The sequence below is a fragment of the Bos indicus x Bos taurus genome, chromosome 14 (assembly GCF_003369695.1).
Source record: "Bos indicus x Bos taurus breed Angus x Brahman F1 hybrid chromosome 14, Bos_hybrid_MaternalHap_v2.0, whole genome shotgun sequence".
Taxonomy (NCBI): domain Eukaryota; kingdom Metazoa; phylum Chordata; class Mammalia; order Artiodactyla; family Bovidae; genus Bos; species Bos indicus x Bos taurus.
The window spans coordinates 10,164,401-10,741,116 of NC_040089.1; the positions used below are offsets into that span (position 1 = coordinate 10,164,401).

The 576,716-nt window shown below is 45.6% G+C and overlaps 4 protein-coding genes and 1 long non-coding RNA gene across 18 annotated transcripts in view; 2 read left to right on the forward strand and 3 right to left on the reverse strand.

The window, feature by feature from the left end:
- The first annotated feature begins 31,717 nt into the window (after positions 1-31,717).
- ASAP1 (ArfGAP with SH3 domain, ankyrin repeat and PH domain 1) lies at positions 31,718-371,393 on the forward strand. Of its 5 annotated transcripts, XM_027560826.1 has the most exons (31): positions 31,719-31,819; positions 63,304-63,389; positions 108,052-108,178; positions 232,365-232,437; positions 261,575-261,720; positions 288,024-288,098; positions 288,586-288,635; positions 293,582-293,711; positions 295,113-295,198; positions 302,782-302,857; positions 304,278-304,364; positions 310,055-310,063; positions 310,806-310,906; positions 311,861-311,930; positions 321,172-321,259; positions 323,336-323,384; positions 326,508-326,671; positions 328,239-328,372; positions 330,379-330,470; positions 333,723-333,909; positions 334,146-334,231; positions 335,586-335,701; positions 336,013-336,080; positions 337,242-337,349; positions 338,803-339,031; positions 348,529-348,699; positions 356,001-356,070; positions 358,391-358,449; positions 364,014-364,495; positions 366,284-366,406; positions 368,656-371,393. In XM_027560826.1, exons 2-31 carry the CDS (start codon positions 63,331-63,333, stop codon positions 368,728-368,730), a joined length of 3,390 nt encoding a protein of 1,129 aa, XP_027416627.1. In that variant the 5' UTR covers positions 31,719-31,819; positions 63,304-63,330; the 3' UTR covers positions 368,731-371,393. The 5 variants fall into 5 exon arrangements, with proteins under 5 accessions (XP_027416631.1, XP_027416632.1, XP_027416627.1 ...); XM_027560830.1 differs by lacking the exon at positions 348,529-348,699 and having other exon boundaries at positions 31,718-31,819; XM_027560828.1 differs by lacking the exon at positions 310,055-310,063.
- On the reverse strand, positions 311,937-339,931 carry LOC113904100. The gene is made up of 3 exons (XR_003514405.1): positions 339,810-339,931; positions 339,298-339,424; positions 311,937-313,171 (listed from the first exon to the last, which is right to left on the reverse strand). It is a non-coding gene; the product is annotated as an uncharacterized LOC113904100 (long non-coding RNA).
- Positions 371,394-398,255: 26,862 nt separating the features above from the next.
- FAM49B (family with sequence similarity 49 member B) lies at positions 398,256-546,702 on the forward strand. 10 transcript variants are annotated; one of them, XM_027560839.1, is made up of 13 exons: positions 437,085-437,140; positions 495,453-495,492; positions 495,704-495,722; positions 514,226-514,308; positions 520,884-521,005; positions 525,927-526,032; positions 531,165-531,301; positions 532,381-532,458; positions 534,468-534,584; positions 535,543-535,622; positions 536,860-536,986; positions 538,479-538,549; positions 545,959-546,693. In XM_027560839.1, the coding sequence occupies exons 4-13, from the start codon at positions 514,236-514,238 to the stop codon at positions 546,020-546,022; spliced, it is 975 nt and encodes a 324-aa protein (XP_027416640.1). In that variant the 5' UTR covers positions 437,085-437,140; positions 495,453-495,492; positions 495,704-495,722; positions 514,226-514,235; the 3' UTR covers positions 546,023-546,693. The 10 variants fall into 10 exon arrangements, with proteins under 10 accessions (XP_027416635.1, XP_027416636.1, XP_027416640.1 ...); XM_027560842.1 differs by lacking the exon at positions 514,226-514,308 and adding an exon at positions 513,235-513,317 and having other exon boundaries at positions 437,088-437,140; positions 545,959-546,471; XM_027560834.1 differs by lacking the exons at positions 495,704-495,722; positions 514,226-514,308 and adding an exon at positions 398,256-398,333 and having other exon boundaries at positions 437,088-437,140; positions 545,959-546,471.
- A 7,507-nt stretch (positions 546,703-554,209) lies between these two features.
- On the reverse strand, positions 554,210-564,083 carry LOC113904507 (gasdermin-D-like). Its single transcript, XM_027561721.1, has 10 exons — positions 564,020-564,083; positions 561,635-561,745; positions 558,911-559,064; positions 558,522-558,647; positions 557,685-557,889; positions 557,262-557,295; positions 556,718-556,909; positions 556,123-556,433; positions 555,949-555,996; positions 554,210-554,476 (listed from the first exon to the last, which is right to left on the reverse strand). Exons 1-10 carry the CDS (start codon positions 564,081-564,083, stop codon positions 554,210-554,212), a joined length of 1,512 nt encoding a protein of 503 aa, XP_027417522.1.
- A 2,912-nt stretch (positions 564,084-566,995) lies between these two features.
- The window catches only part of GSDMC (gasdermin C), a 15,656-nt gene continuing 5,935 nt past the window's right edge, over positions 566,996-576,716 (reverse strand). The window contains exons 5-16 of the mRNA XM_027560844.1: positions 575,185-575,353; positions 573,208-573,319; positions 571,887-571,934; positions 571,480-571,509; positions 571,339-571,386; positions 570,988-571,014; positions 570,790-570,819; positions 570,473-570,499; positions 569,489-569,628; positions 569,049-569,166; positions 568,310-568,383; positions 566,996-567,689 (exon numbers count right to left, since the gene is read on the reverse strand). Coding sequence (XP_027416645.1) covers positions 567,450-567,689; positions 568,310-568,383; positions 569,049-569,166; positions 569,489-569,628; positions 570,473-570,499; positions 570,790-570,819; positions 570,988-571,014; positions 571,339-571,386; positions 571,480-571,509; positions 571,887-571,934; positions 573,208-573,319; positions 575,185-575,353 — 1,063 coding nt within the window. The 3' untranslated portion in view covers positions 566,996-567,449. The remainder of the gene's footprint in view (positions 567,690-568,309; positions 568,384-569,048; positions 569,167-569,488; positions 569,629-570,472; positions 570,500-570,789; positions 570,820-570,987; positions 571,015-571,338; positions 571,387-571,479; positions 571,510-571,886; positions 571,935-573,207; positions 573,320-575,184; positions 575,354-576,716) is intronic.

Sequence of the window (576,716 nt, forward strand, 5' to 3'; positions counted from 1 at the left end):
CCAGAGGATCTTCCCAATCCAGGGATGGAACCCAGGTCTCCCACGTTGCAAGTGGATTCTTTACCGACTGAGCCACAAGGGAAGCCCAAGAATACTGGAGTGGGTAGCCTATCCCTTCTCCAGCAGATCTTTCCAACCCACAAATCAAACCGGGGTCTCCTGTATTGCAGGTGGATTCTTTACCAACTGAGCTATCAGGGAAGCCCATATGCATACATATACCCCCTCTTTTGTGGATTTCCTTCCCATTGAGGTCACTGCAGAGCACTGAGTTCCCTGTGCTATATAGTATGCTCTCATCAGTTATATATTTTATACACAGCAGTGTGTATATGTCAATCCCAACCTCCCCATTCATCCCCCCTTCCCTTCTTGGTATACATATGTTTGTTCTCTAATCTGTGTCTGTATTTCTGCCTTGCAAATAAGTTCATCTACACTATTTTTCTAGATTCCCCATATGCCCAAATGCACAATCTTTAACACGCATGTCCCTTGTATGTCTACACCCATGTAATCACCATCTTGTTAAACACACAGAATGTTTCTAACAACTCAGAAGGCTTCCTCGTGTGCCCTTCCAACTCACCCATCGTTCCATCTAAAAGGAAATCACTTTCGTGACTTCTACAATATTACTGTAGATTAGTTGTGCCTGTTTTAGAGCTTCTCACGGGTGGAAACATGCAGTATCTACTTCTTTGTGTTTGAGGTTTTTTTTGTTTTTGTTTTTGTTTTTTGCTCCATCTCTTTATCCCAGATGTCTCCATGTGGTTTCTTGCAGTAATAGTTCTTGGGAGGTTTTTTTTTTTTTTTTTTTTTGGTTTGGTTTGTTTTTTATAGTAAACACTCTGTTGAATGATTTTTCTATGTTGTTTCATCTATTCTGCTTGGTAGGTACATTTGGGTTATTTCTAGTTTGGGGCTATGATGAATGATGCCTAGATCTGTCTTTTCATGGACACGTGCACTGACTTGTTTTGGGTGTTCTGAATTGTCATGAAGTTGGTATAGACTTCACCATAGTAGATATTCATTGATGGATTTTGTGTGTGTTTCAAAGCACATCACCAGATACATGATCTGCTGGCACTTTTTTTCTTTAATTTATTTTTTATTGAAGGATAATTGCTTTATAGAATTTTGTTGTTTTCTGTCAAACATCAACATGAATCAGCCATAGGTATACATATATCCCCTCCCTTTTGAACCTCCCTCCCATCTCCCTCCCCATCCCACCCGTCTAGGTTGATACAGAGCCCCTGTTTGAGTTTCCTGAGCCATAGAGCAAATTCCCACTGACTATCTATTTCACATATGGTAATGTAAGTTTCCATGTGACTCTTTCCATACATCTCACCCTCTCCTCCCCTCTACCCATGTCCATAAGTCTATTCTCCATGTCTCTTTCTCCACTGCTGCCCTGTAAATAAGTTCCTTAGTACCATTCTTCTAGATTCCATATATATGTGTTAGAATATGATATTTATCTTTCTCTTTCTGGCTCACTTCACTCTGTATAGTAGGTTATAGGTTCAACCACCTCATCAGAACTCACTCAAATGCATTCCTTTTTATGGCTGAATAATATTCCATTGTGTATATGTACCAAAACTTCCTTATCCATTCATCTGTCAATGGATATTTGGTTGCTTCCATGTTCTAGCTATTGTAAATAGTGCTGCATCGAACAATGGGATATATGTGTCTTTTTCAATTTTGGTTTCCTCAGGAAACCACTCCTATGCCTAGAAGTGGGATTTCTGGGTCATATGGTGGTTTTATCCCTAGTGTTTTAAGGAATCCCCATACCATCTTCGATAGTGGAGGTATCAATTTACATCCCCACCAACAGGGCAAGAGTGTTCCCTTTTCTCCACACCCTCTCTAGCATTTATTGCTTGTAGACTTTCTGATGATGGCCATTCTGACTGGTGTGAGGTGATATCTCATTGTAGTTTTGATTTGCATTTCTCTAATAATGAGCGATGTTGAGCATCTTTTCATGTGTTTGTTAGCCATCTGTATGTCTTCTTTGGAGAAATGTTTGTTTAGGTCTTTTTCCCACGTTTTGATTGGGTTATTTGTTTGTCTGGCATTGAGTTGTATGAACTTCTTGTATATTTTGGAAATTAATGCTTTGTCAGTTGTTTCATTTGCTATTATTTTCTCCCATCTAAGGGTTGTCTTTTCACTTTGCTTATAGTTTCCTTTGCTGTGCAAAAGCTTTTAAGCTTAATCAGGTCCCACTTGCTTATTTTTGTTTTTATTTCCATTACTCCAGGAGGTGGGTCATAGAGGATCTTGCTTTGATTTATGTCATCAAGTGTGCTGCCTATGTTTCCCTCTAAGAGTTTTATAGTTTCTGGTCCTACATTTAGGTCTTTAATCCATTCTGAGTTTATCTTTGTGTATGGTGTAGGAAGTGTTCTCATTTCATTCTTTTACATGTGGCTGTCCAGTTTTCCCAGAACCATTTATTGAAGAAGTTGTCTTTGCCCCATTGTATATTCTTGCCTCCTTTGTCAAAAATAAGGTAACCATAAAAAAAAAAAGGTAACTATAGGTGCATGAGTTTATTTCCAGGCTTTCTATCTTGTTCCATTGGTCTACAGTTCTGTTTTTGTGCCAGTACCATACTGTCTTGATGACTGTAGCTTTGTAGTATAATATGAAGTCAGAAAGGTTGATTCCTCCAGGTCCATTCTTCTTTCTCAAGACTGCTTTGGGCTATTCTGGGTCTTTTGTGTTTCCATATGAGTTGTAAAATTTTTTATTCTAGTTCTGTGAAAAATGTCATTGGTGATTTGATAGGGATCTCATTGAAATTGTAGATTGTATTTGGTAGTATAGTCATTTTCACAATATTGATTCTTTCTACCCAGGAACATGGAACATCTCTCCATCTGTTTATGTCATCCTTAATTTCATTGATTAGTGTCTAATAATTTTCTGTATACAGTTCTTTTGTCTCCTTAGGTAAGTTTATTCCTAGATATTTAATTCTTTTTGTTGCAATGGTGAATGGGATCAACTTGTTAATTTCTCTTTCTGATTTTTCATTGTTAGTATATAGAAACACAAGTGATTTCTGTGTATTGATTTTGTATCCTGCAATTTTACTAAGTTCACTGATTAGCTGTAGTAATTTTCTGATACTATCTTTAGGGTTTTCTATATACAGTATCATGTCATCTCCAAACAGTGAGAGCTTTACTTCTTTTCCGATCTGGACTCCTTTAATTTCTTTTTCTTCTCTGATTGCTGTAGCTAGGACTTCTGGAACTATGTTGAATAATAGTGGAGAAAGTGGAAACCCTTGTCTTGTTCCTGATTTTAAGGGGGAATGCTTTCAGTTTTTCACCATTGAGAATAATGTTTGCTGTAGGCTTATCATATATCACCTGTACTATATTGAGATTTCTTCTATGCCCATTTTTTGAAGAGTTTTAATCATAAATGGGTGCTGAATTTTGTCAAAGGCTTTTTCTGCATCTATTGAGATTATCATATGACTTTTATCTTTCAGTTTGTTAGTATGATGTATCACATTGATTTGTGTATATTGAAGAATCCTTTCATTCCTGGAATAAACCCAACTTGATCATGGTGTATGAGCTTTTTGATGTGTTGCTGAATTCTGTTTGCAAAATTTTGTTGAGGATTTTTGCATCTATGTTCATCTGTGATATTGGCTTTTACGTCATCTTTGAAAACAAGATAGTTTTCTTTTTTTGTGCTGTCTTTGTCTGGTTTTGGTATCAGGGTGATGGTGGCCTCAGAGAATGAATTTGGAAGTGTTCCTTCCTCTGCAATTTTTTGAAACAGTTTTAGAAGGATAGGCATTAGCTGTTCTTTAAATGTTTGATAGAATTCTCCTGCGAAGCCATCTGATCCTGGGCTTTCGTTTTTTGGGAGATTTTAAATCACAGCTTCAATTTCAGTGCTTGTATTTGGGTTGTTCATAATTTCTATTTCTTCCTGATTCAGTCTTGGAAGATTAAACTTCCATAAGAATCTGTCCATTTCTTCCAGGTTATCCATTTTATTGCCATATAGTTGTTCATAATAGTCTCTTATAATCCTTTGTATTTCTACATCGTCTGTTGTAACCTCTCCTTTTTCATTTCTAATTTTCTTGATTTGATTCTTCTCTTTTTTTTTCTAGATGAGTCTGGCTAAAGGTTTGTCAATTTTGTTTATCTTCTCAAAGAACCAGCTTTTAGTTTTATTAATCTTTACTAATGTTTCTTTCATTTCTTTTTCATTTATTTCTGCTTGGATCTTTATTATTTCTTTCCTTCTACTAATTTTGGGGTTTTTTTTGTTCTTCTTTTTCCAATCATTTTAGGTGTCGTTAGGTTGTCTATTCAATGTTTTTATTGTTTCTTGAGGTAGGATTGTATTGCTATAAACTTCCCTCTTAGAACTGCTTTTCCTGCATAACACAGGTTTTGAGCTGTTGGGTTTTCATTGTCATTTGTTTCAAGAAATTTTTTGATTTCCCTTTTGATTTCTTCAGTAACCTGTTGGTTATTTAGAAATGTGTTGTTTAATCTCCATGTTTTTGTGGTTCTTATGGCTTTTTCCTTGTAATTGATATCTAGTCTCATAGCATTGTGGTCAGACAAGATGCTTGATACAATTTCAATTTTCTTAAATTTACTGAGGTTTGATTTGTGACCCAAGACGTGGTCTATCCTGGAGAATGTTCCACATGCAGTTGAGAAAAAGGTATATTCTTCTGCAATTGGATGGAATGTCCTGAAGATATCAATGAAATACATCTCATCTAATGTATCATTTAAGACTTGTGTTTCCTTATTAATTTTCTGTTTTGGTGATCTGTCCATTGGCGTGAACGAGGTGTTAAAGTCTCCTACTATTATTGTTTTACTGTCAATTTCTCCTTTTACGTCTGTTAGTGTTTGTCTTATGTATTGAGGTGCTCCTATGTTAGGTGCATAGATATTTACAATTGTTACATCTTCCTCTTGGATTGATCCCTTGATCATTATGTAGTGTCCTTCCTTACCTCTTGTAATCTTTAAGGTCTATTTTGTCTGAATACGAAGATTGCTACTCCAGCTTTCTTTTGCTTCCCATTTGTATGGAATATATTTTTCCATGCTCTCACTTTCAGTCTGTATGTGTCTTGAGGTCTGAAGTGGGTTTCTTGTAGACAGCATATATATGGGTCTTGTTGTTTTTGTATCCATTCAGCCAGTCTGTGTCTTTTGGTTGGAGCATTTAATCCATTTATGTTTAAAGTAATTACTGATATATATGTTCCTATTGCTATTTTCTTAGATGTTTGGGGTTGATTTTATAGATCTTTTTTTTTTTTTCCCTTGTATTTCTTGACTATGGACTTCCCTGGTGGCTCAGAAGGTAAAGCGTCTGTCTACAATGTGAGAGACCTGGGTTCAATCCCTGGGTTGGGAAGATTCCCTGGAGAAGGAAATGGCAACCCACTCTAGTACTCTTGCCTTGAAAATCCCATGGACGGAGGAGCTTGGTGCAGGCTACTGTCCATGGGGTCGCAAAGAGTTGGGCACGACTGAGCAACTTCACTTTCTTCTTTTCTTTCTTTTCTTTTCTTGACTATATACATCCTTTTAACATGGTTTGGTGGTACTGAATTCTCTTAACTTTTGCTTGTCTGAAAAGATTTTTATTTCTCCATCAATTTTGAATGAGATCCTTGCCAGCTACAGTAAACTTGGTTGTAGATTTTTCCCTTTCAGTACTTTAAATATATCCTGCCATTCCCTTCTGGCCTGCAGAGTTTCTGCTGAAAGATCAGCTGCTAAGCATATGGGGATTGCCTTGTATGTTACTTGTTGCTTCTCCCTTGCTGCTTTTAATATTCTTTCTTTGTGTTTAGTCTTTGTTAGTTTGATTAGTATGTGACTTGGTGTGTTTCTTCTTGGGTTTATCCTGTATGGGACTTTTGTGCCTCTTGGACTTGATTGACTATTTCCTTTTCCATGTTGGGGGAATTTTCAACTATAATCTCTTCAAAAATTTTCTCATATCCTATCTTTTTCTCTTCTTCTGGGATCCCTATAATTCAAATGTTGGTGTGTTTTATATTGTCCCAGAGGTCTCTGAGACTATCCTCACTTTTTTTATCAAAAAAAATAAATTCTTTTTATTTTATTCTGCTCTTCAGAAGTTATCTCCACCATTTTATCTTCCATCTCATTGATTCATTCTGCTTCAAATATTCTGCTACTGATTCCATCTGAGTGAGGTTGCTCAGTCATGTTTGACTCTTTGCGACCCCATGGACACCAGGCTCCTCTGTCCATAGGATTTTCTAGGCAAGAGTACTGGAGTAGGTTGCCTTTTCCTTCTCCAGGGAACTTCCCAACCCAGGGATCAAACCCACGTCTCCCACATAGTAGACAGACACTTTACCTTCTGAGCCACCAGGGAAGTCTAGAGTATTTTTAATTTCAGTAATTGTGTTGTTTGTCTCAGTATGTTTATTCTTTAATTCTTTTAGGTCTTTGTTAATTGATTCTTGCATTTTCTCCATTTTGTTGTCAAGGTTTTTGATCATCTTTACTATCATTATTCTGAATTCTTTTTCAGGTAGCTTGCCTACTTCCTCTTCATTTACTTGGACTTCTGTGTTTCTAGTTTGTTCCTTCATTTGTGTAGTATTTCTCTGCCTTTTCATTACTTTTTAAAATGTATTGTGTTTGAGGTCTCCTTTTCTCAGGTTTCAAGGTTGAATTCTTTCTTCCTTTTGGTTTCTGCCAAATTAAAAGACATCTTCTGATGTTTCTTCTGAAATTAAAAGATGCTTACTCCTTGAAAGAAAAGTTATGACCAACCTAGATAGCATATTCAAAAGCAGAGACGTTACTTTGCCAACAAAGGTCCGTCTAGTCAAGGCTATGGTTTTTCCTGTGATCATGTATGGATGTGAGAGTTGGACTGTGAAGAAAGCTGAGCACCGAAGAATTGATGCTTTTGAACTGTGGTGTTGGAGAAGACTCTTGAGAGTCCCTTGGACTGCAAGGGGATCCAACCAGTCCATTCTAAAGGAGATCAGCCCTGGGTGTTCTTCGGAAGGAATGATGCTAAAGCTGAAACTCCAGTACTTTAACCACCTCATGCGAAAAGTGGACTCGTTGGAAAAGACTCTGATGCTGGGAAGGACTGGGGGCAGGAGGAGAAGGGTACAACAGAGGATGAGATGGCTGGATGGCATCACCGACTCAATGGATGTGAATTTGAGTGAACTCCGGGAGATGGTGATGGACAGGGAGGCCTGGCATGCTGCGATTCATGGGGTCGCAAAGAGTCAGACACGACTGAGCGACTGAACTGAACTGAACTGAGGGTTAGTTCTCTGGTAGTCTAGGGTCTTGGTGTCAGTGCTCCCCCTCCAAAGGCTCAGGGCTTGATTACTGGTCAGGGACAAAGATTCCACACATGGTTTTTTATGGCATTAAGTGAGATTAAAACAAATATCCAAAACCAAGAAACCAAAGGCGAACCCCAGACAAATGGCAGATGCAAAATCAGGCAAATAATAATTAAAATAATTGAACATACACACATACATATACACCCATGAGCAAAGTCAAAATAGTCCAACAAAAATAAAGTACAGTAGATTGACCTGGTGAACAAAAGAAAACAAAAATTAATATTTATCAGTTAAGGACAAAATTAACTAAAGCACAAACTGGAAAACAAAACTAAAGCAAGGTGCCACATGGGTAATAAAGCAATGAAAAAAAACTAACAAATATGTTGAGAGGAAAGGAAAGAAAGAATACATATGCAAAGTTAAATAGAGATAGATGAAGATTCATATACATTAAAGATTAACTACAAGTGGAAAAGAACAGTAGAAAAAGCAAACAAAGGAATAAATGTAGAAAAAATATAATAGGTTTAAAAAATTAAGAATTAAAATCATAAAAACAAGAAAAGGAAAAAAAATGGAAGAAGAAAGAAAAAGGAAAAAAAGAGGAAAACTCCACAGAACTGCAAAAGCCCAATGTAGAGGCAGAGGTTTATAACAAGAATTAAAAGGGTATTGAATTTACACATATACATATACACCCATAATCAAAATCAAAACAGTCCAACAAAAATAAAGTACAATAGATTGACCCAGGGAACGAAGGAAACCAAAAAGTATATCTACCAGAAGAAAACTAACTAAAGCACAAACTGGAAAACAAAACTAAAGCAAGGTGCCATGTGGAGAATAAAGCAATGAAAATAAAACTAACAAATATGTTAAGAGGAAAGGAAAGAAAGAAAAAAAGAAAAAAGAATAGATATGCAAAATTAAATAGAGGCAGATGAAGAAGACTTATATACATTAAAGATTAACTGCAAGGGGAAAAGAACAGTGGTAAAAGCAAACAAAAGAATAAATGTAGAAATAATAATAATAGGTTTTTAAAATTAAAATTAAAAAAAGAAGAAAGAAAAAAAGGAAAACTCCACAGAACTGCAAAAGCCCAATGTAAAGGCAGAGGTTTATAACAACAACAAAAAATGTGACTGAGAAAAAAAACAAAACTCAAAAGCTTAATTGGATTTCATAGTGCCGATAAAATCAGCAACTACAACGGGGGGTGGTGGGGGGAGGGAAAAAAATCCAAAAGAATCTACAGAACAAGTCAAAACATAAGTATAGTAAATGTTTTTCTTGAGTCACTGCTGTCAGAGTCCTTTCCCCTGCTGGGAGTCACTGTCCACCTCCCTAGGATGCCCTCCAACACTGTGCTGATCTCTGGACCTGCTGTGGGAGCACTTCAGATTCTAATCCAGTCCTGCTCCTATGTGTTCCTGCCTCCAATATACACAGCTATCAAAACTAGTGCATTTTCTTTTGTGGGAGCTCTCAATGGCCTTTTATATATTCCACTGACAAAGAGTCTGCCTAGTTGATTGTGTGAATTTAATCTGCAGTTTGTACAGCTGGTGGGAAGGTTTTGAATCTTCTTTCTTAGCCACACTGCCCCTGGGTTTCAATTGTGGTTTTATTTCCACCTCTGATTGTCCACTGGGGTTTGCTCCTGAGGCTGCCCTGGAGGACTTGGGTTTGCCCCTGTGAGGGCCAGGTGTCACAGAGGTGGTGCTGCTGCTTAGGTCGCAGGGGTTCTGGTAGCACCAGGTACTCAGGGGAGTTGGCAGCTAGGGCAGCCGGAAATATAGTGCTCTAGAAGGGTATGGCAACTAGTATTGGCCAATACACTCCAATATTCTTGTCTGGAGACCACCCCCTCCCTGACAGAGAAGCCTGGCAGGCCACAGTCTACAGGGTCGCAGAGTCAGACACTACTGAAATGACCCTGTGTGCATAGACATAAGACTTTTTGCCTGTGGCAGCTCTGCCCCAGTGAGAGTTGAGCATGAAGGTGGTGCAGCTGCTTGGCTTGTGGGGACCCTGGTGGTGCCAACTGTGCAGGGACATGAACTGTCTCCACTGCACGAGTTATGGCCCTATCAGAGTCTTTTTCTGAACCTCTTGTAGCTGGCGATCAGAAGGCTTCTTTGGCCAGTCTTTCTCCGAAGCTCCTCCTGTTCACGCACTTAGAGGGCTCCCTTGCCTGGGGTCCTTCTCTCTTGTTCAGCGTGTCAGGCACATACAAGGACCACCCTGGCTGGGGTCCTACTCTGTAGATCAGCACATCAGGCACTTAAAGGGGCACCCTGGGTGGGGTCCTGCTCTGTAGTTTAGTGCGACAGGCGTTTGATAGGCCAGCCTCTCTATTGTTCAGCTGTGGATGCTGGCAGTGTGGGGAGAGACCTATGCTCATGGCTCCACCCACTAAGGGTGATTCAGCAGTATCGCCTTGCTTCCATGGCTGCCCAGCTTTCTTCTACAAGCATTTCCCACCACAGTCTCCTCCCTCACATCCCCTTGATCTGTCTCTCTGCAGTCAACAGCAGTCCTCACCCTGGGATTGCTCCACAATCCCTAAACTCCACCTCTTGCACCTTCCCAGGGACCTGAGTCCCCGTCTGGGGTATGTATGGCTGCGGCAAGGTCTGATTCTCATTCCACTTAGGCTGCCACAGATCAGCTGTTACACTCTCAGCCTTAAATGTTTCTCCTCTGATTCAGACAATTGCTCTGATGTGGGGATCAGACTCCTGCTTCAGTTCCCCCACCCACCGAGGGCAGGTCCAGTCCTACTAACACTCCTGTTTCCCCCCGAGTTCCTTCCTCCTACCAAGATTTGTGTGGGTCTCTATATTCTTTTCCTCTGGTCAGGCACTCCTGTCGACTCTCAGCTGGTGTTCTGCATGCACTTCTGTGTCTAAAGGTGTATTCCTGATGTATCCGTGGAGAGAGATGTACTCCACGTCCACCTACTCCTCCTCCATCTTGTTCCCTCCTCTGCTGGCACTTTAAAAAAATAATTTTAAATATTTTTTTTGGCCGCACCACACAGTATGCAGGATCTTAGCTCCCCTAACCAGGGATCGAAACTGTGCCCCCTGCAGAGGAAGCTCAGGCTGAAGGGCAGAGGCAGGCTTGGAGCCCTGAAAAGTTACCCTTCTCCCTTGCCCTTCCCACTGTGGTTCCAAAGCCACCTTTTCAGAATGCAGGAAAGGCCTTTTGTAAAGGAATTTCCATTGTCATAAAGGAAGACACATATGTTTTGGAACAGGCAGCCCTCTGGCCTGGAGCAAGTAGCTTCACCTCTGAGCTTCTGTTTTCTGAATAATGAAATGTACTTATTATGAGGATACGAATGAGATCATTAAAGTACCCAGCACAATGCCCAGCCTGTCTTAGGCAAGAGGGGAAATGTTTCTTCTCTTCCATTTCTGGACTCCGGTTTGGTTAACCATCAGTTTGATGAAGCATATGTGGATAATCAGAAGCAAGGTGAGGACTTTCCTGGTGGTCCAGTGGTTAAGACTGTGCTCTCAACGTAGGGGACACAGGTTCGATCCCTGGTTGGAGAAGATTGTGCACGCTGCTTGGAGGAAAAAAACAAAAATGAGGTGGGCAGTACCAGGGAAGAAGAAGCAAGAGAAGCCTTTATCTATTCCCCATTCATGACTGAGACCAGCTGCTGAGATCTTAGGGAGTCAGGAAATAATAACCTCTTTCTTCTCTGTGGAATATAGAACCAGTAGAGAAATGAGGTACACAGAGAGAGGGAAATAAGAATATCATCTTGATGACTGATAAAACAGATGGCAGATCAGGGCTTTAGACTTCTGACCATAAAGATCTGCTAACACTATTTGCCCTTTAGACCTAAGGACAGTCCAGCCCAGGGACGGTTTGGGGTGGACTGCCAGCCAGGCACATGCTCTATGAAGCTCAACCTGACTACTCTTATTTGAAATGGCAGCATCCCACAGAATGGGAGAAAATATTTGCAAAAAACATATTTGATAAGGGATTAATTGATAATATACAAAAATCTCCTAAAACTTGTCACCACCACCAAAAACAACAGAAGCCCAATTCAAAAATGGGCAAAGGACTTGGCAAACATTCCTCCAAAGAAGTGACACTTTTAAAGAAGATCTATAGATGGCCACAGTTAGAACTGGACTTGGAACAACAGACTGGTTCCAAATAGGAAAAGGAGTACGTCAAGGCTGTATAGTGTAACCCTGCTTATTTAACTTATATGCAGAATACATCATGAGAAACGCTGGGCTGGAAGAAGCACAAGCTGGAATCAAGATTGCTGGGAGAAATATCAATAACCTCAGATATGCAGATGACACCACCCTTATGGCAGAAAGTGAAGAGGAACTAAAAAGCCTCTTGATGAAAGTGAACATGGAGAGTGAAAAAGTTGGCTTAAAGCTCAACATTCAGAAGATGAAGATCATGGTATCCGGTCCCATCACTTCATGGGAAATAGATGGGGAAACAGTGGAAACAGTGTCAGACTTTAGTTTGGGGGGGCTCCAAAATCACTGCAGATGGTGACTGCAGCCATGAAATTAAAAGACGCTTACTCCTTGGAAGGAAAGTTATGTCTAACCTAGATAGCATATTCAAAAGCAGAGACATTACTTTGCCAACAAGGTCCGTCTAGTCAAGGCTATGGTTTTTCCTGTGGTCATGTATGGATGTGAGAGTTGGACTGTGAAGAAGGCTGAGTGCCAAAGAATTGATGCTTTTGAACTGTGGTGTTGGAGAAGACTCTTTAGAGTCCCTTGGACTGCAAGGAGATCCAACCAGTCCATTCTGAAGGAGATCAGCCCTGGGATTTCTTTGGAGGGAATGATGCTAAAACTGAAACTCCAGTACTTTGGCCACCTCATGCGAAGAGTTGACTCACTGGAAAAGACTCTGATGCTGGGAGGGATTGGGGGCAGAAGGAGAAGGGGATGACAGAGGATGAGATGGCTGGATGGCATCACTGACTCGATGGATGTGAGTCTCAGTGAACTCCGGGAGTTGGTGATGGACAGGGAGGCCTGGCGTGCTGCGATTCATGGGGTTGCAAAGAGTCGGACACGACTGAGCAACTGAACTGAACTGAACTGATAGATGGCCAACATCCACGTGAGAATATAAAATCAACACACAGAAATCCCTTGCATTCCTATACACTAATAATGAGAAAATAGAAAGAGAAATTAAGGAAACAATTCCATTCACCATTGCAATGAAAAGAATAAAATGCTTAGGAATATATCTACCTAAAGAAATTAAAGACCTATATATAGAAAATTATAAAACACTGGTGAAAGAAATCAAAAGAGGACACTAATAGATGGAGAAATATACCATGTTCATGGACTGGAAGAATCCATATAGTGAAAATAAGTATACTACCCAAAGCAATCTATAGATTCAATGCAATCCCTATCAAGTTACCAACGGTATTTTTCACAGAGCTAGAACAAAGAATTTCACAATTTGTATGGAAATACAAAAAACCTTGAATAGCCAAAGCAATCTTGAGAAAGAAGAATGGAACTGGAGGAATCAACCTGCCTGACTTCAGGCTCTACTACAAAGCCACAGTCATTAAGACAGTATGGTACTGGCACAAAGACAGAAATATAGATCAATGAAACAAAATAGAAAGCCTAAAGATAAATCCACACACCTATGGACAACTTATCTTTGACAAAGGAGGCAAGAATTTACAATGGAGAAAAGACAATCTCCTTAACAAGTGGTGCTGGGAAAACTGGTCAACCACTTGTAAAAGAATGAAACTAGAACACTTTGTAACACCATACACGAAAATAAACTCAAAATGGATTAAAGACCTAAATGTAAGACCAGAAACTATCAAACTCCTAGAGGAGAACATAGGCAAAACACTCTCCGACATAAATCACAGCAGGATCCTCTATGACCCACCTCCCGGAATACTGGAAATGAAAGCAAAAATAAACAAATGGGTCCTAATTAAAATTAAAAGCTTCTGCACAACAAAGGAAACTATAAGCAAGGTGAAAAGATAGCCTTCAGAATGGGAGAAAATAATAGCAAATGAAGCAACTGACAAACAACTATTATCAAAAATATACAAGCAATTCCTGCAGCTCAATTCCAGAAAAATAAGCGACCCAGTCAAAAAATGGGCCAAAGAACTAAATAGACATTTCTCCAAAGAAGACATACAGATGGCTAACAAACACATGAAAAGATGCTCAACATCACTCATTATCAGAGAAATGCAAATCAAAACCACAATGAGGTACCATTTGACGCCAGTCAGAATGGCTGTGATCTAAAAGTCTATAAGCAGTAAATGCTGGAGAGGGTGTGGAGAAAAGGGAACCGTCTTACACTGTTGGTGGGAATGCAAACTAGTACAGCCACAATGGAGAACAGTGTGGAGATTCCTTAAAAAACTGGAAATAGAACTGCCTTATGACCCAGCAATCCCACTGCTGGGCATACACACCAAGGAAACCAGAATTGAAAGAACCATGTGTACCCCAATGTTCATCGCAGCACTGTTTATAATAGCCAGGACATGGAAGCAACCTAGATGTCCATCAGCAGATGAATGGATAAGAAAGCTGTGGTACATATACACAATGGAGTATTACTCAGCAATTAAAAAGAATACATTTGAATCAGTTCTAATGAGGTGGATGAAACTGGAGCTATTATACAGTGTGAAGTAAGCCAGAAAGAAAAACACCAATACAGTATACTAACGCATATATATGGAATTTAGAAAGACGGTAACAATAGCCCTGTATGCGAGAGAGCAAAAGAGACACAGACGTATAGAACAGTCTTTTGGACTCTGTGGGAGAGGGAGAGGGTGGGATGATTTGGGAGAATGGCATTGAAACATGTATAATATCATGTAAGAAACGAATCACCCGTCCAGTTTTGATGCAGGATACAGGAAGCTTGGGGCTGGTGCACTGGGATGACCCAGAGGGATGGTACAGGGAGGGAGGTGGGAGAGGGATTCAGGATGGGGAACACGTGTACACCCATGGCGGATCCATGTTGATGTATGGCAAAACAAATACAATATTGTAAAGTAAAATAATAATAATAATGATAAATGGTTAAAAAAAAAAAGAAAATATGCTCATCATCTATAAACATTAGGGAAGTACAAATCATAGCCTCAATATCACTTCACACCCATTAGGATAGCTATTATAAACAACAAAACAGAAAACAGTAAGTCATGGTGAGAATATGGATAAATTGGAATCTGGTGCACTGCTGATGGGAATATAAAAAGGTGCAGTTGCTGTGGAAAAGAGTATGGTTCGTCCTCAAAAGATTAAATGTATAATTACCATATGATCCAGCAATTCCATTTCTGGGTATATACACAAAAGAATTGACAACAGGGACTCACCCAGATATTTGTACCCGTGTTCATAGCAGCATGACTCACAATAACCAAAGGTGGAAACAGTCCAAACGTCCGCTGACAGATGAATGGATAAACAAAATGTGGCATATGCACACAATGGAGTATTATTCAGCTTTAAAAAGAAATGAAATTTTGACACATGCTACAGTATGGATGAACTTTAAAGACATTTTGCTAAGTGAAATAAGTCAGTCACAAAGGAACAATTTCCATGTGATTCCACTTATATTAGTCACTAGGAGTAAATTTTAGAGATAGAAAGTAGAATGGTGGTTCTCAGGGGCTGAAGATGGTGAGAAAATGGGGAGTTTTATGGCCTTCCCTAGAGGCTCAGACAGGAAAGAATCCACCTGCAATGCAGGTGGATCCCAAGTTTGATCCCAGGGTCAGGAAGATCCCTTGGAGGGGGGAATGGCTACCCACTCCAGTATTCTTGCCTGGAGAATTCCATGGACAGAGGAGCCTGGCAGGCTACAGTCCATGGAGTCACAAAGAGTTGGACATGATTGAGCAACTAACACTTTCACTTTTCAGTTTTTAATGGGTATAGAGTTCCAGTTTGTTGGGATGGAAAGTTCTGGAGATGGATGATGGTGATGGCTGCACAACAATATGAATATACTTAAATTCCAGTGAATGTACAATTAAAAATTACTAAAATGGTACATTTTGTTGTGTATGCATGCGTGCCTGCTAAGTTGCTTCAGTCATGTTCGATTGTGCAACCCTGTGGACTACAGCCTGCTAGGCTCCTCTGTCCATTTGTTGTCTATATTTTATACACACACACACACACACACACACAGATGTCAGCCTTGGTTCCACCCCATGCCACTCCTTCTGATCTCCCTTCCTCTGGCTTGTTGGTTTTTTATTTTTTATTTTTTTGCTCCATGGACCTCATTACCTATAATATATTATGTAATTTACTAATTTTCTACACTTATTTTTCCCTTTGTAAGCTTCACAAGGACAGAGACTTTTGTCTCTTCTGTTTATTTCTTTGGTTCACTGAGATAGTCTAAGCACCAAGAACAGTGCCTGCACATAGCTGGTTGCTTAGTAAACATTTGTTGAATGAATGAATCTCAATAAGTCCTTGATGAATACATGAATCAACAGAGGGTGGGAGAGACAGATGGGACAATGCTGTCACCTGACTTCCTGGTACCATTTTCCACGCAGAGGTCATTAGAGGTACCACAGAAGCCCATTCTACACTTGAGTTCAGTTAGGCACAGATGACAGCAATGATTTTTCCAGTCTAAGGAGAAGCCTGGCTCAGAGCCACAGTCAGAGAAAATAGCAAATCCGACAGGAGAGGAACCTTAGCTCACTATCTCAGAAAAATGTGAGATTCACCTGCTTTATCTTTTTTTAGTATTTGCCCTCAAGGAAAAACTTGTTCAACTTACAGTTTTAAAAAAGAAAGTCTTTGTGTTTTCTAGCAATATCACTCCTGGATTTCATCAATCTTTTCCCAACTGATACCTAGTTGTATCCAATGGGAAACAACAGTAAAGTATTGAGGTGAAGAGAGGGCCATGGATTGAACGACCTATTGGATTTAACACAAAACATACCTTCTGAATCACATTTAAAGAAATATCTTGAAAATTCCAGATAAATATCGTGGAGGTACTTAACTTTGTTGGGAAATTTTTTTGGATGGGGAGAGTATGATTTCCTGAGGTGGGGAAGTCTTGGGGGATCAGGATTTATTCCTAGCTTTAGCATTTTAACACTGTCTCTCTGCTAAAATAACCTTCCCTGTCAGATCTCAATTTTATCATCTGAACAGAAAGGGGACTGGGGACCCAGGGAAAGTGTTAGACTGTCTCTAGGGTTTCAGAGCTGTGTTTGCACAGTGATCACACTGGTTTTGCTTAGTGTGTGGGTTGGAGACCAGAATGGCAAAGAATTCTAAAGATGCTTCTATTTGCAGTTTACATCCTGTGTTTGGGGTTTGGATTTGGGGTGACTGATGGAAAGTGAGGGGACAGGAGTTCCCTCATAGGCACTCCTTGTGGACACCCCTGCAGAGGGGACCTTGCGAAAGCCATGCGGAGATGAAGGTGGCTCAAGTTTGCAGCACTGGGGCCTCTGGGAGATATCAGTCTGGATGCCTGTTTTGTGCCAAGTGGGAGGGCTTCAAGGGCAGAAGACAACCACAGAGAGCTTGGAGGAGATGAAGCTGAGAGGTCTGTTCAGAGCCTGCGTGAGACCCCCTTGAAAATCCCCCAAAAATAACTGCATCAGATTCTGAGGAGAAAGAGGTGAGATTTGCTTGGACAAGTGAAGACAACCAGCCCGTGAAATCTGAGAGCTGACTGTAAATGTAAATGGGGTGAGGGCTAGAGAATTCATTTCTGGGTGCAAATTGATGAACTTTTAAACCAAACACACGAAATAATATTACAACTGTTGAAATAGCTCAATGGCCGCTCCATGTGTAGTGCATGTAGACATGTCAGGCAATAATTTGATTGAGGTTTGGGGCACGTAGGAAGTGTGTGGTTAAACAGGCTGACTTTGGGTTTATAGCTGAGTTAAAAAACATAATGGATATTTGGATTCATTTCAGGATTCTCCAAATTTGGGTCCACATCCTAGAAATAATAATCCTGTTCTCTTCTGCACTGGTCAGGTGCCACCTGGATAATTTATGTACTTCTAAGAGCCCTATTTTAAAAGGATGTGAATAAACAGCCATGGGGTCAGACAAAAGCAAAGGAGTGGAGGGAACGATCTAGAAATCTGTTATTTGTAGACTTTCCTAATGGTCCAGTGGTTAAGACTCCATGCTTCCAATGCAGGGGGTGCTGGGTTTTGTCCCTGGTTGGGGAACTAAGATCCCACATGCCCCAAGGTACAGCCAAAAAAAAGAAATCTGTTGTTCGAGAAATTGGGAATATTTGGGGATACTATGTTTGAGTGTTTAAAGAGCTGTTGGATTGTGAAAAGAGTCGGGCTTGTCCTGTATTGTTCCAGAAGGTAGAATCGAATCACAGGAAGAAAAGCTCTAAGGATGGAGACCTTGGCTGTATTTAAGGAAGAACTTTTGATCTGATTCCTTCTTCCAAGGAGGCTGGCCTGATTTGGGAGTGGAGTCCTTCAGGTCCATCTGGGGCGGGGTCTGTTAGCTGTGGGAGCTGGGGACAGAGACAGCCACAGGGGCAGAGACACCCCGATTCCAAGTCTGTGAGAGAGAGCAGTACCCAGACCACAGGCAGGAATGGAGAAGAAAAATGGGAGCGGGGCCAAGCCTCAGGAGCCAGGCAGAGATAGACGGGGAGCTAGCAGGGTTGGCGGCGCCTCAGCTGGCCGTCACCCATCAGTGGCTTTATGGAATATGTGCAGAACCATTATCTTAAAGACTCCAAGTTATAATAGAGGCCATGAGCTGGTCTCTGGCAAAGTCATCATGTCAGGAAATGCTCTGATTCCACAAGCATTCAACAGATGCCTGGTGACCGTCCATACTTTCATTGGTTCAACTCTTTTAATTTTTAATCATGGTATGAATAAAATATACATGACACACGATTTACCATCTTAAATACGGTGCCATATTAAAGTGTACATTTCAGTGGTATTAAGTGTATTCACTTTGTTGTACAATCCCCATCCATCTCAACATCATCCATCTCCAGAACTCTTTCTGTCTTGTACACTGGAGACTCTGGGCCCATTAAACAATAATTCCCCATTACCCGCTCTCCCAGTCCCTGGCAACCCCCATTTGACTTTCTGTCTCTGTGAACTTGGCTCCTCTAGGTACTTCTGTAAGTGGAATTATACAGCATTTGTTTTCACGTCACGTCTTATTTCACTTAGAATGTCCAAGGTTCTTCCATGTTGTGTAGCATATGTTAGAATTTCCTTTCTTTTTACACCTGAACAATATATGTACAAGGGCTTTCCTGGTGATTCAGATGGTAAAGAACCAGCCTGCAATGCAGGAGACCTGGGTTTGATCCCTGTCAGGAAGATCCCCTGGAGAAGAAAATGGCAACCCACTCCAATATTCTTGCCTGGAGAATCCCATCGACAGAGGAGCTTGGCGGGCTACAGTCCATGGTGTTGCAAAGAGTCGGACACGACTGAGTGACTAAGCACACATGATATATGTACCAACCATGTTTCATTTATTCATTCAGCCATCAATGTACACTTGGATCAACTGGATTGGATCAATTGATCCCAAATTGGATCGATTTTGTACCAGGCCCTCTGGTAGGCACTGAAGTTAGTTAATACAATGATGACGACTTTCAGGGACCTCACAGGATCCATGGGAGTTGGGGGGAAAGGCTGGGGAGGGGGAAAGTTGGCAGATATGTTAACCAATTTTAATTACAGTTTTTGAATAATAGTAGTATGATACATCTGAGCCACAAGGGAAGCCCAAGAATACTGGAGTGGGTAGCTGATCCCTTCTTCAGCAGATCTTCCCGACCTAGGAATCGAAGTAGGGTCTTCCTGCATTGCAGGCAATACAAAGCCTGTATCAGATATCATGGGCACACCATGAAGGAAGACATTGGTTCCAGGGATTATGGGAAGGGAAGGGAGAAAATGTTTTTTAAAGAAGGCAGTGTCTGAGCTGATGAGATCAATATGGCTAAAGCAGCTTTGAATCTGGACAACCTTGTAGCCAGCGGCTCCTGAAAGCTGGACTGGTTGCATTTAACTCCTTGGGATAGTTTTTAAAAAATAGTGATCCTAGGTTCCAAGCCCCAGAATTCTGATTCAGGGAATCTAGAGTGGAGGGTATGAGTCTCTTTTGAACAGCCCCTCCTGGTGATTTTAATGTACCAATCACGTTGGCAGGCACTGGGCAAACACTGAGGTTATAAATTCAAGTTTACATTTTAGCTAAAACCCTCTGACCTCACTGTGGAGGGGGCAGGAACAAGAAGGTAAAAAAAAAAAAAAAAAAAAAACCCAAGGCAGAGAAACTAGTTCCAGACCATGAGTACAATATTCCAAGGACTAGAGATGCTGATGACGATCATATTGTGTTCATCCCTCCATTCATTCAAATGATTTTTGGTACACAGCTACTTTTTGTTACCTGCCCTGGACTCTCTTTCCATTTCTAAGATCCTATATCCTATTAATCATATTTGAAGATCCTTTGACCAATAGAATGTGGCAGAAATAAGGTTGTGTGAGTTCTGAACCTAGGCCATAAGAGTTCTTGAAGCTTCTTGCAGAACCCTGCTGCTCTGTTAACAAACCTGGCCTTACCTGCTAGAGAAGGAACAACTATATAAAATAGAGATGAGCCATTCATTGACCTGGAAGTTGACCACAAGGAATGAGTGAACCCAACCGAGATCAGAGGAAAACAGCCTACCTGATTCTAGCCATGTTGCCAACCCACAGAATTATTTAGCTCATTATGAGCTAAATGATGGTTTTTAAGCCACTAAGCTTCGGGGGTGTTTTATAATGCAGCAGAAGCTAACTGATACACTCTCCTGGGCCCTGGGGCCTTTATACATGCTGTTCCCTCTGTTTAGAACACACTTTCCTCTTTCTTGTCTCACTGACTCCTACCCATCATAGCTTGGCAAAATTTACCCTCATCTTGATTAGGTTAAATATCTTCATTTTAAGCTCACATTGTACTTTTTGCCGCTCTGGTAGCACTGCAATCACTGTAACTTTACATATATATGTTTATAATATTTGATCATGGTCTTTCTTCCCTATTAGACTATAAGCTTCATGAGTCCAGGGACAATGTCCGTTTTGTTCATCATTACATTTCAGCACCTAGTATAGTTCCTAGCACATAGTAAGTGCTCACTAAATATTTGTGGAATGAAACAGTGTGCTATTGGCGGGGTGGGGGGGGGGGTCTTCTTTAAAATAACCCTCATAGCAGTCTTCTCCTCCCACTATCCCAGGAATTAAAAACTAGGCAAGTCACTGAATAAGAATGTGTCTTGTAATTTTTAAAGGACTGTACAAATGTTAGTTCTTAATTGTTAGTGTTATTATTCTGGGCTGGCAACAACTGGCTTTGGGGGAATCCTCTAGCTTTCTCATTCCCCTAAAGAGGCCCCAGGCAGTTCCCCAGCAGCTACAATTGTGGCTGGATGAGCAATTTACATGCTGAAAGTCTCGCCTAGAGTTATAACACAGATATGTAAATATCTCTGTAGCAGCAACCTAGCAAAGCATCTCCAGGCTGTTTAATTACAGAACTTGGTGGTAATGATACCAATGCTGAGTTCAATTAAGGACTATTTACAAAACCAATGAGGGAGGATTTTTCTGCCTTTTCTAAAACAGTAGGAACTAACTAGAGGGACCTGTTATTTTATAGCATAAATCTGCAGCTCAGATACACCATAAACTCCATACATTTGGAGTCTGCAAACTCCATGCCCTATTTTGATCTGGTGGAGCTCAAAGAGCACAAGTCTAAGCAGAGAGCAGAGCAGTCAGAGCAGAGAGCACAAGTCTAATTAGTGAATCATTCCAAAGACAGATCCTCTCTGTGCAACTTCTCCAAGTCTCGGTTTCTCAGCCTTATACTGCCTGTTTATTTTGAGACTGAGATAATCATTGGAAAGCACCATTAGAATCATGAGAACAGTGCCAGGCATCCAGTAATCATTCAATATATTTTAACTATTATTGGTTATTATCATCACCATTAATCATCATTGGAAAAAACCCTGATGCTGGGAAAGATTCAGGACAGGTAGAGAAGGGGGCAATAGAAGATGAAGTGGTTGGATGGCATTATCAACTCAATGGACATGAGTTGGAGCAAATTCCAGGAGATAGTGAAGAACAGGGAATCCTGGAGTGCTGCAGTCTATGGGGGTTGCAAAGAGTCAGACACAACTGAGTGACTGAACAACAAAAACATCACGGTTACTACTATTAACACACATAGCTACTTCAACCTGGACAATGTATTCTACCAGCTTGAGAAGCCTGCTGGGAAATCTTCTTGACTGATTTTACTTACTTAGGAAGTGAGTGGGTTTTCTCACATAGCTGATAAGCGGCAATGTTTCGTAAAGTATTCAAGCAGTCATTCATGAGACATGGGTTGAGCACACACTATGGATGGTGTTGGGAGTGTAGAGGCGAGTAAGAGCACCCCTGCCCTAGGTCTACAGGGGAGCGGTGAGGTTCACTGCAGTAAACTCTCCTTCAACATTGATCTCCATATGCTGTGGGCATATAGAGAGAAGTCAACCCCACCCCAAAAAGTCAAGGAAGGTTTGCTCTGGGGCACCTGGGATTCTCAGGTGGAGGAGAGGGTGAAGCCCATATTGTTGTTGCTTATTCGCTAAGTTAAGTCTAACTCTTTGCAAAACAATGGACTTCCTGCAGCCCGCCAGGCTCCTCTGTCCATGGGATCATCCTGGCAAGAATAGGAGAGTGGGTTGCCATTTCCTCCTCCAGGGGATCTTCCCAACCCAGGGATCAAACCCAATTCTCCTGCATTGGCAGGAGGATTCTATACCACTGAACCACCCTGAAGCTCTGAAGCCCTTATTACCTTCACTCAAAACAGAAGAGAACATTCCTTCCTTCCTTAAGAGATTGTGGCAATGACCTATTTGTCTGAAACTTTTGTCATAAAGCTCCATTATAACTGGAAATGAAGATTTCAAAATTAATCATCTAAGGACAGAAAGCATTTCCCCCGATGTTCAGCATCTCCGGAGGGAATGCCCTCAGGTGTTCATCTTACCGGACCCTTTCAGGTTCCGCTTCGGCAAAGAGGAGTTTTGTTAGCTGTGTAATGAAGAAGACCTCTTCACATCTCACATTCTTGTGACCCTGGAATCAAGGGGCGGCTCCAGGACTGACAAAGACTAGATACAGTACAGGGGACAGGTTTTCAGAAGAAATAGCTCCCTGGGCATCAGGAAACCTGGATTCTATCTCTGATGCTGCTGGCCGGACATATGCAACTGTGCTCCAGCCATTAACCTTTCTGCAAATTGGTGAGTCCAACTCGAGAAGATTTAACAGCTATTCCCAGCTCGGGGAGGGGACTTACTGCTCACCACATGCTTCTGTCTGTTCCTCTCTTCTGCTCTCTGCAAGAGCTCTCCCAGCTGGAAAAACAAAGAAATGAACAAAAATCCTCCCTGGAGTCCCTCTAAGCTTCATGTTAATATTCTGTCTCGTTCCTTCATTACTCTGGAGCTTGAAAAATAATAATTTTTAAGACACTGATATCACAATATTAAAAAAGGAAAAAACACTGAATATTTATCATGTGCAAGAATTTGGTGTGGTTTAATCCATTTAATCTTCTTAATAACTTTATGATATGGGTACTTTTATTATCCCCATTTTATAGCCAGGAAACTGAGGCTTAACACTTGAAGCAAGTAGCAAAATCACTCTGCTAGTAGGTGAGCCAGAATTTAAACCCAGGCTACTGACTGCAGTGCAGTTCTTTAAAAAAAAATTTTTTTTAAATTATTTAAACTGTTTATTTGGGGAGTTTTTTGGTTGAGCTGAGCAGCATGTGGGATGTTAGTTCCCCTAACAGGGACTGAACCCAAGCCCTCTGCATTGGAAGTGCAGAGCCTTAACCACTGGACCTGGGAAGTCCCTGCAATGCAGTTCTTGGGCTGTATGTTCAATCGCTTCCTTCGTGTCTGACTCTTTGTGACCCTATGAATTGTAGACCGCCAGGCTCCTCTGTCCATGGGATTCTCCAGGCAATAATACTGGTGTAGGTTGCTGTGTCCTCCTCCAGGGGATCTTCCCGACCCAGGGATCGAACCCACGTCTCTTATGTCTCCTGCATTGGCAGGCGGTTCTTTACCACTAGTGCCACCTGGGAAGCCCCAGTGCAGTTCTTAAGCACTTGATTCAGCATGTCCTGAATTCCATTCTTTCCTTACCTCCTCTCTGCACATCCCCACACCCTAGAATGTTTTCTTCTCACACCAAGGATCTCCAGCTTGCCCAAAAGGGAACCTCTTGTAAGGGATATTTGTTAGATTTTGGTGCATAGTGTCCATTTCCTCTTCCAAAAAGCATTTAGTTTCCTGTAGAATGACCTCCTCCCCATCGGCTGAAATCAAGACTCTTGCTTCCTCCTACCTCAGAAACAGGGGAGTGACACAGGTTGGAATTTGACTTGTAAGCAGCAAGGTCAAGGAGCCTGGAAGACTCTGGCACTCTGTTCAGTCCATCTGGACAGGTGCCAACAAATTCAGTAATCAAGATAAAAAATATTTTAATGCAATCCTTTTTTTTTTTTTTTTGAAATCCTTTAAAAAAAATTAATGTAAAAATTCCAAGATGAACAACATTTCAAAATGTTACATCAAGACAAGGTCAGTAATGGCTGATTTTTTTTCCCTTTTGCCTTGGGCTCCAGTGTGGCTGGACATGGCAGTGCTGACCATTCACCATCGTGAGGGCCCCCTGTGTCTTGCCCTCCAGCCCGTTGCACCTGCCTCACACTCGGTTTCCTGACACTGATGGATGCACAGGGTTCGTGGAGCTCTGCTTTGGCTCCCGTGGTTTTCTGCACTTGAGAGGCCCTTTCTCCTCCCCTCCTACCTTTCTGATAAATTCACCTTCCTTCACCTCCTTCTCTATATGTCAGTTTCTTCAACTAGAAAATGGGGATAATAAGTGGTACCTGTGAGCATTGTTGTTGTTCAGTTACTAAGTTGTGTCCAACTCTTTGCAACCCCATGGACTACAGCATGCCAGGCTTCCCTGTCCTTCACTATCTTCCAGAGTTTGCTCAAACTCATCTTTATTGAGTTGGTGATGTCATCCAAGCATCTCGTCCTCTGTCATCCCCTTCTCCTCCTGCCTTCAACTTTTCCCAGCATCAGAGTTTTTTCTAGTTGAGTCGGCTCTTCACTTCACATGGCCAAAGTCTTGGAGCTTCAGCTTCAGCAGCAGTCCTTCCAATGAAGGACTGAGAGCTTCAAGGGCTGAGAGCACTAAATGAGCCTTAATATCTGCATAGCACCTGACATATGAGCACTCAATGGGCACATCAACATCACTGCCATCCTCCCCAAGTACAGTAATCAGCTGTCATGCCTCTCATCACCCAAAGTTCAGGGCAGTTGCTTAACGCCGGCTGGCTGAAAAACTCACACCTCTTCCCTGTCTACATTTCTGACCACCCAAATGTGAAATACAGATGCCTTATCCTCCAGCTGCTCAGTCGGGGTTTTGGCTTTCCACTCCCTTCTTCTTCCTATCAGTCTCTCCAGGCCATTTGATAGCTGTCCATGGCTTCAAGACTGACCTCTTATCTGTGATATGGGGTTGGTCAAAAAGTGTGTGTGGGTATTTCCCTAACATGTTATGAAAAAACCCGAATGAACTTTTGGGCCAACCCAATCCATCTGTGACGTCCATTTCTCCAAGCCCAGATTTCCAAATGCTCAGTAGAGGTCTCCCCGTGCCTACACCCCACTGCGAGCATTACTAATAATAGCATGTGACCGAGTAAGCCAAGTGCTTTACCTGGATTATTTCCTTTCAATCTCTCAAAAAACTCATTCTACAGAGGAAAAATAAAATAAAACATTAAACAACAACAACAATGAAACCAGTGGGGTCTTGAGACCAGGATTTGAACCCAGACAATCTGACTTAGCAGCTGGGAATAGTGGCTTCTGCTGAAAAAGATAATCCAAAGTTGCAACTTTTAAAGAATGAGTTTTAAGTTAACTGAGGACAAGAGCAGCGGTTCTCAATGAGGGGCAATGTTGTCCACCCTCCAGGGACATCTTGCAATGTCTGGAGGCATTTTTGGTCGTCAGAGCTGAAAGGATGCTACGCATTTGGTGGGTGCTGCTAAACACCCTATAATGCACGAGAAGCTCCCGCAGCAAAGAACTGTTGGGTCCAACGTGTTGATAGCACCAAGGATGAGAAACCCTGCTTTATGACTAGGAAGCAAGACTGGGAGAAGCTCATAAAGAGGGTTAACTTTTTAGGAGCTTCCTCCCCAACTCACCAACTGTGCAGCGCCCTCCTCCTCCTCCTCCTCGCTTCCCACCACCGTCAAGCCCACCCCCCACCCACCACCTCCCAGCCCAGCAAAGCCAAACTCTTAGCACCACCCACTCAGCCTTCCCAGCACCAAGCACAAACAGGAACTCATTATCTTCCTCCTCAAAACCTTCCCTCCCCTGCTCTTTATCACGGTTAAAAATACCACCCTCCTCCTCCTCACAGGTGAGCATCATTGTCCCCACCTTGCCGTTCTCACCACTGCCCCCCTGCCCCCCCCTCCACCATCCAACCATCAGTCACCAAGCTGTGTCTCTTCCGGCTCTCCAAAGCTCCTCCCTCGCTCCATCTCCTTTCCATCCTCACTAACCTACTTTGGGCCAAAATAGCTTCTTATGCTATTTCTTTTCCAGTTATGAGACTGAAGTCACTTTTTATTCATCTACATGGAGATGCATTCATTTCGCCCAGAGCAGGAATGTCATGTGGAATTACCCGTGTGAGCCCACCCAAGTCCTAGCCTGGGAATCCAGGAGAAGTTCCTGATGGAGTCTGAGCAATCTGTTCCCTTCCCTCTGGCCGTCTACTCCAGTGGGCGAGGTGGTCCCTGGGGTCCAGGGCTCATCCCCTCCCACCTCCCACCCGCTTACCCTCAGGACCTGTTCCATGAGGGACCCTGCCCTTCCCCTTCAACCTCTCCCTCCTTGCTGGGACCTTCCCACCAAGCACAGATGCTCACTCACCCACTCTCCTTAAAGAATCCTCCACCCTTGCCTCCCACGAGCTAGACTGCCATGTTTCTGAAAAGAATCGTCTATACTTGCTGTCTCCCACTCACTCTTCAACCCACTGCAATCTGGCTTCCAATCCCTCTACTCCATTGAGGCAGTTCTGGCAAAAGATACCAGCCTTCTAACTGTCAAATGAAATAGGCACTTGCTTTCCTTCTTTGGATGGCATCACTGACTCGATGGACGTGAGTCTGAGTGAACTCCGGGAGTTGGTGATGGACAGGGAGGCCTGGCGTGCTGCGATTCATGGGGTCACAAAGAGTTGGACACAACTGAGCGACTGATCTGATCTGATCTGATCTGTGATATTTGAGAGGGTTGGCCATTGCTTTCTTTTAGAAGCAATTTCTTCCCTTGACCTCAGGTATTCCTTCCATTTCTGTTCCTGGACCACTCCTTCCCTCCCAGCCTCAGTCTGCTTTGTGGGTCTCCCATCCTCTGCAGCCCACGGTGTCCGTCAGGGCTCAATCTTGATCCCAGTGCCTTCTCACTCTACATATTCCCCATGGGTGAATTCATCTGCAGCTTGCACCCATAGTTCTAACCACCAGGCAAGAAAGTAGAGGATGGTAGTTAAAGCCTGGACTCCAAAACTCCTCTGTGAACCAAGTGTTTGACCTTGGGCCAGCTAGTCAACATTTCTGTGCCTCAGTTTCCTCAACGGTAAAATGGTGCAAAGCTTTCAAGTCTCATTGCTTTCCATGACCAAACATGCATAGTTTCCTCAGACCATGCAGAACCTTGTAGAGCTACCAGATGTATTACATGCTCACACTCAGGCTCAGTCTTTGCTCAGACACAGACAGAAATCTTGAGACAAGGAACTGGGTGCAGCTAGCTCCAATACTGTGGCCACCTGATACAAACAGCTGACTCATTGGAAAAGACCCTGATGTTGGGAAAGATTGAGGGCAGGAGGAGAAGGGGATAGCAGACGATGAAAGGGCTGGAAGGCATCATCGACTCAATGGACATGAGTTTGAGCAAACTCCGGGAGACAGTAAAGGACTGGGAAGCCTGGTGTGCTGCGGTCCACGGGGTCAGTGGCAAAGAGTTGGACACAACTTAGTGACTGAACAACAAGTTTATTTGGAAGGTGATTATTCCAAGCAGAACAAATGAGGGAGTGAGAGAGTAAGGCTGCTGCTAAGTCGCTTCAGTCACGTCCGACTCTGTGGGACCCCATAGATGGCAGCCCACCAGGGTCTCCCGTCCCTGGGATTCTCCAGGCAAGAACACTGGAGTGGGTTGCCATTTCCTTCTCCAGTGCATGAAAGTGAAAAGTGAAAGTGAAGTCGCTCAGTCATGTCCGACTCTTAGCGACCTCATGGCCTGCAGCCCACCAGGCTCCTCCGTCCATGGGATTTTCCAGGCAAGAGCACTGGAGTGGGGTGCCATTGCCTTCTCCAAGAGTAAGGCTGGGAAGAGACAAAAGGCATAGTGAATTGATGAAAGTTATGCCTGGGGGCAGTGGGACTCAACTCTACTGGGAGTCCTCTGTTGAAAGCACTTGAGGACTGTCCCCCTTAGAGATAGAAGATGGGGACATTTATCCACTGATTGGTTGGAGGCTGCCCCAGGGCTGTTAGGCACTTCTGGTCTGGGCAAGATTCTGCAGCCTTGGAGAAAAGCCCAGGCAGAGAGGGGGAGACAGGCAACAAAATGCAGTTGCGGGTGAACTCACAGCAGAGTCCAAGGGACTGAGAACTGAGCATCACCAGCTCTGTGCTTTTTGCTTTGGCTCCCAGGCCTGTGTTCCCTTATCTACCTAGATTAGTTCCACCTCTTCCTAGAAAGTTAGTTTACGAGAACCCACTTCTTGGAAGTGGTTTCTAACCCCCTCCAAAATTCATATGTTGAGAAACCCTAACCACCAATGTGATGCTATTTGGAGGTGGGGCCTTTAGGGAGTGATTAGGTCATGAGAGCAGGTGGGGTTCTCATGAATGGGATTAGTGACCTTATAATAGAAATAGCAGAGAGACCCCTTGCCCCAGTAAGAAGATGGTCATCTGTGAACCAGGACGAGGGGTCTCACCAGACACAGAATCTGTCAGCATCAGACTTCTCAACCTCTAGAACTGTGAGAAATAAAGGTGGGCTTATAAGTCACTGAGTTTATGATATTCTGTTATAGAAGCCTGAACTAAGATACCCACTCCCTACTGATTTAGGAAGACTTCCCTGTGACACCCTGAGCATGTCTCTATAAGAATAATCATTTCTCTGCTTTCTAAGGGGAATTTACTTGGAGGGCAGGAACAGTGCATCTTTGCAAATCTATTGCCCAGAAGATTTTTGAGCACTTAACTGGTGATTTTTTTTTTTTTTAGTTGGCTGTGCTGCATGGGCTTTCTTCTCTAGTTTTCAGCGAGCTGAGGCTCGTCTCTAGCTGTGGTGCGTGGGCTTCTCATTGCGGTAACTTCTCTTGTTTTGGCAGCAAGGGCTTTAGGGCATGCGGGCTCAGTAGCCCCGCTTAGTTACTCTGAGGCATGTGGAATCTTCCTAGATCAAACCCGTGGTTCCTGTATTGGCAGGCAGATTCTTTACCACTGAGCCACAGGGGAAGCCCTTAACTAGTGATGGCTTTAATGAATTCAAATTCACCTTGCCCAGGGTCCTGCCCAAAGTAAGTGGTCAATAAATGCAGGCTCCTTTCCTTTCCCTACAACTCAGAGTTTGCCTTCTAACTTGGGAGGCAACTCACTGAGCAAGTGTAGAAAGTGATACATTCTTTAAATGAATGGAAGTGCTACAGGAGCACAAAGGAGGGTGCAGTTAACTAGGACTGCCGTCTATGGGGTCACACAGAGTCGGACACGACTGAAGTGACTTAGCAGCAGCAGCAGCAGCAGCATCAATGAGATTGCAGTTAACTTGTCCGACAGTCTTAATTACTTAGAGTTTTAACTTTCCTGAACCATTAATAGAGGTGTCTGACACTTCTTCCATTACACTGGGCTTTCCCATTTGAAAGTCTCCTGGTGGCTCAGAGGGTAAGGAATCTGCCTGCAATGCAGGAGATCTGGGTTAGATCCCTGGGTTGGGAAGGTCACCTGGAGAAGGGAATGGCTACCCACTCCAATGTTCATACCTGGAGAACTCCATGGACTGAGAAGCCTGGTGGGCTATGGTACATGAGGTTGCAAAAAGTTATACATGACTGAGCGACTAACACGGTCACTTTTTCAAGGGCTATAAAGCAACGAAACAGGGCATGTGATGTGCAGGAGAGGTAGGGGTGGGAGAGGTGATTGTCAAAGTCAAGTAGATCCAATGGTTGGGGAAAGCTCCCTTTGAGGACTTGACTTCTGAACTATGAGCTGAGTGCCACGAACAGAGATTCTTCCAGGCAGAAGAAAAAGCAGGTGCAAAGGGCCAGGGGCAGGACCCTGAACTCCCAGGGCCAAACCAGGAGCTTGTCCCACTGCTTCTGGCCACTGATAAAGGAGTTGCAGATAAGAGACAAAATGGGTCTAAAATTGATGTCTGGTCCTTACTTGAGGGTTCAGGAGCTGATATCCAACTTCCAGTCCCTGGCAGACTCATTTCAAGTTTGGTTTTCACTCACGGGTATGTTGTTCCCTCTTCAAAGTCAGATTGGGTTTCAAAGGAATTTGAAACAGTTACAGCAAAACCACCAAGTTGCATCCTCCAGGTAGAAAAACCCCAAATGTGGCATTTCCGTGGGAAACCACAATGAATCACTCCCACTGGCCCACCTAGTCCAGGCCCGACTGCATGGAGATTTACTTTGGTTTTCTCAAACTTCCTAATACCTCTCCAGACTTTTTAACAAACCCCCACAGTGTCCTGAGTCTCAGGTTAAGAGCAAAATACCAAATTCTGTAGCGTTTACGGAGTTTCAGATTTCACCAGAAGGGATTCTGCCATAGCTGCTAACCTTTTCCTCTGCAGACAGCAGTTTCTGAAATGCTGCAAAGAAAAAAAATCACTAGGTGATAAGGATGGAAATAAAGTTTGGAGGCTTTTTAAGTAGGTATAGATAACGCACAGCACACACTCCATCAATTAAAACCCTCCCCTCTCTGATGTCTCTTGTTGTAGTAAAGACAATCATGGTTATCATTTATTCAAGCATTTACAATGTGTCAGCCCGGTCTAAACATTTGGTTTCCAAATCAAACCTATGAGGGCAGTATGACCACCTCACTTCACATTTCAGTAATCGGAGGCTCAGTGAAGTTAAGTGACTTACCCGAGGTAACCCAGTTAGAAAAAAGGCAAAGGGTGGATTCCAACCCGGGTCAGAGTCCAAAGTTCATACTATGACTGTCCATACCATTGGTATACTATCCTGACCTGGAAAGGTCCTGTCCCCCTGGCACTGGGCCCAACATGAGGAAATTAGCAACGAGGAAGCAGTGAAAGGGGTGGGAGGGTGGTAGTCAGGTAAAGTAATTTATTTTATGAAAAATAGGGGAACCGGCCAGGACATTTCAAGTTCATTCTCTGCAGGATGGGAGAGGGGCCAAGGTCCTTTCCTGGTGTTGGGGGACTTAGAAAGGCACCTCCCAAGGCCAAGGTTTTATCAGGACAAATCCGATCCCTTCTACATCTGAGCAGGGAGGAGGCAGGCCAGCGCGAGTGTGGGGCCGAAGAGGCAGGAGACACTGGCCCTGCTCGCACGCCGGAGGCGGGGGGTCGGAGACCCCGCTGGTCCGCCGCCGGGTGTCCAGCCGCGGCGCTCCGGGTAGCCACCGGCCCCCTGACTTCCCTCCTGCGTGCCGGCGGGCCAAGGGTTAAGCGAGGCGGGAGCCCCCGGCGCGGGGCGGCCCCGGGACCGGGAATGCTTAGTCAGGATTCCGATTTCCTGTCGAAGTGTTTGGATTTCCTGGAGCCCGCGCCCTCCGCCGCCGAGCGGGATCGTCCGAGCCGCGCGCGTCGCTGCGGCCTCCTCCCCTCGGCACATGGTCGCCCGCCCCTTCCTGCGCCGCGCTCGGCTCCCGCGCCTCGCTGCCGTCGCCGCCGCCGCGGGCGGGCTCTCTGCGCTCGGGCAGCCCCCGGCCCGCGCCTCCCGCCCCGCCGGCTGCTCCCGCCGCCGCCGCCGCCGCCTCCCGCTTTCCGCTGCGAGAGCCGCGATCGGCCGGCCGAGGGGAGCCGGGGCGCGGGCGTCTGCGCCGCCGCCAGGGAGCCGCCGCCGAATCCGCGATGGAATAATGCCCAGCGGCCCGCCCGGTCCCGGTGAGTTGCGGGGCCCTCGGGCGGGCTCGGCGGGGCCGCACGGGGGTCTCGTCGGCGCCTCCTTGCTCGGCTCCCGCGCAGAGAGGCGCCGGCACGGGGACGCCGGGCGGCTCCCGGCTCCATTCGCGCTGGGGTACTGGCCGTGGGCTTCGCAGGGCCGGGCTCGGCCGTCTGGGGGGCTGAGGGTCTGCGCCCCCCGAGGCGCGGGGGTGGGGAGGGTGGGACCACCCGTGGGGGTTTGGCGCGCCCTCCCGGAGAGGGGTCCAGGCCCCGCCGATCGGGCGCCCTCCCGGCCGACCGCGGCATTGTCTCGGGCGCGGCGGAGGAAAGTTCCCCGCCGTTTCTGGAGCCACCGGCCCGGCCCCTGGCCCCCGGCCCCCGGCCGGGACTCGGCGCTGCCAGGCAGGCCCTAGACCACTTGGCTTACAGCGAACGAAACTAAAGAGAAAAATTAAAAAAAAATCCATTCGGGGCTTGGGGTTTGTTCCCGGGAAGCCAGGAAAGTGGCTTGTGTTTTTCTCCTTGTACGATTTGGAGACCTGCTGCATTTTCTGAGAGCGACGTGAAGTTTCAAACAAACAAACAAAAAAACTCTCTGGCGTCTGGTATTCTGCGGTTTCATACATCCCGAGTGTTCTTCCCGGGCATTCCTAAAGCGGTTTCCTTCAATAATTAATTTTTCCACTAGCGCAGGCGGATGGAGGGCCAACTTCAGACCATCCTCAGCGTGACCTCAGCTTTACCCGCGCTAATCAGAGAGAGCAAGAACTTTCTCCCGCTTTTTCCGCATAGACTCGGTCAGGTTGTCTTGGCACATTGGATCCTGGAATGACAGCCGGGCACGGATTGCTGAGTAATGTTCGGGATTGTAAAACATAGTTCAGTGTTGAGGCCAGTTTTGTCCCTCCATCAGAGTGTAGCCCAGGGCTTTCCCGTTTTGCAGTTGGAGATTCACCTTATAACAGATAGATCTTAGATGCAGATCTGGAAGCGGCAAATCTCAACAGTTTAGGAAGAAACAGGACGTTTGAGAGCAGTTGTTGCTGCCCCTTCTAATTATTCCTGCAGCCAGAAGAGGTGACTGGGACTTATGGAAAGTCACATGGCCAGGGCTCAGACTCCCTGACCAGTGCTCCTTACACCGTCAGTTTCTGGCCTGTGTCAGCCATGAAGCATGTCTTCTTGGCATTGTAACTTTCATCATTTTTAGTGCCTTCTCTTGTTTTGTCTTATCTGTTATTGCTGCTATTTCTGAGATATGCAGTTACCTCAAACTGCTTATTTTGAGATAAGAGTAAGAGAAGAAATTCCCTAACCCGTACTATTCAGTCACTAAATGGATTTGGAGCTTCAGTCACCAAATGGATTTTTTTTTCCCCCCCAGAAATTGGGTTTGAAATATAAAATGGGTGGCTTCTTCTATGGGGGATGACTTTTCTCTATTTTGTTCTTTTGTATGAAGTAGAAACTCCCAGGTCCAGAAAAGGGCAGTGTCTTAGCACATAATATACTCTGTGATGTTCTCTAGGCTTGACTTCCAGCCCCCCTGTATCTTGTGAGCTCGGCAGCCCATCTATTTTTCTCCCTATGAGAGCTCCAAAGGGCTGGTTTTTCATTTTTAGTAGGCGATGATGTTGGAGAGAAAGGACTTTTTCGAAAGCTTGCCATTTGGTGAAGGAAATTGAAATTCTCTCCACCTCCCCACTCCTCACCAGCCACAGTGAGCCAGATTTTGCAAACGCAATCACAGTCTTGCAGGCCCCCATGTGAATGTGTACATTCAAATAGGACCCTCCCTCGCCCTTCTTGAGGATGCACCTCCCGGCGGCGGGCCTCTCCACACTGCGCCCAGGAGGCTAAAGTCTAGAGCAGCTGTGTTTGTACCTTCCCAGGCCATGTACCTGTCCGTAGCCTGTTAGAAGCCAGGCCCCACAGCAGGAGGTGAGTTTCAGGGTAGAGGTTTTACACCTGTGTTAACAGCTGCTCGGCCTTGCTCGCATGACCACCTGAGTTCTGCCTGTCAGATCAGTAGCAACATTAGATTCTCATAGGACCCCAGACCATCCGTATTGTGCTTGAATCATTCTGAACTCCACCCCCGCTCTGATCCATGGAAAGATTATCTTCCATAAAACCAGTCCCTGGTGCCAAAAGGGTTGGGGACCGCAGGTCTAGAGGAAAGGCAGGAGCCTGTGTTACCTGGAAGCTCATCGTTACTGTATTTTCCCTCCAAGTTCTCAGTGTCTTGGACTGGATCCCATGTCCCCGTTCTCGTTTTTCCCTCCTGTGTATCTCCTTCCCGCTTCTCTCCCAGCCACTCTGTCTGCGTGGGCTGGAGAGCAAGTCTTTTCTGTGGGCTGTGTGACTGAGGCCCCATGTCAGCGATGGTGACAGTGTCTCTAGCATTTATTGAGCCTTTGCACTGTGTCCTGGGTCTGCCCCCTCCTAAGAAGTCCCAAGGAGGAGAGGGAGCTGCTTCTTTGGGAACCTTGCCCAGAAAGGACATCACTTTTCAGATTCATCTGGAACCTGAGTCATTCTTTCATTCATTTTGTGCACATTTGCTAAGTGGCTCCCCTGTGGGAGGTGCCAGGAGCGCAGAGATGGATAGGATCCTGTGTTCAAGGCCTTCTATTTCCAGCCTCATCTCTCAGGGTCAGCCTTGTGCTTTCTCTTTTAATTAGTCCTTTCGGCAAGGCTGTACTGAGTGCTTCATGCTAAGCACTGGGTGAAGTCCTGACAATACAGTGATGAATAAGATAGACCTAGCCTCGCCCTCCTGCGGCTCACATTCCAGAACAAAGGAGAAGGTAATTTCTAATGAATGAAAGATGCTAGCGCTTGTTATTAAAGAAACACCAGGGATCAAAATGATGACTGAAGTGAAGAGGGATGGGGAGTAGGGATGGCCCTAGTTTTGCCAGGGAAAGACCTCTCAGAGTCTGAAGATTCGAGAAGAAACTGGCCTGGCCGGAGAGGTTGCTGGAGAGGGGGCATTCCACACAGGGAGCTCAGAGTATGCAGGGTTCTCTGCACGAAAGAGCTCAATGTGATCCCAGAAGTGAGGAAAGTGGGGCGATGAACAGGACAGAGTGTAAGGGAGCGACAGGGAGGATGCTTGGGGTTGAGGGTGAGGTTTCAGAGGGAGGCAGGGGCATCATGCTGGGGATAATCACCCCTACCAAGTACAAAGAGGAACTGATGAATATAGGCTCAGGAGTGGGGTCTGATTGACATTTTAAGGAGATTACTTTTATAAGAGTGGATCACAGGGGGCGAAGAGCAGAAGCAGAGAGATAGGCATGTAAATAAAATTGCAGGCAGATTCTTCACCATCTGAGCCACCAGAGAAGCCCATGTTAGTGTATGCATGTGTATGTGTTATATAATGATAAATAGTGTATTAGTTTCTTCTTGCTGCCATAACAAATTGCCACAAACTTGGTGGCTTAAAACACCACCAGTTTGTTCTCCTTTAGTGCTGGAGTTCAGAAGCCTGAAATGGGTCTGATGTCAAGGTGTGGGCAGAACTCTTTTTTTTCTGGAGGCTCTAGAGAATGATCCGTTCCCTCGTCTTTTCCAGTTTCTAGAGGCTTCCTGCATCCCTTGGCTCCTGACCCTTTCCTCCAGCTTCAAAGCCAGCAATGTTGGTCCTAGTCCTTCTCATGCTGCCATCTCTGGTTCTCTCTTCTTTTCCACTTTTGAGGACCCTTTTGATTACAGCAGCCCTCCTGTATAATCTAGAATGAAAGTGTTAGTCGCTTAGTTGCGTCTGACTCTTTGCAACCCCGAGGACTGAAGCCTACCATGCTCCTCTGTCCATAGAATTCTCCAAGCAAGAATACTGGAATGGGTTGCCATTTCCTCCTCCAGGGGATTTTCCCCACCCAGGGGTCAAACCCAGGTCTCCTGCATTGCAGGCAGATTCTTTACCCCTGAGCCACCTGAGAAGCCCTAGAATAATCTCCCTATTTTAAGGTCACCTGATTAGTGACCTTATTTCCATCTTCAGCCTTAGTTCCCTGTTGCCGGGTGACCTGTGTAGCCTAACACATTCACAATTCCTGGGGATTTGGACATGGACATCTTCGCAGGCTGGTAGGGGAAGATGTTATGGGGGCTGTGGGGCAAGGCCCCTAACCAGTGAGGGAGGGGAAGCCAGGGACATCTTCCTTGAGATAGTGGTACCTGTATGGAAGTCAGTCTCTACTTGTATCCTCACCGCCCTTCCAAGTGTTTCACTGTCTTGCTGAGATTTATTCATTCCTCCATTCAAGGTCTTGTCGATGCCCGGCTTTACGTGGGGAGTCAGAGTTGAGGATTCATTTCGCTGCACATCCTTCAGGCTGCAGGCCAGATTGTTCACTTGCAACTCAGGACACTCATTTTTTTTTTATCCCACCTCATGAATCAGTTAAACTGACCAACCTATGAACACCCTCCCCCAGCCACCCTACCCCGCATCCACGAAGGAGTGGAGACTGAGGGGGCTTGGTCCTCTCTTTAAAATTGCCTGGGGTTGATCTCCTGGGACGGCAGGAACCCCAACATGGTTGCCTTTTGTACAGATAAAACCTTGGTTCCTGAGCTATGGTTACTGTCCCCAGCCTCAGCCATTCCTGTTCCCAAAGCAGGCCATTGGCTTTAAGAGAAGTCAGGAGAGGGCGTGTGGTTTGATCAGGACAAATATATCTGAACCGAAAGGGGGAAAAGCATCCCAAGGCCTGGCCTCCTCGTGGCTTGTGGCAGGCGACCGCATCTTCCGAGAGTAAAGGAAACGCACCATGATGGGACGTGTAGCCACGTTGCTGCGAGGGGCTGATTAAGACCAGATTGCGAACATCTTCCCCGTTATTTGGAAGGAAATGGGCTCTTGTTCCAGCTACTCCCCAGAAACAATGTCCAGAGACCTTCGTGCCAGGGGAGCCCCATCAGCTCTGCCGGCCAGTGCCATGCCAAGTGCAGGGAGACTGAGGTCCCTCACTGCCTGCTCTTCCCCTGCCGACCCCCATCCCTTTGGAAGTGCCACCAACTAGCTGGTCTTGTAGTATTTTTGGCATTTCCCCTTCCTTTACCGGTCTAAGTCAGGAAATGCAAAAAGTGCACAGCGTTAGAAAAACAGAAATGAGCAAGCAGTGTCTCTCCAACGGAGGGATACCAGGTGGAAGTCTGGTTAGACTTGGAGTAAAGAAGCGTGACTGTCAGTGCGTCCCCCAGATGTCGCGAGGCTTCCCGAGAACCAGGCCCACGCCAGGCATCCGTGGGCAGGACAAGAAGGAGAGGGTCCAGCCTGTTTGTGGTTTCTGGGGAATGGCTCGTCTTTCCCTCATCAAGACTCATCATGTGTTTTTCCAGCAAGGCATCTGCCTTTATAAAACTCTTGCCTATGGGATGATACTGGGTGCCTGTTTCATTGTAGTTTTGTAATGAAATAATTATCCTTTCGAGTGGGAGGGATATCTAAACGAGAGGGAAACCTAAAAGGGAGGGGATATATATTTATAAGTGTGGCTGATTCATTTTCTTATGCAGTAGAATCTTAACATTTTAAAGCAACTGTACTGCAATAAAAATTAATAAAACAGAATAAACCATTTGTCCCTCTTACAGCTACAGTCTTCTTTTAATTGTTAAAAAGTTAAAATACAAATCATTTTTCTTATTGAAATACAGTTGCTTTAAAACGTTATGTTAATTTCTGACTCAGTTATACATATATATATATCTTTTTCATATTCTTTTCCATTTTGGTTTATCACAGGATATTAAATATCATTCCCTGTGCTATACAGTAGGACTTTATTGTTTATGCATTCTGTGTCTACCAGTTTTCATCTGCTAATTCCAACCGCCTAGTCCATCAGAAATGCAGAAAGGCACCCCAGTAAAAGACCATTATATAGGCAACTTGCCCTCAAATGGTTCAGAAAATAATTATATGTATTTTCTGAATACATAAAAATTACATCAGAGGGAAAAAAAAAAGGGAAAAAAAGTAAGGGGAGTAAAATATTAACCACCAATGAAGGTAGGTAAAGGGCATGTGTGTTCTTGTACTATTCGTATTGACATTTCCAAATAGGATTTTTGCAGACTGAAGGGGGGAAATAGAACAGGGCTCAGCACGAATCCCAGGGATGGGGGAGCCTGGTGGGCTGCCGTCTATGGGGTCGCACAGAGTCAGACACTACTGAAGCGACTTAGCAGCAGCAGCAGCAGCATTCCATGGTGATTGTGACCTTGATTCAGGATGGCCCAGAGGAAGCCAGAAGATGCTGGGGTCTGCTACGGACCCCACCTTCCTGGTGTCCTCACACTTTTCTGTACTGAACTGAAATCATGGAGGAAAAGCATCCCGCAGGAGGCATGCAGAAATGCAAGCATCATCACAGCCGTCCCGTATGGAAACGCACTTGCTGGTGTGGTTGCCTCCCCTTCAGACTGAGCATCTGGAGGGGCGCGGGTGGGGGCTCTGGCTCACTCCTCTTGCCCCCTCGTGCTGGGCACAGGCCAAGGGCAGGCACTGGGCAGGGAGGCGGAATCGAGTGCCTTGGCTTCTGCGTCACCATGTTTCTTCCATTTTCTCATCATTGAGTTTCTATTTGACAACTCTCCATTTTACTTCTGGAAATTCCCTCTGGTTCTCTTTCCAATCCATTGGCTTTGAATCCTTGGGTCTTATTCTTCCATGAGAATTCTTCATTCTTATTTCATATCTTTACTTTAAAACGTACTGATATTCTTTTTCAGACTGCCCTGTTGTTTAATTCTGGAGGAGCCTATTTTCCCATTTCCTGCATCTTCTGATTTGAAGGGCATGGTGGTTCATACCCTGCCTTTTCTGGGTAGCAGAAGAGGATTTACAGAGCTGGTTTTGTGTTTCAGCCGAGGCTCTGAGGGTTTCCTAGGTCCTGGAAATGCTGCTGTGGTAACTGCTGAGCCCGAGACTTTTAACCCCAGTCCGTGTTTTTAACCCCAGTATCTTTGAGCTCTGCGTTCATACTTAGGGCTTCAGAGTTTGCACAGAAGCCTTTTTCTCCCCCATCCAGACCCAGAGGCAGAATGCGCTTTCTTGTCATTTCTCTGCACTGGAGAGAGGAATCGTTTTGGTCCACTTTCAAAGGAGGCTGGGATCTCTGTGGGGTTGTGGCCTTATGGAGGATTCTCAGCTGTCCTGTCCTGCAGGCACCAAGCAGAGACCAGCCAGCTTAATACACTGAGTCTTCTTTTGCAAATGAGGAAAAGAAAGAACACTTACAAAAATGTAAAAACTGCCATTTCCAGAAAAGAAAACCAGAATCCTTATCAGACCAGTAGCAAAGATGTGATTCAGAGCAGCAAGCACTTTGAACACTTTCTGCATGTTCACCCTGCAGAGGAGTGGTTTGGGGAGGCAGGAATGAGCTGGGCCTTAAAATGTCTTGTTCATCTTTGTAACTCCCAGTGCAGAGAAGACAACAGGTATTTAAGGAGAGAGGGAAAGAGAAAGGAATTGTATGTATCGAAAAAGACAAATAACTGATATGGGTGACAGACTAATGGAAAGGAGCAATGAATTGAGGCTCAGAAGTCCAGAGTTCTAGTCTGGAAATTGACTAGATATTGACTGTGATGTGACTGTTACAAGCAGTCACTTACCTTCTTGGAAGCGCCCTTCCTTACCCCTGTCAAAAGGTGGTAATAATTCTGTCCTGACCCCGACTCCTTGCCGGGTTGCATGAGGTCACGAATGTGGGAGGAGGGAGCCTCAGAGGGTATGGGGGCTTTCTTGTCCTCAAGGTGGAAGGGCCCTGTGTCCTCCAGCTGCACCTTGTTTTGAAGACTCCCCTCCCCGCCTGCCTCCACCTTGTCTCCTCACCACTGTGCGCACTGGGTTTTTCAGGGAAGAGCTGCAGGCATTTCGGGTCCTCAAAGCTTGTGAGACTAAGGGGCTATTCCCTGGTGTATGGGCAGTAGTTGGGCACTGGGGTGGCTGAATGGCTCCTGTCTCTTTCCCCTGGGAGGTCCCCCCCAGATCCCATAAATGAGGGCTGAGCTGCAGCTGGGAGCCCTTGCCGGGTGGAATTTGTGCATTGTGTTGCCTTCGTGCTGTTTTCTGAGATAGTCCTCTGGATAATGGAGCTCAAGATCTCTGTGGGGTCTGTCCTTTGGTCAGGTCACTCTCATGCCTGGGTTGCTTTGGTAGATGTAAGTAGTAGCATTTGTCATGATACAATGGGAAAACCACTGGACTTGGAATCAATAACAACAGCTAATATTTACCCTATGGACTGTAGCCCGCCAGGCACCTCTGTCCATGGGGTTTCCCAGGCAAGAATACTGGAGTTGGTTGCCATTTCCTCCTCCAAGGGATCTTCCCAACCCAGGGATCAAACCCTTGTCTCTTATGTCTCCTGCATTGGCAGGCAGATTCTTTATCACTAGCGCCATCTGGAAAGCCCTTATCGTACATTAATACATGTCAAACATTGCTTTAAGCAGCTTTCCTATGAGTTCGTTTAATGCTTGTAATAACCCTGTGAAACAGGTACTCTTTTTCTCCTCATTTTATGTGGGAGGAAACAGACACACAGGGACTAATTTCCCCAAGGTCATACACCTCACAAGTGGCAAGATTTTAAGCGAGGCTGTCCGTGTTCACTGCCCACACTCGACCATTGCCTCTGAAGACTTGAACTTGAATTCCATGCCCTAATTCCTCATGTGGCCTTGGGAGAGTCTGCCTTTCACTTTTCTCTTAGCTTTTCTGACCGTCAGTGTCCTCTTCTGTAAATTTTGAAAAAGCTTGCAGGTTTTTTAAAAAAAGGTGTTAAACCAAGCCATATATTAATATACATGAAGTGGTGCCAGACACATAATCGGTTCTAAACAAAAGTGAGTGGGTTCCATTTGCAGGATCAGCAGGGGAAGGAAAAATGAGTTCTCATTTGCAAGATCAACAAGGGAAGGAATAAAGTAAGGACCAATTCAGTTTAGAGATTCTTCCCTGCACACACTTTTACTGCATATCCCGCTGTGTGCTAGGCATCTGGGAAAAGGTGAAAACTCAGGGTCCATGGGCTAGAGCATCTTATAGCTGATTAGAAGAGAAAGATGTAGAACTGTTTGCAGTTTTGAACTGATGTTCGTCTTCACCACAGCAAAGCTACATAGGCATGGATGGCCATGAGTGTGCAGGGAAGGGAGAGTGCCCCAGTGGGGCAGAAAGGGGAACCTTTGGGGAAAACATGCTCTAAGAATTTATGAGCCAGGGTGGGTGGGCTCTTAGTGTGTGGAGGGAGTAAGGAAGGGTCTCCAAGGCTGAGAGTAGCTGGATCACAGTCCTTCTGATAGGAATGTGCTGGGTATTTTGAATTAATCAATTACTTTTTATTTATTTCTTTTTGGCTGTTCTGGGTCTTCATTGCTGTGTCGGCTTTTCCATAGTGGCAAGCAGGGGGCAACTCTCTAGCCACGGCTCGTGGGCTTCTCTTTGCAGTGGCTCCTCTTGTCGCTGAGCACAGGCTCTAGGTGTGAGGGCGTCAGTAGTTGCCTCATGTGGGCTCAGTAGTTGTGGCACACGGGTTTAGTTGCTCCACAGCATGTGGGACCTTCCTGGACCAGGGATCGAACCCGTGACTCCTGCATTGGCAGGTGGATTCTTTACCACTGAGCCACGAGGGAAGCCTCTGTGCTGGTTATTTTTTTTATTGTTGAGGCCTGTTGCTCAGTCACGCAATCGTGTCTGACTCTTTGCGACCCCATGGACTGCAGCATGCCAGGCCTCTTTGTCCCTAAGGAACGAGAGGTCTAAGGAAAATATTTGTTCAAATATTTGTTCAAGGAGACAGGCAAAACTCTCAGGTAAAATACCACAGCATCCGGGGTCTCTATCTGGAATGCAGGCATCCCTATTTCCTACCCCGACTGTCACAGAACTCTGGATCCAGAAGAGCAGACTGCAGTGTTTATAGAGCTTCCCGTCATAGCTCTGAGCCAGTTTCCTCTCCTAGGACAGTTACTTCCTCAGACCTAAAATAGAACCGCTGAAGGGTGGAGGTGCCGGATGTTTGCAGGTTGCACTCGGTTTAATGGTGTACTTCGGGGGCAGGCAGGTAAGAAGTTATAGAAGACGCTGTTGGCTATTTATCCATCTTTGCCCTTTTGCTTTGCTGACAGAACACTGATCTTCAGGAGCCCAACCTTCCAGGGACATTGAGAGAGATCAGTCCCAGCCCCAGTGGTGAACCTCTGTGGGCTTGTCCCCCTTGGCAGTGATTGGTTTAGGCATGGGCACATGACACAACTCTGGCTGTGAAATATACAGGCGAATTTTCGGGGGGGATGGAGAAAGGTTTTTCCCATCTTAAACGGAGGCATTTAGAAACAGCCTGTCTTCTGCTATTGTTGTTCAGTTGCTGAGTCATGTCCAACTCTGTGATTGCATGGACTGCAGCAGGCCAGGCTTCCCTGTCTTTCACTATCTCCCGGAGTTTACACAAACTCATGTCCACTGAGTCAGTGATACCATCCAACCATCTCATCCTCTGTCGCCCGCTTTTCCTTCTGCCCTCAATATTTCCCAGCATCAAGGTCTTCTCCAATTTTTGAATCAAGTGGCTGAAGTATTGGAGCTTCAGCTTCAGCATCAGTCCTCCCAATGAATATTCAGGGTTGATTTCCTTTAGGACCGACTGGTTTGATCTCCTTGCAGTCTAAGGGACTCTCAAGAGTCTTCTCTAGCACCACAGTTCAAAAGCATCAATTCTTTGGTGCTCGATTTTCTTTATGGTCCAATTCTCACATCCATACATGACCACGGGAAAAACTATGGCTTTGACTACACCATGGGACCTTTGCTATGGGATGTAGTAGGGCTGACCTGTGATACTTCGCACTATGGCAGCCATCTTGGGGCCATGAGGGGGCCTTGCTTAGGGAGAACATGTTGAGTGTGTCTGAACAGAAAGATGGGAGGAACAAGACGCTGAACACCTTACCTTGAGACTGTTTTTGAGCTGAGTTTTCTGTTAGCCCCTACACCCAATCTTAACACAAGGGTCTGGCCATGTCACATATCATTTGAGTGACTCTGGGTCTGCTATACCCTCCTCTAATAACCCTGTGCTTAGCCCAGCACCCTATTTGAAATCACCACCAACTTGTACGTGTTTATACCTTGGCAGTCTTGCTATTTTTTCACCTACCAAATATACAGCTCTTTAAAGAATGGCTCAAGTGTCCCTTCTCTGTGAAGCCTTTCCCGATCCTTCCTGTTGTGATTCATCATTTTAGTCGTTGAGCACCCATAAGATTTGTTGCCCCTCCCATTGTCCCTGCCTATCCCCACTCTCATTCTTTAGTAGGTGCCTACTGTGTGCCAGCTGTGGTGGTGTACAGTGGCATTGTCCTTCATGACTGGGGGCAGACGTGTGCAGTAATGTGAGCCAGCGTGGTTTGTGTGGTCCCAGGGGAAATAAGGTATCACTGAGTAGGCAATGGCACCCCACTCCAGTACTCCTGCCTGGAAAATCCCATGGACAGAGGAGCCTGGAAGGCTGCAGTCCATGGGGTCGCTGAGGGTCAGACACGACTGAGCGACTTCACTTTCTCTTTTCACTTTCATGCATTGGAGAAGGAAATGGCAACCCACTCCAGTACTCTTGCCTGGAGAATCCCAGGGATGGGGGAGCCTGGTGGGCTGCTGTCTCTGGGGTCTCACAGAGTCGGACCCGACTGAAGTGACTTGGCAGCAGCAGCAGAGTACTTACGAAGGGGACGCCTGACCCACCCTGCACAGAGGGTCAAGAAGACTTGGCTCCAGGGTGGAACCCTTGAGCTGAATCTTAAATAATGAACAAAAATTAGCCAGAAAAAGAGGGACGGGAAGAGAAGGAAGTTCCAGGCATAGGGAGCCACTTCAGCGAGGGGTGGATGGTGCAAACGGCATGGTTTGTGCTGGGAACCGAGTGACTCGGCCTTGGTGAATCCGCTGTGTGCGGAGGGATGCCCTGAGCCTGCAGGGGCCAGGAGCCGCATCCAAAAGCTGGGGCTTTATCTTGGAGGCTGTTGAGGAGCCATTGAAAGCTTACGGCGGGGCAGTGAGGTGACCCTTGCTCTTTTGGGAAGCTGACTCTGGGTACCTTGGACCGAATGGACCGGGTGGGTGAGGCCCAGGACTGGAGGCGGGCAGGCCATTCAGGATGCTCTTGTAGGAGTTTGGCGGTGAGTGGCCCGGGAGGTAGAGAGGGAAGATACTAGGCAGTCGCACCGGCTGGCTTGGGGATGGATTGGGGGAGGGCAGAGGGAGAGCCATTGAGGACACCGAGCCTTCTGGCTTGTTTACCAGGCCGAGTCATGTTTGTCTCTCTCAAGACCACAGCCTCGCCGGACTCCTGGTCCTTCTGGTCTCTGCATCCCTGGATGCTCAGTGCTGGGCTTCAGTGGCGCACGGGTGAGAAAGAAGCAAGTCTGTGCCTCTCTTCTGCCTTCTTTCCCCTCCCACAACTTCAGCTCTTCGGTTTTCGTTTATGTGGAAGGGGAAGGGGAGCTGTGATGTGGTTTCCTGGTGTCCCGGCTTCCCTAGATCTGAGCCTTGAGAAGAGGGAAGCGGCTCTTACTGCCCGTGGCTCACTCCCTTTCCTTCTTACGCCTCCTCCAAGCCAAACAGATTCTGCAGAAGTCTGTCCCCACATCTCCAGTCCAGCCCTTCCGTGTGTCCCCACAGTTTCTGCCTCAGGCCAGGTTTCTGCGGCACCTTCACTGAGCCATCCAGCCCTTTCCCAACTCTCTGCCCTTCGCTTCATCTGTCTTCCAAGCTGCTGCCAGGGGAGTCTCCTCAAGACTTCACGTCGGGGTCACCTCCTGCTTAGTAGGAGATGACCGACTCCTACTAAGTAGGTCAACAGCTCCAGTCCCTGGCTCCGTTGCCTGAGCAGTCAGATGAAGAAGCAGGCAGCCTGGTCTTTTCAGCTGCTTTGACCTGGGGGGTCAGCCCTCATTCTCACCTTATCTTATCCTCAGGGATGTTGCTGGTTTGGTTCCAGGCCACTGCCATAGGTGGTAAAGAATCCACCTGCAATGCAGGAGACCCCAGTTGGATTTCTGGGTTGTGAAGATCCCCTGGAAAAGGGATAGGCTACCTACTCCAGTATTCTGGCCTACAGAATTCCATGGACTGTATAGTCCATGGGATCACAAAGAGCTGAACATGACTGAGTAACTTTGATTCACTATCATAGAGTGAATATTGCTGTAAATCAAGTCATGCAATTTGTTTGGTTTCCCAGTTCAAATAAAATGTATGTTTACACTATAGTCTATTAAGGGTGCAATGGCGTTATGTCTAAAAGAAGCCAATGTAGATACCTTAACTAAAAAATACATTATTGCTAAAAAGCTCTAACCATCATCTGAGCCTTCAGTAAGTCATAATGTTTTGCCATAGTAACATCAGAGATCACTGATCTTAGTGATACCAGGGTTCTTGGCTTTCTTAATCAATAGAAATTGATAAGAGACCAGACAAGAAATTCAGGCAAGGCTTTATTTAGTATTTATTTATTATTATTTCTTTATTTATTCTGGCCTGGAGAATTCCATGAACTGTATATAGTCCATGGGGTCGTTAAGAGTTGACTGAGTGACTTTCACTTTCACTGCAGCGGCGGGGAGCTAGAACAGGCAATAATTTCCCCTACTCACTTGCTCATGGTGGAGTGAGCTGGTTCCTTATATGTGGTGAGGGTAGGGTAAGTGGAATTGTACAATATGTGACCCTTTGTGTCTGGCTTTTTTCCCTTAGCATAATGTGTCTAAATTTTTATCTTCCAAAAAAAATAAATAAATAAATTTTTATCTTCAGTTCAGTTCAGTTGCTTAGTCATGTCTGACTCTTTGCGACCCCATGGACTGCAGCATGCCAGGCTTCCCTGTCCATTGCCAATTCCCAGTGCTTGCTCAAACTCATGTCCATTGAGTCAGTGATGCCATCCAACCATCTCATCTTCTGTCATCCCTTTCTCCTCCTGCCTTCAGTCTTTGCCAGCATCAGGGTCTTTTTTCATAAGTCACTTCTTCGCATCAGGTGGCCAAAATATGGAGCTTCACCTTCCGTATCAGTCCTTCCAATGAATATTCAGGACTGATTTCCTTTTAGGATTGACTGGTTGGATCTCCTTGCAGTCCAAGGGACTCTCAAGAGTCTTCTCCAACACCACAATTCAAAAGCATCAATTCTTCAGTGCTCAGCTTTCTTTGTGGTCCAACTGCCACATCCATATGTGACTAGTGGAAAAACCATAGCTTTGACTATACAGACCTTTGTCAGCAAAGTAATGTTTCTGCTTTTTTTTCTTAGCATAATGATTTTGAAGTTCATCCATGGCGAAGCATGTATCAGTACTTCATTCCTTTTTATGACTGAACAATATTCCAGTGTATGAACCAGCCACATTTTATTTGTCTATTCATCAGTTGATAGACATTTGGGTTATTTAAAATTTACGACTATTGTGAGTAGTGCCTCTCTGAACATTCACCTGTAAATGTTTGTTTGAAAACCTTGTTTCAACTCTGGGGAATATACCTAGAATGGGATTGATGAGGCATCTGTTAACTCTGTATTTAAATTTATTGAGGACCTGCCAAGCTTTTCCAAAGTGGCTGAATCATTTTACATCCTCCTAGCAATATAAGAGGGTTCCATTTCTCCACATCCTTGCCAAGACTTGTTATTTATGTTTTTTGGTATGATAGCTGATCTAGTGGGTATCACATGGTGTGTCACTGTGGTTTGATTTGCATTTTCTTTCCTTTTTTTTTTTTAAGAAAATGTTTTATTATTTATTTACTTAGCTGCATCGGGTCTTAGTTGTGACACGCAGGACCTTCACTGCTGTCTGTGGGCTTCTCTCTAGTTGTGGCTTGTGGGTGCTGTTGCCCCATGGCATGGTATGTGGGATCCTAGTTCACCGATCAGGGATTGAGCTTGTGTCCCCTGCAATGGAAGGCAGATTCTCACCCACTGGACCACCAGAAGTCCCTGATTTGCATTTTGTAATGACTGGTGCCTTTGAGCATCTTTGCTGTGCTTGTGGGTCATGTGAAGGGATCTTTAGGAAGGTGTGGGCAGGTGCAGGGAAGCTCCAGGAATAGTGTGGTGCCCAGGTCATGTGGCCCTGGGGCTCCTGTGTCATGCCCAGTTTGAGGGGTGGGGAGGGAACAGATGCTGGGACCTGAAGACAGGGAGGGCATGAGGAGGGTTTCTGACCAGAGCTCAGACTTGGGTTGAAGGTGGCAGCCAGTTCACAGTGGCCCCCAGAGAGGGAGCAGTGGTGGGTCCAGAGAGGGGCAGAAGGGGCAGAAGCCCTCCTGTCTCCTGCTGAGGGCTCCCTGTTGGCCAAAACCATCCTGCAGCAGAGGGAAGAGGGCCTTGCATTATTAGTCCCTAAAGGCCAATCTGGGACTTGGGAAAGGGGATGGTGGAGCATGAGGGACATGTAGCACAGAATTAGTGTCTGTTCCAGGAGGCCCCACTTCGTTTTCCTGTAGGTCTTCAGATCCATCCTTCATCTTGCATTGACTTCTCCTTGAGGCTGGTAATGAGACGGTCTGCCTCCACCTCGAACATCTTTATTATAACATCCAGAAGAAGGGAGGAAACACCATTTCCAAAACCTCTTCTAGGAGATGGAGAAAGAGCCTCCGACTCTAGGTCTCCTTGATCCAAGTTGGGTCACGTGCCCTTTAGAATACTCACTGGCAAAGTACTGGGAAGGTGTTCTTTTTAAGGTTTTATAGAGTCCACATTTTGTTTTATTTTTGTTTGAAAGGTGTTATTTTTCTTTAATTAATTTTTATTGCAGCAAAGTCATTTTACAGTGACCAGGAAAGTTTTGAACCAGCAGAGCCCGCTCCTGGGAGCTGCAGGAACACGCATCTCCTGGGAGAAGGGGGATCCCAAATGAAGTCAGGAATGAGGAAGGGTGCTGGGTGGAGCCCCATGGCGCCCTTACCTGGGGATTCTTTGGAACATCTGATAAGCTGGAGCCCACGATTTTCCCACTCCACCCCATACCGTGCCAGGGGCGAGACCAGAAGCTTGGACCAGGCTTCCGGGAGGGTTTACGCCCTGGCTGCTGAGTCATCTCCAGTCATACCAACCACCTCAGGCTTCAGGGTCTCCCAGGCCCGGTCATCCCTCCTCTGGTCCACATCCTTAACAGTGATTCCAGGGAGTAAGTCCAGACTCAGTTCAACTAGGAGTCCAGGAAATGGATTTTTTTTTGCAGATTTTAGGACAAAAGACAGAATTCTTAAAATCCACCCACTGGGCTTCCCTGGTGCTCAGTGGTAAAGAAACCACCTGCCAGTGCCAGAGACATGGGTTCCACCCCTGGTCCAGGAACATCCCACTTGCCCTGGGGCAACTAAGCTCAGGTACCACAACTGTTGAGCCTGTGCTCTAGAGCCTGGGAGCTGCAACTGTTGAGCCCACCTGCAGCAGCTGCTGAAGCCCATGCGTGTCCTCGAGCCTGCGCTCAGCAATAAGAGAGGGCACTGCAATGAGGAGCCCGCACACTGCAACTAGGGAGCTGCTCCCACTCATTGCAACTAGCGGAAAAACTCGAGCAGCAATGAGGACCTAACACAGCCAATAAGTAAATGAAAGTATTAAAGCAAAAAGCCAAACCACCACCCCCCCCACCACCACCTTTTGTATGATTCTGTGTATATGAAATCGCCAGAATAGGCAAATCTATAGAAACAGGTAGTTACACTGTTCTTTTGCCAGGAGTGGGTGGAGGTGGAATTGGAGGGGAGTAACTGCTGATGAGTGAGGTTTCTTTTGGGGGCAACAGAAATATTCTAAAATCGACTAGGGTGATAGTCCCACAACTCTGTGAGTTATGTTTCAGACCGTGGAAGAGTGTCCTTTAAATCGCTATATTGTATGGTATGTGAATTATATCTCATCAAAGCTATTACAGAAGACAAGACACAAAAGCTCGGTCGGCTGCTATTCTTCTTGTTTTATTTAAAGCTGAGGTTGATTGCTGTTTTATTCCTTAATAATAGAAATTATTTGTGGCTTATACCATGTTTGGTTTTTTTTTTTTTACATTTCATTTATTTATTTTTGGCTACTCTGGGTCTTTTTTGTCTCATGGGCTTTTCTCTAGTTGTGGCCAGCGGGGCCCACTCTCTAGTTTTGGTGTGTGGACTTCTCTTGCTGCGGAGCACGGGCTCTGGAGCACTCGGGCTTCGGTAGTTGCAGCAAGTGGGCTCAGTAGTTGAGGCTCCCGGACCGTAGAGCGCAGGCTCAGTAGTTGTGGTGCACGGGCTTGGTTGGCCCACAGCGTCTGGGGTCTTAGTTCCCTGACCAGGGATCGAACCCGTGTGCCCTGCATTGGCTCTGCCACTGAGCCACCTGTTTTCTTTATCCTCCCTCTTTCCTTCTTTATCTTTCTCTCTCTCTCCCCTACTTTCCTTCAGGTGAGTACCTACGTCCCCTTAGTCTATGTGGGTCCTGTGGACATGACCCAGCCCTTCACCTGTATGGACCTGTGAGCAACACCCAGCCCGTGGAGTCTTCCAGCCCCTAGCCACAGGGCCGAGTTCAGGCCTGCATACACAGTCAGAGTCAACCCTGAGACTTTTATTAGAACCATGGGGAAAGAGATCTGGCCTTCCGCAGGGGTTGCTGAGCTCTGACTGCACATAGACCTGAAGGCCAGTGGGCCCCTGGGGGCAGAGCTGCCTGAAATACCCCCCATCACCCTTCCAGGAAGGCAGAACCAGCAGATGGAGACCAGCCTTGCCCTGACCACACGTGAGCCCCTGGATCTAGCCATGCCTGAAGTTACAGCCATTCCTGGACTTCTCAGTTTGGTCAGCCCAGCATCTCCCACTTCCCTTTTTTTTTTTAAAGCCAGTAGGTGTTGAGTTTTCTGTCTCAAGAAATCAGTCTAGGTGTGGCTTCTGCACACGTGGGCCCTCCAGGCTTACATGATTCAGAGGCCTGCTTTCCACAACAATCCCGGTGCTGTGAGGGGGAACTGATCCTTCCGCCCATCTCTTGTATCAGAGTGGGCCAGGAGGACCGCTTCCACAGAGGAAACAGGCTGCTGCTGGAACGTCCTGTGGCCTAGCACACCGAGTCCTTTGTGAGGCCCCGGATGGTATCTGGGTCCGCCCTGCGGCCTGTTGTGCCCGCACAGGTCAGCCTGCATGCATTCCTCGGTTGCAGGCCAGCGTGTGTGTGTGTGTGTGTGTGTGTGTGTGTGTGTGTGTGTGTGTGTGTGTGTGTGTGTGTCTGTGTGTGTGTCTGTGTGTGTGTGTGCGTGTGTGCAGCTGGGCATGGATGTGTCCTGGAGTATGGCCTTCATTCATGGCCTGTCGTCCCTTTTCTTCTCTCTTTCCTTGTTGGTTATAACTTTTAAACCATTGGAGTCACACTCACTCAAGATTTTCGGTGTGACAAGGGGGAAGGGTGCCCATGTCCACTCAGCTGCCATGTCGCCAGAGTGAGAAACGTCTGATATTCTTTCTGTTCCGTCTCCCTGGTTCCTGGGAAACACAATTGTTTTGAGACCTGGGCCTTATCCTTCTCATTTTGCTTCTGAGGCTTTGAGGAGCCAATGGACTTTCCATTAGAGGGTTTTATCTCCAAAGCAGGTAGAAGGGCCCAAATCCCCAGCTACTTTGGGCTGCAAATATTCCCGCCTCAGACTCAGGTCCTCATGGTTCTTTGTCATTTAAGGGAGTTGGGGAAGGTGAGGAGCCTTGATTCTAAGAGAAGTTGAGTTCACACAAGGCCCCAGAAGATGATGCTTAAGGGTGACCTACGTTTATTGTTGTTTAGTCCCTAAAGTCGTGTCTGACTCTTTTGCGACCCCATGGCCAGTAGCCCCAGCCAGACTCTGCTGTCCATGGGATTTCCCAGGCAAGAATACTGGAGGCAAGAATTGTATTGTTCAGTTGCTAAGTCATTTCTGACTCTTTGCAACTCCATGGATTGTAGCATGTCAGGCTTCCCTGTCCTTCCCTGTCTCCTGGAGTTTGTTCAAATTCATGTCCACTGAGTCAGTGATGCTATCTAACCATCTCATCCTCTGCCACCCCCTTCGCCTATTGCCTTCAATCTTTCCCAGCATCAGGATCTTTTTCAATGAGTTGGCTCTTCACATCAGGTGGACAAAGTATTGAAGCTTCAGCATCAGGCCTTCCTATGAATATTCAGGATTTCCTTTAGGATTGACTAGTTTGATCTTCTTTCAAGAATATTGGAGTGCCTTTTCGTTCTCTAGGGGATCTTCCCCGACCCAGGGATCGAACCCACGTCTTCTGCATCATCAGGCAGAGTCTTTACCACTGAGCCACCAGAGAAGCTGAGTTATGTTTGAGACAGAGACAAAGCAGGAGGCTTGCAGGACTCCATGACACTTTTAGCTGATGTTGACCGGTTGGCAGCTGTACTCTGGTGGGAAATTAGAGTGTGCTTCCAAGTCTTGGTGTGAGGGTGTTTGTTTAGGTGGTCATTCATTCATTCAGTGAACATTGACTAAGCCAGACACTGTGCTAGCCACAGGGTCTCCTGGTTTCCCCGAAGTCTTCTCTGGGAGAGTAATGGTAGAGGTGGGACTCTTTGCTCACAGCTCTGTTGTGCCTGCCTGGGTGATTTTCCCAGGGCCTTCCAGTCTGGCAGGCATCCTGGATTCGGTGACTCCACTGGTGGGGACCTCAGGGGCGCGGGGAGTGGACTCAAGCCTGCCGTGAGTCAGTTGCATCCAGATGCAGCATCCTGCTATGTCACTTGCCATACCTCAGAGGCAAATAGCTATGAAATAGAGAAGACTTACATCCTCAGGAGAAGGAAAGAGTCTTGACTCTGGAGAAACTTCATTTTGAAATGAAGTCTTAGAGACATTGGCTGATCCTTCTAGGTTTACAGGCAGTAAAATTCCTAAGATGGATTTCCAGACAGAAGTTTGAGGATTGGGGTTTTCTTGGTCACGAGGCTTCCTCAGGGTTGGGCTGGGAGGTAGTTTCTTCTCGGGCTTCCTGTTCGACTGGAGGTGGTGGAGTGGCAGGGAAAGCTGGTGTTGGTCACATGTATACTTCCCTGTAGTTTAAGGGAACCCCTAGTTTCTCATTCTGGCAGCTCATACAGAAGTCTTTCTGATGCTTCTCCTGATTATTTCACTCTTATTCTGACCATGTGTTCGGTCAACAGGTGTCACTGAGCACCTATGAAGCATATTGTGTTATCCTGTCTTGACAGCATTACTGAGTCTTAGACACAAATCACATCTGCCTTCAAGAATGAGATGAAATCAATCAGCCAGGCCTCTCTTTGCAGTCACCCCTGCTCATCCTTTTCTCTGCCAGACTGTCCTTTGTCTCTTGCAATGCCATCTCCTTCCTGGAAGCATTCCTTGATTGCATCTGCCCCTCTGTCACCATTCAGCAAATACTGCCATATGCCTAGGGGAAGGCAGTGGCACCCCACTCCAGTACTCTTGCCTGGAAAATCCCATGGATGGAGGAGCCTGGTGGGCTGCAGTCCATGGTGTTGCTAGAAGTCGGACACAACTGAGCAACTTCACTTTCACTTTTCACTTTCATGCATTGGAGAAGGAAATGGCAACCCACTCCAGTGTTCTTGCCTGGAGAATCCCAGGGATGGAGGAGCCTGGTGGGCTGCCGTCTATAGGGTTGCACAGAGTTGGACTGAAGCGACTTAGCAGCAGCAGCAGCAGCAGCAGCCGCCATATGCCTGCTGCATGTCAGCCCCTGGACAATGGCTTTGGGGGTCAAGATCAGAGATTTAGAGGAAAATTTAAGTCATGGTTCCTGTCCCAGAGGAACTTCTCATATTGAACATAATCATGGGAGCAATGTTAGCCTTTGGATTGGGAGGTTTCCAGTATGTACCTGCAGTATTGTGTTAGGCTTCCCTGGTGGCTCAGTGCTAAAGAATCTGTTTGCCAATACAGGAGACACAAGTTCAATTCCTAATCCGGGAAAATCCCACATGCCACAGAATGTCTCAACCCGTGTACCACAACTACTGAGCCTGTGCTCTGGAGCCCAGGGGTGTAGCCCCCGCTCAATGAAGCTAGAGAAAAGCCTGTGTAGCAGTGAAGATGCAGCACAGCCAGAAGTAAAATAAGTGAATAAATTTTAGAAAAGTATTGTATTATTGAGGGCTTCCCTTGTGGCTCAGATGGTTAAGAATCCACCTGCAATGCAGGAGACTTGGGTTCGATCCCTGGGTCGGGAAGATCCCCTAGAAAGGCTACCCACTCCAGTATTCTGGCCTGGAGGATTCCATGGACTGTATAGTCCATGGGGTGCAAAGAGTCAGCCACGACTGAGCGACTTTAACTTCACTTCACTTCATTGTATTATTGGGACTTCCCTGGGGTCCAGTGGTTAAGATTTCGTGCTGCTAATGCAGTGGGTGTGGGTTTGATCCCTGGTCAGGGAACTAAGATGCCACATGCCGTGCGGCACTGCTGAAAGATTTTTTTAAAGGTATTGTGTTATTATGTTATGTCTATTATTCATTTGGTTTTCCAGTGGTGAAGAATTCACCTGCCAATGCAGGAGGCACAGGCTTGATCCCTGGGTCAGGAAGATGCCCTGGAGAAGGAAATGACACCCCACTCCAGTATTCTCACCTGGGAAATCTCATGGACAGAGGAGCCTGGCAGGCTCCAGTCCATGCGGTCACAAGGAGTCGGACATGACTGAGTGACTGAGCACACACGCATATTATTCATTTATTAAACGTATCGCTCATTTACTCTTCAACTGTGTATCTAGTCCTAGAAATTGGAACCCTTGTGCACTGTTGGTGGGTTTGTAAGATGGTGCAGTCTCTGTGGAAAACAGCGTGGCAGTTCTTCAAAAATTAAAACTAGAATTACTGTATGACCCAGCAGATCCACCTCTGGGTGTATATATATATATCCAAAAGAATTGAGGTCCCAAAGAGATGCTTGAACATCCATATTCACGGCAGCCTACTCACCCTTATTCAGCCATCAATAGCTGAATGGATAAACAAAATGTCATATGTACATATAATGGAATATTATCGAACCTTAAAAAGGAAGAAAATTCTGATACATGCTGTGACATGGATGAATCTTGAGGACGTCATGCTAAGTGAAATAAACCAGTCTCAAAAAGACAAATGCTGTATGGTTCCACTCACGTGAGGTATCTACAGTAGTCAGATTCATAGAAATAGAAAGTAGAATGGTGGTTGCCCAGGGCTGGAGGGAGGGGGTATGCGGAGTTATTGATAAATCGTGTAGTTTCATTTTTATAGAATGAGATAGTTCTGGAGATCTGCTGTTATAGCAATGTGAATATACTTAACACTGCTGAACTATGTACTTGAAGATGGCTAAAGTGGTAAATTCTATGTCATGTGTTTTTTTTTAACCACATAAAATAATAAAAAAAAAATGTATCTAGTCTTTTTTCCCTTTCTTGTATGTGCAGTTGTGTCGAACTCTTTGTGATCCTATGGACTGTAGCCCTCCAGCCTTCTCTGCCCATGGGATTTCCCAGGCAAGAATACTGGAGTTGATTGCCTTTTCCACCTCCAGGAGATCTTCCTGACCCAGGGATTGAACCCACGTCTCCTGCATTATGCTAGCTGTTGTTATTATTTTTTCAGTTATTATTTAACCTGTCAAAGCTGTTGTCTCCTTTCGAAGATGGGGCTCATATCGCAGCTGGGCTTCTCACTGCGGGAAACTGGTGAAGTGTGAGCACAAGCGAAGGTGGAAGAGTGCCTGGTGCCCACGCAAGCCCTTCATGGTGCCCTGTGGGCACTGGGCAGTTGGGGCTTCCTGCAGGGGGATGAATACCTTTCCACGCAAAGTCCTTTCCATCCCAATTCCCTTTTCCTTGGGCAGGACGGAGCCCAGGCCTTGGTCGTGGCCCCCCTGACTGTCCCCTGCAGCAGGATGACCAGCTGCAGGAGCCACGTCTATGGCACTGGCCTTGCTGAGAAGCCAGCAAGTCGGGACCCTGGGCTGCTGACGTCCTTCTACTTGTGGGTTGTCACTGGAGGGGAGTTTATCCATCATACATCTGCTGACATCTTTGTGTGATGGCCACATCTGAAGAGTATTAGTTCTCTGGCACTTGTCCAGTTGCTCAGTCATGTCTGACTCTTTGTGACCCCATGGACTGCAGCATGCCGGGCTTCCATGTCCTTCAGCATCTCCCGAAGTTTGCTCAAACTCACGTCCATCAAGTCAGAATTGCCATCCAACCATCTCATCCTCTGTCGTCCCCTTCTCGTCCTGCCTTCAGTCTTTCCCAGTGTCCAGCTTTTTCTACTGAGAGCACATTCTCTGGCAGGAGGTCCCAGTGCTGCTTGCCGTAGGATGCACTTGGACATTCATGGACTTGTGGGCACCCTCGCAGTGTGAAGGGCACCATCAGTGTCTTCTCCCATCCACATTTACCAGAAGAAGACACAGTCTCACTGAAGTGAAGCTCATGGCCTGGGGTCGCACAGCAGTTAGCGGGGAGAATCAGTGCTGCAATGGAAGCTTTCCTACTCCAAAGACTGTCCTCTTTCCAGCGCTTGGGAAATTCCCCCAGCACAGGGCTGCCTGCTGCTCCTTCTCCTACGCAGCGAGCCTGGGGGGCAGCCACACAGATGGCTCTGCGCTCAGTGTGCTTGCTGATGGTAAACACGCAATTGTTTGCAGGGACCTGCATCATACTGTTAAAACAGTTGGTAGCACAACAGACCCTAGGCACCCGCAGACTTCACACACCGCGCTTGCAGTTCTTCCCAGGGGACCCCAGGAAATGTGTAAATTTTGAGGTGGCACAGACTGAGTTGGACCTGCTTCTGCGTTGTGTGGGGAGCAGGCACTGTGGTGAATGAGGCCTTCTGCACACAGTTCTGAAGCTTACTCGGTGGTTCTCTTCTCAGCTCCCTGAGCTTGTTTCCCTGGCATCCACGTATGTTAAGGTTCACACAGTTCTCAGGATGCAACATTTTAAGATTCTGAGAAGTTACTATTCACCTGCAGTGCATAGGGTCCTATGGCACCCAGCACTTTTTCTCATTGCCCAGGAGGTAGTTTGGTTAAGGTCTGATTCTCTTAACCACGGGCTCTAAGCAGAGCCTGGGTCTATTTTGCTGTGTGTGTGTGTGTGCGTGTGTGTGTGTGTGTGTGCACGTGCGTGCTCAGTTGCTCAGTCATGCCCAACTCTTTTGCAACCCCATGGACTTTATAGCCCACTAGGCTCCTCTGTCCATGGACTTTTCCAGGCAAGAATACTGGAGTGGGTTGGCATTTCCTCCTTCAGGAGATCGTCCTGACTTAGGGATCGTACCCTCATCTCTTTTGTCTCCTGCATTGGTAGGTGGATTCTTTACCACTGTGCCACCTTTGCTGACCATTATTACATCCTTGGCACTTAGCTTAACAAACATTTTTTCAGTAATTGAATGGAGGGATTTTCCAACAGGTGACTGTCATTTACAGGAAGCTCTTGCCAATGGGACATGGCATGCAGTAGGCACTTGCTCATTGTTTGTGAGGCAGGTCCTACATTTTGTTCACACCCAGATTAGGTCACTTGTGAGAGTTTATTCTGTCCTCTGTATCCCTGTCCCCCGGCACCCACTTGACTGCGGTCTCAGACTACCCAACCTGGCCTCCTGACTGTGGCCTAGTGTGCAGCCCACCCAGAAACATGGTCTAAGACATGAACACAGTCATCATGAGTTTATAATCCAGCCAGACAGTGTACTCAGTAGATTTCCCTGTGCTATACCTTCGGTTCTTAGTTATCCGTCTTATTTATAGTCTTGTGTATATGTCCATCCCAATCTCTCAGTTTACCCCTCCCTACCCTGTTAAGCCCTGGTAACCATAAGTTTGTTTTCTACATCTGTGATTCTGTTTCTGTTTTGTGGATAAGTTCATTTTACCCTTTTGGTTTTTTAGATTCCGCTACAAGTGATATCATATGATAGTTGCCTTGCTCTGTCTGACTGACTTCTCTCAGTATGACAGTCTCTAGGTCCATCCATGTTCTGCAGATAGCAGTCTTTCTTTCTTTTTTATGGCTGAGTAATATTCCATTGTATATATGTACCACATCTTCTTTATCCATTCCTCTGTGGATGGACATTTAGGCTGCTTCCATGTCCTGGCTGTTGTAAACAGTGCTGCTTTGAACATTGGGGTGCACGTATCTTTTTGAACTATGGTTTTCCCCAGGTATATGCCCAGGAGTGGGAGTGCTGGTTCAGACAGTAGCTCTATTTTTAGTTTTTTAAGGAACCTCCTCAGTGTTCTCCATAGTGACTGTACCAATTTGCATGCCCACCAACAGTGTAGGAGGGTTCCCTTTTCTGGAGAAAGCTGCTTGAAGGAGAAGGCATTTTGAGTGGGGATAGACAAGCTAGGCTTCCAGTAGATAAGAGGAAGATTGGTAGAAATATGTACTCAGGCTATTTCCTTTCTGTTCCTGGTTTTCTAACTATGATTTCTACAAAACAGGAAAGAGTCTCATCAGTAAATAGGAAAAGTGTTTGCTGGATGTTATGGGAACAAAGAAAACTGTCCAAACTGTAGTCAGCTGCAGGCGACTCCAGTTCACAACATCCTCCGTAAAAGGATATGAATCTCCTCATCGGTGAAGTCACTTCTGTTGAATAAAACTCAACACCTATTTGGAGATTGGCAGTAAAGAAGGGCTGAGGTGCCCAATGACTTATGTCCCTGTTTCTGCCTGGCGTGCAGTAATCGCTGTCTGGAATGACATACTGTGGGACACAAAATAGAATTTCAATGGAAAAAGCAGAAATGTGGGTGGATAAAAATTAAGATGCTTGATGGTAATGAATTCTGGTTCACTCTGGCAGGTACTTGCTCTAAATCTTTCTTCACTGGTGGCAGGGGGAAATGAGAGGTTATGGAGAAGAGCAAGGGGGTTGATAACACACATTCATTCACTTCTCTGGTGCGTATGTATCGAGCATCTACTTACGGATGCTGTGTGTTCCCAGCCTGTGTCCTTGAGCGCACCCTGGAAGGTCTTGCAGACAGTGCCTGTTCCATGGAACGGCTTCCATCTCTCTCTGAGGCCATTCCCTGGCTGTACTCGGCCAGGGAGGCATGGAGTTTATGCATAAATATCTCAGCTTCCTTACCCCTGGGAGGCAATTTTGAGGTGTGTTCTCATCTCTCATGGGGTCCCCAGTGGACTTGGGCTCCAGGTGCGGAAGTAGTAAGCGCCTGACCTCATGTAAAGTTCCTTAACCTGTGAGTTTCAGATTCTTGTAGGATGGTTGTGTGAATTAAACAAGATGATACTATTACTACTGCTACTACCAGTTACTGTTTGGCTTGGTGCTTGAACTTCAATTATCCCAGTTTTAAAGATGAAGAAACTGAAGTATGAAAGAATAAATAACAGAGGCACAATCTGAGTTCTAATCCAGATGCGCTTGTTCTAAGGGGCCAACTTTTAGTTATAAACCAAACTGTTAGAGTACAAGGTCTAGCAAGGAAATTGCCATTATTATTATTACTAGCAAGTGCCCAGCATATAGTTGGTGCTCCATTTATTTGTGGAGTTAAAAAAAAAAAGAATGTCAGTAAAAAAGAAAAGAAAAAAAGTGAGCACCAGTCTTTGAATGGAGTCAGAATTCTGGATCAAAAAGTATTTGTGATTAGATGAAAAATAAAAGAGGGGGTAGGGATTCTCCAGCAGGTCAGGGATTAGGACTCAGTGCTTTCCCTGCCATGGCCCAAGTTCAGTCCCTGGTTATGGAACTAAGATCTTGCAAGCTCTTCATTGTGGCCAAAAAAAAAAAAAAAAATGAATGAATGTTAGTTCCTTGAGATTATGAATTTTTTTATTTTTGGCTTTGTCTTCCCTGCCAAAGATTGGTAGGTCCAAAACAAATATTCCTTGAATGAATGAATATGGATTTTTTTTTAAAGTTGCTGATATTTCCCTAGTTATTTGACTTACAAAAACCAGTCCCAGAAAGGAAACAGCCTTAAAAATATTCTTTCTCTCTAGGTGTTGGGATACTGAAATATTTTATTTTCATGCCTTATTATTTTTCATGATGGACTTGGATTACTTTATAACTGGAAAGAAATAATCTCTGTTTGAAGAAACAATCAGTCTCAAAGCATAAATGGTTTCAGAGCAGCGTGAGTGTGACACTGACCTATACGTAGATGCTAACCTAATTCGAGTGAGCTCAGAGTCGAGGAAGCAGGATGGGAACTGACTTTGGTGTCAAAGCAGTTTCACACACCATCTCTCTGGGGGTTCATGCCAGTCTAGTGACGTAGGTCAGGCCAGGATGCATGTGAGTGCTAAGGCGCTTCAGTCGTGTCTGACTCTTTGCGACCCTATGGACTGTAGCCCACCAGGCTCCTCTGTCCAGGGCATTCTGCAGGCAAGAATACTGGAGTATGCCGTCCTCCAGGGGATCTTCCTGACCCAGGTATCAAACCCACATCTCTTGTGTCTCCTTCTGCATTGCAGGTGGATTCTTTACTGCTGAACCAGGCTAGGAGAGTGACCTCATTTCACAAACAAGGGACCCGACAGCCAAAGAAGCTCACTGACCAGGACAAGGCTCTGTTTTGGGGCCTAGCTGGCTTGGGACTCAAGGCATTTAAGTTTAATTCCAGTGACCCTTCACTCTGTCCCTGCAGCCCTTTGTGAAGACACATTCAAGAAAGTGGGACAAGGACAGAGGTGGATTGGTGGACCAGCGACTCATGTGACAGTGGTCTCTGAGCATCTTTGAGTTCTTTTAAGGAGAAAAAGTCTGATTAGACTTTGTGAGTCAGACAACAACCTGGGTTGGAATCCCAGTTCTGCCAACACACTGTCCTGGACATACTGTTGCATATCTCTGAGCCTCTGTGTTTCCGTCTGTAAAGCTGGTCTGATGTCTGCCCAGCAGGATTGTTGTCAGGGTCAAATTGGCACCAAGCAGGTGTGTTTTCTTCAAGAGGTGGCTTTGCTGATTGTTATCACACCTGTGCTGTCTGTGTGCAAGGCTGTCTTTTTTTTCCAGTCATATTGATATTCACTGGTGTCCATGAATTAGTGTTCCCATGTGTATCAGTCAGGTTTTGCTGAGTAACAAAAACCTCAGAATTGCAGTGACTTGCTTGACAGCCAGTGTTTATTTTCACACTCGTGGGTCTGTGGGTCGGTTGTGATCTGGCTGATCTAGGCTGGGCTTGGCTAGCTCAGGCTGGACTTCAGACTGGGTTCCCTGCAGGGTCAAGACTGAAAGGCAGCAGTTGAAAAGGACTAGTGAAACCACCTCCCCTCGTGGCGCATCGCAGAGGGAAGGGATAGACTTGGGAGCAGTACATTGTCGCTTCCGTCCAAATTCTGTTGTAAATGAGTCATCAGCGGGCCAGTCTAGAATCCAGTGAGAAAGAACAACAAGAACCACCAACCACCACGGTGGGAAGGACTGCAGAGTCACATGCTGAAGGGCAGGGATGTATAATTGAAATTCAGATTGAGAGTGAAGAATAGGAGAAATGATCCAGCCTAGACACTGCCTTAATTGTTTGCTTGAGTGGAGCAAGGAAAGCAAAGGAAAGGTAAGACAAGAGGTGGGCTGGGAGAGGCTCTGATCATTTATGCCAGTGCAGGGTCTTGTTTTTCATGTACATATAGCATGTTAAGTTGTGGTCGGGAGGTGAGTGTTATGGAAGATCATGCCCTGTGATTCTGGAGGGCAGTATATGTTTATGCTATGCCTGTACCTCACTGCCTTAATTATTCCCGCTTTGCCGCTTTGTAGTAGGTTTTATTTAATTCCTTATTTTGGACTGTGCTAGGTCTTTGTTGATGCACATGGACTTTTTCTAGTTTCATAGCGGGGTCCACTCTCTGTTTTGGTGCTTGGGCTTCTCATTGTGGTGGATTCTCTTGTTTCAGAATACAGACTCTTGTGAGCTCAGTAGTTGTGGCTCACGGTTTATTTGCCCTACAGCACGTGTAATCTTCCTGGACCAGGGATCGAACCCATGTCCCCTGCGTTGGCAGGGGGATTCTTAACCACTGGACCACCAGGGGAGTCCTGTAGGACACTTTGAAATTGGGAAATGTGAGTCCTCCAGATGGTTTTGGCTTTCCTGAGTTTGTTGCTTTTCCATATCAATTTTAGGATAAGACTACCAATTCCCATCCAATTTAAATGTATGACTCAAAGTTCAGGAAGTCAATCACCGTTGGCATCTAGAGTTGAAGAACGTGGTTTGATCATTTATCCAACAAATATTTGTTAATACTGTGCTGGACACCACTGTGTGGTCTGGCGATACAACCAGAAAATCCAAACATTATCTTTGTGTACTCACATGACTTGCTATCAAAGCAGATGTTAATCAGTTCTCATGTGAATAACGTAGAGTTAATAACTGAGATAAATTCTGTGATCTAATCTAGAGGAGTAGGAAGAGTTTGCCTGAGGAAGTAAGATTTAAAGAAGTACAGGAGTTAACTAGGCATAGTCAATGAGGAAGCCTTACAGGCAGAGGGAACAGCAGGCACAAAAGACCTGAGGTTGGAGGACTGTGGCAAGTTGTAGGATTTGAAAGAAGGTTGGGTGGTTACAGCAGTGCGCCAGCTGCCTGGGTGGACAAGGTGAGGTCAGGGAGGAGGTGGGTAGAAGTCTGAGTATGTTAATTTTTTAAATTATTTTAGGGAGCTCTTTTTGCTTTTATTTATTTTAAAACAATTTCGGCTGTACCACATGTCATGTGGGATCTTAGTTTCCCAACCAGGTATAGAACCCATGCTCCCTGCAGTGGAAGTACAGATTCTTAACCCCTGGACCACCAGGGGAGTTCCTGTCGGTTGATTTTTATCTGGAAGCACTGAGAAGCCATTGAAGAATGTTAAGCTGTAGATGAAGAGATGACATGATCAGATTTGTGTTTTAAATTATTTTGAATATCGTGTTAAGTTGCTTCAGTCGTGTCCAACTCTTTGCGAGCCTATGGACTGTAGCCCACCAGGCTCCTCTGCCCGTGGGATTCTCCAGGCAAGAATAATGGAGTGGGTTGCCATGCCCTCCTCCAGGGGATCTTCCCTACCCAGGGATCAAATCTGCTTCTCCAGAGTCTCCTGCATTAGCAAGGAGGTTCTTTACCACTAGCGCTCCTGGTATTAGCCAGTTGTATTCGGATCTGGGATTTTTTGCTGTTGTTGTTAAAAAACATTTTAAACATTTATGAGACTATTGGGTGGTATCAAGGAATTATCATCTTTTTAGGTGTGGTAAAGGTATTGCTGTTATATTTTTGTAAAAGACCTTATATAGCAAACATGCTGTAATGTTAATGACTGAAATAAGATGTCTAGAGCTTGCTTCTAAATAACTGTGGAGAGCGGAGGGGTTAGAGTGTGGATGGAGTAGGATTGATTATACATCGATGGTGATTGGGGCTGGGCAGTGGGGATCTCTACTGTTCTGTCTGTATAAAATTCTGCACAGTAAAACATAAAAAGGAAAAGATTGTCCTGGCTTTAGTGTAGGGGATCAGATTTCAGAAGGAGAAATGGTGACGAGGGGAGACCAGTTGTAGGTAGTTGTAGGTGTAGTCGCCCAGGTTGAGAATGATGGAGTCTGGTCCAGGGCTGTGCGGGTGGAGACGGAGAGGCACAGGCCGAGAATATACCTAGGAAGAGACACGTGACTTAGGGCTGGGTTGGATATAGGAGTAATGGAGATGCTGCTTCCAGTGTGTCCCTGGGTTTCTGGCCCCAGATGAAGTTACCACTCTGAACTAGGGATCACTGGAGAAGAATCAAGCAGGTCCTTTGACTTCTCTTGTTTTCACACCCCCCACCTCTGTTTCCCCTCCATTCCAAAAATATTGAAGCTGTTCCCTTATGTAACACTTTTAATCCCAGACTTCCTGTGCTCTGTGCACTCAGCAATTAATTAAGCTTTGGTATGCATGAATTAATTAAAATCCTGTCTCCGGTTCAGAGGGGTTGTCCTGAAATATAGAGATTCGTGTATATATCTACCTTGCCTTGGCTGGGGGAACTTTTCTACTTCCCCATGGGCACACAGCTGTGGCTGTCTGTCTGTCTGTCTGCTGTACCTGTCAGCACAATTTAATTTCATGTTTCGGAGCCCAGGTCTGGAGATGTTAATGACTTGTAAATTGCTCTCCAACGTAGAGCTAGAAATAGAATGCAAGAAGGATTCCAGAGCACTTGCGCACATTTACTGATGGAGATGTCAGCCCCAAAGTGGATTTCTGAAACAGTGGTTTCCCAGCTGTCTTCCTTCCCATTCCTGGATGGCCACTGTGGAGTGGGAATATTCCTAACAAGGGTGCTGGCCTCCAGATGAAATCACGTGTTGGTCTGAGACAGTGTCTTCTGTCTAAGCCCTGCTGTATGACTCTTGTCTCCTTTTTTCTCGTCCCCCCATCCAGGTAATTTTCTGATGTGACGGCTGAGACATGAGATCTTCAGCCTCCAGGCTCTCCAGTTTTTCATCAAGAGATTCGCTATGGAATCGGTGAGTGGTCCAAAGAGCCCAGCCTGGGAAATGTGGAGGGATGCTTTTGGGAGGTTGAAATGCAGAATTTGACCAGACTCAAGCCCTGGAAGCTGCAAGAGACACCACGAGCGTGGATGTTAGTGGCGACCAGATCTTTGGCATTTGTAGAACTGCAGGCTTTTTGATGTGTCTCCTGTGTGCAGTGGGAAAGGTGGTGTGGCACCTGAATGAAGTCAGGAATGATAACAGAACAGCACTGTCAACAGTAATAAGTGCTGGTGTAGCCGAGTGGCTCTTTAAAGATACTATTTCATTCAGTCCACCTGATAATCCTACCAGGAAGGGTTTACCACATTCATTTCACAGAGAGATAACTTGCCTGACTGGATTTTTCTTTTTTAATTGGAGTATAATTGCTTTACAATGTTGTGTTAGTTTCTGTTGTACAACGAAGTGAATCACTTCTATGTATACGTGTATCCCCTCCCTCTCGGCACTCCCTCCAACCCTGCTAGGTCATCGCGGAGCACTGAGCTGAGCTCTCGGTGCCGTGCAGAGGTCCCACTAGCTCTCTGTTTTGCATATGGTAACGCATATCTGCCAGTGCTGCTCTCAGTTTGTCCCCCGCTCCTCGCCCCGCCTCCGACCCCCCACTCCCTCCTTTCCGTGTCCACATGTCTCTTCTCTACCCCTGCCTCTCTATTCCTGTCCCGGAAATAAGTCCATTTTTCTAGATTCCACATATATGTGTTAATATATGATATTTTTCCTCTTTCTGATTGACTTTACTCTGTATGACAGACTCTAGGTCCATTGACATCTCAGCTGATGACTCAATTTCGTTCCTTTTTATGGCCGAGGCTCAGAGGTTAAAGCGTCTGCCTGGAATGCGGGAGACCTGGGTCGGGAAGATCCCCTGGAGAAGGAAAATGGCACCCCACTCCAGTATTCTTGCCTAGAGAATCTCATGGAGGGAGGAGCCTGGTGGGCTACAGTCCATGGGGTTGCAAAGAGTCGGACACGACTGAGCGACTTCACTTTCTTTCTTTCTTTCTTTCTAATGACTCATTGGAAAAGACTCTGATGCTGGGAGGGATTGGGGGCAGGAGGAGAAGGGGACGACAGAGGATGAGATGGCTGGATGGCATCACCGACTCGATGGACCTGAGTTTGAGTGAGCTCTGGGAGTTGGTGATGGACAGGGAGGCCTGGCGTGCTGCAGTTCATGGGGTCTCAAAGAGTCGGACATGACTGAGCGACTGAACTGAACTGAATATTCCATTGTGTATATATACCATATCCTTTCTGGTTGGATTTGAAACCAATTTTCCTGATTCCAAGTCTCTTGTCTTTTTCCTCTTGCAGTGTGCCTCTTGTAGAGGTATGATTTGCCCTGTTTTGCAGCTGGGTCTACTGGGACCTGGCATAGAGGCACATGGTAGAATCTTAAGGCGTCTGACTTCAGTGGGTGGAGGTTTGTGTTGGTGGATGATAAAAAAAATTGGACTAGACAGTCTGTGAAGAGCCATGAAGAATAAGCAGAGAAAACTGAAAGAGTCCAAGAATCTTTAGGTTGCCAGGGTGGATCAACATGGGGTCCACCTGCTATGATTGGCGTATCCCAGAAATCAGCCTAGTGGTGGAAAGACTATGGGTGCTGGACGGGTGGTTGAGTCCTTGCTCTGCCCCCATCTTGCTGTGATCTTAGGCAAGTCACGAACTTTCTCTGTTCTTTTTTCTTATCTATGAAATCTGGGTAATAATATGTATGTTTCGGGTTTTTGTAAGATTAGGAAAAAAGGTCTACAAGAAAGTATCTCATATAACGTAAGGGCATAGAGCATTGTAATTATTCCAGTTTTTAAGATGGAAGTCATATTTAAGGATAATTAGACAAGAGTGCCCTGAGTGTGGAGGAGAAGTTAGAGGCTGGAGGCAGGGAGGCCAACTTAAGAGGCTTTCATGTGACCCAGACATGAAGTAATGGGGACTGCTGTTACCATCTTCTAGGATAAATGAGACTTTGCCTGCTGATTTTCATAGTTTGACTATTATAGAATGATGTTTTATTCTGTTTTGTTTTATAAATCAAGAATCCAACACGAAAGTGACATTAGTTTTGTAGGTATCTGTTTAGGTGATTTAATTACCAAATCAAACCTGAGTCTGCTCACCCAACACACGGCAAAGTTAATCTGTTGACACCAGGTTGTGGCGAAGGGAAGTCCAGCTTTTATTGCAGGGCACCAAGCAAGGAGAATGGGCTTGAGATCTGAACTCTTGAGGGAGAGGGTCATGGGGTGTGTGATCAGTTTGTGCGTGGTTCTCTGATTGGCTGCTGGTGAGGTAACAGGGTGGTGTTTTGGGAATCTCATCTATCAACCTTTTGCTTCCAGCCCCAGTCTGGGGTACACATGTTAGTGGTCAGCATGCAGTTAACGTCTTCCACCTGGTGAGGGTTTCAGTATCTGCAAAACAACTCAAAGGTGTGGCTCAGGATGTTACCTGTAGCCCTTGAGGAGGAACTAAAGATCTTGACTTTGTCTTATGGCTAGATTATTATTATTTTGTCTTACTTCACTGCTTTCTTTGTGCATATTCCCATTTTCCTGATTAAATTTGCTCTTTGAATCTTGGGGAAGGCCTTGGAGGCTAAAGCCTTTATAGAAACAAGTGGTAGGGAACATGGTTGTGTGTGTGTGTGTGTGTGTGTGTGTGTGTGTGTGTGTCTGTGTGTGTCTGTCCCTGGGAACATCCTGCAGAGTCTTCTTCAGTTTCAGTATTAATTATAATTGTTATAAGAGTGCGTTATTTAAGATTAGGTTTTGTTATGAATGACGTAAAATCTAAAAGAACATTGGCTTAAATAGAAAATAGAAGTATATTTATTTCTTACCTAAAAGCTCAGTTACAGGGCTGCTACAGCAACCTGTGAAAGGCCCAAACTTTTCCTTTCTTGTTTTTCTGCCACCATTGGGGGGCCTCCATTCCCCCCAAGGTCACCTCATGGCCCATTTTGACTGCTTCTGTGCCAGCCATAACATCTACCAACAGGAAGAAGGGAAGGAGAAAGGCAGGCCTTTTTTTTTTTTTTTTTTAATCACAAATAATGCTTTTTAATTATTTAGCTTCTTAGAGTACTCACATAACAGAAACTGACAAACCCATGTTGGTGTTTAGTCTCTAAGTCATGTCTTGCGACCCCATGGATTGCAGCCTGCCAGACTCCTCTGTCCATGGGATTTCCCAGGTAAGAATACTGAAGTGGGCAGGCAGGCCTCTTCTTTTAAGGATGCTTCTGGGTATCACACCTACTGCTTCTACTTATATTCTGTTGGCCAGAATTTAGTCCTTCAGCTATACTTAACTGAAAGGAAGGCTGGGAAATGTGATCTTTCTTCTGCAAGACTACCTGCTTACCAAAATTGAAGATTATTATGAGACCAAAGGAAGAGAACAGGTATTAGAGGACAGATCTTTTTTTGCTATGCAAGTATTTATTAAAAAGAGTGCTATTGAGAAGATAGACTCTGTGGCCAGACTGCTGGTATTAAAATCCTGGATTTAGGACATTCTCTGAGACCTTGGGAAAGCTCCTTAACTGCTGTGCTTTTATCTGTATTTATCTTCTGTGCCTCTAAGTTCAGTTTCTTTATCTGTAAAATCGTATTTTATCTGTGTTTATAAGGATTGCTTTGAGCAGTAGATGAGTTAAGGTACAGCACTTGGACCAGTATCTAGAACATCATGTGTTGTACGAGTGTTGGCTGTTACTATTACTGCTGCTTCTACTCTTAATAATACTACCTCTGTTACCACTATTACTATGTCTGTTGTTACCATTGCTGCTGCTTCTATTCTTGCAACTACGGCTTCTCCTATCACATCTGCTGTCACTGGTCCTGTTACTACTACTATTACTACTATTAAAACAGTGACTGTTGCTGCCAAGTATTGCACATACATATATGAAATGTTATACTCATGGCATGGTAAGTATTACTCACATTCCCAGTGTGAAGATAAGAGTCAGGGAGGATAATACCATGGCAGATGCATGCATCTTGCAGGATAGGGTTCACCTTTGAGGGGGTCGGTGAAGAGTGAGTGACCTGTAGGGAGCATGAGGCAGCTTCTGAGATTCTGCGAGTGCTCTGGGTGCTGATTACATGGGTGTCAACATTCTTCGACTGGTACTTTTATGACATAGACCATTTTATGCATTTGTTGTATATTTCAATCAACATCTCATGGAGCAGATAAGTGATAGACCGTGAGTGAAGCAATACCCCACCTGATTCCAAACCACCGCTCTTTTTAACAATAACGTAAAGCTCAACACCGTTACTTCTTTTCATTTATTTGTTTGTTGGCTCCTTCATATAACATATATAGATTCTTATTACTTAGGTGCCAGGAACTGTGCTCAGTGTAAGCAGCAGTATAACTCAGCCCTGTGCTCATGGGGCTTTCTGTCTAGAGGAAAAGGAAAGATGAACATTACACAGATTGGAACTTCCCTGGTGGTCCGGTAGCTAAGACTCCGTGCTCCCAGTGCAGGGGCCCAGGTTCCATCCCTAGTCCGGGAGCTAGATCCTGCGTGCCACAGCTAAGCACTGGCGCAGCCTAAATAAATAAATATTTTTAAAAAATCATTCAGATGGACAGCCACTGGCTTAGGCTCAGCGTGGGATGCCTTGGGGCCACAGGAAGGTCACATAAACTAATCCAACCACACAGTCCTGTGTCTGATAAAATAACAGTGATCTCCATCTCAACTGACTGCTTTGAAAGGGTGGAAAGTCCCCATGTCCATGCTTAAGCTGACCAAGTCGGGGCTACATCAAAACACATGAAGCAGTTCTTTGCCTTTCCTGCTAACTGGCTCTGAGAAGGGGTCAGCCTTTCTTTTCCTTGTTTGTCACTGTGACAGTCATTGACCTACACATGGCGTCTCATGGAGCAGACAAGTGCTGGAGCTCTGGAGTTCAGTATACAGAGGGAAAATGCCCAGGAGCAGAGATTCTCTGTGGGCTTCCCCAGTGACTCAGTGGTAAAAAAAAAATCTACCTGCAGTGCAGGAGCTGTAGGTTCGATCTCTGGGTCGGAAAAATCCCTATAGGAGGGCACGGCTACCAACTCCAGTATTCTTACCTGGAGAATCCCGTGGACAGAGGAGTCTGGTGGCCTACAGCCCACAGGGTCACAAAGATGATTCATTCAGAGATGACTGAAGCGACTTAGCATGCACACATGCAGAGTTTCTCTATATGTACTGGGACATGAGTCCAAGGGCCTCTTATATATTATGAATATTCATATAGAATAAAAAATAAATGAAGTGAAACTTCCCTGGGGATCCAGTGACTAAGACTGCGCACTTCCAATACAGGGGGTCTGGGGTCCATCCCTGGTCAGGAAACTACATCCTACTGGCTGCAGCTGAGACCCAGTGTACCCAAATACATAAATAATTTAAAAAAAATAAATGAAGGAATGAATGAATAAAATCATGCTCCACATCTGAGCAGTTGTCATCCCTGGGAAAAGTCAAGTCCAGAGGAATAAAGAACAAGACGTTCCTGTTTTTCACCCCAAATAGCACCAGGAGGGCGGAGTAGCAAATGACCATGTAATTGAATTCTGAGCCGGCAGTGGGAATCACTTGGCCTTATTTTCAGGACTTTTCTCCACGTGTAGAAATGAACTGACCTAACGTTAGACCCTTCCAAATCAAGCCCAGGAGAAACCTCTGTGTCTCTCCCTCCCCGCCTTTGCCTTTGCAGAGGTCGAGGCAGACACCCTGTCCTCCTCAGGCCGCGGGCTGTCAGCCTGAATTGAATTTCCCTGAGCCCAGCTGATGTCCCTTTTTGGCCGCAGGGCAGGGGTCAGGCTGAATCCAGCACAGAGACGGGAAATGTGTCCTCAGAGCTGAACGCAGAAGCGCTGACCTCTCAACTCAGAGGTGCATTTCTGACATTGTTGGAAGGGTTGGGAAGCCTTATGATTTCTGGATGTGAAAGAAAAGGAAGCGCGTTTCAGAAAAACAATGTTCAAGTTCATGTGAGAGACAAAGCAATGTGTTTTAGAATAACAATATTCAAGTGTTTAGAAAAAATATATTCAAGGAGGGGGAGGTGAATTATATTCAAAGGATTGTGAAAGCCCTTTCTATATAATTGAAGCTGTTTAAAATCCAACTGCTTATTTCATGACCTTGGCCATTCCTCAGTTAGATGCATGCAGGAAGGAAATTCCTACCTGGACCCAGAGTTGGGAAATAATGATCCTGGTCTGCTTTCCTTTGCTCCCATCGTTCTCTTCATTTTTTTTCTTTCCTTCCCTCCAAAATTTATTAAGGAGCTGCTGTGTTCCACACTCTATGCCGAGTCCTGGGGAAATAGATGAGTAGGACTCATTGCTGAGCCTTCCTGGGCTTATCATTTATTTATTTAAAGACACTTATTCATTCTTCAAACATTTATTGAGCACCTCATTTGCTTTGATGTGTTCACAGAGATAAAAGACTTAGTTCCTCCTCCTCCTGAGTTTATACTTTATTAATTTTTTCTCTTGCTCCCTCAACAAACACTTTCTGAGTACCTTCTAGCTGGGGACGGTTTCCATGTTTGGGGTTCCAAGATGAACAAAGTATAGCTTTTTTAAAAAAAGATTCTTTGATGTCGACCATCAAAAAGACTTTAAAAAGTCTTTATTGACTTTGTCATGGTATTGCTTGTTTCGTGCTTTTGGTTTTTTGGCCATGAGGCACTTGGGATCTTAACTCCCTGACCAGGGATTGAACCCACACCCTCTGCATTGGAAGGTGACGTCTTTATTTTTAAAAAGTAACTTTATGTATTAACTTTCATTTTGGGCTGTGCTAGGTCTTTGTTGCTGCGAGAGTTTTTCTCTAGTTGTGGGGGCTGCTCTAGTTGCAGTGCGCGGGCTTCTCACTGTAGTGGCCTCTCTTGTTATGGGGCTCGGGCCCTGGGACATAAGGCTTCCGTGGTTGCAGCTCCCCAGCTCTAGAGCACGGATTCAGTAGCTGTTGCCCGTGGGCTTAGTTGCTCAGGTCCCGTGCACTGGCAGGTGGATTCTTTACCACTGAGCCACCAGGGAAGCCCTGGACGGTGAAATCTTAACTGCTGGACTGCCAGAGAAGTCCCTAGTTTCTGTCTTGATGGAGTTAACAGACCAGGCAAATTGTGTTCATTGGACTTCCATGGTGGTCCAGTGAATAAGAATCTGCCTGCCAATGCAGGGGACACCGGGTCGGCCCCTGGTCTGGGAAGATCCTTCATGGCACAGGGCAACTGAGCCTGTGAGCCACAACTACTGAGCCTGCGCGCCCTAGAGCCTGTGCTCCGCAAAGAGAAGAGCCACCTCAACGAGAACTGCAACTAGAGTAGTCCTGCTCACCGTGAGTAGAGAAAGCCCATGTGCAGCAGGGAAGACCCAGTGCAGCCATAAATAAATGAATAAATTTTAAAAAATATTGTATTTATCTCCTAGGGCTGCCATAACAAAAGTCCCACAGACTTGGTGGCTCAAAAATAGTAGAAATGTATTATTGTCTCACACTTCCGGAGGCCAGAAGTCCAAAACCAAGGTATTGGCAGGGTATTGAAGCCTATGGGGGAGACTTCTCCCTTGCCTCTTTCTCGCTTCTGGGCTCGGCTGGCAGTCTTTGGTGTTCGTTGTCTTGCAGCTGCTTTGCTTCCGTCTCTGCCTGGGTTGTTCCATGCGCCTCTCCCTCTGTGTCACTCTTCTTCTCTCTTACAAGGACACCAGTCGTATGGGAATAAGAGCCCGCTGTACTCCAGTATGACTTCATCTTTAATTGATTAATACATCTTAGTTACATCTCCAAAGATCCTATTTCCAAATAAACCCACATCCATTGGTTCACTGGTCTGGGACATTAGCAAATATCAATCCATAACACACACATATATATATATAACAATGCGGCAGTCCCCAACATTTTTGGGACCAGGGACAGGTTTTGTAGGTGACAGTTTTTCCACGTGGCAGGGGTGGGGGATGGTTTGGGGATGATTCAAGCACATTACATTTAGTGTACACTTTTATTACTGTTATTACATCAGCTCCACCTGAGAGCATCAGGCTGGGGATCCCTGAATTGTAAAGCAGCTACAAGGGTTCCGCGTGGGTCCTGGTCCAGGTAATTGGCCTCTTTTTTTCTACTTTCTCTCTGCATCTGAAGGGTCTACACCTTTAGGGCAGGAACCCTGTGTTGCTCTGAGTGACTGAGTGTGGATTTTTGGCCTGGGGGGTGAGACGTCTCCTGTGTGGTCGAGTTGACGGACAGGGCTCACTCCCGTCACTCTCGTTAGTTGTAGTTTCTCGGGTGGTCGTTGAGCACCTGCCTTGCCTGCGAGGCCCAGCCTGGGGGTAGGAGCTGTGGATTCCTGTCCTGGCTTTGCTTTGGCTGGGCCTGTGAGCCTGGATTCATTTCTTGGCATTTCTCTGCCTCAGGCATTTCACTGTACCTCCCTCCAGGGTCTTGTGAGGACCAGGTGGATGAGATCTGTAAAGCGTTCACAAGCCCCTGGCCCGCAGTAAGTGTTTGGTGCGAGCTGGTAGGAGTTAGGCCAGGCATGTAACACGTCTCCGGAGAGGAGGGCCTTGACCCAGTTCATTCAGCACAATCGCCTTAATAAAGACTTTTGTTCAGTGTTTAATGCCATTTACCGTCAGAACATTCTTTCCATAATCTTTCCTAAGGAAAGTTTTGTGAAATATAGAAAATACCTTCAGCACAAAAATATCCACTGCAGTATAGTTTAAAATGTCTGACTCTTTCATGACCCCATGGACTGTAGCCCGCCAGGCTCCTCTGTCCATGGGATTCCCCCGGCAAGAGTACTGGAGTAGGTTGCCGTTTCCTTCTCCAGGAGATCTTTCCAACCCAGAGATCAAACCTGCATCTCCTGCACTGGCAATTGGATTCTTTACCACTGAGCCGTCAGGGAAGCCATTAAAATGGTAAACAGTGGCAAACAAGACAAAGACCTGCCTTACAGTGAGAAATGAGTTAATTAGGGCAAAATGATTAAGAAAAAAATAATAGGGTAAAACAATGAAAAACAGTGATATAGCCATTAAGAAGACGATAATGATCACTTTTTAAAGGTTATGAGAATGCTCATGGTGTAAATACCATGTAAATAAAAGAAAATTTTATTTTTGAGGAAGTGGCTGAATTTCCCTGTGCCTCAGTTTCCTCATGTGTAAAATGGAGATAATAACAGTACCTTCTTTAGACATAAGATTGAGAATTAAATGGGATAATAATACATGGGAAACAAACGATTGGCACCTGGCATGTATGAGGTGCTAATTGTTATTATTGATCATGTGATCTAAATTATGTAAAAAATAGCCACAGAAAAATATTTAGAATAAGTAACAAGTAAAACACTGCAGATTTTCCCTTTTGAATGTCTTATGCAAAGGACTTGATTCTGTGAGTCACTCAGCAAAAACTGAGCCTCTCTCTGAAGCACTGTTAGCCACAGAGCAGGAGGTGTCAGTGTAGAAGAATGCATCAGAGTCCGTTCTGAGAGTTTTTGGAAAATCACAAGATGTCTGGAGATGCTGATTTAATTGATGTGTGGTAGGTCCCAGGCATCCATAGTCTGGAAAAAAAAAAAAAAATTCCACAAGTGATTTAGATTCTCACGGTAGATGTAAGGCACAGTCACTCCACTTAAGAAGTTTGCAAACCAGATGAGAAGATGGGAACAGCAGCATAATATAAGATGAATCCTACAGGAAATCAACCCTGAATATTCACTGAAAGGACTGATGCTGAAGCTGAAGCTCCAATACTTTGGCTGCTGATGTGAAGAGCCGACTTACTAGAAAAGACCCTGATGCTGGGAAAGATTGAGGGCAGGAGGAGAATGGGGTGACAGAGGACAAGATGGCTGGATGGCATCACCGACTCAATGAATGTGAGTTTGAGCAAACTCTGGGAGATAGTGAAGGACAGGGGAGCCTGTCGTGCTGCAGTCCATGGGGTTGGAAAGAGTTGGACACGACTTAGTGACTGAACAACAAGTGCTTTAGCTTGGGGCTCCTGAGTCTGGGTCCTGTTCAGAACTCTGTAATATTAAAGATCCCCTTGACTCCACCCCTGAATGTATAGACTCAGACCCTCAAGGAGGTTCTTTTTTTTTTTCTTTTTTTTTTGACTGCACCACACATCTTGTGGGATATGGGATCTTAGTTCCCCAACCAGGGATTGAACCTATGCCCCCTACTCTGGAAGCATGGAGTCTTAACCACTGGACTTCCAGGAAAGTCCCCCTCCAGGAGGCTCTGATGATCAGCTAGATGGAGTTTCTGCAGCTCCTTCCTCCTGCCCCCGGATGCCTTCTCCTCAGTTTGCAACAGCATAGATGGAGAACCAGAGTTTTTCCAAAGCCATGAGGCTGATATATTTCCTCTGGTTGGTACCCGTGAATGCTTTTTCAAACATTGTTTGTGTATTTAAAATGTTTTAATTGTGCTGAAATACACATAAACATAAAACTTACCGTCTTGATGATTATTAAGTATATCATTCCGTGGTATTAAGTATTCTTATCGTTGTGCAGCGGTCACCACCATCCGTCTCCAGAACTCTTTTCATCTTGCAAAACAGAAACCGTACCCAGTAAACAGCAGCTCCCCCCGCCCCACCGTCCCCTGACACACACACCATTTATATTCTTCCTCCAGCCCCTGGCACCCAGCATTCTACTTTCTGTTTCTGTGACTTTGACTCTAGGTATCCCACTGAAGTAAGTCATACAGTGTTTATCATTTTGTGACTAGCTTCTTTCACTTGGTGTGATGTCCTCAAGCTTCATCTGTTTTGTACCATGTGTCAGAATTCCCTTCCTTTTAAAGGCTGCATGTATTCCATTGTATTTAACATGTGTGTAAACCCCATGTTGCTTATCCAGTCGTCCATTGCTGGGTGCTTAGACTGCTTCCGTCTTTTGACTGTTGGGAAGAATGCTGCTGTGGACGTGGCTGCACAGATGTCTTGAGACCCTGCTTGGTGTCTTTTGGTTGATGAAATTCTACCCGAAGGTAGATTTGCTGGGTCCTGTGGTGATTCTATATGTAAGTTTTCTTGAGGAGCCACCAAACCGTTTCCCACAGCAACTGTCCCATTTTATTTTCGCATCAAGAGTGCACAGGGGTTTCTGGTTCTCCATGTCTTTGCCAACACTTATGACTGATTCTCCCCAGCCTCTCAATGGTGCATTCTTACTCCAGCCAGCCTCAGAGCGTTCGTGAAGACCATCTGTATGCTGACTGCTTCCAAATTATGCCTCCAGCTGAGCCTGTCCTCTGTCTTCCAGACTTGAGTATCCCAGATGCCGAACTTAAGTCTCCATTTGAAGATCTAGCAGGCACCTCGAACCTGGGATGTCCAACGTGGCTTATTCTCCACACACCTCCCAGATGAGAACTTACTATGCCCCTGCTTAAAACCCATCTGTGCGGCTTCCCTGGTTGCTCAGTGGTAAGGAATCCACCTGCCAATGCAGGAGTCACGGGTTTGATCCTTGATCCGGGAAGATCCCAAATACCAAGGAGCAACTCAGCCAGTGAGCCACAACTACCGCAGGCCGTGTGCCCTAGAGCCTGTGTGCCCTAGAGCCTGCGCTCTGCAGCAAGAGAAGCCACCGCACTGAGAAGCCCGTGCACCGCAACTAGAGAACAGCCCCACCCACTGCAACTACAGAGAAGCCCTGGCAGCAACGAAGACGCAACACAGCCAAAAATAAATAAATAAATAAAATTATTATAAAAAGAAAAACGCATCCGTGGTCCCACTGCGCCCCCCCTCCCCACCCCTGTTATTTTGAATGAAATCTAGGTTCCTTACCATGGCCTGTAATGGCCAGCATGATCCAGCCCCTGCCTAGCCTATGCATTTCGTCTGCCCTCACCCCATCCCCTCAGCAGGCTTCAGCTGCCGACCTCTTTCTGTTCTTACACCCAGCAAGTGCTGTCCAGTCTCAGGACTCAGACTCATGCTGTCTGTCTGCCAGCAGGACCCCTCTCCCTGCACCTCCAAGCCCTCAGCTCCTCCTTCTCCAAGGGGTGACGACTTCTCATCCTGCAGTCTCAGCCCGGATGCTACTTCCTTGGACAGATCTTTCCTCACCACCCTACTCTTCTGGTTACACCTTGTAGCTTTTCTCCCCAGCACTGTAACGCTCTGGGACTATTTGTTCACTTCTGCGTGTCTGCAGTCCCCACTGGACCACAAGGCACGATGCTGATGGCTGCTTATCCACAAGTGTTACCCCAGTGCCTGGCATAAAGCCTGGTACATAGTAGATGCTCAGTAAATACATATGATTGTTTAAAAACACACTTAAAAAAATGTTTTTAAGTTTAATTTATTTAAAATTTTTGGCTGTTCTGGGTTTTAGTTGCTGCACATCAGTTTTCTCTAGTTGGGGTGAGCAGGGGCTACTCTTCGTTGCAGTGTGCAGGCTTCTCAGTGCGGTGGCTTCTCTCGTTGCAGAGCACGGGCTCTAGAATACGGGCTCAGTAGTTGTGGCTCACAGGCTTAGTTGCCCCTCGGCATATGGGATCTTCCCAGACCAGGAATTGAACCCATGACCCCTTGGATTGGCAAGCGGATTCTCATCTAGTGTACCACCAGGGAAGTCCTGAATATACATGATTGTTGAAATCAAACCACTGGTCCCTGTTGAGCCGATCATGAGAGACTTCCCTGGTGGTCCAGTGGTTGGGACTCCGTGCTCCCAGTGCACGGCATAGAGGTTCAATCCCTGCTTGGGGAACTATTAATAGGATCCCATGTGCTGCATGGTGTGGCCAAAAGAAAAAAAACCCTATTGTGAACATAAAATACCAGTTCCAGGCCTGTTATTTGCAGAATCCTTTCACAGGCGAAGCGGTACTTGAATGTGTATACAGGTGATTGAAAGTTGGATGGGACCTGGGCTTTTCTGATGGATCTCAGTCTCTGTTTTCATGTTTCTCCTTGCTGGGCTGTCCAAAATGTTAGGACTTACAAATATAATCTTTGGGGAAACAGCAGCCTCAGATACCCAGTCCATATTAAAGTTGATTTGATTTGGGTTTAAAATGGAAACTATGAGCTAATGCATTTTACAGATTTGAGTAGAGAACAATTCTCTCTGTTTAAAAAAAAAAAAGAAGTCTGAGATGTAGAACATTTTGTGTGGGTTATCGTAGTGCCAAAAGCTCCTGAGAGGGGTTCTCTGCAAATATTTGGGGTTTGATGCTCATAAACAACTACACAGGTTTTCCTCGGAATCGATAACCACGGCAACAACAGCATAGCTTCCAAAGTAAAAATGTGCTTGCCAAGCGACTGTTTCTGACTGAGCCACGAAAGTAAAGGTTTACAGAGCGACGGCAGACAGGTCATTAACAAGACTGGCTGCGGGTTACTTGCCCTGCTCTCCCTTGCCGCTGCCTCTTCATCAGCAGAAAGATAATTGACTGTTAGATTCCTGAGCCACAGACCAGGTTCTCACATTGCAGCTTTCAGAAGCACCTGACAACTACCAGTCTATCTGAGATCCGAAGCTTGTCTTCCGAGAAATGCTAGCAAAATCCCTGGCTTGGTGTCCATTGGTTCAACCTGGGTCCCTTGCCCCAATCACTGTGGACAAGGTGTTGGGATATTCGGACCATACAGGCCTGTGTCACGTGACCACCCACAAACCTGGAGAGGGGTCATCACCATGGAAACCAAAGGACAGCGCTGGATACTGGGAGGCTAGAATGCAAGGGCCACCCCACTAACCAGGTCACTGGAGGTGGGGACAGCCAGTAGCTTAAGCTCAAACCATCTCTCTTAGCAGGTGTTCTAGAGTCTTTGTTCTGCTTTGGCTTTTTAACGTGAACCTCAGGCACACTCCCAGCAGCCAGCTACATCCCGATTTGCTTCTGGGATGACTCCAGGCCATATTCATCAGCTATGTATGTGTGTGTGCACATGTGTGCTCAGTCGCTCAATAGTGTTCAACTCTTTGCAAACCTATGAACTGTAACCCACCAGGCCCCTCTGTCCGTGGGAGTCTCCAGGCCAGAATACTGAAGTGAGTTGCCATTTCCTCCTCCAGTGGATCTTTCTGGCTCAGGGATCGGACCCACATCTCTTATGTCTCATACCTTGGCAGGCAGGTTCTTTACCACTAGCCTCACTTGGGAAGCCCATAAGGGGCTCAGATTTTAGTCTCAATGCCTTGGCAAGCCATCGTTGCAACTCATAGTCCAGCCTGGAGTTGGTGCTTTTCATTTTTGCTTCAAACACTGTGATGTCCAGTACGGTGGCCACTAGTCGTGTACTACTAGTCCAGGCTACTAAGTACTGGAAATGTGGCTGGTCTGAATTGAGATGTCCCGAAGTATGAAATATACCAGTTTTCAAAGACTTTGTAGAAAAAAAAAAAAAGGATGCCAACTACATCATTAATAATTTCTATTGTTTACATGTTGCGGTGATATTTTGGATATATTAGGCTAAGTAACATTATTAAAATGAATTTCAAATACCCTCTTCCAACAACACAAGAGAAGACTCTATACATGGACATCACCAGATGGTCAACATCGAAATCAGACTGATTATATTCTTTGCAGCCAAAGATGGAGAAGCTCTATACAGTCAGCAAAAACAAGACCAGGAGCTGACTGTGGCTCAGATCATGAACTCCTTATTGCCAAATTCAGACTTAAATTGAAGAAAGTAGGGAAAACCACTAGACCATTCAGGTATGACCTAAATCAAATCCCTTATGATTATACAGCAGAAGTGAGAAATAGATTTAAGGGCCTAGATCTGATAGATAGAGTGCCTGATGAACTATGGAATGAGGTTCGTGACATTGTACAGGAGACAGGGATCAAGACCATCCCCCTGGAAAAGAAATGCAAAAAAGCAAAATGGCTGTCTGGGGAGGCCTTACAAATAGCTGTGAAAAGAAGAGAAGTGAAAAGCAAAGGAGAAAAGGAAAGATATAAGCATTTAAATGCAGAGTTCCAAAGAAGAGCAAGAAGAGATAAGAAAGCCTTCCTCAGCAATCAATGCAAAGAAATAGAGGAAAACAACAGAATGGGAAAGACTAGGGATCTCTTCAAGAAAATCAGAGATACCAAAGGAACATTTCATGCAAAGATGGGCTCGATAAAGGACAGAAATGGTATGGACCTAACAGAAACAGAAGATATTAAGAAGAGATGGCAAGAATACACAGAAGAACTGTACAAAAAAGATCTTCAAGACCCAGATAATCACGATGGTGTGATCACTCACCTAGAGCCAGACATCCTGGAATGTGAAGTCAAGTGGGCCTTAGAAAGCATCCCTATGAACAAAGCTAGTGGAGGTGATGGAATTCCAGTTGAGCTATTCCAAATCCTGAAAGATGATGCTGTGAAAGTGCTGCACTCAATATGCCAGCAAATTTGGAAAACTCAGCAGTGGCCACAGGACTGGAAAAGGTCAGTTTTCATTCCAATCCCAAAGAAAGGCAATGCCAAAGAATGCTCAAACTACCGCTCAATTGCACTCATCTCACACACTAGTAAAGTAATGCTCAAAATTCTCCAAGCCAGGCTTCAGCAATACGTGAACCGTGAACTTCCTGATGTTCAAGCTGGTTTTAGAAAGGGCAGAGGAACCAGAGACCAAATTGCCAACATCCTCTGGATCATGGAAAAAGCAAGAGAGTTCCAGAAAAGCATCTATTTCTGCTTTATTGACTATGCCAAAGCCTTTGACTGTGTGGATCACAATAAACTGTGGAAAATCCTGAAAGAGATGGGAATACCAGACCACCTGACCTGCCTCTTGAGAAATTAGTATGCAGGTCAGGAAGCGACAGTTAGAACTGGACATGGAACAACAGACTGGTTCCAAATAGGAAAAGGAGTCCATCAAGGCTGTATATTGTCATCTGTTTATTTAACTTATATGCAGAGTACATCATGAGAAACGCTGGACTGGAAGAAACACAAGCTGGAATCAAGATTGCCGGGAGAAATATCAATAACCTCAGATATGCAGATGACACCACCCTTATGGCAGAAAGTGAAGAGGAACTAAAAAGCCTCTTGATGAAAGTGAACGTGGAGAGTGAAAAAGTTGGCTGAAAGCTCAACATTCAGAAAATGAAGATCATGGCATCTGGTCCTATCACTTCATGGGAAATAGATGGGGAAAAAGTGGAAACAGTGTCAGACTTTATTTTGGGGGGCTCCAAAATCACTGTGGATGGTGATTGCAGCCATGAAATTAAAAGACGCTTACTCCTTGGAAGGAAAGTTATGACCCACCTAGATAGCATATTCAAAAGCAGAGACATTACTGTGCCAACAAAGGTCCGTCTAGTCAAGGCTATGGTTTTTCCTGTGGTCATGTATGGATGTGAGAGTTGGACTGTGAAGAAAGCTGAGCACCAAAGAATTGATGCTTTTGAACTGTGGTGTTGGAGAAGACTCTTGAGAGTCCCTTGGACTGCAAGGAGATCCAACCAGTCTATTCTGAAGGAGATCATCCCTGGGATTTCTTTGGAAGGAATGATGCTAAAGCTGAAATTCCAGTACTTTGGCCACCTCATGGGAAGAGTTGACTCATTGGAAAAGACTCTGATGCTGGGAGGGATTGGGGGCAAGAGGAGAAGGGGACGACAGGATGAGATGGCTGGATGGCATCACTGACTTGATGGACGTGAGTCTCAGTGAACTCCGGGAGTTGGTGATGGACAGGGAGGCCTGGCGTGCTATGATTCATGGGGTCGCAAAGAGTCGGACACGACTGAGCGACTGAACTGAACTGAACTGAATCTAAAATTTAAAACTTTTTTTTTTTTTTGGTTGTGACATTTGACTTTCAGGATCTTAGTTCCCTGACCAGGGATGGAACTTGGGCCCCCTGTGGTAGAAACACAGAGTCCTAACCACTGGACTGCCAGCGAAGTCCCCTAAAATTTAAAACTACATGCAATCCTGTTGCATTCCATTATATCTCTGTTGGTCAGCACTGCTCTAGAAGCAACTTCAGCCCTTGCTTTTACCTGCCTGGGTTGTGACTACCTCTGGCCTTGCATGCGTCCCTACTTGAGGACTGACCTCCTTTAGTTGGTGGTCTCCTCCCCGGGCAGAGGGTACTGGAGTGGTGTTGGTGCACCTGTCCCCTGACCCCCTGGCACATACAGGTTCCCAGGGTGCTCCAGGACCTGAGGTTTCTCTGCCGGCCCAGGCTGTGTGTGGGTCAGGCCAGCAAAGCTGGGAGTTAACTTCACAGGAGCAATCCAAGTGTCAGTCGCTCAGTCATATCCGACTCTTTGCGACCCCATCGACTGTCACCTGCCACGCTCCTCTGTCCATGGGATTCTCCAGGCAAGAATACTGGAGTGGGTGGCCATGCCCTTCTCCAGGGGATCTTCCCAAACCAGGGATCAAACCCGGGTCTCCCACAGGAGAAGCCCCCTGCCAAGTAAGGAAAAGAGTTTGGGAATAATTGCCTCAGCCCCCTGGCTATGGGCGCACCATCTGAGGTGTGTTCCAGCCTCTCCCCGGCATCCCTACTGGAGCTGGAGCCCCATTGCCCTCGGCTGGAGGCTGCTCTTCCATGCACCTCTGTTGGCTTCCTTTCCATTTGTGTCCTGGTTCCCTGGGATCATTTCTTTAAATCCTTGTTTCAGGCTCTGCTTCTGAGGGAACCCAGCCTGAGATGTGGGGTGCCAGCACACAGGAGCTCAGTGGAAGGAAGAAGGGGGCCATCTGCCTGGCACCCCACTGGGTGCAGCAGGGGGGCGGGGTGCAGATGGCAGGGGTACGGGCTTCCTGGCCAGTCTTCTCCAGCCCTTGGACTTCCTTCTATTAAAAGAATATATTTATTTGGTTGCATCGGGTCTTAGTTGCGGCATGTGAAACCTTTAGTTGCAACATGTGAACTCTTAGTTGCGGCATGTGGGATCTAGTTCCCTGACCAGGGATCAAACCCGGGCCCTCTGCTCAGAGTCTTAGCCACTGGACCTCCAGGGAAGTCCCTCCAGCCCCTGGACTTCTGAGCCAGAGGGCTAAGAGTGAGGACATGGGGCCAGGCGTGGGGCGTGCTATCTGGCTGGTCCTGAGCGCCTCCATCGGCCACACCCAGAGGGACAGTTGAGTCAGCAGGTGAGTCAGTGACAACGGAGCTGCCCAGATGAGGGCTGACTGTGGTCAGTCTGGCTGTGGGATCTGGGCGTGGCTCCCAGGCGAAAGGGCATTGGGAAGTGTCCCATGCATGCCACAAAGCAGAGAGTCGATGGGAGTGGTGTCTATTTTCCTAGCACAACTTCTGACTGAAGGCAGCTTTCCAGTTCTCCATCATCCACTGGCGTGTCCAATAATTCAGTTCAATTCTGCCACTATATACCTGGAATTAGCAGAGACCCCACAGGACAGCCCTCACTTCAGATGCCAGTCACAAGTCCCAGGGGCTACTTATTTATTTTATTTTTTCATTTATTTTTGTCTCTGCTGTGTCTTCACTGCTGTGAGAGCTTTTCTCTAGCTGTGGCGAGTGGGGGCTACTCTTTGCTGCAGGGCGCAGGCTTCTCATTGCCGTGGTTTCTTTGTCCTGGAGCACGGGCTCTAGGCACGTGGGCTTCGGTAGTTACGGCACATGGACCTAGTCGCTCCACGTGTGTGCTCTTCTCTGACCAGGGATGGAACCCGTGTCCCCTGCACTGGCCGGCGGATTCTTGATTGAGCCACCGTACATCCCGAGGTTTCCATGAGCCCTCCTCAAGTTCTGTAATTCCATGAAATGACTCACTGAACTCAGGAAAGCACTTTACTCACTGTTACCAGCTTATTATACAGGCTGTAACTCAGAAAGCGTCGAATGGAAGAGATGCAGAGGGCGAGGTGTGGGGGACAGCTTCCTTGCCTCCCCCAGATTCGCCCGGCACACTGATGTGCCCACCTACCTGGAAGCCCCCAGTCTGGAAGTTGTTTCATTGCACAGGCATGATTGATATAATCATCATTGGCCGTTGGTGACTGAACCCTGTCCCCAGCCCCTGTCCCTTCCGTGGAGGTCTTTCTGGTGACTGTCGTGACGCCGTTTTGCCCCACCTGTGAGTCATCTCATTAGTATACAAAAGACACTCTTAGGGACTTCCCTACTGGCACAGTGGATAAGAATCCACCTGCCAATGCAGGGGACATGGGTTCAGTCTCTGGTCTGGGAAGATTCCACGTGCTTCGGAGCAACTAAGCTCTTGCGCCACAGCTACTGAAGCCCGTGCACCCCAAACCCCGTGCTCCTCAACAAGAGAATCCACCGCAATGAGAAGCCCACTCACTGCAATGAAGAGTAGCCCTCGCTTGCTGCAACTGGAGAAAGCCCACATGCAGCAATGAAGACCCAGCACAGCCAAAAATAAATAAATCTTAGCCCTCTGGACATCCCAAGGGCCTTCAGAGCTCTGTGCCAGGAACCAGGGGCAAAGATCAAATATATCTTTCATCCTGCCACAGTGGAGCCAGTGAGATCCCTGGGAGGACCCGTGGCTGGCGATTTGCCTGGAGTGTGTTGCATATGTATTGGAAGGAGGAGGGAGGTTCCAGATCTTGCCTTACACAACTGCTGCTATGCATCCATTCTTCAAGCATGCAGATCACCTACTGTGTGCTCCTGCCATGCCCAGGGCAGGGCCAATGGTGTCGCCAGATTGAACCTTCTCAGCTTCCAACCCGTTGGCCACTGCCAGCTTAGAAACTCTGACTTGCTTTGAGGACAAAAACCGACTCCTTGGCATGACATCCAGAGTCTTCTCCGGTGACCCCCGCCTAACTGCTCTTACTCTGCCCGCACGTGTCCTTCATGGTTGCTGCACTCAGCTGTTCGCACCACCCCTCATCTGATTCTGTGTCAGGCCCCCACATACTTGTGTCTGCTGTTCCATCTGCCTGCCATCCTACTAGCTGACTGTTTAGTTCTCTGCATCACCTCCTCCAGGCAGTCCTTCCAGATTCCCTCCTTACCACTGATTGCCCTGTTGCTTCTTGATGTTTCCCGTATCTGTTTATCCTGGAACTTCAGCTGTTTAGTGGTTACATATTGGGCAGTTACTGTGTTGATGGGACTCTGCAGTTAACTCTGAGAATCCCTGCTGTATCTGTCGGCAGTGATGAAGAGCGAGACAGTGAGCTCCTCTCTCTACTTGTACTGTCTTGTTCGATCCTCACTGCCGCCCTATGAAGTTGGTAGGTGCTAGTGTTAACCCCATTTTTCAGAGGTGGACACTGAGGATGAAACAGGTTCAACAGAGATAGGAAGTGGGGGAACCAGGATGCACCTCAGACCCCAGAGCACTTGCCCTTCCCCAAAGATAGTATTGTCTTCTGGGTGCTGCGTTCCACCGCAGTCCTCTGTTTACGCTGCCTCCCTGGGTCCGTCCAGGTTCCCAGCAGGAAGCAGATGGTAAACCCAAAATAGGATAATTCTAGCAGAGTTTAATAGAATGCTTGTTTGAAAAGTGTGGGCAAGGGGCAGAGAAACCATAAAGGCTGGTGGGGCCTCCAGGCTCCCCTGAAGGTCTGAAGAGGGGAGCGAGGATTATCTCTGGGCCACGGAGCTGGAGAGGCTGTGTGCCCCCTGGCCCCCGCTCAGACGGCAGCCGGAAGGGCAGGAGCCTGGAGGGTAGGGACACTCGCTTCCCCACGCCTTCTCCTTCTTCTGTCCCAGCGGCTGAACCCAGCTGGAAGCCAGAGGGCCAAGGACCCCGAGTTGCGTTCAGAGCATATCAGGCCCCAGGGGTCCAGGGCATGGGTAATGAGTGGGCCTGGAGGGCCTCCCTCATCCCCAGGTTAACTGTAGGCTTCTTGATCCATCAAGAAGGGCTTCCTGGCTCCTCCTTACACCTAGGGCACCTCACGCTGAAGCCAGCAGGCTGCTGGCACTTCATGTGTGTGTGTGTGTCTGATGAATGATCTTTAGTTAAAAAAGGTCCCTTCCGCCATTGTGTAACACTGGAACTCTGCTCAGTGTTATGTGGCAGCCTGGATGGGAGTTTGGGGGAGAATGCGCACACGTGTATGTATGGCTGAGTCCCTTTGCTATTCTCCTGAAACCATCACAACGTTGTTAGTCGACTGTATCCCAATACAAAATAAGAAGTTCAAAAAAAGAAAAAACATGACTCCTTGCACAGTGCCTGCTTGTTGATTATGAGCGCGTGAGTGTGTTTGTGTGTCTGTGTATCTGTGTTATCTCTGAGGTTTGCAGTGAGGAAGAGGATGGTAACAATTCTGAAATGTGATTTTTTTAAGCCTTTTTTAAATTGAAGTAGGGTTGATTTACCATATTGTGTTTCAGGTATACAGCAGTGATTTTGTTATATATGTGACTTAGATTCTTTTTCATTGTGGATTACTATAAGATATTGAATATAGTTCCCTGTGCTACACAGTAAACTTTTGTTGTTTATTTTGTGGTGTGGTGTGTATCTGTTAATCCCACACTCCTAGTTTATCCCTTCCCCACCCGCTTTCCCCTTTGGTAACCAAGTTTGTTTTCTATGTCTATGATTCTGTTTTATAAATAAGTTCACTCATATTGTCTTTTAGATTCTACATATAAGTGATATCATATGACATTTGTTTTTCTCTGACTTCCTTCACTTAATACAATAATTTCTAGGTGCATCTATGTTGCTGTAAGTGACAGGATTTCATTTACTCTTTTTTATGGCTGAGTAATATTCCATTGTATATACAGCTGTCCATCTATTTATCCATCTACCTATCCATCACATCTTCTTTGTCCATTTCTCTGTCAATGGACACTGAGATTACTTCCATGTCTTGCCTATTGTGAATTATGGTGCTATGAATTGGGGTGCACATATCTTTTTGAATTAGTTTTCATCTTTTCTAGATATATGTCCAGGAGTGGAATTGCAGGATCATATGGTAGCTCTATTTTTAGTTTTTAAGGAGCCTCCATACTGTTTTCCATCAGAGAAGGCAATGGCACTCCACTCCAGTACTCCTGCCTGGAAAATCTCATGGATGGAGGAGCCTGGTAGGCTGCAGTCCATGGGGTCGCTGAGGGTCAGACACAACTGAGCGACTTCACTTTCACTTTTCACTTTCATGCATTGGAGAAGGAAATGGCAACCCACTTCAGTGTTCTTGCCTGGAGAATCCCAGGGGCAGGAGAGCCTGGTGGGCTGCTGTCTGTGGGGTTGCACAGAGTCGGACATGACTGAAGTGACTTAGCAGCATACTGTTTTCCATAGTAGCTGCAGCAATTTACCTTCCAACTAACAGTGTAGGAGGGTTCCTTTTTCTCAACATCTTCTCCAGCATTTATTATGTGTAGTTTTTAATGATGGCCATTCTGACTGGTGTGAGGTGATAGTTCGTTGTAGTTTGACTTGTGTTCTGACTTGATTCTTTTCAGTGCTTCTCAGAAGACTTTTCATGTCTCTTGCCCTGTTTGAACTTGGATATGAAGGTGGAAGACAAGACCTTTTTCAAAAATTTAATAAACAAGTAAATGCCACACTGATCTCACACTACAGAGAGGCAGGGGTAGGGGGCAGGTTATTTACCCTCTCCAAGGACATTGGATGAAGTGAAAATTTCTGTCTTCCCCATTTATTTATTTGTTTCTCAGCTTATGTCAGCAAGGGTGAAGCTGTAGGCAGCCTATGTTTAAAAAAAAAAAGCAAACAAAAACACTGGCTTTGAAATCACACAGACCTGCGTTTAGAACCTGGGCCAAGTATTCAACTTCTCTGTGCCTCCATCTCCTTATCTGTGAAATGGGTATCACGTGTCGCGGGGTTGTGGAAAAATTAAGGGAGATACAAGGGCGGCATAGCTCTGAGGGTGGTAGGTAGGCAGTAATGGGTGTTCCCTTCCTTTTCTCTCCACCTTTTGCTGGCAGCACTCTACTTGCCTGCTCTTCCAATTACACCTTTCAGAATCTTCTCCAGTGAAACCAGAGGGAAGAGACCTCATTTCTTTCCTTTTTTTTTCAATTGCTTTGTCTGTTTTCTTCCTTCTCTGTTCCCCCTGCTCCCACCCCCAGCTGTAGTCAGAACCTCCTGGGGCCATTCTTCCCAGTTAATCCTCCAGGGCTTCCCTGTCTGTGGTCCTTCCTATAGGGGCCAACAGAATGTTAACCAGGGAAGGTACAGTACAGCCTGAGGACCACAGAATGCAAGGGATGAGAGCCCTGAGACTGGATTCTAGTCAGTAATCAGAAAGCCTCCCTGACATTGGCCCCCGTCTCTTCTACCTGTGGACCCTAAGTGCCCACCAGAGAAGGCCTGTAGCTGAAACCAGTAATTTGGAGCTTATTTAAATTTGCAGCCACCTCAGATGTTGCTGTCTTTAACCCCATTGTAGGGATGAGGAAGTTTGAGTCTTCTGCACAGTGTCCTACAAGCTTGTATACAACAGTGCCAGGATTTGATCTCACGTCTTTTGACTCCTAATCTGTGTTCACACTGGCTGTGATACTTCCCTTGAGGAACTGGCATTTTCTGCAAAGCCTTTGAGCACCGAATACGTTTTGTTTTATGTCATTTTTGCTGGTCTGATTGAAAACCCTCCTAAAAGACCCGCACCTGGCATGCTGCCTAGACTATAGCATCATGTCTCAAACCTCTTGATTGCAAAGGTTCATCATTTTGAATATCACCTCTTATTGAGGTTGGCGTCGGTTGAGCGGAATGGTGTGCCCTCATTAGCAAGCACATGTCTTTAGAATTTCTTTCTGGTGGGGGTGAATGCTGGCAAATTTCTACAGTTTTTTTTTTTTTTTTTTCTTCTTTGTAGTCCCTTCTCACTTTTTCCAGCATAATTGCTGCCTTCAGTTTGCTGAGGGCTTAGGAACCAGCTCACCAAACCTGTAGGAATTGAGTGTAAAGTGAGAGACACAGGGTGAAGTGAGAGCTGTGGAATGGGGGTAGGGGTATTCCTGTGATGAAAAAGCATGAATTTTGGTTCATGGACTTTGTGGAAATGAATTTGGCTCTCTGGGGAATCTGTGTACTTTATTTCATGATGCCTGTGTTCTAGAAGAGATGGTGTGTGTGTGTTCACATGCATACATGTACGCTCTTATTTTTTTTTTTTTTTGGCTGCACTACTCAGCTTAAAGGATCTTAGTTCCCCTCAGTTCAGTTCAGTTCAGTCGCTCAGTCATGTCCAACTCTTTGCGACCCCATGAATCGCAGCATGCCAGGCCTCCCTGTCCATCACCAACTCCCGGAGTTCACTCAAACTCATGTCCATCGAGTCGGTGATGCCATCCAGCCATCTCATCCTGTCATCCCCTTCTCCTCCTGCCCCCAATCCCTCCCAGCATCAGAGTCTTTTCCAATGAGTCAACTCTTCCCATGAGGTGGCCAAAGTATTGGAGTTTCAGCTTTAGTATCAGTCCTTCCAAAGAACACCCAGGACTGATCTCCTTTAGGATGGACTGGTTGGATCTCCTTGCAGTCCAAGGGACTCTCAAGAGTCTTCTCCAACACCACAGTTCAAAAGCATCAATTCTTCAGCGCTCAGCCTTCTTCACAGTCCAACTCTCACATCCATACATGACCACAGGAAAAACCATAGCCTTGACTAGACGGACCTTTGTTGGCAAAGTAATGTCTCTGCTTTTGAATATGCTATCTAGGTTGGTCATAACTTTCCTTTCAAGGAGTAAGCGTCTTTTAATTTCATGGCTGCAGTCACCATCTGCAGTGATTTTGGAGCCCCCAAAAATAAAGTCTGACACTGTTTCCACTGTTTCCCTGTCTATTTCCCATAAAGTGATGGGACCGGGTGCCATGATCTTTGTTTTCTGAATGTTGAGCTTTAAGCCAACTTTTTCACTCTCCTCTTTCATTTTCATCAAGAGGCTTTTTAGTTCCTCTTCACTTTCTGCCATAAGAGTGGTGTCGTCTACATATCTGAGGTTATTGATATTTCTCTCGGCAATCTTAATTCCAGCTTGTGTTTCTTTCAGTCCAGCATTTCTCATGATGTACTCTGCATTTAAGTTAAATAAGCAGGGTGACAATATACAGCCTTGATGTACTTCTTTTCCTATTTGGAACCAGTCTGGTGTTCCATGTCCAGTTCTAACTGTTGCTTCCTGACCTGCATACTAATTTCTCAAGAGGCAGGTCAGGTGGTCTGGTATTCCCATCTCTTGAAGAACTTTCCACAGTTTATTGTGATCCACACAGTCAAAGGCTTTGGCATAGTCAATAAAGCAGAAATAGATGCTTTTCTGGAACTCTCTTGCTTTTTCCATGATCCAGCAGATGTTGGCAATTTGATCTCTGGTTCCTCTGCCTTTTCTAAAACCAGCTTGAACATCAGGAAGTTCATGGTTCACGTATTGCTGAAGCCAGGGATCAAACCTGAAACCCGGAAGTGGAAGCTCAGAGCCCTAAACCCCTGGACCTCCAGGGAATCCCTACATGTATACTCATAGAAGAGGAAAAAGGGTAAAAAAAAAAAATCCCACCCAATCTGGAGAAAGGATTGCAATAAATTTTAATCTGAATTCTGTCTCTTCTTACTTGCACACATAGACACATAGCCTATGATACAAAATAACAAAATAAAATCAAAACTTTTTACCCTCATCAAGAGTATGTGGGTTACCAGCTCTAGCTGGTAGGGTGTAAAAAAAATCAGATATATTAAGCTACAGAAAAAAAACAGTGTGGAAAAATCTTTCCTTCCTCCAAATGTTTTATCTGCACTTGCGTCATTGTGGTTTGAATTCTTAAGAACCCTAATGAGAAGGAAGGAGAATCAAATAAAACCCATTCTTGACCCAAAAATACTGTACCAACCTGCTGTTGGGTTACAAATAATACATTGACTGGTACAAAACACATCTGTGTTTTGTAAACAAATAAACAGCAAAACTGTGATTCTTTGTCAACTGTGAAAGACCACTACCATTTGTCTTCCTGGCAGGGAAAATAATTTTAGAATTTTAAATGAATGCTCTGGAAAGACTGGGCAGAACATTGATTTTAAAGCAAAGAAGTCTTTGATCTTTATCATCTTATTTCCTGTTTAGAATCTGTTCTGTCTCTTCTCTCTTAACTAAATTGTGCAAAGGTTGTGTAAATAAATTTGCTTCTTCAGAAATCCAGTCTGTGGAAGCCTGTTGGCTCCTCTGTGGCTGTGTTTCTAAAGCAATTCCTGAGATGAATTTAAGTACTTGTAATATGTAATGCCTGTACTTGGTAAATTGAGACTGGTCTCTTCACTGATTCTATAATTCCACAAAATAGGCCTTGGTGCCTGTCTTCAGAATAATTCAATAGAATCTCTATGCCTCTGAATATAGAGTTTAATATACAGGACAAAATGACTCTGGTAGATTGTTTCAAATTTGACCACTTCTGAGCTTAGCTGTTTTTGTACATTCTTAGTTGGTTAAGTGTGTTCACAGGTTCAGTATATAAGCTCAGATTATATTTCAGCTGCATGTGAATAAAAATACAAATAATATTAGCAATTAGGGTCCCCCCACCTCTTTCTCCGAGACAAAAGAAGCCTGGAGATAGTCCAAAGACAGATGGTGCCTCCATGATTATCAGGCACCCAACCTGATTCTGTCTCACTGGTTTAACCATCCCTAGCATATTATCTCATGATTCAGAATGGCTGCTGGAGTGTCAGTCATCACATCTGCATCCCAGGCAGCAGTATGGAAAAAGAGGGGTAGGATAGTAGGGGTCCTCCTCTAGCAGAAGTAACTCCTTTCAAAGCATTTCCTCAAAGGCCTACATAGTACTTCAGCTTACATCTTACTGGTTAGATTTAGGCACACAGCCAACCATACCAGCTATAGTGGAGGCTGAAAGATGAGTCTTTTGGCTGAATATATTTCTCCCCTGAATCAAGTGGGGCTCTGTTACTGAAGAAAGGGAGACTGGATAAGGTGACAAAACTGGTAGTCCCTGCCGCATCCAGCAGGGTACTGTCTGTATAAAGAACGCAGTGGAAAGAGCTTGAACTTGGAATTCGCACAGACTTGTGTTTGAACCTTAGTTCCTCTACTTACTGGCTGCAGCACCACTTCTTTGAGTTTCCTACCCATGAAACACGTGGAGAGTAATAGCTACTTTTTAGAGTTGTCATTAGATTTAAACAAAACCATTGCATAAATCGCCTTGTACATGTGTGTGGGTGTATGCTCAGTCATGTCCGACTCTTTGCAATCCCATGAACTGTAGGCTGCCAGGCTCCTCTGTCCATGGAATTTTCCAGGCTAGGATTCTGGAGTAGGTTGCCATTTCCTCCTCCAGGAGATATTCCTGACCCAGGGGTTGAACTCGCATCTCTTGTATCTCCTGCATTGGCAAGTGGATTCTTTACCACCTGTGCCACCTGGGAAGCCCTGTACATAGTAGGTACTGAATGGTTATAGTTGTTATTATTATAAGTGAGTAAGTTGTGCCTTCTTCCTGCATCAACATAGTATCTTAAAAATTGCCATAGCATAAAATTTACCCTTTTAAAATGTCCAATTCAGTGGGTTTAGTGTATTCACAAAGTTATATAACCCTCACCATGATCTAACTCCAAAACATTTTCATCACTCCCCCAGTCTTATATCCACTGAGTTACTCCTTCTTCCCTTCCCCTAGACCCTGGCAACCATTAGTAAGCTTTCTATTTCTATGGATTTGCCTGTTCTGAACATTTTGTGTAAATGGAATCATATTGTGAATATAAATCAATATTGTGATCCTTTCTGTCTTTCACTTAGCATAATGTATTTTCATGTTTAATCCATGTGGTAGGATGAGTATTAGTACTTTCTTCCCTTTTTGTGGCTGAGTAATATCCCATTGCATGAATGTACCACAATTTGTTTACCCAGTTATCTGTTGGAAATTTAGGTTGTTTCCACTATTTGACTATTATGACTGATGCTGCTGTGACAGATGTAAGTCTTTGCATGAACGTGCATTTTCATTCCTCTTTGATATATACTGAAGATTGGGACTGGCTGGTCATACGGTGGTGGTGGTGGTGGTGGTCACACTATGTTTAACCTTTCGAGGAACTGCCAGGTTGTTCCCCAAAGATATTTTACGTTCTCACTAACAATGTATGTCGAACTCAGGTCTCCCGCACTGCAAGCAGATTCTTCACGGTCTCAGCCACCTTTTAATGGCTGACAGTGTATGAGGGTTCCAATTTCTCCACGTCCTCTCCAACTCTTGTTACCTTCCAGCTTTTTTTTTTTTTTAGGAGCCACACCTAGTGGCTGTGAAATGGTATCTCATTGTGGTTTTGATTTGCATTTCCCCAATGACGAGAGATACTGAGCATCTTTTTCATGTGTATATTATCCATTTTTATATCTTTTTTGGAGAAATGTTCATTTGAGTCCTTTGCCCATTTAAAAATTAGTTATCTGTCTTTTCACTGTTGAACTTTAAGAGTGTATATATTTGGGGGAACTTCCCTGGTGTTTCAGTGGTTAAGAATCTGTCTTCCAGTGCAGGGGATGCAGGTTCGACCCTGGTGGGGGATCTAAGATGCCACATGGTGTGGGGCAACTAAGCCCATGTGCTGCAAATAAAGAAAGCCCTTGCAACGCAATAAAGACTCAGTGCAGCCAAAATTTTTTTTAGACTTTACATATTTTGGATACTAGACTCTTATCAGATATATGACTTGCAAGTATTTTCTCCCATTCTGTTATGTAAGTAAGTAAGAGCTAGTCACTCAGTCGTGTCCAGCTCTTTGCGATCCCATGGATGGTAGCCTGCAAGGCTCCAAGAATACTGAAGTGGATAGTCTTTCCTTTCTCCAAGGGATCTTCCCGTCTAAGGGATTGAACTGAGTCTCCTGCATTGCAGGCAGATTCATGTGTATTACTTAATTTGTTCTTTTTAATAGTCTTTTGAAGTGGATATCAGTATCCCCATTTTACAGATGAGGAAGCTGAGGCTCTGAGGCAGTGAAGAGCTTCCCAGGGTAACACATCTACTAACTGTGAAGGTGGTACTGGAAACCAGGAAAAGACTACCAGAGCTCTTTTGGTTTTATTGGTAGAAACCCATCTCAGACCAACTTAGGCTGAAAAAAAGAAGTATCAGTTCAGGTCAGTTCAGTCTCTCAGTCATGTCTGACTCTTTGTGACCCCATGAACTGCAGCACACCAGGCCTCCCTGTCCATCACCAACTCCTGGAGTCCACCCAAACCCATGTCCATCGAGTCAATGATGCCATTCTCTCATCTCATCCTCTGTTTTCCCCTTCTCCTCCCACCTTCAATCTTTCCCAGAATCAGGGTCTTTTCAAATGAGTCAGTTCTTCGCATCAAGTGGCCAAAGTATTGGAGTTTCAGCTTCAGCATCGGTCCTCCCAATGAATATTCAGGACTGATTTCCTTTAGGATGGACTGGTTGGATCTCCTTGCAGTCCAAGGGACTCTCAAGTCTTCTCCATCACCACAGTTCAAAAGTATCAATTCTTTGGGGCTCAGCTTTCTTTCTAGTCCAACTCTCACAGCCATACATAACTACTGGAAAAACTGTAGCTGCTCACATACCTGGAAAGTCCAGGACTGGCAGCAGGCATAGGAGAGATTCTGGGGTCCACTGATTCAAGTGATCTCACCAGGCTCTTCTCTCTCCCCCTCCTCCTTCCTTCCATCTCTTGCCATCTTTGGTTAGCATCATTCTTAGGCAAGCTCTCTTATGTGTGCAAAGGTGCATGTGTGTTAAGTCACTTCAGCTGCGTTTGACTCTTTGCTCCTCTATGAACTGTAGCCTGCCAGGCTCCTCTGTCCATGGGATTCTCCAGGCAAGAATACTGGAGGGGGTTGCCATGCCCTCCTCCAGGGGATCTTCCCGACCCAGGGATCTAACCTGCGTCTCTTGTCTCCTGCATTGGCAGGTGGATTCTTTACAACTAGCGCCACCTGGGAAGCCCTGGCAAAGATAGTCATCAGTAACTAAAGGCTTCCTAAATCCTTTGAGCTAGACCTGGAGAAAAGGCACATTTTTCTTGCCTCTAGCTTCCATATCAGACTTTCATATGCTCCCTGACTGACCCTGCTTGAGCGTAATGCCTATCAGAATACACATCGATGCTATGCTCAGAACTCTGAGATATTCTGGACAGCTGGGTCCAGCCCTTTGGTTGGGAATATGGCAACACAAGCATGCCAGTGTCTGGAGAATCATGCGGAGTTATGAGGATGTGCAGGGCAGACAAAAATTATAGGCAGTGTTCCTCAAGGTCTGTATGGAACTGCAGAGTTCAAGATGCATAAATTTCTTGGGGTTAAATGAAGGTTAATTCCCAAATCCAAAGAACAGGGAAAAAGTCAGTTGACTCACAAAAGATAATTGAAAATAATCATCTCCACATCTAATCAACAGTGAATTCTCTGCTGTCCACTTACACATAGCAATTTTATAAATTAGTTTGTATAATACCTCTAAGTCTCTAAGACCTGAGCAAAGAGACTAATTTTTCAAAAACAATACACAAAATACAGGTAACAGAAGCTAGATATTTGTGTCAGAAGCTTAGCCAGCAATTGTAGAGTTTTTTGGATTTTTTTTTTTTTTTTAAATTAGAGCCCCTAGTGTGATTTGGAATGTTCACATTTGAGAAAGACGTTAACCAAATAGCATGTGCTAGGAAGAAAACTCTGCAGTGGGTGGGCAATTTTCTTTTTTCAAATAGAGCGATGCCCTACATTTGACAAAATTACAGAAAAATTCTGTTATAATACAGCTCATTGTTATGTGGGTTCAAATACATTGCAGGTGAAATCATATTTTTGAAAAGCAACAACTGAGTACTGTGATAGATTCATATAATATAGGGTGCTCATAACAGAGGCCCCCAACCAGAAGTAATGACCTCCAGACTGTTCTTGGCTTACAAGTAGATCTTGAGGCAGAGCTGGTGTTTGGGGTTGGTTACAACACTGATATAAGAAAAGAATTCATCAAATTGTAGGATGTTATTGCCCTAGGACCTCAGAGAGCGTCTGCCCTGGGTTCCTGGGAAGTGAGACCAAAGGAGATGAGCTGATTTGGCTGAGGAAGGGAGGCTGGCCTCTCTGGCAATGCCATGTTCTCTCTCAGTGCTACAGTTGCAAACAGCTGTCATTTATCAAATGCTTCTTCTTGAGTAGTGTTTCAGATGACAGGCAGCTTTGAAAAGCCGCTCCTAACAGTGGTTCTAACCGGGTTTTGGGCAAATCAGAGAAACATGAAAGGACCTTTTTTTGGACTCCACATGCACGGGTCACATAGCTGAAAGACACATGTATTTCCTGTTTGAGTTCTTTGAGCATTTTGGCAGTTGTGCTGCAGACCTGTATCTCTGCCTACGTGTGAGCACAGGGGCTATATCTTATGTGTCCTTTTGGCCCCTCAAGAGTCTAGCATAGGACCTGTTTCAAAGACAAATATCATTTACTGTGTACCAATACATCTTGCATAGATTATCTCATTTATATCTCACAACAGCCTTAGAAGAGAGAGAGAGATCACCTTTTAAAGGACATCTTCCTTTGAAACCACATTAAGTAGCTGAGATTAGGTAGCCCTATGGTTAACCATCCCTATTAAGTGGCAGGGCTGGGATTTGAACCCAGGCAATCTGAATCCAATTCACACATTCTTAACCTCTGGAAGGATTATTAGTGCTGCTCAGTAACTTCAAATGGAATTGAACCAATGGGTTCCAACCTAAATACTTCTGCATCCTTTGAGGAATGTCCTCCGGGACTTAGGGACAATGGTCTTATCTCTGAAAATGTCCCACAAGGAATGAGTCAGTCCCAGAGAGTAAAGTGGGTTTGGGAGGAGAAACCTCACTTACCCTGGGATCATCCTATAGGGCTGCCCTGGGTTGGGCAAGGGGAACGTTGTTTACTAAAACAACACTGACTCCCAGTGTTCTGGTCACTGAAACATCTCCTTATCTCTTGTGACTTCTAACCTTTTAAAAAGGGTCGATTAAGAAAGGAAATCGTAACTCACTCCAGCATTGTTGCCTGGAGAATCCCATGGACAGAGGAGCCTGGTGGGTTACAGTCCACAGGGACGCAAAGAGTCAGACACAACTCAGCGACTAACACACAAGGAAGGGCACAGGGGTGGGAGGGGCGGACTTAGAAGGTTCTTGATTGCTGTCAAGTTTCTAGCTTAGTTTTTGGAGAGCAAGAAAGAAGAGAAAGAGGCAAGACAGTGATGAAAGGGGGTGGGTATCACTCCAGTCTTCGACTGTACTCACAGCCTCCTTGCTCAAAATTAGGAGTGTTAGTTAAGTAATCTTATGCCAAATTTTATGTCGTTAGAATTTTAGAAGTTTTAAATGGTAGGCAAACGTCTACAGCTTGTGTTTCTTCCGGTCCAGCGTTTCTCATGATGTACTCTGCATAGAAGTTAAATAAACAGAGTGACAATATACAGCCTTGATGAACTCCTTTTCCTATTTGGAACCAGTCTGTTGTTCCATGTCCAGTTCTAACTGTTGCTTCCTGACCTGCATACAGGCTTCTCAAGAGGCAGGTCAGGTGGTCTGGTATTCCCATCTCTTGAAGAATTTTCCACAGTTTATTGTGATCCACACAGTCAAAGGCTTTGGTATAGTCAATAAAGCAGAAATAGATGCTTTTCTGGAACTCTCTTGCTTTTTCCATGATCCAGAGGATGTTGCAATTTGATCTCTGGTTCCTCTGCCTTTTCTAAAACCAGCTTGAACATCAGGAAGTTCACGGTTCACATATTGCTGAAGCCTGGCTTGGAGAATTTTGAGCATTATTTTACTGGAGTGTGAGATGAGTGCAATTGTGCGGTAGTTTGAACATTCTTTGGCATTGCCTTTCTTTGGGATTGGAATGAAAACTGACCTTTTCTAGTCCTGTGGCCACTGCTGAGTTTTCCAAATTTGCTGGCATATTGAGTGCAGCACTTTCTATCAATAACCTCAGATATACAGATGACACCATCCTTATGGCAGAAAGTGAAGAGGAACTAAAAAGCCTGTTGATGAAAGTGAAAGTGGAGAGTGAAAAAGTTGGCTTAAAGCTCAACATTCAGAAAACGAAGATCATGGCATTCGGTCCCATCACTTCATGGGAAATAGATGGGGAAACAGTGGAAACAGTGTCAGACTTTATTTTTCTGGGCTCCAAAATCACTGCAGATGGTGACTGCAGCCATGAAATTAAAAGATGCTTACTCCTTGGAAGGAAAGTTATGACCAACCTAGATAGCATATTCAAAAGCAGAGACATTACTATGCCAACAAAGGTCCGTCTAGTCAAGGCTATGGTTTTTCCTGTGATCATGTATGGATGTGAGAGTTGGACTGTGAAGAAGGCTGAGCGCTGAAGAATTGATGCTTTTGAACTGTGGTGTTGGAGAAGACTCTTGAGAGTCCCTTGGACTACAAGGAGATCCAACCAGTCCATTCTGAAAGAGATCAGCCCTGGGATTTCTTTGGAAGGAATGATGCTAAAGCTGAAACTCCAATACTTTGGCCACCTCATGGGAAGAGTTGACTCATTGGAAAAGACTCTGATGCTAGGAGGGATTGGGGGCAGGAGGAGAAGGGGACGACAGAGGATGAGATGGCTGGATGGCATTACCAACTCGATGGACGTGAGTATGAGTGAACTCAGGGAGTTGGTGATGGACAGGGAGGCCTGGCGTGCCTCGATTCATGGGGTTGCAAAGAGTCGGACACGACTGAGCGACTGATCTGATCTGATCTGAAATGTCTACAGGCATTCCTTGACACTGTGACGCAAAGACCATCATAATCCATTCTTAAATGGCAGTTTCACATATTTTTTCTTAAGGCAAGGTCTTTTAATCCCTTCCTTGAAATGTAAGGTGGAGGAGTGGAGCAACCCTTGGGAACCAGGATACCTGGGATCTCAGAATTCCCCACAATTCTGCCAGGGGATACTGAGCAAATTCATTTAACCACTGAAGAATCTGTTTCCTCATCTGAAAAATGAAAGGGTTGGTAACTATATTATGCCTGAAATTCTTTCCAACTCTGGTAGCTTTATGATGATGTCAGAAACTTTTTTTTTGTATCCACTCTTTTTATTTATTTTAATTGTAGGCTAATTACTTTACAATATTGTAGTGGTTTTCGCCATACATCAACATGAATCCACCATGGGTGTACATGTGTCCCCCATCCTGAACCCCCCTCCCACCTCCTTCCCCACCCCATCCCTCAGGGTCATCCCAGTGCACCAGCCCTGAGCGCCCTGTCTCATGCATCGAACCTGGACTGGCCATCTATTTCACATATGACAATATACATGGAGAAACTCTTAAGAACCAGGATTCCTCATTCCAGTTGCTGCTCTCCCAATTCCTCTCACACCCTTCCCCCATCGTAAATATTCATCCATTCATTCTTCCTTCCATCTGTTCAAGAAGCATCTCTTGAGCACCTGGGTCACTGAGACTGTAACAGCAAATGGAAAACCCTCGAGTCTCAAGGACCTCAGTCTTGTTGGAGAAACAGAAATATTTGGAAAACGGTGCTGTGAAAAAGGATCATAAAAAAAAAGACATGTTGTCAGCCTTGAGATAGCGCAGAAGTGGGCATGAGTAAGTGTGAGCCACCTAACTGAACTAACACAAATGCATCAGAAAAAAAAAGAAAAGAGACCTGAAGGTTTTCTAAATGTTTCTCTTTTTTCAGGTGATGATTTCTTTTTCAGAAACAAACTAAAGTTTAAAATCCCTCGCTCCTATAGGTGGCAAGTTTTTAGGAACCCCATATAACACCACCATTTTTCTTCACTGAATGTTGTTTTACTTATATTAGAAAACACGTAGCTCATAAAAACGGAGAAGGCAATGGCACCCCACTCCAGTACTCTTGCCTGGAAAATCCCATGGAAGGAGGAGCCTGGAAGACTGCAGTCCATGGGGTCGCTGAGGGTCGGACACGACTGAGCAACCTCACTTTCACTTTTCACTTTCATGCATTGGGGAAGGAAATGGCAACCCACTCCAGTGTTCTTGCCTGGAGAATCCCAGGGACGGGGGAGCCTGGTGGGCTGCCGTCTATGGGGTCGCACAGAGTCGGACACAACTGAAGCAACTTAGCAGCAGCAGCAGCAGCAGCTCATAAAAAAGAGCCAGCTCAATCCAAAACGTGCTTATCGGGGGCCCACAGGGAACGTGTACGAGGCAGCGCCTTCTGTGGGGAAGAAAAAGCCTGCAGGGTTTGGATTCAGACCAGCTGTGAATAGCGATTCACTGTTTATTAACTGTAGTCCTTAAGGAGATTGTGCACGTATCTGAGTTCTCAACAGATAGCATGGCCCCTCACTAGGCCATTGAGGGAGATTTCAGGAGATGGTGCTTATAAAATGCCAAGCCTGGGGCTCTAGGAATCTCTTGTCCCTCCCATAGGTCTTCAGGGACATGGGTAATACCAAGAAGGATACCATGTACCACCCCCCTTCCCCCAAGGGATGGAGAGTCTGGGAGTTCTGCCATGCAGGAAACTCATTCAGTTCAGTTCAGTTCAGTCGCTCAGTCATGTCTGACTCTTTGCAACCGCATGAATCACAGCACGCCATGCCTCCCTGTCCATCACCATCTCCCAGAGTTCACTCAAACTCAAGTCCATCGAGTCAGTGATGCCATCCAGCCATCTCATCCTCTGTTGTCCCCTTCTCCTCCTGCCCCTAATCCCTCTCAGCATCAGAGTCTTTTCCAATGAGTCAGCTCTTCCCATGAGGTGGCCAAAGTACTGGAATTTCAGCTTTAGCATCATTCCTTCCAAAGAAATCCCAGGGATGATCTCCTTCAGAATGGACTGGTTGGATCTCCTTGCAGTCCAAGGGACTCTCAAGAGTCTTCTCCAACACCACAGTTCAAAAGCATCAATTCTTCAGCGCTCAGCCTTCTTCACAGTCCAACTCTCACATCCATACATGGCCACTGGAAAAACCATAGCCTTGACTAGATGAACCTTTGTTGGCACAGTAATGTCTCTGCTTTTGAATATGCTATCCAGGTTGGACATAACTTTCCTTCCAAGGAGTAAGCATCTTTTAATTTCATGGCTGCAGATTAGGAAGACCAAATTCTGAGCTGCGCCCTGCCACTGGCAGAGCTGTTTGTCACTGGGGAAGTTCTCATCTCTCCACATGAAGGGAGTACTTAGGTCCTTCCCAATGGTGCCGACAGTCTTCATACAAAGTAAGAGAGAAGCTGTATTGTGGAATTCCCTAGTGGCTCAGTGGATAAGAATCTGCCTGCCAGTGCAGGGGTCATGGGTTCGATCCCCGGTCTGGGAAGATCCCAGGTGCCTCAGAGCAACTAAGCCTGTATGCCACAAGTAGAGAGTAGCTTCTGCAACTAGAGAAAGCCTGTGTGTAGCAACAAAGACCCAGCACAGCCAAAGATAAATAGAATTATATATATATATGAATAAAATTATATGTGCTGCTGCTGCTAAGTCACTTCAGTTGTGTCTGACTCTGTGCGACCCCATAGACGGCAGCCCACCAGGCTCCCCCGTCCCTGGGATTCTCCAGGCAAGAACACTGGAGTGGGTTGCCATTTCCTTCTCCAGTGCATGAAAGTGAAAAGTGAAAGTGAAGTTGCTCAGTCGTGTCCAACCCTCAGCAACCCCATGGACTGCAGTCTTCCAGGCTCCTCCTTCCATGGGATTTTCCAGACAAGAGTACTGGAGTGGGGTGCCATTGCCTTCTTTGAAAATTATATGTATATATAGGTAAATAAAGGGAGGCTGTATTGTAAATATCCCTGTGAAGATTAATTCCAACTGCAGTAATGGGGCAATGGGAGTGCTCTCCACTTGGAAATCAGCCCTGAATATTCATTGGAATATTCATTCATGCTGAAACTGCAATACTTTGGCCACCTGATGTGAAGAGCTGACTCATTGGAAAAGACCCTGATGCTGGGAAAATTTGAGGGCAGGAGGGGAAGGGGGCGACAGAGGATGAGATGGTTGGATGGTATCACCAACTCAATGGACATGAGTTTGAGAAAACTCTGGGAGATAGTGAAGGACAGGGAAGCCTGGCGTGCTGCAGTCCATGGGGGTCTCAAAGAGCCTGACACGATTCATCGACTGAACAACAACAACTCCACTCCAGCCATTACTTTGCCTTTGAGTTGGGCTTGTAACAAGTTCCCCTGGAGGAAAAAAGATGACACACAGGCTCTAACAGAAGAGCACCCAAGGGCTGTGGACCCATCGTCAGGAGACTAATCACACGGGCTGTGAAATCAGACCAATCAGTCTCCTCTACTTGTCAAGGTGACCTCTAAGCTCCAGGTTCCTCCCAGGTAAATGCGGATAATACCAGTGCCTGCTCTATGTGGTGGCTGTTGAGTATGAAATGAGGGTATGCCTGCAGCAGTGCAGAATCATGCAGGGCATATAACAAGCCCCTTATTTACTAGTTGATGTTATTAGTATTCCTTTACAGGACAGAACAGAAATACATTCCTGAGTCCTTTCAGTTGATATATCCACCAGGATTTTGAGTCTTCTGGGTCCCCAGCACTCTACCTGACTCTTCTTCCTACCCTTGACCAAAAAAATAGCCAGGGAAGCGGGGTTGGGGGTAGAATAGAGAGTAGTTGATTGTCTTCAAACAATCCATGTTCTCCTCCTTACTCACTGGGAACACTCTAGTGGTTTTTACTTGGAGTATTTACATTAAGTTCACTGGAGACTAGAATAGGCTTTTTTTGGTTTGTTTCTTACTTGAGAAAATATAAGTGTACTTGGGAAGCACTCATACAAGGCACGTGAGTGAAGCAGTCTGCTGCTGAGGTCGAATATGGCAACGTGAGCCCGATGGTAAAAACACGTGGAATCCAGCGCATCTTTCCCTCTTCCTGTTCCCCCAGCCCCATCCCCCGCCCACCGCTTTCCTTTCTTCTAGCACTTTGTTAAGATGATAGAAAACAAATACGTAAGTTATCAGGTGAAATAAGGAACAAACAATACTTATTTTGATTGATGAGAAGGACATCTAATGGAGCAGTACTCTGTGAATTATTGTTGAGAACTTGATTTTTGCAGGCAGTAGAAAAAGCCCAGGATTTCATCTCCTGGGCGCTGGGACATGAACTTGCAGTGAGATCTCATTGTGTTTTGGTTTCCATTAATGGGTCTTTTTTTTTTTTTTCCTGGCCACGCCCTATGGCATGTGGGATCTTAGTTCCCCCAACCAGGGATCAAATCCAAGTTTGATGCATTGGAAGCACGGAGTCTTAACCACTGGACCGCCAGGGAAGTCCCTTGGTTTCCATTATTGTAATACTCCCACATCAGAACTGTTACGTGGATGAATCAGAACTGTTATGTGGATGAATTCAGACACTGCCTATATAACCAGGGCAGTGCCTGGCTCAGAACAAAAGCTCAGAAAGTACTCTTGCACACCTCACTAGCCTCGGGTTTCTCTCCAGTAAGTTTAAGATAATCATACTTGGGACTTCCCTGGAAGTCCAATGGTTAAGACTTAACTCTCCAATGCAGGTTCGATTCCTGGTGGGGGAGGAAAAGGGGAAAAAGAGGGGCCGAGATCTTACATGCCTCAAGGCCAAAAACCAAAGCATAAATAAGCAGTATTGTAAGAAATTCAATAAAGACTTTAAAAATTATCCATATTAAAAAATCTTTATTAAAAAAAAAAGATAATCATACCTACCTTTTGAAGTTGTCATGAAGTTTAAAGAAGGATATTTGTGTCCAAAATGCAATACTTGGCAAGGCATTAGGTACATTGTAGGTTTCAGTAAATTTTAGGGGGGAAGGAATATCCGAATTTTTATCTCCAGATCAAGCTTTCAATATTCCCATAATACCTGAGAAGTATCATCTACTTATGATCCCTCAGACCCTGCTAAGCACCTTATATGCCATAGCTTATGACATCCTCAGAGAACTAAGACATAGTTACTAACATTGCCCCCAATTTGCAGATGTGAAAACTGAGACTCAGAGAAGTGAATTACTTCAACGAGATCTAATAGCTGCTACATAGTAGAGATGTGAGGCCAAATCTTTCTCATGAGAATCATCCTATAACTCATGCTCTTATGAAACAAATGCCTATTCTACCCTCTAGAAGTTGCCGTGGTTAGAATATCCTTCTTTACCATCTAGTCAAGGCTATGGTTTTTCCAGTGGTCATGTATGGATGTGAGAGTTGGACTGTGAAGAAGGCTGAGCGCCGAAAAATTGATGCTTTTGAACTGTGGTGTTTGAGAAGACTCTTGAGAGTCCCTTGGACTGCAAGGAGATCCAACCAGTCCATTCTAAAGGAGATCAGCCCTGGGTATTCTTTGGAAGGAATGATGCTAAAGCTGAAATTCCAGTACTTTGGCCACCTCATGGGAAGAGTTGACTCATTGGAAAAGACTCTGATGCTGGGAGGGATTGGGGGCAGGAGGAGAAGGGGACGACAGAGGATGAGACGGCTGGATGGCATCATCGACTCGATGGACGTGAGTTTGAGTGAACTCTGGGAGATGGTGATGGACAGGGAGGCCTGGTGTGCTGCAATTTAGTTGCAAAGACACAACTGAGCAAGTGAACTGAACAGGAACTGTGTTTCATGAAAACCAGGCTTTTATGGCCTCAGCTGTCTTCTGATCCCCATTAGTATTCATTCTGTTTGACTCTAGATACTGTTTCTTTACTTCCAAAATCCATCGTTGATGGATCTGACCTCACAAGGGATACTTACAAGAATAAGCACAGTTCTAAAGATGATCCCCAAATCTGAGATCCCAGACTTTGGGAATTACTGTGCAGCTTCCCCTTCCTTCTCTTCTTTCCTCCACCAGGTAACTAATTTAGGGAGAGATCTGAGTCCTGGAAAGAAAAGAGATGTATTCATGGTCATACTTGACATAAAAATGGAGTTCAAAGGGAATTGACATTGGTTGATAATTCGCTATGCATCAACTGCTTTATCCACAGCTTCTCAATTTATTTCACTTAACAACCTGTAACATAGTCATTTTATTACTATACTAATTTCACAGATGAGACAACAATGCATTATTATAAGTGACAAAGTGGAGATTCAAACCCAGATCCAAGTAACACAAAGCATATTCTCTTCCCACACTATCCCATGGCCCTGCCCCATGAAGGCGCTGGGAGCCTTTGATGAATGCTCTAATTCCATCCTGTCAGCCTGGGCCACTTTCTAGGCATGTGAATCAGAGCACCGATAGCTCTTCTTGGTTTCTTTTTTCCCCCTTCTATTTTTTTGGCTGTGCTCAGCATGTGGGATCTTAGTTCCCTGACCAGGGATCAAACCCGTGTCCCCAGCAATGGAAGCTCTGTGTCTTAATAACTGCACCAGCAGGAAAGTTCCTGGTTTCTTGTGCCCAGAAAGGACCTCACACTTCCTCCGCACTCTCCCACCCCTGGTACATTGTCAGCTATCTTGCAAATGCGCCACCTTGGTTGTTAGGCAGATAGATGAGTGAAGCCTGCAACTGGGAATCTAATTCAGCCAATTCCCTGATGCCTGTGGGGTCACTAGTGCCCTTGCTGACCGGGAGAATAAGCCACCACTATTTTTATCCCCGTTTTTCAAGGGGAAGAAAAGCATTCTGTAAGGACCATTCTTATCTTGTCAGCAGTACTCAGAGTAACAAACAGGCTTGAGGAGTGCAAGGGTGCAGAACAGCATCGGATGGGGGTGATGTTGATGACCAAAGAGATGATGCATGCTTTAGACAAAACTGGTGTGCACGAGTAAGTGTGTGTGTTTTTCCTGGCTCCAGAAAGGATGATGTGTATTTCTGAGCGGGCTTCCCTGGTGGCTCAGTGGTAAAGAATCTGCCTGCCAATGCAGGAGACATGAGTTCAATCCCTGGGTTGGGAAGATCCCCTGGAGAAAGAATTGGCAACCCACTCCAGTATTCTTGCCTGGCAAATCCCATGGACAGAGGAGCCTAGTGGGCTACAGTCCATGGGGTTGCAAAACAGTTGGACACGACTTAGTAATTAAATAACAAATATTTCTGAGCAGCTCTGCACAAAGAAATCTAGTGTTTAAGTTTTGCTTGCATCAGACTCTATACGTAGAAGATAGCCAGGAATGGTTTTCAGGGTGTTTTGGGAAAATGAGAGGTGCAGATGGTTTGCACTGGGGCATGGTTTCAAATTTTAAAAGGATTATGGCTCATGAACCCTAGGAATGGTGGATGGAGGTGTGAACCTTTGAAATTCTAATTGCATACCAGTCTAAGGAGGTATATACTTACCTGGGCACAATATCTCATTGTTCACATAGTCCTTTCTTGGCTAGGGGAGACGGGGAGGAGGAGCAGATATATAACATAATCTTCAAATGAAACTGAAACAACAATTGGTGGCAGCAGTTTGGACTCTGGTGAATTCCATCAAGAAAGCAATCCCCGTTGTTTACCATAGCAGTTAGCTTAGCTTGTTGTAATAATCTTTATTCCTTGCATCTGTAGAGCTGAGGGCAGTCACAGACTCAGCTCCAGCTGGGAAGTATCTCTGTGGTCATTTTGACATATGCATCCCTTTATTTTATCCAAGTGAGGGCACTAAGGCCCAAGCTGACAGCATCAGTTATTAGGAGAGAAAGCTCTGGAATCCAGGCCTCCTGGAATTGAGGCAATTATTCACTGACTCCAGGCTTTTTAATAACAGCTCATATTTATCAAGTGTTTGCTCTAAGCCATACATATGGGATAGAAGGAGCTACCAGCCCAGCAGGGATGACAGGTATTCGATGACAACTTGGAAGAGAGAGAAAAGTGGAAATAATGCAAAATCAGAGTCTCAATTGATTTCCAGCCTAGAGGATGGCCTTCTTGGAGTGGTTGGAAGGCTAAGTGCTGGGTGTTAGAGTCTCAGCTGCTGCATGGGGATAAACATGGGGTTTCTTGAGGCTCTTGGAGCCTCACACTAATGAACACAAGCTAGTGTGGCCATATTTGCTCCATGCAGAATGACCCAGTTAGTATAAGGGAAAAGAGGTAGGGTTTTTTCTGGTATCTCATATTCTGTCAGTAACAGCATGTGAACAAGTGCCCTCTGGGTGCCGGTCTTAAATGCCATCTGGCAGTTTCCCCAAAACCTCAACTTTGGTGTGTCCCAATGCAGACTTTTAATGTAGAAGGAGGAGAAAGTATGTACCTGTTTGTTTCTTTGTTTTTTAGGATGCCTCTCAAAGCTGATGTCTCAACACTTTGCCAGAGCAGAGTCTTTATTCCTGTATGCTGCCTTACCAAGGCCTTCCTCTTCGTTAGCTGCAATGCTTGCCTTTCTGACATTAATGAGTGCTTCCCCAGAGACACAGTGCAGGTTCAGGACAGCCAGCACAGGCAGACAAAACACCTTGAACTTGTACAATGGCTCTCCGGTGAACAGAGCACCTTCTCATCTGTTATCATTTACCATGGGGCTGGCGCCCTCTTCTTTCATCTTCATGGGAGGCAACTGAAGGCCAAGATCCCATAGCCACCAGGATACCTGCAGAGGCAGCCCCTCATTCTCTTTTCTTCTTTTTATTATTTGGCTGCATCAGATCTTAGTTACAGCACACAGGACCTTTGATCTTTGTTGCCACTGCAACATCTTTTTAGCTGTGTCCCAGGAACTCTTTTGTTTGCGCCATACGGATCTAGTTCCCTGACCTGGTATGAAACCCAGGTCCCCTGCACTGGAGCGGGGATGTCTTGGTCCTCCAGGGAAGTCCCTTCATTCTCTCTTCTGCTCTAGATGTCACTTTGTCAAGGAGGTTTTCTCTGCTCATTCCTCAAACCATAGCTCCTGCATCACTTGCTTTACTCTGTATGTACTTCACTTTATATTACATGTATATTGCTTGTCTGTTTCCCTTACTACTGTTGATGGAAGAGTAGAGGCATTGTCTGTTTACGAATCTCCAGCGGCAGGAGCAGGGCGTTAGTAAATAGTTGTCAGCGGTGAGCGAGAAGATGCAGTTCTCCTTTGACAATCACTCCCGGGTCCAATATCCCTCCCTGCCAGTGGGCATTCTGTTGTGGTTTAGGGAAGGACCAGAGGACAGATAACCGTACAAGATCGCAGAACTCAATCCCAGAGGAGGCCCGGGGGCTAGCCTTCTGCCCAGGTTGGTGAATTTGGGACTTTATGAGCCGGCTCCAGTTGGCTCCAATTATAGGAGCCAATCGTCAGGCGCTTCCTAAGGGCCTAGTTTGTTTGTTTTTTTTTTTTTAAACCAATTTGATCCGCAATCAATGGTGAGAAATTAAATGGATTCTTTGGGCTAAGTAGATTGAGCAAAATAGCCATCTGCCAGGGCCGAGGAATGAGCAATCTGTTGGTAATTTTTCCGCTGAAATTTGGCATCTACTTAGCATTGTACACCATTTGCACCTCGGGAAATGCCTTTTACACCCCTTCCCCTCCTCTGTCCTTCGGGTTAAAAACAACAACAAAAACCAGTGTAAATGAAAGATTAGAAAATTGTGGGGGGGGGGGGGGAGAAAACCCTTTCAATATCTTCACTTAGCACTTGAGCGGCTTCAGCAAACGGCACAAAACCTTTCGGGGGCTCGTGAGAGCCCTGCTAAGGGAGTGAGGAGCCGGAGCCAGCGGGCGGGCAAGCTACAAGCCGGGCCCCGGAGGCCGCCGCCGCGCTCCCCTCTCGCCGGGCCCGCGGCCCGCGCAGCCGGAGGCGGCTCTCCGGCTTCGCTTCCTGCTCCCACACGGGGCTAAAAAAGAACGCGCACAACTTTTTATTTTTTTAGCCCCCCTTCTTGCGAAACGCTCGCGTAACGAGCTCGCCCAAGTAACCGCTCCGGGGGCGGCCCGGGGGACGCGGGCACCCGCCGCCCCGAGAACCGCGCGGCCCGGGCTGCCTGTCGGGGGTACCCAGTCAGAGCGCCGCGCGCGGGGCTTGGGGGGATCTGGCCGGGGATGGCGGGGGCGGCGAATGGGTGGGGGAGGTCCGGGGCGGGGCTGGGGGCCGGCGTGGGTGGGGCCGGTGGCGTGGGCGGGGCGGGGCGGCGTGGGCGGGGCCGGGCCCCGCGGGGAGGGGGTCGACGGCGCGTGCGCAGAGCACTTCCTTGTTTGTCCCCGTGACCGTCGCGGCAGCGCCGCCCGCCCGCCGCCCGCCCGCCCGCGGGAGCGTGTGCTCAGTCAGTCGGTGTCCGTGCTGCCGCCTGTCAGAGCGTGTGAGCAGGCAGCGCCGGCCCGCCGCGACTTGCCCGGCCCCGGGCGCCCCCCCCGTCCCCCGCGAAGCGCCGCGCCGGGTCCCCTCCCCCGTGGCCGGGCATGAGCAGAGGGAGGCGGGTCGCCGAGAGCCCCCAGCCTCGCGCGCCGCTCGGAGTTTGAAGGGCCCCGTGCCGATCGCTGATCGGGGCCGCCGCCGCCTCCTTTCTCGCCCGCCAGAGCTTTCTCCCGCTGCCGCCGGGATCGCAGCCGCGCCAAGCCGGGCGGCGGGTGGCGGGCTGCGCGCGGGGGGCGTTCATGAGCCGCCGGCCGGCCCGCGGCCCCGGGAGCCTGCGCCGTGACTCACCCCCCGCCCTCGCTTGTGTCTCGCCCCCTTCCCCGGCAGGATGCCGGACCAGATCTCCGTCTCCGAGTTCATCGCCGAGACCACCGAGGACTACAACTCGCCCACCACGTCCAGCTTCACTACGCGGCTGCACAACTGCAGGAACACCGTCACGCTGCTGGAGGAGGTAGGTCGGGGCCGGTGACCTCCGCGCGCAGCCCTTCGGGGACCCCGGCCCGCTCGCCGGGACGCCTCGCTGCCTCCGCTCGCGGCCGCTGCCTCGCCGTTGGATTGCGTCGATTTCCGAACCGGGGAGGAAGGGGATGTATGGGGCCTGGGGGAGCCACACCCCCCTGCGGGACCCCCTCCAGCCCACCCCGCGGCCAGGTGATGGACGGGGGACATCGGATGTGCAGCCCCCAGCTCCGTTTCTCCCCCCCCACCCCCAGCTCCCCGCCCCGAGGCTGGAGGTGGGGAGAGGATTGAACAGGCTGTGGACAGCCCTAAGAAGAGGGAAGTCCTCTCCCTGGCTTGAGCCCTTCTGGGCGCTTTCCACATCACCCTGACCCTCTCGTAACCCGCCAAGTAGATGGTGTCAGGCCTCTGAGGGCAGAGGGAGGCAAAGCAACGTGGCCAAGGTCACCAGCAAGGGACTGGGAGATGGTCAGTTAATGCACCTCTCCATGGCCCGGCTTGGCCAGGCAGGCTGAGCTGCATCGGCTAGGACTGGTGGAAAAACCCCAGAGGAATGAGAGGGAACTCTGGCCGGGACTGCCTCCACCCCGGGATTTCTCCTCCTCTCTCGTCCTCAAGCCCTGGGTGGAAAGAGCTATCTCTGCAGACTGGTCCCCACCCGGCTCCCCCGGGCGGCTGGTTTGGTAGAGTCAGGCTGCTGCGCCAGCAGGACCTGCCCGCAGGGCACTCATAAGCTGTGAATGGAGCCCCGAGGCCGATGCTGCCCCAAGGACCTGGCCAGACAGGAAGAAGGGAGGCCTGAGATGCAGAAAGAATCGCTCCTCTTATCTAGGTCTCCAGGGAAAGCTTGTGGGTGCCTCCGACAGCGTCAAAAGCTTAGCAATTTCCTTTAAAATTTTAGGTGCATTAGTGATAGGGCCGAGTGGGTACATAAGGAGGAATCTGCAAGCCTGGGAGCTGGGAAGCCTCTGAACCTCCTCAAAAACGGGATATTTGCCCTGGAACTCTGCCCCATATGTAAGTGCCATAAAGTGCCACTCCCTTCTCAACCCAAAAAAAGATAGCACTGGAGGAAGTTAGGAAGGCAGATCGTTTTCCCTGGGTGGATTCTTCTGTGGTTGGTTTGTTTGAGGTTTGGGGAGCTCTTTCTAATCTAAGCTCCCCCCTCGGCTCCTCCTCTTTAATACTAAGAAGCTTGGGCTTCTGTGAGCAGACTACTCTTGATGCAGGCTGTGATGCTTGTTTCTGGGCCAGGTTACACGCAGAACTATCCGTGTATTCAGAAGCACTGGGGTCCTACATTTTAGGAGGGGAGAGCTATCTGCTAGTGCTGGGTCCTGTTTTGCCGACCTGATGCTGCAAATGAGTCTGAATATTTTATGCCAGTTGAGCTTGCTTCTGGATTCTCTCTCTGAAGTTAATGTTGGGTTATTGAACTGAATTTTGAAATTCAGTTGGAGAAGCACTATCTAACTAGGTTTGTTTGAAAGCCAGAGGTAAATGACTCTTTTCTTTGTTGTGGTTTTGTTTCTGTGGTCTTGTCTGTTGAACCAGCCTGATGCTTGGTGTCTGGGATTAAGTGGACTTGCCAGGCATTCAACCCTATGACCAGTCTGTCCTTCACTTAATTGTGATGAATTGAAACATGCTGATATGGCAGCACTTTGCATCCTTTTTCTGTACCTACTGTATATGCTTCTAAAGGATGTGACATTGCTTAGACTGAGGGGCTATTTTCCTTCTAGATAAGTCCTTCAGGGCCTGCTGATGGAGCTGTCAATTATGTTCACTTTTCCTTTCTGCACATGCAGATAATGTTACTGTATTCTGTTTGTGTGGGGTGTGATAAGGGTAAGTATATAGTTGGTGTTGCTGTTTGTGGGGGTATGTGTCCATACTATGTGGCCACACAGTGTTTGTAAATTATATGCAGCTGCTCTGGATCTTTGTTTGAGATTACTAAATTTAAAAGCAAATGCAGCTGATGTATTTTTTGGTGGGTCATGCTGTTTTGCAAGGTTGGGTAAAAAAACAGACCCAATCCTATTACCAACCTGGTCATCTATGAACTTGAGAAGGAATTGGAACCAGGCTAGAAGTTCAAAAGTGTCATGTTAAAGTACGTTGGTAATACTCAGGTTCTCAAAAATTCAGTAGTGATTGTTTCATCAAGAGTGGCACAATAATTTTGTAACTTTTTTCTGACTTTAGTACAATCTTAGCCAAGAAGTCGTTGTCCCCAGTCTCCATTGTTTAACTCTTTAAAAAAAATTTTTTTAATTTATTTTATTATTATTTATTTTTGGCTGTGAACAGGCTTTCTTACTTACGGCGAATGAAGGCTACTGTATTGTGTGGCTTCTCTTGTTGTGGAGCACGGGCTCTAGAGTGCTCAGGCTTCGGCAGTTGTGACACTCGGGCTTAGTTGCTCCATGGCATGTGGGCTCCTCCTGGACCAGGGATTGAACCTGTGTTCCCTGTGTTGGCAGGCGGATTCTTAACCACTGGACCACCAGGGAAGTCCATCTTTTAACTCTCGAACTGAATTCCATGAGGTTGGATTCAGAGTGATTGCCTTTAGCCTAAATGTGCAATATGCCCTTTAGTTTCCTAATTCATAGATAACTACCACGGTTGAACTTTTAATTCCACCCCTCTAAAGCTTATATGTATGAAGGAGGTACATTTATAAATATCTTACGTGGATCAGCATTCAGTTCTCAAAAAAGTATGGGGCTTAAGGTTATTACCCTCAAAATATAAGGAAAAGTTTTGGGGCAAACCACAAATTCTTGTTGGCATAGGCTTCACAAGTGAAATAGGTGGAAACTTGAAGACTTGTGGTTATTCTTAGGAAGAGAAATTTTGGGTACTTTTTTGGTGATGTGGAAACTCAGGAATAGGAATTAATTTGGGCAGCTTGGAATTTTTTAAAAAATATTTTTCTAGTTCTAGCAATTGTCTCCCTATTTATTTATGGACTGTTTTGCTCTTTGAATTCCAAAGTAGCATGCCTAAATGTCACGTAAAAAATTGTGTTAGATCTCCTAATTTGGAACCCCAAATTAACCCACACTCTCCCTTTTGGTTTGTCCTCTTGGCAAAGAGTTCTGTGCTTTGCAGATGTTGCTGCTTTTATTTTAACCTATCACTGATGAGCACTTTAGGAACTGGGTCAGACATATGTGGTTAAAAAAAGAAAAGAATTTACTTCCAGGCTTCAACTTTGGGGGCAAAGGGTCCCCCATGATTCTGGAAGTCATGGTGGGGCTGGCACAGAATGAGTGGCTGCTTTTGAGAGGCAAGAGTGGATGGACTGCCAAGGTTTCATGCTGGTGTGTGAGTGTTTTCCAAGCAAAAAGCCAGTGTTTTGCTTATTCAGCAACCAAAGCACACTGACGTGTGCCATTTTACTCGTGACCGTTTGGAAATTATGAGTAAATGAGTAGGAGAAGGCTGAGCTTTCCCAGGAAGGGAGCAAGCACCATCGAGGGAGACAAAAGAAGAGGCTCTTCATTTAGAGGCTTAGGTTGGTGCATACATAGTGTTGGCTGAAAGGGAGAGTCCAGTATGATATGTGAAGGTCAGCTCGGTTATTGATTCAGTAGTGTTGGCCCAGCACTTTTATCTTTGGTGATGATGGAGGAGGCAAGCTCTGCCCATTCATTAAGCAGCTAGCTGCTTGGTACCAGGACTTCGAAGGCACACGGCATGCCTGAGGACACTCCACCCTTACACAGGCTTTATGGAGGAGGAACAATTGTTAGCCCCATTTTACAGGGAAGAAAACTGAGGCCTAGCGAGATGAAGTGATTTGTCTCCAAGATCAGATGGCTAGTAAGTAAGTGGTGTTAACGATGAACTCTACTGCAGCTCAGTTGCTTCAGTCATGTCTGACTCTTTTCAACACTATGGACTCCTCTGTCAGGCTCCCGTCAGGCTCCTCTGTCCGTGGGGTTCTCCAGGCAAGAATACTGGAGTGGACTGCCACGCCCTCCTCCAGGGAATTTTCCCAGTCCAGGGATCGAACCTGCCTCTCCTGCATTGGCAGGCGGGTTCTTCACCACTGGTGCCCCCTGGGTAGCCCCTAAGTGGAGTTAGGAAGCCCTTAAATAGTTAAGACTTAAAATAGATATTCTAAATGTCTACAGACATACTTCAGTGGTTAGTGTTTTGTAGAAGTGTAGGAGGCTTCACTCTTATTGTCTGTTCTCATTTTGGTACCATGAATCAGGTGCGTAAGTTCCTAGGTGGTTTGGTTTATCTTCACATTCAGGTTCCAAGGAGTTCTTCATGTGGTTGCTGTTGTTCAGTCGCTAAGACATGCCTGACTCTTTGCAGCCCTGTGGACTGCAGCACAGCAGGCTCCCCTGTTCTTCACTGTCTCCTGGAGTTTGCTCACATTCATGTCTGTTGAGTCAGTGATGCAATCTAACCATCTCATCCTCTGCTGTCCTCTTCTTCTCCTGCCCTCAATCATATCCAGCATCAAGGTCTTTTCCAGTGAGTCAGCTCTTCACATCAGGTGGCCAGAGTATTGGAGCTTTAGCTTCAACATCAGCCCCTCCAGTGAATGTTCAGGATTGATTTTCTTTAGGACTGACTGGTTTGATCTCCTTGCTGTCCAAGGGACTTTGTAGAGTCTTCTCCAGCACAAAACATCAACTCTTTAGCACTCAGCCTTCTTTTTGGTCCAACTTTCACATCCATACATGACTACTGGAAAATAATCATAGCTTTGACTAGACAGACCTTCATCAGCAAAGTGATGTCTCTGCTTTTTAATATGCTGTTTAGGTTTGTCATAGCTTTCCTTCCAAGGAGCAAGCATCTTTTAATTTCATAGCTGCAGTCACTGTCTGCAGTGATTTTGGTGTCCAAGAAAATAACCCTCACTTCCACTTTCCCCCCTTCTATTTGCCATGTAGTAATGGGACTGGATGCCATGATCTTGCTTAGTTTTTATTAATGTTGAGTTTCACGTCAGCTTTTTCACTCTCCTCTTTCACCCTCATCAAGAGGCTGTTTAGCTCCTCTTCAGTTTCAACCATTAGAATGGTATCATTTGCATGCTGCTGCTAAGTCGCTTCAGTCGTGTCCAACTCTGTGCGACCCCATAGACGGCAGCCCACCAGGCTCCCCTGGCCCTGGGATTCTCCAGGCAAGAACACTGGAGTGGGTTGCCATTTCCTTCTCCTGTGCATGAAAGTGAAAAGTGAAAGTGAAGTTGCTCAGTCATGTCCGACTCTTAGCGACCCCATGGACTGCAGCCTATCACGCTCCTCCATCCATGGGATTTTCCAGGCAAGAGTACTGGAGTGGGGTGCCATATCTGAGGTTATTGATACTTCTCCTGGCAATCTTGATTTCAACTTGTGCTTCATCCAACCCGTCGTTTCTCATGATGTACTCTGCATAGAAGTTAAACCAGCGGGGTGATAATGTACAGCCTTGATGTACTCCTTTCCCAATATGGAACCAGTGTGTTGTTCCATGTCTGGTTCTTACTGTTGCTTCTTGACCTGCATACAGGTTTCTCAGGAGGCAGATAAGATCAGTTGTGATCTTAAAGAAAAATAAGTCTCAGGAAAGGTTTAGATAAAACCAAGACTGGTCCTGTGCATTGCTTAAGTTCAAGAAAATGTGCTTTCTTTGTCCCTGAACTCTTGAAGATGAAATAACGAAAGGTGAGCAAGTCTCCTGAAGCCACTGTCCCGTGCAGAATTCTGGGCTCTGTGGCTCCACCCTCAGTGCAGAGGTACCTGGGGTGAGTTTTCTCTGGACTTAACCAGATAAGGCCAGTGAATGAAGAATACATTTGCCTGCAGAAGCAAAGAGAGAAGGCTACTTCCTTTCTGTAACAGAACTGACGCTCTTTCTAAAACAGTGCTCAAACCTGTTAGTGAACTAGTCTAAGCTAATGCTGTTTGCCTTTTTAATACATATATGAAGAAACATGTTTACCGTCTAATAAAACCCCTGTCTGATAGCATTTTTATTGTTCTTTTACATATGAATAAACCTCAGTGCAGGCTTCCCAGATGGCTCAGCTGTAAAGAATACGCCTGCCAATGCAGGAGACACAAGAGGCACGGCTTAGATCCCTGGGTTGGGAAGATCCCCTGGAGAAGGAAAGGGGAACCCACTCCAGTATTCTTGCCTGGAAAATTCTGTGGACAGAAGGTCCTGGCAGGCTACAGCACATGGGGTTGCAAAGAGTCGGACACGACTTAGCAGCTAAACAACAAACCACTGCTCAGAGAGGTAAAATGCCTTATCCAAAGTTACACAGTAGTGAATGCTCTGAATGTAAGATCTCAGTATCTGAAAGCCTTTGTGTTTCACCTGCAGTTCACTCTTTTGTGTTTCCTGTCTGCTGTGGGTTTGTTGTTGTTATTGTTCTGTCTCGTAGAAATCTACGAATTATTTTTCTTATCTTCACTTGATATCTAGTGCCAGGGAGGAGACAGTTTTGGGTAGAGAAGAAAAGGGGGAGCTCTGTGTCTCTCTTCTGAGACCTCTTGTTGGACGTCTCCCGAAGTCTCTGCCTTTGGTCCTCAGAGATGGCGCCAGCCACCCTGCCTGGGCTGAGCGGAAGTGGACAAGGCCCTGTGGTTTCCAGCTCCACCCTGGCAGACTTACAGGACTGTCGCCCAACCTGTCCTTGCCCGTGAGCTGCCCTGGTTGAAGAACCTGCAGCTCTGGGTGGAGTTGCTGCAGGGCTCCATGGCCAGCTGCCTTCTGGCTTCCTGCCCATCCCAGCCCTGCCTTTGGGCCGGCTGCTGGCAACTCTGGACATCAGAGCTGACGGCCTGGGAGAGAATGGAGGCTGGTGCTCGCCAGCCCAGGAACCTGGTCTCTGAGGGGCCCGTGAAAGTCACGATGTGGGTCCAGTAGCCAGTGGCCCAGAAGAATGAATGGACACCACCTCTCACAGCGTGGTTCAGCATCTTTCTCATGCCAGTCGTCTTTGATTTTGGCCAAAATAGGTCAACTCGGTGGTGTCACACTGCTATCTCCTGCTGATCAGATACTTGGATCGCTAGTTATAGATTCCTAAAATTGGAAAGCAAAAGGTTCTCTCATTCTCATGATTGGTTTTGCTTGCAGAACCTTCGAGTTCTGTATTCCTGTGGGAGAAAGCTCATGAAGGAAAAGGACCCACACAGATCTGGTTCAGTCCTGCTGTTTTCAGAGGTGAGGACCGAGGCCTAAAGATGGGAAGGAAATGGGGTGAGGATTTGGGTTCCCGTCTCCAGACTCCCAGTCCAGGCTCTCTGCATTCTGCTCTCCCAGAAGTCTATGGAGGCTGTTGATTCACGGGGTGGTGGGGTAGGGGTAGTAAGCCTAGGGCTCGTCCAGTGCCCTTCCCTAGAACGTGCTTAAGGCAGGAGGTGGAAAGTGAGCCTGAGTTAAGGAGCCTCGATCTTGCTTGGCCGGTCTGCTGGTAAGTCCAGGTCTCACATCACGTGCGCAGTGAGGCCACGGCGGCCCTCCTTGATGTGGGGCTCGGAAGCTCTCATTAGCTGCCTTTGTGGTGTTGGATGTTCAGACGCTACGCAGACCTTTGCGTTTGTGTCTGGGCGTCAAAAGGAGCCTCAGAGAGGTGGTTTCCATTTATGTAACCTAGTCATTTGAGGACTGGAGGCAGACCTTGGCCTCGGCCTTTCCCGCATGTATTATCTAAACATGAGTAAGCGATGGGCTCGATGGGGATCACTTGGCAGCTCAGCCTCGGTCTCGTTTGATGAATAAAAGAAGTATTAAAGGGGAGAATGCACGTGCGACACCCATCCGGTGACTCCGCTCCTGGTAAAATGTGCGCGCCAGGGGCTGCCCTGCCACCTTAGTCAGCCTTCCTCCCGTGGGGCGGGGCTCAAGGAGGTGAGAGGCATTCCTTGGTGGGGAGCCGGGCAGAGTTCTCGCCACTGTGGACCGGCAGGTGACATTGGCTCAACAGGAGGACAAAGTTCCCTTGCCAGGGTTAATTGCAGCCCTGTTATCTTCTCGTGTGTGTCGGGCGAGTCCCTGAACCTTCTTGCATCTTCATGTGCTGCCTTTTAACCTGTTGGTGTATGTGAAGCGCTCGGAGCCCTGCCTGGTGTGGTGAGTACTCTGTGAATGATAGTTCTCACTGTCTCACCATCCTCGCTGTTTAGTATTATTGGGTTGGACCCTTGAACCTGTAGGAGGAGAGGACAAGACCCCTTTCGACAGAGGATGGGTGAGGTCAGTGACAGGGCCGGCTGTGTGCCTCGGAGGACCCTGATGGTGAGGTGCAGGCGGCCACTGGGCGGTCATGGTCAGAGCCAGCTTGATCTGAAATACAGTGCCCGTTCAGTTTTACTATGTCCACAGCCTTTGGCGGCACTGCTCTGAAGTAAGGGGACCGGTGACCAGCGCTGCCTCCTCGGACCCAGGCCAGCCTCACGGGCTCTGCGGGCACCGCCTCGCTGTCCGGGCTTCCTTGGGTCACTGCTTCTTTATTTCCTTCTCCCAACCTCCTCCTCCATGTGCCCTCCATCAGTTCATCAAAGCTGGGGCACTTGTCCCTTCTGATTTTCACTGGGTCTTTGGAGTAACGAGTCGCTTTCTCTGTTCCATAATAAATGCAGGTATTGGGTTTGGGTTGTTTGTGGGGAGGCACTGGGGGAAGCATTTCTGCCTTGGCCCCAGGAGGACAGAGCGTGGCAGCTCAGTTGTTTGCTTTCCTGATTACAGCTTGAAGCACTGAGACCACAAGGAATTCTATTTTGGTTTGGAGGCAGGCGCCTTCAAAGGAAAGGATCTGTCCTTGAATTTGCATTTCTGGGTGCCTCATAACCTCTTTTCAGCCTCAGTAAGATGCATTTTCATGATCTCTGGGGCAGGGCTTAGGTCAGACCTGGACGTCCTTGACCCTGCCTGGTCTTAACAGAATAACAGTTCACGGTGGGCTCTGCCCACCCAGAGCTCGTTCTGAGCAGCCCAGGGTCTCGTTGCGCTTAGAGTTCACTTATGTAAGAACTGAATTTTAATGCTAAGGCCATGGTATAATCTTCCCCCAAGAACTGGAATATGTGTGCCTCTGTTAAGACAGCACCCAGTTTAGCCACCCAGAAGCTAGGAAAACAAAGTCAGAGCCACCGTTCCCGGGGAGGTTAAGCCCTAAAGATGATTGCATTGCATGTAGCAACTATTCCAAAAAGCAGAGTTGGCCAAGTCCAGGCAGACCATCTCTTTCCCCTCCAGATGTGATTTGGATGGATAAAAATACAGGTTCTTCCAAGCTCGTTCTGTTATCAGTAGAGCCTGGGTACCTTGCCTTTGTATAGCATTGTGCTCAGGGACTTGGGGGAGGACAGCCGTGTCCCCCCAGTGTCCTGTATTACTATGTCACACCTTTGACAGACCTGGTAAAGTTCTTGGAGACCATCTATTCAGCTCCTGCTTTCCATGGATGAAGAAGTGGAGGCCTAGAAAAACCCAGGCATGTTAGGCTCTTTTGTTGAAAGTAACAGGCTCCGCCTTCCCCCTACAAAACAGAATACAGCATGTCCAGGCAAAGTGAGGGTTGATTGTAAGGACTCACAGGGGTATTTTATAGAACATGAGGGTCCAGAATGGTGGGAAATGAGAATATTCTCCTGAGCAAATGATAGAGAGGGGACATCCCTGGCTCCAGTGCCCTCACCAGCTAAGTCTCTGTGCCTGGTGGGGACACCTGGGGTCGGGGTGGATCAGATTGGCGCAGCGGGGGTCAGGAGACCACCGCTAGTGCAGTCAGCTTTGTTGGGAGGGTGGGGCTACCTGACGGAGTGCAGGGGTGATGGTCGTCCTCAGAGCAGGGTTAGGGACTAGGGAAGCATCTTCTCCATACCGGATCACACAGGGGGATGGGACTGGGATCCCGTCTTCTGGTCCCATCACCCTCCACTGGAGCGAGAGCCGGTTGGAGATGTCGGGACCTCGCAGGGTGGTCCGGGGAACCGGTGCGGGAAGTGAGGCAGCCACGTGCCTTGCACCGCGCCCTGGGGATGTTAGTTTCTCTGCTCTTCCTTCTGCAAGTCTCGCCTCCCCATGACCCCTCCGCTCTGTATTCAGTTGGGACACTCTGCAGGGCTGTGGTCAGGGCACCGCGCTGCCTAGTTGTAGCTTTCCTGATGTGGTCAAGAAAGACCAACATTCCACACAGGGTGTGGGCAGAGTAGGAACACCCCACCACCGTTTCAACCCGCAGCGATGACATGGTGCTCAGAAGTCACCTCCCGTGCATACCCAGGACCTTTGGGAGTCGCTGGGCCGCTGGGGAGTGTCCCGGTCTGACTACTTCCTCCCAGTGTCGGATAACAAACCACTTAAAGGTCTGACGAGGACCACAGCTTTCCTTCCATCCAGTGGCTTCACTGACCAGTTTACATACCAACTAAAATTCGAGTGTCTTTGCTGTTTTGAAATGTCGGGAGTCTTCCTTTATGTTTCATTAATCACTTTTTTATAAAAAAAAAAAAAAGCAACCCATTTCCTTTTCCCTGTGATGCTTATTCACATTAATAGCGCTTAACATAAAATTAGATACTCCTTATTTCCAGGAGGTGCAAATCAAAATAAGCGTTCACGGCTGGCCCAGCAGCTGCTGCTGCTTTAATAATAGTAATATTTTTCATAGCAATGCAAGTGAAGGCGCTGCCTCCCAGTAAATAAATTGATGCCAATGCAAAGAGTGCTGTCACTGTCCCAAGGCTTGCGTGTTTTGAGTGAAAGAGTTTGAACAAATCCCGAATCTGCCAACACTACAATTAAGCACCTGCTCTATGCTGGGCTCTGTGCTGGCTGCCTTACACACATCATGTCACTTAATCCCTCCAACAGCTCTGTGGGCTGGGTGCTGCTGCCCCAATTTACAGATGATGAGCTCGGCTGAGAAAGGATTCAGGTCAGTCCATGCTCTTCTCCCTCAGACTTATGCTCAAGACAAAATGCTTTATATTGTGAATGGGATGCTAATAAAATAGAACCATCAGGAAATAAGCTTCAGCTGAAGCATGTGATATTTAGGTTAGAGTTGAATAATAACTCCCTGGGCTTTCCTGGTGGCTCAGTGGTAAAGAATCCCCCAGTCAATGCAGGAGACACGGGTTTGATCCCGGGTCTGGGAAGATCCCACATGCAACCAAGTCCATGTGCCACAACTGTTGAGCCTGTGCTCTCGAACCTGGAAACCTCAACCACTGAAGCAAGCCTGTGGGCCCTAGAGCCCGTGCTCCATCACAAGAGAGGCCACTACAGTGAGAAGCCCGTGCGCTACAGCGAAGAATAGCCCTAGAGCAGCAGGAAGACCCAGCACAGCCAGAAATAAGTAAATAAAATTACATGTGTATAAACACGAAGAGCTTCCTGACAAGGTTACATATCAACTGCATGGCTCCAGAAGTCACATTTTCATCCTCCAGTTGGCTAATTGAATTATATACTTACTCATGGTCACACATGTATTCCCTTTTAGTAGATTATAAGTACCTTGAGGCCAGGGATACCCTTCTACTCCTCCCCCCCACCTTTTTTTTTTCCACTTACTAGGCAGTCAAAAATTAGATGAAATAATGAAGGATATAATGAAATTACATTTAATTTTTAATTGTTGAGGGCTGATCTGGTAAGTTTTCTAAGTACTTTTGTTCGTCTGTCTGGACTTCAGTTGTATGCCTACCAGCTGCATAGAGCAATTGGGAAAAACCCTCAATTGCTAAATTTCCTGGAGGTCTTGCCACAGATACATGGCCGACCTGGATGCCACGCTGAATTTTTGGTCTGGCCTCTTGGTGTCTGCAACCTGCAGTCTTTCGGTAGGTTAGCAACTTCATGAACAGTGATAACGCTGACTCTTTGAGTCCCAGCTCTGTACTCAGTACAGAAACAACTGTAGGTGCAATTTCTAAGCCTCACACCACCCAGCTAATAACAAATGGAGCCTGGAATCACACCCAGGTCTGCGGGGCTGCGTAGCCCACACCATCCCCACCTCCAGCCAGCCTTACTTTGTGGTGATTTAGCTGCGCGGTGCCAGGAAACAGAAGACAGGTTAGTGCTGGAAGCAAACACAAACAAGACCTGCATCCTCCACTGGAAAAGAAAGCTTTTCCTGACTCTGGGTTTGTTTCCTTAAGTAGAATGGGAGGCATTTAAATTTAGGTAATTTACATCCATTTTCCAGGGCAGTTTGTGGTGTGGTATCCGAGGGATTGCCGAGAGGATTGGTATTTTCAAAAAGAGTTGACCTCTCTGATTTTTCTTTACAAACGGTGAAGAGCGAGTCCTGATTTGAGGCAGGTGGCTGTACGTTTACTCACCAGCGTTCTGTGCCCCGTTACGACCGCTCACACCGCGCTTTCACATTCATTATCTCGTTTCATCCACAGTACTTGGTAAGGCAACAAGCCACCGTTTCCTCTTTGGCAGTTGAGGAAACGGGGGCTCAGAAAGTTGAAGTGACTCGTCAGAGGCCGCAGGACTGAAGAGGTAGTGCACTGAAGCTCAAGGTCAGTTCTGCCTTCTAGTCTCGTGTTGTGTTCCCCGCCCGCCGCGCCCCCCAAATAGCTCACCATCTTAAACAGATCGACCTATGGGATGTTTGTCAAGTGATTTTTAACGTAAATAATACCCTTTGACTTTAAGCACAGTTTTATTGGACAGTTTCATAATACTTTGCATTATTAGATTCCTCCCTCTATGCACGTACAAATGGCGTTTGTAGTCTCTTTTTTCCTTAGTAGCTCCGTCCTTCAAATGGCTTTTGACTTTGGGCATGTTTCTGTTTTAGGTTTTGGGTTTGTGACTTTTACACAAATGCACAAGTAGGCAGGCCAGTAGGAGCCTCCACGTACCTGTCACCCAGATTCAGCAGACCTGCTTTGGCCAGCCTTGTTTTTATCTCTATCTCCTGCCCCCTTGATTTTTTTTTTTAAGCAGTCCCAGACATTCTTTCATTTCTTCCATAAATATTTTAGTATGTGTCTTGAAAAGATATGGACAAACAGCAACAGCTTCAGTGAACCACAGTAAATATAAGGATCATATCAAAAAATGAACATTTTCTCGATATAGCATTAAATGGTGTTCTGATTCCCCCAGCTGTCTGTTTTCGTTTCTGTTAATGATTTGTTCAAATCAGGATCCAAATGCAATCCATATGTTCAATCTGACTGACATATATTTAAAATGTCTTTGTGGGTAGTCCCTCTTTTTTCCCCCGGTAATTTATCTGTGGGAGAAATGAGTTGTTCATCCCATTGAGTTTCCCAGAGTCTGGATAGTTGGTTACATCTATCTCTCTGGTGTCATTTAACATGTACTACAATCTGTTCTTAACATATTTTGTTCCCAGTAGTTTTTGCAAATAAAAGAAATTAAACTCCCCTTGTAGAGAACTATTAGGGAGAGCACAAAAGAATTGAAAAGTCACCCATAACCCCAGAAGTTATGGAATCGCCTCTGTTGTCCCTTCAGGCTTTTCTTTAGATACACCTGCATCCTGCTTATCTTCATTTGACACATTGAGAGCCTTTCCCCATATCATCAAGAGGTCTTCAGTAACAGTTTATGAGGTGCATCATTATATTAATGACCTTTCCCTCCTCCCCTTAAGTTACCCCCCGCAACTGAGGTCTTTGTGTTTTTAAATAGTCGGCTCAGCAGTTGCCCAAGAGGACTAGTCAACCCTCTGAGGCAACTGCTTGGACTCCAAGGAGATCAAACGAAGTCAGCTCTAAAGGAAATTAACCCTGAATACTCATTGGAAGGACTGATGCTGAAGCTGAAGCTTTGGCCACCTCATGTGAAGAACCGACTTGTTGGAAAAGATTGGGAAAGGTTGAGGACAGGGGGAGAAGGGGGCAACAGAGGATGAGATGGTTAGATGGCATCACTGACTCAATGGGCAAGAGTTTGAGTGAACTTCAGGAGATAGTAAAGGACAGGGGAGCCTGGCGTGCTGCAGTCCATGGGGTCACACAGAGTCAGACACAACTTAGCAACAGCAACAGCTGGTCAGAGACAGAGCGGTGAACGTGTGACTGCGTCTGTCGCTGTCTGCACTAGTGCTCATAGAGTCCTAGGAGGAAAGCGATGGGGTCCAAGGCTGGGTGTGCTCATCAGTTCCTGATATGGTTGTCATGGAGCCAGACCCTCCTCCCGCCCCCTCCCCCCCACCACCAGAAGCATGGCCCCTGTCGCACGGAGCCCCGGGCAGCCTGTGAACGAGCTTGTCTCCTCGCAGAGACAAGCCTTGAGTCAGGCCTTTACTTAAAAGTTTCTGCAGAGGGAAAGGTTAGACTTTGGGTGTGCTGTCGTCTGCCCTGTGTGCTGATGCTCCAGAAGGGGCCTGTGAGTCTGAAGAGGAGAAGAAGCGAGCGAGGGTGTTTCCAGGCCGTCTGCAGAGCTGAGTGGATGGTGAGCCGAGAGCCTGTGTCCTAGGGGTCACAGGAAATGGCAGCTCTTCCCGGTCAGCCCTCGGTGACTTCTTTGCCTTCTGGAACCTTCCTGCCCAAGTCCCCACTTATCCTGGAGGCATGTTCGCGGAGGCCTGTGCCTCATGCCTTCAGGAATCAGGAAATCGCTTTCACTATGAAGAGGGCGGACGTGTAGAAGACAGACACGGAGTCCGTCGGACTCCTCGCCAGCCCTGGTGGTCCTCCTTCCTGCCTTGTTGCCTGGACGGTCGCACTTCCCCTGTTAGCGTCACAGGCTGTTCTCCAGCTGAGAAACGCCTTTGGATCAGTGAGTATCTTTTGCACACCTAAGTACTGCCACACATGGTTGTACTTCATAGTATGCATGGTTGTGAATTTGCTAGTTGGATTGTTTCCAACTCACCAAGAGGTAGCTTGCAGGGGCAGGAGGGGAGGGTGTTTTGGAGAGAGGGACCTCTTCTCAAAGTCATGTGGGCCTCATGGGGCACCTGGGCCTTTGGATAACCCGAGGGGAAGAAGGTGCCGAAAATAACTCAGTTGTTCCCTCTGAGAGTTGGCACATGGTTTTTTATTTTCAGAAGCTTAGTTGTATTTTAGACGTCCTTGAGTTGTCTCTGGGCTGGGAGCCCCATAACGTTGTCACGTGAATTGTTACACGACGGGTCCATAAGGTTTTCCAGGTTGACCTGGAAACCCAACCACGACTGTCCCTGGGCTGTTCCCAGCGCCAGAGGTTTCAGAGAGGCCCCTTCTTGTCTGAGCGAGCCTCTGGATGTGTCGGGACCCCATTTCCCCAGGGAATCTAGTCAGTGGCTTTCTGGGGCATGTTTTTGCAGTGGGACTTTCGCTTAGTGGAGACTACTTCAAGTCAGGGTTGACTCTGGGTGCGGCCTTCTGGGTTCCATGCTGGTGCTTCACTGGTGGTGTCTTCCAGGGTCCTCAGAGCATCTGGAACCTGAGAGGTAGTAACTTCATTTTACAGATGAGAAGACTGAGCACAGAGAATTTCAGGGGCTTGGCCCCGGAGTGCAGGCAGCAGGGGAAGCTGGTGTTTGTGGTCCCTTCTCTATCCTTCTTGTTTCCCCTCGGGGTCCCAGGACGTCCCCCTCCCCACCCTGCACCGTCCCTGCCCTGGCTCAGGACCTGGGTCTTCTTTACCAAAGTCTGCTGGACCTAAGTCCGACTCTCCTGGAAGCCAGTCTCGCTGAGGATCCCTTTCAGTGTTAAAAGCCTGACGAGGCAGCTGCCGGCCTTTCCTGGAGCTGTGTGCGCCCCCGCAGTGTGTGACACCCTAACCTGGCATCACCGGGAGGTGGCTGAGAGGCAGCTTTAGGTGTCGGGCACGGGGATACCCTCGCACTGTACCGTGTAGCTGCCTGTCTCTTCCTGTATGTCAGTTCAGTGAACCCTGAGGAAAAAATGCCAAGTTGGCTCAGTTTCTTAAATGGTTTCTCGCTGCCCCCTTTTCTCCTATTTGTTAATAAATGATTACATGCATGCGTGTGTGCTCAGTCACTCAGTCCTGTCTGACTCTTTGCAACCCCATGGACTGTATAGCCCTCCAGGCTCCTCTGTCTTTGGGATTCTCCAGGCAGGAATACTGGACTGGGTTGCCATGCCCATCCCTCTCCAGGGGATCTTCCTAATCCAAGAATCGAACCTGCGCTGCATTGGTAGGTGGGTTCTTTACCACTAGTGTCACCTGGGAAGCCCAGATTATTACATAAATAAATGCTATTCCTGTTTCCCTTTCTGTCTCCCAAGAATCTCCTAAAGCCTGTTGATGAACCCTTGGTGCCTCAAGCCTGGTTACCAGGTATATGTCCAGTATTGGACTGGGCAGTCAGGTTAAACGTGTTGCATGATTTAATCTTTGCATCAACCTCAGAACATGGATTCTCGGCTCCCCCATGTTACAGATCGTGGAACCATTGGCTCAGAGAGGTGGCAGGCTCTTAACGTGTATTTTATCATTCGATTCTTACAACAAATCCATGATGAAGTTAATTCTTGGATATTCCAATGAGGAGCCTGAGGCTGGGCAGTGGGCAGTTCCCTGGCTCAGGTTATACTGCTGAAGGGAAAGAGCCAGGTTCAGACCGAGGTCTGTCTAGCCCCCAGGTCTCTGCCTTTCCCCTCTGTGTGCTGCAGTTCTTACCCAGGATCCCACGACTGCCACCTGGTTACACCTCCTCTTGGCTCAGACACTGGGTGCTTCCCCACACTTACTCTCTCAAGCGTGAGTAATGGAGACAGGAGCTCGACATGGTGACCCAGAGTCATGCATCCATCTGGGGTGTCCTGTGCATTCCCGGGCACCCTGTGGTTGGTGGGCATGCTATACTCTGGAGCCTAGGGTTGGGGGGTTAGTGTTGCTTCCCGCAATGGTGCGTTGTGTCACATGACTTACTGACTTAATTTGATCTGTTAACACCCCCACAGACATGTGGCATCACTGCACTAAATACTGGTTAAAGCAAAACAAAACACCCACTCCATAACACCCCCATCTTAAAAAACTAGGAATTTACTAGGTAACCTCCTGAAGGTGTTTCCGCATCCCGTAGCCATGACGTAAGCAGCCTTTGGGAGTCGCTGTAATCTTATAACGGCCACCATTTATTAAGCTTTTCTTTGGGCCTAGTACTGTGCTAAGTTCTTCACAGGTTTCTGATCCTTAAGACAGCTCTGCATGAGTTTCTGCACTTGATAGGAAAGAAAGAGATGCTAAGAGAAGATCAATAAATTCTCAGGTTACACAGCTGGTTTATGACAGAACTGCACTTCAGAGCAGGTCTGTTCAGCTTCTCAGTGTCACACCACTTTACAGCTTGTTAAAAAAATAGATGTGGAATGAAAATTTGTAAATTTGTAGTTTAAATATATGTTATGTAATGCATGTATATAATATATATTTTCTACATTGAGAAGGAGAATATGAATACGGCAGATATTATTCATCAGATACTCAATTTCTGCTCATGCGTTTCCCCTAGAAAGGTTATAGGAAGGAGGGAGCTGGAGGGATTTTCGCCACATCAGCATAAATGGTTCCCTGGGGAGAGATAATTTGTGCTTATTTCAGAAGCAGCAGCGGATGCTCCCTGAGGGCCCAGCCCTGTTTGACTCTCTTGCAGAATAAATTGCTCTGTCAGTGTGTCTCCTACTTTTCATTCCCTGGGAAGTTCCCCCTTTGCGTTGCAGCCACTCTCATCTCGTGACCCTGTGGGATGCTCAGAAAAGAGGGAATTATTTGGGGTCATTCCCTTCTCCGTCCGCTCAGCTCAGCCTTTTCTCCTCGTGTTACTGTTTCGAGGACAGGACGTGGTCTTGACTTCCTAACCTCCAAAGCCTGGGAACCAGGAGGATGAACGCTAGCTGAAAATGAACAGATGACTGCACGCACATGTCTACGCGTTGAGGGGCCTTGAGGAATTTAGGCAAAGGTGACCCTTGCTCTGTGGCAGGCAGAGACGGGGGCAGGGTACCATGTATAGGATTGACCAGACAATGAGGAGTAGGTTTTGGACTCGTAAGAGGTCAAGGGACATCACGAAATCTTGGCATTTTTGAGGCGGAAGGAGCCTTAGAGATCCCAGAGATCAACCACGACGTTTTCCGGGTCATTGAGATCTCTCACCAGCCCTAAGTTTGCAGCCACTGCCCACTTCAGGGCCCAGAACCGGACAGATCTCTTTAAATTAGTGCTTTTATTGATTTCAGCACTTAACCGTTCATCGTGTTGTGTTTTATGTTTGAAGTAATTGATTTTGTTTTGTGTTGGAGCCCTGAGGTGGTTTGGGTAGGAAGGAAAAACAACTCTAAAAATTCTAGAAACTAATCAGATAGCACACTGCCTTCAGGTGAGACAGAACTGGATCTTATGCAGCTCCGCCGGCCACCTCTGCCCCGGCCTCTTTCCCACCCCCCGACTCTTGTTGCATTGCCAAGGCCCCCCTGCTCTGTTTGAGAGGACCTGTGCATTTGCTGATTCTTAAAACTTGCTCTCTATCAGGACCTAGATTATCTGTCCCCATCTGTTCCACAGCATGATCCTTTAACCACCAGGAAGGTTCCCGGCGTCTTATATTTGTGTAGCACTTGACAGTTTACAAAGAATTTCGGTGTCTGTTGTCTTACTGTGAGGGGTACTGATAGGAGAGCAAGTAGGTTTTCCACCACAGCTCTTTGCAGGCTTTTAATAGCAGGAACGAAGAAGTTCCGCGCCCTTGTGCATGGCCAGGTTGAGTTGGCAGAGACACTGCAGGTTAGCCGGGGCAGCTGTGGACTCCACAGCTGTTTGGGGTAATGTTCTTGGAGGAGAGCCCCTCTTTATCCACCTGACATCCATCTCCAGTTGCTGTTGCTGGCTCCTCTTTGGGAATACTTCCCATATGAGGGTGCTTTCACTGTAGCTGCTTGTTTTTATTAAGTGCTTGCTGTGTTAGATACGACTGACTGCGTCCGTTCATCAAAACCCCACAGCAACCATTAAGGTAGGCACTGTTCATTGCTCCTTCCTAACTATGCTGTTTTGGGCAAGTGACTTGACTTCTCTGTGCCCTGGCACAAACTCCCTGAATCACTGGGGTATTAATGCTGCCTTATGGCATGAGGCTGTCATGGGGTGAGTGAGTGGCTGCAAGTGAAGCGTCATAAACTCCCTGGAGAGTCTTATCCCTCAGTGCCTTGCCCCTCTTTTTTCACCCGTTAAATGTGCACAGTAGGTTTTGAGAGAGTTGCTATGAGGCTGGATGAGATAATGGCTATTAGGCACCTCATGGTCTGCTTCGGTACGTAGTAAGTGCTAGATGCAAATGGTGGTTATAAACGCCATTCCCGTGGGGAGCTGTTTCTCACCCTCTTATGTGCAGAGAAGATTACAGGATCAGAGGGTCTTGTTAGCAAGGCTGGCCCTGGCTACTCTCTGTAGAAGACAGAATGTCCTGGTGCAAGGAGCGATGTCAGGTTGAGGGTAGGAGAAAGTTCAAAGACTGTTACAAAACCAAAGCAAATGCGAGAAAACAGCTCCGTGAGAAGCCAGAAGATTCCGCCAGCCTTTAGTACTTTTAATTTTCACGAGATGGAAGGAAAGCTCTCCACTACCACCTCCCTGCCCACCCAGCTCTCATTTCCTGAGAGGATTATATTAATATATCTTAGTTCAGGCTGCTAAAACAAATTACCCTAGACATGTTGCCTTATCAACAACAGAAGCTTGTTTCTCACAGTTATGGAGCCTGGAAATCTGAGGTCAGGTGTCATCATGGTCGGCTTCTGGTGAGAACCCTCTTCTCGGTTGCGGACAACTGTCTTTCTGCTGTGTCCTCGTGGAGACGGGGTGAGGGGTCTCTTTTGTAAAGGCACTTGACCCACTGTGAGGGCTCCACCCAGTAAAGGCTCCACCCCCTAATACTGTCTCATTAGAAGGCTAGGCGTTCGTCATCTGAATTTTGAGAGCATGCAAACACTCAGTCCATTGCAATAATATTTATTTTCTGTTAATTATCATGGACATGTTAGGACTTGATTGTTTGGGAAGGACCAGCATGCTTAATTAGTATTCAGAACTTAGCATTTCTAACAGGGGATCTCTTGGGAGTGGATTCATTTTTATTGCCCTTGGAGACCTAACTTCTGAAAAGCCAGGGTGCTGTATAGGTTATCAGTGGGGAATCAGAGGCAAGTGGTTGGTGGGACAGATCTGGAGAACCACCGCCCTCCATAGCAGGTTATGGCATGGGTTGCTGGCCAGCAAGTGGAAGAACCTCGGAGGGAGGTGTGTGCCCCGGTCTGAGGGGGCCCGCGCTGGGGTCTTTTCTTGCCTCGAGGGGACACTGGACGTGACTTGTGTGTCCAGTACAGACCGCCAAGCCTGCTCCCTTTCCTTTGCCCCAGGGACCCTGTGTTTCTGTAAATGCGGTGGTTTCAGCTTTTCTCTTCTGAGTCACAGCGTCCCTTTTGCAATCCATGGAATTTCAACGAACATGTGAAGAATGTGAGAACAAAAGGGCACAGGTGCAGCGGAGCTGGGGCCCTTCTGGCAGCCGCCGTGTGACGGTGGCTTTCAGAATGGAAGTAAACGAGGAATTGTGGAGTTAGCGCTTTCCTCCAGAAACTCAGCGCCACAGCCCTGAGGCGTCGGGCACTGCAGTTTTTCTGGCTATTTTCATCCCAGAACTTCAGAATCCTTGGGAAGAATTCTGTGCGGCTCTCGCCTCGTCTGCGGGGTAGGATGTAAATGGCACTGGTGGCTCTTTCAGAGCCTTCCTCCTTCCTCTCGGTGGTTTGCTGTGAGACTGTCCCCCTACTTTTTCCCTGGCCCAAAGTTCTCCTTCCTCTGGCAGGTGTTGGAGGTGTGGACCACGGAGGAGGGCAGCGTTAGGGAAAGGCCTCCATCTGATAAGAGATGCGTCAGCATCTGTCTCTGCAGTGCGCCCAAGCCCATGCCCAAGGCAGACATCAAGGGCCCAGCACCCTCCATTTTTGTTACTGATTGACACGCCTGTCTGTGTCTAGGCTAGAACTAGACTGAAAATCTACATAATGACTGTCTTGCTTCTTTAAATTTATACTGAGTGCTCAGTGCCTGTTTGTTTTTTATTTATTCTGAGTTCTTTCAGCAGATTTTTCTTTTTAATTGAAGTATAGTTGATTTACAACGTTTCTGCTGGACAGCAAAGTGGTTCAGTTATACATGTATGTATATATACACACACACATCCTTTTTTAAAATATTCTTTCTCACTGTGGTTTATCACAGGCTCTAGGGCGCTTGGGCTTCAGTAGTTGTGGCGCATGGACTCAGTAATTGCAGCTCCCAGGCTCTAGGACACAGGCTCAGTAGTGTGGTGCACGGGCCCAGCTGCTCCATAGCACGTGGGATCTTCCCAGATCAGGAGTCGAACCTGTGTCTTTGTACCGGCGGACGGATTCTTTGCCACTGAACCACCAGGGAAACCCTGTCATTGTCACTTGATGAGTAAATTTTAGGCCCTGCACAGTCAGATAGCTTTAGTGTAAGTGGTAGAGCTGGAACTTATTAAACTCTCTTCTCCTGACTCCGAACTTCGTTTTCCTTCCATTACCCCTGGACAAGGCAGCCAGAAGGGCGAGCAGACAGCCGTGGCGCCCCCTGACCTCCCAGTGCAAGGAGTCCCTCTTGAGGGGAGGGGCAGCTCTCTGGCCACTGAACCGTTTCCCAGGAGCTGGCCTTGTCAGTTACAGTTTGCTGCCAGTATGTTTAGTTGCTGGTGGCTTCTGTGTGGGTGATTCCCAACCACCCCTCCCCTGCTGCCCCAGAAGAATATAACTGTTTTTGTTTGTTTTTAAGAGCCAGTGGTTTCTTATTAGAAACTTTGTAGACTTTTTCCTGTCCTGGTGCCAAATTGTGGACTTTGATAAACACAAAAGCTGTGTATCTTGTGTCTGCATCAGCTGCTTAAAAATACTAGCATCTTTGGTAACATTTTTCAAGCTCCCCACTGGGCTTTTGTCAAGCCCCTTACAGTAAGAGGGAAGCTCCCCATAATAGCCCATTTATTGCATTATTAATTTTGGTCGAGTGCTATTTAATTATTGATGTTGCACTGAAGGTTGGTTTGGCCAACACAAGTAAGCAGCTTGACTGGGGAGAGATCCTTCTGTCCCCATGGCTGAACTAGAATCCTCAGTGCCCGGCATCCTGCAGGCTCTGCCGCCAGCCCCGAGAGTCACTTGTCGGCTCGGGGCTTGCTGAAGCCCTCCAGCTGTTTGCTTATTGGGAGATGGGAGGAGCTGCTTGCCTCTACCTGGAGCTGTTTGATGGAGCAATGGTTCCTCTCAAATTGTCCTCGCCTTAACATTGTTCCGGCTGTTCTCCTGTGTCTGATGTCTGTTTCTGGTGCAGAATAAAATTTCCCTTTCTGCCTCTCTACCTCTGTAGCATTGCTAACTCAGGATACACATAGGTTCTTTTTTTGGTTTAGTAACTAATTGAAATGAGGACTGTCCAAAAATGGTTGTTTCCCCTTGATTGGCTTTACCATGCGCCTCTCAAAATCTAAAGAGTTTGCAGCTTTTCTGAATCCTTCTGTCACGTCACATGATGAGTGTGGACACCGTTCATCCAGCCTCACTCTTTGCTGTTTGGTACATAGGAGGCAGGGGCTACATTAGTGGCTCAAGCGGTTAAGAATCCACTTGCAATGCAAGAGACACAGGAGACAGGGATTCAGTCCTTGTGTCAGGAAGATCCCCTGGAGGAGGGGATGGCAGCCCACTCCAGTATTCCTACCTGGAGAATCCCATAGACAGAGGAGCCTGTTGGTCTACAGTCCATGGGGTCGAGAAGAGTCAGACAGGACTAAAGTGACTGAAACACCTTGGAGGCATTCTTTTAGTTTATTGCCTTGTCTTTATACATTTTGCTTTGAATGTGTTTCCTAGATGTAGGCCAGTGTCTCTCAAAGTTTCCTGTGCATACGGGTTACCTGGGAAGTTTGTTAAAATGCTGATTTTCATTTAGTTGGTGTTGGGAAAGGCCCAGTATTTTGCATTTCTAACAAGCTGTCAAGTGATGCTGCCGTGGCTGGTCTAGAGGCCACACCGTGAGTATCAAGGAGGAAAACCACTGATCCACACACACACACACACACGTACATGAAAACACATACACGTACACCTGTGCACACACCTTTGTTTACCTTTACCTTCTTGTCCACTGCTGTGATTAAGTGTGAGGCAAGAATCTTTTCCTTGGAGCGACTAATCATTCATCCTTTCAGTAAACATTAATCTTGGGTCACAGGAGTGGGAGACCTGCCTGTTTGGAAAGGGCTGTTTCTGAGGCTTCTTTTTGTCATGTGTGCATCCCAGGGGCCCACCCCTGCCGGGCAGTGACTCAGCAGCGCGTGGTGGTCTCTGAGGCATGTAGCCTGCCCCCACCCTGGGCCTCCATTCCCCTATCTCACGTGGAAACCTCGTATCCTAGTAATCAGACTTCTGAATCATGCAGGTGCCTGCAGTTGGCTTTTTTTTTTTTAACATCCTGAAAATTTATTGCAAATCACGGGACTGACTCAGCGGTGTTATAAAACAAGTTGCCATAACAGGCTTACTGATCTCTTGTTGAGGCTCACATGTACAGTGCTCACTCCTGACTTGCTGGCGGGGCTTTCCCAGGAGCCCCATTTCCCAGATGACCTCTGACGTCTCTCACTGACCAGAGAGCCCCGGGTGTCACCAGGAGGAGGGGGTGGGCAGCACAGCCTCGGCCGAAGGGCTCTGTACCCTTAATCACCACAAGAGGCAGAGTCAAGCCCAGAATCTGACTTCCAGCTCTTTCCATCTCTTTCTCCACTTGGATGACTCTGTACTCTCCAGGCACTGTTGGTTCCTGGCTGTGGGTCACAATCCCTCCATATTCCAATGTACACGGATAGGGCAGTTCACCCTGTCGGTTCTCAGCAGGAGTGAGTGTGACCATGCAGGTGTGCGTCTGGCGGACGTGGGTTTGGACCCTGGCTGTGTCACTCACTGTTGTCAGTTTATCAGTATCGTACCCCTCTCTGCCTCAGTTGCTTTGGACCTTAGTTTCTTCGTCTGTGGAAACAGAACTCATGCACTGACATTGCTGAACGATAGTGAAAATGAAGTGAGTTAGTCTCTTTCAGTGCCTGGTGGAGGAGGGTCTGCTCCATGATAGGTGTCCAATCAGTGGTCATTCTGGTGATGAAGATGGTCAGGGCCTTCAAATGAGAGGAAAGGGAGTAAGGGTACTCTCTCAGTACCCAGGCTGAGAGTATTAATAGTTTGGAGGAGATGATGCTCACGGTGGAATAGGAAGTAAGGGCAGGAAGCCTCCTTTAGTTCACTCTGCAGGGAGGAGGGAATAAATCAGGCATCTTGAGGCTTCTTGCGTCAGTGACAGAACAGTGCAATCAGAGAATTTGGGGAATGAGCACGGCCCCGGGAAGGTAGCAATGAAATGAAGAGAGGCTTAATGTGCTGCCAGGTCTGAGGTGTGAAGGTCTGGGGATGTATTTGTATCATCTAAAGGGAAGGTCTGTTTATGATAAAAGTACTTTGTTAATGAGATGACTTTTCTCAATCCCCCTGCTATTTTATCTTGGTAAATGGTGAGCTGTTGCCATGTGAGAGGATGCCCACTTTTTCCCCAAGTCTGAAAGAAGATCTGTGTTGCTGTCATAGTATAAAAAGCACTCTGTGATACGGTACAGGGCTGCCCAAAGAGAGAAAAGAACAGGAAGTCGCCATGCACAAAACAGAACAGGGCTTTCATTCATTTTGTGTTTTGTTTCCCCCCCAAGCTGTTAAATAAAAGTTTATTTTGGTCACATTCTACAACTGGAAGTAATTTGTAAGCTGTCAGAGTGATTTTTGAGGAACTGTGGAATAATCTCAAGATAACTGTCTTTGCTTTATGGCATGCACTGTTGGTTGAACTTGGTTCCCCATCTTCTAGTTTAAAAGTGAAAGAGCCCATGTACCTGGTCTCCTGAACTCTAGCTGGTTTTGAGTGAAGAGCAGGTGGGGCTCTTGGGAGCAGAGGCTTCTAGGAGACTTCAGTAATTACTAGATGAATGAAGGGCTGCAGTTTCATGATAGCATTTCATCACATGCTTTTCTTTTTCCATTACCTGAGAAGTGTACTTGATACACCAGATTTTTGTTACCTGGAAATGCAGGGGTAACTCCTTGCATGTGGGGCCTCGGTAGCTCCCCATGGCTTCCGGGACAACGTTCATGCTCTTTGGCCACCAGGCCTAGAGTCCGGTGCCCCTTTGCCCTCCTTCTGCGTTGCTGAGCCTCCTTGGCTTCTCCCTGACTCTCTTTCCCTTGGACCAGATATCACCTTTCCCAACTGTTGTTCCCTGACCTTGTCCTTGTTCCCACCTGGCCTGGCACCTGTGGGGCTTCCTAGGACTACTGGTAGTGGTGGATGCCTTTTGTGGGACAGTATAATATTGCTGTTGTTCAGTCGCTAAGTCCTGTCTGGCTCTTTGTGATCCCATGGACTGTAGCATACCAGGCTCCTCTGTCCTCCACTGTTCTCTTGGAGTCTGCCCAGACTCATGTCTGTTGAGTTGATGATGCCATCTAGCCATCTCATCCTCTGCTGCTCCCTTCTCCTTTTGCTTTCAGTCTTTCCCGGCATCAGGGTCGTTTCCAGTGAGTCGGCTCTTTGCATCAGGTGGCCAAAGAATTGGAGCTTCAGCATCAGTCCTTCCAGTGAATATTTAAGGTTGATTTCCTTTAGTTTGATTTGACTTTGGTTTGACCTCCTTGCAGTCTAAAGGACTCTTCAAGAGTCCTCACCAGCACCACAGTTTGAAACTGTCAATTCTTCCTTGCCCAGTCTTCTTTTGGTCCAACTTTCACATCCATACATGACTACTGGAAAAACCATGGCTCTGACTATACAGACCTTTGTCGGCAAAGTGATGTCTCTGTCTTTTTACTGTGCTGTCTGGGTTTGTCATACTTTTCCTTCAAGAAGCAAGTCTCTGTTAAAATACATCTAATAGTCTGTGACAGAGTTTATTTATTTATTAGTTTTTAGTTTTTATTTTGACTGTGCAGACTTTTCATTCACGTGGGCAGGCTTTCTCTAGCTGTAGTGCAGAGGCTTCGTTGCTCCGTGGCACAGGGGAGTCTTGGTTCCCCAACCAGGGATCGAACTCGCATCCCCCTGTGTTGGAAGGCCAATTCTTAACCACTGAACCACCAGGAAGTTGCAGTGGGGCTTCATTTTATCAAGACAATCAGAAAAAATATGATTTTTTGATTTTTGTGACCATTTGATATAAACCGTTCTGCTTCAGCATGGGGAATGTCCTGCCGTATCTTTACTGTTGTTAGAGCCATGCCTATTTATTGTAGAAAGAAAGGAGAATGTGAAAGTTGCCTGTAATTCCATCACCTGAAGATGATCAAAGTTAGTATTTGGGGTTATAATTCTTTTTTAAATCACCTTTTAAGTGATCCAGTGGGTTTGGATGGGGGAGAGCTTTTAGGACATGAGGGGTAGATAGAAAGAGAGTCTGTAGATGTATAGTTGTAATTTCCCCATGATATTTGAGAGCACGATCTGGTTAGAGCTCCTAACAAAAGTTATCATAAAAGGTTGAATGGTTTTATGCTCACAGCATCTTTGCATATGTTTTTATTTTTAGTTCATTCTGTAATGTGAAGACACTTTCACTTTATTTTCCCTTTTTAAGAGATATTTCTCTCTAGCCACTATAAATTTGTTGGGTTTTTATTTTTAAGAAATATTTTCTGAAATATATAATTTTTTTTTTTTAATGAAAATTTTGTCTTCACATTAAGGGCAGCCACTGGCCAGTTGGTGGGCTTATCCTTCCTGGTGAGGGAGTGAGTAAAGATCACCCTTTGACTTTGAAAGAAGTGATAAGGGAAGTAGAAAGTAAGTTGACATGAAATTAACTAGAGAGGGAAGCTTTTTTTACTATTCTCAGCTATTTAAGAGAAAGAAAAACTTTTTTTTTGATATGAGAAAGAAAAGTCCTTTTGCATTCTGGAATACTTTCAAAAGCATTGCTATTGGTGTTAAATTCCATTTGGATTTGGAATTATGAAATTTTTAAAGTGTTGAAGTAAAATTAGTTCTCTGTGTTATTTTTTGACGGTGTACAAACAACAGCAACTTAAGCTAAGCTACCATTACATCATCACAGAAACCAGTATAAAAGTGGTTATTTAATTTGAAATGGAATTGAGTATTCAAAGGTGCAAATGGGGTGGATGGGTTTATGGGCAAATGGGGTTTCCTTTCTCAGCAAGACACGAGGGAGTGAGAGTGTTTCCATTGGAGTCACTGGCTGTGGTGATGGGTGTGGAGACTGGGATGGCCCAGGCAGTGTCGTCAGCGAAAGCATCATAAAAGCACAGAGCAGAAGCAAGAAGTTTCACTGGGAACTCCAATAAATCAGATCATTTGATCAAGAGTTGCACGAAAAATTCCAGATAGAGGTCCTGAAATAATATGACCCAATCAAAAATATGACCCCCCAAACCAAACCAAACAAACAGTAAGTTGTGTTCAACATATTCTTCATGGCTTCATGTTTAATTTTCTATTTGAGTCAGTTTATAGGCTCAAGAAGGGCGGTATATAAAGATAGGCTGGATTCTCACATGATAAAAAATACACTGTTAGATTTATTGGTTAGAATCCTGTAATCTTTCCCACCTCACATACAGGCATAAATACTCATTTAATATGGGGATGGAGACAGAGATCCATCGTAAAGCTTACCCAGAAGACAGATTCCTTATGGCTGTAAAAAATCTCAACTGCTGGGGAAGGCCTCCCATCAGACTGTGTGCGTGCTCAGTTGGGTCCAACTCTTTGCAACCTCATGGACTATATATAGCCCACCAGGCTCCTCTGTCCATGGGATTATCCTGGGAAGAATACTGGAGTGGGTTGTCATTTCCTGCTCCAGGGCATCTTCCTGATCAAACCCTCATTCTCCTGCAGTGGCAGGTAGATTCCTTACCACTGAGCTACCTGGGAAGCTGCATTCCCCACCCCCCCGACATCAGACTAAGTTTAATTTGCTTCTCACATTGTTTGAGCACCTGCTGTGTGCCCATTCTGTGTTGGATGCTGAGGGGGGGTGGGTAACAGAATGAATTAGACATATGATTTCTGCCCCAAAGGTGTTTGCAGGCGAATGGGGACTAAGGAGAGGGTGCAGAGTTAAGTGTAGTGGACAGTGCTGTGAAGCTGGGTCGCATGGATCGGGGAGTGCAACCAGAGCCACAACTGGTTCCAGCCGGAGACAGCTTGCAGCGTCCCTTCTGACCTGGACCACGAAGGACAGATGAGTACAGCATTCCAGGCAGAGGACACCCTTTGAGCAAAGGCCCAGGGTGGAATGGACTTCGGTGAGGCAGGCAGCACACCCATAGTGATGGTATTGGCTTTATTTCATGGCTGTTCCATTTGATTAGATGAAGCCATCAATCTCCCGCTCTGTCTTTCTCCGTCTTTTTGTTTTATGTTGTGCTGGGGGTCTGTGTGTGGAAGGGATTCATTTCCAGCTGGGTCTAGCTGCAGTGAAAATGTCCTGCTTGACAAATTGGAAATTAGATTACAACCATCTCTCATTGCAAGCCGGGGCAGTAGCTGAGGCATCAGACACCCCTCACTGTGGGGGCAGGACAGGAGGGAAGTGTTGATTTAGGGCTGCTGGGTGTGTTGACTTAAAAATTGTTTGAGAAACTAGGGCTGTGTGGTCCCAGTTGATTAATAAATATGGCTGCTCACCCTGCCCTGAGGGTTTTCTCCGGGGAAAACTTGGGATGGTGCTATCAGAGGCTGCCTCAGCAGAGAGGTACACATATCGTAGGTAGGTGGACGTTTTTTTATTGAAAGAATTAGTGCATTTATATGCTTAACTATTTAGTTCCTGTTTCAGAGCTCTTCTTAAAATGTAAAAGATGCTCAATTTTAAAATTTTGGAAACACCTGGAGTTTTTGGTCCCCATTTAATGAGGCAGGAATGTGTTTGCACAGGGGTCCAAACTGAGGCCCAGTGTCACTGGGGCCCTGCGCCAGTTTCGCAGCCACCCGCCCCAGCTGCTTTCTACATCTGTAAGGTGGTGTCTTTGGACACAGGCGCCCCTCAGAAGAGGGAGGAAGGAGCCCCAGCTCCTGGATCCTAGCTCTGCACTAGACAGGGTAGCGGCCGTGCAAGGAGGAAGTGAGTGTGGGGAGCTCGGGGGTGTCCTCCATGGGGGGACTCCCGGCCACGTCTGCACCGCAGCTGGGGGCCACATCTTGAGAAGAATGATGGAAGCCAAGTAGGGACGGAGCTGGAAGTCTTTCCAGAAGTGACTCGGGGAACGATTGTGGTGTGACCCAGAGAAGGGGCAGCGTGGGTGGGAGTGGGGGCAGTGCCAGCCCAGAGAGCTCTCCTGCCCTCGATCCTGAGCTTGGGGTGAGGAAAGACGTACCGCCCTGAATTGAAACCAGGGGCCTCAGAGAGCCCCAGGGTCCTCAAGGGGACAGTTTAAGCAGACACCGTTTTCCAACTAGGAGAAATCTGGTCAGGGAACCTAGTGCCCTGAATTCCCAGCTAGTGTAGGAGGCCTCCCCTCTTGCAACTGTTAGTGGTCTATACTGAGCCTTAACTGATTACTAGTGTTTTTACAGCTTTTTGTATTAACACTGCACATCTCCCTCTTGAAAATAATTTGCTATGATATTGTCTGGTCAAGGTGCTATTTGTGCCCATGGCCTATTATAGACAGTAGGTGCATAGAACCTATTACTTATTTGGGAGGGGTTGGTGTCACACCGTGTGGCATGTAGGACCTTAATTTCTTGACCAGGGATTGAACCCACACCTCCTGCATTGGGAGTGAGGAGTCTTAATCACTGAACTGCCAGGGAAGTCCAGGAACCCCTTGCTTTTTTGTTGTCAAAATTACATCTATTTCTTGTCTTTCCTTAGTCTGAAAATTAATGTGGAATTTTCATAACAGGAATAATATCAAGGTTAAGTCACCTGTGCTTTCACTACTCTGAAGACTGTTGGCCACTGTATAGTTGGGCACAGAGGTCGAGAACATCCAGTCTTTGGTCTGATGTTCCTGGCGTTGGATCTCCTCTGTACCACCACCTACCAACTGCATGAACTTGGTCAAAGTCTTTTGTGTCCATACATCATGACCATTTCCTCATCTACCACAGAAGCAATCTCACCCGGCTGTCGTGACGATAGGTGAGAAATGCATGGAAAATAACTTATCAGTGGTGGGTGCATGGTTTGCACACTCATTAAATGTTAGGCAGTTTCAGTAGTGATGGCAGAAGTAGAGTTAGTAGACGGCAGTAAGCCTGTGAATGTGTGTGTGTGTTGTTTTAAAGTTTTTGCAAAAGCGGGATCTTATTAAATAATCTACTTTAAAACCTACCTTTTCCCCTTAACATTATATTGAGCATTTCTCTACGTTGTTAGTTTCCCAAACCATAATTTTTTTATGACAGCTTCATTGAGATGAAATTCACATACCATAGTGCTTCCATTGAAAATAAACAGTTCAATATTTTTTTTAACGTTTTCAGAGTTGTACAATCAATTTTAGAACATCTGTATCACTGCCCCACCCCACCCCACCCCACCCCTTGTGCCCAGAGTAGGAAATGGCAACCCACTCCGTTGCTCTTGCCTGCAAATTCCATGGACAGAGGAGCCTGGCAGGCTAGAGCCCATGGGGTCACAAAGAGTCAGACACAACTGAACACATCACACCATTCCCCACAAAAGCCCTGAACCCCATTAACAGTCACTCCCCATTTTCCTCCAAAGCCCGCTAGTCCCTTAACTAATATGTTTTCTCTCTTCATGGATTTGCTTATTCTGGACATTTCCCAGCTATTTAAAGGCTGCACAGTTTTCTGTTATGTGGATGTCCTTGATTGAGCAACCATCCCTCTGCTGGTGGGCATTTAAATTACTTTCATTATTGTCGGTAACTTCCACAGTGGGCCTCTTTACCATCTCAGTAGAGTCACCTGGGAGTCATGTAATTAAGGTGATGTCTTCAGCTGTGTGGGCCACACCCCTGTGCTGGGAGATGCCCCTGGAGCCACTGAGGAAGACCCCAGCCCGAGCCATGAGGTCCCTGGCGTTGTTCAGGGGGTAGCAGCCTGCCAGGGGCAGGGGGGACGATTGACTTTCTGAGCAAAGCTGTCAGAAGACAGACCAAGCGCAGGGCCATAGTCATCACCAACTCTTTGAATAGTGCTACGGTTTCAAGTCCAAGGACAAATCCTGGTGGAACCAGAGCACAGGGAGAATTACTCATTACATCTGAGCAGAGATAGCTACTCAGGGCCGCCTGCCGGGCATCCGTCCACTTCTTCCCAGCGAATGGTGCTTCCCGTTGGTGGTGCAGAGACCAATGGGGTCGGGGAGAATCAGCCACGGTGCCTCTGATGGGCCTCCATCTAAAAGGCTCAAGTTCAGGTGCCTCGGGAAGGAAAGAGATCGTGAAGAAACAGACTACTCTTCTGCTCTGAATCTCTCCCTCGGGATCGTGTTCCAAGTCCCAGGGCTGGATAACGTGCTGTAGGGAGGTGCATTCAGCTCATGCCCTGCTTTGAGATATAGGGATTACCATGGGAGGATCGGCTTCTGCATGTTTGCCGTCTGGCTGTTGTGAGCGTGTTCAGGTTTGGAACATTTACATTCGTTGGGTGTTTTCTCCACCCTCTGCCGGGCCCCCAGGTGAACACCACTGATGCAGTTTGATTAGGGCCAGTAGGCTGGCCCAGCCTCTTTCGGGGGAGACAGCCACAGGAGCTCAGCAGGGTCGCGCTGACCACCATTCAGGCATGCCAGTCCATTCGTGCATGCCAGTCCATTCGTGCTCTGCATCAAACCTGTGTTAATTTGGGGTGGGAAGTGGCTGCAGGCGTTCCAGCTTCTTTGTGCTTAAATAGGGGACCCTGGTGCAGTTGACTGTTTTACAAAATGAAAGAATGGAAGGAAAGAAGCATGGCCCTTGCAGGCAGCCGAGGTCTCCGATTTTGCAGGCGGGCCCGGATTCCTCCTGTCACGATGGCAGACCTGTAAAAGCAAGCCCCTTGCGTTTTCCATCATGCATGGGCGTGCCATGGCTCTGTTCATTCCTCAGTCCCCAGCAGGAAGGGATGGGCCCCGGGAGGTAGGCAGGGAGCCACGGCATCGGCGTCACATGCCACCTCCTCCCCGAGCCTTCTGATACCACAGAGGGCCCCACCTCATTGACGTGGGGATAGCGGTGACAGGTACTTGCTATCGAGTCAGAAAGCCCTAGGCTCCTAACCCAGCTTTGCTGGGGCTCCTTAAAGAAATTCTGTGCATTCCTCATTGGTGAATTGGTGTCAGTGATACTACTTAGAGGGTTGTTGTGAGGTTGGAATGAGAAAATTCCATGTGAGCTGTGTTCATGTAGCACAGTTTTCCACATTTTTAGTGCCCTGTAACAGCCATGGTTACTGTTACTAATTGTCTCAAATTTTTATTTTATTTATTTCAAAAATTTAAATTTTTTTTTTGGCCATGCCAGCAAATGTGGGATCTTAGTTCCCAGAACAGGACTCGAACCCTTGCCCCCTTAATTGGAAGTGCAGAGTCTTAACCCACTGGACCTCCAGCGTAAGCAGGGAAGTCCCTGTTACCAATTCTGATTTGGAGTCAAATGTCTCTGAGCCTCAGTTGTGTCACCTACAATATGAGAACAGAAATATTGATGTCAACAGCAGTTTTGTAAGGAGTGGGTGAGACGGTGCTGGAAAAGCGTTGGCGTAGCTGCTGGCACTTGTCCTGGCTCTTGGTGTATCAGGATGCGGTAGTTAGTGCAGTTATAACAGTTCGATTTGCTCTGTGGTCTGTAGTTGTTTATGAATTTCACCCCCCCGCAGCATGAACCTGTAAGCAGAGACTATGCTTTCATCTTTGCCCCCAAATACTCAGCCCAGTAGTTAGTCAACGAATGGTCATTCAGACAAGGTGTGCTTGAGCTTACAGAGCATTGAGGCCAAGAACAGGTGCCTCTCACTGTGCTCACGTTGTCGTTTAGTAGTTGTCACATAGTTGTCATGTCCGACTCTTTGCGACCACATGGACAGTGTAGCCCACCAGGCTCCTCTGTCCATGGGATTCCCCAGGCAAGAATACTGGAGTAGGTTGCTGTTTCCTACTCCAGGGGATCTTCCCGACCCAGGACCGAACCCGCGTCTCTTGTGTCTCCTGCATCGGCAGGCCGTTCTTTGCCCCCGAACCACCAGGGAAGCCACCTGCATCTGCGCGAGGAGGGCGTCGTGCCTCGCCGGCCTTTCCTCGCCGTGTGCCGTGTGAAGGTGTCCTCAGCACTGGACACCTGTGTTCCCTGAGTCAGTGTCTAGGCATTTCCGCTTTCCTTCAGATACTTTGAAAGAAAAGAATTCTCTCATGTGTCAAATTCTCCTCACGGTTAGAAAGAAGCCACCAGTTGTGGCCCCCCAGAAAGAGCCAGCTGGAAGCTTGTCTGAGTTTTTGGAGAAGGAAGTGTTGAAAGCCCGCACGTTCATCACTGCGCTGCTGGTCTCCCCCTCCCTCCCCATTCCCAGCGTGTCGGGAATTCTGGTCCCTAAGATGCTGGGAAGGCCTGGGTGAGGAAAAGACACCCTCACCTCTGAAGGGCCTGAGAGCGGGGCCACCAGTGACAGCAGCTGACGCTCAGGCTTTTGGACGTTTGTGGTCTCAGCTGCTAACCTGTGTTTTGCAAGGTTTCGGTCGCCTTTGCTTGGCTTTTGCAGAACTCAGGGTTACCTAGCCGACTGTCCTGGAGGCTGTTCGTGCTTCTTGCTTAGGTGCCCACGTTTTCCTGCCACCAGTCAAAGAAGCGAGTTGCCACTAGCCAGGGGCTTTATGTTTTTTCAAAAGGATATTGAGCAGTTAAGATGTTAGCCGTGCGAACATTTGTTCCGTGAGTCTTTGTGCAACTGGATAAAACTGATAAAGTTGTAAGTTCCATTTCATAGCCCTGTTTGGGTATCCATAAAATCTGAGGCCTGTGTTTTAACTGATTCTATGAATTATGCTTCCTAAATTGATGTAGAGTCAAATAGGATGTAATTAACTCTCCTTGAACACCCCGGAGTCACTGGGTGCACGCACAGGTGCCCCTGGTTATCTGAGGTCCGTGTTCCAGCCAAGCGACTCCCCAGGTCACATCTCACCCTGACTCCGTTTCCTCTTCCTCAGAAAGAGGGGTCAGACTTAGGTTAATCTTTAAAGACCTTCAGCTTTTTATTTTGTAAGATGATTTTTTTTTGGTTTTGATGTGGACTTGTTTTTAAAGTCTTTCTTGAATTTGTTACTGTATTGCTTCTGTTTTCTGTTGTGATATTTTGGGGGATGTGAGGTATGTGGGGTCTTAGCTCCCTGGCCCAGGATCGAACCAGCACCCCCAGCATTGGAAGGCGAAGTCTTAACCACTGGACCACCAGGGAAGTCTTTCCTTTAGCTTTTTAAAAATCACTTTTCTGCAGATGGAGCCAGCTCTCCAGTTGGGTATGGACTTCGTCCTTTCATCCTTCATCCTGCTTGTTTCTGCGACAGCCCGAAATCTTGCTAGTCTCTGATGCTTACCTTCCATTCTGGAAAAAGGAAAGTCAGCCTGACGTTTCTGGAAGCACAGAAGTTGACAGACAGCTGGAGAAGTGAGACTGAGTCATGATCTCTGCAGAACCGGGAGGGCCCCGCCCTCATAGGCCAGTCTTCCTGATTAAGAGCTCCCAGCTCTTTACACAAAGCTGGATTCTACTTCTGCTGAGATGGAGCCAGAGCGTTTTGTTAGTTTGCATCCAGAAGAGCTGGCTTGCAGGGCAGGAGGGGGATTGCCACTGGGGGAATGGGGGTCCAGTCTTATAAGGAAACCACGGGCAGCTCTAAGCAAGAAGGGAGAAGCTCTCCTGCATCCGATCCCCTGTGTTTCTGGGGTTTTATCCAGGTGAGTCATCTTCATGCCTGGTAGTTTGTTAGGCTGTGGGGTATAAAGGCAGGAGCATGCCCTTAAGGGGCCTCAGAGGCTAGAGGGGAGACACCTACTGCCCATTATCACACATCTGCTGTGTTTCCCTGTGGATGACCACATAATTCTCTTTTTTTTTTTTTAAGAATTATATATGTATATATATGTGTGTGTTAGTCGCTCAGTCATGTCTGACTCTTTGTGACCGCATGGACTGTAGCCTGCCAGGCTTCTCTGTCTGTGGAATTCTCCAGGCAAGAATACTGGAGTGGGTGGCCATTCCCTTCTCCAGGGGATCTTCCCCACTCAGGGATTGAACCTGGGTCTCCGGCACTGCAGGCAGGTTCTTGACTATCTGAGTCACCAGGGAAGCTTATCTATATGTGAGGGATCTTAGTTCCCCAAGCAGGGATCAAACCTGCACCCCCTGCAGTGGAAGCGCAGAGTCTTAGCCACTGGCCCACTAGGAAAGTCCCTGTCCACATGTTTCTGATACAGAGATGAAGTTCATAGGCGGTGTCTGCAAATGGCTGAGGGCACATGGAGGAGAGAGGGAATTCCTGGCTGGAGCTGGGGAGTCAGAAAGGGGTAGAGGGAGAAGCCAGAGGGAAAGAGGAGAGGTTGAACATGGCATTTGCAACGAGGCAGGAATCTCAGATCTGCTACACAAGGCATTGGAATGTGTTCACTTTCTTACCCAGTAGTACAGGGACTAGTAAGTAGGAATCTCTGCCTTGAGAAGGCATATATTTATCTGCAAGAGCAAGGACAAGTGAGTACTGCCTTTCCCCATGTCTTGTAGGTTAGTTATAGCTTCTAAAGGCTTATTAGTTGGTTTCTGGAAAGTGGAACAAGAGAAGTATGTTACTCTTGATTCTCCTGACCAGTATTTAAAAACCCCAAGCGTCTCCACCCCTCTTTCTCAACCCACATCCCTGAATGAAGTGTCTAAAGGGTGGTATTCATGCTTCTGTTTGCTTCAGCCTTGGGAGGGCTGCCCTCCAAGCACACGAGCCAGAAGAACATCTGGTCTTACCAGGCCCTCGCTAGGGGTAGTTGACTCTGGTGCTTCAGGAGACACCGGCTCCTGTATCTCTGTGCGGTACTCGTCTTTAATGACCGGGGTGCTCTCTTCTTTGCAGCAGATGCATTGATACTTTCTTTGCGTTGCTCATTCTGCTCTGAGTCTTTCTCATCCAGCTGGACCCCACAAACGCCCACAGTAACACAAAGTCTGGGTGGAACTGGTCCTATGGGTGTGTGCTGTGTCCTCACTGAAACTTTCTCAGTCTCCCTGGCCTGGAAATGATCTTTCCCTACACACTGGTCTTTGTATCGCTCTTCTTGCCCGATGACATCCTGCCCTTCATTAGTTACTTATATGTGTGTCCTATCTCTCCTCGCAGGTTGTAAACTCACCTTGGCAAGGACTGTGTGTTCTGTGCATTCTTCACAGTCCCTAATGGAAGGCTTTGACCATAATAAGCACTCAATAAATATTTATTGAACTGAATCCAGATAGCATTATTTATTTTGAGCTGAGTCCTCATCAAGTACAAAAGGAATTGTTTTTAGAAAGGTCAATATTTACTTTCTCCTGTCCGATCCCTTGCCCCCAGATCTATATTAGTTAGTTATTTAAGACAGGTATGTCATCTATAGCCTGAAGGATATGGCAGACTCCAGATGAGAATGCAAGGTTGAAAGAAGGCAGTTTGGGAGAAGATTCACTAGAAAACTTCTGTGGGAGGCAGCAGACTCCTGAGTTCAGCAGATTGTAGTAACTCCATAATCATTTGCATCTAAGACAAAGAAGGAATCGTGGCTAGATACAGCATTTTCTTTTTTTTTTTTCAACCACAGATGGCACAACCTTCATCTGCAGAAAGACTTCTTGGTGCTAAACTTGAGTAGGAATTTTTAATGTCTCAGGTCCTAAGCAACTTGTCACTGCACATACCTACCTAGTAAGTCGTCCTTTGTCAGTTGTCTTATTGAATTTTTGTTGTTGTTTTTCTGTTTCACTTGCTGCTTCTCTTGTCTTCTCCACGGCTCATTTTTCTCAACAAGAAACTCTAGACATACGAAGAACCGTGTCAGCAGCAGCGTCCTCAGTACAACTTATGACTTGGGTCTCCCGGTTGAGGACATTCGGCTGCATGTTTTCAAGCAGGTTTAGTTTGATAAAGCAGTCAGATCTGTTAGGTTCAGATGTAGCTGCTGTCTTTTGACCGTCTCTTGTGAACTCGGCACTTGCACATACATCATTGCATCTTATCGTGGAAAATTATAACAGGAAGGAAAATCTGTGATTATTAAGAACCTTGCATCTCATACTAGGAAATGTGTTCTCTGGGGATTTATGTGATGGCCTGGGAGGAGAGAGGTGAGGTTACAGGACACCCGTGGTATAGCTTCTGGGAGCATCAGCTTTACTCAAAGACCAGGTTGTGGTAGGTAATGCGTGAACTCAGGCCATTTAAGTGACCGATGGTCATTTCATATTTAAACCATCATATTTAAATTAGAGGTATATGGAAATATGGAGGAGATGTACAGGAGAGTGCAAAACATACATGAGTCTTGGTGATAAAATAGAGACTTTATTAGGATTATGTGCTTAGAGTAAGTGCTTTAGGACATGCCCTGTCTCTGCTCAGGGGTACCTTGTGGAAGAGTTGGAGAGAAACAGCCCCTCCCCCCCACCTACTGGGTTCATCGCTCTTTGTCTTGTAGACACTGGAGTCCCAGAGTTTCCGTCCCAGTTGGCTGATGTGGGGCTTGAACTTCCGATTCATTGATTGTCTTTTCTGTCACATTGCCTCTTGCAGTTGTCTATCTCTGTGGCTCGTGAGTCCTCACTCCCTTCCACTCTGAGGCTCATACACTTTCACAGGAAAGCAACTGCCCTTTGGAAAATTTGGAGCTTCCCTGGTGGCTCAGCTGGTAAAGAATCTGCCTGCAGTGCAGGAGACATGGGTTCGATCCCTGAGTTGGGAAGATCCCCTGGAGAAGGGAACAGCTCCTCAATCCAGTATTCTGTCCTGGAGAGTTCCATGGGATCGCAAAGAGTCGGACACGACTGAGCGACTTTCACTTTCACTCAGTCTCTTAAGACCATACTCTGGGAGTGCCAGGGATCTTTCTCAACATACTTTTCCTTCCTTCCTTCCTTCTTTTTTTTTTTTTTTAGGACAGAAATGGTTCTCTTAAAATTAGCAGCAACTGGGGGCTGCTTCTGGCTACGTGATCCCACACGACAGTGACTTAGACGAGGAAACAGCTCTCTTTCTGGCTGCAGGGCTTCCTTGGCGGAGCCTAGGCATCCTTCACTAGGGTCCTGGGCTCCTGTGCCGTTGCTTCTTCAAGCAACCATGGCAGTTGCTACAGAGGAAATGAAATTGTAAAACCACTTCGGAAGACTGACAGCCAAGCTGATTGTAGGAGTGACTGCTCTTAAGTCCTAATAAATTGTGTTCATTTTCTTAGAATTTCCATTCAGATACATCGGAAGGCTCAGCTTTTTATTCCCCTTTTAGGTTTGAGAATGGCTTGGTGTGTTTCCTTCCCGATTCCCCGGCCTATGTTGCCCCAGAGAGACCAGGAAACTCGGGTGGCCCCCCTGTTCTGACCTGCTCATCTGTTCTTTTTTCTATTAACCTTTCTCCCTCTAGTTGGTTTGACTTAATGTCTTATTTCCACGATGGAGAGAAAAGGTTTCTTTTTTTCGTGTTTGGTCCTTGTTTGAAGTTTAACAAACATGGGCTGAACCTCAACTCTCACCAGTTTTGTTTTGTTTTTTTAATTGAAGGTATATAACTTGTGGCCTTATATTGGTCTCAGGTATACAGCATACTGATTCAAGACTGTGTGCATTGCAGAATGATCACCACAGTAAGGTTTGCTAACATTATCCCCCTTACATAATTACCAAAAAAAAAATTTTCCCCCTTGTGATCACGTGTCAGTTTTAAGACCTTGGGAGACCACTTGCCGTGTCTGTAAGAGGAGATGACAGCCCCCCTTTGCCAGGCTGTTGGGAGGATTAACCTGGATGGATGTCATGGTCAGAGGGAACGCTGAACGTTTTCCTGTCCTGTCAGCGACCCTCAGCTGGGCTCCCGGTGTTGCTGTGAGGATGGAAGGGGCTGTGTGGGAGATGCTCGCCCTGGTATCCACACACTTCCCCTGAAAGCATCCTAACCGCCCATCCCCACCTCCCGTCTCCGCAGGTGCTCCCTGTTCCACAATCCCATCGGGCCCCTCAGCGCTCTCCCTTTCCGTCCTGTCAGAGGGTGCTTTCTGCACACGCATTTGCAAACCGTTTCCTGTTCCTGATTTTTAGCCGCTTCTGTAAAAGTAATAGTGCAGCAACTGTTTCTTCACCAGCCCTTCCTGGGTTCTCCCCTCCACCCCGCCCCCCATCCCACGCGTGTCTCTTGGCCTCTGTGACCCGAGTCGGCAGCTTCCGTGGGAGACGCAGGGGCGATGTGTGCAGGATAGGGGGCTAGGGTTTCAGGAGCAGGCGACAGCTCCCTGCTGGCTCACCGAGTCACTTTACTTTTATCCATTATCGGTGACCGTTTGTTGAACTTGGGCCGCGCTCCTGGCACTCTCAGCTCCGGTAACACAAACAGGCTGGGCCACACAGCCCCAGGCCTCAGAGCTCACAGGGAGGTTAGCTGGCGTCCGGGTAAAGTGCTGGAAACTGTGGCGGTGTCAGGCTAGGACTCCGGCGGGTTCTGGTGGAGGCTCGGGTGATGGACTTTTCCGTTTGGGGAGGAGACTGAAAAGCCTTCCGGTAGAGTGGGGGTGTTCTGGTTCACAGAATCTGTCCAAGCCCTTCACTCCTTCCTCTGAATTAACTCCCTGGTGGAATCCCAGAAACTCGGGAGCAGAAAACCGGAGTTGAGCCCTTTTCCTACAGTAGCTGAAACCCTCAGTTCAGTTCAGTTCAGTTGCTGAGTCGTGCCCGACTCTTGGCTGAAGCTGAGGGTCCATTATGGCTTTTGGGTTTATCATGGAGATATTTTCTCTTCCCTGGTGGCTCAGATGGTAAAGAATCTGCCTACAAGGCAGGAGACCCAGGTTCGATTCCTGGGTCGGGAAGATCCCCTGGAGAAGGAAATGGCAACCCACTCCAGTATTCTTGCCTGGAGAAGCCCATGATCAGAGGAGCCTGTTCATGGGGTCGCAAAGAGCTGGACACAACTGAGCGACTAACACTTTCACTTTCTTTTTCTTTGGAGATATTTTTCCCCCTGCTAGGGTCATCCCCTCTTGCCAGATTTTCGCTGAGAAGTGGGGTTTATCAGGACCATTTTGACTATATGGTGGTGGTTGTTCAGTCACTAAGTTGTGTCTGACTCTTCGACACCATGGACTGCAGCACACCAAGCTTCCCTGTCCTTCACCATCTCCCGGAGTTTGCTCAAGCTCATGTCCATTGATTCAGTGATGCCATCCAGCCGTCTTCTCCTCTGACATCCCCTTCTCCTCCTGCCCTCAATCTTTCCCAGCATCAGGGTCTTTTCCAATGAGTCGGCTCTTCACATCAGGTGGCCAAAGTATTGGAGCTTCAGCTTCAGCTTCAGCTTCAGCATCAATCCTTCCAATGAACAGTCAGGGTTTGTTTCCTTTAGAGTTGACTGGTTTGATCTCCTTGATGTCCAAGAGACCCTCAAGAGTCTTCTTAAGCCTGTAATGATGTGGTATGAGTGAAGAATAAAACAAACTCTTATTTGTTATTCTTTTGAAAAAAATTTTTTTGAGATTTATTTTTTTCTTTTTAACATGTTTGTGATGCTTTCTAAAAAGGTTATATTATAGACAAAATGAATGAAGTCTGAAGGTGTAGTATAACGTAGCACATGATAGTGGGGACAGGAGTGTTCAGTAGGGCATCCTATACTGATAAAAAGCCTAGGAAACATTGACCTTCACTCTCTCTGGACCCCTCTTCATTTTGGAGACCCTGTCCCCAGCTAGTTCATTGTTTGCCATTATTTGATCATTGGCTTGTAATAGTAAGGAGTTGGTTGAGCTGTATGTAATAGGAAAAAAGCAAAAACAAGAGAGGCTTAAGTATGGTAGTTTCTCTCCCACCTGTAAGGAGTCTGGACGTGAGCCTGGAGTGCCAGGCCCATGGTGCCGTCTCCTTTTCTCTGCCTCACCTTTTTCCATCCTTAAGTCCACCTCCTGGCTCGCGATAGATGCTGGCGCTCCAGCTCTCCTTTCTGAGATGTGATGCTAAAGAAGAAAGGAAAAGTTGCCCCTCCACCCCACGGAGTCATTTCTCTTCCAGAACCCACATACCAGTACAGCCGGCTGCAAGAAAGACTGGGAAATGGAAGTCTTTTATTCCCAATGGCAAAATACCTGCTGAAAACTGGGTTTCTGGTGCTAAGGCGAAGAGGAGAATGGGAGTCAGCCATGTCTGTCCCACAGCCAGGATTTGGGGTGAAGGGGAGATGAAGCTGAGTGTAGCATTGCAGGGAAGAAGTCAGGGTTGAGCGTCACGTTCATGGGTCTTGACATGGCTAAGAGTGACGTTGGGGTGTTGTTACTAAAGTGTTAGTGTCCTGGAGCTCAGGCGAGTGAGATGGTGGGCATGAACCTCCAAAGAGGAGATCATGGGGTGGCGCTGGTGTGACACTGGCCACAGGTGGACTTGTGGATGGGAACATGGTTGTAAAAGGACTGGTGTGCCTGAAGAATAGATCTTAAGGAAGGGAAGTGAAAAGGCAGAAGTGCCTTCTCTCCAGCCGTGGAAAAGATGTAGAATTGATGCTCAGCAAGGAAGAGACCCCAGGGACACTTGGAATCGATTGATTAAAGCCAGTGGGGAGGTGAGGTGTTAAACTAGATAAGAATGAAAAGGAGGGACCAGGTGAGGGGGGTTTATGTCTCGGGCTCGGATGGTAGCTGAATTGCCAAGAAAGGGAAGCTGGCAGGTGGACATTAGGGAGAATGAGAATGGTGGCTAGGCAGAAGGTGAAAGTGAAAGTCATTCAGCTGTGTCTGACTCTTTGCAACCCCATGGACTGTACAGTCCATGGAATTCTCCAGGCCAGAATACTGGAGTGGGTAGCCTTTTCCTTCTCCAGGGGATCTTCCCAACCCAGGGATCGAACCCAAGTCTCCCACATTGCAGGTGGATTCTTTACCAGCTGAGCCACTAGGGAAGCCTGGATAGGCAAAAGTGTGAGTGAAATCATTGTGGTCTCTGTATTGCGTTTCTGAGGTTTTTGAGTGTCCACATGCAGTAACAGGCGGTCCACTGAAAGTTCCAGTTAGGTAGGCCACCTGCTGGTGGGAGGCACGTTCGTCCCATTGAACTTGGGAGGTGGAGGTGGGTGCCCTGCTAAAGAAGGTGTTCCGCTGCGGGCTGCCCATGCACAGGGAAACCCGTTTTCTTGGCTCGCCTTGACTGTGAGGGCCTTCATCTCCCATAAGAGAGGAAGAAGAGCTTCTACTTCATCCTCTGCTCACCTATAGGACTTCTTCCTTCCCCTTGTTTGCAGCTCTGTCTTCATTATAGACAGGATTTGTGGGGAGTCCTGGCTTGAGACTTGGCCCTGCCATGGCCTGCAGTTCCCAGCTCTTGCCTCATGGGACCCAGCTTCACCTTTCTGTTCCCAGGTCTCGGCTCTGATCCCGAACGGAGCCTGAGACTGACTTCACACGATCTCTCTTGCTTGTGTGCCAAGGGAGTAGCCATTCTGTGGAGTGGGCCCATTTTTTGGTTTTGTTTCTTGTTTTTTATCCCAAAGACAAGCATGACCGCTGTCATTAGCATCATTAGGGACTGCCCAGTACCTTCCTGGTGAAAGTCTTACCCGCCCAGCTGGTACGTCACATTAATCCTTTCCATTTCTGTACTACTTTGTGGTTTACAAAGTTCCTTAACACAGTTTCTCCTCTGATCCTCATAATAAAGAAAGCTGTGATGGAGCAGATATGACTTGTCAGTTGTTTACCATCAGAAAACCTAGGCTCTGAGGTCACCCAATTATGACACTTGTGGAAGACCTGAGGTTGGAAGCCAGGTCATCCACCTTCCTTTTCAAGCGTTCAGCTTCAGAGGAAGCAAGCGAATGCTAATTCTCAGCCTGAGCAGCATCTAGTTAGTCGATCTGCTGTGGCTGAAACAGTTGTCTGCACATCCCGACCGCATCTAAACGCGTCTCCGACTGGTAAAGTTTGGTATCTTCTGTGGCTCAGCCCCTTCCTTGCACACTGGTGGGGGCAGGTTGACGACCTAGCAGCTCCATCCTGGCTGGGCCATGCAGGTTTAGGCAGGTCCCAGGCTCACAGGTGCCTGTGGGCGGCAGCTTGCTGTCGTGCAGAGAGCTGGCCCAGGCGTCGGGACCGGGCAGGCCTGTGTGTGTGTGGTTCCCGGCGTGGGTACCAGCTCTGCATCCTGGGCTCACCACTTCCTATCTCGGAGCCTCGACCTTGCCATTGTATGGTTAAGGTCAAAACATACTGTTCTGAAATGCTTTTGTTACCTGTGCAGAGTTTCTTGCTCTCATCTGTGAAATGGCGCCAGCGTAGCGCGTGGCCACACCAGGAACTCAGCACCAGGACCGGCGACGCATTCTGCCTTCTTCTCCTTGCTCTTCATCTTTTCAGAGTGTTGTGAGAGCCTCCTAAAAGGTGATGATAAATAAAAGCTAACTGGCACTGATGAACCTATTTGCAGGGCAGGAATAGAGACAGACATAAAGAACCAGACTTGTGGACCCAGCGTGGGGAGAAGAGGGTGGGGCAAATTGAGAGTAGCTTTGGCGTATGTATGTTATCATGTGCCAAATCGATAGCTAATGGGAAGCTGCTGTGTAGCACAGGGAGCACCCCGGGTGCTCTGTGACAACCTCGAGGGGTAGGATGGGGTGAGAGGGAGGGGACACGTGAATACTTAAAGCTGACTCACGTTGTTGTATGGCGGAAGGCAACACAACATCGTAAAGCGGTTATTCTCCAACTACAAATAAAGGCACGTATGTTGTGGCCTGGCTGCCCTGCCCACTCGGTAGAGTGGGTCTATGGTGTGTTGAGTGTGGGGAGCAAACCCACCTTTCTGACCAGGGTGAAAGAGCCTTGCCCACGACTCTTCTCTGAACAGTGGCCTTTTCTACCCAGAGCATTCACTGCAGATGGGGGTGGCTCCACATGCGAAGGTTCCCGTCCTTCCCTTTGCAAATTCTACAGCCAGTAGCATCGAGCCACAAGTGTTCAGTCTACTCAGTGTGAGGACATTGTTCAAGATAAAAATTCATGAGCCTGAAGATTCTGGGGTTGGTAGTTTTAAGCAGTGATTTTTTTTTTTTTTCTTTAATTGAAACCTCAGGTTTTCTGTGAAGATGTTGATTTTGCCATCTGCCACCTAAGCAGAGTTTCCCATTTTCGAACTGCAGCTCCACCATTGGGCAGTTTGGCTGTCACTGGAGAATACCACCACTCCAGTGTTCTTGCCTGGAAAATCCTATGGATGGAGGAGCCTGGCAGGCTACAGTCCATGGGGTTGCAAAGAGTCGGACATGACTGAGTGACTAACACTAATAAGAAGTGTAACTCTGCAGTTAACCTACAGCCAGTTTGCTTGAAGGCAGGGCTTCCCTGGTGGCTCAGATGGTAAGGAATCCACCTCCAAAGCAGGAGACCCAGCTTCGATCCCTGGGTTGGGAAGATCCCCTGGAGAAGGGAATGGCAACCTACTCCAGTATTCTTGCCATGGACAGAGGAGCCTGGTGGGCTACAGTCCATGGGGTCGCAGAGAGTCAGACACAACAGAGTGACTAACACTTTCACTTTTCACTGCTTTAAAACGGCCTTCTTCTCTGATCAGTAATTACAAAGTAAAACAGCAGTTTCCTTTCTAAAAGGATGAGATTTGGAAAGAGGGTTAAGTTTACATGGGATCTCATTGAGACTGAGGGTCCCAAAAGTGACAATAGGAAGTAGACCTTTACAGTTTTTTAAGTTTTTTTATTTTGATGAAGGTGGTAGTGGATGGGTATAGAGGCTATATTTTATTTGGGGACCCACCAGAATTACTTAAGCATGCCCTGTAGGCTCTAGGGTTTTTTTACTGATTGGGCATCAGCTTGGCACTTAAGTGGTTGGTACTCAGCCCTCCTCTTCCCCTCGTTGTCTGGTTTGTTACTCTGATGTCGGGTCAGACTTGACTGTTCATCAGAATCGCCTAGAAGACTTGTTGGGACACCTTGTGGGCCTCACCCCCCAGAGTTCGTGCATCTCAGGAGGTCTGAGATAGGGCCTGGGAACTTGTATTTCTAACCAGATGCTACCGAGGCTCCAGGCACCACTCTTTGAAATCAGCAAAGCAGAACTTACAGGGAGCTTATTTAGCGTTGAAACAGTCGCTTCACAGGGCTCAGCAGACCATTTAGAAGGATTGAGTCCTAAAGTCCTGAAACAGCAAACAGCTGAATGTTTAAAAAAAAGAGAAAGGATGGGGTTAGGGAGACTTACTGATGGCCTGTGCCTTTCATTTCCTTTGTAATTTTGACGGAACTCGCATATCTGCACCTATGTCTATCATTTTTTTTTCTTAAACTTTTTATTCTGGAAAATGTCAGGAAACCCAGAAAAGGCAGAGGGGATAATGAGTTCCCTTGTACTCAACATCCAGCTTCAACAAGGATCAGCTTATGGCCTCTCGTTTCATTGCTGCCTTCCTGCCGTGGCCTCCCCCAACCATGGCCTTTTGTTGTTAGCAGTTCAGTACACTCTTAAAAAATAATAATAAAAATAATAACCACAATACTGTTATCTCACTGAAAAAATTAACCATAGGGAATTGGCTGGCGGTTCGGTGGTTAGGACTCGGTGTTTTTCACCACCTTGGCCCGGGTTCAGTCCCTGGTTGGGGAACTAAGATCCCACATGCCAAGTGGCAAAACAAACAAGCAAGCACAGTAGTGCCTCAGTATCAGTAGGGCTTCAGTCGGTGTTTACATTTTCCTCAGAGGTCTCAATGGAGAAGGCAACGGCAACCCACTCCAGTATTCTTGCTTGGAAAATCCCATGGGCGGAGGAGCCTGGCGGGCTGCAGTCCATGGGGTCACTAGCAGTCGGGCACGACTGAGGGATTTCATTTTCACTTTTCACTTTCATGCATTGGAGAAGGAAATGGCAACCCACTCCAGTGTTCTTGCCTGGAGAATCCCAGGGACGGGGGAGCCTGATGGGCTGCCGTCTATGGGGTCGCACAGAGTCAGACACGACTGAAGCGACTTAGCAGCAGCAGCAGAGGTCTCAAATGTTGGTTTGTTTAAATCTGCATTCAAATAAGAGCCAGACAGTCGTTTTGGTTGGGCTCCCCCACCCACCTTTTTCCCCTTAATAATTAATTTGTTAAAGCAATTGTTCATTTGTCCTATAGAACTCGCCACATTCTTTGCTGGGGTTTTGCTGATTGTAATCCCCGTGGTGTTTAATGTATTCCACTGATCTAGCAGGCTAATGAGATTCAATTTTGATTTTTTTTTCCCCCTTTTTTGGGGGAGTGGAGTGGGATCAGAGTCCTCTGGAGTGATGCTGTGGACTTGCATCAAGAGGCGTGTAATGCCTGCCCTGTTCTTTCTCCGTGTCTCTGTCTCGCATATGCTAAGACCAACCAGCTGGCTCAGGTGTCGTCAGTTTTTTAATCTAATGTGTCTTTCGTTTAGCAGCTCTCAGGAGGAACAGAGCACAGGCGAGTGTGAGGCGCCTCCATGCTGGCTGCTCTCATGCACCATTCTCACCCCGGGGTGTTAGCTTTGCCGCCTGGGCTATTTTGTTTCATTAACCAAGGCTTTATTCTTTCTTTTGGTTCACATTAGTATTTCAGCCTTGTGAGAGCTGCTGTCTTTGAGTGAAATAAACTTTCTTGGAGTTTATTTCAGGTGCATTGGTCCAGAACCGCCGACTATTTATCTCCATGATATGTATGTCTAACAGTGCTTTGGGGAGGCAGTGGGAGGTAGCAGAAATTGGGCACCTACAGATCGAGTTACTGGCTAATCACACACGCAGACACATGCACAATTGAGGCAATATTCAGCTATGTGGCTAAGACCAAACTCATTTAGTATCTTTATATTTTCTGAAATAAAGGTAAAAACAGACCTGTTCAATCTAAGCCAGAAGCAGAAGACAAGGGCGTGTTTCCGTGCAGAATTCAAGTTAGATACTGGTGTATGAAGGTCACATTGTACCCAAGTTCCTGTCCTTGCTTTCACAATATAATAAAGCATTTTCATTTCAGAAAGGAGCTTTAACGATCATCTAATTGAGGGCCTCAGAGAGGGAGGGTCTTCCTCAAGCTCACACGTTGAACTATTGTGCCCTGCTATGCAGTGGCAACTCCAGAGTGACCCCGAAGGTGCCTCCAGTAATTAACACCTGTTTATTCTTGGCAAGGAAAAGGCCACCCCCTTTTTCACAGGGACCAAAAAGGCCCTGGTACTTCCTCGGAGCGCCAGAGGTCTAGCAGCAGAGGGTAGCCTCCTTTAATCATCTGAACTTGATGCCTGCCATTGGTGGGGTGAGCCATTTGGCAAGTGAGCTCCAGGGTTGTTGGCCTCCCAGAACGTCTAAAGACAGACTAACTCTCTCTTCTAGTCCCTGAAACTCTAGGAAGATACATCAGGGCGGTTGGCAAGATGAGATGCCGTGTCACTGTGTCCGCTTCTCAAGCAAGACAGAACTAGAAAGACGAGTGATGTGCTGGACTCAGGAACCCACAGTCCGCACTTCCTGCTGTGCTGTCCACTTTGCTGGGCCTTGGTCTCTTCATCCGTAAAACTGGTGGATCGAACAGATTGCGGTTTAAGCTTTTCTGTTTTGACAAAAGCTCTGTGAAACCCTGGTGGCTCAGACAGTAAAGAATCCGCCAACCGTGCAGGAGACCCAGGTTCCATCCCTGGGTCAGGAAGATCTCTGGAGAAGGGAGGGAATGGCTACCCACTCCGGTATTCTTGCCTGGAGAATTCCATGGTCAGAGGAGCCTGGTGGCCCACAGTCCATGGTACTGAGCGACTGACACTTTTCACTGTGACCTCTGATACATTAATGTTTCTGAAACAGTTTTCTCATGTGTTGAGTTGGGGAACTAGACTGGCTGATTCTGAGCTAATGTTCTGGAGCTCTGTTTATTTCATACACATACACATACACACACATGCACACACACATATATATACATACACATACACACATACATGCACACACACCTACATACACTCATATTCACACACATACACACACGGACCAAGATATAAGGGAAAAGTGTTTTATATACTGAATGTTTGTACCTCATGCTGCTCCTTAATCCATTCTCCATCTTTGGCTCCAGACTTCCTTATAACTGATACTCAGTTTAGAGATTAAAAATTAAAACTGCCAACATGGCTGTCAGCTAGAGTATTTGTTTTTATTCCGATTTTCCAGAATGAGTGTGAGCAATAATCTTGTGAACTACGAGGAAGGGATGACACATTTGTTGAGACAGGAGGAGGCCCAGTAAGTGGGTTCTCTCCTACAAAAATTTTGGGCTAAATTGTTAATAAAATGAATGGGGGCCAAACAGACCATCTTTATAGCTGGCAAGGCTTGTGTTCGGTGACCCGGCTTCTCTTGTGGGCATGGAGACTTCCTGACACAGCTTGGGGATGGATGCATCTTCCCAGCAGTGCTGGAGGAGCAGAGCAGAAGCAGCGTGGTTCCTCACCACGCCTGCACCTTCAGCTTCACCTCCCCTTGGAGCGGGAGAAGGGCGGAGGTGTCAGATCAGTGGGGTGCCCTCATGTGCATGGTGACGTCTGGCTTGAAAAAGCATCACCCCCGGCAGCATGTGTGCCGAAAGCCGTGGCCGCCGGTCTCTCACACGGGTGTTCCTCGGTAGCTCGGCAGATGACTGTGGTTTCTCTCCATCCTATTAGCGAACCTGTGTTTCCTAGCATACTTGCGTGCTCAGTCATGTCCAACTCTTTGCAATCTCACGGACTGTAGTCCACCAGGCTCCTCTGTCTATGGGGTTCTCCCAGCAAGAATACTGGAGTGGGTTGCCATGTCCTCCTCCAGGGGATCTTCCCTACCCAGGGATCCAATTCGCATCTCTTACATCTCCTGCACTGGCAGCCTTTTCTAGCACATGGCTGTAAATTCCTAGGGAACAAGGTTAGTCAAGGAGGCTGCCTGTGCTGGAGCAGTGCCTCACTTCTTGGGGGGCACTGTTTTCATGCCTGCCCCTGTGCAGAGCGTTTTGGACTTGTGTGTGTTTTCATTGAGCAGTGTAGTGTTAGTCGCTAGCTGTGTCCGACTCTTTGCAACCTCACGGACCGTAACAGGGTCCTCTGTCCATGGAATTCTCCAGGCAAGAATACTGGAGTGGGTTGCCATTCCCTTTTCCAGCGGATCTTCCTGACCTAGGGATCAAACCTGGGTCTCCTGTGTTGCAGGCAGTTTCTTTACCGTCTGAGCTACAAGGAAGTCCTAAAGTGAGTACATATGTGTCGTTTATGCCCATTTTGTAGATGAGGAAACTGAGGCTTAGTGAAGTTAAACAGATGCCCAAGGATCACTAGTGTAAAGTAAGAAATGACAAGTAGTCATTGTATTCCATCCTGAGTGTATACTGCACGCTGGTGATATTTTGTTGTCTCAATCTGGTGTTGAGTGGCTCCAGGTTGGTAGCTGGAATCGCAGCACGGTTAAGCGAAACCTTCAGCACCACGGCTGAGAAGAAGCAATCAGAAGAGATGGTCTGACGTGATCACTAGTATCAACCTCACGTGAGCAACTGACAGTCATTTTAGAAAATGCTGGGTTCGTCTGTAAGATACAGGTTGAGGTACAGATCGATACATCAATACCTGCTTCCACTTACTGGTGGCGTTGCTGGGTGCCAGGACTTGGGCCAGGTGTTTTATGGGTGCTGGTCTCTTTGAAATATTAACATGTGAAAAGAACTGGTGAGAGCCCACTGGTCCTTTTATAAGCCATTTTACCTGCCCTTCAGGCCTCTAAGCGTGTATACACGGGACCTCCTGGACTAAAACAGTGTTCAGTGTGATCAACCAGGACAAATGTCTCTATGCAGAGGATGTTCTTGGACAGGAGAGCCCCTGGGAATTGGTACAGACGGCGGTGTTTCTTTTTAAGCCAGAATCCCAGGTGTGTTCCTCTGCCTCCTCCTTTTAACCATGTCATATTCTGTTCGGGTGTGTGAGATGAAGTTTAGTTCTGGTCTGGGTCATGTTCAAGCTCCTTTTCAAAGGCGCCATCAAGTCCAATGTGAGGGGCTGAGCTGCAGGGACCTATAGACACGTCCCTTCCATCTTTAACAGTGGGTGGCAGTCATTTAAAATTTTATGAGGTCAATAAGCAAGAATGTACTTGCTCATACATATTCCAGGCTGAGTTCAGATCTCCTCTTATAGAGGGAAGAAGTACACGTAGTAAGGGCTTCCCAGGTGGCTCAGCTGTAAAGAATCCGCCTGCCAATGCAGGAGATGCGGAAGATGTGGGTTCCATCCCTGGGTCGGGAAGATCCCCTGGAGAAGGAAATGTAGCCCACTCCAGTATTCTTGCCCAGGAAATCCCATGGAGAGAGGAGCCTGGCGGGCTACAGTCTGTGGAGTCAGAAAGAGTCGGACACAACTGAGCATGCATGCCTTTAGTTTTGTTTTGTTTTTAGTATAATTAACAGCAATTTTTAATTAGTCATGTAAATTACCGAAGAGTTGACTCATTGGAAAAGACTCTGATGCTGGGAGGGATTGGGGGCAGGAGGAGAAGGGGACGACAGAGGATGAGGTGGCTGGATGGCATCACCGACTCGATGGACGTGAGTTTGAGTGAACTCCAGGAGTTGGTGATGGACAGGGAGGCCTGGTGTGCTGCGATTCATGGGATCTCAAAGAGTCAGACATGACTGAGCGACTGAACTGACTGAACTGACTGAAATTACTATGGTTTCAAAATATTGCCATTGTTAGCTGGAGTATTTGTTTCTTTGAATGTTTCTAATAGAATTTTAACTGTCTAACATGGTTTATGATCATCTGGCCTAACAATTGTGCTTTTTGTGTTTATTTTTATTGATGTGTAGTTGACTTACAATGTTCTGTTAGTTTGCTTTCTGTAATTATAAGTAACATATGATATATATATATATATATATTTATTTATTTATTTATTTATTTATTTTGCCCTCCCTTTAAAAATAATGGTGTAACACATGAAAAAAATAAAGCATATTCATTGAAAGACTAGAGAGACATATAAAGCAGATGGATGGTGGAATTGGCCATTGCTGTTTTAGTCTTACTTCTTCTGTATTTTGCAAAATCTCCATCTAAGTGGCTATTTCTTGTTAATTTTACAAAATATGGCCATTGGTAAAACTTGAAAATAGAGCAAAATAAGGGGAACAGAATTTAAACATCCTCCCACCGCCTCCACCACTCAGATCACTCACTGCAGCTGGCATTTCAGCAAATCGCACTTGTCACTTGTCTGAACAGTTGAAGAGGCTGCATTTCCCAGGCTTGCAGTTCGCTCCCCTCATACAGTTTCTGACAGTCTGCCCTAGACAGTGTTTTCACAGAATGACTGTCCTCCCCACAATAGGAGCATCTACTGAGTCTAGCAAAACTGCCTCCTTCACGATGGACTTTAGCAGCAACCTGTTCAAGGAAACAGGAGCCCGCTGAGTTTGGTGTCAGCCCCAAACTAGTACGGTGTGTTCCCCCAGAGAGCGTAATCTCCACACTCTGCTGGCACCGTGTGAAGCCTGTTTATTTACAGTTTAAACAAATCATTGCCTTATTTCCTTCAGTAGGTATGGAGCTGCCCTGTTTAACATACCTATTCAAGAGAGTTTTCAGAGGCTGTTTTTTTTTTTTTTTTTTTTGAGGATATATGATTTGGTTATGGAATCTATAAATAAAGTGACCCATTTTTAGCTAGATTGCTGGTGTGCTTTTCAGTAGGACTTTGTGGTTTAGCTAATGAAATCTTTCAGAGATGCTCCTCTGAACCTCTGTCTGGTTGTATCACTGCTTTCCTGACTTAATTGGCTTTGTGGTTTAATTCTGTTCATGACACATCCATCACTGTGAAGTTTACACTGTTCACCCCTGTCTGGCCTAGAATTTGTTTGATGACTCCTGGGGTCAAGGAGAGGTTGAGAGGTGGTTTTATGCTATTAAAAATAAGTGGTTCCTTTGTATGGGCTAATCTGTCTTTTTTAATTAAAACAGTCCTCTTCATTTTAATTAATACATTGAAGCTTCGTCTCCCTTTTGATAATTTTATGTTCTGTAATACTGTCATCTGAGCCTGCAATAAGTTATTTCTTTCATTTGTGGAGAACTAGATTTTATAAGGTCCTTTCATATTTATTCTATCATTTAATCATTCCCACATTCCCTTCTAGAAAACCCCACAATGGCAGATGACATCATCCTCATTCTGCAGATGAGGAATCTGAGGCAAAGAACTTAAAGGGTCATTATAGCCAGTAGGTGGTGTAGAATTGGGACCCTCCACTATGGAAACTGGGCAGTTGAGGTTGGTTACATCTTCCATTTTTGTGGACTTGGCCATGCATCCATGGGGTGCGTCAGATTCACTGGCCTTAAAAGAAACCTAAATCTGTTCTTATGGGGTCTTTCCAAGTGGTGCACTGGTAAAGAATCCACCTGCCAGTGTAGGAGACACAAGAGACGTGGGTTTGATCCGTGGGTTGTGCAGATCCCCGGAGAAGGAAATGGCAACCCACTCCAGTATTCTTGCCTGAAAAATCCCATGGACAGAGGAGCCGGGCGGATTACAGTCCATAGGGTTGCAAAGAGTCAGACACGACTGAGCAACTGAGCACAAATCTGTTCTTAAAGAGTCGACACGACTGAGTGACTTCACTTTCTCTTTTTCTTTCATTTAGCGCCAAAGTCGGTTTGGCTTGAGTTTTCCCACCTTTCTCCAAGTCATCGGCGAGGTGTCTGGTATTGCCACAAGCACCCAGTGTCTGTCTTGCTGACGTTGGCCCTGTCCACATAGAGTGGCCCCTCGGGGCTCACTGGTGAGAGCGCAGCCCTCAGGCCCTCCTGGCTGAGCCCTGTCCCCCACAGACCTGCCCCTGTCCCCTCATCCCCAGCAGCCGGTACACACACACCTGTGCTTCGCCGGGGCGTGTTCATTCCTGCCAGCCCTCTCACGCTGTGCTCCCGATCAGGTCTCCTAAGAGGGGCCAGGCCGAGAGGCGACCCCTCACGCTTCGCTGGCCACCCCCACGCCTCTGTTGGAACTGGGCTGGGCTGACACTGCCGTCTCATTCCTAGCACCCCTGCACTTGTGAATCAGGGTGTATTCTGCTGAAATGATACTTGTCTCTCTCTGTACCCACCACTCTACCCCCTCAAGACTGAACTTCTTCAAAGTAAGGACCGTACCCCAAAGAAGCCCTGTGTTTATTAAACAGCGGGCGCTCCTCGACTGGATAATCCCAGAACTTTAGCACACCGTCAAAAAACAGTGCATGTTGAAAAAACTAAATCTGTTGCTGAAAAGATTCCAAAAAGGACTTCTGAATTATCCATGTTTGGGGTTTTCTTCCTCCTGATGCTAATGTTCACAAATAAACTTGACTGTGGAGCTTCGTTTTATTAAAAGATCTTGCACTCAGTGAATTTTTGATTAATGTCCTACAATAATTTTTAAAAGAATATTTGTATCTTACACTGAAGGGTGGAATTATTTTTGTATGTAGACACATACAGCATCATAAATGTACAGCTTGATTTTAGCCTGTTTGATTTACATTTTTTTATTGGATAGTTCATTTCATGCTTTGGGTTTGCCTATATTCACACTTCTCGTTTTGATCATAACATGGATTATTTTTGAGTTCAGAATGGACTTGAGAATCTATTTTTCATAATCCAGTTGGAGAATACACTCTAATATCTTACATTTTGAATTAGGCAACTGGGAAAATCTTAGCTTGGGAATATATTTTAAGTTTGCAGTAGAATTTTGAAGCTATGACTTATAAAACTTATCATTAAGATGGGTAGTTTTATACACATATAAAATCCAGGTATTTTATATGTGTATAAAATATTTCTGTAATTATTAATGGAACTTGTGATAGTGTTATATAAATTCAAGACTGTATTGCCAGGAGCAAATTGAGTTACAGATTTAAAATGTGAACATTTCCTAAATTAATTCTGTGTCAGGAAATGGAGACAGCTTTTGAGAGAGGAAGCTACTCGCTGAAGCTGTGCAAATGTTATTTCTCTCAAGTGTATTTGAATATTGATGTTACAAAATCCACTTTATGTGTTTGGAATGGCAGCGTACTGTAGTAGAAAGGAGTGAGCATTTTAGAGCCAGAAACACTCGGTTTCATGTCCATCTTCCTCAGTCCTTTGTGCCTTTGGGCTAGTGCAGCCAATTTGACTCAGTGCAGCCAGTTAATTAACTTTTAAAAAAAGATTAAAAATGAGAGGGAAACATTTAAGTTGTCGAACACTATACACATACGTATGTGTGCATGCGTGCTAAGTCGCTTCAGTTGTATCCAACTCTTTGCGAGCCTATGGACTGTAGCCCTCCAGGCTTCTTTGTCCCTGGGATTCTCCAGGCAACAATACTGGAGTGGGTTGCCATTCCATCCTCCAGGAGATCTTCCTGACCCAGGGATCGAACTCTCATCTCTTATGTCTTCTGCCCTGGTGCCACCTGGAAGCCCACACATGTGTGTATGTATTTCTTTCTCATGGAGAGAAAGTTGGGTACTGGGGAGAAAAAGGAAGTAAGAGAAGAGCCAGAGGCAGGTGACAGATAAGACTTGTATGAGTTCGCACGGGACTTCTAGGCCCCTTTGAACCACTGAAGGCAGGAACAGACATCCCTGGTCTGTTTGGCGTGGCTTATACCTAAGTGTGCTGGGCCATTGCTGTGGGTTGTACATGGCATTGGTCAACAGCCCCCATTTGGGGACTGTCTACTTTTTGTCAAGGGATCAGATAAAATTTGTGACCTTCAATTAGTTAAATACTTTTTCTTGAGAATATTCACTATATTTGTTTATTCAAGGAATATTCAATGGCACCCCACTCCAGTACTCTTGCCTGGAAAATCCCATGGACAGAGGAGCCTGGTAGGCTGTAGTCCATGGGATCGCTAAGAGTCGGACATGACTGAGCAACTTCCCTTTCACTTTTCACTTTCATGCATTGGAGAAGGAAATGGCGACTTCCCTTTCACTTTTCACTTTCATGCATTGGAGAAGGAAATGGCAACCCACTCCAGTGTTCTTGCCTGGAGAATCCCAGGGACGGGGGAGCCTGGTGGGCTGCCATCTATGGGGTCGCACAGAGTCAGACACGACTGAAGCGACTTAGCAGCAGCAGCAGCAGCAGGTAAGCATTAGCCGTTCAGTTGTCTCCAACTGTGACTGTAGTCCACCAGGCTCCTCTGTCCATGGGGTTTCCCAGGCAAGAATTCTGGAGTGGGTAGCCATTTCCTTCTTTAGAGGCTCTTCCCAACAAAAGGATTGCACCCCAGTCTCCCGCATGGCAGGCAGATTCTTTACCGTCTGAGCCACCAGGGAAGCGGGCAAGCAGTTACTGCTATGTGATAGTAACTGTCCTAGGTGCAGGGGACTAGAGCAGTGGAAAAACACAAGCAAAAGCCCTGTCTTCTCAGAGTATGTTTTGTAGGCAGGCAGACAAAGCAAACAGATAGAAAGATAAGTTCAGGTAGTGATCACAGCCTTAAAGAAAGCAAGTCAGGTGACTTTGATAGAGAGCAGGTGTGGGAGGGCTTAGTAAGATCACTCAGGGATGCTGTGAGGAAATGACGTTTGAGCTGCAACCCTGGTGTGAGAAGTAGTCAACCTGAAAAGAGCTGGCCGGACCTCAGAGCCCAAGGCCGTGGGAGCAGCTCAGGCAGAGGCTCTGGACAAGGGAGGCTGGATGTAGCGAATTCCATGTTTCTCCTGTTGTTTGGCTCAGTGGTCTCTGCCCTGAAAGAATTACATTTTTAATTGGAGGAGAATAACTACTGTAGAGGTAAAACAGAGGTGAAAAATAGAACTAAGTCTTACTCTGAATGGTTGGTGCGTTGTGAGTGCCATCAGATTTACTTCGAGAGCGTACCCTAAATATAAGGATGAACTAGCTTCCTAGCCTCTTCCCTTCATTCTTACATCTCCTAGTTTAATCTTGTGCCGAGAGCTGGGTTTGCTCCTCCTTATACCCTGAGGTTACCCCTGGCCGCCACCCCCTGGTCTCACATGGCAAAAAGAGGAGATGTAGGACCAGCTCAGCTCAGACCTTTGACCAGTTGATCACATGACTCCTTGGGGATTTTGTGCTAATGACAATGGATATGGTTTTCTCTTTGCTTCAGAATTGATTTTGTGGCTGGGGGGAAAAAAAAAAAAAAAGATTTATCAAAAGCTAAAGGGATTGTCAATGTGGGGAGAGGGCATTAAAAAAAAAAAAGCCATTAACCAAATGACTGGTCGAAAGGAGTTGCTTAGGATTTATAGTGACTTGCATTATTAGAAGTCAACAGATCTCTGAGTGAATTACTTGCTAAATAATACTTACAATAAAAGCTTAAAGGAAAAAGAGAAAGTTAACACACAGGAAGTGATTGCTGCTTGCTGGACTCCCTGCAGTTTCTATACCTAATTCTGAGTCCTCCCAAAGTCCCCATAAGGTTGGTGTTATCATTGCTGTTCCTCAGGTGAGACGCCTCAGGCTTAACCAGGCTAACCTTGTTGGAGTTCTCATAGTCCGTCGGTGGCCGAATGGATCTTGACACCAGGTTTTTCTGACCTCAGAGTCCTGCTTAAAATCATGACAAGTCACAGCTTCCCCTGGCAGTGTTAGTGCTGTAGGCATAGGGTTTTGCAGAAACGTCATCTGGGAAGAAATGATGAATAGATGGAGGAGACCCATGTAAGTATGAGGACCTCAAATAGCCAGTAAAATGCTTTGGAATAGCTATGGAGGGGAGCGACTGGATACAGAGTTCTCGGCACTTGACCCCCACGTTTCCTCTCTTACGGTGACGTGGGGACCTCTGAAACAGGTCACAGTGAAGTTCGTTTGCACGGTGGAGTCTTGATGTCACTCGAGGCTCACTTGCTAATTGTGACTTAAAGCTAGTGTAATTTGTCTGGTCTTTAGTTTCTCACTTATACAGTGGGAATGGTTAATTATTGGGTTCATTATAAGAATGAGTGACTGACTCCGTTGTGAAGTGCCTACAATGTGGTAGGAGTATCACTGGATAAAACAAGGAAAAACAGGCCAACAGTGTGCTCGATGAGCTTACCTCCTCTCTCTCTCTCTTTTAATGTATTTTATTGAAATACAGTTGATTTGCAACCAGCATACGTGTTTAGTTTTGCTTTAGCCCGTACTTTGAGAATCTCAGGCCTACAGCAACCCCAGGAGCCAGATGTGCTGTAAAACCAGCTAAGAGATGTTAGTGCCTCTGGTCATCCTGCCAGTGAGTGAGCTGAAGCCGGGATTCTGACCCGCAGCTTCTAACTCAGTCGGAGTCTGACTCTGGCACCAGCGTGTTAGGTATCTTTGGGATCTTCCTTCTGCATTATGTATGGCTTCTTCTGTTTTTAACCCAAATACTCTTCCTTTGTTTCCTTGGTGACTTAAGTTTCTTGTCACCTTTTCACTTCAATTCAGTGGAAGTCTTCTAAGTGCATACTTGGTTTCTCAGTGGACTTCTCTGGTGGCTAAGATGGTAGAGAATCTGCCTGGGATACAGGAGACCCAGGCTGCATCCCTGGATGAAGATCCCCTGGAGAAGGGAATGGCTACCCAATCCAGTATTCTTGCCTGGAGAATTCCATGGACACTTTTATTAGTTTTTTTTTTTTTTCTTTTTGGCTTCCCTGGTAGCTCAGACAGTAAAGAATCTGCCTACAATGCAGGAGACCTGGGTTCAATCCCTGGGTCAGGAAGATTCCAGGGAGAAGGGAATGGCAACCCACTCTAGTATTCTTGCCTGGAGAATCCCATAGACAGAGGAGCCTGGTGGGCTACAGTGCATGAAGTCATGAAGAGTTGGACACGACTGAGCAACTTAACACTTTCACTTCACTCAGTGTTGTAGAAGCAACAAAGATGAAGTCGCCGTGGCCTCCGGCCTCCGAGAAGTTTCTATGCAGTTGTGTCTGGCCCTCTCTTTCTTCCTGGTTTTCTCCCCTTTGATGTGGTTGCCCCAGAAGATAAAGGCGCAGTGATGGTGTCCTCCAGTGACTCAGCGCTTCCTAGTCCCGGGACCCAAGCCCTGTCTTCTCCCGAGAACCATCGCTGAATAAAGAGATGAGGCATTAGACCCCCGCCCCCACCTCCCAGGTGGCGTCTGTCTCCGGGCTTGGCTGCCGTCTCCTGGCTTCTTCCTGTGGCCGCGGGTCTGGTCCCCGTGGCAGATGGCAGCGGATCTGGATAAAGAAGTTGGTTGTTCTTTTCAGTGCCCGGTAGAGGCCTGCCCTCCCGATCTGCTCTTCCTGTTTGCGTGAAGAACAGCTGGCAGTGTTGGTCTTAAAGCCAGCGTTTTCGTTTGTTTGGGATTGCTGTCTGTTCATTTTTCAGCATTTCTCTTTCAGCCTGGGAGATGGCCGTTCCTAGTGGTACATGTCCTGTGTCTGGGGAAAGTGAGCCCTCTCCTGCCCACCCCCAACACACAGAGACGCATCCCACCCCACCCCCTCTCTAAACTATACATTTCTAGCAGCCCTCGTTGTTTTCCATCATTTAGAGAATTTTCCTCCAAAATTGAGAGAATTTTCTTAAATAAGGTTGGTATAGGGTCTTCGAACTGATTAACGTGAAAAGGTATACGTGGCTTTTCACGTCTTTGGTGCCTGTGTCAGTTTGTGCGTGCACGCGCGTTGTACGTCACCTTAGACCGCCATGGCCGGCTTGTTTGTTTATATGCCTTTCTTCTTTTGGAATGTCAACTCCTGGAGCTTGGAGAGTAATCAGTCAGTATTTGAATACTTACTGAGAAGCAGACTCTGGGTGTTGGGTAACCTCTGCCTTCATGGATGTCTTTGTGCAACTCTGACCCAGACATCCTACTTGGTAAATTTTATCCTATATGCAGGCTTTGTTTAGAATGGCAAAAACAGAGACTTGTACATGTCAGTTTACTGAAGCCTGTCAATGGAATGAGCTCCCCAAGGTGGCGCAAGTGGCAAAGAGTCCGCCTGCTAGTGCAGGAGACACGAGAGACGCAGGTTTGATCCCTTGGTTGGGAAGATCCCCTGGAGAAGGAAGTGGCAACCCACTCCAGTATCTCTTGCCTGGAAAATTCCATGGACAAAGGATCCTGGTGGGCTACAGTCCATGGAGTGACGAAGAGTCAGACACAACTGAGCATGCACGCACACACAACAACATCAACAGAATACAATAAACAGCAGTACATATGCATACCTATTGGTATGGGAAAATAGTCATGCTATGTGAAGTGGAAAATAGCAGGTTATAAAACAACACAGGGAGGAGCAATCTTTTCATTTTATCTAAAAAGAAAACTTTGGAAAGATGCACTACAAGTTGCATGTTAGTTATCTCTGGATGCTGGAGTTTAAAGATGATTTTTTCATAATGGACATGTAATATCAATTTAATCAAATAAAGAGGGAAACAGAGCAAGAAAAAACACTTTAAGCTGCTCCTGCCCTGGAGTTGCGGGGCAGGAGGGGTGACTCACATCAATCTCAGTGACCACTCAGTATAGCAAATGCTTTTTCCTTCATCCAGCAACTCTCTATCGAGTGCCAACTATGCTCTGGGCACTTTTATAGGAACTCAGGCTATAGCAGCGAACACAATAGAAAGAAGTCCTTGGTTTCTTAGAGAATCAATTCTAAAACACAGTTCATCATTCATTTCTATTTAATAATGGAAATGTGTATACAGTGCTACTTAGATAACAGGGAAGGAGCAGCAAGGTATGTGGCTTAAAGTCACACTGGAATTGCCATGGTTGTGCAGAACACAGTATTTTGTTTGTGGGTGGAATAAAGGAAGGCGCCATGCTTGGTATACGTATTGAAAGACTGGGATCTTCTCCAAGAGCCGGCATTGGTACATGTCACTCCGTAGTTATTATAGGAGGTGGAGTAAGGTAGCTTCGTTAATTACTCGAGCCACTTCCCATTAGGAGGGTCTGGGTAAGATGTAAATGGTTCTTTCTTGTCATGTCCTGTGTTTATGCTGGTTCTCTCATCTGGTCCCCTCATCTGAACTAATGGGCTTTTTGGCATCATCTCCTCAGATGCATCACAGGGAATGAATTTCTCCACTTAGAAGCCCCGTTATAGATTTGTCAGACAGGGTTTTGATTTAGCGATAGCACGACGTGCTTTCCAGACATAGGACGGCAAGGAGGGAGGGCCCCTGCCAGCCCTTAAGTGCAGGCGGCCCCCTTCTTAGAGGTGGAACATCACTTTCTGAGAGATGCTCTCCTGCTGAAACCTGGACCAGATGGGGCATAAAGGACTGGACGTTGTCTCCTCGTCCCTTTCGTGGCCAAAGGAGCTGATCCAGTGGTGGCCTTTGATTTTAGGAAACCAGTTGTTGAGAAAGGGGATAGTAAAACAGGAAAAGACGTTTTCTTTTTAGGAATTAAGAGACTTTCTGATAGAATAGTCGAGTTTGAATTCCTTCTACTTGATTATCTGTTCCAGAAATTGAGAACTTGCCATGTGAATCTGGGAAATACTATGACTGTGGTTCTCATGTAATAGTGCTGGGAACTATTAAACATCCCAGGCCACACCCTGGACCAGTTAAATCCGAACCTCCAGGGGAAGGTGCTAGGTGGCAGGAGTTTAAAGCTCCAGGTGATGCTAAGGTGCTGCTAAAACTGAGCACTTCTGCAGTGTTTTCATATCACCTACTTCTAAAAACTGGACCAAAAGTAATTATGAAGATTAGGGAATAATGTGAAAATTTTATCCTTTCCTTTAAAAGGAGAAACATACAATGGGATGAATTTACTTAGATGTCCTAAGTTGGCTTGATTTTCAGTTCCCACAATTAATTAAGGCCAAAGCCACATCTGTTGTTTGCCTATTTGCAGGATCTGATCACAGATTTTTCTGGGAATCTGTAGCCCTTCTGTATTGACATGCATGTGTGTGTGTGTGTGTGTGTGTGATGTGCATGTGTGTGTGTGTGTGTGAATTGTTTAGAACTTGTAGCCATTATGTATTGACACGTGGCTGTGTGTGTGTGTGTGTGAATTCTCTCTTTATTTTGCCAAGATACTGTATGTGCTTGTCTGTTTTTCATTTTTTGTTTTGGTTACATTGTTTTTCAAGGGACTGCCTGACTCCTCCTTTAATTAACTTCCACCTCCTGCTTATGTGGCCCATTTCCCAATCCACCCTGTCTTTTGGTGGTTTTCTGTTCCACCAACAAAGATTTGTATGAAAGCTCTTTCTCCTGTTTATTTCTTTGAAGCGCATCATTTCTGGTCTTGAAATGTAATGTTTCTAAATGTGTTTTTAAAATAGGAGCTTGTTTTCCTTTGAACTCCGTCGTTGCTGCTGCAATTGTTCCTGCCCATCTGAGCTTCTTCAGCTCAGCTCTGGGAAGTTCCCCCAGTTTCCAGCTTCTTGATTACTATCTCTTTAAAACCTGAGTCATTTTGCATTTGCCCTTCGCTCGTGAAGTGCCACATTCAGTCTGCCTTTCTATCTTGTCACAATTTCTGGGGAGTGCCCGCAGTGTCTGTTTAAATAGTATAGTAGCCAAACCCCATCCATCAGTTGTTTTCTAGCCATGTCCTGTCTGGATCGGCATCTTCTAAAAAGGAGAGGGAGGGGGGCAGTCATGCCAGACAGAGCTGGCGCACAGCAGAGAGGGCAGCAGACACGTTTGCTCCTGCCGTCGGTGACTAGCATGGCTGAGTTTACTCGTGACCCACTCTTACATCCTCAGTCCTCCACGCAGACATGCAGCCCTGAAATAATGTTCTCACTGCCGGCATGTCCGAACGCTGGAAACACAACCGACAGCGTCCCTGGGCTCCGCAGAGTGCAGCCTGGGCACCGCAGAGTGCAGCCTGGGCACATCTGCCAGAGCGCAGTGCGCGACTGCCGCTGCCCTCACTCACAACCTCCCCTAGCCTCTGGGCAGACGTGCAGAGGCACAGATGTCCCCTCCTGGGCTCCCGGCCGGCCCCTACCCCGCTTTCAGGCTCTCCTCTCCATTTAGCCTGCCCTTGTTCTCCACTTTCCACAGCGCACCATTACAAGACCCTTCATTTCACCAGCAGATTTCTGTGTGTTTGTTTCTAAAGTTTGCTGTGTGTGCCAGGCACTCTGCTAGGTGCTGATTGCAAGACAGATGTGGTTTCTGCCCCCTTAACACCGATAGTCTGGTGGGGGCGGGGTGTGAACGAGTAAACAGGAATTCACAGTGAAATGTTGTCAGTGCCGTGATGGGGAGCAGGCAGGTGGTCTGGAGTCCAGGGCAGGACCCACCTGGTCCACAGAGGGTCATGGGAGGTTTTCCAGAGGAGTGACCCCTCAGCTGGGACCTGAAGCGTAGAGGTGGAAGGCAGTGGCTTTTGAGAAATCATGCCCGTTACAGCTGGAGCTTGATGGGAGACAGGGTGGTAATGGGCATGGGAAGCCAGCGGGGCTTGTCCTGAGAGCGGCAGAAAGGCTCTAGGCTGGCAGCAGGGCATTGGCGTGCTCTCTCTGCCTTTTACAGGGACCACTCCTGCCAGAGTGTGGGCAGTGGATTGGAGAAGGCTGGGCTAGACGAAGGGCCATCATCACGTCCACTCAGTCGTGTTCAACTCTTTGTGACCCTTTGGACTCTAGTCCTCCAGGCTCCTCCGTCCATGGGATTGTTCAGGCAAGAAATACTGGAATGGGTTGCCATTTCCTCCTCCAGGAGATCTTCCCAACTCAGGGGTCAAACCCCCATCTCTTGCCTCTCCTGCATTGTAGGAAGATCCTTTACTTCCCGCTGAGCCACTGGGGAAAAGAAAATGAAGGGTAACAAGTGTTTATAGACTGCTAGCGATGACCCAACAAGAGCTGTTGGTGGTCTGACCAGGAACGTGAAATGGGATGGTCAGGGCTGGAGAGACAGAGCCCCAAGCAATATCTAATCCGTGACTTCCTTCTGGGAACAAAAATGATGTCCGGTCCTGAACAGGGGGCTTGTCCTGCCTGCCTGTTACCATGTGATTTCATCAGGGTTCTACATGTCGAAAGATGCTCATAAGCTTCCTACTGATGGAAGCATCTTCATGGATGCAGCCTGTTTACAGATTCCCTGCCCTTCTCTTGGTCTCTCGATCCTTGAGCTAAAGTGTCGGGTTGCCTAGGCAGTAGAGATACTCATCATCCAGGTCTTTGTCACTTATTTAGAATCTCAGAGTCCAAGAATATTAGAGTGGAATGAATCCTTGAAGTCCAGTGCATCCCACCCCCACCCATCCCACCCCCCTGTTTACCTGTGAATATGTGGCACCCAGAGAAGAAAAATGACTTGCTTAAACTCCCAGATAGAACTGGGACTAAAACCCAGGTGTCTTAGCTCCCAGTCAGGTGATTTGGGGGGCTGACAGCTGTCCCCCCAGTTTAACTGCAGAAATGTGTCTCTTTGACAGTGTTCCTCTCACTCACTCTCAGCTGAGTGGACTGCAGTGTGTGACAGGTGGATAAATCAAGGCTGGTCTTGGGTGTCACCTTCTTTGAAGACCACGAGCTCCTCTGTAAAGAACAATGTGAATGTTATCCTCCAGCCCTGCTTTTCTTTTTCATTTTCACTCTGTGATTTCTTCATTTCTGACAGCAGTGAACTTAGATCTTGGGTTCCCCTTTCTGAAGCCACTTGATGAGAGGCAGAGAGTGGCAGGCCCCTGGGCTTCTCTTGGGCTTTGTTGTGCTGAGAGGTGGTCCCACTGTGTTTCTGTCACAGATAGCCCAGGTTTGGGAGTCAGACTGGCTAGAATCCCACCTCTGCCACTTGTCTGCTAGGCAGCTTTTTCTTGGGTGAAATAGGCACAGTGATATTTAATTAATTGGGCTTCCCCGATGGCACTAGTGGTAAAGAGTGCAGGAGACACTGGAGTCATGGGGTTCGATCCCTGGGTCAGGAAGATCCCCTGGAGAAGGGCATGGCAACCCACTCCGGTATTCTTGCCTGGGGAATCCCATGGACAGAGGAGCCTGGCAGGCTGCATTCGAGGGGGTTGCAAAGAGTCGGACTGATCATGCACTAAAGCTAATGAGAACACAGACTCTAAAAGATAATAGATGTGAAGAAAGCCAGCACCGTGCCTGCGACATAGATGATGTTCAGTAAGTGGTGACTCTGTTGACGCTAGATTATTGCTGTCCTGTCTTCACTGCATTTTGCCCAAACTGTAATCCAGCCAGCACACGCCTGTTTACCACCAGCTGCCCTCGAGTCATTACCCTGATGGACTCCTGTTCCCACCCTTCCAGAAGGTCGATCTGAGCTCTGTCTTCTCCCTGAGGAGGGTGTCTTTCTCACCCTCCCTGAACCGTGTCACTTAACCTTCAAAGCTGTGTGACTGTGGAGATTAAATAAGACCCCTGGCCTGGGAGGGGGCTCCAGCCTTAGTCACAAGGGCCCGAAGCAGAGGAGCAGATAGAGCATGTGTGGGAGCAAGTTGTTGCTGCTTTGGAAGCTAACTCTTTTTTTTTTTTTTTTTAAGTGTTTGTATGCTCAGAAGAGACACAGGACTGATTACAATGAAAGGTTAAAAAGGAAGAAGAAGGAGGACTGGACTTGGTGGTCCAGAGCCTTAAATCCTTCCTAGATGCGGGATCCTAGAATGGCAGGCGGTTAATATTCGAGGCCAGGACAAGGAAATGCAGTGCAGGATGTGATCAGCCTAGCTTCTGCTCAGCTAGAGTGACAAAGACTTGGCAGAAGGAAAAAAGAGGAAAGTGAGGGTGGAAATACCAAGTTTAAATAATGCAGAGGATTCATGCTAGAATTTCGCCCTGGAGGAAGCGTGAGAATGACACAGTGTTGAGTGAGGCGTTCCCAGAGCTGAGGGTGCCTCTCGGGAACCAAGACACCTGGTTTTTAAGCAGAGGAGCATCCAGGTGCAAAACCTTTTATATATGGCATCCCTGGGTTGTGAAGATCCTTCTGAGGAGAGAGGAGGGCCCCCGCACCACCGGAACTCCTCTGGGCTGGGGTTGCGAGGTCAGCAGGGGGCCCTGTTGCTCATTCCAGGAGAATCCAGCAGTATCTTTTTAAAAATAATAATTATTATTTATTTGTTTTTGGTTGTGCTGGGTCTCCGTTGCTGTGTGGGCTTTTCCCTAGTTGCAGGGAGTAGGAGCTCGTCTCCAGTTGCGGTGTTCCGGCTTCTCACCGCGGTGTCTTCTCTTGTTTCAGAGCCCAGGCTCAGTTGTCCTGGTGCACAGGCTTAGTTGCTCCATGGCATGTGCGATCTTCCCAGATCCGGAATTGAACTCGAGTCTCCTGTACTGGCAGGCGGATTCTTCCCCACTGAGCCCCCACCAGGGAAGCCCCCAGCAGGGCCTTTGGTTGGTGGTGTTTGGGGAACTAAGAGGAAGGGCTTTGGGAGGTGAAAGTGGGACAGGAGGGGGAAGAAAGTCTTTTTGTTTTTTTTTTTGATAGGGCCTAGCTTTTAAACTTCGGAGAAGGCAGTGGCACCCCACTCCAGTACTCTTGCCTGGAAAATCCCATGGATGGAGGAGTCTGGTGGGCTGCAGTCCATGGGGTCGCGAAGAGTTGGACATGACTGAGCGACTTCACTTTCACTTTTCATTTCCATGCATTGGAGAAGGAAATGGCAACCCACTCCAGTGTTCTTGCCTGGAGAATCCCAGGGACGGAGGAGCCTGGTGGGCTGCCGTCTATGGGGTCGCACAGAGTTGGATATGATTGAAGCGACTTAGCAGCAGCAGCAGCAGCTCTTAAACTTAATATATTTAACTTTGAAATGTAGCACAGCTGGGAATTGGTCCAAAATGTTCCTGAAATCTCCATGACACCTAGTTAAGGGCTGATTTAAAATTAAAAAAAAAAAAATTCTTCTTGGGTCACAGCTTCAGGATATTTTTAGGAACCTTCTGAAACCAGTGGCAGCACAAATGATAGCCCAGCATCAAGCACACCTCATGTATGTCCGCCAGTTTACGGTTTGTTAGGAAAGCCTTTCTGCTCCCAGGGATCAGTCACAGTAACTAGTTACTCAGTCGTGTCCAGCTCCTTTGTGACCACATGGACGCCCAGGCTCCTCTGTCCATGGGATTTCCCAGGCAAGAATATTAGAATGGGTTGCCGTTTGCTACTCTTGAGGGATAGAACTTGCATCTCCTGCATTGGCAGGTGGATTCTTTACCACTGAGCCACCTGGGAAGCCCTTTGTAGACTTTATCTCACTTTAATTTCTCAGTGACTACAGGGCATATATTGTTATTTTGTTTATTTATTTATTTTAGCTGAGGGAGGTGACGCTAAGGATTTTTGTGTAGCTTGTCCAGGGTCACAAGTCTAGTATGTCCCAGAACATAATCAGACAGAATTCTGTCTGATTTGGGAACCACTGCTTTTTCCACAGTCCTTCTTGGGTAATCATTGTGATACAGTATTTGCAGCAACAACAAAAAAAGTTACCTTCAGGACTTTAAATCCATCTGGGAGAAAATTTAGGACATTTTTAATATCCCCCTGTCTGTTATATGCTACGCCCTGTCCACATGCCTTTAAATTGGATTTGATCATCTTTTTGACTTCCAGATATGTTAATTTTACAAAGAAGGCATCTCATCATCTTTTTAATGGCTTCCATTCTCCTCCAAGATAAACCAGAGAGTCACTTGTAATTTGCCTCAGTAATTGGACTGTGACTTTCAATGGCATCTGGAGTTGGCCTTTTGCTGACTTGAGTCGTGTTCAAGTAATTCTCTGTTCTCATTAGCCAAGTAGGACATGGAACTCTTAACACTGTTCCCCTAGAAGCAGCAAGAAGGCGGCCCTCATACGGGAGAAGAGACGTTGGCTTTGTGGACGTCCACAGTGCCTTTAAATACATTCAGCTCACTTTAAACACACTGTCTCGTGTCTTCCTTTCAACTTCGCAGGAAGCTGCAGTTGGTACCCGCCTGGTGGAGGTGCAGAAAGGGTTAGCAGCACCACCCAGCTGACATGTGGTTTGGGCTTGGGATGCAAACCCAGCTCTGTCCAGCTCTTGCATGTTTCTCTCTGTGTGAGGGATGCCCAGGTGGGTCAAGGAGATGACAGAGGCCCCAGGAGGAATGGCGCTGCCTTTCTGGGCACTAGTTCCAGGTCACAGAACTCTTGCAGTGGGCAGTAGGCTGTTGGGTTTTGGTCGTTGGATGGAAATACTCTCTGTAATTGGGGGCTTTCCAGGTGGTGCTCGTGGTTAAAGAATCTGCCTGCCAATGCAGGATGCAGGAGACTTAAGACACTCAGGTTCAATCTCTGGGTTGGGAAGATCCCCTGGAGGAGGGCATGGCAACCCACTCCAGTGTTCTTGCCTGGAGAATCCCATGGACAGAGGAGCCTGGTGGGCTCCAGTGCACGGGGTTGCAAAGCGCTGACCCTGAGCATGCACACACACTCTATAGATGAGGGAAGAACAGACGGCCTAGCAGCAGCGTTTCTTTGTGTGGACTGCATCTTGTGCTGTGCTGCTCCTGTGTCCTCACCTGCAGCATGTGGGTGTTCATGCGTGCTTCGTGTGGTTACCATGAGGATCGAGATGTGAGATGGTGATGGGCAGCGTGATCAGAGGGCACCTGGCACTTCCTCGGGGGTTCCAGTCTCAGGGGTGGGTGGGCGAAGCTGTCTCCTGTGCCCTCCTCAGCCCCTGGGCCACTCAAGGCACAGATGTGGTGCGTGTCCACTAAATGCTGGACACTCCCGCTTCACTCACTGCGCAGCTCTGTGCCAGGTGAGGGACACTCCCGCTTCACTCACTGCACAGCTCTGTGCCAGGTGAGGGACACTCCCGCTTCACTCACTGCACAGCTCTGTGCCAGGTGAGGGAAGACGTGGGGCATTTATCATCCCGGGGGAGTTTATAGTCTCAGGAGATACATGCTCCTCTACCAAGAAAAAAAATCAGAGAAAGTGACCCAGTGGTGAGTGGTGGTCAGGTGGTGACCATTGCGGAGCGGAGTGCAGAGCTGACTTGGAAAGCCTCCCAGCTCCGTGGCTGACTGTGCTGGGGTGGGGGTGGGGTCCTTACCACTACAGGCTCTGCTGTCAGAATTGGACCTCGTGCTGCTGCAGAATCTGACGTCTTGTCACCACTCTGTGACTGGAGGGTGATTTACTGTGTCATGAGGCTGTTTGGTTTCAGGAAGTGATGGTTTACTGGAGCGTAGGAATTGGTACTTTGGCCACCTGACGCCAAGAGCCAACTCACTGGAAAAGAGCCTGACCCTGGGAAAGATTGAAGGCAACGGGAGAAAGGGAGACAGAGGATGAGATGGTTGGGTGGCATCACCGACTCAATGGACATGACTTTGAGCCACTCCAGGAGGTTATGAAGGACAGGGAAGCCTGGCATGCTGCAGCCCAGCACGGTCTTGCAGAGAGTCAGATGCAACTTAGCAACTGAACGACAACAGGAATGGGTGTTCACAGTTGGGAAAGAGCTAGCAATTAAAGAGCTACTTCAGCTGGGTGACTGAATCCACTCTTAGCCAGTGGGGCAGCCGCACATTGATTTTTAAAGCACCTGGGGGCTAGCAGCGTCAACATCACCGGGGAGCTTCTTAGAAACGCTGAACCCGAGTCTCCACTCTAGACCTAGTGAATCAGAGTTTGGAGTTTAATAAAATCTCCAGGTGTTTGTGTGCAGTCTGGGGACCAAACTTTGGGAAACACGGAGCAATTCTATAGACCGCAAGCCTAGGAACGAGAGTGTTGTTCGTTGAATGACCCAGGGGTTGAACCTGGGTCTCCTGAATTGCAAATAGCTTCTTTACCACCTGAGCCAGCCACAGGACTGCCAGTCAGGGCCACCTTTCTCACTTTTTAGTACTTGCCAAGTATTTTAAGCAACAGAATTCCAGACTGAGCTGCATAAATATGGATTACTGATGAAAACAATAGTATCTAGCATTAAAAACCCATTTATATCCATCCTCTTCTCTGATCACATAGCCTTCTTGTGAGATAGTCAGATCTCTGCTTTGTAGGTAATAAAACCAAAAGCACAGAGAGGTTATGTGACATACCCAGAGTCACACAGTAAAATCAGTAGCGGTATTTGAACTGTGGTCTTAAAACAACCGGTTCAGACCTTGCTTTTTTTTAAAATCATATAATGTTTTAATAGTGAGATACAAGAAATCCTCCATCAGGGCCATGGCTTTGTGTAAGTGCACTTACGCAGAAGGAATGTGAAAAAGTTCTAAGTGGGAAACAATCTGGGCCAGGGACGGAATTCTGTAGGAATCGACTTCTAGAAAGTTTCGTGACTATCCTGGCTTAGAGCCGGGAACAGTAAGACACTTTCCCTCTCCCCTTGGCTTACCATTCACCTCCAACTCTTCAGTGAAGCCCAGCTCAGGGGGGTCCTGCTCTGTAGAACCTTCCCTCCGGGGAGGGATGGATTGCTGGTTCCTCCATTAGTGTTCTGGGCTTCCCTCATAGTTCAGTTGGTAAAGAATCTGCCTGCAATGCGGGTAAACCTGGGTTCAATCCCTGGGTTGGGAAGATCCCCTGGAGAAGGAAATGGCCACCCACTCCACTATTCTTGCCTGGAGAATCCCATGGATGGAGGAGCCTGGCAGAGTACAGTCCATGGGTTTACATGAATTGGACATGACTTAGCAGCTAAACCACCACCACCATTCATGTTTCATTTGTGCTTCTGTTACAAAAAGGATCACTGCATCTTAACTACTTGTCGTATTACCCATCTACCCAGATAGCCTGTATAAGCTCCTTAGGAACCAAGAGAGTCCCAATTCACCATTATAGCCCCAGAACCTGGTTTATTTTGGCCCTCCATGCATCCGTGGTGGCTCAGGTGGTAAAGAAGCTATTTGCAATTCAGGAGACCCAGGTTCAACCCCTGGGTCAAGAAAATCCCCTCAAGGAGGGCATGGCTGTCCACTCCAGTATTCTTACCTAGGAAATCCTGTGATCCTGGAAGCCTGGCAGGCCATAATCCACAGAGTTGCAAAGAGGCGGACACGGCTGAGCAACTAACATTATAGTTTTCACATGTTGAATGTATAAATGCGTGCATGCATGATCTAGATGCGGTTTTCACCCACCCCACCCCACCCCCATTTTCTGCTTTTTAAGGATTTTTAAGAGCATCTGGCATGTTGGGGGCAGGAAGTGTATGGGTGGGAGATAAAACTCAAATTTTTAGTTTGGCTTCTCTTCAGCGGCTTTTGGGAAAGCATTTTAAGGAAGAGAGGGGGATTCACTTGGTCTTGAGGGTGATCTGGTCCATTACAGTGAATAAACAGGCATGGACTTGAGCTGCATTTACGTGAAATGCTTGCACATTGTCTTCTCAGGGTCCTCTTGTAAGCAGTGGAATGTAACAAGTGATTCTGGGAAGTTCAGGATTTACCAGGCTTTTCCACCGTTTGGGGGACTCTGACTATAGTGCCTTGGGATCTAATGAATTAACTCATGTCTGAAGATACAAGTCGGGGTGAATTTTACCTCCTAATAACTAAATGGTGGGAGGAGGCTCTGACTGCTTTTTCAGAGTGTATGCAACATACTCATTTGTTCACGCCACTGATTCACAGCATTTATTTATTTATTCCTTCACTATGTCTCATTTGTCAGCCTTACCTCCCCTTTCTCCCCTCTTTCTGCTCCCTCCTCCCCTCATCTCTGTAATCCCTGGGAGCCTGAGGGCAACTGGAAGCTAATCAGCATTTTTGCCCTGTGGGCATTACCATCTCACATCTTCCATTTTTCTTTCTCGAGGACATCGAGGGGAAGTGGCAGAAGGTGACTGTCTGCAGCCCTTTTCTCTTAATGAGGATAGTCAGCCCCTCAGTGGGGATGGGCGCAGGCACGAGGGAGCCGACGAACCAGAAACTGTTGGCTGAGGTCTTAGGAAATTATTTTTTCTGAAATTCATCCACTTGGAATATATACACTAGCAATTGTCTATTTCTGCCTCCAGAATTTGTCTTTGAGTGTCAATCCTGGTTTCATCTCTTGAGTTTTTTCAATAGGACAATTTGATATTCACATTCTAAGAGCACTCTGTAATGTTTCCACTTACATACCAGTCTGCCTCGTTTTTTTGGCTGGAAGGGTATGTGAATATATCCAAGAACCCGAGGTTCATTTTTAGTTGCGGCAGAAGCCAGCCCCTATGGGAAAAGTCAGGATAATTGGATTCCTGAAATGGTAGCTTGGCAACTCTTCTTTTCTCTTCCTCAGCCTGCAAAGCGTTCACTGGTTTTAGAAGATAAGTGGCTCCTACTTGTGAAGGTCTTCTGTAGAAGGATGCCTTGAATGTGTCAGGAGCCCTTGTAGTCTTCCCTTTACCCCAGGCCAGATGTCACCAGCCTAGAAGCGCATCACAGCAAAGGAAGAATAGTGTATTTCATGTGTGTGCGCGCACCCGCTTTATCATATCCAGCTCTTTAGCGGCCCCATGGACTATAGACTACGAGGTTCCTCTGTCGGTGGGATTTTCCAGGCAGGAATACTGGAGAGGGTTGCCATTTCTGCCTTTGGGGGATCTTCCCGACCTAGGGATCAAACCCATGTCTCTTGTGTCTCCTGTATTGGCAGGCGGATTCTTTACCACTGAGCCACCTGGGAAGCTCTGTGTATTTGATTCCACTAAAATTGATCATGTCTTCCTGGTACAAGGAAAGGAAGAAGTAACGTCCTGTGTGTGCATATGAAAGTTTTGTGGTTCAAAGCACCTGCAAGGAAATTGTCCCAAGGCACAGACCAGCAAGGGGTTTGGGATTGAAAAGTCTTGTAGCCTGGGAGAAAGGACCACCATTGGAATGAGGAATGTCTGGAAAGAGTTAGGGGGTTCTTTATGAAATCAGGCACACACCCTGATGTAGAGGATGAGGCTATACAAGGGCCTCCCCTAGCCCAGACTCAGGCAAACTCCTGTTTCCAGCAAGGCTTCCGCAGCTGTCCCATGAAATCCTAAAAAACCTGGGTTGAAAGGGCAACCTGGGATCTCTAGATGAAGGTGGTTAATGCATATCTGTTTGTTTGACGCACAGAGCAGACTTCAGAACGTCAGGGTGCCCAGTTTGTAAGAGCCGGCTGAGCTGGTAAGTATAGGGCTACAGGAGACTGCAGCTGCAGGCAAAGTGTTTCCTGTTAAGCATGGGCAGGGAGGTCAGACCTGGCAGAGGGGCTCTGTGTCCTCTTAAAAACATCCCCTTTTATTTAATTATTTAATATTATTTATTATTTATGTATTATATATTTCATTATTATTTATTATTATAAAATAATAAAATAATAATAAATGAGGGGTGCTTTTCTACAGCAGCTGTTGCAAAAGAAGGGCATTATTTCTGAGGAGTCAGTTCTGGGGAACCAAGGTAAGGAATGGTGCTCTTGAGGTCAGATACTACAACCAGAAAGATTAAAAATAGATGAAAAGTCCCAGTTTAATCAGAAAAAAAGCCACTGATAAAATGTCTCAAACAGTTTCCAGCTTGGTTGAGGAGGTAAATTTACTATATTTGCATTAATTAGCAGGAGAGCCATTTAGCGTCAATGGAGCCATCTGGATGGTGAGATTTGCCCACAGATCTGGGCTTCCAGTCTCTGGTCCTCAGAGTTTATATCTCCATCAAACTGTTTCCCCTGGGGTGGGAGAATTAGCCCAGCGAGCCCTCCCCGCCAAATCATTTGGCCTCCCTTCTCAAAGACAGATATGCAGACGGATGGGTGGACGGATGGATTAGATAAGATTCATCAAAGGGTATGCCCGAATGAGTGGGTTTATGTCACCCTCTCCACTGGCACTCATTCTGTCTGTTCAAGCTCCTGCTCATCGGAAGTGCCCTCACCAGCCCCATATTGTCGATTATTCCCCAGCATCCTTCAACTGGTCGTTCCATCCCTCTATACTTTCATCCACCAGCCAGTATTTCCCTGCCAAGCACTAGGCCTCAGGCAAGAAATAGACAAGGAAAGATCTATGGGTCAGTCCCTGACCTCTGAGTGCCTATGCAGTCGAGCTTTGTTCAGTTGGAATCAAATAATTCTGCTCATCAGCCTCTGATGTTCCTCAGGCTGCACTCGTCTCTGTTTCTGTCGGGTTCCTTGGGGTCCCCTCACCAGGAACACACTCGCGGCCCTTCTCCGAGCAGCGCCCTTCAGGGGCTCCCTCCAGGCTCACGCTGCACCCTCTCCCCGCCCCACTTCCCACAGCCCTTCCTCCTCTGTCGCCCACGCCTTCAGCTTGAAGGCCCACGCTCTCCTGAGCTGTGTCTTCCCTCTGTCAGTCTCTCATCTTGCTCCTTCGTTGGTGCCAGGGTTAACGTTCCCCAAGGGCACGGACTTCTGCTTCCCTGTTGTTTCATGACAGTGAGGACACAGCCATTAAGGCTGTCTGCTCATTTGTGCATTTGCTTAGATAGCTCTCAGCAGGTTTTCAAGCTCAGGAAGTCTGATGCTGTCAATGCGATCACCTGCTCAGTCCACGTGTAAATAGGAGCCTGAAGGTGCCGGAAGCTGACCTGTGCGCATACTTACTGTGTATCAAGCAAGCCTTCTTCATGCTCTGCGGGCTTTGACTGAAGTCTGCACAGCAAGCTTCATTTTCCTGAGGAAGGAAACGCAGCATGCAGCGATAAGTGTCTTGTTCAAGCAGGATTAAAACCTCAGGAATTCTGGCCTCCAGACACCATCAGTACATGAAAGAGTTGCCTGCCGTGACTCCCAGATTTTGTGAAAGCTACTTTTTTTTTTTTAATATGAAACAAAAGTGATGGGCTTGGCCTGTGACCAGAAATAGAATCTCACACACACGGTGAGATAGACATCAGAGAAATGAAACCTCAGCCAGCTTTGTTTTTAGTTAATTGAGAATAGCTTTGTCAACCGCTTTGTAGTAACTTTTGATTACTGTCCCATTTTCACTCAACTGTACCTCAGTTTATAGAAAAAAAAGAACAAAACCATTTTCACAAAAGCTCACGGTTAGTGTCCTAGGACAGGTAGCGTGCTGTACCTCGGGTGTCCTGGTTTCAGGAGCTTGCTCTGCCCTTTGATACGTGAGACCTGTGCTTCTCTGAGTTTATTTTTCTCCTCTGGAAAATCAAGATGGTAATTGACCCGGCAGATTTCTCATGAGCATTCAGAGAGGTAACACACGTCGCCTGCCAGGTCCGTGCTTGGCACACAGTAGGTCCTCAGAAATGGTGGCTACAAAGAGCAGAATTTTCAGAATCCTGTCATTAGCAAGCAGTTATCTTCTGATTTCCAGTAGTTATTGAGTTCATTATTACATCTGTGCCTCTAAGGCCTTGACTGCCTGTTTTGTTTTTATTTCTAATCAATATATGGATCACTGTACGGCTGAAAAACATCATAAAGTTACAGCAGAGACTAAAGGAAGCAAGCCTTCCACTGTGATCCACATAAACATTTCATGTTTTTAAAGAAAGTCTGGCTATTGCCTATGGAACACAAAAACTGCTATCAGCTTTATTCCAACTGTATTTGAATGCCAGAGTGACACTAATCATGGACCCCTTCCCAGAACTTTCAGAAAAACAAAGCCAACCTGTTGTGTCTGTTTAGTTGGCCACGGATGTCAGGGTTGCGATTGGCTGGGTATTTTCGCTGCTACACACACGATGACTGTTTCTGATTCAGCAACTAAAACAAAAATTTTTTTTTAGAAGATGACTCTCGAATAGGCAGATATGATTATAATTACATATTCCTTCATCTTATTTAGACCACCAGACATGATTCTAATGATAAGACCATTTTGTTTGGGCCAGCGTACATAAAATTCTCTTCATTCATGAAAGTCTGTCCTGGCTAGTGGTGGCACTGAAACAGGATTTTGTTTTGTTTTTTTTTTAAGACTTAATGGTTCAAAACTGTGAGTATTCTGTCTCCTTGTGTGTGTTTCTGAAAGTTGCATGAGGAGGGTAGGCTATTCAGTGTCGTTAATGGTATGTCCTAGTTTTTATTCTGCTAATCCTTTCCCATCTTGCTTCCTGTCGGAAAGTGAGTATGGATTGCCAAACACTCCTTTTCTTTTCGATCTCGTGTTCCCTGAAGTAACCCCCTCCAAATCTTATAGTCAAGGATGGCTCAGCTGTTAAGGAACCACTAGGACCATCACTGTTAGAGACTGGTCTGTACTTTGATGGGTCATGAGTAGAGTGTGGGATGGGAGGTTTTCCCATTCCTCTTTCACAGGCATTAGGACCAGTCTTCGTGGGCAGCCCCCTGCACAGGACAGGTGGGTAAAGGGAGGAGAAAGGATTGATCAGTTTCAATACCTTCTAGGAGGTAACATCTTCTGTATCGGGGGAGGGGACACCAGGAACGATGCCTTATCCCTTGCAGAGCGGTCATGCACGGCCAGTGGTTGCTGAGATACATAAACTACATTGCTCCATTATCCCTCCCTCCCTCCCTACTTCCCTCCCAGGACCACAACTTAACTCTCAGTCTTCGTGGGGTCGCCATGGTTCATTGTCACTGGTTCCCAGACATAACCAAAGGAAGTCGTTCATCTTGTCTAGAGGTGACGCTTATCTTCATAGATCCTAGCTACACCTTGGCTCGTCCCCTCCAGTTTATTGCTGTTCTTAAAATACATAAGATAACTTTAGCCACCTGCTGCGAAAGGCTGACTCATTGGAAAAGACCCTGATCCTGTGAAAGATTGAAGGCAAAAGGAGAAGGGGATGACAGAGGATGAGATGATTAGACAGCATCACCAACTCAGTGGACTTGAATTTTTGAGCAAACTCCAGGAGATAGTGAATGACAGAAGAGACTGGTCTGCTGCAGCCCATAGGGTTGCAAAGAGTCAGACACGATTTAGCGACTGAACAACAACAATAATATAAAATACAGGTCATCTTACCTAACATCTTTCTTGGGCTCCCCATCACCTTTACTGAAAATCTGGCTCCCGTTTCTGTCTTTCTGGCCTTCAGTTGAGCCTCATGCCCGGTGGACTGAATTACTGTATGATCAGTTGAATCCAATATAGATACAGTTTTGGGGGGTCTGGCTATTTTGGGATGCTTATTTGCCCAATTTTCCTTCGTCTACTCTCACTGCTCCAGTGTTTTGAGATCTTGGATTATGATCACTACAGTTCTGAAGGGGAAAAAAAAAAAAAACATTTTTTTTTAAAGACATTCTTTAGGGCCCCCAAACTCTTAAGAACTCTTAAGAAACACTGCACATACAACTGGCCACTACAGTCCTTTTCTGGGGAGGGATCCTGTCCATGAGACCCTCTGCCTTCCATGTCAGTGAACTGGGAATTAGGGAGGATGTGATGGAGGTGGGTCTAACAGAGCCATCCTGGTCACACTCGATCCTCCACAAGGTTGCTGTCGATACAGCCAGTGAAATAGTCATCCCTCGGGGCTGTCCAGACCAGTGCTCTGCGGTTTCTGGGGACTTCCTACATCACTCGAGTCTCTGATTGCCTAACCTGAAGCTCCTAACACTAATGTGTTCATGAAAACTTTTGCTTTTTGTCCAAACATGGGTTTCTCCTGAGACGTGACACCATTTTTTTAAGGCCTTTTGTCTATGTGGGAGTTTATCACGCTCTTCTGTTGAGGCAGCTACTGACAGTAATTCTGCTTGGCCCACCAGAGTAGGTCTGAATTCCTCGGCCTGGTTTTAAGGGCCTTGCCGTCCGACTGTTCCTCCTGTGCCCGGTCGCCCCCAGGACTGTCTGTCCTTAGCAGGCCAGTGTCCTCAAGCACTGTCCCTACACCTCCTTGCCTTGACGCGGCCTCTCAACTCCTCTCCAGCGTCTGCATCTTTTAAAGCTAATCCCAGGCTCCACGTTCTCCGCACAGAGGTCTGTACGATCCAGCCTGCCTGGGTGTGGTCGTCTTCTCATCGACTGTAGTTACCGCAGAGCTCATGAACTGGTGGCCCTCTTGCCGCGTCCAGCCCACAGATGTTTTGTGTTTCCACCAAATTTGACTTAGTTGGTAACTTTTAAGTGTCGGGAAATTTCACATAAGTATTGGATTTCTGGCTTGTTTTGAAAAACCAGAGAATCCTATAATACTGAACTCTCTCATATGGCAAAAGCCAGCTAAAGCTGCTTAATTAGTGGCTGCTTTTTTTTTTTTTTTTTTTTTAATGGCAAATGTTACTGGTTTGCCATAGTCATGCCCCCTCCGTGTAAAACTAACCAAACTTGCTTCTCTCATTAACATTATTACCTTGGCTCTGGTAAGCATTTGTCTTTGTGGTCCTTTGGTTTCTAGCCTGTATCATCGTTACCCCTCTCCTCTTTGTTTCTTCAAATTGTTATTTGTGTGATTTTCATGAGAGTAGGATGCATGGGCTTTTTTCCCACCAAATCTAATTTCCCCAAGGGGGTCCATACTCTGATGGGTAACTCTTCTACCAGATCAGTAATTGGTTTCGATATTTTAGCTTGAATGCCATGGTTGATGTACACAGGGCAGAATATTTTTTTCTTATTTAATCCACCCTACCTGGCTTTTGCAGCATCTCAAATCCTCGATACACTAATGTGATCCTACACAGGTTCCATGCAATACATCTCAGCACCTCTGGGACAAGGCAGAGCAAAGAGCCATGGAGGGTGAGCCCTAGTTAGAGACAAAGAGGGGAAGGGATGTGTCTTTTTTCTAGCCTTTAAGCATTGGTTGTGGCATCAGCTTCCACAGCAAATTCCCTGGTCCAATTTAGATGTATCTCTGTTGGATTTATTGAGCACTTCCTTTTCTGTCTGTGGACTTCTTGAGGTCAGGGAGCGTGCTTACTTATTTTTTCTATTCTTAGCACCTAAAACAAGACAGACAACTAAGGAAATAATTGGTAAAGGGAGCATATGTGAATGTGTTTCATTTTTTCCCAACTTGTTTATGGGTCTTTTTTGCCTCTTTCTGTAAGTTCTCATGTGGTCCCTTTTGGGAGTAGGCTTTTTTCTCTTTGATAACCATTTGTATTACAGAAAATGGAAAGACACTTGAAGTATTTAGCCTTTCAATTTGCCAAATAGGGATCTTATTAAGTGTTCCTATAATTACATTCACAAGTCAGGATTGATAATGGATATCCATGAAGCGTGCCTAAGACACCAGTTTCATTGCACTGGATAGACCTTAAGCAGTTTCCGATGGGATTTTTTAAAGATTTTAATTCCGTTGTTTTTGCAAATAGAGTGAAAATAAGCCTTTTTTTTTTTTTTTTTTTTCAAAAAGGAAGGATTAATATACAAATACAAATGAGGTGTGTAGTTTTGACTAAGATACCTGAAAATTACGGAGTCACAATACCCTTTTGTTTGTGTTTCTCCTTTTTCCCCTATTTGGTGAATTAAGTAAAGAAATGATTATTTGTCAGATACATTATTGAATCCCTGGAACACCGTAATTGCAGGGTCTCAGATACTTTGACGGCGTGATCAAATCAGATTGGATTGTAGTTAAGCTCTACTGCAAAATGTGGAACACACACGTGTGATGCAGAATGAGTTGATGTTTGCCAGGACTGTGTATCTTGATTGTTGGGTTCCCTACATGTCATCATACAGTTGTGTCTCAGAACAGAATAAATCAAGTTGCTTAAAAAAAAAAAAAAAAACCTCTATTTTTAAACTTATGCTACATCTTCCAGCCTGAAAAACTAAACCAGTACATTGGTTGTAGATCCATAGTCTCCACCCCGAGATAGAAGCCCCTCTTCTCAGAAGGGTCTAGCATAATTAAGAAATCAAGAACCAGACAAGTCCCCAACCCTGTTGTAAATTTTTTAATTCAGTTAATAAGCATATATCTGTCTTTCTATGGGGGGGTGGGGGGGGCGGGAACCAACCCATAAACAGTAATGGGATTGACCATAAAGAGATTTGTAAAAACTTGAAGCAGAGAGAAAAGCCATAATTAGTAGAGAAATGCTGTTTCTGTTGACTTGTAGATCCCTAAGACTGGTCGCTTCCTTTTATTGAGTGGTGGGCTTCCTTACGTGACCTCTTGAGGTACATATCATTTCTGGTTTTACAAATGAGGTCATTGAGTCCATCAAGATGAATTAACGTAGACAAAATCTTACAGACCCAGACTGTCTGACCCTAAGCCTCTGTTCTCTTCTACTGACCAACACTGCCACCAAAAATGAGGTATTTTCATGTATATATATATATATATATATATATACACACACACAGAGACATAGTCTAAACCTTTTTGTTATTTAAAAAAGTAACGTGTTGTTTTATGTTGGGAAGATCCCCTGGGCAAGGAAATGGCAACCCACTCCTGTATTCTTGCGTGGGAAATGCCATAGACAAAGAAGCCTGTTGGGCTACAGTCCATGGGGTCGCAGGAGTCGGACATGACTTAGCAGCTAAACCTCCACCACCATATGTTACTTGGAAAAAGTGATTCTCTAAATGCAAGTATTCATTCACTCATTCTTAGACACACCAGCGGCTGTTAGAGCACATGTATACTGGGTGACTTTAAATGGAACGATGCTATTAACACCCAGCAGCAGGGGACTGACCGACAAACCTGCATTTCCTCGTTTCTTTTTAAATTTCAGTGGAAATTGAAAAGTCGTTGGATTCTAATGTAGAAAGTTAAATACGCTTTTGGTACTCTTCCCAGCTCTGAATAAATAACCCTTCTGAATTTTAAGTAACTGAATCATTTCTGTTATTTTATTCAAGCAGAATCTCTGATGAGTATTTATATACCTCTTCTCTCGCTTTTTTTGCTGCCTTTTATTGGCTTGGATAAATATCTCTGGCCCAAAGCTGGATGAGTTTATTAGTGTGACAGAATTACATTGCATGGATCATGCTCTGAGAAGAGTTTCAGTCCAGATACTGAAAGTGCTGGCATGGTTGATTCCGGTCTATCATGGTTGACTGGATGCTCAAAACTCCTTCCAGGAGCAGTGCTGACTCGTGAAGACTTAGTTGTCAAAAGAAGCCAGTACCACTATCTCAGTTAGACTATTTGCACACAATGCCCACAGTTCGGGGTGGGTGGAGTACAATCACAATTGATTATACAGCATACCACTTTCCTAATCTTGTTCTCTGGGCCGGAGGTCAGTTACCAGTTCTGTGCTGGATTCTTCTGACACCCATAGATGAGTACAGAAGGTAGAAAGGGAACACTAAGGAGAATTCGAGAGGGCACGGATGAGATCATTGCTTTTCCCAAGTCTGTCTGTGCTACTCACTGGCCTGATGATTTTTTTTAAGGCCCCTCAGTCCCTTTGACTCTTGGTTTCCTCCTGAGCAAAACAAAGGCAAGAGCATCAGCTCTGTGTCTCTCTTTTTTTTCTTTTAATGTGGACCATTTTAAAAGCTGTTGAATTTGTTACAATATTGTTTCTGTTTTATGTTGTTTTGGGAGGGGCGAGGAATGTAGGACCTTAGTTCCAGGACCAGGGATTGAGCCTGCATGGCTTGCCTTAGGCGGCGAAGTCCTAACCCCTGGACTGCCAGGCAAGTCCCTGTATGTCTTTTCAATGACCAAGGCACACACAAGTGCCGTTTTTTAACGGTGGAAAGTTACTGAACTGAGACACAAACTCAGGTTTCTAAATCTGGTACATAGTTGATGTTCGCTGATAAGTTATTTCCCATCTCCTCTTCTTCAGCCTTGGATTTTATGTTGGTTATTGGTTCACAGGGGCATTGGATTCCACACAAAGTAGGATCCCTCTTAGGGGAGGAGGCCCCAGACAGCTCAGGGGATCAGCTCCCCACTTCCCACCATACACTCTTTTTTCTCTGCTCTCACTTCTGTTTTTTTCCTTTCTCTCTCTCCTACTTCATATCTTCCTCCATCTGATCTCTCTTACAGAAATGATAGAATATTTTTAGAGTTGAGCACCATCTAGGAGGGCTTCCCTGGTGGTTAAGAGGTTAAAGCATCTGCCTGCAATGCGGGAGACCCAGGTTGGATCCCTGGGTTGGGAAGATCCCCTGGAGAAGGAAATGGCAACCCACTCCAATATTCTTGCCTGGAGAATCCCATGGGGGGAAGAGCCTGATAGGCTACAGTCCACGGGGTTGCAAAGAGTCAGACACGACTGAGCTACTTCACTTTTCACCATCTGGGAATCATCCGGTCAAATCTATTTGTTTTACAGATGAGGGAGCTAAAATCAAGAGGTCAGTTCCCTGCCCAAGAGCACACAACTGGCAAGCAGCCAGGCTGGAGAAGCCCATAGGTGCAGTTGCAAAAGCAGCTCTGTTTTCACCACACCATGCTGCTTTGAAAATTTGTTCCCATGGAAGGGGCTCCCCAGCCCCCACTTAAAAACATGGTTAAATATTTCCGCAGAAGTGGATTTCTGACACCTGCCGTTAACATTCTGTGCAGTGTCAGCCAGGTTCTCACATCCCCAGTTGTGTCCATGGCTCCGAGAAGTGGCTTGTGGCAGAAGGTGTGGGTAACTTCAAAACCCCTAACACTGGGTGTATGATTCAGACCTTACATGAGAAAAGAATAATTTCCTCTGCCTCCCCCATGTATTTCTGAGCTAAAAATGCAACCACAGAGTTCAGAGGAAGGTGTAGGATTTATGCTCTTCTGTTAACTTTTTCTCTCTCAGTCTCACTGGGGATCAAGTGCTGCAGTTTTGGGGGTTTTGTTTTTACTTGACAAGCAGGTAGACTGAGTCAGAAACCTGTATCTGTTCCACTCCTTAAGAGCTGGGTGACCTTCTAGAACTCCTCTCACTTCAGCTGTCTCATCTGTGAGAAGGGTTTGCAGGTTCCTGTCTTGTATGTCTCAGAGGGTTGTTTTGAATCAACTAATGGAGGAGGAAGGGCTTTTGTAAACATGCCAAAAGCCGATTGTGGGGGCTTTTATGAAGAGACTTTATGAGATAAAAGAGCCTGATGAAAAGAGCCGACCCGTTGGAAAAGACTCTGACGCTGGGAAAGACTGAGGGCAAGAGGAGAAGGGGGCAACAGAGGATGAGATGGTTGGATGGCATCACTGACTCAAAGGACATGAGTTTGGGCAAGGTCCAGGAGATAGTGAAGGACAGGGAAGCCTGGTGTGCTGCAGTCCACGGGGTTGCGAAGAGTTGGACACAACTTAGTGACTAAACAACAACAATAAAAAACATGGGTTTGAGTTCTGGTTCTGACCCAGCTTGGGACTGAGCTAAGTGAGAGGATGCTGGCGGACTCAGAAGCAATGGCTGACTCTCCTGCGTTCCCATCCTGTGTGGTTTAACACAGATATTTGATACATATGGATCAAATATCCTAGGAATTGTTGGGGATATTTTTGTCCTTTATCACTCATCTCTTCTGTCATGTGTCTTGATCTGATAAGTGTGCTCCCTAGCTACAAGACCCGATGGTATGTATTCAAGAAAAGAAAAAGAAAGAAAAAACAAAAGAAGGAAAAAGAAACATTGATTTGCATGGAAGACTTGCAAAGAAAGAGGAATATTTTCTCATTGGCAGATACTGTCTTTATGTGTTTCTAATGAAACAGAAGCCAACGAGTCTCTGGTTTATTTCTTTGTTTCTCCCCTGACACTGTTGATGTCAGCAAAAAAATTCAGTTTGTTTTTTGGCGAGGGCCCTGTTTTCCTTTTCCATTTAGCACAGGAATGGTGGCTTCTATCTGCCACACCACCTAAAATAATAAAATATGTCTAGAATGTGGGATGTGACTACAGCTCTCCGTGGTTAGATCCGTCCTAAAGACCTGGGCTGAGAAAATACTCTTGGAGATGCCTGTGTGAGCGCAGCGCCCGACATGCGTCCCTCTGCCTAGTAATTACTTAACGGTGCTTGTTCCCTCAGGACCCTCTCCTTCAAACCCTGCGGAGGACGTCAGGAACCCGTGCACAGTCTTAGGACGTTGGTGCTGATGTACACGTGTTAACACGGCCCTTTTAATTGTGTGTGGGGGGTGGGTTTCCCACACACTCAGGCGTTCTCTTCTCTTGGCACCTCTCCGAGAAGCAGTCTGCTCAAGATTTCTCACTCTTGTTGCTAAGAGCGCGTTTCCTCGCCTTTCTGAGCTCCGCCCTGCGGGGCGGGCTTCCCACCTGTCCTTCCCTCTGTCTGCCTGTTGGTTCCGGGCAGTCTGGGTACCGCCCTGCTCGACAGGCCCACTCGTTGTCTCAGGCAGCAGACACATGCAGAAACTCCTGTGAGAAATCTCACAGAAATCATTCCCAAAGTGGGGCTAATGGCTGCCTGTTTGCCATGTTCACTGAAGCATTTACTCTTCAGATACAGATGCAGAACTGTTTCTGTATCTGTCCTTCCTTTATGCTCACCCTCCAGACTCTCTGTCTTGGCTAGTGGATTCTGAGCGCTGTGACCCTCATCTCAGACATCTGTCATGAGAACACCGAGTGTCATGCTGCTTACTTTCTGTTTGCATCTTTTTTTTTTTTAATTTTTGTTGGACTAACAAGATGGGGTTGTCCAAACATTTTTTTTCCGTGTGGCAAACATGGAATTGATATTTTGAACTTGTTTTTCTTGCATTGTAATGAGTTTTCTGTTTCTTTCACTTCAACTCAACTGTAGCTGTTGGATCTTTTTTGTTTTAAACTCATTGGACGTGGAGAGTTGGCGTGGCTTAGGGTCATTGGTGGGTTATTGTTTTTATTTGGGGGCGTTTTTTTTGCGGGGAGGGTCAGTGAGGAGCCACGCCAGGGAACCTGAGCCTGTGGGATCTTAGTTCCCTGATCAAGGGTCGAGCCCGCACCCTGGCAGTGAAAGCATCATGTCCTAACCACTGGACCGCCAAGGAATCCCCTGGTGTTTTTCTGTTGCCTCTGGAAGTCGTCTCGCTCATTTCTTACATCCTTGTGGCAAAGTGGTTATCGCAGGGGAGTACTGTGGAGGTGAACGGCCAGACCAGGTGAGACAGAAGTTCAGGCCCTCCTGCCCTCAACCCTGTTTCACCCCTGCTTTCTCCTCCTCAGCGTTTTTTTTTTCCGGCTGTGCTGGGTCTTCATTGCTAAGCGGGCTTTTTCTCCAGTTGCGGTACACAGGCCTGTTACTGCAGTGGCCTTTCCCGTTGCCGGCGCTGGCTGTAGGGCAGGGGCTTCCGGGCTGTAGGGCACAGGCTCAATGGTTGTGGCACTCCGGGCTCAGCTGCTCCTGGGCCTCTAATCTTCTCGGACCAGGGATTCCACCTGTGTGTCCTGCATTGGCAAGTGGATTCTTTACCACCGAGCCCCCAGAGAAGGCCCCTCCTCAGTCTTATTCCAGACACTATGGCCTGTGTGGAGGGCTTCCCTGCTAGCTCAGCTGGTAAAGAATCTGCCTGCAATGCAGGAGACCCCGGTTCAATTCTTGGGTCAGGAAGATCCCCTGGGGAAGGGATAGCTACCCACTCCAGTATTCTTGGGCTTCCTTTGTGGCTCAGCTGGTGAAGAGTCTGCCCGCAATGCAGGAGACATGGGTTTGATCCCTGGGTTGGGAAGATCTCGGGGAGAAGGGAACGGCTACGCACTCCAGTGTTCCGGCCTGGAGAATTCCCTGGACTGTATAATCCATGGGGTCGCAAAGAGTCGGACACGACTGAGCGACTTTCACTTTCATGGCCTGTGGCCCTCTGCTGGAGCACCTGTTGTTCCCTCTCAGATTCTGGAAGGTCTGACCCAGGGCCCAGGTGTGTGTGGTTAAAAGCACTCACAGGTGATGCGCATGTGGGCAGGGCCGGGCCTAGGATGCAGGGCAGGGTCTCCCAGAGAGAGCTGAGGTGCCCTTGCAGAAACTGGGAGGGTGCGCCTCCGCCTGGCACTCGCCTCCCCTGGCAGCAGGCAGGGCCCGCGGGCCCTCAGGTTCCCTCCCTGCCACGGATACTGCCAGCATCGTCGGAGAACCGCCCTCCGCATTCTCTGCTCCAGCCAGTGCCTCCGCTCCACTGGTCTGCCTCCTGCAGCCGCAGAGCTTCTTTGTGAGTGCGTGTGTTTCCTATTTCAGGTCACATGATTGGGTGCCGTATTCTTTATTTTTCTCAGTTTAGGTTGAGCCTGCAATTCACAGCTCTCCCTGTTTGGTGAGAATTTAGGTCAGATGTTCACAGCAGAGATTCAGAGCCGCGGCCGGGCTCCTGTTCACGGAGGACGCACCTGGCCACTCCTGCAGCTCCTTCTTCCTCGGGACCTGCTGGTTACTCAGACCGTGGGTGTCCCAGCAGACTTGCCTTTGTAAGGCACGATTGGGTGTAAGACAAAAAAAAAAAACACTGGAATTTGAATCAAGAGTTATGAGTTCCAGCCCCAGCCCAGCCACCCGTCAGCAGTGTGATTCGGGGTGAGTCATTGAACCTTACTGAGGCTCCCCTTCCTCCTTTATAAAACGGGCTAGTAAAGTGGAATGTACACGGAATCACTTTATAAACTGACACAAATATTGTTAAAACGGAGCACTAATGTGCCACACACATCCCTCTTGTCTATGACTTTTTTGTCCTCCGCTTTATTGAGATGGAATTGACTTATAACATTATTTAAGTTTAGGTGGATAGCATAGTGATTTTGTGTATGTATGTATTGCAAGGGGCTTACCTCAGTAAGGTTAGTTAGTACATTCACCATCTCACAGAATTATAGTTGTGTGGTGAGAACCTTTGAAGTCTACTCTCTTAGAAACTTTCAAATAGACAGTACAGTGTTATCAACTGTAGACACCTTGCTGGACCTTAAATCCCCAGAACTTATCTTAAAACTGGACGTTGGTACCCTTTCATCCTCTCTCTCCTGTTGTTTTTTCTTTTTTAAATTTAAACAAATGAGCTGGCTCTAGAGGTTTGTTATGCCTGGGGGCACCATACCTTTTTAATCTCAGCAACCCCGACCTGGAAGCCAGGCCCTCGGGGTTCTTTCTATATCTTTTTTTCAGTGCAGAGCATCCATTGGTTCATGGAAGGTTCTGGGTCTGAGTCTTCCTCATTTGCTTTCCTTCAGAGAAGCTCGCCTCTCTTCCCTTGATCACTGTCTTAGCATCTCGTATCCTTGGCGGCTCTGCTGAGGTCCAGACATTGTCAGGACATTTACTTCTGCAGTGAGGCTTTTGTTACTTCCGGCTTGTTGGTTAGTTGGTTGTCCTTTTTCAGGTCTGCTGTTCTAGTCTTCGTGAGGAATATAAACCGTGTCCAGGGGCCCTTTCCGTTGCAAAGTTAGAACAAAAAGAGCAAACAAAATAGGTCCCTTTGGTCTCTGATAAGGCTGCTTTAGTAAGCCTTTTACTTCTCAGAGCAAGCTCTTAGCTCTGTGCGTTCCCCTGTTTGGAAGTGCTCTTCAGCTCCTGTGCTGGCCAGGAGGAGAGCTTTCGCACACTCGCAGGCCAGGAGGTTCTCAGGGGGGCTGTAACTGAGAGAGCAGTATTGACCCTGCGGTCATCAGTCTGAATGTGCCTAAGTGGATAGCCGCCCAAAGCAATTACTGCTGCCTTCCAGGAATCTTTGATAAGTGAGTTAGTGGGTTTTCTGCAGCTCTGGATGACCTGCAGAAAGCCTTCCACGGCCCTGCATTGTTCACCCATTTATTTCCTTCTGCTGGAGCCAGGAAGATAACCCCGTCCTTGGAAACCACCTGGCGCTGGGTTTCAGAGCTCTTGGGAAAGAGGGAGCTGCCATCCGTTGCCTGTCTTCTGAGTGCTCTGTGTGCCCTCTGATTTCGCTCTCTAAAGCCTCAAGGTGATAAGGATAGATGTCCCTTCCTGCTTCACAGACCCGGGTAGGGGAGGCGGACAGAGTCTGAAACCTGCCTCACCCACCGGCTCCACAGTCACAGGCAGGGCTGTGAGGTGAAGCTGTGCGTAGTCTTATGAGGCTGTGCTCCCTTACCCAGCGGTCTCTGTCCCAAGTTGTGGGTAGTGAGCCAGACTCATTCTTCAGTTCCACCTGCAAGTGTGGGTGGAGGGGGTTAGTCTGACAGGAGTGGTAGCTCCAACCAGTCAGGCCCTGTGCTGGCAGCACTGAAGAAGCTTGAGGAAGCACGTGGCTCCTCCGGTCACGTCAGTGCACATGTCTGCTCTGTGCCCAGTACTCTGCTGCGGAAAGGAGGTGCAGTTGCCCCTCAGTACTCGGCACGGGGGTGGTGGTTCCCAGACCCGCCCCCCCGCGAGGATCCCCAAACCCACAGATGCTCGAGTAGCACTCTCGGACCCCTGTGTCCTTGGATGTGGAGCCTGCAGATACCGAGACCCAGCTATACCTTGCCATTCACTCCTCTTATTCCCGAGGAGATGGGCTTTTATTGATCAGACTTGGATGAAATCATATCTCATCAGGTGTTAATGCCTAAGGTACATCCCTGACAATGAATGCTAGAAAGTAGAATAAAGAGACGTTGCCCTGTCAAATTATACTCTTGGGCACAGGTTGGGGGATTAAGCGTCCCTTTCTCTCTTTTCCATTTAGGATATTTGGGTAAGTGACGGTCCAGGATAGATTGAGTGATGGATGCGGTTCAAGGGTTCAGACCAGAAACCTCGGCTCCCTGACTCTTCAGCCTGGTTCTCTATCAGCCAGCTATTATCTTCTCTCTAGCAATGAAAAGAATATAACCTCTCCATTTTTGCATGACTGCCCCCCAGAGTAAAATGCTCCCATGTATAGTATAAGTGAAGACTTGACCTCTCTGAAAGTACTCAGAAGATACCAGCCAGGCCCCTCTTCCCTGCCTTGGTCACCCTCCTCCTGGTAACACAGTCTGTCATCCTGTGATCATCTCGAGCCCTGCCGTTTGGTGTGGTTCTTCCCGCAGGGGAAGCGGTACAAACAGGCAGGCGCTCATTAGCGTGAGAAGAAAAAAAAGTTGATCATGCTTACAGTATTGCCAATTACAGAATTTTGTACCCTCAAGGGATCTTACTGCAAACATTTCCTCTTTTACAGATGGGGAAACTGAGGACCAAAATAGATCAAAGCCTGTGATGAGGATATTAAGTGGGTTTGATACAGTAGTGGTCCTGTAAGAAACACTCGGAGAGCTCAAAGCCAGTTAGTGGCTGAGCTAAGATTAGAACTCAGAGCTCTTCACTCTAAGGCCTAGGCTCTGGGGGGCGTCCCCCGACTCCTTCATCCTCTGCAGGGTTCTGGGGATTTTGAGCAAGTCTTGGGGGTGAGAATAATGAGCTTTGTGGTCACAGCAGGCGGGATCAATAGGTTTCATCCACACGCCTCCTGCTCAACCCGGGCTGGGTACTGGAATCACGTGGGGACCTTTAACAGCACACCTGAGGACCACCACAGCCCAGTGAAAACCACTCTCTCGTCCTCCTGAGATTGCTGTCTCAGGTGTGACTGCAGGGTTTTCTCCAGGTGCGGTCGTGGACAGCCTCCATCAGGGTCCCCAGGGTGCTGGCGAGGAAGCACACTCCCAGGTCCTGTCTGCTCCTCCTTGGTCCAGGCGCCTGGTGTCAAGAGCCGGGCTTCCCGTTTGCAGTCGGTTTCCCCAGGTGATGCGGCTGCTAAACCAGTGTTCTGGACATGGGCAGTCCTCCCCCTGAAGTCCCCTGCCCTCTTCTCCCCCACTCTGCCCCTGCTTCTTCTGGGGTGCCTTTGAATTTCAAGGTTTTTAAATCGCTTTTGATGTTTCCCCTCTTCTTCAAAAAGGAAAGAGATTTAAAATATAGACCTCTGTATTAATTTTGAATAGATGCATGAAGGTTACAGCAGTAAAGTGAACTTCCCTCTTTTCAAGAAACTAGATACTGATCCTGCTGGTGAGTCAGTGGTAGGATTGTATCTTTCTCCTTTAGCCCATCTTTGTTTTGAGCTTAATTTTGGAAGTGACTCTTTGCATGCTTGTCGCTCGGCACCAGCACTGAGCTCAGCATATTAAAAAAACAGCGTTTCTCACTTTCCACTTAATATGCAGGGATCCAGCAAAACAAAGATCCTAGAAAAAACATGCCATCAGTTACTTACAACATTCTAAAAAAGAGAAATGATAGTGTTTCTCCTTTCTGAGTTTTTTTCACTTCTAGCACATTTTAAAACTTGACTGTAATGAGTTTTTCTTTCTGGCCCTAGGATTTTGTATCCTGGTTTTTACAAAAGAAACAAAACTGGGTCCGCTCTAGCTGTGTGTGATAATATTCCTCAGGTAGAAAACAATTTAAAGGAACAGACCAAACACATGCCTCGGGAACATGCAGTAAATGCATTTTCATCTGATATCTCTCAAAACGTGAAAATTTCACATTTTCAAAGAAAAAGCTGCTCAGTTCCCCCTCTTCTAATTTATCCTTTTGGAGTATGGGGGTTCCTTTAGCGTTTGTGCAAATCTCTTTTGCTTACTTACTGTTTTTTGCCTTGACATCATTCATTTTGTGTAAGGTAGTAAGATCTGAGATGTGCTAAAACGTTTCAGTTTGGAGAACCAATTTTTAGAACTCTGGCCTAGGAAGGTTTTCTTCCCTTCCTGACCCTGCCACCCTGTGTACATGATTTTAAGTAACGGCATGATGTAGTACCATTATTTCAGTTCTGTCTTTACATCCCTCTGGTATGGTGTAAAGGTTTCACGATGTGCCTTCTAAAATGTGTGCATTGTTGAAGCACAAGCAGATTTGTTATAGAAGTGGGCACCATAATTTAGTTGCAGTTTCTGAATGCTGGAGACAGAAGAAAAAAATAAACAGGCCAAGAAAACAAGTGGAAAAGTGACATTTAAATTTAAGATGACTTTTACCACATTAATTTTTCTAATTCCATTTCTTTACTGTATAACAAATTGAGCATGAATACTTCATAGGAAGGACTATTTAGGGATTGAATGTTCATGTAGAGCGCTTGTCATAGGATTGAGGGTAAGAAGAGGGTGGTGAGTTTAACAGATCTTGGCTGAATATGAATCCCTGTCTGGAATCAACTCTAAGGCTAACACAGATCATTGTATGACCGAAGGTCTGAATCTGTGCCTTGGGAGGAGAAGTCTTTGTTTTTATTGTTGTCTTTTTCTGAAATGAATCAAGTAGTTGCATAATAAACTTAATGAGAATACGGCCATTCCAAAACCCCCAAGCATGTACCTACTGCGAGCCAATCAAAACAAGCCATGGACGACAACAGAAAGAATGAAAAGTTAGACCTCAAATAATTGGATAATTAAGGATCAACTCATCTGCTGCTGCTAAGCTGCTTCAGTCGTGTCTGAGTCTTTGTGACCCCATAGACCCACCAGGCTCCTCTGTCCATGAGATTCTCCAGGCAAGAATACTGGAGTGGGTTGCCGTGCCCTCCTCCAGGGGTCTTCCTGACCCAGGAATTGAACCCGCATCTCCTGAGTCTCCTGCATTGGCAGGTGGGTTCTTTATCCCTAGTGCCACCTGGGAAGCCCCTTACTCCTCTGACGTATTAGTAACTTAGTAATTCTTAACTTTTTCCCCTTCTTCCTATCTAAAGACATGCAGTGTTTATTCCCACAAAGGTTTTATGCATTTATAAATAAGAAAGTGGGAAAAGCCCGGAACTCAGAAGTAGCACAGATTTGTAAACAGGAGGCAGGAAAATGATAACCTTAATTTAGTAATTCAGGAGTGGATATAATCACGTGAAAATGTGACCCTGGGGGCTCATTCCCTAAGAACATAAAATCTTGATAATAAGCAAGTTTAGCTCAACGAGTGATCAACCTAATAGTGTATAGCTTGTTTAGTTCCATTTTTAAAACTTCTTATCATATTTATGAAGGATTCAGAAGGGGACGAGCAAGAAATACGCAGATGTGGGTTGGTAGGTGGGTTGGAAGCTAAAATCTGGAGTTGGTGGATAACATCTGAGCTCTGCACACAGCAGAGGAAGGCATGTTACTGGTTTGGGTTCCCTTTACTTCTCCTTGAGGTGGTTAAGTATTCTTTTGACCAAAACGCTGCGGGGTAAAATTTCCTGGCAAAGAAGAACAAATACCTTGGAGTTCTGTGCCATACAAGAGAACAGTGTCTTCCAGGCACATTGTGATAACTTTTATTTATTTATTTTTTTTTGAAAAGAGCAGAGTGAGTCTGAAGTTGCATCCCGGGTGAATTGCCCCCCTTAGCACTGGGTATACTGGCCGTGGATCCTCCTGAATAAGTCTTCAGAGCAGCCCCACCCTGACCGGACAAACGAGAAGCCGGGGAATGAGGGAGATTTGTTACTCACACAGGGCAAGGATGAGCTGCCCACAGCCGTCTTTGCTGACCGGCGAGGGTGCCGCTGGGACTAGGAAGAGCAGGTCCTCCTGGCGGTCAGCGTGATTCCCAAACCGCTGCCCAGGGGTTGGGTGTCTATGGAGGAGACAGCGATTTGTTTGACCAGGCACATTGTTGAGCACTCGCTTTCTGTGCTGGTGACTCATCTGAAACCATGAGATAAATGACTCCTAGGCAAAGATTATAGGAGAAGCTAATCTGAGCAGACCAGGAAAATGGATTTTAAAGGTAGAGACACTGGAGAAAAGCCTGTAGCCCCTCTTTAAGCGTTGTTTTCTTCCCTAGCAAGTAGGACAAAAATTACCTTCCTAAGGTACCTCTATGTTTTGAAAAGTGGTTGTTTTGTGTGTTTTTTCCCACCAAATTCAGATTGTTAGGTTAGGACCAAATTGTCTTCTCCCAAAACAATATGAGGGTGAAGATCTGGCCAGTCTGTTTAATTTTTATGTCATCATCTGTGTTTGAGTTGAAAGAATATTTTTACCCACATTAAGCAAACGTTCATCAAAATGAAAAGCTCCAAGTGTATAAGAACTTTGTACAATGAGTTACCCAGTTACCATTTTTAACAAGAGAATTTATTTCCTTCCTTTTTACATACAGAGCCGATTCTGTGTTAGAGACCAAAGATGGGACAGAGTGAATGTGTGAATCAGGCCCATCGAAAATGCAAGGGACTTTATAGAAATATGCTAGTCAAACTGCAGAACAGAATGTATTTGTGGGTTATGAAATGAATTTAGTTTGATCCTTAGATTTGGGGGGGGGGGGGGGGAAGTTTGTTATTGGAGGGGAAACGTAGGTCCAAATAGCGGAGTGACTTAATTTAGGCCTTTTGTTCTAGATGTCTGATAGCTTCTTTTACTTTGCAGTAATGCCTGCCAAATATGGTGATTCTTAGGTACTTGAAACTCACACTTGGCCTACTTACCTAATCTGGAGACCAGATGACGGTAGCAATTAAAACTAGCCCTTCCCCGACATGGATGCAGAGGTCTTATAGCCAGCAGCCCCTACCTCTAGTATCAAGACAGTTGACCTAGCTGATGGTGCCCCTGAGGCTGCCACACACCCTCTGGGTGGAGACCTGGCTTCAGTGAGGAAGTCGGTTTCCCTGGTGCCCGAGGAGGAGAGAGCCAGTCATGCACAGTTGTCAAAAACTTGTATATTCTACACGAAGCCAACATCTTGCCGTAATAGGGGATGGCACGTATTACCTAAGCTGCAGTGTGGCGTGTCTGACATTCTCTCTTTCCTGCTGTTGACCCTCCGAGCACGTGTAAACAGCCTGTGGAACTTGTCACTACCTGTATTCCCAGGACATCCTGGTAACAGTTTGTTGTCCACTTCCTTGCAGCTAGAGGTACACTCGGGTCACACAATGGCTGGTTTATTTGGGAGCCATATCGCAGAAATCTGCACCGAGCTTTCTAACTCCTGCTGTGTGGGTAATTCTGCAAACTTCGGATCTTACTTTCAAATCATCCACAGCTAAACCCAACTCAGCCTCTTTCCCGAGTCTGAAGAATGCATCCCAGACAAAAGGCCGAGTCCAGCTGACCCTAATTCTCCCTCTGCGGCATTCCTTTAGTTCTGTGTGTTTGAAATTCAAGGCCTGTTCTGGTTTCAAGTACACTTTTTAAAAAAGTCTGAAACAGAAATGTATTATTGGACCGATAATGCCTCACGGAGGCCAATAATGGTGTTATGTATGAGCCACAGTGCTTTTTTTGTTAGTGGTTTGAGCGCCTCTGACCGTTCCTCCTCCCTGCTGTCCCCCTCCCTCAGGCTTCTTGAATCATACGCGCTAATCCGATATTGCTCTTGTCCTGTGTAACGGAAGCTAACAAAACCGTGGGGAGTAGGGGTGCCTCAGTGGAAAATCTTTAGTTTAATGAACGGTAGTATAATTTTGTGGAGAGTGCAAAGGGTTATTGAACTGGAACATTATCAAGACACCTGAATGCCTCCCCAAAACAGTACACGTTGGAACAATGGCACATTTAAAAAATATTTGGAGAGTAACGATCACCCACCATTCCACCACCCTAACCTAACGGTTTTTGGTTATTGCTATTCAGTCTTTGTTGCTTCATACATTGCTTTAAGGGCTTTCCAGGTGGCTCAGCAGTAACAGTATCTGCCTGCAATGCAGGAGATCTGGGTTCGATCCCTGGTTTGGGAAGATCCCATGGAGAAGGGAATGGCAACCCACTCCAGTGTTCTTGCCTGGAAAATCCCGTGGACAGAGGAGCCTGGCGGGCTACAGTCCATGGGGTCACAAGAGTTGGACATGACTTAGTGACTAAACACCCACCACTTGGCTTTAAACAGTTGCTGCTTTGAATCTTGCTGTTTTACTTATGAAACTATAACGGCACACATACTGTTCTGGAGTGTTGCCGTCTCTGTAATTTTAAGGGCCCCATAATAATACCGTCATATTTGTTGTCATTGTTCAGTCGCTCAGTTGTGTCCGACTCTTTGCGGGCCCCATGGACTTCCTGACCTCCGGGTGTCCCTGTCCTTCACCATCTCCCAGAGTTTGCTGAAACTCATGTCCATTGAGTCAGTGATGCCATCCAACCATCTCGTCCTGTCTTTCATCGATGGCATCATATAGATGTTCCTTAATTTACTAAAATTTCTGTGCTGTTGAGTCTCCAGAGGTTGCCTGCCTTTGGGCAGAGACTGTGCACACAGTGATCCACTTGAGTCGTTAGCCACTTTTCCCATTGAGTGAGCTCCTTGGGAAGCCTTCCCAGAAGTGAGATCCTTGGGCAGAAGGAATGGGCACCGTCTTTGGGATCTTGCGCTGCCATGTTGCTTTGTCAAACTGTCATGTAGCCACAAAGATGCGTCGTGGTTTTTGGAAGCAAGATTCCATCAGCTTCTTCCCGAGTTTCTCCCTAGAGAGAAGGCCTCTCCCACCCTCCCCTCTAGCTGACCCTTTAGGAGGAGGCTTTCCCAAGGAAAAAATGTATCGGTCGCAGCTAATATCACTGCTCTTATGAAGGAAATGTGTCCTATCCAAAGGGCATAGGAGGTTCTACCCTGACCTCACTGTTTTTGTAAGGGTGGGGTAGGTGAGTGCCTTCAACATGTTATTCATTTAATAATTGCAGATTAGATTTTTATCAAGGGAGAGGGGGTTCTGCCTAGGCGTGAGAACAGTTCATCACCCAACTCTGTAATTAGACGGTCTGGGTTTTACTTCCAGCTCCCCTTTAGCTGCTGTGTGTCTCTGGGGAGGGCGCTCAGCCTTGCTCATCTGTAAACTGTTGTATTAATCTAATTATCCCCATCCCGGTGGGTTATTGTGGGAGTTTAATCTGGTCCTCCATCGAAAGTGCTCAGCACAGTGTTTTTTATAGACTAAGTACTCAGTAAGTCTTAGCTGTTAGTATCATGTAACATACCTTTTGTTTCCCAATTCTTCAAGGTCCGTGAATTACTTCAGCACTGTTGCTCTTATTAACTCTCTTTCTCATTGAATTCCAGTAGCCCTAGGAGCTGATACTAGGGTTAATGTAGGCGTTGGTTTAGCAACAGGTTTGGTGCTCTCCACTGGCTTAACAAGGGCTTACTTAGTCAAACAGAATATGTGCAAGTGGCTGGCTGTACTTGTTTTGTGCCCTAATACTGGCTCCCCTCTTCCTTGGTACCTGCGGGATGTGCTTAAGCAACGGTTGGTAAGAGATGACGTTTCGGAAAGCTAACAACCATAGTTCTTTGAGCTTTTCAGAATATAACGTTGATCTCTCCACTCTTTCCCACTGTTCTCTCCTACTAGAGCTTTATTAGATTAGCATTGGGCCTTCCCATTCTGTCTTCCATGTCTCTTAATATCCTACTAATACATTGTCTTTTTTTAAATTAATATCCTATTAATACTTTTTTGTGTGCTACCTTCTTAGGATAATTTGATCAGCTCTGTATCTTCCAGTTCACTAATTCTCTTTACCGGTATATGTTTAATCATTCCCTTGTTAAATTTTTCTTTTTTAATTTTTGGAGGATCTGTTTAGTACTTTTTCACATCTGTCTATAGTTCATAACACCTTTTTTTTTTCTCATTTTTACTATAGGCTGTCAAAAGGCCGCCTTTGCTTTCCTATTTTGCGTTGGGGAGAGTCAGGGGATCTCCCTCCCAAATTCGGATGCCTTACTTGATCGTTCACTTCCAGAAATGTTTAGGGATGTCTCCTGTCAGTCACCCGGTGCTGGGTGCTCTGGGGTGCTCTGAAGAAAACAAGACTCGACCCCGTCACAGATCGTACTGAAAACCGCCTGTGGCTTTATGTGGCCTTGAGAAAGGGCCAGCTCCTTGGCCCCAATCACAATATTCCTTGAAGTGTGTTAGTCACTCAGTTGTGTCTGACTCTTTGGGACCCTATGGACTGTTGCCCACCAGGCTCCTCTGTCCATGGACTCCTCCAGGCAAGAATACCGGACTGGGTTGCCATTCCCTTCTCCAGGAAATCTTCCCGACCCTGGGATTGAACCCGGGTCCTCCTGCATTGCAAGTGGATTCTTTACCATCTGAGCCACCAGAGAAGCCGTCATATTCTTTGAAAGAGCCCCTCGTCTTTTAATACTCCCCTTGCACATCAGGGATTCTGGTCCATGTCACTTCTCCTTGCCTCTGCTCGCCCTCCTTGTTAAAACATCTTTCCCCTGATGCCTGGAGAACACTGACTCTTCAAAGCCCGGAGACACTGCCCTGTCCGGGACCTCCCTCCTGACCTCCCTCCAGAGCTTCCAGAGCCCTTTGAGCACAGGGTCCACCTCATGTCGCTTACGGCTCACTCCTGCTGCTCCGGCATTGTCACCGCCCGGCGTGTTTCTATCCTTTCTCTCTTTTTAAAAAAAAAAAAAATTTTTTTTTTTCTTTTCAATAGAATATTTCCTTCCGTATGCATTTCTGTCAAAGTCTAGTTGGTGCACAGTACTACATAAGCTTCAGACAAACAACAGGGATTTTCCCTCTCGTTTGTACTCACATGGAGGCCCAAGCACATGGCTTAGCACATACATGGCTTAGCACATACTAAGCACTTAATCAGTTCCTACCTGAAGGGAAATACTGGTGTGCATGAATAGCTGAATAGCAATTCAGGAATACAGTTATTATAGTTCTTTTTTAAAGTGCTTTAGATAACCATTGTTTGCCTGCTCTGCAAAGAGAGACACTGGGGACTTCACTGGCGATCCAGGGGTTTGGACTTCATGCTCCTATGCAGGGGGCACAGGTTTGATCCCTGGTCGAGGAACTAAAATCCCACATGCCCTGGCCAAAAAAAGAATAGTGAGCCACTGCAAAGGCAGGGAGATCAAAGGGGGTTTTCTGCCCATTTCACCGCGTCTTGCTGGTCTTTCACCAGCCAGTGCAGGGGGCCCCAGGCAGCCTTGCTTTGCCCACTGAGGAGCTGAGAGGGCCTGGCTGGCTTGAGAACTGTGTCTCCCTGGCAGGGCACTGGTGATCACGAGTTTGGTAGACCCTGCAGCGTCTTCTGCCAGGTGAAAGGTAGAAGGAGCCAGCCTATGAGATGAAGCATCAGCAGTTTGCTCTCACAGTTTAGTAAGAGCTTCTGTCGTTTAATCATGCAGCTTGGCCAGCATCCCTGATTCGATTTGCCTTGAGGTTCAGCGCAGCCCGGTTGCCCTCCTGTCTCATCGTCTCCTCTCCCCACGGCTGGGGGAGCCCTTGAGCATGTTTGTCCATCTGTTCACCTTTACACCTGTCACGTCATGACTAAGAGCCCTCTGCTTTTTGCAGTCTGGGCTGGTTTTCCTCTTCTCACCAGTTTTAACAAGGCCCAGAATCTCCCAGTTGTCAGTGTCTGCAACACGAGTGGGATCACGGGACTGCTCTTTCTGGCCTGTGTGACTGCAAACGAGGTGCTTGGCCTCTCTGAATCTCAGCTTCCTCACCTGTGAGATCATGACGAATGCCTGTTTTCCTAGGCTGTTTAAAAAAAAAAAAGATTGATGATTTTTACCTAGTGTCTCTATGTGCCTGGTTCCTAGCACTCAAAATGGGTAATTATTCTTCCAGGATGCCTAGAGCTTGGGGAATACACTCAAGGATCTGGAGCAAAACACTGCTGAACTTGATTCTCTGATCTTGCAGTTTAACAACTTCGTGGCCTACAGAGGTTAATACTTCTCACTTGGTGGGGTTGTTCTGAGAGAAAGAGCAAAGAGCTTCATTTCCGTTGGGCTCTCGAAAGAGCAGAGGCTCATTGAAACTTACTCAGAAGTAGTGATGGGGGGCAGCGTTCGTTCCAGACCACCTCTTGATCTCTCTGTGATGTCTCCTTTATTGCGTCTGTGTTTTCCTTCTGCTCCTGGTCTGGACTTGCTCCTGCTTTTTGTGTCTTTGTATCTCTGTTACCTGCTGCTTAGTTGGAGTCTGTGTTTCTTCATTAAGATACCTGTGCCCGGTCCATCGTGGCTTCTCCTCTGTCACCTTTTCCCTTTTGCAAGTTCCTTAGGGGGTCAGCTCTGACTAGTCCAGCTCCTCTGTCTTCTCTCCAGCCACATCATCAGTTCCTGGGAAGCCCTTGGTCAAGCTACCTTCCCTGGCCTAGTTAGTGCTGGCTAGAAGAAAAGTGTGGTCCCTTGCCATGGAACCTGGCTGTGTCTTTCCTGATCTTTGAGTTGGGGCTCTTTGAAGGTAGTTGTTGTGATCACCACATGTAATCAGACACTATATACCAAGTCAGTGCCATGTTAATAAACGTGTTAAGTATTTTTGAGAATCATTTTCTGTGTTTCCGTATTACACAAAAACGGAAATATTCTCAAGGCAAAGGTTAACGATAACTTTTGGTTTCAGGAGCTATTTCTTCCCTTTTGACACAAGACAGGCCTTTGGTTGGAATGTAACAGACTCTGTACAATGAGTCAAGACTCCCACTGGTTTGCATTTTTCATTAACGTGTCATTCAAGGAAATCCTGGCTTTTTGGGTCATGGAACAGGCCTCTCTGTTTATCATTCTGCAGAAGTTAAAAATGTGAAGTATTTAATAATACATCTGAAGATAGACTTGTATTTTGAGGTCTGTTCTCCTAGAGCCATTTGGGGGAATTGCAATGGAGCCTTTTGTATAAATATTTTCAAAATTTTGTGATTGTCTTTATCTCAACAAGGATCATGGGAAAAGAGGCATTCTTACAGTCTGAATATCAGTTGAAAGGATTTAAGAAGCTCAGAATTCCAACTCACATTCAAAGACTACTTTCTTCATATTTAATAAAGTATTAATTTTCATCCCAAATGTTTACTGAAGTGGACAGTGAATAAACCTTCTGTACCCTATCTATAATCCTACATGGACTTTTTTCTTTTAAAGCAACACTGGGAACATGACAGTCTATGACATGCATTTTGTTTTAATCACATGGTGATTGTTAGTTAATGAAAAAGTATGCAAAGTTTATATTGTCCATATCTAACAGTTACTTTTATTTTTGGAGTACACAGTCTTTTATGTTTTTGCGGTAACTGTCAGATGCGTTTGTCTTTTCCTGCTATGCCTGGTAACCATATTTATTTATTCATTCCGCAGTTGTTTGCTGTGTGCACGCAATAGTGAGAATTGTGATAGTTGCTGGGAGTCAACTATGAGTAGTCCTGGAACTAAGAAAGAATGGAAAAATATGAAAGGGGAAGAGAAGGCGATGCCCTGACTATAATCATGCCCACTCTGGCGTCTCCCCACCCGAGGTCCCCTGGCCACCTCCACATAACACCGTTTAGGTGAACCTCTGAGGTTTTATTGTGTATCAGAGAGTCTTACTCCACATCAACTATAATATATGGGCACCTTAGGTACGTCTGCCTGAGGACTTACCAGCCTCTGATTCAGACCAAAGTATAGGTTTTCTTGGCAGTTTTTCCCCACACAATCAGTTAAGGATTCCACACAATCCAGGATCCTCCAAACCTACTCCAGCCCCCACTGCTGGCATAGAACCCATCCCAGGATTTCTCAGGCATCTCGCCCGTCTACACCCCTTTCTCCTGGTCCTTCTCAAGCTTACCTCCTGGAAGAAGGGTTGAATTTTATGCTGGTTTATCATTATCTAGGAGAAAGAGGCATAAAGGGAGGAATACCCTTGAGAATTTCTTAGGAGGATTCTGTTTGTGGCCAGCACATCGACAGTCACACATTTTCCTTTCAGTATACTCCGTTCATTCGAGCACCAGATAAAGCGGTTGCCTTACATTTATGGGCTATGATGTCATGAGCACACTTATGCCTATACACACACACAGAGATTTTATAAATGCCAGACTCTGTTGTGAGCTGCTGAGATCTTGGAATAAGCAAGGGTGCAGGATCTGAGGGATTAGCAGATTCTTTAATGTCTTCCTTGGTTTCCATGGCCCGGCCTCCTCACAGTGGGTTGATGAGGGTAGAAGCATGCACACTTTTTTTGGGGGGGGCCATGCCACGTGGTGTGTGGCATCTTAGTTCCCTGACCAGCAAGCAAACCTGTGCCCCATGCAGTGGAAGCACAGAGTGCTACCCACTGGACCGCCAGGGAAGTCATGACACTCTGGTACTTCTAACTAGTAATTCCGCTGCTACTCCTACACTTTCTGAATGCATATAATTGAGTCATTGTGGAGTATGTTTCTGCTGAGGTTCCTTGAGGAGTGGGAGACCCTGCAAGATCTGGACATTTCCTGGAAGTGCTGTGTTTTATCTTGACGAGGAAAAAGCAAATTTGCCTTCGTGCTCCACGATATAGTTTGTCTTAATGTAAAAGTCTGTTCCCCCCCAACAAATCTTCAGTGCCTTGGAGAGAGACTCCGTGTTCATCCAGTTTGGGGTGGGGGGTTGCCCTGGCATACCTCTACTTACGGTCCAGTGCACTGGCTGGAGGAGACAGCGGGGTTTAGCGCACAGAGACCCAGGGGAACCCCTCAGAGGCCTATTTGGCCCATGTTTCCTACAACCATGGGGTCATCCCAGTGACTGCTCTCACACCACCAGGTTTCCCAGCTGAGGACCACGAGTCCCATCCTAGGGCCAGTCTGGAACTCCAGTTGCACCTTGGTAGAGGGAAAAGCCCCAGGAGTAGGAGACAGACGTGGGCTCATTCCTGGTACTAAACTGTCCTCTGTGAACTTGGGCAAGCCGTTTAACGTCTCAGGATTACAGGGTTTGCCTTTGTTTTAAAATAAAATGTGGCGGTGCTGTGCTTAGTTGCTCCGTCTTCTCTGACTCTTTGCGACCCCATGGACTGTAGCCCACCGGCTCCTCTGTGCATGGGATTCTCCAGGCAAAAATACTAGAGTGGGTTTGGGGATAAATTAAGAGTTTGGGACAAACATACCCACACTACTCTAAATAAAATAGGTGAACAACCAGAACCTACTGAATAGCACAGGGAATTATACTCCCTATCATATAATAACCTATTATGGAAAAGCATCTGAAAAAAGAATATATGTACATATACATGTATAGCTGAATCACTTTGCTATACTCTTGTAACTAACACAACATTGTAAATTAACTATCCTTCAATTTAAAAAATAAAACTTTGGCAGTACAGAAAATACGTAATCTCTTAAGTCCCAGCTCTACAGTTCTGTGAAATGGGGTGAGCTTTTTTGACTGTCAGAAATAGAGAAAAATGGCGGAAACATTTCTAGCACAGAGTTTAGCTGAACCTCAAGGCCTCCCTGAGATTCAGGCCCTGAATCCTCCCTTAGGATTCAGATGGTAAAGAATTCACCTGCAATGCAGGAGAACCGGTTCCATCCCTGGGTCACAAAGATCCCTGGAGAAGGAATTGGCAGCTGTCTCCAGTATTCTTGCCTGGAGAATTCCTTGGATAGAGGAGTCTGGCGGGCTACAGTCCATGGGATCGCAGAGTGACTAACACACCGAGATGAACTGCCGCAAAGGCACAAGAAGCAGACTAATGCCTGCTCCCCCAGCGCCCCTGCCCTAGTAGCCTAGCGAGAGGGACAGCCCATTTGGAACAAAGAGTGGTCAGTGAATTGGCAGGAAGAGACTGTTACTACGGGATCTGTTCCTGTGGCAGAGGGCACACACTCTCCGATTTTACTGATGTAATTAAGTCATCATTACACTTGAGTGTAAAGACCTTTTAGTGTCACAGAAATAACAAGAAACATTCGGAACACCTGCTGACTGAAAAGGAAAATATGGATTCTTGGGTTTTTTCCTATAACTGGACAACATATAAATGAACGATGTTGGTTGGCCTTTTTTCTTCCCTTTCAAAAAAAAAAGGGAATTGTAACATATCCATTATTTATTATCCCAAAAATGTTTTGAGAAGAGCAGAATCACTAGTTAAGGTGTTTTTTATAGTAGAGCCGATGGCTAAGAGATAAATGAAATTAATTTGAAAGCCTTGATATTTCTTAAGCCTCACCCAAGAAGTAGCCGAATACATGCAATTCACTTGTCTTGGAACTCTTGCCCTGTGTGACGTCTGCTGCATTCATCTCTAATCCAGCCTTCCATCATATGTTTCTCAGGAGAAGACGTGGTAATGCAGATATGTCCCACCCCGCCTCCCTGTCCCTGTCCATTGTAAGAAACTAAATGTGATGTGAGGCAATGTGGCATCGCTAATTAGGAAGCGAGCATGACAAGATAATGATGGTTCGTTAGGTTCGACTTTAAAAACAGCACTTCTAATTTATGCTAATTTTGCTTGAAAATTTTTGTATAGTCATAGCCAGCCCAAAAGAGGCACTTTCTGGATCTGAGCCCTGCTCTCTTTCGTTTTGTTTTGTCCCATCTACTTCTTGAATATTAGTGTCAGACTCAGAGAGAAAAGTCCAGAGGGCAGGGGAGGCCTTGCATCCAGGGCAGTCCCCGTGTTGTCTCACAAAAGAGGTCTGGCAAGGGTTGAAAGTGAATTTTAAACATTGAAGCGTCCACTGTGAGATTTTCTTTCTATGGTGAGAACGCATGAGAAATGGCTTCAGTTATTAGCTGGATTGAAAGGGGACAAATTTAAAAGGAGTGGAAAACAGGAGAATGTTTGAAGCTCTTTGGGAACAAATAAAGACTTGGGGGAAAAATCCCCAGGGAAAGTTCTCTGATATTTAGTAATCCCAAGGCATAGAGGAGAAAAAAAAAAAAAAAGCCAGTTCATCTTAGTGCATGAGTCATCACTTCATTTCTCTAAATTACAGGCAGATTGTTAGTTCTTAAATCAACTCAGGACATGAATTTTGTGAACCGTACTCTGTGGGGAGAATTTTTTTCTTTCTTCTTCTTCCTCCTAGCATTCAAAACATTTTTAAAAAAAATTTTTCCATAAGTAAATGGACAGATGCCCTTCTGGAATTTATTTTTGAAATTGATGGGGACAAATAAGTAAAATGTTCCCATATCAGTTAACCCCAACTTGGCAAAATTAAAGAAACATGAGAATTGACACAATGGCAGTTCTTGATGCTTTTTTTTTTTTGAGGAAGAAATCAGATCAGTCAGCAATCATATATTATGTATAGTATTTACCATGAGAACCCAAAACCATTGGATTTGAATGACATAATTCCAGGGAGTTATATTCTCAGAACTAAAAGTACTAGTTATTGAACCCCTGCTGTTTATCACGCACTTGCTGCATCCCTGATCTTCCCGTGAAATCTGAAATAGGGTGATTCGGGTCTTAATCAAGAGGCATTAGAGGACTTGTCTATACGCAACAAAGCCATTCAGTGGCAGAGCCTTGGAATCAGACCCAACTTACCTGGGCTCTGATGTCTATCTGATTTCTGTAAGGCTCACGTGAAGCAATTGGGAAATACTGAAGGGAAGACTCAAGTGGTAAAATGCATCCATGGGACTTGAGGAGGTGGAGGTGAGTGCCTGGGAGGACTTCACAGCTCCGTTGGCTGTGTACCGTATCCAGAATGAGACGAGGGTGAGGGTGGCTCTGTTACTTGTTATGCCAAGGAAGTGGGTATAAACAGGCATCGTCCTCGGCAGACCTTCGTAAGGGAGGTGGACTGGCGGGATGGGCAGGTCAGCAGTGACCTTCTCTTCCTGCATCCCAAGCATGTCCTGATGCCTTCATCATGGAGCCATTGCCCAGAACACGGGTAGGATTCATAGGACCCCTTGTGAAACCGGGGCCAGGCCTGCGTGACTGGCACAGACCTGGTGATTCAGTGGCAGCTGGAGACCATAGACTGGCCCTCCTCCTGATGGGCATTCCTGGGGAAAGGTGCCTTCAGCTCCACCAAGGCATTTTATAGGGAAGGTTGGACTTTGGAATTTTTATCTTAAATCTCCCAGGTTTTAAAACTGATTCTATGGCATCACCGGCTTGATGTACATGAGTTTGAGCTCCAGGAATTGGTGATGGACAGGGAAGCCTGGGGTGCTACAGTCCGTGGGGTCACAAAGAGTCGGACATGACTGAGCGACTGAACTTTTAAAAATGTGTGGAAGCTATATTCAAAAGTTTACAAATGATATTTTGCAAGTTGAATTTAGACTCTGAGCTACCTATTTGCTTTCTCTGATATAAATTAGAACAGATTTTTTTTTTTCTTGAAATATTACGGTCCAAGAGTGTGTAGCCCAAAGTGTATCATGTGGAGAACTAGTTCTGAAAGGATGGAGGAAGTAAGTGTGTTTTTGTGAGGCCAATGAGTTTGGGGAATACTGTATTAACCAAAGTTAAAGAAACAGGAACCTCATGAACATTTAATAGATCCACGCTCTGTGGATCTTCCAAAGAAGGAATAGTGTGGAGCATTTCCCAGACCTGCTGGCTGTTGTTGTTGTTGTGTCTCGAAGTCATGCCCAACTCTGTGACCCCATGAATATAGCCCATGAGGCTCTTCTGTCCTCCACTATCTCTCGGAGTTTGCTCAAATTCATGTCCATCACATTGGTGATACTACCTAACCATCTCATCCTCTGCCGCCCCCTTCTCCTTTTGCCTTCAAATTTTCCCCAGCATCAGGGTCTTTTCCCAGTGAGTCGGCTCTTTGCATCAGGTGGCCAAAGTACTGGAGCTTCAGCATCAGTCCTTCCAATAAATATTCAGGGTTGATTTCCATTAGGATTGATTGGTTTGAGCTCCTTGCAGTCCAAGGGACTCTCAAGAGTCTTCTCCAACACCACAGCTTGAAAGCATCGATTCTTTGACACTCAGCCATCTTTATGGTCCAATTCTCACATCTGCACATGACTACTGGAAAAAAACCATAATTTTGATAGACCTTTTCTCAGCAGTGATGTCTTTGCTTTTTAATGTACTGTCTAGGTTTGTCATAGCTGTCCTTCCAAGGAGCAAGTGTCTTTTAATTTCATGGCTGCAGTCACTGTCTGCAGTGATTTTGGATTCTAAAAAAATAACATCTGTCACTGTTTTCCATTGTTTCCATCTGCTTGCCATGAAATGATGGGGCTGGATGCCATGATGTTAGTTTTTTGAACATTGAGCTTCAAGCCGGTTTTATCACTCTCCTCTTTCACCCTCATCAAGAGGCGCTTTAGTTCCTCTTCACTTTCTGCAATTAGAGTGGTATCATAGAGGTTTTTTATATTTCTCCCAGCAGTCTTGATTCCAGCTTGTGATTCATCCAGCCCGGCATTTTGCATGATGTATTCTGCATATAAGTTAAGTAAGCAGGATGGCAATATATAGGCGTGACATACTCCTTTCCCAGTTTTGAACCAGTCTCCCCCTTTCTCAAAGCCTTGATTGGACTAGTCAGGCATGACTTTCGGTAAATGCTGATCTAAGTGAGTAGTTCGCTGATTTAAGCACATTCTAACTACGTGAAAGCTCTAAAACCATGCGTTTCTCCACACGTCTACCCATCAAACGAAAGCTCATGGAATGAAATAAATATTCATCCTGAAGTGCCATTCCCCCAAAGCTGGGCTGTGTGAGACGCCAGCTGAGCTGTTCGTCAGTGTTGTGGTGTGAGGGGGTCTGGGCTGGACCAGTCGTGAGTTGATGGCACGCCTCATCGTTGGATCAGAAGGACACTGTTTGTTGGGTTTCAAGAAGTGAAGTCATTTGGAGGATCTCTAGAGCACCTAGAGAGTAAAACGCCACTCTGCGCTGTACTAAGGGTCACGATCGCAGCCAGAATGTATTTAAAAGGGATGGGGGGGCTTTCCTTGAGGGGGCCTATTATAGTTACTGCCCTGGGATCACTCAGGCTCCCCAAGAAGTGGCCTTTGAACATGTTGCATTCCCAAACAATCAGCACAGACATTTGGAAAACATCTTCGTTTTTATGAAATTACTGATAAGCTGATGCTTTCTTAGAGCCTTAGCACGCCAGTTTCTTGTGTGTGTGTGTGTTTTTTTTTTAGTGTTGGTATTTGAAATGGAAACCACTTCTTAAATCATTAGTATCCCTTTAAGTTTATTCCCAGCAGCATATTAAAGAATCATTCAAGGGAAATTTGTCCTCTCCCTTTACAAGATAACTCAGTCCACAAAATGTGATTTAATAAAAGCTTCAATATGTATTTATCAAGGAGAGTGAATGTTTTTTTTCATTCCTGGCTTCAAGCTATATTTTTTCCTTAAACATTTTCTAAAATTTACTACATACTTCCCTTCTGGGTAAATACATTTTTGCGGTGGCATGCTTATCCCCAAATGTTATATTATAGGGAAGCATTCATGGTTCAAAACATTTTACATCCAGCTACCTAATAAACATGATTGGAGTAATCCTTCACGATCCCTGAGGTCAGGGACCGTCTCTGTATTCCCCAACTCTGGGATATTGTTCCCACCAGATGTTTGTCAAACTAATGCATTCATAGCCTGGAGATTGAAGTTGTTTTCCAAGTGTTCCGTAGATGCTTCTTCATTTCAGATAAGCTGGTTGTGCGTGTGGGAGGGTGTCATTTCCATTACAAAAGGACTCTCCGATAAAGGTAACAACAAGACTGGAGGCCTGTTGAGAAAAGGGTCTCTGAAATGTTAATGTGTACATCTTTGAGGGAATAAGGTTTAATATCAAAGGTTTGATTTATAGAAAACTTCAACTCCCGTAAACAGAAAGATTTACTTTTATGGAAACAGCTGCCAGTGGAGCATAATATTCGTTTATAGTTCAGAGCAAATTATGTTACCTCAGCCCTGTTTTCCTCAAGGAATATTGAATCAGAGGGTCCTGGGATCTGTGCACATTCTCCTTATAATAAGACTTCCATCCGAACTGGCCATTCAGAGGGAGTTTTATTTGAAAGGGTGACTTAAACCCTTTCAAATAAAGGGTTTATTTGGTGGGAGGGGTGGTTAGAACGGGGAGCATTCCACATTAGCCACTGCCCCCTTTTAAGAGGCCTGTGCTTTTTGAGTTAACCACTATCCTAAATTGCACTCATTTGTAATTTGCAAGAGGATTAGTTAGATCTTTATGACATTTCTGGTATGTGACAGCTTTTTAGAAGTCAGAAACTTAAAGACCTTTTTTGAGTGTTGTGCCTTGGGGGCATGAGAATTATTCAGATACAAAAGATACCATTAGTGCCTGCTAGTACTTCATGAGCATGTTTAAAACATACACAACTTAAAATTATCCTTATTTAAAACAACTTGATTATTTGACAGCCATGCTGGAACGTTGAGTCTTAAATACCTTTATTTACAAAAAGTGAAAAAGCCAGCCAGTAAGTTGGCTTTCAACAAGAGCACTGTGTAGATGATATGCGATATGTAGATGTATGTGAGAGTGATGGAATGCCGAAGTAGTAATGGCTGTGCTCGTGCAGGAAAAAGCAGTATTTGCAGTATAGTATTAAGTGAAAAAAGCAGAATACAGGTTGTATGGAATGTCGATTAGTTACATAGAAATCATAAAACATGAATAACGATCACAAGTCAAGAAAAAAGAAAATAGTGTTTTACAGTTGCACAATTAAAGTTTTGAATTTGTATTTCCAATTTACTCAGTATTACATTAAAAATAAAAGCAGATTTTTCTGATTTTTTTTTTTTTTTTTTTGGCCACTAAACCTTTTTCCTGAGTGCCTTGTGGTAGGAAGCAGAAGACCAGGAAGAAGCATCCACTTTCACGCACTTGTAAATATACAGAACACTTGTGAACAGAATCATTTTTTAACACTGTATTCTGATTTGGGAGACTTGAGTTTTAAGACTCCTTTTATTACCCAGATGAGTTTAGAAAAATTCCCCTAGTCTGTCTAGGCTGTCCCTGAGCCTTCATTCATTCCATTAGGAAAGATTGTGATAATATTTGGGCAGCTGAAGAAATCAGATGCAAGATAGTAAAAGTGACAAGAAACTGGATAAAAGGGTATTCTTTTATTTTGAAATCAAACTAGTACCCATTGCTGCCCCTCCAAGTTCTAAGCTAAGTTATTAGATTGGTTGACCCTACTTGTGAGAAACCCATTGGCATTTCTGGCAACGTCCTTTTAAGCATTGAACAGTGCTGTCTTCTCTCCATGTGCAGACAGCAGACAGCCCTGGGCCACATGGTTCCTACTTAAGAGAAGTAAAATCTTCATGTCCATTAACAGAGCAGCGGGTTCCAAACTTCTGTCCATCTCATTTGTAAAACCTTTTAATGTGTGCATGCCATATGCATGTATGTGTATATACATCTATACATACTCTTTTGTACTAATACTGTATAATTATCTACCATAAAATAGTACAAGAGTTCTGTTTTTCCCCCCATACCAAAGTGGACACTTGTGTGTGCGTTGTAGGGAGGTCACCGATCTAAAGAAATGGCCTGAGTGGAAGGTTTTACATCAGCCTCTCTCTTTTCTTTTCCTCCTTTTCCTTTTTTTAATAAAATTTATTTTTGGCTGTGCTGGATCTTCGTTGCTGCTCGGGCTTTTCTCAAGTGGCAGCAAGCAGTTGCAGAACACGGGCTTCTCATTGCGGTGGTTTCTCTCGTTGCAGCTCCCTGGCTCTAGAGCACAGGCTTGGTAGTGTGGTACACGAGCTTAGTCGATCCTTGGCATGTGGGATCTTCCTGGATCAGGGATTGTAACCATATCTCCTGCATTGACAGGAAGATTCTTTACCACTGCACCACCAGGGAAGTTTCTGTAGTAGCACCACCAGCAGTGTAAAAATTACTCTTGCTAACTGCATAACTCTTAGGAACCTTAGAAAAAATAAACCCAAGTATCCACACTTGCAAATTCTAGCTAACATTTGTTGATATTGCTTCTGCTTCAAGCACCATTCTGAACACTTCATCTACATGGTTACTCAATCCACGTAACTCTGCAAGGTGGATCACTGGTGGGGAAACTGAGGCACACCTGGATTGAGTAACTGGCCTAGATCATATAGTCAGTAAGTAATGGAGCTGGAATTTGACTCCAGGCCATATGGCTTGAAATTCTGTCCTCTTAACCACCATGTTTCCCAGCACTTAGTCGGCAGTCTCCACTTTACATAAAATTATGTGATTAAGCCTAAAAGACCCTGATGCTGGGAAAGATTGAAGGCAGGAGGAGAAGGGGACAACAGAGGCTGAAATGGTTGGATGGCATCACTGACTCAATGGACATGAGTTTGAGCAAGCTCTGGGAGATAGTGAAGGACAGGGAATCCTGGGGTGCTGCAGTCCATGGGGTTGCAAAGAGTCAGACACGACTGAGCGACTGAACAACAACAAAGTCTAAATGACTAAATCAGCACCAGCGTGTCTTGAATCATTGGATCAAGACCCAAGCCCGTGGTTTAGTAGGTCATTATAGAACCTCAGAACTGGTAGGAATTTAAAAGGCTAAGTAACTCCGTGGTTCTTCATCTGTTCACCAGTGAAAACTCGTGTTCTTTTATGAGGTAGGTTCCTGATAAATTATCAGGATCCTGAAAAGACATGACTCAGGAAACTCCTTTGCAGTCTAAGTTTTAATTCTTTTAATGAACTCTCATTATGTTATAACATGGAAAATGGTGTTTTCGTGACTTTTTTTTTTTTGGTCTTTAAATACCTTGTTGTACCTATAATTATTATTTTCCTAAGAATGGAACTGAAATTGCTTGAAGATGAAAGAGCCATGGTGCTTGTGGGTGGGTATGCTCCTCCGAACTTTAGAACTACAACAGAAATTAGAGGTTCACAAGGTAATTGCTATGATTACAGTTTTCTTTTCGGCCCCAGACAGGAGCTCTTGAAACACAATATTCTACTAATTTTTTAAATGTACAGTTTTCAAGGCAACAAGGAAATTACTGAGAGTGTGTACTATTTCTCCCTCGTTTTCGATCAAAGTTAGCATCTTGTTGGATCTCTTGCAATTGCTGACGGAAAAGCAGACACTGAATGTATTATAAGACTGTTAAAAGGCTTAGGAGAATTTGAAGTACTGCATCAGCCTTATGATACTGCACAACTAAAGTTATTTTAAAAGAAAGCTCCTAATCATAGCAGTCCAAGGTAACAAAAGCTTTTAAACCTCTCTATGAACCTTTCTAAACTTTATATTTCTAGATAATTCACTTCTTTATAATATCTGCAATTTTACATTGTAAATAATGGAATTACACATCTCACACAATAGACATCAATAAATGGTAGACCTTATCCTTTATTCTTTCTAATTGTCACAGACATACTTTTCAGTGACCATATAAGCCCTTCTCTTTGTTTCATATTTTACTTTGTCGTTTCCCAGTTGTTAGACTTAGGTTATTTCTAGTTTCTAAACCTGGTGATGAGTTTTATACTATCTTCTTTTCATTCGTTCTTGAGGGGATGGTGGTCGTTTTGATAGGAATTGTTAGGAATGGAGTTGCTATGTCAAGTGTAAGAGCAGTTTTGTGACTTGGAATAATACACTTTGTCCTGGTTATCAACTGGGACTGTTTCTCTGAAGGCTATCCTTTCATTGTTTCTATTATTGTTTCTTTTTTTTTTTTTAACATCTTTATAAGGATAGAAAAACCCTTCACTTTTACTTGGAATTTAAGTTATCAGTGTGATTGAAGTCCTTTGCACAGGTTTACTGTTTTTAGTTTCTTATGTTAATGTCTTTTGTCCTCAGACTTCTGCATCACAATAGCAGCAAAATAAGAATTCCATATAGTAATTATGTCCTGCGGACGTCAATGGTTTTTCCTCTTCTTGTTGTTGAGATTGTTTTTCCTTCTTAGTTCTTTTATCGTGGGTTTTCTGTTTCAGTCTGGTTTTAATCTTGGTTTTTTTTCCTTGGCTTTTCCCTAATAGCATCAGTCTGTTTTTAGACCTCTTACTCCATATACATAGTGTATTTTTTGAGGCTTAACTTTTGTTAGTTTTTTGTTGTTGTTGTTTAATATGGAGTTTTCTGTATTGACGTCCCAATAAGTATACTCTGTTAAGTGTGCACAAAAATTTCTGATTTTAATTAAGTTATTTTCATGGAGAGTTGCTGGGTTATAAAGTTAACCATTTTCCTTAAAGTGTCCCAGTCTTCCACTCCAGGGTTGACCTGGCAAGTCCCGAAAGGTGTGTCTTCAACTCAGTTTCAGTCCAGTGTGGCCATCAGCTACACCTGTGGCGTGTTGGTGAGTAGACTGCTGCGTGGCTCAAAGCACTGCGTTGTGTGCTACGTTTCTAATAAAGGACAGTGTTCTACTGGACTTAATCATTAGAGCTCTACTCTATCCCAGGATGCTTTTCTCCACACAGTTTTGTGGTGTTGTATAATTATCATTGTTAATAATTTCAAATTTTGAAGTGAATTTTTATAATAAAATGGGTTTACTAATAAGACCCACACAAAAAAATATCCCAGCTTTTGATATTCTTGTGTGCCTTGGGTATCCAAAAGAAAGGTATAGTTAATTAGCACATGGTAATTAGCACACAGTGTTTTCCAGATTTGCGGCCTCTTTTTTTCCCCCAGGATACTTACCAGCATCTCAGAAATAGTTTTCTACGGACCTCAGTCTGGGAAATGCCACTCGAATCCATGTCATTGTTTGTTCACAAGAAGTGGTCCTTCATTTGCAATGTCATCTTTGTGCAGACGTGGAGTTGGGGTTTCTTGATCTCCACTGTCAAATCAGGCCAGTCTTTCTTTGTAAAAACCATTCTTTAGCAATGGCCGGATCTACGGTCAGCAGCTCTGAGGTTTCTTTGGGAGAGGACACAAGAGTTCTAAACTCAGCTAAGCTGGGAACGTCACCAGTGGCTTAGAGCTTGTCTCCCCTTAGAACTTCTTTTCTCAGAAGCTGGGCCCCTGAGCCACCTATAGAAAGGTTAGTGTGCGATATACCCGAGCATCATAAGAAGCAGCATAAAACATGTCTTTTAACTGGAGAGGCAGTCTGATGTGGCAGAAAGAACACAGACATTGGGGGTTAGACTTTCCAGGGTGGAAAGCCTGGTTTTGCCATTTCCCAGACTTTTGGCCCTGGACACTTGCTCTGAATCAGTTCCTTCATCTTTAAAAAGTCATAAGAGAAGCCACCGCAAGGAGAAGCCTGTTCACCCCAACGAGAGAGTCCCCACAGCAACAAAGACCCAGCACAGCCAATAAATAAGTAAATTATTTTTTAAATAGGCACTAAGTATGTTTATTTTATATGATCGATAGAGTCTTTGAATACAGAATTCAAAATGAACTTTTCTAAACATTTCTTGGAGGACAGAGAATATAAAAAAGTGACACAGAAACGACTGGAATTAGAATCTGAGACCAAAGCCACGGTTGGTCTTTTTAATCGCATAGAGGCCTTAAATGTAAGGTCCTTCCTAGGGTCGCTCCCTTTTAAAAAATTAAGGTGTTAAAAAAAATTAAGGTGTTTTTCCTTTAAAACAAAACCTAATATGCTAAGAGAGTTGAAGCAGTATGGTCCCTAGGACTTGAAAATGGTTTGTTTTCAGAAAATTAGAGCCTTCCAGGTTTACAGGTCAGGAAGCAGGGAGCCCGAGAGGTCTGAGAGTGGGGTCAGAGTGAGCTGCCAGGTAACCCTAGCTGGATCTGGGTGGGGTCCCATCTGTGCACTGTGAACACCTTGGTCTCCAGGTCCCGTGCATTCCTAGGGCAGGAAGCTGGCTCTGTAGTAGGGAAAGGCAATGAGTATGTGTGTAGCGTCTTGAAAGATTCATAGCTCCATTTGTTGGAGATGGAAATGTAAGGAAGAAGTCCTTATGATAAGTGCTCTCACAGCACTGCAGAGAGATTCGTTCTCAGCAGGAAGGGACAGGTTTCAAAGAAGAGATGATAAAACTCAAGCATAAAGGTTGAGCCTGTGTTTGTAGCATGTTAAGATGGAGAAGAAAAGGCAAAAGTATTATTGAGGACAAGAGCTGTAGCTAGTGGAGTTGGCATCTCCAGAGTCAAACAGAGGCCAGACAAGTGCTACGTATGACTGAGCACCATGGACCTGGACTGCCAGGAATATCGGGTGAGAGATCGGAGAGAGCAGGTCATCGGGCTGCAGAAGGGAGCCTGCGGAAGCCCTTGGAGTAAGGCAAAGAGGGATTTCAAAGTCATTGAAAGACTCAGCCTGCTCATTATTCTAAGTTTTAAAGCAAGAGTGCCATGATCAGATTCAGTTTATAATAACTCCTCCCTCTGCCCCGGACATGATGCAGTCCTGAAGTCAGGCTGGCGCCAAGGGGATGGGGTTTAAGGACTGCTGCAGAGGTGGGCCTGGCCGGGTTTTGTGGTCTCCTGAGTCCAACTGGGCATCTCGATGCCCTCCACCGAGGTCGTGAGTGGGTGTGGAGTGGGGAGGAGAAAAAGAGGAAGCCTTAAATGCGAGTTCCTAAGTGGGTGTCAGTGGGGGAAGGCTACTTCTGGAGGAAGCTTTAAATATGAAGTGTGATCCTAGAGGAGGAAGTGGATCCAGCCACACGAGAAATACTTAAAAGTTCTGTCTGTGTGAGACCCAGCTGATCGGCTCTTTCCTTTCCAGTCTTGCTCCTGTCCCTCCCATTCCCAGCACATCATCCAGAGTCATTTTTCCAAAGTTCAGGAGTAATTGCCACCTTCTTTCTTGTAAAACCCCAGCAGCCCCACTCTTGACTTACCTTTGCCGTCAGAATAAAACTGAACTCTTTCCGTGGCCTCTCCTCCCCGCGTGATCTGGCCCCCGTCCATCTCTTTATCCTCCACGTGTCCACGTGGTCCGGCCACCTGGCCTCCTTGGCGCTTCTAGACCCCAGCATCTCTCCTCTGAGGAACGTTGGTTTGCACCTTGCTCTTCCCTTTCTCTCCCTCTTTGAAGAAGAGCACTGTCTGGTCTTTGCCTGGTGTTCCCACGTCGAGTGTGGATGTTGGCTGTTGAGAGGGGTAGGTGTTTGTGGATTGCCGCGCCTGATCTCTGGATAGTCCTCTCTGTCCCTCTCACACTGCTCAGCAGGGACTAAAGTGACCTCTCTGCAGACCAGAGGCAGATTAGAAGTACCAGGTGGAGAAACTCCCTCTTCTTAAGCTCCTGATTCCCTCACTGACCCCAAGGATAAGCACACCAATTCTTTTCGAGGGTTTTTCTGCCAGTCGCTCTTAGTAATGTTTTTCAGTCTCTGATATTTTAAGGTGAACCTGGAAGCTTTCACAAGCCTGTGCGTCTCCATGTGCTGTTGTGATTAGTTATTGCTCTTTAACCTGTTTTCCTCCTTGGGGGCACACATGTCAGTGATCAGTTTTAGTGCAAGTCATGCCCAGTATCCAGCATGGCTCTCAGTGAAGTCCACGAAGGCTGCACTGCAGTCCCCCAGGTGCCCCTGAAGCCACGAGGAAACCGTCTCTGTGGCTGACTCATCACCACCACACCCAGCACAGTGCTTGGTTAGCAGATGGGCCCACGTGAAGTGGCGGGTGGGTGTGGGGACAGCCAGGTGACGATCGAGCTGCAGGCCGACCTCCTCCCACTTTGCTTTTCTCCCCTCCCCCCTGTAAAGAGAGACTTCAGGTTGTCAAGCTAAACGTTGATCTCAATTCCTCTTTGGCTTCTCCCAAGAGCGTCCCTCACGTGGGAAGGAGAAGGTTTCGAAAGTTGTTTGTCTTGTGGTCTGCTTACCGAATCCTTGGCTGATCTTGTCTTTTAAAGTTTCCTCTGGACCCAGTTTGTCAGGCTGGCAGCTTGGAGAACACGAAGCTCACGAATATGGGCTTGCAGGTCGGGAAAACCCGGGCTCAAACCTTGACTGCGTCTCTGACTTGATCCTGCGCTTTAGTCTCCTCGGTAAAATGTGGGCGACAGAGACGTCCTGATCCGTTACTGTGAGGATTAAATAAGAACACGTTCCTATTTTTTTTATCAACCTCATCCTCAGTGTTGGGAGAAGGAAGGTGAGACTGGGCCGATCAAAGCCTCTAAGGAAGACTTCCCTGGTGACTCAGTGGTTAAGAATCCACCTGCCTACTCAGGGATCACAGGTTTGATCCTTGGTCTGGGAAGATCCCACACACCGAGCGGCAACTAAGCCCGTGCACCACAACTACTGAGCGTGTGGTCTGGAGCCTGCTTGCCTCAACTACTGAAGCCCGAGCATCCTAGAGCCCATGCTCCCCAGCAAGAGGCGCCACCGCAGCGAGAAGCCCACGCACCGCCCTGGAGAACGGCCTCCGCTCACTGCAACTAGAGAAAGCCCATGCACAGCAACAAAGACACCACACGGCCAGAAATAAATAAGTAATTTTGTAAAAAAAAAAAAAAAAAAATCTCTTTAAAAGAGAAACATCTCTAAGGACTGTTAGAGGCTGAGGAGGCAAGAAGGAAACACTCCCTGTGGTGGCAGCGTGGGAGGAGGGCAGGGGCACTTCAGGACAACTTGCTTGAGCAGGTCCCAACGGAGCCAGCAGAAGTCATCAAGGCCTGGGCCCTCCAAGCTCTTCACCACAGCATCCGTTTCTCGATGGCTCTGCAGCCAGGCCCTGCTTCTTCCAGGGCCCAGATAACGCACCAGAGGCAAAGACTGCATTCACCAACAAGGGCTTGAATGCTGGAATGTTGGTGAGCCTGTGGAACTGGGGGCCCCGTGGTAACAGTGCCGCATGGTGTGGGACCAGTGGGAATTGAGCCATTAGGTGTAGAGACCCAGCCTCACGGGGCAAAGCAAGACTGGGCTTAGTGCTTCGAGTCAGGTAGGGTCTTATTATATGGCTTTAAGGGTCTTAAAGGGGTCGTTCAGTCCGCTGGTCCCCACAGCAGTGCAAGAGTCGGTTTGGTGGTTCAGCAAAGAGAATCTTGACTAGGACAGTGCAAGGTTGTATGAAACACTTAGCTTTTTAAAATAAACAGCGCTTGAGAAAAGTAGCATTCTGTGAGTTCCAGTGCTGTTCTGTATGCCTTTACTTTTAGATGCTTTCAGGATAGAGGCAGACTCAGCTGACTCATATTTATTGAGCCCCCGCTCTGGACCTTGCAGAGTCTCCTCAAGATGTGTACACAGGAAAGGGGACTTTGGTGAGCCACAGTTTTATGCAGTGTCTTTTCTTTGGCCTGGAAAGTTGATAGGTTGCTGCTGTTTTCCTGCATGGCATAAATCCTTAGAATCCATCAGGAGGTATTGCTGAAGGTATATGGCATCACCACTCAACAGACATGAGTTACAGCAAACTCCAGGAGATAGAGGAGGTCAGAGGAGCCTGGCAGGCTGCAGTCCATGGGGTCGCAAAGAGTTGGACACGACTTAGTGACTGAACAACAACTTGCTTTTAAGGTGGTACATTGATCTTTGCTGCATATCTGAGCTGTGAAGTGGGGTCCAAACCCTTAGTCCTCAGCACCCGCAATTCTCTGCTGCCTGTGAGTCTGATTCCCTTTGGTGCAGCCATTCAGCTACAGGTAGAGTAGAGGACAGAAGTTTCTGATTGAAATCTGTATAAACAAAGGAGAATCTGAATCTTAAGGACACTTTTATAGTCTATAATAGAGCAAAGAGCTTAAAACCTTTGGGGATGACCTGTCAGCTTTCCCTTTTTGAGATGCATTATGCAAATCACGTTTTATTTTAGGTTGATCGTTTCCCCTTGTGTAGCAGCCTCATTCAACTCATGTTAATCTTGAAACTAAGAAATGATAACATCTCTCCCTCTTCCTTTCATGTGAGCTGCTCTTGGCCTTCTGCGCTGATGTGTAGCTGAACCACAGGGTGCCTCTCAGCGCCCCCATAACTTCCACTCCTCAGGTTAGTAGGGGCTGTGCTTCCAGCATTTGAGGTGAATGCACAAGAAAAAAGGAGAGAGCGAGCAGGCCACGCCCCTTTACATCCGGGGAAGAGTTTGGAGAAAAGGATCTCAGCAGAGATGTTAGCAGTTGCAGAAGCTCTTGGGTGGATTCACGATTACGGGTTCCGAAAGACTGCGGATGTGACTTAGACACAAGTGGAGAGTGTGGGAACAGTCAGAGGGCACCGGCCCTGGACCTCACAGGGCCTGGCTGACAGTGATGAGGACTTCGGTTTTACTCTTGGTTCAGTTCAGTTCAGTCACTCGGTCATGTCTGACTCTTTGTGACCCCGTGGACTGCAGCACACCAGGCCTCCCTGTCCATCACCAACTCCCGGAGCTTGCTCAAACTCATGTCTTTCGAGTCAGTGATGCCATCCAACCGTCTCATCCTCTCTCGTCCCCTTCTCCTGCCGTCAATCTTGCCCTGCATCAGGGTCATTTCCAGTGAGTCAGCTCTTCGCATCAGGCGGCCGAAGTATTGGACCAGTAGATTCATCCTTTCTGCCTTCCATGTGTATTTTCCTTTCATTCAACGGAGCAAGTTCTTACTCATCGCCTTCTGTGCAAAGAAAGAAACAAATACAAGTAGTATTACTGGAGCACTTTCAGTTGACAAGTAGACGAAGAGACAGAGGTACTAAACCCCTAAAATTCAAGGTAAAGGATAGTATAATTTGGAAAGTGTAGCCAAAATCCCAGGATAGGGAGGATTCCTACTTTATGAATAACTTCCTTCATGTCTTGTCTAACACAGTCCCAAGCGTCCCACCTGTCCTAGTGAAGGCTTCTATTGTTGTTCTGCTGTACCAAGTAGAAGAGGGGGGATGTGCAGCAGGGGAAGCAGAGGCAGAGGCAGTGCCTGGCCCAGAGGAGGGACCACTCTGAGCCAGCCACAGCTAATGGATGAACAAGTGAGCCAGTGACATAAAAACCCAGGATTGATCCTCAGAACAGAAACTCAGTTGCATTAACCTGAGACTGTCAACCAGAGGCCTAGATGAACCCTCACCTGAAGAGCTTAGGGAGGAGAGGTCCAGGCAGACAGATCAGCAGGTACAAATGCCCTGAGTGGGGGAATGGGCATGGCTGGATTCCTGTGCATCTCTGAGAGCATCTGTTGTTGGCACTCCACTGTGACCCAGGGATGCCCCTCGGCCCAGAGGGGTACAAAAGTTTCTGTGTCCTACTCCAAGTGGCCTCTTGCTTCTTAAAGAAAATTTTTTTCTTTTTTTTTTCCGTTCTCATGTGCAGATTGAATAATCTTTCCGAACCCTCGGGTTCCCGGCTTCTGTCGGTGTGGTCTCTCCAGCAGGCTGTCTCTCATTTGCCACAGCCCGTGCCTCCTCTTTGTGCTCAGATGCCCCAGCCCTTTGATGGGGAAATGGCATGGTCCTCTCCCTTCATCGTCATGCTGGCTCACTTTCTGGGCCCACGCCTGGTCCACACCACAGCTACACATGTGCATTCTAGGCTGTGGGGTCTTGTGATGGATAACGAATGTATCGACTTGGCTAGGAGGCCGCACGCGAGCCTCCATCACCATTTCATTCTCAGAAAGTTGGTGAGAATTAATTAGGCATCTCCCTCCTCCCAGAAAGGCAGTGGGGTTGCTCAGCAAGGTGAAGGATGAAGCATCTGGGCTTTGAACCAAAATCGGGCCAGCATCATCTCCCTTTAATTTCCCTCTTAAGCCAGGTGCACAGAAGAAGAGCTTTTACCTTGTGGTGATCATGGGACAAATGCATCTGTTGAAATGCATTTCTGAAATTACCTCCCTGAATAGGACTATTAAAATAATAAAACGGAAGCACTCCTTTTTTTTCCCCCAACTGAGTAAAAATTCTTTTCATTGAAGAAACCACTTTGCTAGTGGGAGTGCTTGTTTCAGAACCGCTGTGCTGTCGCCGCTCCAAGTGTTTCAGAAATTTCTGTCTTGGAAGCACCTCCAGAGGTGAGGGTAATGATGCTAGCAGCTTTTGAGCACCTGCTCCGTGCAAGGCTTTGTGCCAGCCACATCCAGGTACTTTAATCTATTTAACGTTCAGCATCCCTAGAGGGTGGGAGGTGTGATTGATGTCTTCCCAGGCATGTCTGTAAGAATTCTATGCAGTTGTTACCCACTGTTTGCTTTCTCTGTAAGTATACGCGTAAGACTTAGCACCAAAGACTTGTGCTTTATTTTCAAAAATCACATCTACCTCAAATAAGACACATTTTTTCCCACTTGAGTATATTGAAAAGAAGGTGCCCTGGACTTAAAAAGTAATTCTGAAAGAGAAAAATCTTAATGAGTATTAGCAGTCGTATTGGCATTGCTCATTTAACGTAGGTGTACTGTATTCCAATAAAATGTTTTTAACAGTTGCCAGAATAACTATCTTGAGATACAAACTAACTGAAAATGTGTAAGCTCTGTCTGTCGTTTTAAACCGCTACTCGAGGTACGGTGTGGTCATACTCCTTATACATGTACGTGTGACACACACATATACACACACACAAACACATATATACACTCACACATTTAACACATACGTACTTTTAGACGTCAGCTGTTCAAAACCATCAGGGGAGGAATTGCAGAGGGCAGTGTTTTCTCAGTTCAAAATTCTATTCAGCCATTTTCAAGGCAAGCCTTGCATTGCGTACGTTGCTATTTGGGGAGCTGAGAATAATGAGGGGTTCATTGATTCATATTTGTAACTTCGTTTCATAAGGGTTTTTGAGCTTCTGCTCAGCTGGACGCCAGATCTGGGAATTCAGCCGTGAAGAGGTTCCATAGGGCCCACGTCCATAGGGCTTTCCTTCTCCCGGTGGAGGGAGAAAAGTTCCATACAGGTCACGACCAGTATCATTTCAGGGGTGTGTAGCACTGTTGAGTATCCAGTGTGAAGTGTGTGAGAGTGAATGGTGGCGGAGAGCAGATACGCTGCTTTAGGTGGATCATAGAAGGTCTCCCGGAGGAGGAGCTTTTTTTTTTTTTTTTTTTTTTTAAATTTGGCTGTGCCAGGTCTTAGTTGGGGCATGTGACATCTAGTTCCCTGACCAGGGATGGAACCCAGTCCCCTGCATAGAGAGCATGCAGTCTTAGCCACTGGACCACTAGGGAGGTTGCAGGAGGGGCTGTTAACCTGAGGCCTAGGTAAACAGAACCCTTACCTGAAGAGCTCAGGGAGGAACATTCCAGACAGACAGATCAGCCGGTACAAATGCCCTAAATGGAGGGGAACAGGCATGGCTGGATTCCTGTGCATCTTCAAGAGCATCTGTTGTTTGCACTGTTGTGACCCAGGGATGCGGCTTGGCCCAGAGGGGTACGAAAGGCTCCATGTTCTACCCCAAATAACCCATTGATTCTTAAAGAATTCTTTTTCATTCTCATATCCAGTTTGTAGACTCCTTCTGAACCCTCAGGTTGCTAGCTTTTGTGGTATGGTTTCTCCAGCAGCTTCTCGCTAGTTTGCAACAGCCTTTACCTTCTCTGTGTGTTCAGATGCCCACATTTGTTAGGACTGTGCATGAAATAAGATGTCTCCATATAAAGATGAGAGTACTTTTTGAGGTTAATGCCCCTGCTCTTTAGTAATGCAGAGAAGGCGGAGTTGCTGTCTTGCAGAATTCTTAAATGGGGAAGATGTTATTGTATTATTAGAGATCAGCCTGTTCTCCTGGATTCCTGCCTTGGTTCATTCATCCTTCTCCCCGCTCCCTCTCTCCTTCTCTCACAAACACATACACTTTTTCTAGTTGTTCACCTTCAGATACATACTTGGAACGCAGGCACGTATTTTAACATACTTTTAATGGGTTGAGAGAGAGGACAGTTGTGAAGCCCCATTCATCTGCCACTTTTCTCTCCGCTTTATTTAGTTTTACACACAGGACATTTTAAAAGATGTCACTGCTGAGTGTTGCTCATCTGGTGGCCGAGGGGATGGTACTCTCTAGCACATTTAGACATGTGTTATTTCTGGAGGGAGCCTTGTTTGATTGAAGGACAGCGTTCCCGGCTGTCTTCAACACGGAGCTCTTAAAAGTGCATTTTACTTGGCTGCCTTTTGCTGGTGGCCAAATAGGAGAGTGTAAAAAGAGAAGTGTCACCTAGATGCAATGGTGGCTGTGGATATCATTAATAACCTTTAAAAGTAAGTATGTGAACTTTACATCCTATTAGTTTATAGACAAGTTGGTAAGAATCCAACATAAATTTCTGAGACTTTCCCTCCTGCAGAAAGGAAGCAGATAACTGGCCTCATAAAATGTTACGGCTGAAGTCTTCCCCAGCCCTTTGCTTATTGGGAGTCATTAACTCTGTGCGTGGACATTAAAGTCCACTCATTAATTTCTCCATGAGTAGAATCATTCTTCAGTGGTTATCACTCCCCAGAGCTAAGCCAATAGTGTATTTTCTTCCAGAAGGAGATCTTTTGTTCTTTCTCTAAAGTTATTAAAAAATCAGGAGAAACATGAGCATGCCATCCACAGTGGATTTTTAGGTGGCTTGTTTGAAAAAGCATAAGCTGTGTTTTCTCTTACCTGATATGTGACACCTGGCAAGCTGTTTGACTTCTCCAAAATAAAGCAGGAGTTTTCATCAGGGAAAAAAGATGGCAGTAATAATGGATATAAGGACTTCCCTGGTGGCTCAGCGGTAAAGAATCTGCCTGCAATGCAGGAGCCAAAGGAGACTCAGGTTCTATCCTTGGGTTAGGAAGATCCCCTGGAGGACAGCTTGGCATTCCAGTCCAATATTCTTGCCTGAAAAATCCCATGGTTGGAGGAACCTGGTGGGCTACAGTCCTGAGGGTTGCAAAGAGTCAGACACGACTGAAGCAGCCTAGCACGCATGCTCAATATATATATTAAAAAAATAAATGATGGCTGTTATTAGAATTATTTTTTAAAATATCCTCACCACAAAAGCAGTTCATCAAAGGATAAACCCTTTGGATCCCATCTCTTAAAATGAGTTCTTACTTGCACTTATTTTCATTAATGTCTTCCCTTCCCACTCTTACCAGCAACCTAACTATCTTAACTCAGATTTGCCTCTGCAAACTGGTGGACATTCCCTGCTCAAGATGAGACTGCTTTCAGTTTCAGTTCCTCAAGGATATCACTGGAACACAGAACTGGTTAGTGATTAGGGGGTGGTGTTTTACCGTGAAGACCTGGATTCAAATCCCTACTCTGCCACCTGGGCAAGTTCCACTTTCTAAGCCTCTATTTACTCATCTATAAAATGAATCCAGTACTAGCACTTACCTCAGAGCGTTCTTGTAAGAATTGAGAGGAATAATCTGTGTAAACCTCAGCCCCCTGTGTGACTACACATTTATTAAAATGTTAGTTATCTTCCCTTTTTAAAGTACAAATCTCAGATCTTTGAAATAACTCAGGCTTCGTCTCTTCTCTGCAACTAAGTCGTAAAACACGGTTTCCTAAGTGTGATGTGTGGTGTCCCTGGTGTTAGATGAGATGATTCGAGGTAGTAAATAGGTGAGCATTTTGTGTAGTTAGAGGTACTACATCATTTTTAGGGTATCTTCTGTTAATGGTGAGTGATCTAGCTCTTTACAATGTCCATTTTTTTTTTTAAAGATGTGAATGGGGAAAAAAGGGGAGGGGGAATGGACCTAAAGAAAAACATTGATTTAAAAAGAATACAAAAAAAGGGAGTACAGGTGGGATGTGGTTGTGACAAAGTTGTGGAGGTGGGAAGTAAGTGATGGGTGTGGCAGAAATAGCCTTTGACCTGCAGCCTGATTTTTATCCCAGTATCCCATTAGATTTGGGGTTCAAGAGCCATTCGTGTGAAATGTGACCTTTAGCACTTTCTGACTCTGTGACTTTGGGCAAGTTAATATTTTCCTCCCTTCTTACAAATGTTTAGTGATGGCCTATCGCATTTCCTTACCTGAAAAATACAGATGCGGGTTTTTTGTTGTTGAAGATGGACTCAGAGAGTCTTACATGCTGGGTGTGTCTTCTCCACCAGGCTTACAGCAGGTGTAGGAAGTGCTCGGTGAACTTCAGGTCTTGTGTTGTTTAGGACGCGTGGCTGCAAGTGACAGTCTCAGCTTCAGCTGGCTGAGGACTGAAGGGAGTTTACTGTCTCCTGTCCTCAGTCCTCAGGAAGGTTAGCGGCGCACACCCTTGAGGACAGCTGCATGCAAGGACTGCCTCCTCCACCTCTTGTTTCTGGTGCTTGTCTCTGTTAGCATCATCCTGTCTGGCCAGATTCTACCACCACAAAAGCCATGGCATCCCCCAGGCATGCATCATCAGAAAGGGGCTGAATGTTACGATCCCTGTTCCCAAGCCCAGAAATCCTAGGCGGGACTGAGGCCGGCATTCACCATGTTCACCCAGAGAGCAGGAGCCGGAGGAAGGCAGCAGGGCCCCTTGAACCCCACGTTCAGAGCGGCAGGAAAACCCGTCTTGCAGAAGCGGAATAGTAGGTGCCCGCTGCCATCACCTGGCGCCTTCCTGCAGTGAGGAAGGTCCTATCCTCTGTGGGCCTCAGTTCACTCATCTGGTGTCTTAAGGCTTAGCTGATGTAATAGGCATGAGTGCACATGTAATGTTCTTAAACTTTATACAAATGTGTTTATGATGATGGCTGCTGTTGCTCCTGCCCTTCACATCTTCACATAACCATCCAGGGGTTCCTAGCCTGTGAATGGATCCTAGACCCTTGGGAGAGCAGAGAGGGGCTTGAAGTTGTTCTAATAACTTTAAGTCAGCATGCTGTGAGTGTTATCTTATACTGACTTGCTTTTGAAGTGTATATGCACATAGGAAAGTGTGCACATCCTACGTGCACAGTGTGATGAGTTTTCAAGTGAAACACAATTGTGTATCCAGCACTTGGGTTAAGAATCAGGAGTGACGGTCCCCCAGCATACCCCACCCCCAACCCCCTCCGTAATACAGGTAGATGGCTGGAGATGTGTTGATTCATCACCTAAGAAATCATGTGTAAGCATTACCAGCATCATGGTAACATTTTCCATGTTGTGATTTTTAATAAGTGGAATTTTTGAAATAACAGCATTATGTCATCAAAAAAATTTTTAACACTGAAAATAATCCTCAAGTTAAAAGTTTGAGAAGCGCTTCGGGGCCACTCTTATTTATTACACCCCCTTAAATGTTTTCTTTCTGGCTGAAGTTACCATTTGACGACGTGCTTTATCCTCTGGGAACATGTCACTTGTTTGCCTTTCTGACTTCCCAAGTTATAAGCTTTCCAAGTGAAGGAATCAAATCTCAAGATTTATTAGGTGTCTTCTGTTTTCTTTCCTGTGCATAACTTAGCACAGTTACCAACTGACTACCAAGTTATCCACTTCACCCAGTGTTGAGGCTTATGGAATAACTGCCCTTATCTCAAAACTGCTTGAATCCTGGGCAAATCATGGCTCTGAAACGTTTGCCATTAGATAAATGTGCAGGTTTGCTGTTGCTGCAGTGCTTAGCACAACAAATGCGGTTATGAATGAGTTTTTCTTCTTCTTTTCTTTTTTAAACTTACCAAGTTTTCCAACATTTTCTCTCCCCGTTTTTCTCTTTTAGGCTCTAGACCAAGATAGAACAGCCTTACAGAAAGTTAAGAAGTCTGTAAAAGCAATATATAATTCCGGTCAAGGTAAGTACTTACCAACACGGGCAGCACCAATTCTATATATTTATAGATATAGTCTTGGACTTCCCTGATGGCTCAGATGGTAAAGGATCCACCTGCAATGCAGAAGACCCAAGTTTTTCTGTTATTTGTTAGGTGCTAAGTTTATGAAAGACTTTCTACAAATGAAAAACCAAGTAAGTCAAAGAAATTCAGTTCTTCTGTCAGTCCAAGCCTGTTACTGCTTCCCGAGAAAAAAGAAGAAAAAACATTAATTGCAATGCTAAGTTGCTTCAGTCATGTCCAACTCTTTGCAACCCTATGCACTGTAGCCCACCAGGCTCCTCTGTCCAGGGAATTCTCTAGGCAGGGATACTGCAGTGGGTTGCCATGCCCTCCTCCAGGGATCCTCCTGATCCAGGAATAGAACCCATGTCTCTTATGTCTCCTGCATTGGCAGTCGGGTTCTTTACCACTAGCGCCACCTGGGAAGCCCATTAATTGCAGTAGGTTTTATTATACATTGAAAAACTTAGTAACGTTATAGGTAATATTGCCACAAGCGACATATAAAATCTCTTTGTGTGGTTGGTCAGGCTGTAATTCAGTTAAACGAGGATCTTTCCATCTGAAGCGTACTTGTACACATTTGAAAATCAATATTGGTGACAGGCTTCCCAGGTGGCTCAGTGGTAAAGAATCTGTGTGCAATGCAGGAGATTCGGGTTCAACCCCTGGGTTGGGAAGATCCCCTGGAAAGGGAAATGGCAGCCCCCTCCAGTATTCTTGCCTGGGAAATCCCATGGGCAGAGGAGCCTGGTGGGCTACACAATCCATGGGGTCACAAAGAGTTAGACACGAATTAGTGACTGAACACCACCACCACTACCAATTGGTGACACACATGGGGTGAGAGTTAGAGGGGATGTGGGGTACAAGGCTAAGTGGACACCTGGGCACAGCCTGCCACAACCTGCTTTGCTTGTGGCTCAGGGCAGACCAGGTAACCTGTGTCAGCAAATGGGCTTCCCTTGTGGCTCAGCTGCTAAAGAACCCGCCTGCAGTGCAGGAGAACTGGGTTTGATCCCTGGGTTCAGAAGATTCCCTGGAGAAAGGAAAGGCTACCTACTCTAGTATCCTTGCCTGTAAAATCTCATGGACAGGGGAGCCCGGTGGGCTGCAGTCCATGGGGTTGCAAAGAGTCGGGCACAACTGAGCGACTAACACTTACTTACTTTACTTACTTGGTCAGAGACTTTGTCATCTTGTAGAGAAAAGTATGTTGTCAGTGGATAAGAAAGAACAAACTGAATGAAGATAAACAGTAGGTGTCCACATGAAACAGTAGGTTCCAGGGGGGGAGAGAGGCTTGGAGACGTGAAAGGAGTTTCTAGGTCTGTGACTCCCATCTTTTGTTATTGTTACTGCAGTCATCAGCTGGCTTTCCCGGAGGTCATGTCTCTAAGAAGTCAGTTGTCTGTAACAGAAGAGAACACCTGGGAGGGGAAGGCAGCTGGGTGTTTGGACTGGGCAGGGCTCTGAGGTCCAGTGGAGGTGGGTTTGCATCCTTGCTCTAACCCTGACTGGCCTCGTGACCTCCAGGTCACTTTGTGAACCTCCGTCATCTTCTCTATAAAGCAGGGATGGTGCTATTACAGGATTGTTGAAGGGATTTAAGTAGTTCACATCTGTAAAAGGTCTGCCACTTCTTGGGAGTTTAGTTAAGTATGACACATTTATATTTTATTCGTTTTATATTTTACTTAAATTTATGCTCCTTATTTCGGTAAAATCATGGGACTGAAAGGAACATGGAACCAGGCAGAGCTCAGCCCTCAGATACTTCCTGGTCCTCCTCACCTTATCAGAGCCAAGAATCAGTCACTTGTCACCCTTAAAGCCCCAAGCCTAGGGCACTCTATAATCCTAATTAACAGATTTTGTACCCTGGTTCTTTGAGACCTGTCTCTAATTTCTTTATGTCCAATAAAACGCTAACTTCTAATTAAAGTAAATAAATGGTATTTGTCCAATTATCTAGTGACCAAGTGGTACTTTAAGTCTTGGCCTAGATTATACACATAATTTGTAACTTCTCTCTTAGCTTGCATCTGATGGACTCCCATGAGGTGGTAGGCCCTTTACAGATATTAGGTCTGTGGTGGAGGATGGGATAAATAACTAGCAGGTTGCCCAGGGGGCTTCTGAGGTGCTGGCATTGTTCTGTTTCTTGATTTGGAGTGTATTGTTAGGTTGGCCAATAAGGTCATTTGGGTTTTTCTGTAAGAAACTATGGATTGGTCGATCAAATCCATAGTTAAGTCTACTTTTTGATAATTCATGAAATGCTCACTTAGGATATATGTACTTTTCTACATGTATGTGTGTGTGTTATGCTTTATATACAAATAGGTTCATTGAAGCATTGACTATGATTTGATAAAACAGAAAATAAATGGAGGTTTGTTGGACAGTCTCATATCTGTTGAGTATATAATAGAATATGAGACAGACTTTATAAAAAACAATCTTAGGTGTAACATAGATCTAAGTGTCAATTGTAGCTTTACTCCTGCTTGTCAAAGTCAAGTAAATTACTTAACTTCCATGAGTTTTAAATTACCTTACCATAAAATGAGAAAATAACATCTAATTTACAGAGTCTTGTACGGGCAAAATGAGGGAATATTTAAGGTCCCTAACATACTGCCTGCCGTGTAGTGCCTGGCTAACACACAATAGGTGAGGAAAAATGACAGGTAGGTCAATAGCATGGATGCCTTCTCTGTATTAATTCGGCCTTTCCACCAGTAATGTGGAACCAGTCTGATTTTATAACGAATGTAATAAGCCATTGTCTGCCTCAGGAATGCATGTCAGTTCTCTGTAATGTTAACGGCTTATGCTGTGACTCATAAAGGGAGACTTCTGATTTACATCTCTAAGGTGCTGCCATGTCGTTTCTTTGCTGGGGGCTCCTTGCAACTCTTCCCTCTCCAAGAGTCCTTACTCAAGACACATCGCCTCGTTTTGCACAATGACCACGCCATTCCACAGCTCACACAGCAGCTCTTGAGCTTGGTCCCAGCAGTCTCAGGCATGGCAGTAGGAGAGATTGTCCTGCGTGTGTGGAAGGTGTGGGGCTGCAGGGTGAGTGCAGAGTCTGGTCTCCACTTCCGCTTACCAGTGATGCTGTCCTGTGGGTGGGACCACAGCTCACTGAACTTTGAGTCCTGTCACCTGGATTCCGCGCCGTCATATGTCTTCTGCCCTGGCTAATAGAAGAGCTCCAGGTCACACATAACTTTTTCAATTTAAATTAAAATAAAATTCAGTTCAGGCCCTCAATGTCAGTGGCCACATTGAGTCCTCAGTAGTCACGTGTGACAAGCAGCTACAATATTAGATGATGCAGAGACAAGACACCTCCATCATCCCCGGGAGAACATACCTCACACTGTATGGTAACTGTCAGTCAGTCTTTCAAGCATTAGACCAATGAGTGTCAATCCTTCCTTTTCATTAAAATCATCTGAAGAAGGGTTTCCCCCTAGTGGCTCAGTGGTAACGAGTCTGCCTGCCAATACAGGAGACACGGGTTCCATCCCTGGTCTGGGAAGATCCCACATGCCGCAGAGCAGCTAAGCCCGTGCACCACAACTCCTGAGTCCACATGCTATGACTTATGTCCTAGAAGCCATGCTCTGCAATGAGAGAAGCCACCTCAATGAGAAGCTGGCACATTGCAACTGGGGAGTAGCCCCCGCTTGCCAAGACTGAAGAAAGCCCTTGTGCAGCATCAAAGACCCAGCGCAGCCAAAAATAAATAATTTTTTTAAAAGATCACCTGAACAACTCTTTTAAAACACAACAACAGAGATTCCCGTAGGTCCACCCTCCAAGAGTCGTTCCACAGTAGGGGCCAAGTATTGGGCTTACAGCAGTATGACTCCCCAGATGATTCTAAATGCAACCAGAATTGAGAACTGCATCGGTGGCCTAGGAACTCCTTGTTGGCGGGCCAGTATTGTTTCTTTCATGTTTGTATTTTGCGAATTTGCCAACATAGTTTATTAGCTTATCAAATATTTATTGGGCCCCTATTATATGCTGTTTGGGATGTTGGGTATATTGAATAAATCAGACAGAATGTCTGCCTTGATGATAATTTGACAGTCCGGTGGGGGAGAGAGAAATGTTAATATCAGATCCTCAAGCTGGAAAGTACTTAGAAACTGGCAAGTACTAAAGGAAAGCTTGCAGGATACAAAAAGGAAACCTCATGTCATTCGAAGAGGGTGCTTGGGGAATACCTCTGGAGGACTTGGCATATACTGGGTGCTCATGCCATACTAAGTGAAGCCCATCAAGCCTTTGAGGTAGGTCTCCTATTATCTCCATTTTATAAATGATGCAAAGTGTGAAGGGCTATGTCGTCTTGTCCAGGAGGTCACAACTGGCAAGGACTGGGAAGGGAGCCTGGCCGACTCCAGCTTGGCTGTTTGCAGCTACTGTATGTGTGTCGTCGACCTGACACTTGGCAGGGGCTCAACAAGCACGGGATGAATTGCTGCTTATCAGCCGGATGGGTCCCCAGGAAATGCTCTGTCAGTGGCCATTAAATATTCACTGATTGTGAATATTCATGAATGAATCCATCAAATTTAACCTCACAGCAGTGTAACCCATGGGGTGACTTTGGTGCCTCTCAGATAGGGGCCACAATAGCAGTTATCATCATCCCTGTGGCCTGGAAATGTGGGGATAAACTCAGATCTCACCCACTGCAGGGGCCTGATAGGGTTTCTGCAGTCACCAATGATTACAGCATATTTAGGATTTTTTTTGTCAGCTTGTGTGGGCAGCCCTGTGACATTTAATTCTTAAAAAACAGCGAGATGAGTAAAACAGTGATGTTGCCCATCTTCCCATGAGCCATACTCAGTGGAATCCAGGCTGTTCCTGTCCAAGGGCTTCTGGTCTCTTCCAGAGAAGCCACAAGAGGCTGAGCCCTCGTGTCTGTTTCCCAGTGTGTTTTCATAATTTTCTTGGTTTCTCACAGTGCTTAAGTGACACAAAACCCATCTGATGTTCTTTGGAACTTTTAAGAAGCATTTCTGTATTTCTGGTTTGAGAATACTTAACCACCCACCTCCCCAAAATGATTTGAAAGATGGTTGAGAATGGTGAGAGGACTTACGCTAAGAGGTATCTATTATTTTTTGCATGTAAGCTTTATCAGTATTATAAATTAATAAGAGACCTTTAAATGGAAAAACAAATCATCTCCCTGTAAGCAGTTTAGTTTGAAATGGCTTTAGGAATTTGTCTCTCTCTCTTACTTGTCCCTGCTGTGTATGAGGAGATTTTAAAAAACAAAAAACTGAATTCTGCAAACTACTTGGATCAAGGGGGAAATTTCCAAGCCGTTCAATTCTTCTATGTTGGTTCTAAGTTTTGAAGTCTTAACAGTGTTGAACTGTGAAATACATTGTCATTTAGAAAGTTTTACCTGGTGAATGTGTTCTTTCCCTCTCTCTCCCACTAATACATGTTTAAAATAGCAAGTATTTTCTTGAACATCGTAGAGGTTTTGAAGGATGTTGCAGTTCTTTGGGGTTTTTTTTCTTTCAAAAGACAGAGTCTGATTCTCTTTGCCTTGAACATATGCCAGACTTAGAACTCTCCTCTATTGAAGAGAGTGTAATAGAAGTGATGCCATGTGATTTCCAAGGCCAGTTCATGAAAGAGATGGCTTCCACCTAGGTCCCCCACCTCTTCTTTTGTTTTGGAGGAAACCAGCCGCCATGCTGTGAGGACACTCAAGCAGGCCTGAGGCTTTTTTTTTTTTTCCCACCAAAAAGCACCACTGAAGCACATTTGCTAGCCCTGAACCTTCAGGTGACTACAGCTCTGACTGACTCCTGCTCTTGGTCTTTTGAGTGCCCCCTGAGGTCAGAAGAGTTGCGGTGGGGCTGATGTCGCAGGATTTCTGCCCCTGCAAGCACCAGCGTGTATGTGCACGTGGTGGGTCCAGTGTAAGTCAGTGTGTGTCTCTAGAGAAGGAAGCGCGTACTACATCTCAGGCTGCTGGAGATGAAAGTGGTGCACATTGTTCTTGTATAAAGTGGAAGAGTCATGTGGTCACTGTGAGCGTGGGTGTACCAAATTTGTTTTTCTATCACATGACTTAGTTGAGTTGAATTGGTTCATTTTTTTTTTTTTTAAACAGATGTGTTATTTAAACACACGCACATGTACGCTTCTCCTTGGCAGGAAAAACCCAGGATATTCCTGCTACTAGGTCTTTTTCTGTGATTAAAAAATAATGAATCACAAATCAAAATGTGTGTTTTATTGTTATATGGTGGCTTCCTTAAAATTCATGCCAAGATATATTTGGAGTACATTTTAGCTTATTGGTAACACATGGTATCTACTAGAAGTCTCTGTGACGTCGTTAGTCTGAAAATTCGGCTTCTCAAATCCTTTTATTTGAGTGAATAAAAAAGTGACAGTGGTATGTCATTTGATTACAAGCATATGATAGGGAAGTATTATTTCTGAAATACAGCTGGATGGTCATGAGTAGTTCCCAGCTTTTTTCAGTCAGGAAAGGAAACACTTTGCTTTCTTATTGCTTCCTCTTTTATTCCCCCTTTCATTTTCAGTTACAGTTGCATAGTGAGTGGTTTTACAAGAACACTTGTATTTTTTAAAGCAAAATTAAAATGTGATGTTCACCCCAGATTTTCATTTTGATAATTTATCTGTTTTAAGAAATAGCTGGTCATATATGAGGAAATCTAAGATTTTAAAGGTAAAGTGCTAAATTCATCAGTGGATAGGAAGTAAATCTTTATATCCAAGTAATTTCCAACTTCATTTCAGCTATTTTTTTTTTTAGTTAACATTTTCTCAAATTTAAAGGGATAGCGTGAAGTTAATTGTAAGTAGAGTCGATAATTAAGTTTAGAGTCTTAATTGTAATGATATTTTTAATCCTGTGGTTTTCTGTGGGGAGAAAGTTTTCTTAAGAATAGATAGAGATAAAAATAGATTAGAATTTTAATGGAAAGAATGTCAAGAGGTATACAGCGAACATCGTCTGTGTTTAGGATATTTTCTCCTTTTTGCCGTTTTCCAAATTGGTGGCTGATAATCTGATTAAAGAAATTTTTTGAATGAAAGTAATCCTATAAATAAACAAAACTAGGCCCTCAGGAATAGAAGGCCCTAGACAGAAAAACCGCAAATAGCCCTTGGTGGTAGTTGCAGTGATTTGAGCAAAGTTTAAACAAATTACTTTGGGCCTTCAAGGCATTTTGAATTCTTGTGAGTCCATCATTACTTCTTCTTCTTTTAAAACAATATTTTATTGTCATTTATTTATTTGGCTGCACGGGGGATCTTTTAATCACGGCGTGTGAGCTCTAGTTCCCTGACCAGGGATCGAACCCGGGCCCCCTACTTCGGAGTGTGGTGTCTTACCAGGGAGGTCCCCCCATCATTACTCCTTAAAAAATGAAAGCAAAATAACGGATTCCTTCAGAATGATCAAGGAAGCAGGCTTTTCTAAAAGGGAGTACAATTATCTGGGAGAGGGTATTATTGCTCAAATTATGTAGGGATAAAACCAGAGGAGTTTTTTTAAGCTGCCTTTAGAAAATTGAAGTCTCTTTCCAAAATAACCTTACAGCTCAAGGCTCTTTGGGGACTGACGGTTTTTGTATTCAAGCCATTGGCTCAAACACTCTTGTTACTTGAAATCAGAAGCTATCTGGGGTATGTGTGTATATGTGTATGCACTTCCTCCATTTTGCTGATCTGGAATGAATGGTCTCAACTTTAAAATGAGTTAATATTTTATAATGTTTGCTTACAACTTATGGGAGCATGCTTCATGAGAAATTAACTCATGTTAAATGAAATTGGGAACACTTACTCCATAACCTGTAGTTCGGGTTTTTTGAAAAAGCCTTGAGATGAACAAGAAAAACACTCCGTTAAAGGTGACTATTTAAAAAAAAAAAAGTTTCTGTACCTTCGTGGTCCAAGTTTGATAGAAGTGATAAATTACAACTGCCATTTATTGAGTGCCTACTACAGGCCAGGTGCCTGTTGCCGCTTGATCATCTCAACGGTCTTGCATGAAAGACACTGTCATCCCCGATTTAGGGGTGAAGGGACCTGGTTTAAATTACTGGCACAGCTAGTAAGTTTAAATTTAAACCTGGCTTAAATTACTCGCACAGCTTGTCAGTAGCTACAAGTCTGAAACTTATTTCTTTATCATCCCGGAGCTGCCGAGGCAGAATCGCCAAGACTATTAGCTGTCAGAGGTGAATGACTGCCGACCCAGGATAGCACACTGAGGATTCATTCAGTGGGGTGCAGAACTCATGGGCACGCCATCCTGGGGTGCCTCACCTGTGGAGACAGGCAGACAAGAAAAAGAAGCAGTAATCCTGTAACTTGGAAGTGCTAGATGGGTCACTTAAAAAGGAGAGCAGTTTTATTCCTTCAGACTAGAGCTGGAATTGAGGATTACCCACAAAGTATTCCCCAATTTCACTCCTATTACTACTGTGTCCTTTGTAATTAGCCTAACTGGTATATGAACAACAGGGCACTTAGACCAGTATATTCATATATTCTCTTACATAGATTAAACGTGCCTCCTGCACACCATCATTAATGTATGGTGGGTTAGTTCAGACAGGTTTGGGATCAAATACTGATTTAGCCTCTGATTGGTGGTGAGAAACCTGTGCACAGAGAACACCTTAAGCAATTGGGTCTTCATTTCTGTAAAAGGGAATAATATTTCTGCCTCACTGGACTGTCGTAAAGAATAACACATATGATTCAGAACCAGTGGTGATGGTGTTGATTGCCTTCATCCTTATCAACTCGAGGCTTTCTGAAATAGCCGAGGGAAAGTCTGGACAAACCTAGTTTGTCATTTTAGATCTGCGACCGTGGCGATGTGTGCAAGACCCTTCACCTCGCCCTCCACCCCATTTCAGTCCTCAGTTTTCTTATTCTGAAAATGGGGCAGCAATGCCTATTTTGTGAAAATTGGGAAATAATATATATAAACTACTTAGTCTTGATGCTAGGACATGGTGTGTGTTAGCTGCTCAGTCAAATCCAACTCTTTGACCCCATGGACTGTAGCAGCCTCCTAGGAGTCCTGCCAGGCTCCTCTGTCCATAGGATTTTCCAGACAAGAATACTGGAGTGGGTTGCCATTCTCCAGGGGATCTTCCCGACCCAGGGATTGAACCCAGGTCTCCTGCTTTGCAGGCAGATTCTTTACCCTGTGAGCCACCAGGGAAGCCCAGGACATAATAATCAGTGATAATTATTATAATTGCAGTTAATTGCCAAAAAAAAACTAATCAAAGCTAGAAAACTTTTAGCCTGTATTTCTTCAAATTGTTTGTTTATTCTTATATTCTTTTATCTTTCTGAGACTCCAGTTACTTTTATGTTAGATATCGTCCCCACAGGTCAGCTTGTTCAGACTGACTCAGCTTGTTCAGTTTTAGTCTTTATACTTTTTGTGCTTCAGTTTGGATAATGTCTACTTACCTGTCTTCAAGTTGACTGCTTCTGTCTTCTGCAGCATCTGGTCTGCTACTAGTCTCACCCAATGAATTTTTTTATTTGAGTATTGTAATTTTTAGTTCTTGAATTTCCATTTAGTCCTTCTTTAGAATTTTTATCTCCTCTGTAATTCTTCATCTTTTCACCCATTTTATCCAACGTTTCCTATACATTCTTGAGTGTATTTGTAATATTTATTTATTTTTGGTTGTGCTGGGTCTTCATTGCTACGTCTGGGCTTCCTGTAGTGGCAGTGAGTGGCGGTTAACCTTTGTTGCAGCGCATGGGCGTCCGCATGTGGCGACTTCTCTTGTTGCGGAGCACAGGCTCTGTGCGCGGGCTTCAGCAGTTGGGCACGCAGGCTCAGTCGCTGTGGTGCACAGGCTTAGTTGCTCTATGGCATGTACAGTCTTCCTTGACCAGGGGTCGAACCTGTGTCCCCTGCATTGGCAGGTGGATTTTTATCCACTGTACCAGCAGGGAGGTCCTGTACTATTTATTTTTGAAATTATTTCGTACTAAATCCAACATCTAGGTTGTCTGTGGTTCTGCTCCTCTTGACTTTTTCTCTGTTGACTTTAGCTGCGTAGCTTCTGTTTCTTTGCATGTCCAGTAGTTTCTGTTTGCAAAGTAGACATAGTGAAGTACATGTTGTAGAGACTCTGGATAGTTACCTTTCTAAGAAGTGTGTTTATTTTAGTACACAGTTGAATTGCTGGTGATCAGCATCACCTTGACTCAACAGGCATGAGTTTGAGCAAACTCTTCGAGATAGTGAAAGACAGGGAACCCTGGTGTGCTACAGTCCGTGGGGTCACAAAAACTCAGACATGACTCAGCAGCTGAACAACAGCCATCACCTTGACCCTGTGAAAAGCTTTTTCAGGGTGAGTTTGTTTTAGTTTTGCTCACGGTCCTAGGATGCAGCTCTTCATCCTGCTACATGGTCTGTACTCCAAAGGTACAGTCCTCTGGGCCTTCACCCACAGTGCTGACCATGCCCTGCTGACTTTGTGGGACCTGAATTCCATGCCTTACTCAATCTAGGGAAGTCTCTGAAACCTGCTCAGCTCTCAGATGTTGTCCTCCACAGGGCTCCTTGAAGTATCAGTCATACATGTGCAGTGCAGGGTCAGCCAAGGATTTGAAGGGAGGGTATACACAGACATGCGGGCTCTCCTTTCTCTGACTTCCTCCTTTCTAAGATCCCCCCCACCCCCGCCACTCAATTTCCAGCTGCTGACGCAATCCTGAACTCTGACCTCTGACACCGTATCTCAGTAAAATGCACTTTCTGCAGAAGTTCTGTTCTCCTTGCCCAGCATAGACTGAGGTCTGTCCTCAGGAGAAAAGCCAGAAACAGATGGTCTTTCCCAGAGCATTTCCCTTCCTCAAAGGGTGGCATCCCTGCCTCTTTCTTCATGCCTTTGTGTACTTTCCAGTGACTTCAAACAGTTGTTATTTTTATATTTTGTCCATTGTTGTTATTTTTATATATTGTCCACCGGGTATCATTGTTAATGAAAGGAGCATTCGCCTGGCAGAAGTTACTCTGTCAAGTTAGCAACTGCAGGCCTTTAATTATTAGAATCATTCATGAGAAGGTTTCCCTGCTGGCCCAGTGGTGGAGAGTCCGCCTGCCAGTGCAGGAGACGCACATTCAGTCCCGGTCCAGGAGGATCCCACATGCCATGGAACCACTAAGCATGTGCGCTACGGCTATTGAGCCTGTGGCTCTAGAGCCCAGGAGCTGCAGCGGCTGAAGCCCATGAGCCTAGAGCCTGTGCTCCACAGCAAGAGAGGCCTCCATGAGAGGCCTGCGCACTGCGCCACAGCCAGAGAAAAGCCCCACCAGCAGCAGCAGAGATACAGCGTAGCCAAAAAAATTTTTTTAATATATATGACTAATTCATTTATTATTGTATATGACTAATTAATTTATTAAGACCTTATTGAACTTAGAGCTGGAAAGAATTGCCAGAACACTCTTGGCTCACAGGCAGTTACTATGTTTTAAGACTGCTGCTACTGCTAAGTCGCTTCAGTCGTGTCCAACTCTGTGCGACCCATAGATGGCAGCTCACCAGGCTTCCCGTCCCTGGGATTCTCCAGGCAAGAACACTGGAGTGGGTTGCCATTTCCTTCTCCAATGCATGAAAGTGAAAAGTGAAAATGAAGTCGCTCAGTCATGTCCAACTCCAGCGACCCCATTGGATTGCAGCCTACCAGGCTCCTCCGTCCATGGGATTTTCTAGGCAAAAGTACTGGAGTGGGGTGCCATTGCCTTCTCCATGTTGTAAGGCAATTCAGCTTAAATCAATAAATAATAAATACATGCCCGTGTATGACAAGTGACTTGAGAGGTATACCTTCAACTGAGGTTAGTGGAGTTGAAAGTTGGCATTTCATTTGTTCAGTCAGAACTGTTAAGTACCAGCGAGATGAGTGAGTAATAGGATGAACAGGATAAGTAGAGATGTCTGCTCTCTTAAACTTAGTTTATTGTGAAGTAAAATATATTTATCTACAGTCACACTTGACTTGAGGTTAGATTTTAAAGTCTGCCTGGGACACCTTATCTTTGACAAAGGAGGCAAGAATATACAATGGATTAAAGACAATCTCTTTAACAAGTGGTGCTGGGAAATCTGGTCAACCACTTGTAAAAGAATGAAACTAGACCACTTTCTAACACCATACACAAAAATAAACTCAAAATGGATTAAAGATCTAAACGTAAGACCAGAAACTATAAAACTCCTAGAGGAGAACATAGGCAAAACACTCTCTGACATAGATCACAGCAGGATCCTCTATGACCCACCTCCCAGAATATTGGAAATAAAAGCAAAAATAAACAAATGGGACCTAATTAACCTTAAAAGCTTCTGCACATCAAAGGAAACTATTAGCAAGGTGAAAAGACAGCCTTCAGAATGGGAGAAAATAACAGCAAATGAAGCAACCGACAAACAACTAATCTCAAAAATATACAAGCAACTCCTACAGCTCAACTCCAGAAAAATAAACGACCCAATCAAAAAATGGGCCAAAGAACTAAATAGACATTTCTCCAAAGAAGACATACAGATGGCTAACAAACACATGAAAAGATGCTCAACATCACTCATTATCAGAGAAATGCAAATCAAAACCACTATGAGGTACCATTCCACACCAGTCAGAATGGCTGCAATCCAAAAGTCTACAAATAATAAATGCTGGAGAGGGTGTGGAGAAAAGGGAACCCTCTTACACTGTTGGTGGGAATGCAACCTAGTACAGCCACTATGGAGAACAGTGTAGAGATTCCTTAAAAAACTGGAAATAGAACTGCCTTATGATCCAGCAATCCCACTGCTGGGCATACACACTGAGGAAACCAGAAGGGAAAGAGACACGTGTACCCCAATGTTCATTGCAGCACTGTTTATAATAGCCAGGACATGGAAGCAACCTAGATGCCCATCAGCAGATGAATGGATAAGAAAGCAGTGGTACATATACACAATGGAGTATTACTCAGCCATTAAAAAGAATACATTTGAATCAGTTCTAATGAAGTGGATGAAACTGGAACCTATTATACAGAGTGAAGTAAGCCAGAAGGAAAAACATAAATACAGTATACTAACGCATATATATGGAATTTAGAAAGATGGTAACAATAACCCTGTATACGAGACAGCAAAAGAGACACCAATGTATAGAACAGTCTTATGGACTCTGTGGGAGAGGGAGAGGGTGGGAAGATTTGGGAGAATGGCATTGAAACATGTAAAATATCATGTAAGAAACGAGTTGCCAGTCCAGGTTTGATGCACGATGCTGGATGCTTGGGGCTGGTACACTGGGACGACCCAGAGGGATGGTATGGAGAGGGAGGAGGGAGGAGGGTTCAGGATGGGGAACACATGTATACCTGTGGCGGATTCATTTTGATATTTGGCAAAACTAATACAATTATGTAAAGTTTAAAAATAAAATTAGAAAAAAAAAATAATAATAGAGTCTGCCTGGATGGAAAGTAACCCGTGGAGTCAAAGCAAGCCTTGAGTATGCTTGGATGGTCTATAAAGTACACTTAAAATAGAACTCCTGTGTTTTTACGTGGCGTTGGCAGTCCTTTAGGAGCCCTGGTATTTAAAGACACATGGTCTTTAAGCCAGTCACCCTTAGCCCAGGGAGAGAGGCCCTCTGCCAGCAGGTGGAGAGCAGGTTGACATGTCTTCCTGCCCAAGGGACATGCGCTTACTGAATAGAATGGGGCTCGCTCGCTCTCTCTATCTCTGTCTCTCTCTCTCTTCTTTCACATCTGCTAAATTAAATCCTATCAGTTAAAGTTACAGATATATAACCCCATTTGTGATGTTCTGTCCTTTTCACTGACCCTTCTCACTGTTTAAATATTCAGGTCAGTAGCTATCTGTAGATTTTTTTTTTAACTTTTTGTTTTATATTGGAATATAGTCGGTTAACAGTGTTGTGATAGTTTCAGGTGGACAGCAAAAGGACTCAGCCATACACATACATGCGTCCATTCCCCCCCAACTCCCCTCCCATCCAGGCCACCCCATAACACTGAGCAGAGCTCCCTGTGCTCTGCCACAGGTCCTTGTTGATCATCCAGTTTAAATAGAGCTGTGCATACATGTGGATCCCAAACTCCGTGACTATCCCCTCGCCCTATTCTCCCCCACCTCTCACCCTTACCCAGTAACCCTAAGTTCATTCTCTGTGATTCTGTTTCTGTTTTGTGAATAAGTTTATTAGTATCATTTCCGCATGTAAGGGATGTCACATGGTATCTCTCCTTCTCTGTCTGACTGACTTCACTCAGCAGGACCATCTCTAGGTCTGTAGTTCTTTTTTCAGGACCACCTTTCTCCTTTGAACAACCCTCGCTGACCACTGCAGTTAAGATTCTGTAGCCTGCCTGTACCTTACTGCTTGTTTCAAACTGCATTCGATCATGCTCTTGGATGGTTTATATCTCATCAAATTCAGATTGTTTTTTCTGTATGAAGATGTTTCACTTCTCTGGAGGAAAGCCAGGGTCTCTGGTTTTGTTTCTGTGTATGGTACTTTCCCCTGGTGTGCTTACACTCTCTCTTTTTTCACACATGCTCTCCCGACCACCTGGCATATCACATGTGAAGCAGCTCTGTCACGGTTCTTCATGATATACACCATCGTAAGGCAGCCATGCTCTGCGATAACCTCCAGAAAGCAGTCGGCCGTGTGTTGAGTGCCGTATGTGGTTTGGGAGCAGACAAGAATCCTAAAGCGTCTGTTCCCAGAACTGGAGGGACTTTCCAGTTGAGTCTTTAGCCCGGAAAGATAACTCCGCATTGATTTTTCTGATTCTCTGTTTGAGTATGGAAATCAAGCAAGTTGCTATTGATCCCGAAGTGTCTTTCATTGATAACCAGTCCCATGAGACACCACATTGATTTTTCTGATCCTCTGTTTGGGTATGGAAATCAAGCAAGTTGCTATTGATCCTGAAGTGTCTTTCATTGATAATCAGTCCCATGAGACAGAACGCTCAGGCGCTGTCAGAGGATGACTTTGTGAGGATGATATCGCTTGCATTCACCGATGGCAGAATGGTATTCTTCCACGTCTCAGATAATTCATCTAACATACACGTTCTCTGCGTGGAGAATTGCAGGGGGCTGCTTCTTTGGAATGCCTGGGGCTGACTTTTTTTCTTGAGTGACATTTTCTATTTGATTTTTCCCCCCATATGGAAGTGTAATGCGGATTAACACGTTTGCAGTAGGAACATTCAGATTAACTTACAGAAGAAAGTACTGCTCAGCCGTGTTTCTTGTCACACCCCATTTTGCTTTGTGTATTCTCAGTCCCAGACAGCACAGTTAGGTGGTACCTGCTGCAGTTCGACAGCCCTCTTCCTGCTTGTCTGCCCTCAGGGTGATGTCTGTTCCAGGAGTTCTGAGATGGAGAGACCTGTTTTGCTGTGTTGCTGCTGGGCTGCAGGCACAGTGACTAGTGGAAACGGTGACCCCAGTGCAGAAGAGCTGGGATGTGCCTGGGCTAGCCGTAGCTGCACATTTCTTAGCAAATCCCTTCATTTCTCAGGACCTCATTTTATTATCTATGAAACAGAGAAGATGATCCCTACCATGTCTGTTTATGAGTTGAAAGTGAAAGTGTTAGTCACTCAGTTGTGTCCAACTCCTTGCAATCCCATGGACTGTAGCCTGCCAGGCTCCTCTGCCCATGGGATTCTCTAGGCAAGAATACTGGAGTGGGTTGCCATGCCCTTCTTTAGGCGGTCTTCCCAACCCAGGGATCAAACCTGGGTCTCTTACATTGAAGGCGGATTCTTTACCAACTGAACCACCAGGGAAGTGGTTATAAAGTGAGATGAAGATTCTTTTGCCACCTAGAATGCGCAGTACCTACCCTAAGGGGAGCCATGAGGGCCAGAAAGGAATGCCTTTCCCCAGTGACCAAAACCAGAGTCCAGGCTTCCCTGGTGGCTCACTGGTAAAGAATTTGCCTGCCAGTGCAGGAGACACGGGTTTGATCCCTGAGAAGATCCTGTATGCCTTGGAGCAGCTGAACCCGTGTGCCACAACTACTGAGCCTCTGCTCTAGAGCCTGGGAGCTGCAGCTGCTGAAGCCCACACGCCCTAGAGCCCATGCCCTCAACAAAAGAAGCCAGCGCAGGGAGAAGCCTGCACACGGCAACTGGAAAGTAGCCCTGGCTCGTCACAGCTAGAGAAAAGCCTGCACCACAACAAAGACCCGGCACAGCCAAAAAGTAAACTAAGTAACAATCAAGGAATCCAGCCTAGCCCTCCTGACCACTTTCGTGTGTGTGCTGACGTCCTCCCCTGAATGCACTGGACTCTGTCCTTGTTGAGGGCAAGAAGATTTGTCTTTAGATTCTGCTAACATTTCCATAGAATGGGAAAGACTGGAAGTCTCGTCAAGAAAATTAGAGATACCAAGGGAACATTTCATGCAAAGATGGGCTGAATAAAGGATAGAAACTGTATGGACCTAACAGAAGCAGAGGATATTAAGAAGAGGTGGTAAGAATACACAGAAGAACTGTACAAAAAAAGATCTTCACGACCCAGATAATCACGACAGTGTGATCACTCACCTAGAGCCAGACATCCTGGAATGTGAAGTCAAGTGGGCCTTAGGAAGCATCACGACAAACAAAGCTAGTGGAGGTGATGGAATTCCAGTAGAGCTATTTCAACTCCTAAAAGATGATGCTGTGAAAGTTGCTATACTCAATATATCAGCAAATTTGGAAAACTCACCAGTGGCCACAGGGCTGGAAAAGGTGAGTTTTCATTCCAATCCCAAAGAAAGGCAATGCCAAAGAATGCTCAAACTACCACACAATTGCACTCATCTCACATGCTAGTCAATCAATGCTCAAAATTCTCCAAGCCAGGCTTCAGCAATACGTGAACCGTGAACTTCCAGATGTTCAAGCTGGTTTTGGAAAAGGCAGAGGAACCAGAGATCAAATTGCCAACATCCACTGGATCATGGAAAAAGCAAGAGAGTTCCAGAAAAGCATCTATTTCTGCTTTATTGACTATGCCAAAGCCTTTGACTGTGTGGATCACAATAAACTGTGGAGAATTCTTCAAGAGATGGGAATACCAGACCACCTGACCTGCCTCTTGAGAAATCTGTATGCAGGTCAGGAAGCAACAGTTAGAACTGGAAATGGAACAAAAGACTGGTTCCAAATAGAAAAAGGAGTACGTCAAGGCTGTATATTGTCAACTTAATATAAGCTTATTTAACTTATATGCAGAGTACATCATGAGAAATGCTATATGAAGCACAAGCTGGAATCAAGATTGCTGGGAGAAATATCAATAACCTCAGATATGCAGATGATACCACCCTTATGGCAGAAAGTGAAGAGGAACTCAAAAGCCTCTTGATGAAAGTGAAAGTGGAGAGTGAAAAAGTTGGCTTAAAGCTCAACATTCAGAAAACGAAGATCATGGCATCCGGTCCCACTACTTCATGGGAAATAGATGGGGAAACAGTGGAAACAGTGTCAGACTTTATTTTTCTGGGCTCCAAAATCACTGCAGATGGTGACTGTAGCCATGAAATTAAAAGATGCTTACTCCTTGGAAGGAAAGTTATGACCAACCTAGATAGCATATTGAAAAGCAGAGACATTACTTTGCCAACAAAGGTTCGTCTAGTCAAGGCTATGGTTTTTCCTGTGGTCATGTATGGATGTGAGAGTTGGACTGTGAGGAAGGCTGAGCGCCGAAGAATTGATGATTTTGAACTGTGGTGTTGGAGAAGACTCTTGAGAGTCCCTTGGACTGCAAGGAGATCCAACCAGTCCATTCTGAAGGAGATCAGCCCTGGGATTTCTTTGGAAGGAATGATGCTAAAGCTGAAACTCCAGTACTTTGGCCACCTGATACGAAGAGTTGACTCATTGGAAAAGACTCTGATGCTGGGAGGGATTGGGGGCAAGAGGAGAAGGGGACGATAGAGGATGAGATGGCTGGATGGCATCACTGATTTGATGGACGTGAGTCTCAGTGAACTCCGGGAGATGGTGATGGACAGGGAGGCCTGGCGTGCTGCAGTCCATGAGGTCTCAAAGAGACGGACATGACTGAGCGACTGAACTGAACTGAATATTTCCTCTGTGCTTCTGAAATTCTGAAGTCATAGATCCCTTTATAATCTGACAAAAATGGGTCTTCTGAATTTCTAAAAACTTTTAAAATTTTTATTTATTTATTTTAATTGGAGTATAATTTCTTAACAATGATGTTTTAGTCTCTGCTGTACAACAGCCTGAATCAACTCTTAAGTATACATATATCCCCTCCCTGAGGAGCTTCCATCTCACCCCCCTCCCATCCCATCCCTCTTGGTCATCACAGAGCAGAAATTCCACATAATTTATTAACCAGGAAGCTAAAGCTAGGAACCGCTAAGGCCACAAGATGCACCCGAGGCACAGACATAATGACCTAAATAATCTTTGTATCTCAGTGTGGGTGCTTGATGCACGTTTTTAGTGAAATATGAAACCATATACATTTTTTTAAGCCATTTTTTTAAAGTACATCTTTTTATGAGAAAACTTGGCTCTGCTGGGTGATGGGCACTCCTGCTGTGGGAGACTTGAGTAGGAGAGGAATTTGCTCGTCTCCTTTCTAGGTTTTTCAGGGGCCAGATCTAAAATTACCTCAGGAGCCATCAGCAAACCAGGGAGAGATGTGTATTTGATCTGGCAGTTAGCAAGCCTGAATAATGGAGCCAGAAGACAGAACATTTCTGCTTCTGCTATAATGGAGTGATGCTCAAGTGCCGTTTAAATGCTGAGTAATAGCCCTGTGGAAGTCTGCGGGCATCTTTTCTCGGGGCTCCGTGAGTTAATGGGTTTGTCAGCGCTCTGGAAACGGGAGTCTGCACGCTGCGTTTCCAGATAACACCCCCGGGGCTCGGGCAGATTCCTGCAGAAGCTCGGCTAGAACGTGGAAAGAACCGATCCAAATTCAAAATGACCTTGAAAAGGCAGCGGGTGACTCACCCAAAGTGGTATGGAGAAAGGCAATTTACCAAAAAAACGAAACGTACACAGGGCTTTTCTGTCTCCAAGAATGGTGCCTTTCCTCGTAACCAGTGCAGGGGCTGGGAACAGATGGGGAAACGGAGGCCCAGGGATGTGAAATAACTGCTCAGAATCAAGTGGATGTTGTGTCTCAGAAAATACAGACTCTTAAGTCCAGAACTCATCCCCCAGTCACATGCTGTCTTCTGAAATTAAAACAGGTTGTTTTCGGGGTCACAGGGTAGGTTTGCTGGCTTCATGGATTGGTATGGCAAAAGAGATCTGAGCCCGCGTGATAATGAATGGGAGTGGAAGGCAGTGCTTTTAAATTTAGCATGCCTGGTTCTAGACCAGAGACAGGAGCTCTAGAGAGACCCAAGGCCCCCTGTTAGTCTCTTTTAACCCCTGGGTACTTGATGATGCCTTGGCAGTCTCTTTTAACCCCTGGGTACTTGATGGTGCCTTGGCAGTAGGCTGTTATCTCTTACCTGAAGCGTACTTTACCCTAAATCAGTTTGTTAACGATATATTCTTTAGGTTGCTGCTCAGGTACCATCTCTTACGAAGCCTGATCTGCTCCATTCAAGATCTGCCGTGTGTTCATTTATCAGATATTGAATGGGTATCTACAACCGGCTATATTAAATAGTAATATATTTTCATACAACAAAAAGGAAATAAAATTAGAACTCTTGCATGTGCCATATGAATGCATCCATTGATGATGACTGTTTAAATATTAAAAAGAAAACTAAATTAAATACTAGAAGGTTTAGGACATAATTTAAATAATGTTAGAACCCTTCTTCCTGCTGAATGAACAAATAACATTGCACTGGATTAAAGACTTAGATGTTTAGAAAAAGTGCTGAACATTAGAAGGGTTACGGAGTAGAAGCAACGCAGGAAACTCTAAAGTCTTTGAGTAAAGACTGATATGTTTGGGACTTCCCTGGTGGCCCAGAGGCTAAGACTGTGCTCCCCACGCAGGGTTCCCAGATCAGGAACTGGATCCCACGTGCTGCAACTAAGTTAGCATGTCTCAGCTAAAGATCCCACATGCCGCAATGAAGACCCGGTGCAACGAAATAAATAAATATTTTTTAGAAACGAGTGTATTTGACTATATGAAATTTCAAAAGTTCACGGCCACGGGCACCACTGAAAAGTGAAAAGACAAATGGGAAAAAAAATATCCATGACAAGTATTACAAAAAATTGCCACCCCTTAGGCAAAACAGTCTTTTCATAATAGATATGAATTATGATAGGGTTTATTATAGATTATCACAATTAAAATAATTAGATTTAATTGTATTGAATTTCTCAATCTTTATTCAGTAGGGAAAAAGCAAGCCATGGAGTCTTAAGTAATACCACATTTTTTTTTTAAGTGAATTAAGAAAGAGGAGAAAATCTATATGTGTGTGTATACTTTTATGTGTAAAAAAAAGTTTACAGATTATTAACTTGGCTTGTTTCAAGGAGAAGATTGAAGAAGAGGAAAGAAATAATAATTTTTTATCTTCGTACATCTCTATAGTATGGATTATTTTTAATAACAAATGGAATTTTAAAAACAAATGGAATTAATTTTGTGCAAGTATGATTTGTGCTACCAGGTATGTGTAGTATAGTATAAAAAAATTTATTGCTTCCCCCTCTATGCCAGCACTATAATTTATGACATGTATTACATAGCTTTTTTTTTTTATTGTAGTTATAGTTCATTGTTTTTTCACCCCTGGCACATGGCCCATGCTGAGTCTTCTTTTGAAGGAAGAAGGAAGACTTGTTCCAGGAGAATTCATTATAGACACTGAGCACTAACTTGTATGTCAGTCTCAGCACTGGGAACTGGTTGCATAACAACAGATTATACAAGGCTAGGAGCCTGGGTGTTGCAAGAGATTGAGAAGGAATGACAAGCTTGCTTAGGAGGTCACAGTTGCATTTGATCTTGAAAGAGGCAGGCCAGGCCTGGAACTGTGATGAAGTTTGGTGGACTGGGAACTTGGGCTAGGTTGTATAACTATAGTACAATAATACCTCTACTTAAACTGTCCTCCTGAAGATTTTTTCTAATATCATAAGGATGAACTGACAAGCACACGTGGCTATGGACTCTTGGCATGGAAGATAACGTGCATAAAGATCTTGGAAGAGAAGCTAGGCTCCCAGGAAAGAGAATACAGCAAACTGAGGAAGTGAGTCTTGCTTTGAAGGGAGGAAGGGGCAAACTCCAGGAGATGGTGACGGACAGGGAAGCCTGGCATGCTGCAGTCCGTGCAAAGAGTCGGATGCGACTCAGTAACTGAACAGCAGCATCAGGGGCTCCAACACTTAGCCAAGCCTATTAATTAGGCTCTCACCAGTTAGAGCCTGTTAAGGGCACAGGCTTGGGGGACTTCCCTGGGGTCTAGTAGTTAGGACTCCGTGCTCTCACTGCTATGACCCTGGGTTTGATCCCTAGTTGGGGGAACTAAGATCTCCATGTTTCATAAACAGCCAGTGTAAACCAGGCAGAGAGAGGCCCATTATAGACTCTTTTCATCCATTGTACATAATAACTCTGTTAGGTAGGTATTACTGCAGTTAAGCAGAGTCATCAGAGATGGTGCAGAGATTGCCCCAGATCTGCAGCTGGTAAAGTGGAAGACCTGGGCTTGGGTCCTCGGTTGTCTTACCTTTGTTGTCAGTCACTCAGGCGTGTCCGACTCTTAGCGACCCCACGAACTGTAGCCCGCCAGGCTCCTCTGTCCATGGGATTCTCCAGGCAAGAATACTGGAGTGGGTTGCCATTCCCTTCTCCAGGGGATCTTCCCGACTCAGGGATCAAACCCCGGTCTCCTGCATTGCAGGTGGCTTCTTTACTGTGTGAGCCACCAGGAGAGCCTCTTACGTACCTTTGAGCCCTCCAAAAAAAAAAAAAGCCATAATATTTGGATTCTCTTTGAACGTCCATCACATCAGAACTTCAGCCCTCAATCCCAGGGTGAATAGAAGTAGTAAAAGTAAAGATATTTTTATGGAGAGTTGCTATGTACTTTCTGGATATCATCCACCACAGTTCACATACGAAGTCAAGACCCAGAAATCTTTGGTGCCTTTTTCCGGATCACACACGGCCAGGCAGGACCAGAGGGAGGTTCACACCCAGGTCACCGCACCACCCAGAACTGTGTCCCTCCGCTAGGTGTGATGCTTCTGTGAGCATTAGATTGCAGCGGTCCAGGTTGGGGCTGCTCTTCAGGAGGGGTTTATGATGAGTGCCTTCCAGACCTGATACTCGTTAAACAGAAATAATCCTCTGTGGTTGTCTAATGTCCTCTGTTGTTGTTACTGTTGCCATTGTTTTCCCCCAAAGAGCTTTCACATTAATGATGACATCTTTTACCTCTTGGTAGGCAGCCCCCAGGAGTAGGCTGGGTAGGTTTCATTAGACCTGTTTTCTAGATGAAATTAAAGCCCCCAAGAGCCTTAGTCACCTGACCAGGGTTGTAGATAGGTCGCACTAAGACCTTGATTTTCCAGTCCCTACATCACTTGACATCTGGCTCAAATTAGAAAGTAACTAGGGGTTCCAACTGCCGACTCATTGGAAAAGACCCTGATGCTGGGAAGGATTGAAGGCAATCTGAGATGAGATGGTCGGATGGCATCACCATGGACATGAACTTGGGCAAACTCCAGGAGATAGTGAAGTACAGGGAAGCCTGGTACCCTGTAGTCCCTGCAGTTGCAAAGAGTCGGACACGACTCAGTAACTGAACAACAACATCAGGGGCTCCCCAACACTCAGCCAAGCCTGTCAGTTAAGAACAAGGCTAGGGGGACTTCCCTGGGGTCTAGTGGTTTGCATTCAGTGCTCTTACTGCCATGACCCTGGGTTTGGTCCCTAGTTGGAGAACTAAGATCTTGTAAGCTGCCCAGTCAGTCAAAAATAACTCAGGCTCTGCAGTCAGCACGTGTCATCACCACTTACTAGCTGTGTCACCTGATGTGACTTGTTTAACCTCCCTAAGCCAACTTCTGCATATATGAAAGGGGGGTAATATTAGCATGTTCTTGTGAGCATTAAATTCTCAGGAAAAATATCTAGCACAGTTCCTGGTATAGTGAGTCATTAAAAAATTTAGCTACAAGGGGACTTCCCTGGTGGTCTAGTAGTTAAGAATCCGCCTGCCGGTGCAAGGGACACAGATTCGATTGCATGTAGGGAAGGTCCTACATGCTGTGGAGCAACTGAACCCGTGCTCCACAACAAGAAAGCCACTGCGATGGACTTCTCACATGCAGCAATGAAGACCCAGCACAGCCAAAACTAATAAATAAACCTTTTTAAAAATTAGCTATCATTCATTGTTACAATTATTATTGTTGTTATAATAATTATATTATTGTCATGGGCCAGGAGGTCCATCTTTTTCCCCCTTTCTTCTTGGTATTCATCATCCAGTCTTTCACATAATAGATTCCACGTAATTATTTGTGACTCGTATCCCCAGAGCCGTGACCATCCTTCCTGAGCCAGTTGGTGGAAAAGGATGGGGTCTGGAATCCGACGAAGCTGGCTCCTCACCTGGCTTCACCACTGAGTTTCCCTTTTCTTATCTGTAAAACAACTGCCATAGGTTTTAGAATATTCTCTGTGTCGTTATTAAATGACAGTGACAGAATCAGAGGTAGGCTTGGTGGGCCAGTCAGGGAGGGTTTCCCAGGTGGGTAAAGTCTAACAGGGTGACAGTCAGACAGACACCCCGCCGAGAAAGGCCTGTTTAATCATTGCTGTGCTTCTGAAAATTCTAGGGAAGGCCTCCTTGGAGAAATACAAGGTATTTTAAAGAATACTGTATTTAATGTATTCCTAAGGCACCTGTCACTGCCAGCCACTAGGAGTGTAAACTCATGAGTGCAGACGTCAGTTTCCGAATATTGTTGGAAGCCCCTGCCCCCAGCCTAGGCCAGGCAGCCTGCTGTTTGTCCCACTAGGAGTGTAAACTCATGAGTGCAGACGTCAGTTTCCGAATATTGTTGGAAGCCCCTGCCCCCAGCCTAGGCCAGGCAGCCTGCTGTTTGTCCCCATGACTGTTGTTGCCCTTGTCGTGGTAGAAATGTATCGAGTCTGCTGTATACCACTCAGTATCTTACTCCATCTCTGCAGTGCTCCTGTGAGGTTGGTACCGTCGTCATCACTTCCACTGCATAGCATGGGAATGGGGTTTAGAAAAAATGAAGTTGCTGGGTCAGTGCATCACGAAGTGTCAGTAATAGACTTGAAAATTGAACCTGAGTGTGTCTCACAGCTCTGAGAGTAAAAAGCCCTAATTTAAGTTCCCTTATGCATTGTGTGGTGTTGGAGAAGACTCTTGAGAGTCCCTTGGACTGCAGGGAGATCCAACCAGTCCATTCTGAAGGAGATCAGCCCTGGGATTTCTTTGGAAGTAATGATGCTAAAGCTGAAACTCCAGTACTTTGGCCACCTCATGCGAAGAGTGGACTCATTGGAAAAGACTCTGATGCTGGGAGGGATTGGGGGCAAGAGGAGAAGGGGACGACAGAGGATGAGATGGCTGAATGGCATCACTGATTCGATGGATGTGAGTCTCAGTGGGCTCCAGGAATTGGTGATGGACAAGGAGGCCTGGCGTGCTGCGATCCATGGGGTCACAAAGGGTCAGACACGACTGAGCGACTGATCTGATCTGATCTGACGCATTGTGTGGCCTTGGCCTTTTTTTTTTTCCAGTATCTTCCCAATGAGGATGATAACAGCACTTATCTCATAGGCTTGTTAATAAGCGTGATTGAAGGAATGTATGTAAAGTGTTCAGTGCAGTGACCGGCATGCTCAGCAATGCTCCGTACAGGACGCTCAGCAAACCGGCAGCTATCACTGTTATAACTGGAGTAAGAAATCACTGCCTAGATACTGCGGTGGTGCTTAAATATGTGTGTGTGCACTGTGCTCAGTCGTGTCCAGCCCTTTGCATTCCATGGACTGTAGCTCACAACTCCTCTGTCCATGGGATTTTTCAGACAAGAGTACTGGAGTGAGTTGGTATTTCCTCCTCCAGGGGATCTTCCCGACCCAGGGATCAAACCCTCGCCTCCTGTGTCTCCTGCATTGGCAGGCTGGTTCTTTACCTGCTGAGCCAACGAGTAAGTATACAAAGGTGATTTCAAGCTGTGTGGAACATATCAGGGGATTAGTGTATCTTCGTCGTCTCTCCAAAGTAATGCCAGCAGTTGAAATCCTAACTAAGTGTCCCTTTCTGGTTCAGTTGTTAAAACTGTATTATTTTGCTCTTTCGTCAGAACTGAAAGAAGTAACATAGCGCTTGCTGTTTATATTCTGCAACTATACCCTGAATGGCAGAAATCCCCTATAAATATTAGAAAAACATGGGTCTCCATAACAGATGGATCAGATTTCTTGCTCACCTTATTTTTTTTTCTTTCCTTTTATTCTATCTCTGTTTTCACCTGCTTCTCCCAGCCTCTACTTTTAATATTTATTTGTTTGACTGGGCCGGATCTGAGTTGTAGCATGTGGGATCTAGTTCCCCGACTGGGGATTGAACCTGAGTCCCGTGCATCAGGAACCCGGGAGTCTTAGCCACTGGACCACCAGGGAAGCTCCACCCCACCCCTACTTTACCAGCTTCCAAAAGTCGTCAGGGACTTGAGTAAAGTTCTCAAAACAGACCATCCGGCTCTCTGAGACGTCCTGAACCAATTCTCTGCGTCCCAAGTCCCACCCATGCCTACACGGTGCTCCCCTAGCCCAAGGCCTTCATTTCCCTCTCCTTCCCTAAGCCCCTGAGTTTACATTCCTTTCAAATTGCTTACTCTACTCTGTAATCTGTCCCTCCCTTCTGCCTCCACCAGGATCCTGCCTCCTTGCCCTCTGTGCCTGTTGAAAGCCTGCTTGGTAAACCCTTAATTTTGTACAAAGGGACGTGTGTGGTTATATAATCTTTCGGGTGAATTGTCGCTGTTGGCTTTATAATGCAGTATATTAAAAAAATACTTGAAACATGGGAGACATACATTCCTATGTTATTTGATATGAAACACATCTCGATATTGTAATTAATCATGGGTATAGAGGTAGTAGTGGCTGATAATTTAGGGGCATGTGCCACCTGCCAGGCACTGTTCTGAGCGCCTTTTATTTAACTCCTATCACTTAAACCCTCAGTAGAATTAGTAGTAGTATTCTAAGATTTAGCTCACTAAATTAGCTGTTCTGTTTTCAGATGTGTAAAATTTCATATACACGTGTATAGATTATAAATGTGGGACATAAACCAGGTGGCGCTGCTGGTAAAGAACCTGCCTGCCAACGCAGAAGACGTGAGAGACAGGTTCGATCCCTGGGTCAATCCCCTGGGAATATCCCCTGGAGGAGGGCAGGCAACCTATTCCAGTATTCTTGCCTAGAGAATCCCATGGACAGAGGAGCCTGGCGGGCTGTGGTCCATAGAGTCACAAAGAGTTGGACACTGAAGCAACTTAGCACGCATGCACATATAAATGTGGTTATTATATATACACAAACACTCTTGTGGGTGTCTGTGTATAGATACAGATAGATAGATAGATATACGGTTAATCATTTATGGCCTTACCGACTCAATGGACATGAGTTTGAGCAAGCTCCGGGAGCTGGTAATGGACAGGGAAGCCTGGCATGCTGCAGTCCATGGGATCACAAAAATCATACACGACTGAGCAACTGAAGTCATTCATTTGTGGGTTAAATATACAGGACCCATGATCTTGCCTAAACTTATCCAGTCTTACCTTCTGCCTCTCATCACATTTTTTATTTCACCTACCTGATAAGCATAATTCTTCCCAGAGTTCTGGTGTGGGTTAAATACAATATTGTGAAAAGCATCTGGGTCAGAGAACGTTCTCAGCCAACTTCCTGTGACCTCGCTCTCTGCCTTGTCCAAGTCCATCTTATTTTTTGGTGAATCTGTCATCCCTTATAAACTGAGAGCTTCTCATACAACTTCCTAAACCCTCCCTGAAGTCCAAATTCAGGATAATGGCTGTGGGGAGGAAGAGGTTGGAACTGGGTAGCATGTGAGGGAGAGAAGAAGCATCCTGAAATAGTTTATGTCTTAACTGGTTGGTAGATACCTGGGTATCCTATAATCTAAAGATTTCGATGTATCCTTTGAAATCTGTTCTAATTTCAAGCAGACACAAAGCCTGCCATGTAAAGCTTGTCCCTTAGGTTTTAATTCTGAGACCCTTTCTTTGAAAGCGGTTGAACAGGTATCTGAACCCCTTTTTTGCTGACCTCCAGAGCAGGAAAGGACGTCAGACAGAGTGGGCTTCTCGGGGGTGAAATGAGGCCCTTGGCCTCAGACAGACGGTACTGGGGTAGCTCCAGCTTGCGAAGGAGGCCAGGCGTGTGCATCTTGTCTGCAGCTGATGTAGCCTTTCTTTTGTGTTTCTCAGAGCAGCTTTGCAGGAGGTAACTAGAGCTGCATTTTATCTTTTTTAATATCTCATCCTGAAATACTGACATCCACCCTAAGCATCATGCATTTCTAATGTGGTGACAATTAGAAGGCTGCTCGGGCCTCGTTTCATTTCACTGGATGCTGTGATGCTTGTTACCTTGGTCGTATTTTGACTTCTTTCTGGGGCATCCACCATTCCAGGCTGACACACACTGTTGCTCCCAGGCAGTTATTGAGAGTGTGAGAGTGAAATATTTTTAAATTATTTAGTGTTCAATTATTGAACAACCCAGGAGACTTAAGGAGTGAGTGCTTCTTAAATTCCCGAAAGGGTAATCGACGAATCCGAGTCAACACCCCTCTACTGAGCCCTAGCTTCGTAAGCTGAGCTCCCTGACACATGAGTGGTGTGTGTTGGGTGCCAATGCAGAGGTGAGCCACTGGGAAGCCCTGCCTCTCATGGTCTGGGGGCAGGGAAAGAGCAGTAGTTACACGAATATGGTGTGACGTGGTGGAAAACACTGCAGTAGCGGTACAGAGCATTATGGGCAAGGAAAAATCATTGCCAAGGAAGGGGAGGCTTAAAAGAGAAAGAGCTGTCATTTGAATTAAGCCTTTGAAGGTATGGTTTTGATAGATAGTTTTGTGTTCATTTATTCTTTTTATAAATACCATGCATCTGCTGTGGACCTCCATATAAATTCATGCTTCCCTGCACTCCAGCACAAGGAAAGAGATGTGCAGAGCTGAGCACGGGGAACTGAAACGCTGCCACGTGAGGCTGGCACCACCTGCGCTCACACGTCCCCGGTCGGTGCCGGGTTACTTCAGGGTATGGGGATGTGCAGTACCCCTTTCTGTAAGCCTGAAAGGACTCAGAACATGGGGAGAGACAGTGTCTGCCATGAGACTCACGGGATCAGATGCACAACTCCCCAGGATCACACTGGGTGCCATGCTGGGAACAGACCAGAGGCTGCAACAAGGAGCTTTTGCAGGAAGGGTTGTAGTGATGGAGGCAAGAGATGATGGATGGTGTTGGATAAGGTTTATAGTCATGGGAGCGGTGAGATGTTGTCAGATTTTTGTTATATTTTTAAAGGTAGAGGCCAGGGGACTACATCTGGGGCATGAGAAAGAAAAATCAGGTCTGACTTGTTTCCTGACGATCATAGTTTCTTAATTGCTTGAAAATGGGGTGGTAATTTGACCCCTTAACCTATGGTGCATCTCTGGATTAATTGGGGGTATAAATGAACTCAATGCTCTGATACAAAAGAGGGAAAACTGCCTTTGATAGAATGAGAACACTCAGTGCTCTGCCAGCTACCTTCTAGATATGTTCAGTAAAGAATGGATCCAGTTTCTTTGCTTTCTTTTTGAGAGTGTCTGGTGATCAGCCGGTGTTCAGAGTAACTTGTCATTGTGGCACATAACAGCTCAGACTCCTCTTTCTTCTTCTTTTCAGACCATGTACAAAATGAAGAAAACTATGCACAAGTTCTTGATAAGTTTGGGAGTAATTTTTTAAGTCGAGACAACCCAGATCTTGGCACCGCTTTTGTCAAGTTTTCTACGCTTACAAAGGAACTGTCCACACTGCTGAAAAATCTGGTAAGCCATTTCACAAGTAACGTTTAAAAATTGCAGCCCAATCAAAGTAAGATCATAAAGTGAACAAAGTGATAATCCTCTCCCCAACCCTTGATCCTGGGGTCGAAAAAAGAAAACTAAAAATAAAAAGCTTTTTTAGTCCTTGATATGGAGTCACATTTAAGGAAAATGCCTTTGGGAAACGCCTAGAATTTGTACCACTGGCCCCACTTACAGAACGTAGAGAAACTGGTTAACCTCAACTCTCTTCCCCATTCCCCTGTTGTTTGCTTTTGTGTTTGTTTAGACAAGCGTTAGTGACTTTGGCCTTTTAATTTGTTGAAAGAATGGTGATTATTTCTGTGTCAAACATACATGTCACCCTTCACTTGTGTGAAGACCATCACGCATTTCAGCCCTTGATTTACAAATAATTAACTTCTCCCAACTCCCCATATCCTTTTAACATCCTCCCAAGAAAAAAGATTTTAAGGTTTAGGGAATCTGTGGTTTCAGAAGTAGATGATGACAAGAAGAACCCCTAAAAATCTAAGATACTGGAGCTGCTGACCTGGGAACAGACATGAGTATGAGGTTTGTTGTTTAGTCACCAAGTCATGTCCCACTCTTGCAACCCCATGGACTGACTATAGCCGGCCAGGCTCCTCTGTCCATGGGATTTCCCCAGGCAAGAACACTGGAATAGGTTGCCATTTCCTTTTCCATCGGATCTTCTGGACCCCAGGTATCAAACCTGTGTCTCCTATGTTGCAGGCAGACTCTTTACTGAGCTGTCAGGGAAGCCCAGAGCGTGAGGGTGGGAGGCCCCCAGGCAGTGCTGTCTGGCTGGCCCCAAACTGTGCACACCACCCTCCTTCACGCTCACACTGCGTTCATACCGAGAAAGGTTCATTCTGTCTAGCATGACCACCTCAGCTGTGTATGAGTTAATGTAATCAAGCCTCTATTCCTAAGTCCCAGGAGGTGGGACAGTGGGAGGTTGAAAGATGACAAAGGAAAACTATATCATAATTTTGTTGGCTCCTTCCTGAAACAGAGGAGCTGTTTCCTCCTCTTCATCTTCCCAGGCTCTCAGCATTGCATCTTTGCCTCCTTTAAAGACCCAGAACTCAAGCTTAAAATGCCTTGATCCTGAGTTACTCATATCAAACAGACCTCTGTGGTCTTACATGAGACTCTTGTCACAAATCAACTTGGTACAAATGGCTACCTTACAGATGATTACACTTTACTGTAAAATAAAGACAACCTTTCTATAGTAAATTAACTGGATAATTTGACCAATCAAATTCTTCTTTTTCCTGTCCCACTAGATGAATATATGTATGTGTCTGTCATCCTGACAACTTAATTTTAATTGATAGTTTCATGCCACTGAATTAGTCTTACACAGTGACAACTAATCATAAAGAAAATAAAGGTTGAAACTAGAAATACGTCTTCAGAAACTGGAGAAAGGATAATTTTGACTATAAGGCCTTTGTGTTCCTAAACTTCAGAGTTTATTTGACAAACCCATGATATTTCTGTAATTCTTATATATCATTTAAATCTCTCATTCAAATAGGGCCTCCCATTTCTTCTTCCTTGCCTGCCATTTTGTAGGTGGTGGTGCCCAGAGGTGCTGTGGTGGGAAGAAAGGAAGTGAAACGAGACTCTGACATTTCCCTTTGGTCATAGCTGGTAAAAGGCTCCAGGCTCGGGAGGAAGTTCTGTTTTCCCTGAGATGGGTGTTTCCCCAGGAATATCTTGCTAACCTTTCGTTTCCAGGAGACGAAATATGTTTAGTTTAAGTCAGTAGCCATCACGTCCACGTTTCCTGGGCCGGTTCATCTCCACACTTCCCTGTCCTGTAGGTTCCTTCAGCGAAGAGATTCCTGTGCGGATTTAATGCCATCAGTTGCCATTCAGTCATTGTCTTCGTTTGCTTACCTCTGTGCAGAGACAACTGATATACATGTGTATATATGTATGCATGTTTAAGATCTGTGCATTTTCTGTATTGGCCGCAGTAGGTCTTCATTGCTGCTTATGGGCTTCAGTAATCGTGACTTGCTGGCTCAGTAGCTGTGGCATGCAGGCTTAGCTGCCCTGCAGCGAGTGGGATCTTCCCAAACCAGGGATCAAACCCATGACCCCTGCATTGGCAGGCAGTTTCTGAACAACTACACCACAGGAGAAGTCCCGCCACTGATACTTTTTGAGCACTCTGAGGCGCCTAGCAGTGTGCTTCATGTGGATTTCGCACATAACAGTGTACGACATAGTGGTGGTGGTTATACCTTGAATCCAGTGAGGAAACTGAGCCGCATTATGTCAGTGCCTGTAGCAGACATGAACCCTGCACGGTGGCCCTGCATTCATCGTCCTTCCCAGCCTTTCCCCACCACCTGGCACCTCCTGCTCTGGGCATCATCTTTCCCTAAACATACCCCACGCTGCAGGCCTCCTCCTTCCAGAAGTCTAAGAAACAAATCAAAAGAAATTTCTGGAAGATTTCATTCAGTTCGTTTAAAACAAAACAAAGTCATTTCCCCAAAAAAGGTGGTGGTGGCAGGGAGCTAGCTCCTTGGTAGCTTGAAGGAAAAGTGAAAGTTGCTCAGTCATGTCTGACTCTTTGTGACCCCATGGACTATATAGTCCATGGAATTCTTCAGGCCAGAATACTGGAGTGGGTAGCCTTTCCCTTCTCCAGGGGATCTTTCCAACCCTGGGATTGAACCCAGGTCTCTCCCACATTGCAGGCAGATTCTTTACCAGCTGAGCCACAAGGGAAGCCCCCCTGGTAGCTTAGTGATTAAGATTCTGGGCTTTCTGTGCCATGGCCTGGTTCAATGCCTGGTTGGGGAACTGAGATCCTTCACGCCTTGCCATGCTGCCAAATAAAAAAAAGATGGAGAAGGTGGTGGCATTTCCACTGAGGGAGCAGATAGAAGGATCAGTGTGTGCCATAGCCGGTTACTAGGGAAACACTATTCTGATTGAATAAAGTCAGTCCCGGGAGTTTGTACAGCCTGACAAGAGCCAGCAGCTTCTGCTTTCCTTTTTCTGTCTTAAAGGAAAGGGAAGATGGATGGGGCCACGCCCCAGAGCAGGGGGAGCAGGGGAAGCCAAGCCCCTCGGGGAGGGAGGGGTTGGTTGCAGCACCTTCAGTCCCCTCATGAGTTTGGAGGGAGGACCCCGGAACCAGTTTTTCTCAGGAGATTGCTGAAAATCCTACTCACTTAGGCTAGTTAGTGAAGGCGGGAAAACTTAAGCAATAAAAGTAGAAAGTAAGATGAAAGAAGATACTTTGGCATTTTTTAGACTTCCTAAATTTATCCTCAGTTCAGCCAGCAAATACCCAAATGTCTGTTGTGCTGAGGTCTATGGTCAGCCCTGGGAAATGTTATTTTCTAATTAAGAGATTGCTTTTAATGAGTATTTCCATAATTTATATTTAAATAGTTACTTTTATGGGGGGAAAAAGGGTAGATTTTAGGGCCAGATCTAGCATTCTGCTTTTAACAAACACTAGATCTAGATAGAATTTCCATTAGTTGTGCTAATGCCTTTTAAGCAGCATGTATGACAAGCATATTGTGTTTGGGAGTTTCTGTGTAGGGTTGGTTCTGAAAAACATCAGTTCACTAAGGGCTGGTGACTCTCTGAGTCACCATTTAAATTTTTGTTTCTCCATACTTGCAGCGATTGTGGAGGTAGGGTGATCAAGTGAAATGTTATTGTGAAAATCTCAGGAGCTGCACAGATGTTGGTGTCAGCATCACATGAGCTGAGGCTGGCTTTTATTAGCCAGACTAGCAGAAGTCTGAGGACTGCAGAGTAGATGGCAGTTGCAGCTGATGGTCCTGTGACCGAATACGGATCACGCCCCAAGCCAGGTTTAAGTAGCTTGCTTTTCTTATGGCTCTTGCCCTCCAGGTAAGAGCTTTTTTTGTTTGTTTGTTTTGTGTTTCACTGTACATGGCTTTCAGGATCTCAGTTTGCCAACCAGAGATCAAACAGCAGTGAAAGCACCAATGAGTCCCAACCCCTGGACTGCCAAGGAATTCTTGAAAAGGGTTTTTATAAGAAGATCTCTTACCTCTTATAGGATGCGAGAGGCTGTGCAGTTAAGCAGTGGGAAGAACGTAGGTTTTGGTCACAATCAGACCTGGAGTCCCAGAGCCCAGTTTTCTAGCCTAAGGCAAATCATTTAACTTTTCTCTAATGCTAGTTTCCTTATCTGTAAAAAGAAATGATGGTATCTAATTGTTTATTGATAGAAATGAGACTTCATTAAGATCCTGGAGGCAAATTACCAAGCACAGTACCTGACAGATGGAATTCACTTAACACATACAAGCTTTTATTATTATTGTTTACATCTTCTCTCTTGAGCTTCCCTTGTAGCTCAGTTGGTAAAGAATCTGCCTGCAATGCAGGAGACCCGGGTTCTATTCCCAGGCTGGGTAGACCCCCTGGAGAAGGAAATGGCTACCCACTCCAGTATTCTTGCCTGGAGAATCCCATGGACAGAGGAGCCTGGCGGGCTATGGTCCTTAGGGTTGCAAGAGTCAGACATGACTGACTACACCACCACTTGATCTTCATGGGAGCTCCCAGTGTAATGGCAATTGTGAGTGGTCATATCCCACTTTACAGATAAGTGCATCAAATCTTCAGAAAATAATATGCCAGGAAAGTAGTGGAATTAGGGTTTAAGCTTAAGTTCCCTGACTGAGGATCCCGTGCCCGTGATCCAACAGTGCTGCCTCCGTGACTTATCACAGTTGTAGCGCTGCCTCTATAGACTGCGGGCCTGGAGGAGGAAACGGCAGTGTTCTTGCCTGGAGAACCCCCCGGACAGAGGAGCCCGGTGGGCTGCAGCCCGTGGGGTTGCAGAGACTAGGACGCGACTGACTGAGCACGAGCACAGTAGACTGCATGCGAACGGCCCATCTGACGCCATGGCGAGGCCCTGTGCCAGCAGCCATCCAGCTCCTGTTTCTCTTCAGCTTGCCAAGTGTCGATACTTTCTTCTCTGCCTTCTCCCTCTGGTTTCCCTCATTGTGCTTGTGCTTAGTCGCTCAGTCGTGTCCAACTCTGTGCGACCCCATGGACAGTAGCCCCCCAGGCTCCTCTGTCCATGGGATTCTCCAGGCAAAAATACTGGACTGAGTAGCCTTTTCCTTCTCCAGGGGATCTTCCCAACCCAGGGATTGAACCCAGGTCTCCCGCATTGCAGGCGATTCTTTATCATCTGAGCCACCAGGGAAGGCCTTCCCTTATTAGTGGATTATATATGTATTATATTGGAAGAGTCTTAGCTAGCAGTTCTAAAACTTTTGGGTGTTAGGGTCCTAATGTTAAAAATGATTGAGGCCACCCAAGAGTTTGTGTTTATGTGGAATATTCCTATCCCTGTTTACTATCTTAGAATTTAAAACTGAGGCATTTTTTAAAAATGCATAAATTCCTTTTGTTGTGATATGTTTTTTAGTTGGAGTAGACAAAATTACAGAGAAAAGTATTTTAAGACCCTTTGAAAGTAATTACCAATATTTTTCCTTGATACTATGTCAAAACAAGGAGAAGGCAATGGTACCCCCAGCACTCTTGCCTGGAAAATCCCATGCACGGAGGAGCCTGGTGGGCTGCAGTCCACGGAGTCGCTAAGAGTCAGACACGACTGAGCGACTTCACTTTTCGCTTTCATGCATTGGAGAAGGACATGGCAACCCACTCCAATGTTCTTGCCTGGAGAATCCCAGGGACGGGGGAGCCTGGTGAGCTGCCGTCTATGGGGTCACCCAGAGTCGGACACCACTGAAGCGACTTAGCAGCAGCAGCAGCAGCAAAACAAGATTATGATTCCTTAAGAAGGTTAGTAGCAGTATGAATTTGAAACCATATAACTTTAAGGATCTGGAAACTGTCAAGTCCGTGGTGGCAGAGTTTTTCCAAAATTCTAACTTTTCTCTGCAAGTTCCAGTTTTAGCATTAGCAACAAATGCTGCCGCTTATTTACCTGGTAGTGATGGGTAATTCATTTTAAAAAATGTTTGCCAAATACCCAGGTTTCAGTACCTCAGTTCATCGGTCACTCTTTTATGGGAAAAAAGTGGTATTCCACTGGAAACCTGACAAAACCAGCTAGTTCAACTAGCAACGTGAAAAACTGCATTTCTCAAGATCGCCATCGTATTTTGGTGCACCTTGGCAGTGCTTTACATCCTATGCTTCCTGTTTCATCAAACAGAATGTTAAAAAGATATACTCAAAGTTTGTTGGTGTGTAATAAAAAATCAAGCATTTCTACTGTTTCATCATGGACTTTCTTAAAGGAAAATGGCCTTTTTGCAACTTCTTGTGAGTCTATAATTTTTCTTCAATTTAGTAAGATTAATTAAAATGTACATGAACAGATGTTAGTCAGGGAGAGAAAGTTGGGGAAAGTCTTTAATAATACAGCTATTCTTGGAGAGAATCTTCGATAACATATTTTAAACATAATTAAAGTTCTCATTGTATAACTTTAATTTCAGAATAAAACAAATGCACAGACCAAAAACCAAACTCTAGCCTCTCTGCTGTTCCTATAGACCACTTCCTACTTCCTTCTGACTCTTATAAATTGTCTAAACCAGTTTCTGTGTCTTCCGAGCTTTTCCTCTAGTCAAAGACCTCTAGATGGTCCCTGCTCTCACAAGGTGAAGGGATTAGCTACGTCCTCCCAATCCCTTCATCACTGTTGACTGTGTCTCGGGAGTGCTGCCTCCTGGTGGTCAGAGGCCAGAGAACCATGGACATAATCTGTTTTGTTGACGTTTTTAATACCTTTGCGGTGAGGTTTTAAGTGCGTGAGCTTTCCTGCGAAGTGTCTTTTGTAGGTTTGGTTCATAGCCTGCTCTGTAGATAGTACCAGTTTTTAGAAATTATTGGAAATATTCAAAGAGTTCAGTCTCTCTGAACTCATCCTTCCGGTGCCTTCCAGAAAGGTGTACTTATGGTTGATTCATGTTGATGTATGGCAGAAGCCAACACAACATTGTAAAGCAAGCATCCTCAAGTTAAAAATAACTTTTTTTAAAGAAGAAAATGTAGAGGAAGTGACAAAAAAAGGAAAAAAACCAAAACTTTCCTAATCTAAGTCAGCTCCGGATACAGCAAATTATTTTGCTGTTACTGGAACTTTGGCTGTTCTTTGCTTCTGTGTCTTTACATATTCGATTCCTTCTACTTCAAATGCCCTTGAGCTAATGTATTAATAACTAACGCTTCCTTGTAAGGAAAAAAAGAAGAAAAACTGGGTGCTCTTGAGCTTTTAGCTGTTCCTCGGTTTTATTTTTCATTTGATTAAATATACAGTGCCAGAATTAGGTTCAGACTTTTTGTGTGCCTTTTTCTTTTTTTCTGTAAAGTCATCACTTGCTAAACCGTGCTGGACGTGCTTATACCCAGCGTCAGGCCATCATCCTGTGATCCTGACAAAGAAGCGAAGGAGTCAACAGAGCCCTGCATCCATTTAATTACCAAACCACAAAAATGGGACAGGAAAGGAGTAATTGGTGGATTGAAATAGATTCTCAGTGGGCAGAGGCAAACCATTTAAACCGTATCCCAAGAGCCCCGATGTAGCAGCAGTTATAGAAATAAATGGAGAAGCTCTTTTGAAATTGTCGGAGTTGCCCAGGAGGATTCCAGTCCAGCCAGGACTGTCTGTGCCTCCTGGACAATTCTGGAGCTTGCATAAGAGCCCAAGCCTCTTTTATCAGTTAGAGGGCAGCTATTGCTTCAGAGCTACTGAAGCAAAGCAGAGGTTTCTCCAGCTGCATAGCATTTCCTGTTTGCAAGCTCTGACTGCAGGGCATTGTGGTTTGGGTTAAGGATTTTTTTTAATTTTTAATTTTCCTTTTATTCTCCTTCAAACGAGAATAGTTGGAAATGTGCAGATTGCATCTAGACTCAAAGCAAATGGATTATTTCTCAAGTTTTTTAAAATGTGGAAAAGCACTGAAAGCCTGGGTATCCTCAGTGTAATTGGTAGCCTCTGGGTGCTCTGAATTATATGTTTTAAAATTTTTATTTTATTTTGTTTTCGGCCATGCCACACAGCGTACGGAATCTTAGTTCCCGACCAGGGATCCAACCCATGCCCCCTGCGTTGAAAGCACGGAGTCTTAACCACTGGACTGCCAGGGAAGTCCCAGGATAATACATTTTTGAAACCTCATCATTTGGGGAATTGCCTTGCGGTTCAGTGGTTTGAACTCCCCCCTTCCACTGCAAGTGCCACAGGTTTGATCCCTGGTTGTGGAACTAAGATCCCACATGCTATGTGGTGTGGCCAAAAAAAAAAAAATCATTTGCAAAAATCATTTTGCAAAATGGTAATCCATAATTGGAAGACTTAAGCTTTTGATCTGCCAGACTTCCCCTCACGTCCTGACATGCCTCACCACTGACTAGTATTGTAGGACATTTCATGACATGACAGGACATTTGGGGGAGGGTGGGTGGAAGGGGAGAGGTTTTCTTTTTGCTTTCTATTATAAAAGTGTATGTGCTTACTATAAAAATGAGGGAAGTACAGGAAATTCTAAATAAGAAGATAAAATCATTACATAATTCTAACTTCTGGGAATACTAATATTATAGTCTGTCCTTTGAAAGTGTTTCACAGATTTATACACAGAGATACTGATAATTTATACACACATTTGTGTGTGTGTGTGAGAGAGAGAGATACAGCTCCATGGGCTCTTATCCAGAACTCTTGGGGCTAGATGTTTTTCCAGATTCAGACTTCTACAGATTCCAGGAGAGTTGGCAGGGTGCATTTGCTATATGCGGTGTTGTGTAACGCCCCCTGGTGACTCCTCAGGGGAACAGTTACATGAAGTAGGATAAATGAGAATTCCCACCTCCATTCAAGTCCAGACTAACTGCCACGTGCATTCAGGTCCAGTCAGGTTTTGTGCCAGATATTGGGTTGGCCAGAAAGTTTGTTCAGATAAGGTGTTAGGGAAAAACTCAAATGAACTTTCTGGCCAACCGAGTAAGTTTCGGCTTTTTAAACCTTGTGTTACGCATACATTTTGCATACTTTCTTTTAAAGCTTGTTAGCTCTCCATGACCAGACAAATAAAATGGCAGAATCCACTTCCACAGGCTCCATAGTACTTCGCTGTATAACTAAACCATCATTCTGTGTATGCTGCTGCTGCTAAGTCACTTCAATCATGTCCAACTCTGTGCGACCCCATAGACGGCAGCCCACCAGGCTTCCCCATCCCTGGGATTCTCCAGGCAAGAACACTGGAGTGGGTTGCCATTTCCTTCTCCAATGCAGGAAAGTGAAAGGGAAGTCGCTCAGTCGTGTCCGACTCTTAGCGACCCCATGGACTGCAGCCTACCAGGCTCCTCCGTTCATGGGATTTTCAGGCAAGAGTACTGGAGTGGGGTGCCATTGCCTTCTCCCATTCTGTGTATAGGATTTGAATTATACATTCAGTACAGGTGTACCTTGTCTTAAATATATCCAATATATAGAGATCCTGATATCCTCTGGCCCAATTTAACATGTTTTTCTTTTTTTTTTTCAAGATTTACATTAAAAATGTTTTAGATAAGAATTTCAAAGAATGCATTTGAAACAGTGTTGGTTTCCATCTTGTGAATGCTACGTGCAGTGAATAACACTTTTCATTTAGAATGTGTGTGTTTGTGGTTATGTGGCTGTCAAGTGTTAACTTGAAAGAGATGCACAGAACAGCATTCTGATGCCGCAAAAGACACGTTTTTAGAGCTGGGGGTCTACGAGAGAAGGAAGGAAAAGGGGGAAAAGAAGAAGAAGGATGGAGGTGGGTGGAATTGGCATTTGTTGAGAGGGGGTTCATTTGCCAGAGCAGAGGGCTGAGCGTGGAGCAGGGAGTCTCTGCTTGTGCCCCATGCTTTACGATGTCCCTGACATTTTGCGTCTGATCATCTCTTTTAAATAAAGATGAATCTGATCTTATCCTCCAAGCTTTCAGGCAGGCAAAGTTTTCATTTTTTTTTATGGTTAACTTTTTGTCTGTACAAATAGTAGTGACAACCAGGGTTTTATAGTGTGGGCACTACATGCCAGGCACCGTTTTTTAGTCACTTTGCATGGTATCAGCTAGGGTAGGCAAGGATGTGCTGCGGTAATAAACTTAGCTCCCACATGTGCACCGCTTAACACAGCAAAGCGGCGTTATTTCCCCCTCCTATCCCATGTCTCCCGAGGGTTCAGCGCTACAATAACAGCAGTGCAGAGACCAGGGCGGAGAGAGGCTGCTCTGTCTCCTCTGTGCAGAGGAGAAGAGAACCTGGAGACTCACATGGAGCCGTGTCTCAGCTTTCCCTGATGGATTAGTCCTTCGCTTTAAACTGTGCTCCTGGCCCCATTTACAGGGGATCAGGGAGCAGAAAGAGCAAACGAAGGATATGGTGAGCAGTACTGTTCAGATGTGGTGAGAGTGTTGTGCCTCATCTAGAGCCCACTTCGCTCCTCACATGGACCCCACTAGGTAGCAGCCATAATCATCCTTACTGAATGGCTGAGAAACTCGAGTCACAGAGCGCCGAGTGGATAGTGGAGTCCGCATGCAAACCCAGGCAGTCTGCTCCCCACTCTGTGCTTTTAAGCAGTTCCCAGGACTGCCTGCCTCTCAGGATACGGACATAACTTAAAGTTTACTTTTAACTTATTTAAGTAAAGGCTTCCCTGGTGGCTCAGTAGTAAAAGAATCTGCCTGCAATGCAGAAGACCCCAGGTTTGATCCCTGGGTCAGGAAAGAACCTCTGGAAAAGGGAATGCAACCCACTCCAGTATTCTTGCCTGGAGAATCCCATGAACAGACGAGCCTGACCTCCATGGGGTTGCAAAGGGTTGGACACAACTGAGCGACTAACATTTGCACTTCTATTTAAGTAAAAAGTATGGATTTAAAGAATAGCAAATGAAATAGTGGCACGGATGTTGCAAGAGTAAGGCAAACACTGTCTTTGAGATAATCAACAGCCCTCTGGCTGCATGATGTTAGTCCCAGAAGCCTCCAGACCGCCTTCTCTAGCCCCAGTCTGTAGCTGCTTGGTGAAAAGCAAATGCAGATAACTTTCCTTGGCTCAGAAAATTCTGCCAGTCTCTGCCTTGCACCTGCTTCTTTGCCTCTCTGCCTTCTCCCTGGATTCCCATTGCCATCCCAGGCTTGGCCTCCTATCTGCATTCTTCTTGCTTCACATTAAATATTCTGTCTTGAACTGGTATGGACTCCTGCTGAATGGTGCCTCCATTCACCCCTCACCTCCACTTTCTGTGGCCCTCGGATGAGACCACCCCATCCAGCCCAGACCTGTGGGCAGAGGTGCTGCACAGCCCCACCAGTCTTCTCCCTGATGGATGGGTGAGGGGAGCATGGCTGGGACTTAGGCTCCATGGTACCTGCCAAGTGGGTGCTTTGAGGTGTGTACACCCCGTAAGCCCTTGTGCTCAGTGGCCAGGCTGGGCCCGGTGCTTCTGCTTCTGTCTTACCTGGAAATGGGCATATCAGAATGTGAAACACCTTTCCCTAAGTTTTCCTTGAAACACGAATCCTATGCCTTGAGTTCTGGATTGAGAAGCACCACATAATTAATACCCTTTCAGATTTACTGGGCACATGTATACATCAAAGGTTAGAGACATCGTGCAATGAAAGAGACCGGTCCAGTGCTTTCCTAACTTACTTGACCACTGACTTTCTTGTCCTGTAGAAGCATTAGCTTCTTCCCATGGACCCGCCCCAGAGAAGGCAATGGCAACCCACTCCAGTGTTTTTGCCTGGAGAATCCCATGGACGGGGGAGCCTGGTGGGCTGCCATCTCTGGGGTCGCACAGAGTCGGACATGACTAAAGCAACTTAGCAGCAGCAGCAGCAGCATGGACCCGCCCTGAGAAATGCTGCCTGAGATGTTAGGATCAGGCAGGTCCCCAGGCCCCCTGCTGGATCAGTGGGTCCATTTCATCTGTCCTGTTTCTTGGTTTTCGTTTTCTTTTCCATTTCACATCTACTCTTCGAGAATTTCTTTCTTTCTTCCATTTCAGTGAATGGTTTTCAAGTATTTTAAGCCTCTTTTGTTTATGCGTTGTCTGTTTATCTTAGAGGATTCCCCTGCCTGTGGTACCTTGAGGTTTAAACAGGAAGAAGCAAGCCTCCTGATTTCGTCTGGAACTAGTAGCTGACTCTGTCTTCCACTCAGAGTGAATGGCCCTTTTATTGACTTATTGCCCAGCTGGGTTGAGAAGCTGGAAGTTCAGAGAGCTGGCAGGCGTAGCACGACTTTGAAGTCAGTTACAACTGAGTTCAGATCTCTGCTCTGCTGTTTCCTAAGCTAGGTCACCAGAGGCAGATTCCTTTATTCACTCACTCCCTCCCTCACCCATTCATCCAGAAAGCACGGAGACCCAGAAAGCCTTCCCAGAAGAGAGACCCTTGACCTGAGCCACAAATAATTAATAAATATTTTGTGAAACTACTCTCAGGCTTGTAGATGTGCTTTTCTTTAAATAGAAACATCACACAACACTAAGCATCAGTTGATACACCTGATATTTCGAGAGATTTAGAAAATACCAATACTTTAGTATCTTTAAAAAGAAAGAAAATAAAAGACTCTTTCTAAAAGCATGGCCTCCACTCAGCCAGCGTTTACTAAGTGTCCGCTCTGTTCCAGCCTCTGTGCTAAGCTTGACTGTCACCTTCTGTTTAAGAGATTGCTTATACAGGATCTTTTAGTAGTTTATACTAAAGCACTGCTTCATTCTATAGGGAAAGGTGGATATGGGTTTAGGACCAGATTTTTAAAACTTCCTGTTCTTTGCTTCCCACAAGTAGAGAAAACTTTTATTTGGTTTCTTAGCAGCACTTAACATCACAGGCATGTGTAGGAAGGTTCTTTTTCTTCAGGGGTGGCCTCAAAATACGTCAGCCGGGCTGACCTGAGAGAAGGCGGAGCTCAGGTGGTACTGTGAGCAGTGGGGAGCAGCTGTAAACACAGACGAAGCTTCACCTGCTAGCCTGTGGCTTTCCTCTTGCTGTGCGGCCTGGTGCCAGTCCATGGCCCAGGGTTTGGGGGACCCTTGAGTTAGAGAAATTCTTTGAATTCTAAAATACTCATTGAAGATCAAGAGAAGTGAGATGTGGACCAAGCCGAGAGAGCACGGTGGTCTAGGCAAAGAGAGCAGCAGATGCCTGTTTTCTGACCAGGGAAATGAAGACAGAACCTGTCTGCTGAGTGGCATCACCTTGTCCTCCCAGTACATGGTGAGCCATGTCTTAAATTGCCTTGACAAGGTTCTTCCTAAGTAAAAGTTTGTTGTAAAACATGTCCCGTAATGTGTGATAAAGATGTTCAAGGAAGGCAAGGAAAATGTGATTCGATGTCAGTTTCATTATGGTTTTGTTCTAGTTTAAACGTAGCAGGTTATAGGTGGCATGCATGGAAATGAAATTAAAGGTCTGAAGGTTGACCACGAACTAACTGATTAATCATCTCAAGCACAATAAAGAAGCCCTTAGGGTCGGCCTGACTCTTTGAAACCAAGGCGTACCTATACAGGCTTTTTTCTTTTGCTTTCTCATGTATCTCGATCTTACAAATCTTAGCTGCCCTCCCCTCCCTTTTCTTGTTATTATCCTCAGATGAAATCACATAATGCAAAGGAAAGGTGCCACACGTACAAAGGAAAATCGTGCTTTCAGTTTCACTGTTGATGTAGGAAATGATGTTAAATCTAACCCGTCATTTACTTAAATTGAATTAGACAAAATATAATTGCATTATTTTACGTTAAGGTGTTCTCTTATTCCCTGACACTCCTACACATACCCAGTTTTCTCTGCAAAAATTTCAGTAAAACTGTACTTTCTGCTTAAATTCAGACTTGCTCGTTCCCAGTCCCTTTAGCTTAAAGTGGGAATTTGGTTCTCCTCACCTCTCACTCACCTCTGTTCTTTCTTCATAGGAATTATGCCTCAAGCCTTAGGCGAGTGGTTCCCACTCTCTGGCTGTAGGGCTTTCTTCTCTAACAGAACTTTGGTTTTCCTTCTACTCTGAAGAGCTAAGGCCGCGGGGCCCAAACTTGCCCTTGCGTTGATCTTCCCAAGAAAGCTTGCTTAAAAGCAGGTCGTTGGTCCCCTCTTGCCCCCGAGTCTGATTAATAAGATTGGAGATTTTGTTTCTAACAGGTTCCCACTTGGTCTGACACTGTTGGTCCAAGGACTGCACGTTGGGAACCACTAGGAAGAATTGCTGTCCTGGGCAGAGAGCCCGGGTTCCCTAGTGTTATGTTGTTGTCACTGTTTAGTCGCTAAGTCGTGTTCAGCTCTTTGCAACCCCGTGGACTGTAACCTGTGGGATTTCCCAGGCAAGAATACTGGAGTGGGTTGCCATTTCCTTCTCCAGGGGATCTTTGCGACCCATTGTAGGCAGATTCTTTACCAGTGACCCATCAGGGAAGCCCTCCCTAGTGTTATAGAGAAGATGCAACATTTTTCATCCAAATCCACTGTCTTATTAATTATTTTACTTTTATACATACCACCTGCTTTCTATCTTATAATAATAAGTAAGGTAAATGAGAAATACGCTTCTGGGTGATTATATCACCCTCTTGTGGTTCTGTGTCAAATTTCTTTTTAATAACAGCCTATGTAAAAGTAATAGCCAGTTCATTGCTGATGACCTGGAAAATGCAGGGGGAAAAAGAGTAAAATAAAAATGACCAATTACTTTACAGTCTACCGTTAAGGGGTTGGGAACTAGCTAGCAAGCTAGCTTCTGACATTTTTTTCTGTCTGTACATACGTCTTGTTTTCCTGTGACTAGTTCTTATCATACAATTGTTGTTGTTCATTTGCTAGAGTCGTGTCCACCTCTTTGCAACCTCATGAATTGCAGCATTCCAGGCTCCCCTGTCCTTCGCTACTGGAATTTGCTCAGATTCATGTCGGTTGAGTCAGCGGCTATCTAATCATCTCATCCTCTGCCGTCCTCTTCTTCTTTTGCCTTTTACATATCATACAATACTTAAACAATACTGGGCTCATACTGTCAGATCAGATCAGATCAGTCCTCGGTCGTGTCTGACTCTTTGAGACGCCATGAATCGCAGGTCGCCAGACCTCCCTGTCCATCACCATCTCCCGGAGTTCACTGAGACTCACGTCCATCAAATCAGTGATGCCATCCAGCCATCTCATCCTCTATCGTCCCCTTCTCCTCCTGCCCCCAATCCCTCCCAGCATCAGAGTCTTTTCCAATGAGTCAACTCTTCACATGAGGTGGCCAAAGTACTGGAATTTCAGCTTTAGCATCATTCCTTCCAAAGAAATCCCAGGGCTGATCTCCTTCAGAATGGACTGGTTGGATCTCCTTGCAATCCAAGGGACTCTCAAGAGTCTTCTCCAACACCACAGTTCAAAAGCATCAATTCTTTGGCGCTCAGCCTTCCTCACAGTCCAACTCTCACATCCATACATGACCACAGGAAAAACCATAGCCTTGACTAGACGAACCTTTGTTGGCAAAGTAATGTCTCTGCTTTTCAATATGCTATCTAGGTTGGTCATAACTTTCCTTCCAAGGAGTAAGCATCTTTTAATTTCATGGCTACACTCACCATCTGCAGTGATTTTGGAGCCCAGAAAAATAAAGTCTGACACTGTTTCTGCTCTTTCCCCATCTATTTCCCATGAAGTGATGGGACCGGATGCCATGATCTTCGTTTTCTGAATGTTGAGCTTTAAGCCAACTTTTTCACTCTCCACTTTCACTTTCATCAAGAGGCTTTTGAGTTCCTCTTCACTTTCTGCCATAAGGGTGGTGTCATCTGCATATCTGAGGTTATTGAGATTTCTCCCAGCAATCTTGATTCCAGCTTCAGTTTCTTCCAGTCCAGCGTTTCTCATGATGTACTCTGCATATAAGTTAAATAAGCAGGGTGACAATATACAGCCTTGACGTACTCCTTTTCCTATTTGGAACCAGTCTGTTGTTCCATGTCCAGTTCTAACTGTCGCTTCCTGACCTGCATACAGATTTCTCAAGAGGCAGATCAGGTGGTCTGGTATTCCCATCTCTTTCAGAATTTTCCACAGTTTGTTGTGATCCACACAGTCAAAGGCTTTGGCATAGTCAATAAAGCAAAAATAGATGTTTTCCTGGAACTCTCTTGCTTTTTCCATGATCCAGCAGATGTTGGCAATTTGATCTCTGGTTCCTCTGCCTTTTCTAAAACCAGCTTGAACATCAGGAAGTTCATGGTTCACATATTGCTGAAGCCTGGCTTGGAGAATTTTGAGCATTACTTGACTAGCGTGTGAGATGAGTGCAATTGTGCAGTAGTTTGAGCATTCTTTGGCATTGCCTTTCTTTGGGATTGGAATGAAAACTGACCTTTTCCAGTCCTGTGGCCACTGCTGAGTTTTCCAAATTTGCTGGCATACCGAGTGCAGCACTTTCACAGCATCGTCTTTCAGGATTTGAAATAGCTCAACTGGAATTCCATCACCTCCACTAGCTTTGTTCATAGTGATGCTTTCTAAGGCCCACTTGACTTCATATTCCAGGATGTCTGGCTCTAGGTCAGTGATCACACCATCGTGATTATCTGGGTCGTGAAGATCTTTTTTGTACAGTTCTTCTGTGTATTCTTGCCACCTCTTCTTAATATCTTCTGCTTCTGTTAGGTCCATACCATTTCTGTCATACTGTAGTGCTGTTTTATAACTCCATTCTTCATTTATTTATATACTTTGAAAATGTTTTCCTGTTTTGTAAAATATGGTAGCCTAAGAACCTTTGTTTCATAAGAAGCCTACAGCTCCCTAAAGCAGAGCTGCCCAGGGACTTCCCTGGTGGCCCAGTGGCTAAGACTCCATGCTCCCAATGCAGGGAGCCTGGGTTCAAACTCATTTTTTCATCCGTTTACTCAGTCAACAAGCATTTTACTCGGCGTATATATATTGTGTCTGTGCTGAGGACTTGATGTAACACAGTGGTCGACAAAACAGTCAGAGCCCCTTGTCCTCAAGAAGCTTTGCTCCAGAAAGTGAAAAAACACAAACAACCGACTCTAAAATGCAGACTCTCCTGAAAGAGAACCTGTTCTGCTGGTTGAGAGTAATGGGAGATTAGGGAGAAGCGATCAGTCTAGAACTAGACTGGTCAGGACCTCCCTGAGGAAGTGGCCTGGACATTGGAAGCCTGCTTCGCCAGCAGCCAGAGGGAAGAGTGGTCCCGACAGAAGGCCCAGCAGGTGCCCGGAGGAGAGAACGTGATGGGTCAAGAAACGGAGGAGGCCTGGAGTGGTCGAAGGCTTGTGGGACCTGGTGGGGGAGCCTAGGACATGTGTGGGGGCCAGACCTGCACTGGGAGGGGGCACGTGAAGCCAGCTACTGGGAAGAGGTTGATGTGGTCTGATAAGCACTTTAAAATCTCAGTCTGACAACGTGGCAGAGCACAAGGGAACAGCCTTTGGAGTCAGTGAGAACCTTCATTAATATGCTGACCGACCCCTTTACTTACCATTTGACCTTGGGCAGGTGGCTTAACCTCTCTCAGCCTGTTTCCTCATTAATTGGGTGAGACCAAGACTCATCTTAAGAGAGTTGTCTCAAGCAATAACTTTAGACTCCTCTAAAGCAATAACTCCAGGCTCCTCTGTCCATGAAATTCTCCAGGCAAGAATACTGGAGTGGGTTGCCATTTCCTCCTCCAGGGGATCTTCCCGCCCCAGGGATTGAACCTGGGTCTCTTGTGTCACCTGCATTGGCAGGCAGGTTCTTTACCACTGCACCACCTGGGCAAGCCCCAGTAATTTTAGATAACGTCTGTTAAACACAATGCCATCTGTCATTTTAATAACTATTTCAGGCTGCCTAGGTTAGAGCAGGGTATAACGGGGTACATTATCCTGCAGTTTTATAGGAGGATGAAGCAGGGGAACCACTCTGAAACTTACCAAAGGAAAGAGTGGTATAATCCGAAGGACACTTGGGAGTCTCCCCTCCACTCCTCGAGCCTCAGAAGACCTATTTCAGGATCTGAAATGCTATCATTAGATTTTTTTCCACCATTACTGCTGAGCTTTTCATGTGTAAAGAATTCTAAGAAAATAAACGGGGTTACATTTTAATATTAAGAGTCTGTGTTGTGCCAGACATTTTGCATGCATTGCAGGCAGTGTCTGCATGTCACGCCCCCTTGGCAGCATGTGGAGTGGCCTTGAATGCCTTGCCCGAGTGCAGCCTGGCCGAGTGCACGTCCCCCGGTTGACCGTGTGCGCACAGGGCACTCTGGTGGCTGTGAGGGTTGCACTTGCAAAGCCCTGAGCAGTGGATGAAGAAGCATCATTACCTCTCACCCCTTGACCTCTGAGCAGAATCTGTTTCCCCTTAATGCATATGTAACCAAATAAAATAAAGCTTCAGTTCAGTTCAGTCACTCAGTCATGTTTGACTCTTTGCGACCCCATGAACTGCAGCACGCCAGGCCTCCCTGTCCATCACCAACTCCCGGAGTTCATTGAGACTCACGTCAATCGAGTCAGTGATGCCATCCAGCCATCTCATCCTCTGTCGTCCCCTTCTCCTCCTGCCCCCAATCCCTCCCAGCATCAGTCTTTTCCAATGAGTCAACTCTTCGCATGAGGTGGCCAAAGTACTGGAGTTTCAGCTTCAGCATCATTCCCTCCAAAGAAATCCCAGGGCTGATTCCCTCAGAATGGACTGGGTGGATCTCCTTGCAGTCCAAGGGACTCTCAAGAGTCTTCTCCAACACCACAGTTCAAAAGCATCAATTCTTCGGCGCTCAGCCTTCTTCACAGTCCAACTCTCACATCCATACATGACCACAGGAAAAACCATAGCCTTGACTAGATGTACCTTTGTTGGCAAAGTAATGTCTCTGCTTTTCAATATGCTTTTGTTGTTGTTCAGTCGCCAAGTTGTGTCCAACTCTTCACCACCCCATGGACAGCAGCATGCCAGGCTTCCCTGTCCCTCACCATCTCCCAGAGTTTGCCCAAGTTCATGGCATCGGTAATGCCATCCAGCCCTGTCCTCTTCTTTCATCCTCCTCTCCTTCTGCCCTCAATCGTTCCCTTACTTAATAGGTTAGTAATAGCTGATAACAACTGTTCATTCATGTATATAGTATATCGTAGTTTTCAAAGCATTCTGATACCTCTAAGAAGACAGTGAGGTAAGCAGTTCATTACCTTTAGTGCCAGGCCTGGTTTGTGGTTTGATGCCTCCACTTAATAGAGTGTTTGAACACACCTTGCATGGTTCTCAGGAGCCGCCAATGAAGCAGGCAACCCTGTGTGTCTGCAGTGAAGCAAGAATTTCGTTGGCGTCAGGCCCTGGTCCCCGCACACTGGCTCGGGCTCGTAGAGGAAGGCGCCAGGAATCCCATTTTCAAATCAGGGAGCCAAGTCAGCAAGTCAGGCGGTCTCCCAAAGCCACAGGCCAGGAGTGATGCATGGCTTCATGCCTTGTGGCTCCTGCCAAGAATTCTTTCCTCCGGATCTTAAATGCCCTGGAAGACGGCCTGATGCCCGGGCACCAGGGTAAAACAGCTTCACGGTGGTGAGTCACTCTGCGGGGCAGGAAGGAGTTAACACACGAGCCAGAAGACCTAATTTATACCAGGGAACCTCGGCAGACCGGCTGGGAGCTGGCTCATTACTTTAATTGGATTTTCCAATGTGCTGAGCAAGTCAGCAGATTCGCATTAGCCTTACTTTCAGAGGAACTGTTTCTATCTGCAGAGGGGAAAGAGAAAGAGAAACCAGTGGGCAGTGAAAAGGGGTTGTCAGAAGTAATGCAGGATGACAAAGCAAGTGGATTACGTCCTCGTTAGTTGACAGAGTCGCATGTGCAGGTCGGTGCTGTAGGTGTGCTGTAGGTGTCCTGGGGGTACCGTCTGCAGAGCTGTGCTGCTGAGTCACTGCCCCACCCCATCGCCAGGCCCACACCGGCCAGCCAGCAGCTGCCTTGGAGCCTGAAGACCTACAGCTGCCGCTCGGCTCCTGTGTTGGGATCTGATCAGTTAGTGAACAAAACAGAGGAGCCGCCTCCCCTTAGGAAGCATACCTTCTAGAAAAGATAGGCAGTAATCAGCAAACAGATAACAAGATCATTTCCTAGCAAAGCTCTACAGGGATAAAGAAAAACTAAGGGCATGGAGGTGTGTGTGTTTTTATATCCAGGAAAACCGTTCATGAAGCCTTTTCTAGTGGCTGGAATTACAAGGGCAGTTTGTATAACGTCTGGTAGCATTTAAGCAGTTGCAGGCAAAATGTTTTTCTCAAAGCCAATATTAATCAGAGTTTATATGCTTAAACAAATTACTTTTGCATCATTGTGCAGAATGGTAGCCCTCAGCCACTCCCTGTCTGATTTACCCCGGATTCCTTGGTGGGCTCGATATGTGTGCTCACAGGGGAAATTGCCCTTTTGTAAGGAAGGAAACAAATAACAGTTTGTTTGGAAAGCACAAGTATTTACCACAACTGAACATCACTCCTGAAAGGGGCTTTAGTGTGTTATGCGCTTAATAAAATGGAAAAGATGTACTTTTAAAAACATGCCCTTCTACCTTGTGTAATCTTGAATCACAAAGAGCTTATGTTAGTTCAACTTTATTGATAAAGGAAATGGGTTGGGAGTAAATGGGAGTGGAGTAATCAATAGGACCTCAGTAAAATAAATAGGAAGTGATTATATGATGGATTTGAAAGGCTTCTTTTAAAACCCTGAGGCTTACGAAGGTGATACCAGAAGTCTGTCCACCATATTATTACTGTGTCACGTTGACTGCGTTGCCCATGGGGTGCTTTTGTTATATATCCGTTTGCAATGAAAAGTTTGCCAAGGCCGTGAAAAGGATTCCTGAAAGAGCTGGGAAATTAGCAAAAAAAAAAGGAAAATGACAGAATCCTACAACTGTGAAGCGACCTGATCCATCTCTGTCACAGAAGCAACGCCTTAAAATATCTGAGAGTAGGTGTTCTTGTTTGAGATGGCCAAGGAAGGAAATTGTTCTTTTTAAATTTCTGTCATGAACGTATTTATTTATTTTAATTTTTTTTTTTTTTTTTTTTTTTCCTGCAGCAGGTGGCAGGTGGGATCTTAGTTTCCCTTCCAGGGATCGAACCCACGCCCACTTGCAGTGGAAATTCAGAGTCTTAACCATTGGACCACCAGGGAAATCCCAGGAAGGAAGTTTAGTTTTGCCCAAATATGTCCTAAAAGTTTCCTTCTCTTGAGATTGCTCTGCTCTCTCTTTGACTTCTCTCCCTATCTTTATAAAAATAAATAGTTACTATTCACACAATCTCCTTTGCCAGTTTCTGTAAATGAACCAACTTTTTCCCAGGAAATAAGAAGAGTTTGTGTACGTTTAAATTTTTTTTTTCCTATGGCCTTTTCGTAGGCTCATCACTGGAAAGATTCTGAATTCACAATATGTGGTATTTTTGCCTTCTTGGTTTCTTATCAGCCCCCAAGAGTACGTGTGCAGATAACCACAGAGAAATTCTTCAGCCTTGGGGTTTCCATCACTGCAAACTACAGTCCACCGCGCTTGCCCGTGCCTCAGCACGATGACGGGCCGAAGCGTGGGGCTGGCGTTCGTTGTGTGGTCAGTACCTGGCTTCTGAGGGACTTTTCCTTCCAAACAGCCCTCAAATTCAGTACAAACCACGGAGTTTCATGACTCTCATTGTTATTTTGTAACACAGCCTTCAGGCCAAAGCGGCAAGGACATTTGCGTATTTTTTGTTTTTTCCTGCTTTTATTTCCCGAAGGACAAGAGGCCTTGGTGAAAGCCTTGATGTGGGACTCATGGTTCAAAATGGTTGATAATCACTGTCTCTCCATGTTCTGTTTTAGAATTTTTGCCTTTTTTGGATCAATAGCACCATCCAGGTTATCCCTCTCCTCACCTCCCCCAGATGCAGAAGGTGCACAGTAAAGGCTTCTCTTCCAACCCGTGTCCACCCCTGGAAGCGACCGTCAGCAGTGTAGTCTGTGTCCTCTCTGACATGATTTGAGCGTAGCTGTATTTTCTTCCCTCTTTTTGTACAAATCCTCATACACCACGAATACTGTTTTTAACTTTGCTTTTATCACAAAACAGTTTATCTTGGAGGCATTTCCAAAGTCAGACATAAAAAAACTTTCTCATCTTTATGGCTATTGTATAGAACTTCCCATAATTTATTAACTGGTCCTCTACTGATAAATACTAAATGAAGTGAGTGAAGTCGCTCATTCACGTCTGACTCTTTGCAACCCCATGGACTGAGGCCTACCAGGTTCCTCCATCCATGGGATTTCCCAGGCAAGAATACTGGAGTGGGGTGCCATTGCCTTCTCCAGGAGATCCTCCCAACCCAGGGATTGAACCCGGGTCTCCCGCATTGTAGGTAGATGCTTCACCGTCTGAGCCACCAGGGAATTCCAATAAATACTAAACTTGCCATCAGTCTGAACATTCCTGTAGAGAAGAACCTTGTACACAAGTGACTTTGTGATTCCTTCATTCTGAAAATATTTGGTGAGTAGCTGCTGGGTGCCAGGCAGTGTTCTAAATTCTGGAAACATAGCAGTGAACACGCAGACCACACTCTGAGAGTTTGCATTCAAATGGTGCTTAGTCGCTCAGTCATGTCTGACTCTTTGTGACCCCATGGACTATACCCCGCCAGGCTCCTCTGTTCATGGGAATTCTCCAGGTAAGGATACTGGAGCGGGTTGCCATGCCCTCCTGCAGGGGAGCTTCCCAACCTAGGGATCAAACCCAGGTCTCCCACATTGCAGGCGGATTCTTTACCGTCTGAGCAACCAGGGAAGCCCACATTCAAGTTGGGAACACAGCAAAACACATAAGGAAACAGATACGCGTATAAATGGTTAGGGTGGTAAAGGCTGAGAAGAAAGTAATGCAAGGACCTTCACAAACGGGATAGGTAGGTTCTGCCTTGATCAATGGAGGTCCCTACCTCACTTAGCACCGTCCACACAAGGTGGACGTGACCCCAAGTGCCAAGACTACAGGGTAGCGGGATGCAAGGCGCTTGTGGCCCAGGAATGAGATTGTTGAGGACTCAGGACAAAATATTATTCTAGCTATCTGTCCAGGACAGAGAGTGAATCCTCTTAATCTTTATTTTTCCCCATCTCAGATCCAAGGCCAGTGTTTTTCACCTTTCTTTTTTTTTTTTTTTTTCATTATTACCTGCAAGCCTCCATCCCAGGGAGCATTTTATTATTTTTTTTTTTTTAATAATGTTACTTACCTATTCTTGTCTGTGCTGGGTCTTTGTTGCTGTATGGGCTTTTCTCTAGTTGTGAAGAGTGCCCGGCGCGGGCTGCTCTCTAGTTGCGGTGTGCCAGCTTCTCACCGCATCGTCGAGCCCAGGCTCTAGGGGTTGTGGCCTTCAATAGTTGCAGCGTGTTGGGCTCAATAGTTAATAGCACAAGGGGTTGGTTCTCTGCAGTATGTGGAATCCTCCTGGACCAGGGATCAAACCGTGTATCCTGCACTGACAGCGGATTCTTATAGACTGTACCACCAGGGAGCTTGCTTCTTTCCTAATAGCTTCCCCCATGAAATTCGAGTACTGTCATTCTGTTTCAGTTTACATACTGTGACCCTTTGGAAAGCCATAAACTGTTATAATATCTGAGGTCGTTTTCACCCCACGCCCTGAGATCCAGCACCCCAGATCCCCCCCGGAACGAGGACTGTGCATCCTGCCTGCCAGCCCAGCTGTTCCTCTGCATGGTTGATGGTGAGATGGTCTTGGTAGGAATCTCTTTGTCTTTGAAATAAAAAAGAGAGTTGGATGTTTCTGGTCCAAGCCCTCTAGTGGTGGGAAATTCCTCGTGTGTCACACTGGTGGTCAGAGAGGGCAGGACGCGGAGTGACTTATTGCTGCAGGAAACCTTGGATGAGAACTTGGGGCCAAAGCTAGGGAGGTGTTCGGGCAGGAGAGAAGACCTCTCCGCCCTGCCCTTCTGCCTCTGCTCCTACATTGCCTTCAGTTCAGTTCAGTTCAGTGGCTCGGTCATGTCTGACTCTTTGCAACCCCATGTACTGCAGCACACCAGGCCTCCCTGTCCATCACCAACTCCCGGAGCTTGCTCAAACTCATGTTCGTCAAGTCGGTGATGCCATCCAACCATCTCATTCTCTGTCGTCTCCTTCTCCTCCTGCCTTCAGTCTTTCCCAGCATCAGGGTCTTTTCCAATGAGTCAGTTCTTTGCACAAGTGGCCAAAGGATTGACGTTTCAGCTTCAGCACCACATTACCCTCATTTGTATTTAACATCCTATAGGATTTCCAAAGTAAACACATCTTCAGCTTTTCCCAAGTATCAGGGAACACACTAGCACTTTCCCCGTGGGTGAACTCACTGCATCGTCACAGCAGCCACCCGCAACAGCTTGTAACATCCTCGCTTTAGAGATGTGGTTAAGAGGGTCCCACACAGAGCCTGTAATCGTCAGCCTTGCTCCTTCACACACCGGTTTCTCCCTCCGCTGCTGGTGAACACATGGCATCATCCTCTGGTAAGGCTGGCTGCTGCTGACTGTGCCTGCCCCCCAGGTGCGAGCTCTCTACAGGCAGGCGGCATTTTAGACATCACGGCACCCCTGTCTCAGCCCCGGCACCGCAGGTGTCATGGAATAGGTACTTGGTCAATGATTGATGGAAGGGTGGGTGGGCGACCTGACAAGTGAGTACACTTGAACGTGAACCAAATGACCTCTCAAATGAGGGAAGCCACGGCCTCCACACGTGAAACCAGGGCTGTGGGTCCCTGGCGTCTTGGTTGCACGCTGCTGAAACTGGCTTCCCCAAGATGCCTGGGTCTCCTTGAAGACAGACTGTATCATAAACTCTCGTCAGCCCTGGCTCTCCTGACTGGGTGCACACTAGACCGTCCTCCCCTTGGTTTCCCACCCCCTGCTCCCCAGCTGGTAGTCCTCCCCCTCTCTCCTCTCTGGACTTCTCTCTGCTCCACCCTAAAATCAAGGAGACCCAGGCCACTGCCCCAGAACACTGAAAACCCCTCCTCTGGCTGTAGGTTGCACTCGCTAAGTAGTTTTCTTTTTTGTTTGCTTTTTTTTTTTAAATTTATTTATTTTTGGTTATGCTGGGTCTTCATGGCAGCACACGGGCTTTCTCCAGTTGTGGCGAGGAGGGGCTACTCTGCAGTTGAGGTGTGCGGGCTTATTGCGGTGGCTTCTCTTGCTGTGGAGCCTAGGCTCCAGGTGCAGGGGTTTAATTAAGTTGTTGCAGCCCGTGGGCTCAGTAGTGGGGCTGGTGGGCTCTTGAGCACAGGCTCAATAGCTGTGTTGCCTGGGCTTAGTGGCTCTGTGGCATATGTGGGAATCTTTCTGGGCCAAGGATCCAACCTGTGTCCCCTGCATCAGCAGGTGGATTATTAAAAAGTAGTAAATTAGGGCTTCCCTTGTGACTCAGCCAGTAAAGAATCCGCCTGCAATGCGGGGGACCTGTGTTCAATCCTTGGGTTGGGAAGATCCCCAGAGAAGGGAGAGGCTCCCCACTCCAGTATTCTGGCCTGGAGAATTCCATGGACTATACATGGGGTCGCAAAGAGTCGGACACAACTGAGCAACTTTTACATCACTTCAGTAAATTAGATGGCTAGGAGACTACATTATTTCTTTAAAATTGGGATTAAATTTACCTACCGTTAAACGCACAGATCTGTTTATTTTTTAGCTGTGGTGGGTCTTTGCTGCTGCACGTGGGCTTTCTCTAGTTGCACTGAGCGGGAGCTACTCTTCATCGTGCTGTGCAGGCCTCTCGTTGCAGTGGCTTCTCTTTTCTGGCGCAGAGGCTTAAGCTGTTGCAGCCTGTGGGCTCAGTAGTGTGGCTCGTGCACTCTAGAGCACGGGCTCAGTAGTTGCAGTGAGCAGGCTTAGCTGCTCTGCAAGTGTGGGAATCTTCCCAGACCAGGCATCAAACCGGTGTCCTGTATTCCAAGACAGATTCTTCCCACTGCGCCACCAAGGAACCCCTGAACAGCTTTCTTTTTCTACAGAACCTAGGCGCTGACACTGAGGATGCAGTTGCGAGCAGGGCGATCAAGGTCTCTGCCCTCATTTCATCGCGTCTGTACCTGAGTGGGGGCGACAGCGCTCACCGAGCGTCAGCTGGCTTTGCGGTTCCCTGTGCGCTCCCGTCTTTAACCGTCTCCCGTCTTTGCTTTTCAGCTCCAGGGTCTGAGCCACAATGTGATCTTCACCTTGGATTCCTTGTTGAAAGGAGACCTGAAGGGAGTCAAAGGCGTGAGTGTCCCGAAATTCGATTTTCACTTCAGCTTCAAAGGATCGATCTGGTTTGTCTTTGAAGATCCTAGTGGCACTGGTGTCTGAAAGGCACTCTGAACATTTTCAGCATGAAAAGTGTTGTTGGAAGGCGGTCATTAGAAGAAACACACCAACTCACATAGTGTTATTGACCGAGAAACAAGATGAGATGCTGTCGGGAAGATTGGCGGGCGGGGGGTGGTCTGTGCTGAGTCTGGGCTCCACCCCAGTGGACCCACCTCTCAGAACCACCAGGTACTGCCTCGTGGTTTTGACTGGGAACACTCGCGCTACAACTTTCTTAGCTTTCTTGGCTGTAATAAGTCACGTGGTGTGCCTGAAAGCATCCTGTGTAAAGTTTCCAGTGTCCTGTAATGGAAATTGTTTCTGCTAAGATGTGATTCGAAAATTATTCACCTCGAAGCAAAAGCACGTTTAATCTCAATTTTATTTTCTCTTTTCTAAGGATCTCAAGAAACCATTTGACAAAGCTTGGAAAGATTATGAGACGAAGTTGTAAGTGTGTTTTTTTTAACTGTTTCTTTTGTTGTTGTTGTTACTGTTTTAAGTGTTCTAAGAAAAAGAATAACTAAAATAAGGACAGAGTCTTGAACTAATTCCTTCAGGAGAAAAACCCTGCCAGGTCAATCCTTGTAAGGGCCGTGAGGCTGAGTATGCTGACCTGATTAGAAGTGGTTTCACCTCCCATGCTGGTCGTCTAGAGTGAGATGTACTTTCATTCTTGATTATTTTGGCGTCCGTGGCTGGTAGTTTTTTTTTCATTATAGTTAGTGCATAACTGTAGCCCACTCCAGTGTTCTTGCCTGGAGAATCCCAGGGACGGGGGAGCCTGGTGGGCTGCCGTCTGTGGGGTCGCACAGAGTCGGACACGACTGAAGCGACTTAGCAGCAGCAGCAGCATAGACCATTTACCCATTTCTGGATAACATGGCAACTCAGAAATAAAAAGACAGCTACTGTTTGTGTTGTGGCTCCATGGTGAAGAATCCTGCCTGCCAATGTAGGGGACATGGGTTCTTTCCCTGGGTCAAGAAGATCTCCTGGAGAAGGAAATGGCAACCCACTCCAGTATTCTTGCCTGGAGAATCCCATGGACAGAGGAGCCTGGTGGGCTACGGTCCACAGGGTTGCAAAGAGTCAGACACGATTTGGCAACAAAACAACTGTAACGTCCGTCTGTTCACCAGGGCCTGAGCAAAATGCTTTGCACGCATGACCTCCTCACAGCACCCCTCTCAGTGTGCATTGGACTGCCTGTTTGTGGATCAGGAAACTGAAGCTTAGAAAGGCTAAGGGGTTTCGGAAGGTCCTAAGGCCAGTAAGTGTGGCTTCCTCTCTAGTCTCTGTGACCCCTGAATAGCATAGCATGGCTGCAGCCAGAGGCCTGCATGCTGGGGTGATCACATGGGACCAGGGAGACGCTGCCTGTCAGACCTCAGTGTGGACCTGGCTCATCCTCATACTATATGGGTCGTTCTTCCGCATCCCTTTCTTATTATTTGTTGTTCAGTCGCTCAGTCGTGTCCAACTCTTTGTGACCCCATGGACAGCAACACGCCAGGCTTCCTTGTCCTTCACTGTGTCCCTGAGTTTGCTCAAATTCATGTCCATCAAGTTGGTGATGCCATCCAGCCCTCTCCTCCTCTGTTGCCCCTTCTCCTTCTGCCCTCAGTCTTTCCCAGCATCAGGGTCTTTTCCAATGAGTCAGTTCTTCGCATCAGGTGGCCAAAGTATTAAGCTTCAGCATCAGTCTTTCCAATGAATATTCAGGGTTGATTTCCTTTAGGATTGACTGGTTTGATCTCCTTGCTGTCCAAGGGACTCTCAAGAGTCTTCTTCAGTACCACATTTCGAAAGCATCAGTTCTTCAGTGCTCAGCTTTCTTTATGGTCCAACTCTCACATCCGGACATGACTACTGGAGACACCATAGCTTTGACTTGATGGACCTTTCTTGGCAATGATGTCTCTGTCTTTAATACACTGTCTAAGTTGGTCATAGCTTTTCTTCCAAGGAGCAATTGTCTTTTAATTTCAAGGCTGCAGTCACCATCCGTAGTGATTCTTATTAGTACTCTGAGATATTTATAACACCACGCCGTGGGGTGGGGTGGGGTGGGAGGAGAAATGTATTTAAAAGCATTTAATAAACGTCTTGGCTATAAACTTAGATAACTATAAACATGAGAGAATAAAAGCATTTCTGTAGGCAGCAATAACAGTAAAGTGAAAACACAAGCCAAAGAAAAACAAATTCAGGATTAAAATGTTTTCCCCGAAACCACTTCTGTAACTGCTTATGTAATACGCACATCATTGAGGATTTGCTGCCTAAGGAATGCTTCTGATGTGCTGTGATGGTGACAAATGGTGCTGAGAACTGAAGGGTTCCTGAAATGGCCAGCCGGGGTAAGTGAAGGCCGTGGGCCATGGCATCGGGCCTGCGTGTCTTGCCCTGTGCAAGTGGGTCTTGAGTGCTCGCAGGACTGCCAGGCCCAAGGGCGTCTGCACACAGCAGAAAGGAATTAGAACTGAGTCCTTACAAGGAGGGCAGGCCTCCTGAGTTCTCCCCACACCCCTCAGGTTTCTCTTGCTGTTCCTTCTTGGGTCATCTGTATTGTGTTGCCATGATAGGTGAGGATTTCTCACCCTTGTACAACCATCCCCATCACTCTTCCACCCCACCCCCTCCTCATTTGTACAATAAGATAAATACAGTGATTTGTGTTTTAAGCGAGTTGTCAGTGATTACATTTTCATGAGTATAAATATGCATTGTTGAACATGTATATGTGCTCAGGCTGTCCATGGGATTCTCCAGGCAAGAATACTGGAGTGAGTTGTCATTTCCTTCTCCAGTGGATCTTCCTGACCCAGGGATGGAACCCACATCTCCTGCGTCTCCTGCATCAACAGCCCAGTTCTTTACCTCTAGCGCCACCTGGGAAGCCCTGAACATTCATGCATTGGTCTTTTTGTGGATACGTTTGTCCAAATGTGGATTCGTTTGTCTTAGATAAATATCTAGTGAGGGAATTGTTGAGTTACTGGGTAAATGAATGTTTAATTTCATTTTTAAAACTCCCAAATAGGTTTCCAAAGTGGTCGCCCCGTTTTTACTACACCATCGTTGTATGGAAGTTCTCATTGTTCCGCATCTTCAGTAGCATTTGAGATTGTCCATCTTAATTGTGTTTTTATTTTTCATCTCTGTGATCACCAGTGAATCACCTCTTTGTTTGCTGACTGGCCATTTATTGATATGTCTTACAGAGGGCTCAGGTATTAAATAAATATGTATTGTCAGTCTGAAGGTATGCTATGATTGAATTCCCAATCTCTTTTTTTTGCTTTTTCTTAATGAAGCAATTGCCTCATTTATTCATGTACTTAGTTGTACATGAATCTATTGTGAATTCTTATTGTCCCAGCAGATGTCCAATACCTATTAATGTTGCTGCTGAGCAAATGCATGATGTATATTATTATGGTGATGATATATCAATTATCATTAAATTCTCTGTCAGTTCCTTTGCCCTCCTGGAGACATCCTTACAGGGCCCCCTATGTCAGCAGAGGGGCTTCCTTCATAGCTCAGTTGGTAAAGAATTTGCCTGCAATGCGGGAGACATGAGTTCGATTCCTGGATCGGGAAGATCCCCTGGAGAAGAAAATGGCAACCCACTCCAGTACTCTTGCCTGGAATCCCATGGGCAAAGGACCCTGGTGGGCTACAATCCATGGGGTCACAAGAGTCGGACACAACTGAGTGACTAAAGAGATGTCAGCAGAGCGGCTCTCACCCTGGGGCTCCCCCTAGTGGGTAGACCTATTTCCTTGCCATGGTAGGCCCAGTATTTTGTAAGCACACCACCTCTTCCCTGATGGCTTTCCTGATAGCTCAATTGGTAAAGAATCAGCCTGCAATGCATGAGACCCTGGTTTGATTCCTGGGTCGGGAAGATCCGCTGGAGAAGGGATAGGCTACCCACTCCAGTGTTCTTGGGCTTCCCTTGTGGCTCAGCTGGTGAAGAATCTGCCTGCAATGCAGGAGACTGGGGTTCTAACCCTGGGTTGGGAAGATCCCCTGGAGAGGTACATGATGGAAGAGTTGCTTAGGTATGCCAGACACTGGGGTATTACAGTGAATCTCAGCCCAGTTTGTAAGTTTTTCGTTGAGTTGATGGCTCAGTTTTTCTACTGTGTTGTATGTTGGCAAAGATATTGGCTTTCTTGGGGTTTGATTTCCCACCACCGCAATTTAAAAGAAAACTCAAAGGCTAGGTCAGTCTTTGCTTTCACAACTATAAATGATAGGCTCTCTTTAGTGAGAACTTTAATGTCGCTTGTGAGTGAATGTGGGGAAAAAAATTTTGGTGAGAGATAATACTGGTGAATATTAAGTTTTACTGGTTGAGGTATATAGCATTTTTTTTTTAAACCGTGTGTCCAGTTGAATGAATCCTGCAATGCAGGAGGCCCAGGTTTGATTCCTGAATCGGGAAGATTCCCTGGAGAAGGAAATGGCAACCCACTCCAGTATTTTTGCCTGGAGAATCCCAGGGACAGAGGAGCCTGGCAGGCTACAATCCATTGGGTCACAAGAGTCAGACGTGACTTAGCGACTAAACCACCACCAGTTGAATGAAAACTGAAATGAAGCAGTCATTAAGAAAGTCTGAGTTAGAAAAAAAAAATTAGAAGTCGGCTTTCAGATTAAATGGATTTTTGGAAAAAGAGCTGTGGCCATTGGTATCGATACCAAAATATTATCTGCTGTAGCCAAGCATCCCCCTCAGGTACTCTTGGTTTAATGTGCTTTCTCTGTGCTTATTTCCTTGGCTCTCTCCTGGCCCTCTCCCAACTGAAGAACATTTTCACAGCATTCCAAAGAAGAGATTTGGATTTCTCCTAAATCTTGACTGTGTACAATCCATTGACAGGTGGTTAAATAACTAAAACATCATTAGAGAGTGAAAAACAACCTATGTTTAGAGAAGTATTGAATATTACCTTTGGCTAACTTTTGTGCATGCCTCCAAAGACCCATTATATACTCTTGAAATAACTCTCAAGTCTTATAGTCTATTAATAATCAAGATATGCCTGAGGCCTCCAACCTCCTGATTTCTTTTGCATCATGTAAAGTGCTTTACTGCAGAAAAAGTAGACTGTCACAGTGACTTGCTGCCAACCAGCATGGAAGAGAACTTACATGAACCCTCTCAAGGGTGAGATCAAAGTTAAAATGTAGGCAGTGTCCTCGGAAATCCATACAATGTGTTGACTCTTCTTTGAACTTAAGATTTTCAACTTTTGATCGATGCTGTCCGTTTAAGAGTCCCTGCCTCTTCCAGTAATGAAGAAAGAGTCAATGGCTGTCCTTAAGGACAGGAGTGTGGTTTTCTGGTTTTTAAATGCTGGCGTCTGCTTCGGTTACAGTACCAAAATTGAGAAGGAGAAGAGGGAGCACGCCAAGCAGCACGGGATGATCCGCACGGAGATCACCGGCGCCGAGATCGCGGAGGAAATGGAAAAGGAGCGGCGCCTCTTCCAGCTCCAGATGTGCGAGGTAAGGAGGGCTGAGCGCGCCCTGCACCTCGGGTGCGGTTCCCGCTCGCCTTTCCTGCTGGTCAGCCGTCCTTATGCTTAAGCGCGGGCTGTGGTTTGATGATCACAGGAGGGGACTGTTTCTCAAGGACTCTCTAATCTCCACTTTTCTCCAAGCCTTTTGGGATCCGCCGTCTCACTGTTGTCTCATATTTTGAGCCCGGGTCCTAGGGGGCTCTTTAAGCCAAAACGGGATTCTTTGGTGAGAACTTTAATATTGCTTGTGAGTGAGTGTGGAAAAAAAAAAAACAAAACAAAAAACGGGGTGAGAGGTAACACTGGTGAATATTAAGTTTAACTAGTACAGGTTGTACAGCATGGTGTTTTGTTTTGTTTTGTTTTTAACCCTGTGTCCAGTTTGAATGGAAACTGAAATGAAGTAGTCTTAGGAAAGTCTGAATTCGTGGGGGGGAAATGCAATGAAAAGCATGTTACCGTAGATGTAGAGCAGTGGTTCTCAAACTGGGTTCCCATTGAACACTGGCATTCCTTGACCTAGAGACCAACTCATTCTGATACTGAGTAATGGAATTTTTTTTTTTTTTTTGGCAGTTTTCAGAAAATATTAAAGTAGATAGAATTTTCTCAGTTTCAAGTTTTTCTTCCTTAATTTTTTTTTTTTTTTAAATTTCTGTTCTGACCCCCCTCATCAGCCTTCAGCTCCTTCTGGGAGCTTATCTGTTCATGAGCACTTTCACACCATAAACAAGTGAGCAAGAAGCAAACAACATCAACAGAAAATCTTGGCCAGTTGTGAAAGTCAGAGCCAGTCATGTTTAGCGCATAGATGGCAACCCACTCCTGTGTTCTTGCCTGGAGAATCCCATGGACACAGGAGTCTGGCGGGCCGTCATGGTCCATGGGGCCGCAGAGAGTCAGACACGACTGAAGCGACTCAGCAACCAAGGGCATTATTATTTTTTTTTCCTTTCCCTTTTTAGTACCTAAAGTACTTTCCAATTTACCTCTTTGGTCTGAATGTTTGAGTGTCTTACAGCAGTTTCCTTAAGGAGAATGCCGTTTGTCCTTCAGTCCGTCTTTCAGGTTTTGTCCACGTGAACAATGAGTTTGAGATCCACTAACCGGGGTGGGGGGTGGGATAATCCATTATTCCAGACTGTTTTGCTGTGTTTGGTTTCCGCCTGTCTAGTGAACTAGTCTTAAGCATTTATAAAATGCTACCACGCTAATCAGTTTGTGTTGCACACTTGTGCCTGTTGGATCAGCATTCCCTAAGTCAGCTCACACTGTCTGGCTGCAGCCTCGCCTCCTGCAGACTCACAATCAGTGATCTGGCAACCAAACCCATGCCAGAGAGCCTTCTCTGTAATGACCCATGTCCAATTCTGTTTTATTTCCACAGTATCTCATTAAAGTTAATGAAATCAAGACCAAAAAGGGTGTGGATCTGCTGCAGAACCTGATCAAGTATTATCACGCACAGTGCAAGTAAGTGGACTCTTGCAGCCGTAATCATCAGCCCACATAAGGCTCCGTCGCGTGGTCAGCTTGCTTCTTCTTTCTTTTCTGGCCTTCATTTTTCCCTGTGCATGGTTGTTATCGTGACCTTCTATGGCCAGATGCTGAGAAATGGTTTTGTCTTCCGCCTTCCGTGTTTTCTGTAAATCAGTCACTCAAATTAAGGGCAATTGTTCGGCCTCTCTAAATGCCATCTTACAGATTCTGGCATTGGCCTTGACAGCCCGTGGAGCTGTCGTGACAAATGCACGGTGGCTGTGTCACTTTGTCACTAAAGAGGCCTTTCTAGTAACCTCCCTCCCCCACTTAACTTGGCATCTTACCTGTTACTGGGTCATTTGTACAACATATTCCTATGTGGGACTGTTTTTGTTTCATTTTTTACATCATCCAATCTAAGGGCTTCCCTAGTGGCTCAGACAGTAAAGCATCTGCCTGCAATGCAGGAGACCTGGGTTTGATCCCAGGGTTGGGGAAATCCCCTGGAGAAGAAAATAGCAACCCACTCCAGTATTCTTGCCTGGAAAATTCCACGGACGGACGAGCCTGGTGGGCTACAGTCCATGGGGTCGCAAAGAGTCGGACACGACTGAGCGACTTCATTTTTAAATTAAGTGAAACTGAATACGCTGGACGCTGGCGGTACTTGGTGTTCATACTTGAGTTCCTGTGTAGCTGCTGCTGTGTTTTGGGGAGACACAGTTGTCCACACGGGCCCCGCTGTGGCCTGTGGTGTGGGGCCACCCTTGTATTATGCTTGTGGTACCACGTTGGCTTCATCATGTCTCCTTTACTTTCTGGGTTAGCTTTCTTGGGTTTTATGGTAGAATTTCTGTCTGAAAATGTACCGATTACTATTCAAGTCTGTACTAAATCCGTGGAATTTAGAGAGAAATAGTGCATGGACATTCCAAAATGGCCCAGGCAGCTCTCATACTTACTTATATGTAGACTACATATAAACAGTAGTCTATAATTGGACTAAAAGTCATTAGTATTATACTAGATGAGATGCTGACTCTCCAAGAAGTTAAATTTTGTAATTTCCTTTGGTCATCTCTTGTATTCTTTTTTATAATATCATACCTAGGAAAACCTTTGTGTTCAATGGAAACATTCAAGGGAGGCAGCATTAACATGATGGGAAAAGCACCAGGCTTGAGTGGGGCAGATGGGGGACTTCAGATCCAGGTTCTGGTAACCATGTGATCCTTGTCAGGCACTTCCCTAAACCGCAGTATCCTCATCAGGTCAGGTGGGGTTAAGGTTCGCAGTAGACCCACCTCGGATCTTGGGAAGATGAGAGAATTAAGTGAGAAAATACATATGCCTGCTACACTGTGCCTGTTTGCTGCTCAGGTGATTCTAAGTGGAATTAAGAATCATTTTTATTATGCAGGATTGTTTCTGTTCAGGAAGATTTGTTATCAACTTGTTATTTACATAAATTCAATTTTACTCTTTTCCTCCTTTCAAAGTAAATTCTACCTTCTATGAAAGTTTCAGATATAAGAATAATACAGTGAAATGGACACAGTTCCATGTTTGTAAGATAATTTGACCTGCAGAAGCCTCATGTTGAAGACCCAGACTAACCCTTGCCTTCTTACCACAGCAGGGTGCTTAAGAAACTTTGAAATGTGTAGTGGTGCTCCCTGATTTTAGTTTAGGGGGAGTCTTTCATCTTTCATCAGTTTTAGTTTTCCTCAACACAGATCTTCCTTTGAAACTTGTGCAGAAATCAGTGAATCTCTCTGTCTTCTCAGTCACAATATTTGAGATGCTCCCTGGTAGTCCAGTGGTTAGGCTTTGGCGCTGTCTCTCAATTACAGCAATTGAGCAGCAAGTCTGATTTCACCTGATTTTAGAAATCTCTTTCGATCTCAAAAATCTGTAAGTCATGTAGAAGGATTTAACTTAAACAAACATGAGTTTTCCAAAAATAAGATGTTTTGTAAACTACAGATATATTAGCCTTTGTTGGTAAAGGTGAAAAGGAGAGCATCTTCCCTTGATTCTTGTATTTTTTTCCTTCCACAAATATTTATCAGTCTCCTAGCAGAAGCCAGGGACTTTGCTAGGTTATAGGATGCAGCGACGTAACAAGGCTTCCACCCTTGGGAGTTCATTGTGTGATGCAGGAAGTAAGTCAGGTCCATCAAGAATCATCACATGGCTGGAAAGTGACTGATAACACAGAGAATCAAGAGGAGGACAGACTTCTGGCTACAGAGACTGCTGAGGGCTCCTTGAAGGCGGTGGGGGGACTTGGACTTGGAGGAAGGCTGGCATTTGGACACTGGAGCCTGGTGGAAGCGTCTACCCCAGGGCGGAGAAAGATCAGCGGGAGGAAACCCTACACACTGAACACCTCCCTGCAGGGAGAGCGATTCAAAGCCATCCAGCAGTAGAACTGGGCTATGTTGTAATCCGACCCTGGCCACCCCAGGGGGAGCCTCACCGATGCCATTACAGCGAGAGACCAGTGGAGCTTTCTTTCGAGGACTCTTCCTCCTCCTTCCTAATTCAATCTCCCCAAACCCTTAACAGATGTAGAGTGGACCTGTAAAGCATTCTACTTAGACCTAAAAAGAGAAATTGCATATTCTGAGAACCTGATTCCGGTTCTCAAAATGATTTTTTTAACATAAAGTCAGGTGGAGCTCCAAAATGAATTTGCTCTGATAATCTCTCGTCGTAGTGCTTGTACCTGGCAGGCATGCAGCTGCTGCCGTGGAAAAATAAAGGGAGCAGAAAAGAACTCATGTCCCTCATTTCAGCTCGCCCACACCGATTACTCCTCACTTGCCAGCATGAACATTGTCAGTAACATGCAGTTTCCAAGACAAATGTATTATTCTACTGCTTAGCCACCCCTTAGCAGTGGCAAGTATCATTATGGTCTGCAGACTCAAGAGCACTTACGCACATTACTTTATCATCTTTCATCTTACAGATAATAACAGCTAGAATTTATCAAAAGCAATCAGGAAATTGTAGTTCAGAAAAGATCAGTAACTTGCCCAAAGGCACAGTCATTTATTTAATAGATGCTCAATTAATATGTGTCAAAACAGAAAAAAAGCACATGGACCCTCAGAAAAAAAATGGATTTTGAAGTTAAAAACTTGTGAGTGAAAGGATACTGTTAAGAAAGTGAGAAGACAACCCACAGAAGGGGAGAAAATATTTGCAAATTGTTTATCAGATAAGTGTCTAGTGTCCAGAATGTATAAAGAACTGTTACAACTCAATGACAAACAGAAAGCGCAGTTTAGAAATAGACCAAGAATTCAGATATCCAGTTCTCCAAAAAAGATACACAAATGGCCAGAAAGCCCATGATTAAATGCTCACTATCATTAGTCATTTGAGAAGAGCAAATCAGAACCCCAGTGTGATGCCTCACCACACTCAGTGGCCAGGACCATAATTAAAAGCAGCAGTGGCAAAGGGGTGTGGCTGCCAGTGCAACGGAGTAAGCCAGGGAGACGGGCTGCAGGACAGCACGTTCCAGAGATGACGTCCAAGCCAGACGTAAAAGGGCAGCCTCACTGAGCCACCAGGAGGGTCATCCGTGCCCAAGGGGGTTTCAGAAGCAAGTAGTCTTAGCTGAGACACCGAGAGAGGCTGCAGTGTTACTGGAACACCCAGCTAGCTGATTGCAAGAGATGACAGGCTATATTAGCCCAACTCCTTTTAGCCTGGGTTTGTTTTCGTATTGGTTCAGATTACTGAAAGAGGAAGAGTTGAGACATACAAGATTGACTTCTCAGCTTCCACTATGGCACTGTTCACTTGTGATGTGTTCAGTTAGACAGTTAGACACAAGTTCAGCCCAGGTTTAAGAAGTAGGGTGCAAACTCTATCATGTCATTTTTTTTTTCTATCATGTCATTTAAGGAACTCAGAGTAGATCTGAAAAAGATTTTGTATGTATAACTGCATTACTTTGCTGTATGCATGGAAGTAGCAATATTGCAAATCAACTGTACTTCAATTTTCTTAAAAAATTGTTACTTTAAGTGAAAGAAGCCAGATGCAAAAGATTACATATGATGTGATTGCATTTAAGTGAAATGTCCAGACAAGGCAAGTCCTTTGAGGCAGAAGGCAGATTGTTGTTTGTTAGGGGATAGAGGAAGATAGAAATTGGGGGTCACTGTTCACGGGTACAGTGTTCTTTTTGGAGTGATGGAAATGTTCTGGAATTAGGTAGTGGTTGCACAACAGTAACTATACACTTTAAAATGATTGTATCATTTTATGTTACATGAATTTTATCTTACTTTTTTTTAATGGGAAAAAAACCCCCAACAAAACAGAAACAAAGATTCTTGAAACTTAACAGTTGGAAGATGGCAGAGCCAACTCTTGAACCTAGGCCTCTCACTCAGAGCGCATGCTTTCAGTGTGCAGAAGTTCTGATTTGTAAGCCTGGAATTGGACGTCTGTATTTTTAAGAATCTCCGTGTGCAAATCCAGTCTACCACTCTCCACTGTCGCTTTGATCTGAACTGTCAAGATGTGTTTGCAGTTAATTAGTACTTACACTGCCCCTGTGCCTTCAAGTTTCTTAAATACCACAGGACACACAGAATAAATCTGGGAGAAAATGTCCCCATTACCTAGACAGCTGGGAATCAATACCTGACTTAAGCCAAACCTGAAGCCTGGAAATCAGGCTTTCCTAAGGGACTGGTGGTTGGATTGTGAGAGGGTGGTTTTTGAAAATTTTTGCTTTATAGTTTGTTTTATAGAACCGTACTATCTGCTATTCCAGGGAGTCCTAACTTAGGAAAATAATGCTCTGTGAATCTTTCAGCTTTTGGCCAAGCAATACCTCTTCCTAAGCCAAGCAATACATGTGATAAAGGAGTATCAGGGAGACCTTCTGCTCTCTCTTTCTTTTAAATTAAAAGGAAGAACAAAATATTTTCCTTCCCGGTCACTGCTTAGAGTGACTTAAGACAGAAACGAAGTACATGGCGACTCTCAGGATCAAGAAGGTTCCGAGCTGTTCTAAGGAAGATGTGTCTTGCCTGATGGATGGGTGACGGTGTTGGGCACTTCTGTGCTTTCTCCCAGCCTCTGGAGGTGTGTCTTAGCTCCTCAGTGTAAATGCAGGGGTCATTCCACCCATCAGTTGGCAGCTTACCTTTTTCTCACACCCAGTATCTTTAAAATGTGGTCATATTGCTTTCAAGCTACTTATTTAAAAAAAATGAACCAGTCCTGCTGTGTCCCTAAGGTCAGAAAAATGAAGAAGCCCATTTTGCTGGCCTGTGGCCATCATGCATTGAGCTGTTTCTCTGTACCTGGCAGTTTATCTTGGTGCTCATGAGGACTCTCCAGGGTCTATGCCATTCTGTTCATTTCCTGTATAAGGACATCAAGGCGCAGGGCTCTGGAGATTATGCTGTTATTCAGTGGGAGAGCAAAGATTTGGGCCCAGAGCAGCCTTGTGCTTTAATTACCTATGCTCCAGAGATGGGAAAACGGATACTCAAATCCAAACTCGGCACTTAATGACTCGATGACCCTAGACAACCCAGTTGACCTCTCTGAGCCTGTTTCTTTATCTGTCTTACAGGTTAATGATAATAATTACCTATTTTGTTAGATTGTAAAGAGACCTTTAAAAAGGGATATTTCATGAATTATGCATAATGGTGAGTGACTGGCACTGAGTACCCAATTACACATTAGCTGCCATTATTATTATTATTACATCATCACCTATTTTCCAAATTATTTCAGTAACTTACAGAGAAATTGGCCAAGGGACAAGTGGGATGTCACTCGGCAATTTCCGCTTCTGTAGGGAAAGCATCCACGTCCAGGGTGAGTGATGGGTCATCAGAGCTGACACTCGTGTTTCCCTCTCCAGCCAGCAGAACGCTGTCATCGGTAGTGGCTCATCCCATGCCCTTTGAAGTTCAGAAAGCGTCCACAGGTGGAGCTAAGCATGCTCGTGGTCAGCCAAGGGCAGTAACCCGCCCCAGGTTATTATACATGCGGTGAGGTTTGGAGCAAAATACCATACGCTTTTTACTCCTAAGGCCAGGCGTTTCCGCTGAAAGGGAACCAGGTCAGAGAGAGGGAAGAGGGGCACCGGGAGGCGGGGCCTCGGTGGAGGTTGCGGCTGTGAGCCCCAGCCAGCAGGCGGCCCCGTGGATCGTGGATGGGCGGGGGCTCAGGGGGCTCTGATGACCGCAGTGCTGGCCACCCGGTGTCACGAGGACTGTCGGGGGCTGCATTTGCGTTGTTCCCCTGTGGCCTCCACCCCCCGCCCCCAGCAGCTCCCCTACCCCCACCCGCACCCCCACTTCCCACCAAAAACCAGAAGTTGGCCCTAAAAGTAATCATCTGAGAGGGACTCAGCTCAGCCTCGTCCTCCTAGGCTGTGTTGATTCTTTGATTTTATTTTGCCCAAGTAATGTATGATCTTAAGAAAATATTTAGAAAATGGAGCTATTGGGGAAAAAATTGGGGCAGGGGAAGGGGACTCGTAATCTCCTTACTCAGAAATTTACTGGATTTACGTATGTGATTTGTTTGGTTTACAAACATTGGATCGTACTGTAGATTAAAATCATTCCTCCTTGTGTGGACTTTTCTTAGTCTAGTCATGTTCAGAAGAATTTAACTGTAGGCACATAAACCGCCTGGGTCTGTCTTCAGCCTTTTGACTGGTAGGGATTATCCCTCCTTCCAGCCCACCTTCACTGCTGGTAAAGAACTTCACATTTTTATCAGTACCATCTCAAACTGAAACCATCCCTCTTTCTCCATAAAAAATGTATGTTTTATAACATTCCTTGCAGGCTGTTCAGATCTCAGTTTGCTGCTTCTTCACCTGGAGCAGCACTGTCCAGTAGAACTTTCTTTAAATTTATTTTTAATTGAAAGATAATTGCTTTACGATATTATGTTGGTCTCTGCCATACTGAAGTGATGGAAGTGCTGATATTCTTTCCTGTCTCACCTGGTATACACCAGCCACACGTGATGACTGAGCACTTGAAATGTGGCTGGTGAGTCTTCATGAACTGAAAGCTTTCCGAATTCATTGGTACCACTGATTCGACAGCCTTTGTTTCAAAAATGTTGGGACACAGAGATCTTGGGAAACAGAACCCTTGCTGACTGTCCTCTGCCCTTTATTGCTGTCCTTAATGTCCAGTTCAGCTTCATTTACTCCACTGGTTTATGTGTCTGTCTCTTTTGAATTCAAATTTGGCACAACCATGAAGAAATGTACTTCGTATGAATGAGAGTGTTGGGACTATAGCTGTTGCTTGCAGTATCTGTGTGACAGCTGCTACCATAGGTCAAACGGTGCCTGTAACTTGGGCTCCCCTCGTAGCTCAGCCAGTAAAGAATCTTCCTGCCTATAATTTGTCAGTACATCTTTATAAAATACTGAAATTAGTTTTGTATAGATATATGGGTAGAGTAAATGTGTACCTATGGAAATTCAGATTTTTCAGGTAACTATGGTTCATATTGTTTTTTTAAAACCGCTGGTAAATCTCTGTTTTCCATTGTAGTTTCTTTCAAGATGGTTTGAAAACAGCTGATAAATTGAAACAGTACATTGAAAAGCTGGCTGCTGATTTGTATAATGTAAGTTCTTTATAAAATGCATACACTTTAACTTTGCTTTTGTGGGTAAATAACAGTAAATTTGTAATCTGTATTCTAAGAGTGCTAAAGAAAAGAAGACAGGGTGAAGTGATGTGTCAGCATAAACCTAAGGCCGATAAACTTGTTTTTCCCCTCCAGTTTAACTCAGAGACATCATCCCTGGTCAGATATTCCAGAGTATGTTTCTGGGACATAGGAAGAGCAGGGTAGGGCAGGGAGCAGGGGGATGGCCATTGGTTCTGAGTGGCTATCATCACACGAGTGCCCTTTCGTCAGCAGTTGCAGAAAGACAAAAAGAAATTTTTATCCTGGGACGAAAGCAGCTAAGTGATTGTCTCTGAATAAGCAGATATTTATGATTTTTTTTCTTGCTTGCTTGTTTTATATTTCCTCCCCTTTCTTTCCCCCTACTGTCTATGTTTTGCCTTTATAAGAAGAAAATCAAGAGGAAAACTTTTTTGAGAAAAAAACTAAATGCTTATGTAGAAATCTCAAATTTGTTCTTCATGAACCAGTTGGCAATGAATAATATTAAAAGTATATACGAGGACCTAATGTACAGCACATGGAACTCTACCCAGTGTTATGCGGCAGCCTGGATGGGAGGGGATTTTGGGGGAGAATGGATACTGGCATACGTATGGCTGAGTCCCTTTGTGTTCACCTGAAATTACCGCAGCATTGTGAATCGGCTGTACCCCAATACGAAATAAAAAGGAGAAAGTTTGGGGAGGGAAATGAACATTCACTTTCAAATTTAAAAAAGAAAGTATGTGTTTAGGAGTGTAACTGCATGTATTCAAATAAGGTTTTAGTGTTACAAATGATATTCTGATAGAACTTCAAAAATACACAGCTGTGAATTTTTTCTGATTTTTCTTGAATAAGCTAACATGGCTCAGGTTGCAGTTAAAATTCCAAGTAATTAGGAAAAGCAGCACCAAAGAAAAAGAAAAGAAGAAAGGAAAACAGCACCAGTCCCTTGCCCTCGTGTAAACTTTGTAAACTTTCGTCCATGCGTTAGCTCTGGGATTCCGGTCATTCTGAGGGTTGTCTTCTGGCCCATTCAGTCACATCATGGTATTTCCACCCTTTGAAAAACTCAAATGACTCAGTGTTACTTCTTACCTTTGTTTAAAATAGTCCTTCTGAGTTAATTGTCTAGCCTAGACATACTACGTAATAAGGAAGCATGTTGCATTATTCACTAATTTCCAACCTCACTGGTAGTTTAAGAAGAAGAGAAAATCATGCCTGTCAAAAATGAGACCATGCGAAGGACTTTAATAAGGAAATCAACTGTATAATTGTTTGATGAGTGGTATCTATTTGGATGAGTTAAACTCTGCTCATAAATGTATGAGAGATGGGTGATAGAAGAAATGTTTTTCTCTCATAGATCAAACAGACCCAGGACGAAGAAAAGAAACAGCTGACCGCACTCCGAGACCTAATAAAGTCCTCGCTCCAACTCGATCAGAAGGAAGTAGGTGGTCTCTGTGTTTCCAGCAGGGCTAACCTCTGAGTGGGGCCTTGTATCCTGATCTGCAGAACAAGCATAGGGAGGGCTTCCTGCCAGGGTGGTTATGGTGGTGGTGGGGATAGATGAGACCCAAGATACAGCTGTCATCTAAAACACAGTAGAAACAGCCTCTAAGTTCCCATTCCCTCCTTGTTAAAAAAAAAACAAAAAACGATGTGCCCAGTTCCATGACCAGGTTCGCCATCCTGGCTTAAAGAGGTGTGCTTCAGAAGAGCATCCCCCCAGGCTTTAAAGAGTAAGCATTGATGATCACACCCCCATTCCAGGCAGCTAAGAGGAACCTGTCTCATTCTACCAGAAAAATAGAGAACTTATTTTGATGCAGAGCTTTTGTCCCCAACAGTTAGAAAAATTAATGTGAGGTTGTCCTTGCGGGCTGAAACAGAGTATACAGTGAATGGTTAAGTGTTAAATGAATGCAATACACATCCTTAATTACTAGTCTCATCTGTTCATTTGTTTGGTCAAGCATTTAATGAATACTTACCGTGTGCCAACAACTGTTCTAGGCACTGAACTTGGGTCCCTTCCATCAAGGAGCTCATTGCCTAGTAGGTAATAGTCAGCCGTGTGGACCAGCGATCAGACCTACAGCAGTATGGAGGCTGTAAGAGATTGGGAGGGGCCGTGCCAGAAAAGAGAAGAAGCCAGAAAGACTCAGGCGGAGTCCGCAGCCCACCTACAGCTTGGGGCAGGGTGGGTGGAGGAGTGAGACATGCTGCTTCTGAGGCAAAAACCCAGAAGTGGTTGTGGAGGACCTGGGGTGCAACTGAAGGGAAGGGACTTCATGTGAAGGGCACATGGAGTAGTGAGCACCATTCACCGCATGGGAGAACGTAGTGCTTATGTTATAAAATTACTATGGATTCAGTTTAAGTGCAATACTTAATCAAAATCACACAAAATACAGCACTTTTTTATAGTTTCAGTTCCTCCCTGTATTATCTCACAATTGCAAGCTGATTTTTGTTTGTTTAATTTTTGGCTGCACCGTGCATCATGTGGGAATCTTAGTTCCCCAACCAAGGACTGGACCCACCCTTCCTGCAGAGAAAGGCAGTCTTAACCACTGGACCACTGGGGGAAGTGTCCATCCCCCACCCCCGGTTTTTTTTTTAAATGTTGCAAACTAACCGTCTGTAAATTCCTAAAGTTTCCAAAAGGGGTTCAAGGAGTCCAAAACAGGAACAGAGCAACCCCCCTCAAGCATGCACCAGCACCATTAATCTTAAAGCAACCTTGAAGGTTCCCTTGACTGAATGACTGTCACCCTCTACCCTCCTGCCTCCTCAAATCCAGTTTTTATATAAATCCTGGGTGTTCACGCAGCGAGTGGAGCCTGTAGCCCTGCTCTGAGAACCTGCTGATCCCTGGGAGGAGGCACCAAGGGGCTGGGAGGCGTGTGGGCTCATACCCAGCTCATCCAGTCTCTGCAGCGTCTGCACCTGTGCTCTGAGGCCTCAGACCACGCTTATTGCTGGCCCTGGGAGAAGCTGTCTCCTGTAGCTTCTTCTTACTTTTCAGCCTAAGAGCCCTAGAAATACCCAGCTGGAGGGGTAAGAGCTAGGTCTCTGTCTGGGGAGAAAACGACACGGTTTTCAGCTGGCAGTTGTATACTAAGCACTTCCTACCTTTGTTTTGTCACACGGATTACCTCTTTCCTGTGCTTGGAAGCTTTCTTGGGAGAAAAAAGAAAAAAAGACTATTACAGTCCCTTTTTGTTTTGCATAAAGACTATTCTGCTCACACTAGTTAAACAGCATAGTTGCATCTAAGCCTCTCATACGCATGAGGAAATCCACATGGTTTATTTTAATTCCACCCCAAATTAATAAATAAGTTTTCTTTAACACCATGTCCAGAGTATTTTACAAGTAAAGTTGACTTTTCGTAACATGGCTGTCCCATTCTCATGGTGTTTATCATCTCCTATCACAATATATGTTTAGAAAGTAATGATTTTTAATGACTTGGTAAAAGACTGTCCACCAGAGAGTTCTTGCACTCCAGTTTGGGAAGAGTGGAAGGTAATCTAAAATAAGGACTTGAGAAATTAAAGTCACCCATCAGATCATTCAGCCTTCTCACCCCCACCGGCTTCAACCTGACTCCATTAAAGGAAGCTTCAAGAATTTGAACTCTAAATAGGATCTGTGGATTTTTGGTACACTCATTTTTTCCTTGTCACAATTCTTTATTGACTTTTGGCAAATGTTTCAGGAAATTAGTTAGGTTTTTATAATAGCCTAACTTTGTAAAGCTGAGCGCCGAAGAATTGATGCTTTTGAACTGTGGTGTTGGAGAAGACTCTTGAGAGTCCCTTGGACTGCAAGGAGATCCAACCAGTCCATTCTAAAGGAGATCAGCCCTGGGTGTTCTTTGGAAGGAATGATGCTAAAGCTGAAACTCCAGTACTTTGGCCACCTCATGTGAAGAGTTGACTCATTGGAAAAGACTCTGATGCTAGGAGGGATTGGGGGCAGGAGGAGAAGGGGACGACAGAGGATGAGATGGCCAGATGGCATCACCAACTCGATGGACGTGAGTTTGAGTGAACTCCGGGAGTTGGTGATGGACAGGGAGGCCTGGCGTGCTGCGATTCATGGGGTCGCAAATAGTCGGACATGACTGAGCATTGGACTGAACTGAACTGAACTTTGTAAAAGGACTGTTTGCCTCAATACTATTTTCAGGGTTGAAAATATTTGATTTTTAATGATGCTATTCATAAATTGTTCCCCAAACTCCACCTTTTTCTTTGAGTCTGTCTCAGTAACCCATCTTACTTTGCAAACTTTGTATTTTGCTCATCTCTCCTTTCACAGTATCTGGTACGTTGCCTGGCACCCCAAAACAACTAGTAAATATTTAGTAAGATGAAACAAAAGAACTCCTCTGCCCACTCCATTCATACCTTACATTAGAAATTTGAAGCTTCTCTAAATAGAGGTTTAGTTTTAAATTGGATGCCAGAAACAATTATAAGCCATTAAGTCAATGAGGGTGTAATTGCTCGCAGTTTTAGAGGATGTAAGATTCTGCTCCTTAGTAATGCATCTTATATGTTAATAAGGTTTTCTAATAAGAAAGTAAGCTAATTTGTACTGCTAATAGAGAATGGGAAATTGAACTAAAAAAGTACCACCATAGTTTCTCATTCTATAGTTTATATCTCTTCAGTCACATCATGGAATTTCTCCAAGGTTTTCTTTTTAAGTTTAGTTTTAAATTGCTTGCCTGAATGAGTTTCTCATTTGCATCTCTCTTTCCTCTGCACATATTGGTTCCCGTTCTGCTGTTAGAAGATTCAGAGCCTATTTGATGCCTTCAGTTGTGCTTTGTTTAGTTACTGTGTGTGTGAGACTCACTCAGTTGTGTCCGATTCTTTACGACCCCATGAACTGCAGCCTGCCAGGCTCCTGTGTCCATGAATTCTTCAGGCCAGAATACTGGAGTAGGTGGCCTTTCCTTTTTCCAGATTGTTTTGTTATTAAGTGTTAACAATTCTCCAAGATTTACTTTCTCGAAAGATAGAATCCTCTTTTTAGGATTCTAAAAAATTCTAAACAGGATTCAGAATCCTGGTTATCTGGAGTGCTATGCTGAACCATCATTTCTCAATATCATAATCATTTGTGTGACTTTCTTAGGTCATAAAACTCAGTACTTAGTTTAGGATTGTTGATGCTACTTCTGACTCATCACTTCCTTCCTGCTTGGTTTAATGAAACAGACTTCTGGGGTCAAAGCCTAGGCTTCAGCCACTTTATTCACCTTTAAAACCATGTTTGTCTGATATAAAGCAAAGAATACTCAATCTGCTTGTTATTCAAAATTTAAAGTTAATTTAGGCTAGTAAAAATATATGTAAGGAATGTCTTAGTAGTAAGTTTACAGAATACAATAGTTTTCATCAATTATCACCATCTGAATCCTTATTTTTTTTAAAAAAGTACTTTTACTTTTTTAAACTTGGACCTTTATCTTAAATGTTAGCAGGCTAATTAAGGTGAAAGAGGAATAGTTTTTAAAGCATTCAGACAGACTAGGAATTATGTGAGCAGATAAAGAGAAGTTCATTGAAAAGGGGTCCAAGGAAGATAGTTATTCTTTTAATAAGAATCTATATCAAGGAGATGTTAGAGTTTGTTTTTAATGTTGTGGGGAGGTGTAGATGTGGCAAAGATACCTGTTAAGTAATGTTCCGTAGTTACGTGATTTCCCTGGGATTTCACTGGGTTAAGGCAGGAATTCTGTGGGTTTCATTTATCCCAGCCTGTGAATTTTGTCTCAGTGGCTCAAGTCTCTACCATCTGATCTGATCTTCTGTCCTCGTATTTCTTGACTGGTATTGTGGACACACTGCTGCCTCCTTGAAAAAAAAACCCCAGGTGTCCCCCTCGTTGCATTGGGGGTGTCCCCACCGTTGCATTGGGGTGTCCCTGGAGACACTGGAGGAGGCAGACTCTTGCCTGTTTGGTATGAGGTTCGGCCCCTCGGTCACAGCTCCTGAGTCCAAGCCTGTAGACCCTGGTTGAAAGTAAACCTGGAGGGGAATTTTTCAACATTCCTAGGCTCCACCCTTCCCCAGATGATTAAAACTGTCCAATGATACATTTCAGCTGGAGGGAATCTGGCCAGTTAAAGAAATGACTCAGATTAAGAAAATAAGCAAGGACTTCCCTGGTGGTCCAGTGGTTAAGACTCTGAGCTCCCAATGGAGGGGGCATAAGTTCGATCCCTGGTTGGGGAACTAAACTCCACAAGCTGCATGTCCAATAAAAAAATAAAATAAACAAACCAAGCAGAGTTTGTAACCTCTTTAGTCTAAGCCCGGTACAGCGTGCAGTCAGCTCTCAGTTACCCACACTAGAGAGCAGGACAGCGGGGGCCAAGGGTGAGCATCCAATTCCAGGACAGGCTGTATCCCAGCCAGCGTCATCAGCATGTTTGCGGCACCTGGATTTTAGGGAGCATCTGGGGCATGCTTTTGAACAGTGAACTCATGGTGTGTATGCAATAGCCCTACAGGTTTCCCTGCAGCTGTTACTGACATTCACCAAGCACTCGCCAAGCACACGCTGTTGGTCCAGGGGATCTTGAAGGCCAGGGAGAGGCCGTGGGTGATCATCAGTAAATGTGCCTCAGCCTCCTGCCTCTTCTCCATCACATTTCAGGGCTTGCTTCTGAGCTGTTTATTGTTATTTTTATTAAATTCTCTTCACTTCACATAAATTGTAGGAAAACAAAGGGTCTTCCTACCACTTGCTGTTTTCTTTAGACTTAGTAAGTAAAGAACTGGGTTTTTTTTACACATAAACATGTTGAGGTTTGTCAGCCCTTCAATCTTGGTGAAGCGTGTACTTCCTCTTCCATCCAGCTTTCTTTTCCCTCTGTTCTCAAGTGACCTGAAATGAAACTTGATGAAGATGTTTTATTATCCTGCCACGCAAAGTTTATCATGACTCTGAAGTGTGAGAGATACCCGATGTTAATTACCTTTGCAGTGATGTTGTCTCTCTGTGTTGTAAAAACTGCTTAGCCTATAAACAATAAGACTATCAATGAAATTAACTGTATTTTCAAATGTTCTGCCTTTTTTTCCCTCTTGCTTTTGCCCTTCCTGATCGAAGTCTAGGAGAGTAAGTCAATGCTTTTTGTCAGACCGTACTGTGTGTCTAACGCCCCATGTGCCCGTCTACCATTCAGCGTTGTGGGTTCTTTTCTTACCTTTCCACAGTGCAGTCTTTAGAAATGAGGAGGACGCACTCGTGGATGTTAAACCGAGCTTGTCTGCATCTGTGTTGTCCTGTCACCATGTCATACGCTTTTCCCTGCCACCGAGTCATCCTTTTAAATGCAAAGCGTGGGTATAGGTGTATTCTTACAGAGGACTCGTTAGTTGCAAAACAAGAGTTTTATTGCAGTTCTTCTTCCCTCACTGAGAAGGGGTGCTTTTTGTTGGGGATGTTTTAGCAGAAAAGGTGAAGGAGGGGCAGCGTGCCCGGAGGAGGAACTCTCGGGGTGTATGAGCTTTGCTGGGTGCCCACCTCGCTTCCCCTAGCCCTCTCTGCACTCGCCTCTGCTGCCAGCGTAGACTGGTTTGAGTCCTAGAACAGCTTGCCGCTGCAGTGTCTCTGAGGTAGAGCTGGCTTCCGGACTAGAAATAGGAGACCCGGACCCCAGCCCTCAGCTCAGGCTTGTCTGGCAATTGCTCACCTGCCCAGTTTCCTCCGCTAGTATATGGTCAAGGACCTGGCAGCTCTCAAAAGTCCACAATTCTCTTAGCTCCAGACCAACAGACCAAGGCTCCATGGCAGACTAGAGTCAAGGAGTGGAGAATTGTCTCCGGCTTGAGTCTAATCCGTGACGTCTCCTCTCTAGGATTCCCAGAGCCGGCAGGGAGGCTACAGCATGCACCAGCTGCAGGGCAACAAGGAATACGGCAGCGAGAAGAAGGGCTACCTGCTGAAGAAGAGTGACGGGTACGTCCACAGCCAGCCCGGGGTCCCCTGTGTGCTCAGCATCCTCCCAGGGGCTAGTGACCTAGGGACCTGCCCCCGCCTCTCAGGCAGGGAGACGCACTTACAGTCTCCCGTGCACCAGCTTCGAACGATGCTTCCCTCAGGCAAGTCTGAGAGTTAACCTGCTGTCTTTAGAAGTAGTGGTAACTGGTCTATGTCCACAGATGGCACCTGTGACTTGTAATGTGTGGTTTGAGGAAGGCAGGGACTGTCCCCGTGAGTTCAGCAGATACCTTCTGGGAGTCCTACATGCCAGGCCCTGTTGTGGACACTGGGGATGTAGCTCTGAACCAAAGAAAGTCCTTATCGTTACAGAGCTTACATGCTCACCAGGGAGACAGACAATAAAGAAGGAAATACATTTATACATAAATGTATAGAAAATGTAGAATGCTGTTTTATAGGTCTGAAATTTTAACTATTCTAGATGATACCCAAAGTATCTTAAAACAGCTTGCTTTTTCAACCAACAGTATGCTTCAGAAATCTGCGTAGGTCCGCACATATTGTAGTTGTGTTATTCTTTTTAAATGCCTGTAATCATTTATCCGTTCTCCTGCTATCAGATTTCTGTTGCCATCTCCCGTTTTCACTATCAACAGCAGTGCTGTGGGCTTCCCTGGCGGCCAGTGGTTAAGACTGTGCTTCCACTGCAGGGGACACAGGTTCAGTCCCTGCTCAGGGAAGTTCCACATGCTGTGAGGTGCGGCCAGAGCGGGAAGAAACCAGTGCTCTGGTGCCTCCCTGTGTGCCTGCTAGTCTGCGTTCCCCTCCCCCTGGGGTAATAAACGGCAGCCCAGACCCTGGCTTGTGTGGGGTTTGGGGGGGGCGGGTTTTGTGATGATGGTCAAGCATGACACCGCACAGCTGCATGAAGCGGGTGCTGTATCGGGTCGTGATTGGCTCCATCCTCAGGATCCGGAAAGTGTGGCAGAGAAGGAAGTGCTCCGTCAAGAACGGGATCCTGACCATCTCCCACGCCACGGTAAGTGTATCTGCTTGTTCACCACCCTTGTGTCTGCGATGCCTTCTGGCCACGTGGCCCGGAAAGCAAGCGCATGTTGTAACCAGCCTGAAACTCTGCCCCCGTGTGTTTAACATGTGGGGTTCAGTCAGAGGGTTTAGGAGATTCCTTCACGAAGGAAGTCGGTCCTTCTTCGTCCTGCCTGGTTCTCCTGCTCCACCAGAACTTTGCCTTCTGCTCCCTCGAAACCGAATCGGGTGTTCCTTACTTTTTTCATCTCATCTCTGGGAAAATATTATTGGCTGTTCTGAAGTTTGAACACATCTAGATGCTACCCAAATTATCTCAACAGCTGGCTCTTTTTTCAGAAATCTGTGTAACTTCACACATATTTGGAAAACCTAAAGTTTTCTGAATGCCAGGTTCACCATTTGCCTGGAGAAAAGCAGTTAACTGCCAGAGGTGCTGGTGCGATTGAATGAGGCACCATGCTGTGTGTGGGCCACAGGTAATAGCAGTTGGTATTTGTGTTACCAGCTAGTACCAAAGAGAAGTTGCTATTTGTGCTACCTCATCCTCGGACATCCCTGCAGGTACTAAAATCTGTTGACAGGCAGCCTGCCCTGCTGCAAACATTGGAAATCGTGAGTCCACCTCTCCTGCGCCCGGAGCGGGCCAGGGAAGTGGGTCCTCTCCACCTAACCTCTGACCACCTCCCACTGGTTTGTGTTAACCTGGTCCCTACTTTTCACTGGCTTCAGGCCACACTGTTTTTACTGCCAGTTACATCGCTTTGTAATCACATAACCTGCCCCCACAGAAAGATCTCTGTGGCCAGTTTTAGCTGGCTTCTCCAGACATTGCAAACACCTCTGATTCCTTAGAAACAGGTTGAAAATCAGGGCCAGCAGTTTCCTGAGAAAACATGCGGAATTCAGTGACCTTTTGAAAAGTGGATAAAACAGCTTTTTTCGGTCAGGAAATACAGGGTCTTTGTTTGGGACCCCTTAATTAAGACAGGGGAATTCCTCATGCTGGAAAGGCCCAGTCACTTTGGCAGGTTCTTCTTACCAGGTTGACTTGGGAGAGGGTCAAGTATGTGTTTAGATTGGTGAGCCATGGCCTGTTGGCTTGACCACACACTTGCGTTCTGCTCCAGGGACCGTTCGTCTCTCCAGCTGACTGTTTTGGAAAAAATCCATTTTCTGTATACCTGCACACATCCCGAGATTTCTTCTACAATTTCACTGCTTCGCACATACCTGTTCAAAGACAATTTTTTTTTTAGTTTACTATTCAAAGTAATGCAGCACTTGGGGAATCAAATTCAGTGAAAACCTCTGAATCAGCTGTCACAGTAATATTGATCGTGTCTAGTATCTGTTCAGTGCAGCATGAGATGTTTTCATTTCAAAACACCAATTGTGACAAATCTATGGCAAATGTTAGCATAAAGCTTAAGGATAAAACTGTTTATGTTAAGCCACTAGACTATTATAAATAAATTTCTGTATCTTTGTATTGTTTGCTTTTACTTTAGTTTTTTAGCATAAGCATTGCATTATCAGTATATAATACAATAGAACAAGCTATCCAAGAAAGAAAATATAAGGATTATATGTGAAGTACCCCTTGACCATAATAATCCTGAGAAATTAATTTCAAAAGTATAAGAAGCTAGTGTCCTGTTCGCCTCTGAGTTCCCAGTGCCTGTGCTCTTTCTAGTCCTTTCCTCTGATGCCAGCTTTTGTTAAGATACTTTACTCCTCACTTGTCAACTGGGATGTTGACAGTACCTGCCTTTCAGTGTCACGAGAGTTAGATGATTCATTTAAAGCTTTATAGAACCTGGACCACGGTAAGTGTCACTCAGTCGTGTCTGACTCTCTGCGATTCCATGGACTGTAGCCTGTCAGGCTATGTCTCTGGGATTCTCCAGGCAGGAATACTGGAATGGGTTGCCATTCCCTTCTTCAGGGGATCTTCCCAATCCTGGGATTGAACCCACATCTCCCACATTTCAGGCAGATTTATATTTACCATCTGAGTCACCAGGGAAGCCAAATGTCTGGTAAACTTAAATGATTACTCATCTTTGCTGGTAGTTAAGGCTCCAAGCTTCCAATGCAAGGGGCATGGGTTCCCTGGTCAGGGAACTAACATCCTACATGCCACGTGGTGTAACCAAAAAAAAAAAGTTTTTAAAAATCTAATTGGGGTGACGTCACCCATCACTGTGGGCCCAGACTACCATGATTTGAGTCAAAATAACACTAAATTCCTCATAGTAGTGCCCAATTCATAGGTATATGTAAAGATTAAGTGAGTTCATTGATTGCAAGTAATTAGAACACAATGGGAGTTGGAAGTAGCCCTCAATAAATGTCAGCTATCATTATTGCTGTTACGATCATCTTCTTCCCTCATGTGTTAACGTCTCGTGTTTAATCTCACTTACTGGAATTCCTTTGTACTGCTGTTTCTTCCTGGAAGGACTTGATGAAGCTCATCTGAGGCACCTGTCCTCTCATAGGAATTTCATTTCTTCCTGTTAGAAGTGGACAACACTTCTGGCACCTCCAGGCATCACACTAGAGCAAGAATTTGATTCTCTGTCCCTATCCTTGGGCTCTTTAGACCCACAGGCATTTTCCAGGGAATCTTGTTCTCCATCTTGTCCAGAGCCCGGAAGATAACATTCAGCTTCAGGACTTCAACAGAGGCTCTGAAAGCCCGCTCACAACAGGTTGCTCCCCACCTTGCAGAGTGTTCAATAACCTGGTTTGTGTGATTGGCCTCTGTGGAGGCCAGCCTGGACCCTGCCCACTTCCACATCTTTGTCCCTGTTGTCACTGCAGGAAGAGACCATTTTCCTCTCCCCACGAGATCAGACGCAGCACTGTGAATTATAAAAGGGCAAATCCTGGAGCTGATTAGACCTGGGCTCCAACTCCTGGAGGAATGATGCTAAAGCTGAAACTCCAGTACTTTGGCCACCTCATGTGAAGAGTTGACTCATTGGAAAAGACTCTGATGCTGGGAGGGACTGGGGGCAGGAGGAGAAGGGGACGACAGAGGGTGAGATGGCTGGATGGCATCACTGACTCAATGGACGTGAGTCTGGGTGAACTCCGGGAGTTGGTGATGGACAGGGAGGCCTGGCGTGCTGCGATTCATGGGGTCACAAAGAGTCCGACACGACTGAGCGACTGAACTGAACTGAACCAACTCCTGAAACAAGCTGTAGGACCTTGGATAAGTTACTCAAGGCTTTAGAGCCTCCGTTTTCTCTGATGTCAAATTTGTATAATTTGCTTATTAAGATATCTTATTCCCTTCTAACTTCCCAAGTGACTCAGTGGTAAAGAATCCACCTGCAAATGCAGGAGATAAGGTTTAGGTGCTCAATAAATGAAAACCGCTACCTTGCCCCCAAAAAAACCAAAATACTTTGCAAAAGCCAGAAGTTTTAATGTACTAAAGTTTTGGAGTTAAGATCTCTCTTCAGTGGTAGGTGTTCAGTGCATGCCTAACTTCTTATCCAGGATTTGTGTGGTTGTTGATGGTGTACCAAACATATGTGTCCCTCTAAGGCATGGTAGGTGTCTAAATAAATATTGAACAAAAATTGAAATGAGTGTAAAGATCTAAACAGCTGTGTTAGCAAGCATTCGCCTAGGAAATGAAGAGAGCTCTATTATTTTATTTTTACCTCTTTCTACCCAGCAGCCTGAGCCTGGCTGGGTCAGCCTTATTTTCCAAGTAATTAATACTTGTTCACTTGTTTGTGCAGTGAGCAATCCAGCTGAATGATGGGGGGAAATAACTTCATTTCTGGATACTAATTCCAGTAGCAGCTGTTTTCTGCTAACAGAAATACGCCTGCGCTAACAACTTCACACTTCCAGCAAAAACTCTTCACCGCAGTGCATGCCGAGCTGTGATGGACAAATGTGTGGTGTTTGTTTTCTTTCAGGAGATGCAGATTCATTCTGTTTCTGCACACATTTGTGATGACTTTCCTAGCTGAAGGGCATCTTCTGTTTAGGGTGGCAGAGCGTTTATGTCAGAGGGGTGATGTCTTCATCACTTCTGTGCAGGGAACGTGTCAAGAGCTTACCGAGTGGAAACATGTTCAGAATCCTGCGAGTGGCTTTGCCAGGTGTGTGTGTGCACACATGTGCAAAAATGAACACTTATGTGAATAATGTTAACTGGAAAAAGCAGTTTGCAAAACAATATATACAGATGGAACCAACCCATATTTTTCTAAAAACAGACTTTTCACACACACGCATATCTTGTTAAAATCAGGTATTAGCCATGAGTGTCCCTGGGTGTAAGTAGGATTAACAAGTAATGTTCAGCTTCTGCTTTGTACTATCTCTGTCTCCCAGTGTTTCTTCCAGAAATATGTGTTCTTTTAAGGAACAGTAAAAGCTGTAAAAGGACAAGCCTCAAAGTTTTTCAGGGAACAGAGCTGGAACAGTCTTCATTTTTGAAAGACATCGTAACAATGTTGGGGTGGGGGCACTTGGAGCTTTTTAAACTTGCTGTTCAGCAGAGCCTACAGGGGCGCAGGACCCTCCCCCCCCCCCCCATCGTTCAAATGCGGGCCCTGGGAGAGCCACCTGCTACATAGAGGGATCTTGGGAATAATGAAAAGTCTCTTTTCAGCAGTAACTGGAGTCCCCAGCCATCAGCACCAAGACCATCACTTTGATTCGGGCCCTGTCATCGCTCACCAGTCTTACTCTCTCGACTCCTCTCCCAGCCATCTCCCTAGATGTCGGTGGGCTGGTCAGTTCTGCCAGGGTGTCCCATCAATGTAACTGCCGCGCTCCTGGGAAGGGGCACGAGTCCTCCGCTCCAGCCGTAGTGCCCTCCGTGTTAACTTCCTCATCACCTTTAGCCTTGTCCCTCTCACTCCCAGGGGCCTGCACCCTCGCCTCTCCCCCTCGGTCCTCGCCCAGGGACCAGGCCGCCCCTGGAACCTTGCAGAAGTCCCAATGCCCTCCTGAGCTCAGGCTCTGGGCGCTGGGCATGTCCTCGGTCCTTGGTCGGGTCTGTTTCCCATATCTGCTGGGTGGCACAGACCGCCTGCCCTTTGTATGTGCTTAGATGGGCTTGAGGCTTCTGCAGTATTTTGTCAAATGCATTAAGTGAAGAGGTGTTTCAAATAGGGTTCTAAAATTTCTCTTTGCATCAATTATAAAAGCTAAATTACCTGAGAAGATACCAGAATAGAAGTTCATATTTGGCGCCTTTGCTCTGTTTATTTCTAGTCCTTACTCTTCTCAGAGGAGGTGTTCTCGTGGACTGTGGCTTCGGGCTGCCGCCGGGGCAGGACTGGGGGGCACGTGGCTGGTTCCCTGGTGCTCCTTCCCGTGGAAGCGGAAGGGATGAACGCCAGGCTCTGTGCTGCTCGTTTACTAGGAGATTTTAGGGACGCCAGTTAAGCTCTCTGTGCCTGTTTCTTCACCTTAGTTAGTAAAAGAAACTAAAAATAGTCCCCTCGCAGGTGGGTACATGAGATAGGTACGCGTAAGGCTGAGAAATGCGTTCATTCATTTGGTAAATATTTATTGAGTGCCTGCTGCATGCCAGACATTTTAGTGAACAAATCAGAAAGATGTGTGCTCTTTGTGGGAAGAAAGACAAGCAGTAAAGGGGAGTGAGAAGAGCCCAGAAGGCAGTACAGTGGAGTGTGAAGGAGTAGGAAGTCCAGGGAGGGAGGTCAGGACAGGACCACCCCTCCCTCCGGGGACTTGGTGGACTTGCTGGTGGGAGGAGCTGAAGGGAGTCGGCCCAGAGGTGTAGGGGGGAGGCCAGTGCCGCTCGCTGCCAGCAGGGGGAGCCGCAGGCCAAGTGGCAGGATCCGAAATCAGAAGGAGTCTGAAGGTGGTCCACGGGGGTCCTAACCCAGACTGGGGCTTTTATTCCAAGCGTGATAGGAGTCATCAACGGTGAGGACTCAATAAATATACATTTCCTTTGTGTCCTTTCCGTTTTTGTTTTTTTGGGGCTTTTTTTGCTTTCCTGTAACATAAACAGTATGAAAGCATTTCCTAAACTGTTCATCAACGTTGTAGCCCAGGGCAGGTCATTTAGTCTGTGATTTTAGTCTGCTGAACTGGCAGGAGAGATTATACCTTCCCTAATCAGTATAGCTGTCAGTTCAGTTCAGTCGCTCGGTCGTGTCCGACTCTTTGCGATCCCATGAATCGCAGCACGCCAGGCATCCCTGTCCATCACCAACTCCCGGAGTTTACCCAAACTCATGTCCATTGAGTTGGTGATGCCATCCAGCCATCTCATCCTCTGTCGTCCCTTACTCCTCCTGCCCCTAATCCCTCCCAGCATCAGGGTCTTTTCCAGTGAGTCAACCCTTCGCATGAGGTGGCCAAAGTATTGAAGTTTCAGCTTTAGCATCAGTCCTTCCAAAGAACACCCAGGGCTGATCTCCTTTAGAATGGACTGGTTGGATCTCCTTGCAGTCCAAGGGACTTTCAAGAGTCTTCTCCAACACCACAGTTCAAAAGCATCAATTCTTCGGCGCTCAGCTTTCTTCACAGTCCAACTCTCACATCCATACATGACCACAGGAAAAACCATAGCCTTGACTAGACAGACCTTTGTTGGCAAAGTAATGTCTCTGCTTTTTAATATGTTGTCTAGGTTGGTTATAACTTTCCTTCCAACCTGTACATTAGTGCTAAAGGTCTAGAAAGGACTTTGAAATTTGAGAAAGTTACACAAACCTGGCGTTCCAGTGATGACTGTCATGATTCCAAGCCTTCTGGTCCCTTGGTCCATAGACTCTGTTTCAGCGTCTCACTCCACTTCCTGGTGTTCCTGGGCTCGTGACTGGTCACGTCTCAAAAACTGTGTTCTCTGCTCTCCAGATTCGCCCTTGGAGTGGTAGGTCACTTGTCCCACTAGCATTTAGAGGAAGAACACTGCAGGCATGACCTGTCTGTCAAGTGAAGTTCATGTCGACATGGCAGCTGTCAATTCAGCAGACTGGACAGGCTAACACGGGAATGAGGATCACGTGTCATCTTGTCTTTGAAGTTGTGGGTCAGTCATGGAATGACGTACACTGCACAAAGCCCTCGTCCTCAGAAGCTTCCAGATAACATACTTTGAGGTAGCCCATGCTTTGAAATGAAAGCATGGTGCTGTTTAATTTTCCAGAATCAGTTGACACTTAACTGAGTATGTTTTCCTTTTTAAAAATTTTGTCTGTGTTGCTTGGTTGTGTCTGCTGGTGAGGTGGTTCATAAACAGTAGAGTCACGAAGATTTGGGAAGGAAAAAGAAATCCAGTTAACCCTCTGCCACATTCAAATATGAATGGTGTCTCAAAAATTCTTAAGGTCTTTGAAGAGCTTTCTCTATTTAGGTTAAGAAACTTGCAACCCCTTATTACACATAATCATGTAAGCCTGGGAAGTTCTTCCTTGTGTCTGGCTCAGACCTTCTACAATTGGAGGGCCTTTCTCCTCCATCTGTACAAATGGAAAACAGCTGCCCAACCTTCCCCAGTGACAACCCTTCACGTCCCGGCAGACGGTTAAGTCACGCCCCAGCCTCTTTGCTCCAACCAAATGATGCCTTTAAACCCGCTTCAAAGTCCCCATTTTCCACTCCTTTAATCATCCCTTGATCTTCCCTAAGCTTTTCTGTATCCTCCTTCAGAATGTGGCTGCCACATTGGAACGTGGTAGTCTGCAGTCTCACCATTAACTGGGCTCACTATCTTTTCAGCCTGTCAGATGTCTTTGTCATTCATACGGGAAATCCAGCAATTTTACCAACACGCAAAAGGATGAGGACTAGCAATTCCTTTTACGGTGGACCCAGCCAAAGTTTGTGGTTGTAGCCGCCGGTTTTGGAGACTTGAGGCCTTTAGCAACCCAAACCCCAGATCTGTTCTAAGAAAAATTTGCAGACCCACAACCTCCTTGCCTCCCTATTCTGGGTTTGGCAGTCAGTCTGTAGTACAGGGCACTGTTTCTTCTTAGGCAAAACCACCCTGTACAGGACTTGACTTCTGGTTTCTATGCCTAAGTCACATGTGCCCACAAAGAACATGAAATCCCTGGATTGTCTTCTCACTTCCTGCCCACAGAGAGCTTGCTTTGGAACGGATAAACTCAGGACATAGGGTATCTAATATCCTTTCTATGTCTGATATCCTTGAAACCACAGAGGAAGATCTCAGAAGTTGTTGAAACGGAAATTAAGTGTCTGGTAGCCATTATTGAGAATGAGAGGCACAGTGTGCGTCTGAAGTATTCTTGATCATAATACGCCACTGAGGGGCCCCCTTTCTACTTCCTCTCCCTCTTTTCCCTAAAGACTCAAGTTGGTTGGGTGGTCATGCTCCTGGCGTGGAGGTTGTCAGCATGATGACCTTCAGCTGGGGTGGGCTTGCAGACCTGACTTTTGCAGGCTTCTACTGAAGCACAGCCAGGCCCAGGCACTCAGGCCCTTCACCCCTTGGTCTGCTCCTTCCAGAAACTGGCATTCATCATTGACCAGAGTGTGACCACGGACAGATGCGGGCAGGAGGGCTGGAAGGAGCTCTGAGCAGAGTGATCATGTGGCAAGACTCTTTTAAGGCAAAGCCTACATTAGCATGACTGTCTAGACGCTCCAGAGTCTGTGTGAATTATTAATATATGCGTGACCAAGAGACTGGCCGGGAAGTGATAGGAAATCTTCATTATATTTTCCTCCAGATTTTGGGGTTGGTTAAGCAAAGTCTCATGGGTGGTAACTGTCCTTGTACTTTTGGGGAGAAGTAAAATGAATTTTGTGTGGCAACTAAAATTTGTGGCTACCTGGGACATGGGATTTGCAGTGACTGGTGACTGGGGTCATTGTGAGTGGATAAAGAAACTACACTCAGCTGTGTTTCACAGTAAGTGATTCAAGTGTCAACTCTGCGCTCGTGTACGTGTAGATTCCAGAAAGTCACAGTTCCTTGGGTTATACCCACTGGTCATTGAAAGAGAGATGAATTATCTTGGTTCCATCCTCATTAACCACTGGGACACTTACGCACAGTTAAAAGCCATCGAGTAGGCCGCCTAACTTTTTTTTTTCCTTCTTGTTTAATGAGATTAAGTGTTCCAGTAGGGTGAATTAGACCTTATCGAAGGTATGATGAACTCCTGACCTGGCCCACGGGCACGGGGCCAGCGGGGGTGGCGGGCTGTGTTGCGTTTAACTTCTCTGTTTTCTGTCATGTCCAGTCCAACAGACAGCCAGCCAAGCTGAACCTTCTCACTTGCCAAGTGAAGCCGAATGCCGAGGACAAGAAGTCTTTTGACCTGATATCACGTGAGTCCTTTTTCTCCCGGGTCAGTTACTGTGGATCCTGCCACCTGCCCGTTCCTGTTCTTTGGGTCGGAAGTCATGTGTTTCCCAAGCAGGGCTCCTTGAGAGGAGGTGTATACTGGGCACACTGCTCTGGGAGGAGCCTGGGTCTCTCTACACAGAACTCACCTGGGGTAGGAAGGCAGAAGCGACCTGCAGGGGAGGAGAATCTAGATATGTCCAGTAAACCAGGCCAGTTCTTGACCATGAGCTTTATCCCCTGGGAGGGATTTCCCTGAGCACGTTCCCCTTGTTCTCCTATGTGTGCTGAATCGGTCTTTAATGTGATGCCCAGACATAGGTCTCTTTTAAAAAGTCGCGGGATGACTCTGATGGAAGCGCAGACGGGAGACTTCCCTGGTGGTCCAGTGGTTAAGACTTTGCACTTCCAAATCACGGGGTGCAGGTTCATTCCCTAGTCGGGGAACTAAGATCCCACATGCTATGCAATGTGGTCAAAAAATAAAATTTCAGTTAAAAAATAAGAAAACAGAAGCACGGACATGGACTTGACAGTGAGGTGTGCTGCTATGTCTGCCCAGCTCCAGAGTTTTACCCCTGCAGAATCTCTCTGAAAGGAGAAGTCATTTCCCTGCTGCCAAGAACTGCCTTCTGACGTCCTAAATCAATGACCCTGTGCTCTGTCCTCCATGGGTCGGAGCATGCTTTTGGCCCATCCACCCCCTCAACTGATAGCCTGTGTCCTCATAGTCTTTGGAGGGAAAGGAGATTGTTTTCCTCTAGGCTGGCTCCCTGTGCTTTCATGGGTGCCCCTGGTACTTTAGTACTTTGGCCACCTGATGCAAAGAGCTGATGCTGGGAAAGGCCGAGGGCAGGAGAAGGGGGCAACAGAGGATGCGATGGTTGGATGACATCACCGACTCAATGGACATGAGTTTGCGTAAACTCCGGGAAATAATGACGGACAGGGAAGCCTGGCGTGCTGCAGTCCACAGGGTAGCAAAGAGTCAGACACAACTGAGTGACTCCAGCCACAATATGTGCTGGGTGCTTTATGTCCATGATGGGTAATCCTCTGAAAAACCTTGTCATTTTCCTGTTTCACAGAAGAAAAAACTGAGACTCAGGAAGGTCCAACGACTTAACATAAAGCCTCAGTAGTAAAGCTGGGGTTCAGCCGGGGCGCTTGGGTTCCAGCACCTGTGTGGTGTACTTGGGCACACGCACCGCCTCTCTCGCAGGAGGTGGGGGCGCCTAGCCTGGAGCAGTCACTGAGTGAGTGACTGCCTAGAAAGGGAAGCGGATAAGACAGTGGTAGTTGGACCTCAGTGTATGGAAGCATCCGAGTAAATCCCATATTCTAAGGAAGACTTTCCTTCATGCACACCTGCCCACACTGCCCAGGTCCAGCTGCCCCCTCCTTACGTGGGTCACACCTTGGAGGATGACCCTCCAGCAGGGCTTGAACCCTCCCTTCCTGAAGCCTGATTTAACCAGAGAGCAACCTCGGGCAGGACTTGTCTGAACATCAGGGCTGCCCTGTGAGTTATGAATTCTTACAAAAAGAAATTCTTTAAAAAGAAAAACCAGTGAAAGGCAAATTGGAAAAGGAAAGTGAAATACTAATACTATGGCAGCTAGCACTCTCTGATTTTTTAAGATCTACTTGAGGGACTTCCCCAGAAGTCCAGTGGTTAAGACTCCAGACTTCCAATGCAGGGGGCGCGGGTTTGATCCCAGGTAGGGGAACTAAGATCCCACATGCCGGGTGGCGTGGTGAAAAAGAAAAAATTATCTGCTTGACCAGGTGGGACCCATCCCCCTTCCCACTTGTTTTTCAAAAGCAATGCTTAGGCATTGGGTGGTGTTTGCAGTTACCTTCTGTATTCCTGTTTCTCTTCAGAAAAGCAGTATTGACACAGTGAATCGTGTAACTGCTGAAACAAAAAGGTGCAAAAATAATACCAGAATCCTACTTTCAGTGTGTTCTCCTCAGGAACTTTTAAAATCTGTATTAATACCTGAAGCATGCTGCTTTCTAAGATTTTGCTTTTTTTTTTCTCTTTTTTTGTATTTCAGATAACAGGACGTATCACTTTCAGGCCGAAGATGAGCAGGATTATGTAGCGTAAGTAGTTTTGAAATCACAGCACAAGGCCTTAAACTGAAAAAAGCACCTTTATCTCTTCTGTATAGTATACTTAAAAGTGTTCTTTTTATTACTAAGAACCAGTCCTGGTGGGTTTCCCCTGCTTAGCTGTCAGCCCTGGGCTTTCCCATGGGTCTCTTCTTTTAGTCTGGGGTGCTCAGTCAACTCAGGTGTCCCCTTCAAGGTTCTGCTCAAGCCTCACTGCCCGAGAGGTTTTGCTCCCTCCCCGCAGGCCTCTTCACACCCCTCTGGGTCCCCTGGCTCAGTCTCAGCCCTCTGGAGACCTGGAGCTCCTGAGGACAAGGACTGCGCCTTCTGCATTTCTAATCCCACCATCTACACTTGGAGGGCTTTACTCAGCGCTGGAGTAATTCATGTTTGGGGGAGTGGCTCCATTTGGGATTCTCTCTGGGTTCCAGTAGTTGTGATGGCAGACTTGATTTTGATGGAGGAGATTCTGGCATCCTTCAAGTCACACATTTTTCTCCAAGTTACACAGAGGAAGTTCCACTGCCTCATTGAGCTGTTGTCTCATGTGAAAGCATCCAGTGAACTGAGCAGAGAAATCCTTTATCGGCCCACCAAGGAAGGAGGCAGGTCCAGCTGAAGAGCAGCTGAATGTTTGAGGTCAGGCAGACTTGATTTCTAGTCCACAGTCTGCCTGTTAGTAGCTTTTGGATCTTGGTAAGGTCATCCCACCCTGGCTTTCTTGTCCCTGAGAGGGTTACAGGCCTCGCTTGCAGAATTTTGAGACTTGAGATGAAATGTGTGGTGGTGGTGGTGGTTTGGTTGCTGAGTTGTGTCCGACTCATTGTGACCCCATGAACTGTAGCCCACTAGGCTCCTCTGTCCATGGGATTTCCCAGGCAAGATTACCAGAGTGGGTTGCCATTTCCTAAATCCTCATACAGTGCCAATTTTTTTTTTTACTCCTATAAACTCAAAGTGGCTTTTAAAGTATTAAAACACAATTATGCACTATTTTACTTTTTAATAATTTTTTATGTGCCGGTTACTTTAAAACAATTTTAAAGGTTTTTGAAGAATTTTCAGAAATAGTTGCTTTGATTCTCAACCCTTTTGAAATGAAGCTATTCTACCACATTTGCTTTATTCTTCCAGAAAATGAATTGTCCTTTAAATGTATATTTTTGGATCATCATGACAAACTTTTTTATTTATTTAATTTGTCATGAGTTCTCAAGTAAAGAGGTAAATGTGGCATAACAGGAGGAACTCTGAAAAAAGGGGGTCAGCAGAGCTGTTTTCTCATCCCAGTCTGACGTCAGTCCCACTATAGGGCTCTGGGCAAGTCACTGAATCTCTCTAGGCCTCTGTCTCTTTAAAGCATTGTAAACCCTAACTCAGAGGCTTATTGGAGGATTATATTTCAAAAATTGTAAGTACTTGGCACATAGTAGATACTGGTAATATCAGATAGCCAAAATACCAAAATGCCTAAGGAAAGCAGTATAGAGACTCCAGCATTATCAATACTACTGCTAATAAAATGCACAGGGACCTGCCCTATGGAACCCAGATCCTTACATTGTTTTTAACAGAATAATTTCTAGTTTCTAACTTGAGACTACATGATAGAAAAAGTATTTTTTAACTTACAAGGTAGTAATTGCCTACCCCGTCCCTGGACTGTTGGTTTTGTCTGAACAGTTGGGTTTTCTGCATCACAGAGGAAAAGCTGAGCTACACAATCCTGTTTCTCAGGACATGGTGAGGTGAGCACCACCTAGAGTCAAAGCTGTGACTCGCAGTTCACCTATACCAGGCGCTGTGGTTTTTAACTCTCACTGCTGGCTCTGTCACTCCTTCCAAACCTCTTGTAGACAGACTTTGCTTCAAGTGCACACATCCTTCAAGACACAGTTCTGGATCACTGTGTTCTTTATTGAGAGTGGTATTAATTTGGCTTTTTTCCCCCTCTCATTCCTGAAAGAAATATAACTCCTTACAGATTTGGACAATTACTGAAAAGTACAGAGTGAAGGCATTCCATCTGGTTCTTTTTCCTACAGAAAAATCACTCAAGAGACATCCAGTATTCACATTTTGGTGAATTTTTTTTCTAGCCTTTTCCCCACAAAATATACAATTCACGAATACATTTAAATTTGAGGTTATATAACTTTTTCCTGTTTATTTCACAAAGCATTATATTGTGAGCATTTCCCCAGTGTCATCCAAAAATTAGTTGGAAACTTAAATTTTAGTATTTGAGTAACTAGTCCACTTTGTGGTTATTTCATACTCTGCTAATCAACCCTGTTGTTGTGTATTTAGGCTGTTTTATGCATAGACTGGTAGTGAAGAGTTATTTTGTTGGGTCCATATTATGGTCATGCTGTATGTATATTTTAATAGCTTGCACTTTTCATTTCATATAACAAACATCAGCATGTTTCCATGTCAGTGTACCTTTTTTGTAAGCATGAATTTTCATGGAAAATGAAATATTCCTTCATTTTCACTTTTAAGTGCCCCTGCTGATATGGACTTCCAAAAACAATGCCTTTTGCTAAGCCCTCTTTCCTGCCTCCTGTTCCTTTCTCACCTGTGCTTTCTCATCCTTTCACTGGGTTGAGCCCATGCTGAGTCCTCTTCCTCCCTTTATTCTGGCTGCATGTAAATACAGGTATCATGGGTTTCCCAGGTGGTATTAGTGGTGAAGAATCTGCCTGCCAACACAGGAGGTACAAGAGATGCGTCTTCAATCCCTGGGTCAGGAAGATCCCCTGGAGAAGGAAGTGGCAACACACAGTATTCGTGCCTGGAAAATCCCATGGACAGAGGAGCCTGGCGGGCTACAGTCCATGGGGTCGCAGAGAGCCGGACATGACTGAGCACACAGCACGTGTGTTCACACAAGCCTCTGGTCACTGATGTTCACCATCTCATCTCACCTTGCGCGCTTTTCTCCTGTCTGTTGTTTTCCAATCTCTGACTCTTTCTTCCAGGTTTAATTTCTTTCATTTTCCCTCCTGTTACTGCTTGAGTTCTAGATGAAGATCCAAGTTGTTTGCAGGGGAAGGAGAACGCAGCGGCCAGCCAGGCACTCACGTCTCCTTCCTCCTGTTCTGGCGGCAGGTGGATCTCGGTGCTGACGAACAGCAAAGAGGAGGCCCTCACCATGGCCTTCCGGGGGGAACAGAGTGCTGGGGAGAGCAGCCTGGAGGAGCTGACGAAGGCCATCATCGAGGACGTGCAGCGGCTCCCGGGCAACGACGTCTGCTGCGACTGCGGCTCGGCAGGTATTCTGGCTAGGGCTGTAAGTGAGCGCGTCGTTCGCACGCCCAGCACATACTCCCAACCTGAATGGTTCCCACCTCCGAGTGCGGTCACCCGTGCTGTCCGCTCCATCTGGGACATCCCCCCCAGCACCGCCTTGTTCTCCCTAAACAGCACCTGCCAAAATGCCCCCTGTCCTGGAAGGCCCAGTTAGATCAGCATTATGGACGTGGAGTCCGTCACCCTGGGTTCGAATCACCAGCCCGCTCCTCACAGTCTGGACCACCTCATGCCCGGTCCCCAGCTAGTCTCATCTTCAGTTTCGTCGTCTGAAAAGTAGGATGACGAACGAAGTTCAGCTGCCGCGAGGAAGCAGTGGAATGGTGTCTCCAAAACTGGCTGGCACACGGTGCCTCTCTGTCCTTCCTTTCTGTTCTGTAAAACTTCCCCAACCTCTGTATCACACGGATGTTCTCAGATGGCATCTGTGTTGTGTTCATATTGACACTGTGTGCGTGCTTAGTCGCTCAGTCGTGTCCAACTCCGCGACCCTATGAACTATAGCCCACCAGGCTCCTTGTCCATGGGATTCTCCAAGGAAGAATACTGGAGTGGGTTGCCATGCCCTCCTCCAGGGGATCTTCTTGACCCAGGGATCAAACTCACATCTCTTAGGTCTCCTGCATTGGTAGGTGGGTTCTTTAACACTAGCACCACCTGGAAAGCATATTAACATTAGCTAACATGTATCCAGTGCTTACATTATAGTAAGGATTGTGCCAGTTGTTTTGCTGGTCTTTTCTTACTCAGTCCTCACAGAAGGTCTCCGGGTAGGATAACTGATCTTATCCCCATTTCACAGATGACAAATCTGAGGGACTGGAGAACTTGAGTGACTCAACCTGAGGTCACACATCTGGTAGGGCTCAGAACATCCGCCTGCAAACCCGTTCTTAAGCATTATGGCCGACTTTTTAAATCGTTGATTAGTTCAAATGGACTCTTCTATACAACAGGCCATAAGCCCCTCAGAGGCAAGCCTCGGATTTTCTACTTTTGTGCACGTGTGTGACGCTGCCTCACACAGTGTCAGGATGGCAGAGGAGCAGTAAATAGAAGCTTGCCGCAGACAGAGAACCCTCAAGATTTGGGTAACAGAAGTATTCGTTCCGTTGCTCTAGGGCACTTGGGGGCTGTAGAAGCTGTCTTACACCAAGAGGTGCTTGCGAAGAAGCCATACCCAGGATAACAGGTCAAGGCGAGTTAACCAAGTGTGCGGGTTAACGATGGCCGCAGAACCCAGTCCCTTGTGAGCTGTACTGAGAAGTCCTTTATCAGGGTGTTTCATAGGCCTCACATTTTCACAAAAACCAGGCACTGAATTTTGTTTTCAGCTCAGTATTGAAGAGTTATTTTTCAAATTTGTCTTAAAGAAAATTTGCTCTCTGACAAGCTGTTAGTTTTAAAAATAGCTGCTACTTTCCATCTAAATCTTTCCCTTATATATTTTAAAAATTTTACTACTGTTGGAGCTTCCTCTGTAATTGGCACACTAAATTAGATATCATGTCTTCAAAATCCTCTCCACAGAACCCACCTGGCTGTCCACCAACTTGGGCATCTTGACCTGTATAGAATGTTCCGGCATCCATAGAGAAATGGGGGTTCATATTTCTCGCATCCAGTCTTTGGAACTAGACAAATTAGGAACTTCTGAACTCTTGGTAAGTAGCGACCTGTCACGAATACATTTAATATATTGCATTGCGTGTTTTGGTTTCTGCTGAGTACAAAGAATTTAATTCTGAGTTCAGTGAGTTTGCATAGATATTTAAAATGTAAATTTTGAGGTATGTAACACTGACTGTTTCTGTTTCCTGAAGAACTGGCGAATCATGCATTTCTATAATTAGCTTGCAAAAACTAGCTCTTTGCCTCTGGGATAGCCTGTTTCAAAGTTGCTTTTTTTTTTTTCTTTTAGAATTAGTGTTTATATGATTCACTGTCATAACAGTAAAGGGAGTTAGATGTCAGACTCACGTGTTCACTTTATCTAGTGGCTTACATTATTAAAAATAATGGCTAAAGAGTTTTCTGTTTTTTTTCTGTTTGTAAAAGTGCATATGAATTAGGAATGGCCTATTAGCCACTGTCATAAACCAACCACTCCTTAACCCATAACTTCTTCAGGTGGAGGGAAAAAATTGTGTGCAGTTGTGGTGCTTAGCTTTATGGTACAGAAAGGACACCCTCATCAAGTCCAAATTAAATTGGTCCCACAGTTCACCAAATAATAGGGGGAAAAGGCCCATTCAGAGTCTCCTATAATGCCTTATGGTCATCAGCACCATCTTGCCTATTTGGAACCTGGTGCCTATGAGAGAATCTTTAGAGGGTTTGAAGTGAAACAGGGCTTCTTCTCAGACAGGAAAGACTCTTGAGCAGAACCTGAGGGAGCCTGGGGCCCGGAAAACCTGAAGTCTAAGCATTCATTAAGCAACAATGGTCTGTCTTGTGTTGCATGAGCCCCTTGATTTAGAAAATATGGTTCTTATACACGGCTCCCTATTCACTTCAGCATTGTAGAGAAGAGACTCAGACGTAATGCCTGCAGCATCCTTTAATGTGAAAGTGGTGCCAGTCCCCCTCCTTGACTTGGGTGAATGAAACCCAGTTTGACAACTCAAAATAGGAAGAGTCCAAATCCTAGACACTTAAATACAGTAAACCCCAGAGACCTGATTGCCTGGATGTTTCTTCACATCTATCCCCAGGTTATCTGAGTGACCAAATGACCAAATTTGTCCTGAAGAACACATTTTCTTGGAAGCGTCGTGAAAAGTTAAAGTGTTAGTTGCTCAGTCGTGTCCGCCTCTTTGTGATACCATGGACTTTAGCCCACCAGACTCCTCTGTCCATGGAGGTTCTCCAGGCAAGAATACTGGAGTGGTAGCCATTCCCGTCTCCAGGGGATCTTCCTGACCCAGGGATCAAACCTGGGTATCTTGCATTGCAGGCAGATTCTTTACCTTCTGAGCCACCAGGGAAGCCCAAGAGACTGATCACATGAATGTTTCTTCGCATTGATCCCTAAATTGTCTGAATGACCAAAAGCCCTTCAGGAAAAATTTTCTTGGAATGTTCTTGAACCTAGAAGCAAAATTTTTCCTGAGGCCTCTTCATTAATTACCTGTAGCATCTTAATTTGTACCCCAAATATAAAGGAATCTTACACTCTTCTCTGGCTAATAAGAGTAAATCTGCTTTCTCTAAAAATGAGTCATGATGGTAATTGAAAAGTTTTTGCTTTAGGCAATAGCATTTAACCTCATTCATATGAGATTCAAATATGGAACCTGCTGTTTAATCTCAGACTGTGTGTGTGTGTGTGTGTGTGTCTCTGTGTCTGTGTGTGGGACCACATCGTATTCTAGTTAAACATTTATCACATTGTGTTTGTGAAAATCATTAGTTTTCTTATCCATGGTTCCACCAGTCCATTATCTCCCATGAGAGGGAACACTCTATATTCCAGAACTGCACTCAGAAGTTCACTATCTGGCACGTAGTATATGCCCAGTAAATTATCTCTTGACCAGGTGGATGAATGGTCTGTATTCTGAATCAATTGAGGGAAAATAATATATTCAGAAATCTCCAAAGCAAGTAATAGTAAACTCCTAAACTAGTAGTAATGCGTTTACTCTGCTGCGTTTTGTTTATGTTACAGCTGGCCAAGAATGTAGGAAACAATAGTTTTAATGATATTATGGAAGCAAATTTACCCAGTCCCTCACCAAAACCCACCCCTTCAAGTGATATGTAAGTATTTCTAATATACTGAAATCTTTGCTGTTCTATAACTGTTCTTCTACCCTTCCCCAAACTTCTTCGTGGCTATGGCATTCTTCCCCACCAGAGGAAAACTCATTATGAGGAAAAAACAGAGCAAAGTACTTCTGAAATTGTTGTTCAGTGGCTTCAATCGTGTCCGACTCTTTGTGACCCCGTGGACTATAGCCCGCCAGGCTCCTTTGTCCGTGGGATTCTCCAGGCAAGAATACTGGAGTGGGTTGCCATTTCCTCCTCCAGGGGAATCTTCGCAACCCAGGATTGAACCCAGGTCTCCTGCATTGGCAGGCGGGTTCTTCACCACTGAGCCACCTGGGAAGCCCATTTCTGGAATGCACCGACTATTTTTGCCATCACCTTTCCCTAAGTAATTGTAGCTGCTCTACAATTACAATTATTACAATTAGGATAAATCTTCATAAGGACAGTTAATCCTTACTGTCACATCACATATTGTAGTAAATAAGAGACAAACTAAAGCAATGCGAGATTCCTATCAGATTGGCAACAATCCAGGTGCTTAACGGCCCGCTCAGCCAGACTGTGGGAAAACAGGCATCTCTGCTCGTGTGTTGTTGGTGGGAGTACAAATGGAACACCAGCCACAAGAGGCAAATTAGACATGTTTATCATAATTATAGATTTATTTACCCTGACTCAGCACCTGCCCTTCTGGGAGGTTGTTCCCGTTCTGTATTAGAGAAAGATTAGGAACAAAGCAGATGTCTACCTAAGAATCCCTTGGACTGCAGGAAGATCAAATCAGTCCATCCTAAAGGAAATCAGCCCTGAATATTCATTGGAAGGACTGACGCTGAAGCCGGAGCTCCAATACTGTGGCCACCTGATGGGAAGAGCTGACTCACTGGAAAAGACCCTGATGCTGGGAAGACTGAGGGCAGGAGAACGGGGCAACAGAGAATGAGATGGTTGGATGGCATCACCGACGCAATGGACATGAATTTGAGTAAGCTCCAGGAAATAGTGAAGGATAGGGAAGCCTGGTGTGCTGCAATCCGTGGGGTCGCAAACAGCCGGATATGACTGAACAACACACAGACATAGTCTGTAGTGTGGCCACACAGCGGAACACCTTATAAATGTAAAAAGGAATACAGGAGCCTCTCCTGTCCTGATCGGGGATCATCTCCAGAATGACTGTCAAGTGAAACCATCAGGGTACAGAGCAGCCTTCAGAGCATGCTGCCTTTGGAGCAGGGACGGGTGAGGGCATGGGAGGAAGTGCATATAGGCACACCTTAAACCCCAACCCAGAATCCCTCTCCAAACTCAGGAACCGAACTGGGGGCACGTCTCCTGATTAATCCCTCAGTTTTGAACTCTCGCTATTCTGTCTGGACTCCAAATTGATTTGGACAATGAAGGACGCACATAAACATATACATTTATTTTCACTTGGGTCTGCTTAAAGAAACACTGGCAAATACCCAGGAAACTAATAAAAGTCCTTCCTCTGGGGTGGGCGTGGACACGAGACCCCCTGAGTCATGAGACCCCCTAACTCATTATTGAGTCATGTGACTCTTGAAACCTATTCAAAAGGCTTTACGTTGACTTTAAACTTTAAAATTCTAAATCCTGTGGATAAATAGGAGAAAAGAGGTTTAATTCCCACTCAAGGGATCAGAGACGCAGACACCATCCTCAATGTTTTGCCAGCCCTTCCAGGGTGGTTGGTTATTCAGGCACCAAATTTGCAAAGCACTAAAGTTACCATGGTGCACATTCGATGAACGTGCTTTTTCAGTCTGAAATTATGAAATGCAATCTTCCAGAAGGCCTTTTGGCAGTTGTCTTTTCTTTGAATTCAACAAACGCATACTGTATGTTTAGTCTGCGCCTCGTATTATGTTAGATGCTGGGGATCTGGAAAAGCACAAAACTAGGTATAAATCCTGTCCTTGGGACACCTGGGTACTAACCAGACAATTAAACAATAGATTGTTTACTCATAGTTGTGGTTTAAGTGTCAGAGAAGAGAAGTCAAGGATGCTGGGGGCATGTATAATACCCTAAGCTAATCTGAGCGGCGTGTGGTTTAACCGACCATCATCCTACCACAAAAACTGCTTGCATGTCTTTTTTCCACACTAATGAGCTCAAATTGCACTGAGAAACAGGGCTTTCAGAAGCTAGTTTGATTACAAGACAACCACAACCAAATACAGTCCGGGATTACTTCACGAATGTGGTAACAGTAAATGCTCAGCTTGTACATGGCCCAGTCTTGCTCGCACCAGCATTTTTTAAGTGTTTACATGACCCAAACCTTGAAGGTGTTACTTTAGGATAAATTTTGTAAGAGCATGGATTTTTGTTTCCTACTGCTCACATGAGAGGCAGCATTGGCCCTGCCTTCCCCTTCTGAGAGCTCGTGGTTCTCTGAATCTCTCATGTAGACTCAGGAGCCAGACTCCATGAATTAGAGCCCTCTTGGAAAGTGGAAAGCACCTATTAGGTACTGTATGTTCTTTAATTCAAAATACACTGGTGAATTACTATCCTCATTTTCAGATGAAATAAACAAAAACTGAAGATTAAGTAGTTTGACCAAAGTTACGTAGCTGATATGCTGTAGGACTAAGATCGGAACTCCAGATCCATTCTTTGTGTTTTACTTTATGGGCTCATGTAATAGGGAAACTCAAAGGGTGAGTTCAGGCACGTCTGTATCCAGGATGTCAGACAGCATCACCTGGACCCTAGCTCACTCTCCTGACTCTTGTCTGACCTTTCCTCTGAGCCAATGTCAACATCACCCTTTCCCCAAAGGTGGCCATTTGGGCACTTAGGTCATAGACTCACTCCTGCAGCTAGGGAGGCAGGCTCAGAACCATTTGAACTGAAGCAGAGGAGGGATAGGTCCGATGAGAAGGAGAAATGCTGCGCCAGGCCCACCTAGGCTCTGGGCATGTTGTCCACAGCAGGAAGGACCACCATCTGTCCCCCTGGAACTCTGCACTTGGCCTGTGGGAGGGGCTTCAGCGACAGCCACGCGGAGCCTCAGTTTCCTATCAGTTTCTTCATTCTGTCTCTGCCGCAGTCAACTTGATTTAAACCTAGTCAGCTGGAATGTTGAAGAGAAGTGTGTCTTAACTAAAATAACTCTTGGCGGAACTGTTTGTCAGAAAAAATTTAAATCTTTTCTTAGCTCTTGAAAAATAAAAAAATCTGAGTTCATTTTGTTTTGGTCTATTTTAGGACCGTACGGAAGGAATATATCACTGCAAAGTATGTAGATCATAGGTTTTCACGGAAGACCTGTTCATCCTCATCAGCTAAACTGAACGAATTGCTTGAGGCCATCAAATCCAGGGATTTACTTGCACTAATTCAAGTCTATGCAGAGGGGGTGGAGCTAATGGAACCGCTGCTGGAACCCGGACAGGTAACAGCCTCCCCAAAATCAGGATGAGCAGGGATGTGGAAAGCCAGTTTAAAAGAGGACGTCATAACAACACAGAGTGAGGTGACACATTAAGTGACCATGTTTAAATCAGGACAATTTGAGACTGAAAGGGGCTGCTGTCAATAACTACTTTTGGGCAACTGGACATAAACGAAGCCTGTCTAGGCAAACCAGGACATCTCATCACCCTATTTATATTTGTTCTTTCCCTTTAGGAGCTTGGGGAGACAGCCCTTCATCTTGCAGTCCGAACCGCAGACCAGACATCTCTCCATTTGGTGGACTTCCTTGTACAAAACTGGTACAGTTTTAGTTTTCTCTGAATGTGCATTGTGAGTTGACATAAACAGCCCTCTTGGTGGCCTGGATCAGGACTCGGCAATTTTTTTCTGTAAAGAGCCAGATACTCTTATAGGCTTTGCAGGCCATGAGGTGTCTGTCACAGCCATTCAGTGTTGCCATCATAGTGTGAAAACTGCCATGATCAGTATGTAAACAAGTGAGCATGGCCATGTTCTAATAAAACTTTATTTACAAAAACAAGCAGAGGGCCAGATATGGCCCATGGCCTATAGTTGGCCAACCCTTGGCCTAGATAACTGTAAAATCCTTTCTCTGTGTCCAAAACCTGCTACTTAAGGGAGGCTGAAAGAGCAGAGACTTAACAGCACAAGTAAAACAGCTCTGTGAGTTTTTATTGTTTGTAACTTCAGTATGTGTGGCTGACTCAATTGCTAATTCAAATTTAGGACATACTAAGGAGAACAATCAGAGAAGGCAATGGCACCCCACTCCAGTACTCTTGCCTGGAAAATCCCATGGATAGAGGAGCCTGGTAGGCTGTAGTCCATGGGGTTGCTAAGAGTCAGGCATGACTGAGCGACTTCACTTTCACTTTTCACTTTCATGCATTGGAGAAGGAAATGGCAACCCACTCCAGTATTCTTGCCTGGAGAATCCCAGGGATGGAGGAGCCTGGAGGGTTGCCGTCTATGGGGTCACACAGAGTCGGACACAACTGAAGCAACTTAGCAGCAGCAGCAAGGAGAACAATATTGAGCGCAGGAGGTTTGGGTTTGTTGAATTCTTTTTTGGGTAGTTCTGTAATCCACACATTAGGAAGAGGAACTGGAGCTCATTCAAAGGAAAGTAATCAAAATAGGGGATTTGAACCCACATTCAAAGAATGGTGTCTTTGTTCTTCAAGGCAGATTGTAACTCCCAGCCTCTTCCATAGAGGTGGTTCAGTGTAGTGGTTCATACCATTGGCTCCAGAAACACTGCCTATGTTCAGATCCCTACTCCATCATCTGTGTCTTGGTAATCTCAAGGACTTTATCCTCTGTAACTGTTTTTGTCTGAAAAATAAAGTTGATAATATACCCACCCCATAAGATGGTTGTGAAGATTAAGTGAGCTGATAGGTGTAAGAGACGTGTGTCTGTCCTAAACACAGTAGGCGCTCCAAAAGTGCTGACTGTTGTCATTACGCTGCTTATAAATTCAGGTGTCATGCTAGAAACAACATCGTCTTCCCTGCCTCTAAGAAGAAGGTCTCAAATTTGACTCAGTCGTTAGCATGGGTAAAAGTGGTTCATCTGTAGTTCTAAGTTACAGAGCAAGTCATTTGTTTTCCGAATGCTTTCATTTTTCAGTGGGAACCTAGATAAGCAGACGGCCCTGGGGAACACGGCCCTGCACTACTGTAGTATGTACAGTAAACCAGAGTGTTTGAAGCTGCTGCTCAGGAGCAAGCCCACTGTGGACGTCGGTAAGTATGGCCAAGTGCCTCTTCACAGCCACGGCGAGGGGCTTCACCGGAGGTGCAGCGGTTAAAACTCCATGCTTCCAATGCAGGGGGTGAAGTTTCCATCCTTGGTTGGGAATTAAGATCCCACATGCTATGCAGTGCAGCCAAAAAATAAAATACATTTTTTTAAAAAGGGAGAAAGAATAACCACTGTAAGAGCATTCAGTCTGCTGCAACTGAGACATGCCCATTCCGTTGTACTCTGAGTCTTGTTCTTTGCCTTTTCAAGATGCATCTTAGATAATCATGCAAATGTATTCCCCCTGTTTCAGTTAATCAGGCTGGAGAGACCGCCCTGGACATAGCAAAGAGACTGAAAGCCACTCAGTGTGAAGACCTGGTAAGCAGAGTGGGAAACGGGTTAGACCCTCTGCCTTAAAAGGGCGTTCTCAGAAACCGAGACTGGGAATTAGAGAAGCAGATTTTTTGAGGAGGAGGTGAGGTGGGGGACATAGGCTAAAGAAATTCAGGCCAGCACTAAGGCTAGATTTTAAAACACAGTGAAGTGATCAATTCTTCATCCACATCTTTTCCGTGCAGTTACAGTGTAGCAGCTAAAAGGCATCTGAGAGGTCTTGTTACCAGCCAGAGGTGTGAATTGAGGTGCTGGGGATATTTTTGTTGTTTGGAGGTTTTTGGGGTGACCTACAAGTTGTCCCAAAGTGCTGCTTTTTCTTCTTTGCCAGGCCATTAGTCTTTCTCTGTAGCTTAATACTAAGTAATTATTTGAGGAATTCCCTAGCAGTCCAGCGGTCAAGACACCACACTTCCACTGCAGGGGGCCCGGGTGCAGTCCCCGGTTGGGGAACTAAGATTATGCAGGCTGTCCCCAAAAATAAAATGAAATAATAGGGCAAGTAAAGCTCAAAGTGTAATGATCCCCAGCGTGTTCAGTGCCCTGCCCTGCCCATTCTATGTACACACTCACCCCCAGCCCCACTGGTTCTTGCTTAGACCTCTGGGCCTTTACATAGAGCTTGAGTCCCTTACCCACAGAAAAGGGTACGACAGGAAGGTAAGTGATGCTCCCTGGAGTTTCTGCCAAATGTCCAGGCCCTGCAGTTGTCCTTCTTTATTTTTTGTAAGAATCCTTTGAGGAAGTTGAGTCACCCCTGCCCTATTTTATGACTGAGAAAGTGTACCCTGCGTGGAACTGGGGCCATCTGACCTTAGAGGCAGACCTTTCAAACTTTTCTAACTCCAGTTTTGCCCTCCAGCCAAGAATTTACAGTTGTAAATTCTTGAGACGCATGTTCATGATGTTAAGAAAACTTTTCATTTTGAAGAGAAGTCATCCAGATTAGAAAGGCTCTGCTTGTAATTCTTGGCAATCCCTCTCAGGTCTGTCCTGTGGCAGTCTGTCCCATTTGTATAATCAGAGTCTTGCCTACATCGCAGCTACTGGTGATTAATCTGAAACCAGGAATGAGGTGGAAGCTACTTGACGTTTATATAATGTCAGGGTGCCTCGCCTTTAAATTAAAACTGCTGTCATTTTCAGCTTTCCCAAGCTAAATCTGGAAAGTTCAATCCACACGTCCACGTGGAATATGAGTGGAATCTTCGACAGGAGGAGATGGATGAGAGCGATGACGACCTGGATGACAAAGTGAGTGGAAATGATGCCCCGGGGTTCCTAGGCGCTGCTCCCGGGTTCTGTCCCCGTGCAGATAAGAGCCATTCTTTGTGAGGCTGATTTTGGCCTCGTAACCTGATTTACCCGTGCGGGACCAGGTGACTCTGCAGCACTGAGGTTCTAAATCTGGAGGTTGCATGGCTGCTGTTGCTGTTACCGGGGGTTGGAAGTGTCTGGAATCGGAGAGGTTGGGCTTAGGCGTGCAGGCCTCAGTCATCAACATTTGTCATTCAGTTGCTCGGTTGTATCCAACTCTTTGTGACCCCATGGACTGCACCATGCCAGGCTTCCCTGTCCTTCACCATCTCCTGGAGCTTGCTCAAACTCATGCCCACCAAGTCAGTGATGCCATCCAACCATCTCATCCTCTGTCACCCCCTTCTCTTCCTGCCTTCAATCTTTCCCAGCATCAGAGTCTTTTCTAATGAGTTGGCTCTTCGCATCAGGTGGCCAAAGTATTGGAGCTTCAGCATCAGTCCTTCCAATGAATATTCAGGATTGATCTCCTTTAGGATGGACTGGTTGGATCTCCTTGCAGTCTAAGGGACTCTCAAGAGTCTTCTCCAGCACCACAGTTCAAAAGCATTAATTTTTTAAGTTGATGTTAATGAGTCATCAACATTAGCTGGCAGTTACGGCCACAGGCATGAGTGAGGTTCCCTCCCAAGAGGATGCAGAAGGAAAGGGCGGAGGGTAGTGGACAGCTTGGACATCAAACTGCTGAGTGGGAACGAACAGTTAGCATAGATTACAGACGGGGCCTCACCATCCAAACGCTGGGGAACGTGTCCTGCACAGGGGCAGTATCTGTGGATAAGGTTAAATCTGTGAGATTTCGCGAATTTATGGTTGTTAACAGAAAGGAGGGATGGGGGAAGGGACAGTTAGGGAGTTTGGAATGGACATGTACACGCTGCTGTATTTAAAATTGATTACCAACAAGGACCTACTGTAGAGCACAGGGAACTCTGCTCAGTGTTATGTGACAGCCTGGATGGGAGGGAGTTTAAGGGAGAATGGATACATGTATATATGTGAGTCCCTCTGCTCTTTTCTCAAAACTATCACAAGGTTGTTAATCGAGTATACCCCCACTACAAAATTAAAAGTTGCTTCTGAATACTGTGACCCCTCAAAGGCATGTCCCTAGGGGGACCCCGGTGATGACAGGAGTCAGACGTGAACTTTCTAGATGTTTTGCTTGTGCTGTGTCACGACTCTTTAAGTTTTCGTGTGGCTGACTCCAGATGCGCAGAACACGGGAACCCCACCTGCTCCTGAGCCTGCCCTGCCCGCGTCCCCCCACCCCCTCCCGAGCCTGCCCTGCCCGCGTCCCCCGACCCCCTCCCGAGCCTGCCCTGCCCACATCCCCCGGGCACCCTGATTACCGGCTGACCCCCGCCTGCACTGTTGTTTCGCTTGCCAGCCGAGCCCCATCAAGAAGGAGCGCTCCCCCCGACCGCAGAGCTTCTGCCACTCCTCCAGCATCTCCCCCCAGGACAAGCTCTCACTGCCGGGCTTCAGCACGCCAAGGGACAAGCAACGACTCTCCTACGGCGCCTTCACCAACCAGATCTTCGTCTCCACAAGCACAGACTCACCCACGTCACCGATCGCAGAGGCGCCCCCGCTGCCTCCCAGAAACGCCACGAAAGGTACGAGCCTTGGGAAGGGCCATGTGACTCCATCCTCAGAGCTGGGAACCTACCCAGCTTTGAGGTCAGAATCGCGGGGTAAGCGTGAGCAGCAGGGCTGTGACGTCAGCACAGCTTGAAATAGGGACCCTGCCCTCTGCTGCATTACAGCCGAGAAATAGTGTTACAGGCATGCCTCATGCCTCGTCTTGTGTGAACCTCACAGCCTCCCATGAGGTCCGTGCTTTTGTGCCCATTGTACAGGAAACAGAGCTAGAGTGACTCACCCAAGGTCGTGCAGCCGGTAAGTGGCGGAGTGGAGGTTCCATCCAGGGTCACAAAACCAGTGCTCTTTCCTGTGTAGTGCGGGGTGGGATTTCCGTTCTTCTTTGAGAAGTTTCTTTCCTACTGACACTAAAATGTAATAACAGTGATAGTTAATACTTACGAAGCTCTTGCTTTATGAGTGGCCCTAAACCTAGAACTTCTTTTTCCACACTCACAGAATGAGGTGCAAAGGACAGTTGGTGGCAATAGGCAGACAGGGGTCTGTGGTTCAAGGAGGCTGAGTCATTGCTCTGAGGTTCTTGGTGATTGGGATCCTCACCCAGGTGCTGTGTGACCCCAACCCACATTCCCGTGCTCTCTGATGAGGAGTGGTTTTTCCGTGAGATGCCAACCGGGGCAGGACTTTACCAGAGGAGGGTTATTGTGCTGGGAGTGACAGTCCACAGACCCCCCTCCTGTTTCTCTAATCCATAGAACACCCTGCCCAGAAAGTCCATGTATTCCCACCTACATGGGGACAAGTTGAGAAGCAGAAATGGTCACATTAAGGAGTCACCCTGCCCAGGGCCGAGGAGTTTCCCAGGTGGCTCAGTAGTAAAAGAATCCACCCGCCAGTGCAGGAGACCCAGATTCGATCCCTGGGTCGGGAAGATCCCCTGGAGAAGGAACAGCAACGCGCCCCAGTATTCTTGCCTGGGACATCCCGTGGACGGAGGAGCCTGGCAGGCCACAGTCCATGGAATCACAAGGAGTTGGATGCGACTAAGCACCACCCGGGGGAAATCCAAGAGGTACCCAGAGCTGGAGCTTCGGGTCTGGCCTCAGCCAGCAAATCCCAGTGCAGGATTCGCGCTGTGTGCTTGGCTTGTGCTCACGCAGGTTCAGGGGCTCCCCAGGCACAATGGCACGCCTGTTGAAGTCACACTGGGGCTATTTTCTAGGGAATGTGAGCTTTATTCAAAACAGTGTTTTTTCAGAGCTTATTCTCCATTGAAATAGTGTTATAAATGGGAGCAGTGTTCTTAGACCCCAAATGGCCTCCGAGATTATAAAATAGCGGAGGAAGTTAAAATAAGACTTGGGCATGAACGGTACCCATCAGAGATAACCCGTGACCAGAGCAGCAACAGCACATGGAAGCCAGAGGCTTATTAACCCGCTGGCGTGGTTCTTAGTCCCACGCATTATGCTGGAACGCACCTTTTACATCACTAGCCAGTCAGGGCACAGGTGTTCTATAAGAAGGCTGTGTTGCCGCTCACTTCTGGGTGACGGTGTTTCCCATCGGGGTAGCAGTCTGCTCAGAGCAGCATTCCTCTCTTCATGCTAAAGAGGACCTAATTGTGCTTACGAAAGAAAAAGTGATCATAACCTCTCAGATTCTCCAGGTCATTGAGAATCTTGGAGAGATCTACAGGAGGAAATGACACCAGAGTCCTAGGAGCCAGGAGACCCCCTTCACCTCCCTGTACCCCTTTCTGTAATTTTATCTCAAGGGGATGCAGAAACCCATAAAATACACTGACTGAATACCAGAGTATGTATCTGTTGCCATCTTGAATAAATTTCTCATTAGCTCTTCACCAAAGGCCCAGAAGACAAAGACCAGACTTACTTAGTGATCCAGCTGCTGAAACAAGTGCTGAGAGACGGGCACGGCAGCCAGGCTCAGCTGAGGATAGACTGCTCACCCCCCTGCCCCCCGAAAATCCAATATTTGAACGTAGACGTCCCTCCCTGCTAAAATCAGGAGTGTTCTTCCAGGCTGTTCACAGCAGGACATCAGATTCCGAGCTGGTGAGACACAAGAAGCCCGGCCCAGATGCTTCCTGTGGTCAGCTTGGCTCACATGCCCTTACATGTAGGAAGGAAAGCGATCGTGTTTGCATGGCGTTCTCAAGTGCTAACCCTGTCCCACCCGGTTCCTTCTGACATTCAGCTCACCTTGCCGAGATTCAGGCTCTTCATCTGAAAAATCAGGATTGGGCTTCTGGCGGGGTCCTTGCTTAGAGCGTGAAGTCATATTTGCAAAGTGACTGGCACGGCGTGGGCATTCAGTACGTAGCATGGCAGCCTATTTGGTCCTGCTGCAGGTGTTCGGTTCTGCAAGTGTCCTGGGTCCTGGGAAGGGAGCAAAGGGTGGAGCTCGGGCTCCAGTGGACGAGAAGGGTGAGCTGGCCATCGGGGCAGCTGTGGGTGCCGCTGCAGGTTTGAAGAAAGGGTGAAAGAAGTCTCCCTTCCACTCTCCCCTCCGCTCCTGCAGGGATGCCGTGAGTGAGCCATCCCTGCATCTCCGCCCCGCCCCCCCCCCCCCCCCCCCCCCCCCCCCCCCCCGCACAGGTGTGCTCCGTCAGCGCTTTTTGCATGAATAAACAACAGCGGAATCAATGAGAGCACATCCCAGAAGTATGTGGCCAGAGCAAGGAGGGGATACTCAGAAAACTAACCCAGATGTCCTGGGGCCGTGATAGACAGTTGACCTGCTGAATGTGATAGATAGTTGGCCTGCTGAATGTTTATGCCCACACTCAGTTGTGTAAGCCTTTTATACACCATTTCTCTGACTCTTTTGAGGTCTGTGGCAACAGAGAGGGGTGGCCAGGGAGGAGACCTGTCCTCCCCGGGGGTCTGAAGGTGGCCGACCACCCTCAGAGTGTGAGTCAGGGAGCCTAGGAGATGTCCCCCATCCCACCCCCGCCCCGCCCCAGAGGGACATGATTCATATGCTGATGACTCTTAAGTTTCCTGGGATTTTTTTTTTTTTTTTAATCTCATTGGAAGATAGCAACTTGAATGGCTTGATTTTAATACTTCCCAGGGACCATTGTCCTTCATTCCAGTTGAATTTTCTAGGTTTTGGTTGCGGGTGGGCATTGTGAGATGGGAGATTTGGGGGCCTGTTTTTTTTTTTTTTCAGTCTCTCTCACTCTTCTTTAAAGCATCACATGTGTCACCTTGCGCTGGCCAAGAACACTTCTGTCACTTCCGCCCTTGGCCGTGGTCACTGGCGCAGGCTGTCCAGCCAGCCTCCTGACTGCCAGGGCATGGAAAGAAGTCCTTGCTGTGTGTCTTGCCCAGAAGTATGTATGAGTAAGCGTTCAGGAGCCAACCCTGAGCCCCTTGAGTTTGGCTCTTTTCTCTTAATATTCCCGGAAGGAGGTTGAAGGACACGTGAACAGCTCTCATGTGTTCTGTGATGCTGGGTCCTTCACAGCGTCACTCCGCCGTGTTGGGACCCCACCGGCTCCATGGCTGACCCACCATGGTTTCTCCACACGCTCCCTCCACCACACTCTGCCTCTGTTTCCCCTTCTGAGCGAGGAGGTGTCTGTAGCTTCTTCCTTGTACACACACAGTTCTTCTCTAAGTAAAGTTACTACATCTTTACCTATGTTTTGAGTGATGTAATCTCTCCTCTCTCTCAGGCTCTGTACTGTGAAAACTGTTCAGTTCATTCGCTCAGTCATGTCCGACTCTTTGCATCCCCGTGAACCGCAGCACACCAGGCCTCCCCGTCCATCACCAACTCCCTGAGTTTACCCAAACTCATGTCCATTGAGTCGGTGATGCCATCCAACCATCTCATCCTCTGTCGTCCCCTTCTCTTCCTGCCCTTAATCTTTCCCAGCATCAGGGTCTTTTCAAATGAGTCAGCTCTTCGCATCAGGTGGCCAAAGTATTGGAGTTTCAGCTTAAACATCAGTCCTTCCAATGAACGCTCAGGACTGATCTCCTTTAGGATGGACTGGTTGGATCTCCTTGCAGTCCAGGGGACTCTCAAGAGTCTTCTCTAACATCACAGTTCAAATGCATCAATTCTTCCACACTCAGCTTTCTTTATAGTTCAGTTCTCACATCCATACGTGACTACTGGAAAAACCATAGCCTTGACTAGATGGACCTTTGTTGGCAAAGTAATGTCTCTGCTTTTTAATATGCTATCTAGGTTGGTCATAGCTTTCCTTCCAAGGAGTAAGCATCTTTTAATTTCATGGCTGCAATCACCATCTGCCGTGATTTTAGAGCCCCAAAATATAAAGTCTGTCACTGTTTCCACTGTTTCCCCATCTATTTGCCATGAAGTGATGGGACCAGATGCCATGATCTTCGTTTTCTGAATGTTGAGCTTTAAGCCAACTTTTTCACTCTCCTCTTTCACTTTCATCAAGAGGCTTTTTAGTTCTTCTTCACTTTGTCCCATAAGGGTGGTGTCATCTACATATCTGAGGTTATTGATATTTCTCCCGGCAATCCTGATTCCAGCTTGTGCTGCTTCCAGCCCAGCGTTTCTCATGATGTACTCTGCATAATAAGTTAAATAGGCAGGGTGACAATATACAGCCTTGACGTACTCCTTTTCCTATTTGGAACCAGTCTGTGGTTCCATGTCCAGTGAAAACCATTAGACAATGCTAAATTTAAAAAGAAGAAAATGCTAAATTTTTCATTCATGTTGTCCAGAGTTGTCTGTATAACTCTGTCATTAGCTCCTGTCATTAACACTTAATATGGCATGTTAGAATATATATATTATACTTCTACAGACAGTTTTCTGCCCCAAACTGTCAGGTTAATTTTTAAAGTAATCTTCTAGGTTTTTCTTTAAATTGAAATCAGAGGTGTACCTTTGGTTTCCCAGCATGGGAGGCCTCTGGGTCCTCTGTTTTATTAAGAACCAAAGGTACAAGGGCTTCCCTGATAGCTCAGTTGGTAAAGAATCCGCCTGTCATGGAGGAGCAACCCCAGCTTGATTCCTGGATCGGGAAGATCCCCTGGAGAAGGGATAGGCTACTCATTCTAGTATCCTTGGGCTTCCCTTGTGGCTCAGCTGGTAAAGAATCCACCTGCAATGCAGGAGACCTGGGTTCGATCCCTGGGTAGGGAAGATCCCTCAGAGAAAGGAAGGGCTACCCACTCCAGTATTCTGGCCTAGAGAATTCCATGGACTGTATAGTCCATGGGTTCACAAAGAGTCGGACACGACTGAGCGACTTTCACTTTCCTTTCAAAGATGCAAGGACACTGAAGAAGGATCCTCCCGACTTATACCGTGAATTATGTCCATAGGCTGTGCCCAGAACGTGCCGGGTGCTGAGAGAGAGAAGGACAGCGTGGCCCTTGCCCTGAAGACGTTTCCAGCCTAGGAATGCAGAGACAGTGCGGGTCTGATGCTGGGTAGAGAGTGTACAGTGCCAGTCAGCCTGTGTGTGCAGAAATATTCATAGCCACAGTTGCTCCAGGGCAAAGGAGGGTTAGAGCAGGCTTCTGGGTAAGATTACACTGGAGATGACCCTTGATAGATGCTGAGGTGGAGGGATCATAGCTTCTGAGATGTACAGCATCTCAGGATGTGTACAGCATCGTCAGGCTCGTGAGCTTCCCAAGCTTTGGCCACGTGTCGCACTCTGTGAGGGGCCTCCCCAAGCTGATGACCAGGAGATGCTCTCAGCAGCACAGTTCAAGGGGTGTCCAGTGAGGCTGCTCGAGTTGAAGGCATGGGAAGAGTGTCCAACAGATGAGTGACCCAAGAGGCTGTTAGCAATGCAGGACCACAGCCCAGCCACGCGAACCCCCAGTAAGAGCTGCAGTACACCCTGCCTCCTCGTAGAAAGACTTTCTAATAATGTAACCTCAGTGTTATTTATAGCAACTTTGTAAGCCTAGACCCATATTTTTAAGAAAAGTGTTGGTGGATAATTTGACATAATAGCCGATATTAGTGGGCACTGTGGTTTAGGGTGTTTTCTGCCTATTCCCACAGGCCCCGGCAGAGTTCAGGGGAGGAACTTGGCTGCCCAAGTCCCTCCCCTCCCCACCTGTTAATCGTGCCTCCCTTTTGAGTATGTTTGATGCTGTGTCTACTCTTTCCTATTCTCTTTTGTTTTAGCTTTCTTTCTTTTTTAATATATATTTTATTTATTTATTTGGCTGCACTGGGTCTTAATTGTGGCGTGTGGGATCTAGTTCCCTGAGCAGGGATCGAACCCAGGCTTCCTGCACTGGGAGTGTGGAGTCTTAGCCACTGGGCCACCAGGGGAAGTCCCTGTTTTAGCTTTCTTTACCCAGCAAGAATTGCTTCTTTCCTGACTGAGCCAGTCCTCAGGTTTATTTCACTTGAAACATCATTTTCAGTGCCTAAAGACAAGTTACTCATTTCGGACATCTTTTGAGCTCTTTAAAACTTAAAAAAATTTTGTCTGCTTCCGTGGGGTCTGATACAATGTTTTTCGCCTTTCTTTAACTCATGACCTACCAGTCAGAAGATTCAGTGGCACCTTCCTTTCTGTGGCTTCTGTTCCAGAACGGTAGGTGGGTCTGGGTGTGTGTAAAATTTTCTGTGAAGGTAGATTACAGTACTGAATGTTTCTCTTTGAACTTCTCTCACTAGGTCCCCTCTCCCCCTGGTTTCTGCTCTGTCTCCCTAAGGGAGACATTCTATCTTCCTTAAGGATCACTAGCCTTAAAACAAGAGAAGTAGCAGTTTATTCATCCATTTATTCGACACTGCATTATTAAATTCAGCTTACCAGGCCAAAGAAAAGCCTGACCTCGATAGAACCTGCAGCGTGGTGGGGAGGGAGGCCGTGACAAGTAAGCAGAAAAGGAATAATTAGAGACTGCGGCAGCTGACGCGAAGAAAGTGAGGCAAGGCTGTGTTGACGTGATGAAGGGAACACGAACCCCTACATTTTTAACATGATGATTCAGAAACCTTGACTTTGCTTGGTTTGTGGTTGGTTGCAGGACTGCTCTGGTTTGCTGTCTGCTAAAATCACGTTTACAGACGGCTCTGCCCAGAGACATCGCCCCATTGGCCATCTGTGTTTCCAGGCAGGATTTGGAACCCATTGAATGGCCTTTCAGATGCGGTACATCGAGCAGTCCCAAGGTGGCGCTAAAGACGAACCTGCCGGAGAATCTCACCATTGTCTATTATCTATTCTCCTATTTCCAAGAGGAAAGTTACACTTCCTAGTACCGAGCTTTGTTGTTGCCGTTTGCATCAACGTGTGCCAAGCCCAGAAAATGCTGGCCTGGCTTTTAGGACAGGGCGAGCCCTCGCCAGCCCCAGAGACCTGCATCATGGTCCAGCCCAGCTCCTCTCGGCTACCTAACCTTTATCACACCATTCCCAGCTCCACTTTCCTGGCTGCAAAATGGGGCCAGGAATACCTGACCCCAGGCTTCCCAGGTGGCTCAGTGGTAAAGAATCCACTTGTCAGTGCAGGAAACGCGAGTTCAATCCCAGGATTGGGAAGATCCCTTGGAGAAGGAAATGGCGACACCAGTATTCTTGCCTGGAGAGTCCCAAGGACAGAGGAGCCTGGTGGGCTACAGTCCATGGGGTTGCAAAAGAGTCAGATACAACTTAGCAACAAGAACAATACCTGACCCACATGCCTCACAGAGTTGTTATGAAAATTGAGGGGAACACCATGTAGGAACATATTTCAAAAACTAAGAAGCCCTATGCAAACACAAGGCTAAAGTAACAATGCCTTTATTGTTGCAAAAATAAAATCGTTTCTGAAAGGGCAGTGACTGGTGTCATAATTAGGCATTGCTCTGGGGTAACAGGCTTCCATCACATATCTGTCAGTAGGACTGAGAATGAATGCTACAGCCAGGGCCATCTCATCCTAAAGCAAATGACTGTCTTCCTGAGCTGAGCAGTATTTACTTCAAGACAAGACTATCTCTTAGAAACAGGGGTTTAGGTCTGTGTTGGTACTGACCATAATTGATCATGGGATACAGCAGAGCTTGTTTTCCAAGGAAGGAGGCCAGCAGTAATTAAGCTTCTCTTTTAATACACAGAATGTAGAAGGCTCTTTTGGAGCCTTTCTGGGGCACCAGGTACCCACCCTCCTGCCTTAAACATTTGGGGTGGCAGTGTCCCTAGCTTTTTTCATTTCTTCCTTTTCTTCTTCTTTCAATGTTTGCGGAAACTGTTGTCTAGTTAAATCATATATCTGTTAATAATCATGAAGAGAGGTTTGTCAAGGTGCCCAGCGTCACCCAGGTCCCCAGGCACACACCAGCCACTTCAGTGTCACTTGAAATAAGTTTAACAGCATATGTACTTAAAACTCCCTTTTTTTTTTCTAAAAACATTAGAAATGGTAGTAATGGTTTGTGTGTGTGTGTGTGTGTAATATTAGTATCATTATTGCTATCCTGTCATTACCTCTAGAGAAAATAGAATCTTTTAAAAAACTTATTGACTCAAGAGGGAGGGGATATATGTATACATATAGGTGATTCATATTGTTGTACAGCAGAAACTAACACAACATTGTGAAACAATTATACTCCAATTTAAAAAATAAAATTAGGGTGTTTAAAAAAATTTTTTTAAACCTTTAGAAATTAATGAAGCTTATATAATGCATTCAGGCTTCCAGTATAATAGATGGTTTATGATTTCTGGGTCTTCCCTGGTGGCTCAGATGATAAAGAATCTGCCTGCAGTGAAGGAGACCTGAGTTCAATCCCTGGGTCAGGAAGATCCCCTGGAGAAAGAAATGGCAACCCACTCCAGTATTCTTGCCTGGAGAATCCCATGGACAGAGGAGCCTTGGCGGGCTACAGTCCACAGGGTTGCAGAGGACACAACTGAGTGAATAACACTTTCACCTTTGTGATTTCTAGAACAGGTCAGAATTGGAGGGGGAAAAAATGTTTTTGAACTTCCCTTCTTTCTAAGTAACCCTTTACATTAGAGCGTTTATTTATAAAAGTCATCAGAAAAGAGAAAAAAAACTTCTGGCAAAGTTTGCTGACTAGAGGAAAGAGTTGCAGTGCCGAGAAAACCCTGGTCTGAGGCCGCTTGGAGGTTGCGTCTGCTCTTTGCTCTCCTCTCCATTGAGGCTCCTGGCAGTGCTGGGTGTCTTCCCCAGCACAGGTTTCGCAGTGGTTCCAGGGCACTTATTGGTGTGAAATGTGTGTTTTTCCCATTGCACCCAAATGAGGTTGTCAACCCAGGAGCATTCCATGTTGACTGACATTTTGTTTCTTAACAGCACGCATTCTCCTTTTTAATTTTTTTTACCAGCAATTTTTTAAAACCCTTTTTGTGGGTTACCGGGTGGATGGACTGGGCCGTCCCCAGCCTCCTGCTTCCGTCTCCCTGTGTCATAACCCATTCTGTGCTCGGGAGTAACCGCATATGGGCTGTTCTGTCTGCGAGACCGGGATTAACCTTCCTGCCCCGTTCGATTCCTTTCCAGGTCCACCTGGCCCACCTTCAACACTCCCTCTAAGCACCCAGACCTCTAGTGGCAGCTCCACCCTGTCCAAGAAGCGGCCTCCTCCCCCACCACCCGGACACAAGAGAACCCTGTCTGACCCTCCCAGCCCACTACCTCACGGGCCCCCAAACAAAGGCGCAGTTCCTTGGGGTAAGTCATCCTCAAGTCAGGGCCCACGCTGCCCGGGGTCGGGCCGCACACGGGGCTCGGGGGGCAGTGGGCACTTAGCACGCTCAGCAGACGGAGGAGACCGCACCCACGCTGGGCCAGGGCTTAGACACGCGTTATTGCGCAGCCTCTGACGACCAAGATACGTTTGGGAAAACATTTCTATCACCACTTAGAAAGCTTAATAATGATAAGGTGCTGAGCGTTTCTTGAGCACCAGACACCCACCAGGGCCTCTGTGGTCAGGCTCTGTGTCTCTCCCAGCCCCCTTTCCCCTGCTCTCAGCCTCACTGATCTGCTTTCACTTCTGGGTCCTCCAGGCTCTTTGCCTCCTGGGGCCACCTCCTCCCTGCAGCTCTGTTGTGGGCTTGAAAGCCTGGCTCCCTTTCGTCTGTCTGTTCTAAGGGAGCCCCCATCCCCCTGTTTCCCTCCAGGCCCCGGATCTCCGCTGACACAAGAATGTTTTGTTTGTGTTTGGTGTTTTGGTCTCCATGAGAGCAGGGCCCTTGTCTGTCTTGTTCTCTTCTGTGTTCACGGAGCCTAGAATCGAGCCAGGATGCAATAGGTGCTCAGTAATCGCTGGAGAATAAAGAAACCCACCCAGAGTCCGTCAGCAGTTTACTATCTCTGTGACAGCTGGTGGTGGATAGCACATTTCCATCCACGAGGAGCGCCGTTTCCAGCTCCATCTGCCTTTTTAGTATGTCAGCCTGCCACCAACTTGGGTCAAGAGCCAGGGGTCCCCTGGGGCCCTGGCTCTGCTGGTTTACAGGTCCCCCCTTCCCCTCCCAGCGTGCCGCCTTGTGGCTTGTTTTTTGTTTGTCATTGCAACCGATAGGGAACTCAGCTGAATGCTTTTAAAGGCATTGGTGATTTGGGAGTTAGTCTCCAAGTTGTGTTCAACTCTTTGTGACCCCATGGGCTGTAGCCCACCAGGCTCCTCTGTCCATGGAATTTTCCAGGCAAGAGTACTGGAGTGGGTTGCCATTTCCTCCTCAGGGGATCTTCCCAACCCAGGGATCAAACCCAGGTCTCCCGCATTACAGGCAGTCTCGTTACCTACTGAACCCCCAGGAAAGGCCATCATTAAAGGCATTAGGTGTTCCGAACTTGGGGAGCTTTGGGGAACAGCCATGCTGCCATCTGCAGACTGGCACACGCTTGAGCCACACGTGGCTTGGAGTGCCGCAGCGCGGGTGGGCTGTCTGCTCAGCCTTCCACTCTGCTCGCTTCATGCCTGGGTTTGGGCCTCTGCACACACGCGCTCCAGGATGGAGATGAGTGGGAAAGCGTGTGCAGTGTGCTCTTCACCACCATGCTGCCCTGTGAGCAAATGCTGTGGAAATGCTGGACCGGGGCGTCCAGCTGCATGGGGAGGCTTCTCGGGGACTTCGCAGCGAGTGTTGAGTAATCAGTTCTCAGTGAGACGAGCCAGGGGAGCCTTGGAGGGCACAGCCCAGGCACCCATCAGCTCCACACAGGTCCCTGAGGCTGACCGAGACCCCACCCAAGGCCTTCGGGAGTCCCCAGGGTTCGTGCAAAAGGACTTTGCCCCAGACAGCGTCCCACTGACGGTCACAAGTTTCCTGCAAGTGTTCCTACCACGAATCTCCGATTAACCTTCTTTGCGAATCTCATTAAGCTTCAATCCTGTTGTTCCTTCAGGTTTTCTTTTATTTCTCCGTGAAGTTTATCATGCCTTGCTCCATTGGTCTGCAGTTAAAATTTACCACATTTCTGTTTTATGGCTGAAGAATCATCTCTTTCTTAGGTTCCTTCCACCTGACTGAGCAGCGGGACTCGCAGCTGCCGTTCATCTTGTTTGGTTTTGGTGGTTTTGTTGGGGACGAGGGGCATTTTTCACTAGGAAGCAAGGTTCCCCCTTTATGAGACAGAGTCAGTGTCCTGGACGGTCAGCGGGAGCCTTTGAGCTTTGAACACTTTGGGCCACGAGCAGTCGTCTGCCCTCCCCACCCACCACCACCAGCCAGAGCCACTCGCCTACCACCCACCTCCAGGCACAAAGGCAGAACCTGTCCGTGCAAAAGTGACGACTGTCCACGTCGCAGACAACCCCAGGTGGTCATTCCGTGACTGTCGGGCTGGCTCTTTGAGGTGGTTGGTGTGCACGTAGGGGAGACCTTCTTGCAGACACATGTGGGCTCAGGTCAGTGACAGGCCTCTCGCCAGGCACGCTGAAGCGACTTTTAACTCTAGCCCACCACATGCTTTATGTTGTCGTCCCCACAGGTTTTCTCTCTGCCTGTCTCCCGCTGACGCCGTGGTCTAGAAGCTGAAGGCAGGGGCCAGACTCTTGTTAATAAAGCACATGGGGTGTCAGATTCCCAGTGCCCGCAGTCTCCCCCCAGGAACCCATCTTTCAGTGCTCTTTGTTGTTGTAATTCAGTCGTGTCTGACTCAGTGACCCCATGGACTGCAGCACGCCAGGCTTCCCTGTCCTTCCCTATCTCCCGGAGTTCACTCAAACTCATGTCCATTGAGTCGGTGATGCCCCAACCATCTCATAGTTGGAAAGCATCAATAACCAGCGTGCTTATGTTCCCCTAAAGTCCCCTTCTCCTCCCAGCCCCCGAGGGTGAGGGCTTCTGGGCTGTCCGAGGGCTAGGGGGTGGTGGGCATGAGGAGTGGGTAGCACAGCCCCTGAGCCCTCGCCAGGCCCCACCTGCCCACCCTCTGCCCCTTCTGGTGTAGGGATTATTACAGAGTGGTTCTGTTTACTGCTCTGCCTTTCTTAGCACGGTATGAATGCTTTATGAAGGCACGAGCTTTTTCTGTCTCTGGAGCTCCAGTGGGGACCTGTGTCACACTGCCTGTGTTCTGATCCGTCTCTACCACCTGTAGCCCTGTGGCTTTCAGCAGTTATATTTGGTTCATTTCCTACCTCAGTTTCTCCAGCTGTAAATCGGGGCTAGTTAATAGCCCTCATTGGATTCTTTGCCACAGTTTCACAGAGTAGGACATGGGGAGCTTGACTGTAAGGACACAGATTCAGAAAGGTTCAGTGCGCGGCCCAGGCCCTCTCAGCTGGTGAGAGGGGATCCCCTGTGGCTGGGAGAGCCCGTGGCCCTCACCCCCTCGGTACTCTGCTAAGTTCTGCTCGTAACGGCTCGATGATCCCTGTGGCCATTCTCCTGTCTCAGCATTTGTTCCTTTACCTGTGAATGGAGTTAGGGAGAAGGTGCCCTAGCAGGTGGGCACCTTCCACCAGGCTGTTCCGCCCCGTCCCTGCAGCATGGAGCCCTGATCTTTGGGGAGGTGCCCTGGGCTCTCTCCCCACTAGATCCACAGCATCCCGAGAACCCAGGTAGCCCAGACGTCACGTGACTGCAGTCCCGCCACAGTGATGAGTTCAGCCTTCACCGGGGAGATGGTGAAGGCAGGATTTTGATCAGAAGACAGCCAGGCCTGTGGGCAGAATCAGGTTTTTGCAGGGACTGTTGATTTCTAAGGTGGCTTGTCGTTAAACTCACCTTCGGAGATAAAATAAGTTGCTTATAACCTACTCTCTAAAAGACCAACGCATTTTAACACAAAAATTAGTAAGGAAATGAGGACAAAGGGAAAATAAAGGTAGCAAAGTAAAATGAAGTCCAGGAGTGTGGTGTCTTCACTAAAGGCATATAACACAGGGTCACAAGCAGAGGCTGAAAATAGACCAAGGATTTGACACTGAGGTTCTTACAGGCGAGACCACAGAAGACAGCGCAGCCAGTTATCCAGTTGATGGTGGCCATAATATTAAACCTCTTCTCGAACTTGAGATCCTTGTAATTGCTACCTGCGATCAGCCTCCCCTGGAACCGCTGTCCAGTATTCACAGAAGTGTTTACAGGGCCACAACCCGGGGAACCGTAACGTGAACTGAGTGAACTTGCCAGAAGCCCGAGTTCTGATCCTCCAGTTCTTGCCTAAGTGACCTCTGGGAATTACTTTAATTAATTCCTTGTCTTTGCCTTCCAGGACTTAAAAAGTTCTATACACTTGCTTTTTTGTCCCCTACTTCCCAGGCCCCCATCCTCCCCAAGCTTCCTTTTTTTTTTTAATGGAGAACAGATAATGGATAGATAATGAATGAAAAGCTATACCAAAAATTGATTCACTTCTCCTATCTCAAGGCCAGAACTTCCAGGTGATGGAGTCAGTATTTGAAATGCCTGATCTGAGGCGCCCACATCTACTTATTGGAAGTAGCATTGACTTGTGAAAGAGCCTTTGGGCAGATATGTCCTGATTCTTTCTTTTTCTTAGATTTCCCAATATCGTCTCAAGTCAGCTGCCCCTGCCACCCAACCCCATTTTACATGCAGTTCTAGAAATAATAATGGCTACTACCATGTATAATTATTTGCCAGGTATCAGGTCCTGTACATTTGTTCATACATTATTGTATTAAGTCATCGTTTGTTGTTCATTCACTCAGTTGTGTCCGACTCCTTGCGACCCCATAAATAGCAGCATACCGGGCTTCCCCTCTGTTACCCTCTTCTCCTCCTGCCTTCAATCTTAATCTTTTCCAGTGAGTCGGCTCTTTGCATCAGGTGGCCAAAGTCCTTCCAATGAATATTCAGGATTAATTTCCTTTAGGATTTACTGGAGAGTCTCTTGGACAGCAAGGAGATCAAACCAGTCAATCCTAATTAGGGCATGATAACTGTCCTATAAAATAGGGCCTGTCATTGTCCTGGGTTAACTGATGAGATGGAAGCACAGAGGTCTAGTGACTTGCCTAAGATCACAGGTCCAGTAACTTCAGAGCTGGGATCGGAACCAATTTCTGACTCCGAGGCTCATACAAGTGTCCACTCTTCCAGAAGACTCCTGGAGCCCGTGTGCCAGGCCCTGCTGGGCAGCGCCTCCTCTCATTCCACACTCTTGGCCCACAGCTGCCGAGCCATACCAAGGGACCTCGAGTCTCGGCCACAGAATTTGTTGTTGCTTGTTTGTTTACTTCTGGCTGTGCTGTGTGAGCTTTATCTTGTTGCGGTGAGTGGGGGCTGCTCTCTAGTTGTGGTGTGCAGTCTCCTCGTTGCAGTGGCTTCTCTCGTCACAGAGCACAGGCTGTGGGGCGCAAGGGCTTCAGTAGTTGCGGTTCGAAGGCTTAGTTGCCCAGAGGCATGTGGGATCTTCCCGGCCCAGGGGTAGAACCCATTGTCCCCTGCATTAACAGGCAGATTCTCACCACTGAACCAGCAGGGACATCCTTGGCCACAGCTTCTTAAATTGTCTGCCCCTCGTCTTGTCTGCCACCGTCCCTTCCTGCACATCTGTGTGTGCAGCACAGTCCTTCCCAGATGGCACAGAGAGAGGAGAAGGATTGAGCCGCTTCCACGCTCATGCTCCTCCCCCTCCCTCCAACCTTGCTCTCCTATTTTTTGGAAATTTTGCTAAGCCACGTTTGCCTTCCCAGGCATGGCAGGTGGCCTTTGCCTGGCTCTGAGAAAGGCAGGATTCCTGTCTGCCCAACCTCAGATGCCTTGCCCAGGCCCACCCTCACCCCCAAGGAGTGGGAGAAGCCAGACTGGGGGCAGGGAAGTGGTGGCAGCGGCTCTGTGGGCTGCAGTTTCCTTCAGCAGCACCCGGAGGCGGCTCTGGGCAGACACCGGGCTGGAGAGCAGGACCACGGAGCCGGACAAGGCAGAGCCCCTGTCAGCAAAGCGCTCACCTGTTGAGGAAGTAAATCATCACCATTTTCATTACATCGCATCAGAGAGCTCGGAACAGCGATCCCCCTTCGTGTCTCACCCCTGTGATGTGCACCACCCTCCGTGGTTTCTCCCCCGTGATGCTCACGCCGTCTAGTGGAGTAGTAACTGTTATCCCTCTTTCGTACAGGCAGGAACTGAGACTCGGTAGGAAAAGCAGTGTCATCAGAACTCATGCCCGCTGGGCAGGGGCTACACCTGGACTCCAGAGCCAGGCTTGTCTGGCTCTAGAATCTGCACCCTGACCGTCCTCTGTGATTAACGGTTGTAGGCTCGCCCGGGAGATGAAGGGACTGAGTCCGACTTTCGAGAGACTCTTTTCTAAGGTGGCAGAGGAATTTACCACAAGTGGGAGGGGACAGGTGTTGCAGAGAGTGGGAACACAGGCACCAAGGTCACAGAGGCGTAAAAACACGTAGCATCTTTGGAAGGTGGCCAGAGGAGAGGGTGAAGTGAGGATGCCGGCCGTTTGAGCTGCGGTGTCGCGCCCCAGCCCCTGACGCGTGTTGGCTTGTCTGTGAGACAGCGGAGTGGGTGGCCCCGAGCAGAGCGGGGGCTCCTGCAGCCCTGGTGGTCTCGTGCTCATGCATAATAGGGTGAGAACCACTGGTTTGGGGTGTTTTCTACCTGGAGCAGGAATGAGCAGATGCAGCAGCATATTCCCCTTGTCTAGAACTTTCTTTGACATTTTGATTGTTATGACCCATTTAAGTCTGAAAGTGTGAGATGTGAGCACCACACTGAAAAGAAACGCTTGCCTTAAAGGAAGTCTCAGCTCTGAGGATGCCGTGAGAGGCTGCTTAGGAAGACCTTCAGGGTTAAGCTGCAGACTCGTGGAAATAGACTGATGGTTAGAAGGAGTGTCTCATTAAACCAGATCTGTATTTGGAAGCCTGGCCCTATTCTTCATGCGTCGATGTCCTGGTGTTACAGCCCCATCCAGGAGGTTCCATCTGAGCACTTAACCAGCCTCTCCTTCTGTAGGTTATGGGGCTGGGGTGGGAGGGGCAGGGGTAGGGGTTCATTGCAGACCCTGGAGGAGGGCTGCCTGGCTTCGCATCCCAGCTCTGACCCTTACCAGCTGCTTGACCCTGGCCTCTGCTTTACTTCTTTGTTTCTTATGTAAACCGGAAGGCAAATGCTATGTCTGGGCTTCCCCACTGACTCAGGGGGTAAAGAATCCACCTGCAGTGCAGGAGACACGAGTTCAGTCCCTGGGAACATCCCCTGGAGGAGGAATGGCAACCCACTCCAGTATTCTTGCCAGAAAAATCCCATGGACAGAGGAGCCTGGTGGGCTACAGTCCATGGGGTTGCAGAGAGTTGAACATGACTGAGCACACCCACACAATAATATGTATCTCATAGATGTAATGACTGTGAGGTACTTAGCACAGTACCTCACTGGTAGTCAGTGCTGAGTACACAGCAGTTGCTATTATTAACGTGGCTCTCAGGGCATCTCCAGGGAGTAATGAAACTTGAGTGCGTTTGTGTGTGGGACCTCTTGCAGCCCTGTGACCTGCAGCTGTTGGTCCATTTAATCCTGTCTTCCCCTAGGTAACGACGTGGGTCCTTCATCGTCCAGTAAGACCACGAACAAGTTCGAGGGCCTGTCCCAGCAGTCGAGGTGAGCCATCTCTGCGTGGACTCCCCTGAGGGGCCGCTTAGGGTCGCCGTGGACAGTTATACAAGTGGGCTTTGGGGGCCGTCTGCTTAAGGCCATCTGCCCACCAGCTGATGCTGACCGTGATGGGAACCGGAAAGCCTCCATCTCTTTGCATGGCCCCCCTCGGCACACAGTTCTAGGGCCCGGACAGGGTCTGCAGATGGTGTTTCAGGGGATCAGCACCTCCATCTCCAGATTCCAGGCGGGAATGGACCTCACTTTTCTGAGGATTGCACAGTCTGTGCTGGAATGAGTTCTTATTTTCAATTTTTTAATGAAGTCATTTTGTTTTGTTACTTTCTCTTTTAGCTCCATCCTGCAGACCTGAGAGTAAAAAGATAATCCTCGGGGAGATCCAATAGCCTAGAGATTTTCAAACATAAAAATAGGACTCTTTCCAAGTCTCCTGTTTGTAAGATTTCTTTAAGCTAGGCTAACAGAGGGGCATCCCTTTCTCCTCTCCTCTCACCGAAATGAGATGCTTCGGAAGAGTTTCTTTGGACAGTGTATACCCGGTCCCAGCACAGAGGGTTTTCCCCGGAGACTGGATCCCAGATGAGGACACAGGGAGCCGCTTCCCAACCCAAAAGCTCAGGCAGGAGGAGTCAGCTGGTGCTTGGGGGTTGCCTTCCAGAGTTTGTCGAGGCCGCCGCCCTGTTTTTGTCTCTACGAGCCCGTGAGGCAGCCCAGTTGCTGCTGCCCTCAGGTTTGCAGATGAGGACGCGGGGCCCCGGGACTCAATCCGGGGGGTTCTCAGGCGCCACAGTGAACACTGCCTGACCCTCGCGCTCAGCGCCCCCCACACGCACTGCCTGGGGGTCTCTCAACCCCAGGTCCAGGGCGGGTCTTCCAGGGGAGGGAGTCTGACGTGGAGGAAGTGCCCACTAATGGTTTTTACAGGGAATCGAGCCCCAACACGTACACGCACGCTTACATACATGTGCACACGCCACCCCCCGCAGCACGCGAAGAAGCCCAGATCCACACACAGCATCCAGCCCAGGTCTCCCGTGTGAGATGCTTCCAAGCATCTGGCCTCAGTACCCAGGCTGGGAAAGCATCGAGCTCACGTCTGTGATGAGCAGACATGCATCCCTGCGAAGATGCTGAGGCCAAAACACGCACCAGACGTGTTCAAGGCAAAACCCTTCTAGTTCATTGGTGGCTTGATCTCACCAGCCTTAGCCTCGAGTAGCCCAGAAGCCTTAGAATTTCGAGGGAGCCAAGGAAAGAGCCACTCAGACCAGGAGTGATTTGTGGGCCAGGATGAAAGACACGTGCATTTCATCTTCTTTATTGGGCTCTTTGTTTTCTTTTTGGCTGGTTTGGCTTTTCCTGTCCTTTTAAATGCAATTAGGATAGACGAGGGGTGGAGTCAGTTCTTAGGCCATCAGAGGACAGCAGAGGATAACGAGGTAATAAAAGGGGCTCTTGGCAGATACGAGTTTGGCACTGGGATGCTGTGCTGTTTGGGTCCTCAGGGCCCCTGGGGTTCCCTGAGCACAGTCACAGCCTCTTGTTAAAGAGAAAGAGCAGGTTCCCACTGAGAGTTGTCTCCTGCAGTGCTGGCATCTCGGTGGTGGCAGGGGCGTTGGGGAGTCCCTGATACCAGATGACATGGGGCAGCTTCTGTGCCTGGGGCCTGCTTTCCGGGGCTCTTCTCCTCTGCTCATTTACAAATGGTTCAAGAAGAGGAACAACTCAGGGAAAGCCTGGAGGCCTGAGACCCAAGCTGTTAGCTCTGGTGCAAGGAAAAAGTAAGGGCTCTGGAGTCCAATGGAGCTGGGCCTGCATGTCCAGCTCTGCCACTGACCAGCCTTGGGAGCGTCCACAGGTCACTGGAGGTGCACAGGCTCTGGTTTCCTGTGCTGCAGGTGGAGGAGACACGCATAACACGTGGGGTCGCATGAGAAGAGCTGCCTCTGAGCCGCGCGCTTGGCCCAGGACCTGCAGGGTGCCCAGCGCTTTCATCAGCGCTGTTCCTTCAGGGAAAGGTGTCAAGAAGGAGAGGGATCAGGCTTTTTCACTCAGAGGGTTGGTGGTGGTTTTGTTACTTTCCCTCTTGACTCCATTCTGCAGACTTGGGAATAAAAAGATAATCCTCAGGGAAATGCAGGCAAGCTTCAAATCTGGGAAAGTGGACTATAATCTTTTGTTAGGGAAATGTTGAAAGCAATTTTAGATAGATAAATCTGTGAATTTCTATGATTTCCTTGTATACTATTTCACTATTGATTTTATAGCGCTCTGAGATCATAAACGATTCTTATTTATTCATTAGCACCGGTTCTGCAAAGACTGCACTTGGCCCAAGAGTTCTTCCTAAACTACCTCAGAAAGGTAAGATTTCTCTTTTTCATCCTGTTTGTTCTCTGACTCTTTCCGACGCCAGAGACAGCAGCTCACCAGGCTTCCCTGTCCTTCACTGGATATCTACCAGAGTTTGCTCAAACTCATGTCCATTTAGTCCATCTCATCCTCTCTTTCATATTTACATGTAATTATACTGTCACTGTACCCTCCAAGGGATCGGGGCTGTCTGTCTCTTTTGGCCCCTGCTTTATCTCAGATGGCCTTGAGCAGCAGCTGACATGTGAGAGATGTATAGTTAATATTTGTTCAGTGAATAAAAATATTTATAAGCTCAAGTTTTGTAATTAACAAACACCAAACTTTTGCTTAAAAAAAGCAATGCTTTTTCAGAAGATTCATCATTAGTATCCCCAGATACCATTTCTTCTCTTGCAAACAATATGAGAGAGACCTCAGAACCGGTACTGGCTCTCCTGCTTACTAGCTGTGAGGCCCGGGCAGGGGACTCAGAAGCTTCGCTGAGCCTGAGATTCCTCACCCATCAGCGGGGCCAGGACACCTGCTCCACCAGGTTTCGTGAGGACGAGGTGAGACCATACTTAGCAAAGGCTGGATTCTGCTGATCGGCGCCCCGTGTGGTCATTTAACACGTTCCTCTGTCCTCGAATATTTCCTGTCAACTGGAAGTTGGATCAGGAGACCTGATCAGATGCTCCTAGTTCAGGCTTTGGCAAAACTCCTTCCCAGGCAGCAGTGTGCTTTTCTGTCAAGAGGGACACGCCGTCTGACTGCCTCTCTCTCTGTCAGGTTCGCAGCTACCAGTTCTCCACACCGAGATCCATTCATGTGTCTCTGTTAAAACCCCTCCACGAGGCCGTCAGCGGTGATCAGGCTCGGCCTGTCTGTAGCCTTTGGCCCAGCTGGTTACTGTCTCCGCACTTGGCCTGTGGACACCATCCTGTTCTTACGGCACTGACAGTCCCTCCCCCCGTGTGCAGGCCCCTCATGTCCGCAGCCTCCAGAGATTGGCTCATTCGCAGTCACTTCTCTTCTGAATCTGCCCTCATTCCCTGGGGTACCCAGCTCGGCACCTCTGTGCCATGTACACAGTCCAAGTGACCCTCCATAATCTAAACTCCCACACACCTGCCACTGTCGTGTCTCTGCTCAGATGTCTGACAGCTTCTCAACTTAAGATTTTGAAGACCCTTCACTCACACACACATACACCCTCCAGCCAAACCTGTTCCTTGCACAGCATCCCTGTCTGTTACAGGCAATATTGTCTAGGTACACACAGACACACACACACCCCCGCCAGCCAAACCTGTTCCTTGCACAGCGTCCCTGTCTGTTATAGGCGATATTGTCCAGGTCCAGGGGATTGGATCTTAAACCTAGGAGAGAAGCCCAGCTCCTCCCTTCCTCCCATGCCCCTCGTCCATCCACACACACTGTTGGTTCTCTGTTGGTTGTATCTTCCCGTGTCTCCACTCTCACCGTGGTCTCCCAGACCATCCTCTCCTGTCTCAACTCTGCAGCCTCCTCCCTGGTCTGCCTTCTCCCACCCCGGCCCTGCAGTCTTTCCCCAGCAGAAGAGCTAGGGTGCTCCGTGTTATATCAGTGGCTCCTGCGCCATCCATCCAGTGTGTCCTTGTCTCGCCCAGAAAACAAGCAGAGTCCGGGTGTATTTCTGAGCCTCCTCAGCCAGAGGCAGAGGGCGTCTGTGATGCTGAGAGGGACAGGGCGCAGCTCCTTCTCCTGCCCGTCCGTCCTCCCCAGCACCTGCCGGCACTTCCCCATGGACTGACCACACCTCGCTGATTTTCCTTCCCAAAAGTCACTTATTTTTAAATTCTTTGAAAGTGTTAGTTGCTTAGTCGTGTCAGGCTCTTTGCAACCCCATGGACTGTAGCCCTCCAGGCTCCTCTGTCCGTGGGATTCTCCAGGCAAGAATACTGGAGTGAGTTGCCATTCCCTTCTCCAGGGGATCTGCCCGACCCAGGGATCGAACTCAGATCTCCTGCTTTGCAGGTGGATTCTTTACCATCTGAGCCACTAGGGAATTCTTTGGGCTTCTTTTAAAGGGCTTAGTGAAAACCTTCTCAGCTGGGGATTGACTGCTGCATGGAGCCATTTGTTTAATGAGTTTTAAAGGGCAGAAGTAGAGAAACTTCAGGGGGCTCTCCAACCTGAACAGAGTCACCATAGTGTTGGGCTGTGACTTGGTCTTACATTCTTGGTCCCTTACATTCTTCCCTAGCTGTCATCACAGTGAAAGTCCAGTCCTGCATCCTGGGTTTTTCCACTTAGGATTCTGTCATCAAGCAGCTGCCATTCTCTGCTTGGCGCCCCCTTTTGTTGGAAACATGAGCCAAGAGCATGTGGACTCTTTCTTCATCTTCCTCCTCCTTCTCAGTTTTGTCCTTAGAGCCTCTTCTCAGGAACAGAACGGTCAAAGCCCGGGGCAGAGTGTTCAGCACCTAAGCTCTGTACCACACTGCTGTTCAAAGGGCTGAATCTGTTTGTTTCCAACCAACCTTGCCTGCATGCACCATAACCCCCCAGGTCTTTTTCTTATTTTTCAACTGTGCCCTGCAGCGTGCGGGATTCTAGTTCCCCAACCAGGGATCGAACCCACATCCCCTGCAGTGGAAGTGTGGATTCTTAACCAGTGGACCACCAAGGAAGTCCCAGGGATGGGGTGGAATTCTCACTCCTTTCTTGCTCTTGATGTCCTCATTCGAGCAGAGTACTCTTTGTCGTCCAACTTTGGGGGGAAATTTGCTTGTCTGTCCATCAGAGTTAAGAATGCAGCTCAGGCACTTCGCTAGTAGTCCAGTGGCTAATGCTTCACACTCCTAACGCAGGGGGCCCAAGATCGATCTTTGGTCAGGGAAAATCTTAAATGCCACAACTAAGATCAGATGACGAAACTTAAGATGTGGTACAGCCAAATAAATAAATAATTTTTTTTTTTTTTTTTTTAAGAATGAAGCTCACAAAGGACTTTGAATTAGAGAGGGGAAAACACAAAATCATCTTGGAAATAAAATAGTCAGAGGAGAGACTTCTTTAGAGGGGAGACCGTCTCTTTTCATATTTCTTTGTAGTATAAAATTAACCTATATTCATTCTAGATTTTTAAAATGCAAAGAAGTATAAAGAAAATACAAACCACCCAAAGTCTCGCCACCCAGGATAAATCAATTTAGTTGGCCCTCTCAGTCTTTTTCCTATGATTTTTTTATGTCACTATTTAAGCTGACTGAGCGGCTGATCTGATCTGATCTGAAGCTGGTTTTTGTCATGCAGTGAATCAAGAGCCCTTTCCATGAGATTAATTGTACTCCTACTGGCTGCGTAGTGCTCCGGTATCTGATACGTGGCCGTGTTAAGTAGTCTGTCCTCTTCCACATTCACCCGGTTCACAGTTTTTTTCTTTTCACTATAAACAGTGTCATGCTGAACACCCTGGCACAGGCATGTGCCCTGGCTTTGATCCCTTTTCTGGATAAATTCCTAGAACCGGAGGTGCCTGTTTGGGCGGCCCAGCACTTCCTCATGGTTTCTGTTCCCCCGTAAGTGTGGCTCAGAGCTAGGCTTTTCAGCTCCGCTGCCTCAGGGGATTCCCCCGGCTGTTCCCCCATCGCCACCTGCCTCAGGCTTTGTTTACTCCAATATCTTGACTTCCAAGAGAGGAATCTGATGGGGCTGTTGTCACTCTCTGAACTGTGCCACGTTGGCCGAAGCTCACCGGCCGGCCCGTGAGCAGGGTGCCCTTGAAATTTGAGTTCCTTAGGAAGGGATGTGGCCCTGAGCAGGAGCAGCTGCAGGGTAGCTGTGACCTTCCAACACTGGGGTTTGTCTTTTCTTTTTTAAAAAACAAAACATTTAAAAAGTCTCTCTCTGAGCGTTGTGTCTTTAGAATACAGTTCTTAGTTTGGCTCCTCCGTGTGCTTCAGTCAGCTGTGTCCTCACTGAGCACCCACTGTGTGCTTGGTGAGTCCTGGCCTCAAGGAACCTTGCCTCAGCAGCGGTGCTAATGCTCCGTAATATTCTGATACCACACCCAGAGTCTACCTCGTCCTGTTGGCATATGTGTTATGTCAGCTCGTGGTTTAGAGATGAGGAGGGTGAGGGGGTTTGTAGTCTACCTCGTCCTGTTGGCATATGCGTTATGTCAGCTCGTGGTTTAGAGATGAGGAGGGTGAGGGGGTTTGTAGTCTGCCTCGTCCTGTTGGCATATGCGTTATGTCAGCTCGTGGTTTAGAGATGAGGAGGGTGAGGGGGTTTGTAACCTGCTCAGGGTCACACAGCTGGTAACCAAGTAGTGGAGCCCAATTTGGAGATATGTCTTAAGTTCCACTGGTTAGAGCTGTGCGAAGGTTCAGACCGTAGACTCTCCAAGCGATGGAGTACTACACAACCTTTAAAGAGAAGGAGGAGGAAGTGACTTATTAATAGAAATTCTCCCAAGCATTTTAAATGCAGAAAAACCAAAGTTGTAGACAATGTATGTCATGTGTGTGTGTGTATGTGAGTGAGTGCGTGTGAGTCGTTCAGTGTGTGTGTGTATGTGAGTGAGTGCGTGTGAGTCGTTCAGTCACATCCGACTCTGCGACCCCATGGACTGTAGCAAGCAAGAATACTTGAGTGGCTTGCCGTTTCCTTCTCAGTGTATGTATTGTAGTCCCATGTTAATAGACATTCTCCCAAGTATATTAAATGGGAAGCAAAGTTGCAGGCAGCGCAGGTGTTGTAGTCCCATTGAATGTATTTGTTGTAGTCCCTGACTTTTAAGGATAATTCATATATACACGGATGGGCATCACTAAAAAGGAACAGAGGTGACCTTAAAGGGGTGGTAGGTGGGAGTGGTAAGAGGAGAAACTTTTTCCCTCTTACACAGTGTGTACATCATATAAAACGTGAGAAATTAGAATGATACCGCTATCGAACGGAATAGGATGCAGCATGAAAAGTATATGCTTAGTACTAATGAACAATGTTTATAAACGTGGTGAATATTCTTGCTAAATCAGTATATAGATAAGAGTAGATGTTTTATCTATGAAAGATACATAGAGAAGTCCAGAAGGAAATTATACCAAAATATTTTAAATGGCTAATTTGCGCAGTAGACTTACAGAAAACTTCTCCTTTTAACTCTGCACCTTTCAGTTTTCTATAATCTGTATTATGTGTATGAAAAAGTGAGTGTTTGTCACTCAATCACGTCTAACTCTTTGCGGCCCCATGGACTGTAGCCCACCAGGATCCTCTGTCCATGGAATTTTCGAGGCAAGAATACTGAAGTAGGTTGCCATTCCCTTCTCCAGAGGATCTATTATGTGTATAGTTGTGGGTTTTTGTTTTTGTTTTTTTCACTTCTGAGTGAGTTTGGATGTCCTGTTCTTACATAACTGAGGCATAAGATCATCCATTGTAAGGTGGATGCCTCCAGGCTTCCAACTTTCACCTTTTTTAAAAGCAGGCCAATTCATGTGGGGTCTGGGCCTGCGACCGCCTGGGGCGCCTGCTCAGGGTCAGTCCTGCCCGTGACCCCTCTCTGTGGTTGCCTCCCGCAGTGGCACTAAGGAAAACAGAGACCAGCCATCATCTCTCCCTCGACAAAGCCAACGTCCCACCTGAGATCTTCCAGAAGTCGTCCCAGTTGACAGAGTTACCGCAGAAGCCGCCACCCGGGGACCTGCCCCCGAAGCCCACGGAACTGGCTCCCAAACCCCCCATTGGAGACTTACCACCTAAGCCAGGCGAGCTGCCCCCGAAGCCACAGCTGGGCGACCTGCCCCCCAAGCCCCAGCTCGCAGACTTGCCCCCCAAGCCCCAGGTGAAAGACCTGCCTCCCAAGCCACAACTGGGGGAGCTGCTGGCAAAACCCCAGACGGGAGACGCCTCGCCCAAGGCCCAGCCACCCCTGGAGCTCACCCCCAAGTCACACCCGGCGGACCTGTCCCCGAACGTCCCCAAGCAGGCGTCTGAGGACACCAACGACCTCACGCCCACCCTGCCAGAGACACCCGTGCCTCTGCCCAGGAAGATCAACACGGTGAGTGGTGCTCAGAAACCCAGGCACGTGCTCACCCAGCCAGCCTGGAGTCGGGTGTCAGGTGTCGTGGGGGGCGCAAGGCCTTGGGGTTGGGGCTGGGCTGTGGACCCCAGCAGATAGGCATCAGGACCTGCCTGCCCTGTGACCACGGGGCCGTGGCCACCTCCTCATGGCCCTGAACCTCTGTCTCCTCCTTCACAGAAAGGGGCTAGAACACTGCCTGGCTTCATGGGCAATGAAATGCAGGGAAGTGTGAGCAGTGCCCAGCAAGTGGTCGCCCTTGTCTGTGGTCCTTGAGCAGGAGACCTTTCCTTTCCCAGGGTCCCAGGAAAGTGGCCTCACACCTCAGCTTTTCTCCGCACCTTTCTGGAGGAATTGGACACAAAGCCCAAAGAGACTTGTACCAACCAACATAGAGTTTGGTTTGAAGTCTCCCAGCCCTTCATTTTCACAAAATGCCTTCTACTCTATAATATGTCCCTTTTGCTTTAAACATGCCTTACCCTCCCCACCCCCAACCCCCCAAAAAAATCTTTTTTTTGGAAAAATGAAGCTCTGGGAAGATGCACATGTGCTGTCTGTCCTGCCCACGCTGCACCCTGACAGGGGTGGGAGCACTCCGGGTTAAGGAGCACAGTTAGCAGGGGGACCAAAAGCCTTGCTCACATCTTCCCATGAGAAAACATTGTGATGGAAGTGTGTCCCTTCAACACTGAAGGAAAGGTGAGAATAGTGGAACAGATCCTCTCCCGGGTGGGGGGCCACAAGCATGTTCATGGGTGGATGCTTGCTCTTCACGGGCTCTCCAGAAGCCTGAGCACCACCCTTGGCCTTGATGTACACAATTCCAGTCTGTGCTGCTGCACACTTCACCGTTTTATTATCTCATTTAACCCTCCCTGTTATAAATGGTCGCACATAGTTCTTCCAGTTTGCTCACAGAGTCAGAGCTGAAAAGACTTCAGATCTCGACTGGCCGTAGCCCTCGGCTTCTCAGACTCCACCAGCTCTGGCTTAGCCCGGGGAGGGGAATTGTAGAAGCAAGTGGGTCATCGGGGAGAGTGAGGGAGAAACCAACGGACCAAGAGGAAAAGCACTTGACCCTAGACTTTGAGCGTAACAGCTTGCTTTTTTTTAATTCCTAATTATTTAATAAGCCAGGCGCCAGAAGCATCCTTTGGAAGGTCAGTTCTCTATTTCCATCTTCCTGTTTGCAGAGAACTGGAAATCTAACAACCAAAAGCTCCATTAAACATGGGTCAGAAACTAAAACGTTTTGGGGAACTGCCTGGAGTCCCCCGCCCCCGCCCCGGGCTCCCCTGCTCTGTTTCAGCAGCGTGTGCTGACACGGCGCTTTGCATGAGGGGCTGAGAAATGTGTTTATGCTGCATGTGTTTGGTCTGCTTTACATCATGTTTCCCCAAACCATTTTTAGAATCTGCTGTCATCTTTGCAGGCTGCCACGGGGCGGGGCGGGGTCGGGCACATCGCTTGTTTCTGGTGAAGCTGGATTTTGATCCCTTCCCCGTGATGTTTGCTCTCAGATGGAAGTCATCTATGGTTACCCGCCCCCTGCCCCCCGCACTCTCAGTGGGCTCCCCTGCTGCCTTGGGCGGAGGGGCCCTTCTATCTGGAGAGCACCCAGGGCTGGGGGCGCTCCCCCCTTTCATCAAGGAGAAACTGAGGCTCGGCGAGGTGAAGCCACTTGCCCGGGGTCATCGTGTCCTCCTTTCCCTTCAGTCTAAAACCTCAAGTCCCTTGAGCTAAAACCCCGCTGCTTTCTTGAAGGGGAAGAGCAAGGTGAGGCGAGTGAAGACCATCTACGACTGCCAGGCGGACAACGATGACGAGCTGACTTTCATGGAGGGCGAGGTGATCGTGGTCACCGGGGAGGAGGACCAGGAGTGGTGGGTACGTACCAGCTGCATGGCGCTGTCCGTGGTCAGCCTGCACACGCCCCCCGAGGACACAGTGCCTGGCCTGCCTCTTAGCTTCGAAACCAGCTCAGGAGAGTACCCTTATCACACTGCAGCCTGTGGGCCTCAGGTACTCTCTGGCAGATGCAAAACTGAAACTCATTCAACACTGGCCCAGCCAGCTCTGCTCAGGCCTCGCCCTTCAACACCACCGCCACCACCACACACACACACAAACACACACCTGCCAAATGTTCTCAGGCTCCATCACCACACATACACGTACACATTGACATTGACATTGAAGTCGCTCAGTCGTGTCCGACTCTTTGCGACCCCATGGACTGAAGCCTACCAGGCCCCTCCATCCATGGTATTTTCCAGGCAACAATACTGAAGTGGGTTGCCATTTCCTTCTCCAGGAAATACACGTACACACACACGTACATACTTGTGTGCACATACATCCCCGCCACACATCCTCAGGCTCTATTACCCAACCCCTCCACACACACACACACCCACCACACATCCTCAGGCTCCATCTTCGTCCAGCCTGAAGTTCTATCAGGAGGATCCCTGCCTCACATGACTTCAGGGGAGGATTCAAGGAGACCATCTATGACAGCTCCTTTTCCATGAAAACCTGCTGCCCAGGTGTCAGGAAGGAAAGGCATCCCTGTCCCCCCACCACAGCCTGGGAGCTGCCTGGGTCCTGGGTGGCTGCAGGGTACCCGACATGTCCACGGCTGTCCAAGCTGTCGGGGGAGGAAGCCTCCAGCAGGCCCTGCCGGACAGAGGGGCAGCGGGCGGATGCCTCCGAGGCGATCACTCCCCACCCTGGGCGTGGAAATTCTGCTTCCTTGGCAGCTAGAGCCCCATCCTGCCCAGAGGGCCCAGCCCTCTGTGTCAAGAAAGGGACCCATGGTTCACCGCTGAGCCCAGGACCTGCTGATGCCCAGAAACACACACACACGGGCACACTCATGGCCCTTCGCCTTTCCTCCCCCTGGGCCCAGACCATGACTCCAGAATCCCGGTCACAGCCGTCAGGATGCTCCTTGGGCCACAGCAGTGGTTCAGCCAGGGCAGTCTCGCTCTCCAGGCATGTGTGGCAACATCTGGAAACATTCTGATCGTCAGGGCCTGGCCAGGGTGGGTGCTGCTGGCCTCTGCTGAACATCCTGTGATGTTTGGGGGAGCCTCCACCACAAAGAACCCCCTGCCCCAAATGTCAGGAGCACTGAGGCTGACAAACCAGAGACCTGCCCCCTCCCTCCCTCTCTCTGTCTGTCGTGAAGTCTGGTGGGTTAGATCCCTGACAAGGAGACGGGCGCTGAAATCCCGGCGTGACTCACCCTCTGGCCCTGGGTGCAGCCTCCTGTGAGCCTCAGTTTCCCCCTCTGAAAAGGGAGGCACGAGTCACCCTCCCTCACAGGAATGTCTGAGGACTCACGTGTGTGATGCCAACTAAGACCCAGTGACATGGGTCATCCCAGCCTTGTTATTAACCCTTCTGTCCAGATGGAAACTGGTGCACAGAGGCCCACCCAAGGCCCCAGGCCCGGGGAGCAAAGGAGCCCGCCCATCTTTCTCCGTGATGGTCATCCGAAGCCAGCGTGCATGTCGCTGGTCTTTTTTCTGATAGGGTTCTCTTCGATGCAGTTAATCCTCATGTAACTGAGGTTATTAGGAGCCTTGGCAGGTAATGATGGCTGACAGGTTTAGGCAGCAGACAAGAAAACAGCTGTAAAATCTGCCCTCATCGCTCTCAGGCTTTCATAGCATCCTCTTCACCACCACAACCAGAAAGCAAGTTCTTGGTGCGTTGCAGCCCTTTTTATGTATAGAATCGTTGGTTTAGTTTCCCCACAGGCTGAGAAGCAGGGGTTTTTCAGCCCTGTTTTACAGACAGGGAGGCTTAGCACGCTTTGCGAGGTCGCCCAGCGGGAGAGGCAGCCGAGAGGCCTGGTTGAGCGTGTGGTTGAGGCTGCAGCCCGGGAGAGACCGTGGCGGGCCCACCCCCCCCCCCCTCGGGGGCCCTGTCCCTTCGAGTAGAAAGTGAGGGCCCCAGGACCGTCTGCCTCCCGGGGCTGCCTGCCGGTGAAGCAACCCCTGTGAAGGCGGCTCCGCCGTGCGTGGCGCCTTTGTCGTGTCTCCCCGGGGCCTGCATCAGCATCAGCTCCGGGGGCGTTCGGACACACCGGCCGCCTCCTGCCTGATGCCTCTCCTTTCTCCCTGCAGATTGGGCACATCGAGGGGCAGCCCGAGAGGAAGGGCGTCTTCCCAGTGTCCTTTGTCCACATCCTGTCGGACTAGCAAAAAAAGCAGAGCCTTCAGACTGTCCGCACCCGTCATGCCAGACTGCTGCCTCCCTGGGACCCCGTGCGCACCGTGTAAATAGCTGCTGTTGCCGAGTGGAAGCTCCCGGAGGGGCCGCCTCAGGAGGGGAACGGAGCACGTGTTGTAAATACCCTATGGTCTCTGCCTTCGCCAGTATTAGGGTAGCCTTGGGACCCGGTGCGCCTTACTGGTTTGCCAAAGCCATCCTTGGCATCTAGCACTTACATCTCTCTCTATGCTGTTTTCCAAGCAAACAAACAAGCAGGAATATAGGAACTGCTGGCTTTGCAAATAGAAATGGTGTCCAGCAACCGTTGAAGGGCACAGCATTGCCTCTCTGTTGCTAACCTGACAGTATTCTCCATTGTGTTACTGAAAAATGCAACATTAGCAAAGAGGTGGGTACTGTCTTCCAGGTGAATCTTTCCGCTCCGTGACAGACCAGCCTGTCGTTATCCGTGTACACAGTTTACAGCTACAAAAACCGACTTTGGTATTTATTACAGAAAAGCGCTCAGTTCCGTGTAAGTGTTATTCCTTCAGCAAAGTATCCACTGACCCAGAACGTTGGGTGGCATTTTACAGTGCCCACAGCCTCACGCAGGTTTAGACACGTGGGTTTATGCTGTCTTAAGAAGATGAGTGCCCGCCCCTGATATTACCTCATTATGCAAAAATAACATATCCTTCATGACTATTTTCACAGAAGTTTAAGACACATCTGATGAAGTTCAACTTTCAAGAACCAAGGACTGCCAGAAAATATTAGCCTCTACATTATGCATGCATCTAGAAGCTTACCTGAAATCTGCCTTTTATAAAGGAATAGTATGGATAAGTTGAACTGTACATTTTTTTTAAACTTGATTGCCATTAAAGCAGAAATTATAAGGTTGCAACAAATATTTGTTTCCAGTCAGTCATTTGGCTTCCTCAAGAGTATGAATGCACATATCACATTATGAATTAGCATCCTTCAACTATGTTAACACCTCTAACATGTCCGTTTTAAATTCCTTTCTTAGTTTTCGTTCTGGATAAATTTAAACTTTCAAAAGAGTGTTCAAGAAGATGACTAATTCAGAAATCAGTTCTGCCCACCGTTTTCCCCCGCCCACCCCCGCTGTAGAATTCAGGTGCTGAAACCAGCCTTCTTTTTTTTTTTTTCTTCATTTCCTTTAGTAAACTCCAATCATAGATAAGTTTCCCAGCTCTGTTGAACAGACACTTCATCTTCAAGTCGATTCATAACCAAGTTTCTGAACGCTGCTATGAATTGCACTGTGAAACATGCTTTTCTGCCAGGGGTCCCTGCCCCTCCCAGTTTTTTTTCTCATCCCAGCCGCTTTCATCAGACCATCAAGACCATCCTCAGTTTTTCAGTCTTTTACATCAGCCTGAATGTGGGGAGAGAATACCGCTCCGCTCCCCAGTCAGTGGGACTGCTCTCGGATTCCGAGGCCCACGTGTCGTCCTTGCAGTGCGCTTGCTTAAACGGCTACGTTGGCAGCAGCGCAGGAAGCTAATATTTTTAAGCAGATCATCCTGGCAACGAGTGAGAAATGTTCATTTCACAGAAGCACAGCTCCCAACCAGACCCTTAGGGGAGCCCTCTGTAATCGAGTCGCAGTGCTCGGCGAGCATTACCTTAGCTCTGCTCACGTGATCACTGAACCAATAAACCTTGCATGACAAACCTGCGGCAGATCTCACCAGCTATTATCGGAAAGTGATTTTAAGCAACTGCTTCCTCAGCATCGCGGCACACGTGAACTCCACACAGATACGAGGAACCAGCCGACGTGCTGGTGTGCGTGGCCCACAGTGTCGGCAGCCTCGGTAGTTTAGCAGCCGGGTGTCAGGACAGGAAGTCACCTCCCGAAGTCATTTACTGTACCAATTCATTCACTTACGCTTAAGTTACATTCAAGCACCGTTCATTTTTGTGGCCGACGGTATTTTCAGCTGATCTCAAAATAAACTGGCTTTTTAAAAAAAGAACACGAAAGCACGATGTCTAAAATCACATGGAATTAATTCTTTTTCTTTTTTCCTCTTTTAGAGCAACTTTTACACAGATGCTTTTTTTTTTTTTTTTTAACACTTGTTTGTTTTTTTCCTGGTTTTGTTTTTGTTTTCCATCAGGAATCTGAGTTTTCTCTAACCCAGCTTACTGTGGGACATAGGAAAAATAGATATAAATAAATATCTTTGGCGACCTTGGTTGAGTTTGAATCTGGTATTGTTCTTAAACTCAGTGAGCCGCTATCTGCAATTTTGTACATGATAGAGAGTATTTTGAAGGTATGGAACCTTACGGGAAAAATAGCTAATTCTTCTTTGCCCCCCCGCAGTGGGGAACGTTATGTTCTGCAAATAGTGTGTGTCTTATTTTACTGTTGAACAGCAATTGCTATTTATTTTTTTATTGCCTAGAACTTCAACATGTTGTATAGGGATCCCACAGCGCCACAAGTTAAATTCTGAATTCCCATCTGGATGTTATGCTCAGACATCAGTACACTCGTCATTTCACATGTATTTAATGTGACTGTTTTCCAGTACTGTATGTGTTCATTTCTACTTTTTTTAATATTTAAAATTGCTTTTAAATAAACATATTCTCAGTTGATCCCAAACATCTGACATCAGGCCGTTTTGTGAGTTGTCCACGACTCTTCTGACTGGAGGAAATCAGAACTTGACTTGGCAATGTTTTGTGGGGGGTTGCGGGGGGAGTGGGTACAGATAACACAAGTCTCGCAACTTCTACATTCAGATTCACTTCAGATAAAGAATGTGCATCACTTTCCTCGGCTTAACAAACCATGGACCTTTAGCATTTCAGTTCTTTATCCTCCCCAACCCCGCTACCCCCAACCCACCCCCACCTACAGACACCCAGCCTGCACATCTTGGAACATCATGAATGTTACATTTTTTATCATAACTTAAATACATATTTCTGTACTTATTTGGCTGCGCCAGGCTTTATTTGCAGCACATGGGATCTGTGATCTTCGTTGTGGCGGGCAGGATCTGTAGTTGTGGCTTGTGGGATCCAGTTCCCTGACCGAGGCTCGAACCTGAGCCCTCTGCATTTGGAGTGCAGAGTCTTAGCCACTGGACCACCAGGGAAGTCCCTAAAGGTTACATGTGGATACACTGAAGGTTCTTGGTCCCTACTCGGACCAAGGGCTATGTGTGCGCTTCTGTTGTGTAGCTGTCAGCACTGATAATGCTGGGCTGTGAGCAGACCCCAGTCTAAGCACTGAACCTGTGTCATCTCATCTCGCCCTCAAGAAGCCAGGGGAAGCTGCAAGCCCACCAGGAAGCTCAGGGAGGTGCAGGCCCCTGCAGCACCCATCATGGTTACTCACCGACCACTTCAGGGTCCAGGTGAGCAGTCCTGGCTCCAGGGCCGTCCTCAGGATTTCCAGCAGGTGGGAGACGGTCTCCCTCACGAAATTCTAGCCAGAGAAATGCTGCAGTGGACAGCTGACCAAGACCATGGCGTTGGTCCCAGCGCCTGTTTTCTTTCCTTTCATGAAAGTTGGTAGCTCTCAATGCCTGTTCACTCACCTCAACAAGATAAACCCTACAAGCCAAGCTGATGGGGAAGATGGCCTTGGCCACAGAAGCCAGAGACTTTCCATCAGGATGGATCTGGGAGAGTCTTGCATGGTTATCTGGCTATTTCAGGCCAAGGGACAGCCAACTTTCCATCTAATTACAAAATGCTGCAATAATTCCATTGGTTATGTATTGTTTTAAACCTGGAGCAGCCTCTGAGGTCATCGGACTGGCTCCCGTTGAAAGCAGCCCCTCCAGTACTCTGTGAGCCCCCAGTGGCCCGGAGATCCCGGAAACAGGCAAGCTCCCTGAGCTCTCTCCCTTGGGTCCTTTCAGCACCGGTGGATGGAACATTGTTCCCCATACGTGGAGTCAGTCCTCTGTGAGGCAGAAATCCTCCTCTGTCCATGTTCAGATGAGGAAATCCGCTCGTAGGCTGCAGTGACTTGCCCAAGGTCACAGTAAGTCATGGCAGCAGTGTGAGCCCAAGGCTTCCTGGCTTCAGCCCCAGCCTCCCCCGGCCTTCCCTCCCCAGCCCTGCTGTTTTCTCCTCTCCCCTGACCCTGTGCCCTCTGCTGTGTTTTTTGAGTCTTCCTCCTCCCAGAATGTGGCTGTATGTGTGGCAGGGGTGGGGTGGGAGGGATGATAATTATTGGGTTATTCAACCCATTCTCCTTTGCTTCCCAGATGTTCTCATCCATCCCAAATGGAAATCTTTGATTTCCCCGAATCCGCAGCATGTGGGGTCGTTTAAAGCCAATAGGTTTCCTGGAGGAAGGAAGTCTGTGCCCATCGTAGGCCTGTGACGATTGCAGGGGGCGGGCATGGGGGTGGGGGGCAGCAGAGGAGGCAAAAAACTGGGGCAAGGGCTGGTGGGATGGTGTGTTGTGAACCTGCAGCAGCTGAAACAGGGACCAGTGTTGAAGGCACAAGCAGGGACGCTCCATCCCAGCAATCGTGCCCTTCTGCTTCCCAGGAGGCCCCTCTGCATGCTAACTGCTAAACCAGCATTGTGGCCACGGCACTGGGTCCAGTACCTTATCAGTACAACCATGTTCATCCCAGACCCACTGAAGAGGAACTATACTCCCCATTTTACACTTTAGGAAGACTGATGCTCAGAGGTGAAGATATAACTTGCCAAAAATCGGTTTGTTTGAGAGGTGGGCCGAGGCCAGATCTAAACCCAGAGGTCCAGGCCCAGTTAGCTCCCAGCCGTGACCTTGTGCTGCCTCCGCTGCTTCTGTCCCCTGGCTGCCTTTGCCCCAGAGAGACGGGATTGGAGCCTGCCCACCCAACCTTGCGGGACAGGTCAGCCGCAGGGAAGTATAAACCAGGAAGCGCAAAGAAGTTTGCAGCTCAGAGAAGTGATGGCCTTGACAGGAGGGGCCCCAGGGTGGCGGTGGGGGGGATGTGTCTTACTCCTTGGACAGCTGCTCTGCAGAAGTCAGGCTGGCACCCAACGTGTCTGTGCCTGCAGCGTGTGACCGAGAAGAAAGCGGTGGGTACGCAAGTGTGTCTTGTCTGAACACAGCAGCCCCGTGTGCAAACACCGAAACACTTAAGCTCCTGGAAACAGGAATTAGAGCTCCGATAAACACAGCTGTTTTGCAAAACTCTTACTACACAACAAACCCTAGTCAGAGACTCGGAAGGCCAAAACGATGACCTTCTGCAAAACCTTCAGGGAAGACGCCTACTCGGCTTCACGCTTCTTCGGACAGGATTTGAACTTTTGCTTTATAGGTCTAAGCCGATTTGAGGATGAGAAATGGCAAACATGTCATCTGCACACAGGCCTGAGAAGCAAGCAAGCCCAGGTTTGAGATCTGGGCCAGCATCACCTGGACCCTCAGCATTTAAATCAGACTCCTGGGCCCTGTCCCTGGAGATTGGACGTCTCTGAAGGGAGCCCAGGAATCAGCATTTAACCAGCATCCTCAGGTGGCCCCCATGTACCGCTAGGGGTACAGAGCCCTCTCACCTCCCAACAAGGACTTTGAACCTCTCCTTCCTCAGAGATGAGTGAGAAACCACACAAATCTACTCAGTGTTGACATGCTACCCCGTAGGCTATAACCAGTCAGGCTTCTCTGTCCATGGGATTCTCCAGGCAAGAATACTGGAGCGTGTTGCCATTCCCTTCTCTAGGGGATCTTCATGACCCAGGCATAGAACCCTGGTCTCTTGCAATGCAGGCAGAATTTTTACTGTCTAAGCTACCAGGGGAGAAGGCAATGGCACCCCACTCCAGTACTGTTGCCTGGAAAATCCCATGGATGGAGGAGCCTGGTAGGCTGCAGTCCATGGGGTCGCTAAGAGTCAGATACGACTGAGCGATTTCACTTTCACTTTCCACTTTCATGCATTGGAGAAGGAAATGGCAACCCACTCCAGTGTTCTTGCCTGGAGAATCCCATGGACGGAGAAGCCTGGTAGGCTGCAGTCCATGGGGTCGCACAGAGTCGGACACGACTGAAGCAACTTAGCAGCAGCAGCAGCAAGCTACCAGGGAAGCCCACTGACATGCAGTTGATGACCTTCAAGTATTCCTTGCATGAGCAGGCCCGTGGAACCTCCCAGCAAAAATAAGTAAAAGAGCACCCACTGTTGAAAACAGGGGTCGTGTTTGGTAGGGAGAACTTCCCATCCCGGGGTCAGAGCTGGGAAGGGGGCTCGTCCACATTTGCTCTGCCCACTTGCACTGCATATGCCGACTCCCACCCAGTAAACAGGAGGCTTGACAGCGGGCCTCTTTCTACGGTGTACTAAGCTGCAGAACAGAGATGCACAAGGATACGTTGAATGTGCAAGCTTAGTTCTTGCTCAGCTGGAACCACTTAGGAAGGCCAGACACCAGGACTCCCCTGGCCTGCTCCACCTCCGGAGAGCAGTTGACTGCTTCCCTCTCTGGGTCCCTTTCTACCGCTGTGCTTTAGAAAGTTCTAGAGCTGATGACCTGCAATTGCACCCAGGCTGTCTTGCATTCCCTTCCAGCCCAGTCCAGTCTGCAGCCTAAAACTGAGACTGAGTCTGGTCTGTGCCCAAGGTCTGGGATGCAGGTGGTGAGCAGCTCACAAGGAGAGGGGCAGGGAAGGGAGCCAGAGGAGGCAGAGAATGGGAGCAGAGTCAAAGTGAAGCTGGCTGAATGTCTCGTCTACTACAGCTGGACAGAACAGATTTGCCCCAAGACTCCCAGGTAGAAATTGTGCATGTGCCAGGCAAAAGAACATGCTAGAGTGTTCATCAGTTCAGTCACTCAGTCGTGTCTGACTCTTTGTGACCCCATGAATCGCAGCACGCCAGGCCTCCCTGTCCATCACCAACTCCCTGAGTTCACTCAGACTCACATCCATCGAGTCAGTGATGCCATCCAGCCATCTCATCCTCTGTCGTGCCCTTCTCCTCCTGCCCCCAATCCCTCCCAGCATCAGAGTCTTTTCCAATGAGTCAACTCTTCGCATGAGGTGGCCAAAGTACTGGAGTTTCAGCTTCAGCATCATTCCCTCCAAAGAAATCCCAGGGCTGATCTCCTTCAGAATGGACTGGTTGGATCTCCTTGCAGTCCAAGGGACTCTCAAGAGTCTTCTCCAATACCACAGTTCAAAAGCATCAATTCTTCGGCACTCAGCCTTCTTCACAGTCCGACTCTCACATCCATACATGACCACAGGATCATAGCAGGACTATTTATAATACTTAAAACCTATAAACTACCCTCATGTCCCTCCCAGGAGCGGTGGTTTAATCCCTCAGTTATGTCCGACTCTTACAACCCCATGGACGGTAGCCTGCCAGACTCCTCTGTACGTGGAATTTCCCAGGCAAGAATACTGGAGTGAGTTGCCATTTCCTTCTCCAGGGGATCTTAGAATGGTTCTGTAAGTTGACTAGCTTCACACAATGTTTAGAGCAACAAGAGTGAACCAATGATACAGAACAATAGGGATAAATGTCACAGATGATGAGGCAAAAAAGCCACTTTTGAGTCTACATAACGTACAAAAATAGGTCACCTGTGTGGTTACAAGTCAAAATCATGGCAACCCAAAGGGAAACTTGGAAGGGAACTTGCATTGCCTGGGGAGGTACTTTGGGGTACAGATACTAGTCTGTCTTCTTCTGGGTGCAAGCCATACAGATTTTTTTGTTTGTGAAAATTCATTGAGCTATTTGCCTCTGATACATGCACTTTTATGGGTGTGTGTTGTCTTTGGTGTGATGCTGATAAATACATAAACAGCTCTCAAAACATTTTATATATATATAAATATATATATATATATAAATATATATATATATACACACATACATATCGGAGAAGGCAATGGCACCCCACTCCAGTACTCTTGCCTGGAAAATCCCATGGACGGAGGATCCTGGTGGGCTGCAGTCTGTGGGGTCCCTACGGGTTGGACACGACTGAGCGACTTCACTTTCACTTTTCATTTTCATGCATTGGAGAAGGAAATGGCAACCCACTCCAGTGTTCTTGCCTGGAGAATCCCAGGGACAGGGGAGCCCGGTGGGCTGCCGTCTATGGGGTCACACAGAGTCAGACACGACTGAAGCGACTTAGCAGCAGCAGTAGCATACATACATATATATATATATATATATATATATATATATATATATAAAGGCCCTTATTTGTAGCATTTGCCAGTTCCCATGGTGTAAATATTTCTACCAAGTCTGATTCCAAGCTACCAATTTTACGTCCCTGAATGCCAAGTTAACAAAAGTTTTTTTTTTTTTTAAATAAAGTCTGCTAAAATGCAGAGATGAAATAGCGCTGGGGAGGGCCCCACACTAGCAACTCCATCATCTACCTCCCCACCACCCTATGCATTTTTTAAAAACAACTTTATTTCAATATAATCCATATACCATACATTTCACTCATTAAGTGTACATTTCAGAATTGTGCAACCATCATCACAATTTTAGAACCTTTTCCTCACCCATAAAGAAACCTCGTACTTGTTAGTAATCACTCCCATTTTCCTCCAACCCCTAACAGCCACTAAATTACTTCCTGTCTCTGTAGAGATTTGTCTCTATTGGAAATTTCATATAAACTGAGTCATAAACGGTATCCTGCATTTCCAGGTTTATCCGGGTTGCAGCGTATGTTGGTATTTCATTCTTTTCCACTGTACTACTCTACTCTGTGGCTGGCCTTCATTTTGTTTCTCCATTGCTGCATGGTTGGGTTGTTCCCACTACTTTGACTATTATGAATGATGCTGTTATGAACATTCACGTGTAGGTTTTTGTGTGGACGGATGTTTTCATTTCTCTAGTAGGTTTCGTCTCTCTAGACCTAGGAGTTGGATTTCTAGGACACAGGGTAACTCTGTGTGTAACCATCTGAGGAATTGCCAGACTACTTTCCAAAGTAACCACACGGTTTTGCATTCCTACCAGCAGTATATGAGGGCTCCAATTTCTCCACATCCTTGACAACACTTGTTATGATCTATCTTTTTTATTATAGCCAGCCAAGTGGGTGTGGAATGGTATCTCATTGTGGTTTTGATTTGCGTCCTCCTGATGACTAATGATGTTGAACATCATTTCATGTGCTAAATGGCCACGTGTATGTCTTCTTTGGCCATATAGAATCTTTGTCTTTTTAATAGGACTTCCCTGGTGATCTAGTGGTTAAGATGATGTGCTTCCACTGCAGGGGGCACAGGTTTGATCCCTGGCGCGGGAACTAACATCCCACATGCCGCTCAGCTCAGCCGAAACATAGGGAAAAAAAGAAAAAAGAAGAAATTTTGTCTGTGTTAAGATTGGATCATGTGTCTATTTCTCATTGAGTTGTAGGAGTTCTTTATATACTCTAAAGTCTCTTATCTCTTCTCAGATATGTGGTTTGCAAAATTTTTCTCTAATTCTGCATGCTGTCCTTCCCTTCTCCTTTGAACCTGGATGTTGTCCTCGTGAAGATGGAACTTTCAGGAATCACAAACTCCAAAGCCTTTCAAAAGCCAGGCCAGTCCCCTGAATGTGTGAAGTGGCCTTGGGTTTTTCTCCAGTAATACACTTGTTCAGGCTAAAGTATGCGTCTCTGTGGCCTCCGGGAGCACAGATGTGGGCAGTGTGTTCTCTGGCCCCAGGGTTGATGCTGCCTGCCCCCCCAACCCCTGTAGCCGAGTGAAGGTGGTCTGGTTAGCGGGCCCCTCTGAGCCGGAGGCTTTGTCGGTGAAATGTGGATGCTACTGCTGCCCTCAGGAGAAGGCCTGAGAGCAGACAACTGGAAACATTTTGGAATAGGCCCTCCTGTATGATGTGCACATTTTACTTTGATACAATTTTTAATACAGTGTAAGACCTACACCTGGTCTGGTGTCAGTTAGGGGCTCTGTACATGGTAACTCCCTCTCTCACCCTGCTGTTGATGCCGAAAACCCCAGCTCAGCCCCCTCTCCCCTCTCCCCTCTCCCCGCTGAGCCTTCCTGATGGCTCACAGCTGCCCTTAGCAGAGGAAGCTGGAACCTGTCGCCTCTTCGTATAGTGGGGAGGGCGAAAGGGCTAATGTCCCTACTTTTCCTTTTATTATTATTAAATCGAAGACAAACAAGTATTTCTCAGCTCCTTGGGCCAGTAAGAACTTGACCGATAATTGAAACCAAAGAAAGTGCCATTTTGCTCTCCTTTCCAGAGGAAATAGACTTTTCGCCCCACAGAGGTTTCTCAGTCTCCCCCACAGCAGCCGCCACCTCATGCCTGAAAGCGGAGCCTAGCTGGGCGTTTGTGCCCCTAGAGCCTGCTCTCTGCAGAGGGGCCGGGGTGAAGGGCAGGGTCTCAGATCCCAGGGGGGCAGATCGGATGGTTCTTCAACCGGACTTCCTTTAACAGACAGGCGTACTCAGGGGTCATGGACACACCACCCCAGGTTGAGCTGTGTTTCAAAACAAAAATGAAACTGGATAAGTTCCTCATCTCTGCCCCTCTGGCCCTTAATGGTAAAGTCACTCCCTGTATGAGTCAGGCTGGGAAGTGCTGATTTCAAGATAACACATCACCTGTGCTGGGAGAACCCTCCCTGCCAGGCAGGATTCTTGTGGCTCTAACACACCCAGATCCCGCACCCAGGAAGCCCATGGGGCCAGGAGGTCCTCGGGGAGCCAAGCCCAGAGCAGGTACCCAACGTTCCCCATGCCTCTGCCAACCCACCCATTATTCTCTATCCCATCTCTGTGTCCATCCTGTCTTCCCGTCTGCTTACCCTGTGGGTCTCACACTTCAGTGTTAAAAATGAAAACCCTACACCCCAACCCCTGTGATTCTGAGTCAGCGGGTTGGTCCGGGTGTAGCAGGTAGGGCCCAGGGTTCTGTACTTTGGCAAATCCACTTAGGTGACTTTCATGTGGGTGGTCACGGACTGTCCTTTGAAAAATAACCATCACGCATTTCAGCTTTTTTTTTTTTTTAACCAAAATAACGTGTGGCTCTTAAAGCAAAAAGGAGCATTTCTCTGGATGCAGGCCTGGCCTCTGAGGCTTCATTTGGCCAAGTGAGAAGTGTCCTTCTCACTGTCAGCCCCTTTTCGCCCCCGCCAGGGCCCTGCTCCATTGCAAATACCCATAGTCTCTTCCAGCCAGTCCCAGGACTCAGCCCGCTGACCAGACATAACGCTTCTAACAGGCACCACCCCTGTCTGCCTTTCATGCTCCCTGCAGCCTTGATCTCACAGGGGGTCCTCAGACAACATCTATAAGTAAGGGGGCCACTAAAACCCGACCCCAACCCACCAAAGTTATCCTGAGAGAAGAATGACATCAGAATTACAGGAAGTGGTCATCTTTCCTTCTGGCCTGGTAGAGGGTATTCAAACACAAGTGCCTGCTCTCCAAGTGGAGTCCAGCTGGACTTTGTTGCCGTTGTTTTTCAGTCCCTGAGTCGTGTTGGGCTCTGCCACCCCATGGACTGCAGCATGCCAGGCCCCTGTGTCCTCCACTTTCTCCTGGAGTTTGCTCAAATTCATGTCCATTGAGTCTGCAATGCCATCCAACCATCCCATCCTCTGTTGCCCCATTCTCCTCCTGCCCTCAATCTTTCCCAGTGTCAGGGTCTTTTCTGACGAGTCAGCTCTTTGCATCAGGTGCCCAAAGTATTGAAACTTCAGCGTCAGTACCTGATGCTTCACCACTGAGCTGCTGATCTATGCTATGCTGCTTTAAAAAAAAAATACACCTGTAGAAAAAAAAATTTTTTTAATGTACACTTCTGGTTAATTATGGTACATCCACCCAATAAAATACAGGCTTCCCAGGTGGCACAGTGGTAAAGAATCCTCCTGCCAGTTCAGGAGACACAAGAAACGTGGATTCAATCCCTGGGTCGGGAAGATTCGTTAGAGGAGGAAATGGCAACCCACTCCAATATTTTCACCTGGGAAATCCCATGGACAGAGGAGCCTGGCGGGCTACAGTCCGTGGGTTTCCAACGAATCAGACACAACTGAGTGACAGAGCAGACGCCCACCCAATAAAATACTATGTAGCCACAAAAGACAGCTGCAGAGCATGCAAACACCCTTAAGACATGATGTTTCAGGGCATAACCAACAGGGAGCTGATTCACAAAGGCAAGGTTCTTTCTGATAATGGGATGCTAACAGCTGTTCCTGGAAGACCTCAGAGCACAGGAGACCTTCCCCAGCCCCAGGAAACACTTACAGGGCACCCACTGGGCACCATGATACCACAGGGAAAAGGATACATGCGATCCCCACTTTCCTGAAGCGTCCACTCAGTGGGAGGAAACAGAAAATAAATAATACCTGATACTAAGTGCCATGGAGAATTTGAAATAAGGTGATCTGATAATGAGTAGTGTTGCTTGATAATCCCAGGGTAATTAGAACCACCTATCCACCACCCCCACCACCCACTCCGCCGGCCCTGAACAGGGTTTAAAATGATCTTGTGTCAAGCAAAAAAAAAAAAAAAAAAATTGTTTTAGGCTTAAGATCAAAAGAAGAGGGAATTCAGGTTAAAACAATGTCATTTTTCCCAACTGTTAACTGTTAAAAAGAATCATTTTACTCTTTCTTGTCCTTCTGAAATATCTTCAGTGTGCCAAGAATGTGATTCTTATGAACTATATTTCTCTGATGTTCTTTCCCTGTTCTCACCACAAACAGCAACAAGCGTTGCAGGAAAAAAAGCAGTTCTTCTTGGTACTGATCAGGTGATGTATCCAAAGATTAACTTTTTTAAGCTGTAAAACAATTATTGGAGAAGGCAATGGCACCCCACTCCAGTACTCTTGCCTGGAAAATCCCACGGACGGAGGATCCTGGTGGGCTGCAGTCTGTGGGGTCCCTACGGGTTGGACACAACTGAGCGACTTCACTTTCACTTCTCACTTTCATGCATTGGAGAAGGAAAGGGAAACCCACTCCAGTGTTCTTGCCTGGAGAATCCCAGGGACAGGGGAGCCTGGTGGGCTGCCGCCTCTGGGGTCGCACAGAGTCGGACACGACAGTAGCGACTTAGCAGGAGCAGCAGCAAAACAATCATATCATATCAACGGAAAGTGTGGTGATTATGGGTTTATCTTACTCTTACTTTGTTTATTGTTTAAATTAAAGTGTAGCTTTGTTAATTAAACTAAGAATGTTGTATTCATTTCAGGTGTACGAATCACCCAAAGTGATTCAGTTGTATACAATTGTATACATGTATACTTTTTCAGATCAGTTCAGTTCAGTCTCTCAGTCATGTCCGACTCTTTGCGACCCCATGAATCACAGCACGCCAGGCCTCCCTGTCCATCACCAACTCCAGGAGTTCACTCAGACTCATGTCCATCGAGTCAGTGATGCCATCCAGCCATCTCATCCTCTGTCATCCCCTTCTCCTCCTGCTCCCAATCCCTCCCAGCATCAGAGTCTTTTCCAATGAGTCAACTCTTCGCATGAGGTGGCCAAAGTACTGGAGTTTCAGCTTTAGCATCATTCCTTCCAAAGAAATCCCAGGACTGATCTCCTTCAGAATGGACTGGTTGGATCCCCTTGCAGTCCAAGGGACTCTCAAGAGTCTTCTCCAACACCACAGTTCAAAAGCATCAATTCTTCAGCACTCAGCTTTCTTCACAATCCAACTCTCACATCCATACATGACCACAGGAAAAACCATAGCCTTCACTGGATAGATCTTTGTTGGCAAAGTAATGTCTCTGCTTTTGAATATGCTATCTAGGTTGGTCATAACTTTCCTTCCAAGGAGTAAGCATCTTTTAATTTCATGGCTGCAGTCACCATCTGCAGTGATTTTGGAGCCCCAAAAAATAAAGTCTAACACTGTTTCCACTGTTTCTCCATCTATTTCCTATGAAGTGATGGGACCAGATGCCATGATCTTCATTTTCGGAATGTTGAGCTTTAAGCCAACTTTTTCACTCTCCACTTTCACTTTCATCAAGAGGCTTTTGAGTTCCTCTTCACTTTCTGCCATAAGGGTGGTGTCATCTGCATATCTGAGGTTATTGATATTTCTCCCAGCAATCTTGATTCCAGCTTGTGCTTCTTCCAGTCCAGCGTTTCTCATGATGTACTCTGCATATAAGTTAAATAAGCAGGGTGACAATATACAGCCTTGACGTACTCCTTTTCCTATTTGGAACCAGTCTGTTGTTCCATGTCCAATTCTAACTGTTGCTTCCTGACCTGCATACAGATTTCTCAAGAGTCAGGTCAGGTGGTCTGGTATTCCCATCTCTTTCAGAATTTTCCACAGTTTATTGTGATCCACACAGTCAAAGGCTTTGGTATAGTCAATAAAGCAGAAATAGATGTTTTTTTGGAACTCTCTTGCTTTTTCCATGTTCCAGCGGATGTTGGCAATTTGATCTCTGGTTCCTCTGCCCTTTCTAAAATCAGCTTGAACATCAGGAAGTTCATGGTTCATGTATTGCTGAGGCCTGGCTTGGAGAATTTTGAGCATTACTTTCCTAGCGTGTGAGATGAGTGCAATTGTGCGGTAGTTTGAGCATTCTTTGGCATTGCCTTTCTTTGGGATTGGAATGAAAACTGACCTTTTCCAGTCCTGTGGCCACTGCTGAGTTTTCCAAATTTGCTGGCATATTGAGTGCAGCACTTTCACAGCATCATCTTTCAGGATTTTAAATAGCTCAACTGGAATTCCATCACCTCCACTAGCTTTGTTCGTAGTGATGCTTTCTAAAGCCCACTGGATTTCACATTCCAGGATGTCTGGCTCTAGGTCAGTGATCACATCATTGTGATTATCTGGGTCATGAAGATCTATTTTGTACAGTTCTTCTGTGTATTCTTGCCACCTCTTCTTAATATCTTCTGCTTTTGTTAGGTCCATACCATTTCTGTCCTTTATCGAGCCCATCTTTGCATGAAGTTTCCCTTGGTATCTCTAATTTTCTTGAAGACATCTCTAGTCTTTCCCATTCTGTTGTTTTCCTCTATTTCTTTGCATTGATTGCTGAAGAAGGCTTTCTTATCTCTCCTTGCTATTCTTTGGAACTCTGCATTCAGATGCTTATATCTTTCCTTTTCTCCTTTGCTTTTCCCTTCTCTTCTTTTCACAGCTATTTGTAAGGCCTCCCCAGACGGCCATTTTGCTTTTTTGCATTTCTTTTCCATGGGGATGGTCTTAATCCCTGTCTCCTGTACGATGTCACAAACCTCATTCCATAGTTCATCAGGCACTCTATCTACCAGATCTAGGCCCTTAAATCTATTTCTCACTTCCATTGTATAATCATAAGGGATTTGATTTAGGTCATACCTGAATGGTCTAGTGGTTTTCCCTACTTTCTTCAAGTCTGAATTTGGCAATAAGGAGTTCATGATCTGAGCCACAGTCAGCTCCTGGTCTTGTTTTTGCTGACTGTATAGAGCTGCTCCATCTTTGGCTGCAAAGAACATAATCAATCTGATTTCGGTGTTGACCATCTGGTGATGTCCATGTGTAGAGTCTTCTCTTGTGTTGTTGGAAGAGGGTGTTTGCTATGACCAGTGCATTTTCTTGGCAAAACTCTATTAGTCTTTGCCCTGCTTCATTCCGTATTCCAAGGCCAAATTTGCCTGTTACTCCAGGTGTTTCTTGACTTCCTACTTTTGCATTCCAGTCCCCTATAATGAAAAGGACATCTATTTTGGGTGTTAGTTCTAAAAGGTCTTGGAGGTCTTCAAAGAACCGTTCAACTTCAGCTTCTTCAGCGTTACTGGTTGGGGCATAGGCTTGGATCACCGTGATATTGAATAGTTTGCCTTGGAAATGAACAGAGATCATTCTGTCGTTTTTGAGATTGCATCGAAGTACTGCATTACGGACTCTTTTGTTGACCATGATGGCTACTCCATTTCTTCTGAGGGATTCCTATCTGCAGTAGTAGATATAATGGTCATCTGAGTTAAATTCACCCATTCCAGTCCATTTGAGATTCCTAGAATGTCGACATTCACTCTTGCCATCTCTTGTTTGACCACTTCCAATTTGCCTTGATTCATGGACCTGACATTCCAGGTTCCTATGCAATATTGCTCTTTACAGCATCGGACCTTGCTTCTATCACCAGTCACATCCACAGCTGGGTATTGTTTTTGCTTTGGCTCCCTCCCTTCATTCTTTCTGGAGTTATTTCTCCACTGATCTCCAGTAGCATATTGGGCACCTACTGACCTGGGGAGTTCCTCTTTCAGTATCCTATCATTTTGCCTTTTCATACTGCTCATGGGGTTCAGTATATATATATTCTTTTTCAGATTCTTTTCCACTGTAAGTTATTGCAATATATTGAGTAGAGTTCCCTGTGCCATATTGTAGGTCCTTATTGGTTATCTGTTTTTTGTATCGCAGTGTATATATGTTCATCCCAAACTCTTAATTTATCCCATGCCTCCTTTTCTCCTTCAGTAGCCATAAGTTTGTTTTCTGTGTCCCTGAGTCTGTTTCTATTTTGTAAGGTCGTTTGTATCATTTTTTAGATCCCACATGTAAGTGATATCATATGGTACCTTTCTCTGCCTGACCTCACTTAGTACGATCATCTCTAGATCCATCCATGTTGCTGCAAATTGCATTTTTCTATTTTATGGCTGAGTAATATTCCACTGTGTATGTGTACCACATTTTTATCCATCTGTCTGCCAACAGACATTTATGTTGCTTCCATGTCTTGGCTATCGTAAATTCACTCTTTCTTCTAAAGGCTTTTTTTTTTTCTTTTTCTTTTAAGGGTAAATGGCACAGGAAGAATCATTCATCTTCTTTGCATAAATGTTTCGTGAACAACATCCTGTGAAGGCCATAGTGTTTGGAGTTGGGATGCAGGTGTTGGAAGGTCAGAGTCTCATGGCCATCATGTTCTTAGGCAGCCTTAGCACAAGGTAGAAAAGTGATAAATGCCAGAGACACGTTGTCGTAAAAATTCAGGGCAGAACAGGGTGTCTTTCTGGCAGGGACACACTCAATGGGGCTTGTGGCAGTGGGGCTGGACTTTACTTATTACATATATGTATTTACTCATGTAAGTAATGAGTAAATGCGTGTAAGGAGGGGATGGAATCCAGTTGAGCTATTTCAAATCCTAAAAGATGATGCTGTGAAACTGCTGCACTCAATATGCCAGCAAATTTGAAAAACTCAGCAGTGGCCACAGGACTGGAAAAAGTCAGTTTTCATTCTATTCCCAAAGAAAGGCAATGCCAAAGAACGCTCAAACTACTGCACAAGTGCACTCATCTCACATGCTTCTTGGAAGAAAAGTTATGACCAACCTAGACAGCATATTAAAAAGCAGAGACATTACTTTGCCAACAAAGGTCTGTCTAGTCAAGGCTATGGTTTTTCCAGTAGTCATGTGTGGATGTGAGAGTTGGACTGAAGGCTGAGTGTCGAAGAACTGATGCTTTTGAACTATGGTGTTGGAGAAGACTCTTGAGAGTCCCTTGGACTGCAAGGAGATCCAACCAGTCCATCCTACAGGAAATCAGTCCCGAATATTCATTGGAAGGACTGATGCTGAAGCGGAAACTCCAATACTTTGGCCACTTGATGCAAAGAACTGACTCATTTGAAAAGACCCTGATGCTGGGAAAGATCGAAGGCAGGAGGAGAAAGGGAGGACAGAGGATGAGATGGTTGGATGGTATCACTGACTCAATGGACATGAGTCTGAGTGAACTCCGGAAGTTGGTGAAGAACAGGGAAGCCTGGCGTGCTGCAGTCCATGGGGCTGCAAAGAGTCGGACACGACTGAGCGACTGAACTGAACTGAACTGAACTGATGTACTCATTTATGGCTGCATCCAGTCTTAGTTGCAGCCCTCAGGATCTTTGGAGGGCACGAGGGCTTCTCTCTAGTTGTGGCACACAGGCTTAGCTCTCCGACCAGGGATCTAACCCGAATACCTACCTTGGAAGGTATACTCTTAACCACTGGACTTGGAAGGATAGAAAGGACCCCCAAGTAAGGCACGGAGGCTACAGGCACAACCCTCTTCTCCTCTCTCAGGGATCACTGTCCTTGTTGGCTGTTGTCCACTGTCTGAAACAATATTTTTTCCTCTTTTTTTTCCAGTTAAGGCTGTAAAATCCCTCTGTAAACTCGAAAGCACCACGTACTGTAAGATCTCTTTATTAGTCAATTTCACAGCCCTACTTCTATCATCCAGCAAAGCTGGCGCTCTAGGAATCCTTTGATGGTCACTTATCATCACTGGAGAATAAATCCAGTCCTTGTTACCCTACCTTGGCTATAAGTCCTCCCAACCTGTTTTTTTGTTCTGTGGGTGATCCCTACTTTTCATATTAATTAATAATATTAATTACTAATAGTGTTAATTATATTAATTCATATTAATACTATTAATATTAATTACCCAGTGACTCAGTTCCTAGGTATCCAAGGATGCATTTGAATTCTAGAGTGGGTTCCTGTGATGGAGCGGACCACAGGCATGGGCTCTGGAGACCAGGTTCAAGTCCAGCTTCTGGTATAAAGAGATGATTTGGGCATATCACTTTGACACTGAGGCTGCCATTTCCTTTTCTGTCAAATGGCAGAAGCAGTATCTGCTTCACCTCAAGGAACAGGGTTTAAGGATTAACGACAGTGTGTGTAAAATCCCTCTGTAAACTCGAAAGCCCCACGTATTGTAAGATCTCTTTATTAGTCAATTTCACGGCCCTACTTCTATCATCCAGCAAAGCTGGCGCTCTAGGAATCCTTTGATGGTCACTTATCATCATAAATGGGCATGGGAAGCGATGACAATGTATTAAAAAGAAATGTGTGTCAAAAGCAAATGTCAGTGGGACAAATACTTGTGGCGTTCACCTTTCGAGGATTCTCTGTGCCATTTGCTACCTCCCTGTCTTCATTTGTGTACATGACCACAACTATTGCTACAGATCTTTCTTAGAACCCTTTGGGGGCTTTTCCTTTTGCATGAATGTGACAGAAGAATGATTCTTACCGGCTCACGTTTCCCCCCCAAAGAGCAATAATGAAACAGCAACAACCACTAACATCCTCGGTCAGCTCCTCATGGGTCCCACGCAGCACTAAGCACCCGAGCTGCGTTTCCTCATTGAATCCTCACCACATCCCCGGGGCTGGGCTGTGATTGCCCCCATTTTCCTGACGAGTAAACTGAGGCCTAGAGAATTCCAGGAGTGCATGCCAGATCCTGTCTCTAAAACGGTTCTCTATTAAAGCAAATCGAGTTGGATTCTCAATAGCCAGAATGCTTCCCACTAACTGTGTGTGCGCATGTGTACATTCTTTCTGGCTCAGTCAACTTCAAGAAAAAAGATAAATGACTGTATAAGCTTATTTTTAAAATGCTTGCTCTTTTAAGAAAAGAAGTACAGCTTGGGTTTGCTAGAGTCAGTTTATACTAGTGAACTATAATATCTGCTTCATTCATTCATTCATTCATTCATTCTACTCAGTTATTTAGCACTGACAGTCCCAGGCACTTTGCCAGGAACACAGGGACATAAAAAATAATGACTTGAAGGTATGTTGAATTGTGGTTAAGAGAACGGATGCAAGCATCCGTTTGCGTACTGTGTGGCCTTGGGCGAGTCATTTAGACTCCTGAGCCTCAGATTCTTCCTGTGACAAATGGAGATGACGACAGTGCCTACCACAAGGTGAGACCACGTATGTGAAGCACAGGGTGTGTGCCTGGCGTGCAGTAAACGCTCCATGAATATTTCCTATTGCCACCAGGCTGAGACCCAGCCGATGGACAGGAGCCACTGGGCTCCCAGCAACCACACCCCTAATGACCGTGATCCTGGGACTCTCTGGAGCAGCTCTCCTGCCCTCAGGGCCCGGTCCGCGTGGCCGGCTCTGGGCTGAGCACCCACGTGGGTAGGTGCATTGCAGATGCCCCCTCTGCCCCTGCACTGGGTCTGCCATCTTGCTCTGCTTCACAGCCTTTGGCCTCCGCCACCCTGGCCTTCATGGTCGACACACCCACCTCAGAGCTGGCAGCTGCCGGGGACTCGGCCCAGATGTTTGGAAGCTGCCTGCCACAGTGAGTGTTGGGTCAAAGAAAGGACAAGGCTTCCTTTAGACTCCAGTGTTCCCCAAACTTGAATGAGTGTGAGCCACTCGGCACTGGCCACAAAAATGCAGGTTCCTGGGCCTGCCCAGACCTACTAAGCAAGAATACGTAACCTGGGAATCTGTACTTTTAGCAAGGACCCCAGGGGAATCCCCATGCAGGTGGCTCTGGGACCCTGCTGTTGGAAAACTTTTCTCATCTTCTAATTGGGAATACTAAGAAAACTCCAAATTGTTATAAATATTAAGTGCAATTGGTTTCCTAACAAACTTGGTAAAGAACATAAGACTGGGAGTTTGGCGAGCTGGGCTGAGATGTAACTGTGTCTCTAACTCCCTGTGTGACCTTCTGCAAGTCACTCAACCTTTCTGTGACTCAGTTTCCTCATGTGCAAAGGGAAGGGAACAACACTGCCTTCTGTTCATCACAGGGCTGTTAAGTGACATCCCTCCCGGGAGATCTTGGCTATGGAAATCCTTTGAAATGGAAGAAGTGCTGGGTTTCTGAAACCCAGGCACAGGGGAAATGAAACTAGAGCAGGAAGGTGTGAGGGCTGGCTCAGAGGCAGCCTGGGCCTCAGGGGGAGAGTGGAGGCGAAGTCTTGACTAGGGGCAGCCAGGCTCCATCCCTGGGGAGGCCGGGAATGTCCCGTGTGTGGGTGAAAAGAGGCCGGGATGAGAGAGGCAGCTCCCTGGGTGAGGCAGTGAGAGTGGGGAGACTACAGCCCTTAAATGGGGGTGAAAGAGAGCCTTTATTCACATGGAGCCATCGCCAAAAGTGCCACTGAAACTCAAACAAAAACCCAAGTTACAGAGTATGTGTACAAGGAGACCATTTATGTAAGTTTAAAACATGTGTAAACAATATTTCATGCATATTTTATAGGTGCATACATGTTTGTGTAGTAAAAGTGTGGCTCTGTTTAACAAGCATGTGTATGTCACTCTTAATGTGCCAGATACCATCCTGTTGTCGTTGCTCAGTCGCTCAGTCTTGTCTGACTCTGTGACGCCATGGACTGCAGCACGCCAGGCTTCCCTGTTCTTCGCTATCTCCTGGAGTTTACCCAAACTCAAGTCATTGAGTCGGTGATGCCATCCAACCATCTCATCCTCTGTCATCCCCTTCTCCTCCTGCCTTCAATCTTTCCCAGCTTCAGGGTCTTTTCAAATGAGTCGGCTCTTTGCATCCGGTGGCCAAAGTATTGAAGCTTCAGCTTCCGAGTCAGTCCTTCCAATGAATATTCAGGGTTGATTTTCTTTAGGATCTACTGGTTTGATCTCCTTGCAGTCCAAGGGATGTTCAAGAGTCTTCTCCAACACCACAATTAGAAGGCATCAATTCTTTAGCACTCACTAATAGTAGTCGATTTAACCCTCCAAACAGCATGCAGAGGTGATGGGACTATTCATATTTCCAGTTTGCATATGAGGACCCTTCGGCCCCAGAGAGGGTGATTGTGTGTCAAAGTCACACAGCAGAACCAATATTCCCACCCAGTTGTTCCGGCTCCAGAATCCTTGTACCTAACATTGTTCCAGAGCCCGGTGAGAAAGGTAAAGACTAAGGTTAGGACACATTACCCCTGGAGGAGGAGGAAGGAGAGACACGAGGAACCAGGGAGCGACGAGATGGAGCTCCAGATCTGTTATGTTTCATTTTTTTTCCCCCCAGAAAATCTGAGAAAATATGGCTGTATTTGTTTCCCAGCGCTCACATAACAGAATACCATAGACTGGGTAGTTAAACAACAAAAATTTATTTTCTCACAGTTCAAGATCAAGCTGTTAGCAGGGGTGGTTTCATCTGAGGTCTCTCCCCTTGGCTTGTAGATGACTTCCTTCCGTCTGTATGTGTCTGTGTCCTAATTCCCTCTTCTTCTAAGGACTCCAGTCATTGTGGGTTAGGCCCGAATGGCCTCGTTTTAACTGTAGTAGGGCTTCCCTGATAGCTCAGTTGGTAAAGAATCTGCCTGCAATACAGGAGACTCCAGTTTGATTCCTGGGTCAGGAAGATCCACTGGAAAAGGGATGGGCTACCCACTGCAATATTCTTGGGTTTCCCTTGTGGCTCAGCTGATAAAGAATCTGCCTACAATGCAGGAGACCTGCGTTCGATCCCTGGGTAGGGAAGATCCGCTGGAGAAGGAAAAGGCTACCCACTCCAGTATTCTGGCCTGGAGAATTCCATGGACTGTGTAGTCCATGGAGTGGCAAAGAGTTGAACACGACTGAGCAACTTTCACTTTTCACTTTCACCTTTTTAAAGGCCCTAACACATACATGCCGGAGAAGGCAATGGCACCCCACTCCAGTACTCTTGCCTGGAAAATCCCATGGACGGAGGAGCCTGGTAGGCTGCAGTCCATGGGGTAGAGACTGAGCGACTTCACTGTCGCTTTTCACTTTCACGCATTGGAGAAGGAAATGGCAACCCACTCCAGTGTTCTTGCCTGGAGAATCCCAGGGACGGCAGAGCCTGGTGGGCTGCCGTCTGTGGGGTCGCACATAGTCGGACACGACTGAAGCGACTTAGCAGCAGCAGCAACACATACAAGCAGTCACATTCTAAGGTCCTGGGGGTTAGGACTTTTCAACACAGGAATTTGAAGGGGACACAGTCAGCCCACAACAATGACCAAATGATAAGATATGACAGAGCTAATGGTATTTGTTATATTGATCTCTATGCGGCTTTGTATGCATGAACTATTTCATAATAATAATTAAAAAAAAGTCGGTGTGGTTGATCACAGTACTGAGTTCACAGTAATGATGAAAACACACCAGGTGAGAAGGCGCAAGAATCTGAGAGGAATAAAAGAGCCCCCGCTGCCTCTCTGCCATTGAGATCAGGCTCCTCAGCCCTGGCTGCACATTAAAAGCATCTGAAGACCTCTGAGAACATTGTGAAGTCTGAGCCCCACCCAAGATCAATTAAATCAGAGTCTCAGGCTGGGTCTCAGGTACTGGAGGCTAAACAGGTTGCCTGGGTGATTCTAATATGCACCAGGCCCATGAATCACTACTCTGAGTCCGTGGCTCTCAAATATTAGCTACTGTGGAGTCACCTGGAGGGCTTGTTAAATCCCTGGATGTTGGACCCCATCCCCAGGTTCCTGAGTCTGTGACTCAGGAATGGAAGGGGTGGAGACTTTTCTCCTTATCAGTTCCCAGGTGATGCTGCTGCTAATATCCAAGGACCGCCCTTGGAGAACACTGCTCTGAGAGGTTGCCCACTGCAGACAGAACAAAGGGGTTTTTTTTGTAAACACTAGAATGCAAATGCCCGAGGATGGGTGTACATCCCCCTCACCACAGTCCCCACCACTCCCTGTTGCTCAGGTGGGCGGGGGGCAGTGGCTGGACCTGTCAGGTAAGGTATCTCCCCAGGCACCCATCCATTCATTATTCAGCGTGTCTTTATTTAGCACCCATAATGTTTCGGGTACCATCCTAACGGCTGGGACCTCAGTGCTGAACAAGACATGGTGTCTGCCCTGGAGGAGATGGCAGTGAAGGGAAAACAGTGCTTGCTCTCTCACATGCTCCTTCCCTTCTCGCCTGTGTGCAATTCAGGGCGACAGTGGCCACCGGGTCTGCTGTTTAAACCTGTGTGGGATGAACAGCCTTACGTAGAAGTGAACAAAGATTGTGCATATAGTGGGATTGCAACTGTATTAAAATGCGTTTTTCAAAGACTGAAAGATAATACATCAAAATGTTAAAGAATGGACAAGTTTATGGATAAGTTTTGCTTTATTTCTTATACTTTCTCTATTTTTCTATAGTGAACAGCTATTACTTTCATAACTTAAAAATAACTCAAAAATACACTCTTGCCTTCAGGTGTACATGCCCGTGTGTGTGCACGTGTATGTGCTCACACCTATGCTTGTCAACCAGAGTAGAGAGACGTTTTATGCTCTGAGAAATGAGTCATCTAGAGAGTGGTTTTATTTCAGTGTGAGCAGAGGGGAAGATTTCTGTTTCCTCTCACGTAGGGCCATTTGATTTCCCAGGGAATATGTTCACTGATACAAGATCACACCTCCACGTAATTGAGTTTTTCTGCATAATGAAAGCTGACCCATTTACACAGCAATTCCCTGGTAAGTAACTGTTGAACAGTACTGGCTCTTAAATCACTCACAGCCTTTCTCCAGGCTTTAGGCTCTTCCAGTGTTATGGCTGGAGAAGGCAATGGCACCCCACTCCAGTACTCTTTCCTGGAAAATCCCATGGATGGAGGAGCCTGGTAGGCTGCAGTCCATGGGTCGTGAAGAGTTGGACGTGGCTGAGCGACTTCCCTTTCACTTTTCACTTTCATGCATTGGAGAAGGAAATGGCAACCCACTCCATTGTTCTTGCCTGGAGAATCCCAGGGACTGGGGAGCCTGGTGGGCTGCCGTCTATGGGGTCGCACAGAGTCGGACACGACTGAAGCAATTTAGCAGCAGCAGCAGCAGTGTTACGGCTAGCTTCCCCTGGCCAGCACCCTCACAACACGATCCCAGAGAGTTCGCAGTATTTTCACTTTGCTGTCTTGCGCTTAGTGGTAATTGTCATTTTGCTACGGACCAGTGAGAAGCCACTCGTGTCCACAGATTCCGGGAGGGGCGGAGAGGGAGCAGAGCAAGCTGCGCATGCGTCAGTCACTCATCGCCTCCTGCCACGTGCTGCGCAGGGGCACGTGTGAGATCGGTCTTGGAGGTGTGCTTTGGTTTGTGCATTTCCAGGACTGTAGAGCCTAGGCAGTGCATCCTAAAGTATCCCCCCGCCCCGCCCTGTGATATTCTTTGGTCTGTTTTTTCCATAGCTTCCTGCTCTGGAAAATATGAATATGTCATATAGTAAGAGCCATTTATCAATATTAAGTATCTTCCAGGTGAAATTATACCTGTGCTCCCCACTGGTCCCCACAACAACCCTATGGGGTAAATGCTGCCCTCTTCCCATTTTAAGGGACAAAGAAACAGGAGAGGCTGGGTACTTAGCCCAAGGCCCTGTGACCAGTGAGAACTAAAGGCAGGGAAAATACCCTGAGCTTTTACACTGTGCCACTATGCCAGGCTCTTTACTTAGAAACACAAATTAACATATAACAACAATAATAAAAATATTAATACCCAGATTTCATTATTCCATACTAATTACTGCTGGCTCACAAGGAGTTTCAACGTCCAGTTGCCCAGATTCTGACATCTTGGCCCATTTGTCAGCTCTATCGTGGCGATGTTCAAATATTGAAAATATATTAAAGGTGCTGCTCACTAGCCTTCTCCATCCCCCAACTAAGTTTTCCTCCCATCCTTTTTTTTTTTAATTCAGGTAAAACTCTTATACTGTTTCAATTCTTATTTAATTTTTTTTATTGAGATACAGTTTGGACATACAACATACAGGTAACCATTTTAAAGTGAACAATTCAGTGGTATTTAGCACATTCACTCTTGCACAACTACCACCTTATTTTAGTCCCAGAATGTGTTACCCCTAAAGGAAACCCCGTACCTATTAAGTAGTTACTCCCATTCTCCTGGCCCCTGGAAACCATCCCTCACTAGCCCTGGATCTGCATGCCAGGGGGTAGAACCCCTGTTACATTCTGAAGGCCAGCTCTCTCTCCTCCTGCTGAGGGGGATTGTCCAGCCTGAAGGTGGCAGCCTGAGCCACCCGCAAGCCCTCTTCCAGGTGACCCTCTCACCCTTCCAGGAAGGCAGCCTCTAGAGGGTTCAGGCTTTGAATCCCCCTTAAGTCTGTTGGTTCTGAGTGGCTGCAAGTGAGGGGACCCTCACAACCAGTAGCAGTATGTCACTGAGTTTGCTTTAATGCCCAGTGGTATTAAATGGCAAGGGGAATCTGCTTAACATAGTACTGACCTGGGGTGGAGGGGCGGGTTGCAGAAACTAACTCCTGTGGCCCTCGATTGGCTATTCTGCTGTTGCTAAGTCGCTTCAGTCGTGTCAGACTCTGTGCAACCCCATAGACGGCAGACCACCAGGCTCCCCCGTCTCTGGGATTCTCCAGGCAAGAACACTGGAGTGGGTTGCCATTTCCTTCTCCAACGCATGAAAGTGAAAACTGAAAGTGAAGTTACTCAGTCGTGTCCGACTCTTAGCGACCCCATGGACTGCAGCCTACCAGGCTCCTCCATCCATGGAATTTTCCAGGCAAGAGTACTGGAGTGGGGTTGGTTATTCTAGTGAATATCAAAACACCCTGGTCAATAACGTTAGGGTAACAAAGGATGTATTAATATGTCTCTGGTCAGTAAGTTGTTAATTGTAAAATACTAACCAGCAGGACAAAAACGGAGTCCCTGTGCCTCCCAACTTCTACCTTCTGTTACCGTCTACACATAAGAGCATTCCCTCTTGGGAAAAAGCAGATGCTCAGTGGGGAAGCATATTTTTAGGGGTCTTTGCATACATGATGGAAAGAGCAAGCTATTAATACTTTGCTTGAAAGATGAGTGGACCGCATACACGATGGGAGGACAGGACTCAAAGATTGAAACTAAAATGTGCCTGCTGTTTTACAGTTTATAGAGCATTCAGAATTCATTCTCATGTAACCTTCTCAACAACAGAAAATGAGTGTCATTACTCCCATTTTACAGACAAGGAAATTAATGGAGTCGAGTTAAATGACTTGCCTAGGTTACACAGCTGTAAATGGTAGTCAGGCCTTCCTGATTCCAAAATCAGCACTATTTTCAGGATGCTGGGTGTTACAGACTGAATGTTTGTGTCCCTCCAAAATTCCTACGTTGAAACCTAACCCCTCATGTGATGGCATTGGGAGGTGGGGCCTTTGGGAGGTAATTAGGTCATGAGAACAGAACCTTCCTAAATAGGATTAGTGTCCTTATAAAAGAGACCTCAGAGAGCTCCCTCCCCTCTTCTGTCACGTGAGGACACGGTGATGAAGGCCGCCTATGAACCAGGCCCTCACGAGACACCAAATCTGCCAGCATCTTTATCTTGAACTTCCCAGCCTCTGAAACCCTGAGAAGTCTGTGGTTTTTGGTTACTACAGCCCAGACAGACAGACAGAGGCTTCTACCTGCCATTGTCAAGGGTGATACTCCAGAGAAACAGAGCAGGTCACTGCAGCGTGAGTTGCCGGAGCTTTTCCCAGGCATTATCCCCAGGTTTCCATTTGCTTGAATTTGTCGTATCTCTCAGGACCTGGTTGAATGAGCCAAGGTCAAAGGCGAGAATCATCCTCTCAGCCTCCCTGTATCCAGTGACACATGCATATAAGTTAGATCTCTCATCTCAGGCATCTCTTTATTCAGTGGAGTGCAGGGGAAGTGTGATCCAGCGGCTCCCCAGGCCCTTAACTACTCTTCCCAGCTTCCAAATTGCTCCCCCACCCCTTGCCCTGCCCTGGCCACATTTACATTCTATGTTACAATCATGCTGAGCTTTTTGCAGTTCCCAAGTGTGCCGGAAAGTTCCTATCCCCATGCCTTTAACAATTCTTACGATGACAGCTACAATGGTGATAGCTTTGTTTTGGATCCTATTAATCTGCTAGGTTCATAGTATACATGTACTATGTCATTTAACCACTGCCCCCTCCCCAGCCCTAATGAAGTAGTTCTGGTCAATCCCATTTCACAGAGGAGCAAACTGAGGCTCAGAGTGGCTAAGTGCAGGCTTTGAGCCAAGTAATCTGGGTTCATGCCCAGCTCCACCACTATCCAATTAGTCTGACCTTGAGAAAATTCCCTCTCTCTCAGCTCCAGTATCTTGCAAACCACTGAGTGTGATGAACCTACCTCATGGGGCTGTTTTGAGAATTCGATGGGCACAGCCTTTGGCACCTGCTCAGCATTTCCAAAATGTTCAGCATAATTGATGCCCACTTTGTAGGCAGCCAAGAAAGAAACGGAACTCAGCTCAGCTGTGTCTAAGTCCAAACCCTTCCCCTGCTGCTTCTCACTTTCATAGTTCAAGACCCAGGGTTCCACCCCTCCCCACACCACCCTCCAGCACCTCGGGCGAGGCATCTGTTCCCCTCTTGTAAGGATGAGAGTGCGGGTGCTCAGGCAGTCTTCCAGGGATTTCTAATGCCTCTCACAACTTCTAGGAAGGGATTTCTCATCTCCTCCTGCTGTCCTCTTTGGTTCCCTCCCTTCCAAGCCGGGTAAACATCCCTGCCCCTGTCTCCTCTATACACTGTCATGCTTTCCTGCAGATGCAAATTCACAGGGCCCTCCATCTCACCCCAGGACCAGGAGCCTCTAGGAAGTCCTGCTGAAATCCTAACATCTCAGCACAGCCCCCACACCCTCTCCGACCCAGATCCCGCACAGGGCTTTAGAAGGGGTGCCATAAATAAACACGTGATAATCAGGTAAGTCAGCTCTCACTATTACTATCTGGTGACTGGTCACATCCCCCTGCCTGCGACACATCCAAGACAGCTCGGAGGTGGAAAAGACAGTGGAAGCTTTTGGAGTGATTCCTGGTGCCCTGCTAGAGGTCAGAGGAAAGAGACTTTAAAGAATATTGTCTGTATTCCTAGGAAATGTGGCTGAATTTCAAGACCGTGGATAGGGTTTGAGGGCTGGGGGAGCAGAGAAGCATTTCAATTTCCTAGGCATGTCCTGCTACGTGGAGAAAAATCACTCTATGCCATTACAGAGGAGGGAAAAGACAGGGTCTCTCATACTACCCAAAACTAGAATTTCAGTGAGGAGCATTTTGTCTAGGAATTTCTGTGCTATAAGTCCTTGGAGAGCCTCTTAGGAGAGCACCAGAGGCGCCCACTCTCTAGCCCCTGGCCCGTTTTATTTTTCTCCCTAGCACTTAGATATGCACCAGATACATCAGATATATATTGCCGGACACCCCCAAGGCAGGTATCTGCTTGGATTTCTAGCTGCACACAGTAGGCCCTCAGTGAATATGCCTTGTGGGCTGAATGAGTGTATTGAATGCACCAGCTTTAACCGCCCCAATGCCAGGTGGGCCGGGCAGGCCAGCATCCTTCCCCACGGACAGGTGAGGGGGTAACAGACCCTGGGCTAGGAACCAGGCTGGCCCGCAGGTCGGGGGCACTCAGGGTTCGAACGGGAGCCCTGCCGCACGGGCTGTGACCTTGGACCATCCCCGCGCCTCCCGGAGCAGGAGTTTCCACGTCTACGCCGCCGGGATAGCGCCGAGCGCCCCCCACCCCCGGCCCCCAGCGCCCCCCACGCGGCCGCTCGGCCGCCTGCCGCGACATGCCCAAGGTCACCCCGGGCTCCGGCCCGGACCCCCGCCCCCGCCGCCGGGTTTTGGGGTGGGGGCCGGCGCGGGGCGGTCCCGGGGCGCCGCGCGCGCTGACGCCCGGCCCAGCGATGCGGCGGGGATGGGGCGGCGTCGGCGGGCGTCCTCCTTTTGTGCGAGCGCCGGCGGCTCGGCTTCTCGAAGGTAAACGGCGTTTCCTCTTCCTCCTCGACGCGTCTCTTCCTTTTATAGTTATTTCTCGCCTGGCGCTCTCCGGGGCCGCTGCTGCTGCTGCTGCTGCTGCTGTGCCGGCGCGGCGGGGGCCGCTCGCAAACCTGCGGCGGTGACGTGAAACCCGCCAACCCGGAAACGGCGGCGGCGGCGCCCGAGGCTCCTGCGCGCCCGCGCCCGCGCTCCCCTCGCCGTTCGCCCGGGCCGCCAGGTACGTGCCCCGGGCTCCGCCGGCGCCGCCGCCCGGGCCGCCCGGCTGGTCCGCGCGCGCCCTGCGAGCCGACCTGCCCCCGGGGAGGGCGTGGGGTGCGGGGCGCGCGCGTGATGGTTGCGGGGAGGGGAAGGGATGCGATCCGGGCCGCGCCGGGCGTCCTGCGGTTAGAAGTAGGGGCGCCGCGAGGGTTGGGGGCTCGGCGCGGGGCGGGGACGGGGCTCCCGGAGGATGCGCCTCGGGTGGGCTGCGGAGGGCGGACGCGAGGGGCGCACTCCGCGGGGCCGCCGCCCGGGTCCACCCAGCTGCGGGGAACGCGCGGCGGCGCCCGGAGGGAGGGGGTACCCGGGGTGACTGCTCCCCGGCGGACCCCTTCTGAGAGCCAGATGAGGGCGCAGGGTCTGACCCCGGGCGCCTTGCACCCCCTCTCCCAGCTAACTTCCACTGTGGGCTTGGAAGGCCAGTCTTTTAGAATTGAGGAACTGGAGGGGGTGAACAAAATCTCCATTGGCTTCAAGACTTCCTCCTGGGGTAACCACCCGCCCGTGTTTAAAGAGGGCTTTTTCTGTGCTCTTTATCTTTTAATCTTTTTTTTTTTTTTTTTTTAATGGAAGTTAACGGGTGGATGCCCTTGCAGCCTACAGGGCTTTCCTGGGGCTGCGCACACACACCGTGGGTCTCGAACCTGTACGTCCTGTGTGGCGGGGAGGTGGGGGCAGGGTGGGTGGGGGGGAGGAAAGAGGAACCGAGGACTTCCCTTACTGGAGCCCAGGGGGGCGGGCTTTGATCCTCACCCTGCCGCAGAAATGGAGCTGGTGGGGGAGGGCTTGAGCGGGAAGGAGGCCCCGCCGGGGAGTGTCACGAGGACTTTGTACCTGGGTTTAATTTCTTGCTTGGCCACTTGCTAGCTGTGTGACCTTGGGCACGTCGCTTGCCCTCTCTGAGTCTTAGGCGCCTGTCTCTAAAACGGGTTGCTCTGAGTTGGGCCTCCAGCAAGTGAGCGTGAGTTTCTTGGCCTGGCGAGGGCGCAGGGATGGGAAGTGTCATTGTCAGTCCCCTTTCATTTTTGCATCCCCACCGCCTGGAAAGGGGGCCTGGGGCACATAGATATCCGTGCAGGGAATAGGTGGATGTGAATTTTGAGGAGTGAGTGAGTGGCCAGGTGTGGTTCCACGTTTTGGCCTCCTTGCCCCGTAACAGCCTCTCCACAGTTTCCAGAGAGCCACGTTTTGCCACCTGGGATATTTGTAATCCACCCCCTACCCAAGAAGGATTATCCTGTGAAAATATTGACTCCTTATGAAAAGGAACTTAAACTCTGAGCCTCTCCTCTTCTTGGAAGATTGCATTTGGTGGAAATGAAAAGGAATCATCATTTTGATTGCCACTGCCAGATGACTGGCTGGGGCGGGCTGCCAGTGCTGACAGCTGGGCTGACTTCCCAGGCCTGGGGGTTCCTGTAAACGTGGTGGGTTTTCTTCTAGGTGGGGCATGCAGAAGTGGTCAGCTGGCCTGAGTTTTCTTGGCGAGGCAGGTTGTAATTTACATTATCTGGATGCTTGCTAAACTTTAGGCATGGGGAGGGGCAAAGCATGTGTGCTGAAGGAGGCTAGGTTGTTCTTATACAGGGGTACTTGGAAGTGGCCTTCAGATAAAGATTCAGGATGTGTTTCTGCATGTCCTTTGGGAGATTTTCAGATAATTTTGCTTTCTCTGACAGCCATTCCTTCTCTTCATTTCTCAGTTCCCACAGGCCTGTGTGCATCTCTCTTAGGATCCTTAGCTATGCTTTTTTTTTTTCTTTTTCCCAACTTCTGGAGGGTAGGAGATGAACTCGAGTGCGGCTGTTATTTTAAGAGGCAAGAGCAGGCACCTCTGTGCAGTGGCCAGCTGCAGTTTAAGCTCACACAGGTTCATTTTGAAGAAGTAGAGTGGCCACAGTTACCTATGAAGTAGAGATTTTATTTTCATCTTACGACTCAGAAAAAGTATAGGACTTGGCCCGAGACCCTCAGCCAATGAGGCCACAGATTCAAGGTCATCACTCCGGTCTTCCATTCGCTGAGCTCCCCCTCTCTTTCCCGTGGACCGTGCTCCCACCTGAAGGGCCTTTGTGGTTCCCCTGGTGCCTGGCAGGCTGTCTGGCATATGCTGGTGTCCAGTATTTTTTTGTTTTTGTTTTTGACAGAATGAACAAAAGAGTGATGGTTTCTCCTTCGCTCTTTGTGGAAGTTCAGTCTTTCTCCACCTTAAGGTCAACGCACTGGCCTGTAGGTGACCTTGACATTGTTCTTTGGCCGTTCCTCCCCAGTGCGTCTTGGTTCCCCATCATGGAATCCCAGTCTCTGTTCTTACTTCAGGACCTAGAGCCTGTGACAGGAGGGACTCCTGAAGAGACCACTGTCCTGTGACTTCAGCGGTCTGGGACTTGGCTGTCTCCAGCAAAACCATCTTGCAACGAGCATTGTGGAGACAGTGTTGTGTCAGTGAAAAATTCAGCTTTAAAACTGACCCACTTTAGCTTGGCGCTGGCTTGAAGCCTTGGACAAATCACAACCTTCTTGGAGCTTCCTTTTCCTCGTCTCTGCCCCATCTCATCTAGTTCACTGGCCTCCTAAACAGGATCCAGAGTCATAGCTCAGTGTCCCCTCTTACTGCCCCTGTGCACGTCACCACGTTTCTTCCCCGCTCAGTGCCTCAGTGTTCTCATTTGTAAAATGGGATGGTTTTGTAGTTGTGTGCATGAAGCTCTCGGCCCAGGCCCCCAGTAAATGGCCATCATTGTAAATAATTGTTATTATCAACAGCAGCAGTAATGATCCTTCACTAGAGAGAGCATAAGCATCTCAAAGGCTAGACCCATCTCTCTTCTTTAACTTGAATTGGAGCTTCTGGAGAGAAGGAAATTGAGGGAGGGGTGGGAGAAGGGTGGATTTTATTCTTTTTCTCCTCCTCTGGGGCACTTAGTAAAGACTCCTCTTTTTTATCCATCCCTGAGGGTAAAAAATTCTTTTGTTCTCTCTTTCTCATAAAGTGAGCTTTCCGTGTGTTTATGACTCTCATTTCATATCTTCTTATAACCTTTGCATCCACTCCTTCCAGATTTCATCTGAGACTCGATACCCCTGGATTCTCAATGGGCAAAGTTCTGTTGCACTGTGGAACTTTGGGAGTTAAGTCTTTGACAGTCTTGAAAGGGGTGATTGGCCTCACCAGGTTGAAAGGAAGATAGTAACTTTGTAACCAAGGATGCATGAGGTTAACTCCATTCTCTATTCTCTCTCATCCTTTTCTACTTCAAAGGCAGTGTGGGTTTGGGTTTGAAGGCCTCAGTGTCTTGCTGTCCATCCTGGTTCTGCTGCTTGCTAGCTCTGTGACCTTGGGCAAGATACTTCTTCTTTCTCTGGGCCTTCTTCATCTTTCAAATGAGGAATTATAATCGCCGCCTGGAAAGGTTGTTGTGGTGATCAATGCAGAAGTGCTCTGGGGAGTCTCCCAGCGCATAGTAGGTGTTCAGTATATATCAATTACTTTCCCACCATCCCTGGGCTCTTTCTGTCTGGGCCCCAGTCCCATCGTCATGTCCCTCTGTTAACAGGGCTTCAGTTCCCACTGGGGATCAAGTCCTTGGCTTACAGCTTCTTCCTAGATTCAAGTCTTCATGCTTTCCCAAACCACTTGTTGGCTGGCCACAGGATGGTGTTTCCCCTGAATGAAGAGATCCTTGTACCAGAGCCGGTCAAGGAGAGTAAACTGAGGGCTCATTGAGTTGATGTTCTGTCCCATTGATTTTTCCTCCCTCCACGCCCAACTCCTTTTCAAAGGCTTACACGTTACCATCTGCCCCAGGGAAAGGAGACGTTGTGTTCATAAATTCATAAATAATCGAAGTCTCTGAGGAGGTTTGTTTATAGAAGTGACGCTGAGAATGATTTTTTTAATAAATATTTAGGATAATCTGAAGCCATTAGAGGAATCGCAGGGTTTATTAAAAATAAAACCTGAAAGTGTGTTTTGGAAGGATTCCTTTTCTTTTGAAGTTGAGTAAATGTCAAGAGTAGAAAATAAAGGAAGAACATTTTCTGAGCGTGGATGCAGGGCCCGCGAGGGGGCCAGTGGGTTGCTGGTCTGTTTGTCTCTGTGTTAAATATTGGCTGCCATGCAGTCATCTGCTTTTGGGAGTTGTGGGGGGAGGGGAGCCGGGGGGTAGCCTCATCCACAGAACTGAGGGAGGGGCTGCAACATTTTGAAGCCGCTGGGCTTCCTTGAGACTCAGGGGCCCAGTGGGTCACACCTGGCAGGAGTCACCCTGGGGGGCTGCACGTTTCAGATCCTGCTTGTGAGTCAGCTGCTGGCTTCTCGAAGGTGAAGCTGCTGGCTCCTAAGGTGAATGTCCTTTGGTAACTGTGTGTGTGCTTAGTCGCTCAGTCGTGTCCAGCTCTTTGTGATCTTATGGATTGTGGCCACCAGGCTCCTTTCTGTCTGTGAGATTTTCCAGGCAAGAATACTGGAGTGGATTTCCATTTCCTCCTCCAGGGGACCTTCTCGACCCAGGGATGGAACCTGGCTCTTCTGCATCGGCAGGCGGGTTCTTTATCCCTGGCCCCACCAGGGAAACCCTTGGTACATTTAGTGAGCTACATTTTAGGGATCCCTGTTAAGGCCCACACGTCTGGAGGCATCTAGGTGGTGAAATCAAGGGCTGTGGGGAAGGGGCATGTCAGAGCTGGGGGGAACCTTGCAGCACGTCCCATACTGGAGTATATGAGTCCTCCAAATCCACTGAGGATTCCCTTGAAGAGTCAGATGGGCAGAGAGCCTGCATTTCTGACACTTCCCCACATGATGCTCAGCGTTGTAGACCGCGCCTTGAGTAGGGAGAGCTTGGAGGTCCCTACCCTCTCATTCACTTGGGACCCAACCAACACTGAGAATGCGAATTGGAATGTGACCCTGGAGGCTGCCGGCAGCTGATGGCTTAGTTAGTGGAGGAAGCAGACGTGCCCCAAGTCATACGATAAGAAGACGGTGGGGACCTGAAGGTAGTGTGGAGAAGAGCCCTCCTTCTCCCACCCGGAGGTGCTCTGTGGCCCAGCAGGGAGTCGGGGAGGGAAGACAGGGAGGCAGGGTGAGTGTGGCAGCCTTCACACGTGATGCTGTTGGGAAGGACTGAGCGGGAACCGTGTGCTCAGAGTTGCGGGAACCGCGTGCTCAGAGTTGCAGGGGCCCCGTACTATTAATTAAACCAATGAGGGAACTGGGATCCGCAGGGGGAAGTGTCTTGCCCAAGAGGCAAACGCAGGACCGGAACCCAGGTCTCCTGGCTCCCGAGCATCTGCCCGTGAGTACCTTGGGGCTGCCTTAGTGCTGGGCTCTGAGGCCAAGGGGGGTGGTGGCTGGACATCCTTCCCCGGCATGGAAGATATCTCTGTTCCTGACCTTCCTTGGGCAGGGGAGCAAGCCCTTAAACCCACAGTGGAAAAGAAGATCCAACAAGGGAAAAGTGAAGGCTTTGAAGTCGCACAGCCTGGCAGAGACACGTGGCCTCCTCTCCCCTCCTCGGTGAGCATCCTCAGACCAGGATGGGGAGGAACAGTGCCACAGTCCTGCAGAGGAGGTGAGGATGGGAAGAGGCTAGGGCAGCAAGAGCAGAAAAGCTCCATCCTTGGCTCACTTGCTCAAGTAGTCTACTGGGATGGGCCCTGTCTGGCCACTTGGAGTTCTCTGGAATTTAAACCCAGCGCCCACTCAGCAAATACTGCTGGACTGTGGAGCTGAGGTGCCCTGGCCCTGCTGCGCAGTAGCTGTGTGACCTTGCTGAGCCAGAACCGCCTGGGACAGAGCTGGGCTGGTAACACCTCCTCTCAGGGTTGTTTGGAGGGCTAAATGATGATGTCTGGACAAGCTGCTAGCCTAGTGCCTGGTATCAATAGAAAGACTCCAAGAAGACACCCCCTCCCTGCAAGGACGTAGTCACAGCTGGGCAGGAACTGCTTTGTCCAGTGCTGATTTCAGGTCAGGACTGTAACCTTCTGGCGTATCCATGGGATATGGATTTGATAGGAGGGCAAGTATTTCTTTTTGTTTTGTTTAATCTTTTGGCTGTACCGTGCAGCATGTGGGATCTTATTCCCTGACCAGGGATTGAACCTTTGCCCCCTGCACTGGAAGCAAGGAGCCTTAGCCACTGGACTTGCCAGGGAAGTCCCAAGGGCAGGTACTTCTGTAAGATACTTTCAAACTGCTGTAGTGCCTTAATGCAAAACCGAGAGGTTGGCACCTCTGGGGTTGTCCTTTGAAAGGGGAAAGAGCCATGGACCTTGCGACCTGGTACCTCTTGGTTCACTCACGACTCCCTGAGTGTGGAGTCATCTGCAAACTGCCTCACGTGCCCCGGCACCCCAGGGCCAGTTGTGCAGCTTGCTGTGGCTCTTCAGTGGGAGCCTGGCTGCCTCTGCCTGGCGTAGGGCCTGGCACCTCACAGGTGCTTAGGAATCAAGTCCCTTGTCTGGTCTCAGCCTCAGGGACTGCCATCTGCTGGGACTCAGGGAGGAGGAGCGAGCAGCCCAGCAGAGGTCTCCACTGCCAGCTTGTGTGCTGGCCTGGCCCCAGCTTTGCTCAAAACCAGAGGTGAAGTAAAATACAGAAGACAGCAAGGAAGTGAAACTTGGCCAATAACATCCTAAAATGTCTGTCCTGCTCCCCTGAACCCTAGTTCTGTGCACTTCCCTGAGCTCCGAGGGGCCCCAGGGACAACCAGCAGGTGCCTGTAGATCCAGCAGGCCGTGAACCGAAGCGGAGAGGTATTTCATAGTCTTTTCCGAACATGCCTTCATAGCTATTGGGTGTTCAGTTCACTGTGGAGAAAGCAGATCCCTCCTCTCTTCAACAGGGGTCACTAAGTGAGTACCTACTATGTGCTGGGCCCCGGGATGGGTCCATGGAGGGAATAAATGCTCTGTGTCCCCCGGCCACCCCACACAAGTCTGTAAGGGCCTGAGCAGCTTAAGAAGGCAGGGTTTGGATTGTTTCCTTGGGCTCATCAGAACCCAGCCCCTCCAAGCCCACCCTGTCCTTCAGGAATCTGAGAGGCTCTCTAGCTGGGTTTGGGGGTGGGCATCAGAGGACGGAGCAGTGGGGTGATTGCAGGGGCGGGGAGGGGAGCGCGGGAGGTGGGGAGCGAGACAGCGTCTCCGACACTTGGTGTGGCATTTATGGCCCAGGCAAGGACCTCCCGGGTGACAGGGCTCCTGTAAATTCACATGGGTGGGTTTGTGATTTTGGGCTTTTGGGGTCTTTTGGTCTCCCTTGTGATGACAACAGCTCTCCCTTATTGAGCATGGACAATGTATACTTTGCAGGTGGTGGTTCTTACCTTCACAGTAACTTTGCGAGTTAGGTCATATTATCTCCACCTTCTAGAGGAGGAAACAGAGAACACTTAGAGGTTAATCATAGGCAGAGCTGGAATTCAAAGCACTATCTCTGCCAGCTTCACTGTCACCTACTGTTGTTGTTTTTTAAAGTTTTATTTGTTTATTATTTTTGGCTGTGCTGGGTCTTCATTGCTGTGTGAGGGCTTTCTCTGGTTGCAGCGAGGGGGGCTGCCCCGTGTGCAGGCTTCTCATTGCGCTGGCTTCTCTGGTGGGGCACAGGCTCTAGGGCGAGCAGGCTTCAGTCGCTGTAGTGGATGGGCTCAGCAGTCACGGCACACGGCCTTAGTTGTTGCTCGGTGTGTGAAACCTTCCCGGACCTGGGATTGAACCTATGTCCCCTGCGTTGGCAGGGGGATTCTTAACCACTGGACCACCAGGGAAGTCCCCACCTACTGTTTCTTCTGAGTGTACCTCGAGCATAACGAAAGTCCTACAAAGGGAGTTGTCTTCTAGGGAGCAGGCTGCTGCGGCTGGATGCTGTTTGGTGTTGCTGGAAGACAGAGGTGGTTTTCTAAGGGAATGTCGCCTTGTGCTAGGCACCCTGCCAACCATCACTGGTGAGAGCTACCTTCTGTGAACTTGTCAGCCCAGGAAGTTGAGGATTTATAAATTGCTCTTACAATTATAGATTACTTGGGCTTATTTGAATAGTGAGATTTTTGGTAAATTTCAGTGTGAAATTGACTTGTGCTATTAACACACTTCTTGTTGCATTTGCTGTTGGGACGTGTGGCACATTCCTCTGTCCATATGCACCCCCCACAAGACAAAGATCTGGGTGAAGGAAGTGTGCTGTGGGTTCAGGCTTTGGGGTAGATGGTCGAATAGGAAAGGAAAGCCCCGGTTTTGGAGCCTGGGTCATTGTAGACTTGAGACAATAAGGTGGGTACCGGATGAATTGCTTGCTCATGGTAGTCCCACACTCCCATCCATTTTCAGTGTGTGAATTTGCCAGAATAGTCTATGCCTGTGTTTCCTTTTCCCCAGTATTTCTTTTATCTAACTATAAATTGGGTATGTTTAAGCTTCCTGGGTGGGAGAATCAAGAGTCCACATTTTCTTTTTTTTTTAAATTATTTATTTATGGCTGTTCTGGGTCTTTGTTGCTGTGTGTGGGTTTTCTCTAGTTGCAGTGAGTGAGGGCTACTCTTAGATGCAGCGCCTGGGCTTCTTGCTGAGGTGGCTTCTGTTGTTGCAGAGCACAGGCTCTAGGCACGCGAGCTCAGTAGTTGTGGTACGTGGCCTCAGTTGCCCCGAGGCATGTGGAATCTTCCCAGATGAGGGATCAAACCCGTCGCCTGCATTGGCAGTCGGATTCTTATCTACTGTACCGCCAGGGAAGTCCAGGAATCCACATTTTAAAACACACAGTCTCAGATAATTCTGATGCCTTGTCACCCAGTTAGAGGAACCCCCACGTAGCAGAATCTTTTGCCTGAATACCACCTGATTCTAACTGCTGGGGGTGGGGCAGTTGGTGTAAGATAGAAAGGACATTGGAGATCACCTAGTCCCATCCTTCTCGGGCTTTTTCAGGCCACCACCCATGCAGGAAAACAGAATTTGTAAGCCTGGGTTGGGCAGTGAAAGAGGAAGCATCTCTTGCCTGGAGGTGGCTGACCCCAGGGCCACCCGCCCCAAGTGCTGAGGAGGTCACTATCTCAACACAGCGTAACCTCATCTAGGAAGCTCTGATTCTCATCCAAGGTGGGAACTTGTTCAGACAGCCCGTGAAGGCCCAGAGAGATGATATGAGTTGCCCAGAATCGCACAGGAACATGGAAGTCATCTGCACCACTCACTGAAAGAATGAGCCATCAGACCAGGGAGGTGAAAGCCCCACATGGCCAGCTCATGGCCCAACAAGGAGTTCTTGTGACCAGACAGCCTGTCCTTGGCAAGTGGCCACGGTGCAGAGCCACGGTGGCCTTCCCAGTGCTTACCAGCCTTGGAGGCCCAGTTTCCTGTTCTAACCCGAAACTGATTTTCTGCTAGTTCCTATCAGACAGACACACCCTTCAAGACTCAAAAGCACCAAAAGAGAAAAAAACATAAGAGTCACATCTCAGTCATGAAGTCCAGGAGTCAACCCAGCAGGCAGAACTCCGTGGTGAATTAGGAGACAGTCTCAGGAGAATTTGCCCCGAAGGATCGTTTGCACACTTGTGATTTTGTATATGTGATGCTGTGCAGTAACCCGTGTGTGTGAACATATCATGCAAACAGTAGTGTATAGTTGTACACAATGTATAATATCCCCCAAAATAAATACACATAAAGAGGCAAAGTACACTTTCATTCAAGTTTCTTAAAAAAAAAATGTGGCCCTTTGAGCATAGTTGGATATACGATTGAGTACAGTTGAATATGGCTAATTAAATGAACATGAGGTACACTTCCATTGTACCTTATGATAGATTGAGAACGTGTAGATGTCCTGACCCAGTGGCACTCCACGTATTACACGTATATGTTAATAATTAATTATTCTAGGGGTCTCGCCGGCTTGAGTGCTGTTAACTTTGGAGAGTTTTAGGGGGTCCAGCTGCACTGTGGGAGACCCAGTAGATGGGAAGGACACAACTTCTGGCCTAGTGGAGCCTGAATCAGTGTTTTGTTTTTTGTTACTGTGAGGCCTTTTCTCTGTTTGCAGTGAGCAGGGGGGTACTCTTCTACTTGCGGTGCATGGACTTCTAATTGCGGTGGCTTCTCTTGTTGCTGAGCACAGGCTCTAGGCACTCGGGCTCAGTAGTTGTGGCTTGTAGGCTTAGTTGCTTCACGGCATGTGGAATCTTCGCGGGGCAGGGATCAAACCTGTGTCCCCTGCATTGGCAGGTGAGTTCTTATCTACTGAGCCACCAGGGAAGCCCACGTCTGTGGTTGAGCACCCCATCCTGGAGTTGATCTGACAGGGTGTCCTGGGCCCTAGGGGGCTCCGACCTTCAGAGATGACCCCACCACCTTAAGGCCCTTCTCCCTCCCCCCAGTGGAACTCTCTCTTTCCCAAGTGGTGTTTCTCAAAGTTTCAGTGGTGAAATGCAGAGGAAGTGTAGAAAAGCGAATTTGCATATTTCTGACTTCACCCTTGCCCTCTCCCTCTCAGAAGTAAATGAGGACTAGTCGAGGGGTGTGACCTTTTGAATGTCCCGTCACCCTCTTCCCCCAGGGACCCTCCCCCCTTCCAGGATCATGGCTGGGGATGGGATTGAAAAATGCTTCTCTCCAGCTAAACTGATCTTCGTCTCAAGACCTCAGACATTTAAAACGCAAAGAAAAGGAACCTGATCTCTTGTTCCTGATCATATTAAGTGGGGCAGGAGGGAGGGTTTGATTCCACCTTCGAGCTTATTCTCCTGTGTGTTACGGGGTGCCACTCAATCAGAGCGGGGGTGGGGAGGTCAAATAGCACCTGAGATGCACCTGCTGACGTGCAGAGACTGGAATGTTCCTAAGAGCTCGTTCAGGAGAAAACCCAGTGGATGCCCTGTCACCCTGCCTGGATGTCTGGGAGCCGTGTCATCCTGCGAAGGCAGGTGTATCTTCTTGCTAGTGGCCAGCTGGGTCCTTCCTTTATCAACCTTTCTGGGCAATCATGGCAATTTATTTTTATTTTTTACATAATTTGATTTATTGGTTTGCTGAATCTTCGTCGCTGCGGGATTTTCTCTACTTGCGGCGATCGGGGGCTACTCTCTGGGTACAGTGCTTGGTCTTCTCAATACTGTGGCTTCTCTTGTTGTGGCTCACGGGCTTGGTTGCTCCACGGCATGTGGGATCTTCCCAGATCAGGGATTGAACCCATGTACCCCGTATTGGCAGGCGGATTCTTTATCACTGAGCCACCAGGGAAGCCCAACAGCTATTTGTTGAGTGTCCAGAAAAGCCCTTGTTTTTTCCACTCTCTTCCTCCTCTCTTCTCCTGTTGGGCCCGGTACCTTCCAGAGGAAGCGAAAGGTGAATCAGGCAGTTGTACTGCTCTGTCCAGATGAAAGGAACTCCTGCTGCTCGCTGAACCCTGAGCCGCAGAGCTGAGTCACGCTGGTTCCTCATCCTCGCCCTTTCGAGAGTCAGGACTAGAACAGAACAGCTAAAAAGCCGGTGGTGGGAGAGGTTTCTGCCTGGGCCTGTCATCTCATTTAATCCTTATCAGCCAGGAGATGTAGTTCAGCTTCTAACGGGTGGCCTATCGGGTGTTCAGTTCAGTTCAGTCACTCAGTCGTGTCCGACTCTTTGCGACCCCATGGACCGCAGCACGCCAGGCCTCCCTGTCCATCACCAACTCCCGGAGTCTATACAAACTGAAGTTTAGTAAAAGGTTTCATCCTTGGGCAAAGCTGAAGCTCATGGCCACACCAAGGTTTTCGTTCCCTGAGGGTGTGGGTGTCGTCTGCCGCCGAGAGGGCGGGAGGCACTGGGAACCCGCAGCTGGGCGCAGGGCTCTGCCTCTGCTGTGTGAGCAGCCCTGCCAGCTGCTTCACGCCACTTCCCTTCTCTGTGGCAGAGGTGTCATGGAGCATCCTTCTAGGAGGAGGAAGCCGGGAGTGGGACAGGCTGCCACCTCCCTGTGTCCCTCTCCTGAGGGCCACACTCTGGGGGTGCTGTCACCCTGTCCTCCCAGGAGGCCCTGGCTGCTCTCTGGACTGCGGGGAGGGGTCTGTCCTAGGTCTGCCCTGCTCTCCCGACCCATCTCCCTTTCCTGTCCACACCCCACGCCCCCCGCAAGCCTCCCAGCCTGGGTTGAGCCCTCCCTGGGAGAATAGTTGAGAGCTGACTGGAGGAACAGGCCTCTGTGAGTAGATGCACTGGGGAAAAAAGCCTCCGTCCAAGTTTGAGCCCAGCTGAGTGTTGTTGGTGCTGAATTAAAGATGAGCCTCCTGGCTCTCTGTTCTGCTTCGCATTGACCAAACACCGTGTCTTGAACCTTAAAAATAAAAAAAAAAACAAGGCAGGGAAAGAAGTCAGAAAGGGGCTGTTATGACAGAAAATAAAGGCTAAAGTCTAATAACAGTACCTTATAGCGGTGGAGTGCTTTGAGTTCATGTTGTGGCCGCTAAGCATCACCGAGCCCAAGAACTGGACCTTTTCCTCTTTGAGGTCTGCAGGTCAGGCTTCACTGTAGCCCTCAATCCAAGAGTGTTTGTAGAATGAGTGCATTTTTTTTTTCCCAGAGAATTGAAGCCCAGAGAGGTTGAGTGATTTGCCTGGGGCTGCACAGCTGGGAAAGGCCAAAGTTGGAACTCAGTCTTAGTCCTGGCTTTTATTACTCTCCAGTTGGTGGCCTCCTCACAGATGCGCTTCAGGCTAGCAGGGAATTCAGAAGTCAGAAGACACACCTAATGAATGAAAAGGGCATTTACTGAGGGCTCATCCATCCTTTAGGGCTTCCTAGGTGGCTTAGTGGTAAAGAATCCACCTGCCAGTTCAGGACATGCAGAAGACTTGAGTTTGATCCCTGGGTCAGAAAGATCCCCTGAAGGAGGAAATGGCAACCCACCCCAGTATTCTTGCCTGGGAAATTCCATAGAGGAACTAGCAGGCTACAGTCCATGGAGTTGCAAAGAGTCAGACACGACTGAGTGTGTGCGCGCGCATGCACGCACGCACGCGCGCACACACACACACACACACACATTTTGTTCCTTAAGCTGAGTGGTGGGCACAAGAGGTGGTTTTATTCTTTTTTTTTTTTTTTAACCTCTGAAATAATGCAGATTAAAGCTTTTAAAATAAAGTTTCAAGCCAGAGGTGATTTGAAGATGCTATCTTGGGAGGGTCTACAGCCAGTTGAGGGGAAGTTCCTCTTCTCTGTGCATCTAGCCATATAAGGACCGGGCTCGCACACTCAGGACATGCTGAACTGAACTGCCTGGACAGTCTGAGCCAGGCTTTGTAGACAAGGTGACAGTTTGAATTTTAAAGGCCACTGCTCGGAAAAGCATTTCAGACAAAGGGAACAGCATGTGCAAAAGGCAGCAGCACTCAAGGAGCTATAGGCAAAGGCGTGGATTGGCTCAGCTTAGGAGCCATCCTTCAGTGTGTTTTCCTCTTGATCATTTATACTCAGAGTGGCTCAGAATCCTGATGCTGGGAAAGATAGAAGGTAAGAGGAGAAGGGGGCAACAGAGAATGAGATGGTTGGATGGCATCACTGACTCAGTGGATGTGAGTTTTGAGCAAACTCCAGAAGATAGTGAAGGGCAGGGAAGCCTGGCAGGCTGCAGTTCATGAGGTCACAAAGTGTCAGATAGATTTAGCAACTAAACAATGAATTTATACTCAGAATGGCTGAGAATCCAGGTTGGTGTAGAGCTGACTCTGGACGGACTCTGCTCTGGTATGGAAACCAAGTCAGTTTGCTAAGAGCACTTTGATATTTATCAGGACCTTAGCTTTAAGAGAGGTTGGTCCCAGCCCGAGGAGGTTTGCTTCAGCTTCAAATGCACGAAGTCGTTGATAAACGGAGACTCTGATAGAGGACCTGGACCAGCAGAGAGTAAATGCTGGTGAGAAAGATCATCTTTTATAGAAAAAGAGCCAAAGTTGCCATTGTCTGACACTAAGGACTCATCTGGGAAACTGCTGTGTGCCCTGGGGAAGGGGTGGAGGCAGAAGGGCCCATCTTTCTGCTTAGTAGCTTGGGGAATCATGTATTAATATATTCAAGATCGTTTTCTTTGAAAACATCTCAAAGCCAATGAAACTCCCTGGGGAGCCAGATTAAAGCAGTGATGGGGAATTTCATCAGCACTTAATCAAAGACATTGACTGTTTTCTGGGCCTCATCGGTGACTCTCCCATTGTTGACTTTAACTGTGGAAACGTGTTCATTAGCATTTTATTCGGGCTGGCCCAGGGTGTCAGCCTTATTGTGCCCACTTTGATCTCTGGGATGTCATCGACTTTCCAGGGGGATCCTTGGGCTCCTGGCCATCTCTGCCACTCATGTTCAAATTCAGGCCAGACTTGCACCCAGATTTCAGAGGAGAGGTCCTTCTCCACATCCCTGATTCCTGCCTGGGTTGAGGAGAACGGTTTGTGGGCAGCTGTCATTGGAAGGGACCTTAGCCAGTGTCTGGTGTCGTGGTTAGATGAGACTGAAGCCTCCAGATGACAGTGAACATTCTGATGGTCTCAGCTTCTGAGCTTCATTCAGTTCGGTTGCTCAGTTCTGTCCAACTCTTTGCGACCCCATAGACTGCAGCACGCCCGGCTTCCCTGTCCATCACTAACTCCCAGAACGTGCTCAAACTCATGTCCATTGAGGCAGTGATGCCATTCAACCATCTCATCCTCTGTTGTCCCCTTCTCCTGCCTTCAATCTTCTCAGCGTCAGGGTCTTTTCCAATGAGTCAACTCTTCGCATGAGGTGGCCAAAGTATTGGCGCTTCAGCTTCAGCATCCGTCCTTCCAATGAATATTCAGGACTGATTTCCTTTAGAATGGACTGGTTGGATCTCCTTGCAGAGCTTCATTAAGTGCCTCTTTTAATCTAACAGAGACTGGGGCTTCCAAGGTGCCTCGGTGATAAAAGATCCTCCTGCCAGTGCTGGAGACGCAAGAGACGCAGATTCGATCCCTGGGTCAGGAATATCCCTTGGAGAAGGAAATGGCACCCACTCCAGTATTCTTGCCTGGAGAATTCCATGGACAGAGAAGCCTGGCGAGCTGCAATCCATGGGGTCGCAGAGAGTCAGACATGATTGAGCCCACACACAGTCCCCAGTGAAGCTGCAAGTTCACAGGATTTTTAAATGCAGTCTTGTCGAGCTGTGTGACAACCTAGTGGTAGAAGATGGGGAGGGGTGAGGCAGGAAGAGCTGCGTGGTCCAGAGCAACTTAGTCTGACTCTCCCACCGGGGACCAATTAATTCAGCAGGAAGTTATGGTTTACATTTTGCCCTGGAAACTCAGGCTCTGCACACATTTCTGGACCTTGGCCCTCAGAGCATCCTCCCCGCAAGTTTTGTTTAATCACGGTCATGGTTGAAAACTCCCAGCATTCTTCCCCCTGATTTTATTAGTTAGTCCTTACCCACATTTCATCTGCTTTCTCTTAAACATTTTTTTGGGGTCTGTGTTTATAGACCTTGAGTAAACACACATCCTTGACTTTAATTAGGAAGCCAGCAATGGCCAGCAAAGGGGGCTCATTCTATTTGTACTGTGACTGTTGAAAGAGTAAGACAGGGGATCCCCTAGTAGCTAGTAGAGATACCTGGGGATTAAGAATTATGTGGTCTCCCTGTCCCCCAGCAGATCAGGTGCTGTGAGTCAGCTTGCATCACATTGACATTACCTGCAATAGATCACCTGAGGTTACCTTTGATCCATTCATTTATTCACCAGAGGGACACCACCTTTCTGTAACACCATCACACCTTAGCGGGCAGCAGCGATTTTTGCCTGTGTTGACTCCTGCTTCTTCACCTCTAGAGCGTCCCGTGGGTGTTCAGTAAATATTTGTGTAATGAATAAATGAGTACCCGACATTCCATCATTAGAAATCCGTTTCTTTGTTTTAATCACAGACTCCTCTCTCCTTGTATCTTAGAACAGTGCTCTGGGGAGGGTGAAGAGTACTGCAGGTGCCAACAACAAGCTGGTCACAGGAGGGCAGATGAAACTGTGACCGCTGGGGACGAAGTGAGCCAGCGGCTGCCTGGGGTGTCCAGTCGGTCTGGAAACTGATATGAAGAGCGTGGGATTAAGGGCTCTGCTAGTTGTATGAACAGGAATCTTGGGCAAGTCACCCAGGCCCTCTGAGACAGACTTCCTGATCTAGAAACCAAAGGGCGGAAGGATAATGCCAGACTCTTACCTAAAGAGTCAGCTTGCCCTGCCCCCTGGGTTTCAGTTTCTCCTCTATCTTCTCAGCTGTTCCCACTGGGGCTTCCTCAAGGCATTTATTCTGCCTCCACTGTGTCAGACACCATACGAGGCCCTGGGGGGGAGACGGTGGTGTCGGAGGTAGATGAGTCCTTTTTTCATCTAAGCCAGGGAACTGAAATGGAAAGAGATGCAGCAGTGAGACAGGGAGCTAGGATGAGGGATGTACAACCTGGCCAAAGAGATCTAGGAGGGCTTCCTGGACGAAGTGGCCTCCTAAAGGGTAGGGGCTGTGTTTTCTTACTCTTTAGATTCCTAGCTCTAAGCAGAGTAGCTCACACATAATAGGTATTTGGAGAATGAATGATGGATGAGCAAGTAAGTGTAACAGTGTTTTATAACCAGGAAGTGTAGAACAAGGGGCAGGTGTTGGTGTTATGGTTTGTGGAGGGTAAAGCAGGGGCACTTAGGGCAACCTTTATCTCCCAGCTTCCTGAGGACCACCTGTCGCCAAGAGCTAGGATCTCCCTTAGAGCACAGCCATCTGGGTAATGGTGTCAGCCTCTGCCTTTTGTCCCGCGACTCAGGGATGGAGACTGTCCGAGGATGGACATTTATAGCCAACTAAGTGGCCAGCAGCCCTTCATAATGGGATCTAAAGTTGGACATACAGATCTTGTTCTTGTGCTAGGTCCTAGGGCTAGTGGCTGACTCAGGAAGTAGCTCGTTGTGTGTGTGTGTGTGTGTGTTTATAAATGGAGTGATGCCCAGCAATTGCTAAAAAAAAGTCTTTAGCTTAGCTTATATTCAGATCACTAATTCTGCACTACATTTGCCATCCCCAGTGCAGAACTTGCTTGCTTTTTATCCTTTCCTTTAGCCAGCTGAACTTCTGGAAGCCAAGGATGATAACTGATTCATCTCTGTAACCCTAGAACCCAGCAGGAGGCCTGGCACATCTGGATCTTGAAACCGTTCGCTGAATAAATGAACAAACAAATGAATGAATGAACCTCAGTTCAGTTCAGTTGCTCAGTCATGTCCGACTCTTTGTGACACCATGAATCACAGCATGCCAGGCCTCCCTGTCCATCAACAACTCCCAGAGTTTACTCAAACTCACATCCATCAAGTCAGTGATGCCATCCAGCCATCTCATCCTCTGTCGTCCCCTTCTCCTCCTGCCCCTAATCCCTCCCAGCTTCAGAGTCTTTTCCAATGAGTCAACTCTTCACATGAGGTGGCCAAAGTACTGGAGTTTCAGCTTTAGCATCAGTCCTTCCAAAGAACACCCAGGACTGATTTCTTTTAGGATGGACTGGTTGGATCTCCTTGCAGTCCAAGGGACTCTCAAGAGTCTTCTCCAACACCACAGTTCAAAAGCATCAATTCTTCGGCACTCAGCTTTCTTCACAGTCCAACTCTCACATCCATACATGACCACTGGAAGAACCATAGCCTTGACTAGACGGACCTTTGTTGGCAAAATAATGTCTCTGCTTTTGAATATGCTATCTAGGTTGGTCATAAATTTCCTTCCAAAGAGTGTCTTTTAATTTCATGGCTGCAGTCACCATCTGCAGTGATTTTGGAGCCCCCCAAAATAAAGTCTGACACTGTTTCCACTGTTTCCCATCTATTTCCCATGAAGCGATGGGACCAGATGCCATGATCTTCGTTTTCTGAATGTTGAGCTTTAAGCCAACTTTTTCACTCTCCTCTTTCACTTTCATCAAGAGGCTTTTGAGTTCCTCTTCACTTTCTGCCATAAGGGTGGTGTCATCTGCATATCTGAGGTTATTGATATTTCTCCCAGCAGACTTGATTCCAGCTTGTGCTTCTTCCAGCCCAGCGTTTCTCATTATGTACTCTGCATAGAAGTTAAATAAGCAGGGTGACAGTATACAGCCTTGACGTACTCAACCTCAGTTTATGCCAATGAAGTTACCCAGGATGTAGCTGAAGCCGAATGTCTTTACGGGGTAGAGAGAAAGGGGTGTTTCTGGAAGTGACCTTGTGCTGCTCTGTTAGGGGTTTTGCAATAGCAGATGCATGAAATTCTGCTTGACACTTGCTCTCTGTGGTGAGAAATGAAGAAACACTTCCTTTGTTCACACTTGGCTCTGAGGCTGGGTAGACAGTCAGTGGCCTCTCTCACTTCCTCCACCCTGGGAGCCCCTGGGTCCACTCTGTGGACCAGTTATGGTGAGACAGGGCTCGTGGGTCTGCAGGAGTTCGGTGAATTGCTGTGTCTTATGGGCATTTTCTGTATTTTCTATATCTCAGCATCCTTCCCACCTTCCTGTCTGGGGGAACCCCCAAGATGTAAATCTTGCAGGGGAACGGAGCTTTGACTCCCAGCAGCAACCAAGGTGGAGTAGATGTTCTTTTTCCCACATCTAGCTGCTTGGGCTGTGGCATGTGGCCTCTGAGTGGCCGTGTGGCTTAGATTCCAGGTTGAGTGCAGCAGTGATGCAGGGGAGTTAGAGGTTCCTCACAGTCAGGAATACCCTAAGCAGACATCCGTTGGCATGTCCTTGGCCCAGTCTCCCCTGCTCCTTTATCCCAGACTGGTTTTCCAGCCTGCCTGGAATTCTGGGAGCTTCCCCTAATTTTCTCATCAAATTCCTTTTTTTTTTTCTTTTCTGTTGTCTGTAACCAGTAACTCTGACTGACAGATACCACTGAGGCAGAGTGGGGCACCCCACCCCTATTATGGGAGGTGGGTGAGCTTGCTCTGGAGGCTCCCCGTCTCCTGCCTCCCTTTTTGTGGTGTTGACACCACCCAGCCCGATCCCGTTCCTCTAAGACCCAGTCTTCTGCAGGTCAGGTGTATAAACACTGGGCCACCTACTGTGTATCAGGCGTTGTGCTTGTAGACACAGGAGTGCAGAGATCAAGAGTCCCTAATCCTGGTGACCAGGGGCTTCCTGGCCGTTCATCCCTTTAGCTGGTATTTACTGAGCATGTGCTGAGTGCCAGGAGGCACTGTGCTAGGGCGTAGGGGTGCAGAACCAAAGAGAGGAAATGTTTATCCTTTGGAGTTTTCATTTCAGCTCTTGAGCCTGTTGTTTCTTTAAACACGTCTTATTCTTTGCCTGTTTTTTCATTCGTGTGTGTGTGTGTGTGTGTGCACGCGTGCGCCCACACTGTGTTAACCACACGGCAGCACACAGCCTAGTAGAAGAAACAGGGAAGAAAAAGCCATTTTCAAATGCTGGGAAGGGCCATAACCTTGATGAAGACTAGACAGAGAGGTGACCACTGTAAGGCGTGAAGGGAGAGAAGGCATCAGGCTGCCACGTGCTTCCACAGGGTCCATGCTGGTCGCTGCCTTCTGTTACCTTGATAAGGACAGTCTGGTCCAGGTATTTGCTGAGGGTGCAACTCCGATGGCCCCGTATGTATTGATTTAAATGCTTGTCAATATCAGAGATTGTCTGGGGACTAACTTAATTTAGGTTCTCTTAAAATAATCAGTGAGATGGAAATTTCCAAACACCAAAACGCTCACATCTGTGCAGACATGAATCTTTTTCTTTAGAATCAACAGTGAGTGGGGAGGACCAGGGCGGGGGTCAACTCAGTGGAAAGTACAGGCGTTTATGCCGCTCTCCCCTCTTCATCCTCTCGTTCATCTAGAACTTGACCGATGATCCGGGTCTTCTTGCCAGGCTTTATTGTTCTCTTGTCCCGTTCCCTCTTAGATTTGAGGCCAAAGTGAGGACCCTTTCAGTTCCTATGAGCTGCCCTAGGACAGGGCTCTTGAGGGCTTCTTCAGCAGTGGGGTTTCTAGGAAGGTCACCTGTACGAGCCCTACATGCTGTACGAGCCCTACATGCTGGCCACATCCTGCATGGGCTATTTTTATTTGTTTTCGTGACAGCTCTACTGAGGTATGTGTTAGAATCAGAGATGTCCAGGTCCTAATCTCCAGGACCTGTGAATACTTACCTTACAAAGGGACTTTGCTGATGGGACCAAGGATCTTGAGATGGGAAGCTCTTTCCAGATTATCCAGGTGGGACTTATTAGAGGAAAATGGAGGGTGAGGGTTGGAGAAGGAGGTTTGATGATGGAAACAGAGGGTCAGAATCAGAAATTTGAAGATGCTGACACTGCTGGCTTTGAAGCCGGTTTGAAGCTACAAATCACAGGGTACCCGCAGCCACCAGGAAAGGGAGAACAATCCCCTGGAACTTCTGGAGAAAGCCTGGTTCTGATTTCAGCCAGGCGAAGCCCATTCTGGATTTCTGGTCTCCAGAATTATAAGACAGTACGTCTGTATTTTAAGCTACTACATCTGTGGTAATTTGTTAGAGCAGCCATAGGAAACCAATGCGTGGTATATTTTATGTATCTAAAGTCTACCCATTTCAGTGAGTTTTTTAGTTATTTTACTGAAAGGTGCAGCCATGGCCATAATATAGTTTTTAGAACACTTTCATCACCCTGATAAGATCCTTCATGTCCCTTTACAAATAATCTTTGTCCTCAACCCCAGGTAACTAATAATCTGCTTTTGTACCTGTGGAAGTCACTCAGTTGTGTCCAACTCTTTGCGACCCCATGGACTGTATAGTCCATGGAATTCTCCAGGCCACAATACTGGAGTGGGTAGCCGTTCCCTTCTCCGGGGGATCTTCCCAACTCAGGGATTGAACCCAGGTCTCCCACATTGCAGGCAGATTCTTTACCGTCTGAGCCACCAGGGAAACCCAAGAATACTGGAGCGGGTAGCCTATCCCTTCTCCAGCAGATCTTCCCAACCCAGGAATTGAACTGGGATCTCCTGCATTGCGGGCGGATTTTGTACCTGTACTTCTGTATAAATGTCTATAAACTCGCCTTTGGGACACTTTATGTAAGTGGAAGAGCTGACTCAATGGAAAAGGCCCAGATGCTGGGAAAGATTGAAGGCAGAAGAAGAAGGGAGCTGCAGAGGATGAGATGGTTAGATAGCACCACCAACTCAATGGACATGAATTTGAGCAAGCTCCAAGAGATAGTGAAGGACAGGAAAGCCTGGCGTGCTGCAGTCCATGGGGTTGCAAAGAGTCAGACATGGTTTAGTGAGTGAACAACAACAGCAGGTGTAAATGGAAGATATGATGTCTTGTGTCTGGCTTCTTTTACTGGGTATAAAGTTTTTGAGGTTCATCCACATTGTTGATGCTAGTACTTCAGTCCTCTTGATTGTAGAAAAATATGCTGTCGTGCAGTACATCACATCATTTCTCCACTCACCAGCTGATGAACATGTGTGTTGCTTTCCGTTTGGGGCTGTTAGGATTAATGCTGCTATGAACATGCGTGTGCTAGCCTTTGTGAATGTGGGTTTTCATCTCTCCTGGGTAGATGCCTAGGAGTGGAATTTGGTGGGTTGTGTGGATTTTTATATTTAACTTTTTGAGAAGCTGACAAACAGGTTTCCAAAGGGATTTCACTATTTTTCATTCCCACCAACAGTTCATGATGACTGTCCTCCACCCACTCCCAGTATAAGCCCCACTACTCAAGAAATTATTATTAATAGTCTGTTGTGGTTCTGATTCCTGATCCTTGATCCATCCTACATTCTTGTATCACCAGGTTTGTTTTGGGCATTTGTAAAAATTTGGGGATTTGGCATTGAGTGAGACCTGATGATATTTATATTTTAATATAAACAATGAGGCAGAAAGTTCAGGCAGAAAATTCACTGAGTGAATTGAAGGGTTAACTCAATATCCTTTCTTCTTCTTTTATCATTATTATTTTTTAAATTGAATTATAGTTGATTTACAGTGTTGTTAGTTTCAAGGATACAGCAGTGGTTCAGTTATATGTATTTGTTTTCAGATTCTTTCTCCTTATAGGTTATTACAAAGTATTGAATCCAGTTCCCTGTGCTATATAGTAGGTCTTTGTTGGTTATCTATTTTGTATATAGCGGTGTATGTATGTTAATCTCAAACACCTAATTTATTCCTCCCCTGCTTTCCCCTTTGGTAACCATAAGTTTGTTTTCTGTGTGTGTGGGTCTATTTCTGTATCACTGTTTGCTGCTGCTGCTGCTGCTAAGTCGCTTCAGTCGTGTCCGACTGTTTTAGAGTCCATATATAAGCAATATCATGTGATATTTGTGTTTCTCTGGCCTCTTTCACTTAGTATGATAATTGCTAGGTCCATCCAGGTTGCTGCAGGTCCCTTTCTTTTTTGTTTGTTTATTTTTGGCTGTGCTGGGTTTTCATTGCTGCACACGGACTTTCTCTAATTGTGGCAAGAGGGGGCTGCTCTGTTGCCACGCACGGGCTTCTCATCTCAGTGACTTCTCTTGTTGCGGAGCACTGGCTCTAGGGCGCGTGGGCTTCAGTAGTTGTGGCTCCCGGGCTCTAAAGCATGGGCTCAAATGGTGGGGGCACATGGGCATAGTTGCCCTGCAGCATGTGTGATATTCCCAGACCAGGGATCGAACCTGCGTCCCCTGCACTGGCAGGTGGATCCACGCCTTTCTTTTTTACCCCAAGCAGATTGGCCACACATTAGCACATACTTGCCCCCCTCTCCCCACCAACTCCGTTCCAGCTTCTGCTTGGAAGTTCTGCTTCCCCCCCATCGGAACCTGTCTAGACTCCCCAGACTCGGTGGATGGAACTGGGGGCAGACACAGGGTTCCGTCTATAGATAGATGTCTGCCCGGAGGGAGTTGGGGGGTGAGAGGCCCTGACCCTGTCGTGGGGGACAGCAGGACGGATTGATGAGAGCCAGATGGAAAGCCTGATCGTTCAGTCTGGGCTTGCTGGGCAGGTGGACCCCTCCCGCTTCCTCAGTGACAGCAGTGAATAGAACACTGGCTTGATTGGGGGGCAGAGATGGGGAGGAAATCTCGCAGGCATTCCATGTTCTGTGCGGGAAGGGCTGTATAGACTTCAGTGACTTACTTTAAATTCCATCTGATCCCACAAGGGAAAAATTGAGTAATTTTATGGCGACTGGGAGAGGTTTTCAGGCCTTTGAGGAGAAACTTGACAGTGGGGCGTCTTGGCCAGTTTGGGGTGACCAGGTTGTTGAGTTTGGGCGCTGGAGCCAGCAGGACCTTGGGGGGTTTCGGACCAAGCAGTGGTTAGTCCCCAGGCAGGAAGGCAGACACTAGGGCCTGACCCTGCACGAGAGGCAGGTGCGGATGCTGTGGCGTTGGCGGGGCTGAGTTAGAGGATGATCGTGGCCTGTGTGCTGAGCAGTTGATGGGCAGCAGGAGGAGAAAGGCTCTGGGAATTCAGGGTGATGACCTGGGTCTGCCGAGTAGCCACGGCCTCGAGTAGAGCTCAAGGGATTCCAACTCTGTTCTGTGGATGATGTTTCTGCCATTTTTTGAAGACGAGGCAACTGAGGCTCAGAGAGGTGAAGTGACCTGCCTAAGGTCACACAGTGAGTGAAACGAGCTGCCAGAAATTCGAGCCCCAGGCTGTTTCTGAAATCTTTGTTACCCCACAAGAGGAGTTTTCTTTAGAGATGCATGGGATGTACGGAGAATAAAACAAACCACACTGAGTGATGAACATGTCCTCAGGCAAATTTGCTGGGTCCAGGGGAGGGGAGACACTTTTACAAAGCGCACCCCCTACCTCCTCACCCAGGCCACATTAGGAAGTAGAGGTGGCCTCTTATTGCACAACCAGCAGCTGTTACTCTCTGTGTTGACCCTGTTGGCGTTGTTTACGGGCAGTGGAGAGGGTGAGAAACCACACCAAGTCTCAGGCCTGGAGGGCTCCAGCCCCTCTGCCAGGAAACAGAGACCCCGTTTTGAGACGCTCAGCAAGATGTGATGCAAAGAGCAGAAAATATCAAAACATACAGCACTTCTCCATGGATCATAGTTTTAAGTGAGTGTATATGAATTAGTATTGTAACAGAGTAAATGGAGGTAAGGTTATTATTTATAAACTGTTGGAGGGGAAAAAAAGCAGAGGACCTGGTGTTTTGTCCTGGCCCCTCTGCTTCCTGTCTGTGTGACCCCGGGTTGTCATTTCACTTCTTGGAATCTCAGTTTCCACTTCTGTAAAATGGGAAGATTGCACTGGATGTCCTCTGAAATCTTTCTTGCAGTGAACTCTCTGTAATTATAAATGCTGTCAGTTTGTGTTCCATGCCAAGAGAAGCTTTATCTGTAGATTTTTTTTCCGGTGACTTTGGATGAAATGTACACAGCTGGCTGATTTTTCAACAAAAATTTGGGGTGGTGGTGGGGAGTTTTAATTTACATGACAAAGGCTTGACTCAGAGCCACTTTATGGCTTTGATGGGTGTTAGAAAGCTCTTGAGAGAGTCCTGTTAGTTGTTCTGTGGGGACGAGGCTGTGTTGATGAGGTTCTTTCAACATTGCCTTCACCCCTGTGAAGAGTGGGGGCTTTGACCTCAGTGGGCAGGATGTGGGTTACAGAACATGAGGGGTCACCCTTGTACTGCAAGAGCTTTTGGAATCAGCTGGCATGGGTTGGAGACACTTCCTGTCTTGGGGTTGGGAACCTGGAGTTGAGAGCGATCTCGGCATAGGTGTACGTGGTTGGGCTGGAGGATTCGTTTGGAGAACTCATGTCATCACATCCTGGGATGGCAGCTTTATGAGCATAACCCTTTATGCGTTAGAGGGACTTGGCATTGTGATCTTCAAGCCATATAGGGCCACTGAAAGATCCATGTATTAGAACAGGTAACCGGTGGTGTTCATAGCTTGTGAGATGGATGGCAAGAGACCAGAGTCTGGGGGTTCAGTGGGAGAGAGATGCCCTCTTTGCGTGAAGCAGAGGGTGTGGGGCCCAGAGCCAACCTCCCAGATGCCATCAGTAAGCCACCGAGTCGCATGAACTGGCAGCCAGGGCAGGAAGCGGGGTCTGGTAGCAACCAGCATCTTCTTGTGCACCCACTGAGAAATGTATCAGACCATGCTCTGGGTTCCAAGTGACAGAAACCAAACTCAAGCTGGCCTAGTTTTGAAAAAGATCATTTATTGTGAAACAGTCGGGTGGCTGATACGGGCCCAGATCACGCTGGCCAGGTTTTGTCTCCCACTGTTTCTTTGCCTTGCCTTCCTTGCACCTTGTTTCTCGGGGGGTCTCTCCCTGTGAGATAAAGTCAGGCTTTCAACCTTTCATGTGAATAGCCCTGTGTGATGGGAGAAGGATACCCTTTCCTGGTGACTTCAGTCAAAGTGCTCGAGAACGTCCTTATTGGCCAGTTAGGGTCACATGACCATTCTTGAGCCTTGAGAGGACTCTTACTGGCCAGTTTTGGTCACATGCTTGTTCTTGAAGCAGCATTGGTTCTGGAAGACTCCATGCTTTGACACGCCAGCATGGGTGGCTGGGTGACACACCAGCCCCTCGGGCACATGGTAGGAGGGTCATGGGGTACCCCCGAGGACAGTGATGCCATCCCAGAGGGGCTGGAGGCTGGGCAGGGAGGAGCCCCAAAGTTCCCTTTTGCCTGGTGAGGGTTAGGGTAGGTTAGGGTGGGAGGTCAGGGCAGACCTTCCTTTCGTTTGACCAGGGAGGCTTCTGAGGCTCTGGTGCCTGGGCTTGTATGGAGTGAGTGGCCCAGAGGGAGGGAGGCGCTGTGGGTCCGTGGCCTGTCCCAGGTGCCGCTGCCCGTGAGTCAGTCTTTCCTTCTCTACCTCCAGCAAACGTGTATTGAAGGCTTGTTCTTCTGAATCCCTCAGAGTGTCATTTGAATTCTTCATGCCTCTGAACTGTGCCCAGGGTTGATGCTCAGAATGTTTAACATTGGGCAGCCACCAGTGTCCTTTCTGGAAGTTTCCACAGTGCTTGACATTCATCTTTTCCTAGCTGAGGCCCGTCTGGGGGCTCTGGGTGGTGGGTGTGGCAGCCGGGGAGAGGGGCTCTGGACAGCACCTCTTTCCCAGCCTGTGTCAATCCTTCGGGATTTTAACTGGGCAGCCATGCTGGTGTGAAGCAGCCCAACACTTCCTGTATAAGTGCTCTCGGGGTGGCTCTGGGGAGCTGATGCTCACTTGCCCGCCTCCCCCAGCCCTCCTCACACTCAACGCCCCCTGCCCCACTCCCACCCCCCACCCCAGGGCTTCCATGGACCGCCCACAGAGGGAATGCACCATTGATTTTTGTGCAGGTCGCCGGAGAGAGGCCAGGAAGATGGCCCTGTAAATGGCAGCTTTCTCCTGCTCACCCCGCTCCCTCAACTGGGCTGTGTGGTTATTCAGATCAAATGCCCTTTCCTGTGAGGTTCGTTGAGGCCACGACCACCCGCACTTACTCTCTTTGCACCTAAGTTTTCTTTTTTTTTTCCTGTGAGCAATTCAGGTTTATAGGCTTTGGAGAGTGTGCAAATATTTGATTTAAATTCAGGAAGTCTGGAATGAGGAATAGAAAGAGTTACTTCTCGTTTATTTTTTTTCCGGGTGACTCGGGGAGGATGGGGTGGGGATGACGTGATGAATCCAGCCACTTGGTCCTCCAGGGTGGTGCTCCCAAGAGGACAGGCCAGGCCCGGGGCAGTGGGCTGGGTCCGCCGGCCCAGGGTGGCCTGTGCGAAGAGAAGGGACATGAGAGGGTGCATAGTTTGGAGGCTTCTGTGGGTCTGAAATGGAGCGTGGAGCAGATGATAAGAAGGGTAGTGCCTGCCACCTGAATAATAGCTACCAGCTGTTGGTACTTCCTGCTGGCCGGCCATGGAGCCCGTCTTATCCCTTTGACTGATCTCAGTAAGCTTCTCCACAAACCTGAGTGGTAAATACCATCATCCCTGTTTACAGCCGAAGAAGCCAAGCCCCTAGAGGTTAAGAAATGTGTCCAGGATCACCCAGCTACTCAGTGGCAATTTGAGTATGTCAGGCTCCAAGGCTGTGCTAAAAACCAGTGCCCTGTGTACTGCCCAAGGGTGTTCATAGACTCCATGGACTATTTGGGGGATAATTTGTTGTTTAGCAGGTAAGTCGTGTCCGACTCTCTGCGACGCCATGGACTGTAGCCCCCCAGGCTCCTCTGTCCGTGGATTCTCCAGGCAAGAATTCTGGAGTGGGTTGCCATTTCCTTCTCCAGGGGAATCTTCTCGACCCAGGAGAACCCACATCTGCTGCCTTGGCAGGCGGATTCTTTGCCGCTGAGCCACCAGGGAAACCTTTGAGGATAAGTGGCATCCTATAAATCAGAGCCTGAGGCTTCTAATAAGCATTTATTCTGGTGGTCAGAGGCTGCATACTGACTTGTAAGAGGGAGGAGAAAAAGGGTGGGTGAGGGTGGACACAGAGGCAATGAGCCCCAACCTGGGGCATCGGAGAGGGAATGAACCCAGGCACCCAGAGTTCCTGTCCCAGCCCTGCCCCAGCACCATGGGGCCTTGGGTGAGTCATACTGTCTCTAGCTTCTGGTTTCCTTTTCAGTGAAATGAGAGTAACAACCACAATAATAGCATCTGTCGTGGGCTTCCTCAGTGCTGGGTGCAGCCTGGGACACCAGGACGGAGAGGTGTACAGATTAGGGCTTCTGCTTGGGGTGCTTGGGGATAGTGGGGAAGGAGGACCCTCTTCACCGAGGCCGCACACAAGACACGGGACAGCTCAGGCCTGGTGAGCCGGAAGGGTCTCTGCCAGCTGGGGCAGGAGGGAGGCGAGCAACTTGTGGCCTAGCTGTGGTGTCAGGGTCCCCCGACCATCTGACTATTGTCCCTGCAGCCAGAGGGAGGAACTTGTTAACAAGGGGACTTCTCTCCCCAGCCCTAGTTCTGCCTCGTGCTCATGTGTGCTCAGTCATGTCCAACTCTTTGCAACCCCATGGTCTGTAGCCCACCAGGCTCCTCTGTCTGTGGGCTCCTCCAAACAAGAATACTGGAGTGGGTTGCCATTTCCTTCTCCAAGGGATCTTGCCGACCCAGGGATCGAACCCATGTCTACTGCTCGGCAGGCAGATTCTTTACCACCGAACCACCTGGGAAGGCCCCTAGCACTGCCTAGATAGTCCTCATGAGAACCACCTTCCCAAGCCCTCAGATGACAGACACCGAGTCCCAGCCATGCCACTGGGACTCACAGTCATCTGGGAGCTTTCTGCAAACACCGGTGCCCAATCTAAGGAACAGTGTTGCTAAAAAGCTCCCCAGGTGATTGTGATCCACAGCCTGCTCCTCCGGGGACCTGCGGCCTGTTCCTGCCGAGGGGGTGGATTCATTAGGGCCGGGGACAGGTTCCAGACACCAGATACCGCCAGGGCTTCGCAGCTGCTCCTGGTTGCCAGCTCATGACTGTGTCCTGGCCCTTGGGTGAGGCAATGGGGGTGGTGTTCTCCTTACATGTGCCGCATACGGGCTGCGCCCCGTGTGTCCTGGGCCCCTGGGCACTAAGTGGCCGGCCCGGGTGTGCCTGAGCCCTGTGGGGCACCGGGGCTTCCTCCGGGCGCTGCCTTCTCACTGCTATGGGCAGGGCCTGGATCCTTGCCCCCTGGACCATGTAGGGTCATCCTCAGATGGCCTGAGGCTCAGCATCTCCCAGGACCCAGTGCCCGCTGCCCCAGTGGGACTCAGTGACAGTCAGTCACAGGTCTGGGACCAGTCAAGCAGCACAGTTGAATCTGTGAATCTGTCAATCAGCACAGTTGAATTCTAAACCCGGCAGTTTGGAATCTGAACTTGAACCTGCCAGGGATGCTGAAAGTCTGGTCGAGTTGATGCCCTTGCACTCTTTTGGGTTCAGAATCATATTTTTCTAGCATTTTTACATAGTATTTTACATTTTTTACATTTAACATGGTTCATTGGCTTCCAGAGAAATTCTTTTGCATAAGTTCTCCCAGGAACCAACCACTTTCTGAACACTGTCTCGTAGTCAACTTGTCAGGATCACAGAGGGAGAAACAAGCTTCCCCATGGAGTTGTGACACATTTGCACCTGACTGAGTCAGGATTCGAACCATGGTCATTCTGACTCTAAAGCTCATTCCGTGCACAGAGGTGGACCGTAGTTCCAATTATGTAAAACCAAAGACAAACTGTTCTATATGGTGGCTACTAGCCACACAGGGCTATTTAAATAGAAATTAATAAAAATTAAATAGAATTAAAAACTCGGTTGCACCAGCCAGAGTTCAGCTGCTCCATAGTCACCTGGGTCTGGTACTCCTGTATTGGACAGTGTAGATAAGGAACATCTCCAGCAGTGCAGAAAGTTCTATCAGTGCTGAGCTAGAGTGACCACATGGCAGAGACATGGCTCTGGGCCTGGCTTGCACAGTGGCTGAGGACGGATAGAGGCGGGGACATGGTGAGCCAGCCGTCTCACTTTGTTGCATGCATGCTAAGTCGCTTCACCTGTATCCAACCCTTTGCGACCCTGTGGACTGTAGCCCACCAGGCTCCTTTGCCTGTGGGATTCTCCAGGCAAGAATACTAGAGTGGATTGCCATGCCCTCCTCCAGGGGATCTTCCCAACCCCAGGATCAAATATTCGTTTCCTCCATTGGCAGGCAGGCTCTTTACCTCTAGCGCCACCTGGGAAAGCCCCATGTCACTTTGTTGGTGTCCACTAATAGAGTGACCAGCTGTCCTGGTTTGCCGAGGGATTTTCAGGGACTTGGGACTTGCTTGGTTAATGCTGGGAAATTCCCAAGAACCTGAGACATCGGTCACTTTGTTCACTGCACTGTGTCCATGTAGACCTCCTGCTTGTGCTCAGGTCCAGGACACAAGACGTGAACAAAGAGTTGCTCCAAGGTCAAGGGTGGGGGGAAGCTAGCTGATGAAGTGGCAGCATAATCTGGGAGGAGTGCTCTGAGAAAGGGGAGTACCAGGTAGGATGTCCCCAGAAGCCTTTCCCTAAAGGGCATGCGCCTGAGCCGAGAGCGGACACCTGGATGCAGTTTGTTAATCAGGTGAAGGAGTTTGGAAGTGGGTGGAAGCTCAGTAGTCAGCCCTGGGTAGTTAGGAGTCGGAAATCTTGGGAGCTGGTTCTGACTCCGCTGTGATCCTGCTGTCTTCACTGCAGGCAAGTTCCTTTCCTTCCGCATGTCAGATTCTCCCATCTATAAAACCAGGCATTTAGACCAGACACCCCCAATAACATTCTCTACCTTCACCCATGTCCTGCTTTCAAGTAAATTGTGATATGTCTTTAACGGTGGCACAGTTTGGAAAAGGTAGGATTAGGGCTGACCCACAGGGTTGCGGTTTTGCTGAGATGGTACTGAGTCTGGCTGTTCAGTCTCCAGGAAGTCTTCTCTTCCTCCTTCACCTCCTTTTTAATTTATTTTTTTAATTGAAGTATAGTTGGTTTACAATGTTGTGTTAATTTCTGCTGTACAGCAAAGTGATTATATATATTCTTTATACATATATATATATATTCTTTTTCTATTAGGGTTTATCACAGGATAGATATATACCTATGTTTAATATTTGTTTATTTATTTAGCTGTGCTGGGTCTTAGCTGCAGCACACAGGATCTTTAGCTGTGGCATATGGAATCTAGTTCCCTGACTAGGGGTCAAACACGCACCCCCGTGCTTTAGAAGCATGGAGTCTTAGCCACTGGACCACCAGGGAGGTCCCCAAAGTGGCATATGATTGTCAAGATTAGGTGATGGGAGCTGAGAGGGCAGTGCAATTGATGAAAGCTGCAGTAGTTATCTTAACATTGTTATCCACAACCATTTACCTCCTATGTGCTTATTTATTTTCATTTTCTAATTTCTGATTCTAAACATTTAGGGTTGCCCCTGTGACCCTATCCTTTGTATTTCCTTGTCACCCCTGGTCAGAGTCACATTGTGTCACAGTAGCCAATTCACACACTGTCCTTGGAGCCTGAGATCCTTGAAGATGGGAACTCTGTCCTCGTCTCCATCTCCCTGTGCCTCTGGAGTTGTCTGGCATGTGATAGTCAATCATGATATTCTTATTGAGCAAACCAAGCTACTACTTGCTTGTGTGGTCACTTTTGACTTTGTTGTGGTTCTCAGAGCTACTATTATAAAATGCTACAGACTGGGAACTTATAAACAGCAGCCGTATAGTCCTTACTGTTCCAGAGGCTGAAAACCTGAGATCCGGGCACCAGCGTGCTTGGGCCAGGGCTCTCTTCTCATCGTGTGCTCACGTGATGGGATGAGTGAGGGAGCTATCAGGGGTCTCACTTACAAGGGCACTAATCCCATTCATGAGGGCTCCACCATCATGACCTCTCAAAGGCCTGGCCTCCTAAAGCCATCACACTGGGGAGTTAGGATTCCAACATGGGAGTTTGGACAGGACACGACAGAGTTGCTCAGTCCTGTCCGACTCTTTGTGACCCCATAGACTGTAGCCTATCAGGCTCCTCTGTCCATGGGATTTTCCAGGCAAGAGTGCTGGAGTGGATTGCCATTTCCTTCTCCGGGGGATCTTCCGACCCAGGAATCGAACCCGGGTCTCCCGCATTGCAACAGACGCTTTACCGTCTGAGCCACCAGGGAAGCCCGGAGGGGGGACACAAACATTCAGACCAGTAATACTTGTTATGATATGTATAATAATTATTATATGTATAATATGCATATAAATGATGCTGAAGCTCCAATACTTTGACCACCTGATGCCAAGGGCTGACTCATCGGAAAAGTTCCTGATGATGAAAAGGTTGAGGGCAGGAGGAGAAGGGGACAACAAAGGAGGAGATGGTTGGATGGCGTCACCGACTCAATGGATATGAATTTGAGCAAACTCCGGGAGATAGTGGAGGACAGGGCAGCCTAGCATGCTGCAGTCCATGGGGTTGCAAAGATCAGACACGATTTAGTGACTGAACAACAACAGTACATCTAGAAAAGCGCACATCATGATTACTTTTGCGTGTGTACGGATTTGCAACATGCAATGGCAGATGTTTGGAGTTAGAAGGCGAAAGGAAGCAAACATTGGCATGTTCAGGTGTAAACCATGGAAGGGTCTCCTGCTAACAATGTGATCCTGGACCAAACGCAATAGATCTTCCAGTCTGGCTGTTGAATGCCTTCTCTGCTTAGCCCAACAGGAGACAGATGCCTACTGGCTTAATTCATCCAAGCAGGGCAACAGGAGGTTTGGACATGTTCTTAATAAAACTTTCTCATCTTGATTAAGAAATATATATATGTTTTTTTTTTTTAAACAGATTTTTGTTCTCTTAGTTAAAACTGAGGGGTAATGTGAACATATAGAAAAATGGCCTTCCTAATACAGGCTCAGGGAGGCAGTGGTAGGGAAAAGTTGGATTAAGAGAGCACTTTGAACTAATTGCAATGTTAGCTTTTCCAAGTGACTGTGGAAACTGCTGAGTGCTCACAAGTAGCTTTTACCCGGGCCCCTTGAATGTGCAAGATAAGCTAGTTACCTGTGCAGTGATCACATTTAATATTTTTTGACAAATTTATAAAAAGAATGAATGTGCTTAAAAAAATTTTTTTTAAGTTTGTTAAATATTGCCCTGGGGAGTTTGGGATCCATATGCATATACTGCCATATTTAAAATGGATAAGCAACAAGGTCCTATTGTATAGCACAGGAACTCTGCTCAGTGTTACGTGGTGGCCTGGACGGGAGGGGAGTTTGGGAGAGAATGGATACGTGTGTATATATATATGGCTGAGTCCCTTTTCTGTCCACCTGAAACTGTCACAACATTGTTAATTGGCTATTCTCCAGTATAAAAAGGAAAGCTAAAAAAATATTGCCTTGCTAATATTTTTACATTCTAAGTCCTTTGAATAGTATAAATAAAACTTCAGCTTAAGTTATGCAGATTATCATGAATCCTGAATAACAATACTTATTATAAATAACATTTGTTGAGTATTTAGTACATATTAGCCACTGTTCTAGGGGAAAGTTTTATTAAATAAGTGATTAAGAGTTGTTGGAAATAGTGCAGAGCTCTTGTAATTGAACAGGATTAGGGGTATATGTTTATAATTTTGTTAACATATAGATATTTTTATTATTATTAACATAGGGATAGAATGAATCAAGGCTAAGAGAAAACAGCAAGTGATAAACAAGCCAATAAAACTACAAGGTGAATTCACTGAGGAGAAGGAGTAATTACTTGAATTATTATTTTTTTGTTTAATTAACATTTATTAAGTGTCTTCTGGGTAACAGGCCCTGTCAGGTACTTTTGCATCCGCTGTTTTATTTAATTACAACGCCTTCATCGCTCGCAGATAAGATTTCCCGTGGGCTTTCTTCGACTGATGAGCTAACCTAGCCCGTGGTTTGCAGTCCTGTTTGTGCTGTACAGTCACCTAGGGATCTTGGGAAAACTATAGTGCTAAGGTTTCATCCTTAGAGGTTCTAATTGTGCAGGCTGGGGACCCAGCAGCGGTATTTTTAAAGATTTTCCTCCTGCCCTGGTGAATTTTGGTTGAGCCGGAGTAAGAACCACTGTGCTAGGCCATTTGAGATGTTATTTCATTGGCACAAAAATATTGCTTTAAACTCTTCAGCGATAAGCAGCTATTGCAAACTTTGGGAGTTTGCTGTGCCAGGTGGATACAAGTCAAACATCTGTTTTCCTTTGTCTGTTTCCTATTAAATGGGATATGGAAAGTGTCAGAATAATGATTGAATGAAGCAGGCTAGAAAATGTTACCCTCAATGTCCCAGACCCAGAATTTCCAGGTGCACTTCATTTGTCACCTGGGTTTTGCTCTGTGGTGGTTTCAGAAACATCATGCCAGTGACTTGCATAATAAGTTTGTTCGTTTGGTTTTTGTTTTAAGTAACTTCTACTCTAAAAGGCGCGTGCGTGTTAAGTCGCTTCAGTCGTGTCACTTGTGACCCCATGGACTGCAGCCCACTAGTCTCCTCTGTCCATGGGATTCTCCAGGCAGGAATAGTGGAGTGGGTTGCCATGCCCTCCTCCAGGGGGTCTTCCCAATCCAGGATCAAACCCACGTCTCTTATGTCTCCTGCATTGGCAGGCAGACCCTTTCCCACTAGTGCCACCTGGGTTCCTTTAAATGAAATACATACATTGATACAGAGTATCGATCTGTGAATAAAAACTTTAATAAGAGGACACAGGAATTATAAGGAATTCTTTTGGTGGAAGGGTTATATAGGTCAAAATGGCCTCCTTAAAAATTATGTTTGCTGTCACAGTAAAGTTAATATCAAAACATTTTTTTAAAAAGTGTTCAGGGAGCTCAGCTTTCCTTTAAAAATTGTTATAGCCTGCACATTATAGAGAATTAAAAAGTGATCCATAATCCAAGAACATACCCAGACCCTAAAAAAGTTTTTTTAGTCATCTTCAAAAATAGGTCGATGCTTCAGTGGGAGCTTTAGTCCTGCCTAGAGAATCCCAGGGGTTGTGAAAGTGTGATATAATTGGTGGTCAGGTAAGGGCAGATTCCACTGCTGCTGCTGCTAAGTCACCTCAGTCGTGTCCGACTCTGTGCGACCCCATAGATAGCAGCCCACCAGGCTCCCCCGTCCCTGGGATTCTCCAGGCAGGAATAGTGGAGTGGGTTGCCATTTCCTTCTCCAATGCATGAAAGTGAAAAGTGAAAGTGAAGTTGCTTAGTCAGACCTGCCAAGTATTTTCCCCTAAAATAAGCAACGTTTCTGGTAGGGGCAACTAGATAGCCTTCCGTTTAAGACCGCTGTCCCACTTTAAAAAAAAAAAAAATTATTTAATTGGCTGTGCTGGGTCTTAGTTATGGCATATGGGATCTTCAGTAGTGGCATGCAGGATCTAGTTCCCTGAGCAGGGATCGAACCCAGGCCCCCTGCATTGGGAGTTCAGAGTCTTATCCACTGGACCACCAGGAAAGTCCCTGATGTCCCCCTTTTAAAAACATTATATTGCGTTAGCTAAGAGGCCTTGGGCAAGTCATATCATCCTTTCGGACCTGAGTTTCTTCACTGGTATCACAAGTGGTGGGGGTGTTAGTTTTCCAATGGGGCTTTGCTGAGCGTCTGCAGTGGCTTAGGGAGCCCTGGGGGAGGGGTGTTGAGCTGACACCTCTCTGGGTTTTCCACACTGGTCTCAGAGATGCTATCTGAGGGCAGCTCTGGGTGGGTGCTCCTTTGCAGAGACATTAAACCCATTCATGTCTGCATGCATTTTTGAGGGCTTGGCATGAATCAGGGGTCAGTGCCAGGGGTGGGGGACAGCAGAATGACCAAAACGAGCATCCGCCCTCAGGTAGCTTCAAGTGTCCTGGAGACGACAGTCTACACAGATAATTCAGCATTTCTTCAGCTAGGTCAGGGGCTGGGTGGGAGAAGGAGGTTGGGCAAATGACTGTGTGAGTGAGTCCTGGGTGCTTTTTTTTTTTAAAGAAACAAATGACAAGTAGGGGACAGCTCCCTCCTTGAGTCACTGGCGAGTCACTCCCGAAGGGAAAGGAAAGAGGAAGGACAGGGCCCACGTGGGAGGCTTGGCATTTCCCTGAGTGGACTCAGGGACGTGGCTGTGCTGGTGCAAGGGCTGTCAGGCCAAGAGGAGGATCTGGGGTCTCAGAAGACCACAGGGTCAGCCCTTAGGACTGGGAGGGACTCTGAACATGTTTGAACGTTATTAGTCGCTCAGTAATGTCCGATTCTTTGCCATCCCATGGACTCTAGCCCACCAGGCTCCTGTGTCCGTGGGATTTCCTGGGCACGAATACTGGATTGGGTTGCCATTTCCGTCTCCAAACCCTAGGTCAAGGTCCTGGAATTTGGTCCAAGGGTCTTGTGATTGGGGTGGCTGGGATTCTGTGAATGCTTGACCCTCCTAGTCCAGGCAAATTGCCCTGGCAAGTCCACCTGCTTGCATGTCCAGGTCGACACACATGATGTCTCTCTTCCTGCCTCTTGTGCTTGATGTGGTGAACCAGCCATCCTGCCTATGAGCCTTCCCATATGCTGCCAGTTTTGCTTGGATCCCCTCGGTTGGGCAAATTCTAACTTGTCTTTTTGTTCGCAGCTTAGATAACACCTCCTTGGGGGAAGTCTTCCTTATACCCAGCACTTTCCCTCCCCTGTGGAATTAATTAAATACCCTTTTCTGTGATTGCCCAGCACCTGTACTCATCGGAAGCACAGCATCTTAACCATTGAACTGCCAGGGAAGTCTTTATTCCACTAATCAATGAGAGCTCTTTGTGGCTGGGACAGTTTAATTATTGGAATTAATCCCATGGCCACATGCTTGGCACGTTGAAGGAGCTCAGCAGATAGGTCTTGAGTGAATGAGTGTCCTCCCTTGACAGAGCAGCTGCAGAAGCTCAGCAAGGTTCAGTGACTTACCCAAAGTCACCCAGCTCTGAAAGACCAAGAACGGACTGGAGCCCATGCTGTAAGTCTAAAGGGGGAAAAGATCTGATCCAGTTTCTAGAGTCTCCCATCCAAGTACTAACCAGGCCCGACTCAGCTCAGTTTCTGAGATCAGATGAGATCAGGCGTGTGCAGAGTGATATGGTGGTAGACCGGTTTCTAGAGTCATAGTCCAGCTTTTCTCTGTCCCCAGAGAGGAAGTGAGAGAAAGTCACCCTTGTTTTGAGATGACTTTCTTTCTAGGAGAGACATACTCTCTTTCCTGGTTGTCTCCAAGTGATGGCAAGACCAGCCTCATCTTCATGTTCTTGAAGAAGAGTTTTGTGAGAGCAAGTTAGTATACTTTTTTCTAATTTCTAGTATACTGTTTTCTAATTTCTAGGACTTTTGCCCAGGACCTTAAAAAATTGTTCCCAAGTAAACAGCTTGTCTTATTTTCTGCTTTGTAAATCTGGTCAAAGAATCAGAAAGAAAGAAAATGAAATCTTTATGTAATTGAGCCGAGAGGACTGTCACCGTGCTTCTGGGCGTCTGTGTGTAAGTGCAAACACACAACACACACACGAGTGTGGACCTTGTGCTTACCTGTGAGGCCTTAACTTGGGAGTGTGCTTTGTTGTTCAATCTGTAAGTCACATCTGCCTCTCGCGGCCGAGTGGACTGCAGCCCACCAGGCTCCTCTGTCCATGGGATTTCTCAGGTGAGGATGCCGGAGTGGGTTGTCATGCCCTCCTCTAGGGGATCTTCACGACCCAGGGATTGAACCTGCGTCTCCTGCATTGGCAGGCGGGTTCTTTACACTGAGCCGCCAGGGAAACTTGGTATGCCTATGTTGTTCTAAATGAAATGGCTCTTTTCTTTGGCCACTGAGCAGTTTTGTGATTATTCTTGAAAAGGGAATTTTAAACCACATTCAGGTGACAGCAGAAAGGAAACCTGTACTGGCGAACGAGAGGATTGCTGGCAACGCAGCCAGAGTGGTTGACGTGATCGGCTGATAACGTTCCCCCACGACAATTAGGCAGGGCCCCCGAATCTTTTGTGAATACGGGAGGCTGGTTAAGTGGCTTCCGGTAGTCTCAGTCTCCAGTGACAAGCAAAGAGAAAACACCTCAGGCAGCTAAAGATTTAATCAAAATGAAAGCCAGAAAAAAGCGTTCTCTTTCTGTTGCAGGCAATAATGAGTGTCTAGACATTGCAGACCTTGCTCTGATCTTTACACTTGATGCTGGTGAATGGGTTCGAATGGGATATTGTTTACCTTGGGTTTTATGAAAACTCCCTTTGATTCATAAGTTTGTGTGAATCTCTTTTGTAAGAGTTCTGAGGGTGACAAGGATGGTGTAATGTACGTTTGTTTTCCTTTCTCTGTGGTGTAGATACCTAAAGCAGGAAGCAAGTCAGGGGTGGAATGACTGAGACCAGTTCAAATTCAAGTTGAGCTGAGTGTTTTTCTGAGACCCGGACTTGCTGACGTAGCCCAGAGTCCCAGCATCCTTTATCATAGAATTATGAGTCTGAAAGGATCGCCAGGCTCCACCTTCTATGTCCCTGGGACAATGCAGTCCAGCCAAACTGTATCCCTTCATCAGAGGAGTTTGATTTGGGGTTTCTCTTTATTTGCTGTGCAACCTTCAGCAAGTTTACTTGACTTGAATATATAAAGAACTCTTACAACTTGACATCTCTGAATCTCCATTTCCTTTTTTTTTTTAATATCTTCATTTCTTTATTTGTCATATACCAGACTGTTTTGAATGTTAAATGACAAAAACATTTGTGAAACATCTTCTGTAAAATATAATGGTTTGGAGAAATATTATTTGGCTTGAAATACTACTGGATGGAAATGTTATATTGGGTTATTATTCTTGGTACAGGAAAAAAACAGTAGTGATTAGGATTTACTGGAGGCTTTTTGTGTGCTGGGGACTTGTGACTTGCCTAATCCTTGCTATATCTCTGTTTTGCAGGAGAAGAAACTGAGCCCTGGAGTTTGAGTAATTTGTTCAAGGTTACCAAGTTGGTAAGTGACAGAACCGGATTTGATTGTGGCCACCTGGCTTCAGAACTAAGCGCTTCATTTGAATTGTCTTGAGCCTCACAATAGCCCTCGAGAGCTGAGGTTCAGAGAAGTAACTTTCCCAAGTTCTCTTCACTGGTAAGGAGTTGTCTGAGTCTGTTCAGGCTGCTGTAGCAGAGTACCATAGACGGGGTTGCATATAAACAACAGAAATTTAATTCTCACAGTTCTGGAGGTTGGCAAGTTCAAGATCAAGATGCTGGCAGATTCAGTGTCTGGTGAAGGCCCACTTCCTGTTTCTTTGTGCTATAACCTCACATGTGGAAGAGGCAAGAGAACTTTCTGAGGTCTCTTTTCTACTAATCCCATAGATGGGTACTAATAGGTACCATAGATGGGTACTAATCCCATCTATGAAGGCCCTACCCTCGTGACCTAATCACTTCCTAATACCATCATGTTGGGGGTTAGGTTCCAACATACGTTCCCCAATTTGGAAAGGGGATGCCAACAGTCCCTTTCAGAGTTGACTGAAAAATAATAACTATATCCAGGGGAGCTCATCAGTCCCCAAGTGTCAAAAATGGAGAGAAATCCAAGCCAAATGGTTATATGAGCTGAAGGCACAATAACTTATGGGGCTTTTGCATCCACAAAGCAGCTGTAGAGTCTAGGAGTTAAGGTTTTGAGACCACAGTGGGCCTAGAAATGAGACTTGGGCCCAAGGTAGACATGAATTTCCAGGAGCTTTAAACATTACATGTCTTCATGAAAAAGGACTGGAAAAGCCCCACTGTCAGGAGAAACAGAGAGGAAGCTTTTTTTGAGTGGAGAGAAAGTCACCAGGAAGAAATGAAAAATCTGGGGCTATACCGTATGTGGTTGTGGAATCTATATTGTTATTATCACGAGATGTGAGAACTTGAGTTGAGAAATTAGTATAAAAACTGGCTACTGTCTACTGTGGGGCTCTCTAGCACAACAGTAGGGATTGTGTTGTGTGTTTACACAGTCACTCCACTGGGTTATTTCAACAACCCAGACCTGGCAGACTCCCGCAGAAAGAACTCTGAAGATGTGTGCATAATTAAATCATATGGACTATTTAGGAAAGGAGTGACTTTGAGTTGAAAGTAAAAAAACCGTCTAAAAGAGACTATAAACTGCTGCTGCTGCTAAGTCGCTTCAGTCGTGTCCAACTCTGTGCGACCCCGTAGACTGCAGCCCACCAGGCTCCCCCGTCCCTGGGATTCTCCAGGCAAGAACACTGGAGTGGGTTGCCATTTCCTTCTCCAATGCATAAAAGTGAAAAGTGAAAGTGAAGTCACTCAGTCGTGTCCGACTCTTCACAACCCCATGGACTGCAGCCCACCAGGCTCCTCCGTCCATGGGATTTTCCAGGCAAGAGTACTGCAGTGGGTTGCCATTGCCTTCTCCGAGACTATAGACAATATATTTTTAAATGATTAAAAAGCATACAAAAATGCAATGAAAGGTGGAAAAAGAATAAGTTGATTTAAAAAGCTGCCACGTAGAAGTGAAAAATAGTGATTGAAATTAAAATCCAACAAAAGCGTTAACTGACAGCCTAGATGTCGTGAAAGATGCTTAGTGAACTGGAAAACAGTGGTAACAGTGTACGTCTGCTTAGTCCTTAGTGTGTGCCAGCCGCTGTTCTGTGTCCTTGTTTTAACGCATTGAATCCTCAGAACAAACATCTAAGGAAGGCGTTATCATTATCATCTGTGCTTTACAAAGAAACGAAGGTGCAGTAGTTTAAACCACTTGCCCAAGGTCACAGAGCTGCTAATGACGGAGCTGGGATTTGACCCCTGGCTGTCTTTTAGTGTAGCCTAGAGTCTGTGTGTGCAGTTACTACACTGTAGAGTATCATTAAGAATAAGCACTAAGCAATAAAGAGATGGGAATACGGTGGAGAGGCGTAGAGGAGTGGAGGAGAGGGTCTGCTTATGGCTCAGCACAGGGACTAGGGGAGAGGCAGCATGAGAAGACAGAATGATCAGCTGTCCCTTCAGATCTCCTCCACTTCTGAGGTTCCAAGAATTTGTGATCCTACTGAGAGCACACATATTGTAAAAAGGGGCAGCAGAGCCTCAGTTTCCACTGTAGTATGCCTCAATGGGCTGATGTTTGACAGAGGTCTCTGGGGGGAAAAAGAGAAGCCCTGACTAGCATTTGCCCATCTCTGTGGTATCAGTACTTCCACCATGAACAATTTAAAGCTACCAACATGATGTCACTGAACACAGGCTTGGGAAGAGATGTGCACAGTCGGCTCTTTCGAGCCAGCCCGAGCCAGCTCAGCACACCAGTGCTGATGTTCATTCTGTTTTAAGCTCTGATTTCCGGGTTGTGCGTCCAAGGGGCAGAATTTTCAGGCAGTAGTAGAATCATGTGTGGTATCACGGGGCCAGGAAGAGACTGTGGGACAAGAGTGAATCTCTGCCCCGCTTTCTTCCCTTGAATTTGATAAACAAACCATTCTATGAATGTAGTTGGACAGACTGGCATCCTTATGACCCTGTTCGTGAGAGTAAAAGTGAGTCCAAACTCTTTGAAGGCCATTCCAGCATTTTAAGTGTTTGTACCTTTTGACTCTTGCAACCTCAAGGATTTTATCTTATAAATCCCATCTTTCCTATATATAAATACACACACACACACACACACACACACACACACACACGAAAGTGAAAGTGAAAGTTGTTCAGTCGTGTCCACTTCTTTGTGACCCCATGGACTATACAGTCCATGGAATTCTCCAGGTCAGAATACTGGAGTGGGTAGCCTTTGCTTTCTCTAGGGGATCTTCCCAACCCAGAGACTGAACCGGGGTCTCCTGCACTGCAGGCAGATTTTTTACCAGCTGAGCCACAAGGGAAGCCCATATATATTTAGTTTCCAAGGATTTTATCATATAAATCCCACCTTTCCTCTAGTAACACGTCTTACCTGTAGTGTGAAGATGTGTGTAATGTAAGCTCCTTGCAGCATTGTTTGAAATAGCAAGTCCCTGGAAACAACTGAAATAAATGTATGTCAGAAAAGGATTGATGGAAGATATTAAGATATATCCTTACAGGAGAATACTGGGCCACTGTTTAAAATAATACGTCAAATATACCAAGAAGGAATCAGCTCCAGGATGCATTTCTTTTTTTTTTTTAATTGTTTTTCTTTTTATAGTTGGCATATAACATGAGCTTCAGGGGTACAATATAATGATTCCGTATTTGTGTATATTGCTACATGGTCACCACACGAAATTTGGTTAGTGTGTGTTGCCGTGCATAGCTACACAATTTTTTCTTGTGATAAAAACTTTGAAGATGTACTCTCTTAGCAACTTTCAAATATGGAATTCTGTATTTTTTTTTTTTTTTAAGATTTATGGATCTATTTAATGGCTGCTGGGTCTTTGTTGCTGCGCTCTGGCTTTGTCCAGCTGTGGGAGCGGCTCTCTTGTTTGCGTGCCTGGGCTTCTGTTGCGTGGCTTCTCTTGTTGCAGAGCCCGGGCTCAGGAGTTGTGACTCACAGGCTTAGTTACCCCGTGGCACGTGGAATCTTCCCGAACCAGGGATCGAACCAGGGATCAAACCCGTGTCCCCTGCATGGGCAGGTGGATTCTTAACCATGGGACCACCCAGGAAGTTCCATTATTTCCTGTATTATTAACTGTAGTCACCGTGCTGTGCCTTACGTTCTCGTGACTTGTCTATTTTAGAACCGGAAGTGTGTACGTTTGACTCACTTTGCCTGTATCTCCCAGCCCCCAGTCTGTTCTCTGCATCTATGCCTAGGGATTTTTTTGTTGGTGGTTTTTAGATTCCACTTAAAAGTGAGATAGTACAGTGTTTTTTCTTTCTCTGACTTAATTTCACTTGGCATCATGCCCTCAGGGTCCATCTCTGTTGTGGCAGAAGGCAGGATTTCCTTCTTTTTTTACTGCTCGGTAATAGTCCATTATATATATATATATATAATAGATCACACTTTCTTTATCCATTCTTTCCAGGATACATTCTTAGGTTAAAAAAAGCTGTATGCAGAAAAGTGTGTGTGGTATGCTCCCTCCCGTGTTTGGGGAGGGGGGTAGAAAGAGGGATTAGTGCTTATGCAAACCCACCCCACACATACAAAAGCTTGATGATTTTTGCATAGACTTTGCTGGAAGCACACCAAAAAAGAAAGTGGTTGTGGGCAGTACCATTTAATTCTTGAGAAGAAGTCAAGGTGATGGTGGGTTTGGGGTGAATGAATATCTTATTGTATATCCTTTTTTTAAGCAAAAAAATTTTTAAACATAAACGTTGTTGTTAAACTCATTAACAAAAAACTTCCCTTTGTGAGCTTTCAGCCTGCACCCCCTCTTAGTTTTAGAGGAAATTGGCATGGGGTTGCTGACCCCCAGCCTTTACGGAACACATGCCAAGCACCAGGCCCTTGCCAGGGTTGTCGTACACTATGGGTCTCTCCATTGCCTGACTCTGCCTGGACTCCAGTAGTGGCCTGGTCAGTGCGTGAAAAATAGTAATCCCATTTTCAGGAAGAAGGGCGGCTAAGTCTTTGTGGGAAGTCACGTGGCAAGCAAGAAGGGGAAGTGGAATTCATATGGCACTTGAAGAAATCTTAAAAGTGCCTTGGGAACAGAGAGAACCCAGCTGCTTCTTAGCAATCCCCGTTATCTGGTAGGCATACGTCCCTCCTACCGCATCCCCAGCACCTCTCTTGAGATCACGTGGACGTGTTCCATCAGTATTAATTTTTCCACCTCTAAGATTCTTTGCTCTGGAAAGTTGGAGCTGTGTTCCCGGACCAGATGAATCGCTGATGTGTTTGGAAACCACAAAGGCAAGGAGAATGTGTCCTGCGATGTCCTCCTTTTCTGACTTACCTGCACAACTCTCCTGTTGAGTTTTGCATCATCAAAGGTAACAAAGAGACACTAGCTCTGTTCACTTAAAAAGAGCAACCTTCAGGGCCTTTCTTAGCAAATTAGATGTTCCCAGAGGTGCTTCTGTTGTCGCCCTTGTTGTTTTCCGAGATCAGTCACATTTCTAACTCATCCTGAAATGTCTTATGGAACCAGAGGCTTACTCTTGTCCTCTCTCTTTTATCATTTGGTAGTAAATAGGTTATTCATCTTCAGCGGTCTGTCATGATGTTTTTGTGATTATATCAACAGTAGTCCAAATAGGCAGTAAAACTCGAGTGAAGACTTAAGTTCATGGACTCAAAATCAAAAAAACCAGCCTGAGTATTATTTAAGAGTGTAGCATCATCTGTAACACTGGGGTGAAATTCTTGCATGGGAGGGCTGTTTGCTGGTGGCTGTTTCTATTTTGTGGGCTCAACCAGAGAGCACCTTTCAGAGCTTGTAAGTATCATTTCCCGTCGGGAAACGTGGGCTGTTGTGGTTTTAGTTTACTGTGAGATGACTCTATGTCAACAGTGTTATCTTGACTCCCCCAACCAGTAATTCTCTCTTCACTGCCTGAATGCAGGTACAGAGGAGGTTGAAATGCTATTTCTTAGCTGACGCCTATCCGGACTCCACCTTCCTGTGCTCTCCTTGCTCTACGTAGTGTTTAATTAAAGCAATCATCTTACTGGCTTTGAATAATTGTAGTTGTTTGTAGCTATCTCCACATCAGACCAAGTGCCAAGAAAGATGGTGTGGATCATCTTGCTTCATCTGTGCATAGCTGGCATGTAGCTGATGTCAGAACACTTCAAATTTCACCAGTTAGGTTTCTTTTGAGCCCCAAGTTGAACTGCCTTCCACAGAAAAGGGATTCGCTGGTTTATGTAGCTGCAAAGTGCAGGGATGGAACCGAAGGCACGGAGCCTTAGACTGTGTTGCTAAGGCTTACACAGGTTTTCCTCATCTCTCAGCACTGCCTCTGATTTCTTTTTGGATTGTGGTGGCAAAGCATGTCAGCAGTTCTAGCAGCAGGAGAAAAAATGCCCCTTTCCAACAGTTCAGCAGAAATCGCAGGAAAGAGAGATTTCTTCTTCAATGTCTCTGATTGGTCTTCTCTGGGTAACATGCCTGTTCCTAACCCATCGCGGTGGCCAGGTGAATGCGATGCTCTAATTGGCCACCTTGGATCAAATGCCAGCCCCCGAAGAAGCTGGAGTAGGGTCTGCTCTCCCCAGAGCCCAGGAACTGAGAATGAAGGCAGGCAGATGTTCCCCGGGGAAATATGGAAACCATTTGTGAATGGGGGGTAGGCAGAAGCAAGATGTCCAATATAGTATGTTTTTAATCAGTGTTTACTCAGTGAATGAATTAACAGATGAATGAGCAAACAAGTTCTGCGGCTGATTCTCTGAGCGGGTTCTATGATATCCAGAGTGGGGTTTTAACAGATGGAGCCTTTGCAGAGAGCCTTGAAATCAAGTCATGTAAGGATGACATTAAGTTAGCTGAGATATTTAACAAGAAATAGACATATGATAGCTGTTCCCAAATGTTTGAAGGGTGTTCATAGGGACAGAACATTTGCTGGCTTCCTACTTTGTGTCATGCGTGCTGGGCTGGATGCTTTAATTGCCATCGTCTTTGCTTTTATTTTCCTTTTATTTTTATTAGACCACCAATTTATGTTCATTATAGAAAATCCAACACTGTACACACAAAAAAAGAGAAAAATAAAAGTCCTTCCATTAACTACCTAGGACTAACTGCTATTAATATTTTGGGGTATATTCTCTCAATCTTTTCTCCCTATTAATAGATGCATTAAAAAATTCTTATTTAATTGTGATAGTTGTGTTTGTCAGAGAGAAATTGTGGCTTAGACAGAAATTGTGGCTTAGGAAGTTGCCTGAGGTCCCAGGCTTAGGCACTGGAATTCTGGGACCAGAATTTGGGCCACATCTGTCAGCCTCAGAAGCCCTCTCTCATTCCCTGGTCTTTGATTTACCTGCTGCATAACCAGCAGTCTGTGTACTAATAGGGTTTTACTACAGTTCTGTTCTGAGAATCGTGATTTCATCGCTCTCTGTTTATCCACAGACTCATCTTTATTCATATAGTCGGGAAATATTTCATTGGGTGCTTTGTGGGTGCTGGAGGTTGCCCACTGGATAGCTGGTTCACATGCAGGGAAGAATGAGGTCCTTTCTCTTCCCAGAGACTTTGGACAAAATTTCTGAGCTTCCCTCGGATTGGATCATCTCAGGACACACCTCTGTCTCTCAACCAATCATGGTGACAGAGGAACACTGATTGGCTTAGGCCATTCTGGACCCACCCCTGGAATTGCAGATGAGGTCTGAATGAATGAGGGATGCTGCTTGGCGGGAGAGAAATGGAATAGATGCTGAAGAGGCAACTGCTATCTCTAAGTGTTTAGGATCTGGCTATAGAAAGATAAGTAAGGCATTGTACCTACTTTTTAAAAGTTCACATTCTAGTGTGTTCCTGAGAGTTTGACAGTGATCAGAGGAAGGGGTATTTACATTGTTGAATGTAAAAATGCATTACATAATTTTTTTCGTTCTTAGAGTGTCCTTGTCACAAAGGTGTTTCCATTTTACAGAGAGGAAACAAGTTCAGAGAGATTAAGTGGCTTGCCACAGTTGCACACCTAGGAGCGGAGCAAGGTGTTTTGAGGCTGTGGATCCCGTATTTCTTCCTCTCCCTATTGTGATAGTCATGGAGAAAATAGATCACTAACAGAGACCCTTCAAAGTTTTGCCTAATGACTCCTCCACAATAAGGGCCTTGGGAGTAGTTACTGCTTTTCATTTCAGGCTTTTGTTAGAGGATCATGCCTCCTGTTTTTTTTCTTTAACTCTAGATGGGAGGAAAATGCCTCTCCCTGGTCCAGATAAGTAAGAGATAATTGAATGAGCTTCTGAAAAAAGCAGAACCATTGACAGCTCAGAATACATCAGGAGAGATGATTGCCTTCAGATACTTTTACGAAAATGATTTCTCTCTTTTTTTGACTTTGCTGCCTGAGGCTTCCATTTGGTTTTAAAATAGTAGAGTAACTATTATGGAATCATACACAGTGCTTCCTCCCCCTGGGCCCCAAGTTAACTCATGTGTTCACAACACAGGATACATTTTTGGGTAAAGGGTTTATGGAAAGCCCAGTGTGATTCCTAAATTAAGCTGCCCAAACTAGGGCAAACAAGCTGGATTTTCTGGTTTTCTCCAGATTCTGTCGAGACTTAGCATTCAACAGAGCAAGAGATGGTCTGCTGAAAATCACTTGTGTGCTGGTGGTAAGATGTCTGTATTCATACTGTTGTCTGCACCCAACCTACAGGGGCTTTGCTGCCAGGTGAAAGGCCCCCCCTTTTTTTATATACATTCTTTTAAATTAATTGATTATGGATTTGGCCACGTCGGAGTCTTGATTGTGGCATGCAGGATCTTTGTTGAGTCATGCAGGATCTTTTCCATGGTTCACATGGATTCTCTAATTACAATGTGTGGGCTCAGTAGTTGAGGATCTTAGTAGTTGGGATCTTAGTTCCCTGACCAGGGATCATACCCGAGTCCCCTGCATTGCAAGGTAGATTCTTTACTACTCAAGGTCCTTGTTTTTGTTCATAGATCTCCTGATCTCATTTATTTCCATCTCTGTGGATGTAATTTCAACCTGAGAGAAATGAGCGAAAAGAGAGAAATCAACATGATAGTTGGTGATAAGCTGACCCATAAGGTTTTCAACTTAGATGCTGTATTTTTGAGATCCTGTGTCTGCTTTTCACTTCTTTTTCAGGTTATTAGTGATGATAATTCATTTATTAATACCTATTCACGTTTCTACTAATTTAGGCTATTGCGTTTTGGATCTTGGGGATGGAGAGCTGAACAAAGAAATAGTTACTAGTAGCCTTGGGGTTACTAGTAGTACAGTGGCTCTCCTCCGACCAAATCTCCTCCCAATCTGTTCACACTAGTATCGTATTTTTGGTTCTGATTTACTGTGGGCCTGGCAAACTTATGAAAGAGGAAGTGAGATCTGAAGGTAAAATGCATAGCCTTTAGCATGGGGTAAAGACCAGAAAAACCAGATTGCTGGGCTCATCTATTTGACCCTGGAGGGGGCCCACTGTGGTTGTTATTAGGACTGATATTTAGGGGTTGTTTGTTGCCTTATATAACCTCGCTCACCCGAATGATATGAACACCACTGTCATAAAGGTGGCAGGATCATGGAACCTGGGAGCAGACCAGCTTGTATGTGTGTGGGTGAGTGTGTGTACACCTGGGCATATGTGTCTGTATAGATGTACATCTTGCTGCCTCTGGGACAGTGGTTCTCAAACTTGTCTGTACGTTAGAATCATCTGGGGATCTTTTAAAATTTCAAAGCCAGGGCTACACACAAGATGAGTTAATTCACTGATTCTGGGCTGAGACACAAGTACTGGGAGTTAGAGAGATCTCCAGGTGATTCCAATTTGCAGACAAGTTTAGGAACCCTTGGTGTATAAGAATTATAATAACAATATCATTATTATCATTTGAAGATGAGTAGGGGTAATGGTGGGCTTCCCTGGTGGCTCAGTGGGAAAGAGTCCGCCTGCCAATGTAGGAGACACAGGTTTGATCCCTGGATCAGGAAGATCCCCTGAAGAAGGAAATGGCAACTCATCCAGTATTCTTGCCTGGAAAATCCCAGGGACAGAGAGGCAAGGAGTCTGGCGGGCTACAGTTCATGGGGTCACAAAAGAATTGGATCAGACTTAGCGACTGAACAACAAGAACAAGAGATAATGGTAATGACAGTGTTACTAGCCACCATTTATCATTTACCAACTGCTGCTTATAAGGCAGGCAGTGACCTGAGTATCTAAACAGCAGGATCACATCTAACCTGCACAGCAACCCTGCAAGATAGCTTTATAGGTGGTTGAATAAGGAAAGGAGGAAGTCATGTGTTTGTAACTGATGTCAGCTACAGAGTTGCTTAATCCAAAGTGTCAGGTGAAGTCTAGAAAGATGGAGTTGTTGGGCTCCTTTTGTTGATCCCAGAGTGACCACTGTGGTCATTGTTGGGGCTGAGATTTAGGGCTTGTTTGTTACCACAGCATAACATGGCCCATCCTGACGGATGCAATCATCCTTTTTAATAACCACAGTTTGATTTAGAAGTCGATATGCAAAAGAACATGTTGCAAGGTTATAAATTGAGGGTGAGTTTATTTTGGCTTGTGGCTTGGAAAGAGAAATGAGTGTAGTAAACCAGGCTATTAATCTTGGGCTGGTTGATTCATCCATCAAAATCCAAGGAATCAGGTGTAATAAATTAATAAAACATAACCTTGTGTTTGCACAGCACTTTTCTCAATGGAATACATGGTGCTAATGCAAACCTCATGCTGCAGCTGGTCTTTTTGACACATCCTAGGAGGACTGTCAGGTTAGGTAGGGCTGTGTGTTACTGTGAGGTAAAAACAGAATCTAATTCACGTGGGAATCTGTATGCAACATCTGTAGAGATGCCTGACCGGAGTCTTGGTGAGTAGTTTGGACAGGAAGCGTGAGAGGGGTGGGAAGGATGTTTGTAGCAGAGGGAACAGCATGGGCAAAGGCACAAGGAATAGTACTTACAGGAACTCTGTAAGGAAGTAGTTCAGTATTACTACCAGGATCCACTCCCTTACTCAAGGGAAACTGGGAAGTCCCATGAAATCTTCATTTCCACTTACTTCTTCATCCTTCAGTACACATCTCTTAACATTTTTTTCCCCATACCTTGGAACAGATTTACGAGTAATGAAGGGTTAAATAAGGATAATGTGTGTGTTTTTTTTTTTTAATTTTTATCCATTGATTTTTGGTTGTGCTAGGTCTTCATTGCTACACATGGGCTCTCTGTAGTTGTGTCGAGTGGGGGCTACTCTTCGTTGTGGAGTGTGGGCTTCTCATTGCTATGGCTTCTCTTGTGGAACTTGGGCTCCAGGCTCATGGGCTTCAGTAGTTGTGGCACATGGGCTGCGTTGCCCCACGGCATGTGGCATCTTCCCGGACCAGGGATTCAAAACCCATGTCCCCTGCATTGGCAGGTGGATTCTTAACCACTGGACCACCAGGAAAGTCAAAGGATAATGTTTCAGTTGATCTCATGTATCCTGGAAGATCACACCAGACAACACATCAAATGTTGCACACTGCTTCTTAGTAGAGATTTTTTGCAGGACTGTGTTGACACCTCAGTGATCCAGTCCAACCTTTGGAAATCAACTCAGCAGTTCTCTGATTGTAGATGGGAACCGGTGTGATCCTCACTCTGGACCCAGAATCCAGGCCTAGAGGATTGTGTTCTATGAGCCCCCCTGGACCTGTCTTGGACTCCCATCATTTAGCTAAGAGTACGATGTTGGATTAAAAATGAATTCCAAGGTTCTGTCCTTGTCTAAAATTAGGTGATTCATTCAGAAACTCTGATGCAGGCCCTCATGAATAACAAGAGGCCTATTAATTAACAATGTTAAATAAATGCTGAAATGAGAACCACATATATTTCTCTGAGTCTGTGGGTTCAAAAAGACCAGAGTTCAAGCAAAGTGGCATTCCCCTCTTCTTCTCTGCATTAAAACTAAGGATGGATGCTTTCTCATTAAACCTGTGTTCTTCTTTTTTTTTTTTTGCCCAGTGAATACTAAATTTGGTTTTCTAATTTATTTTAATTGGAGAATAATTGCTTTACCATGTCGTGTTGGTTTCTGCTGTACAACAACCCTGAATCAGCTATAAGTATACATATAGCCTCTCCCTCTTGAGCCTCCCTCCCACTCCTCAACCTGTGTTCTCATGTGAAATCAGCCCCAGGATTTTAGAGAGGAAGCTAGCTAAACCAGTTAAGCTTCTTTTTAACTTGGACTTTATTGGTTCTCTCCTGGAAAGATTTCTTTTTTTTTTCCTTTTTTAACCTTATACAGTATCTCTTCTTCTGTGGCCTTGAAACTGTGAGAATCTAAACTCTTGTCTTGCTCTTAGCTCCTGTTTGGCATATTCACATCATACTGTCTGAAGCTCTAAATTTCAACTGTTGTGTCACATAGCTGGTGACCTCATCATTTTGGCTAATTTGGGAAGAGGGGGGGCAGTTTACATCTCACCTCCTTGTGCTGCTGATCCATTCCCTGGTTCCAGGGCTGTGGCCGTGCTGGGGGTTCAGAGTAGGGTAAAGGCCCTAGGATTGGGTTAACTCAGCTGTTTGACCAGCTGCCATGGTTTGAGTGCATGCCTTGTGCCAGGCATGGTGCCCGGCTCTGTGCTAGCACTGCAGATGCAGGGTTGACATGACAGGCATGGCTCCTGCCCTGGTGAACCTCACAATGTTCAAGGATGTACACAAATCACCATGCAATTTACAATTATGATATGTCCTTGAAATACGTAACAACGGTCCTGAGAACTCTCACAGCAGGGGCTCTGACCTGCTTTGCTCAAAGTTCAGATGCCTGGCGGTGATGAAGAGCTCAGGTGAGCAGGTGGAGGCTGGAGGCTTTCAGAGTAGCATGTAATCCCAAAAGCAAGGTAGGACCAGGTGAGAGGTTCAGGATGAAGCCCACAAACAGCACTAGGGTCCTGGTGATTTGATCAAGTTCAGCATAAGGGCTGGACGTCTCCTCCCTATCTCTCCCCACGCCCCCAGCGCTGACTCCCCCACACCAAGAGGAATGGTCCTTTCCCTTTACTTTCCAGGCTGCTTGTCTGTATCAGTTTCTTTGGCAGTTGTGTGTTGCTTTGTATCATAATAAGGTCGTGTGTCTTCATCCCCTTGAAGGGAAGGCTGTTTTCTGTACTCTTTGTGTGTTCCCCAGTGTGTGACCCTGGTTGATCAGTTGGGTCATGAAAAGACCTACATTTTACCAGTTAACTTCGGTTTGTGGGCCTCTTATATTCTTCTTGCATCCACAGCAGCAGATCAAGAAGAGTAACAGGTAGCCCCTCCAAAGGCCTCCGAATATCAGACTCACCAAAGCCTCTGTTGATTAGACAGTGAATGGGGAAATACTATCAACTTGGGTATAGTTTAATAGAAATTAGCTTGTAATTAAAAGTTCAAAGTTGGCATTTCTTTTCTGAATCATATTACCTAGTTTTATTTCTACCCCTGTGATTCTTTCCATTCACAGAATAACTAACCTCCAAGAGCCGCCTCCTGTTTGCTTAAGCCCTTTTGGCCCCTTCCTTCGGGTCTGCTGCCGTCTTCCTTGGACATGTCTTCCATTGCGCCTTCATTTTTCTCTCTTTACATGCTTCTCTGTTCTAATGCTGTCTTTTTGAACAGATACATTTATTCAGAACATTGAAGGAAAATAAAAGTCTTTCATCCCTACTCTCATGTTGTCATTGAGATTTAATTTCTCTGATCCCATCTGCCGTTTCCCCATGAGGGTAGATATTTTATATGAGTGGCATTCTATTTTATGTATATACTCCTGTGCTTTGCTCTTTTTTTTTTTTCTTTTAATTTTTTTGGTGACTCTACACAGCTTGCCAGATCTCAGTTTCTCTATCAGGGATGGAACCTGCTCCCCCTGCGTTGGAAACGCAGGGTCTTAACCACTGGACCGTCAGGGAAGTCTCTGTACTTTGCTCTTTAATATTCACAGTTTTTCAGTCAACAGATGTTAATTGAGCTCCTGTGTGCCAGGCATTGCTCTAGTGGCTGGGGATAAACAGATCAGTGAACAGACCAGATCTGCATCCCTGTTGTCCTGGTGCTTCTGCCTTATTCAGAGAGATTCACGATAAACACAGTACAAATTCTATTAGGAGGTAATTAACATCATAGAACAAAAGTAGGGTTAAAGAAGGTTGGGATTGTTAATTTATAAAATATTGTCTCATGTTGCTACCATCTTTGCATGTACATACGTGCTGTGTACTAAGTTGCTTCGGTCATGTCCGATTCTTTGAGACCCCATGGACTAAAGCCCGCGAGGCTCCTCTGTCCATGGGATTTTCCAGTCAATAATACTAGAGTGGGTTGCCATGCCCTTTTCCAGGAGATCTTCCTGACCCAGGGATTGAACCCCCATCTCATGTTTCCTGCGATGGCAGGCGTGTTCTTTACCACTGTCACTCTATGTACCTGCTGCTGCTGCTGCTGCTAAGTCACTTGTCGGGTCCGACTTTGTGCGACCCCATAGACGGCAGCCCACCAGGCTCTGCCGTCCCCGGGATTCTCCAGGCAAGAACACTGGAGTGGGTTGCCGTTTCCTAGGGGTTGCTTATTATCCTTGATATCGATGGATTATAATTTATTGAAAACCTTAGAAATATAAACTTCAAATCTGGAGAGGACTTAAAAGTCCTTGAGAGTAGAACCTTCATTTTCAAAGTGAGGAAACAAATCCAGAGAAATGAAATGACTTGTTCAAAATTATCCAGCCCCTAAGTGGCAATGCAGAAGCTTTTAAATTGTTATTAAATTAGTTTTCATTAATTCTAAAGACAATTCTTTCAAATTCAACTATGCTGTTTCCCTGTTGCAGGAAACTTATTTCTGGTTTTTATTATACATAATGCTAGTACAGGCAGCTTTATGCAAATACTACCTTAAGGTAGGAGGTTAATTAATAATTAGAAATAATAACAAACAAGGACTTCTTTGGTGGCTCAATCAGTAAAGAATCTGCCTGCAATGCAGGAGACATGGGTTCGATCCCTGGGTGGGAAAGATCCCCTGGAGAAGGAAATGGCAACCTGCTCCAGTATTCTTGCCTGGGAAATCCCATGGACAGAGGAGCCTGGTGGGCTACAGTCATGGGGCCGCAAAGCCAGACATGACTCAACAACTAAACCATCACCACCTTTGCCAGGCACAGCCCTAACTGCTTTACTTGCGATAACATCATTTTGACAGTGGATAGATACCCTTACTTTCCTAGTTTTTACAGATGAGAGAATGGAGGGAGGAATTCAGACTCTGAGTACAGGGTCTGAGCTCTCAGCCACTGTGACATACAGCCTTCTGACTCTGAATACTAAAACCGCAAATTTCAAAACTCAGAATAAATAATCTGTAACATATAATTGTTTTAACCACTTGAGAGTTTACCAAGACCAGGGATGTCTTAGATTTAGTTGTATGTCACTGCTGTTTTTAGAGTAAAAAGTGGTTGACTATGGAGGATTTCCTGTTCCATCTGTTATTTTAGTTAACCCTGACAATAGCAGTGAATTAGGTGGTTATTGTGCCTATTAAAGGTGAGTAGTATAGGCACTTCCTTGGCTGTCCAGTGATTAAGCCTTTACCTTCCAACGCAGGGGGTACAGGCTTGATCTCTGGTCAAGCAGCTAAGATCTCATGTGCCGCGTGGCCAAAAAATAAAAACATAGAACAGAAGCAATGTTGTGACAAATTCTGTAAAGACTTTAAAGAAAAAATGGTCCACATAAAAAAAGAAATCTTAAAAAAAAAGTTGAGTCATCTAGTATTTTAGATGAAGCTTGGACATTGAGAGATTTAAGTTAATATTTGTAGAAAGAAAGGGGCAAGTAGGAAGCAAGGAAGCTTGAGTGACTCATGCATGTCAAAAGCTTTAGAGCCTGGGGTCTAATCTTGGCTTCATCTCTTAGTAACTTTGTGACCTCCAGCAAAATACTTAACGTTTTTTTTTTTGTACCTCACTGGAATTTTGTTATCCAGAAACTGCTGCTGCTGCTGCTGCTGCTAAGTCGCTTCAGTCGTGTCCGACTCTGTGCGACCCCATAGATGGCAGCCCACCAGGCTCCCCTGTCCCTGGGATTCTCCAGGCAAGAACACTGGAGTGGGTTGCCATTTCCTTCTCCAATGCATGAAAGTGAAAAGTGAAAGTGAAGTCACTCAGTCGTGTCCAACTCCTAGTGACCCCACGGACTGCAGCCCACCAGGCTCCTCCGTCCATGGGATTTTCCAGGCAAGAGTACTGGAGTGGGGTGCCATTGCCTTCTCTGGAACTGGAAGCAATAAAATCTTTCTCTTGATGTTGTTATACAGGTTGGATTAGAACATGAGTGGAAATCAGCCAAAATGAAACCATTGATCAGAGGTATTGGTGGTAATAGTTGCTTCTGTCATTACCAGATTTCAACCCAAACTCGTTTCTCTTTCCTCTAACTATGATATTTCTGGAAAACACATACAAAAATCTCTTTTTTTTCAAACTGAGGTATTCTTGCCTGGAAAATTCCATGGACAGAGGAGCCTGGCGGGTTAGTCTGTGGGGCTGCAAAGAGTCGGACACGACTGAGCAGGCACACGTACAGTAGTCGCTTTACAATGCTGTGTTACTTTCAGGTGTATAGTGCAGTGATTCATGTGTGTGTATTATTTTTTAGACTATTTTCCATTATAGGTTATTCCAAGGTAGTGAATATAGTTCCTTGTGAAAGTTGCTCAGTCATGTCTGACTCTTTGTGACCCCATGGACTATATACAATTCATGGAATTCTCCAGGCCAAAATACTGAAGTGGGTAACCTTTCCCTTCTCCAGGGGATCTTCCCAACCCAGGGATCAAACCCAGGTCTCCTGCACTGCAGGCAGATTCTTTACCAGCTGAGCCACCAGGGAAGCCCAAGAATACTGGAGTGGGTAGCCTATCCCTTCTCCAGCAGATCTTCCCGACCCAGAGGTCGAACCAGGGTCTCCTGCTTTGCAGGTGGATTCTTTACCAACTGAGCTATCAGGGAATCCCATCGTTCTTATAGTTCCTACTTACAGGTAGGTCTTTGTTGTTTATATATTGTATGTGTAGTAGTGCACATCTGTTAATCCCAAACTCCTAATTTATCCCACCCGCCTTCTCTTTTGGTAACTGTAAGTTCACACACAGTCTTATTTAAATGGCATCGATAAATTAGTGACCCTTGACACAATTAGGGATTCTCTTTTTTTAATTTTTAAAAAACTTTTTATTTTATATTGGAGTATAGCGGATTAACGGTGTCACGATAGTTGTAACCAACAAGGGATTCTCTTCCTTCATAGTTTCCTCTGCCTCTGTGGGGGTGCCATAAAAGGTGGGGGGACAGCAGATCAACCTCTCTTTGGGTTTCTGGGTCACAGTGGGGTGAGGCCTGGGAATGGATGGCTCACCCAGCCCTTCCTCTCCCTTACATCCCTCTGGATCTGACTTTCAGACATCTCAGCCCCACCTTCCGTGACCCCTTCCTATGCCTGTGCATCTTCACAAGGCGACCTGGCCGCCGTGGGGGTGGACAGGTGGGTCAGGCTGTGGGCACACTGGAACACTGAGGGGTCCTTTTGGAGCGGGGTCTGCTTCTCCAGGTGGGCAGGGGAAGATCTTTTCTTGTGGAGGGTGTGACTTTTGAGCTGAAAATGCCAAGAGGTTCTTGAACCACACAAGGGGACTGAGAGAACTGTTTGTAGGAAAGGCCAGCATCCGCTTCCGTGTCCTCATAGACTTTCCTGTAGCCAGCTCTTCTCTAAGTGGGGCACAGGCTTTGGCCCACAGACTGCTTACAACATCAGTCAACTCCATGGACCAGCCCATCCCTCTTGGGAAAAACCTAGCCATAGAACAGGGTCTGGGAAGGAGACGTGAAGATGTATGAAGTCTCTGCTTTCTTCTTTTTATGTTCAAATCTTGACAAGAAGACACGTTCTTTGCTTCTGTCGCCTGTTTCAGCAGCTTATTCCTGAAATGAACTCCTCGATGTTGTCCTGGCTTCGTCATACTCGAGCTTTTCCGGCTGCAAACAATTTTGCTTCTAGTTGATGGGGACTCTAATGACTCCAGGTGGTGAATGGACGGTGGGGAGTAGACTTCTGTAGAAATACAGCTCGAAAGCAATACAAACACAGAACGGAAAAGAGGAGGCTGGTGAAGAGGGGAGGGCTGTATTACAGCGTGTTACCTTTGTTGACATTGAAGAAACCAACCCTTTACCTTAACACTGGGGAACTTGTTAAATGCTTTGTGGAGTGGCACAGGGTCCCGCATGTATGTATTATAGAGCCTTTAACAACAAGTTGCTCAAGTACCTTTGTTAAGGAAAGATGACCAAGACAGATCATGAGATGAAACACAGCAGATGACAATTCAAAATATGAACCATTTTTATGTAAGTCAATGCATTATCTTTACATAGATATAGACATAGTAAAAACATTTGGAAGTGTGTCCACATGGTTTGGGAGGTTAGCTCATGGGGTGTTTATATTTTCTTCCTTTTGCTCCTCTGAATTTTCAGATTTTTTCTGCAATCAACATGTAAATATTGTTCATATAGTCAGAGTGAAAGAAAGGTAGAGGAAGCCAGAAACCTCTTTTTTTTTTTAACTCAAATTTTAACACCTTAAATCTTTCCACGTATTTATTGAGGTCTTCTAGGAGCTGGGTGGGCACACCCAGGTGTAGGGACAGGAATGGGCAGGGTAGCCTTGGCCTCTGCCTTCACTGAGCTGACCTTGTGTTGAAAGTCTTTTTTTTTTTTTATTTAAAATATTTTTTTAAGCTCAAAAATAAAAAAATTACAGGTTGTGGTAAGCGCTAGAATGGGGGAAAAAAAGCCAGTGACATATGAGGGAATATGGAAGGGAAGGTCAACTTTAGGAGGGAATGGCGGGACCACTTTGAGGAGTGACCCTAGAGAAGGCTGAGACGCAGCTGCATGGCAAGTGTATTCAGGGCGTAGGGAGGGGCCAGCAGATGCTGCCTTCCTGCAGGTCACTCAGAGGGATGGTGAAACTTAAACTGCAGCTGCCCAGTATGAGCACTGTGTTGCACTTGGAAATGTGAGGAGACTTAGGGATACACCTTGTAACTCTGGGGGCATATGGCCATACGGATAACTTTATGGCCTCTGAGAGATTGGTTAATGTTTTGCTAAATCACAGGAATGTATTGGGTTTGAACTGTTGAGTCTGTTCTTTGGTTCTTTTTGAGGAGCAGCTCTGATGTCATCCTTGATGCTAGATAGGCTTTGAGCCCTGCTCAGGGATTCCCCGGAGAAGGCAATGGCACCCCACTCCAGTACTCTTGCCTGGAAAACCCCATGGATGGAGGAGCCTGGTTGGAGAAGGAAATGGCAACCCACTCCAGTGTTCTTGCCTGGAGAATCCCAGGGACGAGGGAACCTGGTGGGCTGCCGTCTCTGGGGTCCCACAGAGTCGGACACGACTGAAGCGACTTAGCAGCAGCAGCAGCAGCAGCAGGGATTCCCAGGCCTCCTTCCCCATCCTCTTTTGCATTCATTAAACTCACACATTGGGTGGGTGCTCGTCTCTGTAAGGCATGACCCATGACTCTTCATCCTCAGCCTGGGCTGTGGTGGAAATATCTGGGAAGGTGCCTCTTTGTTCAGGGATTCAGTGTCCACTGATTCCTCAAAGAGGAGGATGAGCGGTTGAGAGAAGTCCCTGAAAGTTAGATTAAGGACAAAGACTCGATACAGAGTCAACAAAAGCTATAATCTTGGTGCTTAAACATACTGGGTGGTGTATTTGAGTTAACAGTGGCAGCAGCTATTCACGGAATCCTCCTAAGTACCACTGGACCGTAAAAATCAAGAACCATAGCAATGTTCAGATCCTTTGACCCATCGATTAAAATCCATGGAACTTATGCTAAGGTTATCATTTTTTTTTAGTGGGGAGAAACCAAGAAAACAGTGATGTCTATTCTGTAATAGCAGTAATAGTAATGACAGAGTACTTTGGGGTTTTGAACTCATTTTCCTGTTGTTGATCAGTCCCTCAGTCGTGCCCTACTCTTTGTGGCTTCCCTGTCCTTCACCATCTCCTGGAGCGTGCTCAAATTCATGTCCATTGAGTCAATGATGCCATCCAACCATCTCGTTCTCTGTCATCCACCTCTCTTGCCTTCAATCTTTCCCAGCATCAGGGTCTTTTCCAGTGAGTCAGCTCTTGGCATCAGGTGGCCAAAGTATTGGAACTTCAGCTTCAGCATCAGTCCTTCCAGTGAATATTCAGGGTTGGTTTCCTTTAGGATGGACTGGTTTGGTCTTTCAGTCCAAGGAGATTTTCCTATACAGCATTTATAAGAGCACTGAAACATTCCTGTGAGTATGTTTTTATGTCCATTTCACAGAAGGGGAATAGAAGGTTAGAGAGAGGAAGTGAGTGCCCTGCTTCACTCTGGCAGATTCAGGCTCTGAGCACCTGCACTGTCACCTGTAGAAAGCTCAGAAACTGAGGAAATTGCTGGGAGGCCAGGAGGCAGAGGGAAGGACCCAAGACTGAAAATAATTAGTGAAGGTGAAGTCGCTCAGTCGTGTCCGACTCTTTGCGACCCCGTGGACTGTAGCCTACCAGGCTTCTCCATCCATGGGATTCTCCAGGCAAGAATACTGGAGTATAGGCTTAATTCTGTCCCAAGTACTGAGCAAACTTTATCTAAACTAATTTTTAGAACAAACTGTGGGGAAACTGAAGTTCTGAGATTAACCTGTGAAGGTTGTAGGACAGGCGTCAAACCCTGGCGGGGCTAAATCCACAGCTCCCTGGTGCTTTTAGCTCTGCATTATTGCCTAGTGGTTCACAAGAACGCATTGCTCCAAGAGGGAATAATGAATGAAGGAGTGAATGGATGAGATGGATTAGGCCATAGAGAACTGTTGCTGTTCTTCAGTTACCAAGTCATGTCCAACTCTTTGCAACTCCATGAAACTGCAGCACGCCAGGCTTCCCTGTCCTTCACTGTCTGCTGGAATTTGCTCAGACTTAGGTCCGTTGAGTCCGTGATACCATCCAACCATCTCATCCTCTGTCACCCCTTCTCCTCCTGTCCTCAATCTTTCCCAGCATCAGGGTCTTTTCCATTGAGTCGGCTCTTCACATCAGGTGGCCAAAGTATTGGAGCTTCAGCTTCAGCATCAGTCTTTCCAATGAATATTCAGGGTTGATTTCCTTTAGGATTGACTGGTTTCATTTCCTTGTTGTCCAAGGGACTCTCAAGCGTCTTCTCCATACCATAGTTCGAAAACATCAATTCTTTGATGCCCAGCCTTCCTTATGGTCCAACTCTCACATCCATATGTGACTACTGGAAAAATCATAGCTTTGACTATACAGACCTTGTCAACAAAGTAATGTCTCTGCTTTTTAATACACTGTTTAGCTTTGCCATAGAGAGTGGACATTAGGATTCCCATGGTCGATACATTCTTTTCGACAGCTTTGTAATTTCCACATGCAATAGGGTTGCTCAAGTGTCTCCCATGAGAGTTGCAGCTTTCCTTGCCCTTGAGGCTACACTTTTCCAATACCCTTCACCTAAAGCCTCCCTTTCTTCGCTCAACTCATCCCTTGCAAAATGCCCAGAGTCAAATGAGTCCAGGGTGAACCAGGCGTGCAGGGTGTGGACCTTTAGCAACTGAAAGGAAACAGAGCAATTTCAACATGATGAAATATTCTGCAGCCTTAAAGTGATAAATGTGCCTGGAAAAATAGGAAAAGATACTAGGAGGTAGTTGCACATATCTGAAGATACCAACTGAAGCAGTGTTCATTTACATGGATAAAGGTTGGAAGAGAATAGGAATGAAAACTGGAAAGGTTTGGGATTGGATGGTGTCACTGTCAGATTAATCTGTGAAGCTAGGAACTGCAGGGTCATGACCCACAGTTTCTGCTTTTTCTTCCCCTAAATTCCACTAGTCACAAACATGTGTAGATTCTATAATACATCAGTAAATACCTCAATTCTGTTGTCCATTCTTTCTCTCCACTGCCAGTTTCCTAGAACAGGCTCTTACTATGTCTCGCCTGGACCTCACAACAGCTTCTCTGGTCTGCTGGTCTCCACTGTCTCTCCCACTGTAGTCCACATTGGACACTGTGGTCAGAGTGATCTTGGTATAAAACACATCTGATTATGTCTCTCCCTTGCTTAGAAGCTTTTATTTACTGGTGGTTGCCTTCAGGAGGCAAGTTCAGACTCCTTAGGATGGTGTTTGAGGAGGTCCTTTCCAACCACCCAGTCTTCCCCCAAGCATGTCATGACCTCCCCTTCCTCTGCCCATGTAACTTTTCTTCTTGGCCCTCCCCCCATCTCTTCAAGACCAAGCTTATCCTCTGAAGCCTTCATAGCCATTCCAGGGAGAGTTAGTTGCTCCACCCTCTGAAATTAGAACGAATCATGCCGTGTTGTAATTGTGGGGTTACGGCCCTTCCCTTTACTGAATTTTGAGCCCTTCCAGGACAAGAGCCACATGACTTACTGACTTCACCCTGTGTCCCATGGTGCCTGGGACACAGTAGAGGGGCAAAACTGTGTTGATTGAATGACTCAGTGACTGAATTTGTAAAAAGCAAAAGAGGAAATGCAAGTCAAAGGCTTTTAGTACAGTGCCTGACACATAGACTAAGGATTAAAAAAAAAAAAATGCTAACAAGCCACCATGGTTAAATCATCTTTAGAGCCTAGTACTTTTATGTAAACATCTTTTTTTGCATCCTTTGTTTTTTTTTCAACCTGAGACTTTGACCACAGCTGAAATGTGATTACATTTATGCAGAAGGATGAAGAAGGGATCGTGGAAGAGTAAATTCATCACTTCTCCTAGGTTTTTGTTTTCTGTCCCCTTTTTCAGGACCTCCCACATGGGATAGTGGCAGAGCTTACACAGGTCAGGAACATGTGTAGGCTGATAAGGAGAAAGGTGTCTCTGAAAAAAGCAGTCTATACTCCTCTTGGGACTCATCCTCTATTTTACAGTTATCACTCATCAAATGGATTGTTTTCTTTGCTGGTCTGTAAGCTCCTCCAGGCCAGCATCATGTCTCTGTCACTTTGCAGAAATAAAATTCGGACCAATGAATGACAGTTGATGGGCATCAGATTTCTGATCAGTGTAAAAGAAGAGGCTCCTAGGACTTCCCTCGTGGTCCAGTGGTCCCTGCTTCCACTGCAGGGGTGAGGGTTCAGTCCCCATTTGAGAAAATTCCACATGCTGTGGAGTGAGGCCAAAATAATTAATTAAAAAAAGAGGCTCCTCACAATTAGAGGATAATGAGCTCCACATAATTGGAGATACTTGAGCTAAACTGGATGTTCACGTGTTGAGGATATTACAGACAAGATTCCTCCTCCTCTCCATGGGAGACTCGGTTCCAGGTGTGTGGTTGCTGGCAGCTCGTATCTAAGGGACTGAGCAGGTGTAAGAACCCTTTCTCTGGCTCAAAGAGAGGATGTTGGGTCGATATGGACCAGAGTTATTTAAGAGTAGGTATCCGTGTATCAGACAAATGGATCAGAGTTCTTGGATTGTGGAGACTGTTCTGTTAGCATCAGTGTTTGCAAAACATCAGCGCCCTGTGTTCCATTGAAATTGATGAAGATTATAGTGGATACAGTGTAAGACCCCCAAATCATCCTTAAGTAAGATAATTAAGGTAAAAGTTTGAGGCCTAGGACTCTTGCCCTTAGTGTGTGCCTTGATAAAGCCACCTGCTCTCTCCATGACGCTCTTAACCACATTTCTTTGTAATATGGCCAATATCACTTGGTCTTCATGTAACTCAAGAGCAAGACAGAAAGCTACATATGGTTAAGTGCTGCCTTCTATATCTGAGGCAAGGAGTGTTTGCTTGGCTACCTATGGTAAGGCCCAGATCACTACTGGGATCTTACCTATTTGACTAGAACAAGGGTTCATAATCAGGGTTTCATAGATAGGCTTCCTGGATCCAAAAATTTCCTGAAATTGTGTGCAGTTCGTTTGCCTGTATACATTAACCTGGAGAGAAAAGTGCATACTTTTATGGGATTTTCAATAGAGATCTTGACCTCAAAATGTTTAGGACCATTTACCTTCATAGTTACTATCTGCTTAGCAGTCAAATTGAAAATATCCCTGGGAGATGTGATCGTTATTTACACTTTGGCATTAATGAAAAAAATCTGAGAGTTTCATAACGGTATTAGGATGAGCTAGCTAGATGGGATGTTCTTGTTTTCTAAGTAAAGCGGGAACCTTTATGTTCAGAGTGAAAGGGGAATTTGGGGAAAATGAAGCTGCGCCCTCTACCACATCCAACTTCTCTGTCCATCAGATAGCATTACCCAGACCAGACCCTAGAACAGAGTCTCATTTATCTGAAAGTGCTCTGTGTAGCACCATGCAAGTCTCAAGTGGCGCCTGATCTCTGTTCTCAGACTGATTATTTAACACCTCCCAAGGGCGTCTCCATGATACCATCGCAGGCGATAATATCGGTGTACCTCTCGGCTCTGGGGAGCCTGCCAAGCGCATCTGCAGTATCTGGGAGTTTAAGACTCAATCAGCACCTGGCGGAGAGGGAAAGGCGTGCCCGACTTTGATGGGTTAAGCAGAGTCCAGATCTGCGAGTCTCGAGTTCCACTTTCTACCATTTCTGAGCTTACTGGCCTGAGGCAGGTCACTGTCACCTCTGAGCCTCAGTTTTTCCATCTGTAAAATGAGAAGGATGCAAGACGCGGGTACACCCAGAAGCCATCTCGGCCTTTAAGGTTCTGCCCCTTTAAGGAGGGCGGGGTCGCGGAGAAGGTAGCCGCGCCCCCTTCCTCTCCTCGCGGAGTCCTCCCGACCACCTGTCTCCGGCCTTGCCCCGCCCCCTAGGAGGGGAGGGGCTGGAGCAAAGGGGGCGGGGAAGGAAGACTGGGTTTACCTTGCGGGGCGGGCGCGCGGCGCATGCGCACGGCCGGACAGGTCCGCGGCGCCCTCACTTCCTGGCATTCCCCCTTCCCCCTCCTCGCCGTTACCCTGTACATCCGGGTCATTTGCCCTCCCCGCTCGGAGGAGCCGCCGCCGCCGCCGCTGCCGCCGCCGCCTGGCTCGTCGCGGCTCCGCCACAGGGGCAGGTGCGGAGGGGCTCCCGGTCCGGCCGCCGCCGCCGCTGCCCCGCTCCGGGCCCGGGGCTCCCCCTAGCGCCGCTGAGGAGCCGCCGCCGCGGCTCGAGGAGGGCGGAGGAACGGGGCTGAGAGAGAGCGCCTGGAGGCTCGCGCGGAGGGTGAGTGGTTTATTTTTTTCCCCTTTTCTCCCCTTCCCTCACACCCCTGGCTCGCCTGCTCCGCGACCCCATTTTGGCGGAGAGGCGGGCGCGGTGGAGCCGACGCGGGGCTTCCTCGTCCCCCGCACCCGCCCCCACCGCCGTCGCCGGGGGCCCGCCCCGGCGCCCACCCCCGGCGCTGCGGCGGCATCTCCGCCGGCGCCCCGGGCCCTTCCTCCGCGCCCGGGCCGCCCCGGCGCTCATTCATTCGGTTCTGCCTTTCTCCGCCCCTGCCTCCTTCCACTCGCGTCTCCGCGCGTGTGCTCGCCGTCCCCTCCCGTGCTCAGTCCTGTCTCCGCCCGTGACCTTTGGCTCCTGGGCGCTTCCCCCTCCCACGTCGATGGTCGTCCCCCGGCTCGGAGCTCCCACCTCCCTTTCCTCCCAGCGGCCGCCTTCCCTCCCTCCCTCTCTCCCGGTGCTGGTCCCCGGATCCACACCCCCTTCTCTCTCGGACTCCGCCACGCCTCGCCCGGACACGCGGCCCTCCTGGTCACCTGCCTTGAAGTTGGTGCCCCGACCCCTTCCACCTGTGCCACAAGACCGTCCGACTCAGGTGCTGCGTGGACCTCTGATCCGTAGCATTTAAAGTCCCAGGTTCTCAGTCCTAGGGTGTGGTCTTAGCTGTGTTTCCAAAACATACGTTTCTACTATAATTATCCAAATGCATGACTGTCAAACTGTAGTGGAAGTGGCACTTGCTGTGTGTGTGTGTGTTCCTCTTGGTTATTCTGGGTCACACCAAACACGCCGCCCCGCCGGAGGAGTGTGTGAGTGATTTGCTCTGAATGTAAAATTTGGCCGAAGATTGTTACTCTTTCAACTCCTCCACATTCCTTCTCCCGCTGTTCCATGACTGATTTGCAACATTACCTGTTAATACTGTTTGTTGGTGAGGCTTCTTCTCGGCTCATCTGTCACCAGCAGTTACTGAATGTCCCCCAGTGTGCGGAATACTGATGAAATAAATGCCTGAATTCTTGCTCTGCTACAAAATGCCATCCTGGAGAAGACAAAGATTTGGGACATTTGTTTCCACTTTCTCTCCCCCCACCCCCCGTAAATTTATTGAGTTTGAAATCTTTTTACTCCTTCATGTGTAATGTGGAGAATGTGTATCAGTTGTGTGTTCTTATAGTCTTGCCATTTGGAAGACTGGCATTCCAGAGGAGTGTTTTGTATAGCTCAAGGAATTTCAGTCACTTGGGTGTCCAGAGACTTATTGCAAATCGTTTTAGACTAATGTATCAAGAAAAATAAACTGATCCTTTCAATTCTTTAATTATACTTAATAATAGAAACAGAACCTCTGTGTCTGGAACAACTTGGTAATTGGGGCTTATTTGATAGCCTGCTTGTAAAGTGTTGCAGTTAACTAAAACTGCCTGATTCAGCATTCATAAAATGAAATGACAGCAGTTTTTCTAATGTGACATTCATAGTTCATAATAATGAACTCCAAGGAAGGTCCTTAGTCCTGAAGTGCACCTTCCTTCCTGTCAGTTTGATACAGTTGCTGTCAATATTAATAGCATTTGTCTAACAGCCCTATCTTCTGGCGAGGTAGGTACTAAAAATGTGGTTGGCTCTTTGTCCCCTGTCAGGTTTTGGATGACCACTTTAAGCACTAAGATTACTTTACTTGGAGTTAAGTAAAGTAATTTTTTTTTTTTTTTGCAGAGCAGTTTTCCTGGGTAATATATACAGTTATGTAGCTACTTGAGAAAAATCTCATTTTGTAAAATGGAGGATAAAAAGTATGAATTCTGGATTATTTGACAATTGCATCAAGGCTAGATTTTTCTCACCTAAGAAAAAATTGTTGGTCAAAGGAAGGCATGATTAGTAAATTGACCCTAGTCGCCCCAGCAAAAAATACAGTTTCAGGTGCTGAGTAAAACTGAGTGAATGTAGTTTATTTCTGATAGATTCCAAGTGACATTTAACAGCAAACTTAAGATTTATTTCTCTAAACTTTCCCCTTCAAATGGGTGAAAAAGTGTCATTCTTGAGGTTATTTGATTCATTTAAAGTGGTCATTTACCTTAGTAAGTAATTGAGCAGTAGAGACAGATGCTTATTTCATTTAATCCTGGTCTCCTTGGGGAAAATATTGTACTGTCACTTTTATGAGGTTACTTAACTCATTAGTTATTGATGCACTCAACTGTTAGAACATATAATTTGCTCTTTTCACTGTTTAAGGAAAACAAAATTTCAGAATACTTAATTATATTGTTAGTGGCATGCCCACTGTTACTTTTGGTCTTTCCTTTTCTGTTGCTATAACAGGGTTTAGCACAGTGCCTGCCTGGTGCACAGTGGATATGCAATAAATGTTCTGACTAATTGAATGAATGGCAGGTTTGGAACAGTTAGACTGTAACATCAGTTTGTAATTAGCAAAAGTTTTAGAGAAAGATGTTGATTGCTCTCAGATGCAGTTTTCTCAGGTAACTTGTACATTTTGAGGATTGCTATATATAATTATTTTTAAATGCTTTGAAATCTTTGGGGAGAAACTACAATAGACATCAGTTTGTGATATGCTTTAGTTCAGTGAAGGGATATGTTCACTGAAAATGGATATTTGATGTATGTAGCTTGTCAACATTCATGACTAATGGTAATTCAGATAATTTCTTGTATATTTAAAGTTTCTAAAAATCAGCATAAAAATTCTTGAGTGTGTGAGCTCATCCTATATTATACTCAGTTCATTAAACAAGGTTAATTTTTCAAGGAGCATTTTTTCATATAGTAGAAAAGTGACGAATCTGATAATGTGGCAATGTTGACTTAACGTTTCAGTGGTGGTGATGATAATGATGTTAATGGTAACTAACACGTACCTAGTGTGTGCTACTTGCCAGGCAGTGTTGTAAGATATTTAATCTTTACAACACCCTAATTCTAATAGGTGGTAGGATTGCAGACTAGGAAACTAAGGTTAGGTAACTGAAGGGACACAGAGATAGAGGACTGGGTGTGTGCCCTTCATTATTACTCTGTAATAGTGAACCCCTCTGTGCCACATTCTCCACACAACCCTGCAATGTGTAGGTTAATTCCTAGTTAATTCTTAAATAGCATTAGGAAAGTAAGGCTCAAACTGCTTAGGTAACTTGTCCAAGTACTTGCCCAAGTAGGATCAAGAAGGCTGGCATTTCAGCCCAGGCCTCTGCGACTTGTAGTCTTCACTAAAAGTATTTCAAAGTACTAATTTGAGGTCCTGTATTTTATGTTGTATATTTAGAAGGCATACTTACTTAAAACAGTGAGTCTCCAAACGTTTTCACCTGCCACACGGGATGGATAATGTTCACTCTTCTCTGCTGCCTGTGAGCATATGTGTTAACATGTCAGTTGCTCAGTCGTGTCTGACTCTTTTCAACCCCATGGACTATAGCCCACCAGGCTCCTCTGTCCATGGGAATCTCCAGCCCACCAGGCTCCTCTGTCCATGGGATTCTCCAGGCAAGAACACTGGAGTGGGTTGCCATTCCTTTCTCCAGGGGATCTTCCTGACTCAGGGATCCAACCCAGGTCTCCTGCACTGCAGGCAGATTCTTTATGGTCTGAGCTACTGTGAGCTTATACAGGATTATAATTTCCTGTCCACTGGCTATAACTTCACCCCTTTCCCACTCACACAAGTATACTGGAATGCAAATGAGTGACATTTGTAAAACTTTTTAAACAAGGAAATCATTCTTAGAATTTTGATCCTTTAACTATACGCCATTTCTTGTGACACGCCCCACATCCTGATTGTGGTACGTACCATGGGTGAGAATGGCTATTTTCAAAGACACTGGGTGATTTTATTTCAGTAGAAGACCTAATGCAGAGATATATTTCTGTAGCTATTTTAGTTTATTTTGAAAAGATGATGTCTGGTACTGTTGTATACAGCATTCTGAAGCTTTCAGTCCTGTACAGTCATTTTCTGCCTTGTGGGTAATCTCTACTTGATGTGTTCTAGTCGGCGCATTATGTCAGCTCTGTGCTAAATCTAAACTGATAGACACCTATCACTGTGTCTGTCTACATTGTGCCCCAGAATCTTTCTCTCAGTTGTAAATTAGCATGTTCTCAGATAATCCAAATTACACTGAATACTGAGGTCAGTTTCAGAAAACACCAGGAAAAAAAATGTCATATTCCCAGATATTATTACTTGGGATTGTTGTTTTTGTTCAGTTGCTGAGTTGTGTCTTACTCTTTGTGGCCCCTTGGACTGCAGCTCACCAGGCTTCCCTGTTCTTCACTGTCTCCTGCAGTTTGCTTAGATTCATGTCCATTGTGTTGGTGATACCATTCAACCTTCTCATCCTCTGCTGTCCCCTTCTCCCCCTGGACTCAGTCTTTCCCAGCATCAGGGTCTTTTTTCAGTGAATCGGCTCTTTGCGTCAGGTGGCCAATGTATTGGAGCTTCCAGTAGGTTAACCCTAACCCTATTAAGCTTCAGTCATTCCAGTGAATATTCATGGTTGATTTTCTTTAGGATTGACTGATTTGATCTCCTTGCTTTCCAAGGGATTCTCAAGAGTCTTCTCCAGCACCACAATTCCAAAGCATCAATTCTCCGGCACTCAGCTTTCTTTATGAGCCATCTTTCACATCCATGCAATTACTACTGGAAAAACCATAACTTTGACTGTATGGACCTTTGTTGGCAAAGTGCTTTTTAATATGCTGTCTAGGTTTGTCATAGTTTTCCTTCAGAGAACAAGTGTCTTTAATTTCATGCCTGGAGTTATTATCTGCAGTGATTTTGGAGCCCAGAAAAATAAAATATCTGTCACTGTTTGCACTTTCCCCCTTCTATTTGCCATAACGTGATGGGACTGGATGCCATGATCTTAGTTTTTTGAATGTTGAGTTTCAACCCAGCCTTTTCACTCTTCTCTTTCAACCTTATCAAGAGGCTCTTCAGTTCCTCTTTGCTTTCTATCATTAGAATGGTATCATCTGCATATCTGAGATTATTGATATTTCTCTCTGCAATCTTGATTCCAGCTTGTGATTCATCCAATGATGAATTTCAATGTGATGTAGTCTGCATATAAGTTAAATAAGCAGGGTGATAATATATAGCCTTGACATACTCCTTTCCCAATTTGGAACCAGTCCGTTTTCCATGTCTGGTTCTAACTATTACTTCTTGACCTGCATACAGGTTTCTCAGGAGACAGGTAAGGTGGTCTGGTATTCCCATCTCTAAGAATTTTCCACAGTTTGTTGTGATCCACACAGTCAAAGGCTTTAGCATAGTTAGTGAAGCAGAAGTAGATGTTTTTCTGGAGCTCTCTTGCTTTTTCTGTGATCCAGTGAATGATGGCAATTTGATCTCTGATTTCTTTGCCTTTCTAAAGCCAGCTTGAACATTTGGAAGTTCTTGGTTCACGTACTGCTAAAGCCTAACTTGAAGGATTTTGAGCATTGCCTTGCTAGCAGTGTGAAATGAGCACAATTGTACGGGAGTTTGAACATTCTTTGGCATTGCTCTTCTTTGGGATTGGAATGTAAACTGACCTTTTTCAGTCCTGTGGCCACTGCTGAGTTTTCCAAATTTGCTGGCATATTGAGTGCAGCACTTTAATAGTGTATCTTTTAGGATTTGAAATAGCTCAGCTGGAGTTCCATCACCTCCATTAGCTTTGCTTATAGTAATGCTTCTTATATTTCTATATTTGGGATTGTTTATGCCATTTTTCTGTTCTTAATGTGGGTAATGGAGAATTAAAGGCACTGATTTAAATGAAAACGGAGATTGGCTACATCTTGAAGTGGACTTTTATAGTTTGTTGATTTGTGCTCTTCTTTTTGGCTGCACCACAGGGCTTGTGGGATCTGAGTTCCCCAATCGGCGATCAAACCCAGGCCTTCAGCAATGAAAGCCTAGAGTCCCAAACCACTGGACGCCAGGGAGTTCTTGACTTGTGCTCTTATTGGTAGAGTCTCCGTGTAAAATTTTAGTATGTATGGACAAAAACATTTAAGTCCTGATTTGCTCTTTCCTGATAGTATTAATATTCTCAGATTATCTGTAAGATATGAATAACACTATCTTTGCTACATGATTCCCAACACTGTTGTGAGATTTTTGTATTTATTTCAGTGCCGTATAATAGGGGAGGAAGAATGTAATTTTATTGAAGTGATGCATTTTTAAGTTGAATGATCATTAAAATTTTTTTGTTTTGATATATTTCTTTGACACCTGGCACAATATGTGGTATATGATTGCTATTGATTACTCAAATAGTTATTGAGCACATAAGCAGGGTTACACAACAGTGAATAAAATGTTAGTGGTCCCTTTTTAACAGTAGAAGCAAAGACAGAGGAGAATAGATAGTATGAATTTAGTAGGTACTTAATCTTATGAGCCAGGATAAACACCCATCTGGTAATGTCATCTAAACTGAGATCTGAAGAGTGGACCATTAGTCAGTCTGGCAAAAGGAGAAATGTATGGACATAGAAAGGAGAGGCCAAAGCCTGGAGATGAGAAAAATCCTGTGTATCTTACAGACAGTTACTGGTTCTGTGTGGCAGTACTGCAGGGTATGAAGGAGATATGGGAAAGAAGTGGACAGGAAGTGTGCTGTGAGGCTGGCTGGCTGAGTCATGTTAACAGGTTCAGGGCAGTTTGGACCAAAGGCCACTGGAAACCATTATAGGACTTTAAAGGGGGTGAGAAATACTCATTTATTTTTTCAAAAGATTGTTCTCAAAGCTTTTGGAGAATGGATTAAAGGTAAAGTAAGACTGGATACAGTTGAGCAAGTTCAGAGGCTTTTGCTAAAGTCCACGAAATAACTGATAGTAATCAGTGCTCAGGTACTGACAGTGGATGGTCTGGCAATACAGAGTTTATAGATGTGGGCTCCACTGAGCCTATAACTTTGTGTCCAGTGGTAAAGTAGAGGATGAGTTTCCCCAGAGGGCTCTCCACCTCTTTTTCATGTAAAGTTGAGATGTTGTGGAGCTAAGGCAATCCAGATATATTCTCAAATACTCATTTTCAGTTGACTCTCCATCTTGTTAGTCATTGAGTATGAGCTGACCCACCCCAAAGTAGAAGCATCAGACTGGAACTCATGAAGCCTCCCTGAGTCAGGCTTTCTGTTTCCACAGGAGCCCAGTAGCCAGCTGCTTAACAGAAGCAGTTGGCCTGATGGCTGTGTCAGGGAGGCAGAAGAGTCCATCCTCTCAGGGGCACCGCCAGGTGGCACCTTTATCAGAGGCTCCAGTCAGTAAAATCCTGAGTCACAGAGACTTGTCACCAGAAATGGTTCTTAAGGCTTTGGAGCCTCAAAGGTACTAGCACTTCCCTGCATGCAACCCTTCCTAATTGGGAGAGTTGCCTCTGGGACTTACAGGATGGGGAAGTTCATCCTATACCATAGGATGGATGTAGAGGCAACGACTGGAGGACTTTAAAGTGACCCAGAGAGCCTCAGCCATAAGTCACTTCATTTCCCTTCCCTACTGTAAACGCTGCCCACACCCTACTCACTGAATCTGGGTATGGGACGAGATCAGAGAGTGACCACGTGGGTGTCTGTGTCCAAGAGAGCCATAAAACTTGAGTTCTTCTCTAAAGTTTCCTGGCCAGCTTCTGAGGGGTATGTGTGGTTTTCTGGGGGTCAGGCAGACCTCAGTCCTACCCCTTATTATTTTCCTCTGAAAAGCAGAAGAATTTGGGAGGAGGAGTAGAGAGGGAGAGAGAGAAGCAGGGATGTAGTGGAGAGCAGCTCTGTATCGGTAGTCAAGGCTTTGCATTCCCTTTTGGTCATTCTCTTGTAATTCCGCCAAAGGAACTTCTTTTCGGTCCATCATCCAAAGCTCTTTATTTTCAGCAAGGTAGTCTTTACTTACACAGTCTATTTTAGCTCTGGGGCCTCTGGCTCAGCAGTCACAGCTATTCACCTAGAGACACAGGACTTGTTTGCCCATTGTCATGACACATCCCTTCCTCTGCCAGCCCAGGGTAGGATGAGTAACAACCAAGTCATCATTTCAGTGCCCAATTTCAATCTGACTTCTCAGTGCTCAGCTTCTAAACATGAATTCAACTCCTTTCATTAACAGGGCAGTGGATTCTTATTCCTGCCTTCTCGCCACCCACCACTAGAATAACTCTGAGATTCCAGTGTGTCTTCTCATTTCCCAGAACTCTGCCCTCAGGGACCTTTATCCTCTCTCTTTGAGTCCTGGCTCTGTCAGTATCCCATTCATGTTGCCAAAACTGTCCAGAACCATGATGACCTGAGATCCTATCCTGCTTGCAAGCTAGTAAGTTTCCCTGCTACAGTTTCATGGATGCTGGTAGAAGACATGAGTCCCCTGTGTAAGAGCTGAAGGATAGTTGATTCCTCTCAGTAATATTAATAGCAATAGCCAGAGTATCAGCATTTGTAATAGTGTAATTTCCTGATCCTCGGGTACCCATAGTGGCCCATGTTATTGGAGAGAAGCCCTTCATTGAGGGAACCCAAATCTTTTGTAATGAGCAGTAAGCATGCCTGTCCTTTGCTCTAGAGGGAGTCATTGTTTTTATTTCTCAAGGCTGTTTGCTCCACAGATGACCTTGAAAATATAGTCCAGAGCAAAAAGACAGTCAGTACCTCTGCTTGCAGCATGTTAAAAACACAGACCTATAGAAAGTTGTTTCCCAACATACGTAAATTGTATTTCAGTAAATCTGACTTTAGAGAGGTAGCTGACGTTTAGTAAGAACACAATATGTATATTTGTTGGTGTTCATTTGGTTGACCTGTTTTTGAGGGCAAACCTCTATGCAATGACTTCTGTGAATTTTAGGATTAATTTTCCCCAAGGTAAGTTGCCAACTAATAACATGTACTTAAAAATTAATGTGTAACATGTTCAGATACCTTTTGATTTGGGGAAAAAAATTACTTGTGATCTTTAAGGATTTCAGGAACGTTAAAGTGAAATGTGAGAAAACTTGTAGATTGATGCAAGGAGTGGGGTTATTTTGCTTTTGTTTATATCAAATTGTATTACAGTTCAGTTCAGTCACTCACTTGTGTCCGACTCTTTGTGACCTCATGGACTGCAGCACGCCAGGCCTCCCTGTCCATCACCAACTCCCAGAGCTTGCTCAAACTCATGTCCATAGAGTTGGTGATGCCATCCAACCATCTCATCCTCTGTTGTCCCCTTCTCCTGCCTTCAATCTTTCCCAGCATCAGGATCTTTTCCAATGAGCCAGTTCTTTGCATCAGGTGGCCAAAGTATTGGAGTTTCAGCTTCAGCATCAGTCATTCCAGTGAATATTCAGGACTGATTTCCTTTAGGATTGACTGGGTGGATCTTCTTGCAGTCCAAGGGACTCTCAAGAGTCTTCGCCAACTCCACAGTTCAAAAGCATCAATTCTTCAGGGCTCAGCTTTCTTTATGGCCCAACTCTCACATCCATACATGACTACTGGAAAAACCATAGCTGTGACTAGATAGGCCTTTGTCGCCAAAGTAACATCTCTGCTTTGTAATACGCTATCTAGGTTTGTCATAGCTTTTCTTTCAAGGAGTAAGGTCTTTTAATTTCATGTCTGCAGTCACCATCTGCAGTGATTTTGGAGCCCGAGAAAATAAAGTCTGTCACTGTTTCCATTGTTTCCCCATGTATTTGTCATGAAGTGGTGGGATGCCATGGTCTTAGTTTTTTGAATGTTGAGTTCTGAGCCAACTTTTTCACTCTCCTCTTTCACTTTCATCAAGAGGTGCTTTAGTTTTTCTTCGCTTTCTGTCGTAAAGGTGGTATATTTATTTTTTGTTTGTTTTTGTTAATATGTTTGATTTTTGAAAGGTGAAACCTTCCCTACACCCTTAACTGTATATGCTACTTCCACGCCCTGAATATCCTATGTGTGACAAATTCTGATGACATTTCCATCACTGATAGGGTTAGACAAAGTGCTATCACTAGCACTGATGTTATTTTTTGCACTTGTTTTGTGCTTCTAGTGTGACACAATGTTTGCTAAGAGCTTCACAAAATACTTGGAGCCCAAAGAATCTGTCTGTAATGGGGGAGACCTGGGTTTGATCCCTGGGTTGGGAAGATCCCCTGGAGAAGGGAAATGTTACCCACTCCAGTATCCTGGCCTGGAGAATTCCATGGACTCTATAGTCCATGGGGTCACAAAGAGTCGGACATGACTGAGCAACTTGCACACACAGTCACAAATATTATTAAGTGAAAGTGAAAGTTGCTCAATCGTGTCCAACTCTTTGCAACCCCAAGGACTGTGTAGTCCATGGAATTCTGTAGGCCAGAATACTGGAGTGCGTAGCCTTTCCCTTCTCCAGGGGATCTTCCCAACCCAGGGATCCAACCCAGGTCTCTCTCATTACAGGTGGATTCTTTACCAGGTGAGCCACAAGGGAATCCCAAATATTACTAAATTTAATTTTAAAAACTTGCCCTGAAACCATGAGTCGTAGGTGATCTTCACTATCACGGATGAAGAAACTGAGGACTGAGAGGTAGATATGATTGCTTAAGAACACACAGCTAGAAAAAGTTGAAGTTTGGCTTGAAGCACAGCCCTGTAATTATGTTCTTACTCCCTGCCAGCTTGGGTTGCAAACACAGTGTAAGTGAGGCTTCTTTTTCTTAGATTTTGAGATCATGTAGTTATAGGAGGGTGAGAGGCCAGTGTAGTTAGTTGGAGAGAGGCTTAAACTTGCAGTTTTCATATTTGTTTTGTTGTTAAGTAGTAGGGCTCCATTTTATCGACTTGCAATTTCTAAATCGTCCTTTTCAGTTATTTTCTGTAAGCAAGCATTCTTGTGGAGTATTGAAAGCTGACTTTCTTTGCTGAAAATTGTTACATTTGAACTTATTTTGACTTAAATATTTAATGTGTTCTGGTGTTAAGTAAGTATATTTACCAAGTTGTTTTTGAAAGTACAGAGAAATCAGCTTCATGTATTCCATTCGTTTGCCTGAATGTGTACATGAATTTAGACTGGGATATGTAAAATGATCTGCTCGGTATGTTGGCATTAGTTCTGAGTTGGTACTGGGTAAAAGTAGGTTGATGCCTACAACTGAGAGGCTGAAGCGTTTTGGAAATAGTCTTTGGTAAGTGGGACTTCCTATATTAAAATGTGAATATAGTTAAACTAGAGCTTCTTCTTTTTATTTATAGAACAGTATGTTGAAGCAATAGTCAAAATATGTAGCCTGGGGTGGGCAGCCCTCTGCAGTGGGTGTGCCTAAGTTCCAGTGCAGTGTGTGTCATGGTGACAACTGGCCGTGCTCTGGCTTTGGTATGTGTCCCTGACCCTTCTTAGTAGTCTGTTAGCATATTTAATGTGGGTTTTTTAAGAACTTCGTTTTAGCTGATTTTCAGTGTTCTTTCTTTACAAGCAACTTTTAAAAAACGATAGTGTATCCTAGTTTTATTAAAATCAAATTTAACTTTTTAAACCATTCTCAATTTGCCTAGCTTCGGTAGGTAGACAGCTTATGCATTTAAATAATTTTTAAAAATATTTAAGCACCTCAAAATTTCTTCCTAGTTTAGGTATACAGGCAAAGCTTTTTGTGAAGTCCTTTTACGGCGTCTGGTCTCTCAGACCCCTTCTAAGGTCTTATTTGGGCCTCACAAGTGAAAGATGGAAAAACAGTTTTCCAAAAAGTGTGACTGGTTTATGGTAGTACAGCAAACTGTCCTCAAGTTATAAAATACGGGTAAAACAGGTGTCCTAAGACAGTCTGTCCCAGGCACTTGTTCCCCGCTTGTAGCAAGGTCACATTTTTTGTACATCAGGGCTTCTTAACTAATTTGCTGTGCCTAATCTTTATATACACTCTTTTCCCTCATCTTCTGTAAAATGGGAACTCTTAAGTAACCTCGTCATGAGTTAGTTGAAGATACTGAAAAAGACTGCTACTGCTAAGTCGCTTCAGTCGTGTCCGACTCTGTGCGACCCCATAGATGGCAGCCCACTAGGCCCCGCCGTCCCTGGGATTCTCCAGGCAAGAACACTGGAGTGGGTTGCCATTTCTTTCTCCAATGCATGAAAGTGAAAAGTGAAAGTGAAGTTGCTCAGTCCTGTCCGACTCTTAGCGACCCCATGGACTGCAGCCTACCAGGCTCCTCTGTCCATGGAATTTTCCAGGCAGGAGTACTGGAGTGGGGTGCCATCGCCTTCTCCGCTGGAAAAGACTGCTTGGAACTATTTGGTGAAAGTTCTTGACTTAATAAGGAAAGAGAAAAAACTTGTCTTCTGAGGTTGCTAAGATCTAAGGTAAGAGCAAATCTGTCTGTGAAATTGTGAAGAAGGAAAAAGAAGTTTATGCTGCTTTGCTGTCATACCTCAAACTGCAAAAGTTATGGCCATGGTGTATAAGTTCTTAGGGAAGATGGGAAAAGGGTTAAATTTATACAATAAGATACTGTGAGAGAGACAACATTCACATAACTTTTATTACAGTATATCATTCAGTTCAGTCGCTCAGTCGTGGCCGACTCTTTGCGACCCCATGAATCGCAGCACGCCAGGCCTCCCTGTCCCTCACCAACTCCCGGAGTTCACCCAGACTCAACGTCCATCGAGTCAGTGATGCCATCCAGCCATCTCATCCTCTGTCGTCCCCTTCTCCTCCTGTCCCCAGTCCCTCCCAGCATCAGGGTCTTTTCCAATGAGTCAACTCTTCGCATGAGGTGGCCAAAGTACTGGAGTTTCAGCTTTAGCATCAGTCCCTTCAATGAACACCCAGGACTGATCTCCTTTAGAATGGACTGGTTGGATCTTCTGGCAGTCCAGGGGACTCTCAAGAGTCTTCTCCAACACCACAGTTCAAAAGCATCAATTCTTTGGCACTCAGCTTTCTTCACAGTCCAACTCTCACATCCATACATGACCGCTGGAAAAACCATAGCCTTGACTAGATAGATCTTTGTTGGCAAGGTAGTATCTCTGCTTTTCAGTATGCTATCTAGGTTGGTCATAACTTTCCTTGTCTTTATGATTGTATTATTATTCATTGTTATTGTTAATCTCTTACTGTGCCTAATTTATAAATTAAACTTTATCATCAGTATGTGTATATAGGAAAAGCCACGGGTGTGTGTAGGTTTTAGTACTATCTGAGGTTCCAGGCCTTGTGTAGGTTTTAGTACTATCTGAGGTTCCAGGCCTCTCTTGGGAGCCTTGGAGCATCTCCCCCTTGGATAAGGGGGACTGCTGTACCTACTTTTTTATCTCTATAGATTTTCCTCTTCTGGACATTTCTTATAAGTGAAACCATATAATACATGCTTTTGTGTGTGTCTGACTTTATTCACTTAACATAATGCTTTTGAAGATCGTTTGTGTTTTTGAGTACAGCTAACTTTTGAACTATGTAGCTGACCGTCTGCGCAATTGAGAATCTGTAACTTTACAGTCTGGCCTCTGTATCTTCAGTTCTGCATTCTTAGGTTCAGCCAACCTCATTGTGTAGTACTTACTGCATTGCATATTTATTAGAAAAAAGTCCACATATAAGTGGATCTGTGCAGTTCAAACTCATGTTATTCAAGTGTCAGCTGTATACACCAATAATTTGTTCCTTTTTGTTGCTGTGTATTATTCCATTATTGGATACATTACATTTTTTTTTTTTTTAATCCATTTACAAGTTGATGGACATTTGGATTGTTTCTGCTTTTTGGTCACTGTGAGTAATGCTGCTGTGAACATCTGTGTGACTGTATGTTTTCATGTCTTTTGGGTAGATGCCTAGGAATGGAATTGCTGAGTCATGATAAATTTGTGTGGTTTTTTTTTTTTTTTTTGAAACTCCTAACTAGACTACCATATGAGAGTTTCAGTTTCTCCAAATCCTCCCAGCACTTTTCATTGTCTTTTTGGATTATAACAATTTTATTAGTTGCTGTGAAGTGATACTTTACAGTGGTTTGGATTTCCATTTCCTTAATGACTAACGTTGAACATCTTTTAAAGCCATTTTTGTATCTTTTATGTGAGATGTTTATCAAATCTTTTGCCCATTTTTTAATTGGGTTGTCTGAATTGGGAGAGTTCTTTACATAGTCTGGATCCAAGTTCTTTATTGGATACATGATTTGTAAGTATTTTCTCCCAGTCAATGGGACAAAAAGACAAAGAAAAATTGTCTTTATACTTTTTTCATTGTCTCTTTTGAGTTGCAAGGCTTATGAGTTTTAACAGAGTCAGTTTTTCTTTTCTTTTTAGATTTGTGATTTTGGTGCTGCGCCCAAGAAATCTTTGCCCAATCCAGGGTCATGAGATGTACTCCTCTGTTTTCTTCTAAAGTTTTTTTTATAGTTTCAGCTCTTACATTTAGGTCTTTGATCCATTTTAAATTAACTTTTGTGTATAGTGTGAGGAAGATGTCTAAATTCATCTTTTTGTATGTCATTATCCAGTTGTCTCAGTACTAGTTGTTGATGAGACTGTCCTTTCTCCCTGTTGAATTGCCTTGGCGTTTTTGTTGGGTAATTAATTGACCATAGATATATGGCTTTATTTCTGGACTCTCATTTCTGTTTCATTGGTCTGCATGTTTCCTCTTCTGCTAGTACCACATATTTTGATTACTATAGCTTTTCATACCATAATAATATAGCATTCTTCTTTTCTTGTTAAAAAAAAAATACACTCTTAAATATTGAAACTATATAGAAAAGTAAAAGAAGACAGTAGAAATCACCATCTAAATGGTCACTGTTTTGGTGAACGTGTTTGCAGACACCTCTGCGCATATATGCATGTTGCCTGAGCACACAGGCACCTCTGCAGTCACACACAGAGGCGTGTCAGCATTTGCCCACACTCCTTGTTCTGGTGCACTTTTTGAGTGAATGCCTCTATTGTCAACTTCAGGAGAGAAATGACTGTTTTTCTTTCTTCAGGCACTTTTTAAATTCTGTGAGTTTTTACTGACATAAACGTCTGAGAAGAGTGAAGATGCTTTGGGATGAGAACTGTGAATGTTGTTTTCTTGGTCTCATGTTAAATGGAATGTATTTCTCACTCATCTGCTGAAAGATGGCCTTCAAACAAAATTTTACATGTGTGCTCTGTGAATGGATGGCAAATTATGTGTGAAACTTTGAAAAATTAATCCCCAGATCCAGTTTTAAATGAATTTAGTTTGCAGAAATCTTCTGTTAAGTATTAGGTAAACTTTTTGGCAGTTGTAACAGTGAGTGTGGAGCCAATAAATTACATATGTATGTGCAGTGATGGTTGTATTTACAGTCACGTGGGGGCTGATCCCTGCTGCAGGCTTGGTTTTTACTGAGTTATAAAGGAGTAGCGTGTTTGCGCTTTTGTCCTTGGTGATTTCAGCCTCGTAGACTTGATGAAACTGGGTCCTTCGCTACTTTCAGTAGCCATCGTGGAGCTGACCAAATTCATCTGAGTGTAGATCCACTTCCATGATCAGAAACTCCTCTGACATTCACGCTTTTCTTGCAGTATGATTTTTCTATGATGAATACATGGTTTAAAGTCACATTTAGAGGTGTTACAGATGTAGGAGACCATACAGATTATGCTTCATTTAAAAAGATTGAAATTTAATTTTGGCAATAGGGAACCATTAAAGAGGTTTTGACTTTGGAGCGTGACATAGACAGACAAGTTTCAAAAAACCACCCCGCACATTGGTTGGTTCAATGGAAATTTGGTGTTTGAAAATGTCATGCTTAGTCTATGGCCATATCACCCTGAATGTGCCCAATCTCATCTGAGAATGTCATGCTTAGGTTATGTGGGAAACTGGATCGCTCAATGAAATTATAAAAATGAGTGCTTTTTTTTCCATGATTTTTAAAAGTTAGAAGTTGAAATAAGAAATTTTCAGATGAAAAATAGACTCTACAGAATGAAAACCAGTTAGCAGTGACTAACTGGTGGGATTATAGATTTTTCTTCCTGCTTTTGGTGGAAATTTTAGAAAAAAATATTAAATATATTATGTAATAAGATGTTAAAATGAAGCTGTTTTGTTCTGAGTTTATCTCTAAGTCAGTAGATGCACATTTCTGAAATGAGTTGTAAGAACACAGTGCAGGTCCTGCAGGGCAAAGAGCCAGAAAATGGATCTTGTGACTTTTAACACCTATCCCATCTGTTGGTATATAAAGATTCAGGAAGTTAGAAATTGGAAGACTTTTTGAACCGAGAAGTTAACGAGTTTCTTCTGACTCCCCGTCCCATCTCTGTGTTCCCCCCACCCCAAGTACGGGTAGTGACTTGGAGAGCTTACTCAGCGATTGATTCGGTTCAGGGGACACAGTGGGTTGATGTCTGTCTCTCTCATGCCTGGGTGAAGGAGAGGCTGTTTGCTCTGGCAGCACATGAAAAGGACCTGTGTGGGTTCTTGTTCTTTGGGGCAAGGGTTACGTGATTCCTGTGGATCCTATGAGGGCCACTAGTGAGAGAAAGCCCATTGGAGCAAAGTGGTGTGGAATGGAGCAGGGAGTAGACGACTGGATGCCCAGAGCAGATGCATGTTCTTCATCAAGGGAATGCAGTGAGAGATCTCAAAGGGCTGGAGTGGCTGAGAGCGTGCCGGGACCCTGGAAGCAGTTCCTCACAGGTTGGCTCTATGCACTTGTGAGCTAAGAGAGTGCCTGTGTCCTAGAGGGACCCTTAATTGCCTCACCCAGGGTTACTAAGGTGGAAGGAAGAGGGGTAAAGTGGGGTCCTCTAATAATGCCTGCTAGCCTGCTTTTGGAGAAGGAAATGGCAGCCCACTCCAGTATTCTTGCCTGGGAAATCCATGGACAGAGGAGCCTGGCGGGCTATATAATCCATGGGGTCTCAAAGAGTCAGAAACGACTTAGCGACTAAACAGCAGCCTGCCTTAGGCAGAGCTGGGCATAGGGGAGAAACTGTACCCGTGAATGAAAATTTTGACAATTACACAGTGCTGAAGAGGGTCTGTTAGTTTCTAAGCTCAGTTTTTGTAACTTGAAAATGACCAAAATCATAATAAAAGTTCAGGGGCACTATCACCAAAGATAGTGAACAGAAAGTTGCTTTATGGTTATATCCCAGAGGTTCTACTTATTCGGGGTAATGGTTACTGTTGTTTTTCTAATAAGAAAAATATCAGTGAAAACAAACTTTTATAAGAAGAAGGTGCCCATTGAGACATTTGTTGTGGGTAAAACACTGCCTTTACGGCCAGGGATATCTCTGCTTGAGTCAAACCAGTGCCTTGTTAGCACTGACATGGGGGAAGTAAACCAGTTTTTGAGGTTAATTTTCATCATTTACTTTTCATAAAAGAGGTGACATCATCTGTTTTCTAGTGTTTTCCAAAGAGATTATGGTCTATAGCAAAATTCATGGTACACATAGGTACTCACAGATATTACTAGCGCTCTTTCCTCTCTGAAGCAGATGTTTCCTATAGCTTTAAATGTTCTTACTCCCCTTCACATATGTTTTACTTCCTCTAAATGTACTTCTTTAGCATACCAAATGGATTAGAGGATTTAAATGACTACTGGATACTACTATCAAGGATGTAAGAAGTGTGAGCTTTTAATATAGCTAAAAATTCAATTTTGAGTTGAATTGTGAAAGGTTTTCAGAAACAGTGAAAAGTAGTTTTACTTGTGTGTTAGTTTTTAGTGAGGAAACGTATGAAGTAGGGATCTAGAGAAAAGGTAGACCCAGCTGGAGAATTGTTTTCATTACTGTTCTTGGGGCTTTTTTTGGGGGGGTGCAACGACTTGGTTGCTCCTCGGCATGTGGGGTCTTCCCAGGTCAAGTGTTGAACCCATGTCTCCTGTATTGGCAGGCAGATTCTTTACTACTGAACCACCAGGGAAGCCCACGGTTTGGATTTCGTAAAGCAAAGAGAAGGCTTCTCACCCCAGCGAAAACACTTTGTAAAAACCAGTATCATTCTAGTGTTCCTATTTTCTCAAAACATGCATCAGTGTTTTCTTTTTCTGGAAAGCTATTTTACTTTTTTATTTGATTGATACAGTTTAAAATGTTCTTGGCGTTTTGTCATCTCTTCTTTCTGGATGATGGTGTACTTTAGTGTTCAAATTTTGTACTTTGAAACTTAAAGGGTTATTTTTAGTAATACAGGCACCTCTTAAATGTCTCAAAAAGCTGATTTATGTCACTTTTAATTTCATAATATCTTTATAGTCTGCATCTCAGAGTTCCATTTGTAACATAGTTAAGATTTGTTTATTTATAGGAATGGCTTTAAATTAGGAAGGAAGTTATAGTTAGCTTTGTATTTGAGTCCAGAATATTCTTCATAATTCATTCAAGCATCTTTGGTTGCAGCTTGCAGAAATTGACAGGGTAATTTGGATGGAAAAGGAATTTATTGGGAGGCTGGCAAGTAACTCACAAAACTGGCAGAGAGACTAGGAATGCAGCCTCAAAAAACTGAGCAGCAGTGCAAGGAGGGCGAGCCCCAGGAAAGACCGGCCCAGGTGATCGTCTGGTTGGGACACTGGCACTGGGCTCTTGCTGCCGCCAGTACGAGTGATTCCTCAAGTGTCCCTCTCTGGATCAGTCGGAAGCCATGGGGGTGGAGGTGCAGTGTTTGTGGGCTGGCCTTACATGACCTACACATTTGTGCTTGCGTGACTTCTGAGTTTTCATTCGGAGACCCTTGACCTGGCACATTTAACATGAATGGAACTCTTGCTTTTTTTGGTGACTTCAGTGGTAACGAATCCACCTGCCAATGCAGGAGACACAGGTTTGATCCCTGATTTGGGAAGATCCCCTGGAGGAGGAAATGGCAACCCACTCCAGTATTCTTGCCTAGGAAATCCCATGGATAGAGGAGCCTGGTGGGCTACAGTCCGTGGGGTCCCAAAGAGTCGGACATGACTGGGTAGCTGGGCACGCACGCACCTGCTCCTTCCCACCCAGGCAGGTGGTCTTAGAAGTTGTTCTGTAATTTGGATTTTTCTGTTTTATGTCTCCTTATAGATAGATTGAGGTTCAGCCATATTTGACAAGTATTTTACAGAGGGTAGTATTGAGGATGTCCCCATGTATCACATCAGAAGGTATACAATGATTGTCACATTTCTTGATGATAACTGAGTTTGATCCCTCATTTGAAGTGGTGCCTACCAGCTTTTTCTGTTTGTTTTTTCAGTCTAAAATACGTACGTAAAGATTACTGATGATATGAAAGTATTAATTATGGCAATTAATTATTGTGTTGCAATGATACATTCACTTGGTTTGTGGATATTAACCTGTTAAATCATTTAAACTAAGTGGTTTAAGTCTAGAAAATAGATAACACAGTACTAGCTTTTTATTTCTCTGCATAGGTTGGAGAAGATTTATTTTATTGATTTGTCTCCTTGTGTTTATACTAATGGTTGAGAACAACACTCAGATACACTGCTGTGAGCATGTACCACAAAATGGTATGTGTATATGTTGACAGTAATTTCAGGCTATGACAATTCCTCTTTACTGCATAATAGGCAACACGAGGTAATATACTGTGTATGCCAAAATGTGGAAATATTGATTATTTTCCACTTATATATCTCTGCAAAGCCTCTTGAAGTTAGGAAAAACAAAATTCCATTAAGGAATTACCAGCTGTTTTGAGAAATTAAACTGCATGATGTGATGCTTTTGTATTTGTGTGTATTGATGTTTTGTATCTGTTACATCCATTAGATAACATATGGCTACTTTCATTCCTAAGAGAAAAGCTGTTAAGATATGTAAGGTTTTTTGTTTTTTTTTAGAGAGACGATAGACACAGAAAAAAATCAATTTTATCTTAGGATGTGTAGCATGTTTGGACAGTGTTTTAAACGTAAAGCTTTAACACACACACTTTGGTCATTAAAGACTAATTTTTAGAATAGTACATTTTTTTCCCCTTATTCTTTGTTTATTCCAGTTTTATTGAGGAATAATTATCATATATCACTGTGTAAGTTTAAAGCATATGCCACAATGATTTGATTTCCATATATTGTGAAATAATTACAATAAAAGGTATGTGTCCTTTTTTGATATGTTTCCCCCTGGTTGTAAGTTCAGACTTGAATAGTCAATATCTGAAATTAACTGAACTCTCCAATAAGTGGAAATAAAAGACAAAGTTTAAACATGCATAGCAAATGGGATAATAATTGTTGAAAAAAATTGGCGTAGTTTTTGTTATTTAGTGTGACTGAAAAATCTTATCTGTTGTTCTGTGGGATTCTTGATGTTGCCTCAGTCTCAGTTTAACAAAGGTTTTTCTTAAGGACTTTTGCATTAATCTTTTCTCTGTCCCTTGTTAGGAATCAGGTGGATAGCAGTTAAAATGCCTCTTTTAGACACAGATGTATAGAACAGTCTTTTGGACTCTGTGGGAGAAGGCGAGGGTGGGATGATTTGAGAGAATAGCATTGAAACATGTATATTATCATATGTGAAATAGATCGCCAGTCCAGGTTCGATGCATGAGACAGGGTGCTCAGGGCTGGTGCACTGGGATGACCCTGAGGGATTGGATGGGGAGGGAGGTGGGAGGGGGGCGTTCAGGATGGGGGACACATGTACACCCATGGTGGATTCATGCTGATGTATGGCAAAAACCACTACAATATTGTAAAGTAATTAGTCTCCAATTAAATAAATTTTAAAAAATGACTCTTTTAGGAGGAAAGAATATTCTCCTTTTCTAGGTTAATGGGTATGCTCAAAGAAATGCTGTAAAAATGTTTTACTTAATTTAAACTATCTAAAAAATATCTTTGGAAGTTGTTAGTGGTGGTGGTGTTTTTAAACATAAAAGGCAAAATCAGAGGTCATCACTTTTCTAGCTTTCTCTAACACTGTCCTCTAGGCATAATTCAATTACTTCTTCATGTGTTTTCCTACAGTATTTTATCCACAGAACTCTAGCATTGTGCTTGACTGCACTGTATGGTCGTAATTTATTTACCTGTCTTCTCAGACTGAGCTTCTTGAGGACAGGTCTTACATTACTCAGTATTTTATACTCTGCCTTGCAGGTGACATCTGGTGTTGGAAGTCCTTTTCTAGTCTTTGTCAAATTGCCGTTACTAAACAGGTTAGCATTATTTTTTAAAGAAGATTGTGTGACAAAGCATTTTTAAATGATTTTGAAAAAATCTACTGTTTGATGATTGCTTAAACAGTTAGTTGTGAAGTGATATTACGTATCAGGTATACAGTATATCTTCTCAGTGGTTATTTGCTTGCTGCAATTGAATTATTTTGGTAGCTTGGAAGAACCATTATCTATAAAACCATGGTGCCCACTTGAGAGTATTTTATTTAAAGTCTTCTTTATTAATTTAAATAGAGGAAATAACACATTTTTCTAAATTTTACTGGTTAGCCCATTCCTTTTTTTTTTTTTTTTTAAATGACCTCTCCTTATCTCTCATTTTTCTAAAGAAATCTTTTTGGCAGAACTGCCAATCTTATGAGGCCATAACTCTAAATAAGCCACATTTACTCTGGTACCCTTAAATCATTTATCATGTTGTTTGCTTAATTCACTCACTCACTCAACCAGCATATACACATTGGAGACTACAGAGTGTCAGGCATTACACTTAGTGCAGGAGATGCAATAACAGTGAACAGGCTTGCAGTCCTGGAAAAGAGCCAGACATTATGACTAGTGATATGATGTGTTATGGGGCCCATGAAAAACGAGTATTGTGGAATTTTCTCTTAAATTTCTATTATAATTGTGACCTGTAACAGTGATCTAGTATGGACAGAATTGTTTAGGACTTGTTACTTTTTACATATGCAAGTATCATTTCCACAGGAAGTTATTAGCCTCTTTGGGGATAAAGATTGGTTTATTTCTTTGTATCTCAAGCCTGGCTGGGGACACGTGTTGAACTGACAAACAGAAACTCTCTAACCTCTGGTGCTGCTTAAACTCTTTGGGCCTTGAAAACTACAAGAACGGCAGTGACAGCATCTCTGCGGAGGGAGTGCTCTTGGCCTAACGTGACAGGTTAAGCACTGGGAAAAGAGCCAGACGGTGGAATAAGTTGCCCCTCGAACTTTATTTCTGGGTCGCTCAATTTTATGAATACATATTATAGTCCTTTCTATAGATGAAGAAATTGAAACTTTCGGAGATTTAAGATTCTTGCATCAAGTTTAAAAGCTGAGGTTTTCTTTCTGTCAAATTACCTTACATGTGGATCTGTATTTTTGTCAGGAAGATGATTAAATGTTTGTTTTGGTCATAGAACTCTCTGGAATTAGGAGAGCACGGTGTGACATCTCAGGCACAGACCTCTCTGGAGCTCACAGGCCTAGCGTGATCAGGTCTTTAGTGCTGGCTTGGTTCACAGCGTGCTGCGGCAGCCCACACTGAATGGCACTGCAGCGCACTGGCTTATGTTTGTAAGCAACACAAATTGCCTTTTACAACAGCCAGAATTTGCCAGTTACTTCACTTAATTTTTAATGTTACATAAGGATTAAGCAATTTTAAGAGTGAGTTGTGTACATTTGATTTTATTAGTGGTTCCTAGTTTTATTTTACATAGATTTTTTTTTTTTTTCCCTTTCATTCTAGTGTATGGAGAAGGAAATGGCAACCCACTCCAGTGTTCTTGCCTGGAGAATCCCAGGGACAGGGGAGCCTGGTGGGCTGCTGTCTCTGGGATCGCACAGAGTCGGACACAACTGAAGCGACTTAGCAGCAGCAGCAGTGTATGGAATAAAGCTTTTTTTTAAAAAATTGCATAGATGACTCAGTATAACTCAGTGTATTTTGAAATTTGTGGTATTGCAGTTCAGACCCAGAAGTTTGAGAACACACTGCACCTAAGTACATAAGTTTGTAGAGCATTATCTCAGTATTTGGCACTTTGGGGATATTGCTTCTAAACATTGCTTATGTTGTATATTTCCAGCAGTAGGAAAAATGGCTAGAGAAAATTAAGAAGTGGACATAGCCTTGGGACTTTGGATTTTCCAGTGGTGGACTTGTCTCTGATTCTGTTAGTGTGAAGTGTGGTTTTCAGAGGTACTCGGTGAACAGCCAGTTGTAGAAAGGGACATGAGTGGATGGACGTTGTGTTCTTTGCTTCCAAAAGACCATTTTCTTTTGCTAATGTAGGTTAGCCCTTTTGATATTTATGTGTTTTTACATGGGTTAGATCTATAATATTTGCTGTAACTGAAAGTGTGAAATCACATGCCTTCCCTCCCCCTTGTGGTATAGCTTACAATATGGAGTATTGTTTTTATGCCTTGGCCAAATTGTCATACTTGTAGGTCTGGGTCAGCTTCCACACCCGTGAGTTCTTTCAATGAGAGTTTTTTTGCTGGCATCACTTCCTGTGGGACATCTTCGTCCTTTTCTTCATGACCACTTTCCTCACTCTCTCGTTGATAAGTTTGTCTCCACAGAGTTCCTCTGACTACATATTTAGTCTCCTTAATGGCGACAAGTGTCAGCATTCTTGCAGTCAGCCATTTTTTTCTATAACCCCACTTATGTTCTATTAGAATTTGACTTCCGACATTATCACTTCTGTTACTTTACTGTAATTTTATCTTTGTTGGCAAGTTCTCTTGTTTGGCTGTCCATGTTTGTAAAGTGTCACATGGGTTTGTCCCTGGGAGACAAGGAGGAAACACAGCTCTGCTTTGCAGTCTATGTGTGACCTGGATAGCAGACCTTCACAGTGACCAACCACTGATCGGCTGTGAGAGAAGTGTTGTGATCGGGCACTAATAATGATGTAAAAGATGGATACAGAATTATGAAACTAAAAGTATAAAATGTTCTGTTTTCATTGTCTTCATTTCTCATTACATTTTGAACCAGATGTTTTAGAAAACATGTATTTGTGGGTATGGTTTATACAATAACAGCAACAGCATCAGCTTACACTTACTTATAGGTTACTTGTATGTCAGGGACTGTTTTAAGTGCTAAGCATATATTCATTTACTCCTCACAATAACCCATTGAAGTAGGTATTACTGTTTGTTATCCCCTCTACAGATGAACAAAAGTCAGAGAGAGGTAACTTGTCTGGACCTAAGGCTGACAGTCTGGCTACAAAGTTCATGCTTTATATGTTATACTTTGTAAACCAACACTAGTTCATAAACTGTTACCAATCTGCAGAAAATTGGGATTTGTATTTTGTAAATCTTTTAAAAACTTTATTATTTTTTCTTTTTTTTAGTATTCTTTTTTTTACTCTAGCATGTTAGTGTTCTGGGTTTTTTCCCTTTCAACCATGATGGGTGGAAAATTTAAAAATGAAACAGCTGTCCTTCACCACAGAGAGCTTGAAAAATCTCAGTAGGCTATGCTGGAAATCTTGTTCAGTACTCTAGAAATTACCTGTATTCAAAGAACGTGTCTTGGTCTTCATAACAGGATTAGCTGATGAATGTGCATATATATTATATCTATCTGAAGAATTTTTCTGAATTTAACAACTTCTGATTCTGATTATTCTTGATGGAGAAAAGAGGGATTTTTACTGTAAACACCTTAGAAGGAGGCAAGACTTATCTCAAAAACTTCTGTTATTTTGAAAGTGGAACAGGTTCCTGAAAGAGTAGTAAATTGTACCATTCACCTTTGCGCTTTGCGTGTAGATTTGTTGTTTTAACACTGATAGGAGAAAACATGCTTGTTTCCTGTCACTGTAAGCGTGACATGCAGATTAATAATTCATCATTTTACCTGAACCATCTTACGTTGTGCTTCAACACTTCATATGTGAAAGAAAGTTATAAATTGTTAATATATAAAGTGAAAGTTCATGAAGTCACCACTGATTAAGATAGAGGAAGCAGCTTTGTTCCTTCCCTGTACAGTCTCCCTGCTGCCCCCTAAAGGAAAATACTTTTCCTGAATTATGTGTTTATCACTTTTATAGCTTAAAAAAAAATCACAATTGTCGGTATCTCTAAATAATATGTATTTTAATTGTGCCGTTTTTGAGCTGTGTAAAAATCATTATAAGACTTATGTTGAGTTCATCGTTCCTGAAATTCATCCATGTCCTTCTGGATAACTGTAGCTCTTTTGTACTGCTCTGTAAATTTTCATTGTGTGAAAAAGCCACAGTATATTCATTTTCCTATCATTGAACATGTAGGTTGTTTCCAATGTTTTGTTATTTTTTTTCCTTTGAAACAAATAGTGCTTCTCTGAGCATGCTTGTACATTTCTCCTGGCATCGGTATACAAGAGTTTCTTTAGGTATATACCTGAGAGTAGAATTGTTCACTTTAACAAGATAATGCCAAATGTTTCTTAAAGTAATTGACAGTCACTTAATTATCACCTAAAGTAATTATCAATTGAGAATCCCACATTCTGGGTATCTGAGAGTACCTGTTGATAAACATTTTTGTCAACACTTGTTATTGTCAACACTTGTTAAAGCTCTTTTTACTAATCAAATGGGTGTAAAATGGTATTTTATGTGGTTTTAGCTTATAAATGTCAAGACTGAGGATTCAACTTTTGTATTTCTTTTTATTGAAACGCCTCTTTATGACTGTGGTCCGTTGTTTCATTGATTTCTTTGTCTTGCTCTTACGAGTTTAGCAGTTCTTTACATGTTAGATACTGATCCTTTCTCTGTTATATATGTCATCAATAGCTTTCTGTAGCTTAGTGGTTTGTATATTCAATTTCTTTTAAAGTGTCAATAAGCAGAAATTTTTGATGCTAATATAATAAAATTTATCACTCTTTTCATTTGTGGTTAATACTTTTAATATTTTATCTAAATTGAGCTCTCCTTCCCTACCTTGGGATTATAAAGAACCACTTTTGTGTTTTCTTCTGAAGTTTGAGTTTTTGCCTTTCAAATTAAAGTCTTTAATCCCATGAGAATTGATTTATGTGTGGTATAGGATAGGGATTTTACTTTCTTCATGAACAATCAATTACCCTAGCTCCGTTTATGCAGCAGTCTCTCCCCAGTGATCTGCAGTACAGTCCCTCAGGATTGCTTCCTCTTCATAAAGGTCTGTATGTATTCCTGGACTGTGCATTCTGCTTTTTGACTGTGCTTTCATTTGCCAGTTTGTCTTTGTTTAATTTCATTCTGTCTTAATTACTGTTGTTTCACTTTATATCTTGATGTCTGAGCAGGTTGTCTTGTTTTGAGTCCTTGAGCATTTTGACTTTTTTTTGATTTTTGCTTTTTTATGTAAAGTTTAGCATGAACATATTAAGTTTTATAAAAGAATACTTTGGGGATTTGGGTTGGAAATGCATTGAATATTAATGTGGATTTTAGAGAGAATTGACATTTCTTACAGTATTGTCTTATTTATGAACGTGATATCTTTACATATATTTATGGCTTTCTTAAAGTTTTATGATTATTTTCCATGCAGAAATTACAAAGCTTTTGTTAGGTTTATTCCTAGTTACTGATTGCTTTTTGCTATTGTGAATTGTGTCTGGGGAAAATTCTCTTTTTTCTTTTTACTGGAAAATAAAAATGCAGTTGAGATTTTCATGTTGATAAAAATATTGTTACCTTGCCAAACTCATGGATTGTTTTTTCCTTAAAATTTTTTTAACCTTTAATCTCTTTCTCTTAACTTATAAAGTTGGCATACAGTGTTGAGTAGAAGTAGATCGTGGACATGTTTGTCTCATTTTGATTCTAAAAGGAGTGTTTTAACAGTTCTTCATTAAGGACTATTTATTATAGGCTTTGGTAAGGGTAGATATCTTTTATTCTTTCTGTTCTTATTTTGCTAAGGTTTTTTTTTCCCTTAAATCACACATACTGCTTCATGAAAAGCTCTTTCTGCATCTTTGACCTGATCATACGTCAGTCTTTTTTGCTTACATCTGTTAATGTGGTGAAAAGCAGTTCTAGGTTTTCTGACCCAACTTTGCTTTTCTGAGATGAGCCAATTTTTTTTTTAAACTTTTTAGTTCAGAGTAGGGCTAGGAGTGGAAAGAGGGGTGGTAGTGAGAGGGGTGGAGCTGGAAGAAGCTGGAAGGGATGGTCATTTCAGTGCTAACACAATGACTGATTATTTTGGAGCTTGTATAGTCTTAGGAGGATGTGTAGTTAAATGAGTAGATATTTATTTGATCTTTTCCAAAATTGGCCATTGGGAAAATGGTATTTTCTTTATATATAGAATTGTAATTTTTTATTTTGCCTGTATTATCACTCTTATTTATAATTCCTTTAAAATTTAATCATATGTGTAAATTTTATAATGGATTTTGGATATATGAAGTAGATTAAATGAACCACACTAAAAATTCATATCTTTTCTTTGAAACAAACATTTATTTTAAAGAATTTGAGTTTTTGCAATTGCAAAATAGGTTATGTATTTGTTTTACAGAACGTACTTAAGCCTGTAGAATCTTTAGGTTGGCATGATCACAGTACCTGTTGTCCATAAATGCATTTTACAGTATGTTTATTGCTGTGTTTTCCAAAACATACCTGAGTTTAGGTCTTAGAGAAATCCCATTGTAGGAAGTCCAGTAATCAGGACTTGGTGATGACAGCAGCCAGGAGATCAGTAAGAAGGTTCTGGACAACATTCCCAAAGCCTAGTGATCATCTTTATGAAGCTACTGCCTCAGGCTTTCCAGTTATGCTGCTGTGGTTTATTCTTTAAGGAATCGTTGTAATTTTACAGAGGATGTTAATGGGAAAGTAACATTGGGTTGCCCAGAAAGTTTGTTCAGGTTTTTCCATACGATGTTACAGGAAAACTTGAATGAACTTTTTGGCCAACCCAATATTTACTTTACAGAAAGGCACAGTTACACAGAGGAATATTATAACTGTTACTACTTGTACAGTTTCCTGAAAAATAATTTTCCCACTCATTCCCTGCCTCCCTTCCCCTCTCCCTCTCATGTGACTCTGGGCAAGCTACTTCACCGTTTAAAGCCTCATCAAGGAAAAGAGGCTAATAATTTTAATCTGATTAGATTGTTAGTCTTCAGTGAAATAAATCATGCACAGTACGTCTCAAACACAGTAAGTGCTTATGAAATGGCAGCCTAGTAGATCGATTTTGAAGATAGTGTCTAACTTTATCATATGCATTTATATACAGTGTCTGATCTAGGAGTTCAAAAGTGACAGTGATCCTCTTAAGTAAGACTTTGATAGAAAAATGAGAAAGGACTAGTTTTACAAATACAGAGTAAAAAGAGTCAACATGATTTAGTGGGTCAGTAAAAAGACTGTGAAAGAAGGCACCATGTTGTATGTGTATGTGCAGAAACACCGCAGTGCACACCTTCTACTTTTTAAACAATGAAGTTCATGTCCAGGATGCATGGTTCTGATGGCATTATAGATTGAGACCTATCTTTGGAAAACAATTTGGCATTAGGTATCAAGACCTCTACATATCATAAAAAATTTTAACTTATATCAACAAAGATTTGTGTTGGGTATAGCCAGGATAATTCTTCAGATTGTCCTCTGCAGAGAGGGGCCACATCTGTATGTCAGGCACAGCACAGAAACGTCACTCTTGGATTGTGGGTGGATTTAGGGATCAGGGTCTTCTCGCCACACTGAGGAGCAGCGGCAGCCTGGTGTATGAATGCACGGCAGCACTGGTGGCACGTCGGACTCCAGCGCTCAGGCTCCACAGCCACACTAGTGTATGCAGCAGTGCCTTGTCCTTTAAGAGGTTAAACTCTTCTCTGTCTAGTCTACGTGGGCTGAGAAGGTTGTATCTTAGTTTAGTGTGGAATTACTTCATCACGATTTATTAAAGTTTTCTTTCTTCATTGCCCTGTGATGATTATACATTCCTCACATGGAATGTTCCCTTTGTACCTTCTACCTTTTCCTTCTTGTCCAGATTGTATTCATTTTCCAAAAATCTGCTTCAGCTACCAGAGCTCCATAGCTTCATAAAATCTTTCTTAATACCTGATTTCCAGGCTGTACTCCGAGCTGGAATTCCGTGATTGCCGCACCACTCTGTGCAGCTATTTCTCATGGTACTCGTTTTCACCTTAAATATTTTAATTGCTATGCTAGGACTAGACATTTTTAGAGTGCACAGTCTTTTTCATCATAGTATCTCCTAGGGTATCTCTTTTAGTGGTATATACATAAACAGACTTTGTGATAAATGTTTGGTGTTGGGTTTTATCTTTTTTCAACCTGTGTATACAGTTGGACCTACTCTAATTTCTGGTCTCTTCTCCTCACTGCATATCTATCTCAGGGCCAAAACATTTTGATTTCTGATAAGTAGGATGGATCCATCTCATCTGTTCTTCTGTCTCTCAAAAAATTTTTATAGACTTGCATGTTTCCTTTTTCTCAAATAGACACAGAATACCTTGTCCAGTTCTCAGATTTAAAACTTACAAATATTTGGTGGAATTATGTAATAATGCACTTTTTTGTCGGAGAAGGCAATGGCACCCTACTCCAGTACTCTTGCCTGGAAATTCCAGTGGACGGAGGAGCCTGGTAGGCTCCAGTCCATGGGGTCGCTAAGAGTCCCAACTGAGCGACTTCACTTTCACTTTTCACTTTCATGCATTGGAGAAGGAAATGGCAACCCACTCCAGTATTCTTGCCTGGAGAATCCCAGGGACAGAGGAGCCTAGTGGGCTGCCGTCTATGGGGTCACACAGAGTCGGACACGACTGAAGCAACTTAGCAGCAGCAGCAGCAGCACTTTTTTGTAATATTGTCTGATCTGTGAGTATAATGAGTAGGCCCTTTATTTCAAGTGCTCTTTTCTAAGAGAGCTTTTTAAATTGCTCTGTGTATGTTAAGGGGAATTTAAAAAAATTGAATTCAGTTAGGTTTTACCATATACCCAAGTGGAGGAGAACTGCAACCTAAGTGGAAAAGGTTGGACTTTTCCATGGGATTATTTCAACACCATTTATTAATGCAGTTAGATATATGTACCATCATTTGAAATACTGCAAAGCTGTAAATGTGGCTGACAATGCTCTGAAGTCATAACTCTTCTATTTTATGTTTTGTTGGAGGCAAAGAAATTTTAACACTTACTTAAAGAACCTCTAGGTTTATAGATATAAGATGCTGGATTGTCTAATTTACATATTATCTAATATTCACTACTTATGACTTGACGTTTGCTTTCAAAGGGTGAAAACAGTTACAGGTGTTTTATTAATTCTTGATTTATTAAGAATTAAACAGAATCAATAGAGCTTTCCCCCATGGTGTTACGTAAGTGGCACTGGTTTTTCTTCTGTGGTTTATGCACGTGGCCAGCCAAGCCGCTTGTTTTATTTCTGGGTGGCTGCAGTGGGTCTTAGGGAAGGAGTTTTCCTTTGGCAGGAAAAGCAAAAATGTGTTTATTCATTCCATTTGTAGTAGCATTGATCCACAAGGAGCTTGTGAGGAAAACCAGAGTGGTTAGGCTTTGAACATAAGTAGCTCCCATTCATCTCCTATCTGATCGAGGAAAATATAACAACAGATTAAGGATTAGTAGTATAGCAGCAATTAGAAACAATACAAAGTTCTGAAGCAGAAGTTGCAAACTGATGTTTCATCAACCAAATACAGCCCTCAGACTCTTTATTTGGGCCTACTGAGTGTTTCCAAAACTTACTCAATTACTTCATAACATCTCAAAATGGTTTTATATGAGTACCTAGTAGTGGATCACTTGCATTTTTAGCCTGACATGTTAGTAACTGTGGCACTCTATAGACGAAGCCCCAGCTAGCACTTCCAACATGATCTGAGCATCTCACTTTGCACCACCTGTTCTGGAGGCTCTTGAATACAGAAGTAATAGTAGATCTAATACTGTTAATGCAGCTCAGCCTTCAACAGTGAGTAAATAGGAGGTAGAAGAGAAAGCATGAAGATTTTAGGTAGTGAGAGTTTTAGTTGAAAAGGGATATATGAGAAAGAATAACTGCAGAGAAATCCAAGGTTTTTAACTGAGCAACTGTAAGGATAGAAGTGTCATCAAATGATGGGGGAGACTACGGGTAGGTCAGGCATGGGGAGTGAGAGGAGGAGTTCCGTTTTGAACATGTTAAGTTTGAGCTATCTGTTAAAACATCCTAGTGGAGATACTGAGTAGGCAATGCTGTGAAAGTGCAGAGATGGAGAAAAGTGTCTGGACTGGATAAATAAATTTGAGCAAGTTTTAGATTTTGCTAAATTTAGATTCAGAAAGTTATGAGATAGGATGAGGTCACAAGGAGAGCGGAGGACTTGCATCTGGGTCCTGGGACATGTCAGCGTTCAGGGATTTCAGAGGAGTTCAGCACAGGAGACGAAAAGGGAGCATCCAGTGAGGTGGGACAGAAAGGAAAGGAGGTGTGGCGTCCTGAAGGACAAGTGTCTAGACCTATTTCCACCTCCTAAAGCAGAGCCCAAGACAGGGCCTCTTCAGACAGGTGATTTCTTGGGAGAAGTGTTAACAAGAAACAGAAGTTGAGAACTGGGGCAAGTGAAACAGAAAAGGAAAGTCAATCTAAGGGAGTATTATTGACCTGGTCACTTTTATGAGCATTTGGGCTTTATCTTGAAGTCCCCTGAGAAGATATGAAGAGTACGCCTATTGGTGGGAGGAAGAGGGTGTTTGTCTACCAGACTTCATCTCCCCAATGGCCAGTGATTGCCCAGGCTCTTGGTATTAACACCTTCATACTTCCAGGTTCATTATGACTCAGGATGGCCTAAGAGTTCCTGTAGGCGTCTCTTATTGCAAAGCCTCTGAGCAGGAAGTGAGCCCCACCAGTGCAGGAAGCAGCTAAGGGGAGGCGCCTCAGCTGGAGTAAAGAGGAGAGGCAGGGCATGAGGGTGTCCTGTACAACCCACCATTAAGTGCTTGCAATTTAGTTCCACCTATTACAAAGCTTTCAAGATGGTGGCTGACCACAGTTTTTACATTAGACTTATGACAGAAGGGTTAGTGGAATAATGTTCATTAGTTCAGTCAGCTACTAATTTTAGATTGTCCTCACCTTCAGCCAGCACCCTTCAACAGGCTGAGGCATTTTCCTGGTGGAGTGACCCAGACTTTCTTCCCCCAGGGATCAGTGCCTGTGGTTACTTTATCCTTTCTGGGCTGTGGTTGCTATAGCTGACCATTTGCAGTTGTCAGTGGGCCGGGCCACCTCAGTCCTATCCCACGGTTCTCTGTCTGCTGCCTCTTGTGTAGAAGCTGCCATAACTCCTCATGGTTAGGAGTCAGTTTATAGGACCCTCCCCCATTATTCTCCTGTTGGTTATTGCTTCAGAATTCTTTCTGCATCTCCTGACGGATGTGCCTTCCCTTCTCCCCTAGAATCAGAACTTTTAATTCAGTGGACCCTAAGGTTGCCAATCTACTGTTCATCTTTTGGTTCCTATATATGTATACTTTTTTTTTTTTTTTTTACTCTATCAGAGAAAGCTCCACATTTCCACCTTGGGAAGAGTGTGTCCGATCACATATCACTTGGAAAACTGTGCACGATTCCTCCCTCAAGGTGTTACCGGTCTTTTATACATAGAAAGTTTTGTTTCATTTGTTAATCTCAGACTCTTGGGTTATACCAGATAAATAGGAAAAGAAATTTCTCATTAAAGTTACTAGTTACATTAGTCAAATGTTTCCCCTCATTCTATGTGAATTCAGCTAGTCATATGGCTACAGTTGTTCTTAGTTACAAAATTAAACTCATTCTGCAAACTTTATTTCACCTAACATTATTTAATAAAGCTTTGAAATAGTAAAACCAGTCCTCGAGAGAACTTTGTGGTTGAGTGAGTTTTGCCAGATGTGCTTCTGACATTATTGTCATGGAATATAAGGATCTTAGTACTTGTAGTAAAACTGATTTTCTAATACATTGAAACTGAACCTAAACTGTGACAAGAATATAGAAACATGCCTCTTTTGATAATTTTACAATAAAGAGGAATTGCTAGTTTTTCTCTTGTCATCTGAATAAAGAATTTATTTTTTTTCTCGTTACCTCCTGCTTCAGTGAGCTATGATGAGAACTGAGTACTTGGTACACCTGTTTGTCTTTGAATATCTTGATGGTGACAACTAGGGTATATCACTTACTGATGTTTCTCAGGGCTTAAGATAAGGCTTTAGTAAGTCCTCCATAAGTAGTTGTTGAGTTCACCCAAGAGGGGAAAGACATGGCTTATGCATGTGATACATGATAACATTGATGAAATTTGTGGTTAAAGTTAGTTTTAATAAAATTAAACTTTGTTGTAAATTATAATAATGTTTTAGACTGTCTTCCTTTTTCCTTTCTTTAAACAGATAAGAGGGACAGGAACAGAATCACCAGCACTGGCTGAAGGTAAATATGTCTTTGGGGGAAATGATTATTCAAATACATGGGAAAAGTTATGGTTTAAATGAAAAATGGTATCTGCTAAACATAATTTAAGGAAAATGTTCTGTGCATAGTATTGAACTGCTAAAAATGTCTGTAGGAAATACCCTGTATTGTGTAGTTTCTGGCTTAGAATGGGAAGTAATGTAGATTAATTGGAACTTTTTTTTTACAGCTTCCTTTCAATAGGAGAGGTATGTGTTTTTCCTTGAATTCCTTTCTAAGTCATTTAAGCTATCACCAGTATAGTTGAGTAGGAAAACTCTAAGCCATAGTTCTAGTAGTTAGAAATAAAATGTATGTGTATATTTTGAAGCTAGCTAGAAGGAAAGACATTTTTACGTATTTTCTTAAATAAGAATTCTACCTATAATGGGTTTTGGTCCTTTTATAAAATTGTAAAAGTAAAGAATGCAACAACAGCAGTAAATAGTCACTGTTAAAGGGTCCTCAGTGCCTTACCGTTTACAATCCTTGATTGTTTTAATTATAACAAGTTAATAGGTATTTGAAAGTTAATTTTTCTATAGATATACTTTGTGTTGTCTAAGTGAAAATGATCAGCTTAAAGTCCCTTTCTGTGTTTTTTCTAATCGTAAGCAGGTATTTGTATTTCAAAACTTGCCTGTCATTTTTTTAAAATGGATATGATTATGACAGTTATGGTCATTCTTTGGAATTGTAATCACCTTACCTACACTCTCTGTTATAGGGCAGGGGTTACCTCCCTTTTATTTTGCTGTTGTTTCATGAATTCTAATAATGATCCATGATTTCATGAAGTAAAATGCATAGAATTAAAAAAGAAACAGTTATTATTGAAATACAGTTAACAAATATTAAAAAGACAGATTTTTGATCATTATATATGTTTCTCACATTAGAGAATAAGCTTTAGTGACAATTCTATTAAGTACTGTAATTTTAAATAATGATGAATTGGCAGTAATTGTAATATGAAAATACCTGTGATTTTTATCAATGACACATTCAGTAGATATTTCTAATCCTACTGTGGCTTGTTGCCTATAATCCTATAAGGAATTGCTAAATTTCACATAAAGGTTAGTAAGAAGTTTCCCATTCAGGTTCACAGATCACCAAATTCTCTCTGTCAACCTCAGATAAAGAACTCCTATTACTGAAAAATCCATTAGACCTTTCTTTGTCCATCATGTTTGAGTAAGTGTAGTTTTTTGTGTCTGTATAACTAATCTTAAAGAAGTAGAGTTACACATCCATTCCTTAAGAAATATCCTAACAGAAATAGCTTTGAAAAAACTTCTATTTGCTAATCAGTAATCACAGAAATAGCAACATAGTCTATAGAAAAGGGAGTAGAAGATGAGTTAAACCTTGGAGAGATCCTGCCTTCAAAGAACACATATTCTAGTTCAAGGAACATGAAATAAACATGTAAAAAATAACGGACCAGTTTGAGATACTTAAAGTTTAGCACAAGAAATGTCATAATTGTCATAAGGAGGATGCGAGTAGTAAGTGCTCTGATGCTTGTGTTATGGAAGCACAAAAAAAGGTCAAGACTTGTAAAATGTCACCAAGTGTCTTCCAGTTGCTTGTTTTGAATAGAACATTTGTGGGGCTTTTTTTTTTTTTTTGGTTGTGGTCCTTTGATTCTATTTATCATTGTAATCTGACTGTGAAACCATATTGTAAAGATGTCCTTAAAAGCTGCACTGTCAAGCAGCACAGGGATTGTTTGGTTAGTTTGGTTCTAGGAGGCCAGTGAAAACTGGGACCAAGGAGGAGAAATTAACACGATTCAGCTTCATGCAAGTTTTGTGTGGTGGTTGAGAGTGGGGTTCATGTCAGATTGTGTGTCATTTGATTATTGGCTGAAGTTTCTAAAAAAGTTTTTAAAAATTGACTCAAGTCTAGAAAGGTGTCATTTGAAAACAGAATGACTTCCTCTTTGGATGTACTACTCATGCAGAGTAAAGTATTTAAGCAGAGACTCGATTACAACTTGGCATAAATAGATGTTGTAGAATACATTCTTACTAAGGTTAGATGGTCAACCTTGAGTCTTCCATTTTAGTGCATGTCTTAGTTTGGGCTGCTTTAACAAAGGCCCACCAACTAGGTTCATAAACAACAGAAGTTTATTTCTCTTTGGAAGCTTAAAATCAGTCCAAGGCTAGTGTGGATGGTCCCTTCCTGGTCTAAGATTTTCTTATTCGTTGATGATTGGATATTAAGCCTTTCTGTCTGGTATCTTTCACTCCTCATGGTGACTGTTAACATTATGGAGAAACCACAGGGATGTCCCTGGCAGTCCAGTGGATAGGAAGAGTGCTTCAAGTGCAGGGGGCAAAAATTTGATCCCTGGTGGGGAATTAAGATCCCATGTGCTACATGGTGCAGCCAAAAAACAGAAGAAACCACAGTCCCCCCCCCCCCCCCAAGAAAATGGAATTCTTTCTTCAGAGAATACTTTATTTTTTAATTCAAATTATGAGGGAAAGTGGACAAAAATTTTTTTTAATTAAAACATTTTTTTTAGCTGTGCTTTGTGGCATTCAAGATCTTAGTTCCCCAACCAGAAATTGAACCTGTGCCCCCTGCAGTGGCAGCATTGAGTCTTAACAACTGGACCACCAGAGACGTTCCTGAAGGACAGTTTTTAAGAGCCTCTTAACCATTACAGTCATAATGTAATAATTAGAAATTCTTATTTGTGTATATCAAATACTGGCAGATTTTTTTGAGCTTGGAAGTCTCCTGTTTTTTCCCCCTCACCTTCCTGCTCTGAAATCTGTGAGGGAAAAGAATGATGGTGGGTTCGTATTTCCTCCTTTTCACCACCTTGAGACCTTCTTACCTGGGAGTGAGGCCCGAGTTCCTTGCCCTTTCTGCTGTAGGTTGGTGGCTGGGAGAGAAATCAGGGGCTCTCATTCTTGGAGAATGAGGCAGAATGTGTATATGTAGTGGACGAGAACGTCTCTGTAGCCCTTAACCTCCCTGCCAAGATATGTTAAAAGGCGATTTTTCTGAGGATAAATATAAGGTTTAAGGATTAAGATTTTAAGAATTTTGGCTCTCACTGTAATGCATAAGAACATGAGAAATACCAATGAATATTTGTTCAGTGGTGATAAAGTGTTGTGGGAAAATATCATTGCTGTCTAGACCAGCTTTAATGTGCTAGCAATAAACCTTTGCCTGTTAGCCTTACCCTTAATTGAGTTTCTCAGCTTTTGTGGATTTAATTCAACTTATAGTTGAATTATTCCTTTGTAGGTAGCACATTCCATAAGCTTACCTCCTACTTTGTAAAGTTGCAGTTTGTTTCATTTGACCTAAAGCTGCACCTTTTACGGATGCCCTTGGTTTAGATATGCTCTTCTTTGATGAACAAGCTGTTTTCACTTGAATTGTAATTCATTCATTAATTCAACTGTTTATTGAGTAGTGACTATATAATATAATAGAATGTTTGCCAGAGGCTAGAGTTTATTTAGGAATTTAAAAGCTTAAAAAGAATCCCATGACTCTACTAGCCATTGAGGGACTAGAGTATTTCCTAAACCTTTGAAGTTTCCCAATTCTATGGCCCTGTGCCTTCCCAGAGATAACCAGTATCCTAATTGTGTTTATCATTCCCTTGCATTTTAATATATTTATTTTTACCACATACAGGTATTGATATGTATAATCTTTTCATGATTTCAAAATAGTGGTAGGTTTTAAGAAAGTAAATTCGGAATACTGTTTTTGTTCAGTGGTCATAGTTTTGAAAGAGAAACCTTCATAATAAATCCTTATAAAACAGGTAATTTTGAGTTTCAGGATTTTTTTTTTTCCATGTTTCCATCATACACTATCTTAAACACTCCTAAGTCACTTACCTTAGAAATTTGTACTAGCCCTTGGCATATCCTGTGTCTGTCCCTGAATGCAGACACTTGAGCAGGAAGCATTTCTTTACTTTCTTCTAAATTTGTAACTCAGGCAGCTAATTTTCATAGTGGTTTAATTTTTAATGGGTGGGTGTATGGTACTCTTCCATTATCTCTGAATCAAATTCAAAGATGCCAGGACAATCTGATGTAATATTATTTTATCATGGTTCACTTTCAGTTAAGGAGCAATATTGGTCTGCTAATTTATTGTACTTGTTGCACATAACCAGGCATCCTAGTAAGTCTTTACTTAAAATAGTGTAACTAAGACTATTCATTTTTAAATGCTAAATTTAAGTGTATCCACTAGATGTCAGCATTAGGAAAGGTGTATTGTACCATGTGTAGAATCACAGCCAGAAGAAATGTGAGAGGTCCAGTCTGAGTAGTAAACTGACTCATGTAAAGTCATATATTTTGTGATAGAGTCAGAACTAGAAATCAAAATCCCCCAATTTTCATTCCATTCTTTATGTCACATTTCTTTAAGGCCAGTAACTTAACTCCATGTAATTGCTAGACTAATAAAATATATTGATCTTGACATGTGCTTGTGAGATTTTAGTACTACTATAATGATACTGTAGCTGGGCACCCAGAAACACCTAAGATCCTGCTTCTCAGTCTTTGTATTTTTCAGAGTAAGGAGAATCAGTGTCACCTTATTGGGAGCTACACTACCTGGTGAGGCTAGATTAGACAGTATTGGCAATAATAATAATAATTAAGAATTAATTATTCTTTGGGGCTCCTCTGTATAAGTCAGATTTCAACCAGGAGGGCAGAAACCTTGCTAAGTATTTTAAAACAGGAAATTTAATATGTAGATGTATTTACACAAGTGTTGGAAGCCCAAGCAAAATGATGCTGGGGTCTGTGTTTTTTACGTACAACACTTCTGTCACCAATTCTGGACTGTTTTCCAACACCACCTCTGACACCAGATGTGTGGAGTTTCTCCCTCACACCCACCAGTTCCCCAACTCTCCAGACACCATCTAGGTGTCCTGCACTTCCTTTTGATTCTGACATTAACTGTGTGCAGTGAGTGTACACCTCACAGGTTAAGGGCTCCGTCCCATGAGACTGTCCCCCACTCCAGATGCCAGGCGCAAGTCCTTGGCCTCCTCTGCCTCTCACCAGCTCCCATGAATCAGGGCTTCCCACAGCTCCCTCCTCACATTTAGCGATCTGCTTTGATCAATGACTCATAGAACTCAGGGGAACACTTTACTTGTTTCAGTTTATTATAAAGGATTTTATAAAGGATACAAATGAACAGCCCAGGTGAAGAGGTACATAAGGTGAGAGGTCTGGAAGTCCTAAGCACAGACGTTTCTGTCCCTGTGGATTTGGGCTGTCCCACTCTTCCAGTGGGTAGCTGCATTTACCAGCCTGGAAGCTTCGTTACGCAAGCCTGACTGATGATAAGTCATCGGCCGTTGATCAAACTCAATTCTTTTTTTACAATTAAAAAATGTTTAATGCCACCCATAACCCTTCCTTTACAGAGAATAGAGAATATATTCATTGCAAAGAATAAAATTCCTTAACCTAACATCCAAGGCACTCTCTGATTCAACATCAACCCGGACTTCAGTAGAGTGGAGTGGCTAAGGGCATGTGGAGGTGGGCTGCTCTGGCCTGAATGTCATGAGGTCAGGAGTTGGGGCTGAAAGCTGCAGCTCTCTGGTTATGCCTTGGTCTTCGTGGCAACCAGTCCCCATCTTGAAGCTAACTAGAGGCTTGCCAAGAGTCAGCTACAAAAACGAAAGAGGCTCTTGCCACCCCTGGAAAGTCAAGGTATTTAGGAGCTCTGTGTAAGGAACTGGTGATAAAGACCAAGTATATATGTGTTATATCAGATGAAGTAACTTAGATATTAATGGTACCCACAGGAAGTAGCCATCACTTCTAAAGCAAAAGGCAAGAGGTGGATTAGGAAGAATTTAGATGCTTGAAGGAGGAAGACTGGATGCTTAGACCTCTGAAGGGGGCAGCTAGGCCTTTCCCTGCTGCCAGGAGTGCCACAGAAACTAGAACTTGGAACCACAGCTGCCTTTTACTCACAGGAATTGCTAATAGAACTTGAAAAACAGAAAGAAGAACCTTCTTTCTTCCCACCTTCCAGTTTTTTTTTTTTCATGGCTCCCCCAGGCAATATACTGAGCATTCAGCTGACAAAGTAGTCTAAGACGTGAACTTCACAGCTTCCTTGTCCCAACATCACAAAGCAGATTATAGAAAGATTGGCGTGGGGAGTGAGAAATAGGTGAATAACCATCACAGTCCACCTCTGACTCCTCAGCACTTGCTTATCCCTGTTGCGTTAAGGACGACAGTAACAGCAATTTCATGCTTCCTCTCCGAATTTTTGTTCTTGGATAGCTCATGCTCTAAGGGTTCAGGTGGGAGGGGGAAAGGTTCTATGAATCTAGAGTCACAGAGAGAATGAGGAGTCTCCTTATTTTGCAATTTTAGTGGAACCAGACATGGGGAGAGACTTGCAGTCCTGGGAGCTCAGGTTCTGCTTAAGCACGTTTACCACAAAAAAGATCAGAAAACAGCAAGGTCAGGAGCAGAAGGGAAATCTTGGTTGTACCATGTAACGAGCAGGTATTTGTCACTGTCATTGTCATCGTGTCAGAATGATTCTTTTGAGCAGCTTCTCTTGTTGGCAAGAAGGCGGGGAGGACAGGGGAGACGTAGGAGCAGGAAGGTGAGTGTGTGATTTACATTTGCAGTGCCATCAGGAGAGCAGACAGAGTAACATCATATTAATTATTGCAGATGCTTTATTGGCAGACTTGTTTGAATTGGTTATTTGTCTCCATTATACTGTTGCTCAGAGAAGTCAATGGCAACCTCCCATGGACGGAGGAGCCTGGTGGTCTGCAGTCCATGGGGTCGCCAGGGGTTGGGCATGACTGGGCGGCTTCACTTTCACTTTTCACTTTCATGCATTGGAGAAGGAAGTGACAACCCACTCCAGCGTTCTTCCCTGGAGAGTCCCAGGGACGGGGAAGCCTGGTGGGCTGCCATCTCTGGGGTCGCACAGAGTCAGACATGACTGAAGTGACTTAGCAGCAGCAGCATACTGTTGCTCACCTATTGGGGATTTTCACCTTCTTACATAAAACTAGTGTGTTTAATACCATTAACTGCTGTGTTCCTAGTGTGAATTGCAGCTATATCAGAAGCTAAGAAGGAATTATGATTATACCTCTCCTTTAAACTACTGTGTACCTAACTGATCCTTTAAAGAAATATCATTGGACTCACCTGTTTACAGTCATTAAGTTAATTCATTAGATATTTATTGAATATGAACCCTGTCCTATATCGCGTATTTCCTTTGGGTTTCCTCATAGCTCAGTTGGTAAATCATCTGCCTACAATGCAGGAGACCTGGATTCAATTCCTGGGTCGGAAAGATCCCCTGGAGAAGGAAATGGCAACCCACTCCAGTATTCTTGCCTGGAGAATCCCATGGACAGAGGAGCCTGGCAGGCTACAGTCCACAGGATCGCCAAGAGTCGGACACGACTTAGCGACTAAACCACCACCACGCTGAATATACCATTTGGCGAATAATTAATATTCAGCTAAGCGCAAAAGTGAATATCGTTATTGGGAAGATCCCTAGAGAAGGGAGTGGTTACGCACTCCAGTGTTCTTGCCTGGAGAATTCCATGGATAGAGGAGCCTGGCGAGCTACAGTCCATGGTGTTGCAAAGAGTCAAACATGACTGAGCAGCTGACACTTTCACTTTTCAATATTCACCTAAGGCCAAAGCTGACAATCATTGTAGAATAAATTTCTGAGGTAGATGAATAAATCTGAAAATTTATCAGAATTATTATAATGTTATTAATTGTAATAGATTTAAAAGTTTGACCTATTGAAAATTCTTTATTCTTCTACTATTGCCAGCTGGAGTCACTTCTGTTCATCTGCAATATTAAATTGGCATTTGCTTTCAAATGGTGGTGGTGATGCAGTATAGAAGCATGTCTACAAACAGAACTTTGTGCAGTGTTTGAAGAAGATGATGCCTGAAATTATTTATTTCAGAAGCTAGCATGCCAAGTGAGATTGTTGATATCACTTGAATTATTTTCAGGTTTCTACTATTTTAGCCTGTACTTGCTGCTTTGTGTAATCTCTTGAGAAATGTTTTTGTCCTTAAACCTTAGACCTAGAAATATTGCACTGCAGTTATGTAATGGCTTTCAAGATAGCAAAGCCCTATGAATTTCTACCTGCCTTTCTCTTTTTTATTCATCAGATTGCAACATTTTCTGTGTAGTAGACTGATGGAAGGCTTTTTTCAGTGTGTGTCATTTCTGTAATTACTCTCTTAGATAGAGCACGTGAATTTGGTTATTTCTTCAACAGGCTCCAGCAGGTGGAAGTTATTAGTAATTTTTTTTTTTGCTGAAGGTGTTGTTAATTATCTGCAGAGTACAGTATTGGTACTTTTTACAGTAAGGCAGACTTTTAAACATGTAATAACTACTTGGTTAAATACAGTCACAAAGCAATTCCAGACTCTCTTGTGTCTCTGGTAGTTTGTCTTTGGAAGGAGAACTATTAAAGGGATTCATTATTTTTTGCTTGTACAAGCTGCAGTTTGCTACATTACATTGTGTAGTAGTTTCTGAATACACAACTGAAGAGTGGGAACAAAACGTAAGCTTGTGACTCTGGAGTCATTCCTGGCCTTCACGTGTGTACCATTGTTAGTGAACATGGTGTCATGTTTTTCATTACTCATTTTCCATCCATTTAATACTGCTTCAGAGTCATGGTACAGCTTATATGAGAATCAAAAATTTCTTGGTAGACAAGTAAAGCAGAAGCATAGCTGAATTCCGTACCCACCATTTTGTTGATTTTAAAGATTTTCAGAGGTCTGAATAGCTGTAAGATCGAGAAGTAGCGTATTTAATATTAAGTAAAATTTTATATGCAACAGAATATGGTTCAGGAACATTGTATGATAATATGTAATCCTAGGCAAAAGAAGACCTTTTTGCCTAGAATTCCAAGCTTGGGTAAATAGAAGAAATTTGTATTTAACACTAAAAACGGTAGTCTCTAGTGATCATTTTGACAAATTTTTTTCACATTTACGCATTTTTAGTCACCATAAATTAAATGGGATGATATTAAAGCGTTCTTATGAAATCGATTGTTTTTAAGTTTTGTTAGAAAGAATGAACTATTTTTTCAGTATCTCCTTTTTCTCTTAACACTTCATATTTCTTTGTGTTCTTTATTCATTTATTGAGTTGAAGATGATAATGGATATTGGCCTGATTTTGGAATTTGTCTTCGTAAAATTTTGAGGGGGCACAATTAACACTCTGATTTTAATTTTTTATCAGAAGATGTGAAGAATTCCCAGATAGTTTCTTTGGAGGATATATAGTCTAAAGGAAATTAACATTTAAACCCATACCTTAAAGCTTATTACTGTTTAATGTTATGAGTAAAATTCAGGTTTACAAAGATCAGAATTCTGATATTGGCCAGTCTCCTTATTTGTATTTTGGAGCCATATTTATGGCTTTGGGAGGATATTAGGCTCTTTGTAAGTTATCTTGGCAAACTGTAATTTTCTTGATGTTCATAGTATTTGAGAAGGGAGTAAGCTTTTCCTAAATTCTCAGGTCTTCTTTTTTTTTCTTTTTTCAACGCAAGAGTTTTCAGTTGTCAGTGTTTATTTTGGTATTTGTTTTCTCCTCTTTGGAATACTCCTATAATTTTACAGACACATTTTAATTTCTTGCCCACCCCCCGCCAAAACCACTGCACTGTGTCATTGCTGCTCGCAGCTCTGGTTGCAGAGAGCAGGGGCACTCTTTGTCGCAGCTGCGGTGGCCTCTCTCATGGAGCACAGGCTCTAGGCACGGCCTTCAGCAGGTGTGGCTCCCGGACTTAGCTGCTTCTCAGCACATGGGATCTTCCCAGATCTGGGATTGAATCCGTGTCCCCCTGCCTTGGCAGGCAGATTCTCATCCACTGTACCACCAGGGAAGTTCTTCGTGTATTTTTAATCATGCAGTTACTCAATAAATATTTATTACTACCTGCAACATCCCAGGCTTTATTCTAGATATGGGGGATAGCTGCTGCTGCTGCTAAGTCGCTTCAGTCGTGTCTGACTCTGTGCGACCCCATAGACGGCAGCCCACCAGGCTCCCCCGTCCCTGGGATTCTCCAGGCAAGAACGCTGGAGTGAGTTGCCGTTTCCTTCTCCAATGCATGAAAGTGAAAAGTGAAAGTGAAGTCGCTCAGTTGTGTCCGACTCTTCACGACCCCATGGACTGCAGCCTACCAGGCTCCTCCATCCATGGGATTTTCTAGGCAGAAGTACTGGAGTGGGGTGCCATTGCCTTCTCCGGGGGGATAGAATAGTATACAAAGCAAAACTCCTGTCTCCTTAGAGTTCTGCTTGCAGTTGAAGACAGACTAAACATATTCAAAGGAATGAGGATGTGTTAGATGGTGCTAACCATCAATTTGGGAAGGGGACAGAGAGGAGAAAGAGAAGAGGTATGATGGACAGATTGGTGAAGGAAGCACTCTCTGAGGTGGTCTAATTGAAGCGACGACCGCAGGAAGTGCAGTAGCTTGTCACTTAAAGAAAGGTCTGTGGACAGAGCATCCCAGGCCAGGGCAAAGCAAGTTCAGAGACTCCAAGGAGAGAGAAGTCTTGCTGTGTTAGAGAAACTGCAGCAGGCTGCTGTTGAGAGTGATGGAAGGTGAGGCTGGAGAGAGGGAAAAATCATGTCATGTTTTGTACGACCTGGTAAGGAGTTTGGATTTTATTCTGAGTGTAGGAGTAAGCCACTGCATGTTTTTGAGTGGAGTAGAGATGTCCATTTGTATTTTTGAAAGACTGCTTTGCCTCAGAGATTGTAGCAGGAGGCAAAGGTAGAAGCAGTTAGGAGGCTTTTAAAGGCATCCCGGCAGGAGGTGATGGTGGCAAGAAGCAGGCTGCTGAGCAGTGGAGGAGGTGAGATGGGGTATCCTTTAAGCTAATGGTGAAAGTGTATTAAGGAGGGAATGAATGTCAGCTATGTCAGATGCTCCTGACAGGTGAAATAAGCTGTGGACTTGAGAGCTGATCATTGGAATTAGCAGTGGGTGTTACTTGATGACCTTGCCAGAGCAATTTTGGTGGTACAGGATTGGGCAGAAAGCGAGGTTGAAGTGGACTTAACAGAGAAATAAAAGACATTGAGTGTAGGCAGATCTTCTTAAGGAATTTTCCTGCACAGAGAAGCTGGGAATAGAGTGGGAGCTGGGGCGGGAGATGGTATCCAGATGAGTCTTTGCTTTGTATTAAGATGGGAGAAATAGCTGCATGTATGCCAAAGAGGAGTGTATAGAAGAAGAATAGCCGTAAAGCAAGAAGGAAACTCAGGTGAATGTATATTACCCTAAATGTCACATGAAGAAAATGTTTGAGGAAGGAGCAAATAATAAATTGGGTCAAAGGCTATTAAGAGGTCCAGTGAGTTGAGCTGTGAGAATTGGCCTTTGGATTTTACCAGATGCAGGTCTCGGTGAGCTTAACAGAGGACCAGCTTCCTCATAGTAGTAGTGGGCGTAAAAGCCAGACTGGAATGAGCTGAGAGAATGAAAGGTAGAAAAATAGGAAGACATAGTTACAGCTCGTTTGACAGGTTGCTATAGGGAGGATGGGCAGGATGATGTGATTGTAGAGAGGTTGTGAAGGCTTGCTTTTCATATAGAGAGGAGAAGAGGCCCCTCAGGGAAGGGCGTCTGTCAGGAACAGGTGCAGAGGTAAAGCAAGTGATTGTTAATGAAGTAAGGGGGGTATAAAGGACAGTAGGTGTTTCCTTTTCTTGTTCTTTTGGGGGGTAAAAATATAAGGAGGTCATTTCTTCATGTGAGGATGGAATAGCTATTGGTTGAGGTTTGAGGCACTCTTTGTTAAAAGCCTGTGGAATAGTCAGCTGGTAGAGGTTGGGAGAGGAGAGTAGGATTGATCAGCTAACCTGAGAGCGCGCTTCATGTCCGTGGTTTAATGCAGTGGCTCTTACGTGGGGGCAGTTTTGCCCCCTGGGGAATATAGTTGATGATATCTGGAGACCTCATTGGTGGTCACAGCTGGGTGTTGGGGTGATACCAGGTGTCTAGTGGGTAGTGGTCTGGGATGCTGCTAAACATCCTACAATGTAGGGAACAGCCCTCAAATAAAGAATTACATGGTTAATCGTGTCAAGTTTAAGAAACTGTGATTTATAGTGAATCTTGTCAGTATTTTGAGTTTTCCTTCCTTCTTCCCACACCAAGAAGTATTTATTAAATTTATAAACTGGATGTGAACAAAACTGACACTAACCAGAGTCATTCAGAATATGTTAGGTGTGCTGAAGGAGAGAGTTGGGCAATGTGATGGAAGATAACTGGGCAGGGCACAGCTACTGTTGGTAAGGCTAGGGACGAAAGCCTCTCAAAGAGGGGGCATTTGAGACGAGGCCTGGAGGGCGAGAGTCTTCCCCAGTAGCTCAGCGGTGAAGAATCCGCGTGCAGTACAGTAGCTGTAGGAGACAGAGTTAGATCCCTGGGTCAAGAAGATCCCTGGAGGAGGGCATGGCAACCCACTCCAGTATTCTTGCCTGGAGAATTCCATGGACAGAGGAGCCTGGCGGGCTACAGTCCATAGGGCCGCAAAGAGTCAGACATGACTGAAGCGAGTAAGCACTCATACACACTGAGGGATGAACAGAAGCCAGCTGTGGGAAAAACCCTTGAAAGTAGCATTCTAGGCAGAGGAGACAGCATTATAAGACCCCCTGAGCTCAAAAGGGTGAATAAGTAGCAGCATCTCTTAGGAATTTTCTGGAAAGAAAGATGAAATAGCACATTAACTGTACCATGTAGTTGTGTCTCCAGGGGCTTGTTACTCTAGTTAAGGAAACTTCTTTTCAAATGTTGTATGGGAAAATGGTCTGGTATATTTATAAGTGCCTTTTGTGAGCTCAGAAATACATTTGACAGACTACCAGCCGGGAAGAACATGTTCCTTTCCAGATAAGCTGCCAATTTTGAAACAAACATATAAATAAGAGCTCATGGTCACAAAATTCCACCAGAAACCTTGCAAACACTTGAAGTCAACTATATGTGATTTCTGCATATTAAATTTCTTCTTAGCTTATTTAGTAAATATTTATAATGTTTAGTTTAAATCCAAGAATTACAATAAAAAGCAAATCAAAAGGAAATTCTTTACTTTTTCCTCCTGAAATCAGATTGTCAGACTTACAGTTTAGCATTGTAAATAGTAATTTTTATTATTTAACTTTGAAATAGTGCCTCTCAAGTCTGTCAGTATTTTGGACCAAGTTTTATATAATGTGAAAAATCTTTTATGTATTTTGTATCAGGTTCATTTATTCATCTGAAATCCAGAGATCGTATTAGAACTCTTTTAGATGCAAATGACAGAGACTCTGCTCAACTAAAAAGGTAAAAGGGACATTGATTGAAAGAAACTAGGGTACCTTAAAACTAGAGGAAAATCTTGCAACTGAACTGAGGCAAATGGCAGCAGCTGAAACTTGGGAACAAATTGAACGAGAAATGAAGGACTTGAGGACACGTCGTGTGACTCTCAACTACATGTTGGCTTGTGACAGACAGGCTTCCTCAAGGGCAGGAAACACAAGGGTTCCAGAGTCTCACGTGCACAGGTTCTGCCGCTGGGAACAGACCCTGCGGGTCAGTCAGATTGCTCTGACAGCAGCCAGAGCACGGGCAGCGGCTGCTTTGCTAGGCGTGGTCCTGAAGGTTTTGCTTACACTGCATTAACCCGTTTAATGATTTTATGAACCCTCTGCAGTGGGGGTGGTTATTATATATATTTCACAGATGAGATGGAGAAGGAAATAGCAGCCCACTCCAGTGTCCTTGCCTGGAAAAGCCCATGGACAGAGGAGCCTGGCAGGCTACAGATCATGGGGTCACAAGAGTCGGTTATGACTGAGCACACACAGATGAGTAAACTGAGGCATGGAGAAGTGAGGAAACTTGACTGAAGTCACAAAGCTTAGAAGTGGCAGAGCTGTGGTGGTGGGGGCGGGTATTAAACCCTGGCAGTCTGGTACCTGACAGAACTGACAAATACTGTTATGTCACAGTCACACTGAGATGGAGAAGGAAATGGCACCGACTCCAGTATTCTTGTCCGAAGCATCACATAGGCAGAGGAGCCTGGTGATCTGCAGTCCGTGGGGTTACCTAAAGTCGGGCACGACTGAGCAGCAGCAAACTCATGGGTATTGAAATCGATCACACTGGAGATGGAGAGTTTTTTTTTTTTTTTTTTTTTAACTGTAAACTGTGAAGACAGCAGGAATATGGTTTTAATTTTTTTGTTTATTATTAAAAAATAATAAGCTTCCTGGTGGCTCATATGATAAAGAATCTGCCTGCACTTCAGGAGAACCCAGGTTCTCTGGGTTGGGAAGATCCCCTGGAGAAGGGATTGGGTACCTGCTTCAGTATTCTTGCCTGGAGAGTCCCATGGACAGAGGAGCCTAGCGGGCTACAGTCCATTGGGTCACAAAGAGTTGGATAGGACTGAGTAAAACTTTGACTTTATTAAAAGATAGTGTGTAGTGTAGTGTTAAGTCACGCAGTCCTGTCTGACTCTTGGCAATTCCATGGATTGTAGCCCGCCAGGCTCCTCTGTCCATGGGACTCTCCAAGCAAGAATTCTGGAGTGGATTGCCATTCCCTTCTACAGAGGATCTTCCTGACCCAGGGATCGAACCCGGGTCTCCTGTGTTGCAGGCAGATTCTTTACCATTTGAGCTACAGGGAAGACCATTAAAAGATGGGACAACTGATAGTATTATAATAAACCGTTTTCAGACCTTTGAAAAATTCCATGGGTTTTTGTTCAAAGAAACACGTGATGTGTGTTGCCTGCACAGCCTCCTTCCTGTGTGCTGTGGAGTTTGCCCCCTAGGAGACATTTGCCGCTCTCCGGAATCATTTCTGTCTGTCACAACTTGTGTGGTGGGTTAGTTAGTACTGGCATCTAGTGTGTAGAGGCCCAAGGTGCTGCTGAAGACCTTCCAGTGTGAGACAGACTCCTCTCAACAAAGGCACGAAAGAGAAAGTCGCTCAGTCGTGTCTGACTCTCTGCAACCCCATGGACCGTACATATATAGTCCATGGAATTCTCCAGGCCAGAATATCAGAGTGAGTTCCCTTCTCCAGGGGATCTTCCCAATGCAGGGATCGAACCCAGGTCTCCCGCCTTGCAGGCCGATTCTTTACCAGCTGAGCCACCAGACTTAGCCCCAAATGTTAGTAGTCCTGAGGTTGAGAAACCCGTACTAGATAAACTGGGCCATTTTCTAACTAAGAGTCACTGTTTGGGATGAAGATGTAAAAAGGATTCTGAATCTTTGTGTACTTGTGAGGAATGAATAGGTCAAGACCAAGTATGATGCAGGGTGAGGGGTATTAGTGTCATGTTAGGCTGGGGTGCCTCGAAAGGAGGACTAAGTAGTGGAAGAAATTTACTGAAGGAGTTGTAGAAAAATGGAGCAGATAAACTTGGCTAGTTTCAGTATTTTCCCTAAGGATCAGCTGTGTACATCCAAGTACTAAGGTAAGGAAACTTACATCTCTCCCTTCTCCCTCTCTCCTCTACTTGGTGGTGGCCTCATAGGACTAATTATAGGGCAGCATTTTAGCAATATTCTTGACAGAAGTGGGCCATGGGTTTTGCGATTTATAAAAATGTAGTTTGTATTAAAAGAAACAGAGCCATTATTATTTTTTTAAAGTTTGTGAATTTTGGTTTATCACACAGGAAACATTTTAATTGGATGCTTTCTGTGTGCCATACACTATGCTAATAAATCGGTATTTAATCTCATTGAACTCTCATAATAACCTTTTAAGATGGTTACTATGAAATGTGTATTTTACTGAGGAAAATGAGTCCCAGGAAAGTTGACTACTGTCCTCAAGGCAAACAGCTTTTTAGGTAGAGTTAAACTTTTGATTTGATTCCATAGATTAAGCTCTTTTAACAACAAATGGCGTGCTGCCTTTTCCTCTTAAAGACAGTTACTGTCCTTTCACATGCTGATTTTCCATCTATGGTTGAAGTTTTGATACCAGTAGGTAATTCTTTGTATATTTGGTCTTAGTTCTTATTAGTGACAGAATTTATATATGTTTGGAAACAGATACTCCATATATATTTGAAAGGTTTTGAAAGTTGAAGCTGTGAAATAGTTTTTTCCCAAATGTTCCTAAAAACTTTATTGAATAGATTTAGTAATACTTTGAGGTCATTCTTTGGATGTTTTATTTTTTCTTGTATATAAAAGCTTGGTATTATTAAACTTTTTACAGTATAGAAGATAATTAAGATGAAATATTTCACTTTTAGTTTTAATCTCAGACAGTCCATCTGTCATGCATTGTACAAAATCCTTTCAGTGAAATTCTGTGTAATAGGAATTTTAGTATCAAAAATAACATAGATCCCTGTTGCTGCCATAAGGGGCATTATTTTAAGAGAGGGGTCCCTTCAGTGTTAACCATTGCTGTGAATGAGCTAAATTGCTTTTAACACTTCTAAGAAGTGTATGCCAGTCCATCAGATTTTGGTCTGTGAAGTGAATAACCGTTGCGCGCTTAGGAACATATGCCAGTGTCCAGAGAGTAGGTGGAGGAAGGGAGCGCAGCACAGGACGCCAGGTGCTAACTCTTTTTAGACTTTTTTGTAACGGGTAGAGTAATAAGGTGTTTTCTTTCATTGATGAAAATATTGTTACTTTGCATTTCACTTCATTTACCTTTACCAGAGCTTCCATATTTGGAGGAAAAACATGGAGCTTAGAGGAGGGGAGGGGAGGAGCTGTTTGTGGTGCCTTAGACTGCCTTCCCTGTAGCTGCTACATCTTTAAGGTGTGAATCTGATTTCCTGGAGAAGCCTGACCCCTCCTTACACCTTCATCCCCACTGAGTCATGGCAAATTCTTGGGCAAGGTTATATCAATGCATTATTTTTCCTCTGCAAACTTAAAGAAGTTTAATATTTGCTGGCTCCCTTTATGATGGTTTGCTGTGTTAACTCCTAAGTTACATACTTTTGTGTACAGTTGATATTGTTGAATAATCAACCTATGAGTTAAATAATAAAAAGTTTGATTAATCTTAGAAATATAGAAAATGTAGACATACTGGTTTATGTATGGTAAAATTTAAAAAAATGAGTCATTAATTGATATATCCTTTCAGTCTTTAATGGTTAAGTGTGGTTTGAATACTGTCTTCTTTATACTCCTAATAGGATTTGCTTCTACAAGAGGGAATATATCCCCAGTATTTAAAAATAATGGTCTCAGTATTTCCTTAGGTGAGAAATCTATTCTTAATGTTAATTTAAATTGAGAATATATGCCTTAAGCATTTTAAAGGAATAACGCTCGCATAGACGTTAGTGAAATGTAACTGTTGTAAGCTAAATGTAAAAATCTAATTTTTCTTTCCAGTTTTGCTTTATGTACATTTTTTGATATGTGGAAAAGAGGGACAAGGGCTATAAACTGAGAGCCAAATGTGCTTTTGTTGTTCCAAATTTTCAAAGCCAGAAGCATATAAACCTGCACCTGTTGGTAATTACGAGCAAGCCAGCCTTTGCCAAATCCCAGGCCTCTGCTTAAAACTTTTTTTACTGGAACTAAACGATGTTGCCATTTTTATTTTTAGGTTTGCTGGCATGGGTAATCTCATTAAGGTGCTAACCAGGGACATAGACCACAATGCAGCACATTTTTTCTTGGACTTTGAAAGTAAGTCTCTTAGCCCCTCACGGCTGGTGCATAATGGTAAAGGTGAAAGAAATTAATACTCACACCACAGTGAAGGCCAGCTATTTGTTAATAAAATACGGGAATCACACGAAATTTGCATGACTTTTTTTCTTAATCGTAGGCAAACATCGCCATCATATGTATGATTTAGTTTTTCATTTGCCGAATCATGTTGAGTGTGGAGCCAGTGCTGTCCTTTCATTAGTCCATGAAGCAACTAGCCTTATGATGAACATTCTAACAGTATGCCTCGGTGACTGCCCAGCAATCTGGTTGCTTATAATCCTATTGTAATTCTATTCATATGAAGAATCAGAGTTGTGCTGCATATCCAGAATCAATTCTTTAAATAACTTCCACAAATTATTGAGAATCCAAATTCGGTTAGAAGTACATGCTTTGTTGAGCGGCATACAGGAAGTAGTCTGATATTCTGCTACTCTTAAGATGAAAGCAAAGGTGAGCTGTGGCCGAAACTCTTTAACATTTGGCTTTAAAATAAATTGTTTGTTCAGTGCAATATTAAACAAGATTACCTGTGAATAATTCTTGATCAGAAATTTCTTTTTCAGAATACTAGCACTATTGGAATACTTAAAGAATTTTTCATTATAAGGCCATTAATGAAACTTGGGAGAATTTTAAGAAGAATTAGAGCAACAGTTGTGCCATTGTGTACAGGAAAACTACATTTCACCTCTAGGTCCTACATATCAGCACCTGGAGAGCCCGCTTTGCTGACTGCCCGAGCACAGTCTGGGTAACCTGAAGGACGAATTCATGGCCTAATGAACATTTTCCCTGTTACGATTTTTTTTTTAAGTTAAATTTCAGATGTTCTTTTTTGTAAAGGGATATTTTCTCTTTTCTCATTCTTGTCTTGACAGGTACCTTAACATGGGGAATCTTCTTAAAGTTTTGACATGCACAGACCTTGAGCAGGGGCCAAATTTTTTCCTTGATTTTGAAAGTGAGAAGATGATTTTATATCTATTTTTCTTTGCCTGCAGTAGACTGCGTTTGTCTTGCACTAAATGAATGTTTCCACTTTGCCATCTTTTTAACTTTTGCTTTGCATGACTGAGCTATGAATTGTTTGAGTAAAACTTCTTGTGCCTTCTAGAACTGGAAGTCATATTTTATAGATTAAATTGTGATAATGTTTTTACTTGAATTTTTATAAGAGATTTATATCTCTTAGTTGGACATTAATTTATAATTTGAGATCTCTAGTAAAAACATTTGAGATGCTCTGAAAATATTTTTGGGAAAAGATTTTGGTGGAAAGGATATGCTTCTTCAAGATTTGTTAATTAGAAGCAATATTTGGGGAAAATTTTACTGTAGTTGAGAAAAATTGATTAGTTTTTCAATTACTCTTTGTACCTATTGAAATACTTTGAATATAAAATCTGTTCATGAAGGCCATTCAAAGCTCAGTAATTTGGGCATAATATTAAAAGGTAAGTGTGAACCTTAATTATTTAATCTTTGCAGATAACTGATTTTAAAAGTTAAATTGATTATATGTATGTATTTCAGGAATTCATTTTTTTTCTAACTCTAAATAAAAAGAAAAATAATAGGTTCACAGACCTTTGAGTAATCTGCCTTCTGTTTGTTTCATGTTGCATGACCTATTGTAATATGGTCTAAGAGTGGCAGGTAAGTGTCATTGACCTCCGTGCATGCTGAAAGGCTTTTGCTTTTTTGGCTGTCAGTATTGCTTTAGCTTGTCTGGTTGTCAAATCGGGAACAATGATATTCAATTGGTGTTTTAGTGTGAATGTTGCTATTTTAACTGATCATTAGAAATTGTTAGGAAAGGGTGAAGAGCCTTTAGGTTATAAATCACGTTACCACTTGCATTTTCATCTGAGATTAAAACATTTGAACAGAGTTTTACAAACTTAAGACATTTTATGATTTTTAAAACAAATCCTTTAAATAAATCCCCCCAGAGATGTTGCATTTTTTTTCCATCAACTTCAGTTTATGTGATGTTATACAGTTCATTCTAGTTTATGAATAATTTGTTTTTTTTTTTCTTTAAAGGAGGACAGATCATATGAGCACATTAATTTATAGTTTGTCTCCATTTAATGGGGCAGTCTGTGGCCTCTGATATTTTTCCGCTTTTATTACATTCCTGCTGATGTTTCGTACTGACAGTTTGCATACTCTGCAGGCTAATGAAGAGTAGTCATGTCAACATCAGGACCTGTTGTTTGGTTTTTAGGGAACGATGTTATTGAATGATAGTTTTCTTGACCCTTCTCAACAATTTAACACTGCTATTTTAAATGCATGTGTAGCATGAATTTTAATCAGCTTGGGGATATTGAGCAGTTTGCTGATTTGAGGATTATTCTTTCAGATGAGGCAGCTTACATTAGAGCTGTATTTTAGTTTACTTGCATCTGTTTCAAACTTGCTGTTGTATATTTTTCTGCTATCCTGTCTCCTTATTATCTTTGTCTCAAGTTCCTTACATTTGCAGAATCTTGGCTTTGATATAGTCAAGATCTTGTTCAAGACTTGGCACTTGATCTTTTTATAAACCTAGCGTTATGTTGTGGTCAAGTGAGAAGCATGAATTTACTGTAGTTTTCAAAAGATTATTTGATCCTGGTTTTCTAATCTGTGAGGGTTTGGATATGATCCTTAAATTTTAAATAGCTAATGTAGTAGCAGGAAAAGGTTAAAATTAATTACAAGAATAACCAACAGTGAAGAACTACATATAAAGTGTTAAGTTCCTAAAGGCAGATATAAACTAAGTATTTGTTGCTTATATCAGCCAATGTAAAACTTTTGACACTTACTGGTAACCTGTAAATGAAATGTAGTGAAAACAGACTGCAAATTAGGTCAGAGTTTGTCCCTGTTAATTCTTAGTTACATTTTGTAAATATATTTTCTTTTGAATCTAACATCAGAGTTGTCTTAATCAGTTTTACCTCTCATCCATCTGCATATTTATCTTCTTTTTGGAAATGTGCATTTGTAAAAGTGTATTTTATCATTCAGCTACTGTAGTGACCCCTTGAAACTTCCTTTCTTTTTAACTGTTTTATACCAGATTCAAAATTGCCAACACAGTTGATTTGCCAGTTCATAGGTTGATGAGATTAAAGTCATACTCTGTTATTAAACAGTGTTTAATACATTATTTATTTCTAGATAAACTGTAATGTTTAGGTTACCAGAATAATTTAGCTTTACTCTTACCATCATTTTAATTAGTTAAGCCTACCTAGTTCTCCATGGTTGGGCAGCTATAGAAACAGTACCAAACAGACAGATACATTGGCATTTTGCATCAAGCTGTATAAAAATGAACTATTCTAGTAATTTTGAACTATGATTTAATGGACCCCTATATTTTACAAAATGAAGACTGTCTTTACAGTACATCACTACCCCTTAATATATGTGCTTGCACACACACAGTGTTTCGCTTCAGCTTGCCTCGTGTGTGCGAGCCAGTAGGTACTGGAGATGCCAAGATAACTAACAAACAACCCTCGCCTTTGGGGAGTTCTCAATCCAGTAGAATAGATAGAAATGCAAGCTAATTATTTACATCATTCAAAGTATATAGGTCAGGAAAGGGATTAACTTTACCTATGAGTGGATTGGACATGATGAGAGAATTCCTGATGGTGATATTAGAGTTGGATTGTGACGGGTGATGAGAATGTTTGATGATAATTTAGTGCAGGATGTTGTGGAGAAAAAGGAACATGTTTTTTAAAAAAAGCCTTAAGGCATGAAATGACATTCTGTGTTCAGTGAAGCGTATTATCTACTCGAGGTACTAGAAAGAAGGTCTTTTTCTTAAAACATTATCCCTATATGATTTTATTTTAAGAATAGTGGTTTAATTAATATGTGAGTCCAGAGTTGCCCCATAAAATTTGCCAAGTTATGCTAATGACAGCACATTAAAAGCACTGAATCGGGGCCTATACAGCCTCTTCTAGTTCTTGAAATTTCTTATTTTATAATGACATTGTTAATTTATAGCACATTCTAATGACAGATCTTTAGCCTGAGTAACTACTATGTGTATTAGTTCACGCAGTTGTCTCTTGGGAGAAGAGGGACTTTTATTTTTATGTCCCTTCCCAGCCTTAGCAAGGTGCTTCATGATCACAGAAGTTCAGTATTCATTAGTTAACCTTGATTGTGTAACTCCAGGTAGACCAAATAGAAGAGTAAATATAGGTGGTTATTTGTGAGAAATAGACTCTTACTTTCTCTAATTCTTTGTTATAGAGCCTTTCCACTTAGTCATGCATTTCTTCGAATTCTTGTGTCTTTTGTGTTTCCTGTCCCCCTCTCCCCCAAGTCAAAAAATAATTTGATAGTATCCACTCTCTTAGTCTCTTGTTTTTCCATTTTACCTTTTATATATTTTCAGTTGCTTTTGCCCTGTACTTGAAATTTCTGATGGCATTTTCTTATATTTATTTTTCTAAAATGATATAGGGTTGTTTTGTTTAGATATAAAAATGCATAATAGCCTTCTTTAACACATGCTGGAGGCATTTTTATAAATCTATACCTTCTCATTCATTCAACAATTATTTATCATTGAAAATCTACTAGGTACTAAGTTTATGTACTGAACAGTGGGATGTACTGTACATACCCTACCTCAGTGGGATTATAAATATTTACTGTGTGAATGAATGAGATTAAAGCAGAAAGACCTCTTATGTCACAGTTACAATTTTTATGTGACTTAAAATTTTTTTCCTTTTGTAACTCATCTTTGCCTCTGTACCATAACAACGTCAATTTTAGCAGTTACTTTCAATGACTCTTCAGTAGGGAACTGGTGTGAAATTATTAAAATAATTAATTCTACCCTCAAATAGTAAGAGCAACTGAAACATGCTTTAATTTCCCTTGAACAGCTTTTAAAACTAAGCTTGATGAGTAATCACTATGCCTACTCTCAGTAGTAGATAGCATTTTGCAATCAAATGAATGTCCTTTTGTTAATTGGCTAAGTGATGTGTTTTTCCTCAAGTAATTAAATTTTTCATTTTTTGCTATGAAAAATCAAAGTGACAAGTCTTGGTTGATCCCATTTTGGGGAAAAATGCCTTATTTTATGCAGTCCTTTCCCCTCCCGAGTATTTCCGCCTTTTGCATGACTTGCTGTCAGTAAAGCAGTGCTTACCTGTCTGCTCTTTTCTGTCTGTCTTCATTTCTGCAGCAGTCTTCAGCAGCTTTCAAAATTATCAATGTGACTTGCCTGTGACAGTCTAAAAATGTTTAATCAGTGTGGTGCTGGGTATTTTTCCACCCTTAAGGGAAACTGGAATCTTCTCCTTTATTTTTAAATTTCTTGGTACTTATTAAACCTTTAATAATGATTAACCACTTCCAAGGTCTATTTAAATCTCCTTGATAATATTTCTTTTGTATATAATTCTCAGTGTCATGTTTTTCTGTTAACAGCTAGTCACCACACCCAAAATACATAGTTTAGTGTTTTCAAACTTCACAAATATCTTTTAATATATAACAGTCAAAATATTGTCTTTTGTCATGAATTCCCACTTCATGAATTCAAATTATGATACGTGTCTACTATTGATGTTATGTCTGTAGTTTCATAGTTTCATATAGAAAGTATAAAACTGCTGTTTTTTGCATGTAAAATTTTTCTCTGCTGCTTCTGGTGTAAGTATAAAAAGTTATAACTGAAGTGTACTTTTTTTTTAGTGTGTGTCTAATTATGACTGGAGAATATGGTCTGGCTAAATGAAAAAATATTACCGCTAAATGACAAACTCTGATTTTTAAAAAATCATTTAGCTATAATATCAGTATGCTCCTGGTAATACCATTATAGCTTTGGACACAGAGTCTTATAAATTTTTCAGTCGATTCCTCTTGTGTAATTTGTCATAGCAGTTTCATTAAAAAAAAAAATACATGACTTCTGAAAGGAGAGTTTCAAAACAAGGAAACAGACTTGGGAACACAAATTCTTAAGTTGGCTTTGCATGTGAATGTTACTCTTACTGTTGCTGTAGTACTGTCTTAAGTATGTTGAAATTAAAGTTTGGTACTGTAATTGTTGATTTAAGAATATAAATGATATATTTTTGACTAGTTGGCAAGTTTAATAAAGGAAATTGAATTATGACTTGCCTTAAGCACAAAGTAAAGTTCCAGGTTTTAGGCACCTGGACTTCTAGTTTTGTGTGTGAACTAAGTTTTTAAAAAATTTTTAAGGAAAGGAATAAATAGATCTTTGTCTATTTATGGGAAGGTGGAGTATGTGCAGAAAAGTCTAGGTTCTAGTAGTATATGATTGGTAAATAATATTTATGAGAAATGTTCTTAATTCATATTATACATTTGGTCTGCTTCCCCTACCCTCCAGAGTATAAGAGAAAATTTTAACATGGAGGAATTCTGACACCACAATTGCTCTCTAAAACATTATGGTAATCATAATGTTTATTATTTTAAGTGCTTTTTGCCTTGTTTGTAGTCTTTGAATATAGTCTAGTGGGAAAGATTTGTGAAAACTCAGATTCCTCACAGAACATCCATTTCTCTCATTTCCCCCCACCAAAAATCAAATGTATTGAATAAAAAAGATTTATCCTTAGCAAAACAAATGACTAGGGTATTAAAAACAGGATTTTTGTCACCTCGGGCCTTAACAGAGAAATCCAGAATTACTCATCTATTAAAACCTATGTGTTGTGGCTAACGCCACACATGGTGGAAGTGCCCATATGTTTGTGTTCCTAACTATGCTTTTTATAATTCCTCCTTCATTTTTCTTCTCACTCGGTCCCAAGTATATAGAAACTCAGTTTTTGCATTAATAGTTCAAAATTTCAGTGAAAATATTGTATCTTAAAGTATCTAGTATTTAGTAGCCTAGTAATTCTGGAGTCCTTTCATAACTCAAACTCCTCTGCATAGTAATCTGCACCTTTTGTTCATCAGAAGAGAAGTTCACTGGTCAGAGTATAAAGTGGTTTTTAGAACCACTAAAGTCTTTTTTCTTAGTTTCTAACTTTTTATATCAAAACTCTGTCATTAAAGTGAACTTTATAGGAAAGTAGTTTATGTCTTAAACTGTAGATGAGCCAGGTACATTAGTTAGCCTTTCATTTCTGTTGAGTTAAATAGATGGCTATTCATGGATTTTCAGTTATTACTATTAGTGACGAGTATGGTAGAAACAGTGAGTATACACTGACAATTAAAATTTTTGAGTTACAACTCTCATTTGTTTAATATAACACGTCATGATTTGTAACTTGAATAATAATGTTTGGTGTTCCTTGCTTCTCTATGATATTTACCAACTTGAGGCTAGTTATTCAAATGCAGAACTATGGAAAAATGATCAGTCTTTTTAAGAAGTATGAAGTTAGCATTGGAAAAAATGTTACGTCAAACCAACTTTTTAGAAAATTGGATTATTTAATACTTGAGTTATTATACATGTACTTAAAAAAATCATGACTGTAAATTTTCTTGTGCTTTCCTGCTGTTTAGATGCCCAGCCGACAGAGTCTGAGAAGGAAATTTATAACCAGGTGAATGTGGTTCTAAAAGATGCAGAAGGCATCCTGGAGGACTTGCAGTCGTATAGAGGAGCTGGCCATGAAATACGGGAGGTGAAAATTCCTGTCCCTCTTTTTAATCTTTATTGTTTCCTGTATTGTGTTGTCTGTTTCCATAGTCAGAGTTATTTAAAGGAAGATTACTTGCATTATTTCAGAAGTGGTTGCAGTGATATAAGGGTAAACAATACAAGGTTCTATAACTACGTAATTTATATATATTAAAGAGAATTCCTTTGGTTTACTCTCATACCTGAAATTTACAGTATCCATGGGTGTGCTGTTCATACTGTTTTTGGAGGGGAGACCATCAAGCATTCTATGGCTTTTCTGTTCTGCCAGTCTATCTTTCTGCTCCTCCTAAGCTTTCTAGGAGAAAACCAAAACCATCTTTGTGATCTGGACCCCGTCAACTGTGTCTGACGCCACCAGAGAGTAAATGTGTGGTGTGGTCTCCCTCAGCTTTCTTCTCCCAAACCTCTGAAATTATCCAGGTTTTCATCCATCTCTTTTTCTGTTGCTTTTATTTTTTTTTCCCCCAGAAGAAGCTGTGTCCTTACTTCTTACTAAGACTAACTTCTCTACCTTTGTTCTCCACCCTCCTCTGAAACTTTTCTCTTTGAATTTCCTTCTCTTAATTGCATCTTTTTCTTTTACTGAGTTCTTCCTCACGCATGCACACATACACTCGGGTGTCCTGTACTACCCAAAGAAACTCCCTGGCCTCTGAACCTTCTGTCTCTTTTTTCTCATTATGTTTCTTGAAGGCATAGCTCACACTTTGTTGTTTCATTTTTTTCCTGACCTTCTGCTTCTATTCTTCTTCTTACCTCTCCCAACTGGACTGTTTGTTTCCCGAATGTCTTGCACATGTATAATTCCTTGCCTTTGTTCTTGTCTGGAACGTGCACTTCTTTTTTTCTTTTCCTGCTCAGTTCCTATCCTTCCTTCAAATCCCAATAATCTGCTTCCCTGTACTCTTTTGCCATAGCACTTTGCACATTTTTTTTTTAACGGTAGCCACCACTTTTTTTTAAAAAAAATCACTGATATATGATGTCTATTTCTTCAGCCTTCTAGCTTGAGGAAGGTTTCTTTCTTATTTTTGTGTTATCAGCACCTAGTACAGTGCTTGGTAAGCAGTTAGTAACTGTTGAAGAATAAATGCAAGAAAACTACTCTTGCCAGTATCCCTGGCTTGAGTTAAAACCTTACGATTTCAGTAAATGAAAGCATGTAACCATTTCTGTGAATTTCAAGTTTTATAAACAAGATTGCCGGGAGAAATATCAATAACCTCAGATATGCAGGTGACACCACCCTTATGGCAGAAAGTGAAGAGGAACTAAAAAGCCTCTTGATGAAAGTGAAAGACGAGAGTGAAAAAGTTGGCTTAAAGCTCAACATTCAGAAAACGAACATCATGGCATCTGATTCCATCATTTCATGGGAAATAGATGGGGAAACAGTGGAAACAGTGACAGACTTTATTTTTTGGGGCTCCAAAATCACTGCAGATGGTGGTGCAGCCATGAAATTAAAAGATGCTTACTCCTGGGAAGGAAAATTATGACCAACCTAGATAGCATATTGAAAAGCAGAGACATTACTTTGCCAAACAAAGGTCCATCTAGTCAAGGCTATGGTTTTTCCAGTGGTCATGTATGGATGTGAGAGTTGGACTGTGAAGAAAGCTGAGCACCGAAGAATTGATGCTTTTGAACTGTGGTGTTGGAGAAGACTCTTGAGAGGGACTCTCTTCTAGAGAGTCCCTTGGACTGCAGGGAGATCCAACCAGTCCATTCTAAAGGACCCTGGGTGTTCTTTGGAAGTAATGATGCTAAAGCTGAAACTCCAGTACTTTGGCCACCTCATGCGAAGAGTTGACTTATTGGAAAAGACTCTTGATGCTGGGAGGGATTGGGGGAAGGAGGAGAAGGGGACGACAGAGGATGAGATGGTTGGATGGCATCACTGACTCGATGGACATGAGTCTGAGTGAACTCTGGTAGTTGGTGATGGACAGGGAGGCCTGGCGTGCTGCGGTTCATGGAGTCGCAAAGAGTTGGACACAACTGAGTGACTGAACTGAACTGAAACATATCAAAGCTGAGTATAAATCTAATGTAAAAGAACAAATGTGACTACTGAAACTGTCATAGGTCAGTGTGAAGACTTTATTGACTTAGTAGAACAACCATTCTACCTTTTGAGAAAACATAATAGAATAACAGAGTGTTTAATGGAGGTTGGTTTATGAAGAAATGGGTTTTTTTTGTTTCTTTTTAAAGAAACAGTCTTAATCAATGCAAGTGGCATTGTAGAATCATTATCTTTTTGGAGGTCAGTTTGACAAGGTGTAAAATCAGATCTATAAAATTATCTGTACTCTTCTGTCAGATATTTAATTTTAGAAAATACTCTCAAGAAGGCTATCATTCAAGGGGGAGATAAATGTAAAAATCTTTATGGCTGACTTATTCATCATAGCAAAAATTTGGAAACAATTCATAGAGTTGTTTTGAGGATAAAGTTAGATAATCTATCAGAAGAGACACATAGAAACTGAAACATAGAACATAGACTGAGAGTTTACTGATATTACTATGCTAATGAGGTGAATTATATATATATATATGTATTTGTTTAAGTAGCACTTTATTAAACACGACTCTAAAGGTGAATAAAATTTGATTTAAGACAGAATCTAGGGACTTCCCTGGTGATCAGTGGCTAAAACTCCGTGCTTCCAGTGCAGGGGGCCTGCGTATGATCCCTGGTCAGGGAACTGGATCCCACATGCCACAGCTAAGAGCAAAGATCCCGTGTGCTGCAACTAACACCCAACGCAGTCAAATCAATAAATAAGATAATTTTTTTAAAAAAGAATCTATTAAATAAAGCTTATTCTCTAGAATAAACCACTAGAGAGGGAAATAAGAACTTTCTGCTAATGTTTTGATACATCAAACATTTTAACATCTTTGAAAATAAGAGTTATAATGCCTCCTCCCTGACAGCCTCGCCCGCTTCTGCTCTTCGACCTCCCCTACACTGGACGGCTTGTTTCCCTAATGTCTTACACATGTACAGTTCCTTGCCTTTGTCTTTGTCAGGAACCGGGCACTTCTTTTTTTCTTTTCCTGCTCAGTTCCTAGCCTTCCTTCAAATCCCAGTAATCTGTTTCCCTGTACTCTTTTGCCATAGCACTTTGCATGTTATTTTTTTTAATGGTGGCCATCACTTTTTTTTAAAAAAGACTTGTCATCTCACCAAGTGCCCTTTTCCACATTGGACTATGATATAGGTGCTGTGTCAAAAATGTTATCTAACAGCAGTGGAACTGCTCTGAGAGGAGAGTCACAAGTATAAGGTGAACCAAAAACAGTTGTCATAAAAGAGCAGCCAGTGTCTTCGGTTTTAAATCCATGCAAGGCACACCCAGGGAAATAGTTAATTCTGTTCAGTCTTGACAGTGGGTGACATTTGCTGGAGCATTTTAATATTATGAGAATGAGTTGGTATTTAGAAAATCGTGTTTAAATCCTTGCAAGAGAGATTGGATAGGCTTCTGAAGAGAAGAAATAAATTTTAAATTTTTATCTGTTTGCTTATTCCCCAAATAATAAAATGAACAAGTTTTTACTACTTGATATAAAACCATTGAGATTTGGCTTAAAGGCTAAAAGGATTGTTTCGTGCACATCAGAATAATATCACAGTCCCTTTGAAATAGTCATATTAACATAATGTGAAATAAGGATTGTTACATGTTGTAAAGTCCAGTTTTCTTTAACATAACATTATTTCTAAATAGTCACATAAGAGATTCATTTCAGACTCCTATTTGTTTATGTAAAAAAGATTGAATATAATGACAAACTTATTTATAAAGCAATTTGTTTAAACAGTGTATACAGCCCACTTATTTAGCTTGTCGCTAATTTATCTGAAGCATCTTCTAAATCTGTCAAGTTTCCGTTTTGTTTCTTCTGGTTTTATATGGATGGAGTCAGAGTACTAGTGTCTTGGGAAAATCTGAATGTACCATTGTCTTCTGATGATGATGTAAACAGGCGCTTCACCTTTCAGATGGAATGTTTAGCTCATGTGAAGATGTTAGAAAAAGCAGACCAGGTTATGGAAAAAAGGTGAAGAAAAGCATCTGTGAGCAAGAGAAAGAGGAAATCAATAATATACATTTCTTTGGGAATAGCCCTCTGTACTTACAAATGATTGCTCAATAACTTGGAAGACTGGGCAGAGAAAGTGCATATTCATATTTACAATAGAGTCTCTATATTATGTTTTATTTTCTCCTCTTTCACATTTGAAACTTTTTCACCTTCTTCAAGAAAACCTAAAAAATTTAGATTCCAGAATAGGATTTTAGTTATAGGGAAGGGATAAGTAACAATTTCTAAATCATATTTTTCAGGTTGATTTAGGTTCTTCAGTGTTTGATAGCTTTTTTAAAGCTAGGTTGGACCTTGGAATTTGAATTATTGAGAGTGTATTAGCCTTTTCCCCAGAATTGGGTCTTATTTCATTTATCACCTTCCTTTTTTGTTCCTTTTATCCACTAAAACAGTTCTTAAAGAATTTCTAAGAAAGCTTGTCTGTGATATGGGAAAAAATATAAAATGGTATCTTTATTTGGTTCTAAATTTGAGAGTCTAAATTTTAGATTCTAACAGGTATCAAGACATAATATACCTGACAAACATACATTGTGTCATTTGTTTAATCTCTTCTATCCATATCCATTGCAAGGGTGATGAAAACTATTATACTAGGTTTAAAGTACCCTTGGAGTTGAGAAGGCCAGTTTCAGCTCTCCTAGATCCATTATACTGAGTGTCATAGACTATACCAGGACTTCCTGTGTTTGCCCAAACCTGTATTTTAATGTAAAAATAATACTGTTACGATTTTTAAATAAATCTTGATTATTTTTATTCTTTGGATTTTGAAGGCAATCCAGCATCCAGCAGACGAGAAGTTACAAGAGAAGGCATGGGGTGCAGTTGTTCCACTAGTAGGCAAATTAAAGAAATTTTACGAATTTTCTCAGAGGTTAGGTAAGTGGAAAGTTTTATCATTATGACTTCCTCAGTGAAAAAGGAGATTATTGATACTGGAAGCTATTTACAAGATTTCATGTTCACACTGCTAAATGTATATGTCTCATAGGTAAAGCAGCTTGGTAGACTATAAGATTATAGCTTAATGTTGCTGTCTTCCTGTTCAGCTAGGTCTTTTAAGTTATTTAGACCATTTTCCTCAACAAATTAAAACTTCTATAAGAAGATTTCCAATTTTTTGCAGCCTAACGTGTTCTATTGTGAGAACTGCTGGTAGAATTCCTTTCCAGCTCTGGAGCAAATCCTTTCCCATGTGTGGCAACTAATTCTCAGTCTCCTCAGTGATTTAGATTTTTGTGTTCCTAAGATTAATCAAATCCATGCAAATCCATGTACCTAAAACTCAACACGATGAGAACTAGGAAGCTAATGGTATAAGTGAAGTTACTGAGGGAGTTATTAAGTAAAAAGAATTCAGAACGGTATGCTTTTTCCCTTGTATGGGAAAAATTATTCCAAGATCAGAATTGTGCCTTTAATACAGTGAATAAGTAGAATTGGAGTTCTTTTTCTTGAAGAAGGAAGAGACACCAGGTAAGATTTAGCCATTTAGCTGCTTGTGTAAATTGGAAGAGCTCTTACTTTGTGAAGTTGGGAGCATGGGGTGGGAACCGGTGTAGATTGTGTCAGAAGTTTGAAGTATTTCAGTTTAAGCTTTTTACATGTGTTTATATAGTTTTACTTTTTGAATCATATAAATATGTTATATATCCTAAATGAGTACATACAATTTAATAAGAAAGCTAGTACTGTAAGATAGAAGACGGTTGTTCAGTTGCTCAGTCTTGTCCAACTCTTTGTGACCTCATGGACTGCAGCATGCCAGGCTTCCCTATACATCACCATCTCTTGGAGTTTGCTCATACTCACCTCCATTGAGTTGGTGATACCATTTGGGGGCTTATAAGCTAAATTTAGACCCGAGATATAATTTGTTTTGCCCACGTGGTTTTTTAAAACTTCCTAACTAATTCCCACATTTTAAAATTGGTAATTGTTTGTGTTTTGTGTGTATGTGTCTTAATTGGTTGCTTTGGAAAAATCAGTAGATCAGGCAACAACTGTTCAATTGATCTTTCCTCTCAGCTGGCAAAGCTAAACGGCAAAGCGACTGTGTCCATTAGTTAAGGTGTGTGCTTTCTAGTGGCAGTGGGTCTCTACTGCATCCTGGTTTTTATGTCTTGCTCTCTTTATGTCTTTATGTAAACTGCTTGGCCATTGTGTCAACCTCTGCTTCAAAGTTGAAATCCTGTTTGTTTTTTTTTTCCAATGTCTGTATTTTTTAAGAAGTAAGAGAATTGCTATTTTTCCTTAGATGCAGTACATGCTGTCAAATGCAAAGACAAGTAATAGTTGAGATAGACGTGTTTGCGTAAATTGTCCTTTTCTTATAGAAGTAAGAATTATCAATTATTTTCCTCAAGCATAGCGGTCAGTTCTTTCAGTCAAGTATCTTATGTAATCCACAGCTTTGTAACCTCAGGGGGCCTAGGTGTTTTCCTCTTGGTTGTCTTCACTACTACTTTAAGTAAGTAGTTCTACTTCTCAGTAGTACCACTGCTACTTTAAATAAGAGTTTTCTTGTGTATTGCTAGTTCCCAGCTGCTTTTGAAGTTTAAATGCTTTTGATGCTGCATAGATCCTTCTCACGTTCATATTGGTCTCTTAGCATTTGCCAATTGAAAAAAAAGAATAATTATAAAATAGGTCAAACCAGGGAGGTTTACACGTTCATATTTTAACTACTGGAATTACATCAGGTGAGTGGTGTGTGTTTTGGCACAAGTGCTGTGTTCCATCTCATCAGAGGTTGTAGTAACACAGGTAGTAGCAAAAAGCTCTCGGTTTTTCATTCTGTCACGTGGAAGCCTTGAACCTTCGTTGTATAGGCTAGGACTTCTGTAAAGGTGTGAACAAAGTACATTTAAGATCTGGTGGTTTACTCCTCATCTCTTGGCTGGTAACATGGTTCATGTTTCCAGTTTCCTTGCTGACAGGATGCATATCCTTGCTTGCGTGTGATAGGAACTCAGTGTTGAACGAGTGAGCGAGTGATGGATTAATGAATACATGCGTCTGATATATGAAATATTAGTTAGATGTTTAGGAGAAGCAATAATAATAGATTTTAGGCTTTCAAGGCCTAATGCCCTGTGTTTGAATTCTGGTGTTTGTGGTTATTAGCTGTGTGCTCTTGGCTCCATCATTTAAATTCTGTGAGCTTCAGTGTCCTACTTGGACCTCCAGTGAGTTGAGCCCTCTGCTTTAAGTGCACGTAACCTCTGTTGTCTCTTCTCTCCCGCGCTGTCGAGCCAGAGATGAGGGTAAACACCGCACACAGCACACGGAGCACCACACAAACTGTGAAGATGCGTGTGGTCCTTCAGAATTTCAAAGAGAAGGTTGCTTGGCTCGAGCACTACAGATCAGCCATGGGCTGGACTCCAGGAGAGGGACCACTTGACTAATTTGAAAGATCCTGAGCTTTGCCAACATGGTTTAACCTTGCTGACCTAAGAAACATCCTGTATTTGCTTGTTTTGGTCAGAGGGCTTCCCAGTTGAGGCAGCTGTCTAAGAGAAGGTTGTGTGTCCAGACAGTACACAAACTGCTTTGTGTCTGCTTAGTCTTCCTCCTGTTCCAGGGGCTGACAGCGGCCACCTCCAGAGATTATAGTGAATGAGTCTGTCCAGCACGTTGACTCCTCTTCAGTGGGCTAAATTCACCAAAACCTATTCAGAAGGTTCTGAAGTGCACAATAATGGTGGTTATCTCTCTTGGCTCTTTCAGATCCCCTGCAGTCTCTATCCTTTGGGTTCTCTCCTGAGGATTCAGACTGGTCTTTGATAGTGGATGGCTGGCAGTAAGAGAATATATGGCTCTGGTCTCTCTGAAGGGGCCTCCTCTTCCTAGTCAGGCCTTGTTCCCCCTTCTGGATCTACTTTGTGGCCTGATCTGTCATTATTTCTCCACTTGATAAGTCATCTATACTCCCACACTCCGTTCTCCATGCTGCAGATGAAGTTGAGTTTTTATTTTTTAATTCTTTATTAATTTTTGGCTGGGTCTTTGGTCCTGCTTGAGAGCTTTCTCTAGTTGCAGTGCCTAGGGCTTCTTGTTGCGGTGGCTTCTCTTGTGGAGCACAGGCTCTGTGTACCCAGGCTCAATAGCTGTGGCTTATGGGCTCAGTAGTTGTGGCTCACAGGCTTAGTTGCCTGCAGCATGTGGAATCTTCCTGGACCAGGGATTGAACCGGAGTCCCTTGCATTGTCAGGCAGATTCTTAACCACTGGACCACTAGGGAAGTCCGAAGTGGAGTTTAAATGCTAACCTGATGAAGTCACTACCCAGCTTAGTTTCTCTAGGGATGCTAAGTTGGGCCAGGGTGCTTCGTGTGGCACACAGATGATGTGCATATGGTTTTAGTCCTGGGTTCCTCCCCTCCTTGCCTCTCTGTTCCACCTGCATTGTTGTCCTGCAGTTTCTCTACTCAGTCGTGCCCCTCTCAGCTCAGGGTTGGGCTCCCTGCCTGTCTGTCTACAGACTCCTGCTCATCCTTAGCATGCAGTCCAGTCTCGGTCCAGGTGTCATGTACTCAGTCAGGTCTTTCCCTGAGTCTGCAGCTGGGTGAAGCTCCATTTTCACACCTTTCCACAGTACCATACCCTTCTCAGTACATATCCCAGCTGTAGTAAGTTGTCTGTCTTCTCTCTGTGTAATTAGTCTCTGTGTGAGCATAGGGTGTGTCCATCTTCATCGTTGTACCCAGTGCCTGACATGTATTAGACCATCAGTATATTTTTTAACTTACTATTAAAAAAGGATGATAACTATCATTTGAAGGTACTGTGTGGATTACAAATAGTGTCTAGCTCAGTACCTGGCACATAATAGATGCATAAAGGGTACTTACTATTGGTACTAATCAATAATTTAATATTTTATAAGATTATGGAAGGCTAGTTAGAATGTCATTTTATATGAGAAACAGCTTATTATGGTGGAAATAATAGGGCTGTGAAGTCAGAAGCACTTGGCACTTATGAAATATACCCTTGGGAGTCTGACCTCTTTGAAACTCAGTTTATCCATCTGTAATGCCCATGTCATAGTTGACAGTGAGAGTTAAATGACAGACTAGGTTAAGTACACAAGTATGGGTATTAGTTCATAATTGGGTAGATCAAATAAAAAAAATAAATGGTAGAGTTGGTAATTTTTCAGTTTTTTAAAAGTTGATGATGTGAGATAAACTTGTTTTCATTAATAAATAATCTTGATTAATCTAGCATTTATTCACAAATGGCAGACCACCATCTAACTCTATAAACTTTGTTTTCTCTGAATAGAATCTAGCCTTGTATGATTCTGTAGTATGTAACAGTATTCGTTTGATTTCTGGGATTTTTTTGAAATGAAATCAGTATTTATATATATATATATATATAATATGTATATATATATATTTTTTTAGTATTTCCATTTTTAAACACAATATTAGTCTGGCATTCCAAAAGTAGCAGTTGTTTCAAGGGACAATTTTATTTGTGTAATGAATTAGAATTTTTGTATTATGGCCCTGAGACAGGAAGCTGTACAACACTCAGGAAGCTAATTATTAAATCACATATTTGGCTTCTTTTCATAGCTGAAAGAAGATAGTTTGTATTTATAAATAAACAGCACAAAGTATGTGAAGTTGGTAATTCATTCATACCCACATACAGATATGACTGACCATAGTTTCACCAAAAAAGACATAGTCACAGTTACCATTTCATAAAAATCAACACTGTGTAGAATGTGAATATAATGTAAGATTTGTCCTTTGATCCTGGTATTTCATTCAGATTCACATTCTTCATGATTCTGAATTTGGGTTTACAGAAATTGAGTTAGTCACTTCAGAGTTTCTATTCTAGTAAACAGTACTCAGTTTGAGTGTTATGTTTAGATAACCTAGCTTTTAAAGAAACCTTATTTTTATGGAAATTGAAATCAAAACATTTTAAAAATGCTTGCTTTTTAATAAATAGATACAAACAACATCTTCATGTTTTGTTCTTTAGAAGCAGCGTTAAGAGGTCTTCTGGGAGCCTTGACAAGTACCCCGTATTCTCCCACCCAGCATCTAGAGCGAGAGCAGGCTCTTGCTAAACAGTTCGCAGAAATTCTTCATTTTACACTCCGGTTTGATGAACTTAAGGTAGGATTGTCCTGCTGGTCCTCCTTGTTATAGAAGAAAATCATGCGTCTTTCAATGAGTACTAGGAGGAAATGCCTGGAGCCCTTATTAAAATGTGGTGGAATGATGTCTGCTGTTCCTAAGCAAAAGTGGAAAGCTGGATTTAAAAATTATGCAGGCTTTTTGGTGTAGCATAGCAAACAACAAATTGCTCAATATTCAGTTTTCATTTAGCTTCATTTTAAAAAGTATCTCTGAAACAACAATATTGACATCTTCTAATATTTTTCTTTTCTGCTCATCCCCAGTTTTTTTCCCAGCATTCTTCTATTAATATATAAAAATGTTGATTTTTCTTTGTCTCTCCTCCCCCTCTCCTTCTTTCCTTTCTTCACTTGTCGTCTTTCTCATACCCTCCCCTTGCCTGCATCTACTTATTAACATCATTTTTGCTAGGAGTGCATTTAAAGAAAGAAGCATTAAATTCCGTATCAGGAGACCTTAATTCCACGTTAGGCTCTATCATAGTAACAAACGATGAGGCAGGTCCTCTGACTTGCCAGCACCTCATGTAACTTGTTTAGAAAACGGAAGAGCTGGATTCCCAACTCCAGCATTTTATAAACATTACATCATAGACAGCTATTCTTCTTTAGTCATACTTTGAGCACAGATGGTTTGTTTATAAAAATTTTAGTCTGTTTGACGACTGCCCTGTATATTAATTGTAATAACCCACAATGAGTGGGTACACATTCCTTTTTGTTTTTGTCTATTTGGTAATACCATTTTTGGTGAGCAGCCTTTTCATATGTTACCTGAAATTAATGAGAAGAAAGGACAGTGTACTGACTGACTGAAAACCAGTGTGCACAGTGTTCTGTGTCCATCATGAGACAGTTAGCAAATCAGTGCGTAAGCACAGTGTTACATAATTTAAGTGCAGGTCATCATCTTGGATGGTAACGGGTTTAGTTCTTAAAGTGGTATTACAAATTCGATAATGTAAATTAACTAATTACAACTCTAGTAGATACTTTATTTAATTTTTATACTATCCTTTAGTAAATAACTTTTTCTTTTATAAATGTTTTCTTTAGATGACAAATCCTGCCATACAGAATGACTTCAGCTATTACAGAAGAACATTGAGTCGCATGAGGATTAATAATGTTCCAGTAAGTTGAAGCTTGAATTATGGCATAATACTAATAATTCAGATCTCGATTTGTTCAGTTTAGTCTTTTATTCATTCACTTATTCATTCAGATAAAGCTAAAGATAGTAGTAAAGTTAATAATTACAGGCATCCACAGCTGTGGGAAGAAAGAGCAAAATGTAGCAAGCCATATGGTATTCACTTATTTTTCTGCGTGGTTCTTTGTTCCACAGCTACTTCAGTAAAACTGCTTTTTGTCTGTATAACATTGATAGAAAATTTCTCTTTGTTTTCTCGTTTTAACTGCAGAAGAGTTTCATGAGTTAGTGGTTATGAGTTATTCGTCCCCATGTTCTTAGATTGGAAGACTCTTGGGGAGAGGTTGACCCGGGATAGGAATAGCACTAATCCTGGCAGGAAGGGGAGCGGGGTCTTGGACCCCAAGCACGTCTGTGTCTGACACCGCTGTGTGAGAAGATGGCTCTGAGCCTGTTGCTCGGCTAGCATAGCATCTCTTCTGGCTTGTTAGCCTCTCGACGTCTCGTTTTAAGCTGTTTAATACTCTTTTCTCCTAGACATCAAATGCCAACCTTAAGTGTGAGAAAAATACTATCTTTTTCTCTAGATATTTTGTGGACCAATACTGTGCTAATTTGTATGAAAAGCAGAGAAAATTTCTAGGATCATCCCTGGCCTCAAGTAGATAGTTTAATGAAGAAATACTATGTAAGTTTGTGAGGAGTGTTAAGTGGCATAAAAGGTTAAAAAAAAACCTGAAAGGATCATCAGAGACCACCACAATACTGTAAAGCAATTGTCTTCCAGTTTAAAAAGAAAACCAAAGGAGACCATTGAGTAAATATTTTATGAAGTCCTTGCTCTTAAGACAGGCCTGGATCAAAAGAAAGATTTCTTTTAATGAATCATCTGTTACATGTATTTGTTTGGTTTTGCATAAGCCAGTTTATTCTGTGAGGCTGACCTTACTGTCTGTCTTTCTCATACTCACTATGTAAAATAAAGTAAATAAAATGACCCACTTTTCTGTTAGGGCCCTCCTGCCATCATTCAAGACCAAAGGCCCTGAAATCATCTTTGCAGAGCCTTTTGCTCTCAATAATTATAGGTCAGTTCAGTCGCTGTCAAGTGCCATTTTTCTCAGATTCTTCACTGCCCCCCTTCCCATCTCTTAGTACTGCTGTCCCAGTTGAGAGCCTAATTCCCACTGTTTTTGGCAACTGTTCTGTAGCTGCAGAACTTATTTTCTGGCAAATAATCTATCTCTTTCTTTTTGGTACAGTCTGCCATCAATAGTTAACTTTATTTTGAAGATTGGCTTAATTGTTACTCCTTTCTTCTAACGCTAAGTGGCTTCCCATTACCTACAGAAGAAAAATATGACCTGAAGCTAAGATTTAGTCTGACCCCAGCTTTCCCTTCCAGTGTCCTTTCACTGATTGCTGTCCCTTATTACACTGACCTATTTGAATTTACACTTTGCCAAGTCATTTGAAAGCATGCTCTGCCCCCTGACTGGTTGAAATGCCCTGTGTACCTGCTCATCATGTGCCAAAGCCTAGACCTTCCATGCATCCGTTTTAGTTCCTCCCAGTCTTAGTCCTCTACTCATCCCCCACTTTATTCCTCATCTCTTAGCATGTTGCTAAGATAAGCTATGTGGATACTTGCTTGCTCCTAATAGGGTGTGATGTCATAGTCATCTTTCTGTCCTCTGTGGCATTTAGATGGTCTCTTGTATACAGCAGGCAGCCCATTCAAGTTTCATTTAATGGCTTAATATCATTTAAAATATTTTTAAAGAAGTTAATCTTGAAAAAAAATTTCTTTATATTTTAATCTTTTTCTTGTTAAAGGTAATGTAAGTGTGTACATTTGAGGGTCTAGAATGTAAGCATATTTATTATTAATAGATTAGCAAGCACTAGCTAGGCACCTTGCCTAGGTCCGTTTATAATATTATTTTAATAACTTAGGAGCTGATATTAAGTGTCCTTATTTTCCACACAGGCAGAAGGAGAAAATGAAGTAAATAATGAATTGGCAAATCGAATGTCTTTGTTTTATGCTGAGGCAACCCCAATGCTGAAAACCTTAAGTGATGCTACAACGAAGTTTGTATCAGAGGTAGGCATTGCCTAGGAAGTTACGCTTTGTGCATTCCTCTTCAGCCTGTGTCCAGATAGGATGGGCTCGGTGAGTCCACTGCAGACCCTCTAAGCTTGATAGATGCACTGAGTCTGGTCCTCTCCCCTGAGACCCACGTGTACACACCTGCCGCCTATCGGCAGTCACCCTTAGGATGGATAGTCGACACCCCCGTGGTCTGCTGACCACAGTGAGGTCTTGACACTGTACAAGCAGATAACTTAAGAGTTTTCATTGCCAGTTCCTTTCTTTATCTCACCCCTACATCCACTCCATCAGACAAGGCAGTCTTCTTATTAAAGTGTACCCTGAGTCTGAGACTTGACCCTTTACTACCTCGAGCTACCTCTCTGGAGCACCCCACCTCTTCCTACCTGGATTTCTGCATCCATGCTCTGACCCACTGGGCCTGTCTCCTGAGTGTAGCCAAGTAGTCTTCTTAAGACCCAAACCACGTTCCCTTCTTCTCTGCGTAAAAGGTTTCCAGTTTGGGAAGTTAAAGAGGGAGGGGGCACATGTATACCTATGGCAGAGGCCAACAATATTGTGAAACAGTTTTCCTTCAATTAAAAATAAATAGCTTTTGGAGGGGGGAAAGGTCTCCAATCGACTTCTTAGGGCCCTTAGGATCAAATCCACGTGTCGCGTGTCTCTTGGGGCCTCATCTGCATGTCATGGCTGTTCCCGCCCAGCTCTCAAATATAAGGGCTTCTTGAGAGATGGGAGGATCTCAGCTGTCTTGCTCCTAGCTGTGTCCTCAGAGCTTAGAACAGTACCTAGAATCCAGTGCATTTTTTTTTCTAGTGCATTTTTTAAAACAAAATTTAGAGGAGGAATCAGATTTTAAAGTTGATAATTTTTCATGTTATGCTAGGTTTTAAATTTTTCTTAAGTAATAGCTGTTCATCACTCTTTTGTTCTCTGTACACTTTTACAGAATAAAAATTTACCAATAGAAAATACCACAGATTGTCTAAGCACCATGGCTAGTGTGTGCAGAGTCATGCTTGAAACACCGTGAGTATTTGCTGATCTTTTTCACTTTAACAGTCCTGTTGAAATGATTGACAAAGATATGAATATGTTATATTTGGAAGGTGGAATTAAATATATCCCAAGTATGTAATAAACAAAATTAAAATAATTACACAGCTTAATGTAGGTTCTGGTTAAATGTACAAAGTACATTTGGCTTTCAGGTTCATCAGACCAGTTGGATGCTTCAGAATAGGGGTTTTGTGTGCTTTTGAGAGGATAGGGGAAGAACTTGAAAGCTCGTCTGGTTATGCCTTTCAGATATTCTCTTTCCTTTTCAAAGAGCACTTTGCCTTTTTGCTAGAGGGCTAGAAATATTCTTAAACACATATCCCTTCCTCTCAACATCAGTTATTAGTCCTCAGTCTTCTTTGTTGTCCCCAACACTAACCTAAATTCTCTTCTGGGTTTCTCCTCTCTTTCAAACCATTTGTAACATATACCACAGTGTTTTCTGTCTGGATTTTCCTGTCAGCAGGCAGAAAGAATTCTTCCTATGTTTCTAAATAGTATGATTTTATTATATAACTTTAGTTTTGTGGAGCTTTTTATTTTCCAAAACAATATTATATACTCACCTTATTGGAAAATCTTTTGAAGTAAGAGAGCAACTGCTTATCCTCATAGCGTCGTCATCCTCATCTAGGGGAGCAGGGTCCTGGGGAGTGAAGAGGCTTGTGCACGGTGATTGACCTCACACACGTGCTTGGGTGTCTCCACTGTGGTCTGGACTCTTTCTGCTATGCCATACTGCCCTCCTCGTAGACAAAAAGTGCTGTTTCCTTTTTCCCATTTGAGAGAAGACTATGATTGAATTTTAGAATATTAAAAGCCTGCAATACAGTAATATGTATAGATGAAGTTAACGTCTGTAAATGCCAATACTTTCTCTATTAAGCTAGTGGCTTTTCTCATCACATTGAGATGACAGCCTTTCAAAGCACCCATCCCCAAACTTTTACTTTGGGGCTATTTTTAATCTCTCTAAAATTGTCTGATCTCTGCTGAGCAGAAGGGGCAAGATACCAACATGCATATGAGACCAGGATGTATAAGTGATAACTGTTCCGCCCCCTTATTTCTCTGGGAATCTCGTTGCAGAGAAGGTGAGGGTGTAGTCTCAGCGTCCCTTTTATACATCAACAGGATGTAACTGAGCATCAGCCAGCTCTTGAGTCTGTGATGGGCCTCACCCACCTTTGTGTTTCCTACCCTCCAGGGAATACAGAAGCAGATTTACAAATGAAGAGACGGTGTCATTCTGCTTGAGGGTAATGGTGGGCGTCATAATACTCTATGACCACGTGCATCCAGTGGGAGCATTTGCCAAAACTTCAAAAATTGATGTAAGTTGTATTTGTTTTTTATGTAATTCCCAGTAATTTCAAACATAAGTGGAAACCATAGACTTTTATTTAAAGAGCTGGCCGGCTACACTCTGTCTCAAAATTTAGTTTTATAGTTTGTGATAATGGTGTATTTTGGTTTTCTCTTCTCTCATGGTATTTCTTATAGCCCACATACAGGTGGAATAGAATGACTGAAGGTAACTGCACTGTTTTAGAGTATCTCCTTGTGGGGAAGCCTCATTCATAACGTGGTACTTCCACATATTTGGCAATATATGTAAATAAATAATGAAACAAAAAAATCTTTTTATTGTATCCTTTCTTCCTTTGACTGAATGCCATTTTTAAACAAAAGATTTACTTTCAAGTATATATTAAAAGCCAATAGAGGTGCCCCAGTGAAGAAAGCTGAAGACTATATACTGTCCCTCCTCCTCCCAGTCATCGTAATTTGTGGTTGTAGCCTCAGTTTCTCTACTTCGTAATTTCTCCCCTCACTCTCACATCTGGTTCATGAGAATTTTAACCAGTGTTTACTGAGAATTGTCTTTCAGTTACCCTTTGACAGACTCTTGGCATTTCATGTATAGAGAACTGATGATTAATCAGTCTTCTTGTCTTCATCTATCCTATGTAAAAAGAAATCAACATTTTTTGAGTCATTATTGTGTCCCAGGAATTTCAACATTTGCTCTCTCATTTAACTTTGAAAATACTCTTAGGATGTAGGTGTTATTTCCCCTGTATTAATAGAGAAAGAAAGTTTAGGGAAATTTCTTAATGTAATTGCCAGTGAACGGTATGGGGTCACACAGAGTCGGACACGACTGAAGTGACTTAGCAGCAGCAGCAGCAGTGAACGGTACCTGGATTTTGAACCCACGTCTCCATGGCTTTCAAAGCCTGTGGTGTTTCTGCCATGCTATGCTTTCTCACAGGAACCAGGCTCATCTTCCTTGTGGGTCATTTTCATCGAGTTGTTCGCTTTCTGTGAAGCCTGTGACAAGTCTCTGCTGCTATCCCCATCAGTTCCTCATGAGTCCTCCTGGCTTTTGAGGCCCTCTGTGAACTGCCCTGTGCGATTCACCTTAGCCCTCTGCATGTGATGAGCTTTCTTACTTTTTTTATTGGGTTCATCTACCTGGAGGATGCCTCTTTTTCTTACTAGGGTGTCCATTCCATCCTTTAAAAGGCTACTCAACACCTTTTCCAGAAAGTCCTACTTTAGTAAACCCTTAGTTTTCTCATTATGTGTTTGGTATGTTCTGTTCATCTGATTTGGTTTCCAAAAAGTTTTGATTGACAAACTGAAAATGACACTTGGGTAGATTCTTTCCCCCTATTCTAAGAATAATTGTTTTGACATTTCTAGTGTGTAATTTCTCATGAGTGCCATAGGTGTGGAGCTGGTTTAAGTATTAACTGTTTTGAGAATGAATGTTAGATGAAAACTAAATGTTTCCCCTTTTCTGTTTCGTTTTCTACTTAGATGAAAGGCTGTATCAAGGTTCTTAAGGACCAACCTCCTAACAGTGTAGAAGGTCTTCTCAATGCTCTCAGGTGGGTGTGTGCACAGGTACACGTGGACAGGGTGAACATGTTAAGACGTTGTTCCAGTGTGTGAATAACATAAATGTTAGAAATGGGAAGATCTCGTTTTCCTTATTGGTAGTCTTGCTTTCAAATATTGGTCACAGTATTTTTTTATAATGAGGAATGTGTGTGTATGTGTCCCACTGAAAATAGCAGCTTCATTTCTTTGCTGTGGAGTGTGGCTTTCACTTTTCTGCCCACCTCAAAGGAAGGGCTGCTTTTTTGTTTTTTTTTTTAATAAAAAGCAATTGTATAAAACTCAGAAAACAGGAAAATTTTAAGAAGAAAACATAGAAGCCGCACTATTTCGAAATAAACCACTATTAATATTTTGGTATATACCCTTGAAGTTTTTTTTGTTTTTTTGTTTTAAACATTTTGATGCATATTCTTCCAGAGTTTCTTTTTAAAATACTTGTATATAGTCATAGCTTTATATAAAAGTTACCTTTTACAAAGTAATATTATACAAACTGTTTTATAGCTGAACTTTCCCTTAGTATAGTATAATTATATTTCTGTGTTCATACTACAGATCTTCATTACTTTTGTGCAGTTTTTATAATGAAAATAAAGCAGTCTAGTCATTATTTGATGTCTGTCTTCTTGGTTTATACATAGTTGTTTAGTTACTAAACAAGTTGTTTACTTACTTTAGTTACTAAAGCTCCTTCAATCCTGGACTATTTTTAAATGAAAATTTCAACCCATTATAGAGTCTTGACTACAGAGATTTAAGTGATAGTTATCATTTCCCTACTGTAGAAGATGATTTGCTTGTTACTTGATTGTTTTGTGTTTGAACACAAAAACTGTGTGAGTGCAGATGTTTATTCAGTGACTTTTTGAAGTCATAGGCCATTGTAGTGCATTGTAATTCACGTAATAGGATAAACTGATTTCCAATATAGTATTACTTCCTCACATGTTTTGTGAGCGAAACAGACACTTAGTCACGTCTGGTGTGCATCATTAAGCAGAATCTAGGCTGTGTCATTTCAGCAGAGTGGAACCATGAAATTATGTTATTAAGATGATGAAAAATATTCTATAAGCAGTGACTGTCTAAATAAAGATAGTCTGTTCTGGGGGTGGGGGTGGGAAGAAGGCTCAAAAGGGAGGGGAGATATATATATATATATATGTATATGTATAGTTAACTGATTCTCATTGTTGTTTGGAAGAAACCAGCACAACATTGTAAAGCAATTATCCTTCAACTAAAAAATAAATAAAAAGAAGATGTATTCTAAGTGAAAACCTGAATGATTAAGGAACATAATATAACAAAAAAAAAACCCCTTATGTCAAACTGTTTCAACCATAAGCCTATCAGAAACCTTAAGTTCTTTGAATTTTTTACTCTGGAGACTTCTCCATTCTCCACTGATTGTATCAATATTTATGGTATTGTGATTCTTCCAGCTTGATCCCTTTCCGAGTATTCCCCATGTCGCAGTCAGCCTGAGCTCTCTCCCAAGCCCTTTCCTTTCTGATTGGTTCAGTTCAGTTCAGTCGCTCAGTCATGTCTGACTCTTTGCGACCCCATGAATCACAGCACACCAAGCCTCCCTGTCCATCATCAACTCCCGGAGTTCACTCAGACTCACGTCCATCGAGTGGGTGATGCCATCTAGCCATCTCATCCTCTGTCGTCCCCTTTTCTTCCTGCCCCAAATCCCTCCCAGCATCAGAGTCTTTTCCAATGGGTCAACTCTTCACATGAGGTGGCCAGAGTACTGGAGTTTCAGCTTTAGCATCAGTCCTTCCAAAGAAATCCCAGGGCTGATCTCTTTCAGAATGGACTGGTTGGATCTCCTTGCAGTCCAAGGGACTCTCAAGAGTCTTCTCCAACACCACAGTTCAGAAGCATCAGTTCTTCGGCGCTCAGCCTTCTTCATAGTCCAACTCTCACATCCATACATGACCACAGGAAAAACCATAGCCTTGACTAGACGAACCTTTGTTGGCAAAGTAATGTCTGTGCTTTTCAATATGCTATCTAGGTGCGTCATAACTTTCCTTCCAAGGAGTAAGCGTCTTTTAATTTCATGGCTGCAGTCAACCATCTGCAGTGATTTTGGAGCCCAAAAAAATAAAGTCTGACACTGTTTCCACTGTTTCCCCATCTATTTCCTATCAACTGATGGGACCAGATGCCATGATCTTAGTTTTCTGAATGTTGAGTTTTAAGCCAACTTTTTCATTCTCCTCTTTCACCTTCATCAAGAGGCTTTTTAGTTCCTCTTCACTTTCTGCCATAAGGGTGGTATCATCTGCATATCTGAGGTTATTGATATTTCTCCTGGCAATCTTGATTCCAGCTTGTGCTTCTTCCAGCCCAGCATTTCTCATGATGTACTCTGCATATAAGTTAAATAAACAGGGTGACAATATACAGCCTTGATGTACTCCTTTTCCTGTTTGGAACCAATCTGTTGTTCCATGTCCAGTTCTAACTGTTGCTTCCTGACCTGCATACAAATTTCTCAAGAGGCAGGTCAAAATACCAGGTGGTCTGGTATTCCCATCTCTTTCAGGATTTTCCACAGTTTATTGTGATCCACACAGTCAAAGGCTTTGGCTTAGTAAATAAAGCAGAAATAGATGTTTTTCTGGAACTTTCTTGCTTTTTCCATGATCCAGTGGATGTTGGCAATTTGGTCTCTGGTTCCTCTGCCTTTTCTAAAACTAGCTTGAACATCTGGAAGTTTGTGGTTCACGTATTGCTGAAGCCTGGCTTGGAGAATTTTGAGCATTACTTTACTAGTGTTTGAGATGAGTGCAGTTGTGCAGTAGTTTGAGCATTCTTTGGCATTGCCTTTCTTTGGGATTGGAATGAAAATGACCTTTTCCAGTCCTGTGGCCACTGCTGAGTTTTCCAAATTTGCTGGCATATTGAGTGCAGCACTTTCACAGCATCATCTTTCAGGATTTGGAATAGCTCAACTGGAATTCCATCACCTCCACTAGCTTTGTTCGTAGTGATGCTTTCTAAGGCTCACTTGACTTCACATTCCAGGATGTCTGGCTCTAGGTAAGTGATCACATCATTGTGATTATCTGGGTCTTGAAGATCTTTTTTGTACAGTTCTTCTGTGTATTCTTGCCACCTCTTCTTAATATCTTCTGCTTCTGTTAGATTCATACCATTTCTGTCCTTTATCGAGCCCATCTTTGCATGAAATGTTCCCTTGGTATCTCTAATTTTCTTGAAGAGATCTCTAGTCTTTCCCATTCTGTTGTTTTCCGGCTTTCTTATCTCTTCTTGCTATTCTTTGGAACTCTGCATTCAGATGCTTATATCTTTCCTTTTCTCCTTTGCTTTTCCCTTCTCTTCTTTTCACAGCTATTTGTAAGGCCTCCCCAGACAGCCATTTTGCTTTTTTGCATTTCTTTTCCATGGGGATGGTCTTGATCCCTGTCTCCTGTACAACGTCACGAACCTCAGTCCATAGTTCGTCAGGCACTCTATCTATCAGATCTAGTCCCTTAAATCTATTTCTCACTTCCACTGTATAATCATAAGGGATTTGATTTAGGTCATACCTGAATGGTCTAGTGGTTTTCCCTACTTTCTTCAGTTTCAGTCTGAATTTGACAATAAGAAGTTCATGGTCTGAGCCACAGGCAGCTCCTGGTCTTGTTTTTATTGACTGTATAGAGTTTCTCCATCTTTGGAGAAGAATATAATCAGTCAGATTTTGGTGTTGACCATCTGGTGATGTCCATGTGTAGAGTCTTCTCTTGTGTTGTTGGAAGAGGGTGTTTGCTATGACCAGTGCATTTTCTTGGCAAAACTTTATTAGTCTTTGCCCTGCTTCATTCTGTATTCCAAGGCCAAATTTGCCTGTTACTCCAGGTGTTTCTTGACTTCCTACTTTTGCATTCCAGTCCCCTATAATGAAAAGGACATCTTTTTTGGGTGTTAGTTCTAAAAGGTCTTGTAGGTCTTCATAGAACCGTTCAACTTCAGCTTCTTCAGTGTTACTGGTTGGGGCATAGACTTGGATTACTGTGATACTGAATAGTTTGCCTTGGAAACAAACAGAGATCATTCTGTCCTTTCTGAGATTGCATCCAAGTACTGCATTTCGAGCTCTTTTATTGACCATGGTGACTATTCCATTTCTTTTGAGGGATTCCTGCCCACAGTAGTAGATATAATGGTCACCTGAGTTAAATTCACCCATTCCAGTCCATTTTAGTTTGTTGATTCCTAGAATGTCGACGTTTACTCTTGCCATCTCTTGTTTGACCACTTCCAATTTGCTTTGATTCATGAACCTGACATTCCAGGTTCCTATGCAGTATTGCTCTTTATAGCATCGGACCTTGTTACCAGTCACATCCACAGCTGGGTATTGTTTTTGCTTTGGCTCCATCCCTTCATTCTTTCTGGAGTTATTTCTCCACTGATCTCCAGTAGCATATTGGGCACCTACTGACCTGGGGAGTTCCTCTTTCAGTATCCTATCATTTTGCCTTTTCATACTGTTCATGGGGTTCTCAAGGCAAGAATACTGAAGTGGTTTGCCATTCCCTTCTCTAGTGGACCACATTCTGTCAGATCTCTCCCCATGACCAGCCCGTCTTGGGTGGCCCCACGGGCATGGCTTAGTTTCATTGAGTTAGACAAGGCTGTGGTCCTAGTGTGATTAGATTGACTAGTTTTCTGTGAGTATGGTTTCAGTGTGTCTGCCCTCCATGTCCTCTTGCAACACCTACCATCTTACTTGGGTTTCTCTTACCTTGGACTTGGGGTATCTCTTGACGGCTGCTCCAGCAAAGCGCAGCTGCTGCTTCTTACCTTGGACGAGGGGTATCTCCTCACCACTGCGCCTCCTGACCTTGAACGTGTGATAGCTCCTCTAGGCCCTCCTACACCCATGCAGCCGTCGGTCCTTGGACGTGGGGTTGCTCCTCCCGGCCTCCACCCCTGGCCTCGGACGCAGGGTAGCTCCTCTTGGCCACCGCCCCTGACCTTGGACGTGGGGTAGCTCCTTTCGGCCGTTCCTGCGCCGTTGCAGCCTGGCCCTCTCAGCCGCTTGCCCCTGACCTCGGACGTGGGGTAACTCCTCTTGGCCGCCTCCTCTCGGGCATGGGGTCCTCCCGGCTTCTGCCCCTGACCTCTGAAGAGGGGCAGCTGCCCGCGGTAAATGATTGGTTAGGCTCTTCCAAAGCCAGCAAGTGACGGGAACTCTTTTTTCCTTAAAGTAAGAAATAATAGAGGTCTAGGAAGTTTTAGTGTAACATTTATTTACCCTGAAGGGACTGTGCTTCCAACAGTAATGTAAAATGCAGAGTTCACTTCTGTTTTTCACAGTGTATAAGTAATTTGGTGTGGGACAGAGGAGGGCCATGGTAGTGAGTATAAAGCTGTTGACGTCCACCATAAACAGGCTGTGTTTGAGACAAAGGAGGAGAAGACTCACTGTCTGCCAGGTGAGGCAAGAGCCACCTGGCAGCTGTAGGTTTCCTTTTAAATAATATGATAGAAGTCAGAAAATAAAAGTTCGCTGCAGAGAATAACTTCTGAGCTGTTCTTCCTCAGAGTGAAACACATATTCTGTGTCCGGTTGTTATTTCCCCCCCTGGGAGGTTTTGTGAGGTTAATCAGTATACCTGTTGCGATGTAGTAGTGGTTATAATAGTAACAGTTTTATATCACGGTACGTTTACCATGCAGTTTCATGTCTGGGGCTTTATTGCCTCTTAACCACAGCTCAGTGATGTAGCTGGTGGGTATCGGCCAGTGGGGGTGTCTCCATCCTGCAGTAGGTACCTGAAGCTCTTGAGAGACTTAAAGGTGATACAACTAATAAATGTTGGAGTCTATTTTCAGATTCAGGGTTTTATTCTTAAAATTCCATATACTTGATATTGCATTATCAAGCCGTAGGTTTACTCTGAGATTAATCATTGTGCTCTGGAATCATCTGGATGGAAAGGAAATGCAGATTCCCAGGTTACCACCTCCAGAGAGTCTAGTCTCTTCGTTAGGTCTGGGGTGGGGGGGCAGGCACCTCATTTTATAAATAAGCACCCTCTGTGTTGTAGATATTGTTGGTACTTTGAGAAACACTGCTTAAACTAAACCAACCTAGCTCTTAACATGCTTTACTCAGAGCAGAGAAGATACTGTTAAGAAAGCATTTTGGAATCCCCAAAGTGCTGTGCAAGTGTTGTTATTTTGGTCTCTACAAAATAGAACACATTTTTGCTGCATTATTTTCTTTTTTAAGTGAATAGCTTATTTATTACAGATGCTCACTCCATCCTTTTCCTCGGAGTCAAGTTTTAAATAATATAGTTGCATATATATATATAGTTGCTTGTTTTGAATACTTTTCTATAGTAATGATGTAGTTCCCTCTGACTGACACTATGCAATGAGGAGAAAGCAATGAGCCATGTCTGTATTTTACAAATGGAGAAATGGAACCAAGTTTCTTTGATCATAAGAGAAAGAGAAACAAAACTAGAGCTGGGAGTCAGGTTCAGTGCTAGATGATTACCTTCTTTATTAATTTATTAAGTTTATTCTTAAATAGTATTAGTTTTCTTCAGTAGAAAAATCATATGCTCTTAGAAAAGGACTTTTGTGTTTATGTGTAAAGTGAAATAATGCCATTCATCTTCACATATATGTTATGTTATTTTCACTTCTTTAGATGCTGTTGGCCTTTTCTTGATGAAAATGTGAGGGTGAACTGTCTTAAATACAAAGGAGAACAGGAGTTTGCAAACTGTTTTTGTAAAGGACCAGAGAATAAGCAAATATTTTAGGCTTCATAGGCCCTCTGGCATCTGTCACAGCTATTCACCTCTGCCCTTGTAGCAGGAAGGTGACCATAGACGATACTTAAGTGGGTCAGCATGGCTCTGTTCCAGTAAAATGTTATAAGCACTGAGATTTGAATTTGATGGAATTTCCACATTACCATGAAATACTATTTTTTTTTTTTTTTACTTTTTCTCTCAACCATTTAAAAATGTAAAAATATGCTTAGCTCACAGGCCATACAGAAGTAGATGGTAGGTTGGATTTGATCCATGGGTATAATTTGCCAGCCTTTGATATTGGACAGCTATTTTCCTTTGAGAGGAAAGTTATAGATAATTGTGTACTGTAGAATCTCACCAAACCTTTTCAATGAGGTAGTTAGTTCCAAATGAGTAAAACAGGCATTCTGTTTGAAGGTAGGAGGAGCATCAGCCAGCAGGGGCTGAACAGGGCTAGAGCTGGACTGAAAGGCATTCTCGCACAAGGCAAGCTCTCCTGGCCCGTTGTTTCTCTTCCCGTAATTACAGAACCCGATGCAGGTTATGTTTGTGTTTTTAACCCCCTAAAATGGATGTTTTTCCCCTCGTAGGTACACAACAAAACATTTGAATGATGAGACTACCTCCAAGCAGATTAAATCCATGCTGCAATAACAGTTCTGGAAAAGCACCTGCTGTAGACAGAAGACAGTATTCTGCAGTGACTGAGAATGCACAGTTTTTAGTGATTGCAATTACTATCTCATTTACTCTTGCTTTTTATTTCTTTCCTCTGTTCCTCTCTCTCTTTTTTAATCATGTTCTTGATCTTAAGACTTCTTTTCTGTGCCAAAATCAGTAAAGTTATACTCTGAAGGGATATTGTCCTTTCAAACAGGCCATCTAAGGCAGCTAATTATGCATTGCATTGGGGTCTCTACTGAGAAAAATTCTGTGACTTGAACTAAATATTTTTAAATGTGGATTTTTTTTGAAAACTAATATTTAATATTGCTTCTCCTGCATGGCAAAACTGCCTATTCTGCTATTTAAAAACCCTCAATGACTTTATTTTCTACTGCCGCTTTTTTCATGTGCAGCCAAAATAAAAATGTTTAAATTAACTGTGTTGTACAAATGGTACCCAACACACACTTTTTTTAAATTAGTAAGACTTTTGTTTAAAGTTTTAAGTTTGCATTTTGACTTTTTTTGTAAGGATGTATGTTGTGTGTTTAACCTTTATTAACTAACGTTAAAAAACTGTGATGTGTGCGTAGAATATTACGTATGCATGTTCATGTTTAAAGAATGGCTGTTGATGATAAAATAAAAATCAGCTTTCATTTTTCTAAGTGTGGTGTGGTTTACTGATGTTTTGATTCTAGGTCTCTAGAGCTTTCCCTATGTGTATTTTTTGGAATGTATGTGTACAGTACATTTTTTCCCTTTTAGGGGAGAGCTGGGTATTTTTTTATTACTGTAATTGCTTTTAAAATCTTGCTGAGTACAACAAGACTAGTGGTGGTGGTGGTTTAGCCACCAAGTCCTTTTCTGATTCTGTGACCCTTTGGACCATGGCCTACCAGGCTTCTCTGTCCATGGGTTTCTCCAGGCAAGAATACTGGAGTGGGTAGCTATTTCCTTCTCCAGGGGATCTTCCTGACCCAGGGATCAAACCCTGCATTGCAGGCAGATTCTTTACCAAAAGATAAGACCTACTAATCTTGTCACACTTGACTTTTATCCTTGATGTATGCTTGCATGGATGTAGCAACAGAAGGGAAACTATACTTTTGCTTGAAGGGCAGTTCTCAGGAGCTGGAAGGTAGCAACTTGAAATAGTATGTGGAGGGAAGAACGGTCCTGAATACTGGGAGGAGAGAGAGGATACGACGGACTTCCCAGGAGAAACTGAAGGCCGCAGTGTCGCTAGTGGTAGGAAACTTCATGTGATTATTACTTTAAGACCATAAATCTTAACCATAAAGTGTGCTAATGGCGAGAAGCTGCTTAAAGTTTGTCTCGTCCACCCATGCTGGGTTAAGGGTTAGGGTTATCTGGGAGAAAATCCCAGAGAATTCATCAATGTCTCTGGCTCACTAGTACCAGATGACCATGCCCACAGCCTGTCGTGATAGAATCCCGGCTCACCTCTCCGCCACCCACAGCCTGCTCCCAGCCAGGCTCAACTGCGTGCTGCTCAGATTGTTCCACTCAGTGTCACACTTGCGCCCCACTGGTCCCTGAGCCTGTCATCCCCTTCCTCCCTCACGTTCGTCTGAGGAATAGCAGCTCTTGTCTTTGGAGGATCAGCTTGTGTCATCTCCTTGACAAAGCCTTGGGGATAACATGAGCCACCTTCCAATAAAGAGGATGTAAGGTTAAATAGTCCCCCTTCCCCGAAGGTAAGTCCACCTGGAACCTAGAGATGCCCCGTCATTTGGAAAAAAGTATTTGCAGCTGACATTAAGTCAAGGATCTGGAGTTAAGACCTTCCTGGATTACATGGGGTCCTAAACCCAGTATAAGAGGAAAAAGGGGAACTGGGCATGGCAAAGTCCATGTGAAGATGGAGGCGTGAGTAGAGGGAGCCGTGTGTCTGCAAACTGAGGGCCCAGAGTTGCCGTCAGTACTGGAAGCTGGGGAACTTTCTCCCAGAGAGCCTCGCCAAAGAAACCAGCCCTGCTGACTCCTTGGCTTCAGAATTCCGACCTCCAGGACTGGGAGAGAATAAACTTGGCTTGTTTTAAACCATGCAGTTGAGGCTAGTTAGTCATGGCAGCCCTAAGACTCTCACGCAAGTGTCGCATCCAACACTGCTGCCGTCCCACTGGACCACTTTCCTCATCACATGAAAAGAGCCTCGTCTGATGTCCCTTCAGCATCCCAAGGATTTTTCCCAGTACCTGGATCTAAGGAGGTGCCAAGTGTGAGTTCTTGAATGGATATAAATTAAAAATCATGTGGCGGAAATAACAGTAGTAACTGCTGTGGCCTTTGCAGTTGATGTAGTTTGTCGTCTCTGCATCAGAGAACAAGTGGAAGTTTCTCTGAACCTCCGACCAGGCCTCAGCAAACTCCTCTACGAGCCAGTCCTGCCATCTATTTCTGTACAGCCTTTGAACTAAGAATAGTTTTTACATGTCTAAAAGTTTGGCAGAAGTCAAAACTATATTTTGTGGCATGTGTAAAATACATGACATTCAAATTCCAGTGTCCATAAATGTTCCTGGAACACAGCCTCACTCATTTGTTTACATGTTACTTTTCGCTGCTTTTGCATTACAACAGCAGAATGGAATTCTTGTGACAGGCCATATGGCCCTCAGAAAGTTGACCAATCTCTAGTTCCAAGAACAGGTGTCTTTGAGAACGTCAAAGAAGTTGAGGTTGGAACCACGGAACAGCTTCCGTGTGTTGGAAGATCGGTGCTACATCGTGTTATAAGGAGCCATCTCTGCTTCCAGAAAGTAGGTTTAGTTTGGTTTAGTATTTACTGTTCAGGTAGTAAGAAGGTCCGCTGAGTCTGATCTCTGTTCATGCCTATCCTCAGAATGAAGGGACTGGCCGTGGGCTCATCAGGAAAGAGGACCAGGATTTTATAATAAGCAGGTCTGCCCGGTGTGCTGGAGGGAGGGGTGACTCCGCTCTGTGCAGGTGAATCTCCTATCACTCTAAGCCTTTTACCCCCTCAACCTCTAAAACACAGCCCGGTCCGTATTCCTTTACTCATCCGGTACCCCGGCCCCAGTGCCTCTTCCTTCACGGGGTAGTGTTGCTTCGTGTTTTATACCAGTGACACCCCTTGTGATGTGTTCTTCATCCTGTTTCTGCAGCCCCCAACCTATATCTGGATGGGCAGAACTTTGCACTCGCCTGTTTTCCCACTTTAGAGATTTGGATTAAGAAGCATGCTGGACTATTTAAGATTGCTCCAAGTATTTTAGACTTAAGGCATTTGTGCTCAAACCCAGGTCTTTGAAGTTGAAATGCCATATTGATTCCATGTGAGATGGCAGTAATTGCTGCTCCATAAATTCTTACAAAATTAGCCCTTATTTCACGTATTTCACAGTCTTTACATGGTGATCCTAGAAGACGGCGGTGGGAAGGTCTGTAGATTAAAACTCAGATAACCTTACCCACATTGCTGCTTTGGAACTCTATCTTCCTAGTTAGTAAAATGATAATGGAGACAGCATCTCTAACGTTTGATTTCATGTCACACAGTACATGTCTTATCTATACTGTCTGCCAAATGCTGTATTCATGTGAACAGTTAAAACGCAGACTTCCGAGGCGGTGGAGCTGTGTTCAAAACTCGTAACTTTGGGTGAGTCTCGTGTGTCCGCATTTATGAAATGGAATACTTGAAATACCTGCCCCTCTACCGTGGCCCTGGGGGCTGTGCTGGCTGGTGCTGAACTGTCCGTGTGTGCCAGGAGAGCTGCCGGCCAGGCTCGTTATAAACATCATGATGTTTGTGCTGCTGCCGCCGCCAAGTCACTTCAGTCGTGTCCGACTCTGTGCGACCCCAGAGACAGCAGCCCACCAGGCTCCCCCGTCCCTGGGATTTTCCAGGCAAGAACACTGGAGTGGGGTGTCATTGCAGGTTTGTATTGTAGTCTATTTCAGGCGTCGTGTCCATGAACGTGTATGGTTCTCCACTTACCCCAGAGTTGTCCCCAGCACCAGTTCTGACTACTTTCTTCAGTCCAGGAGGGTATTATTGGGCAAAGATGCCCAATTTTAATGATCTTTAGAGATCCTATAACTTATTAATAGTAACTTAGAGTTGGAGTATGAAGAAAGCTGAGTGCCGAAGAATTGATGCTTTTGAACTGTGGTGTTGGAGAAGACTCTTGAGAGTCCCTTGGACTGCAAGGAGATCCAATCAGTCCATCCTAAAGGAGACCAGTCCTGGGTGTTCTTTGGAAGGACCAATGCTAAAGCTGAAACTCCAATACTTTGGCCACCTCATACGAAGGGTTGACTCATTGGAAAAGACCCTGATGCTGGGAGGGATTGAGGGCAGGAGGAGAAGGGGATGACAGAGGATGAGATGGCTGGATGGCATCACGACTCAATGGACGTGAGTCTGAGTGAACTCCGGGAATCGATGATGGACAGGGAGGCCTGGCGTGCTGCAACTCATGGGGTCGCAAAGAGTCAGACACGACTGAGCGACTGAACTGAACTGAACTGTGGTGCTGTGTGCTGTTGATAAATCGCTTCAGTCGTGTCCAACTCTGTGCAACCCTATGGACTGCAGCCAGCCAGGCTCCTCTGTCCATGGAATTCTCCAGGCAGGATTACTTGAGTGGGTTGCCATTTCCTCCTCCAGGGCATCTTCTAGATGCAAGGATTTAACCCACATCTCTTAGGTCTCCTGCACGGCAGTCAGGTTCTTTAGCACTAGCATCACCTGGGAAGCCAGAACTTTGTGTGTGTGTGTGTGTGTGTGTGCTTAGTCACTCAGTCGTGTCCCAGTCTTGGGACACCATAGACTGGAACCTGCCAGGATTTCTGTCTGTGGGATTCTCCCAGCAAGAATACTGAAACTAACTGTGAGGTAGTGCCATTTCTCTAACTGGGCAGGTGATTAACCGCCTATTTGAAACCAAAACTAGCAGCGTAATTATTTTCAACAGCGCTCTGGTCTAGTGGTAATTCCAGCAGTGCTCACAGCACATTCTGGTGTCAGAAACTTTAGTACCTGTTCACAGCCCACCTAGACAGTGCCCTGGGACGGAAGATGGGTACCGAGTGGGGCTTTCGTGGAGGAGAGCAGCAGTTTTCTGGGTGTAAGAAGAGGGTGTATGGGGAGCAGAGGCAGCTAGCGGGGAGGGCAGAGCTGTAGAGGTCACCGGAAGACTGGCTTTCGGTCTACTCATCAGCAGGCTCAGAGCGAAGGAGTGACTGGATCTGATGTATTTGATAAGGTTCACTCCAACTGCTGTGCCAGGAACAGAATGAGGTGAGCAGGGACAGAGACAGGGAGGCTGGGTGAGCCATTGCAGTAACCGAGGCAGAAATGATGGCGGGTCATTGAGTGGACGCGGTGAGCAGGGACCAGAGCCCCCAGGGACCCCCACAGACTGGATGTGGATGTGTGAGAGGAGTCCAGGGCCATCCTGTCCTGGGGCCTGGGCACCTGGGAGGAAGGGGCTGGGGGCAGGTGCCGGGAGCATGCCTGGAAGAGTGAGGGATGGTTTCTAGGTCCCGGAAGCACCGGTTCCTTGCTCCAGGCAGGGCTTCTGCCCCGAGCACCTGGCATTCATTGGTCTGGTTGGCGGGGTCAGGGGGGGTCCTCCAGGGAGCATTTGGCCGTGAGAGGCTGGGAGGAGGGGTAGGGCTGTGGAGGGTGGACCGCAGGACGGTCTGTGTAGGGGAGAGTCTCCACTCTGCAAGTTTGATCCCTTTCTGCCCCTCTCTTGCTTTACGACTTCCCTGGGCCCCACTTTCCCCATCTGTAAAAGTCAATCTCTGTGGTCCCACCTCAGACCTGGAGTAGCTGTTGACACAACACTGGCTTCTGGGGTCCTGAGAGGGCAGAGCTGCTCCCAGGGCTCAAAGGCCAGCGAAGTGCCTGTGCTCAGACCCCCGGGGCTGCTGGGCAGCTCACCTGTCCTAGCTCTGTGGCCGGCCCCAAGCTAACAGCTCCTGGAGCCCGACTTAGCTGCTGAAAGGAGAGTTCAGACAAGAATCATCCTGTGAGGGCCAGTGGGTGGGCTTGCTAGCTCTCCTCCAAAGGGAGGAAACCACCGTATGTAAGCTTGCTATTCAAGGGGTGCAAACATGAGAAGACATGTTCAGAGAGGTGAAGAAACTTGCCTGAGGTCACACAGCTACTGACAGGGCCAATTTTCAGTCAAAGTCTACGGGCCTCAGAGCCCTTGTTCAACATATTATTTTCCTCCAACTTTGATGACAGAATCCTCACTTTCTACAATAGAACCAGTTTGATTTAATTAGTACAGTGTTGGTTCATTTATGACCACCTTTCATTTGAGGCAAAAGCTGCTTTTCAAGAAAGTGTAACTTAAAGACATATAATTATGGAAGAATATTATGTGCTCACCAGACCACAAGAGAGAAGGCTTTTGTTGCCACTGGGCATCCATTCCCTCCCCTGCAAAAGGGAAGACTTGCTGGAAGAGAGGACTGGCCAGTTTGTGTGATGAAGTTCAGAGAGGGAAAGGAAGGATTTTCATGAAGATCATGTATATGGACTCATTTAATGTCCTTTAAGACACACATGGGAGAAAGCAATGGCACCCCACTCCAGTACTCTTGCCTGGAGAATCCCAGGGATGGGGGAGCCCAGTGGGCTGCCGTCTATGGGGTCCCACAGAGTCGGACACGACTGAAGTGACTTAGCAGCAGCAGCAAGACACACGTGAGTTAAACATTAATCCCTTTAAAATTACTTGTGGCTCATTAACTTATTAAAATGTGGGCCTCTCTGACCCCACAGAGCAACAGTGCAAAACAAGATATTTGATGGGCTGGACAATTCTGGCAATGCAGAGTGGAAAGAGTGTGTGTTCTTGTTTTCCCCACAAGGAGGAGCCCCTGTCCACACTCCCCAGACAGAACTGAGGACGCTCAAATGTGGTGAAAGCGTGACATTGGTGCACTGGTTCCAGAGGAGGGCCTCCTAGGGATTGGCATGAGGTCTGTGAAGATCCTCTTGCCCGAAACCTCACTTCTCAGGTTACAGAGACTGTTTAATGGCACGCAGTATACTACATGTTAAGTAAGTGTATAAAACTAAGTTACTGCAAGATAATTTATACGAGTGATGGGAAAAATACCGAAAGGAATGACATCAGAATGTCAATATTGGTTATTTCTGAGAAGTGGAATTAAGGAGATTAAAATGTTCTTCATTCCTTTCTGAAACTTTTTTTTTTACAGTGACCACTGTTTTGATTGTCAGACAAGTTTCGTCGGTAGAAGAGAATATATAAAGTGCTCCTGCTGAGTGATCGCTCTGCCTCTGAGCGCTTACTCGTTTCCGTCTGGGTGGGCTCTGCTAGGAAGAGCTCGGAGCTGGGAGTGGGGAGACCTGGTCCTGGCCTCAGGCTCTTCTTCTGCTCCCCGTGAATGGCCTGACACACACATGTGCACACCCACACTGCCCACTGTGCACACAAACATAGCCCTTAGCCTGCACCCCGGTCTATAGTGATATCCCTCAACAGTGCCGCTGGGTGACAACAGAGCAGTTTGACCCACCACTCTCATTTTACAGGTGGGGAAACTGAGGCTGAAGGAGAGTGGCAGAGTGCTGAAATGAAGGGGAGGCTGGCCAAGTTCTCTGTTAACCTGGAGAGAGGTTGGGCAACTTTTTCCTCAACAGCCATCCCATTCTTAACAACATGGCATAGTAATAGCCAACACACAGGCACTGTGCTGAACACTTTATTTACAACTTTTAAAATTTTCACTACAATCCTATGAGCTAGGAATTCTGATCACCCCATTTTATGGGGGGTGGTGATTTTACAGGAGAAAGAAGCACAAAGAGGGCAGGATATGCCCAGATCTACCCAACTGTTGGTGATGGGGAGGGTGTTCTGGTACCAGCCTCTACAGGCCCTCCTGGAAGAATCCTGATCCAAGGTAGGACTCTAGCCTAACTGGGGCCCCCGCTGCCCCAGACCTGGATGGGCGACTGAGGTCTGGGGGCCAGTCCTGAGAAGGAGAGAGGAGTGTGACCTGAGCTGGGCGGAGCCCCACCGTCACCTGGGGCCACCTGCGTGGAGGCTCTGGGCCAGCCGCTCCCTGGAGTCAAGGCAGTGGGGCCCCTTGGGGAGCATGGGGCACCCTCCTCAGGCATCAGTCTGGAGGGCCTCAGGCATCAGTCTGGAGGGCCGTAGGGCTGGGCTCGGCCAGCAGCTGCAGCCCCGCGAGGGACGCGTAGAGCGCAGACAGCTGCGGCACCACCTCAGGGTCCCTGGTGACTGGGTGGCCAGGGCCCCGCAGCTCCAGTCCACAGCTCTCCACCAGGCTCCAGGTGAGGGCCGCGTCCTCGTGCTGCAGCCAGGAGAGGACTTCCGGCGGCAGCGAGAAGCCTGTTTCCTCCATCTGGTTGTAGTTCGGCTCTAAGATGCTCGCCACCTGCCAGGAATCACCCAGGGTGAACACACAGGCCTCCCAAGACTGGAAGCAGTGGGACCCGTCCTGAGGATGGGAGCCTGGAGCCTCTGATCACTGACCCCCACTCCCCGCCCCATCCCCGCCACCACACCTGAGCCTGGGGCCTTGCTTCCTGCAGAACTGGGGCTCCAAGGACAATGCCCCCTAAATGCGCCCTTCCCTGCACTGCCTGGGGCCTTGGTTTCCAGCACTCCCAGGGCTCCCAGCCCCTGCATACACTGTTCTGCCTGGAAACCCACCCCATCTCTTCATCCATTAATCCCTGAATTGCATGGAGGGGCCCCCTTTTGGAAACACCCCTGGGCCCCCACAGCTGCCAACATAAGCTACATAAGACCCAGTGCGTCTCCTGTTCTGGGCACTGTCTGCGATCACCTGCTAGAGTCTCCACTTGACCAGCCTGTGTTCTCAGGCCCGAGCAGAGGGCCTGGCACAAGGCAGGAACCCAGCCTAACCCCTGAATGAGCCTGCCTGTGGCTGCCATGGTGGTCTGGGTCCACAGGGGTCGGAGCCCAGCACACCCCCCATGTCCCCGCCCCAGGCTCTCACCAGCTCCAGCTGCTGGGGCAGGACCCCTCCAGGCACTAGGCCAGCAGGCAGTGTTGGGTGGCACTCAGCGCTGCAGGCCCCTGGCGAGGAGCCTGTGCCCAGGCTCCTGCCCGGCGCCAGCCCTGCCCTGATCAGCCCCGGGGAAGCTCCATGTCAGGCAGAGCGCACCTGGATGTGCTCACCCCACTGCCTTCCCTGTACACAGTAGGCCCTCAGCATGTTCTGAATGCCTACTGCATGCCAGGCACTGCACACCCACGGGGCTTATCCTCACCTTCCGCCTTCCACCACCTCCCTCTCCTCCTCCTCAGTCGCTCACCCTGCCCAGGGCTGATGCTTCAGCTCAAGGAGAGGCCACTTCTCTGCCCTGCTCTGTTTGTTCCTCGGACCCCCAGACTGAGCCCCGCTCCACCCCATCACCTCTCTGGGATGGCTAAGGCAGGGCTTCTCAGGGTCTCAGCACCCCTGCAGAGGCGGGTGCGTGGGTGGATCTGGCAGGGTGGCCAGAGGGCCCTGCCTTCCCAACCCTGTTTTATTAACCATATAGGCTGCCTCTGAAGAGCCTTCCAGGTACCCAGTGCTGCCCAGACATCACCACCGATCTTCCAACCTGGGAAGAAAGCCCCGCCCTCCCCTTGTGCAGTGGGGAGACCACGGCTGGAGCTGGCCCACGAGCCCCGTGCTCACCATCCTGCCCACAGCCTGGTCCTGGGGTTTTGAGCACATCTCCATTCCCCCAGGGAGAGGACACAGGGCCCTCCCTGCCCCCGAGTGACGGGGTGACTGCGTGGGGCAGGAGGGGGCCCAACGACGGAGTCAGGGCCTTCTCTGGAGAGGCGGTGATTTCTGGCTGGGTTCCTGAGCTCCTGGCAGGGGTAACTCACCTCCACTGGCATTTCTACAGAGCTTTCCTTCAGGCAGGTACAGAACAGCTGCATGGGAGCGGGGATAGAGAAAAGAGAAAAGTCCCTGGACCACCGATGAGCAGGCCCACCTCGGTCCATGTGATTCTCGTGTCTCTCCCTTCTTCAGGTCCAATGCCCCGGCCCCATCCCCACCCCTCGGGGCAAGCTGGGCACAGGTGGGGTGTTGAGGCCTCCCTGAGATCTGGCCTGGAAGCCCGCTACGAAAGGCACCTGAGTGCTCAGGCCCATGAGGAAACAACCTCCCTCTCCCTCTTCCTGCCCCTTACTCAGCAGCTGCCCCTCCTCCACCAGTTCCTCCGGCCTCCACATGCCCCAGCGATCCTCCTCCATCATCAGCTGCAGCACCATGTAGGCCAAGACAGTGCCCTGGGATGCCTGCTGCCTCCTCCTCGGGCACGGTGCTCTGACCCTGCACCTGGGAGGGGGTGGGGAGATTCTAGGACCTGCAGGAAGGGGTCTCAGGGCTAAACAGGAGCAGGGGATGGCAGGCACAGGGGGAGGGGCTGCAGGAGGCCAACCTGATGACCAGGGGCTGTTGAGGTTGGAGGAGAGAAAAGTGCAAAGGCAGGGGTCACTCGGGCACAGCAGGAAGGCACTCTGCAAAATATGTTGCACATGAGACATTTCCAAAACCCCCAAAGCTTTCTGGGGTCAAAGCAATCCACGGTAGCATGGCAAAAGCGCTCAAAGTTCCCACTGCAAAGAAATGAGTTTTGTTTTGCCTCACTAAGTGTTTTCCAGAGTTTGGAGGGTTCACTTCGGGAAGGGCTGAGCTGGAAGCCTGGGGCGTGGCAGTTTGAGAACCTCCATAGGTCGTCCTCTGTCAGTGGGCAGCTGACGAAGGGGCTCTCCGGAAGCTGGGACTCCCGAGGTGGGACCAGTGGCACCACCGTCAGCACCGGATCCCACCGGAGAAGTGCTACCGAGAAGCAAGAGAACTATCCTGAGGAATGGATGAGACAAGAGTACGGAGACCGTTCTGTACAACGTCCGAACTCCCGGACCGTGTTCAGTATGGTGGCCTGGAAACTGACCTCCAGGTGACCAGCCCTCACCTGCACTTATGGGGATGGTGAGAGGTGGGGCCCGGAGGTGATGCTGTGAGTGCAACTCGGGGCCCTGCCTCCCCCGTCACAGTGGGGACCAGAGGCAGCCATGGACGCTGCATGGCAGAAGAACAGAGTTGGTGAGGAGCAGGTCTGGGTCTTGAAGGCATGTTGAAGGAACCCTGCCGGTCCCTGCCCTTGGCACATCCCGGGCACTCTTCTCACATCGCTGCAGAGTCTCACCCTGATTCCAGCCTAGCTTCATGGAACAGAGAAGTCAAGCTCAGAGGGCCAAGTGACTTGCCCAGGGCCACACAGCCAGCCAGGGACAGAGCTGGGGTTCGCACTCAGACACACCCAATTTCAAAGTTGACGCGAAACCTCCTGCACTATGATAGTGCCCCCAACAGCAGGTAAGACTCACCTGGGAGAGTCGGAACACCAGCGACTGGGTCCTAGTCCACACCAGTGAAAATTCTGTATGTGTGTGTGAACTGGTATTTTTAAAAAGTCAAAAACCAACAAGACACCTCTCCAGGTGGTTCTAAAATGCAGAGTTGACACAAAGGCCCAGGGACTCCACACTCCTGGGTGAGATGGGGTGGTTTGCCAGGAGTGAGGGGTGGGCTCCTTGGTGGCTTTCAGCACCTGGCACACCACGTCTGCGCCCCAGGGCACCCCCTGCACCTGGACGTGGCCCAGCTGGAGGAGGGACAGCTGCTCGGCTCCCTCTGCTCGGCTCTGAAACGTGGCGTCCCACGCGGCCTCCATGGCCTCGGTCACCACACACAGGCTCTCCTTCTTCCAGCTCTGCAGCTCCTGGAGGAACGAGGGTCTCGGAGTCCTCAGTTTCCTGCCAGGGGTGCAGGTGGGGGCAGGAGAAGAGACAGAGCTTGGGGGGTGCTCTCTAGGGCTCCCCTGTACTGAGGCCTTCTGTAGTGGGCAGCCTGGACTCTATGCTGATATGGGCGGGGTGTGGGGGGCGTTACAGCGGGGGCCTGGCCTGTACTCAGGACTAGAATTCAAGGTCAGGTGGGGGTGGTTGGAAACATCCGCCACCTGAGACATCTGTCTTCTGCAAGACTTAAAATGACCAGCCCAGAGGTTACCACTGGGCTCTTTCCAGCTGAATTGAGCAAAAGGCATATATTCCATGGTTCATGTGGTGTTTAAAAATTTTGAGATAATATTAAAATTGGTGGTAGTGGTGATGTAGTCATTCAGTTGTGTCTAACTCTTGCGACCCCCTGGACTGTAGCCTGCCAGGCTCCTCTGTCCATGGAATTTCCCAGGCAAGAAATGCTGGAGTGGGTTGCTATTTCCTTCTCCAGAGGATCTTCCTGACCCACAGGGGTTAAACCACGGTCTCCCGCGTTGTGGGCAGATTCTTTACTGACTGAGTCACCAAAACCCCAGTTTTAGCTTTTTTCAAAAAAAAAAACAAAAACCAGTGCCACGGAGCTCGCATTCCCGCCTGGAGCTCACATTCCCACGGGGCGATAAGCAGGCGCAGCTGTCGGCGTCAGCAGGCCTGTGTCCCCCAGTTTGCCGGAGTCCCCACCGTGCCCTGTTGCCCCACCCTTGGTAGCTACTGCACTTCTGTTTCTTTTTCTGGCCTTAAAAACAACCAGGGGTTTGAAACCTCTGACTTAACGTGAGTCCCTCTCACTGCCCACTCTCTCTTCCCCGGGGCGGGGGCCTGCCCCTGGGTTTGCTACTAATAGTGGACTCCCCCATCCCAAGCTACTCCTCAGAAAGCTTCTTGCCAGGCCCTTGAGTGGCCGGGACCTTGGGGCTTTTCCGTCCTGCCCCCCGGCCCCGGGGACCTGGGCCCACGGACAGCTGAGCCCAGCCCGCCTGGCTGATGTACCCACCTCTCCCCCACCAGAGTCTCCCAGGTGTGGGGGGGCACCCTGAGCATCTGCACGGCCAGCACGGAGCTGCGGCTCACCACGCCGCCGCCCATCACCTTCCCATGCTTCCCGGTGCCAGGCTCATGCCTGCCGTCACGGCTCCCGCCACCATCTCCTGGAAGCGGATGGGTTCACTGAGGCTCAGCTCTGTGGGGAGAGGGGTCCAGGCGCAGGCCAGGGGGCAGGGGCGACTAGACCTCTGCCTCAGGCCCCAGTTTGGCCTCCACCTCTTACCGGCTTGGTGTGACCCCAGGGCAAGAAGCCCTCGACTCCCAGAGCCTCAGTTTCCCCATCTCTAAAAGGGGCAGAAGAATGACAGGGTTTTCCCTCCAAGAGTGGTGGTCAGCATTTACCGAAGAAATTCCCTACAGGGTCCCTGCCGCCCAGCAAGCACTTGGTGCGTGTCAGCCATTATGGCGATTAAAGTGATGATGATGATTACTCATCAGAGAGCTGGGACAGGAGGGAGGAAAAGATGCGCTCTTCCCACCACGGCAGGCACATGCTGCCTGGAGGTGCCCCTGGCATGTGTCTGGGTGGAGGGGGCATCAGCTTTCTTCCCCTGGGTGCTAAAGTCAGCATGTAGGTGGAAATCACAGGTGGTCAAAACCCCCTGGAATCATCCTTCCAATCACACCCCCCACTTGCCTGCATGGGACCCCGAGAAGCTCCAGGACCAAGGATGCCTCAGTCTGAACAGCTGTTCCCTTGGGAATGTTACTCTGTGCCTTGTTAAGTAGAAGTATATACATATTTTCATAAAATATTTATGTGTGCTGTGCTTAGTAAAGCCAGACATCTTGGAATGTGAAGTCAAGTGGGCCTTAGAAAGCATCACTATGAACAAAGCCAGTGGAGGTGGTAGAATTCCAGTTGAGCTATTCCAAATCCTGGAAGATGATGCTGTGAAAGTGCTGCATTCAATATGCCAGCAAATTTGGAAAACTCAGCAGTGGCCACAGGACTGGAAAAGGTCAGTTTTCATTCCAATCCCAAAGAAAGGCAATGCCAAAGAATGCTCAAACTACCGCACAATTGCACTCATCTCACACGCTAGTCAAGTAATGCTCAAAATTCAAGCCAGGCTTCAGCAATATGTGAACCGTGAACTTCCTGATGTTCAAGCTGGTTTTAGAAAAGGCAGAGGAACCAGAGATCAAATTGCCAACATCCGCTGGATCATGGAAAAAGCAAGAGAGTTCCAGGAAAATATCTATTTCTGCTTTATTGACTATGCCAAAGCCTTTGACTGTGTGGATCACAACAAACTGTGGAAAATTCTGAAAGAGATGGGAATACCAGACCACCTGATCTGCCTCTTGAGAAATTTGTATGCGGGTCAGGAAGCAACAGTTAGAACTGGACATGGAACAACAGACTGGTTCCAAATAGGAAAAGGAGTACGTCAAGGCTGTATATTGTCACCGCGTTTATTTAACTTCTATGCAGAGTACATCATGAGAAACGCTGGACTGGAAGAAACACAAGCTGGAATCAAGATTGCTGGGAGAAATATCAATAACCTCAGATATGCAGATGATACCACCCTTATGGCAGAAAGTGAAGAGGAATTCAAAAGCCTCTTGATGAAAGTGAAAGTGGAGAGTGAAAAAGTTGTCTTAAAGCTCAACATTCAGAAAACGAAGATCATGGCATCCGGTCCCATCACTTCATGGGAAATAGATGGGGAAACAGTGTCAGACTTTATTTTTCTGGGCTCCAAAATCACTGCAGATGGTGACTGCAGCCATTAAATTAAAAGATGTTTACTCCTTGGAAGGAAAGTTATGACCAACCTAGATAGCATATTCAAAAGCAGAGACATTACTTTGCCAACAAAGGCCTGTCTAGTCAATGCTATGGTTTTTCTTGTGGTCATGTATGGATGTGAGAATTGGACTGTGAAGAAGGCTGAGCGCCGAAGAATTGATGCTTTTGAACTGTGGTGTTGGAGAAGACTCTTGAGAGTCCCTTGCACTGCAAGGAGATCCAACCAGTCCATTCTGAAGGAGATCAGCCCTGGGATTTCTTTGGAAGGAATGATGCTAAAGCTGAAACTCCAGTACTTTGGCCACCTCATGCAAAGGGTTGACTCATTGGAAAAGACTCTGATGTTGGGAGGGATTGGGGGCAAGAGGAGAAGGGGACAACAGAGGATGAGACAGCTGGATGGCATCACTGACTCGATGGACGTGTGTCTGAGTGAATTCCGGGAGTTGGTGATGGACAAGGAGGCCTGGCGTGCTGCGATTCATGGGGTCGCAAAGAGTTGGACACGACCGAGCGACTGATCTGATCTGATCTGTGCTTAGTCACTCGGTCGTGTCCGACTCTTCTCAACCCCATGGACTGCAGCCTTCCAGGCTCCTCCGTCCATGGGCTTCTCCAAGCAAGAATACTGGAGTGGGGTGCCACTGCCTTCTCCAAGGGAAGCCCATATTTATGGGTTATTATTACCTATAACAATACCTCCTTTTGGGGATTGTGACCAGGACTAACGTGCTGCTTGTAAAGCGCTTGGAACAGGGCTGGCACACGGTGATAAGCTGTCCCCTCGGGGGTCTGGCCCCATCTCCTTCTCCCAGGTAGTGGGGCCCAGGCAGGGTCCAAAGCTGCGGTGGGGAGTGGTTGGGGGGTGAGCGGGTGAGGGCAGCAGCGATTTGCTCAGTCTTTGATAGCACTTGCCATGGCGGTGGGCACCGTACTTCAGAGGGCGCCGGGGAGCCACAGAGGGCTCTGAGCAGGACAGCGACACTGCACACCAGCACGTGAGTTTCAGGAGGAGCGCCTTGACAGCTGGGAGCACAACCGAGTGGAAAGGGGAGACTTGAAGAGCTTATAACTATATCCAAGGGATGTGACCGTGGGCTCCAAACCAACAGGACAGATGTGTTCCCTGCTGGGGGCTGGGGGAGAGAGTGTAATGGGTGGAGGGAAGTGAGAGGCTGACTCCTCCATTAGGCACGGTGCCCAGGGCCCCACAAAAATATTTCTAATTTGAGTAAAATCAGAAGAAAGAAATTTTTGGGTCCAGGGAGGGAGAGCGGCACAGGGAGAGGGCAGCAGGGCGCCGGGGGCGACCTGTCCGGAGGAGTCCGCTGGAGGAACCCTCGCACTCAACCCCGTTGTCCCCCAGGACCTGGGTCCTGGCCCCCCCAGTCCCCACCTGAGGCTCCGAGTGACGGGGTGACTGTCCTGAACCCCAGGCTGCGCCCCACACAGGAGCCCTCTCGGATACCCACCCGGACCACCGGGATTTCCAGCCTGGCTCATAGCCCCCGGGGGGGCGCGAAGTCTCCCACCCCTCCCTCTGACCCCTGACCCATGGGGGTGAGTCTCCGGCTTTCAACAAGGGTGCCGTGGATGTACACTAATATTAATATGCATGCTGTTTTTCTTTCATGTGATTTAAAGAATCAAATTGTTCCCAGGTTTGTAATTTTTTTTAAACCTCAGATGCCCCCTTCTCCACCAGCCCCCCACCCACCCCCAGCTCCTCCCCAGAGACATCACTTTGAACTCTTTCTGTTGCTGTTTTCTCTCTTTTTAAGGACTAGATTGAGATGTAATTCACACACAGTTCACTGTAACTCACACACACTTCAGTGTCCAATCCAGTGACTATGAGTACATTCACAGGACTGTGGAGCCATCACTGCAGTCAATCTTAGAATATTTTTATCACCGCCCCCCCAAGAACCCCATCCCAACCACTAATGTGCTTTATGGATTTGCCTATTCTAGATATTTCAAGTAAATGAGATAATACAAGATGTGGTCTTTTGAATCTGTCCTTACTTAAATAATAAGCTTGCTCACTTGTAGGCATTAAACGTGGACTTCCACCAGGGAAAAACAATTTAGGGCCCCCCTCCCTCTATACCTGCACGAATCCCATCCCTCCTCTTGAGTTATAATTCTCTTTTGTTTTTTATTATTACTGTGACTCTGTAAACTCTACCCAGCTATTAATAAACTGTAATTATCTTTTATTTCCAGGAGGATTTCGATAGTTTTTCGTCCTTTTTTCCTTTTCTTTCTATTTTCTATGTACTTATATCTAATTAAATCCAAACTCCACCAAGTGCTTACATCTCCTCCTCTTGTGACCAGGTTCCAGGTATTTTATCAGTTTCATACTCCTGGAGAAATCTCTCCCAAGGCTTCCTATCACTTAGATGTACAACATCCTCTTACAACTTTCTGGAAAAGGGAACATGGACAGTTATTAAAAAAAAAAAAAAAACTTTGGTCGAAAATATCCTTATTCTACCTTCATGATATAGACTACTAAATTGGAAATAATTTTCCACCAAATTTAGGAAGCCCTTGCTCCATTGCCTCTAGTCTGCAGTGGTTGTCTTTTAACGGCATTCTCGTGTCTCATCTTTTGTAAATAACCTGTTTTTCCCTCTGGATTTTCACTTCGTCCCACAGGTTCTGAAATGTCCCTGAAATGTTGTGGTATGAGCTCCTTTTCATGTATCAATATTTGTGTTAGGCACTCAATGGGCTCTTTAAATCTTGAAGTTTGTGTCCTAATTATGGGGTGTTTTCTTGAATTGTTTTCTTGATGATTCCCTGTGTGTGTGTTCTCTTTTGGGGCCTGTTTTTTCCAAATGTTTGCCTTCCTAAACTGCCCTTCTAAATTTCTTTTCTCATTTTTATCCTGTGGCTTTTGGCTCTACTTTTTGGGAAATTCCCTCAACTGTATCCTCTAATCTTGAATTTCATTTCTGTGATAATAGTTTTAATTTTTAAGAGCTCTGTTTTCTCAATGTTCCTTTAAAAATTTTGTTGTTTAGTTGCTAAGTCGTGTCCGACTGTTTTGCGATGCCGCTGTCAGTAGCCTGCCAGGCTCCTCTGTCCATGGGATTTCCCAGGCAAGAAAACTGGCATGGGTTGCCATTTTCTTCTCCAGGGCATCTTCCTGTCCGAGGGGTCAAACCCAGGTTTCCTGCATTAGCAGGTGAATACTTTACTGACTGAGCCCTCAAAACCCAAGTTTTAGCTTTTCTCAAAAAAAAAAAAAAAAATCACAAAAAACAAAAACGGTGCCGTGGAGCCCACATTCCCGCTTGGCAATAACTAGGTAGAGCTGTGACACAGCTGTCAGGTCCAGGCAGGCCTGCATCCATCTTTCCTTCTCCAGGGAATCTTTCCAGCCTGGGAACTGAACTCGTGTCTCCTGCATTGGCAGGTGGATTCTTTACCATTGAGCCACCAGTTGCTTTTTGTTAGTTTTGGCTTCATCTGTTTCTCAGATATCTGATGATGCTTGTCGGCTCCCATTTTGGGGGAGGGGCGTCAAAAATCAGACTGGAAACTGAGCAGTGGGTGGAGCTTAGTGACTGAGCTTCACTGGCAGGCAGGCAGCAGAGTGCTCAGCTTGCTTGCATGTTAGAATCAGCTGGGGAGCTCTTGAACCTGCTCTCCCTGCAAAACAACTAAATCAGACTTGTGGGGGTGGGACCCAGCATTAGTAATTTTTAAAGCATCCCCGTTGATTTCTGTGTATACCCAACGCTGAGGACCTCTGCTGTGCCTTTCTCTGTGGAAACCGAACATCTGCATCAGTAGGACTTTCTCTTGTGCCAGGTCCCCAGGAAGAATCCTCTAGTCTCCTTCCTGGCAGAAAGGAGTCAACTGGGAAAGACTGCGCTCGTAACTCCCAGCTGGAAGAGAAGGTGAGGCGAGGGTTGACCTGGAACGTTCCATGAAAAAGAGGCTCTCTCTGGCCACTTGTGTGCCCCTCTAGTGACAGGAGAGACTTCCAGATGTATCCTTCTGTTGTCTTTTTGCTGGGTGGAAAGAGAAAAGAGAGCAATAGGCACCCAGAGTTAATTATCGTGACATAAACAAACAAAAAAAACCCAAGAACTTTTCAATACTGGGGAAAACAGCAGGAGTTAAACAAGATCTTCTGGGGAACAGGGGGAGGCTGAGGTGCCTTGCACCGCTTTACGGGCTCTGAGCCCAAGGCCACAGGTTTGTTTATCTTTGTCTGTGCTGGGTCTTCGCGGCTGCGCTGGCGCCTCTCCATTTGTGGTGCTCAGGCTTCTCATTGCAGTGGCGTCTCTTGTGCCGCACGGGCTCTAGGGCCCGCGGGCTTCAGGAACTGTGGACCTTAGAGCACAGGCTCAGTGGTTGCGGCACTCGGGCTTAGTTGCCCCACAACATGTGGGATCTTCCTGCACCAGGGATCACCCATGCCTGCTGCATTGCCAGGTGGATTCCTTACCACTGAGCCACCAGGGAAGTCCCCGAGTTTTACAAAATAAATCTTTCGTTCTCATCTGCTTGGTTGAGACCTTGTATGGAGGGGAGATGGGATCGGGGAGGAGAAGACGAGGCATCGCTTCTGGGAAGAGGGGCTGACCCTGAACACAAGGAAGTGTTTGGGGGGAAGCAAAGCCATATTAATGAGAAGAATAACCACACCGGTAGCCAGCTTGCCTCTTCTTCCCCAGACAAGCCGGGTGAACTCTCTAAAGGAAGCTAAGCCTCCTGAACCCCTTCCCACCACACGCTGACCCCTCTGAAGACTCTGGGTGTTCTGTGTGGAGAGATAAGCAAATGCCTCTCCTGGGTGCAGGAACCCAAGCTCCGGGCGTTTATCAAATCCATACAAGACAGGACAGAGTCCAGGCCAACTGTGCCGGACTTCTCAGAGCCCAGGTAAGTCCTTTCTTTTTTTCACGCCGGTAGAAACAGGCTCCAAACAGTCTTTTGTGTTGGAAGAGACACAGGTCTCAGTTCAGGTGGTATGGAAGCAAGAAAAACTTCCTACCTCCAACTTCGGGCAGAGAGGGGTTTGGACAGAGGCGCTCTGCTGGTGTTGGAAACAATTTGCACAAGGTGAGAGTTGTGATTTACGTTTTATTTGGGGGCAAAATGAGGACTGCAACCCAGGAGACATGCTTCAGATAGCTCTGAGAAACTGCTCCAAGGAGGCGAGGGAGGAGCTAGCACATACAGGAGCTTTGCGACCAAGTGCAGGTAGTCTGAACATCAGAAGATCACCATTAATTAAAGAGACCAGATATGTCAAGTTAAGGAATTTAGCGCTTTTTCTGTGTATGCAAAGATGTAGTCTGGGCTCACTGAAATCTTTCCTTTCATATGCATCTCGGCTATTTGGGCCCAGTATCTCATGCTTTCGCATCCTGCCCGGGGACGAGCAAGATGAATAAAAAAAGGGTTACGTGGCATCTATGTAAACACTAGAGGAAAGAAAGACAGCAGCAGAATCCATTCAGGTAGAGAAGTTAAAGAAGAGCCCACAGTGTCCTTAATTATTTTGTATTGAAGTGAAATAATCTCAGTAAAACAAGACCTTAAAGATGAGAAGAAGAGACAAGACTTCAGCCAAAAGGGAGACTGCAAAGCTAAGGGACCAAATTGAATATCAGGATGACAATTTCTGAGCTAAGAAATTAGAAAAGCAATAGAATGATGATTGCAGTTGAGGGCCGACTCAGAAACACTGAGAAAATACCTGCATGATCTCAGAGAATGCAAAAGGGAAAAGGAGAGATTATAGCGCATAGACAAGGTAAAATGAATTTAGAGGACCCAGAAGACATTTGTGGGCTTCCCAGGTGGGGCTAGTGGTAAAGAACCCGCCTGCCAATGCAGGAGACGTCAGAGATGTAGGTTTGATCCCTGGGTGGGGAAGATCCCCTGGAGGAGGGCATGGCAACCCACTTCAGTATTCTTGCCTGGAGAATCCCAGGGACAGAGGAGCCTGGTGGGCTACCGTCCATGGGGTCGCAAAGAATCAGACATGACTGAGGGGATTTAGCACAGCACAAGGACATTTGGTGACTGAGAAATAGAGAATTCAGAAATAGAGAATGTATAATGTGTTTACTGATATGAGTGAATCTTCCTTAAATGAAGGAAGAACTGAACCCACAGCTCAGAAGGCACTGTCTGAAAACTCCCAGGCTGACTGACAGACGCACAGGCATAATTGTGTGTGTTGCCAGGTGGGGGCGGGGGGGTAGTTATAAGTTTGAAACAGTTCCAGACACACAAGAACACTTCAGAATGAAAAAGAACTCTTGTTTTAAATATTTTACCACATTGCCTTGATCACATGCTTCTCTATCCATCCATCAATTCACCTTATTTTCTAATATATTTCCAAGTAAGTTACAGATGTCAGTACACTTTACCCAATGCAATTCAGAATGCTTATTCATGAGAATTCAATCTTTGCGTACATTGCTTTGAAGTAAAGTTAACATGCAATGAAATGCTCAGATCTTTAGATACTATTTGTTAAGTTTGGACAAACGCATAAACCTTTAGCAAGATACAGAGTTACAGAGTATTTCCATCACCCTAGAATGTTCCCTCCGGTCTTTATCGATCTCTGTTCACCCAAACTGGAGTGGCAGAAGGCGGGGTTTCGTGTTCCCTGAGCACAGAGGATGCTCACAGCTAGACCAGGGTGCGGCCAGGCCTCTCTGGACTCAGGGACCCTGGGGAGGGCTCAGGCCTCGGCCAGTTGCTGCAGCACAGAGAGGGACCCGTACAGGGCAGACAGGGGCTTCTTGGCCTCCAGGTCCCAAGTCCCCTTGGGGTTGTCGGGTGCCACCCTCAGGCCGCACTCCTGCAGCAGGCCAAAGGTGACAGCCAACCCCTCATCCTGCAGCGAGGCGAGGAGCTTGGGATCCAGGGTGAAGGGAATGTTCCAGGGGTACCGGAAGTTGGGCTCCAGGATGCTCTCCACCTGGAGGAAACAGGGTCAGTTGTTGCAGGCCAGCCTTTGAAGTCGGGAATCAAGACCTTCTATCCTGAGAGCCAGGGCCTCTCGGGGTCATGGGAGAAGGAGAGCGATGGAGTCAAGGGGCCCAGAACTCTCATCCTATTCTGACCCGTGGTCAGGGTGAGCTTGGATATGTTTCTGAAAATTGTTGAGCTTTGGTTCTTCAGGTGCCAAATGGTGATACTAACATCGACCTTGCTAAATGGTGTTATCTGCAATTACATGTGTATCTGTGCAATGTGTGCATGTATGTGCATACATCTGTACACATATGTACTGACATATACATATATGTGGAGGAAGACAATTTGCAAATGGTAACCGTATGAGAAAAGGATGAGCCCCCAAACATGCATTCCTGTGTGGCTCTTTTAGAACAGTGGGAACCCTCTGCTGGGGTTGCCATGGAGATGGAGACCCTCCTGAGGTGGAGGGAGAGGCAGCCAGGGAGTTCCCAGTGGCCACACAGCTCTGTCCCCAGTGCCAGCAGGACCTGACGTCACCTCTCTTTCCTCAGGATCATTCTTATCCCGGTTCCCTCGCCCTCATCCCAGGACACTATCCCCTGGGGGTTGATTTCTTACCAGCTCCCGTTGCTGGGGCAGGATCCTCTTCTCCATGGACCAGGCCAGCAGCTCATGTTGGATGTCACTCAGCACTGGGGACAAGGGGACATTTGGGGAGAGACAGTATGAGGAGTCAGTGCTTTTTTCCCCACTGTGAACTAGGGAACCCCAAGAGAGGGGAACCCTGAGGCAGAGAAATAAAACCCGTTAGGCGTGAAGGTCAAGTTCCCTCCTGCTCTTGGGATGGTCTCCAGGATGCTCCGTAACACGGTCCAGACTGGAGCCTGGAATCATCCACACCCACTGATACATTGGATGGACTTGGGCCGGTCTTTCTAGGTCCTGGGCTGGTTCTATATCCTGTGGTGAATTTATCTCACTGAGCCCTTCTGACCTTGCAGAGAGGTATGATGTGAGATGAAGGTCGTTAGAAAGATTTTAGACAGGGGTGTGCATGCGTGCTAAGTCACTTCAGTCGTATCCAACTCTTTGTGACCCTATGGACAATAGCCCTCTAGGGTCCTCTGTCCATGAGATTCTTCAGACAAGAATCCTGGAGTGGGTTGCCATGTCTTCCTCCAGGGGATCTTCCCCACCTACGTCTCTTATGTCTCTTGCGTTGGCAGGCAGGCTCTTTACCACGAGCACCACCTGGGAAGCCCCCATTAGAGAGGTGGCAGATGGCATCTAACCCCTTCCTTTCGGGTCTAGAGGCCAAATTTGTGATGTTCCCACATTTCCCTCAAGTCACTCTTACCCAGTAAGGCTTCAAGGAGGTAAATGACGTAGGGTCTTGACTCAAGCCACACATTTCTTGAGTCTTCCCGCATCTCACTTAGGAAGCTGCCTGTATGATCCCAAAGGTTCCCATCCAGCTAGAGGAGACCCGTATTAGCAGAAAGACAACAACAACAATAATAGTAATAGCAATAGATATTGTGGTACGATTCTGCCAGTATCTTTTGAGTTTACAAGTGATGAACTCAGGTAGGAGGGGAAGGGCTCTTCACCTCCCCCAGGAGGTTCCAAGCAGCTGCAGCACGTGGGCTGCAAGCCCTGGACCTGGTCACTGTGCTGGGTCAGTGTCTGGGGTCCCCTCCTCAGCCCTCCTTCCCCAGGTAGCTCAGTCGTCGACCTCCTAAACTTGCCCCTTCACAACTCTGATTGGCCTTAGGGAGAATGGGACCCCCTTCTCACCATGTCTGTGAGGTCCTGCAGAGCCCCTTGGTCCTTGAGCTTGGCCAGGATGGTATGGAAAAGAGCATCTCGAATGTCCCTGGGGAGCTCAGCCACTGCCTCCATTTCCCTAGAAACCTCGTTTTGTAGGGACTTGAAATCTGTCCTCAGCATCAACATCAACCAGAAAGTGGGGAGCAATTCTTTGATTAGAAGGTTTGTGGTATGATAAGCTGGGCACCTCCATCCCATTTATCTGCCAACCAAAAGCATTTCTGTGGACAGCATGTTTGAACTCTGAGGATGGAGCTGTCATAATAGTCTAGAAAGGTGGGCAGTCCTAGTGCTGAGAAGGGGCCAGTGGGGGAAGGGGTGGGGGGAGTAGAAGGCTGGAAGGAGAGAAGGAGATTCTGGAAAGAGGTCACAGAAAGTGGAAGAAAATGACCAAGCACTCAGTTCTGGGTCATGTCTAGAACAACATGGATTCTCGTGATGGGCTCTAGAGGTGAGAATCCCAGGTGCTCTGGGCCCAGTTCCCACATGTGTTGAGTGGGATGTTTTGCGGATTACATGAGTTTACTAAGTAAAATGCTTGGCGGGGGGGTAGCACCTGGCACGCATAGATTATCGATCTCATCGTGTAACTGCCTGTATCATCTGTGACCACAGACACAATCAAGGCATGGTGTTGGGGGTTGTCTGCTTCTCCTAGGAGACTTCAGGTGGCCTCCAGATGGTCTGCTAAGAGGAAGCAGTCCAGTGAGGCAGGAATTTCTGGCTGTATTCCCACTGCTCAGAATAATGCCTGTTGCTCGAATAGTTTTCAGCAAGGGTTTGTTGTGTGCATGCATGCATCCGTGAGTGAATGAATGAATGAGTGGGGCTGTACAAAGCATCAGCGGGAAGTAGAGCTCAGATTTGTAAGTTGCGTGCACATCACCTTTTGGGCACTTAGCTTTGCAGTTTTCCACCCAGGAAGCCCCAGGTTTCTTCATAAATACTGACCTCGGGAAATGGGTTCCTGTATTCTTCCTGGAAAGAGTCACAAGGGATCATCTCCCTTTCTCATCCCCCAGGTTTACTCTTGAGATGTTTTGGAGGGTCCTGCCCTCCAAACACCTCCTCCCTTTTGTTTAACCTCTTCCTCCCCCCATTCCAGCCCATCCCTCCACCTCCTTGGCCTTCCCAGACCCTTCCCATTCCACAGAAACTAGGGCCAGGCCCCGGGGCAGTGGCAGCAAAGGCAGGGGCCATCTGCTCTGCTCTCCAGACGTGTATGTGCCATTAGGACCCCACCCCAATCCCAGCAAACACACACTCACCAATTGGGAGGATGGGACGTCTTTTGGTGCCTAGAAGGGAAATTTAATTTCCCATCCAAGAGTTAGTCTGTGAGGACACTCGGTTTCCCTGAACTTCTGCCCTTACTTCCCTGAACCCCCTGCTTTCTGTCCACCCCTTCCCCTTGCCCAGGGCACCAGAGCCAGCGCCACGGGTAGGCTGTAAGGTCATCCACTCACCCATCGCTGATTGCCTCTGCACTTTGCCTGGAAAGATAAGCAAAAGGGCGCATTCTCCAAGAGTTAACCTCCCCTCCCCCAAGACACACACACAAACACGCCCCCCCCCGCCCCATTACCCCATTCAAAGGAGAAAAGTGGCTTTCTCTGTGGCTGCAAAGGTCTATGGCTTGTGAAAGACAGAAAAGATAGCAGGCTACGGAGGAAGGAGGGTAGTTTCCCTCTGGGTCTGCCTTGCAGATTAACACCTGGGCTAAACACCTTGCACTGCTCTTATTAGCATCCAGAGAGGGTCAGGGCTCAGCAGGGCCTGGGGGCTTGGCAGAGAACCTGCCCTGCTGAGGAACTCACCTACGAAAAAGGCTTTCCGCTTGTTGTCATCTGAGATGGAAAGAATTTCTGGATGGGGAAGAAGGCAGGTCAGGAGAGCCCAGGTTATTCCTGGTGGAGGGGTCTGATCCCACTTTCCCGGCTCTAAAATGACTCGCTCACCTGGTGACAGCGGCAGCCCCTGCAGTTTAACTGGAAGAAGAAACAGATGTGCTCACTCAGGTGCCTTTTCTCCCTTCCCGTCCCTTCTCCCTCCTCCTCCCAGCCTCTCTAACTCCTCCCTGCCCCCCCTTATTTCTCACCTCTCAGCTGACACAATGCCTGGAGACAGGAAACCTTGGCAAGTACCGCCCCCCACCAACTTCCCCCTCCCCAGGACTCTGCTTCAGGATTCAGAAGAGAGAGGTGGCTGTCTCTGGGGCCAAGGGGCCTGTGGCAGGGGAAGAAACGAGGAGGTGGTGGAGGACCTGGCTGGAGGGGTCTTTCCTGTGGGACTGAGTGCCTTGCAGGGCTTCTGCAGCATCCAGCCCCAGGTCTAGACAGAGACCCCGCCCAAATCAGGAACTCACTTTCTGGGAAGGTTTTCTGCTTGTCGTCATCTGAGATGAGAAGAATGGCTGCAAGGGAAAGAAGCCAGGTCAGGAGAGCCCAGGTTATTCCTGCTGGGTCCTTTCACACGGCTGCACCCGTAGACCTCTCCCTTTGCCCTCCGGCCTGAATGGTGCAGAGAGGCCCTGCACGCCCCCTCGTGGTCAGGGCACGACTTGCAGGCAGGGCTGTAACACTCTCCTGAGTCCCGCTGACTTCGGTTCCCACGGGCTAACACTTAGAAAACATATTTTTGAAAATGAGGCTTCTTCTCATCCCCTCCTAAATAAATAACACTTTGTCATTCCCCATGCTCGTTAATAACACTACCATCTCCTGATGCCCTCTGCACAGTCTCTGGTCTCTTTCTAAATTAGCCGTGAATCCCATCTTTGTCTCTACTCTCAGTAGGACTGGCCCTTTTTCTGGAAGCTGAGGTCCTCTGACCCCATGAGACTGGAGAGCTCAGTTCTTTTCTACTGCTATCGACAGGCGGTGACTGATGCCAGGACCTGGCCTTGATGAGATGTTACAGTCGGGGTGCTATACGTGTGTGTCTGTGTGTGTGTTGAGGGCGCCCTCTCTCCTTGGACCTCAGCTGTGTCAGGACGGCCTCTAGCTGGGTCTCAGCATTTGGGAGGGGAGAGAGGGGACGCCAAGCACACTGAGCTGTGTTCGCAGTGCTCACTGTTCCTCCTGGGTGTGTGGTTGCTGTTTGATGACACTGGTTCACAGATGTCGAGTCAGAACCCAAAGCGAGGGTGTGTGTATTGGGGGCTGTGCATTTTGAGGCTAGTGAGGGAAAGACGTATTAATAGATGAATTCCTGTGTTCCTTTGTTGGGGCTTCCCTGGTTGCTCAGATGGTAGAGAATCCGCCTGCAGTGTGGGAGACCCGGGTTCAATCCCTGCGTTGGGAAGATCCCCTGGAGGAGGAAATGGCCTTACATCTGCAGTTCTGTTTATGACGAGTCACTGTGTTATGAGCTTTGCCTGGGCTTACGGGGCTCTGAGGCTCCCCCAGGTGAGCTGCCAAGAGCGGCAGGGCCTTGAATGCAGGGTAGGGATCAGGGCTACTCTTTGCCTGGTGCTAAGGACACCCTGCGTTGGGCCCCCGCTGTGTCCATCTCTGCGTGGGACACTGCCTCTGAATATCCGTGTGGTCATAGTTCGGTCTTGCGGGCTTGGAGGTGGCTGTGGGAGGCTGAGAAGTTGTGCTCCTCCCCTCCCCCGGCAGGGAGGGAAGCCAGGGTGGCCTCTGGGTGGTCTCCCACTGCCCCCACCCCTTTCAGTCCCTGCTCACCTCGGCCATCCTCCCGGAACACCAGCTGCTTCTTCTTATAGGCCATCACGGTGCCCTGGGGCACAGTCATTGTCCTCTTCCTTACTTTGAGACCCGATCCCTCTGCTGTGCTCTGGGGAGAGAAGCCAGGCAATATGGTCATGTGTGCATGAGCTTCTAGAAGCTCACGAGCCGAGGACCCAGCAGCCTCCTACCCTCCCACTCCCCATCCTGGTCCTGATTTCCAGTTACCCATTTTTTTTTTAAATCTTCTTTGGTCAAGTATTTACCTTCACGTCTCTCAATGTCATGCTTTTATTGCATGTATTTGGGCGCCCTGTGGACCAGTCAAGCTAACACATAAAACTAACCGTTACGTGGAGTTATTCCCGTATTCTAGGAGACCTGAACGACGATGAACATATATCCTCATATGACCTGGATGAGTGGGATGGTGGGGGGCTGGGAGGGAGGCTTGTGAGGGAGGGGATATATGTGTACATGGCCAATCCAGTTCACTGTACAGCAGAAACTAACACAACAATGTAAAGCAATTACACGCCAGTAAAAAAATGTATCATCATAAGTTCTTTGTAGATGCTATTATTTTAATTATTTTGGATCAGGGAGCTGTTCCTCAGAAACACACACAATGTCCTCAGGCAGCCTCATGAGTCACTGGCTGTCCAGAATCAGCTCTGTGCTTTGATCCCCCAGGATGCCTCCTACCCTCGAGTTCCTGAGAGAGTCCAGTGTAGACCGATGCCACGGGGGGCTCTGACGTATCGAAACACAGGTGGTACCAGGCCACACGGATGCGTCCGTGAACCAGGGTGAGAAGCAAGCTGTTTTAACAGCATCTCAGCCCAGGAGCTGATATTTAGAAGCTTGCTGGGCCCTGTGAGAGTCGTTCTATGTGAAAGGATGCTGGGTTTTCTCCTGTTCTCGCAGAGTCCAGGTGCCCAGCCCAAGCAGATGGAGACCCAAAGCTGAGCATCAAAATGTCCTTCAGATTGGAGCCATGTTTTATTTATTTCAGGATTCTTTGGAATCAAATGATGCAGGTGGGATCTGGCCTCCCCCAGGACAAATTAACCGATTTGGGGAAAGTTAGTTCATATTTCAGGTTATTTTTTTTTTCCCTTTTTAGTTCCTAAATCTCTTACATGAGGACAACTTACACACAGTATGTTGCATAGAAAACATGTTATAACACACATGCAATTTCTTTATCTCCGCGAATCCTAGCTGATATTGCATACATATTTGATATATTACTTTGTCTAAATCAATTTAAAAGATTATAATTGGCCATCGTGAGTGAGTTGTGTACATCATATGTGCTTGAATGTATTTGAATCTATAAACTTTCTGCTTCAGGTATCACAGTATTTAGGGTGTTTTAACTGACAAAGTTTTGTTTTGTGTTAATGATTCCTTGGGCTTCTCAGGTGGCTCAGTGATAAAGAACCCGCCTGCAATGCAAGAAACACAGATTTGATCCCTGACTGGATTGGGAAGATCCCTTGGAGAAGGAAATGGTGACCCACTCCAGTATTCTTGCCTGAGAAATCTTATGGACAGAGGAGCCTGGCGGGCTACAGTCCATAGGTCTCAGAGCCGGACATGAGTTGGCGACTAGACAATAATTCCTTGTTTTCTCTAGCAAACCACACAAGAATATAGTACAGTGACTACACTTTAGTAATTTCAAGGGTCTATCATTTGCCCAAAACAAAATATAATCTCAAATAATTAAATCTATTGCCCATTTTACCACTATGGAATAATCCCATGTACTGAAATACTAAAGGGAGGATGTTAGATGGACTCTCAGGTCAGGAGTCAGGCTTCCTCAGCACATGAGAAGTGGGGAGTAATGACCCCACTCACCCCACCCCCTGAAAGCAGGTCCTAAGAGGGCCCAGAGACCCTGGGAAGGGACGCTGGGCTGGCTGTGCTCTTGGGGCCCGACCCCACTTCAGGACAACACGGTACCTTGGCATAAAAACTCCAAGGGATAGAGAATGTGCCCGTGGCATTCACACTGCTGCTGTCCTGAAGGACGGTTTCGTTGATCAGTTTCACAGCCTCTGTCACCACATACAGGTTGTCCCCTCTGGTCCGGCACTCCTGCAGAAATGACGGCTCTTGATCCAACACTTTCCTAGGGGACATAAAGGAGGAGGAGGGTCAGAGTGCAAAAGAGATGGCTTCTCAGGTCTCTCCTCTCCTTAGGACCTGAAGGCTGCAGAGCCTGTGTGGAGCCCTAACGGTGGGAAGGTACTGGCTTATAGGCTAAGAAGGATGTAGATGGTATGCATGATGGAGAGGCCCCCTTCTCTTATGGAGGGATGGGTGTGAGAGTATGCAAGCCATCTTCTTAAGGCTTTCCAAAATTGTTATTTCTTTTAGAGGGCAGTTTATAGATCTCCAGCTGTAGGGCCTCTGACCAGAAGATCCAGAAGTAGACAAGTCTAGACGGTGGAGAACAGTCCTTAGGAGATCCTGTTGTCAAACCTAGGGACCTCCACACCCATCCTTGTCCAGAGACATAGTCAGGGTGCGATGTGGAGCACACAGATAAAGTATGATGATGCTGGGAGGATTTTAGATGATTTTTTTTCTTGACTAGTATGGGTGGGTGTTTATGGATTGAACATCCTTGGCAGGTGGGTAGGCCTGGCTTGAAGATGTAAGTTTGGGTGGGAGATGTGAGTGGTGTGAAGTCCTGAAGACAAATTTCATCTCCATTTCATTTCTGAGACTCATCTCTGATTCCACTCAAGGCCCCTGCTAGGGTTGGTGCCCTGGATACCAGCCATGTCGAAGACTGAGAAACTCTTAGATTGCTTTTCGGTGGAGGGGGTCACTGAGGATCCAGGGCTGAGCTTTCCCATGGCCCTTGGAGTGCAGTTCAAGCCACTTATTTTTCAGTTGCTAAGTCATGTCTGACTCTTTGAGATCCCATGATCTACAGCTTGCCAGGCTCTTCTATACTCCGCTGTCTCCCGGAGTCTGTTCAAATTCTTGTCCATTGAGTCGGTGATGCTCTCTAACCATCTCATCCTCTGCCGCCCCCTTTTCCTTCTGCCTTCAATCTTTCCCAGCATCAGGGTCTTTTCCAATGAGCTGGCTCTTGGCATCAGGTGGTCAAAATATTGCAGCTTCAGCAAGAGTCCTTCTGATGAATATTCACGGTTGATTTCCTTTAGGATTGACTGGTTTGATCTCCTTGTAGTCAAAGAGACTTGCAAGAGTCTTCTCTAGCATGACAATTCAAAAGCATCAATTCTTCGGCAGTCAGCCTTCTTTATGGTCCAACTCTTACATCCATATGTGACTACTGGAAAACCAAAGCTTTGACTAGATAAACTTTTTCAGCAGTGACGTCTCTGCTTTTGAATATACTGTCTAGGTTTGTCGTTGCTTTCCTTCTAAGAAGCAGTCATCTTTTAATTTCATGGCTGCAGTCACTGTCCTCAGTGATTTTGGAGCCCAGGAAAATAAAATCTGTCTCTGTTTCCATT

Coding starts and splice junctions, on each gene's coding strand:
- FAM49B (XM_027560833.1), top strand. CDS start 462,484: ATGGTCGTCCCCCGGCTCGGAGCTCCCACCTCCCTTTCCTCCCAGCGG. Junction 462,697..495,452: donor CACAAGACCGTCCGACTCAG/GTGCTGCGTGGA, acceptor TTCTTTAAACAG/ATAAGAGGGACAGGAACAGA. Junction 532,459..534,467: donor TGAGGATTAATAATGTTCCA/GTAAGTTGAAGC, acceptor TTTTCCACACAG/GCAGAAGGAGAAAATGAAGT.
- ASAP1 (XM_027560826.1), top strand. CDS start 63,331: ATGAGATCTTCAGCCTCCAGGCTCTCCAGTTTTTCATCAAGAGATTCG. Junction 337,350..338,802: donor ATGACGACCTGGATGACAAA/GTGAGTGGAAAT, acceptor TTCGCTTGCCAG/CCGAGCCCCATCAAGAAGGA. Junction 364,496..366,283: donor TGCCCAGGAAGATCAACACG/GTGAGTGGTGCT, acceptor GCTTTCTTGAAG/GGGAAGAGCAAGGTGAGGCG.
- LOC113904507 (XM_027561721.1), bottom strand. CDS start 564,083: ATGCAGGCCTGCCTGGACCTGACAGCTGTGTCACAGCTCTACCTAGTT. Junction 558,648..558,910: donor GAGACTCTGGTGGGGGAGAG/GTGGGTACATCA, acceptor TTTTAAGGCCAG/AAAAAGAAACAGAAGTGCAG. Junction 557,890..558,521: donor GCTTATCGCCCCGTGGGAAT/GTGAGCTCCAGG, acceptor CACCCCTGGCAG/GAAACTGAGGACTCCGAGAC.